Source organism: Eumetopias jubatus, unplaced genomic scaffold (genome assembly GCF_037043125.1).
Source record: "Eumetopias jubatus isolate StellerSeaLion01/CBP00866 unplaced genomic scaffold, mEumJub1_p1.0 scaffold_13, whole genome shotgun sequence".
NCBI classification, from domain to species: Eukaryota; Metazoa; Chordata; class Mammalia; order Carnivora; family Otariidae; genus Eumetopias; species Eumetopias jubatus.
The window spans coordinates 97,297,508-97,872,294 of record NW_028274819.1 but is presented as its reverse complement, the minus strand read 5'-3'; the positions used below and the strand labels follow the sequence as shown (position 1 = coordinate 97,872,294).

The window sequence follows — 574,787 nt, the reverse complement described above, 5'->3', positions numbered from 1 at the left end:
TGTTGATGCTGTTATGCTCAGCACCCAGGGCAATGTCTGACAAACAGCTTGTCAGGGACTGAATGTTTGCGTCCCCCAAACTCCTATGTTGGAGCCCTAAACTGCCCATGTGATGGTACTTGGAGGTGAGGTTTTGGGGGGAGATAACAGGGTTAGATGAGGTAATGAGGGTGGAACCCATGTGGTGTACTCCCCCCGCCCCATTATCTGAGCACACAGCAAGATGGCAGCCGCCTACAAGCCAGAGAAGAGACCTCAGAACGAAACTACCTTGTTGACACCTTTGTCTTGGACTTCCTGGCCTTCAGAACGATGAGAAATTTCTGTTGTTCAAGCTATTCAGTGTATGGTGTTTCGTTAGGGCAGCCTGAGCTAAGTGCTCTTGGAATGTTTGTGGGTGAATGAATGAGTGGCCCCAAGAAGTTCGGTCTTCACACACTTGGGGTGAGTAGTCAAGCCGACTGAGGTGCCTGGGAAGCAGGATGTGGCCGAGGCTCCAAAGCTGAGAACTCAGTCTGTCCCTGTGCCCACCCTACCATGCAGGGTGTGTGACCCTTTGCTTCTGGCTGTGTGACCTTTAGCTTCTCATCCACCCCAAGGATATAAAAACAAGATGCAGAGAGATCAGTGAGGCTGCTGGGAGGCTTTGTCTGGAGGGAGCTGTCAGTGGGCTGTACCCCACCTACCCCCATGGGAGAGGGGAGGGGGCTGCTTCCCTCCCACCTCCCCAAATGAGGGGACATGAAGAGAGCCCCTCAAGAGCTTGGCTAAGACCTGAGAAGGTCTAAAGGTGAAAGGATGTGGCTGGCCCGGGCAGATGCTGGGCAGAGAGGGACATGGTGACCTCAAACTGCGGTCCTCCTAGAGTCTGGAAAGGGCACCAAGAGAGCCTCCTTCCTCTGGGCTGGTGTCAGCCTTACAGATGAATGCTGGGAATTTTGAAGGCTTTGCGCCGGCACCAGAGCCTGGGCTGTGCCCTTGGCTGCAGGACTGGAGGAGGTGGGGGTCATAAGCCTCCAGGAGAGGAGGTGTCAGCACATCGAGGGAACCACAGGTGAGAGAACACACATGAGCCCCTGAAAAGGGAAAGACTTGGCTTTTGGAATCTGCCATGTCCAGAGGGTATGGAGGCCGTGTTACCATCCTACAAGTCAAGTAAGATCTGCCCTGGCCTTCCCCCTCCCCTACTGCCCCATCTCCACCCTATCTGAACTTGGTGGGGGGTGGGGGGGTCCCAGCAACAGACCCGAGTGGAGGAAGAGTAGAATGAGAACAAAGTGATAAAACTGTCCATCCCTGCGCCCACTGTAGGTTTCCCATGTGCCCAGGGCAAGCAGGCGGATGGGAGTTCCAGACAGGATAGGAACTAGAGGCTGATGTTAGAACCACCTGGCCTTTTATTTTTTTTTTTTAAAGGAAGGTCACTCCAGAAGCTATGAGGTTTTTCTAAGAGGTCCTCCAGTGGTCAGGGAAGAATGTGCTTGAAGGGGCTGTAACACAATGACAGAATGAAGCTGCTTTCTGCTTGCACCCTGGCAAATTCAGCTCCCCCCGGCTGACGGATGATCCTGTGTCCTGCCTGTGCGCTGGGGGAGGCCCAGAAACAGGCTACCCAGAGGGGCAGACGTCAGGGAGAGCACTCTCAGCAACTCCTGGAGGTGTGTGCTAAGTCCTCAGGCCTCCAAGCACCCAGTAGTCGGCCTGATCCGGGCTACCACAGAGTTCTGCAAGAGAGGGAAGGGGGCCTTCAAGATTTTCCTCCTAATCAAGACATGGCACATTTTTAACCTCATTAGAGGATAAGTCAGGCACCAAGAGAGTTTAGAGGGAGCAAGGGCACATTCATTTAGGCTGTTTCTCTACATGATTCTTTGCCTGGGGTCCCTTCCCAGCACGAAGTGGGTCCAAATAAGGGCAAAGAAAGGACTGTTGGAAGATTAGCCTCTGAGTGGTGCCTTTATTATTCTATTTATTTTTTTAATTCTCAATGTTCATTGCAAGTTTTAGTTTCAATGCTCAGCCTCTCTGGACAGTCCAGACACATGATTGTCTTTCCATTTACATATGGAAAGACCCCAACTCAGTCAAAACCCCAAAGAAATTATCTTTGAATTAACCATAGTTTCCAGGTTATATGCGTGGCTCCAGAAATTGAGAATTTGCAGTATTTATTTACTGGGTCAGTTTAACCTCTTCCAGGCCACCCCTTCCTTTAATTCTTCCCCATAATGAGGACACTCTTAGATAGGGGAGGAAAATAAACACAGAGCGGGCTCTGGCAGTGAAATGGAAATGTGTTTACAGGGTGAGGGAAAAAAAAAATGATTTTGGGCAGTGAAGTTGGCAAAAAGAGATAAAGGGGATTTGGTTAGAAGTGAGAGTTAAATGACAGTAAAGGTCTAGAGAAGCTGTGATCAATAAATATAAAGTTCAACCTCATTGCTTTTTTGTAGCTGAGAAAGGCAGAGCCCCTCCTGCCTCCTGCTGCCAGGCCTCTGGCCGCAGATCGTGCTGGTAGTTTCAGTCGATGAGAGCCTCCGACTCTGAACTTGAAATTCACTGAGTCTGGCCAGAGCTCTTGCTGAGGCAGAGAAGAGCGGACCCCGCGTTCCTGCCATTCTGGCCTGGGTGCATACGGGAAAGGCACCTCGGCCGTGTGCTGGGGCTGCCCCGAACCAGCCCAGGGCTTCCTCTGGGGAATACTGTCCAGAGAATCCTAAATTCCACTGGACACACTGTTTTTAACACAGAATAGTTTAGCCCAAAGTAGAGACCTGTTTGTTGTCAATATAAAATTCAGAGCCCCCATCCACTGGCTTTCTGAGCAATGAGTACATGCTTTGGAAAAAAAATGAAGTGAGAGTTTCTCAAATATGATCTTCAGCCTATGAGAGTCAACAAAGGCCAGATGCCCACCCGTGTCCCACCATTTGATGAGTCCAAGGTCATATATGCAGGGATAAAAGTATTGGTCTCCGTCTAGACCACCAAGATAGGATCTTGAACCTGGGTTCACAATGGGCTGTACCCCACTGTATCCCATGGGCTGCCTAGGGTTCCCCATGGTGGTGCTCTTTGGGAGGGCCTGCAAGCCTCTCATTAAGAAAATTGTTCATTTTAACATTTTTCTGAAGTTTTCCATTTCTTTTTGACCCTCAAAGAGGCTTGGGCTTTCCCAAAAGGAGAAAACCACTGGTCTATCAAGTTCTGTAGTAACTGTGAAGATACTCTGTTACAGACGACTACAGAGACCAACAGGGATAGGAATATTGAGGAAGTGAGAAGGAGGAGGGAGTTTTGTTATATTGCTTCTTAAAAGCAGGGGAAGATGCTCTGGGGATGATTTCCTTCCATCTGTCTGTCCATCCATCCATCCCCCATCGATGAACGTCTAATGTGTGCCAACACTATTAAGTATAGAGGGTTTAGACACAGACGGAACAATGTGGTGGGGGAGATAGGTATATGCCATAAAATGAAAACTGTGAAGTAATTTCTAGAATTGATGCCTTTTGGGGTACAAGTGGAGGTACACTGCGGGGAAGGAGAGAAGGGGCTCTGGTGGGCTTCATAGAGGCTATGATGCTTGAGCCAGGTCCGAAAGGAAACGTAGAGGCGATAGAATCTTTTTTCTTGGGTGTCTTTAAAGTAAAGACGCCCTCCTGGCCAAAGGCCGGGGCCGGAGAGCAAGACTTTAGAACAGCTGGCTGTGCAGGGGTGGGGCCTGGGGATGTGTGCATGCTTGTTTGCACACACTGTTGGCTGTGTGTTTTGTGTGCCTCTTGGGGAGCAGGCAGGGGAGGAGGGATGGAGAAAGCGGAGGGGCTCTGTGCTCAGTATTCTCTGGCTTCCTGTTTTGCTTGGTCCCAGGTAGAGAGAGAAGAGCATGGGGCTTACTGGTGATTGACATGTCTTTTGGAGGAGAGAGACAGGCTAGTAAAACGGAGCACAGAACGGTGGGAGACGATCTGGGCAGGACGCTGCTTCCTCATCTCCATCCCCAGCTGCATCTTGGATGGTGACCAGGCTGGCCCATAGATTGGAAGAGGCCAGAAATGATTTCTCTCTCTCTCCCTCTCTGTCCACCTTCCCAGCAGGACCAGGAGTGGAAGAGGGGGCCTCTGGGTAGTTGGCTCCTCCCCTGGGAGCAGGTGTGAATGAAGGCGTGGATCCAAGGAGGAGTGGGGGGCAAAGCGTTACTAAACATCTGCTCTTTTGGGTTTGGTTGGAAAGGCCTTTCACAGCTGGCTTCTAGGAAACCCACCCCATGCTAATAAAAGGTTGAGAGGGAAAGACCAACTCAGCCCCTAGCAGGCTGGGGGCCAGGGGAACTGTTGGCCGCCTGGAGGCGGGGCAGTCTTAGCACTTGCTAACAGGTGTGTGGATGAGAATCCAGAAACAAAGACTTACAGAGATTAACCAGGGGCTCCTGCCCTCCAGGGTCCAGCTCTGATGAGCATTGATACAGGGTGAGAAGGCAGGGGGAGGGACTTAAGACCCAGCTCTCTTCCTCTTGCTAATGGACGGGAGACAACAGGTGTTTGGAAAGAACCGACAACCCCTAAACCTGGAGTTAGACTCGTATTTTCACACTTAGAAATCTTTTTAAATGTCCAATAGTCTCCACATCCGTTTGCTCTTCCCCGGAGCCCTATGAGGCAGGTGTTTACATTAGTTAGCTCTCTTTCCAGACAGAAACACTGAGGCACAGAGAGTGCTTTGACTTCATTTGCAGGGCTAGCTAGAAGTGCCAGGTACAATTCGGACTTCGAAGCCTTCTGGATACAAAGCCCGTGCGCTTTGCAACCAACCTGCCCGGCCCTTCGGAGCTTCTTGGAATTCACAGCTTGCCCCCGGCTCCCCAGAAGCCCTGGTACAGAGAGGCTGGAAACCTGTCCTTCCTTCATCTGAGGAGGGTAGAATGAGAGTGGGTGAGCCAGGATGTGCACACAGCATGCCCTCAGCAAATGCAGGGAGGAACAATGAAAGGCTCACATTTCTTTTAAATTATGCAGTGATATACGCAGTTACATTTAAAAGTCCACGCAGTGTGGGTATAGCCTAAATGCCCCTTCTACCCCCACCCCCCACTCCCAGGTCTTCCCTAGTGACAATTGGGGGATTGGTGTTCATCCTTACAGACAGGCGCCTCTCTCTTTTACGTATATGCACAACTAGAAACATCGGGTCTTTGTTTTTTACATAAATGGTAAAATGTGGTATTACGGCTTACAATTCACTCTTTGCACTTTTCTGCTTAACCATATGACTTCGAGAGATTTCAGTTTCACTGCCTATAGAACTACCTCATTTTTAAACAGCTAAATAATATTACATTACATAGGTATATATGTATACTTTACATATATGCGTACATGTGTATACTGTTTGACTATCTTCCTCTCTTGGACATTTGGGTCACGTGTTTTTCCACTGTTAGAAATAACGTAACAACAACAAAGAAACAACATAACAAAGGACATCTTTGTCCATGCTCTTCCATACCCATAATTGAGGAATTCTCTAGGGGAGACACCCAGAAGTAAAATTCTTGGTAGAAAGGTAAGTGTGTATTTAATTTGAATACTCTTTGCCAATTTACACTCCCAACAGCAGTGTTTCAGACTTCCCATTTCCCCACACCCTCTTGAACACTAGATATTATTAATATTATACTTTTTTGCCAAAATAAAATATCTGATTTGATTTGATTTGAATTTCCCTGATTTCTAATAAACATTTTTCATGTGTTCACTGCTTATTTATCTTTCCTCTTCTATGAATTACTTGTTTCTATTTTTTGCTTATTCTTACCATTTTTGGGGAAGCTCTTCATACATCCTGGATATTAATTCACATCTGTTATGCACGTTTCACATATTTCTCCCAGTCTGTCAATTACCTTTTAACTTTGTTTATAGTTTTTTTTTTGTCAGACAGAAACAATTATTTTTGACACAATTTATCAATTTTTTTCTTTTATGGTTTTGGTTTTATTGTGTCTTCCCTAAGAAGGTCTTTGCTATTCCAAGGTTATATATTTTTTTGAATTTTCTTCTAATATTTGCATAGTGTTCCCCTTGCTTATGAAGCTTAGTCAACTTGAAATTTATTATTTTGTTATGGTGGAAAGTGGGTTCTAACTATTTTTTCCAAATCGATAGCTTCCATGGTCATTATTGGTGGCCCACCTAGTGTTTATTTCCACTTTCTCTAGATTTTCATTTAGGCATTCACCCCATCCCCATCTATCCCCAGCTTTGGGGCTGGGCCTCTTGAGTTTAGGGGTAATCCCCTATACCTTGCCTAAACATCAGGATGGCGCCGTCTTGGTCATGGTGTTTCTTTCGGGATTATCAGTATGACCGGTTAAGGTGAGGGGAAGTTCACAGAGAGCACCTGGGTGAAATACTGTGCTCACTTCTCCTCAAAGATAGCACTGGGAGGGAAAAAAAAAAGCCCTGGGAGAGGAAAAAAAAAAAAAAAACAACAAACCCTTTCTTCCTTTGGACATCATGGTTTGTGGCTATGGATCCAGGAGCTACTATAGCTCTTTTGCTAACCGTGAGAGAAGCCAGCCTGAGGATGAGACCACCTGCAGAGATGGGCACGGCTATGAAGGAAGCTTTGAGAATGGAGTCAGAGCCACTGGGTTGGGCCAACCTTGAGGCCTTGCCACCACCTTATCTACTACCTCTGGGCTTCCTTATGCAAGCAATATGTTTCCTTATTGTGGAAGACTAGTTGAGTCAAGATCTCTGTTAAGGACAACAGGCAGTCGGTTGATACAATGAGCAATTGTCCCAGTGCCACCTGTGACCCATTAGTCCATCCCCCCATCATTGGTTAGAAATGCTATCATGCCATCATATACACCTGTACGTGCACGAACTCTGTATTATCTGTCCATTCTCGGGCTGACATCTTGTCGTTCTCAGGACTGTGGCTGATGTAATTATACTATCTTTCATACTGCCAGGGTAGAGCCCTCTTGCTCGTACTTCTTTTCCAACATTCGTTCTTCCAGATGAATTTGAATTAAGTTGATCAAATTCTGTAGAATTCGGTTGGGATTTTGACCAGAAGTGGCTTTGAATTTGGAGAATCATCATTTACCCAAGGCTGAGACTCCCTAGCCAGGAACATGAGATGCCTCTCCATTTCTGTAGATCCTCTTCTGTGATCCTCTGCAGAGTTTTATAGTTTTTCCATAAAAGCCTTGTTCATATCTCACTGGGTTCATTCCTTGGGACCTTAGAGGAATTTAGTTGTTGTTTGCTTTGGGTTTCTATTTTGTATATCTGTTTTTTTAAGTGGTGGCATGGAGGGAAGTTTTGGGTTTTGGTGTTTGTTCTGATACTCGACCATCACGCTGGAATCTTATTATCTAACACTGTGTCATTTCACTCTTTTGGATTTCCTAGGAAGATAATCATATTATCTGAAAATAACATTTTCCTCATTCATCCTTCTTTTATTAGTTCTCCATCTTTCTTTTTCTTCCCTCAATGCAACCTCTGGAATCCTGTTTGAACCAAACGGGCATCCGTGTATTGTTTCCAGGCAGAATGGAGATGCCTCTAATGTTTTTTGGAAGTTCTGGAATTAAAGAAGCTTAATTTTCTTCCTGCCTTGTTGAGGCTTTTTTTTTTTTAATGAGGAAAATATATAGAATTTTATCAAATGCTTTTTTGGTGTGTACTGAGACAACCACATAGAATTTTCCTTTATCATGCAGTGAACTATATTAACACATTTTATGATGTTGAATCAGCCTATATTAGTAGGATAAACCCACATTGTTTATGAGGTATAATTCTTTACGCATAGCTCCATTTGATTTGCTAATATTTTATTTTGAATTGGGGCAGCAAAATTTAAAAGTGAGATGAGTCCTTAGTTTTTCCTTCTTGCTTGTTGTGCTCTCCTTATCTGGTTCGAATACGTCACCGGACACTGCCTCTCAGTCCCTTTGGCTGGACCCTAACCTGGCATGCTCTGGGGCTCAGGCTTCAGTCTGCCTCCCTTCTCCCTCCACACCTACTCCCAGATGATCTCCCTCAGACCTCCTGTGGTTTTAGTACCATCTATATGCTGGCAGCTCCCAGATGTATAACTTTGGCCCAGTCTTGCCCATTTCCAGACTCATATAACTAGCATTCATATCCACTTAACATGTCCAGAGCAGAATCCCTAATTTCCGCTCTGAAAGATGCTCTACCCACAACCCTTCCCAACCGCAAATGGCATCACCATCCTCTGGTTGCTCAGGCCAAAAACGTTGGAATCAATCTTAACGTCTCTTTGTCTTTCATACTTCACATCTAATCCATCAAGAAACCCTTTGGTTTTCCCAGGACCTGACTGATCCCCATTGCCTCCAGCCAGCCCAAACTCTTATCTCATGTAGATAATTGCAATAGCGTCTAACCATCCTCCCTGCTTCCACTCTTGCTGCCCTTCACTCTATGACATAGCATGATGCTCCCCAACCCGAGTGCTCCCCAGCCCCCCATCCTGGTCACTCTTCTATCCATGCTGGCCTCCATGTTTTTTCTCCATCATGCCCAGCATGCTTCAGCCCCAGGGCTTTTGCACCTGCTGCTTCCTCTCCCTGGATCACCATATATCTTTCTTCCTTATTTCCTTCAGGCCTGTGTTCAAATGATTCCTTATCCTGAGGACTTCCACAACCACCCTACAGATCATTGCAACCCTCACTTCTGCACTCCCTACTTGCCTCATCCTGCTTCCTTTTGCCCCATAGCACTTACCTCCATTTGACATACTATATATTCATTTGTTCGTTCATTGTCTGTCTCCCCCAAATAGGATGTCATCTCCATGAAGGCAGAGCCTTGCCTGTTTTGTTTGCTGCTGTATCTCCAGCACCAGGAATAATGCCTGCACATAACAGGATGTCTCACGAACATTTGTTGAAGTAAAGAACTATTTTTTCTTTTGCATTTGTGGGTTGACTCTAATGCCAGAGAATTTTACATGTATATCTCACTTTTATCCTTGAAAAATATTTGCAATGGAAAAGGGGACAGAGTCATAGAATCATGCTTTTCTTTTTCTTTTCTTTTCTTTTCTTTTCTTTTCTTTTTTCTTTCTTTCTTTCTTTCTTTCTTTCTTTCTTTCTTTCTTTCTTTCTTTCTTTCTTTCTTTCTTTCTTTCTTTCTTTCTTTTTCCTTTCTTCCTTCCTTCCTTCCTTCCTTCCTTCCTTCCTTTCTTCCTTCCTTCCTTCCTTCCTTCCTTCCTTCCTTTTTCCCCCCCTCACAGATGTGAAAGCTGAAGCCCAGAGAGCCTCAGGGATTTCTCAAGGTCAGGAGCCAGCTGATGGTTGTGTTGGGGTTGAATCTATACCTCGTGTAGACCTGAGGGACTCCCAGGGTATCAGGGGCTGGGGAGCTGTCGGGAGCTGGAAGCATGGATCAGGTGAGATGAGAAGACCCTGTGATCCATCCTCCCTTACCTGCTGTCCTACTTTCTTAGAGATAAGACATTAGACAAGCCATTCGAGAGAGCACAGGTGGAGGTTCCGGCTTTGTAATCAGTTGTTGACTCTGGGCGCTTGTAAACCAGGATGTTCCTATCTTGTGTGTGCTGACCACCTGCCATTGGCCTCTCCAGGCCCCTCTCCACACTTCCTCACCCTGCTCTGGCCCATCCCACCCCCAGGCTCACCCACCTGCACAGAGTCAACGAGCTTCCTTTCTCCTTGGCCCCAGATTGCTCTCTTGCAGGTGGCACCTACACAATTTTGCAGGACAGAACAGTAAGTTCTCGGATTTATTCCCCTGACGCCTTCCTTGCAGGATCCCCACAAGCCAGCTGTGTCCCTTGACCAAAGGCCACAGGTCCTATCAGGCAGCCCCCTCCCCACCACCCTGAAAGTTACTCTCTCCCAGCGCCAGTAAGTTTTCCTTTTATCATCCCTTCAGGCCCAGGGGAGGTGAGGGACCCTGCTATTGCCATCTAGGGACGCTGCACTGGCCTTGGTTAGTTTCCTTAACCCCGCCTGCACCTCTGTAAATAGTTGTCAACTTCATGGGATGGAGATTGAGTGTGTCACCTCCCCTCTGGGGTCCCAGACTGACATTATGGCTCTAAGGACTCCACAGGGTAACATAAGTGCCGGAGAAAGCCCTTGGCACAAAGCAGAGGCTCTCCAAATGACTCTCTTCTCTTCTGGGAGAGCTGAAAGGGATGGTCGAAAGGCAGGACATGGGGACGGGGCCGCAGAGGGGAGACCCGGGCTCTGCAGTGCGGTGTAAGCACCACAGAAGAGAGAGGACCACTCCCAGGGCAGCGTGAGAGGAGCTTGGGTCCCCTCCTCCTCCTCACCTGTGTCCCGCAGTCAGGCCAACTCTGTAGTTGCTTTCAGGGCGGGAGGTGCAAGGTGAAGGAGGCAGGTGGGGACGGGGGAGGGTGGAGGCAACTTTCTGCAAACCTGCTCTGGGCCATCTCATAGCAATTTACAGCTCCTCAGTCCCACTGGCCTCCCCCAGGCCACCACCGGGCTGAGACACAGCTGCCCATCCCTAGCCCGCCCAGCCCTGAGCTGCAGCCTGGTAGCCTCCGTCCATGCCCCAGCCTGGCAGCGGGAGACAGGGCTGTCAGATTGCATCACGTCAGTGCTTGAGCAGGAACCCCAGCTGGGCCAAGTGACCTTGTAGGTTTTTAGGAGCATGCGCGGTGGGGAAGGAGATAAATAGCCTGGCTGGATGTATAGCATCTTTCCAGCCAGAGGGAGGTGGGGGCCAGCTCTCCCTTGAATACCAGCCACCACCCCCCCCCAACCATCTTGCAATCGCTCTTTGGGATCTGTACCTTCAGGGACCTTGCCGCAGGTAGGAGACAGGCTAGACTTCAGGGTGACCATTCTGATTCTCAAGGCGACAAAGAATTCCTTAACAAGAGAAGGAGAGGTTGTTCAGGGTAAGGAAGGTTCAACTCCTCTTAGAGCCCACATTCTCTGATGAGTGGTTGAATTACCACAGTTCACTTCTGCCAAGCACTTTGGTGTTTTAAATGCATGATCTCTCTTGAGCTTCACAACACCCCCACAAGGCAGGAATATTTAGCAGTATTTACTATAGCGGAGGAACAAGAAGCCCAGAGAAAGTTAAATGAACTGTCCAAGAGGCGGAGAGAAGACTCGAATCCAACTTGGCGGACTCCATAACCAGATGAAGACTTTCTCTGCAGGTTATTTTAAGTGATGAGATCATTCATTTGCCTTTCTCTTCCTCCTCCCTCCAGCTCATTGACTGGGGGCAGCATGGAAACCAAAGTTAAGTCAAGATTTGGTTTAATCTCATCTAGGTCAACTTCCTGGAAGAGGTGATAGGAAGGAGGTACAGTTGAGAACACTTTCTGTAGATTGGGGATCTTGAAAAAGAACAGCCATTCTGAATCTCGAAGGCCTGCTCCAGAGAGGTCACCGATCATCCCGAAGGAGCTCTGCCCCAGCTCGCCTCTCCCTTGGCACGTGCAGTTTTCCTTCCCCCATCTCTTTGGTACCTTGGCAGCAGAAGGGATTTCAGTTAGACTTTGGGAAGGACTTCCTTATTCTTCCATTGAGAACCATCTTGTGCATCTTCATATCCTTCCAGGGAGATCACGGTGTGGGTCGGGTCGCCGTTATTTGCCATTGTATTTGGGTTGAGCCAGTTCGCCTCCTTTTGTCTTGCGTTTTTGCTTCCTCCCCCCAGTTGTCTATAGGCTTCCCTGATGCAGAGCAATCACCCCATAGGGCATGGCCCCGAAGCTGAGGGGTGGAGAGGAAGCCGTGTTTGAGGGTGATGGTGACATAATCTTGAAAAACTCCATCTGTCATCTCTGGCCTTTTACTGTTGTAACAGCACTTATGGTCCCCGCCAACTGCTGAGGAATCTGTCTGTGGTTTAATTAGCCTGTAACTCCAGCCTCCCCCACCATGCAAGAAAGCAATAAACAGCTTCCATCCTCTTAGTGGGGCTGGGCAACCACAGCAGGGGGAGCCACATGAGGCTCGGGGCCAATGAGGTCTTTGAGGGCAAATGAAGGACTCAGGGACCTGCAGGGAATGACTCTTGACTCCCGCCTCCCCTCTCTGCTCGGGCCACGGGAGACCAGTTGGTGCGTTCAGAGGAAACATAACAACGACAATATAACAATCCCTCGTGTATCTACAGTGTTTTCCATTCAGCAAGAGCTTTCTGACACTTTCTCATTAGATACCACTCTGGACCTCAGTTTCTTCTTCTGTGAAATGAGGGCATTGGGCTCAATGGTTCCTGAAGTCTTTTCCCCATCTGGGCTTTCGGTGGTTTCCGTTATTAACAAAACCCCAGGGATGCAACTGGATCTGGTGTCAGTAGCCTCATTTTATAATTGAGAAGACCAAGGAGCAGAGAAGGGAAGTGATTTGCTCTAGGTCACTCAGAGAACCCTGCCAGAGCCGGGCCTGGCATGTGGTGAGGTGGCAAGAGGAAGGAGACACACCTTGACTTCTCAGCTCAAGGAGAGAGGAGGCAGAGATGTGCTTGGAGGCCCCAAAGCTGTTCCTGGACCATTTTTGAGGAGGGGCCTGCCCTACTGCCCTGCAAGGAAATGTGGCTGGGGAGCTCTGGGTGGTGGGGGACATAGCCAGGAATTTGTGAATGCCCGCTCCACGGGGGTGGTCTATCCTGTTCACTGCCATATCGCTATGGCCTAGAACAGTGCCTGCATGTAGGGGTGCTCCAAAAATTCTGGTCAGTGAATGCGTGAGTGCATGGGCCTGGCGCCTGTGATCTCAGGGCCCCCCTCGCAATGCCCCATTCTCCTTGTGTGGGGCCCGGACACCGGAGTGTGTGCTGTCAGCAGAACGTACTGGCCGTGGAGAGTTCTGAGATCAGACAAAATTCCCACATTTTTCTGGCTGCCTGTAAGCACCCCCTGACTTCCTGCTTGCTTCCCTCACTTCACCCAGGCCCCTCAGAATGTGTGATGGATGCTCTGCCAGGGAGGAAGGGTTCGATCTGGGTTTCCAAACTCCTCTGGATGCACCACCACCAAAATACAATACACAATTACGGGGACACGATACATCAGTGATCAGTGAGGGAAAGAAACCCCATTTGGACGGCAGAGCTAACGGCTGGTATCTAAACTTATGACTAGAGTCAGCTCTGAGCCCCTCTGGTCCTGCGGCAGGAAGCCAGCCGTCGCCCCCAGGGAACAACCCGGCATTCCTTCACAAAGCCCAGCCACATCCCATCCCTCCTTCCAGGCCCCAGAGCCCCAGCTCCTTCCATTTCCCCTCCGGTGTGGCTGCTTGGGCCCTCGGGCTTCTCTGCCCTCCAGCATGCCTGTTACAGGCACACAGTCTTCCCGATTGCCCCTCTTCGCTGCCTTCCAGAGCCAGAACAAAAGACCCTCTCCTTCTAGGAGACCATCTGCTGGGCCACTTGGAGAACACCGTGGAGGTGACCAAGATCCCACCAGGTAAGAGGCAGTTATGGGGGCACCACACGGATCTGAGGGCCATGGATCCTGGCCTCTACCCTGCTGACCACTGGCCTCTCTTCCGCCCAGAGACCCAGAGCCCTGAAATCACAACCAGGGGAGCACAGGAAATAAAAACCAGAGCCCACTCCAGAGCCTGCCTATCTCAGGGGCTGACCAGCTTCTGGATGGCCTCCTGCCATCTGCCTGGAGGCTGCATCTGCCTCTGTCGGGTACACCCAGATCAGCCCAACAGAGCAGGTCCTCCCCTCAACATGCCCTCCTCTTCAGAGTTTTGAGACCTGGGGTTCATGGTCAGGAACCATTGAAAGTGCACCACAACTTGGGTGCATGCATATGTCTGTAATTTTTCTGCAAAGAGTTTTCGTAGCCTTCATCAGTTTCCCCCAGCCCTTTAGGACAAAAGCGTTGCCTCTGCCTGTGAAGGTAAGCAAGAGAGCAGAGCTACCTCAAATTGTGAGTAGGCGTTTTGAAGTTTATTTTATTGCCTTGAGCCTTGAATTGCATTTTCTTGGCACGTGGATGGGTCCTCTTTCCGGGTTTGATAAATAGGTTGGCCATTTGCATCCAGGTGCACATACAGAACTAACCTACCCCAGAGCCGGGGTCACGATTCAACCCTGGAACAAGGAGATCACCAGCTAAACAACATCAGAGTGGAACCCAAGCCCCATCACGGCCCACCCAGCCCCAGCACCCAGTGTGCAGTTGACAACCAGACTGGACGCCTACTGGGGTGACTGCCGTCCCAGGCCAGGCGTGCTTGGAGCACACCCTCTTTCCCCAAACGTGCGGGCTTTTGGGGAGACATAGCTGAGCCCCTCTACTCGCCAGCCCATGAGGACCCCAGGCAAATCTGCTAATTTGTTTATGATAAGGCCTTCAGTCTCTGGATATTCCAGGAAGATAGTGCTGAGCTCACTTGTCTTGCTGAGAAAACAGAGAGGCCTGGAGACCAAGAAGCATCCTCGAGGTCTGTTGATAAATACCATAGCTTTTCAGCCTGCTGAGACTCTATGATCTTTGTTGAATCACCTAATCTACTCAGCTAATTATGCCCATTTTCCCTTCTCTCTCTCTCTCCTACTCTCCCTTCCTCGTCACAATGTGGCACTTCAGAAACTCTCTCAGAGGAATTTCAAGGAGCCGGCTGGGTCTCTCTGGAGTACACCGTATTATCTCATTACCATCTCGCCTGGTGATCGGATTCCGTTAGCTGACTCTCTTTATTAGCAGGCAAAGGCAAACTTATGAAATACCTTTAAACCTGGATTTCCTTAACAATATATCACTGGAGAACTGACAGCCCTCGCTTGCTTCCCTCTGCCAGAAAGAATTAAGATTGTTCCCAATTTTAATCTCTCTTCTGCATCGGAGGTGGATATTTGTTGTTTCAGCAGCAAACTTGTAGTAGAGGTTCTGGGGGAGGAGGCTTTGGGTTGCCTCAGAATAGCTTTGATAGGTGTCCCGTGTGCTGTCAGTGGACAGGGCTGGCCCTGGCTTCGAGGAGCCTGGGCAGAGGTCCCCAGTTCTACCCTTGATGGAAATGGCTCCCATCTCTGTTCTTCCAGGGACAGGTGTTGGGGTGATGGCTGGGCTGTCACGGACACTGCTCACTGTAATGCATGGTAGTTCCTTGGCCTTCTGGCTTTCTGGAAGTCAGAGTCACCAGGCTGGCTCTTGATGGGGTTCTGACTGAGTGGTGCCCTGGCTCTATACCCCAGGGTATATATTGTTCAGGGGTGCTGTTTGTGCCCTGCTCAGATCCCCATGGCTGGACTGGTGCACTCACCCCCTAGCTGAGTGTCAGCTGCTAAAGCTCACAGCTGTCCCCCTTCTCTAGAGAATGAGCCTTAGATGAATAGGAGCCACCTGATCCCAGAGGGTAGCAACACACTGCCCTGCTCACCTTGCCTTAAGCCATTAGACTCTGACTGACTGACACAGGGGCACAAAAGACCAGCGCCCCTTGCCTCAAGGTGAGTCCGATTTTGCGGTATAACCCATGCCCCTGGGGTCCCAGCGGGACCAGGCTGAAGCTGATCTCAGCCCAGACCTGATTACCTCACCTGCTTCTCTTCTGCTTCCCCGGTAACTCACATTCCCTAGGCTCAGCCTCTAGGAAATGGTTGCATTTGGGCTGCTTGGATTTCTGGGCTCAGATGGGCCTCATCTGGAGTCAGACTTGGTGCGCGTGGCAGGGAGTCGCCATGGACGGTCAAGGCTGGCGGGACTGTGCAGTCAAGCCAGGAGCAGTCACTGAGGCTCCATGGGCACTTCCCGAGCACCCTACCCCCATAATGGACAGGTGTGGCTGGGAATGCCGGGGCCCCTAGCCTGCCTGGCAGGGGCTGCCTAGGACGCTGTCCCCCCCACCTCCCTGCCCACCCACCCTCGCCCCCATCACCTGCTAATGGAGCACATAAGCCTCCCTTCGAGGCAGCTCTAAACCATGGCCTCTTAGATCTGCACGGTCCCCGCCAGAGCCGTGGAGCCTGACCAGGGCGCACCCTGCCAAGCACATCACATCCCTCCAGGCGCTCTGCATGGAGACGTGGAAGGCTGCAGAGGAGAGGGGGAAGAACTGTGTTGGAAAATCCTATTATCTAGCCAGGCCCCCATTGATAGCCCATGCATGAAACCAATTTACAAAGTGTTGAGTCAAAGCCTCGTGGACCGCCTGTTCTCACGGGAGCCCGGCAATCACCCTGCCATTGGCCTCCGCACACAGAATGCCAGGCCGCCTGCCGTCCACACTGGCTCGCTCCAGAGCTGTCAGTCAGTGCCCTGGCTCCTGCTAATGTCGGGAGAATTTATTACTGTGACAGAAGAGAGACACTTGGAGGAAAGCATGATGATTTTCTGATCTCCACTTTGCTGGTGGCTTGAGCGAGCCCAAGCAAGATTCTTGGGTCTGTGAGGGTTTTCAGAAGGTCATACTGTCTGTCCGTCTTCTGTCACCGGATGTGGGCAATGCTGTGGAGGCTCAGGTGGCACTTGTGATCTGGGACAAGGCACTTAACCTCCCTGAGCCTTGGCTTCCTTCTCTGGAAAAGGGAATGCCCTTCCCAGCTGAGGTCAGGACTATACGAGATGGTGCCCACAAAAGTGCCCGGCGCATAGTAGGGCCTCAGAGAAACGTTTATTACCGTTTTTCACCTCAGCCAAAACAGTTCATACAGTGGACCAGGGAAGAAGAGGCTACTGCTTTTCTTTGTAGAATATTCTCTTAGGTCTTACATGTGTAACAGTCAAACAGCTCGTTTATTTAGCCATGGTGTCTCCTGTTGGAAATTATTCTGGCCTCAAAAGAGACTACTACTCCTACTAGCTACCGCCAGTATGGTCCTGACTGTGTGCCGGGCAATGTTCTGAGTATTGTGCGCACATTAAACTACCTCAGCCTCCCCACGCCCCTACATGCTGGGTACTGTTACTATCCTATTTTATGGGGAAAACAAAGAGCAGCAATTGCCCAAAGCCATAGACCATAAGATCCATGTCCTAAATTCATTTAGCTGATTTGTGAGCTTCTCCCCTTTCATGGGAGAGTCTCCGCTCTGCTTCACCTCGAGAAGTGGACCCACCCTCCCCTCAAGACTGCTTCCCTCCACAAATTTCTGTCAGATTTGAACAGAAATTGGGCCGCCTCATCTTTGACCTTAGCCCCTTCCTAAAGTGTCCTGGCAGAGTGGGGAGGGCCTCAGAGACGAGGGCCGGGCTGGGCCTATCAACCTCGCCTCCCTGCTCCAAACTGGGGCTCTGTCCGCTAGATCATATTTCACTCCACAGTCAATAAGTCTCCTCTTCCCCAGTCTCCCTCTCCAGGGGTCCTGCTTCTCAGTGGAGTGTATCCATCCTGCAGGGAGAGGGGCTCTGGTGCCTTCGCCCAGGCAGTAAGAGCGTGCCTCCGGTCTTAGTGCTGAGCATTCTGGAGCTGACACAGAAGAACATACCAATGCAACATGCAGGCTCTTGATGCAAGTCAAAACCAGGGCCTCAAATTCCCCATCTGTAAAATGGGCCTGAGAAAACAATAGCACTACTGGGCGGGGGGGGGGGGGGGGCTGGGAGTATTTAATGTGTCAAATGCAGTATCCGGCACATAGGTTAAATAAAGCTTGGCCATTACAGTAGCCAGACTCAAGATTACAAACTGCCTTTCCTCTGCAGTTCGGGTCATCCCATTTATCCAGAGGAAAGTTCACTTTTTTTTTTTTTGGTTCAAAACAGCCATAAAATTCAGTGCATCGAAATCAGCGTGAGGCCTTTTTCTCCCAGCTTGGTCTACAACTCAATGCCAAGTGAGAGAGGAGAGCGGGAGGGAGGAGGGGTCTGGAGTGAGTGGGCAGGCCCGGGTACGGACGGGGGAGATGTCCTTGGAGCTTAGATGTTTAGCGGTCTCCAGGTGAGTCTGTGGAGACCAGAGCTTGTTAGAAGCCTTTGCCAGCTGGCGGCAAGCCAGGCCCCATTAGCTAACTAGGCCATCTCTGATGGGGCTTCTGACATCCTCTAGGCGCAGCTACACGACTCTTGTCCTGGGTGACAGTTTGCGGACCGTCGGTGCAGGAGCCCTCCCGGCCCTCCGGACTCCCCCAGCTGCTTGGGTGGGAGCAGGAGTGGAGAGCCTGGCTGGCTGCAAGTTCCCAGCGCCGTGACCCTGCTCCGCGATCTACAGAACCCGAGCGAGCCTGGACAGATGCCCTCTTCATGAAACGCAGAGGACCGCATCATGGAGGGAGAGCAGATTCTCCCAAAGGGGACCCTGCATGCCTTCTGTGACAGGGGAGGTCCCATCAGCCTCTCAGCCTGGTGCTCTGCCCCCAGAGCTGGGCACCAGCCTCTGTTCTTTCTGCCACGAGGGTCCTCAGAATGGACCCCTGACTCTGTGTCCTGAGAGGTTGTTGACCTGGACGGACACTGTGGGCCTCTTTGTAAAAGCCAGGCAGGCCTGGGGAACCCTGGGGGGCCGCCGAGGGGCGTCCGAACTATGTGAAATGTGGATCTGCTCTGAAAGGGGTTTCTCAGCCACACAGACAAGAAGGCACGTGCACCTGTGGACAGCAGGTGGCCAAAGCGAAGGCCTCCGTTGATGGCCAGCACCAATCCTGCCTGCCTCCTGGCCTTGGCTCTGAGGGGTGGGAAGAGGCAGAGGAGAAGCTGCAGGGCCTGTCCTCCCTTGGAGAGTGTCGTGGCTCTTGCTGAGCTGGATTTAGAGCCAGCAGGTCAGAGAGAGCTTCAGAATTCCTCTCTACCCGACCAGGGCCTCTGGGTGCCCTCATGTTCCACCGGCCGGCCTCCACCTACCGCCTACGGCCCTGGTTGGAATTACCTGGGGGCTTTAAAAAAAATACTGATGTCTGGTCCCCACCCAGAAATTCTCATTTTAATCAGAATGAGGTGTGGCCTGGGCACTGAGATTGTTAAAAGCTGCCTGGCCACATTCAATGTACAGCCAAGTCTGAGAACCACTGGGGTCCCCATACACATAAAGACAGGGAGGGTTCTGGATTCTGGCTTTGTAACAGAGTATCTTTCTCATCTCAAAAGCTGTCCTCAACTTCCCCAAATAGTGTTAGAATACCTTACTTAACAAGGAAATATTTTGTATGAGATTATTTTGGAGGATATTGAGAAATAAAGCAAAGAAGGAGTGCCTTTCATTAATAATAGAGAAATAATCGGATAATAATTAAGTACACAGTTAACTATACTCAGCAGACAACATCTGTGGGTTGTAACCAGAGGGTGGGGTTAAATGTCAGGAGACAGGTGGTCTGATGCAAATTACAAGTGCACGTCCTTGAGGTCTTGGAAAAAGCAAGAGAGTTTTATTTGTATTTATTTATTTATTTATTTATTTATTTATTTATTTATTTTTTGAGAAAGAGAGCACGAGCAGGGTGGGGGAGGGGAGCAGAGGGAGAGGAAGAGAAACTCAAGCAGACTCCCGGCTGAGCACAGACCCCCCACGGGGCTCTGGCTCATGACCCTGAGTTCATGACCTGAGCTGAAATCAAGAGTTGGTGCCTCAAAACAAGAGAATTTTTTAAAAATGCTTTTTACTTTGAAAAAGTTATGGTTTCACAGGAAGTTACAGAAATGGGAGGTCGCATGGGCCCTTTGCCCAGCTTCCCCCCAACAGTCACATTTTATAGAACTATACACAATATAAAAACTAGGAAGTACACATTGGTGAATCCACAGACCTTATAAATCACAGACTTTTGGTTGACCTTTCATTCCTTGGTTTCTTCATTCCTTCAAAAAACCTTGATCAAGGCACCTGCACAGTTGTATCCAAGTGTGGCCTGTGGATCACATGCATCAGATTCACCTGAGAAACTCATAAGAAATGCAAATTCCTAGACCCCAGGCTCAGACCTACTGAATCACATGGCACAGGAGTGGAACTGGAAAGTCAGCATTTTTAGCAAGTTTCCCAAGTAGTTCTTAGGTTCAGAAAAGTTGGCAAGCCTCTAACCTGCTCTATGGCTGACACTGGGATTAGCACAGGAGAGACACTTAGGAAAGACTGGTTGTTGCTCTCCCAGGATAGAGAAGACAGGTCCTAACAGCAATGACAGGGGCTGAAAGAGAGCCACGGGATCTAGCCACGTGCTGCGAGAGCACAGGGGAAAGATCTCTTGGGGTAGGTGGGATGGGCAGGAGTTGTGTAGATTGGGCATATTTAAGTTGGGTCTTGACGGATGAGTAGAAGTTTGATAGTTGGACAAGACTGTAAAATCTCAACCATAGCTTTGGCATATGGTCTCCCTCTGCATTTGAAGCTGATTTCCTGCCATTCAGGCTCCTTTGCAGCAGGGAGGTGTCTTGTCCATCTGCATATCCCTGATGCCTGGCACACTGAAGGTGCTTAATAAATGTTTGATGAATCAAAGCACAAAAGCTCTGGCTGGCTGGGAGGATGGCGGGTGACCGAGTGGATGGGTGGGTGAATAGCTGGGGGATGGCTGGGTCCTTGCCTGAGCAGCGAGAGTGCAACTGGGAGAGGCTGTATCCTGGCCTGAAAGGCTCAGCGGTGCTCTGCCCTGAAGCCCTAAGGGGAGTAGCCGGAAACCGCGTGAGAAGTTGCAGCAGGGCTCATCCTGTAGAGCTACGCCCTACACCCCCCAAGAACCCAGGGAGACAGCTGACTTGGAGTGTGAGCTAAGTGGCCTTCACCCTGGGGAGAAAAATAAAAAAGACACTTACCCTGAAAGCACTCTCCTGCTCCTTAATAAGTATATTAATTTTAAATGCCAGAGGCGGACTTGTAAACTCTTTCTTGGAGGATTATGGCCAGAGCCCCGCTTGCTGGAGAGAGCTGAGAGCCAGCCACTCCCGCTCTGGTTAGCAGAGAGAGCCGGAGTCCGCCATTTCACACGGGGCCTTGCAAAGGTCATCCCTGCCATGTGGCGGACGTGGAAGGAGCCGAGGACCTCTGTTGCCTCTTTTTTCTCCTCGCCTCCCTTGCTGGGCCTCGGGAGTCGTGAAGGAGGGCCTCTGGGTGCCAGCACTGGATCAGAGGATCCTGGGAGGAGCGGGGGCACATCTGACTGGAGGCAGAAGAACGAACGGCTGGGGGGAGCTCTCTGTTCTGAGGAACCCAGAGTATGATGCTTCAGCACCTGCACCTTAGCCTCCGACGTTGCTTCTAGAGATGCAGTCTGCAGTGCTCCTGGATCAGACTCCTGGGGTGGTGCGCACCCCAAAACTGCCTGTCTGCCATGCTTCTCAAGTAAATCACAGGCACGCCGAAGTTTGAGAACTTGGCTGTGGGGAGACCTTCTCACCAAGGCTGGATCTAAACGGCCCTGGAGAGTGGTCGTGGGAGACAGCTGAGGTTGCCAGCAAAGGAGGCAGCTGGTGAAGCCGGAGCCCCTCAACCTCTCTGAGACCCTGTTTGTCTGTTAATAAAACGGGAGTCACGGCCCCTACCTCAGAGGGTGGCGTGCAGATGAAGGGGGAGTTCTGAGCAGAGCGCTGGTGCGTAGAGGCCCCGAGTGTTGGCTGGGACAGGGCCAGGCACTGGAAAGTAAAGCCGGTCCCAGGGCTCGTGACTCGGGCCTGCAAGAAGTAGAATGAGTTTCAAGAAATATATGTGCTGGCTCCCCCTGAAATTTGTCATCTACCTTACATCCATTTCTCTTTTGCCAGCTGGGCTCTTTTTATGGATTCTGTTCTGTCATCTATAGAAACTTAGGGACCGCTGGCCAATGATGTCCCGCTTGACCCCAAGCCATGCACTAGACATTTGTCGTTAAGCATATTGTTTTCTGGGGTGCCTGGGTGGCTCAGTTGGTTAAGTGACTGCCTTCGGCTCAGGTCATGATCCTGGAATCCTGGGATCGAGCCCCACATCGGGCTCCCTGCTCAGCAGGGAGTCTGCTTCTCCCTCTGCCCTTCCCCCCTCTCATGTGCTCTCTCTCTCTCTCTCTCTCTCTCTCATTCTCTCTCTCTCAAATAAATAAATAAAATCTTAAAAAAAAAAAGCATGTTGTTTTACTTAATGATCTTGTGTGCTTGGTCTAGGAGGGCCCTTGTCACCTATCAGTAAAGAATGTGAGAAGCTTTGTTGAAAGGTGAAAAGCCGGGGTGCTTCTCAGATGAGGTCCTTGCGGGGAAAGAACGAGAAAGAAAGTTTCAACCATTATTCCAGTCAGAAGTGCATGAACATCTTAAGAGTCTGTGTTGCTAACTTTTTGAGACAGGTTTATTGCATAACATATTGGGGAATGTTATCAAGATGGTTTATTTACTTCATTCTTGTGCCCATCCCATCTCTGACTGGAGGACACTTGTCAGAGGAGCTCACCAGAATATTTTCTCAGCACCGAGAGACCCACAGGGTTGGATGCCCTGTAATTCATTACCTTTTTTTTTTTTAAGATTTTATTTATTTATTTGACAGAGAGAGCACAAGCCGAGGGAGCAGGAGAAGGAGAGGGAGAAGCAGGCCCCCTGCCGAGCAGGGAGCCCGAAGCGGGGCTCGATCCCAGGACCCCGGGACCACAACCCGAGCTGAAGGCAGACGCTCAACCATCTGAGCCACCCAGGTGCCCCCCATTACCTTTTTTTATTTTTATTTTTTTCCTGAGGAAATCTGAACACAGAGAAGTTGAACCTGTGGGGGGTGGAGGGGAGACTTCTGATCTATCCTAGGACATATAGACATTGAGACAATGGGGCCAGGAGGGTCGGGCAGGTGACAAGGGCAGACTGTGCTCAGTTCCCATCGATGAAATGCCCAGCTCAGTGGAATCTCATATTTTAGAGAATTGCAGAGCTATTTGGTAATAATAAAGTCACGGTTTCAGAAGTGATTCACAGATTTGGATGAACATGAGGCATGATTTAGGTTTTGGGGTCATTTTTGGAGGTCCAACATCAGGACATTCTGAAATGTCATAGCTTGTCACTATGACTCCACAGTATCTCCAGAACAGTGGACTCAAATGTGTGACCCGTAGGCCCATCTTTGGACCATAGCAAGTTCTAGGAAAGCATCTTCTTAAACCTGGAGGCAGAAATGAACACATTCCACCATTCTTTGAAGAGTTCCAGGCATTAAAAAACAATATTCTCAGCCACTTGATCAAAACTGATCGATGACCTGCACCAGGCCCATAACCGTGCACTTCAATAGGAATAAAATTAATTAAATGGGGTGTGTGTTTTTTCACCCTTCAACATTTGTATTGCTGCTAAAAAAATCTATACTTTTAAATATACTTCATTGTTATTCATTAAAACTGCGTGCAATCTGTAGTTACAGAGCCTCAATCACACAGGCCATCGTGGAAAAAACCGGGTATCTCAGGCTAATGTGCTTCCAGCAAGCAGATTGCCGTGTTCCCCAAACTGAGCAGCATTCCGCTTGAGGAGACAGAATAGTCATACGGCTAGGCTGAGCTGGCTCTTTCATAAACCTGGCAGAACATGATCCACGGACCCCAGAGGACTCACTGTTAAACTGGGGCTGCAATAAATTGGCGGGCATAAATCAGGGCCAGGGATTTAGAGTGGTCGCTTTCATATACTGTGATGGGCCATCATTCCCTCCTTGTAACTCCAGCCCCCTCCCCGGCCTGCAGCTGCCCCTGGGTCTCCAGCCCTCTGTGGGATTCTCAGGACATTGTTCTTCCTTTAGCCCTTGCTTCTTCGGGGTCCCTCATCCCCCATCTCCCGGTCCCCATTGTTCTCCAGGTCCAGCCCCCTCTCCCCTGGCCTGCCTTCTCTAGCCTGGGCTGGCTTCCTCCCTCCTCCCCTCTGAGTTACTTCCAGGATGTTCGCTGTCTCGGTGGGCGAGGGTGGGTTAAGTGTCCTTTGATGCCCATGGTTTTTCTATGATTCTATCAAAGACTAGAGAGATGGACCAAATGCCTGTGGTCACAATCAAGTGAAGTTCAAGGGCAAAGTGTGCCCCAAAGAAGCAAAGCCTAGAATGATCCATTATAGGCAATGGATTAATATCCGTCCTTGTTCTGTGCCTCGTGTCGAGGAGAGAGAGCATTCCCCTGCACTGTGCTTGGTGGTTCAGCTGATGCACGCCCCATGACAGGGAAGCAGGAAGCGGGACCCAGAGATCTGGGGTTATAGCCGAAGAGTTGCTATAGCATTACAAAGAGTTGCTTTGATGTTTCCTATTTTGCCTTTACAATTCATTAAAATGATACAGGTGTCCCCAGAATATCTTTGTTTAATATAGTCCTTTTCTCTAATATCTTTGGGTAAAATATATGCTTGAGGAAAACACACCTCCCAACATATCACCTCGTAGGCTCAGGGTCAGAGCCACCTGTTTGAGAAACACAGACGTTCATTATCACAATTAATTTTCACCCGTAATTCAGTCGTGCCCATGAGGCGAGTGAGGGAACTGAGACTCATGAAGGTCAAGTGACTTTTTTCTGGGGTCATCCAGGGCTCGGATTAAAAATGTCATCCCAAATCCCGATGCCTACCCACTCCCATTCAATTGCTGTACTTTGCTTTCCCGTCCTGCAGGCCGCCCTTGTCACTTGAAGAAGCAGCCTAAAACTTCCAAGCTGCTCAGGACATCCAGTTTTCAGAGAGTGTGGAGGGTGACCCCCCAAACCCCTGCTCCCCATGTCCCTGCAGCCACAGTGACAGCACACAGCTGACCTGTCCCTTAAGAGAGGCAGCTGGAAGTTCAGAGGGAGCGGAGGGTCCATATAGTCGGATGCTGGATTCAGCTGTTGCCTCCAGGAATGACAATGCTCAGGGTCACTGGGGGCTGGGTAAGTTGGGTGCCCTTCGCAGAGAGGGGCTATCCAGACGCCCTGGGGGCTCCCCTGTGGAGGCTGCTCCGGTCCGCGGCAGCCTGGACCAAAGCACGGCTCTTGCTTGGCCTCTTGCTCCTGCCCGCGGAAGCCAGGTCACGGCTGGGGCCCTTCCTCCTTCAGGCATCAGCCCGGGCAGGGCCAGCTTGGAGGGTGGGGCAGGTGGTGGCGGCCGCGGAGGTGGTGGCGGCCGTGGAGGTGGTGGCCTGCAGCCCCGTAGGGCTGATCCCTGGCCGCGGTCTGATGTCGGGCAGCCAGGAGGGAAGCAGGGCCGGCTCTGGGGCTCTCCCCACACAGCCTCCCGGGGCTGCAGCCTCCGTCACCTCCGTCAACGTCTCGATGAAGTTCAGGAGGACTTTTTGATGACATAGACTCCTGGCCACCCTTTGATGGGCCCCCTGTCCCCCAGGATGCAGTCAGGTGCCTCCATCCAGCATGGTGACCTCTTCTCTGGCTCATCGCCCACCCTTCCTCCCCTCACTGATCCTTAGTCGCCCCAAAGCTACCACTCTCTCGTGTTGCCCTGGTCCATGCTGGCCCCCGCTTATAGGGCAAGATTCAGCTTGAGCGCTGCCTCTTCCAGGAAGGCCTCCCTGACCATCCCAGCCAGGGGCAGGCAGTCGGACTCTGTGCACCCACAGCCTTCACCCCATTCACAGCTGTTAGCTCTCTTCCTGTGTCTCTACCACTGGACTTTGACCTCCTCGAGACCTCTTTTTCTCCAGTGCCATGCGGGAGGTGCTGAGTAAAAGTTTTTGGGTAAATAAACTTGCTACCGCATGGGATTTGGCCAACAAGGAACCATGGGAGCGTGCCAACAATAGCCATAATGGCTGCCATTTATTGACCGAAAACTGTGCGCCAGGCCCTGTGTAGGTAGGTGACACACATCAGCTCATCAAATTCTCAGTGCAGCCCCATGAGATCTGTCATTCCCGTTTTCCAAGTCTGGAAATGGAGCCTTAGTTTGCCTGAGGTCACGAGGCAAGGGGGCAGCAAAGCAAGATTTCAACAGAGGTCTGTCTGATGGAAAAATCTATGCTTTGAGCCAGCATCAAACTTAGACAGGTGCCCAGTGGCCCTGGGTTTCCCATACCACAGCCTGCAGTGTGGGCTTGACTCGCACAACTCCTTGCAGACATCTGGGACTGCGCCTAGGACCCCAGAAGGCCTCTGGGGACATCTTCCCTGGGGACCTGCCACTTATACTCAGCACCTCCCACATGGCACTGAGTTGCTTGGTGCCCTCTGCTCCCCCTGGTAGCTTGCGTCCCCACAAGCCCCCAGCCCCGCCCCACCTTACTGCGGGGGGAGGAGAAGATAAGCGTTAATATTGTATGATCCACGATCAGTGGATGGTTTGTGTGACAAGGAGTCGATGCGTCTCTGAGGAGACTCATCCCGGCCCGAGCAACGCTGGGCCTTGTCCTGTCTGTGGGAGCCCTGACGTTGATGAATGAGTCTTTCAAAGTCAGTCCCCACTTGCAGGAGAAGCCACATCTCCCAAGGAGTGTGGTGGCCGGCACCGGTCCATAGCCCTGTGGGCAAGGTTGTGGCAGTTGGCTGGATGCCCCCGGAACCAGTCCTCAGAGAAGCAGAGGAGGGAGAGGACACAGCGGCCCTTGTCCCTGTGTTCCTAAAGTCACATCGCAATGTTGTCTCCACCTTGGGCATCACTTTCCGCTCCTAACCACAGCTCCTGAGCCAGCAAGCCTGGGCCAGCCCTTAATCATGTGTGCTAACAGCGGGGGCACTGTGGCCTGGACAGTCGACAATGGCAGATCATCCAAACTCAGTCCCCATCTTCTTTGCGCTGCGGTTACTCGGTTTGCAGGCTGTGTCTGGACACTGGCCACCTTGGTGCTGACGAAGCTCAGAATGCAACCACTCTTTGCAGAAGATGAGAGCTGCCATCTTGCTCCCAGACCTCTTGCTCCTGCTTTGCAGTCTATACCGGGGTGCGTCCGCTCAGGGGGAGTGGGGAGGAGCCGAGGAGGGTTATTAGTTGACAAATGGGACTTTTCCTATTGCTTCACTGAGGCTCCAAGCTGAGGATGGTGGGTGACAAGTTCCTGCACATCGTGAAGACAGGAGGGTGTGCAGGTTATCCGCCCCCCCTCCCCACAGTGTATCCCTGGAGCACAATTCTTCTCCACCCTGGTCCTGCCCAGTTGACCTCTACAGACAGCATCGGCTGGCCTCCTTGGCCCTGGGGTTTCGGGCTGACCTCAGCCAATAGGAGGCACCTGCAGGAGAGCTGAGGGCAGGAGGACAGAGGCCAAGGTGTTTATTCCTCTGGTTCCTCTCTGCTTGGCCATGCTTTGAGAGGGGCTGGATCCTTCTAGTAAAGGCTGTGCACCTGTGTGACAGTCCTAGATCTCCTAAGTTTCCAGAAACATGTCCCTCCCTTTGCCCCTTACACTCAAGATGTTTCCCAATCCCTCGTAGTTTCCCGAACCCTGCCCACCCCTTTATAAACAATCTCTTCAGTTCTCTTCAGTCGCCCCCTCTGAGCATGCCCTGTTTCCCGCCAGGACCTGGCCCCGGAGACGCACTGCCAGACATGGCCACAGTCTTACCGAGAGAGGGGGAAACAGGTTCTGCAGCCCTCATCCCATCAGGCACACCTCCTTGCAGAAGGAAGACAGTCTGACACTGAGAATTTGGAGGGGAGCTGGTACTGTGAGTTTCCATTCCTCTGTCTATCCCAAGCCAAGTAAAGGAAGCTTCCAGAAAATCACATGTAGAAAGATTTTGTCTCCAAGCAGGAAGAGTAGCACCTCCCCCTCCGCCCCCCCCCGCCCCACGCCTTGCGGGATGCTTACACTGTAGAAACTGAGAGACCTGTTTCTAATTCTCCTGGAGTGGAGCTCAGTCAAACACCTGGAAGCTGCCTACATGGACAGAGCTTGGAGGTGCAAGGTTACCTCCTGAAGGCCAGATGGGTCATTACAGGTTGGCCAGGCTTGAGCTGTCTTGAAAGGTGCTACAGTGAACACTGGCTGGAAGGGGAGACCAGGCAGGCTGTGTGTGGGCACCCCTGAGTTGCAGATGATGGGGAGTCCTGAGAGATCAGCGGGGAGTCCCCTGCCCTTGTCAGGGAACCGTCTTATGCAGAAACTGTCCTGTTTCCCAGAGAATATCTCAAAGACCCCACAAAATCTCCACCTACCCGAGACAAAGCTTGCCTTTGGACATCTATCGGGTCATTTGGTAACCAGAGAGTCAACAACAGCTTAAACCAAGTAAAAGGATCCTGGTCTCCCTGCCCTGACCATGGAGGAGCCAGATGAAGCAGAGAGTCGGGGCGGAGGAAGAGAAGGGCCAGGAGGAAGGATAAGCAGCAAGCTGCTTCCCTTCCCCACTGCAGGCTCTCAAGCCTGGGGCGGGTGGGGCAGGGGAAAGTGGGAAGAGCTTTCAATTGGATAGGAGACTGCAGTTTTTATATGGGTTGAAATGGATTTTTTTTTTTTTAACAAGTGAAAATAGACAATACTGAAGTTGATGGAAAAGTTATAGGATCATATGGTAGTGCAAGTTTAAACTTTTGGAGGAACCACTATACAGTTTTTCCACAGCAACTATACCATTTGCATCTGCACCAACAGCATACAAAGGCTTCCTTTTCTCCACATCCTCACCGACATTTCTTATCTCGTCTTTTTTATAATAGCTATCCCAATAGGGGTGAGGTGATAACTTGTGGTTTCGATCTGCCTTTCCCTGATGATGAGTGACGTTGAGCGCCTTTTCATAAACCTACTGGATTTGTATGTCTTCTTTGGAGAAATATCTATTCAGATTCTTTGTTCACTTTTTAATTGGATTATTTGCTCTTTTTTTTTTGCTATTGAGTTGTATGAGTTTGTTATATATTTTGGATATTACTCTTTGTATATGGTTCGTGAATATCTTCTCCCATTCCATATGTTGCCTTTTCAATTTACTGATTGTTTCCTTTGCTGTGCAAAAGCTCTTTAGTTTAATAGGAGTGTATCTGAAGGAATCGAAATCAGTATCTTGAGGGGTATCTGTACACCCATGTTCACTGCGGGACTAATCACAACAGCCAAGCTATGGAGGCAACCTAAATGTCCTTCAGTGGATGGGGAGCCTGGGTGGCTCAGTCTCTTGAGCATCCGACTCTTGATCTCAGGTCTTGATCTCAGAGTCTTGAGTTCAAGCCCCACATTGGGCTCTGTGCTGGGCATGGAGCCTACTTTAAAAAAATGTCCTTCAGTGGATGAATGGATAAAGAAAATGTGATATACACATATAATGGAATATTATTCAACCATGAGAAAGAAGGGAATTCTACCATTTGCGACAACATGGGTGAATCTGGAAGGCATTGTGCTAAGTAAAGTAAGCCAGAAAGAGAAAGAAAAATACTCTGTGGTATCACTTATATATGGAATCTTTTTTTAAAAAGCCAATTTCCTAGAAAGAGAGAATACAATGGTGGTTTCTAGGGGTCGGGGGAAAGAAGACATGGGGTACTATAGGTCAAAGGGTACACATTTTCAGTTATAAGAAGAATGAGTTTGGAGGATCTAATGTACAGGATGTGACTGTAGTTAATAACATGGTATTATATCCTTGGAAGTTGCTGAGAGCAGATCTTAGTATTTTTACCAGACACACACATACGCACACACAAAGAGTTAATTATGTTAACTAGGGGAGGTGATGAATGTGTTAATTATCTTGATCTTGGCAATCATGCTACAACGTATATGTATATCAAATCATCACATTGTATACCTTAAATACATACAATTATGTTTGTCACAAAAAAGAAAATTTCTAGAATCTGCTTCTTGTGATGTGGGTGGGTGTGCGGGCAGGGAGAGGACATCTGAGAGAGCAGGTGTGAATGCGGTAGAGAGGGGGGAAAGCTGTGTCCTCATTTCCCCACCCAGCCCGGTCATTCGATAAATTGGCTTTAAAGTCATTTAAGTCTTCGGGGTTCTACGGGCTAAATAAAAATATAAAAGGAAGTAATTATCCAACACAGGATTAAACATACAGAGCAGGTGGTGATGTTACTACAAAGTTGAAGGGAGAGTGACAGGTCACCACCTGCACCCCGGGTCACACCTGAGGACAAACTGCAGGTGGGATCTGCATTTGTCAACATGGCTCTTATAACTCGTACTGAGCGGGGGTTACGCTGTGCATTACTAGGGGACATGTGTGCCTCAGACAGAGACGCAGACATGAATGCCATCCCGGCCTCTGGGAACTCGCAGTCCAGTGGGATATTTGATTAATCTGGTCCTTTATTGTTCTATAATTGTTCCCTTTGTTTCCCCCAAAGTAGTCAACTCCTGAGAACAGAATCCACAGCAGACAATCGCTTACACATTTACTGAACATCTACCACAGGCCAAGCTCTGAACTGACCTGGGGGGGCACCAGCCTGTCCTAAGTCATGTGACTCTTAGCACATGCTGGGCTCACGGCAGACATGCAATCAAAACTTCCATTTCCCTGCATAGATATGACGGACAGCAAGCAAACCCCTCTGGGCAGGGGTGTGCAGGGTCTATGTGAGTCCCCGGTTTCCTCTGGGCTGGCGTCATGCGTCGTCCTGGGTGTTTATTTTCCAAGCTTTGCCTGAAGTCCTATTCTATACTAGGTACGGGGGAACATAGCCATGAATAAGACCCGATCCCTGCCTTCAAAGAACTTGGTACCCAGCACGAGAGATGGTAAGTAAGCCCTAAGAGCAAACACACGTTAGGCGCCACGTAGAAGGTTGGGCTTCTAGGTTGGACCAGGAAAGGCTTCTAGGGAGGCCAGGAGAGGCTTCATATGGAGGCAATGCTGAAGCTGAAAAGTGAAGGAAGGGAAGAGCATTCCAGGCAGTAGGAGCTGCTCAGGGAAATCCCAGAGTGCACTGGGGAAACGGTGGGTGTGGGGAGCTGGGCGAGGGGCACACCTGGAGCCGTGGACAAGGGCCACATCATGCTCCACCTACAGCCTGTGCTAAGGGGTTTGGATGTCCCTCTTCCAGAAGCTACCTTTAAGTTTTAATTTAGGGAGGCGCTAGCATCAAATTTGCATCTGGAAAGATATCCTCTGGTGGCTGAGTGGAGCATGGCATGTCAGGGAGGACGGAACGTAGGAGGACTGGTTAGGAAGTTTGAAGCTGTGGTGATCATCCCGTCGAGACATAGGATGCAGAGGTGAGGCCAGAGGCTAGAACTTTCCGGACAAAGAATTGACCAGAACTAGCAGAAGAGTTGGGGGACTTGGAGGGGAGGCCAAATGGCTGGTGGACAGGTGGGGAAGCGTCATTCCAGCTGGTTCTGGTCTGGCCACACTCCTGGAAGTAAACAACCCCAGGGTGTAGGGAGGGAAGGCTAGGACCCCACCTGGGTGCTCAGAATCAACCAGGCCAAGCCCCCAGGGCCCAGGGCTGGCATCTGTGGGGCCCAGGGTGGGCCTCTGTGCCCCAAGCAGGCATCCTACAGGTCCTCTGCCTGGCCCAGCTCTGTCTCCAAGCCTGGAGGCTGCAGCAGTGTTCCACAAAATTACATTTTCCTCTTTGAAGGCAGCCTTCGCAAACAGAGCATTACTTAATCGAGAAGATATTTAGATCTGTGTATCTCTTGTAAGGTACACGGCTCCCCATGGTGACATCTTAATGGCCAGGGGCATGAAGAGGAAGGTAAATAATCTTTACCTTTGCTGCAGCCTGGGAATTCTCCTCATTTGTCAGATATGATTAGCTGTTACCCTTCTGGTCCCCGCTTGTCATTCAGGTCCCCGCTTGTCACAGTCACACCCCTTTGGATGCTCACGCCTTGCTTTCTCTTCAGCTCTCTCTCCCTCTGGTGGCACCCTGACTGGCTAGTAATTTATGTATGACAATATGAGACTAATTCGGTTATTATGTCAAAGGGAAATTGAATCTAGGGTTTTAGTGCCGCATCTGGGAGAAATCTTCAAATGAATCTGGAGTGGAGAAAAAAGCCTCCGAGTTCGATTCATCCGCTTGTCACCCTGTCGGCAAGATTAAGTCATTATAGAGGGCTAAGCCAGGGCCAGAAATGGGAAAGAGAGGAAGGAGATAAAGGGAATGGGAAAGGGGTGGAGGAGCCAACCGAGCACAGGGGGAGGAGGAGGAGAAGGCTGGTGCTGGGCCGGGCTGTGGGAGCGGAAGCCTGGAGGCAGCGGGCCTGGGAGGAGGAGGAGGGCTTCCTGCCTCTCTGGGGACTCCTTTATTTACCCACAATGGCGGTCCTAGCTGTGTGAGAGCCAGGGGACAGATGGACAGGGAGGAGGTTCAGTGGGAGGGCATTTATGCAAACATTAGCTTGTCTCTGCTCTCGGGTGTCTTAAACATTGTCTGAGTTAAAATCGGCCTCTCCTGCCTTCTGGGATGAGGGCGCTTTGCTCGGAGACAAAGTGGGATGGTAGCATTTCTGGAGGCACCTCAGCTGCGGGATGAGGGGTTCCCCAGCCTCCGCACAGCGGCGGGGCCCCAGAGCAGAGAGCAGGTGTGCACCACGGGCTCACGTGCCTAGGGGGCCGTGTGCATATTCGCTTTCAGTCTGGCCAGAGAAGAGGAGGTGGATGGGGCGGGTGCCTGGGAGCCTGGGTTGGAATAGTGGGGAAAGCGGACCCGTCAATGTACCTGCGACTTGAGGATCAAGGGATCTGATCCTCGGGAATTATGAGAATATTTTATAAGGTTGTTCTGCCCTCCGAGACACTCAAACCCTGCTTACGTTGGTCCAGTTGTTAATTCGATCTATTTTCGCTGCCATGATGGTATTCTCCACTCCTGAGCTTGTGGACATGTTTAGGTTCACTCTCACTGGTGGGTACGTTTCGTTTCTCTCTCCCATACTATGGCTCTCCCACTCTTGGTGAACTTGGGTCTCTAGGTAGCTCCTTCTAGCTGCTGGTCCTTTCTTCCCCAAAGGAAGATCATGGGGGGATTTGGCAAAGGGAGCCACCTTCACACCAAGAACATGAGTTGCCATGTTGGTTTCCTGTGGAAATTTGGGTACCCAGATTTGAGTGTTTCCCTAAACTTCGGATTCTGCCTCTAATACACTGGGAGCACCTACTCACATGGGGAAACTGAATCACATGGCTACCATGACGACAGGTCTCCCCTCCAGCCTCAAAGTCATCCTTCTTGCCCCTTAGACTCTCCCTCCCAGCCAGGAGGGGGCCCCAGAAAAGGATGCCAGAGGGTCCTTGACCTTCCCACTGCCTCTAGGCAGGATTTCAGGGGAATGACCAGGCCAGGAATGAATCAAGGCTCATCCCTACCTTGGTCCTTCTGTACCAGCCCTCTTCTTTCCCCTTTCCTGGCCTCTCCACAGAAAAACAACTCCCCCCCCCACCCAAGAAAAAGGAGGAAGCTCAAATTAAAAAAGAAAGAAAGAATTCAAAATAACCCTCAGTTCTTAACTCACGTCAATTTGACTGTTTCTTCCACCACCCACACATCGGCTTCGACCAGACACCCACCTACCAGTACTTATGCAAAAGATATTGGCAACTGCTACTAACCCAAGAAATGTCTCGGCTCTGAGTGGTTTTGTTACCATCCCTCTCTCAGGCCTTTGTGCGTCGGGGGCTTTTTTCCATTCTAATGAGGGTCCCGGTGCCCTCAGAAGGACCCTGGGCTGTTACAGTCTTGCACCCTCGCCGCCTGAGCAAGTAAGATGCGTAAGCGACTACCTCACCTCTGACCCCCCCCACCACGCTGTCTAATACTAAGCTTCTGTTAATTGGACTGTGTGATCTCAAGGATGGTTATTTATTAATAGATAATTTGGAGCCCTGGACAAATTCATCATTACAACCCGAGGATTTGAGAGAAGCCAAGGAACAGATGGGTGTTGCTGAGCGTCAGAGGTGGGGTCTGTCTGAATTCCAGGCAGGTCTTACCTTGAGTGTGGTGGAGAACAAAACCCTTCGTAATTCTCGGAGGGAAGCGGTCTCTATCCATATTAAAGCATATTAAAGTATTAAGTCCGGGTGGTAGGCCTGCCCAACCCCATGGAGGGGCAGATGTCTCCTTAAGTTCATGGACATCCCAGGAGCCCTCAAATCTGCATTCCTGATAAGCTGGGTGTTCCTAGAAGGGCAAATTCTAGGGGAGAGCAAGCTTGTTGCAACCACAACACTTCGTTCCAGTCTGATGGGTCCTGGCATGGGCTTGTCATCAGGGGGCATTTCGTTCATTCTCCTGCTTCCTGGCCCACCTACAGATAAAATAGTCTGACAAGCTAGTTGGGGGTGGGGGGTGCGGAAGGAGCTCTCCTCCTTCCAGAATCTTCTGGGGAAAGAGATGACACGGCTCCCTACAGTCGTGCACAACAATGCTGGCAGACCCACTCCTGAAATCCTCCCCAAAGCCTCATACTGCAGATTTAGCCAGAAGAACCAGATGGTCAGAGTAGTCTGAGTAGACAGGTAGGGGGTGGCGATGCCCAGCCAAGGGACCTCATGCTGACTGCCCCCCCTGCCCTGTCTCCCACCCCGGCTGTGCACTAGCTCTGCTCCCAGAATGTCCCTCATGGGAGACTGAAACCAACACCCAAGCCACCTGTCAGTGTAGACCCTCCCGAGCCCATGCAGGCGGTCCATTCAGGCCACTTGCTTCAGGGCAAGGGGGCCAAGCACGGCCTTTCTGGAGACCCCAGCAGAACCCGCACGCCTTTCCCACTGTTGCTGGGAGGGGACCACCAGTGTGGGCTATCACTCTTGTACCAGTGGGGCCAGGGGTGAGATAGATATAGCTCCAGCAGCAGGGCCCAAACTGGGCAGTGAAAGCTAAGAGGACAAGAGGAAGGGCACTTGGAAGAGATCCAAGTAGAGAGACTTTGGGTCTGCAATAAGGGCAGGACCCCAGGGCACCGGCTGGGGGACACGGTGCCAGGACACAACTAGGGACTGAGGACTTTCAGGGGCTGGGTTGAGGCTTGTGGGTGAGGCTGGGGCTGCGGCTGAAACCAAGGGCCTTCAGCCGAGGAGGGAGGAGGGGCTCTGAAGGAGGAGTGAGGAGACACGTAGGCTGTTTTTGAGGAGGACTGATGCCCAGCCAGAGAAAAACCCAAATAAACCAAGGCTGGATTTAGGGATGAACTGGTTTACATTTTGTTAGTGGATCATTCTCTCTAGTTTTGCTTTCCTTAGGAATGTATTTAATTTTTAATTTTACGAGTAATACGTGAACACATTCTTGTAAAAATTCAAAGAATACAAGGGAAGCAAAAGTCTTCATTACCTGCCCCCATCCCTCTCCCGTCCTTGAAGGAAGTCCCCATTTTCAGTTCACTCTTCAGACAGATGGGTAGGTAGGTAGATAGTAGCTAGAGATAAGGAGATACCGGTGGGTCCACGTTTATGGGGCTTGCCGTTTTCACTTGACAGTTTCCTTGGTGTGATTTCCCTGCCAGTGAAGAGATCCCCCTCATTCACTTAATTGTTTCATGGTGTTCCATCAGTCAGTGGTACCCACGTTTAACTGGGACCCTATTGATGGATATTTACTTTGTTGCTGTTGTTCTCTTATTATTTACAATGAACATCCTCTTACATGGCTATGGCGGAGTTGAAGATGGGTTTAGGAGTGACGGGTGGAGATAGGAGGCCCTTGGGATCATTGGGGGGGCCTGGGGTGTGGAGAAACTGGGCTGGGAGTGAAGCAGGCCACGGAACACTCTCCAGACCACGCCTGTGCCTTGGCCAACTGCTCAGAGCAGCTGCTTCCAGTGGGGCCTGGGTGGCTGGGTTGGGTCTCAGTGCTGCCCCTTGATGGCAACCTGGAGACCCAGACTGTGGCTGGTACAAGAGGCCACATTCCACTGTGACCGTCTTGCAGGACACGTGCCAAGTCTGCCGCCCAGCCTGCTTCACGCCAGTTAGAGTTTGAGTCCGACCCTGGCGTGAGAGCCTGAGAATCATTCTCTCCCTGCACCGATTTCCAGCAGAGTCGTTCTTTCTCGAAAAGGATCACAAACCATATTCCTGTAGCGGCCCCAGCTGAGGGACAGGTGCTATTTTAAGCTGTTTTTAGTAACTGGTTAATGCAGGGATGAGTGGGAAGGAAGGTACAAGGGCCTTTTTGGATGCAGGGCTGACGTCATGAGTGAGTTTACAGAGACGTGGTTTCCTGTGTGGCTTTGGGAACTGTTTCTTCCCCTGATCACGTGTCTCTGGGACAGTTGGGGAGGAGGTGACTTCTTAGTTTGCAAACGTTTCATGCAGCCTCAGGCCACATTGGCCTTTGGTCTTGGTGGGCCATCTTAGTCAGAGTCAGGTGAAAGACACAGGCAGCCTGCCCAGGAGCCCAGAGAAAAGCAGTGAAGGGCAGGGGGTCTCCTTGTTTGTGTGCTATGACATCTGTTGCAATCCCTTGTCTTTCTCCTGCTCCCCAATCTACCTGCTGATTGATGGACCTCCTCCCATGGCCAAGGCCTAGAGCAAGTTGCTGTCCACGCTGCTGGCTGGCCTTGGAGAGGTAAGAGCAGGGCGCTGGATCCCGCATCAACTGAGTTTATATCGTACCTCGTATTCTTGACACCTAACCTCTCTGTGCCTTGATGTTTCCATCTGAAAAATGGGCACAATTATTAACATACTTCTCCCCAGAGGGTTATAGTCCAGGCTTGGTGAGAGGGAGCAAATGCATCGGGGAGCGCAGTGCCTGGCAGATGGCAAATGCATGAGAGCTGGCATGATTATTGCATTGTGTTGTAATGCTCTCTTTAGATTTCTGTTTCTTCCACCAGGTTTTGAGTCCTTTCCAGAGATCAGAATCATCTTCCTTGTCTCCTCAACACAGGCCCTCAAAATGGGTTTAAGGAAAGGAAGTGCAGTGGGGGAAATACAGCCTCACTTCCTTTGCAGTTCCTTCCACCAAGGGTCTATTTCCCTGCCCCTCATCTGGTCTGGCCATGCGACCTGCTTTGACCAGTAGAATCCAGCAGAAGTGATGCCATGTGACCTCGGAGCCCAGACCTTACAAGTACTGGCAGCTTCTATGCCTTGGCTCTTGCTACCCTGTGGCTCCTGGAGGGTGTGAGACAGGTGGGGACAGAGGCCAGGCCACCGTGCCAACCATCCTTGCCATCCTGCTCGCCTCCAGGCATGTGAGCGACGTGCCTGGAAGAAGCCTGGCCCCCAGCCATGCCTCCGATGGCAGCCACCAACCTGAGCCCCAGTGAGACCAGCAGAAGCCCAGCCCAAACTGCAGAATCATAAGCAAATAGATGGTTGCCATCGTAAAACACTAAGTACTGGGGTGGGTTTTTTTTTTTTTTTTTAATGTAGCCATAGATAAATGATATGGGACGCTTAGGGCAAAGCCTTCTTAGAGTTCATAAGTGACAAGAGGGAAAGCTAGGCATAGTCAGAATGGACCATAGAATTTCAGCAGGTAGAGTCGCCCAGGTTCAGAGAAAACAGTGTTGGTCCCATGGGCAGAGGCTCGGGAGGACTGAGAGGCTCTCAAACACTGAGTTCGCACGCTGTGATCACAAATGAGGCTGATGGAAAAAGGGAGGCAGCATGTAGGGCAATGACTCAGTCCAGGAGGAGCTCTGTAGTGAGCTCAGGCTGTAACGGGGGGCATGTTCCAAAACAGGGGGGAGGTGGGTGGGGAGGAGGGTCCACATTCCAGGCAACCAGCTGCTGCGGGAAGGGTACAGCGATGCCACAGTCCCAGGTGGCCTGGGAACACCAGGGACAGTGGGTACATAAAGATTTTTGAAGCCATTACAAGTGAATGAGCCCCATTCTTTAGGGAGGATATTATAACATTGAGAGAGACCCAAGTGAAACCACATCCCTAACCTGCTTGTTTCCTATGAAGGAAAACATTCAGCATATGTGTTGCAGGGAGCCATGATCAAGGCAGCGGGCCCCTGGAGCAGTGAGTGGCGCCACCACGCTCCTTCCCGGGGAACTGCATGCAGCCTCTCAGCCTCCAGCCACCATAGTTTTTGAACTATCTGTGAGCATCTGGGCTTCATCTCAATTTCTTTTGTGCATCCATTAGGAAGACGTGTCCTAAGGTATCAGAAAAGCCTAAGAGAGGTTATTTTGGGGGGTCTGGGCACACGTAAACATTTTTCCATATAAATGAATGGTAATGGTTTCTCCACTTTGCACCACTTTGGTTTACAAAAGTTTTCATAGGAACGCTACTTTTGGATAGCAGACGAAACCTGTATTTCCTTGGGATTTTTATTCCCAAATAAAGTGTGTTTCATTCCAATGCTAAAGTGTGTTTCATCCCAATGCTCGGGAAGAGCTTCACGCAGGATGGACACATCGTCATCATCCCAGGGTGGTTGACCCACTGGCATCAGAATCTACCTGGACACTCTCGTTGAGAGCAGATTCCTGCCCCCAGCCTTCCCTTATCCAGCCTGAATCATCAGTCTCTAAGGTTGGGGATTGGAGACATCTATTTATTTAGCCAACACACACATACCACTTACTGGCACCATTCTGAACAATTTATACATACCTCTCCTTTAATCATCATAATGATTCCACGTGGGAGATCCTCTCGTTACTTCTATTTTAGAGATAAGACAGTGGAGGCCTGGAGAGACTGAGTCACAGTAAGTGACAGAGCCCAGATTTGAGCATGGGCAATCTGGCTTCTGAATCCCCCATGCTGTGAACCACCATGGCATGCAGCCACTTGTAGATTTTTAAACACAGGTATCCCTCTGGCACACTTACATTTGCAAATCGCTGCTTTAAAGGATCCTGGGACTAGAAGAGGTAAATTGTGCCCCCATTTATTTCAAAAATGGGAGGGAGAGGAAGATCCCAGAGACTGTCATCCTTGGTAAAACTCTAGCATTGGTTTTTTAAATAATAGATGGTTTATTTGGACACGAAGGGAAATGGTGAACCCCAGGAACCAACATGGGCTCACGAAGCACGAACCAAGCCAAAATCATCTCATTTATTTCTCAAGAGTGTGGCTGAACTAGAGGGTTGGAATGTAATGAACATTTCCTGACATCGATTCCACCCCCAGGTGACTGGTTCAGTTTGAGGCAGACCTAACAGAACCGAGCCAAGGAGACATGAAGACAGACTTGCTCAGAGCTTTGGAGAAGAGAATCCAGTTTCTCTCTCCCTGGATGGGAACAAGGCATATTGCTCCAATTACTCTGGGAGCCAGCTTATGAGCATGAGGGTAATCAGACTTGAAGAAGCTAATGCTGTGTGTCTCTTCCACACATAGTGTTGGGAAAACTGGACAGCAGCATGCAGAAGAATGAAACTGGACCACTTTCTTATACCATACACAAGAATAAACTCAAAATGGATTAAAACCTGCATGTGAGACCTGAAACCATAAAAATCCTAGAAGAGAACACAAGCAATAACTTCTTTGACATCGTCTGTAGCAACTTCTTTCTAGATATGTCTCCTTGAAGCAAGAGAAACAAAAGCAAAAATAAGGTACTGGGACTACATCAAAGTAAAAAGCTTCTGCACAGTGAAGGAAACAATGAACAAAACTAAAAAACAACCTACTGAATGGGAGAAGATATTTGCAAAGGTTGTATCTGATAGTGGGTTAGTATCCAAAATATATAAAGAACACATAAGACTCAACGCCTCAAAACCAAATAATCCAATTAGAAAGTGGGCAGAAGACATGAATAGACATTTTTCAAAAAAAGACATACAGATGACCAACAGACACATGAGAAAATGCTCATCATCACTTACCATCAGGGAAATGCAAATCAAAACTACAGTGAGATATCACCTCACACCTGTCAGAATGGCTAAAATCAACAACACAAGAAATGACAGGTGTTGGTAAGGATGTGGGAACAAGGGAACACTCATGCACTGTTGGTGGGAATGCAAACTGGTGCAGCCACTCTGGAAAACAGTATGGGGGGGGGTTCCTCAAAAAATTAAAAATAGAACCACCCCATGATCCAGCAATCACATTACTATTTACCCAAAGAATACAAAAACACTCATTCAGAGGTATACATGCACCCCTATGCTTATAGTAGCATTATCTATAATAGATAACTTCTGGAAACAACCCCAGTGTCTATCAATTAGTGAATGGATAAAGAAGATGTAATATATATGATGGGATATTACTCGGCCATAAAAAAGAATGAAATCTTGCCATTTGCAATGACATGGACGGAACTTGAGAGATTTATGCTAAGCAAAATAAGTCAGAGAGACAAATAGCATATGATTTCATGCATATGTGGAATTTAAGAAATGAAACAAACAAGCAAAGGGGAAAAAAAGAGAAAGGGGGGCAAACCAAGAAACAAACTCTTAAGTGTAGAGAGCAAACAGAGGGGAGCTGGGTGGGGAATGGGTGAACTAGGTGATGGGGATGAAGGAGAACGCTTGTGATGAGCACCGGGTGATGTATGGAAGTGATAAATCACTATATTTGTACGCCTGGAGCTAATACTACACTCTATGTTAACTAACTGGAACTTAAATGAGAACAAACAAACAAAAAGGTAATGTTGTGGATGGCAGAGGAGATGGATAGAATCTGAGCCTCTGGGGACATCATCAAGCTACCGCATCAACCAATCCCGAAGCTGCATCCATCTCTGGGCTTCTTGTTATGTGAGATCGACAATCCCCTTACTGTTTAAACCAATTTGATTTAGGGTTTCTATAACCTGCAGGGAAAAATCATCCTAACTGATATAAGGGGAATGAATGCTTTACCTATGAAACACTTCAATTTTAGAAAGTTATTGACCACAGTTTTCATCCTTATGGGCAAAATGGAGAAACAAGGACTAAATAATATCATCAAGAAGATTCACAACCATTAGACCTAAAGTTGACCAGAGGCTAGGTAGAACAAGGCAGGTGGTACTCTTAGAGACAGCCAGGTGTGCACTCAGAAAGGCATACCTGTGCCTTTAAAAGGAGCCCCAGGCAGCAGGATTCAATCTTCTGGAATTCATTTGGACATGGCCTAAATTGGCTCATTTGTGTCTGCATAGTCCTAAGCTTGGTGCGTGCCTCAAACTCTAACTTTGGTATATAATCCGCTGCGCTACTGGCGTCTCCAGACCTGATGCCACAACCCAGCACCCTTGCCTCCCGGACAGGTGTGATTTTTACCGAGTTTGGCATTTCTCCCTTGGCCTCACCCTTCTCTTCTGGATTGGAATTGACCTTTGCCCTCCGCTTCTCCCAAAGCGACCCCTGGCATATCTCTAGTCTTAGTCCAAACACAGAGCTGTAACTGGCCTTTGACATCAGAACTGGAGTAATGTTTCATAGATCAGTGTCACCTGGTAGGCAGTCTCTAGGAGATGGTACGAGTCTCAGCCCTTGGATCTTGGCCTGGCTTTGATCAACGACTTGGCAAAGAAACTCAGCTTACCCGATTTGCAAACACCTCCAAGCTGCAAGGCTAACATACCACCTGACAAACTCTACTTCAAAATGATCTTAAACATAGCTGGAACAAAAAGCTGAAAGCGTTGTTTTTGTTTTGTTTTGTTTTTTTAATCTTAACTACCGAAGTAGCTGATAGTAGTTTATGTAAAATAAAATCAGCTAAGTCAAATAAAACCCCGCAGTTTGTTTAAAACAGTCAGTGATGTGATGTTGCTGCCCAAAGACCAATGGCATTTTAGGGATGCACCCTCCACGTAAGGCGTCCAAACGATGGAGGTGATATCCCACAGAAGACAGAATTCTTTGGGGGGGCTGTGTTTGGAAAGGGCATTAAAGGAGAACGACAAGCTTGGAGAGAAGGGAGGTATGGGTGAGGACAGGTGGGAGCCTCTGCAAAGCTTGAGGTCAGATCTGGGGTCAGTTATAGGAAAGCAGAGTTTGGTTTATTCTGAGCAACAAGTTCCTACACAATACAACCTAAGGCAAGTTAGTGGGACCTGACAGGGCAAAGACTATGGAGTCAGACAGCCCCAGGTTCAAATCCCAGCTCTGCCCCACCCTAGATGCGTCACCGTGGACAAGCCAGGTTTTATGAGGCGCAGTCTAAGCTCCCGTTAGATGGAGATTAGAAAGCCTACCTCCCTGGCTCAGCTGCCAGTCTACCTCACGTGCTTAGCATGGCACCGGGCACGTGCTCAGTTCTCAAGAAATGATAGTTCTTAATAACAACAGTCAGATGGGGTTCCAAGTCGGGTAATAGGTTCTCCATCATTGCAGTGCTGAGCAGAGGCTATGTGTCAACACGTCAGAATGTTAGAGAGGATTTTTATGCTCTAGGTTGGAGGTTGAAATAACTGATTTGTAAGGCCCCTTCGAACTAGAATTTTGTGATTTTAAGTCATTAGGAGAGCCCAGACTTCTGCTCGGGTCAGGGACAGTAATCTATTAGTGGGATGGAAATCCCCTGGTGGCCCAAGCAGAGAGAAGTTTCGCTGTGTGAATTACTGTTCAAACATGCCACGTGCGTGCGGGTGTACCTGTGTGGGTATGCCGTTACGCAGGTATCTACGTGCACCTGTGTCTTTGTCCACATGGGAGCGTGTGCGTGCCTGTGTTTGCGTGGGAGCATGCGCCACGCCAGATGACACCCATGCATCGTGTGTGACAACACTCTACTTGATGGCATAATACAAGTAGATTCTGTGGTGACCCGGGTCCATGTTCATCTCTGCGCCTCTGCCAAATCTACTGGCAGGAGGCGTGTTCCTCTGTTGATTTCTGGGATGTTTGTACTTGGAGGGGAAGTTTATCAATAAGGGCCACCGAGGGTCAGGCCTGTGAGCTGGCATCTGAATGCTTGGGGTTGGTACCGTGGCCCGGCCCTTCCGAAAACATTCTTCAAGCACCTGGGCTTTGGGTTCAGCCCCATGGATTCCTTCTCTAGACTTCCTAGACTTTCCCTTCAGCTCCACTGATTCCCTCTCTAGACTTTCTAGACTTTCCCTTCAGCTCCATGGATTCCCTCTCTAGAATTTTCCCCCTTTAAGAAGCTTTTCCCAATCCCACCTGAGGCACCCTGTACCAATCTGCTACGTCACCCACCCCCTCCTGGAGGAAAAGCCTTTGACAGACATAGCATTGCTGGTGGTTCATGCCCGAGGAGGCCCGCCTTTACCCATGGGATCACTCGCTCACTGAGCACTAGCATGCATCAAGACTGTGCCTACTACCCCCAGCAACACAGGGGCTTACAACTCACCAGGAAAGTCAGAGGCCAACAACCCGGTAGTATAGAAATGATTCAGCCGTGGCTCAGAGGCCAGGTTAAGGAATGGGGAGGAAGGAGCCAATCCCCTCTCTCCTAGGACCCAGCGTCTCCATTCAGTTCTGCCCCGGGGAGGATGAAGGTCGGAATTCTGGTCCTGGGGTAACTAGGGTGTGGCAAAAATACCTTGGAAAAGGAGGCATTCCTCGGAGACTGCCCATCGTCCCAGACGGGTAAGTGTCCAATAAAAACTGAATATTCTGCAGCAAGCTTCTGCAATCTTCTCTCAGGTGATGTCTTGTAGCCACAAGTTAGCTAGCACAGTCTCCATTTTGCAGACATGAAGCCCAAGGCTCAGGGTGGTGGTGTGACTAGCCTTTCACCAGGTATGATATTCCAGAGCCAGGACTTCAAACCAAATCCTTGAATTCCACATCCCATGTCCTTTCCAGCACATCTGCTCTCTCCTGCAAGCTGCCAGCAGGCTGGGCTCTGGCTGTGGCTCGTCCATCCGTGCTGTGGCATTTGTCCCCCATCCCTCCCGGGCTCTCCCACACACGACTGGTGACTGGCTTGAGGGCTCTCGGGTGGTATTTCACTTGGCTGCATCTCGAGCTTGTTGACACCATGCACCACCTCTGGGGAACTCCTTTAGCTTAGCCTACTCACTCACTTCCTGTCCTAGCTCTTAGCACAGGCAGGTTCCCTTTAGAATGCCATCTGGAGCACCCATGGCTGCTGGACAGGCTGGTCATGCAGTGGGGTGGCCGCTCCCCAGAGCAAGCCTAGAGGCTGAGTGGATGCGAGCAGCGCGGAAGCCTTTCTCTGTTTCTGCATAATCTGGCCCTTGCTGCCATGGGGTCCTTTATAGACTCTCTCCTGAGTTATTCCCTATTTATTGTTGTTATTACTATTGATCCAGCCTCTAAATAGCAGAGACCCCAAGGCTCAATTGAAACCATCAGTCACATCGATAATTCCCTTATTTGTAATATTGTCACTTCTGAGACTCTTTGGATGCCTCCCAATATCCTCGAGAGGTAAAGGAACTGGAAAAGACTATTTCTGCGAGGGAAACTGAGGCACAGAGAGATGGGGAGTTTGGCCAAAATCCATAGAGCAGAACAGGCCCCAGGCTCCTGATACTTCGCTTCCTTGCTCAGCTCCTGATAGTCTATCTCTTCTCCTGTTATGGGATGTTCTGAGCTGGGTTGAGATTCTCAGCTCAGTCGAAGATTCCCCAGTGCCCCCACAAAGGCAAGGTGCCCCTAACAACAGAGTGGAGGCCTTCTGTATCTGTTTCTATTCCCCCAAGGCCCTGGCGGGCCTCAACCCTGCCTCCCTGCTTTGTGCTTCAGACTCAAAGGGGATACAGTGAAGAGCTTTCCTGTTTTCTTCCATCCCAACCCCCCCGGATATTGAGAGCTGCTTTGTGAAAGCCACAAGACTTTTTTTTTTTTTTGTAAATAGGGTTGAGGGGGGGAGTTGGGGGTGGGTGTAACATCACAGATGCTTGCCTTTTCCATTCTGAGAATATTGGCAGGAGAAGAGGAGTTAAGGTGGTACGTGGGTACCCGAGTTTCCTTATATGCACAGAACAATGTGTCTTCCAGTTGGGGCATGATAACCTCTTTCGGCAGCCAGCGGGGAGCTGTTCCCTTCTTGGGGTCCACAGGCTGGCAACAATGGCACCATCCCCACCCTTCTGTCGCGAGGGAGAAGCTGGTGGCAAATGTGCACAGTGTTCATGCTGGTTATTCAGCTCCGAAGTGTTTATACTAGCAGCATCCAAGACAGCCTCCAGGGGGAACAACAACCACCAAGTACCTGCCTCTTCTCTAACATACTACTTCGCTCTTCCTTGGCCCTGTTTGTTTGCGCTCTAGGGGCATTTGTGCCCCTTCCCAGCATCCATACCCTTCCCTGTGCCCCCATTTCAACTTCAGGCCAGGGGACCCTCACCTGCTGGGAGAAGCCAGCATGAGTCAAGCCCCCATTTCCAATCTTCCGGGCTCATAAAACTCGCCACTCAGTGCAAGATGGGGTGGTTCATCCCCTATTTCATCTCTGGGGGAGAGCAGGCACAGATGCCGCTGATGGATGGGAAGTTTAGAAAACGAAGTCTTGGAAATCAATAGAAGAATATACAAGCTATGTATCATGTGAGCGCCTCTTGTCTGCTCTGCCGTAAATCAAAAGTAATGAATGGCAGGCTTCTGCAACCCAGGACCCCTGCCCTTCCCTGAGGGTGGGGCTGGCTTCATGCTTGGGTTTTCATAGTCTGAGCACATATTTTCTACTTCAATAGGCCTAAAAATAAGGGCTTTGACTGATTTTTTTTCTTTTAGTACCTCTGCCCCCACCTTAGCCCTTTTCCTCTGTAATTTCCACGGTGCAGGCACTTGGCGTCCCTTGTAGAGGAGCGATGTATTGCGAGATAAGCGGCCTCTGTGGCTTCGCGAATGGCCGGCTCATCCCCTGGGCTGTGTTCCTGCGATATTAGCAAACTCTGATCCTGCTGCAGTTTGAACACCTCGGCGCCTCCAAGATGATTATCTCTTAGGTTCCTCAGACACGGGGCTGCGAGAAGCACTTGGCTAAGGAGCTGCTCTGAGGAGATTTGCCCAGGGTGTTGGAGAGAAAGGGGGCAGCTGGAGGGCCCGGGGCCACATCTTCCCTGGGACCCCTGCAGACCAGGTGGGGTCCATGCCTCTGGCTCACCATCGGCCGTTCTCTCTCCCCTGCCCAACATCCCTCTACACACCAGCCTCCTCTGTCTCTTCTTTGAACACAGCCTTCCCTTTTTCACAAACCGAACCCCCTCTCTCTGGCTTCCTCCCCACTGTCCCCCACACACAGGGGCCTGTTTTCTTTCCCTCCATCCTGGGGCTGGAGGCAGAGGAGGGTCCTCCTGGCTCCTCACTGCTCAGCTGCCTGCCAATATCCTTCCCTCCTCCTGACAAACCCCCAGATCTGAGTCTAGGGTCAAAGATTCCACAACTTTGAATTTATGATCCCTCAACTCAAGTGGGTGTTGGCTGCTGGCTGGCATCATTCATCATTTCTCTGGTCCATTCATTCTCCCATTCACCCCTCCTCTCTCTCTTTAAACCTCCAACTCCTCCCCTGCATCCTCATCTCCACGAATAACTTTACTATCTAGTCATTGGAGAAGTGGGAAGAGCTTGAAGACAACCACAAACTCTCTTCTCTACAACTGCCCTCCCACCTACTCTGTTTGCAAATTCTGCACCCATGCTATGGACCGACTGCCCCTGCTCCTGGCCATGGCCAACCCCCACCTGGCTTGTGCACCAGCCCCCACCATCCCCCAGGCAAGGTCGTCACCTGAGCACGGTCCCTACCCTACCCTACCTACATCACGAGTTTCTTATTCTTTCCTGGGCCACTCCTATCAGCGTGCAAACCTGCTGTTATTTCTCCTCCATGAAAAGAAAAGAACCAAAAGAGGACAAGCACTCTGTGCCCAGCTTCCTCCTCCAGCGGAGAGATACACTCCTCCAAAGAGCTGTCCACCTTCGCGCCTCTCGTTCTTTGCCTCCGTTCTCCTTTAGAGCGTTCAGAGGCTCGTCCTGCCAGCCTGCTCTGCCCCTGCATTCCTGTCAAGGCCACTCTTACCTTCCAGAATGCTACATTCCCCCGTGAGCCCCTAGTCCCCACTCTACTTGACCCATCGGCAGCATCTGGCAGTATTGATCACTCCCTACTTGTTCAAATGCTCTCTTCACGAGAGCCCAGGACCCCACACACTCCCAGTTTTCCTCTTTCATTGCTGGCTCCCCTTCATCTTGACACTGGAGGCGCCCAGCACTCAGCCTGTGTGCCGCTTCTATTTTTCTCTCTGCACACAGCCTCTGGGTAATCTCATCCAGACACATGGCTTTAAGTTGGCTTTATATAAAATCTATATGGTGGCGACTCCAAATTTATGGCTCCTCTGCACTCTGAAGCGCACCTTGGACATGTCACTCCCGGCCTAAGCCCTTCGGTGACTCTGCCTGCAGGATAAAGCCCCAAAGCCTGAATGGCCCATAAAGGCTCCTTTAGGCTTTGCCCCACTCCCTTTATTTCCCATCCTGAACTCTTGGTCTGGCCCTGCCCTGCCCTCCTTGACACTCTGATTCTGTGGACATGCCACGCTGCCACTCACTCGGACCTTTGCACACTATTGTCCCTACCACAGACCCCAGCGATGCTCCCTCTCCTCCTCTGCTTGGCTAACTTCTACTCCTTCAGGTCGCACAGGCCTCTGGGGTGCTGTTCCTGCCACCACCCTCCAGGGGTGAGGGTAGATGCCCCTCCTAATGCTCACATGGCACCCTGGACTCCGGACTCTGGTGATGTGGAAACAAACAAGAGTGCACCCCCCTCAGGTGAACTTCTCCGCTTACTTTCCTATGATCCACCGATCCAGAAAAGATCCAGTTCCTTTTCTACTGAACACAGTCCTAACCCAAACCCATCCCCAGTGCTGGCTGTGCTCCCAGCCTCTGGAAGATGTGATGGTGAGGTGCAGGATCAGAAGGACCTACCGTTCTCCAAACCCACACCCTTCTGGCCCATTTTCATCTACCGAAAAGAAATTTCTCTTTCACCTCCCAGCAGGAATGCCTCCTCTTTAAGTTGGCACTCACTGCTTCCAACCTCTGCGCTCCCAGGTTTATTAATGTTTCCCACCCATCTGCTGGCTCAACCCCTATGACTGGCATTGTGGCCACTCACGGCCGATTCGGGACTCCCTGCTTAGAACACCCTGGGGAGTGGGTGGTTACATGTATCTACCCCTCTGCATCCCCCACCCCGTCCAGAGCCAGAACCCCTGCCTTCCACATCACAGGTCATCAATAAGTGTTTTTTTTTGGGGGGGGGGTGAAAGGTGTGCTGTTCAGTGACTCAACCCACCTTCTCAGGGAAATCGTTCCTGACCGCGGCCCCCACTTCCCATGTGGCTCTTCCAGTGACTTGTTTCTGTTGCTTAGAAATACATGGAAAACCCCAGTTTGGCAGGAAGCACATCCAAGTCTGTGTCTCTGCTCTCCCCTCCCCATTCCCCAGGCATTGCCGGTGCCTCGTAGGTAGTGGGGGCAAAGCATGCTCCGACTGGGGCCAAAGCTGACGATTGCTGCTGCTGGTGGGCAAAGCCCACCTGCCTTTCTGTCCGAAGGCTTTCTAGATGCATAGAATGGTTTTCAGAGCCTTGATTCCTAAGACCCCATGCAGAGATTCCAGAAGCACTCTGGAGACTGGCTTGTATTTCTCAAAGCAGACTTCCTACAGCTCATCGCAATTCTTGGTGGCACAGTCTCTTTCAACCTACCACACGCCCCTAGTTTGTCATCAGGTCGGTCCTCTCTCATCCGCTTCCTCTGGGGCCCTTCTTTTGTCATAGGATTCTGGCTATGAGGGAGCTTCCCACTGGGGTGGGGGAAGGGGCAGAGTAATTCCAGGAATCTCTCTAGGGGCCTCCCTAAAAGTGTAATTCAAGACAAATTGAAACCCCAGGACTTCATCCTTCAGAGCTCAGAGGCAGGAGATAGTCCCCGGGAACAGAAGTATTTAGCCAGTGAATTTGAGGAAGAATCTGTGCCCTTGATTCTTGGAAATATGAGCCCATAGACTGATTGAGCAGAGGATGTAAGAGATCATTTGGTTCAGGGGCCCAAAATCAGATGCCTCAGGGACCAGGAAGGGGATGGGAATGAGTAAATATAGGGTTCAGATGATAAATGACAACTGACACATGTCTTTAATGGTGGAGATTGTCTTTGCTTGGCTTCCCCCAGAAAGCAGAGCCCAAGGCAAAGGCTTATGTGCCATGCTTTTTATCAGGGAGTGCAGGAATGAGGGCAAAGGGAGAGAGGCAGGGAAGAATGTGAGGCAATATGAGGGTGTGTTATCGAGCTGGCCACCACCATGGGCCACTCATTGCTCAATATTGAAGAGTTACTCCCCAAAACCTGCAAAAACTGTCTGTCCCGGGTGAGACAGAAGGAAAATCTAGCTACCAGTCCCAGTATCCTGTTTGTCAAAGGTTGGCCCCACTGAGCACAAACTTCCCTTCTCTTCTGGGCTGTAATCCATGAATGCCTGTCCCCTCGGCATCCCGAGTCATGGTGTCAGCAGGGCTGGGGGTGAGAGGTATGCAGTGGGCAGCACAGACCCGAGGCAAGACCCTCTCGGGTAGCACCTCCGTGGTGTCTGCTGAACCCACGCAGAGATGCTCACCACTGCAGCAGGAAGAGATGTGGGTCAGGGCCAAAGGCATCTGAAGTGGTGCCTAAGATGTAGATATAGTCCACCCCTGGCCGGATCCACCTTGACTTTCTGACATATCTGGCACTCAAAATACAAAATTAGACCTCTTTTTTTGTGAGCAGAGAACTTTCCCCTTTTCTGAAGAGGGAATGTCCTAGAATGTTCCCGACTCCTAGACCCACAACGTGGCAGACCCCTAGATTTTTGTCTGGTTATCTCCCATTTGTGGTTAATGAGTGTCTTACCAGGGCCTCCAGGTACAATCTGCATGAAGGCATCATTGCAGTGAAACGGTGTGATGTTCTGCTGAATTCAAAATGATCCGGGTCCCTTTGGACCACATTGTGACAGAGAACAAGAGAGTTAGCATAGCCCTGGGGGAAGACAACAAATGTGTCCCCAGCACATGAAAATGAACTGCTTTTGATCCTCCCTATGGATGCAGAAATAGGCATTTGCTTGATCAATAGTCTCCTACAAATGCCAGGGGCTATTTGACCTACTCTAGTGCAATTACCACATCTGGCATGGAAGCTGCAAGCGGGGTTGCCACCTGGTTAGGTTTATGTTCATCCATAGCGGTTCCCCATGATCAATTTGGTCTTAGCAGTGCCAGAACGGTGAGCTGAATGAGGATGTGATGGGGAGCACCAATTCTACATCCTCTAAGTTTTTAATGGTGGCACTAATCTCTGCAATTTCTCCCACAATGTGGCAATAATTCTTCTGATTTACTATCTTGGCTGGAACTGAGCTGGAGGGTAGTTTCAGAGCCTCCCACTTTGCCCATCCTACCGTAATGGCCCTTCATTCACGTTAGTGGAACCAAATGTGAGGCCTCTCCCAGCTCCTTAGTATATCTATCCCAATTACACACTCAGGAACCAGGGAAATAAACACAGGGTTGGCCCATGGATCCATTAAAAGATAGACTTGGGCCAAAGTCCCTTTGCCACCTGAGCTCCAGAAGCCCCCACACTAACTGGGTGCGCACGATGACAGGCAGGTCAAGTCCCATGTCAGTGTTGACTCAGATCCAGTACCCAACAATCCCTGGAAATGTGGGTGACATTGCCCAGGGCCTTAGATCTGGAAACCAAGGGAGGGTCTGATGTCATCCTTTTGCTTACCATTTCTTGATATTTAAAAAGGTTACATAAGTTAAGGACTACCCTTGCTCACTGTCCCTTGTTCTCACATCATGACTGATTAGTCACCACCAAGTATTCTTATAGGTCAAGGCACCCTGGTTGCTATTCTACGCTTGCTCCCCGTTTTGTCTCTGACAGTGCAGTGTTCCTACCTGGCCTCTGCCCTTCTAAAATCCTATCGTACCCATTAGAAACAGAGAGCCCAGTCTCACCATCAGCTCCAGCCTGCTAGTGTTTCCCCCGGTCCCAGCCCCACCAGAGCATCCCTTATTATCTTAGTGAGGAGCAGTTCCTCTGGGCATTCCTGGAGTTTCCAGGGCTGCCATAACAAAATACCAGAACCAGGAGGTTTAAAACAACAGAAATTTATTCTCTCACAATTTTGGAGGCCAGAAGTCTGAAATCAAAGTGTTGGCAGGCTCTCTCCGAAGGCCCTAAGGGAGGATCCTTCCTTGCCTCTTCCAGTTCCCTGGACTGTGCCCACATAACTCCAGTCTCTGTCTCTGCTTCTCTGTGTGTCCTCTTCTTATAAGGACGCCAATTATATTAGGACTCACCCTAAGGACCTCATTTTAACTTGATTACATCTCCAAAGACCCTATTTCCACACCAAGATCACATTCACAGGTCCTGGGAGTTAGGACTTCAACATATCTTTTTCGAGGACACAGTCAACTATAACTGTTGACAACAGTTTCCAGGTCCTACATAGAAAATCCATTCTAGAATTCTCTCTGAGCCTCCTGACCCCTTCTTTGATGATATGCCAAGGAAATCCTGGCATTTCTACTCAATTTCTGTAGCCTGTTGTCATGGCCAACTCTAAGACGCCATCCCATCATACCGTCAGGACCAGCTGTGAGCTGACACTCGATCCCGAGTCCAGGGTGAGTGCTCCCACGTACTACATTCTCCCCTGTGTAGCTTCCCCTCCCCCGCCACCTTCCCTCCCCCTACACTGTCAAGCCCACGTCCACCTCATCTAGCCCTGGCAGCTCTCGCTAGTCAGGGCCTGCCATTCATTCAGCATATAAGCTCATTCCTCCTGGAGCAGGACTGTATTTTCCAGCTCAGGCTCTTTGGAGACCTAACCCTGGTCATTGGTCTGGAGGCAACAAATGGTGATGGGGCAGATTTTGAGGGAAACAAGAATCATCTTGAGAGGTCCCTATCTCGGGTGAAGTCACTGCATGCTCTCCAGGCCAGGGGAGGCTTCTCCCTCTTCGGGGGGAAGGTGAATCCATCTGCCATCCTGACGTGGCCAGGGCCCTGGAGATTTAAGATTCTCAGGCTCATCCATCCATATATTCCCATCCCACGGGCTTCAGGGCTCCGTGCTTGAGTTAGCAAGAGCCTATCCTTTCTTTCTCTTTTTCCCCAAGGCTTTCAAAATGCAGTTGATAAAAGGTTTTGTGCCACACAATCATTACTATTACTATTGCTCCAATACTGTTCAGATACCATGGCCCCGGTGTATCCCAATGCTTTAACTTCCGCCTGCTCGTCTACCTAGGATTCCATAGTAAAGTGATGCCTCTGCATAACAGGGCTTTTCCACCCAGCTGATCACCAAGCAATGGGGTTCTTAATGCCGGACCTTAGTGAGTCACTCAACTCCAAAACCCCACCTTGAGGGGCAGCTGTCTGGGGCCCCTCCTGATACCAGTGTCTTGGCGTGGGTTTCTGGAAAGCAGAGCCTGAAGCAACGGCCCATGCACTAGCTACCTCTTTATTAGGGAGTGCAATCCCAAGAAGGAAGAGGAGGCAGGGAGGGGAGAGCCACTAGAAGGACACATTACCGAGCAGGCTGCTGCCAAGTGCGACTGATTGCTCAATCTTGCAAGACCATTTCGAGAAGCTGTATGTCTCAGGAGCATCTGCAGTGAGGGAGAAAAGGAAGAATTTTCCGCTAGCTCCCATTGTCCATTGATCAAAGTTTTGCCTCACTGAGCATTAACTCCCCCCACTTTTAGGTTGCACAAGGGTGGGTGCTGAGAGGGGTTCTGCAGGGTCCACAGCTCAATATGGCAAGGGAAGCCCAGGGGTAGGTGGTGAGGGGCCGGGGTACACGGTGCAGGCACTGAGCAAGGCTCTGCCTATGTCACCTGCATGAGGTCAGGCGGAACCCACCCAGGGCTGGAAGCGGCGAAGGCTTTGAGACCGGGGACAGGCGGGGCCGAGAGGTTGGGAGGTGATGCATGCTCAGGACTCAGGGAGGGATTACAGTCCCGTGGGGCCCATGGCAGAGCGGACAATGTGTGCTTCCCAAGGGAAGGAGCTGTATATAGCCCCAGCTGACTGCAAGATCTGCTAGTTGTTTTTCAAGGAAGCTAGTGAGCTGAGTTTTCTTTTAAAGTTGACCATGAATTAAGATTTACAACATGATGTTCGCCAATACTGTGCAGGTCCGAGAAAGCATGTCTCACTATTGCTGGGGTCGGGGTGGGGGGCGGGGGGCGGCGGGGAGGGGGATGTCTGCTGGTTTGTTGGTTTCCTGTTCACTCATCTTACAAAACCAGGGCCACGAGGGGGTAAGGGGGTGGGTCGGGACCTGGTGTTAGGCCTCCTGCTTCCAGACCAGCGCTCTTTACTTTTGCAAGGTGCGGTCTTAGCGCTTACAGCCCCTAGCCTCTAGAAACATCCCTCATCTTCCCTGAGTTGCCTCAGGGGCATTTCTTCCACTGGGACCTAACTGCACAGGGGTGAAGCATCTTTTGGCCGCAAAGTGAATTCACCCCCTGCCCCGTCCCTTGCTGTGACGGTCCCTTGGCATCACGTTGGTGCCGGGTACACATGCCCCCGTAACTCTCAGCCTTGTTGGCCTGGCTGATGAGATAGAGCCGGTGGCTTCCCACCGACATTGCCAACCTGAGACCCGGGACCCATCCATCCTGCTTCCCCATTGCTGAGGATGCCCCGAGTGACAGATGAAGGGCCCCGGCCATGAATCATCTCCCTTATGTTTCCGCATCTCCCAGCCAGCCTCGCAGAGCAGGGAAGATGAATGTCTGCAGAATCTCACCTGCTCTCTTGAATAATTCCCCTTTAAAAGAGGCCACTTATCAGTAATTCATTACTGGGCTTTGTTAGCATAAACAAGGCCTGGGAGGTGGGGAGGGGGAAGGCTGCTTCCCGCTCCTCCTCCCAGCCCCTGCCACTTCTGCCTCCATCAGTCCCCGTCACACGGGTTGGCCTTCAACCTCAGCTCCACCTTCCTGCTGTGGAGAAAAGCAGAGCCAGGGTCTTGAGGAGAGCTGCTCCAGCTGGTGGTACCCATTCCGGCAGATGGCATACAGCTGTTTCTGGTGACATCTGGATGAGCACAATCAGTTCCAATTGACGATTTCTTTTAATCTTGAATTAAATGTCACATGTTGCCTCTTTCTCTTATGGCCCATATTCACCCCTGTCTTGTGTTGACTATAACCATGGCATAAGATATTACTGGCTGGGGACCACTTTTCTGAAAGGCAACCTTGTCCCTCTGTAGCCTCTGTTTGTCAGTAGGAGCGTGGGGAAGTACCTGGAAGAGCAGGACTGACCCTGGGAAGGATGAACATCCAAATCACAAAACAAGGGCCGTAGCAAATGGAGGTCAGTCTGCGCTGGTCCCGCTCCCCTGGGGACCTTCTTGGCGGGGGTGGGGGTACCTGGAGGTGGCGGTTTCTGCAGTAGGTACATATCAGAGGTGTGATTCCAGGGGTGCCCCGTGGGGGGCCAGACAGGCAGGCAGGCCCCACCCTTCCTACTCCATGCAAAAGTGAAGAAGACAAGAGGGCCTTAGATTTCAGCTTAGTTTGTCCCCCAGTTGGAGACAATAGTTAACTTTTTTATGCCGCTACCAGGGGACCGGGAAGCGGAGATTTTTCTTGTGACCTCATCCCTCAGGTCCAAGGCCCCCCCCCCACCCCCCACCCTGCTTCTCATATCCGGCCTCCCACAATGACCATGTTAGCATCACACGGACCATTCAAGGACACCAGTTTTATAGCTCTCCCCTACCCCATCCATTCTCCAGCAGCTGTGGGGACATCTTGAAATCATAAATCGGATCATGCCACCCCTTCGATTAAAAACCTTGAATGGCTTCTAGTCACCGCCTTCAGGATCAAGCCCAACGTCCTGAATATGGCCTCTCATGCGCCCTGGCCTCTGCCTGCCCTTGACTCTCGTCCTGCCCTCCTCATCCTCCTCCTCGTTCATGCCACACAGGTCTGCTTGCAGCCTCTAGGGAGCCTTTAGCTTTTCCAACCCCAGGACCTTTGCACTTACTAGTCCCTCTGCCTGGAATGCACTTCCACTAACATAACTCCTATTTATCTTTTTGGTCTTAGCTTAAGTGCCAGGGCCCCAGGATGCCTTCCTTACCGCCCCAGACTAGACTAGACATGCTGTGTTCTCCTGTAGCTCCCTGACTTCTCCCTTTCGTCAGTGAACCTAAAAATGGTTTGCTTATCCATTCTCCCCACCAGACCGCATGTCCATGAGACACGGGGACTGTGTCCTGTTTCTGCTCCTTCCCCAGTGGTGAGTACAGAGATGGCCACAGAAGGGCCCTTGGTGGAATGAATGAATGAGGGAGCACGCACACGTGGGAGAATCGAACCCCAGGCCTGACCAGCATCTTCATGGTGGCCTCCCCGCAGACTCCCCTCTCCCAGGCTCTGCCGTCTCCAGCCTCTGGCCCTGCCTCCACCATCCGAGATGTCTGCCCTCTGTTCACACTCCCTCTGGCCATAGCCATGTCTCCTGGTCTTTTCTGGTTCCTGGAAGGGCAAGGTCCTGGCTCTGACCTCAAGCCCACCTCCTCTCGGGCTTCAGGGTGAAATGGCTTTTTAAGGCCCAAGGACCCCAGCCCCACTGGCTTCTTCTGGGGAGGGTGTCAGACTGCAGCCTCCCCACTCCGCCCAGCTGTGTCTCCTCCTCCCTCAGAACTCTGGGACCTCCACGGCTGGCCAGCTTCCACCCCCTCTCAGGGAAAGGCCCAGAGCTCACACTGCCCGTCATCTGGCTTTTCAGACTCCCGTCTGGGGTCATAGTTCTCATAGTTCATCTCAGACAACACTGGCAGAGATTAAACAATACAGCACATTTGCAATTCAATTGCCACTCCATCCTTTTGTCTCCGGCAGCCTGAACTGAGACCTCAGTGTGGCATGATTTTAGGGAGTTTGGAGGATGTTTGTCACAGGATGGTGGTGTAATGACCGGTATCCTTGCTGCTAGAGGCCTGCTGTCCAGTGCTGGGTGCTAATATCCTTTCTCTGGGGACCCTGAGAGCATGGCTGTGGCATCATTTGCATAGATTTGCATATCCGCTGCTGCCTTCTAACCCAGGATCTGCAACCTGGATCTGGGCAGCCAAGCTGGTCCTCGCCGTGACTCTGCTGCTACCCCTTCTGTGACCCTCGCGGGCCACTGTGATGGTGTCGCTGCCGCTTTGCTCATCCATAGTCCACCAGACAACGGCTGCTCACCTGCGCCTCCCAGGGGTCCCCAGCCCACCCACCAGCACTGGTACCCTGGACTTCTCCCAGGAGGATGGGAGTCCCCACCCAAATAAGCCTCCTGGAACTGGCCCCTGCATTTCCTAGGAGCAGAGAGGGGCTTCTCACTCCCGTGGACACGTTGGGGTCTCAATAACCGTTTTTCTTTCTGGACTCCTGATCCCAAAATGTGAAAGGCAGACAGGGCAGCAAGGAAGGAAACTGACCATGGAATTACTCAGGGTTGGCAATGGCAGAGCCAAGTTCCAGAATGGGCCCAGTCCTGGGGGACTCTTGGGGGTCGCTGGTCATGGCCCAGCCTCTCTGAGCAGGGTTGTCTTCTGGCCAATCCCCAAGAGGCCAAGACACTAGGCAACGGTCTGAAGGCTTCGGTGGGCAAGGGCAGTTTCCCCTTCCTAGGCCTACAGAGGTAGAGACTTCATCAACATCTTTCCTCTCGGGTGGTCTCTCCTCCTCCACTCCCTGTTTCTGTTGGAGACCCCCGCGGCCCCCATTCCTCCTTCTAGGACACTGCCCTCCCTCATATGGCAGCCCACGTCCAGAACGTCACCACATCCTGTCCTGTCCCACTGTCTCTGCTACCAGACTAGCTGAGGCTGGAAGGGTCTCTTGCTGCCGCCATAAGTGCAGGCTTTTAGCCCATCTTCCTGCCCTTTGATCCCATGGCCAGGTTAAAATTCCTAAAACAAAACCATATCAGCACCTTTTCATTCAAACACTTTCAGTGCTTCCCTAAAGCCCACAGAATAGTCACTTTTCACTCTTAGGCCACAGGTTTTCTTGTAGCACCTAGCACAGTGCCTACTACAAGGAATAGTAATGATGGTTAACATTTTGGTATAGGGGCGCCTGGATGGCTCAGTTGGTTAAGTGACTGCCTTCGGCGCAGGTCATGATCCCAGGGTCCTGGGATCAAGCCCCGCATCCAGCTCCCTGCTCAGCGGGAAGCCTGCTTCTCCCTCTCCCACTCCCCCTGCTTGTGTTCCCTCTCTCGCTGTCTCTCTCTCTCTCTGTCAATTAAATAAATAAATAAATAAAATCTTTAAAAAAAATTTTTGGTATAATTACTATGTGCCAAGCACTATTTTAAGTGTCTTATCCGTCTCATGTAATCTATTCAGCAATCTGAGAGGTAACTACTAATTATTACATTTTTACAAATGAGTAAACTCAGACCCCAAATGATTAGGAAACTTGCCCAAAGTCCCATTGCCACTAAGTGGCGGAGCGGGGATGTGAAGCCTGTGGTCCGACCCCAGAGCCCCCCGCTTTCAGCCACCATGCAGAATACACGAATACACCCAGAAAGGTAGCGTTAACATATGTCTTGTGAATCCACACATGCATTCATGAATGAGTGAGTGAAAAACTGAGTGAAGGAATGAATGAAGTTACTCCACCCCTATGTCAGCAGATAAATGTTCTAAAAGAGTCTTAGTCTGTCCTCCTCTGAGTAGATAGTATAGCATCATGGTTAGGGATGTGGGCTAGGGAGTCGGACGGACCTGGGTTTCAATCCCAGAGCCATCTTTTATTGGCTGGGTCAATGGGGCAAATTATTTAAGCTCTGCAAGACTCCATTGCACATCTGAACGTGGGAATGACGAGAGCACTTCCTGAGAATGAAATGATATTAAGTGTATCCGGCACATCACACGGTGCTTGGTACACCGTAGGACCTCAATACTTGGCCGCCATCATTCCCGTGGGAGACTGTCCCTTGCTTCCCGCTGCTCCTATGGACAGTCTGAGCAGAAAGTTTGAAAGGTAGAAAAAGTGATTGTTTTCTGTTGGCTAGTGATAGTAGGTGGGATAGGTGATGAGGACACCTAGGGACAGAGAGGGGCCGTAGGAAGAAGGTGACCCCAGTGAGATTCAGGACAGGGCTCCAGCTTGGAAGGAGGGTGGATAAACAGGAGAGAGGGAATGCCCACCATTCAGTGCTCTCCTCACACAAAGAGCATTCTGCAGAGGCTCTCCCCTGTCCTTCTGGTTCATATGAAACACAGTGAGCATTGATGGAGTCATTTTTCAAACCATAAAGCACTGCAAACACTTTTGTAATATTTTTCTTCTGTGCCATAGGTAGTGTTTGGGTTTTTCTTTTTCTTTTTCCTTTCCCCGCCCCCCCCAGATTCTCTGCTGTTTAGCAAACACAAACTGTCTTCCCCAAAATGTAATTCTGGGGATGGACACCTTTAAAAATGTTATGCTTTGGTCAAATCCATAATGACTATTTTTCTCTATTGATGACTCCTCGTTTCAGTGAGTCACTGCCAAGAAAACTCACCTGGAGGCCAGAATTGTCTCTAATGGCCGGTCTAAGACAAGCAACCCAGCTTGAATCCTCTCCCTCCCGGGTGGTAAGCTGCCTGGGAACTAGGATTGGATCCTTCCCATCTTGTATCTCCAGAGCCCAGCACAGTGTCTGGCCCGGGGCAGGCTCTCGGTGAGAGCATGGGCGATTCTGGTTCTGGAGCTCTACCACTCATTGTGTGAAGTTATTTCATGCCTTTGTGGCTCAATTTTCTATCTGTAAAATGGGAATCATCTTAGTAACCTATTTTATAGGGTTATCGTGATGATTTCTCCCTCCTTCCCTCCTTCCCTTCTCTCTCTGTCTCTTTCTCTCTCCCAATTGGACCCAAACAGTTGCTCTGGCACTCAAAATCCCATGTGTCCTATGGCACGCTGCAGTCCACAGGGGCTCTCAAATACCTTATCTCATTTATTCTGAAATAAGGGAACAGTAGTTTCTCCACCTCTCAGATGAGGATGCTGAGTTCAGATGTGGCCGGGACCATATAGCTAGTAGTTAGCAGACGTAGGACTCAAACCAGGTTTTCTGACACCAAGTCTCGATTCCTTTGGGTTAAAAGAAGCCAGGCAGTAGTTCTGACATAAATGACATTTCCTCAGTCTGGTTCTAATACAGCTCTCAGATAGCCTGTCACTTCACATGGGGAGAAATCAGTCAAACCGGGTGTTTGGCGCTGAGGGAAGCACACAACAAGTGAAGAGGCTGAATTTTCCCTTTTTACCCAGGGAGCTTTTGGGGCAGGGCTCGGGGGCAGCCTGTGGAGGCAGGAGCTCAGTTTGACGTCCATCAGGAAAGAGCTGCGGGCGTGTCTGCAAGTGACCTCTGCGAATCGGCTGCCTCCAGGTGCTGGGTTCCCCAAGATGAAGCAGTGAAGGAAGGGGACACTCACCGAGGGATTTCCCTGGGACAGGAGTGTCCCCGTGTGGGAGCACCTCTCACCCTCCCAACCACTTTCCTAAGAAGATAAGATGGTGAGTGCTCTGGTTTCCCATTTTTAAGATGGATAAACTGAGGCTTGGCTTGCTCAAGGTCATGCAGCTAGTAGGTAATGAACACCCCATCGGCTGGCCGCACCCTCTCTTGTTCTTGTTCTGCAGCCCACCCTGGCTGTTTCTGGGCTCTAGAAGGGGCTCATGGACACCAGATGGCTCCCGTCACCAAGCGAGTCTATGACGGGCAGGCATACAAGCCGAGTACGCAGCCTCCCAGCCCCAGGCTGCTTCTTCGACCTCCCTTGAGGGTTTTCGGCACTGAAGAGGGAGCACTGGCTGCAAGACCCCGGGAGTCCTGGAATCCCAGCCCTACCTGAGAAAGGAAAGTTCCCGTCCGCCAAGGAGGGGCTCCTGCGAGGAGCGAGCTTCTGGGGCGGCTACGAAACGTCTGGTGACAACATTCGTGTCTAAAAATACAGCAGCCGAGAACAAGCTAATTACAGCCTCTGGAGTCATTCATAACTTGGCGCTTCCCTGTTAAGCCCGATCTCTCGCACGGCTCCTCCACAGCAGCAACCACAAAGGAGGCCTCGTGTAGGTGGAAAGCCAGTCGGGAGGGCCCAGGAGTGGGCCTCAGCCCATCCATCCTTCCAACCTAGTAGCTGCCATCTCCCACTGAAGTGCCAGAGAGCAGGAGTTTCTCGAGCCAGCTCCACATCCCCATGCGTGCACACACAGGCGCCCTTGGCCACGTGCCCGTCGGGGGTCTATCCCCACCTGCCGGGGCCCTCCAACGGTCAATGATCTGGGTGTAACCTCATGATGAGTGAGCTCAGGAGAGATGCTCAGGGCCCAGGCAGCGTGTTGCTGGGGGGGGGGGGCTCTCTGCTGGGGTTGACACAGGGTGCAGAGATTCTGTGGGACTGGCATGTGGGCTCAGCAGGCATCAGGACCCTACCCCTTCCTGCTCTGGACCGCCCCCCCCCCCCACCGCCCAGGGCCTCTCTCAGCTGATTGGAACCTCTCCTATCAGGAGGTAGGCCATGACTCAGTTGCAGAAAGGGCTGAATGATCTGAGGGGAGACCAGGCACAGCCCCTAGTGTGCCCCATTCCTCCCTGAATGCTCACAGTGGACACGGGGCACAGCAGAAGTGGGAGAACGAATCCCATGTGAGGGGATGTCCTCACCCCTCCAGGAGAAGGGATTCTTTTTAAATGAGGGAGGCATTCCGGGAGCCTGGGTGGCTCAGTCGGTTGAGTGTCTGCCTTCGGTTCAGGTCATGATCCCAGGGTCCTGGGATCGAACCCTGCCCCAGGTCGCTTTGTGGCGTCAAGCTCCCTGCTCAGCGGGGAGTCTGCTTCTCCTGCTCTCTCTGCCCCTCCCCCTGCTTGTGCACAGGTGCTTGCTCGCTCTCTCTTTCTCAAGTAAATTAAAAAAAAAAAATCTTTTAAAAAAATAAATCAGGGAGGCATTTGAAAGTACAAGGTCTAACTAACATTTGGATGGTATGTTTGATTTGCTGTCATATACAGTGCTCTGTGGTTCCCATGGTAATTAGATGCAGTGGTATCTATGATTATGTCCACTTTATAGATAATTAAACAGAGATGCTGAGATGTTAAGTCATTTCCCAGGGTTACCCACGTCATGACTAGCCTTGACCTCAAGGCTCAGCCTCACCTCCAGGAATCTTCCTGCTATACCCACAGGTCCAACTACTGCACCCCACGCCCACCTTTGAAGCTCGGATCGCCAGGCTGATTGCAGAAGACGCTGCACTTGCTACTCCCTCCACACAGCACCAAATTCAACCTAAATTCAGCTATTTGGCTTCGGAAATACATTTTAATCTCCCTGGGAAGCTGGATCCATTAGCCTATGACCTAGAAGAATGAGCTGGAGCCTAAGAGAAAGCAGGCAACGGGAGAATAGGCAGGGAGGGAAACATCGCAAGAGTTTTCCAGAGGGAGGCCATCTGCTTGTTGGTCTGCGCTTCTGACATGCCTGAGCCAGGTCAGCTGGGGCTCCGAGGGGTCAGGAGAGCACCAGGCCTGGTACCTGACTGTGAGAGGCTGGGCTGTGGATGACACCTGACCCCCCCAGGAGAGCAGCGCCCCAGGAACGGGCTGTTGCACACCTTCTTGCTGATCAGCACCAGGCGTGGTGGAGCACCTTGACATTCTTTAGCGAAAGTTCAGCGGGACCACGACTCAGGGCTCTGCATGAGGAATGAGGCTTAGGTGGAATCCCAGAATCCAGAAATTACAGATAAGAAAGAATGCCAAGGTCAGAAGCAGCCCATCCCCAGGGGCCGCGTGCAGGTTCTTCTCGGTAATAGGCTTCCCCCTTATTCCTCCCGTCAGGGCTGCTACCTCCCCGAAGACCACTCTCTGCTGTTTGCCGGAGAAGACACAGTTTGTAGGAATGAGAGGTCTGCACCGATCCGTACTTGATTTGCTATGAAATTTATTAATCATTCAGAAGCTGGTGAAGAAGGGCGGACCGAGAGTCCTGAGCAGGGCAGGGAGGAGCGCTGGAACATTCCGGAGCTGGCTGCCACCCTGGGGCAGTGGGGCACCATGCGATCCGAGCACTCACTTGCTGTGCAAACTTCAGCAAAACGGGAACCTCTCTGAGCCTCCGTTTCCCTATCTGCAACCTAGGCTGATGAGGTTCGTGCACAGGGCTGCGGAAAAGATTAGGGGGAGTTAGTAAAGGAGAGCCTCACTTGTGTCCGGCCCGTGGGAACTACTCCACCCATTATTATCATCATTCCCCTTCCCTGTCCAGATTCACCTCGGTGTCTGTCAAACAGGGCTAAGCAGGCTCTTTGTTTTGCTCACTGCTCACTCCACATTCCACCAACTTTTACAGAGACACTCCTACACGTCACACTTGCAGAGTAATGATGATGGAGACAGACAGGTTCTCTGACCTCACTTAGCCTACTGTCTTCATGAGCTTTCTGAAAGAAAAAGGCTAAGAAGCTAATAAGGATGCTTCCCATTGGATGTGATGGCTGTCCTGCACAGGTTGTGACCCTGTGACCCCTTGGGGACAAGAGACAGGTCACAGAAACAGGATGGCATTCCAAATACAGTGTGGAGTGTGGTCGTGCAGCTCCCCCCCCCGCCCCCCCCAGTGGCCTGACTCCAGCACCATCTCATCCCAGCTGCTTCCCTCGGGCCCAAGGTCACCATATCCCCTAGTACATCTTGGCTGGTATTGGCCGGAGGGTGCTTCCACACACACACACACACACACACACACACACACACACACACACACACACACACACACCTTCTAGTAGCATCTGAATCGGTCATTCTTAGCCTTGCTGCACATTAGTGGTTCCCACCCAAGGCTGATGCCCAGCCACATCCAAGTCAATTAAAGTCAGAGTGTACAGGAGTGGGACCCAGTCATCAGAATTATTTCCGGGGGCGCCTGGGTGGCTCAGTCTGTTGAGTGTCCAACTCTTGATTTTGGCTCAGGTCATGATCTCAGGGTCCTGAGATCGAGCCCCACATTGGGGTCTGTGCTCAGTGTGGAGTCTGCTTGAGATTCTCTCTCTCCCTCTGCCTCTGCCCCTTATCCCTGCTCTCTCTCTCTCTCTCAAATAAATAAATAAATCTTAAAAAAAGAAGAGTTATTTCCAGTACCCCAGCTGAGACCCAGTGCTCTAAGCAGATGTCCCTGTGAGGGGAAAGGGCACCAGACCTCTGCTCTTCACCACTTTTGGGATACTGCTGAACAGCCTCAGTTTCCTCGACTGGGCATAGAGAGAACTAATACTCCTCTCACCAGGCGACAGTGAAGGTGAAACCAGACTTTGGGAGGGCGCTCTGGGAAGGCCTGCAGTGTGAGCGGCCGGGGCCCTGTGACCCTTCCAGCAGAGGCAGGCCAGGGAAAGGCAGGAGGTAAGAACATTTCCTCGCGGGCTAAGAACTGAGCGCACACCCAGGGTTTGCGTTGCCCAAGGGGATGCTGGGAGGGTCACCTTGGTGAGTGTCCCATGCGGAGCTCCCTTCGGACTAATGGGGACAGTCACCCTGAAGCAGAACTGTCAGCCCCCCTGCCTCCCCTCCTCCACCTTCTGGCCTTGTCCTCTCTCCGCTCCTCCATCCTGGCCCCGGTCCTGCTCTCTCTAGATGCTGCATTTCCGGTACCTTCTGCCCAATAAACATTTGTCGCCAGCAGGTGTCAGGGTTCGAAAGGGGCCGGTATTAATCACAGTGAGAACACGTCCTGTCAAGAGTGCAGCCAAGGTCGTTTGAAGAGCGCTGGAGGGAGGGGGAGCTGCCAGCCCGCCGGCCGGGCCCACCCGACCAGTGCACGGAGCCCTGTCTGTGGCCTCAGGCCTGGACGGTCCCCACGAGGGCCACCCAGACAGTACACAGCCGTCCCTGACCTCACCTCCTTTATAACCTATATCGGGAGTGACACACGCCGGGCTTTAAAATGCTTGCAAAGCCACATACAGACAAGTGCAAAGTAGTGAGTCAGGGCTGAGGAAGTGGTGAGGAGGAAAAAATTTCAGGTGAGAAGCAGACCTGGGGGGCGGGAGGGCGGGGTAGGAGGAAGCCTAGCTACAGAGTATCAGAGGAGGTTATGCCCTGCTAGTGGGGAGACCGCAGGGAGGGGAGGGGAGGGAATTTGCAGGCAGTTTTATGAAACCTTTGTTTCAGTTTTGTGGGATGTGCATGCATATGCATGTGGGTGCACTAGGCCCTGATAGAAAATGTATTTCTTACTGTGAATTGTGGTCTAAAAAGTGTGCATCGTGGGGAGTCGGGGAGTCGAAGCTCTGGGTTTGAGATGAGCACAGGACTGACTTTGGTCTATGTGACTTCACCTTTCAGCAACTCCCTTCCCTGCCAGAAAAATGTGAATGCCTCTCCCTGCCCCACTCTTTACCTTCCCGGATTTGCTGTGAGGCTGAAATAAGAATCTATACATGGAAGTGCTTTGTGGGCTGAAAATTCCAAGTAAGAAGAATCCATTGTTGTTAGGTGAAGTCGCTCAGAAACCTATTCATAAGAGGCGGAGACAGACCTGGATTCTGAAGAAGATGGTGCTAATGATGATCAGGACAGCCCAGCCTCGGACAGAGCTTGCCAGGTGCCTAGCGTTGTCCTAGGAAGGGGCGGAATGTGGCCTGGGGGCAAGGGGGGGGCCAGGGCATCGGGACCAAGCCAGGTAACCAGAAAGCCTGGGTGCCGGGCCAGCAGCACATGGTGAGTTACAGCAAACGGAAATGCTAAGGTGGGATGCTGGGTGCTCCTCAGCACAAGGACAGCTAATCTGGAGAATGAATCAGCTAGCTACATTGAGGTGTCCCCAAAGCCCCCAGCAGGGGTGTGCTGAAATGTGTCCATCGGGTTCCCTCGCTGCAGGAGAGAGAAGAGCTGCAACCTTACTTTGAAGCCTGGTGACCTCCTTCAGCCAGCAGGGAGGCACCTGTTAGCTGTGAAGCTACTTGGAGCCAGAGTCTGTCCTCAGGAAAACCAGACGCATCGCTCTGGGCAGACAGGCCCACCTGCAGCAGGGGAGATACTCTTCTTCCTGGCCAGAGGCCCGTGCCCGCCTCGGATGAGCCTGCGGAGAAGAAATCCCAGACCCCAGTCGGAAGGTTGTGATCAAGGAGCAATTGAACACTTGCAGCAGGAAATTGAAGCTGCCAATCTCCTAACAATTGGGGTATTTTTTTACACTCAGCATTTCACGAATGTATGGTAAGTGCTTGGGAATCACAAAGGCCCTATAAGTGCTCTGTTTTACAAGTCAAATCCTGTTACCGCAAGTACCATTGCAATGAAACTTTCTGTATGACAAAAGCAATTTCCATGTCCTAGTCGATGGAGCACTTATTTCAAACAATATTCAATATGCCGACAGGGATAGTTCCCTTCTCTGAGCGCTCGGCTTGCTGATTGTCCATTCTGCTCACTCTGTAATGCGCGCATGTACCATCTTGAACCATTCACCGTTGTTGGATGCTTATTATTCTTGCCGGCCCATCTGGATGAAGAAGTCCTCAAGGACGGAGCTGGTCCTGCCCTGGGGACCAGCGTGTGTGGGTGTGGAGCCTGCTAGGCCTTTGTTGGTTCCCACACCATATGTTTCCTGCTCATCCACTGCAAGTGTTACACCGGGTATGAGATGACCGTACCAGTAAGATGCAGGTCCTGCACTCAAGGGCCTTCCAGACTGGCAGCGGGAACAGACAGCTAATTCAGGATGAGAAGTCCATCTTATAACAGGGCTCAGAGCAGGAATACCTGGAAGTGGCACCCCACACAGATCAAAGGGATCCAGGAAGACTTCCTGGAGGAGGTGACACCTAAAATACAACTTGACAGATGAGCAGGAGGTATCCAGGCAGGTTGTGGAGGGGGAAGGTCAGGGCAGTGGAGGGAGCTGGACTAGAATTCAGGGGTTGCATCAACACCACAATAACAGCTCACTTTTATTAAATTCTTGCCGTTTCCAGTTTGAAATATAGGCTGTGATGATTTTATTTCATTTAAGCCTCACATCGACCCTACTATCCCCATTCTACAGATGAGGAAACTGAGGCTTTAAGAGGGTAAATATTTTGCCTAATTAATTTGCACAATCTGAGTATTAGCTGTCATTATTATTATCATAATAATCACGGTCAGTCTCCCAGCCTAAATTCACCTCTTCTGGTAAATTAGGTTTCTGATTAACCTCACCTACTGACAAGGTCGCACTGCTAATAGAGGACAGTGTCAGGTTTTGAACCCGGTACTTAAGGCTGCAGAGGTGAGATCAGGACCCGGAATGGCTCCGGCAGGGGTGGGCGGGGCTGGTCACGAGGTGGGCAGGGTTGGCCATGAGTGGCAGCCCTCCAAGGTGTCCATGTGCGAAGGACATGCCCGCCTGGGGCTTAGGAAAGAGTCCTCTGGCTTCACCACAAGGAATGTGTTTCAGGGGCACATCTGGAAGCAGGGAGACAGGTTAGGAGCTGTTTTCTCATCTGAGCAAGAGAGGTGGGCAGCCGAATTCAGGCTTCATCTGCATCAAGAAATGAACTATGAGGGAGCATTGCAGAAGGTGGGCAAGGTGGGGCCCCAGCCACACCAGCTGGTGTGGAGAAGGCAGCGCGGACCAGGGAAGAGACCCAATTCCAGAGGCTGGCTCTGCAGGGTGGGGCGGGCATCCGGAGGTCCCACTGTCCATGGGATGATGTTTGCAGCCAAGCGGCAGTGGCCTCTGGTTCTGTGGGACCATCCCCTTCACCCCAGTGAAGTCCCCAGCTCCCCGGCGAGGGTAAGGGTAGGCATCAGGTAAAGCCAGGCAGGCTACTTTCCAAATAGTCGGGAGTCAGAGGGTTAGGTCCAAAAAACCAAGACTAACCGGACCACCATGGGCAGGTTAGGGTAAGAAGTGTTAGGGCTGCAACCTTGGGGTTTCAGGGGTGCCTGGCGCGCCACACAGATAAAGACAGGGCTGGCTTCATGGTGCACCCAAGGCAGCTGCCGTCCTTCCTGAGGACCAGGGCACCAGTGACTCCATCTGGTTGGGCCCACAGGGGCGGCGTCTTTGTCCGGCCCAGCCCAGTGGGGAGGGGGGGCGTGGTGGGCACTTGGCAGGTGCAGGTTAGAACTGCGGTCTGGTATCAATTCCCAACTTACATCCCCATCCCCAACTTTTGAAGTCTGTGGTATTGACACTGTGTAGTGTTTAGAAATCCTAGAAGGAGACAAAGTGCTCAAGGGGATGATTCTAAAATAGGTAGTGATGCTCCCGAGCCAATATTTTGTGTGTTGTGGGGAGAGAAATATATCCAGAGACAGTGACATCAGAGCGCTAAAGGAAAGCTCTAGAGAATTTAGTGCCACTGCGTCTCTTCTCCCCCTCATTAGGCGAGCACAGCAGTGTTCTAAATACTTTAAAGTGGCTCTTCAGTCAAGGAGGAGTTTATAAAAATAATTTCTGCAGCAGGGAGGACAGCGGGTGACAGGCAGCAGCTGGGCGAGAGGTTGAGAGGTTGAGAGGCAGTCGCTGGTGGGTAAACAGGGCAGAGACCTTAACCCCAGGGTTGAGCGGAGCAGGCTCCATCACAGGCAGCGCTGGGCGGCCACGCGGCCTGCAGCAGGGAGGGGCTCAGCGGGCTGATGGCTGGGCTGACAACTGGCGGGTCCCCACCGCTGGCCTCTCAAGTCCCATCAGGGCTGGCTTCAGGTTGGTCACTCCTAGTCCATACAGAGCCTCTCCAAGTGGTAGGGCCAGGAGAGCCCGCTGGGCAGGTGCCACTCTGCCCCAGGATGCAGGCAGGGCACAACCGAATCTGAGCCCCTTGGCCGGGTGCCCTGGTATTGCGGTCCCCGGGGACAGAGGGGCTGCATCCTGGTGACGTGCTGAGAAAGAGAGCCTGCAAGCAGAACTGGAAAATCATAGCAACCCAAGAGGAATGAAGGCATTTTAAATGGGAAAAAAAGAAAAAAGTACATTTTAAGAGACAGAAGCAGAGAAGGCTCCTGATTTAGGCAAGGCAGCAATGGGGCATGGGGCAAGGGGAGGGGACAGCCGGAACAGTCCCTTCCCCAGGTAGAGCAGCCTGCCAGTGGCCAGGTGTTATGTTAACTATAGCCTCGCCTCGCTAAATCTGCACCCATAAACACCTGGTGGAGGGAATGTTGTAGAAGAGGAAAACACAAACTCAGGGGTGCTCGTGATTTCCCGAGTCCTTTCAACAAGGCCAGGGAGAAATGGGAACGCAGGTCATCTGACTTGAAACCCAACCCTTGTGTTAGGCAGCCTCCGTGGTGTGGCAGATTGCAAAGGCGGCCACCAAGACGTCTCCCCTCCCTGGACCTGTCTGCCCCTTCTCCGTTAAGAGGTCAGATTTATTCCCCGTTCCCTTGACCTAGGCTGGCCCTGTAACTGGGCTTTGGCCAACGGAATGCGGCAGAAGTGACCCGGAGCCGGGTCTAGGCCTAAGATCGGCCACCATGAGAGACACACAGGCTGGACTGTTGGCTGCCGACAGACCACACAGCTCGGTGGGGCACAGGGAGAGGGAGAAGCCGGGCAGCCCTCCAGCCACCCCACGTGCCAGACGCAGCAGCGAAGCCCTTTTGGATGCTCCAGCCCCAGTTAAAGGCAGCCTCACGAGGAGCCAGGCTGACACCGCGTGGAGTAGAAGAGCTGCCCAGCGGAGCCCAGCTGCCCCCGGAATGGTGGTAAATAAGTCACTGCTGCTTCTTACACTGCGCTGCACAACCGAGACACCCAATTAGTGCCAGACTCTCCCCCTGGGGTGCTGATATTGGAAGGGTGCCCAGGCTGCCTTTCCTGGCTCTGATAACTGAACGACACCAGCCAGGAACGATCTAGAGCGACTTGACGGCCACTCATCTTGTCCTTGTTTATCTAGAGAGACCCCTCTCTGCATCTAGGACTGTGCCTGCCCTGCCCTTCTTCCTCTCTGTCCTCTTGCCCACCTTGGGCTGGGAACTCCACGGGGAGAGGACAGTGCTGTGCTCTGCTTTCTCTTCAGACGTGGGGACAATTCTCTACCCACCAAGGGTGCTTGGTTGTGATGTCGGCCCATTAGTCTGCCCGTCTAACTGGCTGACTATTAAGGGAAATACCCAAATCAGACTCCGCTGACCATCCACTGGAAGGAGCTGTTCAGTGGGTGACTTATTTCAGTGGGATGCTTCAATTTCAGTTTGTCTTTTGCTGTTAGAGCAGGAGAACTTTGTCCGGCTGAGGAGGGCAGGCTTTTCAGCTTTTGCTGTATTGGTCTTTGCTCCATGGAAGCCATCCTAAGCGACTCAGAGGTTCCAGAACATGGCCCCACTCCCACCCCACCATCCACTAACTGGTGGTACCTTGTCATGCATGCTGTGTCCCAGCTAATAACGTGTTGTCGTGTAAATTAATTATAAAATGACTAGCGTCAGTTTCCCTTTCATCGGGGCAGGCAGAAGGACTGGGGACCTGGGGAGGGGATAGGAGAACTGTAAATGGAGCCACACCTTTTCCGTGGAGAGAAAACTCCACAGGATCTGGGCACTCCCCAGCATTTCTCCACCTCCAGCCGCCTCCGTGAGCCTCTGCAGGGAGATTTTTCTGAATAATGGAACATTTTCCTGTTTTAATCAGATGCAATTTTGCAAGCAGTTTTTATGATTTAGCAAGTCCATTAAAACTGGCATTTGTTCTGCTCTGACACTCGAAAGGGGCTCCACAGAGCATAAACATTGGAAATTACTTGTAGGGAAAGACAGTATGAAAATTCCCCAGCCTGGGCCTGTTGTCTGAGAAATTCTGTTATCAAGCATCATACCAGCTACCATCAGAGGCGTGTGAGATATATGCTGCGTCCTCTTTACGCACTAGCTGGGGGCGCTGGAGCTCAGGCAGCAATAAAGACTGGATGTTGTTCTCTTTCAGCACTTTTGGGCATCAGGAGGTGAGTGGGTTTTAAAGGGAACTCACTAGAAGGGCAGGCCACAAAGTGCAAAATCTCAAGGAAGAGGGTGGGCGAGCACATGCTTAAGGGCAAGCCTGGAAATTGCTTTCCTGCCCACAGTGAATGATAGGGTATATTGGCACGTAATTAAGAAGGTCAGTTTATCAATTACACTTGGTAGTCAGTTCTCAATTATCTGTGTACCGACAGATGACCGGGGTCAAATGAAAACTCTAATGAAACTCTCCTATTGCTCTCTCTGCTTCCCGTCGGCCCCTGTCTCTGCACCATCTTTGGGGAGCGTTTCTGCTCTCCCAATCAAAGCAAAAGCAATAGCAGAAAGGTAAAACCTGGCAGATCAAACTACATAAAAATAAGAATTTATGCAAAAACCAAACACTTCTATAAAAAAACAAACAGTGCTGGGCCAGCACAATAATCGATGTTGTTGACCCACTATAGTACACTATAAAATTTTTTTTTAATTTAAAAACAAGACTAAAGAAAAATATTTGCTCCCAACCTTCAGGCCAAGTGTTAATGTTTGAATATGAATAATTGATACGTAAACTGAAAGGAACAATCTCACAGTCAAGATGGGGTAGGGGTAGGGTGTGGAGAACAAACACAAAACAGGTAAAGGAAAAGAATGGCAATGCAAAGATTTTTTTAAAAATGAACATATATTAGAAAGTGCAAGCTCACTTGTAATTAAAGAAACGTGAATATAAGATATAATTTGGACTTCCAGCTAACCATGGAGGATTGAGCATGTGTTTATTTCCTCTCCCTTCCAAATCCCCACTGCAATGAAAATAAAGAATAAAAGTAAGGCATAAACGCACAAGAGCCCAAAGAATAGGAGGGGAGGTGGTGGAGGAAGCCAAACACTGAAAAGAGTCTTCAGGAGGATGGGCAAAAGCCTGGGGGTTCGCTGCCGAGCCCCAAGTCACGGGAACTAGAAAGCACCGGGGCTCAAGAATGGCCAGGAAAAACTCGGGGGCAGAGCAGAGGTTCCGTGGGCTGGAGAGAAGGGTGTAGGGTTGAGTTGTGGTGGGGTTTAGGGCTCAGAAAGAAGGGGCAGGACTTCCAGTTCAGCAGTGGCCTGGCCTAGATAACCAGACGCATGCCCAGGACAAAGACCTAGAAAGGCAAGTAACCCAACCGACTTTTAAGACGGTAAGAAAATTCACCTCAGAGCCAGACACAAGGCACCTGGAACAGAGCAGGAGGCACTTGAATTGACGCGTAGCAATTGCAGGATTTTGCCAGCTTCGGTGACCCAAGGATGTGGGGTTAGTGCTTACGTGGGGTCCAAGGACTAGGCTTTGGGCCTTCTCAGAGAGAGTGTTGGAACTGAGATCCCTGCATAGAGCCTTGACCCTCAAGTGGTTATACTTCCACTGAAGAATGGGATAGAAAAGTCCACTGCTAGTGCAGAAGGATGACAAGGAAGCTTGTCCCAGCAAGTGTGGGGTAGAGGTCTCATCTGGTAATTTATAACCAGGGACCAATTCCTCATGCGGAATTGGTCTTTGACTTTATCCTGGCTTCATGCACAGAAATAAACAAGCTGATAACTTTATATTAAAAAGTGGTCCTGGGTTGGTGGATAGATTTGGGACTCCCAACATAGGCAAACACGAGATGTCCTTAAAAGGACGTTTTCTCATCTGGGGTTGCCCAGGATCCTAGAGATGAAATGCTGGGAGAGATGCATTTACAATACAAGTTAAAGACACATGAAGACCTTGGCGGTAGACGAAGGGAAGAAAGGCGATTGCCACCATGGAGACCAGAACGGGAATGTTTGACAGGTCTCACAGTAGCTCAAGGGGGGCAGGTTAGGGACGTGAGGGCAGATGGTGGTTGAGAATTTGCTGGAATTTGTGAAGAATCCCAAGTAGGATTGATGAAACTAAATGCACACCCGGAAACATTACTGTGAAATTTCAGAGCGCTAAAGGCAAAAACGATCTTTGAAATCAGCAGAAATAAAAGATACAGATTATCTAAAAGAACATTTGTACTGAAAATAGTGGAGGATTTGTCCAGAAAATACCAGAAGAATATATCTACAGTTTGGAGAGAAAATAACTGCCAACCTTGACTTTTATACAACGCGAAGTCATTTTTTTCAAGAGTGAGGGTGAAGTAAAGACATTTTCAGATATGAAATGATGGAGAGTCTTTAACTGCAGAGCTTTGTTGAAAGTACTACTATGGAATGCACCAAAGCACAGCAAAACCATCATAAAAAACATGGTATATGTCAACAAAATGAAAGAATCCTATGCTGTTATTTAAAATAAAAGAGACAGACCACACAGTGATAATGACAAATTGAAGATATGAATCAAAGAGGAGTTAAACAAGAACAGGGTAGAGAGGTTGGGGAAGGGGTGATGGGAGTTAAAATGAGGAGTTCCGAGATCCTCATTTTAGTAGAGAGGAAAACAGAGACACTGATTAACTTTGGATTTTATGTTACATATAGATATTAAAAATTTAAGGTACACACTTTTTTTAAAGATTTTTTTTTTTTTTAAGTAATCTCTACATCCAGCATGGGGCTTGAACTCACAACCTTGAGATCCAGAGACACTTAGTCTACTGACTGACCCAGCCAAGAGCCCCAAGGCTACACACTTCTAAAAGTCAAAATAGAATGCGTAACTTCCAAAACCATAGGTGGAATAAGAGGCTACTTTTTTACAGGCCTCAGTTGTTCCAGTAGGAGGCAAGAAAGAAAATAAAGCAAATAAAAAGCAGAGCGTGGTGGGTTATATTTTCTGAAAATGTCTACAACAATATTTCCAATCCCACATGTCCTTCCAGAACGTTGCCACTCCCCACCAAGAGGTAAAGTCTACTACTCCTCCCCTTGAACCTGGGCAGGACCTTGTCATTACCTTGACAAACAGAATGTGGCGGAAATAATGCTCCATGATTTCTGAGGCTTGAGCATCAAAGGCAACATGCCTTCCACTTGGTGCGCTCTCTCAAGATTCTTGCCCTTTGAACTTGGCCACCAGCTTGTGAGGAACCCCCAGTCATACAGACAGCCTGTGTGTAGGTTGTTTGGTCTGATAGTCCCAGCCAACGTCAGCCCCTAGGGGGCAAGTTCTGAGACAAGTCCCACCTTCAGGTGTCCCAGAGGAGGCCCCAGATATGGTGGAGCTGTGCCCTGTCCAGTTTGTGACCCACAGAATCCAGGATAGTAAGTGTCTGCTTTATACCACTAAGTTTTGGAAAAATTTGTTATACAGACATAGCAATTGAAATACAGTGTGAGTAAAAAAAGCCCAAAATACGATGACAGCATTAAATCTAATATATAAATAATCATAAGAATGTAAACTGGTGAAACTCACTTGTTAAAACAGAGATTGTCAGGTTGAGTTTTTAAAAAAGCTTCGTGTTGTTTAGAAGTGATAGATCGTAAAGAAAAGGCACAGAAAAGTTGAACAAAAAAATTGGAAAAAGATATACCTGTCACATACCAATCCCAAGAACACTGGTGTGTAAGTATTTTATTGTAAATTAACATATCTTTTATTATTAAGAATAAAGATGGACACACACACAAAAGAATAGAAATGGACACCATATAATATTAAAAGGATCCATTTGCCATGAATATATAGAAATTCTAAATTTGTGTGAAGCTACTAATGCAGCCTTAAAATATATAAAGTCAAGATTGACAGAATTCTAAGGAGAAATTTACATATCTAAAATCATAATGACAATTGTAACATAGCCCTCAGCAATCGATAGATTGATAAGCAGACAAAAATGAGTAAGGATTGAAGGTTTGAAAAAATAAAACCAAGATTGAGCTGCACTTAACAACTGGAGGACACATCTCCTTTTCAAGTGCTCATAACACACAAAAATAGACCATGTGTGGGGCCCTAAAACAAGTCACAACAAACACCAAGGAACTAATATCATAAAGGCTGTGTACTCTATCCAGAGTATAATTAGGTTAGCAATACATTTTTAAATCTTTTTAGAATATTCCATGCAGTTATACATTTTTTTTAAGTAGGCTCCACACTGGGCTTGAACATGGGGCTTGAACTCATGACCCTGAGATCAAGACCTGAGCTGAGATCAAGAGTCGGACACCAAACTGACTGAGCCACCCAGGGGCCCCCGGTTACACATTTTAAAACATTTTTAAATAACTCGTGGGCCAAAGACAAAATAAAAAGGGGGAATTCGAAGGCATTTAGACCTAAAAAAGAATCAATATAGGAAGCATCAAAATATGAGGGATGCAGCTCTAGCAGTAATGCATGGGGGAGTATATAAGCCTAAGATGCTTAGATCATTAGGAGGAAAGATTAAGCAGTTAATGAGCTAAGAGTTCAATTCAAAATGCTGGAAAAAGAAGACAGGGTAAACCCAAAGAAAGTAGAAAGAAGATGAAGGCAGAAAATAAAGAAATAGAAAATATTTTAAGAGAAGAAGTCAATAAAACGAGAACCTGGTCCTTTGAAAAGACTAATGAGACAGACAAACCTCTGGCAGGATTGCTGGGAGGGTAAGGGATGGGGAGAGAGGGGGTACCCACAAAAGTGGAAATGGAGCTATAACTCCAGATATAGCAGAGAATTGAAAAATCATAAGATTCATATGAATATCTTTTTTTAAATAACTAAGTACTCTAAGAACCATAGATAAAATGTGTTTTCTAGAAAAAAATGACTACTAAAACTTAGAAGAAAATTAAAAGGTAGAATAAGCCTATAATCATTGAAGAAATTGGTTAAGTAACTAAACATTCACCTGTATCAACAACCTTAGCCATGACCACAAAACATCATTCTCAGGTGATTTTATAAGGCGTGTCTCCCATATATGAGAGAGAGAGAGAGAGAGAGAGAGAATCCCGGTCTTATACAAAATGTTCGAAATCAGTGCTTCTCAAACTTAAATGTGTGATCAAATCACCTGAGTGTTGTTCAAATGAAGATTCGTAGCCCGGGGGTTGAGGGTGGGGCTTAAGATTCAACATTTCTAAAAAGCTCCCAGGTTGTGTTCGTATTAAGGCTTCTAGAAATCACTAAGATAAGGATAAGCCAATAGAAACTTGGGCAAAAGTTATATACAGAGGTATTGCAGGTTCGGTTCTAGACCACCACAATAAAGCACATATCATGATAAAGTGAGGCAAAGCATTTTTTGGTTTCCCAGTGCCTATAAAAGTTATGTTTACACTATACTGTGTTAAAGCGTACAATAGCATTATGCCTAAAAAAGCAACATACATACCTTAATTTAAACATACTTTATTGCTAAAAAATGCAAACCGCATTTGAGCTTTTAGTGAGTCATCATCTTTTTGCTGGTGGAGGGTCCTGCCTTGGCGTCGACGGCTGCTGACTCATCAAGGCGGAGGTTGCTGAAGGCTGGGGCGGCTGTGGCAAGTTCTTAAAAATAAGACAACCATGAAGTCTGCCACTTCAATGGGCTCTTCCTTTCACAAGCCATCTCTCTGTAGCATGCGATGCTTTTGATAACATTTTACCCACAGTAGAACTTCTTTCAAAATTGGAGTCAATCCTCTCAAACCTGCCGCAGCTTTATCAACTAAGCTAATGTAGTATTCTAAATCCTTTGTTGTCATTTCAACAATCTCCACAGCATCTTCCCCAGGAGTAGATTCCGTCTCGAGAAACCACTTTCTTTGCTCGCCTGTAAGAAGCAACCCTCATCCGTTCAAGTTTTATCATGAGACTGTAGCAACTCAGTCCCATCTTCAGGCTCCACTTCTGATTCTAGTTCTCTTGCTGTTTCCACCACATCTGCAGGTACTTCCTCCGCTGAAGTCTTGGACCCCTCAAAGTCTACATGAGGGTTGCCATCAAATTCTTCCCAACTCCTGTTAGTGTTGATACACTGACCTCTTCCTGTGAATCACCAATGTTCTTAATTGCTTCTAGAATGGTGAATCTTTTCCAGAGGTTTTTCAACTGATTTTGCCCAGATCCATAGAGGAATCACTATCCATGGCGGTGATAACCTTATAAAATGTATTTCTTGAATAATAAGACTTAAAGTCAAAATGACTTTAATGGTCATGGGCAGCAGAACAGATGCTGTGTTGGCAGGCATGAAAACAACATTCACTTCCCCATCAGACCTCCTGGGTGACCAGGTGCATTGTCAAAGAGCAGTAATGTTTTGACATAAATTCTTTCTCTGAGCAGTAGGTCTCAACCGTGGGCTTACAATATTCAGCAAACCATGTTGTAAACAGGCTTTGTTGGTCCATTTATAGAGCTCAGGCAGAGTGGATTTAGCATAATTCTTAAGGGCCCTAGGATTTTGGAGTGGTAAATGAGTAACTGGCTTCAAGTTAAAGTCACCAGCTGCATGAGCCCCTAACAAGAGAGTCAGACTGAACTTTGAAGCCAGGCTTTGATTTCTCTCTAGATATGAAAGTCCTAGATGGCATCTTCGTCCAATAGAAGGCTGTGCAGTCTACACTGAAATATCTGTTGTTTCGTGGAGCCACCTCCACTAATCTGAGCTAGATCTTCTGGAGAACTTGCTGCAGCTTCTCCATCAGCACTCGCTGCTTCAACCTGCACTTCTATGTTATGGAGACGGCTTCTTGCCTTAAACCTCATGAACCCGCCCCTGCTAGCTTCACGCTTTTCTTCTGCAGCTTCCCTACCTCTCTCAGCCTTCACAGAATTGAAGAGAGTTGGGGCGTTGCTCTGGATTAGGCTTTGGCTTCAGGAAATGTCAGGCTGGTTTGGTCTTCTATCCAGACCACTCACACTTTCTCCACATCAGCAATAAAGCTGTTTTGCTTTTTTATCATCCGTGTATTCACTGGAGTAGTGCCTTTAATTTCCTTTAAGAACTTTTCCTTTGTACTCACAGCTCGGCTAACTGGTGCAAGAGGTGTAGCTTTCAGCCTGTCTTGGCCTTGGACATGCCTTCCTCGCTAAGCTTAATCATTTCGAGCTTTTGATTTATTTATTTTTTTTTTTAAAGATTTTATTTATTTATTTCAGAAAGAGAATGAGAGATAGAAAGCACGAGAGGGAAGAGGGTCAGAGGGAGAAGCAGACTCCCCGCTGAGCAGTAAGCCTGATGTGGGACTCGATCCCGGGACTCCAGGATCAAGACCTGAGCCGAAGGCAGTCGCTTAACCAACTGAGCCACCCAGGCGCCCCTCGAGCTTTTGATTTAAAGTGAGAGATGTGCGAATCTTCCTTTCCCTTGAACATTTAGAGGCCGTTGTAGGGTCATTAACTGACCTAATTTCAGTATTGCTGTGTCTCAGGGACTAGGGAGGCTGGAGGGGAGGGAGAGAGATGGGGGCATGGCCTGGTTGGTGGGGCTGTCAGAACACACGTACACACCACTTATCAATTAAGTTTGCTGTCTCACGTTGACGTGATTCGTGGCACCCCCAAGCAATTCTAATCATAATATCAAAGATCACCCATCACACATCATAACAAATCTAATAATGATGAAAAAATTGGAAATGCCGTGAGAATTACCAAAACGTGGCACAGAGACACTAAGTGAGCAAATACTGTTGGAAAACAGTGCCGAAAATCTGGCTCAGCACAGGATTGCCACAAACCTTCAATTTGTGAAAACTGCAATATCTGCAAAGCATAATAAAGTGAGGTATGCCTGTGCATTGAGTCCACAGAAGGGGAAGCTTGAATGCCAGTAAAAAGATGCCCAACCTGATTGCTATAAGCAAATGCAAACTAAGAGTAAGGTACTGTTTCACACTAACCAGATTAGCAAATCTGCTTGGCTAAAAATATGAACTACTGGAAAATATGTGGAATAAGAAAGCCCTCCATTGTTGCTGATTTTGGGTGGGAGGATTAATTGGTATATTTACTTCGGGGAACAATTTGCCAACATGTGTGAAATTGAAGAACTGTATATGCTATGACACAGCGTATGGGTCCAGAGAAATTTTGCACATGTACTCAGGGAGGAAAGTACAAGAATGTTCAGACTAGCAACTGTATGTAAGAGTGAGAAATTGGAAACAATTTAAACTTCTGGTAACAGGAGAATAATTGAATAACTAAACGCTACACAGCAGTGAGGCTCCATGTTGGACCTCAAAAACTGTTGGAGGAAGTAATTTGAAGATTCTTAGGTATACTTTGATACCCTTATATAAATACAAAATATTTAATGTAATAGCATATATTGTATATCACGTATATGTAGCAAATCATAAAAAAATACCAGTCAGCTGTGGTTGCAACTAGGGAGGCTGGAAGGAGAATGGGGTAAGGGTTATATGCCAACTAAATCTATCACATTTTATTTATTTATTTATTTAAAAAGCTAGGAAGCAAATATAGCAAAATGTTATGAATGATTTAACAAAACTGAAAGGAAATATATAAATATTTTGACATATCCCCCATACTCACCTATATGTTTATAATAATTTATAATTATAATAGTAATAATATATAACAAAGAGAATGAAAGAGGGGATAGCAAATAGAGATAATCTTTAAATGTCTTAAAGGCAACAAGTGGTGAGGTGGTCACTGATAAAGCTAGAAAAAGAGGGATCTGCTACAGAGAATGTAGCCAACTTGTCCAGGGGAGCAGATTTTGATCTCAGATGTAAGGGACAACAGAGAATGAGAGTGATATTTGGCACTAAATCAGGGAGGCTGATTGAGAGTCCATGTGCCAAATAGTAGCTGCCCATCCCCACACTGTGTAGAGTTCCTGGCAACCATATTTCTACCCTCCAGACCAAAAAAAAGTTTCCTCTAAAAATAAATTGAATAATCCTAAAGCAAAGATCCTGCTTTACTGTGATACTTAGGTGTCTCCCAGTAAAAGGACTGGTTCATAGCCCAATCATCCCGAGATGAAGTGCATCAGTCAGCCAGTTCTGTCCAAGAACACAAAGCCCCTGAGTGGCTTTTTATTTTCTCATTCCTATATATGAAAACATATCCAAGAATCCCAAACACTTGAGACTAAAAAATAATAATAACAACAAAGAAAAACAAACCCCAGAAGATGATAATTCAGGCAACAGAAGATAATTTTAAAACAAATACTATAAAAAGATTAATTAGATCCTCAGGGAAATTAAGATGATACTGTGTACATGTGACAAGAACAGGATGCTATGAAAAAGGAATAATTAAAACAGAAAAGACCTCGTGAAAATGTATTTTTGTATATATTTAAGATTTCCTAAATTTTAGAAATTTCATAGAAAGTTAATTTCAAAACAATGTCATAAAAGAATTTCCCAGAATTGGAGACGATAATTTGGATTCAGTGGTTCTATGGGGCACTCAAGAAAATGAGCGAAAATTGAGAAGGCTAAGGTTAAAGAAAGATGGGACGGCTAGAACAGTTGAATGGAGGGAGGAGATAGTAACAGGTCATCTACAGAGAACTAGCATCGGACTGGTGTCACATTTTTCATTTATAACATCGGGCTCCAGATGGCATTCAAGCGCATCTTCAACGATCTGAATGGGAATCACTTTCAACCCTAGAAACCTAGAATTCTATACCTAATTGAGCACCACAGCCAAGCAAATATACTTTCAGGCACACAGGACTCAGGTAATTTACCTTTCATGTGTGCTTTCTTAGGGATTTAGTTGACGGCGCGCTCCTGGAAAATGTAATAAATCAAGAAAGAGGAAGATACAGGCTGGGGAAACACCAGGTCTAACCCACAAGAACAGTAAGAGGTAATCCTGAGATGGCTGTCCTGGTCGTCCAAAGAGCGACCAATCCAGATTGGAACAGGACGGCTGAGGTGTCCAGAAGGGGTTTTCAAGAAAAACAAGAGAGGCTTATAGGATACCTGATGTGATGAAACACGGGAGAAAGAAAAAAAAAAAAAAAAAACCCAAAACAAAAAACTGAGGAATTCTCTAAAGACAAACAAGGCAAGACAAAAAGAAAGGAATTAGAAACTCTAGGGAGAATAAAAAGTTATACAGGAAGGATGTGTGACTAATTTGATGAGGCAGTAAACAGTATTTCCATAAGCAAAGTAATAATTATTTATTGATTTTTACCAAAAATAGTAATCGTGGAAAGATGAGGGAAGGAGGGGTAAGATAATTAAACACTCAACCATCATCACCGGGAATCAATAAATGATGTGTAAAGTACATAAATCAAGACATATCAGTAAAAACATTATTTAGAGATACAAAAGTAATTACCAGAATAAATCAGTTTAAAAGATAAAAAATGGTAGCCCCTCGGGAACAGGACTGAAATTGTTGACAAGGGTGGAACCAAAGACTTTTGCGGTTCATGATAAGCCTTCTGGTACTTTTGGCTTTTTAAATCATTTGTCTTGTGGTTTTTGGTTTTTAAATATTTTATTTTTATTTTTTTATTTTTTAAAAAGATTTTATTTATTTATTTGTCAGAGAGAGAGCACAAGCTGGGGGAGTGGCAGGCAGAGGGAGAAGCAGACTCCCTGCAGAGCAGGGAGCCCGTTGCGGGACTCGATCCCAGGACCCCGGGATCATGACCTGAGCTGAAGGCAGACGCTTAACCGACTGAGCCACCCAGGGGCCCTGAAAGATTTTATTTTTAAGTAATCTCTAAAACCAATGTGGGGCTCAAACTCACAACCCTGAGACCAAGAGTCACCTGCTCCGCTGACCCCTCATTTGCCCTGTTCTGATTTTTAAAAGTGGCTTCTTCTTTCAGGTCCTGGCTGTCTTTGAATGCTTCCAGACTGAGACTGCATTCAATTCTGTATGCACAGGGCCGCCATGGGAGGTTTTGGAAGATAGAAGGGAATAATCAGACCCAGACTCTGGTACAGCAAAGTCCGTCTCGAAATGAGACTTCCGGGGCTGAACACACTGCACCCAGTGTCTGCATAGCCAGTGCACAGACCTCTAGTAGGGCTACAGCAAAGCAACCGCACTTTTTAAAAATCCAATCTTTCACACTTCAGACATCATCAAAACCGTTTTCAGGGGAAAACAAAATTTTCTGGACTTCACCTACTCTTATTTTGTGGTCTGCTATTGATTCATTTTGAGTGACCATGAGCAGGTGCACCGTTATACTTTTTGGTTGCTTAGAGTCCCTAAAGTTTTAGTTCAAGTGTAGCTCTGGAGGAGTGGAGATCATCTTCGCCTCTGTACTGGCCCCTGTATTCCGTTACTGAAGCCCAAGATTGTATTGACCTTATCACCAGCCACACATACTCTATGGCTCAAGTTGAGCTTCAAGTCGGCTAAAGCCTCACATTTGTCCCCACCTTCCCCCATTTCATGAACTGCTGTCAAGTCATAGTATCACTGTTCCTTTTTTTTTTTTTAACAATTTCTTTTTTTAACTCAAGTATGGGATTATCCATGCTGCTGTAACCAAATCTTTGGTTTCTGTCCCATATTATAATCTGCTCAGATGGTTTAAAATTTGACTCTAGCATCTTTCCCTCCCGACTTTAGGTCACCTAAAAATTGGATACACCTGCTTTCTAGGTCGATCTTCACTCCAAATCATTGATAAACATGTTGAACAGGATCGAGTACAAAACAGTCCTGTGGCATGTCCCCTAGGACTGCCCTACCAGTCGGGGATGGATAATAGGTGGCGTGTGTGTTCTGACTGATGGCTGAGGGCTGCTTGGAGCCCTATGCCAGGAAGGATCACGAAACTCCATCTGGATTCAGGGGAGAAGAGTGATGCAGTTGCTTAGCAATGCCGGCTTTGGGGAGGGCATGGTGGGGTCGGTGTCACAGATTGCCTTCCCTGCTCCAGAACAGCCTCGCATCCATTAAACGGTGTGATTTGCATTTGTTGTTCAATCTCCCTGAAGTCCACCTTTACCAAGTGCTGTCTCTCGGCCCACATTTCTCCGCCTTGTTCATAAGGACAGGAGAGGCTTTGTCAATAATACTGCGGAATCGATATGCATTATGTCTGTAACATTCTCCTTATCTACCCGTCGAGTAACTTCATCCGAGAAGAAAATGAGGAGAGTCTGGGAGGCTTCATTCCGGGTGAACCTGAGGTAGAGTTCCTAATGACCACCACTTTATTTTCTAAAATTGGGTGCAACATCTTTAGATTGTCTGTCTCCCAGATATTTTACCGGCTTCCAGGACTTCTCTAGATTTTTAGACAATGGCTCTGACATCCTATTTGTAAGTTTTCAGCACCAGAAAAGTAAGTCACTTGCACCTGGAGAGATGAATCATGAAAGCAATCAATTTCCTTATTACCTTTACACCTATCAATTGCCATTTGTGTCACTGTTGTATTCATTATAGAAACAATGCATGCCTATTATAGAAAAACCTGGACACTATGGAGAGATGGAAGGAAGAAAAATCACCCATGATTTCAGCTCCTTTTCCCTTGTACGATTCTTAAGAGTTTGCTTTTGTGTCATTTTATAGAGCTGTGACCATAATGTATGGGCGACTTCATCTTTTGAGTTTTCACATAACACTGTATCTTCAGAATTTTTCAAGTCGATATTAATTTTTAATCAGCATAATTTTTAATAGCTGCATAATATTCCATCTAGGGGATGTGTCATGGTTTATTTCACCATTCCACAACTACCACTGGCCACTGAGGCTGTTTCCACCATTTTCCTACTTAAAATGCCCATTCTTGTATGTATTCATTATTAATAAAGTGGATTATGTGCAAGGCACTATGCTAGATGCAGGAGATGCAGAGATGAGCAGCCGTCAGGGAGTCAACACAGAATGACAATGGAAGAAGGGCATGTGGCGGGGGGCAAAAGCCCTCCCCGTGGGCAAGCTAGGGGAGCGTTCCTAGTAGAGGGAGGTGCGTGCAGATGCTTACGAGCTTCTCGTGCCCTGGTAAGGAGTGCGATGCAAACCCAAGCAAGTTGCTGAAGCACTTCAAGCATGGTCAGAAGCCCTAAGTGTGAATTCCAGCTCTGTTCTTGCAAGCCCAGCACCCTTAGGCAAATCACGTAATTCCTGAGTCTCGTTTTCTTTCTGGAAATTAAGGATACTAATTTATCTGCTACCTGCCTCCCAATGTTACGGTGAGAATCAAAGGAAGGTAATCGATACGAGTTTTGTCAACTGGAGAGCACCGTAAAGAATGCGAGGCACTGTAGGAGAGGCTGGATAAATCCTCGTGGAGTTGAATTCAATCCTCTCTCAGAAACCTGACTGCGAGTGGGGTTGGGGAAGGGGAAAAAAGAGGATGGGGCTCGGGGGTCTGCTCCTCCTGGACACTTTTAGCACAGTGATGCGAAGGTAGAGGAAGCTTGATCAAAATGAGGCAATGAGTCAGAGGAGCTGCTTTCCGGATGAAACATCTAGGCACGGTCCCTGTCCCCACCCCCCTCCTCCAGGTGTCAGAGCCCAGCTACGCCCCTGATCTCTTGCTTTCCTTCTGGTACCAGGGTATAGAGTGAGAGCAGAGCTACTTCAAAGGCTGGCCTTCCTCCCGAACCCTTCCTACCCCAATTAATTCTTGCCAGGAGGTATTTGAGCTGTTCCGATCTTCTCCAGTCCCACTATGTAGCAATTTACATGGGAGCCTTAGAATGACATCTTGGGGAAGCCAGTTATCTCTCTGTCCCAATGGATCAAATATAATACATACATTCATGCACACATGTACACATACACACACACACTGCGGAAACTTGCTGAAAAGTATTTATCACGCCATAGGGCTGTTTATAAGCATTATCTCATTTGATTCCTACAAGCCCTGTAAGAAGAAAATAATGGGATATTATTATCCCTATTTCACATAGGAGGAAGCTGTCAAACAAAATTCCAAGGAGGCTGCAAGGCAAACAAAATCTATTGGGGTCTTTGGAATTGCAATCCGGGGAGACACAGATTCAGGAAAAAACCCAAATAGTGCTCTGCTGGGGGGCGGGGGGAGAACAGAGGGTCTTGAAAGGCAAAAAGGGGAATGCCAAGAAGGCTTACATAAATCGTCTGGCAAAAGTACGACTAGCTGAAAGAGTCTAATATCTGTCGAATTTACATCTTGCTGTCTAGGGCTGCAAGAAGAAAGATATTGCTCGTTTGGCAACGAGCTATATACTTGAAGTTCACGTTCTGTGCAGGGGTGGACATGCATAAACCCCACTCCCCTAGTGGCTCCCCTGTTCCATTTGAGATGCGCTCTCCCAATGGGAGTGACCCCCATTTCATGGTTTTCCTTTACAAAACAGAGGCTGAGAGAGTTGAGATAACCTGCCCAAGAGCAGACAGTAAAAATAAGCAGAAGTCAGTCTTCCGACGGGGTGCCCTGGACTTTCCTTTGCACCCCTCTAGGTCACATCTGAGCAGGCAGGACTCAAAAGAGGTGGCCTCCAGCTAGGATAAAAAGATGGCGGGAGATGGACCTTAGCCTCACTCAGCAACCTTCCCCCAGCACCCTCCTTCTCCCGTTTCCCGGCAACTTCCCCCGTGGGCTGAGGGCTTGGAACGGCTATTTTAAGTATGAAAATCTGCCCGTGGAAGCCCGGGAAGGCTGCAGTGACCCCAGAAACTGAGAAAGGGCCAGCTCCCCCTTCCTTCAGAATTGGACTTCGCACAGCCCTCGAAGCCAGCAGATGAAAGGGGGACCTTGGGATATTTGGTGTGTTGCAACAGCATGACAGACTCCAAACTGTCTTGGCAAGACCAAACCCCAAGGCTAAGGCTATGTAGGTAATTCCATCCTGAGGAATGTCTCTTGTTTCTTTGTTCTGGTTTTCACTTCTAATTCGAGGCAATAGGATAAATAAGCAAACAAATCCGAGTCTTAGGGAAAGAGACGCCTTGGGCTCTGACATTCTCTGCATTTTTGCCCCTAAGCTTTTGCAAGCTACAACTGTCATTGAGGGGACGTGTGGGCTGAAGGTGCCAGAAGGGCCCGATTTTCTTTGTCCAGAACAAAGCCATCCCTGTGGGATATGACTTCTGGACAGAGGTGTTGGCGGTGATGGCGGGGTGCTCAACCCTACCTCTGCCCAAACTCCCTGCTCTGATTGTCTCAAGGGACAGATAAGAGCTCTGAGGCCAATCTGTTCTCTCTCCCCTCCCCACAGGTGCCTTGGGAAGGGCCCCTGAATAGACCAAAAGCCCTGGTGTCCTGTCTAGGGCCCCACATCTGAATCCCCTCTTGGCCCTCATCAAGTCGTGGGGTATTAAAAAATTACTCCGACCCCTGTGCTCCAGCATTTGTAAAGAAAACATCCCTGGTTAATGATTGGATCCATCTTTTGGGGGGGGGGATCTTTGAGTTTAGCTGTGGGGAATGCCTCTAAGAAGGTGGCATCTTGCCAGGAAAAATGTACTATCAAAGAGAAAGAGGGTCTTCCCCCCAAGAGACCTGCATTTGTGAGGGAGACTCGGATGCATGTGATGGGCCTGGATATTGAGGAGAGTGAAGATTTTATCTGAGCTCTGCCAAGTGATGGTCACTAAAATGGTGTCTGCCCCATGGAGGAAAATCCAGAGATACGGAACTCTTGAAACCAATGGGGATAGGATGGGACCTTCAAGCCCTGGAGGGCCAGTCATAGCTGGAAACAAATGGCCCAGCTGCAACCCATTCTCCCCCTTGGCAATTCCCTAGTTTCTTAAAAATATTATTGGAACCAAGTTCCAACTTTGTCTTCCCTATGCCATGGGGAAGAAAGGAGAATTCCGCCCTGTCCCTGAGGCTGAGTGTTACGAGAAAGCAGGCTAGGGTCAGCTGGAGCCAGACTGGAGGATCGCAAAGGAAAGAAGACTCTTAGATGCAGACAGCACACACGGCCATCCACTCTACTGTACCAAGAAAATCTCACCAGGAGCCACTTGGGAAATTCTTGGTCTTATTTTTATTAAAGAAAGATGGCATTTATTTATAGTAATACACTGATTAAAAGTTCATTTAGAATGATTTTTCCCTTGAACAAAGGGACAAGGGGAGGTAGGGGGCCTAGGAGTGAGAGATAGATACACTGGTTTTCAAATTTTTACGTTAGCCACAGAAACATCTCCTCTTACCAAGATCTTCTGCGGGATGTCATTATCAAAGACAGATCAAAGTGGATGTGTTCTGGTTGAAGAGGGACATGACGAAAAGTCTTTCCCACTTGGACCCTTTCTATTTCTCCTTCATCCCCAATCATCCCTGAGGTACTTCCCAGAATCCTCAGGATCTATGGCAAGCGTTTGAGAAGCATTAATTTTATCCAAACTCCCCATTCATAGATGATGAAACCTAAGTCCAGAGAATTGAGGTGACCTGCCCAGGCTGGTTAGCATACCAGTGGGATGCCAGCCCAAGGGTTCCAAGGTAGAGTTTCCCAAACGGTGGGCCACACCGCACTGAGGAGCTGTTAGTAGGTCTCCAAGCTCGGCAGACCGACAGGTGGGGCTGGGGGCTGCTGGAGTGCCCTTGCTAAGGTTCCTTGGAAAATAGCAGGAGTGGAGCAGGGTATGACGGTGTATCCCATGGTCCTCCCCAGCAGTGACCCTGAGCAACTCCATCGCACTCTGCCACACCATGACATGCTAAACCTGGCCCAGGAGATAGATGCTCCTCTACCTGGCTGTCTACTCGAATTGCCAGCTCAGAACAGGCCACCACCGTTTAGTTGCTGGGGGAGTTTTGGTTTGGAGCACCCAAGTGCATGGCATAGACCCCATGGTGCTGCTAGACAGGGCTGGGGGCAGGGAGGGTGGGTAGGGCTGCTGGTAGAAGCACTTCCGGCTAGTGTGTTTTCACCAAACACTTCAACTCTGTATCTTCACGAATATCAGATGCTTCTAAACATTTACAGCCCCTGCACCTTTTTAGTGGCATCCAAGCAAAGATGCAGGGCGACCGCCCTAACAATGCACACATCTCCTCCAAATTAGAGCCTCGGCATCGTTTTAAATACTTGATATGAAAAAGCTCCATAGCATTCAAATCCATTAGCATCATCACAAGATATTTTAACATTACATTTGTCACTGAAAGAAAAGGCTAAGCTCTCTGAGAGGCTTTAAATATAATTTCAACGGCCGTGAAATGTTCAATGTGCTGCTGACTTTTGCACATAAAGTTTCTTGTCAATGAAGATTATCAAGAATTTGAAGAGACCTGTATTGAAAACCTGGAACAAGAATTACATGGAGGCATTTCAAACATAAAACACAATACAAAAGGTTATGTTCATGGAAACAATATTGAACTACCATCTAAAAATTAGAAAATGTTTCTGAATTTCCAAAATCTAAATTCTCTGCAAATTTAATTTTTTTAATATCATCCCTGATATTTTGTATTTTTATTCACTCCTTCGACAAATATGATTGGAGAGCCAGGCAATATTCCAGCTTTGGGGACTATATCCCTGAACAAACAGACGAAGACCTCTGTCCTTTGGAGTTTATATTTTAGTGGAGAGAGGCAAAGAAAAAGTAATAAAATAAAATAGCATGTGAGGTGATGAGTACCAAGGAAAGAATCAAGTGGAGTACAAGAGATTGAGGAAATAAGGTGGTCAGGGCAGGCCTTATCGGGAAGGTGACATTCAAGCAAAGATTTGCAAGAAGTGAGGAAGCAAGCCATGCAGACATCTGGGCAGAGGAAAGACCAGGGGCAAAGGCCCTGAGGTGGAGCACATTTGGCATGTTCAGAGAACATCAAGGAAGCCTCTGTGGCTGGAGAGGAGTGAGCATAAGAGAGTAGTTGAAGACGAGGTTAGGGAGGTGATGGAGGACAGATTATAAGGGGGTTTGTGGGGCATTTTAAGAATGTCGCTCTTCACTCTGAGTAAACTGGGGAGCCATCTGAGGCTGGTAGCAGAAAAGCGACATTATCTGACACTCTCTAAGGATCACCCTGGCCATTGTATTGGGAAAAGCCTGCAGGCGTGGAGATCAGAGTAGGCAGACTAGTTAGGAGGCTATTGTAAAAATTCAGAGGAGAAGTGACAATGGTTTAGAACAAAATGAGAGCCGTGAAAGTGGTTAGTTTGTGAACGTATTCCAAAGGCAGAGGCCAGAGGATTTTCCAAGGTAGCCTGCGTACGTACGTATTACAGAATACACATATCCATAGAATGTGTAGAGGATGTAGAATCTGAAAGAACAAGTAAAAGGTGACTCCACAGGTCTTAGCTTGAGCAGCTAGAAGGATAAACAAGACCACTGACCGGGTTGGGAGAGACAGCAGATACAGCAAGCCGGTGGTGACGGCAGGGGGCCCAGGTGCTGAGACGTAGATACGCCATTTCTGAGATATCTATTATACTTGGAAGTGGAGACATCCAGCAGGTGGGTGGCTATCAAAGTCCGGAGTTCAGAGAGATTTTATTTTATTTATACCATAATAATGTAATGTAAGGAAAATATAATGAGTTTCCCCCTACCAAGCCATGCATCTCCCCCACCTCTCTCCCTCCCTCCCTCCTCACCACCCCTCCCTTTCTCAATTGTCTCAAGTTCACCCCAGTGTGCCATCAAGTATTTTCATTTTCTATGGAGAAGTTTGGGAAGCATGTATCCAATAACATGGGTTCCTAGGCATCCAGGAGCCCTGAGTTCTAATTTTGCTTTGTGTGTAGAATGGATAATCAGCACGGGGCATTGCCATGGAGGAACCCTTATTTCTGGTGGCATTGCCTCAGACTGACCAGAGTCAGTGTCCCACCAGTTGTTTGACATTTTGAACTTCACCACCCTGGTGGCGGTAGAGAGAGCATGTCACTTGGAGCCAGGAAGACATGGCTTTGTGCTTGCTTGACCTCTCACCTGCTGTGTGGTGGCTGGGAACACCGGTCTGGTTTGCTAGGTCATTAGGTGTTGGCGGCTCAGTTCTAGAATCCCCTTTCTGTATGTGGGAGCCCATCAAGTGATTCTTGGTAGGAGTCGGGATCCGCTGAAGGTGCCCTGACCCTGGCAGCATGACCTACTAACCCTCAGATGATACCACTTGGCACTTTGGATTTTAAGGTAAGGATATAAAGGCACGGAACTCATTTGAAATGCAGTGGCCAAAGTGCCATCCAATGTCCAGTGCGGTGGTCTCCTGACGGACTCTTCTTGGTGTGGTCTTGACCCTCACTCAGCCATCTTGATTCATGTGTGTCTTCTAAGCTTCCTATCCATTCTGTAAGCTATCAGCCTCGTCCCCTCAAATTTTCTTCTCTATTTAAGTTAGCTAGAGTCAGTTTTTGTTGCTTGCCATCATGAACTCTAAGGCACCGACCTAGGGCAGGCAACTTACCTCCTCTGAGTCTCAGGTGGCACTTGTTCTCAGTTCTCTCTACATGGAGGTACTATTGATCATACAGAATGCAGTGAGACAATAGCTTCAAGCACCTAGCATAGCACTTGGCAAACAGTAGCTACTCCAACACCATTATTTCCCGGTAATAGAACTCTCTTTCCCTTGGCTGCCCTTGGTTCCTTCATCTTGGAAGTGGAGATGACAGAGAATGAAAATTCATCTCATTCTCTTAAAACTCTGAAGAGGACAGCAGACTTGTTCATAGGGTCACAAGACATGGGTCTGCTTAAAAGGCGAGAGAACTGGGAACAGTGCAAAATGGGGGCAGGAACGGGCTTGCTGGTGTCAGGAGGAGTCTCATTAGCTAGTCCATAACTCAGCAGATCATAGCGTATGTGCCCCTGGTTCCTGAGTGTTCTGCAGTGCGGCGGATGCGGCCTCATCCATCAGCCCGCCGTGCAGAAACACAGACAGGGGACACCGCAGTGATGCCTGAGTCAGCCGTGGAGCATTTAGTTGTGGGACAGAGGCTCAGGCAGAGTGAGGAGCTCGTTCCTCCAGCACCTGGCGTTTCCAAGGCTGTATTAGCAGGGGGCTGTCAATCTCTGGGCAGAAAAACAGGAGACAGAAAGAAAAAACAATTGAGAATCAGACAGCATCGAGAGATGGAGCGAGAGGCTGGAGGACTATTTTAAGTAATGTTTGATAAATTACCTGCCTGTCCTGGCTTCCCCAGAAAGGAGATGCTGTGGAGCTGATGTTTGCATCTGACAACTCACCGAAACGGCAGGCCACCGGGATGAGACTGACCAGGGCTGAAGGAGACAGCTGTGTGCCGAGCAGGGGCTCAGGTGGGGGGCCATGTCCATTGGTCACAGGTGCACAGGTGACCTCACATGCAGCATTGCGCACACACACACGTCTATATGCACAGGGGCCTTGATGGCCATGCTCATTCTTATGCACAGACACATGTAAAGTACACAGGCATGCCCACTCCATAGTCCACATACTACCCACGAGGCCCTCCCCGTCCAGGTCAAGGACAGTGGCAAAAGGCATTCATTGGCGGCTAGGGTGCTGTTTCCAGGGAGGCAAGAGAAGATGCCCAACCAGGAGTAGGCACCTTAATTATTGGGGTGGGGAGACGGGGGGCATTGCAATTTTCCAGAAGTTAGCTGCTCCCTCCTGCATCTTGTCTAGATCTTTGTGCTGCCCTAGGGAGCCCCCCAAAGCCTATTAACAAGGACAATTAATTTAATTAACAGCCTTCTGTGAAAGTGGTAAGAAAGCTGTAGCAAGGAGGCTTCTAAATAGGATACCTAGGCCTGAACGGACGCACAGCTCCTGCCCTGCCATGCCTCTCTTGACATCTAACTCACCCTCCCTGCTTGCCCCAACAGAACCATCTGGGCACGGGGTGAGCACATCGGATTCTCCGTCTGTAAAATGGGGATACTATTACCGCCTTTTGTCTGCCTCCCAGGATTGTTATAAGATGAAAATGAGATTATGTCCATAAGCATGTTTTGCATTTCGTCAGGTGTCCTGGGGAACATACAGGCCAGCTGCTAAGAGAAGCTACAGGGTGTCATGCAAATTTGGAAGACCCTGGTTGGAGTCCCTGCCTTCTTGTGACTTAAGCAGAATGCCTTAAGCTCTTTTCTTCAGTTTTCTTGACACCCACCCTAGTCTACCTTGGTGTCATGAGGCGCCAACAAGACCACGCACGTGAAAGTGCTTTAAAACTGACATGCAAGCCACTCGTTAAGCTAGTGATGGGACCTGGAACACCTGGCCTTTGCCGGGGCCGGTGGCGGGGGTGGTGTTAGAACTAACTCAGTCATGGGCTAATAGTCGGGGTGCTGGCGATCTACAGTTGCAGGGGGGCCTGCTGCCCAACTAAAGCCAGGCCCTTCTCATGGAATATTCCAGAAGCCCCTGACCTGCTGGAAGGAGCTCTCACTGCAGAAATCTGTGTAGGGCTCTCACTGGGCAGCCAGCCATGGCTGGCCTTCTGAAGGAGGCCTCACCTCCTTCCACAGTGAGGCTGTGACGTCCCTTTTCTATACCTCATGGCCAGAAAGGAAATGGGATGGATGTTTCTTCTAGAAATCCTGCCAATGCCATGGGCTTTGCAAAAAATCCAGTCTTCATCTTTCCTTCCTTTCCTGTAAGCCTGAGGTATCCCTACAAATGAGGTCTAGGAGACTCTGGACAGTCTGGAGGAATATAAACTCTAATGCCTCTTGAGTCTCCGAATGTCCAAATGCACAAGGCCATGCAGTGCTTGCATTCCCTCATCTGTGACACGGAGATAGCATCGACCTCTCAAGGAAGCTGTGAAAATTCATCAAGAAAGGCCTCACCAGACAGACATGAGGCAAGGTTCCCACGTGGCTCCCCAGTAACCGGGAGCTCATTGCTACTCACGAGCCTCTTGGCACATGGCAGTCACTTTCCTGCCTCCGCAAAATGACAAAGCCTCCATGTGGAAGGCCTTTGGGGACAATCACACATGGCCAACATGGAAATGTTACCTCTGGGATGCCCTTTGGAATTCCCTTATGACAAGTAGCCCAACGGGAATTGGAGGCCTTGACATGAACAGGGCTTGACCCAAATGTCACACAGTCCAGAAGATCGTGTCCCTGGACTAGAATCAAATGTGCCCTTTGCTATCTCTGGAGCCTCCCCTGGCTTTTCTGACCAAGAAGACTAACAACTGATGCCCTGGGAATGACGTGTAAGAGGCTCCAGGAGCCCCAGCCAGGTTTTCCTGAGCCTTGTCCAGAGCAGGGGAGCAGGGCAGTTGAGAGGCTATAGCCAACACATGGCTGGGTGGGCTGGGAGGAAGGGAATAATGTGCTAGATTGTTCCAACCTTCCAAGAGCTGTGGTAGCCAGCTGTGCGGCCTGTCCAGGGCTGCCTCCTGCTCACTTCTCCGGGCCCTGCCCCTACTGATAGCTGGGGCCAAGGAAAGAAGAAGACTCTCGAGTCAACAAGAGACAGCGGAAACCTTACCTTCCATCTCTCACCCACTTGCTTTCTTGCTCGTGGGGGAAGATGGCCCAAGCATTTGTTCTTCACTGAATGCTTACTGGGATCAGTGTGCAAGCAGGCCCAGAGGGGAACCATGTAATGGGAACATTGTCTTCCAAGTTCCAAGCTCTCCCCCGGGATTCCAGAAGGCCAGCCATGGCTGGCTGCCCAGTTGAGAGCCCTACACAGATTTCTGCAGTATTGTCAGGATTCTCACCATAGGTACCAACTTGCTCCTCATCGGGCGGACACACCCATCTCTGCTCTGGCTGGGAAGGAACGGGCTATAGTGCGAAGAACACAGAACTTGGGGCAGGAATCCCAGGGCCTCATGCACCTCGGCCACTAAGTCACTGGGAATGAGTCCTCATCTCTAAAGTGTGATGCACAGCATCTGCTGCGCTCGCTCCATGGGCTCAAACGAAACAGAATGCAAAAGCACTTTGAACGAGGGAAGATAAGATTTATGCATTGAACACCTGCTCCATGCCAGGTACTTCACCTGCGTCTCCCCTCCTTACTGATCACTTGACGTATGTCATCTCTTCGGTCCCCTCGGTGCCCTGATAGGTGGCTGGCTGTTCTCATCCCCATTTTAGGGATGAGGGACTGAGCCCTGGAGAGATTAAATAATATGCTCCAGGTCTCACGGGCGGGAAATGGGGAAGCTACAGCGTCCCGCAGCACCCACACCCTCTGGGAGCTGGTAAGAAATGCAGAATCTCAGGCACCACGGCAGATCTAGGAATCAGAGCCTGCATTTTAACAAGATCCCCAGCTACCTGCTCTACACCATGTGGGTTTCTGTCAAGTATTCAGATGCAAGCCCAAAATAAGGTGCTACAAGTAGTATAATCAATCATAGCATAATAACCTTTGGGGCAAACTCTCCCTGCAGGAAAAACTTGGGTTCCTGTTTCTTGGAATCAAATCTTACTTTCCCTGGCAGTTTATCAGGAAGTCAGAAGCCACAGCCCCAACTGGGATGCTCCAGCAGCCCGGACAGCCATTTCCAGCCCCACCCTGAGCCTGGGGCCGCTTCTCCTTCCTGGAAGTGAGGCAGAAAAAAAAAAATGCTGCTTGGATGATTCTGGAACTTGTTTCCCCGAGGAATTTCTAGCTGGGAAGGCAGGCTTTGAAGCATTTTTCCTCCCCACTTCATGCTGCCGGGGCCCCCACCGGGTGGTGATTGCCTGCTCGGCCCATCTTGCAGGAGCCCTGCTAAGTGACTTGATCTCAGCTCCCCACACTCTGCACTTGGCACTTGGAGAAGCAGGCCAGCTGCAGTTGCCCAGGCCTCCTGCACCCCTCTCATGGGAGCTTTCCAGCATTTAGCTCTGCCACAGCCTCCCAGCCAAAATTAACGGAGTCTCCCAGGGGCCCTCAAAGCTCTGCACCCACCCAAACACTCTGGCCCCCTGGCATTCAACAGCCAGCCAGTGGGGCGCAGAGCTTGACTCCCCTCCTCTCCCTCACTGTCCTCCAGGCTGCGGCTGGGCTGCTCCCAAAAAGAAGCCAGTCTAGGCTAGGGTGACAAGCCTTCCCTCTGCTGCTTGGTGCAGGGCATGCACCGTACAGAGGGACTGCCAGAGCACCATAGACGCCAAGCTTCACCTAGGAGGCTGGGGCACCTGAGCCTCCTCCCCAGGGAGCGAGGCCAGGTAGGTTAATCCGGGGGGTGGGTTTGTGGTGGCGACCATGTAGCCCAGTGATCCAGTGGCCAAGCATTGGAATTGGACACAAGGGTTCACGTGCAAGTGTTCGGCAGTTAACCTCTCCGAGCTTCAGTTTCCCTATCTGTAAAATGGAAATAATAATGCTTAATAGTACCTGCCTCACCGAATGAGGATTTCATGAAATCATGAATGTTCGGGATTTAGCAGATGCTTGACAAATAATAAGCACTTAATAAATTATGGCTGTCATTATTATTCAGTGGGCTTGTCCCTGCTGCAGAACATGCATAAAAAAGAAACTCAAAAATAAAGAAACAGCTTATAAACAGGAGCCAATGAATATAGTTGTTCATTCAGAATGCCTACTGTGAGACCCTACTGTGCTCGAGGCATAGGATGTGGCCCTGCCTCGGGAGCTCTCAGAGGGAAGGGGACCAGCGGTTGACATGCTTAGAAGACAGGGTGAGAAGTGGTGCCCTGGGGGGCATTTGACCTAGCCTGGTGACTGGGGAAGGGTTCTTGGGGGAAGGGATTCCAGAACTGTCCTAGAAGATGAGGTAAGGAAGCCAGGAGGGCCTGATGGATCAAGAAGGAGAAGGTAGAGTGTCACAGGAAGGAGGTGGAGGGCACTCAGGCCCGGGGGGGTTAGAGCACTTAGCACACTCGGCCCAGGGTGGGGTGGGGGCACAGAGCAGGGCCAGACCATGAAGGACCTGGGAGGTACGCAGGCCAGGGAGTGAATAATCCGAAAGGACTTTATCCAGAGCGCCTGGTGCACAGTAGGTACTTGATAAATATTTACTCTCGCTGAAGAAAAGATAATGCTAAGCCTCTGAAGGATTTTAAGCTAGGGAGTTACATGCTAAGAAACTCTCTCTGGGTGGCAGGGAGAGAGGCTGGCTGGGGGGAGACCCACGCCTAAGTCCAGGAAGGAGCTGACAGGGTGGGTGCAGGGGCCTGGGGAGCAGGGCACACGGGGCGGGCGGAACCGGCACAAGAAAGGCGTGGTGGGGTGGGGGTGGGGGGTCAGGCAGGACGGCTCTAGAACACATTGTGGAGACATGGAAAAACAATAATTTGGTAGGGAAGAGAAAGCTAGTGGCTACCAGTCTGGGGGAGGAGAAGCAGGCAGGAGGAGAGGGGGTTGTGTGTGTGTGTGTGTGTGTGTGCGCGCGCGCGCGTGTTGGGGGGGTGGTAGTAGGCATGTGGGAAAGACAGATTTGCTCACCCAGAATGTCCGGAAGAGAAGGACCATTGAAGGAGATGAAAAATCAGGACAGAAACGATTCCCTTGTGTCTGTCCCTGCGGCGTCAGCTTCCGGGCCCCTCCTGATCATCCTTCATGCATCGAGCACTTCCCCTGGGCCAGGCTCTGTGCAGGGATGGGGCAGGCAGAGAAGAAACATCTTGGCCCCTGTTCACCAGGCCCTCCCAGGGCAGGAATTGTTGATAGAGCAGTATCACCGCTCTCAGCCGTGCTATAGAAGAGTCTCGGAGCTTGTGACTGGTCTCGACAGCGTTTGGGACAAAGATGCTGCTGGAAGCTCCGTGTTTTGCTGATAAATATGGCAAGGCTTTCAACTAGGACATTCCACCACTCTGGAGGAAAGCGCCCAAAGAGCAGATTGTGCTGGTTAAAACCCTCCCTGGGGTCCCCAAATGGTTACACATGCAGGGACAAAGCGTCAAGGTGAGGAGTCAGAAAGTTATGATGGGGTTGGGGGTGGGAGCCACAGGCCATAAACGCTCTACACAGGTAGAAAGTAGCACACCCCAGATTTGAACCCAGGTTAATCCCAAGGTCAGAAGTCCCAGACACTACCTAGTCACCGGCGTTCACCACAGGTCTTTACAGAATTTTTTAAAGGGGTTCTCCAGGTGCATATGATGATGCCTCTCCTCTGCACGCGTGGAAACGCTGCAAAGGCCCACACTCCTCCTCCCCGCCTCACGCTGGCTGGCGGCCCCTCTCACTCCCCTGTGCCTCCTCTGCCCGTGTCCCTTCCCTCCGCCACGGAGTGGGGGCAGGGTGTGAGGGACACCCAGGACAGCCAAGCCGTTGTTTTGAGATTCATTTATTTTAATAACAGTTAAATCCCCTCGCTGAATGCCCATCCGCAAGCCATCGATATTTTAGGACTATTGCTCATCCCAGGATGGCAGAGATGGCCCCCTCCGTGTTGGAGGGTGGCTTCCAGTTAAAAGTTCATCACGGAAAATTTGATGCCTAATAAATTGGAGCCTTCCCTGCTTTAAATCATTTTTAAACCACGATTGCCGCACAACAGATAATTATTACAAACTGGTCATTTGTAACAGAGAAATCTCCTTAAAATGATTCCATGCTGGAAAGGCAGGTGGGGGGGTGCGGAGGGAAAGGGGTGGCGGAGGCAGGCGGAAGGGGCTGAAGGAGCCAGGAGGCTAAGGAAGGCTTGGAAAGGGCTGGGGGAGGCTCTTAATTACAGACTGATTATTTCTGGTGATTGAGCATGGAATATAATCAACTCAACATTTCCAGACCAGAGCAGAAAGGGTGGGGACAGTCCAGATGACAAGGGCTGAGGGACCTTCCTGATCTCTATTCTGAGCCCAGCAGTTGGCTAAGGGGTGGGCTGCAGATGGGTCAGAGGGACACAGCGTGGCACCAAGCCTCCCCCATCAGACTTCTGGCTAACCCCTTCTGGCTACCAGGGAGGTAGCTGCAACATTGCTAGGGGTTGTAGAGCTATTTGCTTCATCCATAGTAGAAAGGGACTGCAATCTTGTTGGAGCTGTGGCCGATGATCAGGAAAACAGGATGTGGGACCGAACTCAAAGGGTTCACATCTCAGCTCTGACCCTTGGGAGCCAGTACCTGGGGGCATCGATTCACCCAAAGTCCCCGAGCCTCAGTTTCCCAGTTTCCCAGTGAAATGGGCATAGTATTGCCCTCCCAGAACTGCAGGGCTGTGCTAAGGATCACCTAAGACGAGGTTAATTACTTTAGCTGGCATGGAACACACCCTGGAAAATCTGTCCCATCTAAATTTCCTGACAAAGACTGAAATGTGGAAAGAAGCTGCCAGGATGAAATTTCTTTCCTGGGAGAACGTTAGGGACAAGACAGGCACTTCTCTCCCAGGCAAGGTGTGGGGAGTCCTGGGTGGTCCTTCTCTGAGGCAGGGGTGGGGATGGCGGGGGTGGAGTCCGGCCCTGCCTCACCGGGAACCCGCACGTGAGGGGCTCTGCCGTGTTTTTGGGGTCAGGGGCTTCACTTTGCCTGCTGCTGCCCCCCTGGGATTGTTTACCCCTCCTCCACGGCCTGCTCCAGGAACCTCACTAGGTGCGGGGGGTGGGGGGGAGACACAGCCCCATTTCCGCTTGTCTGGGAGGCAGCCAAGGAAAGCTGCCTGGGAGAGGGGCAAGGAAATCCAGAGCAGCTTCCCTGTCTTTGCCCTCAGCTCTACGCCTGCTGAAGCAAGTGCCCTGAGCTCTTCGCCCTCGTCATCCGAGTGCCTCTGTCCCCAGCCCAGCCGCTGCGGTGGGGTTCAGTGCAGCCCAGGATACCCCCCCCCCTTGTTTCCCAGACTTCAGCCCCTCACCTTGGGGCTCAGCTCAGCTCAGGCCTTGGGGATCTGAACCAGGAGCTCCTTAATCCCTCCTTGCTCCGAGGAACCCTCCTGGGGAGGAGTTCCAGGCTCCTGCATCGTGGCGGGAACTGGAAAGAATACGGGTGATGTCTTAGTCCACCCAGGCAGCTACAACAACATGCCACAGACATTCATTACTCACCGTCCTGGAGGCTGGGAAGTCTAAGATTAAGAAGCCAGCAACTTTGATTCTTGGCAAGGGCTCTTTCTCTGGCTTACAGAGAACCACCTTCTGCACATCGTGGATGTCAAGACAGAGCTTAGGTCTCTCTTCCTCTTCTAATAAGGGCACTAATCTCATGATGGGGGCTCCACCCTCATGGCCTCATGTAAACTGAGTCGCCTCCCCCAAGCCCCACCTCCTAATACCTTCACATTGGGTATTAGGGCCTCCAGGTATAAATTTGGAAGGGGCACAAACATTCAGCCCATTACAGGTGGTCTCAGTCCTAGCAGGTTCTTGGGGGCAGGTGACCCCCCCATCCCAGGGGACAATTGCCTTCACATCTCCAGGCCTCGACACAAACAGTCAATCCCCTTACAGAGCGGGACCCCCCCCCCCCCACCTCCAGTTCTCTGTGAGCCTACAGAACCTGGGCAGGTAGCCCATAGGCATGCGTGTGAGGACAGATATGCACACACCCGCACTTGTCCTGTATCCCCCAGAAGCCGTCCAAAGGCAGGACCACAATTTCTCCCTGTCCCTAACCCCCACTCTGCCTACACATGGCAAGACCAATGCACAGGGACAAAGATCCTCCCTTGGACCAGACCTTCCCCAGCACACTGGGTCTGAGCGCTGCTTCCAACTGCGTGGCCTTGAGTAGGTCTCTTAACCCCTCCTGATGGGAGCTCCTCAGTCGTCCCTGAGGTCAGTCCTCCCTGAGGACTGGAGGAGGAGGTGTCCAGGCTATGCCTACCCCCAGGGTCTCTGCCTTGGGCATGCATTCTGCAGGCATGTCTCCGTGATTGGCCCGTCAGCCCAGACCCCTGTAGGCTGGACGGGTTCAGCCAAGAGCCCACATGCGGGGGCAGGAGCGCACAGAAGGGGCACACGTGTGCCTGTTGGTGGGACTGTGGGTGGCTACGCGGGCAGAGGCCTCCGTGGCTCCAAAATAGCTCTGCAGCGCAGTGGTGGCCAGCACCAACCAGTACGTGCGGTCCGGGATGGGCTGCCGCCTGAGGGTTGCCAGGGAGACCATGGCTGCCGGGGCCCCCAGCCACTCGCCTCCTTGCCATGGAGACGGCGAGCTGGAGGCAGCAAGTCTAACGGAACAGGTGGCCCCCGCCACGGGCTTTGAGAAACCTCAGCAGCTCCCACCCCTATCGCCGGGGGAGGGGGCGGCCTTGGGATCAATTTTCCGATTACAAAACCATGTTCAAATGTCAATTCCTTCTCTCTTGCTTGTGGGCTTTCTCCCTCCCCATCTCATCAGTCTATCCCTGTCCCTCTCTCCTGTTCCTGGCTTGCATTTCATGTTAGCACGACGCTGATCTTAGAAGAATGAAATTTGGCAGCCACCGAGTGCCTAATATGACCTCATCCTGTCTGGTGTTTTCGGGGAAGGACGCCTCCTGAAAGGCGGGGAATGCATGGGGGTGGGGCGCACAGGGTGACAGGCCAGGAAACCACGCTGGGGTGCTTGTGGACTCTCCAGATTTTAATGGGCCTCCTGCCCACACAGGGGTTGGGAGGTCTGGGACTTTTCTCCTCAGTCAGACCCCCGGAGCCCCGCTTATTTCCATCTCTAAGGAAGACCGGGAGTTTGGGCCAACTCTGGCAGTTTCCAGAAAACTCTTCAAACTTCTTCTGTAGCAACAGCACATGGGTTCCCTTCCAGGTCTTCTGGTTAAAAACTGGGCTAGGGGGCTCTACTGAGGTCATCCCATCCAGCCCTGGTCTCTCCCACAGTGTCCAGGAAAATGGCTGTCCCCTCCAGGGCCACCAGCCCTCTCTCACTGCAATATAAGTCCCCATCTGGGGGGTCTGGGCTCACCAGAGAGGGAGAGAGGCCCCTGGCATCTCCTCAAAATGAACACCCAGGCCTTCATAGGAAGAGGGACCCTTCCAGCTTCTCCCCATCTCTGCCCTTTACAGGGGCATTTTCCCATTAACTTTGTTAGTCAAGCAGTGTTAGTTTTTGGTTGTCTATGTTTAACATGACCCATTGACTATTTCTCCAGGTAAGCTGACAATGGAGAGCTATGACTCCTAGAAGTCACCAACCCACAGGGAAAAGTTCCTCTCAACAGCTCCTCAGGTCCTGACCTCTCAGCGGCCACCGTGCCCAGCCCCCTACCATCTTCAGCACACCCCTGGCCCTTCAGTTGGAATCGTCACCACACTAGCATCCGCAGCCCTTCCCCCTCCTGCTCTGGGTACCCGGTTGTTGGCCCGTACATCCTGCCCACTGGCCCCACTCCACCCTACCCTGGCCATCTGTCCATCTGTTGGGCTTGCTGACTTGTCTCTGCCTGTTTGATGTTCAAGCCGTCAGCTGTGACAATCATATCTGATCATTAATAATGCAATAATGGAACAGTGACTGGAGAGACACTTGGATAATCAGCTAGCGTAGGCTCATTAGTGGCACAGAACAATCACAGCGATGTAATAACAGATCCCAGGAAATTTCAATTAAACCTGGAACTTTGTTAGGGTTTCATTTTACTTTCAGCACAACGAAGGACAACGTAATTGCAATCAACTAAAGCCAATGCAAATCTCCAAAAGAGACCCCTTCCCCTGGGTATGCTAAGGAATTAAGTCTCATTCTTCCTTAGCTCCTGCCCGTCTTAATTCTGAGCCATTTAATGAACTCCTTCTCTGCCCTGAAGAATGTTCCAGCTTCGGTCCCTAGCTTCTCTTAACAACAGGATCATTCTGGCTTCTGGCCGTAGCGGTAAAGATGATGATGCTAGGATTTAGCATTCATTGAGTGCTCAACATATGCTGGGCATCATGCTAAGCCCTTTACATGGATTATCTCATTTAAAACTCAGTACAGTGTATAGAGGTACTCATTAATATGGTCACCATTTTACCTATGAGGTCACTGAGTCTCAAAGTTAAGAAAGACTCTCTGGGTAGCACATCTTATAAATATTAGTGGTGTGGCCAGATGCCCAAGCCAGATCCACACGGGTCCAAAGCCCACGATTGCTTGCTCATTCCTTCTCTCTCTCTCTCTCTCCCCTCTCTCTCTCTTCCTCCTTGTCTCAACCTTTCTCTCTCACTGCATTAGGTATTGGGGAGCCTAGAAAATTCAGAAAAAGAGTGGGTAACCCAAGCACTGTACTGCCCAACCTTCTCATGTGGGATCCTTGGCCTCCAGTCTAGAGTGGACAGCTGGGGAGATTTTAAAAGAACGGTTTCTGTAAATGCTGCCTACATCAAACCATCCAATCAGAATCTCTGGGCATGGCATCCAGGCATCTTTATTTTCCCAAGGCTCCTTCGGTCATTCTAAAGTCCACTGTGCTTAAAACCTCACCCAGTGCTTCTCTACCTGGCTGGTGGGGACACAGATCTGGGCCATTGGCCCAGCCCTGCACCCCATGGGTCTGAGAGGGAAAGTGAGTCAGAACAACATTTGTTCTGAGAAGGTGTGTGTTGACTCCCCTTCTATGACTTCAACTCCGGCTTCCATTTCCTCCTCCCCGACAGGAAGGGTTGGACCAGGAGGTCCCTACGATGCCTGCTAGCTCTGGCCGTCTAGAGGTTTCCTAGAACGGGCAACGCCATATCTTAAGTTCATGAATTGCCATGGGCTTCTAGGGGAGATAATTCAGGGCCAGGAGTACCTTCCCAGAACCCCTTAAGTCATTGTTTCTCTAAAGTCAAATCTCGATATTTCATACTTGCCCTTAAATCGATTCACTTTCACTTAAATGTTTTTAAAAACGAAATTTTACCCCATTATTATATATGGGAAGCCATATCCCCTGCCACAGATCAAAGGTAACCATAAAAAGTTTACCATTTAATTAATCTATATCATCAGGGGTGTGAGGAACAGCCCGTCTAAGCTCTGTTCTTCAAGCATGATCCTGATGGCTAACCAGATCCGGGTGACTGCATACTCCCTCCGCTCACTCCTATGGGTGTCTTGAGACACAAGATACAACTCGCAGGCTTCATGGCGGTAGAAGCTTGCTTCCTCCTCTCTCAGCTCATGGGGGCAGGGGCAGAAGGGGCTAATGGAGAGAAAGAGAAGTCAGATGATTGTGTGATGAGTGGAGGTACCTTTGAAACGTCCTTGAACTTCAAAGTAGCAACCTCTCCAAACTCCCAGGAGACTTTTCAGCCGCAAAGGGCAACCCAGAGTCCTGGGAGTAGAGACCACTTAGATCCATCTGGGCCTCCTGTCTTCATCTGCAACACTTGTTACAGACTTGTTACTTATTAAGCCTCAGCTCAGCACTCACTGGAAGGACTATGACCCAGCCCTGCCTTTCTAGAGCTCCATTCCAGCCCCAGGGCAGACGCATGAACAAAGGTGCATGCGGCACTTTGCTAGGTGCCGCCTCAAGGGGGCTGATTGCAGGGAAGGAAAGGAGTCGCTCAGCGCACCTCCACAAGCTCTTGCCTTGAACTCCTCCATCGGAACAGAGCCTACACCTTGCCTGCATGGAATGTGAGTCCGCGGTCTTGTCTGTTTGGGGTCCATTTATGAGTGGGAGCTTGCCTAGAGGTTAAGAGCACAGGCCTTGGGGCTGGCTCATTTTAGGATTTGTGCCACTCCAGGCAAAGTATTAACCTTTCTCAGCTTCAGGTTCCTTATCTGCAAAACAGGGACACTATAAAGATTATGTGATATGATGTCTGCAAAGTGCTCAGCAGACAGCATGACACAGCCCTCCAGAAACATTACTTGTAATTATTATTGTACTTTCTAATAGAAATTCTAGTTTTGGAATGGGACAGACCTGGATTCAAAGGCTGGGTCTACAGCTTGCTATCCATATGACTTTGAGCCTTGAGTTCTCATCCATAAAGAGAAGCAATTACAGTGGCTTGTCAGGCAAGGCTACAAACACAAGGTCCCTAATGCTGCCCACCTCCTACCCCTGCCGGGCGCAGAGAGGAAGCCACACGCCCAGCAAGCATGGGGCAAGTCTAGGCGAAAAGGTCAAGGTTCACCTGTATGCCCCCCATTCTCATCTACTCTGCCCTAACTCAGCCCAAAGTGGGGCTTCAGAGGTGCTGTTGCTTTTTTGACGTTCACTTTCATCACCACCCTGAGCCCCATGTCACTGAAAGGACAGACCCACCCTCCACAGCCAGATCAAGGCCGGCCACCCAGTGTGGACAACACTGTCGTTGACCATGCCAAGGGCCGTGTGCAGCCCATGGAGGAGGGGGCCGCTGCCCCAGGTCAGATCAAGGTGCAGGGCTGCAGGAAGGAGAGGGAAGGAGAAGGAAAGAGAAAAACATTCCCTCCTCTTCTCTCAATCCCCGATTCCCTCCCCGCTCATTTAAACCCTCAGCAGCTTCTCGAAACTCTACAAGGGGACACTGTGGCTTCCTCGCCGAAGACGGGTGTTTGAATTCTGTTTCTGCCTTTGCCGGGTGAACTTGGACGTCCCTGCTTAGAGCTGGGGAGGGTAGAGCTCTCCTCCAACCATCACTGTGAGCAGTAAATGAGAAATTTTCCGAGATGCAGCTTCTCTTCTTCCCTCTTTTCTCCTGCTTTGAACCCATAGCTTTTAAGAAGCTACAAGATCTTCATTTCCTCTTCCTTCCCACCTCTGAGCCCCCTTCTGTCTCCCAGGCCAGGACACCCTCACTGCCACCCACCTGGTGATACAGAAGCCATATTTCAGGGGTCATGAGCTCCTGGAACACTGGGACACTGACGGTGTCATTAATCATTCGTCCTCTGGGTGCAGCCCACAGTAGACCGAAAGGCCCCTTTCTCAACAACTGGAGAAGATCCCTGCCCCACCAACACTTAGGCCAGAGTGCATGAATAAAGACATCATACCTCAGAAGGGCACACGGCACTGCCTAGTGCTCCTGAGCCAGGAGATGCCCTCTCCGGACCCCATGGAGTCCCCATCCCTCTCGCCTGGCATTTCTGGCCAGAAGCCATCAGCCCGTGGTCTACTCTGCGGCATCCCACACTCCATGCAAACAAGAGCCGGTGCGCAGTAAAAACCCTCCAGCAATTACCTGTAGAAACAGGGTGGAGAGTGTTGGGGACAGGAAGAGGAATTTATTTATTTGTTCTCTGCGCTTAGAGTTGGTTTTTAAATTGTCCTTCTGTAGATAAAGGCATCTCTCCAGCAGCTCAGCCCAGATCACGGCAGCTAATCTGCATCCGGCAGATCAAAATAGCCTCCAAACCAGATGGAGACCCAGAGCACACCAGGAAAGCAGAACCGGTTCTAGTGCTGAACGTGGGGATTTAAATAGAGTCACGTGAAGCCTTTTTGGGATTTTTCTGGGACAAGAGGGGGTAAGGAGGGGAGACTGGGATTGCCAGGACTGGGAAGATGCAGGAGGAGGGGGCAGGAGTTAAAGAAGGAAAGCAAGAATTCACACTGGCACTTGCCCTATAATTTTCTTCCCACCCTTGAGCGGGAGCAACCTTCCAGGAGGTCAGGGTATTCATGTGTCTGCAGTGCTCAGAGGGGAGCAAAGGAGGTGGGGGCTTTGCGTGTTTCCCAGACAGAACAGGGTGCTGGAGAAGGCATGGCTCTGGGGCCAGACCTGCTTATGTTCTGCCCATGCAAACTTTGGATGAACTAACTGCTCCCTCGAGCCTCAGCTTCCTGGTCTGTAAATTGGGATTATGATGTTTATCTTGTAGGATTTTGACAAGGCTTAAGATAAGGAATGGGTATCTATGTCTTCCCCAAATTCATACGTTGACATCCTAACTCCCAAGATGATGGCATTAGGAGGTGGGCCTTTGGGAGGCCTTTAGGTCATGAGGGTGGAGCCCTCAGGAATAGGAGTAGTGTTTTTATAAAAGAGACCCCGGAGAGCTCTCTAGCCCCTTCCACCACATGAGGACACATTGAGAAGGCTTCCTGGCATCCATGAACTAGGAAGTGGGCTCTCACCAGACACCGAATCTGCCGGCACCTTGATTTTGGATTTCCCAGCTTCCAGAACTGTGAGAAATAACTGTTTATTGTTGAAGCCACCTGATCTAATCCAGGATTCCAATCCCGGAATCTGCCTCAGGGTTGGGTGTGTAGGGGGACAAGACAGAAGTCTGCCCGGTAGACGAGGAGAGGTTCCATTTGGGTTCTCACTGTCTTGACTCAAACTTCAGTCTCTTCTTGGAGCCAGCCTCCCACATCCTGGGGGCTCTGGTGTGCTTTCAGGCTGACAAATGGATGCTTACTTCCAGATTCAGGGTCCACTAGAGGGAAGGGGCCATGTCTGTTTTGCTCACCACTGTAACCCCAGGGCCAAGTACAGTGCCCGGTACATAGGAGACACTCAGTAAACATGGGCTGATGGAATGATGGAGCGAGTGAGTGATTCCGGAACGGGAGGAGAGCAGACTCTAACCAGAACCAACGACAAAACTTTGGAACAAGGCAAATGACTCTTTCAGGGCATTGTAGGAACTTCCCCAAATGCTCCCATCTGGCAGCTGCCCCAGCCCAGCCCCAGCCCAGCCCCAGCCCAGCCCTAGCCCGTGGTCTGTCTGACTCCCTGGCTTGAGATCACTCAGAAATGAACACAGGCCAACCTGCCCTGTCTCGGACTGTCTCCTCTGTGTTAATATAATCATCTGGTTTGGGGGGGGGTCTGTGTTCCTACTGGAATGGGAAATCTTTGGGGGCAGGGAGAGTCTTGGGAAGCTCTAATCTTGGGTGCCAGGCAAAAGGCCTGGCAGGTATTTGGTGGGAGGGCCGGCAGGAAAATGGCAGGGAGGGTGGGGGGGGGGCCAGGTGCTGCACCAGGTGGGACAGGGTTCCGGCTGGTCCTTGGGAGGGTCCCGAAGGCCGGCTCCCATGGCAGCCACAGCGCGGCCCATCTCGGGCTTGCCCTTCTGGCCTGCTCTATCCGCATCCAGCATCCGGCCCCATGGCTCACTGTGCTCCCCACAGCAGCCTGCCCTCACGCCCAGCCTGGCCTCCCACTCAGATGTTCATCCATGACCAGTCCCTGGGGGCTGCCAGGACTTAATCAACTGCCGAGCTGCTAAGGCTGCCTTTTTTCCCAGCAGTTCAGGGAAGAAATCCATACCGTTAATGGAGAAAATCTGGGTTGTGATGTGGAGACTGGGGATGGGCCCTGTGGCCCTGAGAGTGGTCCACCTGCTGGACCAGGATGATGGAGGGACTGAGTCCCGCGGGGAAGCAGAGAGGGCAGTCAGGCCCGAGGGCTCCGGGACTGGGTTGGGAGAGCAGAGTGACTGCCTGAGAAGGCACAGAAATGCTAGAAGGGGAAGCTGGAGTCCCAGCGAGTGAGCAGCACAGGTCCAGGTGTGCTGGGGAAGGGAGGGGGCAGAAGGCAGGAAGATGGGCGGACTGGTTGGTGACAAGAAGCCAGGAGGAGCTGCAGGGAGGGCACTGGCCTTCAGCAGCCCGGGGAAAGGAGTGTCAGGTTGCCAGCCAACCCAGCGAGCCGGGTGGCGTGGCTTACACGGTTTCCTCCGTGCTGAGGAACGAGGAAGCCGGGGAGGAGTCTGAAACTGGAATGGTAGCAGCCGGGCTGATGGGATCCACTGGGGAAGAAGAACCTGAGCACCACCATGCTGGGCCCCAAGAGTGGAGGGGGACACATGGGGAACCACCACGCTGTCCTGTCTCGCTCGCCCCGCCCGTGCCTGCTCGCCCGTCCCCACGCCCGCTGCCGCATGCTGTCACTGTCAAAGCCCCCCCCCCCCACGTGAAAGGCCCAGGGCATGGACTTGGTCAATGTCTGCATCAGCACCAACTGGCTCTGTTTTGCCAGGCACCACGCTCCTGTGTCCTGCTCCCTCCACCCTGGCACTCAGCACAGGGGTGATGGTGAAAAGGCCTGCAAATAGCTCTGTTTCCACTTTACACCTAGTGGCTGCCTGTCATCTAAGGCACCCTCCTTCCCACCTGGCCATCTGGTGGGGCACTCACAGCTCTGGGTTCCCAGGAGGCCACTCAGCACTCCAGCCTCCCTGTGGGCTCGGGACTGCTCAGCCTGCACTGGTCTTCTGGTTCCCCGGTCCGACCCAGAGCGCATGTCAGGGTGGGAGCCTGTCATTGCTGCGTAGACACAAGGGGCCTGCACCAGAGGCCTGCCCCTGCACCTGCTCTGGGCCCCAACTTCATGCAAGTCCCTGCTCCTCCCAGATTCTGGGCTTCCTCACTTAGAAGGTAGAGGGTGGTAACACTTGCCCTGCTACCTCACAGGATCCCGTGGAACCCTTGAGTGGGGAAACAGGTGTGCAAATACTGTATCAAGTGCGGGACATATACTGTTATAAATGCCATGGGTACACACACACTTCCTATGACTCCTTCTCCAATCACCCTTTACGGGAGCTCTTCCCTAACGGCAAGAATGACCCTGAACTCTGTGAGAGGCACCGTCTGACCCTGAAGGTGTTTTAGGGTCAGAGGAAGCTAGAGGAGGAAACATCAAAAACATACACAGAAATGCACGAACTTGCTCTGTGCCTCCGCGCCCTCCCCCTCCCCCCACCGTCCCTAAGGATGGAGTTTCACGGTCCCAACTCAGAAAAACAGATGCTCTTCCCAACGATCCCCCAGGATTGCAGACACCCAAGGCCTTGGTTGGAGGTTGGGGACCCAGCCAAAGGGGTGGGAGGTGTGCTCGGTGTCCCTGGCCCGGGAAGTACAGGGAGGCAGCAGGTTGCAAGAAGAGGGCTCCCGTGCTAGACAGAGAACAGGGTCCTTCGGCCCCTCGCCGGCCCTCAGACTATAGGGCTGGCTCCCCCCATCCCCCCCACCAATCTCTGCCAAGAGCACCCGGGTGGAGCCCCACCTGGTGCTCTGCAGACTGGCCAGCTTTCACATCTGGGAGGGGCATGAGAGCTCAGTGTCCCCCACACCCTGAAAGCAGCACCAGAGAACAAGTCTGGGTGTGTGAACCATTTCCATCCTGCATTGTTTCCTCCCGTTCCAGTGCCGCTGGGCCCGGCTGAGGCAGGAACCACTGCCCCCCTGTGGGGGGAGGGGAGGAGGCAGGTGTTCTGAGGCCTGGAGCCAGTGAGCTGTTCTCAGAGCGGGCAGGGGTCTGACGTTGTTGCTGGGGAAAGACACCAGCCGAGGCAGTTCATGCCAGTGGGACTTACTGGAGGCAAGTCTCGGCAGGGCTTTTTGCTCAGCAGTCTAGAAAAGCGGCCACAGCCTCATCCCCAGCTCTGACCCAGGAAAAATCTCCCCTGGGCTTCCTAGCCAAGGCCTGCCACCCCCCTGGGGACGTGGGTCCCGGGCCAAGCAATGGTCAGGGAGGAGCAGCTTCCTACGGCACACTCACATCCAACGTCCCCTCAGTGGCCAAGGCCGCCTCCATGGCCTCCACCCAGCCTCATCCCTGGGCTTCTGAGCTCCATGACCATGGCCACAGCCACAGAATCTGCTCTGCCACTCAGCAATGAGAGGGCAGAAAGGTTTCTGAAGATGCTCGTTTTCCCATTTTTAACCACAGGAATCAGGATGGGCCTGTGGCACAAGTGGGCATGTTAACCCTGGAATCAGAGCCACATGAGAGCTGGAAGATCTTTAGAGTCATTCATTGCACATCCCCGATTTCATGGACCAGAGGGGTGCACACGCCCAAGAGTGCACAGCTGGCAGGGACAGAGCCCATCCCGGAGGAAGTCCAACCTGCCCCCAGCCTCCTCCCCACTCAAGGCCCCTCTTCCTGCCTATCCCTCAGGGTCCTGGCATGGGATCTCAAGGGCTGAGTGGTCAGCAATGCTTCTTGGAAACATGCCTCTCAAAGGAGGAGCCCCGTGGGGACAGGTGACAGTGGCAGGACCAGAGAGGAGCCAGCTGGAACTACCACAGCTCTGGCCCAGCCTCCCAGGCAATTCTCCCCTGAGCTGTGATGTCACAGAGGAAGCACCGGCCGTGAGTCGGGAGACCGAATCTGCTACGTGGAGCTTCGTGACTTTGTAGCTGTGAGTAATGGAATCTCTCCAAACCTCCGTGCTCATCTGGAAAATGGGCATGCTCTATCTCCTTCTCAGATTCATCGAGAGGGTAAAAAAGCACCCACATTTAGAGTGTGCAGCCAAGTGTGTGGTTCATAATAGGCACCCAACCAGTGCTGGCCTTTCCTCTTTGCACCCCCCTTTCCCTCTGTGGATTTGAACTGTGAAAGGGAGAAGTGAATTAAAATGATTTCTATTGTATCTATGACCACCATCTCCAACCCCCGAGTCATTTTTTTTTTTAAAGATTTTATTTATTTGACAGAGAGAGACACAGCGCGAGAGGAACACAAGCAGGGGGAGTGGGAGAGGGAGAAGCAGTCTTTCCGCTGAGCAGGGAGCCCGATGCGGGGCTCGATCCCAGGACCCTGGGATCATGACCTGAGCCAAAGGCAGACGCTTAACGACTGAGCCACCCAGGTGCCCCCCATCCCCGCCAAGTCATTTTTAAAAATTGCCAGTGACTCACTGGAGCCGCACACACGTTCTGCAGAACAGCCCTTTGCCATATGCACACACAAAGCCACACCGGGCGCTCTGACTCTGTCACAAAACAGAATTTCAATCCTGGGTTACACGTGCCCTGTGAATATAGCATTCATGGGTTTTCAGGAACAGTTCTGATTTGTGCCTATTCGTCATCCAAACTGTGACATTTTTAGAATGAAAGTGTTGCCAGGACAACAGGTATAAACCGGGAAGGGCCTTGGGAATCCTAGGAATATTCATCAGGGCCTCGAGCCTCCGGGTCAGGAAGCCTACGCCACGCTGCTGCCTGGGATGCGCACAACTCTGGGTCTCCGCTCTAAAAAGTGTCCCGACCTTCACAACTCCTCGCTGCCCTATCATCAGCCACTTACTTCTCTGCCTCTCCCACTCACCCTGAGCAACTTAGGCATGGGCATCCTGTCCCTGACACTGCCTGGCATATAGTATGTGCTCAATGAATACGGATGGCAAGGAAGAACGGATGAGGGCCTTGGCGAGGAGAGGGGAACCAGGCAGAGAGGAGGGGGTTAATGCAGCTGCTGCTGGAAGCTGGGAGAAGTCAGCTTAGCAGGAAAGAAGAGAGCTATTGTTTCCTACCAGGCAAGCCAGAGCAGGTTTCCTCTGCGCTCTCCCCTCCACCCCCGACGTACTCATCTCTGAGCATGGCACCTGGTGGTTGGCCAGTGAGCTGACATCTTTGTGCCCACAGGTGACAGGCCTAGAGGGCAGCCAGTGCTTTGTTGAAAGGCTCTCAGAGTTGGAAAGTCTCTGTGCCCAGAAGAGGGACGGCAATTCAGGACCCCAAGGGGACTGCGCCCTCCCTCTCCAGATAGGGCCCGCCCCAGCCGCAGCATCCAGAGTGGGTCCCCTGTGCACCCTAGCAGGCTGCCCGGGTGCTGTCACTTGTCACTTGACAATGGAGAAGGATCTTTCTCTATTTTTCAGCTCAGATGAGCTTTCGAAGATGCTCTCTGGCTGGGATATAAATCCATTGAGAAAGCCCTGGAGGGAGACCCTTGCAAAGCCCTAAATTGGACACTAAAAACAGATAAAAGCCAATGGTTTAAAGGCTTTGTATGAACTCCATTTGGGGAAAGGAATGAAAACAGAGATTTCGTTTGTCCTCTCTCACCAACACACTTCAGGCAGGTGTGGCCTGAGATTTTTTAAATCCTTTGTGTCCCTGTTTGTTGCATGGATCTGAGTGGCCAATGAGCCAACGCTGAAGCAGGGTCCCGGAGCTAAGACAGCCTCAAAGGCCTGTTCCCCTGACCTCACCACCACCGCTGCCTGCACCCCTGCTGGGATGGCCAAGTACAGGGCTCAGCACTTGAACGACTGAATGCACCGATCCCGGCAGCTGCCCAGGGTTGAGCTGGGTCCGGGAATGCAGCATTTCCCTCGGGCAAGCCGGTCAAGTCCACACCTGCCACCTCTGCAACCCCAGGCCCTCGCTTCCTGAGGCCCAGTCAGAGGACAGGCATGTCAAGCAAGAAAGTGTTGCAGCCTGTCTGGACATCACCTGCTCGCACACTTTCAGCTCTCTCGGCTGCTACACTGCAGCCAGTGGACCCGGAATGCAGCAAGGTGGAAAGGCCAAGATGAAAACTCCGAGTGGGTTTTGGCCCACCACACAGCGCGCAGGCTGGAGAGACCGGGGCACATGTCATCCTGCAGCCCTTCTTTAGGGTAAATCCTGAAAAGTGTGGCTCTTCTGGTCAAAAGGATGGGCCGTCACTTTTGCAAAATATTGCCAGAGAGGGAAGAGGGACAGTGCTAATCTTATTCTAACTCAGTGGTTCTCAACCCACATATTAGAATGCTCCCCAGGATGCATTTTAAAATCCCAACATCGGGGCAACACCCCAGGCCTACGAAATCACAAGTTTCGGGGTAAGATAGAGGCATCAACAGTTTCAGAGCTTCCAGATGATTTCAACGCACGGCCAAAGCAGGCAACCACTGTTCTAATTGGCTAGACCTGTTACTGACCAGGTGGAGGCTGGGGTCAGTGGTTTCTGTATTTCTCAAGACTCTTGTCACTCCTGTCTTCACCCCCACCATTTAATTCAGACCTGAAGTGGAGGGAGAGGGGCTGGAGGGATGCCCAGTGATGAAGGTTAAGAATGTCACTGTTTCTTTCCCCCAGACACGGTGAACCTGGCCTCAGTACAGTCTGCATTAGGATTTGCAGACTATGGAAACAGGCCGCTACGTCTGGGATCGTGTTGGACGTGGGAAGGATGTTGGAAGTCATATAGGTCAACCATCCCTCTAGTTTTATAGGTGAAGACACCAAGGAGAGTGGGGGTGTGGCCTACTAGGGTCACTGAGCACTTGTCCGAGTCCTGCACTCTGTCCTTTACACGATAACACCTATCTTGGGGCTTCCAGCTCTGCACTGAGTGGTGGGGGCCTGGGACAGCAAAGCCCTTTGGCCTCTGGTAACCTCTCTGTGAATACATTCCCCAAGACAGAGAGGAAAGGAGGAGCTGTGATAGCACTAAGTTTAACAGATGTGTTCTTGAAACTTGGCCCCGCCATTTAGAGGCTCTGTGACCGTGACCTTGAAGCCACTCTTAGCCTCTCTGAGCTTCTGTTCTACTCACCTATAAGAAAAGGAAACCATGACGATCACACAGAGCTGTTCGGCAAGCGTTAAGTGGGATAACGTGTCTGAAGTATCTGAGCTACACGAAGAGTTTAGCAAAAGCAACTTTGCATGCTTCCCTTCCCTCCTCTTGGCTCTTTCCTAGAACCAAGATGATGCTTCCTGCAGGCAGGATCGCTGCTCTCAACCCCTGGAAGGGTGCTGACCTGGGCTGGTGTAGGATGTGTGTCCCCAAACACCCACAGAAAGCAAGCTTAAGGACCCTGCTCTTTCACCAAGAGAATCCCTTGCATTATACAGAAAGGGTAGGTCAGCTTCCTTTAAGCTCCGTAGGGATGTTCCCAGGAGGTCAAGCCTCTGAGCAGAAGGTTCAGAGTTTCTGGCTAGCCCCTCCAGCCCCAGATGTGGCATCCTTTGCAGCCATTGACCTAACTACCCTGGAATTAAATGAAATAATTAACTGATTTATCAACAAATACCAATGGAGTGCCTGCTGTGGGCCAGGGATAAAGGAGTGACAAGACAGACATAATTGTGGGCTCTCATGGAGCTTCCAGGTGAAGACAGATGCTAGACAAGCAATTTCAGTTTGAGGAGTATGTGCCAAGATGGGGGAAAGAGATGGAGCTTTGGGAACACTGATGAGGAAAACTTACCCAGGCTCAGAAGCCAGGAAAACCTCCTGGAGGTGACCACTATGCTAACAACTAAAGGATAAGTAGGAATTATCTATGAGAACTTCCAGGGGGCTGAATCATGTTCTAGGAAAAGGGAAGAACAAACATTAGGGGTGAAGACTGTAGGTTCTAGAGAGAACCCTAGGCCTTTGAAGATCTGGTGGATTGTTGAGAGACAAGCACACAAGAGCCAGCTAACCGCAGCTAACCTTTTAGTGCAGGGATCCTCAAATCTGAGCATGTGTTACTCACCAAGGAAGCTAGTTAAGCACAGGCTGCTGCCCAGCCCCCCAAGAGATTCAGTAGTTCTGGGGAGGGGCTTGCGAATTTGCGTTTCTCCCAAGCTCCCAGGTGACACTGAGTGGCTGGGCCATGTGAGGTCGTGAGAGGGCTTGAAGAGGAAGGAGAATCATGAAGGGTCTTCAGCTGAAGAAGCAGTCAGATCCCACCTGGCGGCAGTGCTAAGACCGACTGCTGTGGGGCGAGCGGGCACCTGCGGGCAGGGGACCTCAGCATCCCCTGTTGTTCCCCACTGCGCCTGGGAGTAGACTCTCTGCTCGGAACGCCTTCTGCTCGAAGTACACCAGGAGCACTCCATGCGAAGACAACTTTCCAGAGGCCCCTTGCTTTTCGGCAGGTCTTACGAATAACTGGCTTTATTCTGACCATCTTTTCGAGAATATTTGTATAGTGAGCAGCTTTGGAAGATGGAGACAGTGTGTCTCTGGAGCAAAGGAAAAGCTAGCTTAGGGTCCAGTATAAAAAAGATAATGTCTCCTTCTGGGGCAAAGGTCAGGACGGCTTCCATCCCGTCATAAAAGGTTCAAGTTCCCTGAGCTCAGGATTCCTTCTGGTAGAGCAGACCACTGCACGTGCAGGTGTCACCTGGCCCTCTTCTGGTCACCCCGTAGGAACTGGGGAGCCATGCGTGCTGACCCTCTGGCTACTGCCGTCACTCTGAGTAACGGCCTTTGGTCCCTTACCCGAAGTCTCGTGTCTTCTGCCGGCATCCAGGAAGCTGTGGCGGGCTAACTGGTCAGCTGGTGAGTGTAGTAAAATCCCAGACCCGCCCAGCTCTCAACACCACCCCCCCATCTCATGGCTCCCCTCTGCCTCCCCCAGTGGCCTCTCCTGGCAGCTTCCTCCACCCCCACAAGCCCACATAAAACTGCACTAGCCCCGCTTCCAATTCCACTAGGCCCGCCTCCAATTCAGATTCTGCAAGAACCACAGGTCAGAGGCTCCTCTCCAGGACTTTGTAGCTGTGGTTCCTGCATGGACCCTCCATGTTTGTCTGCAAGTGGGTTTTCTCTGAAGACTTCCATCCTCTAGGAATCCAGCGCTTGGGGGCAGCAATGGTATTTTTGTTTCTTTCTTTCTTTATCTTTTTTTAAGATTTTATTTATTTATTTGAGAGAGAGACAGAGAGAGAGCACGAGCAGGTGGGAGGGGCAGGGGCAGAGGGAGAAGCAGGTTCCCCGCTGAGTAGAGAGCCCAACACTGGGCTCCATCCCAGGACCCGCGAGATTACGACCTGAGCCGAAGACAGACGCTTAACTGACTGAGCCACCCCAGCGCCCCAGCAATGGCATTTTCATAGCCCCACATGTGCTTGGCTTGTACAGATCCTTAGGTACTTGTGTATCCATCACTGTATTTGACTTTTCCACTGTGTGGTGGGGTGGGGGTGGGGCTGATTCAGTCCCCATTCTATGGATAGGGAAGCGGATGCCCAGACATTGAGACGCATCATTAGCAGGGGCAGGACCAGTTCCAAATCCCCTGATCTTTTCCACAACCCCACAGTTGTTGCTGTTTTCATGTCAACCTGAGCCAAGCATGATTAGGTAGGTAAGGTCTGATGGCAGTTAAAAAAAAAAATTCTACAAAGCCAAAGAGAAATGGTTCAGGAATTACATTAGCATTAATAATCGAGAGCTGACTGCCTGTACATTTAAACATTTCCAGACTTAGCTTTTACCCAATGCTGGGAACAAAGCATGGGCCCCATCACATGCCCTTACACAAGGATGTGGTTGTAGGGGGGGGGGTGCGGTGGGTCCTTTTTAACAGTCCAAGAGAGGGGCTGTGCTTCCCAGGTGGTGGTGGGGCTTCAGGGGGCAGGCTGTAGGCTCACTGCAGGAAGCAAATCTTGTTTTTGAATTGTAGATTGCCCCGTGTGATTGGAAAGTCAGAAGTGTAGCCAGGCCCCCTGCAGACTTATTTATGTAGAACTGGTCTCCTCTTTGAGGCTGAATAAACATCAGAGACTGCCCAGCCTATTGTCAAAGCAGGTGCCAGCTTCAAACCAAAGCTGAACATTTGGGGAGCGCTGAAAGGCCCCCACCCCCGCCCCGAGTGTGCTCAGGATTTCCTTCTTCGGCTTCCCGTCTGCAACCAGCCACATGAAACTTTTAGCACCTGCCTCCTCCTCGGCTCCTGTTAAGTTCAGTCCCTTTTTTTCCTCCACCACTTCCGTTTCATCTCTAAATGATCTAATATTAATGTTCTCGTCATTACAGCGTTCAGAGGAAAAGAACAGGTTTTGTCCACAGAGAGAGGGAGTTGAGAAATTAATATAATATTTGTTCAGGATTGATTTCAAGCTGTAATCCCTGCTGCCAGAGAGACCCATCTGTTTAAAACTACCAGACACTAATTACCCAGAGCTCAAACACAATAGCAGGATTGAGGAGCGATGTCCTGATACTCCCCCACACACTTGCAATTTAGCATTGTTATTTATTAAGAGGAAAAAAAAAATCTCTTCGCGAAGACGGATCCCCCATCCACTTGACTGGCAGAGGTTCCCAGAGGAACGAGCACAGTAGGGAAGAAGCCCGCGGAATTTCTTGATCAAAGACTGCCAGGAATTGCATTCACCTGGCTATAAAGGCCAACTCCACTCCAAACTCTTGTTCTCTTGCCTCTCCAACCCAGTCGGACACCCCACAGAACCAAGTCTTTGGTGAGAGTGAATAAAGACACCATCATCCTCCAGGTAAACCAGGGTTGAAACCGCTGATTCATCTTTGAGTGCACTCTTTATTTCATCCTTCTGAATAGTCAGGTGCCAAGTCCCACAAAGTCTGTTTCTACCACTTCCCTCACATCTGACCCTGCTCCTTCATTTTCAAGGCTAACACCCAAGTTCTTGGACAGTATTCCAAGTCATAGGTGTCCAACTCCTGTCTCTATCTCCTTCCAATTGATCTATGTTAGGCTCCATTGCTACCTGAGTGGGAGAACAGTGAGGGGGGAGGGGGGAGGGGGAGGAGGGAGAGAAGGTGGGGGAGGAGGAGAGGGGGAGGGGGAGGAGGAGAAGGGGAGGGGGAGAAGGGCAGAGGAAGAGGAGAGAAGCAGAATATTGGCAGTAACATAGCTAATTAAGTCATTCACCTGTTCAAAAACCCTCCGTGGCCCCCCTGGGCCACCAAATAATTGGATATTTAACACCCTCCAAGCTCTGGCCTCAAGGCATTTACAGCTCTCCTTCTTCCTACTCTTTTCATTCTGTGAATATATATTATGAAGTGGACCGCTCTAGTCCCCAGATTGACTGTGGCTGTTCCTGTGTCCCCCCTTTGTTAAGTTCATTCTTACTCTATGGAAGGCCCGACCCTGCTCCCTATGCCCCCTCCTTCTCCAAGCCCTCCTTATCTCACAGCCAGATCTCTCTCCCTTCTCCTCTTTGTCACTGTCGGCTTTTGTTTGGGTCGTGCCTTACCGCACCTATAATTTGCCTGATATCCTTGTGTATCCCTGTTATACTCGTCCTAGTAGACTGGACCCTTCTTGAGTTGCTGATCAGTATTCACGGTACTCCTGTTCTGTACCAGACCCTGAGAAAGGCGCTGGGAAATAGCCATAAAGGGAACAGTTTCGGTTCTTACAGTGTGGGAAGATAGGCAGTAAATCACCCGCGGATGTTACACGCCACCACGAGGGGGAGCTCTGGGTCCTAACCAGGGGACGTACTAGCTGGGGCTAGGGGGCGTCTCCGCGAAGAGGCAATGTTTAAGGTAAGGATTATCGAGGCAAAGCGAGGAGAAGAACCTTTTTGTCTCTATTTTTTATCTGGAAGAAACAAGTTGTACCCAGGCTTTTCAGAGATCACACACAGGGTCCAGAAAGCTCCCATTGGAAGCAGCATAGAGTACTGGAAACCTAGTTGGGGAGGCTAACATAAGAGCTCGGATGTGAGGTAATAATGACCTAAACTTGGCGGGGGAGGAGGGGTCAAGTTTAAGAGATATTGAGGAAGGAGAATCGCCAGAACTTCATTTCCAACTGGCTTTTGGTGGAAGAAGAGGAAAAAGTTCAGGTTTCTGGATTTGGGGCGGATGGCAGTGCCCCTATCCAGGAGAGGATATGTCAATATGCAAAAGCACTCTGGAAGTAGGTCAGGAAAGGAGTGCCATTTTGGATATAGAGTCTGAGATTCTGCAGATGTTAGGAAACTTTTAGCACTTTCATAGGATCTGCCATGGGATTATGTGAAACCACTTTATTGAAGTATAATTGACATATAATAAACCGCACATATTCAAAATGGAGTTTAGTAAGTTTTGACCCAGACCTACACCCGCGAAACCATCACCACAATCAAATAGTGAACATATCCATCACTCTAAAAGTTTCCTCCTGCCCAGTGTAACGCCTCCTTCCTATCCCTCCCCACCTCTCCTCCCAGGCAACCACTGATCTGTTTTCTGCCACTATAGATTAATTTTCTTCCAAGATTTTATTTATTTGTCAGATAGAGAGAGAGAGAGCACAAGCAGGGGGAGCGGCAGGCAGAGGGAGAAGCAGGCACCCCCGCTGAGCAGGGAGCCCAATGCGGGGCTTGATCCCAGGACCCCGGGATCATGACCTGAGTCGAAGGCAGCTACTTAAGGGACTGAGCCATCTAGGCATCCCTAGTTTGTGTTTTCTGGAGTTTTACGTAAGTGAGAGCATACAATACATACTCTTTCTTTGTGTGGCTTCTTTCATTCAGCATGATTATTTTGAGACTCTCCATGTTGTTCCATGTTTCATTAATTCATCCTTTTTTTATCAATGAGTAGTATTCCATCGATTGGATATACCGCAATTTGTTTATTCTCTTACTGATGGGCATTTGGATTGTTTCCAGTTTGGAACTATTACAAACCGAGCTGCTGTAAACATTCGTATACAAATCTTTCACCTGATGAAAAACTATGCATTTCCCTTTCTCTTGAGTAAAATGCTCATGTGCATGGCTGTAATCCCACGGTGGGATTCTGGCAACAACCCCCCCCCCAAAATGAGTTCATGCAGCCTCCACCGACAAAGGGCAGCGTTTCCCCTAAGACTGCCCTCGTGTCAGATGCCAGTCACAAGTTTGGGGATCCCCAGGTCCCCTGTACTTCTGATCAATTGGCCGCAAACCTAGACATTCTTACAACTTCCTCAGCTTTGATCATTCCCCAGATGACCTCACAGAACTCTAGAAAGCATAATACTTACAGTTTATGATAAAGGATGCAAAGCGGGGCCAGCCAAATGAAAAGACATACGGGAGGGGGGAGGGTCTGGGAGGGTCCCGAATGCAGAGCTTTCAGCCCCTTCCTTTCTGGAATCCAGATACATTGCCCTCCTAGCACGTGGATGTCTTCGCCAACCAGGAGGCTCCACTGAGCATTGGTGCCCACAATTTTTATTGGGGTTTCATAATGTAGAAAGGGATGATTGCATCCTTGGCCATGTGACTGAACTCACTCTCCAAACCTCCTTCTCTCTCTGGAGGACATTCAGGCCAAGTCACATAGCTCCAAGCCCAACCGTCTCGTGACAAGAACCAGCCCCCATCCTGAGTCATCTTTTTAGCATACACTCAGGTGTGGTCCCAATAACAAATGTATTCCTTTCAAGGGTTTAGAAGCTCCCTCCCAGGAACCAATAATAAAGATCTGTCAAATTCTTTGTGTACAACAATGGTGTTCTATAGTCAATAAATCTTTGTTAAATGTATTAATGACTAAATTAATAAATGAAAACCTGCAAAAAAATGAATGACCAGGAATAACTCTTTTTCATTGCATACAAATGAAAACCATCTCCAACTAATTAAGCAAAATGTTGGCTTGCAGAGTGGAAAATAATGAAGACTGTTCAAAGAATGAAGGGCTGCAGGTATCCAACCACCAGGAGCCAGAATCAGGAACCGGGGCCATCAGAAATCTGCCTCCCTGCATCCAGATCTCATTTCCATCTGTCTATTCCATCAGCAGAAAGGCTTTCAGTCCCCTTGTGACAGGGAAGACAGCCTTCAAATGCCCCGATTCATAGCCTTTTCTTTTGCTTTGGCAATCTCTTCGCACAAATATGTAAGTTTGAAGGAAGAACTCTAATAGGCCCTATTTGGGTCGCGTGCTCAATTCTTGGTCTGATCACGGTCCCAAGGGAGGAGGTGACGGTCCAGGTGGAGGTCACTTGCTTGTCCCTGTGGCCTCCTGTGGTGATTGACACACCAGTGAGAACCGTGGGAACTGGCGGGTCCCCCAAGGGAGAGATGGCAAACAGATAAACATCGGATATGCACTATACTTTGTGTCTATGTTCTAAAGTCTAGAAAGTGCTCCCACATATATTATTCCACGTAATCCTCACAGTGGTTCGGCGAAGTAGGAGTGCACTTCACAGATAAGGGAATGAGGTTTGGTGAGGTTTAAGTTCAGCTGAAAAATCAAGCTGCAGCTCGGACATATGATTCCCTGGCTCCTCGGCCCTGACCTCCAGCCCACCCAGAACACCTCCCATAACCTCAAGGGCTCCCTCTCAAACTCCTTGGTGATGAGCTTGCCAGGTCTGAAATGTGGAGGAAACCAGAAGAACAAATGGGAAACACCCAAAACTGCAGCTTGAATTACTGCAATGTAACTAAGGGCACTCTGACTCCTCTGACAAAGAAATCCTGGATTCTCTTTGGCAGTAGGATCTATTTTCACCTGGCGAGGGTGGTCCCCCAAGGACCGTGTGTGCTCTTTCCAGAGGCAGAACTCACCAGGGTCCGTTCCAGCTCTAACCTTTGAAGCTGGGATGGAAACCAACCTCGTTTCTGGCTTTTGATTTGAAGAGAACATAGAGCTGCATCGCTGTCCTTTGGGAAGCTGGCCCTGCCTCCATGGCCGTCAGCAAGCCATGTGGTATGTCCACGTCAGGACTGACGACTCCTCTGGGAGACTATCAAATTAAGACCCTTTAATCGGAAGGCCTAAAGCTATTGATTAAAGAACAGACGCCAAAATCTGGACTCCCCTGGCCCTTGGCCAAACAGATTTATGTTCTCCCTGCCTCTAAATCTTGAGCTAGTACACGCATGGCACCCCTAGGAACTCAGGACTCAGACAATAAGCAGAGCCCTCTCCCGTTTTCCTGGAACATTTCTGCATCAGCCTCGGTGAGGGGCTTGTCCTGATTCTGGGGCTGTCTGTGTGGCCTGGTGTCCCACGACTTTATGAACAGACACAAATGTCACATGCAAGGGACCCTACTCAATTAAAAGAATTTGCAATGTATTTCATAATTTCACTGTCTTTGCAACTTTGGCGCTCCTTGCATTGAGAGAAACACTATGGACAGCTATTGAAATTGACCTGCTGGTCCAAACAATGGAACATTCTTCTTGACTGCCTGTCCAGCTCCTGTGTTTCCTCTGAAGGCACGACCCTTGTGGCATGTGTGATGCCTTCCCTTGGTACATACAAGGCACTTATCACACAGCCCTGTGTATGTATGCATTTGTCTTCCCCAAGACTGTGAGTGCTTTGAGAAGAACGACCATGTTTTCTTATCTCAACACCCCCCCAACCCCTGCTTTGCCCTGTGACTGGCGGGGCTGGAAAATCAGGAAGTTGTTTGTTCAATGAAGAATTCAGTGAATGGATGAATGGGTTACTTGAGCAGATCAGGGCCTTTCCTCACTTTGAAATCTCTGTGGCCACCGGTCACAGGTTGGAGAACATTGATCAGAATCCCGGCCTAGCGCTACTGGTATGAGGGTCTCAGCATCCATTGACCAGTAAGCCCACAAGCTACCTGTGCTCTCTCTGAAAAGCTATCTCCATTTCCACCACCTCTGGGGACTGCACACAATGAAACGGAGATGCTAACAGGGAAACAGCCATATCTGGGGCCTGCACCGAAGACGGAGGTGAGATGGAGTGATGTGGATAGAAGCCACAAAGGATGCAGGGACACCTGCCCGCAAAGCCTCACCCGCCAGACTCCTGGCCCTGGGGACAAGGGCAGCGAGACAGAACACGGCCTGCCTGGTCACTTCTAAGGGTAACTCCTAAAACTGCAGAGGGCAGGATTTAGGTTATACCAATTCATTTGCACAGCAAGACCCTAGAAGTGGGGGGGTGGGGGTGGGGGAAGACGGAGAATAGAATTTCCTTTTCTTCAGTTCTTGAAAAAAGCTGTGACTTCTGCCACACCGTCACCCTCCCCAACCCAGGCAGAGAGGCCAGGCCTCAGTCCTGCCTGCAGGCAAGGGGAAGAGATTGGAATTGCCACCTGCAGAGAGAGAGGGTGGTGGGAATAGCCTGGCATTCAGTCGCCAGCATGCCGGGCTGGACAGCGTGGGGGGCTTCTCCAAGCCCCCATTCCAGGCTCAGCAATGTCAGTAATTAGAGGGCTCTCCTTCCTGACCTGAACAGAAGCGAGTGTAACCAGAGAGGCCCAGTCTTACCTGGAGGGAGGTGGGGGGGGCTGCTGCTGGCTGTGATCCTTCCTCCCCTCCCGGTGGATGTGAGGCCGGTGGGTGTGAGGCCGAGCCAGGTGCAGGAAGCAGCTGAATTAAACAATGTCACGGGGGTGGGAAGAGGGAGGGAGGGACAGTGGTGCTACAAGGAAATGCTCATTCTGACAAAAGGAAATCAAAGCCCCGGTGATCCCACAGGGAGGAAAGGTGAGCGGGAGGGAAATGAAATGGAAAATAGCAACAAATTGGAAATCAGGCACAGGGGTGAGGGAAGGAACGCAGATGCTCTCAAGCGGGGAGACAGCTCCCTAAAGGGCTGGGCTTTCTGGAGAGGACCTGAGACCCCGGCAGGTGGGAATCGCATTTCCCTGGACTCAAGGGGAGCCCAGAGTCTGCCGCTGTTGCCCAGAAGAGGGGGCCCACGCTGAGGCACCTCTCGGCCTGGCAATCCTCCCGCTGCTCCATGCGGAAGTCAACTTAGCAGTCACCTCGAAAAGCTGGTGGAGTCTATTGCAAAGAAGAATCTCCTGGGAAGGCGAAGGGCCTCCTGGGTACCCTTGAGAACATTCTTGATCTTGACTTCACTTCAGGGAGAGCGCTAGTAGCCAGACACATCTGTACAGGTGCACAAAGAAGCCCATGTGCAGTGTGGGCTCCACCAAATTCTGCATCCAAATGGTCCCCTGGCCTTGGCAGGTCCCCTGGGGCTTGAGCATCCTTGCTAGAAGGTTTTCATAGGCACAGGGCTCCTCTGACAAGGCCTCCTTCCAGGGTCCTGGAGCCACCTGTGGATGGCCTGGCTCCCTCTCTAATCTCCTGTTCCCCCCAGCATGGCCCTCCAGCTTCCTCTGTGCCTGAGTCTCTGGTTCCTGCCTCCTGCACTGGGAAGGGCCCTCCTCCAGCATGTTGTCCCGGCTTCCTCCAAAAACCTTGGCATGGGGCCACTGGGTCCTTCCTCCACGGCCCTGCTCTGGGTGCCCTGTGCCTGTCACTTGGTCTCTCTCTCCTGTTTCTTCAAGCCTGCCTTAACCCGAGAGGCCCTTATAGCCAGCTCAGTCTCTTCCTTCCATGACCTCCCTCCCCTCTAAGCCTGGGGTTCAGGCCCAGAGTGAGTGCCCCACCAGCTGATGACTGGCTCCCCAGGGTCTGAACACCACCAGCCGGATCAGATTTGCAGGGCTAACTTGCTTTGGGGACAGCAGTTATGATGTCACTCTTATAAACCAACATGCTGGCCTCAGGGTCATTCGTGAGACCTGCAAAGTCACTTGGACGGAAGGAGTCTGAACTGAGATGGATTTCCAGTGTTCATTTCCAGCCAAAAGGACTTAAAACTCTGTGCGAGAAGAGCTGTTTAAGGAGCTAGGGCTGTTCTCCTGGAGGAGGTTTATGTGCTAGCACCTTCCAGTGTGAGCCAGGCTGTCATGGAACAGAGATTAGACTCCATCCTTGTGCTTCAGAGGGTAGAACCAGAGCCGGGGGTGGGGTGGGGGGGTGGGTACCAACTCAGTGTGGACAGATTTCAGCTCAATGGTTGGAAAAGCCATTAGAACCTGCCAGGCTGCCCTGAGCCTGAAGACATACTGAACTCCCTGTTGCCGGAAGGTTACAAGTGCAGTGATGACCAACTTGTAGAGAAGGTGTAACTGTGGAATGGGGAGAAGGGTAGGCAGTTGGCAGAGAGGGAAAGGAAAAGGGACCAGATGACTTTCAAAGTCTTTTCAGCCCTGGACAATCTGACCATTACTATAGGACAATGGCTTCAAACAGCAAAGGACTTCAAAGGCCTCCAGAAACAATGGTCCTAATCATGCATCGTGAACTCCAGAGGTCATCTTCTACCACCTCCCTGTCCTAGGTCGTCCCATTCAGCTGTGAATATATCAGGGCACAGGTGGGATTTCTGCAGGGGACAGTGGGCGGAGAGGAGGCGAGCTCCTGTGCCAGGCACCGAGCTGGGGAAATCTTGCTGAGGGCCCAGTCCTCCGCCGTGAATGGGTAATGGCCTGCAGATGTCCTCTTCGAGCTGGAGGGAGCTCGGCTCAGCTGGTGGCCGGGAGACAAGTGTCCCTCCCTTGTGGAGCTGCCTCCCCAGCTGCTGACAAAGGCGAGTTTGCAGACAGATTGAACCTACAGATGGATGAAAGTCGCTCGGAGACAAATACACACACACTCCCAGAATTTCCTGAGCTTCAGCTGTTTGGAAGCTCCTGTCATAGACGCACCTCCAGCAAAGAGAAAGGAGATGAGCGGGAAGCGACAGCTGCCGATAAAGGCTGGGGAAATTTCCCTGGGGTTGGGACTCCTCTAGAATTCTCCTCCTTCATCATGGAAGCTTCCTCTCAGAGTAATTGGGGAGTGGTGTGACTCATGATTGCAGTGCCTTCACTTCTCCAGGAGCAAGACGCTGGCTCTCGATGGAGATGTTCCCAGAACCCGCTGGGGGGCTAGCTTGTGCTGGCTAATGGGGGCCAGGGCCCCTGAGATGCCAACCCTCTGAGCCTCGGAAGCATCTGGTGAGTTTCCCCTTTTCTGTACAGGTGGTTGGCGTCCTATGGGCATAACCACAGGATCTCAGAACAGGTCCCGGGCCAAATTGTCTTCCCAAAGGTAGGACAAGGAGATTAACGGAGCTGAGGCCCCATTGCAGGAGTCTGTGCTGCTGGTTAACTCTTGCTAGCGGATCCTTCAGACTCTGCTCTGCTGTCACCCCCTTGGCCCTGCGCCCCACGCCTGGTTGAGACACTGCCTCTTTGTCCTCATCACCCAGACTTGCCTCTCCCTCTGCAGAGCACAGCACATAGTCTGTTTACTGTTCTACCTCACCCAGGAGACTCGGAGATCCTCCAGGGGCCTCTGCAGGGTCTGTTAAACGGAGTGAGTCTGCACCCAAGATTATAAATGGCTCAAGAACAGAGCAGGGCGGGGACGAAGGTGAACAAGTGAGGCGCCCACTCTGGGGCTCCCCTAAGCCAGGTCGGCACCTGAGAGTGGATGCTTCCCTGTAACACCTGGGCTCACTCAGCTCTTGGCCCTGGGGCACAGAAAAGGAACAAATATTCACTGCTAAGAACCGACCCCATAGAGACAATATGTTATTTCACGTACTCCTCAGGGCAGTTATAGAAGATAGATGCTGGCCTTTCCTAGGTAGCATGAAGCACTGGAGGCTGGGTACAGCCTTGGACCTTGCTGCTGCTCCCCTAGAGCTATGATAGAAGCCGAGCCTGAGCCCCCCCAGTGTTGCAAATGCTGAGGTCCATGCTCTTTGCAAGAACCCCACTGCCTCCAGCAACCATGAGCAGTTGCTGCCCCAGGTCACGTCAGAGCAACTCTGAAGGGGAGTCTCTGGGGCTTTAGAGGTCCCGGCTAACCCTGAGGGGACAGAGGCCTACCACTCCGGACTTGGCGGGAGCGAAGGTCACTCTGGCCAGTGTCCCCCCAATGTAGTTCCGGCGGGGGCCTGGGCTCTCTGTGTGAACCAAGCTCCCCAAGAGACTCCAGTGCCCGCCTGCAAAGGAGGCCCTGTCCACAGCACCTCCTCACTGCCTCTGAGCCACAAGTCCTTGCTTGGGTCTGCCCTCATCTGAGAGCCATGAAATGCACAGCCTTCCCTCTTATCCAGGCCTCCGTGGAGACCCTCTGCAGGCACTTTCTGTCCAAGGCTGTCCAGGCTGCTAGCTCGCACTGCTGCTCAGGTGGGACCCTGGGGGTGGGGGGCATGGGGAGGCATCTGTTTTGCCCGTTGCCACAGGCTGAAGGAGCAGCCCCTGGAGGGGGTCAGGCACTACGGGGACCCTGCCCAGACTCAGAGAGCTGAGCCACGGGTAAGCATGGAGATCCATCAGCAGCACTACTGGGCCTGGATGGTCCTCGGCCCCACTGCTCTGGCTTCTGCCTTCACTGCCGTACTCCCTTTCCACCAGGGATGGCCACGGAGAAGTGGGAGCAGACAGGGGGTAACAGGATGCACCAAGGAGACCATTGAAGGGGTGCAGGGGCTCTGGGCAGCCTGAGCAGGCCCTGTGAGCCCCCAAAAGCTGGGCCCCAGCAGTGGCAGAGCCCAGCCTTGCTCCAGGTTTCCAGAGGGAAGAAAGCATCCAGCTCTCAGGATGGATTCCAGGCAGTGCGATCAGCAGGTGGCCCAACTTGGAGCCAAACCGTCTCCCCTGATGGAGCGACCAGAGGCCCACACAGGAAAGAGGACTCAGGAGAGGATTTTCCGACCCCTCCCAGCCATCACTACCCTCATTACCTCTCCCCTGCCTGAAGTCCTGGGGTAACAGTCCTCCATGGACCGCCCTGCCCCCCACAGGCTGCCTCCAACCCAAACTACAGAGCTTCGCATATTTACCTTCCCAGGCACAGTGGTGAGAAGCCACAGGGTGTCGTGAAGGGGAAGCTCGTTACACACAGAGATCCCAGGCTCCTGCCAGAGCTGAGTCGGGATTGGGGGGCACTGGCCAGAGTGACCACCTGCCCACACCCCTGCACTTACTGAGTTGAGAACCAGCTCCTCAGCCTGGCTTTCCCAGGAATCCATGGTCCGGCCCAGCCTTCTTCCACCTTGTCTGTACCCAGGTCTCCTGGAGGAGTCTCTGCTGCCCCTCTGACCCACCCCTCATTTCCCCATCTTCCACACTCTTCTTAAGGACACCCCAGTCACCTGCGCCCACCTCCCCTTGGTTCTATTCCTCACCCACCAACATCTGACTGATCTTGAAGATCCATGTCAAATGCTACCCACCTTCCCCTTCTCCTGTGCCCTAAGCCTTTGACCCCCCAGAGCTCTCTGCCTGGTGCTTGCCATGGCATTTGCATCAAACCCCCTCCACCCCGCCCCCCCCAAGACACCCCAAGCTAATCTATAAGGTCCTCGAGGGCAGAGAGCCCCCCATTCTCACTGCCATGCTCCCCTCTGCCCACCTGACCCCTTCCACTCCCACAGTGCCTTCAACAACAGAGGCTCTTCCTTTAGCGGACCTTTGTAGACAGGAAGTTCTGCCTTATGTCTAGCCTAATTCTGCCCTGCCTGCGGTTCATTTTCATTCCTCAGTGGAGATGGAAAGCAGTGGATTATCTTCCCCTAAATAATAACGCTTCTTAGGCTTTAAGACTATTATTAAATCACCTTTGAGCCACTTTCCTTCTCCAGGCTAAATAATTCCAGTTCTTCCTATGTTCCTTTAGAATGTTACCGCTCCCCCCCTCTCCGCCCGCCCTATTATTAGCTTGGCAACACTTCTGAATTGGCCCCAGCTTCTTCATACCTGGAATGAAGAAGGCATTCAAGAGGGTAACAGAAAGAACTGAATTGAGGGCCTACTATGTGCCAGGGACTACCTTCTCCCCCGCCCACACACACACTAAATATCATCTTCCTAGCCGTAATGAGATAGCTGCTTCTCACCCCATTCTATAGATGAGGAAACAGAGACTTGCTATGGTTGACACAGTTTCTCAATCCAGGCACTATTAACATTTGGGGTCCCACCGTTCTCTGTTGTGGGGGCTGTCCTGTATACTGCAGGATGTTTATTTAGCAGTATCCCTGGCCTCTCCCCCATGATGCCAATAGCAAAACCACACTCCCAATTGGGACAATCAAAAATGCCTCTAGAGGGGCGCCTGGGTGACTCAGTTTGTTAAGCGTCTGATTTTGGCTCAGGTCATGATCCCAGGACCCTGGGATCAAGCCCCATGTCGGGCTCCCTGTTTCTCCCTCTCCCCCTACTCATGTTCTCTTGCTCTCTCTCTCTCTCTCTCTCTCTCAAATAAATAAGTAAAATCTTTAAAAAATGCCTCAAGACATTACCAAGTGTCCTTAGGGGGAAAAATCACCCCTTTTTGAAAACTACTGCATTAGGGGGACTTCCCAGAGATCACTCAACTCCTAAGTAACAGACACTAAATTCAGCTCTGTCAACTTCAAAGACTTTTCTTTCTTTCTACTACCTCCTTACAACCTCCTAAGACAGAGTCTCACCTGGGAAAATTATGGGAGAATATCATTATGTTTTCTGCCTTATCACTCCCTATCCTAACATTTAGTTCTCTCTCTGTGTCTCTGGGATCAACTAATTGATTACTTTGCTCCAGGCCTAACTAACCCCACACTCTCCAAGTTTACCTATCCTCGATTTGAAAACATTAGCTTGGGTCCATTGTGACCACAGGAACTTTATTAATGTTCAGTCAATTTCCTTGTACCATTCATTTCAGTCCCGCTGCAGGCACCTGAAGGCAAAGAGCAAACTCCTCCCACTCCCCCAAGAGCCAAAGGTCTAACCTGGGGACTGGCCATACACAGGAACAGTTCCAACAGTTTACTGGGAAAGGCACACACCATTCTTGCACCAGCCCTAAGCAGGCATTTGGAAAGTAGGAACACCAAGTCCACCGAGCAGTTGCTTAGACTGAAGATTCCAAGCAGCCAGTTTAAGGAATCCACTGAGAGTAGCATTGGCGCAGTGAGGATGCTGTCATCAACCAAGGCAGACAAATATTGTGGACTGCAAATTGTGACGGGGACATGTGTGCTGATGGGAGGTGGTGTCACACAAGCAGGGGTCTGCACACCGCACTTGCCATTTCTGTGCTCCAGACCAGCCTCAGGGACCCATGCTCTGCTCTGAGGCAGGTTCCCCACTCCAGGTTTTACCTCCTCTCTTCCCGGTGCTGAGGTGGGGGACAATGCCAGACTTGTACATGGCGAACTTTTCCCTCGTTCTCCTGGGCATTCACAGGAAGCCAGGCCCAGCCTTCCTGTAGCCCCTTCTTTTCCCTCCATCTGTCAAAATCAGACTTCTACTCCAAGACCCTTTCCAGCACTGCCCTCCAGCCCCTGTCTTTCAACCCCTCCAAACCAGTCTGCCGGTCTCACCCAAACATACAGTTTCCCCTGAACGTTCCTTTTCTCATCCATTCTTTCAACAGAGAGCTTCTGAGAATCTTCTCTGTCTAAGCACCATTCTAGACACTGGGGATACAGCAGCTTGCAAAACAGACAAAAATCCCTGCCCTCATTCTTGGGGGGAAAAGTTGACATTCTGGAGTTATTATTTCTACCTGGGTGCTTTGGCCTCATCCACCCCCTCTGAAACCTTAAAAACTCAACCCTTCCTTCAGCCGTAGGTCTGACCTCACCTCCTCCATGAAGCCCTCCCTCTTCATCCCGGGCAATGTCACTCCTCATTCTGGACTTCTACTGTCTTTCCTGTATGAGCCATGCTCACAGTGTCTATATGTAGGCATCACACATTGCCTTTTATTATCTGTGTGTGTTTTGTCTCCCAACTATAATATAAGCTCCCCGGAGGGCAGGAGACAGGTCTGTTTTACCTCTGTAGCCTTGCAGCACCCAGCAGGGTAGCCTATGGAGGGAAATGACATATTAGAAAAATAATAACTGGTATTGATGCATGCTTACAAAAGACCAACTGTTGTCCTAAGGACTTAAGTATCAACTCATTTGATCCTGACAATAAGCCTACGGGGTGGGGGGGGGAGGGGCTTGCGCAGGGGTAGGAACACAGGTGGAGGGAGCGGTGGCCACAGCGGCAGAATGGAAAATACTGTGTGCCAGGAAGAGGTGGTGGCAGAACGTGGGCTTCGGAGCAGGACCTGGACTGAAGTCCTGGCTCCGTCACCTCCCAGCTGGGTGACCTTGGCCAGGTGACTTCTCTTGTCTTGGCTCCTGTGTCCTCTCCAATGATGGGATGGCGACAGCATCCACGTCATAGAAGCACATGACAGTGACATGAACTAGTGCAGGTGGCACGCCCCAAGCACAGCGCCTGACCCCCCGCCGGAAGCACTCAACGCACGTGCCTGCTATTAGTATTGTCCTTGTTGTTGTTACTCCCCCCCTTCTGAAAATTGCTCACACCTGCTTCCTGTCCCATGGCTGCCCCAGCTCCCTGTTCCCGCTACACACACACACACACACACACACACACACACACACACACCCCTCCTTTCCACATCCTCGACTGAGCAGAGGCATCCTTGAGTGCAATATACTGAGAAGAGCCTCTTCAGTTGCCACCTTATTCCTTCCCTCCCAACAAATGAGCCCTGAAACAAATAAATCCCAGACGTCACATCTCATTTATAATAACCCAGGCCCCTGGGGCCAGAGAGGGGGCGGGAGCTTTCCCTGGGCATTGCCAGAGCATCGAGGACTCAGAAATCCAAGAAGGCAGGGGTACAGTCCGGGAAGCCAGCTGCCAAGGGAGATGCTACCACCTCTTCCTCAGCCACTACGGACATCAGGACATCGGCTGAGTGCTTGCACCAGAAGGCTCGTGCTGCTGCAAAGAAACACCAGCGGGCTCCAAAGGTGGGCGTAAAACAATCTCCTGGGGGAAGCAGCTCTACTTATGTTGGCTATTCGTGCTAAGGGCCCGGTCACCCATTGTCTCTTTGGGTTGTGTGGCTCCACAGCCCATGACCTTTGATCACTCCGTGTTTTGCAGGGTACCAGGAGTGCTAAACCCTTCACATGGCTCGTCCTGCATGGCGGCCTCCTTCTCCCTGGCTTTCATCTATGCATCCCTCCATTTCTGCCTGTGGCAGCAAAACATCAATTACACACTCCAATTATGTGATTATACATATTTTTACTAATTAATAATAATTCTTGCTACTCATCCTGCCAACTCCTGTTGGAAGACCTCAGAGGCCATTCAAGAGGAGAACTCAAAGCGTTGACACCAAGAAACGAATGAGCAAGGCCTGTGGAACTTCTGGGATGAAAGGGAAACTGAGTCACCATGAGGAATCTCCTCCAAGTCTGTGAGAGAGGGGACCACTGATTCTAAGACTTGGTTTTGTCTGGGTAGATTATTTACCCCAATGTATGGGACTGCTAGATGGTACTACTGCCTAGAGAAGTGGCAGAAAGAAGAAAGTAGTTTGGCCCAGGGGTCGTACTTTTTGGGTGTCACACTGGCTGAGGTTCAGGTTAAAAGTTTCTCCTGTTTACAGAAATCTGGATTTTTTTGCTTACATATCATACTGTGTCCTCCCCTCCGGAGACTTATTAATACGCTGTGAGGAAAGTTATTTCATGATCTGGACAAGAGTTTTGCTATAGGATCATATTTCAGATCAAGATGGCCCTGGGAGATCACCTGGTGCAGCCTCTTTGTTCTTCACAGAAAAAGCTTGAAGCCCAAGCCAATAAAAACTACAAGTATACCCAAACATCACATCCATTGTCAAATTTAATTATTGAAGCAACACTATGAGGTATCTCAGTGTTTTTACTGAGATACTATTTTTTAGTAATTTTGGTAATTTTACTATCCCCAGATTATGGAGAAAGCTGGGGTCTTAGGGATTTGGCCCAAGGTCACACTGCTTCTAAGTGACAGAGCTGTGACTAAAGCCAGGTTCCAGTACATTCCAAAACCAATGACTTTTTCACTGTGTCATGTTGATAACACAGCCAATTAGTGACAGAAGACTCGAGCACTTTGATGCATATGACAAATCCATGAGCTCTTGGCATAGAAGATAAGCCAAACTGACAAAAGAGAACAAGACATTCCATCCTTAAGCTGAGTCTTCCTGAAGCCAAATTTCATTTTGATTGGTACAGACAGTAGTCCTAGTCACTGAAAAAAAAAAATCAATCAAAGCAGTTTGCAGACTGAACAGACTGATCGGTATAAGGGAACTGATGAGTTCAGGTCCTATGGTATATCCAGGCCGAGTTAAAGCCTTGAGTGATGTCGGGATTAGATCTGCACTTCCTGCAGTGACAACCTCACAGGACTGAGTCCCACCACCAGTGTGCTGTGGCCCAGCTGCCTGGGGCCGGGACCAGTGGGGAGAGCTGGGCATGGTGGTCCCTCAGCCCTGCTCCCAACCACAGTGGGGAAACCAAGGGTCCGGACCTTGTTCCCAGTGACTGCGGCCAAGAGCAGAGTTGGCTTCAGCGGACTTGGAGAGTCAGAACTTACACCAAGGAACAAGAAAACCTAATAAAAGGAGGTGAAGCTCTGGGTCAGCCACTCGTCTCATCAACCCTCCAACCCCACAGGTTGGGCAGGGGAGCCCAACAGAGAGGGGGCCAGTAGCCAAGCACTGAACCAGCCCCATCACAGAAAAGGGTCTGAGGCCCTGGCCCCTGCCCCAGGTGCTTGGTTCTGGGAAAACGACAAAACCCCAGCATTCCACTTCCTGATGGGAGGTTGCCTCCCTCTCATACCTACATCTTTTTTATCAGTTCCTCTCATAGAACTGATTCGCTGTACCATGAATGAATTTTCTGTGTGACCTTCTATTGCCTCTATTAGAGGTTGAGAGAGTTGGTATCAAGGTGCTATTATGTACACATAGATAAATGAATGGCCAATAAGTATGTGAAAAGATGTTCAACATCTTTAGTCATCAGGGAAATGCAAAATAGAATCACAATTAGATACCACTACACTTCCATTAGAATGACTGAAATCTAAAAGAATGAAATGCTGAGTGTTGCAAGGATATGGGACACCACACAGCCCCACGCAGTGGGCTCTCATCCATTACTGGCAGGAGTGTGAAATAGGACAACGCCCCTGTTGGGAAAATAGACAGTTTCTTAAAAAGATAAACACACAGTTACCCATACACTAGACCCAACATACACTGAACCCAACATACACTAGATCCAACCATTCCCAAGAGATATTTACCCAAGAGAAATAAACATGTCTACACAAAGACCCGTACATGTACATCCATGGCAGACTGATCTGTAATATCAAAAACTAGAAACAACCCAAATATCCATCAACAGGTGAAGAGATAAACAAACCATAGTTGTAGTTATACAATCAGTGGAATATTGCTCAGGGAAAAGAAAAGGAAGGAACTGCTCACACATTCAACACAATGGATGCATCTAAAAAAAAAATTATACTGAGATAAGGCAGATAAAAAGAGTATACAGTATATGCTTCCATTTCTATGAAACTCTAGAAGAGAGAAATCTCAGCTATGGTGACAAGAAAGCAAATCAGTGATTGCCTGGGACCTCGAGTGGTAGGAGATTGGACAGAAAGGAACACAGGGGAACTTTGGGGTCGTGGCTGTATTCATGTCATGACCGTGGTTGTGCTTACAAGAGGGGGTGCATCTGTCAGAACTCACTGAGCTTTACATGCTCAAAATAGGCCTATAACTTCTACCTCAATAAAGCTGCAGAAAGGCCATGTACAAGATTATTATGAACAACCTTAAGTTTGGATGTAAATAACCCCTTTAAGTTAAGAATCTTTAAATCTAACCCAAACTTAGAATAAAAAGAACACATGTCAAATAAATGTTCAAAGGAGAATACACATATACACACACAGATGCTATTATTGATGGACTCTGTCCTGGGGACCCAGGGATACCTGAAAGCTATCCCTAGGGAGATTCCTTAAAGAGATGGCATATAAACAAAGGAGGAAAGCAAGACAAAGAGATCAGTTTTTTATCAGCCACCGTGTTGCCCCCAGACTCCACTGTGGAACCCTAGTAAGCTAGCCTGACCTGTGTCAAAGTGTCCATTTGCTAAGCCAGGTGGTCTTGAATAGCATAAAACCACATGAGCCCCACCCTACTCTTGCTCCCAGTGCTCAAACCCAGGTCCTTGAATCTGCTCAGCTCCTGTAAGCCATGGCCACCAGCACCAGAGGCAACGGAGCCAGAAATGGGCTCACTCAGGTTTATTTCATCCCCTAGAGCATCACTCACTGGCACCTGCGGCCTAATCCATGGCCAGCATATCCTTACTCTAAAACAGGACTCACAAATCAAAGTCCTACAAGGGTCCACAAATAAGGTAAAGAAATGGGCAAAGTGGGAATACTGTGAGACAAGAGGGAATGATGGGGACTGCAGTGGACCCAGGAATACCCAAGTCCTCTGTGAACGGAGCACCATTCTGCAGGGCCAGTCCCTTGTTGGCAAGTGTTGTTAGGCCTTCTGATTTCTCAGGAGAAGCCAAAACTTCAAGCTTTCATGTGAACCGTCCCAATTTTAAATATTGGCAATGAGTTTTTTAAATTTTAAACATGGTATGAGCCAAACAAAATACACGCTCAGGCCAAAGCAATGAAGAGCCACCAGGTTGTGATACTGCTCTAGAGGCTGTCATGGTAGTGTCCAAGGGCTGAATTCACTACTGAAAAGATGCTGCTTAACCTCCCAGTCAAGACATAAATCCCCTAGTCAACATTTCCAGCAAGTTGTTTGCCAGCTCATTCTGAAAACCTCCAGTGACTGAGAGATTGACCATTCCATCATGGGATGGGTCAGTTTATCCTCTACCCCCTTCAGCTGGCTCTGACTCTTCCTCCAGGACTTAGCCAAGATGCTACCTATTCGAGGGAGCTTCCCCTGATCCCCATACTTAGACTGGATATTCCTCATGTTTACTCCCATGGGCCCCTAGACGTCCCCATCTCAATACTTTCCATATTGCGTTCCTTATTTGTCTGGCACTAGGTGCAGAGCTCCTGGAGGGTGGGAGTTGGGGGAGAAGGTGTATATCCAGTGATTAATGCACACAATTTCTGATTGCAAGTGATAAAAATCCATCAGATTACTTAAGTAATCTTTTAAGTAATCTTTTAAAGTAACCTTACTTTGCTTAAGTAAAAAGGAAATGGATTCTCCATATAAGTGGCCAGGAAGGCATAAGGCTGGACTCAGGCATGACTGAATCAGGGGTTCATACAATGTCTCGCTCCACTTCCAGCTCTGCTCTCCTCTACACGCTAACCTCCATCTCAGCATCCAGGTGGGAGAAAGATGGCGGTCACAGGGCGGTGATGCAAAGTGTACATGCGCATCATTATTATCCCCATTGTATGGATAAGGAAATGGAGACACAAGGTATTAAGTAACTTGCTCCAATCACACAGTTATGAAGTGAAGGAGGAAGGAGACAAAGGAAGCAGTTTGCCCCCAGAACCTGTGCAATAGACTCTGTGTAATCCTCCCCCTCAAGATATGCCTTTTCCTTAATTCACTTCCAGTCGTGGCCTCCTAGGGGCCTGCAACCTTGGTCTAAGTGATGCAGCTAACATCCCCTCCCTGCCCCCTATAACATCAACAGTATATAATAGAGAGAACAGAGTCAGTTCTGATGAGCAAGAGAATGGGAAACACCGATGCAGGGGCGCCTGAGTGGCTCAGTCATTAGGCGTCTGCCTTCAGCTTGGGTCATTGTCCCGGGGTCCTGGGATCGAGAGCCCCACATCGGGCTCCCTGCTCAGCGGGAAGCCTGCTTCTCCCTCTCCCACTCCCCCTGCTTGTGTTCCCTCTCTCGCTGTCTCTCTCTCTGCCAAATAAATAAATAAAATCTTAAAAAAAAAAAAAGGAAACACCGACACAGAGGGTACCGACCCATAGCACACCCCACTCTCAGTACCTGGTGGATAGCAAGGGTGTTTGCCCTTTGGTGTGTTTTCTGGGCAAGCTCCCTTGCCCACTCCTTCCATGGCCATGTTTGAGGTGGACATTGGGGAAGATGCAACATCTAGAAGGTAGCTCTCTACTTTATGAGGCAGTAGGGACCTGAGGACTGCCTTAGATGATGGCATCTTACACAGATTATTCAATAGATTGGATGTTTCTTTTATAGAATAATTCCCTTGGGTCTTTAGTAGACTGTTCTTATTTGCTTCTGGTCTGGTCCATGGGTTTGTACCTGAAGTCAGAACTCTAGCTGAGGCAAAGTCCTTGTAGGTACAACCTGGCTGGGTGTTCTGCCCATCCCCCTAGCCAACAGGTTCCCAGCCTCCATCCTGGACTCCACCTTCCTAAGGTCATTGCAAACAATGACCTTGGGGTACCAGGGGATTATTTAGCTCCCTAACTCCTACTGCATCTCTTTCATGGAGCAGGGGCTCATCACAGGAGGTGACTGGGAAGGGCCTAGGGGACCAGTGCATTCCCAGGACCCAATCTGATTTCTGCAGTTTCCCACTTTCCGGCCCTTACTCACACTCATTTTAGGTTGGGAAAGATAATTTAGATTTCCAGCCTTGCAGGCCTTCAGACTTCTGGAGTCTCAGCTGTTTTGGATTTCAGGTCACAGGCAGAAAGTGGCTCTCTCAGTCAAGCCTCATGGAAAAGCCCTCTGCTTTCAAGCAAGACAATTTCAACCTAAGCTTCGTCACTTCTCAGTCGGGCCTTCCTGGAGGTCACTTCTGTGTGATGAGGCCCCATTCTTTTGGCCCAGGGCGCCCTGTCCTCACTGCCCTGCACCCTACCTCCTCGTGGAGTGGTCTGTCACTTGCACGTTCCCACTCCAGGAACTAACATCTGTCCCGGTTTGGTTTAAGAGTAACAGGGTGCCTTGGTGGCTCAGATGGTTAGGCATCTGCCTTCGGCTCAGGTTATGATCCCAGGGTCCTGTGATGGAGTCCCGCATCAGGCTCCCTGCTCGGCGGGGAGCCTGCTTCTCTCTCTTTCTCTCTCTCTCTCATTAATAAATAAATAAAATCTTTTAAAAAAAAAAGAGTAACAAAAGTGGGGGGGAAATGCGTTGGCTCATCGATCTGAAAATCCAGTGTCTGGTTCCAGGCACAGCCGGATCGAGGACCTCACACAACGTCCGCAGGACATAGTCGCTCTGTTTCGGAGGTTTTATTCTCAGGTTCCCTGTGGTTAGCAACATGTCACCCATAGTTCCAGACCTGTGTCCTCATCGATTAATGTCCAGCAGGTTAAAGTTAGAGCTTTTCTTCTCCAGTAACCAAACAAACCACCCCCGCTCCCCAGGGTCCACTCTCAACTGGACCAGACTTGTCCCGGGTCCATCCTGCAACTGATCACAGTGCCTGGAGATGCGGTGCTCTGATTGGCCAGGCCTGATCACGGGCCCGCCTCCGGAGGCGGAGTCAACACTACCTGTCAGAAAGGGAAGGCGGTAAAAGGGACCTTCTTCACAGAGAAGCTGGGGTGCAGTTGCCTCCTGCAGGGCCAGCGGAGCCCAGGTGACCGAAACAGCAGGAGTCCATACAGCTGATACTCGGTAAGTACTTCTCCTCTGAATGAACACACGAGGGGACTCAGCCTCTGAACAGGAGTGGGAAAGGGTGCTGGAAATACATGACCTCTGATTTTTCTTCCTTACTCAGAAGTCTAAGCCAGCAAACACAGTGTGTCCTGAGAACATGTTTACACTAACAGTGAATTCCTAGGGATCCGAAGTGACAGATTCTCTCTGGATTATCCAGGTCGTGTGTTTAACCCTCACCCAGGGTCCTCTGGCACTGCAGGGCTCCAAGCAGAACCCACGACGCCAAATGAAATGACTTTGAAGTTCCCTTCATTAAACAAGGTCTTGCCCCATTGCTCTAGAGTGAACTGTATCGCCCCCAAATTCACACGATGGAGCCCCAGCCCCAGGGTGACTATATTTGGACATAGGACCTTAATGGAAGCAATTAAGGTGAAAGAAATCATAAGGATAGGGCCGTAGTGCACTAGGATTCACACACACACACACACACACACACACACACCAAGGAAAGGCCATGTGCGCACAGAACAAGAAGGAGACCATCTGCAGGCCACAAAGCGGCTCTCACCAGGAAGGGAACCCTTAATCTCAGACTCCCCTACCTCTAGAACCATGAGAAATAACATCCATTGTTTAAGCCACCCGGTCTATGGTATTTTGTCATAGTAGCCAGAACCGACAAGACACCCATTTCCCATCCATCACACAGTGCGCCCTCTGGGGAGGTAAGCTCATTTTAATGTCTGCCCAAGCAAAGCAGACATAGGAAAGCAAATCCGCTTTTGGCAGGAGGAGGCAAGGGTGGGGCTGGGCTGGGAGGTCATAAAAATCCTCCAGAGCCAGACCTGAGTAGTCAGATGTGCATATGCCTGCACGTGAGCACGCACCTCATGTGTAGTTTGGGGTTGTCTGCTTTGCTGTCTCAAGCCTCTGGTGTGGATACTCAGGACCTGACCGTCATGGTGGGGCCACCACACTGTCTAACCCGATCTAAAGTAGGAAGTGGGGGTGCCTGGGTGGCTCAGTTGGTTGGGTGTCTGCCTTCAGCTCAGGTCATGATTCCAGCATCCTGGGATCAAGTCCCACATCCCCGCAATGGGCTCCCTGCTCAGCGGGGAGCCAGCCTCTCCCTCTGCCTGCCACTCCCCCTGCTTGTGCGTGCTTTCTCCCTCTCTCTCTGACAAATGAATAAATAAAATCTTAAAATAAATAAATAAATAAATCTTAAAATAAATAAATAATAAATAAATAAAATTTATTTATTAATAAATAAATCTTAATTGCTTCCATTAAGGTCCTATGTCCAAATATAAATATAAATAAATATATTTATTTATAATAAATAAATAAATAAATAAATAAATAAATAAATAAATAAAAATAGATTAGGAAGTGTGTGGACTCACTGTCACTATCCATGAGCCTCTTCCAAATGTGATTTGGGGCTGTCCTAAGCTGGGCTCCCGAGAAAAGGAAACACGTGCAAGGTATTTATGAGAGCAATGCTCCCTGGAGAAGCCAATCAGATGGTGGGGCCATTAGTTAGCACGGGGAAGAGAAGAAACCAGGAAAGACTGTGATTTCAAGCAAAGCCCCAACCTCAGCCTGACCCCATGGAAAGCTCTGGAATGTAAATGACACTGCTGAGTTTTTTCCAACTGGACCGGGCTTTTGTGCCACCACCTCGGAGGCGGTGGGTGAGGGTGAGGGATGAGGTCCCTTCCCAGGCAGGTCCAGGTGAGGGGGCTCCAGGAACCCCAGAGCCATCCTCTGGAGGCTGCCCGTGCAAGCTGTGAGCAATGGGGAATGCAAGCAGGGTCATGGGTACACGGAAGCATAAGAGGGACACGAGGGACCTAGGCAGGGCACCAGCCATGGCCACTACAGGTGCAAAAGCCCAGAGATGCTCCGTTAGCTCACTTACCCCGAGCCCCACGGTAGCAGGCACAGGGAAGTGGGGACTTCTAGTCCTCGGGTTCCTAACTCTGAGGCATTACCCTCTACCTCCTCCACCTGGCTCCTGGTACCTTTTGCTACGTGGTCTTTCCTTCATTCCATCTCTCCAGACTGCTCCAGGCTGGAGACGGGGTGGCTTGCTGGAAATTGCCCTTGCGCTCGTCCACCCCCCAGGTCCCCAGCAGTGAGGAGCAGGACACTGAGTCCTGATTTTCCCTACACGTGCTGCTCTGCCAGGGCTTCCTTCTCAACAGATGGATTACAGCAAGTTCGCTTTCCATATCAGTCACGTCACAAATCATTAAGCATATTGACACAGAGAGGAGCCAGCCTGTGTGCCTGCAAAGGGGTTGGTGTTTTTCCACTGCTGAGATGGAGGGCCCTCTTCTGCCCTGTTCTCAGTCAGGGGTCTCATCCCCTCCAGGGCCCAAGGCCAGTGGCCCCACCAGGCTCTTTAGACCCCCAGGGTGGGCAGAATTCACGGTGATTTATCTATATCCCTGTCAGGGCCCTTCCATAGGCCACAGCCTTGCTCAGGGGCAAGCCCCTTGGCAGGGCCGCCACAGGGCAGTCCAGCTCTGAATTCATCCAATAGCAAAAGTTGGTCTCATATATACTCAGGGCCTCAGCCTGTGTAGACTGGGCTCCATACCTTCAAGGAGCCCCCAGGTTACTCCAAGGTCATATCGTCCAACCCCTACCACTGGGCAGGACCACATTTTCTGTACCATGAGAATCTCAGCACTTTCTCACATTATCTCCTAAGCCTCAGAAAAACCCTACACAGTTCATATTTTTATTGGTGTTTTACAGAATTGGCCCAGAGAAGTCCAAGGTCACATGGCTAAAAAGCAGCAGGGGCTGGGTTTCCAACTCAAGTATGTCTGGTGTTACAGTTGGTATCAGTAACCACCACGCTATATTCTTTGCCTTTCAACTGAGATTTCCCCCCTGTAATCCTGTTACACAGTCCTCAGTATACCTACCTTCTCATACCTAAATTAATTCCCTCTATTTGTACCAGAAACCCACCTCCCATCTCTTTCATAGAGTCCACCTTTATAATAAACTTCATTTTCTAGTGGATGTATGGATGGTGGCTCAAGCCACTGCCTTTCCTTTTCCAGATACGTTTTTTTTTTTTCCCTCCAAAGATTTTATTTATTTATTTGGCACACAGAGAGAGAGACTGCGAGAGAGGGATCACAAGCAGGGGCAGTGGGAGAGGGAGAAGCAGGCTTCCTGCCGAGCAGGGAGCCCGATGTGGGGCTCCATCCCAGGACCCTGGGATCATGACCAGAGCCAAAGGCAGACACTTATCGACGGAGCCACCCAGGTGCCCCCAGATATATTTTTAGTGTTTGTTTGAGCACACATGGAGGAAGAAGGGAGAGGAGAGGAGGGAAAGAAGCGGAAGGATTATGTGGTAGACTGACCCCCTCCCCTTAAAGATGTCCACAGGCTCATTCTCAGAACCTGGGAATTGTTACCTTACCCGTTGAAAGGGACCTTTGCCAATGTGGTCAAGTGAAGGATCTTGAGATGGGAAGATTATCCTGGATTATTTGGGTGGGCCCAGTGGAACGATAGGGGTTCTTAGAAGAGGGAACAGGGGTGTAACTGTGCCAGCAGAGGTCAGAGAGGGAGATCTGAAGATGCTACATGACTGGCTTTGGAGCAGGAGGAAGAAGACACCCGGACAGGAGGAAGGCTTTGAGCACATGGAAGAGGCAAGGAAATGGGTTTTCCTGTCAGAGCTTGCAGAAAGAACGCCGCTCGGCTGACATCTTGACTTGGGCCCAGGGAGACTGATTTTGGACCTCTGACCTCCAGAACGCTAAGACAATAGATCTGTGTTGTTTAAGGCCACTCAGCTTGTGGTCATTGTTAGAGGAGCAAGAGGAAGTTACCCCACGGGGTAAAACAAGACCATTGTCCAAACAGTTAGGAATCTGTTCTGGTGGCAAATTTCCACAGAGTCATAAATCTGGGAGGAATCCTGAGAGCTCATCCAGCCTCACTTCCTCTTTTCCTACGTACAGGAATAAACTGTAACATTGACAATTCTTCTGTACCTCAGTGTCTTCATCTATATAATGGGCACGTCGATGGTCACCTCTCAGGAGTTTGTGAGCAGTAACTAAAAGACCATCTGTCTCCTCAAGAGCAGGAAAACTGTAAGCTATTGTCCCAGGGAGAGAGAAGCCTGGAGAGGTGAAGATTGGCCACGGGCACGAGTTTAGAGGGCTTCAGAGCCAGGTCCCCGACGCCAGGCTAGTGAAACCGGTTTCTCCCCGGTTCTACACACTCAGCACTCCATTTCGTCAGCCAATACACAGAGATTTGAGGTAGGAGCTTGTAGCGAAGGGACTGTGGGGAAAGCTCCTCAAAACATTGCCAGAAGTCCCTCTAGCACCAGCTCCCAGGAGCCTGGAACCCTGTCTGCTGAGCTTGACCTTGCGGGCTTGTGCAACCACTGAAGTCCCTCGGCAGATGCACGTAATACATTCATGGCCAGAGCATCACAAACACAGAGGCATGCAACACTCCCTTCCCTCTGCCACAGTTCAAAGAGCTCTCCAAACCATCCCGGGCTCCTCCTCCAGGAAGTCTTCCCAGAAAGCGAGAGGAGAGTGCTCTGCTCCTCAACCTCACCTTCCTGGACAGGGCACAACCATGTTAACCTAAACACAGTGGCTGTGCTCTCTGCCTGTTCTCTGCACATTGTCACCTTTTGTCTGTATCATGGGTCTGTTGGGGGATTACGGGCCAGGGGCTAAGTCCACGGTGTCCCCTTGGCACAGAACCCAGCCAGCACCCTGTGCCGATGAGAGTCTACTTGCATGACACCTCCTTAAATTCTGTCCGCCAGGTGCCTCACGCCTCACCCTAGTCCAGGCCTGTGGGACAGTGTGCCGGCTCGTGCCTGTCATCTTGCCATCACTGAAGGCCTCCCCCACGGCTGCCCCGGTTCCCCCTTCCTCTAGCCCCTGCCACACAGAGTCTTCCACCCCTTGCTCCACAGACCCCCCCCTCCCTGAAGCCCCCCCACCAACTAATGCGCGAAGCTTCACACAGCCCCCTCCTGACACTCTCCTCCTCTGGCTCGTGTGTCCTGGGTCCAAGAGCAGAATCCGTGTCTCTTGCAGAAGCCACCACAAAAGAATTGTGTTGTGATTTTCAAAGGAAATTGAAATCCTCTCTTTACTGCTTTCTAAATGAACCTTATAATTTTTCCCTGTCTATGACATCCCTATGAATTGCCGTGTGTGTGTGTGTTCATGCGGGAGAAAGCGTGCGCGAGCTCGGTGCCAGCCAGCACCAGGCTGGGCATGCATCTCTGGTGGATCAGATAAAGGACCACCGCCCTGACAGGGCTGAGTGTGTGCTCTGTGGCCAGAAGCCACAGCTGTGCCAAGCAGCCTTTCCCCACCCCACTCTCGGCCCCTCAGATTGGAGCCTCTGAAACAGAAATGGCTCGACCACATCTGGCCAGGGAATGGGATTAGCCCAACATTTCAAGAGAACTCAAGGCTAGAGGGGTACAGCAGGGAGCCCTGGAAAGAATTAAAGGGTGGGAGGAAGGTCTCAGGAGACCAAGGACAGAGGTGGTCCTAGCAGAAAAGTCACAGAAGCATCTAGAAGAGAAGCATAGGGCTGGGGCCAGGAGGAGAAGAAGGAGCCCAGGCCAGGGCAGCATGGGTGATGGACACATTGACTATACTTGTGGCATCTAGGTCTCCAGAAATCCCTGACCCTCCCTAAGTCTTGCCGCTCATCCAAGGAGGCTGGGAAATCAGGGACCCCCTTGTCAGTCAGCAGAAGCAGGGAAAGGTGAGTCCAGGCAGATGGTGAGTCAGGGCCATACTTGTACCATTAGGAGCCGCTGGTCCCCAAGTACCCTGCTCTATTGGAGGACAGTGGTCTTGGATATTTGGGCTAGGAGTCTATAGAACGTGGAGCCGGACTTTTTCTGCTACCCCAGAGGAGGAAACTAGGACCCACCGCTGAAAAAAGGCATCAAGACTCTCATATCCTAAAACAATTAGGCTTAGACCACTCCTCAGGGTATAGGAAGAGGCTACCCTGCTGGCCCAGTGCTACCATCTCCTCCTGCGTCTGTCCTTCTGTCTGGCAGCGGTGTGGATCCTAGGCCCGGGGAAGGGAGCAATGGCAGAAAAGGAGTGAGGGGCCGCAGGGAGTGGCCTGCATGCTCATCATGGCATGTGGCTGGGACAGATACATGGCCCATGGGTCAAGGGACACTGCAGAAAGTAATGGCCTAAACCACCTCGCCGGTAGCCCCCCCCACAGGAGGGCAGCCCACCAGGCCAGGGGACGCCCGGAAGGGAATCAGCCAGAAAAGCAGCACCGCCCCATGGAGAGAGGACTTCCATGCCCTTGGTCAGTGCTAGGTGCAAGGCACGTGTCCCTCCCCTCCCTGTCCTCCCCTCCGCATGGGAAGCATCCCATGGGGCGGGGGCTACAAGCATGGAGAGGGAACATGCCAGAAGGAAGCTGTCCCATCCCCACCTCCCTGCACTCCAGGAGGAGGAGGAGTGAAAAGCAGACCACCTCTGGCCCCACTCCAGGCCCCAGGGCCACAGGCGGTTTTGGAGAGGTGAATTGCAATCAGATGCAAGATGTGGATTCTTCAACTTGATTTATTTAATAACCAGAAAGAAGTTACAGAATCTGCCCAAGATACTGTCAAGGGACAGAAGAGGAAGATTCAACAGAGTTCAGTTGAAAACAGTGACTTGAGAAAAAAATTTTAAATAAATATTTTATGTTTATGCTGAACTGAATTGAGCCTGAACGATAAACCAGTTACACAAGGGGCAGATGGTCTTCCACCAGCTCAAGGATGCCTGGGGGCAGGGGGGAAGGGGGAGTATAGTTAAGGAAACAAACAAAGTAATACATAAGGAAACCAGAATCCCAAGGAAGTCTTAACAGTGGGGCCGAGCCTCCCGGATAGGAGAACTGGGGCTGTTCAGAAGCTGGGACGGTCCCCGGACCCAGCCGACCTTTGTGGTCGGGATTCAGATCCTGGCTCTGCCCTTAATGGGCGATGTGAGCTTGGGAAAGCCATTAAGCTCCCCAGTGCCTTAGTTTTCTCATCCATAAAATAGGAGAGTAGCACCTACCCATAGGGTAGTTGTGAGGATTCCATGAGTCAGTACGATAAAAGTTCTTAGAACAGTGCCTGACCATGGCCATTTTCCTTCCCTCTGATGCTCCGTCTTTGTGGCTTAGCCACCCTCCCCACACCTGCCTCTCCCTCTGCCCCTCCCCCTGCTACCTGTACCTAGCCCCACCCTCCACCCAGCCTTTTCTCTACCTCCCGGCCTCTCTGGCCCATCCCATCCTGACCCGGCCTGGCCCAGAATCGACATCAGGGCCTCTTGCTGTCTGTGCTCAGGCTCCAGCCCCTGCTTCAGGGCTCACCATCTGATGCTTCCTGGATTCCTGGTTCAGGGGCTCAGGCACAAGAAGCTGGATGGCCCAGCTGTCCTGGTTTAAGCTAGCTCCTCCCAGGTCACCCAACTCTTGGGGCCAGCATGGAGGCAGCACGTGATACAAAACATGGCTGAAGAGGCTGCCCCTTCAGCAGAGGCTGGCGGGGGGGCGGGGGGGCGGGGGGGGCGCGGGGAGGGGGGCGCAGTTTCTCTTAGGATAAGCGGTGTGTGAGCCAGGCAGGCCTCATGATTCCCACAGCTTGCACAAACAAGGAGACTTGTTCAGTCTGTCTCAAGGTTACCGCGATGGGAGGACTGGGAGAGCATTAGGAAGACAATGTGTCAGATGCTGCCTGCGTGCTCGGGACAATGCTGTGTGACCTGCAGACCTGGCCGTGCAGGACAGGAGGAAGGGCTAAGGGTGGTCCCAGCCCTCAGGGGAGGAGGCAGATGGGGTCGGACATAGACTTACTGCCCCTTAGTACCCTAGGGCCCCTCCCTCCTCCCTCCCTCCCTCCCTGCCACAGCGCTGCTTGCTTATGTGGCAGCTTGGACTTCCCCAAGCCCAGGACCCTGGGAGACTCCGGTCCCTGCTCCCCACCCTTCTTCTACCTCTTCAACACAGGAGCTCCTGCTGTATGAGGGGAGCGGGGGGGCTTCTCTCCCCAAACCTGCCAGGTCTACTTCAGAGGAGGCTTTTCCTACCCCTTCCCACCCCCAACAGCCATGCAATTTTCGGGGCCCCCAGGTGGCCCACCTTTGTGTCTTTATTTTGTTTGCATACTTACATATCAATCTAACTGAGTTCTTTGAAGGCAAGGATCATGGCTCATTCGTCTCTATATTCTGGCCCCTGGTGGCTCAAAAAAAAAAAAAAAAAAAACCTTTGTAAAATGAATAGCTGGCTACAGAAGGGCTGAGGTTGTCTGGGGAAGCTTTCCTAAAGATGGAGAGCTCCAAGATGGGGAGGGCTGGGACGGGAGAAAGGAGGCACGGGAAGATACGGGACAGTATGGGCAGAGGCACGAGGGGGCCCTACAACAGGGGCGTGCAGGGGAAGCACGGGACAGTCGTGTCTCCCCACCCTCTGCCACCTCAGCCATCAGTCACTGGGCTCCTGCCTCCCCCACCCCACCCCAAAGTCCTCCCAAGCCTCTTGACTTGACCCCTGCCCTGCATGTACCAAAAGGCTGTCCAGGGCAAGACTGACGCTAGGAGACCTCCCGAGGGAGCGAGCCGGCTCTAAGTGCCAGAGCAGACCTGCCGGTTGATTGGCTGTCTTTATCTTGACAGTGGCAGGATGGTCCTTCCCGGGAACCTGCTGGGAAACTGCCTCCGCACCTTGTCCAGCCAAATCCTGTCCTCCTCTGGACAGCTCCCTGCACCTGTTCCTCCTGCGACCTCCAGCGTCATTCTGGGGTCATTGATTTCTTCTTCTTTTTAAAGTTTATTTATTTTTTATTTTATTTAATTGACAGAGAGAGAGAGAGACAGCGAGAGAGGGAACACAAGCAGGGGGAGTGGGAGAGGGAGAAGCAGGCTCCCCACAGAGCAGGGAGCCCGATGCGGGGCTCGATCCCAGGACCCTGGGATCATGACCTGAGCCGAAGGCAGTCGCTTAACCAACTGAGCCACCCAGGCGCCCCTAAAGTTTATTTATTTTTAAATAGTCTTTACACCCAATGTGGGACTTGAACTCACAAGCCCAAGATCAAGAGTTGCATGTTCTCCCAACTGAACCAGCCAGGCACCCATTCTGGGGTCTTCTTTGATACCAGTGGTGGAGGGCTCACCCATCCAAGGCCCCTTTACTCGAGATCAGGCAAACCAATCCTGTCACTGGCCTCAAAGAGAAAAAAAAAAAAAAAAGCGTAAGACCGTAAAGGGATTCTTGCAAACTCCCACCATCTTTCCCTTTTCCTTCTTGGAGGACATTTCCTGTTTTGCCATGCTTCTCAGCTCTCAGACTGTCTTTTCTGCCTCAGCTACCCTCGCAGGGACTCAGTGGAGTGAGAGTGGAGAAGATGCACACTGACTGAGCTCAGACTAAATGCTTCTGGCTTGGTGGCATCACCTCACTTAAGCTGCAGCAGGAGGTCTGAGTTCCCTCAGGACACCCCTGAGAACTCTGGACCTTTCACAGAGGGAGTCCTGGGATTTCAGAGGTTGGAAGAAAGCTCCTGTCGCCCCCGGGTTCCCCCTCCCTGCCCATCCCCTGCCACCTTCCCCGGCTATGGAGGAACCACCTGGGAGAGGTTTGGATCATGAGATGCCCAGGCCCCAACCCTACAGATGGGGCTGGGGAAGTCTGGAGTTAGCCAGGCCTCCCAAAGGTCGAGAAAGCAGATGAGGACCCAAGGATCAGAAGAGAAGGGACTCGCCCCAGGTAAGTACTGAAGGAGGCTGGCCTAGAGGCTGGTCCTCCTGGCTCCTTGCCCTGTGCGTCCTGAGCTCCTCCAGGACAGCTCAGCAAAGGCCCTGTCTCCTCCATACCAGCTTGCCCCCATCAGCCCTCAGTGGATGGCACTGCTAATTCCCTGGGCCCCCCTGGCCTCAGCCTCAGCTATCATAGGACAGAAGGAGAAAAAGTTCCCATTTCATGCACTGCCTTGTAATCGCCCACCACAGACGGAGACGTTAGCAGAGAGGGGCTCTGACTCCCTATCCCCAGAGCCTGGCCCCTCCTGGTCATGTGGAGGCGTTCAGTATTTGTTGAGACCATCTATTGAGGGTCTGGGTTCACGACTTCACTCCTTACGCTTGTGGGTACATTTGCCAGGTTTAAGGCCAATGCTTAACCCAAAGGAATCGCATGTTAATGGTGGGATTTTTGACAATTCTCACTCACTAGTCAGCCCCCATTTCCTCCTTGTGGTGCCGGGGGGTTCTTGACTGAGAAGCCGGCTCCCCTTTGCTCTGCTCCTCATCCCTCCACCTTTGAACACAAAGCCCCAGGCTCCACTCATTTGTGATGCCCTGCTTATGGATTTCTAGATTATGCGCAAAGCAAGGGAACCTGACAGTTTCATTCAGCAGCCTCTTTGGGCCTTGGCCAGGCCAGCAGCCGCCTCTAGCTGGGGTGTCCAGGAGACTGCTGGGGCAGAGGGAAGCAAATTCACTTCTTGGGCGGGGGTTGAACTGATGAGCATATTGGTGCCTCTCACTGGCTGACTCCTTCTTTCTGTGGATAATCTCGCAGGCCATGGAGCTTCCTGCGACAAGAGAGAGGCTTTGTTCCGGAGACAGTGGCGGGCAGGCAGCTCGTGTTGGAAGGCTTTGCGAGATCTTTTGTAACCCTGCCAAGCCACCTCTTCACTGGAGCTGGACTCATGAGAAAGAGGAGAGCCGGCAGAGATAGGAGACGGACATCTGCTGTGATCCCAGCTACGCCAAGTGGAAAAGGCCATACAAATATTTTCCAAGGGATTGATTCCAAAGAAAGGTGCTGGTGAGAAAGGAAAAAAGGAGTCCCTTCCTGGGCCCACAGTCCCTTGATGGATCATACACGTAATGACACAGGGCATCTGCTCATTCCCCACACCCCACCCACATCTGTCCCTAAGATGGGCTCCCTGGCCCCCTCCCTCCTCTGCTTCCCAGGGCCCTCAGAGTCCTTTTGCCTCCCTACCCAGGGCATCTGGGACGCCATGACCTGGAAAACTCACAGCCTGGCCCTTCTTTGTCTTCTTCCTAAACAGCATTCCCTGAAAGCCACATCATGGCTTCTGACCCCACCCCACCCCCCCAGCCCTGAGGCAGGTTATCCTTCTCTTGGACAACTGAGACAATCAGAGCTCAGAGTAATTAAGGAACTTGCCCAAGGTCGATGTAAGCAGCAGAGCCAGGAACCCCATCCAGGCCTGTCTGAGTTTCCACCCTGCCTCCATGAGCACAGAGACCCACACACAGGCCTGCTCTGACCCAGCTCCCTCCACTCCTTCCTCTGGGTCCTGCTGCCCCAAGGAGCAAGGCAAGGGTTGGGGGCGGGGCAAGAAGTCACCTTAAATCTTTTCCAGAATAAGATGGGGCATGAACCAAGCAAACTCTAAGTGTCTACGTGAGAAAAACTGAGATATTTTTCATGAGGCCTGAGAAGTGTGTTAGGGTTCATCTCTGTGGGTTAAATAATTCTGGTCAGAAGACTGACTTTTCTTTTACCTCTCAACTTTTAACTATGAAAAAAATGTATACATACGGGAAAGCTCAAAGAATAATACAGTTAAGAACCCATAGGCCCCAAATCTACATTCTACAATTAACATTTTGTCAAATTTGCTTTATCCAAGTATTTTTCTAGACCATTTGAGTATAAATTGCAGACATCAAGAGATGTCCTAAATACTTCAGCCTCTATCTCTTAAAGAGAAGGACATTCTTCTACGTAACCAAAATGTCGCTCTCACACCTTAAAAAGTTAATAATTTCCTAATATCATCCAATATCCAGCCCATATTCAAATGTCCACAATTATTCCAGAAATCTCTTTTATAGCCGTGTTTTAATAGCAGACGCCAAAGGTCAAACATGGCATTTGGTTATTCTATCTGTTGAGTCATCTTCCATCTTAAAAGTAGTCCCCCACCTTTTTTCTTTTTTTTTTTTGTCATGACATTGACGTTTTGAAGCAATTGAGCTGATGGGCTGGGCAAAAAGTCCCACTTTTTGAACTCTCGGGGTTATTTCCTTATGGTGCCATTGAACTCCTTGCTTTATTCCCTGTATTTCCTCTAAACTGTACCTTAGCTCCTGGGCTTGATTAGGTTAAAGATTTTTGGTGACAAAACATCGGTGGTAGCAGCTCCTAAGAGCCCTGCCTCCTGGTACTGACACCCTTGTGCAGTTGTCTCTCCTGGAGCGTGGGCTAGACTTTGGGATGCGCTTCTAATACATAGAATACGGCAAAAGTAATCGGTTGTCACTTCTGAGATTAGATTCTCCAAAAGCCTTGGCTTCAGCTGTCACGGGTGTTTTCTCTTACTTTTGGGTCGTCCATCGTGGAGGAAGCTAGCTGGGACAGCCTCATCTGTCTGCCTCTCATCCTTTACCACATGCCAGGCAAACACTCCTGTCTTCTATTCAGCTCAGCTGACATTACTTAGACCTACCTGCCTTTACCCATACCCTAACATATGTCAGGACTAGGAGGATGAGGCAGGCATCATTTTTTTTTTCTTTGATGCTTTGTTTTTGTTTTTGTTTTTATTTTTTGAGATTTTATTTTTAAGTAATCTCTACACCCCACGTGGGGCCTCGAACTCACAGGCCCAATATCAAGAGCTGCATGCTCTGTGGACTGAGCCAGCCAGGCGCCCAGAAGGTAAGTCAGGCATCTTTTAAAAGGAGCTTAGAATGTAATAGGGAAGATATAGATCGATGGAAGAGAATTGACAATGCAGAGATAGACCCTCACAGTTAGTAGCTGGGTTTTCAACAAGAGTGACAAGACAAGTCAATGGAGAAAAAGATAGTTCTTTCAACAAATGGTGCAGGAGCAAATAAATACCCACAATGAATAATGTCAGATTACTACCTCACACCATATACAAACATTAACGCAAAATGAATCAAACATCTACATGAAAGAGCTAAAAGTATAAAACTCTTAGAAAAAAAATATAGGTGTGCATCTTCATGACCTTGGATTAGACAATGGTTTCTCACAAACAACAAAAGAAAAATATAAAGTGGATGTTATCAAAATGTCAAGGGCACCATCAAGACAGTACAAAGGTACCCACGGAGTAGAAGAAAATCTTTGCAAATCATATATCTAATAAGGGACTTGTGTCTAGAATATATAAAGAGCTATTAAAACTCAATAATAAGAAGAGAAATAATCCAATTTAAAAATGGGCAAAGAATCCGAACAGACAGTTCTCTAAAGAAGACCGAGTGGCCAAGAAGCACATGCGAAGACATTCAACATCATTAGTCATCAGAAAGATGCAAATTAAAACCACAATTAGGGGCCACTACACCCATTAGAATGGCTAAAATCTAAAAGTAGTTTATAAATTCAAAAGATGTTATGAATCAGAGTAACCTGAGTAAAGGGCACCAGGGTGCCCAGGATCTCTCCGTCTTATTCCTTACAATGGCATGTGAATCTACGATTATCTCACAATAAAAAGTTCCATTTTTTAAAATCCCATGCTATTTATAATTTCGTAGTGCAAGCTCCAGAAGATTAAATGGACGTTTAAAAAAGCATAAGTTATATGTATATGCATAACACGTATCTTATGTGTATTATCGTACGTGTGGAAACACACAGGCCCACATACACAGAGAAGGGGGCATGCGGCTTCCGTAAGTATGTGTTCAAGGCCCTTTGAAAGTCCAAAGGAGAGAAGATAGAAAACCATTAAGGGAAAGATTGCCTGGACTTAGGAGTTAATAGGATCTCATCTCCCTGATGCCCCTGAGGAGGACATCTGCCTGCCACCTCCAGTCAATACACAACGTCTTTGTTCCCTCTCTTTTGCTTTACCTCCCCTTTGTCATTGTCCTTCACTCACCAAGCCAGTAGAGAACTCTATTAGTTAGGATGATTAATGATGACTCTAGAGCAAACAACCCCCAAATCTCAGCATTAACTTCTGCTCAAAACATGCACTTGGGTTGTTTCCAACTGGGCAGCTCTCTGGGGAGGTTCTTCTCTTAGTGATGGTCTGGACCTACACTGCCACCATCCTGTGGCTTCCAAGGTCACGCCAGCGCTGTCCAGGCAGCAAAGGAAAGAGAGAGCGTAGTAATTGAAATGCATGAGGAGGAGGTGAGCACTCGAAGCAGAGCACAACACTTCTGTCCATATTCTTCTGGCTGTAACTTAGAAATATGGCATCACCGGGGCACCTGGGTGGCTCAGTCATTAAGCGCCTGCCTTCGGCTCAGGTCATGGTCCCAGGGTCCTGGGATTGAGCCCCACATCGGGCTCCCTGCTTGGCGGGAAGCCTGCTTCTCCCTCTCCCGCTCCCCCTGCTTATGTTCCCTCTCTCACTGTCTCTCTCTCTCTGTGTCAAATAAATAAACAAAATCTTAAAAAAAAAATAAAAGAAATATGGCATCACCTGCAAGGGAACTGGGACATGCAGTCCTCCTGTGTGCTTTTATGGCATCATTTCTGCCATGAGGATGCTTCCTAGTTGGTCCTACCATGGGTCCGCATAGACGTCCGCGCCAAAGATCCTGTGCCCTGATCCTCCCATAACCTGTCTTTGAGATGCCGGAGCAGGGAGGATGGCTCACTCGGCATTCTGTTCTGCACTCTGCTGCCCCCGGCCTGGGGCTGCTCGGCGTGTGCCCCAATTTTCACAATGTGCCCGTGGAAACAGTTCCTTCAGCTTCGGGCTTCAGTCCCCTCCCCACGTGAGTGCCTGCTCCCCACCACCCCACTCACTCGTCCCACTCCGCCTCCCCAAAGGCTCGCACAAAAAGGAACTTCTTTCCTTCTCTATTAGCCTAAAAATAAAACACCTGGTATATCACTTCAGAAGAGTAACACCCTGAGGGGCTCCAGCCCTCCAGGCATGCAAGCAGCTGGTCTCTTGCCCCTCACTCAGCAGTGGCCTGGGAGCCCTGCTCCAGGGGACGGTGATGCAATGGACCCAAAGGTGGTAAGGGAGGAGCATTGTGGTGTGAGCAGGATCGAATGGGCTCTGGCTCAAACGTCTTGTACTTACAGCGCCACGGGTGGGTGCATATATGGATTTGAAGCTCAGGAGAGAAATCTAGACCAGGGTACACTATATATCTTATATGTGCTAGGATACAGATGCAGCTGCTGTTACAAAATGTGAAATAACAGTGGCTTGAATAGGACAAGGTTTCCTTCTCCCTCATAAGCATAAGCAATCCAGGCTGGTGCGGAGCTCGAAAGAGTCGGGGCCCAGGCTCCTCCTGTCTCGTCGTGTGTGCGCAATCCAAGATGACACTACCATCTGCATTCCAGCAGACAGAAAGGGGACATCGGGCAAGGGGAGGGCAAGCCCCTTCCCTACAGGGCATAACCCTGAGAGATGCATTCATCACTTCTGCTCACATCCCGGAAACTGGTCACAAGGCTACATTAGGCTGCAAGGGGGTGCTGAGCAATGTGGCTACTCTTACAGGCAGCCATGTGCACAGACCCTTTCTAGCACCACAGAAGAAGGGCTGGGTGGGTATTCTGGGATGACTGGGAATCTCTGCCACACACCCCATCAGTAAAAACATTGTTGAGCACATACCCCCCAATATATGTGTATTTGTTCATAATTCATATGTGTCAATATGTATATTATATATTTTTAAAGATATTTCCTTGGGATGCCTGGGTGGCTTAGTTGGTTAAGTGGCTGACTCTTGATTTGGGCTCAGGTCATGATCTCAGGGTCATGAGATCGAGTCCCGCATCAGGCTCCATGTTCAGTGCAGTCTGCTTGTCCCTCTCCCTCTGCTCTTCCCCCTTGTTCATATTCTTTCTCTCTCTCTCAAATAAATAAGTAAAATGTATTTTTTTAAAAAAGACATTTTCTTTCTTATTTTTTAGATAAAAATAAAAGCAATATTTTCTTTTTATACCTCAAGAGATCCTCTAGCACACACCCCCTTGGAGAGTACTGGTCTAGACTAAAGGTATAGATTTATAAATCAACAGCAAATATGTAGCAAATAGCCGAAGCTCTACCTTTGGACAAGATCGTCCAAGGAGAGCATGGGCAGAGAAGGAGAAGAAAGTGCCAAGGATGGGAGATTGGGGAACATCAACATTAAGATGGGGCAGAAAGTAAAGAAGCAGGAATGATCTGAGAAACTGAGCAGGCCTCGTTGAGAGGTAGGAGAAATGAGGTATAGCAGCCGTAGGAAATCTGGGAAGAAGAGAATTTCAGAAAAAGCCATGCACAGCAAAGACGGAAAGAGGGCCGTGATTCACACATGTGAAGGTCACTGGTAATCAGGCTGGGAAGCGACGGAACTCAGGATGAATAAGTAAGGATTAGATGGTACTAGAAAAGAGGGAGCCATGGAGGATTATTGAGTAGGGGTGTCACAGGAGGACAACCGAGTGTAAAGAAGATGCCATGGGCATTTGTATGAAAAGTGGGTTAGAGGCGCCAGAGTCTGAAATCTGGAGGCCCACTAGGATGTAAACTCAGACCAGGCTGACCAAGTCAAAATGGCCTCAAACACATTGCTCAGGAGAAATGGAAATGACCCAGTGACCAACTTGATATGGAGACTTATGGAGGAGGAAGAGAATGTGGGCTCCAAGTTTGTGGACCCTGGAAGCCAAGAGAGCGGAAGCACGACGATGGTTTGGTGAGGTTCTGGTGGGCAAATGCATGTCTGGTGGGATCGTCTAGGAATGCTTCTTGGAGAAGGAGGGAATGCCGATCCCTGAGTGCCTGGTCTTCTGTCCCAGGCTCTTCTGGCATTCCTAGGCCTATAAACTCTCATAGGCAGACTTCCCCAGCCCTGCCCCATGGTGCCAAGGATGTGGCCATGACTGCATAGTATCCTAGAGACCCACCAAGCAGCCAAGCCACCTTCCATGTGATGCCCGGGGGCTGTGAGATCGTCACAGAGAGCAGAGAGCTCTTCCTTCCCATGCAGAGTCAGGCTCCATGAGGTGCCAGCAGCAAAGGCCCCGTCAGCGGGCATGAAAGCAGGACACATCCGGGCCACAGTGCACCTCATCTCTGAGGCAACTGCACACCCAGCCTTAGGAGTCAGGGCATAAATCAGTGCTTGCTAGAATGACCCTCAGCCCTTGACATGGCCTGTATCCCTTGCCTACCTCCCATCAACAGGAAGTGGGTAAAAGGAAAGAAAATGTAGTGAATCTCTGTAAGCACTTGAGGAAGGAGATGCTGTTCTCAACAGCAACAGTCTCTGCCCCTGAAGGAGAGCCCTCCACTGTGCTCTAGCCCTGGGGGCCTCCCTGCGGGATTCTGGTCCAGTTGGCTTACCGGCTACACTGCAGCAAGACTTCCCCTGAAAGCCCTCCCTGGGGAGGCCCCACGGCTGCTGCTTTCCCAAGCCCTCACGGACTGGATGGGAGCTGGACTGCAGGACACGTCTGGCGAAAGGTATTCGGGAAGCTGCTGCATCGGACCTGGATGATTCTGGGCACCAAGAGGCAGGTACACTGTTCTCCCACCTCTGCCGGCCATGTCTTGGGCTAGACCTGACTATCTCCAGGGTGAGGGACTTCAGTGTGGTCCTGGGTGCTGAGGAGGCCCCTCCCTCAGGGGGCAAGAGAGGCCCCAGCCCTGGATGGAGGTTCTAATTAAGACTACTGGGGAGGCCCGCCGACCTCCGCATAAGGAGCAAAGTCTACTGACCAGGCTGCCTCTGCATAATCCACAAATTATCTTAAAGATAAGATGGGAAGCAATGAAATCTCATACAAAGGACTAAGTTCTGATATTTGGGCTAACTAATGCTAAAAACATCAAGGATAAAACAGCTATACGGTACCCTGGATAAACGTGTTGGGGGGCATCATGGATTTCCTTGAGAATCTCAGAGGGTGGAATTCACTTATACCTGACGAGTCTCCACTCTGCACCGGCCCACCCTCTGGATCTTGAAGGACTAAGGAGTTTAAGAGTAGAAGGTGTCCCAGGCTGGAGGAACTGCTGGTCTAAGGGGACCAAGTGAGAGAAATCATTCTATGCGGGCAGGATGAAATACATAGTGAAATTCTAGATCAGTCTGGCCGTAGCAGAGGGAGGGAGGGCAGGCGTAATCCCAAGGCAGGAGAAGCTCTAGCCAGCTCATGATGTGCTTCTGTGGTGGGGGCTTGGGCTTTACCCAGAGGGCAATGGGGAGCCACTGAAACATTTTAAGCAGAGAGGAGACATGATCAGATTTGTTCTAGAAATGTAGCAGGGTGGTTTGTTAAGAACGTAATGTGGCAGAATAGCCTAGTGAAAGACTAGCTGCGTCTTGCTTTCTCCATTGTGGGCTCCTTGGTAAGGACTCAAAGGTATTTCCACCCCTCTTCCTCCCCACTCGCACCCCAGGAGGGGAGCCAAACCATTGTATCTTTGAGGCCCAGGCTTTCCTTACCCACAGGGGAGAGCTCACAGCGGCTTTGTGTGTTATAAGACAAGAAGGAAGAAGTTGCCAGGCCTGTCTGCATCTTTGTTTTAGAAGGCCTGGGTCCAGCCTGGGAGTGTTTGTGCTGAGAAGTGAGGAACTAGACCCAGAGGTTATGGGATGTGTGGGGACCTCGAGACAGTCTGAGAATAGCTGTGAACCCAGGGGAAAGAGGAAATCTCATGGCTACCCTGCTGCCACACAGCCCATTGCTCTCTCCTACCCAGGTGTTGATCCCCGGGGTTGGTTCTGAAGGTTGCTGACCACTGTGCATGGATGGGAAATACCCAGAGCGAGCTCCAGACCTAGGACTCGGGATCCTGGCCCACCACGAAGCTCCATGTGAGGAGGGGCCCATAATGGGCTCTCAGGCTTCATTTTCCTCTTGGTAAAACTCGTGCTTTGGACTCGATGTGGCACGCGGCTCCATCTGGCCTGCACGTTCTGTGAGGTCCAAGGACACGCTTGAGTGGCCCAATGGAGCAGAATGCATTGTCAAAGCACAGTGACAGGCACACAGAGCAGCCCAGGAGGGGTCAGAACCCCCCAGGGGTCTCTGGAGCCCAGCATCAGGCCCTGTAACTGGGGCACAGGAGGGCAAAAGCACCTGCTCCCGGGGTCCCGAACACACTAGGGGCAGCCACTCACAGGGAGGCCGACACCGGGAAAGGCGTGGACTGTCAGACTGTCTCCAAAGTACAGAAAATACTTCCAGGTTCATAGAAGGAGAACGTGGGAGAAAGGCCGGTGGGTCTGTGCAGGTGGGCAGTGCAGGTCAGGCCGAGCCTTGTCCTGGGGTGGGTCACACGGGCTCCGACTGGCCTCGGGGCAGTCCCTACTGCTTAGGGGGGTCGTTTCAGCTTCGCCTTCAGGGTCTTTCGCCTGAGTTTAGAGAGCCGCGGGACAGAGGAGCTTAATCAATTACAAAGTACGGACTGAGGTCAGAATGGAGGTAGTTAGGTCCTCTTTCAGCCCCTGGGTCGTAAGGACACTGAGAAAGCAGCCACTCCGCGGGCGCCTCACATGCAGGCCCTCTGCTGGGTGGACAACTGTCCAGCACCAGGCAGGACCCGGCAGATACCAGTGCCCACATGCTGACGGCCCCGAGAGCCCACCAGGGTTACCGGCCCTGACTCCACGCTCCGCGGCCGCCCGCTGCCCGCTACCTCTCAGGGACGCCCTTCCAATAAAAAGGCACTTTCAGAGGCTGTGGCTCATTTTCCATTCTCTTTCTCCAACCAATTCTCCTCTCTCTTCCTACTCGATTATCCACAAGTCTTCGCTTTGCCGATTGCCTTCCCTGGGGAATGGACTCCCCGGAGAGAAAAGAGAATTATGTGACCAGTGGCTGGATGCCCTGGACGGTGGGACAGGGAAGCAGTTAATGGCAGAAGAAATGTAACTAACTTGATTGAGGTTTACAGTCTCACCACATAGGATCATCTTTGGAGGGATTGTTATCCCATTTTACAGATGAGCAAAATGAGGTCAAAGAGTAACATAACTTGCCCAAGATCACAAAAGCAGTATGCAGGGAGGAAAAAAAATATTTTCCTCTCTCCAAACTTGGTTCTTCAGCTGTGGCTCTGTAATGAGACTGACCAAAGACAGATTAACAAGAGAAAACAAACAGAAATGTATTGGTGTGTGCACCCTCCCATGTACACACTGGAGCACCCAACAATGAGTCACCCAGAGGGGTGGATAGACTTGGACTCACGCACCATCTTAGACCATCCAAAGGAGAGGGTGCTTCTGGGCAGAGGTGGCAAGTGGGAAGGTGACCAGAAAAAATGGGGATGGGGGTGTCCAAGTTGTTTAGTAGGGTTTGGTTTGCAGATGTAAGTCCATGCATGGTCCACTGGAAGGAGTCCTGAAGAGTCTCCTCCGGTACAGGAGAGGGAGACACGTTTCCAAATGGAAATTGCCTTTATTGATGTAAACTCCCTTTACAAAGAAAACGTGTTCTCTGTTTTAAAGCTTTCCCTATACCTGCCGGCTTTCCAAGGCCTTTAGCTCTAAATAATCCGTATGCCAGAGACATGTTTGGGGGGATCTCAAGTAATATCAGGATTTAAGTCCGAATATCTTTGGCTTTCTTTGAATTTCCCTTCCCAGTCTCCCCCCAAATGTTTACTGACCATCTATTATGTTCCAAACACTGTACTGTACTCCTGGAGAGTCAAAGACCAAGGATATCACATGCAGGCTTCAGGCACTGCGATCAGGATGGGGGACAGACCCCGAAACAAATGGTGTGATGTTTGGAGCGGGGGAATGGGGAGTGGACATCCCAGGGGTGTTCCAGAGGGTGGTCTGCAGTCTACCAGGCAGAGAAGAGGTCAGCACATGGGAAGGCTCCCGGGCGCAAAAGCATGCGGTGCTGTACCTTCGCACCTCCTGGGCTGCCATGCTTCCCGCCAACATCCCTGGATGCCAGGACTGGTGTGAGGGTCACGTGGTGCCCTTCCTCCCAGGGCCCCTTTCCAAGGGGCCCAGGCCTAGGACTCCACCCCCAAGCTTGGCTTCCTGGGGGATGGCTCCGCTGGTGCATGAGGCCCTCCTGACAGCCGCAGCTCGGATCTCAGTTTAGCTAAGCTGCTGGGTCCCTTTGGGTTTGATACCATCTAATTGATTGTGCCTAATCCCGTATTAACTCTCCCCACAGAAGCTAGGGGGCCTCTCCCCACCCTCCCATCAAGTCCCAGCCCCTACAGAAGCTTCTGTTATCATGTTTATGAGCCTCCACAACCACAGACAGGCAAATTTGCATATAAATAACCTGCCAGCACAGGAGCCTGTGCGAGGCACCTGGTAACGACTCTGTTTATTACTCAGGAGAGAGAAGGGGATCCGGAAGGCCTTGTGCTGGGTGGCCCAGTTGGGACTGTTACATTTCCACCTGCTGATTAGCTGAGAAAGAGGCTGTGACCCTCAAGGTGCGGAGGAGGAGCAAACACGAAGGCTCTCAATTCCTCCCTTTTGGGAAACCCTACACCAATCTACTCCGTCACCCGAGCCAGGAGGACCCACCCTTGTCGCCAAGGCCAGCCCTGCTGGAGCATTCCATTCGAGCAGCCAGGGATGGCCCTGGGCTTGGTGCAGTTCGGAGATACGACGCAAAGGGAGATGGGTCACATCCTCAAAGAACGGTGTATGGCAGAGGAAGTGTCACAGACCTAGCAGGGGACCCTGAGCAGACAAGACTTTGGGATAAGGGCGGGCACGGTGTGGCAAGGCCAGGAGGTGCTGGAGTGAGTCCTCACACCTGAGAAGGCTCCAGGGCGGGGGTATCTGGGCGGGTCCTTGAAGAAACAGAGACCTTGGTGGCTTGGGGGTGAGCAGAGGAGGAAGCATTCCAGTCCAGAGGGAATGAGGTCAGCAAAGGCACGAAATGAATGCATCGCCGGGTGGATGATCTGTCGGGGGTGGGGGTGGGGGGGAATAGGGAGATAAATTGGAAAAGCAGCAGAAGTTATGGCCTATGGGGTGCGCACATGACTAAGCTGTGACTTCATCTCTTAAACCTCAAAGGTTTTTGAAGACGGGAGTGACGTCAGTTGGGGGGCAGGTCTGTGGGCTAAACCTCCCCCAAAATGTGGGGTAGTCTCACAGTGAGCTAAGAAGGCAGGGAGGAATCACCCTTAGCAGGGGTCTGACATCTGTTAACACACCAGCAAGGCTTAATTCAGAATAGGCTCTGCCCCGGAGACTGGGAAACTGGACATCAGTGAGCATCCAGAGTCTTAGAGGAGGCAGGGGTGAGGAGCACAGATTCAAAGGACAGGGAGTCTATGAGGGGATTGTAGAAGTAAAATTAGAAAAAGAATCTCTCAACCCAAAAAACCTCTACAACGGTAGCGGGGACAGTTTCCTTATCGAATAAGCGTTAAACCAGAATGTGACGCGTATCAGGGCTTATCCCCTAAGAGACTTCAAAGACAAAATGGAATCTCACCCCCTTATATAGCACAGGGGAGAAAACCCTTTTTCTCTTTACCCTCCTAGGTTCAGTGGCTGGGTTCAGTTTGTATCAAACTGATAAAAGACAGATTAACCAGAAAATAAAAATGGTTTTAATTACACACACTCGCACACGGGAGTTCACAAAGAAAAATGTGGCTCGGAAAGGGAGCCAGAATTTAGGGACTTAATTCAGGCTAGACCAAGAATAATGGGCTTGGGGCTTGGCAGGGGGGAGGAGAGTTATGGGAAGGTGACCAGGAAACATATGGCAAACAAGGGTTGTTCAGTAGGAATTGTCACACAGATTGAAGTCTTTTCCTTTGATAAGAGCCGTTAAGAGTCTCCCCCTCCTGCTACAGGAGACGGAAACACTTGTACAAATGGAAATTTCCTTTATTGATGTCAAGTTTCTTGACAAAAGGGAAACTTATGCTCTGATTTTAGAGCTTTTCTTGCTTCTGCTGTTCCTCAGTGGCCTTCCAAATAATCCTTATGCCAGAGGGGCATCCTTTGGGGTGGCATATTCTGGTCCCCTTCAGTAGCCCGGCAGATACAACCCATTATATACATGCCCCTTGTTTATACACCATGATAGACAAGAACTTGTCCTCAAATAAGAGGTCTTGACAGCACCATTTGTCACACATATTTCATCCTGCCTCTACCTGGTAACTGGGCGACCATCTGCATTAGCTTATTGGCTTTATCCAGAAGAAAAACAAACACATAATTTGTGACTGGAGGTGGTTCTGCAAATGGGAGCAAGGAACCCACCAAAGTTAGGCTCCTACCCTCCCACAGGAACTCAGAGAGAGAGGGGCACTATCTCCCTTGATGTTTGCATTTCAAAAAGGTGGCTCTCAGGTCTTTGAGGAAATGCCTGAGCTCCGAGACCAGCAGGAGACCGATCTAGCCATTATAAAGATTTCCTTGCATTTGACAAGGACACACGAAAAAACTCTGCAGGAAAAGTGAGAGGAGAAAGACATCCTCTCCTTATTTTCAACAGGGAGAAATACGCCTCCTATTTTAATTTATATTCGCCCTTCCCAGACCAATAGGCTCAAGAGTAGCTGGGTCCTCCTTGGGAGCCGCACTGACCGCCTCGTCAGACCAGTTCGAATCCTACCTCTGCCTGTGCCCGCTGGTGGACAAGTCAACTCTCCTCACCTCTGAAATGCAGATTAGAATTGCCACCTCATAAGGTTGTGAGGAATAAACGAGGTAATATTGTAAAGTCACCTGGGGCACATTGGGCATTAGGGAATACTGTCCTTTGAAATTAAAGTGTATGCTATCGCGAGGGTTGGAAGGGCGGGATGAAGGGTAGGTAGTTCACCAAATCCCAAAGCACCGAACCCGAGGGGACTCCTTGAACACTTACATCAGATAGGTATGGAGCAGATCGAGGGAAGTGCTCCTCTGAGCAGCTGGGCATAAATTCAGGGAGCTCATTTTCCTAAGAGGTGTCACAGTCTGTTAAGGAAGGGTTTAGGACACTCATGAATGCTTGCTCCAAAGGGGCTGTTAGGAGAGTGGCAGGATCGGGGCATGATCCTAACTCTGAGGTTGACAGCTTCTAGGGCAAAGCCTTTCCCATAAAGTCTTGGCAACACTGTCACAGGCAAGCTCTGGCCAGACCGATGTATCATGGGTTTGGACTTAGAGGATAATTCTTCTATTTCTGTGCTCCACAGCTCACAGGTCCCCCAAATCCGCCAGGATGACAGGCTGCATTTGCAGTGGGATGGTCTCTACGGCTCCCTGGCCCCTTCTGCCATAAAGCCCGCAGCAGGACCCCTGCCCACCTGTGCTCCAGAAGGGCCATGTCCCTTAAGATGGGGGGAGGAGGACACAGCACAGCCACCGTGGTCAAATTTCATGTCCCTCTGCACTCTCTGGCCCCCTGCCCCTTTTGCGTCCGTGGGGGCTGCCTTCTTGTTGCCATGGCAACTGCGTTCCCAGGGAAGAACTATCTTGGGAGAGACATGCAGCCCCAAGATGAGGCTGCTGGAGACAGAGAGAGGGAGTATCCTGTGGGGAAACCTCACTATCTGGGCTTTTGACTGTTTGAGGCTGGGGGGAGGTTGAGAAGAGCCTTAGGCCACGGTGGCCCGCCCCTCTGGGGCTTTTCCCACCTTGCTTTGGTGAGGGCAACCCGCCTTGCCAGCACCTAGGGAGAGTCTGGAGGCTGACAGGAGGAGAGACCCTCTCTTCCCTCCCATCTTCCCAACCACCCTCTCTGGGAGTCAGAAAGTGGCTAGGGTAGGCCCGGCCCAGAGCACTGGGTGGTAAAATCTGATGCCCGGGAGGGCGGGCTGGGAAGGAGAGGAGCTGGGGTGACAGAAGGAAGTAGATCTTCATCTGGGGTGTCTGCAGGGCAGAGGGGCGCTGGCAGAGCAGGTGACAGGATCAGGCTGGGTGATGGGGGTGACAGAGCCCACAGGGAGGGCTGGAGCAGAGCTAAGCCGCTCGCTGGGGGGGGGGGGGGCGGTTGGTGATTGAATGGCAGCTTGGGAGGGATTGAAGCGGGAGACACAGGATTTGCTGCAGAGCCCAGCGCCCTGATGGAGCACGGGACGCCTTGATGCCCAGGCTGAGATCTCAGGCCGGGAGAGGGGGGTGGCGGGGAGGAGGCTGATCGAGCCCCTTGGCAGGCAGGACTGGCTGGACGCGTGCTCCAGGGACCAAGCCGCGGGCTGAGCCCATCCGTCCCTCGCTGAAGGCGCCGTGACAGAGAGGGCCCGGTGGAGGGCCGGTGGGCGGGTGGGCCCAGAAGCACAGAGCTGGCCCCGGAATGCAGCCTGCAAGCACGTTTCGCCCTTAATGTTCAAACCAATTCCAGGGCAGCTTTTCTCCGGAAAAGGAAGCGTGGTTCAAAGAGAACATAATGAATTGGCTGAAATAAATAGCTGATTAGTTGCAGATAATCTCAGAAGCTCCAGAGTGCAGAGAACAGCTCAGCAGCCCTGGCAGTCCCCTCCCCCTGCTGCTGGACACAGCCTCCCCCACCCCGCTCCAGGGCAGGGCTGCAAGCTCAACCCTAAAGGGGGTCCCAAAGCCTGCAGTCTCAGACAGCAGTCCTTCGCTGCCGGGACAGCCCCCTGGCCATCACCGAGGGGCCTGGCCTGTTGGGGAGAAAACTAGGTGTATAGAAACAGCACGTGGGGGGCTGGAGTCCAGGCTCTAGAGCTGCCAAATTAGACAACTTCAATGGCCTCCCTTAAAAGGGAGATAAAATTAGGGGCGCCTGGGTGGCTCAGTCGTTAAGCGACTGCCTTTGGCTCAGGTCATGATCCCAGGGGCCTGGGATTGAGCCCTGCATCGGGCTCCCTGCTCGGCGGGAAGCCTGCTTCTCCCTCTCAAATCACTCCCCCTGCTTGTGTTCCCTCTCTCGCTGTGTCTCTGTCAAATGGGTAGGTAAGATCTTAAAAAAAAAAAAAAGAAAGAAAGAAAAGAAAAATTAAACTAATGTCTGCCCTGAGTGCTCCCAGGGCCTTTTCGAGAATCCAATGAGAAAGAGTATGGCACAAACTCTGGCGATTGTTATCCATTAGACACGGGCCCCCCTAGGGGAAGGGGGTCTGTTTTGCTTACTTTTGCACCGTCCCCCCCGCCCACATGTAACCTAATGCTTGGCACAAGTATTTGTTGAATGTTCTTGAATAAATGTGGACCATTCACGACCCCAGTGGTACCCCTCCAGTCCTTCACAGGTGGACTGGGCACCAAAAAGTTGGGGGTCTAGTCTGGGGGCATTTGGTTTTGACGCTGCCCTAAAGCCAACCTCAGATGATGTTGGGATTGGCCATCATTTTGAGTTAACCATAACTCTGTTGGCCCGGAACACAGAGAATGGGGAGTTATTTAAAATTTGATGGAGAAGGTGAGCCATGCACTAGATTTGCCTTCTGTGGTCCAGGAGCCTCACATCAAGAGCAGAGCTGGGCTCCTTCTCCGGGAACTCCTCTTCTCCTGTTCTTTTCCAGCTTTCTGATTCAGAAGCAGAGATGGGGAGGGACGGGGTCATTTTATGACCTCCATCTGCTATTCAGTTTGGTACTTGAAGGCCACACAATGTATCAATCATCTTAAGCTGCAGACACACTCCACATTAATTATAATTTAGAATAACTGGGAGTTGAGTTAAGTGGCAGTTGACTAGTTGACATGTTTTGTAGACATGTAATCAAACATTTATTAATTTTGATTTTGCAGTTTTGTTTTGGATTTGTGGGGCCAATCAGCTCTCTTTTCAGATACCAGACACTTCTGGAGGTCCTTCACTTCAGAGGACCCCGGCACCCAAGCAGCTGGGGAGAGGGGGGCCGTCGGGGTGCCAAGATACCCTATGCTCCCTGAGAGAGGGGAGAAGCAGCATGGCCTGTGGCTACAGCGTTTTCATAGGAAATAGGACACATGCATCTGGGCCTCTATGCTGTGTGACCCCGGGCAAGCTTTGTGACTTGTCTGGGCTTTAACTTGGAAGCCTTTGGAATAGAGTTTGAGAAACAGGGATGGAGGCTACAGACAGAGAGTGGTCACTGGGCCTTTTCTCCCCCAGATCAGAAGACATGACTGCGAACATGTTGTGGAGGCTCAGGGCAGAGTGTTCTGGACACCTACAAGATGAGCTAAACAAGGGGCGCCTGGGTGGCTCAGTCAGTTAAGAAGGGTCTGCCTTCGGCTCAGGTCATGTTCACAGAGTCCTGGGATTGAGCCCTGCGTCGGGCTCCTTGCTCAACAGAGAGCCTGCTTCTCCCTCTCCTTCTGCTGCTCCCCCTGCCTGTGCTCTCTTCTCTCTCTCTCTCTCTGTCAAATAAATAAAAAGAATCTTGAAAAAAAAAAAAAAGATGAGCTAACAAGCCTCTTTCCCCTGGGAGACAGAGACCCTGTGGGGGGAGGGGAGGGAGCTGGTACAACGGAACTGGGGTCTGTCTACGCCCTCTTTTGGTCTCCAGTGACCCTCACCAGTCATTTTATATAATTATTACCCTGTTTCCTGTCAGTCCGTGCACAAAGGGCCTGACAAGGTGGGGCTCCAGCAATGCAGTTGTCTTCTTTCTGACAACAACTATGTTTGGCTTTTCCACACCACAACCCATCCTGCAATTCTCTGCAGCCAACCGAGTGTCCTATAATTCAACCCTATTGTGACACTAACCACCCAGAGTTAAGCATCAGACCCCACAGGTTTCAGGGCTTGGCCCCACGAGACTGCCTCCGCTTCGAACACCAGTCGCAAAAGTCCTGGGGGCCACCCATACTTCTGACTGGGGACTGGCTATAAATCAGGGGTTTTCACAACCTCCTCTTGGGTGCAATAATTCCACAGAATGACTCACAGAACTCGGAAAAACGCTTTATTTATGTTTACCGGTTTATTAGAAAGGACACAGCCAAATGGCAGAGATGCTCAGGGCAAGGTCTGGGAGAGGGGTGGGGAGGCCAGCCTTCCATGCCCTCTCTGCCCGCCATTTTCCCAGCACATCAGTGAGTTCACCAACCTGGAAGCTCTCCAAACCCTGTTGGTTAGGGCTTTTTTTTTAAAGATTTTATTTATTTATTTGATAGAGAGGGAACACAAGCAGGGGGAGTGGGAGAGGGAGAAGCAGACGCCCCGGCTGAGCAGGGAGCCCGACGTGGGGCTCCATCGCAGGGCCCTGGGATCATGACCTGAGCTGAAGGCAGACGCTTAACGACTGAGCCGCCCAGCGCCCCTGGTTAGGGCTTTTTATGGAGGTTTCATTACGGAGGCATGATTGAGTAGATCAATAGCCATTGGTGATTGGAACTCAGCCCCCTGTCCCTCTCCCCATCCCGGGACTGAAAGTTGTAACCCTCTAATCACGGCTCGGGCTTTCTGGCCACCAGCCCCCATCCCGAAGCTGTCTGGTCCCCCACACACATTCCAACCCCGCTGGAGTCAGCATCAGCACACAGAAGAAATGACACTCTTATCACTCAGGAGATTCTGAGGGCTTTAGGAGCTGTTGGCCAGGAACCCTGGATGAAGGCCAGAGGTTTTTATTTTATTTTATCTCACAGTCTTTTTTATTATACCACAAGCAACTTGCAGCATTATCCTGCAGTCCTTGGAGGGAGGACTAAGTGTGAGCCGAGCTTGGGTTTCTCAAACCTTCCCCCGATGCACATCTTTGGACCCCCAGGCAGACCCCAGGGTTTTTTTTTTCCAGATATTTTCTAAGCCAGCCCCGTCCCGCACATCATCTTGTTAGTCAGGCCCTAAGAAAAAAGACCTAGAGAGACAGAAAGGAGGATAAAAACACTCTCCCATCTCCTTTGAGCCCCTTTCTCAAGCACCCGAGTGTCTGTCCCCCTCTGTTTCCATGTCTGGGGAGCAGGACCCAAGCATTCTCTGACAAATAACAGGGCTAAGCCCAGTTTCCCCAGTTTGCCTGGCCTGGATGTCATGGTAGGGACTTCTCTTCTTCCCTTTCCCACTCAAACATGCAAACACCCTGTCTACCCAGAGGGCGGAGAGGCCAGAACAAGCTTCCGGGAGTGTGTGGACAGAGAGATGAAAACAAACTTGGCCCTTAGCAATTTTCCTCCCCAGGTTTTATAAGCCAGCACAGTTTCAGAGTGAAATCGGATCCATGTGGGTCCTGATTCGTTTGCGCACTGGGGAAGGGTTTGTGCATCAGAGAGATGGAGACCCCAGGGGCCCCTTTTAGTTGATTTAACAAATCCCTTTCAAGCTTTTGTTTTTTCATTAGGAAGCAGAAGTGGCTTGTTCCCAAACGTACACACAGGCACATACACCACCATCCTCCCCCCGGGACTGGTTTCAAATTCTATACCTCTCCAGGCCCTGCAGCCTGGAATGTCTCCATGAACCAAGAGTTGGGGGACAATTTTGCATCTTCTCCGCTTAGCACCTGCTGAGAAACGGCCCAAGAAAGAAGTCTAGGAAGAATGTGCCAGAACCGGGTGGAAGGAGGCGGGTGCCCTCCAGCCTGGGGAGGCCAGCACCACGAAGCCTCAAGACAGCATGGCTGCAGGCCCCCGTCTCGTGTCTGCGTTCAATTGCAGTTTGGTGGGAGGGCCCCGGGCTAAGAACAAAAACTCAAAGGGGATGAGGGAGCCCTGAAACACACTCATGTCTTATGTCCTAAGTGGACCTGAGCATGCTGTCCTGTGACAATCTTGTTGTCCTGACTGACCGGGTGCATGCGCTCCGCACACAGCCCACTGTGGGAGAATGAGCTTGGCCAGGAGGGAGGAGGGCAGGATTCTGGGAAGGCCTCGCCTCTGAGGCCTGGACTGCACCAAACAGCATAGCACCGCCATTGCCCAGCAAGCCACAGAGTGAGTTCCCTCTCCTTTCTCCCTCAGAAGGAAAGGAATCAGAGCAGTTTTGACTGGTTTTCAAATCAGTGGGTGTGAAAATGCACCCAGATCTTGGGTTATGAAATGTGTCATTTTCATCTGTGCAATGTGTCCCCACTGACCTTATATCCTCCCCAAAGCTGGGGGACTTCCTTACCTCGGGGACTTCCTCACCTCCTCCCTCCAGTCTGCATCTGATTTGCGGGCAGACCTCAGACCCGCCTGCATCTCTTGGAGCCATTTCCTTCCACTTAGGAGTAAGTGGTGGTTCTAGGGAGCCGGGCTGATGGGAACGCCACTCACCCCGGTGGCTGGCACTCCTTCTGCCTTGCCCTTTTAGGACCCCGCCTAGAGAACATGGAGGTCCCAGTATGCCGAGATTTGCAGGCTGCCTCTGCCTGCACCCACAATTCAATCACACGACCTGTCTGTGAGCATAAAAACGGATTTTCTCTTCTAATGACTCCCTTAACTGAGCCGGTGGCCGCCCTGCCTGGAGGCCCTGAGGACAAGAGTGCGGGAGAAAGATGGCCCTCCCCCCCCTGCATCCCTCGGCCCCTCCTCTCCACCGTGTCTTTGAAGCAGAGGTGCCCAGATGGACACATTCCTTGAATGGGCCCAGAGTAGGGAAGAGGGGCGAGTGCGCTGAGCGACAGGAGGTGGGCTGCATGGTCCCCACGGGGCTCTCCCTCTCCTGCCAGCCCTGTCTCAGTTCCATTAACCTTGCTCCGTGTGCGCTGTGTTAATGGGCTGAGAAGGACAGCTCACCCTGCTCACCTGCCGAGAGGAGGGCCTGCTACGTGTTGCCAACCTCCCATAGGCTGGGGGGGTGGGGGGGCAGGACTCAGGGTCCCAGGCAGGCCCCGGCTTGTGGCCTGGCTTCCCGCTGCACCCCCAATCCCTGCCCCAGGGCGACATGAAGGGCAGCCTGAGGCTGACAGGGCTAGAGAGATCCTCAGAGCCCCTCCTCAACAGCTAGGGAGACTCAATAATGTCAACTTGCTAAGTGCAGTTAGAGCCTCTGAAGAAGCAGCCCTTTGATTAACTCTTCCACTTCCGCTGGCTGGATCTCATAATTCACCCAGACGCTTGCAAGGAAGAGGAGGCTGTGTGGTGAGGCTCCGCTGAAGCAGAGGGACAAGCCACGTGGCAAGTTGAAGGTCACAGGCCTGAGCGGAGCAGAGATCCAGCACGGGTGGTGCCTCCAGTGTCCTGAGTTGGAGATTTCTCCTTGCCACATTTCACGGAGTCATCTCTGAGAGTGGGACTAGACCCAGTTGCTAACTGAAGCTGGATCACAGTCTCAATGAACAAGGAAAGAATAAAGCTGTTGGCACGGGCTGGAGAAGTGAGAAGCCACAGAAGAGAAGGCAGGGGGAGTCTGGAAAGAAGAGCCATAAGTGCTGGCCGTTGTGGGGCCTTGGAAACCACATCTTGAGAGCTACCCTACAGCCCCCTCACCTCACCTCGTCTTCCTGTGTAAGCGCCATGCCCCAGCTCCTGTCCTGGGATGTTATCATGAAGAGTCTTGTAGTCAATCTCCATGTTCTGGACAGGCTCTGGATAAGCTGGGGAAATAGCCCAGGGTTTCCCAAATTTACCTGATTCAAAATCACTTGGGCAGTTTGTTAAACCTGAGTTCTTTCCCAGACCAAGGAAGAGAGTCTCCAGGATGGATCAGTATATGCACTTTTCACAAACACCCAGAGTGGGTCTTCCAGCAAGTTGGGGAAACACTGGCTTACTCTCATCCTCCTTAATTCATCCATGCAAGTCAGCTGAGTTGAATGTATAAAACCACATTGCTTCTAAAAGAGGGGGAAATGCCCATGTAGGGGCACAGCCAGGCAAAAAAAGGAAGTTGCATAAATTTCCTACTCCCGTTCCTCCCCAGCTCCAAGGCAGGATATTTGAACAGTTGGAGCAGTTTCCCCCAGGATGGATATGATATCCATGACCCTTCCAGGACCATGAATTCACTGCTGCTGAGTTACCATCTTCAGTGGTAGGAAAGAGGAATATTTCAGTTCTGTATTAACTCCACTTGTCACCATATATTCATTTTCCTCTTCTGTGGTAATAGAATTTTTTTAAAGATTTTATTGTGGTAATAGAATTTTTAGCTGACCACGTAACAGCCTAAATAAAGAACACATTTCCAGCCTCCCTTGCAACTATGTGTGGTCACGCAACTAAGCTGCAGGCAATGGGATGTGAGCAAAAGTAATGTATGCAACTTATGGGTCAAGGCTGCTGGCAAAGGTGCAAGCCCTGCCCTCCCCCTTTCTCCCTTCCTGGTTGGAACACAGAGCTCGGGGGAGGCATCTTGGCTCACACGAACAAGGGTGTATCAGACAGGGTTCTCCAGAGAAACAGAACCAATAGGATGTGTGTGTGTACATATACACATATATGTAAATACACATATGTGTATAGATATACGTGTGTGTACATGTGTGTGTCTATATAACATACATACTTGCGTATATATTATATATATTAATAGATATAAAGAGATTTATTATAGGGAATTGACTTATGCCACTCTGGAGGCTGACAAATCCCAGGATCTGCAGTCAGCAGGCAGGAGCCCCAAGAGTGGTAAGGTTCCAGGCTGAGTCTGCAGGCCTGAGAACCAGGAGAGCTGATGGTGTGATTCTAGTCCAAAGGCTGGCAAGTTCGAGGCCCAGGAAAAGCCAATGCTTCAGTTCAGGTCTGAAGGCAGGAGAAGACCAATGTCCCAGCACAAAGGCAGTCAGGCAGGAAGGAGGAACACCCTCTTACTCCAGGGAAGGTCAACCTTTTGTTCCTCGGGCCTGCAGCTGAATGGATGATGCCCACCCATATTAGGAAGGGCAATCTGCTTTACTCATGCTACCCGTTTTTTTTTTTTTTTAAAGATTTTATTTATTTATTTGACAGAGAGAGACACACAGCGAGAGAGGGAACACAAGCAGGGGAAGTGGGAGAGGGAGAAGCAGGCTCCCCACGGAGCAGGGAGCCCAATGCCGGACTTGATCCCAGGACTCTGGGATCACGACCTGAGCCGAAGGCAGACGCTTAACCACTGAGCCACCCAGGCGCCCCTCATGCTACCGATTTAAATGCTGAATTTATCTGAAAGTATAGAAACACCCAGAATAACATTCAACCAAATATTTGGGCACCCATGGCCCAATCAAGTTGACACATAAGATTAACCATCACCAAGGACAACTTTAGGGATGCCAGAGAACAAGACTAAAAGGGCCTGCATCCCTATACTATGAAACTCCTTACCAGCTCTGCGGTAGCAGAGAGAAATACGCTATTTTGTATAAGCCGCTATTATTTTGGATTTTTACTGCAGACTGCAGCTACGTCCTAACCACAGGGTCTTAGTGTAATTTTTACCCAAGAGGTGTGTTCACCACAGCTGTCCCACTTTTACAGTGGGACTCAACCGTCCCTAGAAGGTTCCCCCAAATGCCTCCTGTCCATCACATCAGGACCTGCGCTTCATAGGTCCTTGTTCCAAGGGGCGGGACATTGGAAAGAGAAGTCGCCTCCTATGGGTATATCCGGTGACATCCTAGCATATTCCATACTCAGTGGATTTTTTAAAAAACCTTTCCTATAGTCAACAAAGTTATTTTCAGTAATAATCATGAAATGAAACTAATAATAAAGTACAGAAAAAAACACAAAGAGTAAAAATATTCTTATATCGAACTATATATATATATATAAAATCAGTCCAATAAAAAATAACATTTTAGGTAAATAATTTTCTAGTAATTAATAAGTGAATTTTAATAAAACCCAAACATTTGCAAATGGCGCAATTTAGGCCATACTAAATTGCACCAGTGATGTTCTATTTTATCTTTTGGACTCATTCTTTACCTTTAAAACCATTAGCAATTAATACTTTTTAAAGAATAATACATTTTCATTTTAAAGATTTTTTAAAATAATTTTTATTGTTATGTTAATCACCATACATTCCATCATTAGTTTTTGATGTGTTCCATGATTCATTGTTTGTGCATAACACCCAGTGCTCTACGCAGAATGTGCCCTCTTTAATACCCATCACCAGGCTAACCCATCACCCCACCCCCCTCCCCTCTAGAACCCTCAGTTTGTTTTTCAGAGTCCATCGTCTCTAATGGTTCGTCTCCCCCTCCGACTTACTCCCCTTCATTCTTCCCCTCCTGCTAAAAAGATTTTTTTTTAAATTAAGCAACATATTTCATCTATTAAAAAAAAGAATGGATAAAAGGATTTAGGAATTCTTTATCGTTGTCATCATTATTGGCGGCAGCAGCATTATATTTAATCAACAAGTATCTGCCAAGATATTTGTTCCATGCCCAGCGCTATTCTAGGCCTGGGCAATTAGCAGTGAACAAAACAGAAATCCCTGCCTTCATAGAGCTCAGTTCTGATGGGAGAGACATAGGCAAATATGTGAGTGAAAAGGTCCAAGAAGAAAACTAAGTCAGAGTCAGAAGGTGGGTGGTGACAGGGGTGCTGTTTCTACGGGGGGCGGGGCGGTCAGGGAAGGTCTCTGTGAGGAGGGGGCATAGGAGACTTGGACCCCATTTCCTACCTCCCCAGCTCAGGGTGTCAGGCCCCTGGAATGCAAGACCGCAGGCCCTGAACTGAGCACCTGTTACCAGGAGTGATGAGCACAAGGGGACCTTGGTGAACCCCAGGGCCTGACTACCTCTGAGTTCAGACACACGTTGTGGGGAGACGGGGGGAGGGAAGAGACAGCCACTGCCTTCAAGGGGACAGGCAAGCGCAGGAGGGAGGGCATAAGGCACGCACACAGGAGCAGAGAAGAAAATACCAATTAGCGTGATGCAAACTGTCCATCTGTCAGGCAGGCTGCATGGGGGACGGGGGAGCATTAGTCGTGTCTGGTGATTCTACATCCAAATCCAACCCCCATGTCACAGGCTTCCTCATTCAGAAGTCAAAAGGTGGTCCCACTAAACTTAATGCCTAAATCTCAAGGCTCCGAGCCCCTAGCTGCGTGGTGGCAGGAAGGTCAGTCTTTTAGGGTGTCACTGCTCCCATAACGTGCTGACTTCAGGGACGTCCCATGTGGGCTCAGAGTCACTCTGGCCTTGTTCTCTGCACCCACCACCCAAGTCCCAGGGCCAGCAGCAGCCCTGAGGCATTACTTCTAGGGCTCCTTTCTACTGCGAGTGTCTTGCCACTGCCAAGGCCACCGACACTGTAGCGAAGAAGGTCTAGGGTGGAGACCGGGAAGGCGGCCCCTGATTTTGCCAGCCCTGGGGAAACTGAAACTCAGTACGGTCGCTCTTGCAAAGTGAAAAGGGAAATGCTCCCAGCACAGAGAGAAGGGCAATGTTCTCCAGTTAGTCAAGCAGCACTCCCCTGGACAGGGTCGGGGGACGGCCTCCACCATGGCCCCCATCCCTGGAGGCCATGCCAGAGCTCACGGTCCAGAAAGTAATGTTTCTTTCTGCTCCGACGAGCAACCCCTCCCCGCCCGCCCGGCTTCTCCCCCCAGCTGCGACACTGACTTTGCAAACAAGGAGAATGTGTCTGCTTACTCAGTCAAGGGGGGGGGGTCCCACGGCAAGGGTTCCTGAGCACCCACGGCTTACAGAGACTTCAGTTCAAGGGCACATACAGCTCTTTATCTCAAACCACACACGTGTTAGCAAGGGGCTGGGGCAGGAAGACTGAGGTGCGGGACCAGAGACTAGGTCTGGCTTACCGTTCCTGATACCTTTGTCACTCAGGTGAGTTCGTTTTGAGTGCCCCTGACATTCTCTCACGTTATCTGTTTCCTTTGGGTCTCCTCCCTCCCCCTGCTCCCTCTATCCGCCCATCCTTCCGACATGTTTGCATCCATGCTCCAAGAGTAGACCAGATTTGTCTTTTAATCCCTGGAAAATGCCTGGCCTTCACATACATGTTGGGCGAGCCCCGCCCCCCGCCCCTAACAAGACCAATGGTCAGAAACACTCAACCCCAATACGAGGAGCAGTGGGACTGAGTCCCAGCTGATGCCAAGATGCTCAGAGTGTCCTGTTGCCCATGATGTGCATTTAGCTTCCAAAGGGGAAAGTCTCCACAGTGGGTGCTACCATCTTGAAAAACAGAATGCCTTTATAGACGATTGATTGAATACACGCTGGCACATGCGTACAGTACCATACACAGCTATAAAAAAAGAAAGAGGAAATCACTGTGAATTGATATGGAGTGATTTCCAGATGTTATTGGGTGAAAAAGGCAAGGTGCAAGAGAGCATGTGTGGTATGCTCTCTTTTGTGTGAGAAATAAAGGAAAATAAAAAAATGTACATATATCAGCTGACGATTACAAAAGAAACACAGGAAGGGTAAACCGGAAAATAATGAGGTGGATTATCTACAAGAAGTGGGAAGGAATGATGCTATCGATGGAGTATTTGTGTCCCCTCCACACCCCCAGATTTCATATGTTGAAACCTAATCCCCAGTGGGATGGTGGTAGGAAGTGGGGCCTCTGGGAGGTGATGAGGCCATGAGGATGGAGACCTCAAGAATAGGAAAACCCAGCCAAAAGGACCTACCGTCTATGAACCAGGAAGCAGGCTCTCACCACACACCAAAATCTGCTGGGGCCTCAGTCTTAGACTTCCGGCCTCCAGAACTCTGAGAAATAAATTTCTGTTGTCTGTAAGCCACTCAGTCCATGGGATTTGGTTATAGCGGCCTGATCAGACTAGACAGATGGTAGGGGGGAGGGTTATGGGAGAAAACAGCACCTCTGAGTGTATCTTTTATTTTTTTTTCTATCATTTTGACTTTCGTAAGCATGTCAATATCTACAAATTCCAAAAATAAATTAAAATTAATAAGAATGGGGAGAAAGGAAAAGACAGAAACAAATGAGCCTAATTATATTTCAAGAGAGGATCATAACCACACTGAAGGGGGGAAAAGAGAGAAAGAACAAATCCAAGTAACTTATAAAAGTAGTTTTTGACTATTTACCCTCCGTCTGGGGCAGGATAGGGGGTGCGTGTGTGTGTGTGTGTGTGTGTATGTGTGTGTGTTGGGGTGTGTTTTAAGAAATACACACTGAAGTGTTTAGGAGTAAAGAGCCACATGTATGTAACTTACCACAAACTGTTCAGAAAAAAATTATGAGCATACACACATTAAAAACTATGTGTGCATAGTATATATACATAAATATACACAAACAGAGAGAGAGAGAATAAAGAACAAAGTAGATGGGGTAAAGCGTCAACAATAGGCGAATCTGGGGTGCCTGCGAGGTTCAGGCCGTTAAGCTTCCAACTCTTGGTTTTGGCTCAGGTCATGATCTCAGGGTTGTGCAATCAAACCCGTGTCAGGCTCTGTGCTCAGCAGAGTCTCCCTGAGAGTCTTTCCAAATCTTTCTCCAACCCCCCCCCCGCGCTCCTCCCCCTTGTGCGCTCATGCTTGTGCGCGCTCGCTCTCTCTCTCAAATAAATAAATATATAAAATCTTTAAAAAAACGGTTAACTCTATGGAAAGGAGGGTTAGCTTTCTGTTAAAAATAAACAACAGGTAAATCTGGGCAAAGCATATGTGGATGTTCTTTGTATGATTTTTAGTTTTGCAACTTTTGTGAGTTTGAAATTCTTTCCAAATAAAACGCTTAAAAATACCCTTATATTTCCTTTGCACACTTGACTTTTTTTTTTTTTTTTGGCATGCTCCAATGTGCTGGTACTTCTCATCCTCCCAACAACCCCATGAGGCGGCAGGACACACCATGTTATTCTATGTCCCATTTTACAGGTGAGGAAGTGGACGCCCGAGGATGCTGAGACACTGGCCAAGTATTACCCCCTGTCAAACCGGCGGGGGGGACCCCACCCCCCCAGGTATCAGGCGTCAGCTTCCTCCTGTGACAGGCACACACATTCTCCCATCCTATCAGAATCCATTACGGTTCCTGCTAGTGATCTCTCTGGGAGGTAATGAGTTCCATAATTCTATTTCCGCGAGTTTATTACTCAGGCCTTTGAAACCCGAGGCGGGAGTCCACTTCTTCAGTGACTCCCTGGCCCCGGTGTCCCCTCCCGTGGCACGCCAGAGGTCTCTTCTTTGTCCTCCCCAGGGCTGGGACACACACTTACTTCAGAATGGCTTGCATATTCTGTCTTTAGGTCCTATTTGTTTCTGTTTGTCTCCCTAAAGGGGCAGGGACCAAGTACTGTTCCTCTGATCCTGAGCCCCGAGCTCTGTGCCCAGCCCTGAATTCTTTTGCCCAGTAAGTGGCCGTGGTGATGAATGAAACCTCCTCTTATTTGACCCAAACTCACCACAATCAAGTCTCAAAGTGAGCCTTTCATCATGGAATTGGAATTAAGTAGGATTCAAGTTAACACTATCTTGGCTGGCCTGCCTCACCAGCTCCTTTCTCTTTCTTGCGGAGGGTTGCAGATTAAGGGCGAGTCCAGGCCACACAGAAGCAGGGTGGGGTCCCCCTCCCCCGAATACAATAAGGAAGAGCTTCCGAGTGAAAGTGGTCCAGAGGGGAGCAGAAAGCATCAAGTTCAGGGGATGGAGTGGACAGAGGAGTAGAAGTCTGAGGAGGGTGAGTAGGAACCTACCACTGACTGAGTCCCTGGCTCCACCCGAGTCCAGGCTTCAGCCCTGAGGGAAGTGGGAATTTTGGTGGAGCAGCATTTAACACAGTCTAGGTGACCACCTCCCCCCACGCAAGTAGCCCAGAAAGTAGCCCAAGGAAGACACACGGCATGCCCATCTCGGGGAATGTGATGGAAACGTGCCTTCCTGAGTCGGCATGTTCGGGGGACAGGAGAGGCTGTGGTCTGTGGTCTTCCCAGCACAGCTCCGTACGGAGTGTGAGAAGGTGGAACTTCCAAATAAACCCCTGGATTTGAGACAAGGCTGAAATCTTATTTGAAGGGATTTGCTTTTGATTTCATTTTTTTAAATGCATTTTTAATAACAAGCCTATTCAATCAAAAAGGGGTATTTGACTGCTTGGAACAGCAGTGGGATCTCCCCCAATGTAATTTGGATCTTTTCCTAAACCCACTTCCTTTGATTCTGCCAGCTCAGATCTGTCTTCAGTCGGTAACTCACAAAGCCTGTCGTCAGTGGTGAGGAAGAAATTCAGTGAGGAGCGCCCCTAAGTTCATCTCCGGACCCATCCCTGTAAGGCAGGAGAGTAAATTCTCATTCACTGGACACCAACAAGTGACATCACACAGATACTTTAAATGTTGGCGGGGGACGGACCCTGGGTCATATGGGCCCAGCGCCTCTCACAGCACTGAGACCCACATGGCCGACCTTCGGGACCACCCATGGGGATGGACATGTTCCAGCTCCTGTGGCTGACCTGTCCTTCTTCTCATCGAGCAGGAGGCTGGACATTCCTGGTTTTCTGGATCATGGAAGAAGCAATGAGCACTCCGACCTGACAGGCAAGTCCGGAGACTCTTGGATTAACTCTCCCAAGGAAACCAGGGAGGCCAGAGGTACTGCCAACCTCTGGGGTTGAGCTGCTCCGAGTCAGTCTTGGTTGGGCCATGGAAGTCAGCCAAAGGTCAGAGAGCTGGAGGCCCGGGACCTCGAACAGATCTCAGTTAGACACAGCAGTTTGGCTGGGATCCCTCCAGCTCAGAAGAGGGAGCTGTGATCTAGGCCTCTGCGGCGAGCAGCGGTGTCCCCATGGTGGAGTGGCCAGGGACAGGAGGTGCTGGCAGAGCCCCACGGCACAAAGACAAGCTGCAGGACTTGGGAGAACTTGACCAGGGCAGGAGCCTGGGTGTCAGAGCTGCCCGTGGCTGGCACCCCTAAGGCAGGGGCGGAAGATGAGGCGAGGGTCATACCGAGATTGGGCCAGGTCAGCCTCTTTGATCATGGGTGCAGACGTGTGACACGTTCAGCTCAATGTTTTCCTAGAAACGTTCCTATCCTAGCAGAGTTTAGGTCATCTGATAATCATATGCACCTTTTCCAGTTCCGGGACAAGGACAGAGTGCGGACCTAATAGAAATTCGATGTATTCTCAACACAGTGGCCCGAAGGATCCCGGAAGAGCTCTCCTCTGTCAAATCTCCCTGTGGCTTCCCATCACACCCCCGAAACCCTTATAGTAGCTGCAAAGCCCAGAGTGTTCTGGCCCCATTACTTCTTGGCCAGCAACCCCTGTGGTTCCCCCTCCCTCGTTCCAGCCAAGAGGGCCTCCCCCTCTTCTCCCAGCTCGCCAGGCCTCAAGGCTTTAAGCTTGCTGTTCCCTCTGCCTGGGTCTGCTTCTCCCAGATGTCCCCATGGCTCTAGCCCTCATCTCCTGCAGTCCGCTGAAGCATCATCTTCTCAGAAAGCCCTGCCCTGCTCACCCAATTTTAAATTGCAACACCCCCGCACTCCCTATGCCCCTCCCCTAAGTGTAGACCTTATTTCCCAGCTGACGCACTAGGTGTTTAAATGATCTGCTTATCATCTGGCTCCCCGAGTAGAAAGCGAAGCTCTGTTATGGTTGGAATTTTTGCCTGTTTCACTGACCACTCACTCATGACGACCTAGAAGAGTGCCTGGTACAGAGCAAATATAGCAAAATATCCACAGAATGAATGAAGGTGAAGAAGATGAACATTACTGGCTCCTAGCTTGACTGGCCGTGTCGGCCTGGGCCTCCTATCTGATCACCTTCTAACAGGGTTCCTCCCCCAGGCCCCAGATTGGCTTAGCTCAGTTCCCGGCTCCTGACTCCCCTGGCCTGCCTTCTGCCCTCTCCCACGGCCTAGCTCAATCCCATCCCATCCCCATGATAACAGAGGGGCTCAGACATATGGGCCTAACCTCAGCATTTCCCCATTTCCCACAGTAGTGGATCCACCTGTCTCTGTAACAACCTTCCTTGATTTGGAGACTCAATTAGCAACCCAGTCCCTCTGGCCTCTTTCAAGCAAAGCAATCCCAATATCGTGTGTGTGTGTGTGTGTGTGTGTGTGTGTGTGTGTGTGTGTTTGTGTATCTTGGACCATGATACTTAGGCAAATAAGACATCAATTTGGTCACAGCAGGTGACCCTCTAGCCACAAGGGAAGCCACCTCCAAAAGAAGGCTTGTCAGGGGGCAGGCAGGCTTCCTTCCCAATAAAGGCCTGCCTTGTAACCCTCTGCCATGGGCAAACCTGGCCAAGGCCTCCTCCCCACAGACTCATCAGCGAACCAGCACAAAAAAGAGCCCTCTTTTGAGCCTGCTCCCTAAATCAAAGGAACGTCTGCTTTCAGAATCATAAAGTACATGACGACCCAAAAGAGAAATTCAGTAGACACACGTCCCATTCTGCCAGAGCAATTCTTTCAAGGCTCACCGACGTTAACATCCAGAGCTGGTGTCTAAACAGCCCCGCACAGACTCAGGATTCTTCAAAGCAGTAGAGCAAAACAGAAACACCAGCCATCTGTCTCTTGAAATTTTCTAGGAGGGGCACCCTGTAGCTGGGAAGCCACGCAGAGGCAGGTTTCTAGTCGGAGATGCACCACACTGAGTTCTGGGAGCAGGATCTTTCCGGAGACCTTCCCTCCGCTGCTCTGGGTGTGAAGCAGGTGTAGTTCCCACCCACTGCCTGGCCCCTGTCCCTATCTAGTGGTCACAGCAGTGTGGGACCCCACAGGAGCCAGAGAGAACCTGCAAGAATGCTGACTAGGGAGAACAGATCCAGGCCTAGCAACAGTCCCCATCATTCTCGGCCAAATTCAGTGGAAATGAGACACTTTTCACCAAAAACAATTTCTGGCTAAGTGGTGGAGAAAATAAGATCACCCTAAACACGTGGAGCAGAGAAAGGAGCAGCCCCACGAGTGTGGAGATGGGTCCTTGGCCCTCAAGGGGGGCGAGCCCAGATGACCGTTCCTCATACACCTTCAGTGCAGAGGCATCGGCTTGGACAATGACTTGTGTGGGTTGTCATGACAATGAAATTGAAACTGGGATAAACAATAGCCGCTCAGCCAGCAGCCTCACCTCCAAGCTGACCTGTCATTACGCTAGCAGCTGCCTGGGTCTCAAGCAGGCATCAGGAGATGAGCATCTTGGGGGCAGGTTTTCATAACAGGTGGCCAGACATGAGGCTGGAAATCAACTGGGCCTTTTTGCTCCTTCTCGAGCTCAACTAGGGAATCCAGTGGCCTCCTAGAAAAGGTCCCCGGAGCCTATGGAGGGACAACAAAGCACAGACAGTTAATGCAATGGGCCCAAAGACCCACAGCATGCCAGCAGGGAAGGCAAAGAACTGGGACCTCATCCTAAGTTCAAAACCTCAGAAATCGCTGCTCGCGGTGGGTGGGGATTGGTTGGGGGGCACTTCTAAAGCTCAACAGGACTTCCCGGCATTCCTCACCAAATGGACCAACGCGAAATTGAATTATTGTCCTGTTAGAACTTGAAAATCCCTCTGTAGTTCCAAGGCAGATGCAACTGCACAGTCCTGTGGCACTCTGTCCCACCCTCGCCGCCAGCTCTGCATGCCTCAGACTCCCAGCCTAAGCCCTCACCCACATCTGCAGGAGCTGAGCGCCAGCAAAGAGAATTGAATATACCCCATCGGGCTCAACTTGGCTTTAAAAAATGGTATTGTTATTTATATTTCATAGGGGCTTCAGAAAAAGCTGCAAATCCTAGGGCACAGCAGAAATGTAAATGCTAACTGATTGTTATTCTTACAGAAACTTAGAATTCAAAAGTTTAATCATTCTCATTAGCATAATTTGGGTGACTTCAGTCCATAACCTTACCCCGGACTTGATTATTTATGGTGCCCTGAACAGAAGTCAAAAATTAACTTTGATTTAATGTAACAATTCCATCCCCAGTATAATTTATAATGCAGATAAGTTTGTCAAAAATAAATCAGGCTGCTTTGCCCATCTCAGAACAGGAAACCCAGAAAGAAATAGAAAGAGAATCCCTAATCTTTGGTTTCTGTAGTTGTTCGGGCTCACCCTACCCCTCCTCAAGTCTGTGCCTGCCCAGGGACAGGCTTTGGAGTAGGCTGCGGGCGTCAGTGTGCAGAGAAATCTATGGATCAAGACAGATGGGCCGGGTGGGAGTGGGCATCCCTTGGGATGGACAGCTTGCTTCTCCTGAGGGTTTTATATCCAAGTAAGCAGTTTTCTAAGAAGATGCAAGGAGAAACCTTATCACAGGAGACTAGTCTGCTAGAAAGGCTGTGTGTGGAGAACATAATCTCATGTCTTGCATGTGTTTGAGGTATATCTGTTTATCCAGCATTCCTGCACTCAGTCCTCGCAACAAGGGCTAGGGCCAATGGAAACTGAGGCCCGGAGAAGTTAAGCAACCTGTCCACATCCCATAGCTGGGAAAAGGTGGGGCTGGCCCTGGAATGCTGGGCTCCCGGCACCATCTGTCAGCAGCTGGTCCAGGAAGGCAGAGTGCTTATGCACTCCATCAAGGGCTGGGGCTGACAATGGGAGACACTGCTCCCGGAGCAGACAGGAGTCATCCTCAAGACAGCACCAGCTCACCAATTCCCAAGAACTCAGAAGTGGCATTCACTACTCCTGCTTTCTAGAAGAACCCAGAAAATGTAGGTTTCCCAACCATGCAGCAAACAGTACTGTATCGAACCTCCCCAGAGGATGGGGTCACGGTCATGCTGGGACCCCCTTTATCCCACTTCACATAAATTTGCCTCTGAGATGTCCCAAGCTCTCCGCCAAGGAAGAAAGATCTGTCCACGGGCAGCACCAAGGAGTCAGGCTGGCGTGGCTGTGCAGGCTCTCCCTCTGTGCTAATTCTCTGTCTGGACTGCTAAAGCCACCCAGACGTGCCAAGTTTTAGTGGCAACAGGTTTGCCTGCCAGTAACCAGCATCCTCTGCTTCCTCTTGCAAGCGCCTACATGCTGGGCAGTGCCAGCCCCCCTCTCCATACCAGGCAGAGCCGGTGCCCCCTCACAATGGGCAGCAGGGCAGTAGGACACCAGCCAGGGCCTTGGCCAGTGGCTGGCAGGAAAGTGACCAAACTCAGACGATGCCATTTGGCTCTTTGGCTTCTGCAGTGGGAAAGAACTGGCCGAGAAGAAGTAAAAGCTGTTGGCAAACTATAAAGTTTGGGTTCTCTTTGTCTCAACTCAGTAGGGATAATGATGAGCTGGCATAGCTTTTCCTTGTGTCAGTGTGTGTGTGTGTGTGTGTGTGTGTGTGTCTGTGTGTGTGTGTCTGTGTCTGTGTGTGTCTGTGCGCACGCGTGCACGCATCCTCATGCTTAATCATGTAGCTTTAACAGTTATGAAATTAAGACGAAACCAGGCCACCTGAAACTAACATAACACTGTATGTTAACTAACCGGAATTAAAATAAACACTTAAAAAAAAAAAAAGACAAAACCAGGCCAAAAGATGCATTGTGAAACAAAGCACCCAGGGCCTTGGATCCAATTGTGACCAATCTCAGATTGGGTCCCCATGATGCCAGAACAATGAATTGATTCACCCAATTAGAACTACCAATTGGTTCAACCAATTCAAATAACCACCTGATCCCAACTTTGGAGAAAAACAATTTCAGTTGTTAGAGCTCTTGTTAACCAAACACTCAAGGAGTTGGCAGAATTTGATGTTTTACCAACTAAAGGTGATGATGCTTTGGGCCCACCTCCTTCAGGGCGTCACCTTGCTGAATGAGAGGCCATTCCTGCTTCCATTTCTGGAGATGCAATATTAATAATGACAAGAAAGCATAAGAGGTGCGTCTACCACCAGTCAGTTCTCTATTGTGTACTCCGTATATGTTCTTCTGAGTAACCTTCACAACTCTATGAAAGCAGTGTTTTTATCATCCTGACTTTAAAGCCGAGAAAACTGAAGTTCAGAGCAGTTAAGTAGCTTGCTTAAGGTCACAGAGTTAGTAAGGGACATATGCAAGGCCCAGACCCATACCCATCCGGTTTCCCTCTTTACACTTGCTTACATGGATGCAGTTGTCTCCCAACTAGATTGTAAACTCCATGGCAAAGGGATCTGGATTCCCACATCTAAAACAGTGCCAGCATACGGGTCCAGGATAGGCTTTCAATGAGTATCTACTAAGTCAGTAAACGATTGAAGGAATAAATGAATGAGCCCCACCATCACTATGTCATGAAACCAAGGAGCTTCATACCCACACCCTGACCTGAAGCCCCCAGCGCAGAGTAGCTAAGGATGAACACGGGTGGGGCAAGGGGGAGGTGTGCCCATGCCCTCTGCTCTCTGCAGGGTACAGGAGGGCAGAGACTGCCAGCCATCTTCTCTCCTGGATATTGCCCTCACCGCTCCGCCGTGCAAGTTTTCCTGTCTGCCATACGTCTCCCTGACGGGCCCCTGTGCTGGAACGCCCTGTGCCCCTTGGCGCCCGTAATCATGGCTTCATCTTTGCGCAAGAACTGTTAGGCCTGGACGGCGGATGGCTTCGGCAATCCTGGAAATCCAGACAGACAAGTTTCTACCTGAACTTGGGCTCAGTCAGTGACTGGATAGAGGAGCCAGAAAGGAGACCTAGAAAGGAAGGTGCCTTCCGGTTTCTCATTCCCAACCACGCAGGGCCAGGGGCAAGGGAGGCGCTGATGGCAGTGGGGAAACAGCAGTGGGAATATACCTGTTTGGGACCGACAGGAGCTGGCATCTCCCATTCATCCCCTTGCTTCCAGGCGTGCCTGCACACAGCTCATTTGGGACACTCTTGTTCTTCCACAGTCCCCGGACAGGAAGCTCTCTGATATCATATCTATCTGCCACATTCAGAACTGCCGTCCCTCCCTCTGGGCAAGGCCACAGGAGTGGGGACATCCAACAATCTGACGATTCCCTCCAGGGCTCAGGACAGAACCAGCATCGGTTCTCAGCCTAGCTTCTCAAATATGTGTTGTTACTGCTGCTGTCTTCAAAGACCCTGACTCCATTTATGCCTTGTTCCTTGCTCTTCCTCCTAGGAAGAAAGACACGGAATAAATAAGAAGGCAGGCTTAACCCCTCCCTTGGCAGGGATAGGAATTTGCCAGAGTTGGGTAGGAGCGGAAAGTTTGCAAGACAAATACCTTGGGCTTGCAAAATGCTTTATATTTGACAAAGCATTTTCTCAGCTGAGCCCTAAAGCTGTGAGATATCAAGTCCATATGACAGATGAGAACACAGAAGCAAGGGGGCGCCTGGGTGGCGCAGTCGGTTAAATGTCGGGGCACGATCTTGGGGTCCTGGGATCGAGCCCAGTGGCGGGCTCCCTGCTCAGTGGAGAGTCTGCTTCTCCCTCTCCCCCTGCCCCTTCCTGCCCCGCTCGTTCTCTCTCTCTCAAATAAATAAATAAAATCTTTGGGGGGGGGAGGGGGAAGAACACAGAGGCTAGGCCAAGGCCACAAAGGTTTTCTAAACCACCTTTCCGCTCCTCATCACCTAGGTTCTCGGTCCCTGGAGAGCAGGAGGAGACAGTGGGGCTAAGAGGCCCCATCAGCAGCACCTTGCCCCCTTGGGAGAAGGTCGTGTGTCACGAAGGCTGCTGTGTCCTGCTCTGCTTCTGCTCTGTGAGGGCTGGGGCGGGTAAAAGGTTAGTGGGCCATTATTCTGGGTGTGTCTGTGAGGATGGTACAGGAGGGGATTACCATCTGAACCCCTAGAGGGAATCAGGCAGACTGCCCTCCCCAGCATGGGTGGGCCTCGTCCAATCAATTGAAGACCCGAATAGAACAAAAAGGAGGAGGAAGAGGAAACTCCCACTGTGTGCCTCTGGAGCTGGTGCTTCCATTCTCTCTGGACTGGATTGAAACATGGGCTCCTCCTAGGTCTTAAGCCTAGCGGCTCTCGGGCTGGAACCAGCCCACCGGCTCTCCTGCAGCCCCAGCTTGCCCACGGTGGATCTGAGACTTGTCAGCCTCCATAATCACGTGAGCCAATTCCTTCCTGTAACTCTCTCTCCATTTTGATGTATCTGCATCTATGCCTGTTGGTTCTTTCTCTGGAGAATCCTGACTCTTACAGGGTCCTGCCCAGGCTCTGAATGGGGAGATGAGCTGCAAAGCCAGGCTGAGCTGAGGTAGGCAGGCCTCCCATCCTGGCATCGATCAAGAGAGGAAGTGTTTTCTGCTCTCTTGCAAGGACTCCTCCTCAGAAACTGCCCTTTCTCCTGCAAAGCATTTCTTCAGAAATATTTATTGACACCCGTCTTGTGGCAGGCGCTGTTTTTAGAGGATGGGTATATCCGTGAATGAAACAGACAAGGGTCCCTGCTCTCATGACACTCAGTTTCCATGGCAAATGTAATAAGGAAATTAGATAATATATTACAAGGTGAGAAATAGTATGACAAAAATTAAAAATTGCCTAGGGTGAGGAGGACTGGGTGTCATGGGGGGGGACAAGTGTTGTGTTGGCCGGGTGACGAGGAAGGCCTCCGGGGGAGTGAGGTTTGAGTGGAACTGAAGGAGGCAGAGGAACTAGCCCAGCAGGGACTTGGAGGAAGACAACCCAGGCAGGGAACAGCCGGTGCAAAGGCCCTAGGGCACAAGGAACCGCAAAGAGGCCAGTGAGGCTGGCATAGTGAGGACAGAGGGGCAGGCGATGGCGCTGGGACCGGAAAGCCTTGAAAGGGAAGCCTCGGCAGGGCTTCCGACAGAGGAGGAGATGATCTGCTTTTAAAGGGATCTCTTTGGCTGTCAATTGACCCCTTCTGCAGGGGCGTCAAGGATAGATGCAGGAAGACAAGTCAGGAGGCTCTTGCCAAAATCCACACCAGAGATGATGGTGGCCCTGCTCAAGGTGGTGTCAGCGGTCAGATTCTAGATGGAGTCCGACAGCAGGTGGAGAGGCCCCCCCCAGAGCGGAGCAGGCAAGTTCCCATCTTGGGTCCTTCTGCTCCCTGCCCAGGAACATGCCCTACAGACACCTTTGTCCCAGGGTCCCCCCAGGGGATATGCCTAGTCACAGCTAGGAATAGTTTTTTATGGACAGAGTTGGGGAGGATGAGAAGGCCAAGCTCTACCCTCTTCCCCAACATCCGGAGCAGACATTAAGGCTGGATGGTACCATTCAAGTCCTAGAGCCAGGTGAGGGGCAAAGAGGAAGAAGACAGTGGTCAGTGGTGTGCTGATAAGTGTTCAATGACCGGCTCTCCAGGAAAAAAAATGTGGGTGCATGTGTGTAATTTTGCTGATATGAAAAATAGGTTGCAAATATTTTACAAATACTAATAAAATGTGCAGTACCCTTTACTGTAAATTCTGCATAGCCTGTGGGTTCTCACAAAATGCTTCTGTTGATTTTTGCAAAACTTGTAGCCAACCTATGGTTGCAATTGACAATGAGAGTAGTTCCCACCTGAATGTTGGTTGATATTTGCATTTACATTAATGGGTAAAAGGAAAGAGAAACCACAAAGATGTTCATGGGGAACTTTTTTCTGTTTGTCACCGATGTGAGCGACTTCTTCCCTGCATCTGATAATAGTCTTCAATTACTGCGAGAATATTTCCTCGATTTTTGGTGCCATTTACAATGTAAGAGCTACACACACAAAACACTTTTAAGTTCAATCTGCATTAAGATTTTCCCCATCACTGTTAAAGTCTAAACAAATAAAAAAACAATAAATGAAGACCCGACTCAAAGCATCTGCTAATTTCCATGTTCTGAAGGTTCCCACCCTGGCTGATTTCAGTCTACCAACGTGACATTATCGAATGCGGATTTGGGAAGAGATGCTTGGCCATGCGCCATTATATAGTATTTCCAACATACAGATACAGTTGATGTAAATAACCTCAGGAGTATAGATAATAATAAAATGGAGTAAAATAATTAGGACTTAGTAATGAGTTTTGAGTATTTATTACCTTTGTGTTTAATATAACTTCTTTAATCGTAAGTTTGTATAATTTAATTTTTAATAATGGCTGTGTTTATCAACGAGCTTGCAAAATCACTGAAAGTTTAACAATCATGAGCTAGTTCAAAGCAGCTCTAGCACGCCGTCGACTGTGTGGTACTTTTTCAAACATCACCCATCTTCCCTACTGAGAGATCCAGTAGCTACCTGTCAAAGAAATGGGGAAACTGAGGCAGAGGGGGTGAGGTGAGATGCAGCTGAGGTCCTAGGGCAAGGGTGGCCTCAGGGAAGAGTGGCTGGTCTCAGGTGGGGGAGGGTGGGGGAAATCTGAAAGAAGCAGTTTCAGATGAGGGCAGTGAGGTCCGCGGAGGTTGTGGATGCGAAGGCGTTCAAGCCCACGCCCACATCGCCACCACCAGCTCCCCTCAAGCTGCCTAGGCCATCCTCTTCAAATGGGATCTTCTTAGTGAGTCTTCATGAAGAGACAGCCACACCCACGCTGGAGGCTGTGGTTGATTAACAAATTAGCTGCAAATCATTCGCCAATCAACATTCCTAACAAGTTTGCCCATGTGATGGAAGATCTGCCCGTGCCACTCTGCTCACAGAGTCAGCGTATGAGGATCGGGCCACAGGGAGCCAGGCAGAGCATCTGGCCCCATTGGCCCAAGTCACTAGTGTATCGGGAGCTGGCAGCCCAAGGATCCCAGCTGCACCTGCCAGGTAGGACCAGCTCTCCCTCGCGACAGCCCATGCCTCGTCCCCCTCAAGCCCTCGGGGTCCTGTTTCAGTTCCCCAAGTTCCTTCTTCACTCACCAGTGCTGCCAAACTTGACCTTCTGGGTCTCCAAAGTGAGAGTCATGGTAGCAATGCCAGGCCCTCCCAAGCTCCCCAGGTCCACCCAGGACTTGAACATGAAAGGAGAGCAGTGTGTCGTCCTGAACAACCAGAGAGGATGAGCAGTGGCCTTGAGCACACTCGCCCTGAGTCTGGATCAGCTTAGAAGCCAAGGGCACAGGAGGTGTTCTCAGGTTCTGGATCCTGTAAGAGGTGAGGGCTGTGGGGAGCGTGGAGCTAGGGCCTGGCCAGAGAGTGACCCACTCCCCGGCTTCTGACCACCCAGCCCGGAGCCGTCTCTTCTGACTCCATTAGCTATATGACCTTTGTGGGCAGGTTGAAAAACTTCTCTGAGTTTCCCATTTCTTCATTTTAAAAAATAAGTTAATAATACAATACATCCTTGGCTTTCATAAATTTAATATTTGGCCTTTGTTGTTGTTTTTAACTATCTAATGATCTGCCTGTTTGCCTGGGAAGCACCCACTCGCTGGCCCCGTTTGCCTTCCCGGAAGTCCTTGGTCTCCAGCTTCACCAGTCCTGATGAAAGCTTGGGAAGAAGGACCCAGTGCCTCCTTCTAGACTCCTGCTCCCCACTCCTCAGTCCAGAAGCTCGTTCCCCCAGTGGGACTTGGAATCTGGGTGCCTGTAGCTCACGCCTTACAATTGATGGCAAAGCACCGGGAGCTCCACGCCGGGATCTGTGTGGCCCTGAGTGGGCCATCTCTGCCTACTCTCCTGATGTCCCCATTTTCACAACCTTGGGGATGAGGGAACATGTGGGCCTGGGCCCCCCCCCGCCGAGACCGTGGGGCTCGGAGCTGGTTCTGCTACGGAACAGTTACTGAACACAAGCACATGACATGGCTTTTCTTTCTCCAAGTCTCCTTCCTGCCTTTTTCATGAGGGGCCTTATGGAAGATCACCTGGGACCACAGAGAGGCCTGCCTGCCTGGGGCTGGGGGCGTGTCTCCATCCTGCTCTCCCCGCCCTGCCCAGCCCACCCCCTCAGGTTTCCCGGCCACTAGTGACAGCCCAGCTCCAGAAAGGAGCTGAAATCAGGCCCAGCTCAGCTCAGCTCCAGAAAGGAGCTGAAATCAGGCCCAGCTCAGCTCAGCTCCAGAAAGGAGCTGAAATCAGGCCCAGCTCAGCCTTGGGCAACTCCTGGCGGGGAGAAGCAGGGGGAGGTGAGCAGCAGGCTGGGAGGAGCAGGGGTGAGCGGCAGATCAAGGGAGGCCGACACCAGAATGGGAAGGTAGGAGGGGAAGGAAGCGCTGACACAGCACTCAGTCTGCGTATTTCTGCCATAAATCACTCTCAGGAGCGGCCTGCAGGCCCTCACAGCTGGAGGAAGGAGATTCTAGAAATCCCAGATTCTAAGCCTAGAACATTCTCCTGGAGGGCTGGGAACCTTGGTCAGCTCTTTGTTCTTGCTGGGAGGTCCTCAGTTTACCCCACTGCAAAATGGGGAGCACTAGCCCCCTCCTCTTAGGCTCTGTGCAGAGACAATGTCCCCAGGAGCATTGAGGTCCCCACACAGAGGTGTGTACATAAGCAATGGGACTGTTATTAGTGATTATCGTTCCTGACAGCATTAGTAAAAAAAAAAAAAAAAAAAAAAAATCACACCGAGCTCAGGAACATGCTTGCTCTGGGGTGTGGAATCATAACTCATGTTTATGTAGCGCCTCACAGCATGAAAACCCCAGTCATGTGTATTTTTCTCATTTGATTCCCACAACAAGGCAGAAAGGCAGGTAAGGCGGAGATCTTTCCTCTGGATTTACAAACGGGGAGTTTTCAGTCTCTGGAGGTAAAAGAGCTGTCCCCGGCCACTGAACCAGGTCGCTTGGGGGAGCAAGAACAACAACACACATTTTCCCTTTCCACTGCCTCAACTCAACACACTGGGAAACAGGGAACAAGCCGAATCCTGGGAAAGGGGGTATCACACACCTTTGGGGTCCAGGTTTGGCTCCCAAATGTCCTGCTTACCAGTGGAGTGGCCTCAGCTACTCCCCGGTATAATGGAGGTCATACAAGCAGTCCCCACCTCCTGGGGTCCTTGGATGGGTTAGGAGAAATAATGGATCAGGGGCTCAGCAAACTCCCAGCGCAGAATAAGTGCTCAGTTAATACCAGCAACTGGCTTTCTCATTCTTAAGCCTTAGGGGGATGTGCCCTTGGTTTGCTTGCCAACTAGAGGCCGAGGGATGGATGTGGTGACTGCCCCCTCACCCAGTTCTCTCCCAGTTTGAGGGGCCCAGAAAGTCATTTCCACGGTCTTTCTCACTTTCCCCCTCCAGGCCCACAAAAGCTGGCCTCACCAAAGGGCCGGAGGACATCAGCAAGGTGATGGACATCCTGAGCTGAAGCAGAGGGAAGCCCGGATCTAGACCCTGGGGAGTGAAGAAACTTCTGCTCTCACCCTGGGTGTGGAGCTGATCTGAGCCCAAGACAGGCCCAGGAAAGAAGATTCGCTTCTCACCAAAGCCATGGAAGGGAGGAAGCTTGGGGGCAGGGCCAGGAGCACGGGCTCTGGCTCCCGGGCGATCAGAAAGCTAACTCTGCCTCAGTTTCCTCAACTGTGAAGTGGAGTTATAGTACCATAGCGAGGATTAAATGTGGTTGTCTGGTAAAGAGGTTCCCTCTCTTCCTTCCCTGTAGAGGCCAGATTAAGGCTCAGGAGGCCAGACCACCAGGCAGAGCTACCTAACGACCTGGTTCTCTGTCTGTGAGTGTTGCTGGGTAGGGTTCCCGGGACTGGGACCCTCTCGTCAGGCAGGACTGACAGATGGGAGCGCTGGTCATGGGAGCACGCAGGGGCCTCTCCCATGTTTTCAGGGCATACCAGCTGCCTCCGCCTTTCAGGGTGTGCCCGCCCACCGGACGCGATGACCCTCAGACACTGCCCTGGCCCCCTCCATGGCTGCCCGAGTACCCTGGTCTCTGGCCCTCCTCCAGGGTCCCCTTGGCCTCCAGGCCACACTCGGGCATCGCATGTGGCCTCGTCCAGCTCTCACCCCCACAGTGGGCCAGCCAGGCGGGTGACGTGTTGCGAGACTCCCAGGCTCCACCGTTAAGCAGTGTCATTTAGCCTGGGTTCTGTGTTTTGATTTTGCCCACCCGCATCTGTGTGCATTTAGATTAATCCTGTTAGCTAGCAGGAGCAGGACTGCCTGCTATTTATCAAGAGTGCTTGTGTGATTCCCTTTGGACACGTAGCCCCCTTCCCTGGGCAGAGAAGCCTCCAGTTTTCTTCTGCCCACGGGTCCGGGGAGAGGCGTTGGCGTCCACTGAAGGGGCTGCCGGAGCCACCTGCATTCCGTCTCGCCCAAATCCACCCACCAGCCTGCACTGCCTCTTCCATCCTCAGCCCCTACCCAGGGTCCCACTTTCATCGCACGGCCTTTGGTCTGCTGCAGCTCGGAGTCTAGTCTAAGCAGAAGCTTGCCCTGAGGGTGAAATGAGACTATTTGTTGGCAGCACTTTGACAGGAGTCAGCCCTGGTGTGTCAGGCACAAGGCAGGAAGGGGGTGTGGTGGGCATCACTGGAAGCAGGGTCGGGCTCTGCTGTGATAGGTAAGGAACTGGTATTGTTCCTATTTTTCAGGTGAGACTACTGAGGCCCAGAGAACTTGCTAAAGAAGAGTGACCCCACATCCGTGGGATTCTGGAGCTGAGAGCCGCAGTAGTGTATTGCCTTCCCAAGGTAGACAATCAGGGTGTGTTGAATGAATGAGTGACTTCACTGACAGGGACACCTTACTACCCCACAAAGCAGTCTGCTGTATGGCTGGATACTTCTAGTTCCTGCAAAATTCTTTCTTTCATTGAGTAAACACTATCTGCCCTTTATCATACCTCCTTCCCGCTAGCCCTGGTTCTGCCCCATAGCAGTCCCCTGATGCCGAGGGGCTCGGGTCACCACTGCTAACTCCAGCCCCAAGATGCAGCGGGGCCCCTCCCTCCCCCACTCATAGCCTCAGGCACAAGTCCAGGCCTGCCCTGGGACCCCAGGGCTGAGTCTGGGGAGTGACCACCTCCCCCTGGGTACAGAGAGAGCCAGAACCCCCTCCCTAAGGAGCAGGAGCTAAGGTCTCCACGGGGAGATGAGGCTCTTGTCGCGGTGATGTGGGAGCCATCCGTACTGGCTTTGGAATCCGCCCTCAGCCACCGGGTCAGGTTACGGCAGGAGCAGGACCCAGGTGAGAGCTGGTGGCCGGGAGGGGGTGCCCACGCTCATTCCGGCAATCTGAGCAATCCCAAGCTTGGTTAGCTCTGCAATGACATTGCTTTGGAGCTGACCAGTTGTGGCCCCGAGGCTGACCTGATTCGTGAGACCCAGTCTCAGGCTGTGAGGCCTCCACAGCACTTGGGCGGCAGGTGGGCAGGGGGTGGGGGAAACGGCAGGGCAGGAGCCTCCCCACCCCCCACCAAGGAGTGCAACCAGCCTGTCATGAAGTCAGGCAGGGGAGAACACCGGAGTCCGATGCCCGCCCCTCTAGACACAGTGGGAAGTCCACCAGCCTGCAGGAATCACCCTGCCCCGGCCACCTCACCACAGCAGGGGTCCCAGCACAGGGGCCCCTTTCGGTCTGCCCTTGAGGGGTCAGGCTGGGTGGGACAGGCTGGGACTGCCACCTCCTGCCTCTGGGACTGAGACCATCAACAATCCAGGGCCTCCGGCCACGTGCTGGATGCCGAGGGAGCTCCCCTTGACACTGGGAGCATTGAGAGCTGTCGGTTCCAACAACACCTGCCGGTCAGTGTGACAGTCACGAGCCTGGGGCGGGGGTCAGGGAGAGCCGAGCTCGAATCCCGCCCCTGCAGGTTACTTCACTGCCCTGGCCTCAACTCACGGGTCTGTAAAGTGTGGATGTGTGATGCTTACCTCGTCACCTCACAGGAGTCCTTCAAGCCAATCCCAAAAGCCGACAAACCCTGTGACTCTATTTGTTTGGCATTCTTGAAATAGCAGAACGAAAGAAATGGAGAACAGATCTGTGGTTGCCAGGGATCAGGGAAGAGGGGCGAAGGGGAGGTGAGGGTACCTACGGAAGGACAACATTCTTTCCTCGTGGAAAGAATGGAAATCAAGGGGGCTCCTGGGTGGCTCAGTCCATTAAGCATCTGCCTTTGGCTCAGGTCATGATCCCAGGGTCCTGGGGTCGGGCTCCCTTCCCTTCTCAGTGGGGTGTCTGCTTCTCCCTCTGTCCCTCCCCCCACCCCCGTGCTTGTGCTCTCTGTCTGTCCCTCTCAAATAAATAAATAAAATAAAATTTTAAAAGAGTGGAAACCAAGGAAATGCTCTGCACCTGGACCACATCACTGCCAGTAGCCTGCTTGTGATATTGTACTCAGGTTTTGCAAGATGGTGTTATTGGGGGCAACACGGGATCTCATTGTGTTATTTGTTACAACTGCATGTGAATCTTCAACTGTCTCAAAAAGCTCAATTTTTTGAAAATAGTTATTTTATGTCTGGTGAAGAGTGAGCATCTATAACATCCACTATTCGTGCTCCCCATCCCCTTGGGTTCCTCTATGAACTGGTGGGCCTGGGGAATTGGCATCATATAAAACCGTCATGGCGAACAGGGGGGTAAGAAGAGCCTGACTAGGTGTTTAGCATTTTTTATTTCCCTGCCCTCCATGAGTGCCTAATAAATGCGCAGGTGACGGAATGAGTAAGTGAGTGAATGAACGAATGTCCATTACAGCAAGATAACTCCTACTCTCTCAGGAGATGAAATGGACGTAAAGCAAGAGATACTTGCGATAGACACAGGACAGATCTTGCGGCCCCGAGACTGGCCAGCCCGAGTCCCTGCTTGGCTGCATCGACCCCGGGCTGCACCACGGGGCGTGTCAGGGGAGGGGGAGTGGGCCGCGGGCCTCCGAGGACAGCAGCATGACACAGTTTAATTAGCCCAAGAGTAAATTACATCAGACGTAGAGAGCCCCGACTTCTCCCGACGGCGTGGGGAAAATGGAAGCCTAGCATTTTCAATTTAAGGTTTAGTTAGATAATACCTATTGGTGCCAGTGGATTACAGAGTGGATATTAAATCCTGCAGGATTTGGAATCGGAGCGTACAAATGGAATCCATAAGTGGGGGAAGCTGCCGGAAGGAGCGGGCCCTCTGTCCTCAGCTAATGAGAAAGCCTCTCTGTGAAGGCTCAGTCAGCACAGACCTGGGTCCTAAAGCTCCTACCAAAGGCTCCAGGGCGGTGGGGGGGGGGGGTTGGTGATCATTCTGGGGGCTCCCTGAGCAAATTCTTCCCACGTTACAGGCACGAATGCCAGGCGCCAGTGCACCCCACATTTTAACAATCAGAATTGGAACTCACAGCTCAGCTCCATCTAGCCCTTCCTCTCCTCTCCATCTGGTCAAACTCCTACACGACCTTCAAAATGGCTCAAGCCTCCCTCCTCCAGGAAGCCCTGAACTCCACTCGGATTCCTCCCTGAGCCCAAGGAGCCTGGACTTCGGGGTGTTGCCTTCACCGATGGTTATCTTCTTCAAGGACAACCTCGTGCCCTCACCTCTCAGTCTTGGAAAGGAGTGACATGATCTATTCTGCACCCGCACTCCTAGGTGCACAGGGAGATCCAACACACATGAGCTGCACAAAAGGGGTGTTTACGTTACATTTGTATTGATTTTTGGACAGCTGATGCATTTTGAATATGCGATACATTCACATCCTTTGAGACTCGAAAAGTAGAGAAGGATCTGGGGCAGAAGTCTCCCTCTACCCTGTTCTGCAGGGCCCAGGCTTCTCCCCAGGGTAGCCAGTCTCTGGTGTATCCCTCCGGGCTCCAACCTCCAAGCAGATCAGGATGTCCATTTGCCCCTTTCTTAACAAAACAACAGGACACTTTCCACGCTATTTCCCTCACCACCTTTCTTGGAGAATGTCCTCATTCCTGCAGGGGATATCTTCAGGTTCCTGTCATCTTTGAACCAGGAAGGCCCTGCAGCTCCAGGACGGGGAGCCAGTGGGACAGGGAGCTGTGAGGATGGACTCCAGGGTCCCCCCCACTTCCCCCTAGATGGGCGTGAGGGTGATTGGGCACCTTGAGATGGCCTCTGACGCTGACCTGGACCAGCAGGCTTGGGAGCATGAACACAGGGCCTCGGAGCCTTGGGCAGAGCCCGTGGGATGGCAGTGATGGTGGTCATCACGGCTGGATGACATCCCTGGCAGGCCCAGCACAAAGTCTGGAGCTCAGTGAAGAAGGAGGATACAGCGGCTTATTAGTTTAAGCAGGATGAAATGTGTAAATTAATTACCCCGGCCACCCGTGCATGTAGTGGCTGGCCCTGCTCTGGGGAAGACAAGCATTAGCGTCCGTTCCTGCAGGCTGGTAACCCTGGCAGACGCAGCTGGGAGGGCCCCTGGCTGCCCGCCCATGCGGGGGAGGAAGGGTCCCAGCTCAGCCTGGCCCCAGGAGCCAGAGCCGGGTGGTCCTGCCGGATAATCGGGTCCTTCCCTGGGATGGTGAGCTTGAATTCTGCCTCCACCAGCAGCAAAAGCAGGGGTCAGAAGAGAATGGGCAGAGGGGGTAAAGGGCCCACCCTCTGTCCTGTTCTGGGCGCCTGAACTCTTATTTTCAGGCGATACAAGGTGCCAGTCACTGTGGCCACCCTTTACTAGCTTCCTTTCATTTGATCCTCACAAAAACCCCGAGTGGATTCCATTATGAGCCCCACTGCACAGATGAGAAAACCGAGGACCAGGAAGAATAAGTAACTTGTTCTATTGACCCAGCGGCTAACTGGCAGTGTCGGGATTCAGATCCAGGACAGCACACGGCTTCCTGGGGGGACAGACAGGCAAGGAGCCATCTCCGGGGTCATGTCACCCAAATGCGCCCTCCCTGCTTCCACACCCCATGGCAGGGGTCCCTCCCCCCGTAGCCCGGTAGCCCGCGCTGTTGAGCCGTGGCCTCCCTCCGCCTGCAGCTGGGACCTGCTCATCCACCCACCTCCCCGGCCCAGGGGCCCTCTGCTCTCAGCCAGTTTCCCAAACTGCCTCCTCCTCCCATACTCCTAGCCTCCATGGCTCTGCCCGTTCCTCCACCCGGACGGTCTACCCGCCACAATCGGCTCCATTGTCCGTGTCTCCGGCCGCCGTCATTGTCCAGCTGCACCTCCGCTCTCCACTCTAGCATCACCATCCATCCCAGAGCCCTCTTCTTAGGGCACTAATCTGATCACTCTCCGTTCTGCCGTGGCAGCACCACACTTACAGGAAATCCCAACTCTCCGTGAGAGCTATGTGATGGGACCCCGCCCGCCTCACCACTGCCCAGTGTCCTCTCCTCAGCACCCCCAGCCGGCTGACCCCTGCCCTCCCCACACTTGCAGAACACATTCTCCAATGCAGGTCCCCTGCTGGACGATCCTTACCCCCAGACCCACAGCCCCCCCGCCTCCGCCCAGGACACCCTGCCTCCCTCAGCCTTGCCCCCCCCGTGTCCCTCTGCAGGGTACTTATCACATCTAAATCAGCCTGCATTCATTTATGACTTTATCCTTGGCTTGCCTGACAGGCAGTGCCTCCTGTCTCCCCGTGCCGAGGTCTTGGCACGCCATGAAGATTTGGGAATGGACAAGGAAGCCCCCTCTGTCCCACCATCCTGAATCCTCAACCCAGCCCTCTCTCTCACCTGGGCTTGCACAGTGGACCCAATCCTGGGCTTCAGGTTATCTGGGCCACGTCCCCCTCTAGGCAGGTCCCCATCTGAGCCATCAAAGACCCACAACCTCACCTCCCAAGGAATAATCATGAGTCCTTCTCAGGGACAGGCTCTCAAGGCCACGCCTTCCACTGATGGATCCGCCTTCAACAAGTTGCCTGTAAGGACCAGGGTTTGCAGTCCACTTAAGGGTCTTAACATGAGGATGGAACCAACCTCAGGGAAATGCAGTTTGCCCCCCAAGGCCAACCAAGAAGCCAGTGGGGAAACAAATTATCAGTCCACTTAGGATTAATTTCTTCACCGCGTGTGAGCCAAAGACCTCCCCAGCCTGGCTTCTGTCTTCCCTGGAGAGCCCCAGGGACTAGGGTGTCGTTCTCAGCCCTGGGGAGGGTTCCTGCCTCCCCACCACTCTCCCTCTTGCAAGAGGGTCTAATGGTTCCCACAACCCTCATCCCCGCGCCCTCCTCCTTGCCTTTGCCCTTCTCAGCCTCCGCCTTGGCGGGGTGATGGATTAGGAACCAGGGTCTGGCCCATGCACCCAGCAATTAGTGTTTATCTCCCTCATATATGCGGCTGAACAACAGTTCGTTTTCGAACTTAATAGTCAACATTCAGAAAGATAAAACTGCCTGGGTCCCTCCTGGGAGGCAATTTGAGGATTTGGTGGGAAGACCTGGACAGGAGCTGGGCACACATCTCTGCCTCCAAGACCCTGCCCTCTCTGGACATGCATCCTGGCCCCAGTTTTTACCCTTCTGATCTCCCCGCACAGTCAGCAGCAAGATACCGATCTCCCCACCTTGCAGGCAGGAAATCTGAGGCTGAAGGAAGCCGAGGGACTCTGCCCCTCAATTTTCTCTCGCCTTGGATTTTGAGGACTCTGGCTTTCTATTTACCGCCTGGCTTGGTAGGCTGACCTGTAGAGTCCCCTCAACCCTCAGGGGGCTGCAGAACTCAACCTGACATGCCCACCAGGCTCCGTCCCTCAGCCTGCCCACCTGCAGGGAGAGCCCAAGGGCAGCAGCCCCCCACATGGAGGAGACCCTTCCCATGCCCCACCCTGCAGTCCCCATGCCAGGCTGGGTGGGGTGTGGTGGGGTGAGCAGCAAGCCTCTCATTCCTGCTTGGCTGGGGGACTGCCGGCCTGTAATCACACATTCCACAGCCTGGGGCAAGGTCTATTTAGCTAACGCAGAAGGAGTGGAGAAAGGGGCTCCCCTGGTGGGAGGGCTGTGGGGCCCAGGTCCTGACAGTGGCTTGGGGAGGGAGGCTGAGTGCCCATAAACTGCGGTGAAATGCTGCCACCTGCTGGCCATTTCTCAGAACTGCAGAGAGCTGCGGGGCTGGTTCCGGGGCTGGGAAAGTGGAAACTGGCCCCCTTCCCCCAACCACCCCCCCATGGTCCCGAAAAAGCTGGGGAAATCGATCTTGGTCCCAGGTTGGGATGCTGTTGTTTCTGCTATTCTTGTTGTTAATGCGACAACAGTAATATTACTGTGTCTCAATTATTGAGCACTTGCTGGGGCAGGTGCTTTGCACATTGTTTTTGTGTCCCCAGCAATCCTGTAAGATGCTCTTTGCTTCTGATGGGCTGGATAGCTTGCCGAGGTCACACAGCTAGTGAGTGCCACAGGCGGGATTCTAACTCAGGCAGTCTGGCTCCAAACTGTCGCCCAAAGTCTGAATTCCAAGTGTCAGCTCTCCACAGGAATGTCCTGGATTACCCGCCCCCCCATAACTGCTTCTTAGTCTCCAAGGCCTGCGCACATGCCCACACCCTTCTAGAACAAAAAGGAATAACCCCTGATGTCTTGGAGTCCATACTGCAGTGGGTCCTGGAGATCCAGGCCCAGAGCAGGACTCAGATGCTTCTGAGGCCCCCAGGCCCCCTCACCCACTGCCCTTGTGAGCAGGGGAGGCTTCTGCTTGGGGAGTGGTCCCAGCCCTGACTGGCAGGGTGTGGAGCTGAGGAGGGGCAGCTGGGCTGGGTAAGGGGTGCCTCGGGGATTTGAGAATCCAATCCACCTGGCTCTCAACCCCGTCCTGGTCACGGAGCCCCAGCTGGGATGGAGCTCAATTTTCCAGTCCCTCCCAACCACCCTTGTTGCTGTGATCCTTACCCCACAAACTATTACAGCTGGGAGAGGACCTCGGGACTGATCCAGGGAAAACACTACCTCCTTCTGTTGATGGGGAAGGTCAGGCCCAGAAAGGTCAAGCAGTGGGCTCAGATCACACCGCCCAAAGTGAGCCAGGAAGAGAACTCCCAACTCCCTGGCTAGGGCTCCCTGCTGAGCCCTAGTTCTGCTTCCCCCCTCCCCCAGCCCAGCCCCCGAGGGTCCCTCCCCACCTGCCAGCAGGCTACCCACAGCATGCCTGGAATTGCCTAAAGCCCAGAGCTAGTGGGAGAATGGACCAGCCGTAGCTGGGGCTGAGAGGAAGAAGAATAGAAACAGTCTTGCTTCTCTCCTTTCTCTCCCTTTCTGGGAAGAGATGCCTCCCTTCCCCTCGACTCCCGTCCCTGAGCCACTCAGGACCTGCAATGGTCCGATGTTTTCACTCATGGTGAGGAGGGAGGCACTCACAAGAAATGGAAGAAAGGATTCCCCCGATTGCTTTCTAATCACAGCTCCAGTGGTAAGGGAACTGCTGGGGAGTGATGGGGAGAGCACGGTGCTCGGGGGACAGCCCCACCCGGGCCCCTGGATACGGCTGTCCTCCTGTCCCCCCACCATACCAGCCTCCACACTACCAGTGGCAGCTCCTGGTGAGGCCCCGGCCCAGGACAGGCAGGGGTCCAGGGAATTCAGCTGGACTCTGTCCCTCCCCTTCTTCCCTCCTCTGGAGCCACGGCTTTGGGAAGGGCCCCAAATGTGGAGGGCAAGGCCTTTCCCCGAGAACTGAGCATCTCTAGAGCCCAGGAGCATGACCCTCCTCCCCATCACAGCCACGGGGATTGCAGGTCCTAAAGCCGGTCCGGGAGGCTGCAGGGCACGGAGTGCTGGCCTGGGGAAGTGCTCCAGAGAGCATTGCTCATGGAACCAGACCCGGGTCAGGGGCTGGGGAAACAGCAGCAGCCAGTCCAGGGGACACTGTCCTCGCAGCTCCCAAGGGAAAGCATGGAGGTGGGGGAGCCTGCTGGTTCCATGCGAGGCAGCCTCCTTCCTGATGCTGCTGCACTGGGCCCCTCACCATCCTCTCCTCTCCTACCCCCTCCCCTCTGCCCTCTTCTTCTGGCTCATTTCTCCCTTTCCTTTTCTGATTCCAAGGACCCCCCCACCTCCACCTCCCGAAGCCTGGCCACTGGCCCAGCAGGGTGGGGAGAGGGAGGCAGGAAGGGGGCAGCTTGCTCATTTAGGTACTTTTACTAGGTGGCAGGGGAGAGGGCTGCTCCCCTGGTGTGGTTTGGCCTCAGGTGAGGAGCAGCACAAGGAAGGACAGTGAGAATGAAGGTGCCTGGGGGGGGGGGTCCTGGCCACACCAGGGAAAGAATGCGTTTTGCTTGCACCCTCTTTCCCTCTCTTCCAAGTCATGCTTCCTCCTGTCTTGCTTGCCTCTTCTAGGAAACCTTCCCTGACTACCCCTCCAGACCTCTCTGGGCTCCTCTCCTTCCTGCATGCCCCAAGCCCAGGAGGGTGCTGCCCTCAGGAGCCTGGCGGGTCTTCTGCCAGGCCTTGGCTGTGGGGTCCCCCTGCCCAGGAAGCTCTCCCCACCACAGAGAAGCCCCTGACCAGTCTCCACTCCAGCCTATACACAGCCATTCCTGGGGTCCTGCTCCCTGACAGGGACGGGGACAGGGGAGGGGCACAGCCTGGGCACCCACAGCCCCCAGGGTGCCCTACTCCCCCCAGCCTCCCTTCTGTTCACTGTTAGTGGGGCCCACCAAGAACAAAGGCCCAGTCTCCGGCACTGCACCCCAGGGGCTCTGATGGGGTGAGAGGGAGACTTGACGGAGCCACATCTCCTGGAGGAAAGAGGAAAGATGACCCCCCACTAATCAATGGTGGGAGTGTCCTGAAGACCTGCAGCCAGTCCCTCTGGGGACCCTCTAGACATGTTTGTTCAATACAAAAGAAGTCCGTGATCAATGGTTTATTCCAGAGGGGAAAGCCCAAGCTGATTGCCCCCCTTCCCCCCCCCGCCTGGCCAGCTGACCCTCGCCCCCTTGCCCGCAGGGCCCTTGGGAGGGATGGTGAGAGGAGGAAGGGCCCCACCTTGCTGCTCCTACTTTGGTCCCTCTCCAGGCCCTGCGCCCCATGACAGCGTGCGACATGGAAGGTAGTCAGAGGGAGGAGGAAGACGGATGGGGGCAGTGGATGAGGGTGGGGGGTGGTGGGTAAGCTACCCTTAGAGATAACAGCAGCAGTTACCTGGAAATTGCAAGTGACCAGCCGAGACACACCGTCCCCGGCCTGCTCACGTGCCGTCGCCAGGGAGGACACAGAACAGCAGGATGACCGGGATTCCAGAGGGAAATGGCATGTCCCTTGGGCAGCTGGGCCACGAACTATGTTCATGGATGGATTACATCATGTTGAGGGAATTGCTTATCTCAGCAGGTAGAGGAGGGACCTATCTTGGCTAAGACCATCCTTGCAGCCAGGAGAGCCCATCCCCAGGGACCTCAGGACTCCGCGCGGTTACAGTGACTCCCGGCAAGGTGGGGATGCTGCTGAGACGCTTTGAGCTTCCCCTCCACGGCGGCCCCGGGCTGCGGGCTCGGCCAGGCTGGGCACTGAGGGCTGGTCTCCTGATGGGGCCGGGCTGGTGGGAAGGAGAAGTTGGGCCGACGTGGATGGGAGACGGGCAACTATCCTGGCCAAGCACCTACTGACCACATCACAGGGAAGGATTCTTAGAGAGAAACGGCCAACAGGCCTCACAACAGCAGGGGCATGGGTGGGAGAGGCAGGCTGCCACCACGTGGGCGCTGGCAATCCCACCCAAGAGGAGGGTGGTGGGTTAGGGGAGAGAAGCCCACCTATCTCCCACCCCTGCGATGGCTGGTCTCTGAGCACAGGAGAGATGGTGACCATTAGAAGTCCCAAAGCTAGAGAGGGGCCTGGATGGGGCCTGGCTGATGGGGGGGAGGAGGAGGGGGTCCCCCTTCCACGCAGATGAGCACAGTAGCAAGAGCAGCAGGATCAGCCGGGGAGGGCAGGGGTGCCAGGGCCTCGGTGTGCTGCCTGTCTGGAACTCACGGGGCCTCATTGGACCCCATCCCATTGCCTTTGTTGACATAGAAGGGCCGGTAGTGAGACTGTTGGGGAGGGGAGGGAAACAAGAGTAGTTAGGGGGGGCAGATGGCAGCAGAGCCGACCAGCCAGACCCACCCTAGCCTCACCTCCCCCCCGGGGAAGCAGCAGTCCTCTGAACCCATGGTTCTAGGGGCCCGTGGCCCAACCCGCAGGCTCTATCTACCCAATATTATCAGAGTCTCCGGGTTCATATCCCACTCAGAGTTCATTCCCGCCAGCCGGCTGATGAGCATGAACCTCAGCCCCTCGTCCAACCTTCACTCCGTGGCCTAGGAGCCCCCCTCCCTGCCCCAGCACCACCAGCTCCCTTTCACATAGCATTTTCACCTCTCCAGAGCTGTGCCGTGCCGTTACGTGTGCCTTGTATGGAAGGACTCGTGGGGTTTTTACAGCCGCTCAATTAAGTGGGTTACTATTATCATGTCCATTTTATAGATGAACAAATCAAGGCACAGAGAGGCTAAGCAACTTGCCCAAGGCCACCCAGGTGGTGAGTAGGGGAGCTGGGATTCGAGCCCCGGCAGCCCAGCTCCGCAGCTTCCCCCTGACCCCCCCCAATCCCACCCACATCTCCAGATTACTCCTTGTGTCTCAAGGGCGTCAAGCATTTGCTTCTGGTCTCTCTGCATGATTCCTCTGACAGAGAGGGTGCAGAGAAGGCTAATAACTGCCCAGCCCAACATGGAGGTGGGGTCCCCACCCCCAGCCCCTTTGCCTCTCTCATCCTGGCCCCTCATTCAGGTAGCGGCCTCAGCACAGAGCCAGCAACAACCTTCCCAGCTCTGCTCTGCTCCCAGTCAGCTCCCTGGGGCCCTGAGAAATCTCCCTCCAGCAATAAGGAGGCCGGGGTAGCTGCCACTTAACCTATGTGAGCACCCTCAGCCCTCCGTGGAGCTCTGGAAGTGGCTTTGACCCTGAACTGGGTCAGAGACAGAACCCACCTCACACTCCATTGATACCACTATAGGAGACACCAGGATGTTTCCAGTCCCTGCCTTTAACCTTGCCTGCCTGGAAACTTGTATCTCCTAGTAGCTCCTTGCCTACGTCGGCCCAGAGCAGGACTTGGGGGGCCTATGGAATGCAGCTGCTGAGTCCTTAGCTCAGACCTTGGTTAAACCACTTATGAAACAAATGCAAGAGACAGAGGCACCCAGGACAGAGAAAGACATAACCAAAGCCGCATAGCTACTCAGTACTACCCAGAGTAGTCAATAACAGCCCTAGAAATGGCTCAAGCCTTTCTTTCTGGAAGGCTGGGTCAATAAAGTGGATCACAGATCACTGGATGGTGCTGTCCCATGAAGATCCCAGAGCGGTGGGTGGGCAGGAACAGAGCTCCGTTGCATCTGGGCCGGGTGCTCTCCCCATCTCCCCAGCCGGCCCCCGTCCCCTCCCTGGTTCAGGGTCACAGCACGTCAGAGCTGGACGGGCTATGGAATCATCCAGGCCCCCGACTCCTGTTGCAGTTGTGAGAACTGCAGCAGAGGAAGAATGGCTCACAGGAGGCCACACAGCAAGTGGGTACAAGGGTGAGGGCCACACCCCAGGCATCCTGACTCCCAGGACAACCTTCCTCCCACGTGAGCACCTGCATCTGTTCTTCTGGCGCTGCATGCTAGCCACAGACATGGGAACCCTGCCCTGCCAAGCAAGTGTCTCAAGATGAGCTTTCTCTGCTGAGACCCAGGCCCTGGGAGGTGGAAAAGTGTGTGGTAGGGAGGGCAAGGACTGAGTCCAGGAGCAAAACCCCTCTTTTTTTCCTCCCCATATCTGCTTTTTGCATTCCTGCTCTTGCAACGCCCCTGGGCCCAGCTCCAAATTACACACACAATCGCTTAGCTCCCATCACCAGCAAATTAAAGATTCTCTCCAATTAAACCAGCCCCAGTTGCTGTGGCCTGGAGCAAATCACCTCCCCATGCTCTGACCTCCAAATGCAAAGACGGCAGGGAGCTGGGGACCACAGCCCCTGTCCCCAGCCAAGCCCCTGCTGCCACCCGTATCCCAGGGCAGCTGTCTGTCTGCCTCGGCCCCAGGAGAGAAGCTTTCAGGGTGGAGGAGGCATAGCCTGTGAAGGAAGGCCCTGCTCACTGAGGTCCTGGGTGGGGGTCAGGTCGGAGGGGCATCAGGGACCACCGTATCTCAGTACTGCATTACAAACAACGGAAACAAAGTCTCAGAGAGGGAATCTGACTCACCTAGGATCCCCTGAGCTGGCCGGACCCCAAGGCCACACTCCCCTCTTTTGTGGTTCTTCAATTCCCTGTTCAGGGCCATTAGCATTGAACCCCTAAATATCTCTATTCCTGACTTTACAGCCTCTGCCTCACCACACTATCACCCCAACGGCCTCTGTGCTGTCAGAGCTGGCGAATGGCCCCAGGAAGGTGGGACCCATTATTAGGACATCCATCCCCTGGACTGAGCATTTCACACTCGCAGAGCTGATGGGGACAAAGTCCTCATTCAGCAAGTACAGGCAACCATTTGCCAAATGAAAGAATCAGGGCTGCCCACTTTACAGATTAGAAAACTGAGGACCAGAAAGGGCATGCTTACCCGGATCCACTGCCTGTTAGCCCTGGGTCTCTGCTACATTTGCTGAATGTGGGAATTCAGGCCCTGCCGCCCCCTCCCTCTGTCCGATGGTCCAGAGAGGTCACATTCTCCCACCACCTCCCCTGGGCGATTGATGACCAGCTGCCCCCGGGGAGCCCCATTCAGTGCCCATTCGGGACATGCCTATGCCCGGACAGGCTGTCCTGGCAGCCCCTCACTCACCAGCAAAGTCTGTTTGCCAGATTTCCAAGTCTGGGGCTGGGCCTTGGGGCTTTGGCTCCTGATGAGGGAAGGATAGCCTGCAGAGACAGGAGGCACTGGTCGGAGGAAGCAGGGCTGGCCGTTGGGCCTCCAGGGCCACAGCAGCATGGGTACCATCTCCAAAGTGACCACCAAGCTCCAGCCAGCCCACTACCAAGAGCAGCGACCCCTGAAGAGATATGCAGCAGCTGGGGGGTGGGCACCTGGGGAAAATCCTGGGGAGGCTGGCCAAAGGGAGGAGGCACCCAGGCAAACAGAGGGAGGAGGAACAGGCCAGGTGGGCTGGGCCGGGCGGCAGGGGAGTGTTGCCCCCAAATCCAGGTCAGGATCAGGATCACATTACTCCGCAAGGATTTCCCCCCATTAGCCCTGAAGGTTCACACCACTGACCCCGCCCCTTCCCATGAGCACAACTGGCCAGGGTTTCCACCAGGAGGCGCCCTTTCCAACGGCCCATGCTGCGTGGACGGTGCTCCCCTTTTACCACCGTGCAGGACTTCGCACAGGTCTTCTCCTTAACCCTTACCCCGTTTCTGGGAGAAGTTTGCCCTGAGCTGCACCGCCAGGAAGCGGCAGTCAGGATGCGAACCCAGGTTTTGCTGGATGCTGAAGCCCATCCTCATGTTCCTCCTGCCTGGTTCCAGGGCCTCTCGCCTGTTCTAGGAGCAGGAGGCTGGGGCCAGGGACAGGCAGTCATTTGCCATGTGGCTAAGGTCAATGGTTAAGACCGCGAGCCCACGGGGCCCGGAGCACGTGGGTGCTATCTGGGCCTGGTCCTCCCGCCTGCCCTGCTCCCCCTCAGCCCAGTGGGATCTGTAAGGAGCTCTGGGCCACAGAACTGTGGAAAGCACTCTCAGTCTCAGCCATGGGCCTGCAGGGACCGGCCTCGGGGTCTGGGAAGGAACAGACTATGACCCCGACAGGAGAAGCTCAAGAAATAAATAGGGTCTTGTCCTTGGCTGGGGCAGCCGGGAGCCCCATTCTGGCTGCTCTAAGGGAGGATGAGCCGGCCAGGCTGACCCTTCCCTCCGTTTGCATTTAGCAAGAGGGTGGAGACGGAGCAGAGAACCGGGGTCTCTCCCTTTATCTGGGGGTGGGGGGTAGCCTTGGAAAGAGAGGGTTCCACGGGTCCTGAGTGGGAGTTGGAGAGAGGGGGAATTCAGATCTCAATTCTCAGTTCGCAGAAAGAAAAACCCACGCCAGCCACGCATGAGAGAGGTGAGGATGGGGGCGGGGGGTGGTGGTCCAGAAGACCAGCCTTGTGCAGCAGACAGAAGTCCCGTGGAAGGGTGAGCTAGGGATGGTGCTGGGGGTGGGGGTGATGCATCCCTCTTCCAGCAACTCTGGGGAGGAGGACCAGGACACCCTAGAAGTGGCAGAGAGCCCCAGAGTATGTCCCATCTGCCCTGCTGTGGGAGAGAGAAGGGGAGGGAAGACAGGCAGATACCAGGATTATTTTTAAACCGCCCACTGCCGTCCAGTGGTTTGGAAAACTCTGTGGTGGCCTGTCCCAAGGTGGTGAACTGATAGGGGGCTTTCCCAGCGCCTGCTGGGAGAGAGAGAGGTATTAACAGCACAGCCTGCTCCCAGGAGGGGCCAGCAGGAGTCATACCTCACCCTGGGGCGCTGAGATGCTGGAGCCTCCCTCCAGGACTGCTGGAGTAGGAACAGGTGGGGGCCATCCTCATGGGCGGGGCTCGGTGTATTTGAGGAGCGGCTCTCCTAGGGCAAGGTCTTTGCCGGGGGGGGTGGGGTGGGGCGGGGTGCGCTGCAAGCCGATGGGGAGATACTGGGGAGCATGAAAGCTCCAAATCACACCAGGGGTGACTGTCTTCCCTGACCCGTAGCCTTTGATCTAGGCTTGACCAGAGAGCAGGGAGGGACCACTGGGAGCCAGACAGGTCAAGGCACATGCCAGAGTTTCCCAGGCCTGGCTTGGGGAGAGGACATCCCTGGGGGTCTCGCAGGCTGGGTCCCCCCAGTCCTATTCACCTTCTAAGGTGAGCAAGGTTAGCTGGTCCTTCCAAGAATCCCTGCCCTGGGGATAGGCTGGGATTCCAGCCTGGAAGGGACAGCTGAATGATAAAGCCACCTTCGGAGGCCACTGCTTGGGAGCCTACTGCCCTGCCCTCTCTCTCCTCCCTCTCCCTGACCCCAGCCAGCCTGGTATTCTTGCATCCAGGCCAGATGTCTCAGGCGTCAGAAGATAGACTGGCTTACACCACAGCCCACAGAGCTGTCCCTAGGGCCTTTCAGAAGAGACATGAGGGGCCTGGCCAACTCAGCCTGGTCTGGGGAGCTGAGTCAGACTCGGGAGGCTTTAGAGATCTCGTCTAGTCCTGCCTTTCTGGAAAAGGGCCTGACAGGACTCTGGCTCTGCAGGATGTCGGCGGCTGCTACGTGGCCACAGTGTTCTAGAGTCAACAGGCCGGCCAGAGCTGGCTGAACAAAGTTAAACTTTCTGCAGCAGGAGGACTCGGGTAGGCCTGATGGAAGCCCGCTGGGGATGTCAAGGGCAGGGGTGTCGAGGGTGTGGCGTCCCCACCTCCTTGACAGTGCAGCTCATTGTTAGGGACCAGCGTTCACTGAAACAAGCCCCGGGCCCAGCCTTCCCTGACAGCTGAGACTGGGATGGAGGAGGCGGCTCCCTGGCTCTCAGGCCAGGGTCTGTCCCTCCAGGGTGGGTGGCTGGTGAGGGAGGGAGCGGAGGCCAAAGCAGAGCTTGGAGAGGGTCAGGAAAGGCAGGCGGGGTAGGGAGAGCTCACCTTTCAGGGAGAAGGAGGAGCTGCCTTGGACTGCAGGCCCGTCCTCAGAGTTCTGAATGGTGGAGGAGTATTCCCAGACCCTGGAGCTGTAGTTACCTGGGGGGCACAGCAAGGCACATCAGACCCGGGCAGCCTCGTGTGGGGGTGGCGGGCAGGACGAGACCATTTCTGTGAATCCACCCAGCCCCTTGGCACGCTGCCTGCCAATCCTTCCCGCCATCAAAGTTGTCCTAAACCCCCGAGTGTCCACCCGTCCCTGCCGCCCCTGAAGGCCCACTGTGCTCAGACTCAGGTACCTAGTCCTTAACCAGCACATAGCTGATTTCGGGGGCTGCTGCCTGCCTGCCCCCCTCACCACCACCTCCACTTCCTGGCTTCACCTCCCTCAGCTCCTCTCCGACACCCCACCTTCCATCCAGGCTGCCTCTGAGCTCCTGCCAACACTCCAGGCTCTTTCTTTTTTTTTTTTAATTCTTTTGTTGTTATGTTAATCACCATACATTACATCATTAGTTTTTGATGTAGTGTTCCATGATTCATTGTTTGTGCATAACACCCAGTGCTCCACGCAGAATGTGCCCTCTTCAATACCCATCACCAGGCTAACCCATCCCCCACCCCCCTCCCCTCTAGAACCCTCAGTTTGTTTTTCAGAGTCCATCGTCTCTCATGGTTCGTCTCCCCCTCCGACTTACTCCCCTTCATTCTTCCCCTCCTGCTATCTTCTTCTTCTTTTTTTTTTTCCTAACATATATTGCATTATTTGTTTCAGAAGTACAGATCTGTGATTCAACAGTCTTGTACAATTCACAGCGCTCACCGTAGCACATACCCTCCCCAATGTCTATCACCCAGCCGCCCCCTCCCTCCCACCCCCCACCACTCCAGCAATCCCCAGGCTCTTTCTTGCCCTAGGCACGGTACAGCTACTCCACCTACTTCCCATCCTTAACGAATGTGTTGGGTCTTCTGGTGTCAGCTTCCCTGACCTCTTCCCCCAAGTCTGTGTGTGCCTCAGCCCCTAGGCCTCACGTCACTCTGCTCCCCATTTGTCACCCCCGGGTTATAGTGGCAAGTTTAATTGGGGGCAGGGGACATGTCTGTCTGGCCCAGCATCACATCCAGTGCCTGGTGCGGAGCCTGGTCCCTAGGAGATTTCATTGTATGGTTGATGGGTGAATGAAAGAACAAATAAACAAATAAATATAAACACATGCTAAAACTTGGGGACAGAGGCAGCTGGTACAAGTCCTGAAATTCTGTTTGCCAAGTGGAAGAGGCTGACAAGGGTCTGTTTGGAAGGATGCCCCTGCAGTCTAGAGGAGAGAGGCAGTGGGGAGGGTGCAGAAGGAAGAGCAGGAGCACCATGAGGGTATTCGAATCTGGGGGCTTCAGAGCCCCCCACGGATGACGCACCTGCCCCAGGCCCACCCTCTCAGCAGCCCGGCCCCTCCTTCAGGCCCTGGGATTGCAGCAGTGAGCCAGAGAGACCCAGCTTCTGCTCTCCCGGAGTGCACAGTCTACCATGCATGTGGGAGTAACCATGGGCATCCAACCCTGACACAGAGGCCTGGCCATTGCCCTGTCTACAGGTGCCCCTGGCCCTCCAGATCTCTCAGGGCCCTGAAGAGGCCCCCCACTCCCCTCCTGAGACCTCCCGGGGCCATGTCTGGTGGAGCTGCTCCAGGCCCTCCCTCCCTGCACATGTCTGGAAGGCACCCCAGAGCCTCCCAAACCCTGGGCTCTTCGAGCGCATGGCCACACACTTGGCACAAGGGTGCCCTCGCTGCGCTGGGCAGAGGGGTGTCTGTGCTCAGCAGCTGTCCCTGAGGAAGCCACGTCTCCACCCCTCAATCACCTTTTCTAGGTCTTAAGGACGTGTCCCTCACCTGGCATGGCAGCAATACATCCTGGATCTCCAGGGATGGCCCTGCTTTGTGTCCTGCCATCCATCCCGCTTACAGAAACTCTAATCTGTCTTAACCACCATGATTTCTCAACGCAGATGTACACCCATCAGTAAAGGGCCCAGGTCCTCTCCAGGTCCTTGGGTCACAACACTTGCTAAAGGAAGCTCCTACACATAACCCCCGCTTCCGGTTTCCCTGACTCACCATTCAGGGAGAAGATCATATGGACTCAGGGATTTCCAGGCTGCCTCTCCACAGCCTAACTGAGGATGTCACACACCATCACACACACACACGCACACACACTTTGAGCTCAGTAGGACTCCTCCCTGCCTGTCTCTGGGCCCCTAAACCCATCCCACCTCTCTACAGTCCCCACACATTGGGGAGTCTCCGGCCCCTGGCCCACCTCCCACAGGCCCTGCCCCTCCTTGTGCTGAGCCACTCTCTCACCTTTGGTGCCATAGAGATTGTTGAAGTTCTTCTGATTGGTCTCCTTGGAGAGGCGGCTGGGGGACCCCGGCCGGTAGGCTGTCCTGGCCCCACCTGTGAAGCAGATGAGCTGAGTCGGCTTCAAGGCAGGCCTGTGGCTTCTGACTTGAGGGGGTTATGGGGAACTCTTTGTCCCCAGACAGCTCCCATTGCCTGTCCTAGGACCCGGGGTTCCACCACTAAGACAGCTCCTCTGGGTCTAGATTAGGCAGCTTCTTAATTTGCCCTCCTAATCAGGACACTTAAGAGTGAAAGGAAGACTATTAGTAAGTAAGCAGGAGCACCTGGAGCCTCCTGCATAGACAGGGACGTATGGTCACCCTACTTGGGCGGCTTTGAGGATCACCAAGGCTGGAGAAGCCGACACCTCCCTCCTGAGCCAGTCCCTGTGTGACGGAGACCCCAGAGGCTGGGAGATGGGGTGCCTGTGACAAAGAAGGATCATGGCAGCTGTGGGGGGCCACAGGTGTTGGGCCCTTGGCCAAGGTGAGGGCTCGCCAGTGATGATGAACCGGTGGCCACAAACTTCTCCCAGGTGCTCCCCCTCCAGGGACAAGACCTCACATTGCTCAGGAGCCTCCAAATTTGGGTTCTCAGAACAATCTTGAGAGGTTGGCAGAGTGGGCTCCATACCCCCACTTTACAGATGAAGAAGGCATGCTCCCCACATGTGTCCAGGTCCTTCGATCAGCTCCTCCCCTCCCACCTAATGAACACCCCGCTCCCAGATCTGGCCTGCCTGGCCAAGCACCTGCTGGTCCTTCTGTAAGCCTCTGCACCTGTGGGTCCTCTCACCTGGGTGGCCTCTGTCCATCATGGTCATGCCTCTTTATTGAGCGCACTGCCCCTCTTTCAGGGACCTGGAAACCAGCCTCCACTGGGAAGTCTTACTGCCTGAGCCCACTGCCCCAGAGCCCCCAGACTCATGCCAGTGGCCCTTGGGTGGCCTTGTCTCCTGATCCCCTTGCTGACTCTCCCTGGCCCTTCCCTTGCCTCTACCCTGAGCCTGGGAGCTCCCAGAGGGCAGATTTCCTCCTTCCTCCTGTCCCCAGTGCAAGGGCAGGGACACTGGATGAACCTGTTTCTTCCACCTACAAATATCACCGCCTGACTCAGTGACAAGCTGAAAGACTTCCTAGCATCTGAGCCGAATTTCTCTCCTCTCAGGCCCAAGGTCCCCAGGTCCTGGCTCAAGGGCAATATCTTGGCAGGTGTTCCTCCCTCTCTCCCCTGTTGCTGCTCTGTTCCTCTCCCCATGACCTGCAGTGGAACCCACACCCCCCTCAGTCCCCTACGGAGCTGGGGGAGCCAAGCAGGGACCAGCTGAAGGGATCAATGCACATCGGGGTCCTCAGAAGGACCAACGAGGGCGAGGGACACTGGGGAGGCTGGTTAATGCCGCTCACCGGCTCAAGGACTGGGCCCCAAGGACAGCGCCCTGGGAAGGGAAGGGGCCAGGCTGGCTGGCCTGGCCCACACCAAGAATGTGGGGCAGGGGGGGACTCGGCTGCCCAGGTGCCTCGCCAGGCCTTTGCCAGGGTCCAGCTGTTGTTTTCAAATTGGGTGGAGCAACAGAGGTTCCTCCTGCTGAGCTCATCTCTAAATCCCCTACGCCCTTCCCATGGTGTGTATGTGTCTGAGGTATATGAATCAGCGCTCAGGCCTGGGGGCTCCCCAGTCCCCAGCCCCTTCCCCACATCTCCTGTCTCCTTTCTCGCTTTTCCCCACACCCCACTCTTCTGAAGACCACCTCATCATGTGCACACGCGCACGTGCACGCACACACACCCTCTATCTGAGGGCTGACATGCCTGGCACACACCCCCCCCCTTATGTAACGGTCATTGTTGTGGTTTGTTGCTGGTGCAAAAAGAATGCAATAGGTTTCCCCAGGGCAAAGACAGGCAGGCTCTGGTCTATACCTCCACCCAGGGTGACACAGGCCGGGACCACCCAGGATCCAGAGAGGGAGGGCTAAGGGCCAGGCTGCATGCCGGGAGGGAGAGGTGAGGAAAGGTAGACCAGCTGGCTGTCTCCCTGCCCTTGAGGAGCAGAATGGCCCTCCCCCAGGACTACAACAACGCAAGCAGAAGCAGACCCCAGCTCAGGCCCGGCAGATGGTTGCTGGAGAAACTAGCAGCCAGGAGACCCTCTGGAAGGAAAGGGAAGGACCTGTTCAGACCGGACGCAGGAACTGGAGGGGAGGGAAGCCAGGAGGGGCAGGTTCCGGTAATTTATCTCTAACCCGGATGCTTCTGAGGGAGGAAGAGGGGACTGTTTTTGCTTCCACCGGGATAGCAGGTATGTGCCCGGACTTCCGCAGGCAAACCCAGTGACGGTCACTCTGGCAAGGTGGAATCCGGCTGAGTCTCCGGGCCCATGGCCCTGAGGGGCAGGCTGCTCTCTCTTACCCTTGGGTGTGAGGTACATGGAATATCTCTTCATGGTATCAGGTGTGCTCCACTCGCTCGCATAGCTGTTAGTGTAGTTGCTCATGTAGCGATGGTCAGCCCCTGGGAGGGACAGAGGTCGGTCACTAGAGGGGCAGGTGGGGAGAGGCGGGCCCTTGGGGGCATCCTTGGGCTCTGCTGAGTCAGCCCACAGGCCCTCTGTCCCAGGCAGAGGCGAGGTTCTCCAAACTCAGAGAAGACCACGCCCTGCCCAGCATCCCCTTTGCTCCTGAGCTGCTAGGACGTGAGAGAGGGTCTGCAGGGAGCCATCTACTTCCTTGGGCTGACCCTCATGAGTAAGACCATAGGCACAGCACTTTGCAGTTTACAAGGTGCTACCGACATCCATTTCTTATTTGTTGTGTACGCCAACCCTTGGGCTGGAATGGAGATCCTCACGTGACAGACCAGGAAGCCGAGGCTCAGGAGGTAAGTGAAGCTATTTGCCCCATGTCACATGGCCAATAAGGGCAGAGTTGGGGTGTGAGCCCTCAACCCTACATCCTCACTTTGTCCCAGCCACTGTCAGCAGCCCACAGGGATGGCATGAGGTCCTAGCGTCGGCCTCCGTGGCCAGGGATCCAGCCAGCGGAGCAGAGATGCGCAGAGGGGGGTGAGCTGTGTGGGAGGGGCACTAAGTCTTCCCACTCCACTCCCCAGCCACCAGTATACCCTCAAACCCAGACAAATCGGTGGTGCCACGCTTGCCTTCTGCCAGCTGCCCCTCACCCCTTTCCTTCCCCATCTTCTACATTGCCTCTGCCCTTTCCTCTCCCTCTCCCCTGGGCAAGAGAAGGAATGAGTGGTTCAGGCCCTTATCCTTCATCTCCATCACCTGTCCCTAGCAGGGGTCTGACACACAGTAGGGCACTCCACGACATACACGTGTCCTCCCAGGTGTTGGCCCAGCCCTCCCCACAGTGCTCCCCACCCCTGCCTACCCCACAAGCTCAGGATGGGGGTGGTCAGTCCCTGGGCCTTTGGGGGTAGGACTGAGTCCCCGTTCTGATGGGTAGACTGGCATCCAGGAGGAGAGGAGGTCTGACTCACTGGCCTCCCATTCCCCCCCTACCCTGCCCTATAGCCAGACACGCTCCCAACAACAATATGGCAGCAACCAACAAGCCAACATGGAGGCCCAGGGCCCCAGGCACAGGTGCAGGGCTGCTTACATCAGCAGCACCCATCCTACTCTTTGCGGCGTCTCCCTGCACACTTTGCACAGGACACAGGGCCACACCTGCTCAGAGGCCATGGTCAACACAATTGTGACCTAGAAATGGCACAGTGGACGACGGGCGGCAGGCAGAGGTCCCTGCAAGGCTCACAGGCAACCCTGGCCCAATCACGGCCACCCTCCTTCATCTGGCCAGACCTCGGTGGAGGGGCTCCACCCCTGGGTTCGTACCCCAGGGACCATGATCATCACACTCCCCAACCGCTCTGCATGGCCACCAGCCACAGCAACTTCTCGGATGGGAAGACACGGGAGGCTGCGTAGCAGAGTGTGAATCCTAACTACAGCCCCTGCTCAGCTGCGTGCCCTTTGAAAAGCTACTTCTCTGAGCCTCAGCCTTCTCATCTGTGAAATGCGGTGCATCCTGCAGGGAAAGTAAGCCACAGAAAGTAAAGAGCTCACACAAAAGCCAGCACGCCAGGAGTCCTCAGTCACTGTCAGCCACCACCGCTAATGCCATCCTCATTGTCATCAGAAGGAGGATTTCTGGATCCGAAAGCCGCTTGAAGCCTAACGATTGTCTTGCGGCAGTGGCTCATGGATCCTCAGGTGTGACTGAATGTCCCTCACATTTCACAGGGACTCTGTGTGATGTCACCATCACCAAGATATATGGATGCCCCCCCTAAGCCCCAGCACATCGGCACTCTATTATCCCCTCCTCATCCCCAAAGAATCACATGCTCCACCTGGAGACAAAACACAGGGACCGCTTCCTTTTGGGTGTTTGGGGCCAGAAGTGTCCTTAAAGCCCTGTGTCGGGCCTCGGCCACTGGTTGGGGCCTTGTGGGAAAGTGCTCCGGCTTCAGGCCCTGAAGGGACCGGGCTGGGCTGGTGAGAAAAGTCTTAATGGATTAGTCTCTCAGATGAAGAAGCTTTCGGTGAGGTGATTCAGTTGGCCTCCGTGGGGGACGGGACAGCATGACTCAGAAGAGAAGCTGTCTCTAGGGGAGCGGGTGAATCACTGAGACACATGTGTCCCATTGTCCCCAGCCCAGCCCTCGAGGCCAGGTCCAGCCTCCGGGTTCAACACCACTCAGTGCGGCCATGGTGACAGGTCAGGTCTCCCTCCCAGCGTGATGCAGTTCTAGGTCACGTCTATTGGAGTCCGCAAGTCACCAGGTTAGCACCTGGCCCTCACAAGTGGCAGCATCGACACGGCTGCTGGGTTGGGCCCCATAATCCGATGCAGCTCTGAATGAAATCAGTCTGTGAGTTTGATGGATGACCCACAGAGGGGTGGTATTTGTGCAGCTAATGCCCAGATGCTTGCTGCCCTTGGGGGCCCTCATAACACCACATAACCTTGGCAGCCGATTCAATGGAGGGTTACAATCCCTGAATCCTAGTCCCAACACCTTGTGTAGGACGGGTGGTTTGGAACAATGAGAGGCCGGCTGGCCGGCTAGCTAGATGCCAGCGCAGGCAGCAGGGATCGGCCTGAGAGGAAAGTGCCCATGGTCGTGGGGCAGGCCCACAGAGGAGACCTACCGTTCTCCATGTGGTTCCTCTCGATGAAGTTACGGCTCAGGTCTGCCTTGCACATCTTCTCAACATGGCGCATGCACACGTTGAGCAGGTCATCCTTGAAGTTGCCAAGTGACTGTCCCAGGCCCTCCCCCTCCAGCAGAACATGGTAGGTGGGTAGGGGTGGGGGGAGGGAGTAATTGCTCATCAATGCACCAAATTCCTACCAAGGAAGGAAAGAAGCCATTAACCTTCTAGGTCTTTAGTAGCTACGGGGACACTTCTCTGCAGGGAGCTCTCAGTCCGGCTGGAAGGCTCAACAATGGGAGCCTTGTGCGTTCTAGACACAGCTCGGCTATGAACTAGCTCCACTTGTCCTCACTTCGTACCTTTCTCCTTCTGTAAAATGAAAGGGTTTGACCAAACTCCACTAGATGCTAACATCCCTGATGGTGCTAGTAGTCCGATATATGACTCCGCGGTTCCCACCTCTTCAACTGGACACGTCATCCCACCTCACAGGGGTTTCTGAGAGCAACACAACTGTGACATCTTTGGGAGTGAAAGTACTAAGGAGATGCAAGGTATTTCTAGAATGTTCTGGGTCAGTCATGGTGCGACCTCCACCTTTACATACTACCCTCTAAGCCTGCCTCTGCACTTTGTGCTTCTCACCTCCCTTCTCCCCTCACCGGACAGTCCCTCCTCTTTCTGAAACCTTTATGGGCTTTTAAGACCCAGTTCAAATTCCACCTTCTCCACAAAGCTGTATTAGATCACTCCAGCATGCTTGCCCTTCCCAGAGCTTCCATGGGCACTTATCTCCTGAACCACACACCTTATCATTTAATTACATACTCTTCTGTATTGCTCTCTAATTGTACAGGTCTTATCTTCCCAGCTGGACTGCAGCTCCTTGGGGGCAAAAACCATGTCTTATACTTCTCTATTCTACACAGCATCTACCAGAGTCCTGGGCATGCAGTGGTACCCGAAACACTCTAGCAGTTGGAAGGATGAGTGGATGAATAGACAGACAGATAAGGTCAAGGATAACACACAGGCAGCACTTCTATGCCATGCCCCATACCCAAAGCAGACCTCACTAATCAACGCCACAACTCTTTCCTACTGAGCCTGGAGCACTGTTAGTACATATCAACTGAAGTTGGTACAAGGTGATATTTGCGTGCCATCTTTGGGGTAGGTAGGGAAATGGCTTGGCTGGAAAAATTAAATGGGCAGATGGAATGGAGCTTGGAAGGAAGGAAGGAAGGAAGGAAGGAAGGAAGGAAGGAAGGAAGGAAGGAAGGAAGGAAGGAAGAAAGGATGGATGGATGAAGGTTCTGGGAAAGTGGATGTAAGGATTGAGGGATCAAATGGTAGAGGAGTTGCTTTGTACCTGCAGAAACAGCACCGAGTCACTGATGCTTTGCATCTGCTCCCTGGTCTGCTTGTCCTCATGCAGCACCTTGGCCCTCTCGTCCAGAGCATCCATGATCACCTTTATTTGGTCCACGGCATCCTGCTCCCGCTGTTCTAGTGCAGCCCTCACTTCCTCCTTTTGCTTCTCCAGGTCCCGCACCAAATCCTGGAAGTTTTGCTCCAGGAGAGCCTTCTCACTGGTGGTGAAGCTCTGGGTCCAGAGTGAGAGGAGAGAGGAAGGAGGGTTTTGGGAATTTTAAAAACCTCCTGAGTGGGGTGTATCTTTAGGTTCCCAACCCAGAGTCAGAACCAGGGCATTTCTACTGCCCCAACCCAGCAAGCCTGTTTGGCTAAGGGTCCCATTCAAAGGCATCTTTGAGGGATGCCATTCTATTGACAGAGATGGCCAGGTTCATTCACAGCCCACTCTTCTTTATCTGTCTGTGACTCCTCCCCTGGGTGGGTTGACTTGAGCCATCATTCCAACCTTGGGCGACTCCATGGACCCAGAAGACCCCCCATGGGCCAGGTGGCGCTCAATGAAACCTCAACTAGAACCAAACATCATTCAGAAAGTGAATTGACAGGCTGTTTATGTAGCCAGGGACAAGAGTCAGTGATTTCAGATTATGGTTTGCAATTACTCAAACCATGGCAGACATGTATCCATCTAGCCATACTGGCACCAGTAAAAGGACAACGTCATGCATTTGGTGGCTGGGTGGTCTGGTGGACAGAGTAGACACTGGAGGACACACCGGAGGACAGGTTGATCTAGGGTCTTTATTTGCTGGATGGTGTCAACTGAGCATTAGCTGACGGGCGAGATTCCACCTGAATGCCTGGCCTGGACTTAGAAAGGGAATTGGTGGGGATGCCAGAGGGGTGGGAGAACCCAGAAGAAAGAAGTATGGGGTATAAATGGGGGCCTGAGGCCTGGAGCAGGAGGCAAGGCCTGCCCCCTCCCAGGCAGGACAGGCAGGGTGAGCATACAGCAAGGCCATGGCGCCAGGGGGCGGCTCACCTTGATGCGGTCCTTCTCCTTCTGCCACTTCTCAGCTTCATCCTCAATCTCGATGATCTTGAGCTGCAGCTGTTCTTTTTGCAGGGACAGCTCTGTCTGCAGGGAAGGAGCCAGGGTTAGAGAAGTCCAGCAGGGGTGGGGAGATGGAGGAGCATCAGAGAATCAGGGAGTGGGCCCAGCCAGGGAGCCAACTTGGGCAGGGCTCACCACTCAGCCCTTCAGCCTGTATTCTGCAAACAGTCACTGGGACCTCGGATATGCCAGGCCCCAAGCCCGTCACCAGGGATCTGGCAACAAGTCGAACTGTTGGATGTATGTCGCTATAAACTCAGGCCTCGGGGGCTAGGCATCCCAGCCACGTCTTTATAAGGACTAAACTTCTGCCATGTCCCTCCACCCAAAATGAGCCGGAAGGTTAGTTCATTTATGGGGTTCCCACTCCTTTCAATGGACCTGAGGCCACCAGGGAGGGAAGGAAGCTTCTACCTCTTTCAAGCTTCAGGCAGAAAGGGGACCCAGCCCAGCCCAGCCCAGCCCAGGGAGTGTCCCATGGCAGGAACAGTGTGCAGCATTTCTCTGCCATGACGTGGGGCCTGTGTTGCAAGCAGGAGCCCAGGCTGCAACCAGCAGGGATTCCGTCTGGACAGGAACAGCTATAAACCTGTTTATGGGAAAGGCAGCGCAGTCCGCAGTTTGGGCAAGATAGGGACTTCTGTTCAGGGTCGGTGAGGTGGGGGAGGCTGGCAGTGAGCGAGGCAGTGAAGGGAGGAGGAGAGAAGACAAACAGACTCCAGGGATTCCCCGCTCAGGGGAGGACGCATGCTGCTGGGGTCTGGGGGTGGGGTTGGGAAGGGGACCGACGAGGTGCCTTGGGACGTGAGCTCTAATGGGTACGGAAAGTACTGATAATATTTTCCTTCCATTGCATTAATGCCTTCTCTGGAAAGCAGCTACAACAGAGACAAAAGGGGAGGCATGAAGCTAAGGCCAGGCCGACTCAGCCAGGCCAAGAGGCATCTCTTTGTTCTGCTGGGATCCCTGCCAGTGATCTCAGAACACCTTCCAACTTAGAAAGACTGGTGGGTGATCTCCACCCCGCAGGCAGGAAGACTAAGGCATCCAAGAATGCCTTGGGGTGCTCACAGTCTCCCCACTACCTTTTGAGCAGAGTTCCACACCTTTCTCCAGCTATGTCTTTGAGGAACCCACAAGAAAAGTCAAGATGAGGAAGCCACAAGCCACTAGGAATGTGAGCTCTGTTGGCAAGGAGTCCTGAGCAGGGTACAGATATGTCGCACCCGTGGAGGGCTCCACCAGGCCGACGGGGTGCTGACTAGGGTCCCTCCACAGACACCCAGGGAAATGGATTGGGAGTGGAGAGAGCTTCCCTGGCTTTCTTGGAAAGGCTGCCCAGAGGGTCAGGGAGTTGGTGGAGAAGATGGGGAAGGCCCGGACCAAGAGCTGTGGAGGTCCCAGACAGAAAACCCCTGATCCCACCCCGCATCCCCTCTCTGCCCACACTCCTGGGCTCTCCAGGCAAGGAGACTCCAGGTTCACAGGTAGCATCTGCCCCACCAGCGATGGGCGGCAAATCCCGCACCATGGTAAATGCCATCACCAGAGATGGACAATGATTGTCGGAAGGAAAGGAGTGAAAGGAGATGAAGTTGGGATTTGGCCTAGTTTCTGGAACAAAGCTGGGGAGAAGCCAGGTGCCGACAGACACAGTGCTGGGAGGGTGGAGAGCAGAGGACAGAGAGCCGGGACACAGCGGGTGGCAGATCCAGTGGCCTGGAAGGATCTGAGGTGTAAAGAAGAGACAAACGGCTGGATGATGGGTCTGTGCCAGGCGTCTTGCGCATCCCAGAAGAGCTCCCGAGCAAGGGCCCAGGGGAAGGGGAGAGCCAGAAGCCACCCCACAGCAGCTGACACCTCCTGACCCGGCTAGAGGGGGGGCATTGGTCCCTGGGTTTCTCAGCCCTACCTCAGCGCCCCCAGAACAAGGTCTGATGGATGGGAAAGCAGAGAACGGAAGTGCATTCACTCCTACCCCCCCACCCCGGGGCCTGTGGCCGAGGGTGGGGGAGGGCAGCCCTCCCATGAATGAGCACGGGGGAGCCAGGAGGGACCACATCCAGAGCTGGGACTGGGAGTCCAAACATTTGAATCCAGTTACCACCACTTCTAAGCAGGTGGCCTCTGCAAGTGACTTAAGTTCTCTGTGCCTCAGTGGCTCTATCCTTCGTGCACATAATGAGAGGTCTGCCCCCCAGAGGGCATGGGATGAGCTGGGAGCTGGGAAGTGAAGCTCTTAGAAAGTGCCTGGCACAGAGAGAGCCCCGGCCAGAGGTCCAGCATTGTGCTGTGCGGGGCACGGTCCATGGAGCCGTGCCAGGTGCTCTCCCTCCCGCCAGGCTTGGAAGAGAGGGTGCAGTGTGGCGAACAGGCCAGTGAGGCACAAGTGAGCAAGGGGGAGGGGTGGGCAGGTGTGATCAGGTGAGGCCTTGGTGGGGCTCAGCAGCGAGGACGGCAGGTGCCGCCGTATTGGGTCTGGGGATAGTGTGTAGGCTGTCGGGATACAGGGAGAAGTGTAGGCCCAGAGGCCTGCATCGTGGAGAACTGACACCTGGAGGACACTGGGGACAACAGAGCAGAGGGAGGGGGAGGGGGTGAGGGTAGGCTGACCTTGCCAGTGGGAAACAGTATGGCCAGAGGAGTCGTGCGGAGTGAGCAGAGGCGCCGGGGCTACCTGCCAGGAGCCATGGGAGCATGGGGCAGGGTCGGGGCCTGCAGGTGAGAAGTCTCACCAGACAAGCACAGATTCCCTGGCCAAGAGCGAGGGCAAAGGAAGGGGGTTAGAACAATGAAGAGCCCAGGCCAAGGGCAGAGGGAGTCAGACCCTGGGGGTCCATCCTGCAGAAGAAAAGGAAGGAAGCAGGCAGCAGGGCTGGCTGAGGTATGACGAAAAGGGCCAGAGGTGTTGGCCAGTGACCCAGGAGGGGAGGGCGGGAGCAGCCGATTGGGAGGCATGCGAGGGCAGCATCGAAAGCAGAGACGCACTGTCTGCAGCAGTGGGCAGAAGACTCGGGGCGGAGGAGAGACTCGGCTCCTTATTTCTTTGGGGCATGGGGGAAGTCGGACCCAGGCTGGGAGGAGGCCTCGCAAGACCAGACTTGCAGGACACAGTGGGCCCGGGGAGGGGGCCTTGGACTGGGAGCTCCGTGTGGCTGTAAGGGTCCCTTTTCGCCTCTGGGATGAGGGCTCCCCTCTGCGGAGGGGGGCTTGGGGTGAGACCCCTGGGGGTGTATGCAGCATCTGTGTGGCTCTTGGCAACTGTTCCCTGCTAACAGGGCTGCCTGAAGCTGGAAAAGGCAGGATGTGGGAAAGAATATAACATAGGAAGGCTCCAAGATAGTGGGTTCCCCCACAAAACTAGGAGAAGGAACGACACTAATTGTATTATTGAGCACCAGCCTTTTTCTTCTTTCATCTGCAAGTGGTGTTACTCCATTTCACAGATGCAGAAACTAAGGCCTGAAAAGATTAGGAACTTTGCCTGAGTTTTCAGAGCTAGAAGGCCGTTAAGGCCAAGATGTAACAACAGGACTCGGATCTCATCTCATTACGTGCCCTCTTAACCTCTAGGCTCTTCTCTGAATCTTCCAGACATTGTTCCTCCCCTTCAGGCCTGCTAACTTAAGCCTGCCTAGGCTCCCCCACCCCACAGATGGTACAGTTTGGCCATCCTGCCTCTTTCCTCGTCACCCCTTTTTCCTCCCCATACCCTCCTTCTCGCCCCCTGTGGCCCCAGCTCTCTCTCCCTCTCCCTCCTCCCTTGGTATCTGACGAAAGCCCCTGATATCTGATGGGGCCTCAGCTCCCCCACCCCTTCATCCCCATCTACACCTCCCTCCTCACTTCCTCCCACTCCCGGTTCCTTACCTCCACCCTGCCCAGGCCTGTCCCTAAATGCCTCCTTTGTTCCTTTCTCCCACACTCGTCCAGTTGCCTCTCGCTCTGTTGCCTGGGATGGGCACCGAGGAGACCACCCTGCCTGCAAATCCCTCTGGCCTTGGGGGAGCAGAGGTTTCCCTGAGAGCAGAGTGATGGTACAGCAGCGGTGGGGGGGGGGGCGCCCCAATCCGATGGGCCTTCTGCTGCAGACACACCTGAGCACTCACCTGGACGGGTGTTACCTGCACGGCCCCCAGGGAAGGGGGGATGAGACCGTGATCCTCCTCGGGCTTGACTTAACCACATGGGCCGTTGGCTCTGATATTTGCCAAATGAGCCAGTTAATTGCCAAATTTGTACTCTCAGACAAATGGTAATTATCTGGATAAGAATCTGAAATGCTGGATAGATTTCCCCATTTCCACCCAGATGTCAAATAGCCCAATACTAGTCTGAGTGATGGGGGCTCCCAGTGCTCTCTGCTTCCTCGGGTGTCGGGACAGGGACCGGGCAGGATGGGGTAGACAGAGTAGCACCCAGGCTGTCTCCAGACTGGCAGTGGGCCCTTGAGAAAGTCACCCCACCTTTACCAGGCCTCGATTTCCTCCTGGTGATGTTGGACAAAATGCCTGATTCTCAACCTAGCTACACATCAGCATCACCAAGGACGACTTAAAAATACAGATCCCAGGCCCCAAACCCCTGAATGAGAACCTCCTGGACAAAGGCCCAGGCAGCTGTGTCTTGATTCTCCAGGTGATTCCAATCTGAGGATGCGCCTCCCACCCCTGCTCCCCACCCCGCCCCAGCCCGCCATCCTGTGAAAACGAAGTATAAAATGATAGAGAGGAAACTGCCATCAGAAGAGTCTGAATCCTGGCTCTGCCACTCCATGCTGGGACTCTGGAGTAGTCTCTTGGCGTCTTTGGGCCTATGTCCTCATCTCTAAAACAGATGCAGTAGCCCACACCCAGTGGTGCTGTTGTCAGGAGTGACAGGTAAACAGCCGGTGCTCCATAAAAACCGGAACGTCTCTTTCCTCCCCTGCCTCCTGTCTCTAAGGAGGTTATAAGATAAACTGCTTCCCCTCAGCATCCATGGAGGTCACCCCTCTCTGTTCTCACCCACCCTGTCCCAGAGCAGGAGCTCCCCCATCAGCCCCTAACAGGATCCATCCTGACCCGATGCAGCAGGAGGGACTTGGGATAGACAGAAGGATGGGCCATGAGACACAGGAAAGGATGGATATGTACATTGTAATCTCATCAGCCTAATCCAGCCTGGGGAACGTCCAGAGGCAGAGGAGTGGACATCTGTAGGATCCCTTCTAACATTTGGAGTGGAACTGGAACATTCTGATCTTGGATCCACCAGAGGAAGGACGGTCATGTTTTCACATCAAGTGGCCTTTGCTCCAACATGGCCCCTGCTCAGAGGCTACAGGCAGAGTCGAAACCCAGGAGATGAGCACCCATAGCCCGGCTGTCACCTGCAGCCTCGTGCAACAATTCAAGATCCGTCTCAGATGACCTCACCCGGGCCTTTACCAGCTGGCCTGCTGAACAGGTTCTGGACAGGGCTCCTTGCAAAAAACTGTGTGTGGGCTGATGTTTGGGTCTACAGGGGATGCCTCCAAAGGAAGCCAGGATTGACATGCTTATTCATTTCAATCAGTCAACCCACTAACCCTGCTCGGTGCCAATGTCCCCCACGTCTGACATTCCAGCAGAGCCAAGCCTAGACAAACAGCTGTGCTCCAGCCCAGTCTCCTGGCCACCCTGCACCACTCCTTGACCACCTCTACGCGCTGGGGTGCACGCGCGTGCGCACACACACGCACGCGCGCGCACATGCTGTCTGAAGCTCCCACTATTAAAGTCACTCCAATTGATCAGACATTTTCCCCTGAAACTCCTGTAGAGCCCACGTATCCTGAATCCCATCTCCTCAATGCCCTTCCCCTCAGTTGCTCTCAAATATTGGAAGAGAATTAGGGGACTTCTTCCTCATCCTCTACAAGCTTGGACAGGTCCCTCCCTCTCCCGGGGCCTGTGCCCCCGTTTGCGAGGTGAAGGAGGAGACCGAGGGGATGGCGAGGACTCCAGCCAGCCTGCCATCCCGCCAGCTACGGTTTGATGTCGATCTACAGTTGCTTCCGTGTAACTGGGCGGATGCTCCCCGGGCTTGTTTGTGCATCTGAGCTCTGCCTCCTGACCTACATCGTGAGCCCTCAAGGGCGAGGGCTCTGTCTCTGAGTCCTACGGTGGCTCCAAGCACCAGAAGGTGAACTCCAAGTTTCCGGTGCCTCCACAGAGGGCTGCCCAAGACCCTTCAGTCCTCCAGGGGTACTCGGGTATTCTTTAGGTGACACTGGTTTCGGATGTAATTTGCGGGCAAACCCTACATATTTTTTTTTTTATTTTACTTTTTTTTAAAGATTTTATTTATTTATTTGAGAGAGAGAATGAGATAGAATGAGCATGAGAGGGGGGGAGGGTCAGAGGGAGAAGCAGACTCCCTGCTAAGCAGGGAGCCTGATGCGGGACTCGATCCCGGGACTTCAGGATCATGACCTGAGCCGAAGGCAGTCGCTTAACCAACTGAGCCACCCAGGCGCCCCTAAACCCTACATATAAAACAGATAAATAAGCATGTATATTGCTTGTAGTGGAAGTGGGCACCTGAAGCCACCGGCTTCTTGCCACCAATTTGCCCCCCTCCTTATCCCTGACATTTCCAAGAATCCTGGGACTCCATGGGGGAATTTGAAGACCACCAATTTAGTCCAACACCTTGGGTTCACACACATAGGGAAACCAGGACTGAGAGAATGGAAGGGACTTGTCTGTGGTCCGATAGCTAACTAAAGGCAAAAACCAGGGCTGGAACTTGGTTGGCTCTCCCAGAATCCAGTCTGAGGCTCTGCAGTTTTTTGGGTTGCACCGGATGAAGATGATTGCCCCCTTGGTTCTGTTTTGGTTTCCCAAGGAAGCTCCCAAAGGATGGGTTCCACCGCCCTGCCCTGTCACTGTCTCCCAGCCTGAGGCTTGAGGCCAGGCTGGGTTTGGGGGCACCGGGGAATTGGGAACACCTTTCTGTGCCAAACAAGGCTCCTGAAAAGGATCTTTGAGTCTTTTCCCATTTGTAACCCGTCTCTCTCTGCCCAGGGGTGTGGGTGAGAGTACAGAAAAAGTATCAGCTAACTCTCGGTCAGGAAGGCTGGGCGGGGAGGGGTCCCGGGCTGCCCCAATCGGAGGCGTAGAGAGAAGCCGTTGAGGAAGGTCACGTCCCCCCGCATTGAGCACCAGGAGGTTCACCCAAGCGGGGGGCTGCCCAGCATCTGTGGAGCAAGGGGCAGCAACCCCAGCTGAGCCTTTGGCCCAGAATGCCTTCTCTCCATGTGCAGCCCTTTCACAAGCCTCCACGAGCTTCTGCTCCTCCCCAGAGAGATCCAGGCATGCAAATGCACTTGTGTATCCCATATACAAACACAGGCACCAAACACCCACCTGCATATACAACACAGACACAGGTATGTACATCCCATCCCCCCGCAAACTGCAGCCCTCCCCGAGCAGCACCCACCAATGGGCACGTGCCCCTGCAACCACACACACAAAGCACACAGAGCCCAGCGAAGGGGACAGAGGAGGCCGCCGGGGAAGTCAAGAGACTGGCCGGCGGGGATCGGATAAGCAGCAAGAAGCCACTGTACTGCAAATGCGGAGTCTAAAGCCAGAGAGGGGAAAAAAAGCATTTAAGTGGACCCCAAATTCCCTCCTCCTCACCCATGACCCCTGCCCCAGTGGTCAGTCCTGCTCAGGTGGTAAGAATTCTCTCTCCCTAAAACAAAAATAAAAAAGAAGAAACACTGCAGCCAGGCACAGAGCCCAGGCTTGAGCCCAGATGGATTCTCTGATCGGATTTGAACTTACTCTGTGACTTTGATCAAGCCCCCAGTCATTCCTGAGCCTCCATTTGCTCATGTAGGCAATGCCCCTGTCTCCTGAGGCCTTAGAGGATTAGGGAAACCCCCTCTGACCCCCAGCCTGCAGGTGCAGAGGGGCGACAAATGGATTCGGAAAGAGCCAGGGACAGCGGAGACTCAAGGCCCCAAGCCCGGGAGCACCCAGGGGAGCAGATGCCCCTGCAAGTTACCTCCTTCTCGGCCTTGGCCTCTTCGACGGTCACCGTGCCGTGATTCTTGTGCTCTTGGAACATGCAGAGGTAGCAAATGCAGGTCTGGTCCGTCTGGCAGAAGAGCTCCATGGTTTTACCGTGCAGGGGGCACTTGCGGGCCTCGAAGTCCCGGATGGGCTCGAGCAGCTGGTGGTCTCGGAAGGCGGCGCCCTCCAGGTGGGGCTTAAGGTGCAGCTCGCAGAAGGAGGCCTGGCACACCAGGCAAGACTTGACGGCCTTCTGCTTGTTGCCGATGCAGGAGTCACATAGGACCTCCTCGGAGCCCGACTTGGAGCGCAGCAGGAGGCCACCGTCAGCCCGGGGGTAGCTGTTCCGCCGGGCCTCCCCGGGCTCCACGATGGACACCGTGGGCTTTCGGGGCTCTGAGAAGATGGACTTGCGCAGCTCCCCCTTCTCGGCGAAGGAGAGGGGCAGCTTCCTGCCGGCCCCCAGCTGGAGCCCGGCATAGGGGGACCTCTTGCCGTCCCCAGAGTCCATGCTGAAGTAGCTGGAGCCCTTGTCGTCCACAGACTCGACAAACTGGATGATGGGCCGCCGCCACTCGTTCCCTGAGAACAGGGAGCTCTTGCCCTCCCCTGGCTTCAGGGCACCGCCCAGGCTCTTGCCCTCGGCCACGTCCCCGCCGTGCCCGTTGGTGGTCTTGGCATCTTGGCCTTCGGCCTTGGCCCCATTCTCCAGGGTGCCATTGGGGCCCAGGGGGCTGCGGGCATCCCTGGCTTCCGGGCTGGCCCCATTGCTTCTGGAGGCATCTGTGGCTTCCATGGCCCGTCACTCGGCTGGCGTGTTTGGGACTTGCTGGGGCTGCAGGTGGTTGACCTCTCGGGCTGGCGTCTCCGCGGGGAGTGAGTCAGGTAGCCAGAGCCCAGAGACACACCTATAGGGAACAGGGGGGAGGAGGTGGAGGAGGAGGGGGCAGAGGAGGAACAGCCAGCCCAAGCCTGACGCAATGGGCCCGGAGAGCCGGCGGCTGGCTCCCAGAGCCAGCAGCGCGCCTCATTATACAGGGGGCCACGCCCTGCACATTCATACCTCACCTGATTTCTAAAGGACGTGGGGGTTTTTTTCTCCCCTGGTTTAATTATTTTGCAGAGCTCAGCAACCAGTCCGCCTGCTCCTTTCTGATGCACCTTCTTCTCCGGGGGAAGCAGGGGACCTCTGTCCTCCCAGGTGGGAAGGTGAGGTGTCTGCCAAGGTCCACGGGACAGAGGGCTATTAATTGGGTCATGCAAGCCAAATAGCCTTATAATTTGCGGGCCCGGATTTCAGAGGAGAGATTTCCCACCCTGGGACAGTGGAGTTCCTCCTCACCTTAAGGAGAAAGGTGGGTCTGGTTGGATTTGGATTGGAGGATGGGCAGTCCAGTGGCCTCTGACTCTTGAACCCTACTTGCCAACTTCCAGGCATTGTCCTAGGTCTGTCACCTACAGGGGCTCCTTTCATCCCCACCACAACCTGTTCAAGTATCCTATTTCATAAACGAGAAAACTGAAGCTCTACGAAGCTGCCTCACGGGCCTCAGCAAGCGCTAGGGTTGAGATTTGGAACCCGAGACCTTTGAGCTGCCAAAGGCTCTTCTTTAGTTAGGGTGTCAGGGAGCCGCCTGAATGTCAATGACATCTAGAAGTCGTGCCTGGCCCAGCGGCCCTAACGAGATGCATGCGGCCCTTAGGTCATTTCTTTCTTTCTTTCTTTCTTTTTTTTAATTGGAACTGTTTTCATATTTTTTAATAGTTTTTTTTTACTAAGTTTTTTATTTTAATTCCAGTTAGTTAGCATCCAGTGTGATACTAGCTTCAGGGACAGAATTTAGTGATTCGACGCTTCCATACAACACCCGGCGCTCCTCACAACAAGGGCCCTCCCTTGCCCACCCCCCTTCTTCCCCCCTTCCCCGCCCCCCAACTCCCATTTTAGGAACCAGCAGTTTGTTCTCTGTAGCTAAGAGTCTGTTTCTTGGTTTGTCTCTCTCTCCCTTTTTTTTTTTTTTTTTTTTTGTTTATCCTTCTCTGGTCTGTTTTGTTTCCTGAATTCCACATAGGAGTGAAATCATATGGCATTTGTCGGCCCTTATGTTACTGCCATCAGAGCAGGTCAGAACCTGTTTGGACCGAAAGGACAGAGCAACATTCATGAGGAGAATGCAGGCAGCAGCAGGCCAGGTGGCTGAGGCCCCAGGGCCCAAACACTTCACTGTCCTCTGTCTCCACAGCAGTTTTGCTGTGTGACTCAGAAGAAAATCCGCCTGCCCTCTCTGGGCCAGGCCACAGGCAATACCCTCCAACAAGCAGCTGGTGAAGCGTAGCCCTCGGTCAATCTCAGAAACGAGCTGTTGGACTATGACAATCATATAAATAAAGACCTCAGGTAGCAAAGTGAGGAAAACTTCTCCCTCCGCTTTCTCTCTCTGACCACCCGCAGGAATCCTGAACCCTCGGCTCTTGCCAAGACATGCCACCTCGTCACTTCTGGCGGCAACCCACTGCCTTGCTCCTGGGCAGCCAGCACCCCCATCGAGGAAAGGGCTGGATGGGGCCCAGCTGCAGTGGCAGGCTCTGGGCTGTGTGGAGGGGAGCCGGTTTCCTGTCCTCCCCTACCATCTGGGTCAAGTTCTGGGAGCCCTGCCCCTTTGGCTCACCAGGCTGAACTCGCTAATCCTTTGCAATAACAGCCTCTGGGAACAGGAGCAGAGACAAGCTTTTCACAGAGCAGCCAGAGTTTTAAGAAGAGGTGTGGGGTGGTGCTGGAGGGGTGGGTTTCCTCTTACCTGAGGACTCTGTCCCTAGGCCCCACCAAGCCCCCTCTTGTTTGTACTCACTGGTTAAGTTGTCACCAAAGGAACATTTTCGTTTCTAAAGGCCTTGAAAGAAAGGGATCCCATGAGCAACCTCGGTCCCTCATCTCTCATCTTCTCCTGTTCACCCTCCAACCTCGCTTAAAGGCCTCCTGCTGCAACGCTTCTCGCTATGCCGGGTGCAGGTGGACTTTGGCTACGGCCCCTACCCTAGCCCTTGCAGGTTTATGAGGTGAGAAGAGCCGGCAGGTGGGGCCTCCAGAGAAGTGTCCTTATGGAGCTGGGGTGAAGTCGGCTTCTTCAGACGAGACAGGCCCAGCCAGCCCCCACGGAGTCCCTTTCTCCCACGCCCACCTACCTGCCAACCCCAAACTTCCTCCCAGGCTTCTTTCATGAGGCATCTCAAAGCTGTTCCCCTCCTAGAAGACTCCCCTGATTCAGCAGGTGGCGCGGCCTCACCCACCCACAACTGTGGCCTGGTAACACCTGACTCCACCGCCAATCACTTCCAGATGAAAGAAGAAACCCCTCACAAGGAGGAAACTCCTCTGGCTTCCTTGGGATCCCAGGGTTGGGCAGCAGCTGCTGCCTCTGAACAAGACTGTATCTAGAAACGTCCTCTAAAGGACTCGAAAGGGAAGAGACTTCACCACCTCCTTAGCCATCCACGTCAAGCTGGAGGACTGTTCACTGCCGGAAGTTCTTCTTTGAGTCTAACTTAAATATTCTATAAGGAAGGGAGTTAGCGATGAGGAACTGACCCTCCAGCCCAACGAAGGGCAAGATAGGGGGCAACTGTATCCAGGAGGGGACAGATCTAGTCCGGTCTGAGTGCTTTTATGGTTCTTTTGACTTCCTGGCCTCTCTGTCCTAGAGTAGAGTAGTTGTAGACAGCAGGAAGAAGGCTGTGGTGATTCAAAACTTTACAGCAGTAAGAAAACTTTGGAAGTCTCATTTTCTCATTTCTGCTATCTTCGTAGTGTGGAGTTTATCCTGAAATCGGAGGGTAGACTGTATATTAAGAAGAATTCTCTAGATTGGGCGGGACTATTCCTGCTTTCAAATTATCTTCTTAGAAGAACTTTAAAAACAGGACTGATTTCTACCTGCCTAGACTGTTCCAGGCCTCCACCTGCGGGGTAGGGGGCAAGGGAAGGGGAAGGGCCAGACACTTACAGCACATCTTCAGCGAGCCATGGTCCCCGCCTGGGGTGCGGAAGAAATGAGACACTGTCCCCGCCTTCAAGGGCCCTTTGGCCTACTGGATCCTCAGGATTCAAGCAATAGTCTTCTTACACTTCCTCCTACTCCAAGAACCCCTCCTTTGCTCCTTCCAGACCTTTTGCCCCCTGGAAAGACACCGGGTCTTAACTGTGACTCTCAAGTTAGCAGAAGCAAGGAGGGGCCTCACCAGGGGCAAGTGGTCAGGTCTGGGTCTGGTGGCATAACCCTGACCGAGGACACCTTCAAGATGAGGAGGTCCACAGATGGATCCGCCATCCCCATGTCCCCTGGCTTGGCACCTACCCAACACTTGCCTAGGACTCTGGGGAAAAGGCCCATTAGATCAGATTGACTTCTCACCATGGCTCCCCATCAACACCCACAAAGGAGGGGTGTGATCATTAGCTTTATGTGTCAACTTGGCAAAGCTATAATACCCAGTTATTTAATCAAACACTAATCCGGGTGTTGCAGTGGAGGGATTTTGTAGACGTGGTTAATACCTACAGTCAGTTGACTTTAAGTGAAGATTATCTTCTATAAAGTGGTTGGGTCTCATTGAATCAGTTGACAGGACTTAAGAGTAAAAACTGAAGTTTCCTAGAGGAGAAGAAATTCTGCCTCAAAACTGCATCAGCAGCTCCGGCCTGAGTCTCCAAACTGCCAGTCCGCCCTCTGGATTTTGGCCTTACCAGCTCCCATGATTACCTGAGCCAATTCCTTGAAGTAAATCTCTTTATATAAATATATATCCTGTAGGTTCTGTTTCTCCATGAAATCCTGGCCGAGTCCTGCCATAGCCCCATTCTGGTCTCCTGGGGGATTTGAGAGGCTTCTCATGAAAAGGGGCCCTCCATCAGGGCCCTCAGGCGTTGGCTCTCTGTGGGTACAGCTGGGTTGGGGTGAGAGTAGCATGTGGGGTAGGGGGTGCAGGGTTGGGGTGAAGGAGCCCTGGGACTCTCTTGGTGTGTGAATTTGGGCAAGTTACTTAATCTCTTGGAGTCAATTTCCTGGCCTACAAAATGAGGCTAATCACAGCTCCTTGGAAGGACTGCAGAGGGATTAAGGAGGTAACAGTTGTGAAAATGCCAGGATGGTGCACAGCTCACAAGAACTGCTCAACAGGGTTCTGTTTAAGGAAACACAAGGAGGGCTTTCCTCTGCTGGAGGAGGAGCTGTCTAGGGGACACTGGGCTTCCTTCCCCACTGCCCCCAGCTTGGGTGGGGCGAGGCCTTTAACCCTCCGTGCCTGGCTCTCCCCCGTGCATCTCCCAGGTACCTTCCAGCTCTGAAATTCTATGATTATAGGGTTGCATCCCACAGAGAAGGGCAGTGAAAATAATTAAAGACTTGGAAAACGCAACCGGAGAGGAAAGGTTGAAGGCACTGGGATTATTTAGCCTGGAGACGGGTGGGTTAATAACACCCTTCTTAACCAGGGAAGGTTATTTGGATGTAGGCGCTGGCTGGCCAACTTCTCTCCCCTTCTCCGGAGGGCAAACAAGAGCAAGCAGGCACACAGCACAGCTAGAGGGGCTGGAGTTGGTCAGCGGGGTGTCTTTCTCACCTGAGCTAACATCTACTCCTTTGAAGGGTGTGGGGGCGGGGCTGCTGGGAGGGTGCTTTGCAGACCCGCCTTGTGGTTGGCCATGGATTGGGTGACCTCTGGGTTTCCTCCCTGCTGTTTGATTTCTAGAAACTAATTTCCCCAGAACTGTGAAAGCTAGAAGGAAAAAAAAAAACCTGAGAGCAGACTCAACAGGTGTGGTGAGGCCAGCACAGAGGTGGGGAGGGGGTCAATCAGCTTGAGCCCCCATGGAGCAGGGACGGTTATCAAAAGAAGTCTGTGCCCTGGGCTGCTCCTATGACCTCGGGAGGCACCTGCCCTCCCCATCCCCCTCCCACACACATTCAACCCGAACCTGCCCAGGTTTCGGCAGTGCTAACATCTCAGAAAGACATTAAGGAAAATAAAATGCACTTTTTATCCTGAGGCTGTGGTCGGTAGTTCTCTTCTTCCAAGGAACGTGCAGACATGTCCAGCGCCTTCCTGGACCCCTGAGCTTCTTCCCCATCTTCATCATCAGTGACAATACTGGTACTATTTCTAACTGAGGGCAGACTCTGCCCTGCACGTTACATAGATTGCCCCTAATTTCACAACTTTCCCTGGTACATGATTCATGGTTCAGCTGAGGAAACAGGACAGAAGCCCAGAGAGGTGAAGCGGCTTGCCCACAGTCACGCAGCAGAGCTGGGAATCAGTCCTGTGCCATCCATCCATGCCACACAAAACTTCGCCACTAATCACCAAGATAGCATTATCCCCATCTTACCAATGAGGAAATTAAGACTGAGAACTGGTCATGAAGACACCCCAGCGGCCAAACCTGAACATTTCCCCTAAAAACCTGAGAATGATGGAGGGCATCCCCCCCGCCCCCGCCGCCATCTGCAGGTCTCTCATCCCCACATAGGGAGGCAAGAAATCCTGTGACGGTTCCCCAGTAGATGGCAGACAAGGTCACTCACCTGTCCTTCAGAGGGATTGGACAGAGTAATATTAACAAACAGCATTCCTATCATTGCCTATTAAACATTTACCATGTAGCAGGCACTGGGCTCAACCCTGAATGTGGACCATGTAGCAGGCACTGGGCTCAACCCTGAACGTGGATTAGCTCACTCAGCACTCCCGTAATCTCACAACGTGGGGACTTTCATCCTCCCCCTGTTACAGAGGAGGAAACTGAGACATGGAGCAGCTAAGTCACTTGCCCAAGGTCACAAGGTTAATAAGGAACAGAACTGGGTTTTGAGCCCCACAGAATCTGGGGGCCGAGCTCTCCTTCCTACCCCTTAAACCGCATGATTGATTTTTTCCTCTGGAGCTAAGCACGCTAACTGATTTTGGAGTTGCACAGCTACCCTCAGTGGTGTCCAAAAATTCTTTCCATGTCTTCCATGTTTTTCCAGTCTCTACTCCACCCCATGGCTGCCCCTGCCGCCACCCCAGCTCAGGGGTGGGGGAGGCCCTTCCGCAGGAGGAGGCTGTGAGGTCAGATCTGCCCTCCTGGCCCTGGCAAGGTCTGGCTTCCTGGGGACGGCGTCACCTGTGGGCATGATTGAGCCCACACTTGGAACCGGAGCCAGACCCCCACCCACAGCACAGTTAAGACCTGTGGCTAGAGCCAGAACTGGACTCAGACCACCCAGAACCAGCACCACAACCGGGATCCGAACCGGGACTGGAACTAGACACAGAGCCACGATCAGAACCCGAACCAGGGCCAGAGCACTCCCTGAAAGGCAAGAGGGGCCCAGGAGGCCGCCCGACCCCCCAGAGGCAGAGGCGTAAGTCACAGGGAGGATGAGGCCAGCTCCTCCTGAGTCACTGCCTGGCTGGAGGGCTGTCTGGAGGGACAGCCTTGTCCCTTGTGGGACAAGGATGGGGCACAAACTGGGGAGCACCCAGGCACCAGCTCAGCACAATCCCACGCCAGTCCTGTGCTGTTCCAGGGGAGGCTGGCCCACCTGGGAGTCCTCCCGACCCGGGCAGAAGCACCAGGGCCCAGGGGAAGGGGGTGCACAGGGCGGGCTGGGTGTGACCACTCTGGCGGGGGAGCCACCCTCCTCTCCTGGCCAGGCCCACCCTTCACACTCAAAGTCTAACCAAACGGAACTTTCCAGAAGGCCCTGCCATTGAGGATTCACCCTGGGGCTGTTTCACCTGCTGCAGCTTTGCCACTCCACCCGCTTTGGGCCATCTCTATGGCCACCAGTTGAGTTAATGGATGGTTAGAACCAAAGAAAAGAGAGAGCCGACTGTAGGCATCTTGTGTCCTGCCCTAAAGCGCCAGGGTTCTGGAGCCGTCCCAGGCGCTCAGCTGGTTGGTGGCAAGAACAATTGGGGAACAATGCTGACAACAAGCATAAGGCAGTTACCCCCATGGAAGACGGGGTGGGGTGGGGCCGCTCCGGGAAGGAGGTGGACTGGGGCGCAGGGCTGGGAACCTGGCTCAAATTCCCCTCAAATCTGACAGTTTCCAGGGAGGCCAGGTTGAGGCGACATGTCCGGGCAGAGGCAGCCTGTCCATCCTGTTACAGAGCGCCAGCACGCAGAGAGCCGTGTGCAACAAGAGCAGCCTGCCTCCTCCCAGGGGAGGCGGGAGGTGACAGAGCTGTGCGGAGCAAGAGAGGAGAAAGGCAAGAAGCAGCGCCTTCCATAATCTCCCCAAAGCAGGGCACGCAGCCAACAGCATCAAAACAACGCCCTGACCCAGACTGCTGCCACCAGCGCCCTGGCTCAGCAGCCAACGGGAGCCATGGGCAGACAAAGGGCAGTGGGGTGGGGAGGGGAGGTGGCCAGGCAGGTGAGAAAGGGAAAGGGGCAGAACGGAGAGCAGCAGGAACGATGAGGCAGAACAGGAATGCAGTAAAGAGCAAGAACCCGAGCGCAGAAATGAGAGGGACAGGGAGGCAGGTCAACGGGACAAATCTCACGTCAAAATGAAATGTACTTCCCAGCCTACAAAACCCTTTCCCCAGCATTGTCTCACATAACACACAACTGCTCCGCAAGGCACAATTATCCTTTCCTTTCCTTTTATTTCACTTTTTATTATTGAAAACTTTAAAAAATACACAATGTAAACATAATAGTATAATTTAGATCCCTAGGTACGCATCACCCCACTTCCACAATGATCAAGCTGTGCCATTCTCTACATTTCCACTCACTCGATTTTTATTATTGACATTGCTATTTTTTAGAAAAATTTGCATACATTAAGATGTACAAATATTAGCTGTGAAATGTTGATAAATCTTTTATCCAAGTAACCCACATCCCTGTCATAATATGGTACATTACCAACTCACTGGAAAATTCTCTCCTGTTCCTTCCCAATCAATTCCACTACCCACCTCCACCCCAAACTAATCTCTTTTTTTAATTATTATTATTATTACTTAAGACCTTTATTGACAGGTGTTTGCTGTTTGTTGACTTTTTAAAATCAAATTGTAACTTTTATTACAAATTAAAAATGAGGTTCTTTAAAAAATCTCAACTTGACCAGATATAAAACGATTTAAAAACCTTTAAAGACATATTGAGAAAGAAAAACCAGGCTTTAAACACACACACACACACACACACACACACACACACACGTGTGTTACTTGTTACTTGTTAATTACTAAAAAGAGACATCTTTAGATAAAAATAATAAAAACCCCAAGCTGCACAGACATCACAGATAGTTCTAGTTATCCAGTCAACGGGGAAAAATCATGCAACTTGAGGTCTTCAGCTCCAACCTTGTTCATTTCTTACTGCTGGAAGTTAATGTTCATTTCCTCTTGTTTGACTAACCCAATGATGGTAGCCATGGGAGGCCGCCATTGATTCAGCCCGCCCTGCTCAGCCTCAGGAGGGATCAGACAAGCAGACCAATTCTTAAGAGTAGAATTACCCAAAGAGTAGGTGTATGTTGCACTTTATAAAAACCTGTCAAAACTTTTTCCAGAGAGGTTACACTGTTTTGCATTCCCACCAGCAATGTGTGTGCATTCTGGTTGCTCCACAGCCTTGTCAACATTTGGTTGTTGTCAGGCTTTTAAAATTTAGCCATTCTAGGGGAGCCCAGCTGGCTCAGTCAGAGGAACATGCGACTCTGGATCTTGGTGTCACGAATTCGAGCCCCACGTTGGGTGTAGAGGTTACTTAAATAAATAAAATAAAATAAAATAAAATAAAATAAAATAAAATAAAATAAAATAAAATAAAATAAAATTTAGCCATGCTGGTGGGTATGTAGTGGTTGTAATGTGCATCACTCTGATGATTAAGGATGTCAAGCAAGGGTTCGTGTGCTTATTGGCATTCACACATCTTCTTTTCTGAAGTATGTTCAAGTCTGTTGTCTATTGTTAATAGAGGTGCTTGCCTTTTTATTATTGAATTATAGGAGTTCTTTATATATTCTGGTAACAAGTCCTTTATCAGATATTGTTTTCTATTTTCTCCAAATCTGTGGCTTCCCTATTAATTTTCTCAATGGTGTCCTCTTATCAGATTTATTAAGGCATAACTCACATAAGATTCACTAATTTTAAGGGAACAATACAATGAGTTTTTAATAAAAGTGTGAAGTTCTAGAACCACCATAAAATGCATGATCTAGAACTCCAAAAAGTCCCCTTGTGCTCCTTTGTAGTGAATCCCACACCCCTAGCCCCTGCAAATCATCAATCTACTTTCTGACACTATAGTTCTAACTTTTCTGGAATGTCACATAAATAGAATCTTGCAGTATATAATCATTTAGGTCTGGCTTCTTTCACTCAGTATAATGTTTTTGAGATTCATTCATGTTGCCTATATAAAAAGTTCCTTTTTATTGATGAATAATATCCCACTGTATGGATAATCTGCAATTTATTTATCCATTCACCACTTGATGGACATCTAGGTATTTGCATTTGCAGCTAATATAGATAAAGCTGTTGTGAATACTTACAAAAATGCCTTTGTGTGTTTATTTTTATTTCCCCTGGGGAAATACCTAAGAATGGGTTTGTTGGATCATATAATAAGAATGTTTTTAACTTTAGGGGCACCTGCGTGGCTCAGTCAGTTAAGCATCCAGCTCTTGATCCAGCTCAGGTCTTGATCTCAGTGTCATGAGAGAGAAGAGTATGTTTTACTTTATAAGTAACTATCAAACTGGTTTCCAAAGTGGCTGTGCCATTTTTCATTCCCATGAACTCCAGTTGCTCCTCATCCTGTCAACACATGGTAGAATCAGTCTTTTTAAATCTTAGCTATTCTACTGGTTGTGTAGTGGTAACTCAGTGTAATTTTAATATATGTCTATCCAATGATTAGTGATGTCAAGCTTCTTTTCATGTGTTTGCCAATTGCTTACATCTATGGGTGAAATGTTTCTCTAAATCTTTTGCCCAGTTTTAATTTTTATTTTTTATTATTATTATGTTATGTTAACCACCATACATCACATCATTAGTTTTTGATGTAGTGTTCCATGATTCATTGTCTGTGTATAACACCCAGAGCTCCATGCAGAACGTGCCCTCTTCAATACCCATCACCAGGCTAACCCATCCCCCCACCCCCCTCCCCTCTAGAACCCTCAGTTTGTTTCTCAGAGTCCATCATCTCTCATGGTTCATCTCCGCCTCCGATTTCCCCCCCTTCATTCTTCCCCTCCTGCTATCTTCTTCTTCTTCTTTTTTTTTTTAACATATAATGTAGTAGTTGCTTCAGAGGTACAGATCTGTGATTCCACAGTCTTGCACAATTCACAGCACTCACCATAGCACATACCCTCCCCAATGTCTATCACCCAGCCACCCCATCCCTCCCACCCCCCACCACTCCAGCAACCCTCAGTTTGTTTCCTGAGATAAAGAATTCCTCATATCAGTGAGGTCATATGATACATGTCTTTCTCTGATTGACTTATTTCGCTCAGCATAACACCCTCCAGTTCCATCCACGTCTTTGCAAATTTGCCCAGTTTTTAATCAGGTGGTTTGTCTTCTTATTAAGCAAGGAGAATTTTTTTTTTTAATATTCTGGAGCCAAGTCCTTTATCAGATACATGTTTTGCAAATATTTCTTACCCCATTGTCACTTGCCTTACCATTTTTTAAAATGTGTCTTTTAAAAAGCAAATGGTTTTCATTTTGATAAATCCAATCTATTGATTTTTTTTTTCTTGCAAGAGTTGTGCTTTCTGTGTCCTATCTAAAAAATCTTGGCTAACCCAAGATCACAAAGATTTTAGGTCTTTGACTCTCCATTTCAAGTCAATTGTTGTTTATGGTATAAGACAAGGTTTCTTTCTTTCTTTTTCTTTCTTTCTTTCTTTCTTTCTTTCTTTCTTTCTTTCTTTCTTTCTTTCTTTCTTTCTTTCTTTCTTTCTTTCTTTTTAAAGATTTTATTTATTTATTTGACAGAGAGAGAGAGACGGCAAGAGAGGGAACACAAGCTGGGGGAGTGGGAGAGGGAGAAGCAGGCTTCCCGCTGAGCAGGGGGCCCGATGAGGGGCTCAATCCCAGGACCCTGGGATCATGACCTGAGCCGAAGGCAGACACTTAATGACTAAGCCACCCAGGTGCCTTTCTTTCTTTCTTTCTTTCTAATATTTATTTATTTATTTATTTATTTATTTGAACATCCAGCTGTTTCAGCAGCACTGTTTATTGAAAAAACTATCATTTCCCCCACTGACTTACCTTGGCACCTTTGTGAAAAATCAATTAACCATCTATGTGTAAGTCTGTTTCTGGACTCTATTCTGTTCCACTGATCTAAATGTCTACTCTATACCATAAGACACTCTCTTAATTACTGTGATTTCACTGTAAGTCTTGAAACCAGGTAGTAATTCCTCCAAACTTGTTCTTTGTTTTTCATATTATGTTAGCTATTATAGTGCTTTGCATTTCCATATGAATTTTAGAATCAGCTTGTCAATTTCTCAAAACACCTACTGGGAGTTTGGCTAGGAGTACATTAAATCTGTAGATCAGTTTGGGAGAATAGACATCTTACCAATATCAAATCTTCTGTCCACATACATGGCATATCTCTCTATTTAGATCTTCTTTAATTTCTGCCAGCAGTATTCTGTAGTTTTTAGCAGCTATATAAATTTTGCTAATTTGTCCCTAAGTATTTCACATTCTTACGCTATTGTAAATGTTATTTTTAATTTAAATTTTCCAGTTGTTAATTTCTAATATAGAGAAATACAACTAATTTTTCTAAATTGAATTTGGGTACTGCAAACTTTCTAAACTCACTTATTAGTTCTTAGTACCCTAGCTTTTTTATGGGCTCCTTAAGATTTTCTAAACAAACAAAAAAAATCATGTTGGCTATAAATAAAGACAATTTTGGATCTTCCGTTTATTTCTTTTTCTTAAGTTATTGCATTGGCTACGACTTCTAGTACACTGTTGAATGGAAAAGTTGTAACGGCAGGAGTAAGGGAGATGGGTGAAAATGGTCAAAAGGTACAAACTTCCAGTTATAGTATGAATAAGTTCTGGGAATGTAATGCACAACATTGTGACCATAGTTAATAATACTGTATTATATATTTGAAAATTGTTAAGAGACTAGATCTTAAAAGCTCTCATCAAAGAAAAAAAATTGTAACCATGTGAGGTGATGGATGTCAACTAAACTTATTGTGGTAATCATTTTGCAATATTTATATTTATCAAATCATTATTCTATATACCTTAAACTAATACCATGTTGTATGCCAATTGTATCTCAATAAAATGGGGGTGGGGGGAATAGTTATGACAGATATCCTTGCCTCTTCCTGATCTGAGAGGGAAAACAATTAATCTCTCACCAAGTATGATGTTGGTTGTAAGTTGTTTTTTTTTAAGATTTTATTTATTTATTTGACAGAGAGAGACACAGCAAGAGAGGGAAGGGGGAGAGGGAGAAGCAGGCTTCCTACAGAGCAGGGAGCCCGATGTGGGGCTTGATCCCAGGACCCTGGGATCATGACCTCAGCTGAAGGCAGACGCTTAATGACTGAGCCACCCAGGCGCCCCTAGCTGTAGGTTTTTTATAGATATCTTTTTTTCAGATTGTGTGAATTGTCTTCTGTTCATAGTTTGCTAATGTGCCTTGATGTCGTTTTTCTTATTTTTATTCTACTTGGGTTCATTGGGGGTTTTTTTTGATCTGTGGTCTTAGGCTTTTTATCAAATCTGGGAACATTTTTGTCATGAATTTTTCAAATACTTTTTTCCTGCCCCCTTATGAGACTCTAATTACATGCATATTAGACTGCTTGCCATTGTTCCATAGATCACTGAAGCTCTGTTCATATTTTCCCAGTGTTTTTCTCGCTGGGCTTCATTTTGAATAATTGATATGCTAGATCTTGAAGTTCATTGATCCTTTTTTCTGCAGTACGTAACCTGCTAGTAATCCCTTCCAATGTATTTTTATTTCCGATATTACATTTTCATCTCTGGAAGTTCCATTTGGGTCTTTTTATATTATCCATTTCTCTCACATTATGTTCGTGTCTTCCTCTACCTTCTGGAACCTGTGCAGCATCTTTATAATACCTCTTTTAACATTCTTGTTTGCTAATTTTATTGTATATGTTTTTCTATTGGTTGATTTGTCTCCCGATTATGGGTTGTATTTTCCTAATTCATTTATGCTTAGAAATTTTTATTAAATGCTAGGCATTGTAAATTTTATGTGTTGGGTGGTGGTTTTTGTTGTGTGCTTTTAAGTAGTGTTGCACTTTATCCTGGTGCACAGTTAAGTGACTTGTAAGCAGTTGGAGGCTTTTAAGCCTTGTGTTTAAGCTTCATTAAAGTGGATCCACAGCTGCCTTTAGACCAGGGTTAATTTAGCCCTACTCCTAAGGCAATGCCCTTCTGAGCATTCTAGCCAATGTCCCATTATAAGGTCTCTCCACTCTGGCCAGAAGGATAACAACTTCCAAGTTCTGTGTGGACTCTAGAACTTGTTCTGCTCACTCCTTTCCCTAGTTTTGGGCCATTTCCTTTCACATAGTATCGATCAGTAACCAGTCGAAGACTGAAGGGACCCTCTGCAGATCTCCAGAGCTCTCTCTTTCTCTGTAGCTTCCTCTTCTTTGGCACCCTGCCTGTAAGTCTACCACCTTGGTTCCCTTCTACACCAGTCACTTTCTCCTCAATTCAATGAGGACACCAGGCTCTATTCAGCCTCTCTCTCCCTGTTCTGTAATCTGGAAGCTGCCTCCAGGAAATTGAAGTATTTGTAAGACTCACTTCATTTGTTCCCCTCTTCTCAAGGATCATGGCCCTTTGCTGACTGTTGTCTAGTATCTAAAGAAATCTTTTATTATGTATTTTGTCCAGCTCTCTAGTTGTTTAGGGTGTCGTGGTAGATCTGGTCCCTGTTACTCCATCATGCTGAAAGCAGAAGTGTTTATTGATAGACACAATTTTAGTTGTTGTTGTTTTAATGAAAGCTAATTATTTTTTTCTTTTATGGTTATTGACTTGTGGGTCCTGTTCAAGACTTCTTTGCCTACCTTTGGATTTCAAAAATATTCTCTCTTATGCTTGCTTTAAAAAAACTTTATAGTTCTAATTGCTATATTTAGGTCTATGATCCAACAGACTCTAATTATTTTATATATGGTATAAAGTTCAGTAGTCAAGGCTTATTTTTTTTTTCTAGATAAAGATGTGCAGTGTTTCAACACCACATGTTGAAAGGTTTTCTTTTCTCTATAGAATTGTTTTGATACCTCCACCCAAAATCAATTAACTGAGTAAGTACAAGTCTATTTCTAGAATCTCTATTGTGTTCCATTGATCTATTTGTCTATCCTTATGCCAATGCAACATGGCTTTGATTGCTACAGCTTTATAATAAGTTTTACAGTGATCTACCATAAATTCTTGAGCTTTGCTTTTCTTTTTCAGGATTATTTTGGTTCTTTTGAACCTCCACAGAAATTTCAGAATAAGCCTATAAAATGCTACCAACAAAGCCTTCTAGGATTATGATGGGAATTACATTAAAGCTACAGATTAATTTGGCAAAAATCACATCTTATCAATGTTGACTCTTTATAAATATTGTATATCTCTTCATTTATTTGGGTCTTCTTTTTTAAGATTTATTTATTAATTTGAGAGAGAACACACACAGATGCTCACTTGCTCATGAGTGGGGCAGGGACAAAGGGTGAGAATCTTCAAGCAGACTCCCTATTGAGCATGGAGCCCAGCTTGGGGGTAGATCCCAAGACCCATGAAATCATGACCTGAGCTGAAACCACGAGTTGGACACTAACCTGACTGAGCCACCCACGCATCCATAGGTCTTCTTTAATTTCACTTAACAGTGTTTCATAATTCTCAGTGCACAGTTCTTGCATATCTTTCATTAAAGGCTTTCCTAAACATTTTGTTCTTTATAATAAGTGGAATTTTTTGTTTTCCATTTTTTTGCTGCTAGTATGTGAAATTACAATGTACATGTTTATATTGACCTCGTATCCTACAGCTTTACCAAATTCACTTATTAGTTCTAGGAAGGTTTTTATCCATATAAACTATGATGTCATCTGTGAAAACATGCTGTTTACTTCTTCCTTTCCAAAATTTGTATTTTTTATTTCTTTTTCTTACCTTTTTGCAGTGACTATGATCTCCAGTACAGTGTTGAAGAGAACTAGTAAAAGTAGACATCCTGGTCTTACGGGGAAAGTGTTCACTTTTTTGCCAGTAAGGATGATATTAGCTGTAGGTTTCATATAATGCCCTTTATCAGATTGAAAAAGTCTCTTATTTTCCTAGTTTACTGAGAGTTTTTATCATGAACAGTGGGATTTTGTCAAATGCTTTTTGCACATTTATTGAAATAATCATGAATTTTCTCCTTTATTCTGTAAATGAAGTGGATTATAATAAAAGATTTACAAATATGAAGTGGACAAACCTTATATAGTCAGATATATTTTATATATTGTTCGATTCAACTTGTGAATATTTTGTTAATACATTTTTTACATATATATATTGTTGGATTCAATTTGTAAATATTTTTAAAAGACTTTTGTACATATGGGGTTTTTTCTTTCTAATTTTTATTTAAATTCTATTTAGTTAACATACAGTGAAATATTGGTTTCAGGAGTAGAATTCAATGATTCATCACTTACATACAACACCCAGTGCTCATCACAAGTGCCCTCCTTAATACCCATCACCCTTCTAGCCCATCCCCCACCCACTTCCCTCCATCAACCCTCAGTTTGTTCTCTGTCTTTAAGATTCTCTTATGGTTTGTTTCCCTTTCCCTTTTTTTCTTTTACCCCCCTCCCATATGTTCACTTGTTTTGTTTCTTAAATTCCACATACGAGTGAAATCATATAGTATTTGTCTTTCTCTGATTGACTTATTCCACTTAGCATAATTCACTCTACCTCCATCCATGTCTTTGCAAACAAGATTTCATTCTTTTGATGGCTGAGTAATATTGTGTGTGTGTGTGTGTGTGTGTGTGTGTATACACATACGTATATATACATACACATACCACATCTTCTTTATCCATTCATCAGTCTATGGACATGTGGGTTCTCTCCATAGTTTGGCTATTGTTGATAATGCTGTTATAAACACTGGGCTGCATGTACCCTTTAAAATCTGTATTTTTTATCCTTTGGGCAAATACCTAATAGTACAGTTGCTGGATTATAGGGTAATTCCATTTTTACCTTTTTGAGGAACCTCCATACTCTTCTCCAGAGTGGCTGTACCAGTTTACATTCTCACCAACAGTGCAGGAGGGTTCCCCTTTCTTTGCATCCTTGCCAACACCTGTTGTTTCTTGTGTTGTTGACTTTAGCCATTCTGACGGGTGTGAGGTGGTATCTCATTGTGGTCTTGATTTGTATTTCCCTGATGATGAGAGATGTTGAGCATCTTTTCATGTGTCTGTTAGCCATCTGGATGTCTTCTTTGGAAAAGTGTCTGTTCATGTCTTCGGCCCATTTCTTAACTGGATTATTTGCTTTTTGGGTGTTGACTTTGATAAGTTTTTTATAGATTTTGGATACTAGCCCTTTATCAGATTTGTCATTTGCAAATATCTTCTCCCATTCCATAGGCTGCCTTTTAGTTTTGTTGATTGTTTTCTTCTCTGTGCAGCTTTTTATCTTGATGAAGTCCCAGTGGTTTATTTTTGCTTTTGTTTCCCTTGCCTCTGGTGACGTGTCTAGTAAGAAGTTGCTACAGCTGAAGTCAAAGAGGTTGCTGCCTGTGTTCTCCTCTAGGATTTTGATGGTCTCATGTCTCACATTTAGGTCTTCCATCCATTTTGAATTAATTTTTGTGTATGGTGTAAGAAAGTGGTCCAATTTCATTCTTTTGCATGTTGCTGTCCAGTTTTCCCAGCACCATTTGCTGAAAGACTGTTTCTTCCATTGGATATTTTTTCCTGCTTTGTCGAAGATTAATTGACCATATAGTTGTGGGTCCATTTCTGGATTTTCTATTCTGTTCCATTGATCTATGTGTCTGCTTTTGTACTAGTACCACACTGTCTTGATCACTACAGCTTTGTAATAGAGCTTGAAATCTGGAATCATGATGCCTCCAGTTTTCTTTTTCTTTTTCAGGATTGCTTTGGCTATTCAGGTTCTTTTGTGGCTCCATACAAATTTTAGGGTTGTTTGTTCTAACTCTGTGAAAAATCCTGGTGATGTTTTAATAGGGATCACTGTATATATGTTTATGAGAGATAGTGACCTATAATTTTCTTGTCTTTGTCAAATTTCTGTCTCAAGGTTATGTTGGACCCTGACAAGACTTGAGAAGTTTCTGCTCACTATATTTTCTGAAAGACATTGTATAGTATTCATATTATTTCTTCCTTAAATGTTTGATAAACAGTGAAACTATCTGGGCCTGGTATTTCTTTTGTGGAGAAGTTTTCTGTAACAAATTCAATGTACTGGATAGGTATAGGACTATTTTGATTTTCTATTTCATTTTATGTGTGTTTTGATAGGTTCGACACTGTGGTAATCAACAACTAATGGAGACCAGGATGACCAAAAAAGAAGAGATAGAATGTTTCCATGAGATCCAGCAGTTCCTGGAGGAGACCTATCATATTTCTCCTGGGGGAGAACAGGGGACATTTCAGGCACTAGGGAGGCAGGTTCTATTGGAGGACAGGGGGAATTCACTGGGTCTCACTAAGGACTTCCTGGTGACACTTTACAACAATGGATGAACCATCATATGTTCTGAATACAAGCCCACAGAGAAACCTCGAAACTTAATCAGCATCCCAGAGAAGCGCCATATTTGGTAGACACAAACATTGCACATGCTTTACATTCATTACGGTAATAGCTAACTTTCTTGGTATAGCTGTGTGTGTGTGTGTGTGTGTGTGTGTGTGTCCTCAATATTTGAGTCTGCCAAATATGGTGTGAGGATGTCTTACAACCTGTGAGAATCTTATATACTGCATTGATACTATGCTTCCTATTTCAGTCTCCTGTAAGTTTGTTTATCATGAATTGGTTTCCTGGAGATAGATTGCCTCCAGGTGTACTGACAGAATCAAGCTTCAGGTTGTGAAAGCAATGGACACACTACAGATTTCAGTGATACCCCCTCCCCCCCCAACACACACATACACACAGTAGGTACTGCTCCCTTTTGAAGGCCTGACACGGGATCTAGCCTAGCACATGGTGGCTTGAGGTGGGTACAAGAAATGAGGAGGGGCTGGACCAAGGGCTGAATCCCACATACACGTGTCGTCTTGGGAATTGCATCTGTGTGACCCTGTCCCCATCACCACCCTGGATTTGTCAGGAGCCTCCTGCTGCACTCCCCACAGTGACTCTGACCCACTCCAATTCATTCTCCACTAGGCAGCGAGAGGGAACTTTCTGAAACATAAATTTGATCTTGCATTCACCTCCTTCCTTCACATGCTTGCCCAACCGAAGTCCCTTCGTGATTTCCCATCTATCTCAGGGTAAAGACCCAAGTCCTTAAGATGGTCCAAATCCTGCAAAGTCTGGCTGGGCCGTTGCATCCTCAGAGCGTAGCACACAGCAGAAGCTTATTGAATGAATGGCATCCTTAGGTGACGAATGCTCTGAGTGCCATCCTACTACCCCCTCAGTTTGTGGTGCAGATTAAGTAACTCCAGTGAAAGTGCTCCCTAAAGCGGTAAAGCGCTACAAAGCAGTGTGCGTCTTAATGAAGTGGAACGTGGGAAGGATGGAAGCGGAGGGGACGGGCCCGGGCGCGCGGGCGCCCCCGTGTGGCGAGGCCGGGCCGGTGCGGCGGCGGAGGCGGCTGGGAAGTGGGAGGGTGGGAAGTCGGCCGCGCCCAGGCTCTCAGCGCTCCCGGGCCTGCCCCGGCTCGTTTGGCTTTGATGGCTGCTCCCGCCCCCCCCCCCCACAAAGGCCTGTTTCATGCCCAACGCTGGAATGGGCCTTGTGTCTGCCCTCGGGCTCCCGGCAGCTGACAGATAGGGGACCTGAAGTTCGGTGAAGAGTGAGCATCTGGGGGTGGCAGGGGCCTGAGCTCCAGAGGTTCTGTGGAGCATGGGAGGAGGGGCGTGGGGAGGAGGAGGCCCAGCCTGAGCAAGGCGGCTAAGGGCTGTTCTGAAATCCACCGTCCAGCCAGGTCACCGGAAAGATAAAGATGCTGCCCGTTTTAAGCGGCAGTCCAGCTAGTATCTGCGGGTGGTGTGTTTTGTACTGGGCTCTATGCTGAGCCCCATTCATTAAGTGTCTCGGTTTCTGTCTCTGGGTCTGCTTCCCTGCCCTGGGTCCCTTGCCCTCTTTGCAGGCAACCATCATGTAGTATTAATTCATTTCCCATCCCTAACACCAATGACCACCCAGCACAGCACAGGATTGGAAAGGCTTACTGAATGAGCAAATATACTCATATAATGCTCACAAGTATTCTCTGCCATGGGGGCGGGGGCCTGATGAGGAATCTGGGGCCTGAGGAGGCCACCTACCCAGGATCGTGCAGCCAGAAGTGAGCAGGTGCAGGAGAGCTGGAGAGATAAAATGCGCTTCTCATGGGCATTCCCCTGAGCTCCGTGGGCTCTAACCGACCAGCTCCAGGGCAGAGAGCCCACCCTGACCGACGGGCCCCCAAGCACTGCAGCGTGGGAATGGCTGTCTGTGCCTGGTGGCGAGGAAGCAGTCATGGGGCTTCTGAGGCAGCATCTCACGTTCTGAGCTCCTGGAAGGGTGAGCAGTAACCTCAGCCTCACTCAACCTAAGATGCCCAGCTCGCCCCTGGATCAACGCCTTCAGAGAGCCTGTGGTCGGGGCAATGGGCAGAGCAGACAAGAACCCAGGGAGGCCCACTGGTTACACAGAAACCAAGAACGGCTGGGACTTGGGCTGGACATTTAAGAGCTGAGGACTAAGCAAAGCCTCGGTTGCCTGCTGTGTCCACAGTGTCCATCAGGACAGCAGTGTCAGGCTCTGCACAGTGGGGACCAGCCTCTGGGTGGTCATCTGAGCACCCCAGGAAACGGTTCCCTTCCTTTGCCTTTACCACTGAAGGTGGGCCAGGCAGAGGTGGTTTCTGTGCCATCATGGATCCATCTTCCACCCAGGAAGTCCCTCCTGGTGTCCAACTGCAATGCCTCCTGCTGGCGTTAGCTCACTCATCAGGTTCTGACCTGAGAGGTGAGGAAGGCTGGCTCTCCACTCTCCTCACTGCCCTTGGCCCAGGGAAGGTTGTCGTAAAGCTGAGGAGGGGAAGTGTTCTCGAACATCAGACTTGACATCCAGCTGGCTGTTCCTTGAGGTTCAGGAGCCTAGCAACCAGATGCCGGACTGATGCCCTACAGCTCAGCCTGACCAGCTCCGGGAGTGACCCATTAGGCCGAGCAGACTGGCATGTCGGTGCCACATCCTGGAATCCCGGATCCATCACAGACATGCAGGAACATGTCGACACGCGGACTGGCCCTGCCAGTGTCACATTGTGACAGGTCCCCGCAGCGGGGAGCTAGGGAAGCAGATGGGGCCTGTGTGCTAAGATGCTGGCCTGGGGGCCTGGCCTCCTGGGGCTGGCTCTAGCATGTTCCCAAGGTGAGGTCCCACCCTGGTCCCTGGGGATAGGATCCCAGCCCAGCCCGGCCACACCCCCCCCCCCCCCCCCCCCGGGGACGGGAATCAAAGCAGGACCCACCCCCTGGCCGCCTATCCTGCACAGCTGGCTCCAGAGGAGGAAGAGACAACCCTGCTGTCCCTTTTAGGGGGAAAAGAGAAAGCAAGGGGTGGTAGCAGAGGCAGCTCTCCTGAACACAGCTCAGGCGCCAGATGCACAAGGCTACACTCACCCTCTTCGCATGAACAATCCCCTAGTGATCCTCCTTGGAGAGCCAAGAACAGTGCGGAAGAAAAGTGGGTGCCATTGGGAGCCTGCTCTAGCAGTCCCAGTAGGACAGGGAGGGCCTCGAGGAAGGCCAAAGTGGGGGGGGGGGCAGGTCTGAGAGTCCTTGGAGGAAGCACACCCCGCACCCAAGCCCTAGCCTGGAGACAGGGCAGTCGGAGCAGTGCCTGAGCCCAGGGATGCAGAAGGGCATCCCACGGCCTCATCTCAAGCTGCCCTTTGCCGGTCCCATCTTGCCCAGGACACCTGGATTCACCAAGCCTATGATCTCCTCTTTAAAATGGAAGGGAAATGCCCCACATCTGCTCCAGGTGCCTGATCCTGGGCGAATGGAAGGGAAGTGGCAGAGAAGGGAAACAGGAGGGCTGGCAGCCCACCTCTTCCCACCTCCCGTTCTGCCTCAGTGATCTGAGTTGGGCTGGCCAGAGAACGAGGTGTGGCCAATCAGCTCTCTTGCTACCACCCCCCTCCCCGGCCCCCGCAGCCAAGATGAGCTCTAGCTCCCACCTACTTCATGTCAGGAATAAACACTCAACAGTCCCAAGTCCACTGCTTTTCGTGGGGGAGAGGGGCAGAAAGCCTTGCTGAACCTGTGCTCTGTAGGTCTGTACTAGCTTCGAGACAGTGGGGCCGGCAGAGCCCCTCTACAAGTGGTCAACCTTGATTTGGTTCCTAGTGTGTGCCAGATGTAATAAGGATAAGCACTTTGCCCTCAGCCCTGCAGCAACCCTCTGAAGCATCCCATTTCACAGGGTCCAAGAGGTTGTGTAAGCTGCCTAGGTCACGCAGCTGGTAAATGACAGAGGTAGAAGGTGGACAGCCCCACACTGAAGGAGGCATTGGGCCCTCTACCTCCCAGAGCTTCTGTGTCCAGCAGATGAGATCTCAGGTGGAAAGTACCTGCCCGGCACAGGTGTGAACTCAAGTAAGGCTCATTCCCCTTTGGCCCCATCACCTTTTTAAGGGAACCAGACTGTGATTCCTCGTTCTGACCACCGGGTGTCTCCACACCCCTGCTCAACCAGCCACCCCAGGGCCCTGGCCGCCTTTGACACAGCCCTTCATGGGTCTGGCTAAATCCTTCCTGCTACTAGTTAGCACATTTCTCCCTGTTTGGTCTTCAGGGGAGACGGGCCCTGTAGACTGTTGCAAGCACAAGGTATGTCACCCCCCACACCCCCTTACTGGGTTGAGCTGAGTGGCCTGGAGCAGAAGGTGTTGCTTTCCGTGTGGCATCCTGTGGACCCCCGGGTTGTGGGTGACCTCCTCAGGTTCCAGCACCCCCTTCTGCATCTTGTCAGCAACTCGAGAATCATGGTGCAAGGAGCTTTTAGGAAATCCTGCGTGCGCGCATGCACACACACACACACACACACACACACACACACACACACACCCGGTGGGCCTTGACCAGCCTGGAGAGAGGCTCATGCCACCTGCCCTGGCGACCCCTCCCCAGTCTGGCCCAGTAACTGGTGACCTGGGTACTGCTTTCTAGTCTCCCCCAACCCAGGTTCTTATGAACTTCTCCCTGGGAGGGTAATTAGAAGAGCCATAATTATCTCCTTTTGGAAGATTAAATGAGGTTAAGTAGGTGAAAAATATTATGTAAGCTTTTTATTACAATTTAAACGTTGGTTGCCAAAGATAGGGAAACTGAGGCCCCACAAGCCACACAGCACACTAGTGGTGGCCGCAGGGGAGAAGCCCGGGCTGCCTGATCCCGACCTAGCAATTCTGCCAAGAAATCACATTTGGCTTTGGAATGGTTCCCTCTGTGTGACCGTAGTGCGGGGGTTTGAAAGGGAAGCAGAACAGAGTTCCGGGGGGAGAGAGGAAGCCAGGGACGAAGGGGTTAAGGGGGCCTGGAGCTGGATGGCTGTAGACTATTAACAGACCAGTAGTGGGGGAAGAGGCCAGAGAGGGGGTCTGGCTTTGATTAGGTCCCAAGGCCATCTGGAGAGTCAGACTCTGGAGATTGGTTGGTTTTATAGGGGGCAAATGGCATGAGTTATAGGGGAAGGGGGCTCTCCCCATAGTGTCTCTGAAAGGGGTCGGGGTGGGGCCTCTTCCCTAGCAGCCTGAACCAACTGCATCAGCTCCCGCCCCTGCTGTGCCTTCCTGCCCACAGGACGGTACCCCCTCCTCCACGCCCCACAGTGCCCACCCCCTGAGGAGTCTGGGAGGATGTGCCACCATTCAAAGGAGAAAGAGACCCTCTGTTCTCTCTACAGAAGCAACATCAGCAGGGGTACCATCCAGGAGCCACCGTGCGATGGGTGAACTACCATGTGGCCCAACGAAATATGAGTAGCCAGCTTGCCCCGAGCTAACCGCAGAACTTAGACAGTAATCCAGCCATACCCCTGTTGGTGAAGCTCGGAGACCATCCCGTCCAAACATTTCCACAGAGGCTCAAGGCCACACAGCTAACTGCTCGGTGCTGGACTTGAACCTTAGACCCCCAACTCTTGAACCTGTCCCTTGTCATGACCACACTGCAGCACCCAGCCTCTCTGGGTCTCAGTTTCCCTTCCTAACCAACAATACCTGCTTGGCCTCCCTCACAACTGAAACGAAATGAAATGTTGGGTGCAAAAGGCTTTGAAAAATTAGATCCACCACGCAAATGGTCTCAGCATGATTGCAGTTGTGTGACCAGAGCTGGGAAGCCCATGGAGTCCCCCGGGGGCAGGCCAGCTATCAGCTCTGCTCTGAGGAGGAGCCCACCTGACACCCCCTGGCACCCACAGTCCCCCTTCAGTGTGGCTCTGCTCAGGGGAAGCAAGCAGTGGTCAGCCCAAGCAAACATCATTACGGGGAAGGGCCATTCTGGAAAACAAAAACCAAAAAACAGCCAATATCCCAAAGCAAGAGATGGTTTCTCATCACCCTTGGGGGAAGTACCCTCCCCCTCCTCCCACCGTGTCCCAGATGGGGAAGGGGGAGGGATGCAGGGTTGACAACCCATTCTCCCACCACTTTGGATATAATCTTGGCTAGCCAGAAAACAGCCTGAGCGATGTCTCCCACCCCGAGGTATATTTCTCTGACACAATTCCTCTTCTACAAATCTACCCCTCTTAGATTCCCACAGATGTGTTTATAGAAGGCTGTCCATTACAGTTTTGTTCATAATAACTAACAACTATCATTGTTGGGGTAAACACATCATGGTACATCCACACTATATAAGACCAAAGAATGAAATAGATGTTTATGCATATATAAATGAATACATGATCTCTAAGATACACTGTTAAGAACAAGTCAGGGGGGTCAGTAGAATGTGTAGCTCTTGATCGTGGGGTCATGATTTCAAGCCCCATATTGGGTATAGAGCTTACTTAAAAAAAGTCAAAGAACAAGTCATATATGGAAGAGTATGTATAATACGTTCCTATTTACCACCAAAAAAAGAAGATGCATATAAAGCACAGAAAATTTCTGAACGATACACAAAAAGTTGTTAATAGTAGTTGCTTCCCAGTTGGGAGGCAGGTGGTCCGTGGTAACAGAGCACTTACTTTTCAGTATCGGCCTATTTTAGCATTTGTATATGCGCTGCTTATTCAGTTAAATGAAGAAAAAAAAAGACAGTCTAGAAAAATAACTGCTTGGACTCAGCTACATCCCTCAACTCCATCCCCCTTGCAATTTCCAAAGTTTTATCTCTGCTTCCTTCCCAGCCAGCTGTGACCCACGCCAGCCCAGAAGGATGTTTCCACCGTAGCCACAGCCCCTGGGGGCAGCCACCCTTCATTCTGTGAGGACCAAGGCCTCCCTTTCATGCCCAGCTGTAAGAGGCATGCAAGGCCCTCAAATGCTTAGAGAAGGGAAGTTGCCCCAGGTGGCAGCCGTGGGAGCAAGCCAAGGGGCTTGGTTTCCTATTAAGTGCTGGAAGGAGTGGCAGTTAAACACCAAGCTTCAAAGAGCCTAGGATTTTCAAAAATCGCTTTTGGGGAATATGCCGCTTTTATGGGAGGTGTCAGACATTAATGAGAGTTCTGGATCTTTCCCAGCCTGAAGAGCCCTCTCCCTCTCTTCCCCACCCCGACTCCTTCCAGCAACCAGCCAGCCCCCCCTTTGATGCATGGAGAGAGGCTGAATGTTCCAGGGGTATTCCTGTCCCACTCCTCAGCCCACCTCCCTCCACCCTCTTTCCTTCTAGAAGAAGGTGTGGAAGCTGAGAGGATCCAAGGGGAGGGCAGTGGGAAGCCAAGGGAGGGGCTGGGGGGCAGGTTGATACAGAGGCAGAAAGACCAGCCTTGCCTACCTGCTCCTTTGGAAAAGGTTTCATGGCCAATGATTAGGAATTCTGAGGCCTGCCCTATGCCAGTTGGATGAAACCCTCAACACAAAGTTGCTCCCTCTGGGAAATGATCATGCTCTTAGATATTTTGAGATCCTCAAACAGAAGGAATTGTGGGAGCTCCATTTTGTCTGAATATGTAGAGTTACGACTGAGCCTTACTTGACCACATTGTTAATGCTAGCTCATTTCCCCATCTTGGAATGTACCTAGCATGCTTGAAAAGCAAGCAGGATGTCCAAAATAGAAGGGTGTCTGCCAATACACTCTGAACAGAAGACACCGCAGAAATATTTGTAGGACGAATCTATGCAGAAGTGAATGAGCGTCTTACCTTTATCTTTATTTACAACATGAAGACATGAGATTATACATTAGAACTTATACATTAGATGATGTCAGATATGTAAATTAAACATTAGAAATTACTCCTGTTAGTTAGGCACTGGAACCTCTGAAAAGACTCTACCATGAGTTCTTAAAGGAAAGGACCCTTGTCTTACTTACCTTTCAATAAATGATGGATGGATGGAGGGATGGAGGGGTGGAGGGATGGAGGGGTGGAGGGGTGGAGGGGTGGAGGGGTACATAGTCTCATGATTCCTGGAGATACAGGGTAAGTAATCTATATAAGACAGTAAGACAACAATATAGCAAAAGTTACTCTGGGGGCACCTGGGTGGCTCAGTCGGTTAGGCAGCTGCCTTCGGCTCAGGTCATGATCTCAGGGTCCTGGGATTGGGCCCCTCACTGGGCTCTCCGCCAAGTGGCAAGTTTGCTTCTCCCTCTCCCTCTGTGCTCTCTCTCTCTCTCTCTCTAATAAATAAATATTTTTTTTAAAAGTCTGCCAAAGACCAGGGAGGAACAAGATGAGCTATTGGGTCTGTTTCCAACCCAACTATCTACAGCCAGAGTGAGTATTCAGGAATATTTGTATCTAGACTCTGAGCATATGATGTTACTCGGATTTCTCAGAAGTTATTCCTTGCCAGCCTATGATCAGCCATCAGGGAACTCAGTCTCTCCACTGAATGAGTAAGGTGGAGTGGTCATCGCCAACCACTGGCCCCTGCATCCCTCTTCTGCTGCCAGTAACCATGGTAACTCTACCTGGTAACCCCCCAGGAGCCAGTGCCCTCTAGTCTCATCTCAGCAAAATTCCCCGCGAGAAGATGGGGAAAGAGTTCTGTCTTTTTCTCAGTGCCTTCTTCCCAGAGAGTGTGTCAGGTCAAACAGAACTAAAATGGAGATATGCAAAGTTTATTTGTTCATTTCATTCAAGGATCGGGTAGATCTTAAGAGCAATACAACCTTAGAGGAAAGTTAACTTGTTAATTTCCAAGTACCAACAAAGAAAGGAGGCACACCAGTCACCTGCCTTGAGATACACTTCTGTCCCCTTCCCACCAGATCTCTTTGTCTCTCTTCTTAATTTCCCATTCTTTCCTTAAAGTTCCTTCCTTCAAGGACCAGTGTCCCTACTCCTTCCCTTCCCCACAGAAAGCCCTCATATTTATGGCCTCAAATTTAGCCTGATGCTCATGAAGACTCTCCTCTTGGCAGCAGGTGCTAGTGGGTCTCCCACGGGAGAGCTGTGGCCAATGTCCTCATTAGCCAAGAAGCAAGCGTGTCTCCAGTCCTGGTGAGCAGTTGGTCTTTTTCCAGAGCCAACACAGTCTGGTCCCATAGGAGGAAGGGCTATTTTCCCTCTTAGCTTGTCTTTGACCGTGCCCTTATAAAACAATAACTCCAGCATTAATTTACCTAAGAAAGCATCACTCATTCCTGAGCTTGGCTTACAGTGGAAGCGTTACCACATCAGTTGCTAAGTGTTCTCAGCACCTCGAATGACTAATTAGATTCCTTCTAATTTCTAATATCCTCTTGATGAAAAGTGGGGAGGCCACCAGGTAGTTCATTCTGCCATGATAAGAGTTATCATCTAGAATGGTCCATCCAGCTAGATCCTGTCTTTGACCAGGGTACAGGGAGTATTCTGTTCCCATAATATCACCGGTGGGATGCTAGTGGGGGGAGGGGGGAATGCATCCAAACATTCCTTATTCCCCTAGTGGACATTTACAAATGACTTGGCCCCTTACAGTCTTCCAAGCGTGTTAACGTGCATTATCTCTTCTAATCTAACTCCTGGGAGGATGATGGTATTGTTATCCCTTTTGCCCAGTTAAGGAAAAAGCAACTGAAATTCAGAGACTTGCCCAAGGTCATATAATTGGTAAAAGACCAAGTCAAGCCAAGAACACAGGCCTCCTGACCCTCCTGCTTTCTCCACTTTACTTTTTTCAAAAAAATGTGTTTTTTTTTTTATTTTTTTTTATTTGACAGAGAGACACGGCGAGAGAGGGAACACAAGCAGGGGGAGTGGGAGAGGGAGAAGCAGACTCCCTGCTGAGCAGGGAGCCCGATGCGGGGCTGGATCCCAGGACCCTGGGATCATGACCTGAGCCGAAGGCAGATGCTTAATGACTGAGCTACCCAGGCGCCCTCAAAAATGTTTTATTTCCACCCAGGCGCCACAATTGGTGCAGAGATTGCTACTGTGCATGGGAAGAGTTACAGAAGCATTTCCCTCTTCCAGAGACAGGGCTGGATGCTGGATGTCCTGAAACTGCAGGGAAGCAAATGCCGGCATTTCTGATCTTCTAATGCCTAGAAGGAAAACAGGCCATGAACAAAGACAGCCAATTACACCATGGAAAGGGGAGAGAGAGGAGGAAGGAGAAGGAAGGAAGGAAGGAAGGGAGGGACAATGCACGAAGCTCACACACACACACACACACACACACACACACACACACACACACACACGCCCTGCGCATCTGTATGAGGGGATAATGGAATGAGCACAGGCTTCAGAGCCAGGTGGACCTGGTCAGTTTCCCAGCTCTAGCATTACTGGCTGCAGTCTGTAAGTAAATCACCAGATCTTTCTAAGTCTCTGGTTTTTTCATCTGCAAAATGAGGGAAGTAAGCCCATCCAAAGACCGCAAAAAACTCAAGGAAAATGTGGAGCCAGAGGCTGGAGGAGAGGGGGAGTTGGGGAATCTGAGCAGAGGGAGAAAGGGAGGCCCTAATGGGAAAATGTTTGAGAACCTCCGATAAGCATCTAAGAAGCGCTGTTGAAGAGACCATTCTCTAGAATTCACAAATCCCAGAAGAAAGTTCAAATTCTTTTCTCCTTATGATTTTGATATCAAGCCCAGCTCCCCTCCCTCTTGAGAATCCTTTCTTTCCATCCCCACCCTAATGTGTCCTCCAGACTTGGCAAGAGGACTCTCCCAGCTGCCTCTCTGTGGCCATGCCTCCTTCTGCCCTCACCCCCAGCTCCCGTGCCAGAACCAGAGACAGCTCTCCCCGAACGGGAGAGCCTGAGACAGACCTGAGCCTGCTGACCCCAGCTGGCCTCCTTGTGGCCCACCGCAGACGCAGCAGCCGAGGGGAAGAAGGCTCAACACAGGGAGGCCGATGGCAGGACTTGGAGGGGTCAACCTGGAATGAAGCTTTGAGAAGGTCCAGGGTGGGGGAAGGGCCAGGCCCACTGTCCTCAGTTTGCCGGCCCGGGCAAAGGCCAAGGGCAAAACTGAGAGGCAGACGCTGAGGTTACTGAGCCAGACAAGCTTGGCTGAGTCCAGAGCCATGCTCAAGGACGAAGGGCGGCGGAGCTGGTGCTGAGGCCCTGAAGACACCGTGGGCCAGAGAAGGGATCATGGCTTGGATGAGGCGGACAGTCGGCAGCCACAGGGGGCCCTGGGCATCCACGCGGTGGACTGAGTCAGCAACCCAAGCTGGAGGCGTAGAGAGGGCGCCTGGGCCTGGAACAGGCCTCTTCAGAAGCAAGTGCAGGCAAGGTGCTGGGTAGGACAGAGACCAAGGCCGCTCCAACAAGGAGGCCCCGTGAGAAGCCGAGGTGGTAGCAGGCCCAGCAGTCTTGCACTGTTCCCAGCGAATGATGCCCAGGGCAGCTTTGATCCCGGCAGTGCGGCCCAGCATCACGGGGGCGGGCGGCCTCTGTCCAGGGAGCCAGCCCCTCTCCTCTTCTGCTGCCTCGTTAAAATGGACCCTCCCTCCCCACCCCTTCCTTGTGCAACATCCTAGACTCTCCTCTGCCCCCGGCTTCCCCAGGACACCCCACCCTCATGCTCCTTCTCCTATTCCACCTGCTGAGATCAACCGCTCAGCCTTTCTTCAGCCTGAGTCAGCAAGCATGCAAGCTGCCTCCTCCAGGCCTAGAAGGGCAAGAATGGACACCCTTTGAAGGCTTCTCCTTAACAGCCTGGTTCTCCTCCCAGCTGTGTGACCTGGAGCTTTCCACATCATCTCTCTGTGCTTCATCCCTGCGGGGAAACAAGGAAGGTTCTTGTAAGCCCCTGTGCTCTGCATTTATTCTTGCAATATTAGTACAGCTGGGATCTCCTGCATTCTAGACACTGAGCCAAGGAGTCTTCGAGGCAACCGAAGTTCAGAGAGGTTAAACCGATTTACCCAGGATTGCACAGCTGAATCTAGACTCTGATCTGTTTGTCTCAGGTTGGATGCACAAGAGCCTCAATGAGCATTGGCTGATTTGCTGCAATGAATGTTCTAACAGTGACAGATGGGAGAAACTCAGTGGGGTCAGCAGGCTAAAACAGCTCCGGGTCCCCAAGGCCTGGAGCTTTAGTGATGTTGCCCCCAGGATGGCAGGTCTCCCCGAAGGTGGCTGAGCCTATTCCCAAGAATCTCTGATGACTCCCGTGCACCCACCCTGGACCCTCTCTCTCTCGCACTCAGGAAAGCAAAGCTGTGCAGATTGGCCATGAACAACAAAGATGGTAGCACAGGGGGGCACCCACTGCACTGCCCTCTGGGAGATTCCAGCCCTGCAAACAGCCTCTGCGTCCCAGTGCAGGGACAGGCAAGGGGAAATCAGCCCAGCTCTTGCTTCCTTCTACAACACGCCGGCAGCCCAGAGCCTGGGTCAGAAGCCTGGGCTTAGGAGGTCCTGGGCTTGCTGGGCACTGAGTCAAGGCCTCATTCAGAGGAAAGTTGCCTCCACCATGCTGGGGCCTCAGCTTTCTCCTGTTAATTGAGATAATGACCCAGCTCTCTCGGGGCTGCTTTAGCTTGAAAGGGGCTTTGAGATGCTGGGATGAAAGGCACCAGAGTTGAGTACAAAGCCAGCACAAGCTGTCCGGGGAGTGGGAGGCCTGGCCCTGAGCCTTCTCCAGCCCCCATGCTGAGTCACTTCCTCCTTCTTGCTTGGATTTTGCCTCGGTAATCCAGAGACACTGAACTCTCCTTTCAGGACAGTTAGGGGGTGGGGGTGGGGGTGGGGGTGGGGTGGGGTGGGGTGGGGAAGTCTTCCTAGAGAGTGTATGCAGGACACAGGCCAGGCATGAACCTCAATTCACCAGCACTGGGCCCCCGCCCGGGAGATGTGCTGGTCTGGATGCTGGTGGGGAAGCTACCACGCATTTATAGCATTATGACTCTCTTCCCGTGGTTGGAGAGGGTGAGGCAGCTCAGGGAGGGGCATTCTTTTGTTACACCTGAAGAAAGTAAGGAACAAAGAGGTAAGGAAGCTTCCCAAGGTTTCCCAGCACATCTGAGGAGAGAGCAGATCTGAAGCCTTCTGACCCCCTGTGTCCCTCCCTCAGAGGGCGGCCAGACCCCAAGTTACTCATTCTTTTAAATATGAGGCTCTCCTACGAGCTTCTTGGCCCCATGTTTTGGGTTACCAGCACCTACACGGGCTTTGCCGTCAAGGAATTTCTTCTCCTGGTCGACCAGTATCTCTTTAGTACATGGAAGGATCACTAGATATTTCGGGATAAAAAGCAAAAACCTGAGGCTTGAGCAAGGGAGTGAGGTCTTCCGGAAGGTCAGAGTGAAGAGGTGAGCATTGCCAAGGGCGGGATTCTGGTGTTGGCTTCTGCCCATGGACTAGAATTGCAAAGGCCTCCAAGAAAGGCTCCTCTTGCAGGCCTTCGGTTGGCCTCCATGAGACTCCAGAGGGCTTGGGTTCCCTTCACCTGGTGGACCTCAACTCACCGCCCCCCAAGAGGCTGGGTTTCCAATTCAGCACTCCCACGGGGAGATAACAGTTAGCCAGACCCCATTCTGGGCCAGTGCTATGCTACAGACAAATAAGACATGCTTCCTGCCCTTAAAGAAGAAACATGAGTGGGCCACCAGAGCAAGACGGGGAGGAACAGATGTGAGCTGGCAGGGACCACGCTTTAGGGGCCGAGGAGGAAGACTGAGTGAAAGCCCAGAAGGCTACTCACTGGCACTTTGGAACCAAGCGCTCCCCTTTTCCTTGTTTAGGCAACACCCCCAGTTCAAGGGGGTGGCATCCCTTAAGCCAGCAGGACCTAGCTGAGCTCAGATGGAGCTCTGGGTCGTTCTCCTGCGAGCTTTCTCATCCCCAGACACCCAAAGAGTAGGGGTGATGATACCACCAGCTTAGAAAGCAATGGGAGGGGTTTGCGTGATGAGGAAGGAACTCTCGGAAGGAAGGCGAGGGTGGATAAGGCCCAGAGCCACCAGCTGAGGGAGATTGTGTAAGGACTTTATGGGAGGGCTTTCCAGGAGGCTGGGGCTTGGGCCTGAGGCTGGGAGCTGTCCACAGGGACCGCTCAGGTGTCCTGGGGCTTGGGCAGGTCTGGAGGCTGCAGGCGGCGCACAGGACCCAGAAGGAGTGAGTGTGAGGGAAAACCCCGCAAAGGGTTTGTTTTTCCTATTTTTCTGGGCTCGGGGCTCGCTCCTCCTGGCACTGGTCCTTCCTGGGGCCCCAGCTCCAGCTTGTTAGTTTTAACTGGAACAATTTCCTTTGAACTCAGCTTGAATTAGCATCACCATGGCGATGGATCAGAGTTTTCACTAGCCGACCTGGTCTTCACCCCTCAAGCAATTAGCTCCAAGGAGCAAAGCAGAAGGAGGAGGAGGAGGAGGAGGAGGAGGAGGAGGAGAAGGGAGAGGATGAAAGGGGGAGGGTGGAGGGAGACATGGGGAGGGAGGGGATGGAGGTGGAGGAGGAGGGGAAAGGTAACGGAGTAGGGGAGCGGGGAGAGGGATGGGTGAAAAATGAGGAGGGGGCAGGCAGTGGGAAGCCGGAGGGAGGAGGAAGGAGTTGAGGAAGTGTAGGAGGGGCTCCCAGAATGGCTGCTTCTGTGAGGCTGCCTCTACCTTCCCAGCCCTTCCCCAGGGGCTGGGCTGCACCTGCCTGTGGGGAAGCCAAGCAGCGAGGGAACCAGCAGATGCACCTTCCACACGTAGCCTGGGAGGCAAGGTGCACTGTTCCCACTTTCTTAGGGGAGAGCCGGCAGCCAAGCCCCTGGCACAGTCACCCCCAGGCAGTAAGCCTGAATCCTGCAGGGACCAGGCTGGTCAGAGCCAGAACAGAGCCTCCAAGGCTGAGAACTGAGGAGGAGTCGCAGATCCCACACTTACTGGCCCCGTGACCTCGGTAAATGGCAATGGGGGAGAGGGTCCAGTGGGAGGACTACCCTGGCCCGGTGGTCTCTGTGAGGTCATTGCTGGCCTGCTTCTCTGCTCCCTGGCTGGTTTGGGAGATTCTGGATGTCTTAGTGATTGGTGAGTTCCCAGACATGAGCACGAAGCCTGACATACATTAGGCAAGCAATAAGGGTTTTTGCAAATAAAATAACAAGTGGATGAACTATTGTTTTTTTAATGGGTAATGAGAGCAAGGAAAGGGGCATAGCAAACCAGAATCCTCCAGAATTTGATGGAGTTGAGATTCTCTCTTTTGTTCCACCTCCTCCAGGAAACCCTTGGGGACTTGTCACTCCTCCTGCCACCTCCCCAGGCTCCTCACCCCCCCCCCCGAAGCTCCTGAAATCATCCCCATCACTCCTCCATCTCCCCAGCTAGGTCGGGCTGCGCAAGAGCAGGGACTGCGCCTCGTTCTCCAGCTCCTTACATGCTCCAAGTACGAAGTCTGTGCTCTAAAAATGTCTGTGAATGCATGAACCTGAGTATTTGTGGAACGCCTGGACCATCGTTCAGCTATGGCCCACGCAAGGCCAGGTGTGTCAGGCTTCCAGAGGCCAGTCAAGGCGATCCCTGGGTGAAACAAGTATGTAAACAGGACTGGAGGTGCAGCAAGCCAAGTGAAAACCAGGGACCCCGAGAGGGTGAGGTCACGAGGGCAGGGGTTCTGAGGACCCCTGTTCCTGTCTGGTCTCCAGAGAACTCAGGGGGAGAGGTGTTTCTTAGGCCCTTGAGGGCACAGCATTCAAAGAAAGAAAAACAACGTCTGTCACTTCTCAAAAGGAGTCAGATGGGAAATGTGCTCTAACAAAGTCTGTGTGGGACCTTCTGAACTGACCCAGAAGGAAGGACCCAGGTGTGGCTCTGCAGGATCAAGAGTGGTCTCTAGGGGATAATGACAGCCCGGACCCCCTTGGCTAGTCACGAGGGTTGGCTGAGGCAGGGCTGGCGAAGCACCCAGCACAGCACCCGGCGTGCAGGAGAGCTCAGTCAGCCTTGGTTGGTGTCACCGGGTGTCCCTTTGAGGCGGGTTTCCCACGTGTAAAATGGAAGTAAGATCCTTTCCTGCCACTTTGTTTCATCCAGCCCCTGCCTCCACACAAAGGAGCACCTTTCTCTTCCTCGGCCCTCTATCCAGCGCCATCAGCATTCCCGTCCATCCCAAGAACTGCCCTTTCCCCCCTCTGTCCGCATTTCTGGCCCTTAGCTCCCCTGACATTGTTCCACCTCCCTCCCGGCCCTCTCTTCTCCCAAGTCCTGCCTTAGGCCTCTCTCTCCCTCCCCTTTCCTCCTCTGCTGCTCATTATAAAAAAGAAATCTTTCTAAATACGCCAAAAATGCACTCATCCCCCACGGACCCCAGTCTAGCACAAAGGGCTGGTTCTTTCTGGAGGCTCCGTGTGGCCTCCTTCTTGCCCACTGCCTTTGAATCGTGGCCTCGTTCACATGACTGGAAGGGCTAACTGGGGATTTTCCCATGTGGCTGGGTGGGGAGGAGGCTGGGAGGGCCTAGAGCTGGTGTAAGAGGGTGGAAACAAGCAGGCTAGGATCTTCCCCGAGTTTGCTTTATTCTCGGGGGGGGGGGGGGGAAACAAACTGCTTACTTGATGTCATGAATAGCTCCTCGAAACCTGAAGAATTTCACTGGATTTGAGGGAAGGATTCAAGTTGGTAAATCAGGAGGACTGTGCTGGACCAGGCTACCAGGTGGAACGTTAGGTCTCAAGGACAGTGCAGAGTTGGCCCTTCCCCTGCGGCAGGTTGGCAGTCCTTTGGCCTAGAGGCAGAGGAGGGCCTCCACCCCACCCCACCCCTCCCCACCCCCAGTGCTCCCCATACACGGGGGCACTGACCCAGAGGGTGAGCAGCCCCTCCCCTCCAAAGCCAGGATGACCTTGCTCAGGAAAGAAAGACAACTGACGCATTCAGGAACGGGAGGGGAAGACGGGGGCAGAGGCGGGGGCATCCAAGGCCTTCTCCCAGGGGCTCTGAGACAGACCCGCGGCTGGCTAGTGGAGGGCCTCAGACTTTTCTGTCCAGACTGGAGAAGGCCTTGGCCTCCGCATTCCCTGCCCTCAGGTCTCCTGTGGATTTCTGTATTTCCCCCTGTCCTTCCAGCATTTTCCCTTGGCCACCTCCCCTCCCTAACCCACCCCACCCCACAGCAGCTGGGCTGCTGGAAGTCAATGGTGTTCCTGAGTTAATCAAAAACTCCTGTGCTTTGCCCTTGAATCAAGGCCATCGTTCCTTTGTCCCAGGGCAATAGGGTCAGCTTGCTCTCTGGCTTAAATAGCGTTGGAAGAGTGAAATGCGCCGAGGAGAAAGGAACTAATGTTTAGCAAGGCCGCCTGCTATTGGGCCCTGGGCTGGGTTCTCAGCAGATGCTGACCTCATAACCGTCCTCCTGAGGGGGAGGGGCAGCTAAATGCAAACTCTAGTTTGCACTTGAGAAACTGAGGTGCAGGGGCGCCTGGGTGGCTTAGTCGGTTAAGTGCCTGACTCTTGGTTTCTGCTCAGGTCATGATCTCAGGGTCATGGGATCAGGCCCCGTGTTGGGCTCTGCACTCAGAGGGGGGCTGGTTGACGTTCTCCCTCTCCCTCTCCCCCTCCTCCTGCTTGCACGAGCTTGCTCCCACTCTCTCTCTCTCAAACAAATAAACAAAATCTGAAAGAAAGAAAGAACGAAAGAAAAGAAAGAACAAACGAAAGAACGAACAAAAGAAAGAGAGAAAGAGAGAAAGAGAGAAAGAAAAACTGAGGTGCAAAGCCTTACAGAGACTTGCCCTGGATCTCATGAATATGAAATGAAGGATGGAGTATACCTGGAGGTTTCCAGTGGAGTTCTGAGGGGGTTTCCAACCATGATTAGGTTATAAACCCCCATGATTGTCTGTCGAATATGGACAGGAAGCTGAGAATGGCTGCCATGTGGGAGCAGGGAGAGAGGAGTGGGGTCTGTGTGCAGCCTGCGCTTGCAGGCAGAGGGAGGGCCCCAAGGGGGATTGGGAAGGCCCACGAGGTTGGACATTCCTTCGGACCTGGAGGCCACCAAGATAGCCCTGTGTACAGATGGGGGGCTAAAGAGCACCCCAGGCCCAGGACCCCCCACACCAGGAGCTCTGGAGCATCCTGGTCTGGCTTGAAAAGATCAGGAGTTTGGGAACACATGGCTGGAGAGGCCTGTTCATAGGTCATGTCCTCACGTGGGCCAGGTGGGGCCTTAAAATGGAGGGGCACTTGGGTAGCACAGCTCCGTCTCTGCTCCCTCCACACCTGCTCCCCTGGCCACCCACCCACTGGGCATCCTGCCACAGCACCAAATGGGCCCCTCCTTCCCTCCTAGGCCCAAGTAAAAAAGTCAGGTCCTTTGCTTCTCTCCACTTTCTCTTTCCCACGTACCCTGTCCCCATTCCTCTGCCTGCTCCCCTCCCCCACCCCCATCTGCCCTAAAGAGCAAATTCCTATCCTGACTTGGGGAGGGGGGGCTTTGCTGGAATCTGGGAGGCCTGGTTTGGCTAACAGAGAAGAGGCAGCAACTGCAGATCCAAGAGGAGGCCTGAAGGAATGAAAGGGGCAGAAGGAGGGGTCAGCAATGGGGACAGATGTGGTTCTAGCAGGGGGAAGGGGAAGGCTGGAGAGATGAACCCGCGAAGCTCCTGGAGAGATAGAGGGTGCAGGAACGGAAGAGACAGGTCAGAATAGGGGGTCCTTGGGAACTCTGCCTTACAGAAGGGTCCCGCGGTGGGTGGGGGCCCTGGGGAGGCACTTGGGTCCCAGCTCAGCCCACCAGGGTGTCTGGCATAGGCTGTCGTGAGAAGCAAAAGCAGAGACGAGGGGCCCAGAGTCGCGGGAGGCTGAAGAGTGAGCAGAAGACAGGCAGCGCTCTGGGGGCTCACCAGGAACGGGGGCCGCGCTGACTCAGAGTGCTCACTCAGGCCGGCCCCTCTCCTAGCTCTCCTTCAGGCCTGTTGGAAAACAGTCTCAAGGCCCAGCAGCAGGGCTGGCTGGCCCCTTCCACCAAGGCCCAGGTTAACCCTTGCACCGCTGGGCAGCTTCCTCCTGTTTCAGCACCCACCCCCCAGCCCCCGGCCCCTGGCACATGTAGCCCCGGCTCCTAGCATCCCAGCACATAGTGGCCCTCCTCTGCCTGCCCGGCCAGCTCCTGGAGCACTGACCCCTTCCCTGTCCCCAGTTTGCTCTGCACGGGCCCTGCCTCTGATACTCCCAAGAACCTGGCAGTTCTGCCTCCCCAGATGGCCTGAGCACTGGGACCAGGAAGGAGAGTAGCCTGGGCCTGGCCCAGTCAGGCCTAGAGAAACAGGCTGAGAGGGTCCAGAGTGTCAGAGCAGAAGGGCCCCGGCAGCCCCCCCGGTTCCCCCGTCCTTTGCAAGGAGACCACCGAGGGCCCGGGGCACACAGGTGCTGAGGGCAGCTCCGGCTGACCCGAGGAGGAGGAGATCCAGGGTGCCCAGAGCCAAAGAGGAGGTGAGGGGCAGCCTCTATCGGGGAAAGAGCTAGAGGATGGGGAAGGACCGGGGCATTCCCAGGCTCGAGAAAGTACCTGGCTCTTCCAGGGGAGGGCAGGCCTAGCCTGTTAGCTGAAAGGGCAGGTGTTGCCTGCCGCTGAGACTGGCTCGGGGTGGGTTTCTGTAGGAGGCTGAAAGTGAATCACACCTTCTGCGTGCACTGCGCCTCCGTGTGTGGGTGTGCTGAATCAGCCTCTGTTGTCCTGCGTCTCTGCGGGTAGAGGCGTCACACGCGCGTGTCAGGCCCCAGGGTGCCAGCCCTGTGTGTGTAAGTGGGCCTCTCCTGAGGAGCCCTGCTTGAGAGTGTTCTCCCAGTGTGCTGGCACACCTGTGCGCTTGTGCGTCCCGGGCCTGCCTCTGTATGTCAACCGCAATGTTGGCTCCAAGAGTGGATCTGCATATGTGGGTGCGTGCACACCGGGAGCAGCAAAGGGCCGTCTCTAGGAAGAGCCCACTGCGTGCGATGTGACAGTCGTGCACCGATAGGGAAGCACCAGTGTGCTCCAAATTCCAGAAAACTCCAGTTCCTGGGTTTCCAGCTGTCCCAGCTACCCGGCACAGATGTGCGTGCCGCTTCGGCTGCAGCCATAAACAGACCTCCCAGGATTTTTCCAGAGGAAACAGAAATATTCTGCTGTCTGCTCTGGGCAGTAGGATAGGGAGTGGGGATGGTGCTTGAGGACAGGGATTCAAACCGAAGAGACCATAAATCCAAGGAAAGCTGAAGAGCCCAGGGTATCCCCCAAAAGGCCAGCAGAGAGGGCTGGGCTCTGGTGGCTTCCAAGCCTTAATAAAGCCCCAGCTACCGCCCAGGAGAGTGAAGTCCCAGCTGCCAGGGCCCCCAGGAGCCCAGCCCACCACTGCTCCCCCTCCCCGGCCCTCTCTCTGTGGGGGTGCAGAGTCCCGGGCAAGCGCCCCACTGCCTTCTGGAAGATCACAGGAGCACCCCTCCGTACCCTCCACAGCAGAGGCAGCGCGCCAACGGGGACAGCGGACACACGCATGCGCACCAGCCACCGCCGCACTGCCCCCGCACACCCAGCCACACGCACGCCACCACCACACACACTCACACACACAATCACCACACACACACACACACACATCACCACACACACACACACATGCCATCACCACACACACATGCACACCATCACCACACACACACATCACCACACACACACACACACCATCACCACACACACACGTCATCACCACACACACACACGCCATCACCACACACACACGCATCACCACACACACTCACACATACGCCACCACACACACACGCATGCCATCACCACACACACACGTCATCACCACACACACACACCATCACCACACACACACGCATCACCACACATTCACACACACACGCATCACCACACACACTCACACATACACCACGCACACACACACACACACATGCCATCACCACACACACACACGCCATCACCACACACTCACACACACACGTTCTCACCACACACACACGCCATCACCACACACACACACGCCACCACACACACACACATGCCATCACCACACACACACATGTCCTCACCACACATACTCACATGCCATCACCACACACACACACACATGCCATCACCACACACACATACACATCATCACCACACACACATGCCATCACCACACTCACATACACACGCCATCACCACACACACACACACCATCATCATCACCATACTCACACACACATGTCACCACCACACACACATCATCACCACACACATGCCATCACCACTCACACACACATGCCATCACCACACTCACACACACACCATCACCACACACACACACACCATCACCCACACACACACACGCACGCCACCACCACACACACAATCACCACACACACTCACACACATACCATCACCATTCACACTCACACATACGCCACCACACACACACACACGCACGCCATCACCACACACACACACGCCATCACCATATTCACACACAAATGCCATCACCATACACACACACACATGCCATCACCACACACACACACGCATCACCACACATTCACACACACACACCGTCACCACACACACACATGCGCGCATGCCATCACCACACACTCACACACGCCATCAACACACACACACACACACACACGTCCTCACCACACACACACACGCCATCACCACACACACATGTACACCATCACCACACACACACACACGCTACCACCACATACACACACGCCATCACCACACATACACACACATCATCATCATCACCATACTCACACACACACGCCATCACCACACACACATCATCACCACACACACACACCATCACCACACACTCACACACACGTGCCATCACCACACACTCACACACACACACACATCCTATGCCAATATTTCAGACACTGTCACAGATACCACACAAACATTCCCACCACACACAGACTCAACAATATACTCTGGCAAAGTGCACCCCCACCCCCAGCACACAGTGATCCCACACACCCAGCCCCTACTCTTCATCCAAGTACATATACCAGGAAAAATTCCCCCCACTCCCATGCATAGTTCCAGGCCTTTCCAAGCCAAGGAATAGGCATGATACTCTTCTTAGGCTCCTTGTCAAAGCAAACTATTCAAAAAAGTTTAAAAGAATTTGACTTGTTCCTGTCTGAAAATTACTTGGATTGGTTTAAATCCCCCACCCCCAGGGGTGAAAGTTCCCATGTAAATGTGCTCCTCCCTCCTCCCTCGGGGACAGAGGGGGCCCTCTTCTCAGCCAATGACTGGGGGCTGGGCCCTCTGTGCTCTAGGCTCTGTGGTCCAAGAGATCCTTGTGCATTTTCCCAGCAGTTCCTCCACGCTTGGCATGCGCTGGGCAAGTGAAAGGCACAGAGCTGGGGGAGATGATTTCTCTACCCTCAGGGAGCTCATAGCTCAGCTGCCCAACAGGACTCGTCAGTCTGAGAGCCACTGAGTGCCCGGCCAGAAGGCAGATACAGTCTGGAGGTGGATGTGGGCAGGCTTTCTGGGCCACCCTCACCTGTGACGTCTTGGGGCTAGGGTGAAGAACTGGGCCTCGCTCCCACCCGGCATCACCCTTTTCACCGTACTCACTTACCTGAATTTACCTTGCTTATTTGAATATCTGTTTGTATCTGGCTCCACCCCTGCTACGTGAGCTAAGGGAAAGCAAGTCCACCTCACTTAGAACAGAGTCTGGGGCTCTTTAAACAGTGGAAGGAAGGAAGGTAGAAAGGGAGGGAGAGAGCCTCGTATGCCAGGGCCTGGGGACATGGAGGTCAGCCTGGCAGGAGGAGGGTGGGGCCAAGCTTTGAGGGCCAGGCTGAGGAAGGGGGCCTCCGAGCACAGGGCTAATGGGGAACCCCTGGGTTTGCGAGCAGGGCACTGATGTGAACAGACCAACGGGTCCCTGGGCCAGCTACTGAAAGTGTAAAATTCCTTTGATTTGGGGCATCTGGGTTTCAGAGGTGGCTGATTGGTAGGTAAGCTATATAGTAACAGGATTCAAGAAATATATGAACTTTCGCATTAGTTTATATACAAACCTATTGTATAGCATTATGGCTGACATTATAGGGGTGGGCCAGGCAGAAACAGATCCTCAATAAACAAGACTAACTCCGATAATCTTCTCTCCTTAGCTTCACCCTGAGACCAGCTGACAAGAACCAATCTTAGATGGAGGCAAGTTATGAGGCAAAAGTCTTATCTTGGAGAAAACACATTTATATGGAGAGCCACATGGGTGCCTTTATCTAGAGCACATGAGGAGTGTGGGTGCAACGTGCCCAAAAGGGAAGTGTCTTAATCACTCACCCTGTCCTGGGAGCACCCCTGCCCCTCTTTTGAGTGTGGACTAAGCCAGTGGCCAGGGCTCACTGCTGCTAGGGAACAGCTCACTCAAGTTCAGGGCCCAAGGGTAGGTGGGAGGTGAAGGAAAAGTCTTTTGTGAGCCAGCTTACCTGTCTGCTTTCCCGAGGTGGGATGCTGGGGGGAGGTTTCCCTTTTTAAAATTTGTCCCTTTGGAGGGAGGCTTTATCTCAGCAAACACCACCCAAGAAGGCCTGGAGGGGCAGGTGGGCACTCCCCAGCATCGAGCACGTTAGCCCGCTGTGTGGTGTGTGCTGAGCTCCCTGATAGACCCGCCATCCCAGCTGGAGCCATCTGAAGACTCCCAGTCCCGGAGCAGGGAGCTCCAGAAACCCTAGAGAGGCTGGGGGGCGGGGAGGGGCCGGGCAGAACCCTGTGTTCCCAGGGGCACCCTATTGGAGCAGAGCATCTCCCATGTCCCTTGGAGCTAGCTTAAGTCAGATGCCTCCAGGCTCCCGGAGGGAAGGGTAGAGCAGCAGAAGGGACGGATCAGAGAGACAGAGTGGGGGTGGGGGCACACGCTCTGGACTCTGAGAACCAAATGTCAGCCCCGCCTCGGCCAGCGGCCAGCTCGGCTTCCTCAGAGAGGTCACTCCCGCCCTCTGCACCGCAGTCCCCTCATCTGTAAAACAGAGACACCCATTACCAGTCTGCCTGCTTCAGAGAGAAGCCATGGGGATCAAATAAGGTGGGAGATAGGAGTTTGTGCTGCTCACCTGGGAAAGAGGTCACTCACAGCAGGGAAGTAGCAGCAGGAGGGACTAGAAAGGCCCCACACTCAGGATTAATTAAGAGGCTTAATTAGGAGGCCCGATTGCCAGCTCCATCACTCCCCAGCTAGGTGGCCTTGAACCAGACATCTCAGCTCAGCTGGCTGGGCCTTAGGTGTCTAATCTTTAAACCGGGAAAGAAGGAGCTGATGCCAAGGATCGCTAAGCTCTGCACTTGCTCCCTGGTCCCTCCATCCCCAGACTCCAGGGTCTGAATTCTCCCTTCTGCCCTGTCTGAACTCTCAGCCGAAAGGAGGATGGGGAAGGGAGGGTGGTATCTGGGCTGCCCATGGACCCTCCACCTGCTGGCTGCTGGCTACAGATGGGCACAGAGCCTGGACTCACCAAGTGCTAGGAAGAGCAAAGGACCCAAACTGAGCCTACAACTGCCTCTTATACAGAGGGGTAAGAGATGGGGGATGGGGGTGCCCCCAGGGGAGGCTCAGGTGTGACCCGGCCCTTCGTCCTTTCTTCGGCACCACCTTCCGCGTCATTCATACACCTGCTACGGCAGCAAACCTTTGTAGAGCTGCTACTACGTGCCCGGCGCAGTTCTGGGGGTTGGGAATCCAGAGCGTGTTCACAGCCCCGTGGGGAACGAGAGAGGTAAACAGCTGGTGCTCACCAGGGTAAGCACTGCTGGGAGAGCAGCCCGCATTGGGCGCTGAGGGGCACGGAGGAGGACCTGCACCCAGCCAGGTGGGACAGCTCTCTCCTTCGACACGGCAGTCGGCTTGCAGAGATGATGGGAAATACAGAAATTGCTTGGTGCCCCACAGCTTAGGGGGTGGTAAAGAAAAAAATGCCTGCGAGAAAGGTTACCGGGTGTGATAATTAATGTTTTGCTAAGGAGGAAAATATTAGTGTGTGTTGCTTAGCATGCAAACACCTCAACTAACAAACCACTCAGAGAAAACAAATGGAACCACAGGATTTTCCTCACAAAGACTTTAAAAAAAAAAAAAAAGAAAAGAAAAAGACAGCAGTCATGGAGTTACCTCCTTTGTGGCTGAAAGAACATTCCCCACCAGGTGAGCAAAGCAGGGCCCAGCCCTGGAAAAGGGCCTACCGCTGTTCCTTTCTGGGTAAAGGCCTCCTGCATGCAAACCCCGCTCCCCAGCTCCTGACCCGGGCTGCCATTTCATGTCAAGGCACTCAATCTCAGTTACTGAGGTGAGGGGAATTTCTGGCTGAGTGTGTCAAGGAACAGAGACTTCTGATTCCTGAGGCTGTATTGAGCAGGTGCTACTTTCAGACACCTGCCTCTTAACCTTCGTGGGCAAGGTTGCATTGTCTATAGCTCATGCTCACAGGGGAAGGACCTGTTTAAAAGGAGAAGAGAGAAGAGTTGTTTTTGTTTCTATTTACATGAACTGTAAATATGTTTTCAGAATCTTCAGGGGACAAGGAGGGCTCAAATGAGCCACTTTGCAAAGTGATGCCAAAGCTTGACAGGGGATGCCAATTTGTGCTAAGAAAACCCACCAGGACCAGGGCACTGTCTGCTACTCTTCCCCACGAGCCATTCCAGGGCCATCACCCCTCAGGGGGACAGCTCTAGCCTTAGGCGTCCCTCAGGAACTGGATCCGGGCCTCAAGAGACAAAAGCTCAGGAAGGGTCCGCTTTCCATTGTCATCTCCAGAATGTTCCGGGCGTTGGGGCCTGATAAGGGAAAATCTGTAAGACGGGGTTTTTGCTTCGGCAGCAAACTGACTTTGAACTCCCCCTTGCCTCCCTGACTACAACCGGATCAGGCCCCAGAGTCCAGGCAAGGGGACGCGTGCTCAGCTGCGTGAGGGCCGGAGATGCCTCAGAGTCCCTTTCCCTTCCCTGGGACAGGGTCGGGCCTGGGTCTTGCCAACCAGCTGGAGCATGGGTGAGCCTTCTTTGTATGCCCAGGGGAGATGGAGAGCCAGCAGTCCCCACCACACAGGCCGGTAAGAGAAGATTCAGGACTTGCGGCTGTGGCTGCCGCTTGCCGGGGCTGGAGGTGTTGGCAGCTCCGGTTCCAGACCCCGCGGTCAGCCTGAGCTCTTCCCCCACCAGAGCCGCCTTGACCGTCAGAGCCTGCCACAGGCCGTTGCTCTTCTTCCCTCTCTGCTCCCCTCACCTGCACCTGCACCTGAGGTATGAGTGCCCCTCTCAGGGGGTTTCGCATCCCTACCTGAACACGGTCTTTGGCCAGTCAGCTCTTTTCCACTATAGACCCCACAGGTCAGGGTCAAGGGTCTCCTCCACATTCCATCCAGTGGGCAGAGAGCATCCTGCAAGTCACCGTGGATCTGGATGAGAGTTCCAGCTTTGCCAGGTCCTATTCAGTCTTGACAACTTCTTTAACCTTTCCTCAACACTAAAATAACAAAAATGTTTATTTCATAGATTTATTATCCATTATTGACTGTCCCACCTCCCACCTCAGAAGGGGTCGGAACCTTGGGCAGTGCAGCCCCCTCCCTCCCTCCAGCTGAGGCGGTTCTGCAGGCACAGAGCTGTGAGCTTCCCAATGAGAGCCTCCAGCCTGATGGGGGCTCTGGGCCCTGGGCCCCCGCTCCCACTACTACAATCTCCCACCTCTCTTCTCCTACCCCAGGCCTAATGCCAGTTCCCAAGAGGGAGTTGGATTCCCTTATAGCAGAGAGGCCGACTGGGAATGAGGAGACTGTCATTCCTATTTGGGCCCAATTCTTCCTTAGAGAGCCCCCTCCTTACCCCTCCCTTTTTTTAAAGGGTAGGGAGGGCCGAGGGAGAGAGAGAATCTCAAGCGGACTCCACACTGAGCATAGAGCCCAGTGCAGTCCTCACTCCAGTTATTCTTTCTTGTGCCTCCGTAAGCTCATCCCTTCCTGTGGCAGGCTGTGTGTCATTTTGTGAGGTGAGGAAAATGGACCACCATAGCCGTGGTGCCCCCCAGACGGCCTGGAATGCTCTGGTCCAGGCCCAGTGACAAAGCCGCCGGAAGTGGGTGTGGTGTGCAGGCAGCAGGCCCTGAGCCCCTGGACACTGTCCTTGGAGGGGGCTTCGGTCTCAGGCCTGGCTTTCTCGAGAGGTTGAAGAACAGTAGTGCGGGTGCCCGGAAAGGAGACAGCAGATGGGGTGCCCCGGGGTGCTTCCCGTGAGCACCTTGTGTTGGTGAGCCGTGTCCTGCTGGTGAAGCCAGTGGCCCTCCTGGCCCACTCCCCTCCCCACCCCTGCTCCTGACTCTCAGGAAGTCTCAGCGGCCACATTCTTCCACCATCAGCCTCCCTCCCTGGGAGTGAGATGTGCCCCAGAATCACCCTTTAAATCAGCGGGGCTGACTGTACCCACTCCGTGTCTGTCTGGCCCTCCAAAGACATGAATCATCCTTCCTTCCTCTAGCCCAGCGTCATTTCTGGGTACTTCAGAAGCCTGGCTGTCCTGCCTTTCCTTTCGGCTCATTGTCCCGAACTGCTGGTCTAGACCATTTCGCCCAATTTAATTCCTGCTTTTTTCCTCTCCTTACCCCCTTTTACACTAACGCTTTTTGGTGGGAGGGAGGGAGGCCCTCCAAGGAAACTGAACTTGCAACACCAGCACCCTCTGTGGCCGGGGAGCTGGGCGGGGGTGCGGGGGAGGTTCAGAAACAGTGTACCACTAAGGCCCCAGACCAACCAGCTCCTTGTGCACCTGTGGACGCTGGCTCTGAGGCTCCCAGGTGACTTGGAAGTGGGAGCACTCGAAGCTTGGAGTTGGCCTCAGCCTTCTATTTGCCTGAACTGTAGTCACGGAGGAAAGGGAGCCTGAATTCTGGCAAGACCCGTCTGGCCACAGGGTCAGCATCACCTGAGAACTGATTAGAAATGCACTTCCCTTCTCGGGCCCCACCTCAGACCTGCTGAAACAGAACTCTGGTGGCACCCCGTCTCCCCCCTGTAATTTAATGGGCCCTCCAGGTCATTCTGACTTCCATGAAAGAAGAGCAGGCAGGAATTCCCCCAGCCCACTCTTTCTCCTTCATTCCACCTCAGGTGAGCATGAGAGGCCACCAGCATCACTGTCAGGGAGTCTTACAGAGCAAAGGTGGTTGTGGCCTCCCCTCAGAGTGTCCTGGTGTGGGTGGTGAGGAGGGAGTCCAGAAGGATTCCAGAGGAAGGTTCTGGAATGAAGCCCATTATTCCTCAGGATCTCAAGACCTGGGCTGTTCCACAGACCCCAAGGCAAAGGGGTCATGATTCTACTGTATGCAATACCATCCACACCAGAGTCGACCTCCTACAATGGCTTCATATCCCAGGGGAAAAACCCAAAGCCCTGGGGGAAAAAAAAAAAGAACCAAAGTTAGTCCCTTGCCCAAGGGTCTCAGCAAATTGCTGGCGGAACTAGACTCAGGCAGAAGGGAATGGATCTGAAAGAAATCCCAGCCTCTTGGCTTACAGGGATTTGTCAATCCATTTAGTCATTCGACAAACAGCACCTTCAGACTGCCACACACCGCCACTTGCTGACCTACACTGAGCCTGTGTGGCAGGGTGACCATTCCCATTGTCCTGATGAAAGGAATACGCTTCCAAAGGTGCCCTGGCCCTCCCAAGATCTACGGCAAGTAGCCGGGTCAGGATTTGCAGCCCGGTGGCCAGCCGTAAGCCCAGAGTTTGACCCACAGCTTACTTCTCCCATGAAATAATTCTAATGGCCAATGCCACCTGCTCCTCTTACCCTTGAGAAAGCCCATGAATGGTGATCTGTCCCCAATGCCCCCCCTTCCCCCCCCCCCCACCGGGACATAAGCCAGCTCTGCTCCCAGCGCCAGGCCTGGCCCGAGAATGTGCAACAAGAGCAGAGTAGAATCAACCAGAGGGAGGGCTTTGGCTGTGCCCTTACACTTGGCTAGACCCGAGCCTGCCCAGGACCTCCAACCCACTCCCTGAGCCTGGAGTGCCTCCCCACCCCTGGCTCCGAGGCCCCGGGCAGGGCCTGCCATTAGTTCCAGACACCACGTCTCCTCTATTTATGAGGTTTTTTTCTTTGCTTCTGTGGTTCTCCCTGGATGAATGCCCCCTTTCCCTGGATTTACAGCATCCTCCTGCGGTGGGGTTGATGTCCCTTTAATGACAGTTACAGCTGCCTTCAACTGTGACTGCCACATTCCAATTTCCCGCCTGGCCTCCAGGAGCCCAGCAGGACTTCTCTGGCAGGGAGGGGTGGCTTTGCTCCCAGGCCTGGGATTGGGGTGAAGGCTGGGGGTGGGGGGACTGATGTCTCCTCGTCATGTCTGCAGCCTGCCAGCCCCAGCTCTGAACTAGGGCTCCGGGCTCCTTGGTGAACCCGGGGCCCCAGGGAATGGTCAGAATCCGGACCACAGGGAGGGATAGGGGCCTGGTGCAGGTTTTACCCCAACTCTGGAGGTTTGGGAAAAGAGATCTCTCGGCTCTCCAGACCCCTTCTCCCCACATCCACCCCCGTGAGAACCAAAGTTCTGAACCGGAGAACCAGAGGGCAGAAGAAGGTGGAGGCCTTCACAGAAAGCCTGTTGTTCGCTAGTTGAATCCAGATGTGGAGGGGGGCCTGGGGGCGGGGGGAGGAGAAGAGAAGGGTGCTGGAGGCAGGCCTGAGGGAGGAGGGGCAGGAGGAGGGGAACTGGGAAAGCAGAACTCCTAGCAGGGATGCCCTGGATGCCCTGGAATTATTTCTGGCTTTCAGTGCCTCTGATTGGGTTCTACAAGTGTCACCCCAAATTGGCCTCCATTGTCCCTAATTAATAAATATGGGGCAATGTTGCCAGTGGCTCAGGAACCTACAGAAAACTCCTACGGCTTGTATGGCCCTTACCAGGTACCTCTTACTGTGCAGCTGAGACCTCCGGGCTCTGTGGACTTTTCCCCCAGCCCTGCACCTCTGCCACCAGCCCGACTGTGGAGGTGAATGCCCGGCTCTGGCCAGGAGGCAAGCCCTTGGCCGAGTGGTGTGTGTCTGATGCCCCAGCCAGCTTAATCCACCCCCATGCTCTCCTGGCAGGTGGGAGTCACCTCTCCAGTAGGGAGGCCAGCGCTGTCCCGGAGGGCACAGGGTGTTGATTCTCCCATAGGCTCTTGACCCTGGGGAGGGGAAGGGCCAGTCCCTCCCCTATGCCACCACCCTGTGGCATCGCTCTTTGCAGGAACAGGAAGTCCACAATCAGGTCCAAAGTCACAGCTGAGAGAGGGATCCAAGGGCTGCAGCAGTATGCACATCTCCCTCTGCCAGCCCCTTTGTGGGACCCAACAGAGAGTGAACACCTGGCCCTGGGTGAGAGGCCGTGACTAGGGCGGGGAGCCAGGGGGAGGGGAGGGGTGAGTGCAGAAGGCCCTGGAGAGCAGAAGCAGGAGGTCAGACTTAGGAGTCAGACTGCCTGGGGTTTAGCCCTAGTCGGCCACACTAGCTGTGTGACCTTGGACAGAACACCGTATCTCGCTGTGCCCCTCTGTAAAGTGGGTAAGTCATAGTTCCTATCTCCCGGAGTGCAAGTGGGTATTAAGTGGGGTGCCATATTTAAAGCATCTGGGCCAGTGCCTGCATGTAGAGTGCTCAAAACATGTTAGCTCTTACTGTTCTAGATCCCATTTCTCATACTGCTGCCGCCAAAGCCAGCCCCAGTCTCCTTATGCTTGCTTGGGAAGAAAGATCCTGAAACCATTCAGTTTCCTCAGGACTCCCCAAACCTCTCATTCCAGGGACCCAAAGGACCATAGAGGTATTAATTAGCAAAGCCTCAGGACAGGTCCAGGCGGCGAGGGAGCCTTGTTGATGTTAATTGGTACTATCAGATCTTTGCCCGGTGAGAACGGAGCAGTGCAGGCTGAGACAGGGTCTCTGCCGTTGGGGTTCGCAATCTGCCCAAGACTGCACCCCTGGTGCCACGGCTGTGGTGGGCGGAGAGGGCAGGCCGCTCCCCCCCTCCCTCTCCCTCACAGGGCCCAGCAGGGTCTTCAGGGCAAGGGGAACGAAGGAAGCAGGAGGGCTGGGACCAGGTTCTCGGGCCACCCAACACTCTCTGAGGGCAGCCACGGTCCAGGGACCTCACGCACACCAATGCCAAGGGCTATGAAAGATGCCAGGCTCTAGCAATGGACTTGTTTAATGAAACCAGGAAGCCTGTTTAAAATGCACAGTCCCAGCAATGCCTTCAGTGGCTGAGGTGCAGGGGGTCTGTATTTTTAACAAGCACCCACGGGATCCTAACAAGGCTGGTCTGTAGGACCACACTTTAAAGAACAGTGGTCTGCTGTCTATAGGTCCAATATTAGTGCAAAGCCAAGCACACTGTAGGTAACAGTAAATGCCAACTGATACAATGAATAAATGAGCGAGCGAGCCAAATAGAAAGAGACTATGAATGGTTCTGTAAGGTCTTAGCCAGAAGTCTGACTTCCCCTAGGAATTCCCTCCCTCAGGGAAGAGGTGGGTCCTTCATCTCTGGTTTACTCCCTTCTGTGGTTGAGACCAGACTTTTCCTACACAAGTTGCAAGTTGCTAAGTTCAAAGAAAAGTTCTAGAACGTGCGCAAAAAACCTCACCGAGTCCCTCTCCTACCTCATATCTATCAGGTCAGGGATCCCTGAGGTTTCTAATCCCAAAAATATACACACAAAGGTTTGCCTCTAATTTCCAGAGTTCTGGACCCTGAAGTTACCCATGGTTAAGGATCCCTCCTGGGGGTGTCCTTTGATCTGTGCTTCACTGCTGACAGCAGGGAGCTGGACAAAGAGGAGGGGAGGACCCCAGGAGGAGGGTCTGGGCAGAAACGGGGAGTGGCCAGGGCACTGCCCCAGGAAGCCAGGGTTTGGCTTGGGTTGCTTGGCTCCCTTGTCCTTCTCCAGGAGAGCTCAGGGATACTCACGGGCAGCAGGTTGGAGCTGGGGGCCTGAGGGACAGGAAGGGGACAGAAAGCAGCGGAGGTGACCCAAGAGTGTTATAAGGTGACACTCCACACTTGCTTCAGGACCAGAGGACAGGGAAGGCAGCAAAGGAAGGGGAGAGGAAAAGGTTTTACTGGACTCCATTTGGGGCAGGGACTGGGCTAATAATGCATCGCCTCACATTTCCACAGTTATAAGCCACTGCCGCAGGAATGAATATCCCTGTTTTACACGGGAGGGAGCAGACTCTGCATGAGGACAGGGCTGTCTCTGGCCCAGTTTCACATAGCCAGTTAGATGGTAGGGCTGAGATTTCAAATTCAGACCCAACAAACACCCAAGCTGGGATCCCCCCTAATCTAGGGCACTGGGACAGACTCAACCTGCAAACCCATTGGCTGCCAGGGGGACAGTTCCTGCTCTCCATCCTCCTCTGATGTCACCACAAGCCCTTCCACATGTCCCCTTATTTGCAGGAAGTAATAGGGAAGTTCTGAATGAGCTGTGAGCACCAGGTCCCTTCCCTCTGCCCTCACCCTGATGGCCTTGACCCGGTCCCGCCACCCGCATCTTCCCCAGGTCTTGGGTTTACAAGCTGCTCTGGTCTTCTCTGACTGTTCAAGGTCATCGGGCAACCACAAGTACAGAGAGAGGCCTTCCAGGTCTCCAACTTCCAGGAGGCAGCAAAAATATATATATATATATATTTTTTAAATTAAGAGCCGTGTAGTTGATATAGACGCTGGGACGTTTAGGAGGGACGAGAGACAGAGTCTGAAGCCCAAGACCTTGGAGTTAAGACTTGGGTTCTAGGTCTAGCCCCACTCCTGGGCAAGCGTATTCACTTCTCTGAGTTTCAATATTCTCCCTTATTAAATGAATAATAATAACTGCCTCCCAGAGGTATTAGAAGAGTGAAGTAACGGGGCGCCTGGGTGGCTAAGTCGTTAAGCGTCTGCCTTCAGCTCAGGTCATGATCCCAGGGTCCTGGGATGGAGCCCCGCATTGGGCTCCCTGCTCGGTGTGGGGAGTCAGCCTCTACCCCTCCCTCTGCTTCTCCCCCTGCTTTTGCTCTCTCTCTCTCTGTATCCCTGTGTCTCGAATGAATAAATAAAAAAATCTTTAAAAAAGAAAGAATGAAGTAAGAAGTAAGAAGATGAACCCAAAGACTCCAGGCTCCCAGCAAGCAAACTGTGCATAGCCATGCAGCTTCTCACTGCTTCATTTTTAATCAGTAGGGCATTGAGGGGGAGGTACTTTGAAATTCCAAATAGGAAACAAATATAATGAGAAATAATTTTTAAAAGCTGAGGTTGATTGGACACTCTTCACATCCGTCAAATGGAAATCATGGTAGTACCTACCTCAGAGGGTTGTTTGGGATTTGATAAGAATTTACGAAAAGCTCATGACATTCTCTAATAGAATATTAGCATATGTAAATGATTCCTATTACTGACCACACTCTCCTGATTTGCACAGGGACACCGTATACAGGCCAGAAAAACTGTCCACACCGAGAACAAAGTAGAAGCTTAAATTCAAGGAGATTTGTGTTGTGCTTTGGAAAGAACTTTCTAATTGCAACTTGTGTGTAATTAAGTCTCCTCTGGATATTATGGGGTCTTTCCCCTTCACGGACATTAAAAGAGAGATGGAACACTCTGTCTCTGGGGCTGCTAGAGAGGGCCCTGGATGGAGGCCGGGCTTAAAGCTTATGTCCAGAAGATCAACCTTTGTAAAAAGCATTGTTATTACTCATACTATATTGATGCATATACAAATCATATTCTGATCTCCTTCTAAATCTTTTCTGTAAGATCATATAGTAGAAAAATAATAACAAATGACTAGAGTGAGCTATCAACTGTTTACTAGGTGGCATGCTCTAGAACTATTAGAAATAACATGTGAACCAAGTCAATATATGGAAATCCACGGATGAAGTAACGCTGAGAAAAACAGAATAGGAAATGGCATGAGGTGCTAACTTTATAAAAGCCACAAAGCTCAGAGGGCATTTGGAATAAGTATCGATCAGGTTTTATTTTCTCTCAAGTTGCCTAAGGCCATTATAGGCATCTTAAATATGTCTGTAATGGGATGATAGGTGAGCTTAGGGTAGTGGAAATACTCTCTCTAATGCTGTAATGGTGGATACATGTCATTATACATTTGTCAAAACCCATGGAATGTACACCACAAAGCATAAACCGTAACGTGAACTACAGACTGGTAATAATGATGTGTCACTGCAGGCTCGTGATTGTCTCAAAGGCACCACTCTGGTGGGAGATGCTGATAATTCGGGAAGCTGTGTGTGTACTGGAGCAAGGGGTATATGGGGGTGTTCTATTTTCTTTTTTTTTTTTTAAGTGGGCTTCACCCCAAGCATGGAGCCCAATACAGGGCCTGAACCCACAACCCTGATATCGAGACCTGAGCTGATGAGGTGGCTGGATGGCTCAGTCAGTTAAAACATCCAACTCTTGATCTCTGCTCAGGTCTCAATCTCAGGGTTGTGAGTTCAAGCCCCATGTTGGGCTCCACGCTGGGCACATGGAGCTTACTTTAAAAAAAAAAAGACCCGAGCTAAGTTCAAGAGTCAGATGTTTAACCGACTGAGCCACCCAGTTGCCCCAAGGAAGTGCTCAATTTTCTACACAATTTTGCTGTGAACCTAAAATTGCTCAAAAGAACAAAATTGATGAAAACAATGTAAAGCTCTGTTGGGATATGAATTGATAATGCACTAAATGTATATATTATCATATATATGTTATTTTCCCTTCAATAAACATGGTATCTTGCCATTTGCTCAGAAACATAAACATAAACATAAATATTAGAAAAAAGAAGTCATAAGAGTGATGGTGGTTCTGAGTTTCTGGTTTGGGAGAGAGGGCTCCCCTTTTCCATCAGATAAGGAAGAAATGTGATCCCCACTTTTGGCCCCTACTGGGACCTGACCCTCCCTCTCTGGGTAACCCTAGGCCCTTCCTAGGCCATCCTGTCAAAGCCCCGATGATACCATCAGCCAGATGGGAGCCTGAGCACATGGAGATGCTACAGGGACCCAGCAGCAACTGTGACAGGCAAAGCCGATGGCTCTGGTCTGAAACAGCCCCCCTCCAGGCTCAACCTGCTCATACCCAACTTCCCGAGGAGCAGGCAGGACTTCCCATCCCAAGCCATGATGTGTTCATGTGCTTTGTAAGAGCAGTAAGAAGCTGAGCTAAAAATCCAACCAATTTTTTTTTTAAGTAATACATTTTCCTCAGAGTTTTACATAAAGAAAATAATATTTAGCCATGACAAATATAATAAATACAAGGCACACAACCCTGCCTGGCCCCCTCCTCTTGCAGCAAGCATACTAGATCTCTGCTGGAGCTGAAGGTATGGTTCCACAGAGCAGGGGCAAGGCCCCTTTTCTTTAAGGTCTCCAAGGGCACGCCCTGGTGATGGAATCATCAGGGCATGAGGAGACAGGATGCCCTCAGGGACACACATAAGTGTCTGCTGTGATCCATAGTATACTCTGTACTTTTTGTGATTTTCCAGGGGTTGGGAGCTTTACTAGCATGTGCAAATGGCCTGAGGTCTTCTGTTTCGATGAGGAGGCCCAGCCTGTTACCTGGAGGTCCCTATTCTCCACGGACCACACACCACTAAGATTGTTTGTTTGTTTGCTTGTTTAAGATTTTTATTTTATTTATTTGACAGAAAGAAAGACAGCAAGAGAGGGAACACAAGCAGGGGGAGTGGGAGAGGGAGAAGCAGGCTTCCCGCAGAGCAGGGAGCCCAATGTGGGGCTCGATCCCAGGCCCTGAGATCATAACCTGAGCCGAAGGCAGACGCTTAAGGACTGAGCCACCCAGGTGCCCCCCACTAAGATTGTTGAGGGCAGGGGTCTGTGCCTCAGATTCTCTCTTCCCCACAGCAGAGTGCCAGGTACATAGGGCTATAGAAGACCTCATTTTTGAGCATCCTCTGTGTACCAGTCTCAAACGCTCGAGGTGGTTTCAAAGATGGGCCAGATCCAGTATACCCTGCCCGCAGCAATGAAATGGAAATCCCGTGTGTGGTCACAGAAGGAGGCTAGGCCTGGCTTCCGAATGCTAGACTTCTAATCTGAGCGGTACCACTAATAGCTGGCCTCTGTCCTTTTGTATCTTTGGTTCAAGTACAAATGCTGTGAAATCATTACAACAAAAGGCAGAGGATGCAGAGCTACCAAAAAAGTCATCTGAGGGCTCCTCCCCCAGCTTCCTAATCTCAGTTCACAGTGCCACTCACCTGCCCAAGCCAGAACCAGGGAGTTGTCCTTGACCCTTCTCCTCCCTCACCTGCAAGTACAAAGAAATATCAAACCCTGTTTCCAAATTCTACTTCTAAACCACAGCTGAAGTCCGACACGTTTTTCCGTTCCTGCTGCCACCACCATGGGGCAAGCCACCATTATCGCTCATCTGGACAGCTGCAATTAATCTACTTCCAGAACGCTCTTTTAAAAATGCATATCTGGTCATGTCACTGCCTTACATAATACAGTGACTGCCCACTATTCTTAGGAAAACAAAGCCCACATCCTAGCACCGCCTGCATTACCTGGCCAAACTCTCCCGGATTACTTGGAGCTGCTCTCCGCCCCCATCACTCCTGGTACTTGGCAAAGTTGCCAGGGAGCCCACCAGACTCAGGTCCCATACATAAGCTGTTCCCTCTGCCCGGAACCTCATCCCTGCTGATCCATCCTGATTCATCGTTTAAGTCAGCCTAGACATTGCTGCCTTCTCAGGCCTCCTGGTCTAGGCTCGAGTCCCCGCTAATTCTTCATGGTACGAGCTACAACAATTGTAATTTAAATATTTGCTTTCACACTTATTTTGTTAATGCCTGCTCCCCTTGCAGCTGTAGCCTCCATCCCAGGGTAAGGAATTGCTGCATCTGCCTTATCCCACGGAGTAACTATAGCATCTAGCCCAGGAGTGCTTGACCCTGGATGGATGGATGGATGGATGGATGGATGGAAGGACCAGTGAGCATCCAGGTGGGGGAGCAGGAAAGGCCTCCCTGGAAGAACTAGCAGGGAGAAGAAGATGGTTATGTTCCTGACCTTCTAGGGTCACAGGCCTGGAATCAGAGTAAGATGTACCTTGTCTTGCAGCTCTGATTACTCAAGCTTCCTTTTCCTTTCCTGGAAGTCACTGATTCAGCCTGACTCCATCTAAACTTCCCCTCTGCTGGGTTTTGTGCCTGGGGAGAATGGATGCTCACCCAGCTGTTCTGGATCTTTCCTTGCCACTCTCTACCCCAGCCTGCTGCCTCTCCAGTCCACTTTCCCACCACACCCTTGGGTTTATGTAACTGGGTAACTGTGTAATGCTGTAAAGCTAACTTGCACCTCTGCTCAGGCCGTGAGGTGACGCACTTTGCAGCCTCGAGAGGCAAAGGAGAGCAAGCATCCCGTCGCATCCCCAGTTCCTCTTCAGACTCGATGCGCAGGTGGCCAGCCCTATCCACAAGGGCCCAGTAACTGAGAGCCATACCGTAACCTAAGCCAAAGGCCAGCCACAACAAGAAATTGAAAGAAAAATCTTTCTACTGCTGCAACGACAAGCTTTGTATCACATTCTCCCCCTCTCTGGATAGAGGTGACTGGTTCAGTTTCCCTTTCAACCCTTCTACAGGACCCTGTCAGCATCTGTCTTCTCAATCACCCAACTGAGGCACTCTAAGACCAAAAAAGCAAAGGGGAGACTCCTCCCACCCGATGATTGGCGGCCCACTTCCCAGTTTGAGAGGTCCTGAGCGATATAAACCCAGAAGACCTAAAGAGAACACAGAGAAAAAAGTGTTCTTGAATGAGTGTGTGTGTGTTTAGGGGGTGAGCCAAGGGAGGAGAGGGTCGTGTGCAGGCCACACAGGGATTTAATATTTGATACAATGGGAGCGAAAAAACAGTATTAAGTAATAATAGCCATGGTTTATTGGGCCTTTACTATATGCCAAACATATTGTAAAGTGTTTTGTATTCCATCTTTCATTTAACTGTCAAAACAACCCAGGGAGGTAAGCATTGAGATGCCCATCTTACAGATGAAGAAACAGGCTCACTGAATCACGCAGCTTGGGAGTGGCCAAGCTCCAGGGCTGAGATCCCGATGTCCCTTGCTCTGAACCACTACTCACAACTGCTCTCCTAGGGCAATAGATCAGAAAAGAAAGGAAATTGGTTTATGGTGGGGCAGAGGGCTTGATATTAGACATAAAGAATGTTCTGACAATGAGGGCTGTTTGGTCATAGTCAGGGTAATTAGGTTCCTCGGAGCTCTTCCTCTGGGGCCTTTACAGTTACAAAGAATGGATGCCTCTATGCCTGGATGGTTTAAGGGAGGCACTCTGTGTTCCAAGCATGGGGGCTGGCCTATTTGAACGAACTGACAGCCTGGCTGGGGTAAAAGACTACCACACAGGAAACCGTTAGATTACAAGGGGAGATGGTACAGGATGGGTGCCTGAAGGGGACTGGAGGCAAGCAAAGGCCACGGGCAGGCACGTACTGTTGCGGTTACAAGCAAGGGCTCTGTGGTCAGGCAGACCTGTGTTTGAGCCCCTGCTGGCCCCCCTCCATGTGCGACCTTGGGTACAGGACTTAACTTCTGTAAGCCTCTGTTTGCGAGTCAGTAAAAGAGAGGCTAGGAATAGAACCTACTCTGGAGAGTTGCCATGAAAATTAACTAAGATGATATAGGTAAAGTGCTTGGCACAGAACTTGGACGTAATAAGGATACAGTGAACGGGAGGTGCTATCATAATTGTTACTGTGGGAGTCCAGAGGCCAGAGAGAGAAGTACAGGGCAGAGCTGTAGGTCAGCAGCTGAGAAAGTCTTTCTGGGAAACTCCAGTTTTGTCCCGGATCTTGAAGAGTGGGTTGGGTAAAATCAAAAGGAGGGACTAGGGACAGAGACGGGAGGCTCACAAGGTAGAGACTTCAGATTCTGTTATCTTAAAAGAAAAATCTAATTTGGTCTGTGGTTACAGTGAAGGAGGAAGCTGATTTGGGCAAAGGGGTGAGAGAGGAGATGAGGTCTTCTTTGCATTTGCATAGAGGTAAAGACAGCCCCCAGAGACTTAAAAAAGAAGCCAGACACACAGGGCTTTTTCTGTTTACCTCTGGGCTCTCCCTGGGGTGAAGGGGAAGGGGCTTGAGAACGTGGCTTGGGGCAGAGCAGGTGATGGATGGGGGACAGGCCCAGAAACAGGGAAAGTTAAGAAATGTGGGTGAGGCCCTAATGACCACGTGGCCTGGCTTAGGTGAGAAGACCCAGCTCTAAGGCTACATGGAGATGAGTAGCCTAACAGGCAGGAAGCCAGTTTTGAGACCCTGGGCATCTCTTCTTCCGTCCTGCCAGCTTGGGGTGGAAGGGCCCAGGACGGTAGTCTTTGTGCTAATCCATTATTCTCTGACTGCCTGCCTTATCTCCCTGATATGAAGATCAACTCCTTAGGGGCCAGGGTAGTTTTAGATCCTCTCTGCTCAACCCTCTGTCAAGTACCAACTGTCAGACCCCTTAGATCAAGCCTCACCTGGGCTTTTGTTAAACATGCAAATTCTCGGCTCTTTTCTCTAGGGCGTCTGTTTGGCTAGATTTAGGGACCCAGGTGTTTGTTTTTTTAACAAGCACCCAGATGATTCTTTTGATAAGGCAAATTTGGAAGACACTGAGTTAGAAAGTCTCTTGAATCCCTTTCAGTCCTATCAATGTAGACAGCAGAGTGTAGTAGGAAGAGCCATGGATGGGCAGTAAGGAGACAGGTTTTAGGCCCAACCCTGCAGTTCACAGGATGGGGGCCTGCTATGGGTGCCTTCACAGTACCTGGCTGTCTGGGTACCTGTTGTCATCTTTGGTACTACTAAGAACATTGTGCTGGGGTTAATCTGGAAGGGAAGGAGGCTGGCTGCAGAGCAGAGGAGAGTATTCACCATCTATGATCAAGATCTCAGAAGGAACAGGGGACGGAGACTAAACAGAAGTGAAATGGACATCAGGGAACAATAGGTTCTGAGGCTCTCCCTGGGGCTTTCTCTTCCGTGGAATTGGCGGGACATCGTAGGCCTCAGCAACTCCCACTATACACAGGGGAACACTTAGGCCCAAAGGATTTTTAAAATGTTCCCAAAGCACACAGCTACTCAGAGGAAGCAGGAATCCAGACCCCCATGCCCTCAGCCAGGTCACTGTTGGCGTGCATGGCAAAGCAATCATATATTCTTGGGACTTGTGGGAGAAACCCCTGTGGGTCAAGTGCCAGTGTCCTGAGAACCTAGGCATTCTCCTGAATTTTCCTGGATTTGCTGGGAGGGAGGATGGGGGTTTGGGGAGGTGGGCAGGACTGAGGACAGGCCATGAATCCCGCGAGTGAGTGAGGGAGATGAGACTGAAAAGAAAAGCTGCCCTGGGGCTCACAAAATGTGGGCAAGTCGAGGGCCCCTTTCAGAGAGGTGGCCTGACTTATCCAACTATCTCACCCGAGGGACAGCAAAGCAGGGGGGTAAAACCTCAGCTCATCTCTCCAGACCCAGGGCAATGAAAAGACTAAGGGAGAGGTGAGGTCTGATTTTGCAGAAACTTTTTAGAAATTCGCTGTCAGAGAAACTAAAACACGAAACAAAACCCCTAAAACACCAAGCCCGATTATTTCGTCCACGTGGCACAAGAACAAGCCAAAAGGGGGGGGGGAGAATCACCCGTCCCGCCCCTGCTGGGAGGAAGGGATTTGCCGGGACAGCCAACTCCTGACACAGCCAGGTCGCACGGGGCACGGCAGGGAGGAAGGGAGATTGAGAAAGCCCTTTTCCCACAAAGCCGCTGTGCGGCGGTCCCCGGTCCCCGCCCCCTCCCCCGGGCCACGGCCGGAGTGCGGGGAGCCGCCGCGAGCCCTTTAAGGGCCGAGAGGTGCGCGGTCTCTTTAAGGCAGGTCCTGGTGGTTTCTGTTTTCCGAAGGAAGTGACGGGGGGTGGGATTGAATGAAAAGTGCAAAACAGAGTCTCGGAGCGCCGGAGTCGGGGGCCGCGGCAGTCGCGGCGCTGGGCCGGTGGGCGCGCGCGGGGGCCCCGGGAGCGCCGCGTCCGCCTCGGAGCTGCCGGGGGGCGCGCGGCGGAGCGCAGCCCACGTGCGTCCGCGCCACGTCGCTGGCCCCCAGCGCCCGAGCCCCCCGGGGAGCCGCTGCCCCGCGCCCCGAACTAGCCGGTAACTTCGCGCGAAGTTTGGCAGCGCCCCTCGCCGCGCGGTCGCGGCGGGCCGGGGCCCCGGGGATGCGCCCACCCGGCCGCCGCGGGGTCCCCACGGCGCCCCCCGCGCTGCTGCTGCTGCTGCCACTGCTGCTGCCGCTGCTCGTGCCGCTGCTGGGGGCGCTGCGCGGCGTGGGCGCGGGGCCGGGCGCGCCGGCCGAGCTGCGGGTCCGCGTGCGGCTGCCCGACGGCCAGGTCACCGAGGAGAGCCTGCAGGCGGACAGCGACGCCGACAGCATCAGCCTCGAGCTGCGCAAGCCGGACGGCACCCTCGTCTCCTTCATCGCAGACTTCAAGAAGGTGAGGCACCCTCCCTCGTCCGGCGGGACCTGGGAGCCCGAGCGCCCGGGGGTCCCGGTCGCACTGAGGCCTGCAAGTGGAAGGCAGGCCGCCGGGAGGGGCACGCGGCTTAGCCAGGGTCACGTCGTCGGGCTCTTCTCTACACCCCTGTGCAGGCTCCCCAGCGCCCGGCCCTTTCATTCTGCCCCGGGGAATTCCGCCGCCGCCCCCTCCAGGCTTTCACCCCTTTGCTCGGGGTTCCCAGGCCCCTTCTCACTCCCACTCCCTGACCAGCCCTTTGGCCACTTCTCTTCCAGCTCTCCCAGGGCCTTCCAGGTTCTGACTCCCTTCTTAGGGTAATTTCCCTGTGCTCTAGAGGAGGAAGTCCTGGGCTAGCAATCTGAGATCCCGGGTTCTTGCCCTGTGATCTTGGGCAAGTCCCTTTCCTTCTCTGGACTTCCTTTTTCATCTCTGTACAGGTCAGTGCGGTGGCTCCAGGCCTCTCAGCCCTGACATTTTGGAGTCTATAAACCAACTCTCTTGTTTCACTTTCCTAGAGTGGAGATATGGAGGGGGGGCGGGGCGTGGGGTAGGAGCTGATTGTCCCCTGTCCCTCCGGAGCCAAGGAGAAGCTACCTCTCCTCTTTGGTCTGGAAGGCTGGAAAGCTTACAGAAGGAGGATCTGGGGAGAGGCCCCACATGAGGTCCCCACTCTCTCAAGAGCTGCCACCCCTTACTCTGCCTGGCAGGACAGCTGGCCAAACTCCGTGTTTTGGTCCAGATTGCAGGAAGGGGGACAGAAACCAGCCTCTACTCAGGGTGTGTGTAAGGAACCAGAGGGAACCTTGTGGAAGGACTGCAAGGTGGACCTGGCCCCCAAGGTTGTTGGGGATGGGGGAGGCAGTGGAGGAACTGAGGGGTTATCAGCAAAAGGGCCTGGAAGCCTAGCGAGGGACTAACAGTGACCCAGCAGCAGGAATTCTGGAAGGAAAAAGGGTGGGTGAGGTGTAGGTACTCAAAGGGAGTCTCCTATCTATACACACACACACACAGCAGAAATTCTGGAAGGAAAGAGGGTGGGTGAGGTGTAGGTACGCAAAGGGATCTACACACACACACACACACACACACACACACACACACACACACACACACACACACACACACACACACACCAGCCCCTTTTCTGCTAAAAAAGAGGCCCTGTCTCTGGGGGGACTGGAGAGGCAGGGACAGTTAGATAACTGGACAGCTGGAGAAGCTCAGGGCTGTAGAGGCTGGCCCAAGCCACCTCTCCCTCCTCCCTCTTAGAGAGTGCGAGCTTGAGAGGAGAGGGGGCCGAATTTGGGGAGTCAGCTAGGGACCCAGGAAAACTGCCATAGAGAGCATGGGCCAGGGTGGGGGGGGTCCCGTGGACCGTGGAGATAGGGCTTGACTGCTGATCTGTCCCCAAACTACTGAGTTATCACGGACGTGGGACATAGGGGGACCCTGGGAGTGTGGGGGGTGGTCACTGGTTGGAAGACTTTCTAGCCCATTCTTACTGGGCAGGCACAAGCTAGGTTCTCCCATTCAGGCAGGGGCCTGGAAGGGCAGCTTTGAGTGTGGAGAGAGGGAAGCTGACAGGGCCAGAACACCTCCTGCCTCCCCACGCCCATAGGCCAGGGGAACTTTGTCACGTGTGTTCTTTTCCTGGGAAATCCCAACAGTGGCTGGACCCCTCAAGAGTCAGTGGTCTAATCTTCCCCTTGAACCCTCCATCGAAGCCCTTTGTCCTTGAGAGTGAGCCTCTGGCCCAGCCAAGAGTCTTCTAATTTCCTGCCCCCTGCCCATTGTTCTCTGGCATCTGGAACCCTGGAGAGAGGCTTCCCCATTCCTGGGACCTCTCCTAGGCTGTGGCTAGGACACAATGGGTAGGGCTGAGCTTTTATAACCCCTGGCTGCAGCATGAATGATTTTATTGCTCTACCCTGCAGGCGAGGAGAGGGAAGAGCCCCTGTGGCAGTGGGGTGGAGGCCTGGGGCCTGGAGCTGAGAGTATAGTTGGGGGGCAGATGGCCCAGTTAGGAAATCCATTTGGAGCGGATTGCCAGAGCCCCATTTTAATCCCTGCATTGGTTCAAACCTCCACCCAGATTTCCAAAGTCTGCTTTTCAGTTTAGCCTCTGCCCTAGAAGCTGGCATTTCACACCCTCCCTGGCATCTCCGATTTCACCAGCAAGGGCAGGAATCGGGGGTGGAAGGTGCAGTAAGGGAAGCAGCTCTTTGCAGTCTCCCAGCTCCGGGTTGCTCAACTAGCCTGTGGCGGAGCAGAATAGCCTTCACCCCTGTCCCAGGCCACTGTCTACATTGGCCAGAGCAGCTTTTATATGCGGATCCTTCTGGGGTGGCTCACCTCTCCTGTGGCCCACTTAGTTCCCAAGGCCTCCTCATGCCCTACGGTCTTTGGCAGATTTGCACAAGGTTCTATCCAGAAGGAAAAATTTTTCCTGTGGGAAGAAATCTTGGGCGTTGTGTTTCTCTTGTGTACCAAACACATTTGGGGTGCTTTGGCAAAAGTCCCAAGTCTACTTAGGAATAGTGACCGTTGCCCTTTTCCCACCTTTGGGAGACAGTCCAGGCTGAAGAGAACAGACCTGGTTTAACTGGGCAAGGTACTTGATCTCTGCAGGCCTTCATTTCTTCATCTGTAAAATGGGGGCGATGATGGTACCAAGCCATGGCTATCAAGAGAACTAATCAGGTAATACATCTGAAATACCCACTAGGCCTTTGTTGCTATGCTAAGTGCTTGAGAAAGAAGGCCGCTAATTTTCCTAATCGTTGCCCACGTAGTGGGTCCTCCCTGCTGAGCTTGGACTCAGAGAGGTAGAAGGATGGACCCAGAGTCACACACAAAGTCAGCACTGACTCAAGGTGCTCAGGGTGCCTTGAGCCCCTCACCATAACCTTTTCCTTGAAGCACCATGTATTGGAGCTCTCCAGAGAAACAGAAACAATAGGACATAGAGCAAGAGATACAGAGAGAAATGTATTACCAGAGATTGGCTCACATGATTTTGGAGGCTCAGAAGTCCTACGATCTGCCATTTGCTAGCTGGAGGCCCAGGGAAGCTGGCGGTGTGGTTCCAGTCTGAGTCCGAAGGCCCGAGAACCAGACGCGCCAGTGTCTGAGGGCAGAACGTGGACGTCCCAGCTCAGGCCGACAGCACGTTCCCCCTTCCTCTGTTTTCTGTTTTGTCTACACCCTCACCAGACTGCATTATGCCCCTCACACTGAGGAGGGCCATCTTTTTTACTCGTTCTGCCAATTGAAATGTTCGTCTCTTCTGGAAACACCCTCACAGATACACCCAGCAGTAATGTTTTACCAGCTATCTGGACATCCATTCACACAGTCAAGTTGACACATAAAATTAACTGTCACACTCCACAATTGCTGGCCAGCCCCTCCGAGCCCGGAGCCGTCATTCTCGTCCTGCAAAATACACAGGGCTGTGGGGAGTGCCCCTGGGCTGGACGCATCCCAGCCCTGGGTCTGGCCCATCCTAGCTGCGCCCCCCCCCCCCGCCCCCTCTCTCTGTTCACCTCATCCACGAGGCAGGGTTCTAGCATCGTCTGGCTCTCCCCACACGGCCACACTGGACCCGTACGCGGTGAGGCGGTAAGAGTATTGAGAGTAATCGGCTCGCTGTAGGACACATAGCCCGGAGCCCAGGCAAGGATTATAAACTCCGCAAGTAGCTTGGAGCTATCAGTCGCCGTCATGTGTCACTGCGCGCCCTGTCCCAAGGCTGCTGACCATTAGGCAGACGGAGCTGAGGTTTTTAAAAAGAAGTGCCATGGCTCAGGGGCTCCCAAACTTTGATGCCCATTAGAATCACCTGGATTGCTCTGGAAACTCCCGATGCCTGGGCTGCCCTCCACAGCAATGAAATCTGATCTCTAAGGGCAACAGTATGTTTAAAGAGGCCCTGGGGATTCCAGTGGGCAGCGAGTTTGGGAACCACTGGCGTGGCTGCTCCAGGGAGGGTACTTGGAGGAGGGCCCAGGTTAGGCTGTTAAGTGAAGGTAGAGCCCACACTCACTCACCTCTTTGCAACCTGTCATTCTACGCACAATAACCCTAATGTGTTTGAAGCAGTGGATCGGCGTTAGGCCTAATTCCACATGCCCTCAGTACACAAACTGTAATTCATAATACACACCCAATAGGCAATACTCTCCTTTATAATCTGGACCCTGTGTGTGTAATTATACCCATATGTGCATACTCACCGGGCATACCTAACACCAGGCACGTCACCACCCCCCAGGCTCTAAGCTGACTTTTTGTCCATCAACCCTCTCGGTCCCCCTCCCCCAAGCTGGTGTCTCCGTCCAAGTTCTCTTTCGCCTTTGTCCCCCAGTCTGAAGGTCCAAAAGCTGGGGGAGGGGATGAGTCATGTTCCAGGCGGCGTGGTTTGGTGCTGACCGGATGGCTAGGGTGGGGCTGAAAGATAGGGGAAAGTCATGTGCAACTGTTTCAGGGTGGTGGGTACAATGGGGGGGGGGGGGGAGGAAGGAACCACAGACTCCAGAAGTGCGGCGGGAGGGATCCTGAGGGGCTGTGGGCTGGAGCCAAGATAAGGGGAGCCATGTGGTGGTATGGGTCAGCCCAAGGTCACTCTGAAGGACCCAGGAGGAGTGGAAACGTGAGCCCTCCTCCATGCCCTGGCCTGAGCACCAGTGGGTGAGTGGGAGTCAGAGGAAGGAACAGTCCAGAGAGCGCCAGAGTCCCTGCCTTGGGGGCTCCTGGTTGGCGTGGGGGAGCAGCGTGGGAAGCCGTCTGGAAGATGTGGAATGTGCAAATGACCGCGCCGGGTGCCAGAGGCTGTTTATTATAACAGGATTGTCACATCCCACAGAGGTCAGACAGGAGAAGCTTTTAGACACCATTCTCCCCCTCCCCTGTCTCTGTGAGGTCCCTGAAATGTAGCAGTTTGGAACACAGGCATGTGATGGATGGGTTGTCTTCTTGGGGAACAGAGGGCAACAGAGATGCTTTCAGGAGAGGCCCAGACATTTCTGGAGTCCAGAGCATTTCCTCATAGGAGTTTATGAGAAGTCACCAGATGGAAAGACCTGGCTCATGTCCGTCGGGCCCTCGGATCTAACAGCGGTCCTTCTGCCGTGTCTGAGGAATTCCTTCATGGATCAGGGATCAGTGGGCCTGCCTGAAGGTGCAGACGTGCTCCCTGGAGTTTGGCAAGCATCTCCCACCCTTCAATGCCAATGTTCAGGGGGAGTCCTAGCCAAAGATCCTGGATCAGGCAATGAAGACTGCCCCTTGGACCAAGGGAGGAGTGGCTACTAGAAATAAGATGGGGAGAGGCAGACTGGGGTTCTTCCCTACCAGGCTGCCCAAGCTACAGAAAAGCAGTGGTGGTAATGGTTGTAGAAAAACTCAGGACAGACTCCTGTTCCCAGGAAGACAGGGTGCAGCCTTGTGATGGGAAATGCACATCCCCATCCCCGGATCTCATGCACTGAGAGGTCACTCAAGTCACATGCTGTTGGTTGCTTTGATGCACAGCCTCATCCGATTCTCCCTGCTACATTGTGAGGCAGGTGTTGCCCCCATTTTGCAGATATGCAAACTGAGGCTCAGAGCTACAAAGTAACTCTGACAAGATTAAGTAGCTAATGATCCAGTATCCTTCCACTGTATCATGATTGTGCAGGCCGTACCATAAGAAGGCTCCTTCCAGGAGGCTGAAGAAACCGGAATAGAGGAGAGGAAAGGCAAGGAGTTTGACAGGAAACCTTAATGCAGAGTTCTCTGTACAGACTCGGGCTGGACCCCTTCCCCCCAAGCCCATAACCCCCAGTGGATGTGAGTATTGACCCCTTGGGAGCTTTGTGCTGGAGACTCTTCCTCTGGAGAGGTGGGGGTGCAGGGGCTGTTTGTAAGAGATCTCACAGAGACCCCTGAGTACTTGCTGTGTACGTCTGTCTGCCCTTTACCAGTCGTGCGACTGGACAGGCCGCTCACCCTCTCTGTGCCCCAGGCTCAGACGCGGCACGGGCGGGACGGAGACAATAGCATGATGTTCACAGGCTGGTGAGAAATGAATTCTAAGAGGCTGTCGCCAAGCGGAGGCCAGTGGAGGCACGTGAGGAGTCAAGTAACGGTGTCAGCCAGGGCCCAGGCAGTGCCACCACCACCCCCCCCCCCGCCCCGCCCCAGCTCTCCTTCCTTGCCGGGAAGCACATCCTTCTGGCACCTTTATTTCCACTCCAGGGGCCAGAGCATCATTAGGAGCTTCCATCCCTTAGGTTGGCAAGCGTTTAAGCAGCAACCACTTGCGCATTCCAATAAAGGGCAGGGAGCAAGGGAGGCGTTGGGGCTGGGGATCTGGGTGAGAGAGAAGTTGGGAGCCCCATCTTAGGAGCCCTGAGTCAGCGGGACAGTGGGGCGCAGTTGATCCACATAAAGCCTCACATTGTTCCCTGGGACAGTTGGAACAGTAGTGACCTTTGCAATTTGGCTGACAGAGAACTGGGGGCTCAGGGGGCCGCTGCTCATGGCTGGTGGCTGCGCTAATACCCCCTTAACAAGAAGCTTTTGTCCCAGGACTAGCCCTGAGGGTACACAGGCGTCCCGTAATGGGGCCAGCCTAAGTCCCTGGGCACTGGCCTGGGAATGGGCTTGGCCTGGCTTTGGGTTGACTCCATTCACCCCTGTTCCTGCTCAGGGGGACTGGGCAGAGTCGCCAAGGTGCTCCTGTGTCTGCCACGGGGCAGCCAGCATGGGGTTAGGAGGGTGCTGGTTCCTGGCTGCCTCTCTTCACAGCCACAGCCCCACGAAACCGGCCCCTTCTCTAGCCATGAAGCAGCCCCAGCCAGGAGCAGAGGGATAAATATTTAGATTGGCTCAGCCCGGGCCTCAGAATCACGCGCTTTTTGCTGCGAGGGGAAGGGGACAAAGATGGCAGGGCACATTCCCAGGGACAGTGCCGGCTGTCCGGGAGCAGGGAGCAGTGGGGGACGTGGTGCTCGGCAAGAACCCTAGAGAAAACCCCCCGCCTGGGTGTCCCGGAGAGCAGTGAGGGATGGGGCGGCTCCCCACCCTGGCCCCCTTAGTTTTGGGCACCCTGTGCTAGAGGGCTGGGCTGAGAGAGCAGGCAGGCTCTCCAGAGGAGGGGGCTGAGTGGCACAGCAGTGTGAGGACCTTGTTCGACGTGGCTGAGAAGGTGTATGAGGGAGTGCATGAGGCTCGGAGAAAGGGGTGACATGGAGGCTTCACGGGGGACACCGAGGGAGGCAGCATGCTCCGTGAGCAACCGTGGGGGCCAAGGAGAGACGGGAGCAGCTGTGTGTGAAAGAGATTGTTCGAGAAGCAGCAAGTGCTCCAGGAAGATGACAGACAGTGTGGCCCATGAATGGGGGAAAGCAGGTGAGCAGTTAGGATTGCGCTGGGCTGTAACATAAAACCCCAGCGGCAGCCGGCATCTTCTGCAAGGCTGGAAGTGGGCAGAGGAGGGCAGGGTGCCGGCTCTACGGTCATCCCCGCTGAACTCCGGGGTCTCTGTGTGCAACGTTGCTCCCACCCCCACCCCCCGGGCAGTAAGCTTCCCCTGGGGCCTCTCGCCAGGCACACTGCACCTGGGCCTGGCGCACGATGTCTGCCGGTCCAGGGCAGAGGGCTGGGCCCCTGCTCATCCGGGGGCACCTGTCTGCTGTCCTCCTAGGTGTTCCCCCCGAGCCCTAGCCCGCCTGAGCCGGCACAGACTTCTCTCCCTGAGATGCAGTCGATCTCAGGAGTGCAGCCTGGCAGGGGGTGAACACAGAGAAGGACAATGTGTGGACAGGGGCTGACGGGGGTAGGGGTGGGGGGCCCGGAGGAGCATAATGATCCCTGGACTGTGAGTCAGGAGGTCCGAGCTGCTGGTCCTGGCTCTGCAGCCGCCTGACTTATGAAGGTCACGTCCCCAGCCAGAACCTCACTGGGTCATGAACTGAATGATCCCCTGAACCTCCTGAAAGCCAAAATGGCAGTGGTAGGACTACCAGTCTTCTTGCTGGAGGCGAGGCAGCCGATAGAGACCCCAGAGCGCACATGCAGGCGGGCATTCACTCAGCTACTGAGTGTTGAGTTCCAGCTCTGGGCCAGACCCTGAGGTTACTGCCTAAGTCAGGTCTAGACTCTGCCCTTGAACCAGGAGCAGATCTTAGGTGGGGCCTGGATGACTTGTTGCCTGGGCAGAAGATGCCACATGAGGATGGGTTCCTCTTTGAAGGCATTTAAATCAGGTGCACACTGGACCAGCACAACTCACGTTTCGGATCCAGCTCAGAACCCATCCACGGGGCCCATGGGAGTCCAGTGACTTCGGGTGATCTGCTAGCTGAAGCTCAGACTCCTTGGCTGGACTCAGGCCCGCTGCTCTGCCCCTCGTACCAGCCTCTTCCTTTGATCACTCTGCCCTCCTTCGCCCCACCCCGTCCCAGGTGGTTTGCTCAGGATGCTTCCATGCTTTTGTTTGTGTGTTCCTTCCTTCGTTTATTCATTACCAGGCACTTGTTGAGCACCTGCTGTGTTCTAGGGGGCGGGGAATCACTGCAATAGGATACTTTCCCAGAGGACGCCTGGGTGGCTCAGTCTGTTAAGTGTCTGCCTTCGGCTCAGGTCATGATCCCAGGGTCCTGGGATCGAGTCCCGCATCGGGCTTCTTCCTCAGCAGGGAGCCTGCTTCTCCCTCTGCCTGCCGCTCCCCCTGCTTGTGCTCTCTCTCTCTCTCTCTCTCTCTCTCTGACAAATAAATAAATAAATAAAAGCTTAAAAAAAAAAAAAAAAAAGATCCTTACTTTCCCAGCCTCACGGAGCTGAGTCTGGAAGGTAAGGCAAGAGGTGGTTACAGACACAGTGGGATTCGTGCTGTAGAGGTTAGGAGCTGGGTCCGGCTGAGTCTGCTGGTGGGTTGGTGAAGGCAGCATTGGAGGACAGGCCAAAGGAGGGGATGCATGTGAACCGAGCCCTGAGAGATGGTAGGCACAGGGGGAGAGGGCGTGTCCAGCAGAGGAATCAGCTCAGGGACGGGCACAAGGCTGGGAACTGCTCGTTCTGGGAATTGCCAGCTCTGTGGTTCAGTGCTCAGGGAGTACAAGAGGAGCTGTCGGTGGAAGTGGATGCCAGCCTTGGGAGGGTACACTTTAGGGCGAGGGCAAAAGGAGCTTCTGAAGGGCATTAGGCAGATCAGTGACAACGTGGAGGGACGGATTGGGTCGGGATGTTATTAGAACCTCACATTTCCCTGTCTTCTGTAAATTCAATTCCATCTCTTTGCTAGAAAGTACTCCTTATCCTTTGACTATCAAGGACCCCTGAAATTTCCCTCACTCTGGAGAAGTCTTCCTTCCTTCCCCGCCTCCCAGGCCTGTCCTTAAGGGGCCAACAAATGCCCCTTCATCCATCCTTTGCCCCATAGCACTTGTCCCCCATAAACCTCCACCCCAGGCCTTATGTGGTGCACTGACCCTGTTGTAGGAGGTCAGCATTTCCATGAGCCCCTTGAAGACAGGAACCTCTGCCTTGGTCTTGGCCATTTTCCCGCCCAGCCTGGTGCCTGTGAGGGCTCTGCCCAGGTTATGCTAATCAGTGCTCTCCCATGGATTTGCTGATTCCCTACAAGCCCCAGAGGAGTCCCCCCCACCTCTCTGGGCCTCAGGTGCATCTTGAGGAGACCAATCTTTGCTCCTGCTTCTACAGGTCTGGAGTGGATCACAGTTGGAGCAAGGCCAGAGATTGCAACAATAATAGACAAAGGGTTCAGCCCACTACGTTCTGAGACCTTTCACTCATTTTTTCCTCACAATAATCCCGGAGGTGTAGGTATTGTTAGTTTAACTCATTTAACAGATGTGGAAACTATGGTACAGGGAGGTGAGTTCCCCCGAGGTTCCATGGCTAATATCCTCAAAGCCAGCATTGAACATAGGTGGTGCGGACGCCAGAACCTATGCTTGGAACCACTGTGCTGTCCAGCAACCTATCTATTCCTGACTTAGAACCACAGAGGACTTCAGCCACTGCTCACGATCTCCATGGCGCACGTGCCACACCCTGACACTCAGATGTCCGCCCTGGTACCGGATGCTCTGCGTCTTCCTGGTGGCCCACTCCTGGTGGGCTGGAGGTTCCGGGGAGCTCATGCGAGCAGGAGCCTTATAGAAACTTCCATCTCGGGAGTCCTAGCCTGAGTCCTGGACCTGAGAAACCTGCCTCCAGCACCCTGACATCTCCAGCTGTGCCATCTGCCTTGGGCCACATCCAGGTGACTCATCCCAGGGCACTCTTGGGAGAGGAGGAAGCTTGGGAGCCAGGCTTCCTTTTGGCCTGGGCCTAGCATCAGGCCAGATGTTTGCCGAAGCAGGGAGACCTCTCCCCCTGCCCTTTTTGCTGGAGGGAAAGGGACCCCTGGAACCTTGGCAGTTAGTCGGAGGTGTGGCGAGTAGAAGGTAGGAGGGACATTGGTCAGGATGATGGAGCCAAGTAGATCCAGAAGCTAGGGGTGCCCACTCCCTGCCAGGGGTCAGCAAGTGGAAGGTGGTTTTTCTAGAGAAGAAGTGGTTTTTCTTCCTCTCTCTTCCTCTAGAGAGGAAGACTGGAGAATGTAGGTCCACAGAGGTTCTGGGCAGGTAGGTGGGCAGGTGGAGTAGGAGGGTGGCCCGGCCCCATGTCACCCTCCTATCTGTGTCAGACGCCGGTTCTTGTTAGTCACGCAGAACTGTGAATGTCAGCTGCCACCCTCCCAGGGCAGGCCTGCACAGGACTTCTAGGCATGGCTGGAAGAGGGAACTGAGTTCTGGTCCTGGCCCTGCCGCTTGCCGGCTGTGTGGCCAAGGGTGGACCACCCTGCCTCTCGGTTGCTTGAGCTAGGCACCAAGGACATCTGGGAGGCAGTGGGGCCTTGTGGTTGAGAGAGCGCAGGCTTTGGAGTCAGACTGCCCGGGGTTAAAATTCCAGCCACATTTCCTCCTAGTCCCGTGACCTTGAGCAAGTAACCCATTCCCAACTAAGTAATAATCATCCTCCCTACGCCCTGTTGTTGTAAAGATTTTAAACAGGACAGTACATCCTTTTTGACTCTTAATAACAATGACTTGTCCCTTCCAGTTATAAACTTCAATAAATCTTTGCCCTCCACAAGTAAATCTCTCTTGATGAATCTCTCTCTCTTGGCCCCCATCATATTACCATTTTGGTATCGTTTTGCTGTTGTCGCCAACATTGTTGTTTAATATAATAGAGTCAGGGAAAGACTCAGAACAGGTGTTTTTTTTTTTTTTTCATCCTCCGGTCTGGTCCAAGAGTTCAAATGCTTTCTCTTAACGGTGGGCAGGTGATATCTCCGAGCAGAGACCACCGGGTATGGCACATGGCTGTGGTTTTGGAGAAGAGGCTGTGACTATTCCAGATAAAGTTCTTTTTTAAAGAGTCATTGCTGAAAATCCCCGGGGAGTAGACATTGGCTCCTGCCCCGGGGTCCTGCCAGGGACACCCGGCTGACTCAAGCCCTCGGAGGGGAAGTCTGGTATCAGGTCTCACCTGGCAGGAAGTGAGCCGCGAGTGGAAAATACACTAGTGGACTAGCCTCCAGTGTTTCCTCGGCCGACCTGAGCGAATGGAAGATCGGGTAGCCCAGGCTGGCAGGGCGAGGAGATGCCAGCCTCATGGCCCAAGAACGGATTTCCTGTTGAGAGGAAGCTGGGGTTCACCCAAGCTCTTGATTCACCTTCCCCACGAGTCTGGCATCAACAAAACCCTCATGGGACCATTCTCACCAGCTGGGCCTCGGTCTCCATTTCTGCACTATTAGATGGAAAATCTTCCCATACATGCCCACACCTCCTTGTCCTAGAGGTCATTTATAGTAGAAGGAAGCAAGAGAAACGTCCTTGTAGAAGCAAGGGACTTCCCCGGTGCGGGGGGCGGGGGGGTGGCACTCACTGGCTCCGATCACCTGCAGAGAGGAGGTACACCACAGTGAGCACCTGCTGAGCATTGAGTGGGGCTCTGGCTAAATAGCTTAGTGTCCCTGTCTTACAAGTGAGGCTTACAGAAGCTGGAAGGTATGTCTGGGCCCTGGATAATACATTGCAGAGTTGGGGTGCAGCTCCCCCTCGCTGCCTTGCAGGAACCCAAGGGGTTCCCTCAGCCCCTGTTTTGGAGCACTTGTAATCTAGCGGGCGCTCAGTAAGCCCTTCGTGAATGCGGGCTCTCTTAGTGGGCAAAGCCAGGGCATGTACATTGGAAGATGAATAGCTATGTAGGGCTATGTATGCTCGGTGCCAAGGCAGGGCCGTTGGGTTTCTAGAGGGGGATGGTCATTATGGCCAGGGTGCCTCCCTGGCCGGGGGGTCTTGACAAATTTAGACCCCTTCTGACCGGGACCTGCTAATTTCTCAATGGGAGCAGTTAGCCAAGGCACAGAGTTGGGTGAGAGCAGGGCTTACCGTGGGTGCAGGTGGGTCAGAGCACAGGGTTCCAGCAGCCAGATTGGGAGGGGGACCCCATCCTGCCCTGCGGCCCCCTCTCCCTTCTTCCTCTGCTCCCCTCCAGCCTCCCCCATTCATGCAATGAGTGAGTAACAGGAAGGAGCCATTGGCCTGCTGGTAATGCCATTAGTAAGCCCGTGGGGAAAGGGGACGTGAGGAGGGGAGGGGAAAGGGGAGCCATCCCAGCTCCCTCAGGCCAGAAGTTGGCAACAGCTGCGGCCAGCCTGAACTGCGTCTGCCCTGAGCCCTGTCCTGTGCCCTCTGGAGTCTGGCAGATCGGAAGCACTGAGGCATTTTTGAGGAGCACCAGTTTCTGGGCCTTCCCCCACACCTCCCGAGTAAGAATGTCTGTGAGAGAAACTCTGGAATCTATACTTGTGAAAAGTTCAGCCCCTCCCCTATTAGGCCCTGGTCAGGTAGTTTATAGCGGCTGTGACCACCCTGATCTGGGTGCCACAGGGGGGTGTCACCAAGGGGCCGCATCAGCTGTGAATGAACCAGGCACCCCAAAAAAGTGCTGTTTCTTTTAAGGTGAAGTTCTATACTGATAAACAGCTCTGTTTTGAAAAGCTTTTTAGTGGTTCACTATGTGGATTTTCCAGGAGGCTTTGGAACATCTGGGGCGTGTTCTTTCTCTTAAGTCATGAGTTTAAATGGAAAAGATAGAAATTCTTAGACCAGCAGGAGGGAAATGTCCATTGCACGCAGGGCAGGGTCCAGGCCTGCGTCCTGTCCGAGGCCTGAGCGGAGCCCTGGGTGGGCTGGGAGGGGGGCCCCACCCACTCCAGCTGGTCCCCATCCTCCTGCCCTTTCCCATCAGGATGTGAAGATCTTCCGAGCCCTGATCCTGGGGGAACTGGAGAAGGGGCAGAGTCAGTTCCAGGCACTCTGCTTTGTCACCCGGCTGCACCACAATGAGATCATCCCCAGTGAGGCCATGGCCAAGCTTCGACAGGTGAGTGCTTGCCTCAGGCCTGCCCTGGCCCAGCTCTTGCCCCAGAGGCCCCAGCCCTGCAGCCAGCCTGGCTCCAAGCCTGAACCCTACCCCAACCTCAGTCTCCCACCCAGCACTTGACCCATCCTGGCCCTCATCCCTGGCACCCCACTCTCACCCTGTACTCCCCATCCCCCTGATTTTGCCCCAGACCAAATCTAACCCCAACACCCCAGATCGCTAATCTGCGTGGACCCCCAACTGCCAGATCCCTCCAGGCCCCTAATCTCAGCTCCAACCCCCTTTATGGTGGAGGCTGGGGGCTTGGACTCTGAGGTCAGATCTGCCTTCAGCCCCAGCGACACCACTCCTCATCCAGGTGACATTGCAGGAGCGACCTCGCCTGCAAAGCCTCTATTTTCTTATTGAGAAATGAGAATTTCTGGGAATTAAATGAGCTAATGCGTGTGGTGTTCAGAATGCTTTGGCCTGTTGGCCCGTGCCCCGTCCCTTCCTGGACCCTGGGCCTCTCCCCAGCCTCACCTAAGTTCCCTAAACTCTCCAGCTCGGCCTGCTCTGGGCCCTTCCCAGAGACCCCGTTCCCTGCATGTTGGAAAGTCTAGGACCGCAGAGGTTCTCTGCCCTGGGACAGCTTGCCTGGCTGCCCACCAACACCACCCCCAGCCACTGTCAGAATTCCCCATCAGCCCCAGACATCAGCCAGTGACCAGCTGGAAAGGCTTGGCTGTGCCCTGTACCCCGTAGCTGCTCCGGGTCCACTGCGCTCTCCCCGCTGCTGACCCTGCCTCTCTCCACCAGTTAGAGGGGATGCTTCGTGGCCCTTGCCTGCCAGCCTGCTCCAGGCGACCTGCCTCGGCCGGACTGACACTCAGGCATCAGGCGAGGGATGGGCATAGAACATTCTGGGGCCAGGTGGGAGCGGCTCTTCCTCTCCACACAGAAGAATCCACAGGCGGTGAGGCAGGCGGAGGAGGTGCGGGGCCTGGAGCACTTGCACATGGACGTCGCCGTCAACTTCAGCCAGGGGGACCTGCTGAGTCCCCATCTCCACAATGTGTGTGCCGAGGCCACTGATAGCATCTACACCCGCCAGGAGGACGTCCGGTTCTGGCTGGAGCAAGGTCAGCGGGGTGCCACCCATGGCGGCATCACATGGCCCGTGATGGAGTCATCACATACGGGAGTCAGAGGAGGGACCCCTAAACCGGGCTGGGATTGGTCAGGGCAGGCTTCCTGGAGGAAGGGTTGCCTGTGTGGCTCTTCAGTGAGAGGAGTCAGCCAGATGAAAGCGACCCTTTCTGGGTAGACACAGAGAACTGTGACTTGCTAGGCCCCGTGGAGGGAGATACCCAGGCATCACCTACCTCATTCCTTCCCTTAGTGAGAACACAGGTGGGACCTCCGTCATGGAGGGAGGCCCAGGTAGCAGGGTCCTGGTGGGGCCCAAAGACACCTGTTCCTACCCGCCCACGTCTGCCACGCCCCTTGGAAGTCAGCGCCTCTCCTTTCTTCCGTGCCTCCCCTGGTGCCAGCCTCTCTCCCCCATGATCCCTGAGGGGCCCCCCATCTCTGTGTGCTCCCTGCCTTTTGGCCTGTGTGGCTTTACTGCTGGCGTACCTCCAGACATGGTTCCCAGGACTGTCCTCAGATCCTCCGTGGAGAGGGCACGGGGAGATGGCGCGGTTACAAGTCCAGGTCCCTTGTCCTTCTGCCCAGCTAGCTGAGCAATAGTCAGGTGCCTGCCCCTCCCAGGGCACCCCTGGATTTCAAAATGCCCAACAGAGCTGTGGTCCTGCCCTCCGCACACAGCCCTCCCCGGTGAGCTGCACCCCACACTGCGGTGCAAATCTGATACTGTCCCCACCCCACCCCCGAGGCCGCTCCCTCCCGTGGCCACTGAGCCGAGCCAGAGACCAGGTCACTGCCATCTCCCTCCAGCACCCCCGCGTGTGCCCTGGCCACGCTGACATCCTGGCACGTTCGTGCTGGCCGTCCTCACAGCCACCTCCTTGAAGCAGCTGTCCTTGACTTCCTCCTTATTCTGTTGCATTCCAGTAGAGCGATGTGTCTAAGCGCGGGCGGCAGCGTGGGCCACGTGGAGGCCTTGAAGTCAGACAGCCCAGGTTCCGTTCTCACTCCGTCCTTACTCTTCGACCTCAGGGAGATCGCTCCACCCCTCCGGGCCCAGACTTAGCTGCTAGGGTTGACCGGAGGCCATGTGGGTTGCGGGGCGGGGGAGCTCCTACTCTCTCCCTGCCGCTGACCCTGCCTCTCTCCGCCAGGTGTGGACAGCTCCGTGTTTGAGGCTCTGCCCGAGGCCTCGGAGCCGACGCACTGCGGGCAGGTGGCGGATGGCGGGAAGCCGTGTGTCTGTCGCTACGGCCTGAGCCTGGCCTGGTACCCCTGCCTGCTCAAATACTGCCACAGCCGCGACCGGCCGGCCCCCTACAAGTGCGGCATCCGCAGCTGCCAGAAGAGCTACACTTTCGACTTCTATGTGCCCCAGAAGCAGCTGTGTCTCTGGGACGAGGAGCCCTAGCCGGGGCCGGGGCACAGGCGGTGGTCCTTGACGTAGCTGCTCCGGGTCCACCATGCTTCCCCCAGCCCCCAGAGGGGGTGGCAGCACCCCCTCCCCCACTGAGGCCTTACTTCCCTTCTCCCTTCTTCCCCGGAGCCTCTGGCCCCATCATGCAAGACTGTGAACAGGGGTGAGGCACGGCAGGGGTTAACTCGTGAAGGCAGCCGCCCCCCCCCGCCCCCCCCCCCCCCCCCGCTCCCAGCCTGTGCCTCCCTTGGGGACAGAGGGAAGGGGGCTCAGATTTGCCCCCTCCCCTTAGTCTCCCCTCAAGTGTTCTCTTTCAAGCAACCAAAATGTGATGGCCTGTGATTCTATTTAACTCTTTGAAGGCTTAGACCCTAGAAGGTGTCTATGCCTGTGACACCGACCTCCCCCCCCCCACACACACCACCCCACCCCACGCCCTGACTCGCCCGTCTGGAGTGAGCCGGCCCCTCTGCACCATCGAATGCCCAACAAGGAGGGGATCCCTGCCCCAGAGAGGGGGCTGTCGGGGACCGTTGCCATGGCCCCTACACCAGATCACGGTGCATTCTTGTCATTGCTGGCCTCCAACGCTGGGGCAGGTGAGGACCTCCCAGCCCTGAGACAAAACCACACGTGCCTTTCCCCAGACCCAGACTCTGTCGAGACAGCAGGCAGTAGCGTGCCCCCTCTAAATGGAAATATTTTTGTAAGGCTCTGGGGCAGGGAGGGAGCATGAAGTATGAGGAAAACTTGAATTCCAGATTTTTAATGCAAAGTATTTATCATTTGTACCAGAAATAAAAGTTTAAATTTTTATTTGACTGACAGCACCCAATGCAGAGTTCTGAGAGAACTCTTGGCCAATGCTGCCACCTGGTGTCAGAAGGGTTCCATTACTCTACCGGTGACCCGGCTTGGGACACCTTCTAAAGCACCTACTGTGTGCTCAGCCATTGTGCAGCGGGGAGGGGAGAGGATCGAGGGGGAGGGGGTGCATATTAGGGAAGGATAAGACAAAACTGCACTTAAGAAGAAGAGACATACATAGATGAGCAAGTCAGACAGTAATCAGCATAAGCTAGATTAAGGCAAGAAATAAGGCATAAACTCCAGAACCAGACTTCCAGGGTTCAAATCCTGGCCTTGCTTCTTATTTCCTGTGCAGTCCTGGGTCAAGTTACTTTACCTCTCTGTGCCTCAGCTCTCTCAGCTATAAAATGAGCTTAACTGTGAGACTGAGGTGGGTTCATACACGTGGAGTGCCCAGCACATAGTGCTCACTGTATTCGCTGTTACTAATATCATTAGGGAAAAGAGTAGACATTTCCTCACCTGTAAAGCTGAGACAGCTAAACCAGACCTCTTGAAGCCCTCTTTGCATCATAAGTACCTTCCAGTATAAAGAGAGGAGATTGCTTGGAGAAGGCACCTCCCACCTCCCACCTTATATGTGCCTTTATTTGCTGTGGGTGGGCTCCCCAGGTCATATACCTTTTTTAGTCACTTTCAAATGGCCAAAAATAGGGCTGTTTTTTCGAAGAGTGCTTTTCTAATCTTCCTTGGGAATGACTAGCACCTCCCAGCCTGCCTGTCCCCTGCCATGAGAGGGCTTCTGGACCCTGTCACCACAGACTACCCTGCCTGGTCTTAGGGCATGGGGATGAGAATTAAAATTCCCTGAGACTTTGGGCTGATGTCACACTCAGGCAAAGCCCACACTCCCCCTCATTCCAAGCGACCCTCCCCCCTCCCTCCCCTGCCCCCTCCCTCCCCACCACAGTCACTTGTCTGGCAAGGGTCTCAGGGTTCTGTGTACCTCAAAATCACTCAGGAGCGCAGTTCATTAAGTACATGTCCAGGGTCAGCTATTTGAGAAACACCCGGATAAGGCTTTATTTTCCTAAAGAGGCCTTCGTGCACTTTAAAAAAATACGGGGAGGTAACGTATCTACAAGGAACGCTCATTTCTCTGGTGCTTCCGAGTTGACGAAGCGCCTTCATATCAAGTAGCTCATCGGCTCGTTGTAGCAATTCTGCGACACTTTATGGATGTGGCTCACCAGTAAAATTATGTGACTTGCCCAAGGTCAGACAGCTAGTTAGAGCGCCCTTGGGATCCAACCCTCAGACTTCTTACTCCACACATGCCTACTAACCCTAATGGGTTTATCAGTCTGGCCCCCTAGAACCCTAGAGAGCACAGCTCACCCGTGGGGTGGGGAGAGGGGGCGCAGTATGAGGCGTGCAGCCCCCACTGGGGCGGCAGTCCTGCAGTAGCAAGCACTGAATATATGGGGGTATGCACACCGGTCCCCTGCGACTACAGTTGGCAGGAGCAGGCTCCTGCTTGGTCCCTTTGGCCAAGGTAAGCAGGGCTCTGGGTGGGAGGCCGGGACCCTGGGCCTCATGGAAGCCTCTTCAGGCCAGAGAGCCGCAAGTGGTACCAGGTACTCCCTGGCAGGATCACCCCAACCTGGGCTGGGCCTTGCCATATGTTCCATGGGTTTTCTTCAGGTTCCTCTCTCTGCAACCTTAGTCAACGAAAGTCTTGCCCTAGAACCTAGACATGATTTGAGCCACCAAGGAGCCTGGCAAAAAATAGGGCAAGGACTGCTCCTAAGAAGCAAAGCTTGAAGGTAACAACGCCTGTAAGGAATGGGGGTACCGGCCTCGTCCGAGCTGTGTGCAGTCTGGGGTAGGTCACCCCCGTCGCCAGCCCCCAGTTCCTCATCTGTGAAGACGCGGTCGCCTCGAAGTGCTTCCAGACCCGGCGATCGGTGTGTCCTTGCTGGCTGGCATTCTCCCTCGTATTGTTAGGCATGTGGCACTGGTGGATGGTCGAATTGTCCGTGACTGGCTCTTCCAAGCCATGCTGTAGAGAAATGCTAAACATGGAGCGTTGCAAAGCCTAGTACTTGGTAGAGACTGACAAACTGCCCTCCAGTTGGGGCCGTCCCAGTTTACACCCTCACCAGCAAGTGCATGAGAGGCCCGTTTTCCCACATTCCTGCTGCATCAGTCGGGGTTCTCTAGAGAAAGAGAAACAATTAGGATACACACAGATTTATAGTAAGGAGTTAGTTCACGTGATTGTGGGGCCTAGAAAGTCCAAAATGCTGGCAGCTTAGGCAAAAGTGGATGTTGCCGTCCTGAGTCTGAAATCTGCAGGGCAGGTCAGTTGTCTGGAAATTCAGACAGGATTTCTGTTACAGTCTTGAAGCAAAATTCCTTCTTGGGGGAACCTCTTTTTGCTCTCAAGGTCTTCAACTGATTGGATGAGGCCCGCCCACATTATCAAGGGCAATCTCTCTAAAGCCAACTGATTGTAGATGTTAATCACATCCACAAAAATACCTTCACAGCAGCATCTGGACTCGTGTTAGACCAAACAACTGGGCACCGTGGCCTAGTCAAACTGACGTGTGAAATGAACCATCACACCTGCTATCACTTGATCTTAGTGTACGGTGTTGGCCATTTTGACCTTGAGAAACATTAAATAAAGCATTCTGGGGTTTCCTCTCAGATCTCAACTATTGACTAAAGCCAGGTAACAGGTAGCTCTGCTGGTTGTTCCGGTTTGCGCCCCCCCCCCCATTCATTCCCTACATTCCTCTGCTCTGCTCTGCTCTGTGCCCCAGGACACCAACCTGTGGATGGCCTCACCTGGGCCCCTTTACCTCGGGCTCAGCCAGTGAGAAGCACCAGAGATCAGAGGGCAGGACGAGAGGAATTTCCAGGCATATATCCCTGCTCCTTGCTGCTTCTGGACCACACCTCTGTGCTGGCTTCTTTCCTCCAAGCTCCAGACCTCCTTGGGCTCCTAGACCACGATTTCCTCCTCCTGCCTCTTCAGCCCCAGCCTCTCGGCGTCCCGACTCCCTGGTTCCCTTAATCCTGCTCGCGCCTCCGTGAATCAGCAGCACCTGCATTAAAGGCGTTCCTCGTGTTGCGCTGATTCTGTTTCCCCGCAGAGACCCTGACTGCTCAGACGGCAGTCCAGGCTGGGGACCCAGAAGAATGGACAGTGGGAAGGAAGAAAGCAAAAGGGAGGTGAAGGAAAACACAGGCTCACGTGGCAGGGACTCAGTGCATCCCTTCTCCTTGGAGAAGAGCCTGGCCTCGGCGGGGAGTGGGGTTCAGATGGAGTGAGGGACTGAAGGAGCATCACAAACCGCCTCAGAGCCCAGGCCCGGCGGGTGTGGTGTCCACCTCCCCCGCGGTGCCCCGCTGCCCGCCTCGGCCGTGGCTCCGGCTATGGGTCGGGCTGAGGGAGTGTCCTGACTCCTGAGCAGGGAGAGGTGGGAGGAGGGGCCGCTCCATTCGTGGCTCCCCTTCTCCTGTGTCATGGGAAGCGGGCACAGACCACCGCATCTCTGCTGGGCCTGCATGCCCACAGGCCTTTCCCGATCCCCTCCTGCCGTGATGGTGCGGGAGGTGCCCCCCTCTCCCCAGACCCCAGGGCTCCGAATGCCAGCCCTCCCCCACTCCTCCCTGGGGAAACTGTCCCCTCGCTCTCTCCCACTTCTCCTTCCTGCCTTCTTCCCATCAGCCCTGAGAGGATTTAAATCTTTCCCACCTCCAAAACAGAATAACACCTCATCCCCAGGTCCCTCTCCTCCTCTGCCCCATTCCTCTGTGTGTCTTCAGTCATGCTTCTTGCCAACATCCTCTTCCTCAGCAATTCCCAACTTCGCTGCCTCGACCCAAGGCTGTGCTGCAATCCGCAGTAGCAAGATGTCTGTTCCCGACACCGGTGAACTACTCCCACTCACTCAGGCCCTCCCTCCCCCGGGCTTTCCCGCTTCTGGCGCTCTGTGACGTCGCCTCCGTTGCTTCAGGGACTCCGGTGTCCCACTCACCTGCCGGCCTTCGCTGGTACTGCTGACACCCGCTCCCACTTCCTTCCCCTCTGCTGGGGGTCCCAGCTCGGAAGCTGGTCCTCGAAGAAGCTCTTCCTGGTGCCCACCCCCAGATTTCGGTAGGTCATGCTCCATAGCAGGCCCCCATAGCACCCCTCCATTTTTCAGTTAGAGGACATGCTCCAGTATCAGGGACTTGCCTTCCCTGTTTCCCGCTCCGTGAGCATCACCAGACTGTGAGCTTCCTGAGGACAGCGTCGCTGTCCGGTCTCCATTATGTTTCCGGCCCCTAGCTTAACACACAGCGCCGGTGGGTACTCACTACACTCTCTGAATGGATGAGTGGGGGAATGGCCGCTGACCTCCTATGTGTCGGGGTGTAGCTCAGAAGCCCCGGAGGGCACTGTGGGAGGTAGGACATTTTAACCAGCAGAGCTGTCCAGCGACAGGATGGCCACCAGACAAGGCCAGGACTCCTGTCACAGCACTGATTGGGCTAAGGCTGGCTGACTCAAACTGGGGTTCCACGGCAAAGTCTGGCATTTGATGGGGAGCGCAGGCCAAAGATCCAACAGCACTCTGAAAGCAAGGTTCCATATCTCTGCCATGCCTGGCACTGGGGCCCTCACCCGTAAGTCCCCCAGCTACGGAGGGGACACTCAGGGCACCACAGCGGTGAGATGTCTCCAGTCTTGCACGTGAGGATGCTCGCGCCGAGGGCACACGCCCCCGATCACCGCAAGAGGGCGCGCTGGCCTTAGACTTGCCCCGAGCAAGCGGGTGGACCTGGAGCCTTACCTGTTCTGAAGTAGATCCCGAGAGTCCGGAAAGGACTGAGGCAGGGTTCTGCTGAAGGTGTCATCAGAGTGGCCAGACCCAGGCCCAATGCAGTCCCCGAGACCAAAAAATCTCATTGGAAGACAGTTGTTGTGCTGTTTTAAAATCAAATCTGTAGGGCGCCTGGGTGGCTCAGTTGGTTAAGTGACTGCCTTCGGCTCAGGTCATGATTTCAGTGGGCTTCTCCCTCTGACCCTCCCCCCTCTCATGTGCTCTCTCTCTCTCTCTCTCTCTCATTCTCTCTCTCAAATAAAATAAATAAAGTCTTAAAAAAAATCAAATCTGTATCATTACTTTTTTTCAGAATGTTCAAGTGCAAGTGAGCAGTGAGTTTGTGTGTACTCCTCCCTCTAGAGGTGAGCGAGGGGTTGGTATTGGGGGGGGTGCGTGTCCAGGGTTGGGGACTCAACATTAGGGACATCAGGGACCCGGAATAGCTCAGTGTCCTGACTCCCTTGTCCTCTCTGGTCCACTCCCCAGAAACAGTGGCTTTATCCTGGTTCCCAGAGCACCTCTCACTTTGTCACCTGACGCTAACCCCCTACCCCCATTCTGCAATACTCCTCCTGGCAATGGAGCCATCAGATTGCCTCTGAGGTGTGATTTTAAAAGAGGCTTGCAAGTTCTTCTTGGCCTCTTCTTTCCTTCCATCTGCTCTTTTGGGAAGCCTGAGCTGGGATCCATTCCTTTCCCTGTGGTTGCCCCAAGGCAGGGAGCTGACCCCAAACCCGTATCCCCACGCTCTGGGCCCTACAGCCCATCTGGCAGACAGAAGGAGCTAGAAGGGACTTGTTGTTTGGTGGCCTTCCAGGATGCCTCCCTCCCCACCCTTCTCCCAACCCTGACAACTCAATCCAGCTGACATGACAGGAAATGAGAGTGAGCAACAGGGCCCACAGCCAAAAAGGCCACTTCTCTTTGCCGAGGCGCAGAACAGGGCCAGGGGCCCACCTCCCTCCCCTAAGCACCTTCTCTCAACGGGAGATAGTGCAACCAGCAGTGTGTCTGAAAGGGGAGGCTGGTTCCTGGAGGCTTCTGTCCTTGAAGCAAAAGAAGCTGAGGGCCTGCTCAGGTAGAAATGGGGCCTCGGGAGCTAGTGACTTCCAAGGGGATCAGATGTCACCCCAGGAAGACCAGGAGGACCTGGAGCAGAGTCAGAGTTGATCACAGTTTGGGGACTACAGTATCCTGGAGTAAGGTTTTGGCTACTCTCTGAAAAAGTCCTCCAGCTGTTGAGAAAGGGTGGGGGTAAGGGAAGCAGGGAGTGCTCATTTGCATTTCATTTGCATAGGCCTCTTTTGATGTCCAAAGGCAATGAAATTTCCCGTCCTTGTTTCTTTTTCCCTTTCTTTCCTCTGTTCCTTTTCTAACCTCCAGGCAACCTCCTATCTCTTCTCTTTCCCACAGCTTTTCTTCTCCCAGGCCAAACAGAGAACAGGGATTATTAGGCCCAGGGTTTGGCACCTTCCCCGGGATCTCCCATCTGCCCAGAACTCAAAAAGCTGGTTTCATGGAGATTCTGAGTTCTGGGAAAGAGGGAGGGATAAAGAGGTCTTTTGCACTCCCGTTCAGTGCATCTAATTGAAATGGTCATCAAGCAAGTCAGAGGGGGAAGGAATAGAGATTGTCCAGCTTTGCCCATTGCCCCATATTTGCATGCCACTAACACACCCGACCGGCTAAGACTCTGGAAGAGCATATGAAGGAGGAGCAGGGAGAACAGAAAGGTCTCTGCTCTGATGTGACTTATATCCACTTGCCCCGGGAGGCAAGTTCCTCCCCCTGTGGACCTGGGTTCCTCTTATGAATGATAGTCTAGATTCCTTCCACCTCGAGTGACATGATCACAGAAGAGAAGGGGAGACTCCAGCATAGGCACTGGAGGGTAGGATTAAAAGCACCAGCTTTAGGGACACCTGGGTGGCTCAGTGGGTTAAGCGTCTGCCTTCCGCTCAGGTCATGATCCCAGGGCCTGGGATGGAGCCCCACGTTGAGCTCCCTGCTCCACGGGGAGCCTGCTTCTCTCTCTCTCCCACTCCCCGCTTGTGCTCTGTCTTACTATAACTCTGTCGCTGTCTCTGGCTCTCTCTTTCAAATAAATAAAATCTTTAAAAATAAGAAAGAAATAAATAAAAGCTCCAGCTTTGGAGTCTGGCAGACCTGTTCTAACTCCTAACTCTGCCATCTACTAGTTGCATTAACCTCCCTGAACCTCGTCTATAAAAGGAGTCTCAAAATTGTATCTTCCTTCTAAAGGTGTGCTGAGTAAATAAGAAGGTACATGCCCAGCATGTAGCACCTCTCTTTGGCAGATAGGAAGCACTCAATATTTATTGAATGAATGAGTCCAGGGATGAAGGTGAGGTAATGTCTGTCACCCTCTCCCCACCCCCACCCCCTCACCCTCCCATCCTCCCACCCCCTGTCTGGAATCCAAAGCTGTGCTTCCAACTGTGAACCTTCAAGGTCCCACCTCTGCTCAGTGGTTCGCCATCCCCAAGAGCTCTGCCCCCACCTCATCCCCAGGGCCCCAGAATCCTAGCCTGCTGGAACTAGAAGGCCCTTGGGAACCATTAGTCACATGCCACCACCCCCTCCCCAATCCCGGGCTTCTGGAAAACCAAAGCCCAGAGAAGAAAGGTAACTGCACATGAAACGAGAAACAGCAGGTCCCAGATATGGTGGTCAGAGAATCAGACCCTCGGTGTACACAGCCACACGGATGCTATGCAAATTGACATATGGAAATCATGAGCATACGGGGGTACATAAGCTGTGTGCAGGCATTTTTCTAGCATGATGGTAGGCGAAATACAGTTGTAGATAAGAAAGGTACCTCAGGGAAGGAGCCAGACCTGGAGTGGAGGAAGGAAGGGAAGGAGGGAGAAGGGGGTGGGAGGAAGGGACAGGGTAGAGGTGTCCTGAGAGGTATCCCTGGGTTCCGGGGGCCTCCAAGAAGACTTTACTGATCACTTCCTCCCCCAGCCAAAGAATCAGGAAGAAAGTCCTCTTCCCTCTTGCCAAGAGTGGGAAGAAGAGTTGATGTGACTGGCGGAGGGTGGTTCGTATGAACCCGAACAGGGACTTACTGGGCACTTCCTACTCCTCCACGGCCTCTGTGGCACCCACTGAGCCCTCCCCCAAAGCCTGGGTGTCCCGGCACTGAGGACAGGCAGCCAATTAGTTAACGACCGGGAGGCAGGGTAAGAAAAGTCCCATGGAAGCCACCACAAGGGCTACCAAGCACACTGAAGCGTTATGCTAATCTAGTAAAAGATCAGATCATTTCCAACGCCAGAAAGGAGGTGGCGTTTGAACTGTGCAGAGGGAGTAACGTGCAGTGTTTCAGAACAGGAGCCTTGGTACTTCCTGGCTGTGCAACACCGGGCAAGTTCCACTCTCTAAGCCTCATTTTACCCACCTGTTAAGTGGGAATAATAGGAGTCCCATTTATGAGTTGTTATGAGGACTAGACAAGATCGGAAGCCTTTAAAGTGTTGGTTAGCACAGTGCCTGGCACAGAGCGAGAGCTCAATAAATGCTGGATATTATAATAGGGATCATTGGGGGTGGGGGGTGGGTAATGTGTCAGATGGAAAGAACACCCGTAAACACGGCAGAGAGGCAGAAAAGCTCAGGACCTGTTCTGTGAGCCGGAAAGAGTCCTTGAGACTAAGATGAAGGTAGGAACACCTGTCTGGAAGGAGGGGGCAAGGTCCTGTGCTCGTGTCAGCCCAAGGCTCTCTGGGCTTACAGACAGGTAAGCCCTTGGCCTTGGCACCACTTCCTGGGACCTAAAGAATGGAGGAGAAGAGTGGGGGGAGCTTAGATGATGAGTCTATGATGGATGCTACTAAGAGCACTGGAGTGGGAGTCCAGAGACCTGATTGAGTCGGGCTCCATCGCTAGGAAATGGTATGCCTTTGGCGAGTCCCTTCCCACCTGTGTAGATGAGGCAGGTGGCTGTCCCCACAATCCCTGACCTTGGTAAATAATTTTCACATCATCTTCTCATAGAAACTCAGAGCTACCTGGGACCTGGAAGACAGGCAGGGGACAATGTCATCACCGGAAAACGGGATAATAAGCTGGGCCCCATCTAGCTCCCAGGATGTTGTGAGCACGTTGGGGGGGAGCGGGGGGCTAGGTGAGTTTGGCCACCTGCTAAACTGCATATAGATAGATGCCAGTCGTGATGAGCACCCGCCCGTTTTACAGATGAGTAAACTGAGTGCAGGAAGGTGAAAAGCCTTGGCTCTTGTCACCCAGCTGGTAAGTGGTGGAGAGAGAGGACTCCAAAGCCAGATTTTTTTCCAGAACACCCCCACGGCTTTTCTAAACGCTCTAGACTCCTTGCAGCGCTTACCCTTTGAGAGTCTGTCCAGGCAGCAGCTCAGGCCCTGGCTGGAGAATCCATCAGGGGTTCCTAAAAAGGGCGAGCTGGACCAGGAGTCTGGGTGGCTGTGGGCGCCCTAGGGAGAGGCTGCCCGGCCAGGTTAGAGCGGACAGGTGTTCCGCAGGGTGGGGACCCGCCCCGGCAGCAGCAGCCCCTGTCCCCCTCCCCAGGTCCCCAGCTCCCCGTATGCAAATCGGTGGTTTGCATGGGCCCGGGGCCAGGTGCGGGGGCCCTGCCAGGGGGGCGTGGCCGGCGGCCCCCGCCCCGCGCCGCGCCGCGTGCTCACCTGGGGAGTGTGGCAATCCTGGCCGTGCCGAGCGCTGCCCGGGCGGGAGCAGCGGAGCGCGCGACAGCGGCGGCGACGGCCCCGGCAGCGGCGTCCACGGCGGCGGCGGCGGCGGCCGGGGGCGGGAGGAAGGAGACCCTGGCTTCCCAGGGGGCCCGGCTGGGGCAGTCGCGAGGGGCCTGGGGGGGCGCTGGCTTTGGCCCCGCCTGGGGCAGGATGGTGAATCTGGAGCCCATGCACACAGGTGAGGGGCGGAGGGAGTGAGCGCTGACAGGTGTCAGAGAAGGGGCGAAGGGGCGAAGGAGAGGGGCACCGTTCTTGGGGGGGGCGGGTGTCCGCTTCCCCAGCGACCAGGAGAGGGCAGTGTGGGTAGCGGGTCACCCAGAGGCGGGCGGCGTGGGTAGGTGAATGTTGGGGGACCCTGGAAAAGAATGGAGGTGGGGACTACGGGGGTAAGGGGTGGGAGGGCTTCTGAAGCCTCCAATCTGGAGAGTGGCAGATGTGTGGGACTTGGGCATGCTGAGCTGTTGTAGTCTGGCTGAAGTTGTTCTGTTCACTGATCGCAGAAGGGTGGTTCACTCACTCAGCCAGGGGTGTGGACCTGGGAGTGCACAAGTGAGGAAAATACTTGTATCCACATGTTCCGTGTTTTGTGTCTCGGTCCTTTATGTGAAGTGGAGGCAGAGTGGGCATTTGTAAGGTCTGGTGGGGGGGGGCGCTAGGAGAAGCGAGTGGGGCCTGGCAATTACAGAGACACACCTGGGGCAGGTGTGATGTATTGATTAGGGCTTGTGGAAACATGTGTCCCTGTGTATCAAGAGATGAGTCTACTGTCCTCGTGTGTGTGGGGGGGAAGGTGGAGCAGACCCCACGTGTGATGGGGTGCCTACCCACAGGCTCTGTGGATACTGGTGGTACTATAGATGCCTCCATTTCTGTGTCTCAGAGGGTCTGGTGAGAGGTCCGCCCTCTGTTCCATGGATTCAGATACCAAGCCCCCCTTTCTTCAGGGGAAGGAAGCTAGGAGATGCAAATGCTTTTCCAGGAGTCACTTTCCCCTATGTGAATGGTGTGTGGGCATGGCGTGAACCGAGGCCCCTCCACTCACCCTGCTGATCCATCCTTCCACAGATGGGCTGGGGCAGGTGCTGGTGATCCTGAATGGTCGCGTTTGATGTTAGGGTGGGCCTTCCAGAGGTCTGAGGGTTTGAGTGGAGAACAGACTCAAGGTGTAGAAGGCTAAAACTGATTTGGCCATTTCAAAGCAGCAGTTTGCCTCTCATAGAGGGAGGGCGGCACCACATAACTTTTATTTAGGATTTCAGGGCTGTCGATGGGAACTGTGTACCTGCTCTCCTTTCTGGAGGAGTAGGGAGGAAGAGTGAGGAGAGGCAATTTTCCAGACCCACCCCAGGGAACAGAGCAGTCTGGAGGCTTTGGCCCTTCCTGGGTCCCACCAATCCTGAAAACAGGCAGCAGCAGGTGCATGAGGAGACCCAGGGTCCCCAGTTCCCCAAACATGGTCCTGGCAGGGCTGAATGAAAGTCAGGCTCACAGAGAGATCTTGACTCTGCGTGGATCCCCAGGTGCCAGGACATGCCAGAGAGGGCCAGGTGAGGCCAAAGAAAGCATCCAGCTGTGTGTCATCCAATATCTGGAGAAAGTCTGTTTCCAGACCCTGTGGCACCAACATGGAGCTGGGCATTCCTGGGGGCTTGTTCCCCTGCTCTCCCCACTTCACTTCCCATCAAGAAGGCCTAGGCTGGAATGGGAGCAAGACCTCAGAAAGGTGGGCCCTCAGTGGGAAGTTCTTTAGGGACAAGATCAGAGACTTCCTAGGGGTTTTCCACTTCATTGTCTCCTGGAGGCTCCTGGCTCTAGGGGAAGTGGGAGGAGGTGGGACAGCAGGGACCCAGCAGGGAAATGCCTAGGGGCTAAGAAGATCTGGCAGAGAGGAGAGCTTTGAGAGGGCCAAGCCCCCCCACACACACCCTAGCCTCGGAGGAAGCTCCAGGCTGACGCCTCCCTCACCATCTCCTCGTTCCAAATGCAAAAGGGGAGATCGAGCTAAACCCAAGATACGGTTCCCATCTACCTTGGGTGGGTTGCCTGACTCAGTGGTTTACATTTACCTCCTGCCCCTCCCCAGCCCACTTCTTTAGTCTGCCTGTACCACCACCCTGAGAGCGCTCTCAGTCTCAGCCCCTCAGTGGTGTCTGGTTCCCCTTTAGTGGCACCTCAGAGGGATCTCTCAGCTTGGGACTTTCTGTGGATCTCTCTGACTGGGTCTCCATATGAGGGTTCTCCTTGCTGGGTCTTCTCGGGCTTTTCAGTCTGAGGTCATCCTGTGGGGTCTTTCAGTGTGGGCCCTGCAGTGGAGGGTCCCTCTGTGGAGTGTCTCATTACAGGTCCCTCTCTAGGGTCTCTCAGTCCAGGATCCTCTTGGTGGAAATTTGGTCTCTTCTGAGTCTTACCTCCCCCCACCCCACCCCACCCCCCACAGTAATTCTGTGTCTTGCTGTTTCTTCACAAACAGCACTTTCTCTGTGAATTTCCAGTCCTGGGCCCTTGGGAACTCCTCCTCAACTGATTTTACTGGAACAGTTTGGGTGAGGAAAAGAGCACACAAAATAGGGCACAGGCTCGCACCGGGTCCCGCACTCAGGTCCACTAGCTCTGTGGCCCCCGAGTCGGCCCATCTTTCCACTTCGATGACCTGGGTGCAAGCCATGATTCAGGTCGGCCTGGGGTCTGGGCGCTTTGTACTTTATAGAGCATTTCTCTCCAGGAGCATGAACACCTGAGCAGGCATGAGGTCACCAGACACAGGGGCACCCCAGCCAAGGTGTGGGGGGGGCCTCCCTACTTCCCGGGTCACAAACAGGCAAAGGGGTAGACAAGAGTCAGACAGACAGCTGGGGAGGGAAAGAAACAGAGGAAAACAGTGGGAAACTGGCCGGTGGGGAACACCTGGTTGGCCCCAGGGCAGCTCTTTTTCTGTCTTTCTCCTCACAGTTGCCTATCAAGGTTGGGATCAAGTCTCACAGACTGATACCAGTTACAGCTCAGGAACACCATTTGGGTTGGAAGGTCTTATTGTGAGAGGAAGTGGCTTCATCTTAAAGAAGTGACAGAAGTCTATTCCAGGAGACAGTTGGACTCATGACTAGCTCAGAAGTAGGACTGGTGGGCCCCTTGGTTTCCTACTGGTAGAAGTGCCCCCATTGGTGAGCATATGAGGAAGAAGTCAGGAGGGAGTTCCAGTCCCTTCAGAGAGATAGAGATGGACAGTAGGAGAGAGAAGGGTAGGCTCTCTGCTTCTCCCCGCCCCCGGCCCCGGCATAGCCTGGACCTGGGGGTTCAGCACACTGCGGACACTCAGCCTGCAGCCTGGGGGAGACGCTTCCTCTCGGACTTTTGTCCTTCAGGCTCACACACACATCCTGTACACAGATGTACGAAGAGGGGCTGCTCCTGGGTCATGCCAAGGCACAGGGAGGGCAAGGTCAGCAGGTCTTGCCCCAGCTTCAGAGTGTGATGGTGCCAGTGAGGCAGATGAGGGTCTGTGTCTGGTACCTGGGATCTTACACAGAGCTGCTAGGCCTCCCCAGGGAAGGGAGTGATGGCAAGGAGCCTACTCAGTCGCCTGCCTGCCGAGATAAGAGCCGAGAAGACTAGCCCCACCCCACACCTCCCTCACTCACCCCTGGCAAGTGCTGTCGGACAGGCAAAAGGCTATGGCATCTTGGGGAGTTTCGGTGTTGGCCCATTTTTAGGCTGAGACCCAAGAGTTCGTCCCACCCATCAGCCTCAGCCTCCTACCCACAAGAACTGGTTCTCAGTGTCTTAGCATCCTGTGGGACTCATGAAGAGCTTCTATAGATCATCCCAGCCTGCCCCGCCATTCAGGCTCCAATCCCTGTCCAATCCCAAGGAGTCACCATGTCGATCCCATAATGGGTACATCAAAGGAGAAGCTGTCCTGCAGAGTATGGGCCTTTGCCTCCTTCAAAAGTCATTTTTAGACATGATTAGGAGTACCTTTTAAGCTAATTCAAAGGCTGAGTGAGGGATGGCTTTTGGCTATATTTAAAGGCAATGCAGGGAAAGGGTGTCAGAAGGGAGTCTGGGTTACAGGCATGAAATTGTGGTTTAGCTAAACAGTTACCCTTCTTAAATGTCAGGAATTTGAAATAACTTGATTTGAGAATCTGGTCATCATCCCAGCCTTACCGCTCTTAAACCCATACTGTCCCCATGAGCTCTTCCCTCATGAAGTCAGAATTTGGAGAATGCCTATGGCTTCCCAGGTAAAAGACAAATTATGATAGCGCTGAGACAGAAAACCAAAGCTATTTCTTGTTATGGCAGAAGGGAATTAACAGAGAAGCCTAAGTATCTGTTTAGTTCATTCTTCTATTGAGAGCTTACTTTGCACCAGGAAATGAGCCAGGCGGTTTTCATTCAGTATTCTGTTTGCTCCTTAAAAGAACTCAGGAAGTATCATTATTCCCAATTTTTAATTTATTTTTAAAAAATATTTTATTTATTTATTTGACAGAAAAAGCGAGCACAAGCAGGGGAAGCAGCAGACAGAGGGAGAGAGAGAAGCAGGCTCCCCACTGAGCAGGGAGCGACCCCGGGATCATGACCTGAGCCAAAGGCAGATGCTTAACCGACTGAGCCACCCAGGAGCCCCTCATTATTCCCAATTTTTAGATGAGAAAACTGAGGTTCAAATATGTGGCCAGGGTCCCCTGATAGTTAGCCATGGCATTGGGATTAAATCGAGGTCTGTTGGCCACCAAAACCAATGCTCTGAGGCCACTCTAGATGCTACTGAGGCCGTTTAGAAAACTGAGGGGCCAGTCTCTGCCTTTTTCCTCAGCACCGTTGAAGAATCCCTATGGGGGAAGCGGGAGCTGAGCAAATCTGTGTTAGGCCGTGCCCAGCTCCAGGGGTCGTACAGAGCAAAGCCCATTTCTCCATAGGAGCAAAAGGTAAGCAACAGCTGAAGCCCTTTGCAGATGTGTCCAGGTGACCCACACTAGTTCTGCATATTCACACATGACTGACTATACAGAAAGTTTCAAACTACAGCAGGAAGGACTTAGGTTAGGCTCAAGAAATGTCTTCCTAAATGTAGCACAGTGGGACAGGTGGTGAGGTGTGGTTGCAAGGTCTCCCCTAGTGGTCTGTGACTGTGCGGGACATGGAGCTCCAAGTATTTACCTGGGAGTCATCACTTGGGTGGGTATCAGAAATATTCCTCAAAACACAGTGGCTCCCATAGTCGCTTATTCCATCCTCTGCTTCTGGGGTGTTCTAAGAGCTGGAGAGCCTCTGAACCTCCGTCTCTGTCTTGCTTGACATGGCAGTCACCTCTCCCGCACTGCAGTCACTACACCCCCAGGGGCCATAATTTAAATCTCTGCCAGAGCCACACACATCATTGCCCTAAAAAAAAAAAAAAAAAAAAAAAGTAGGTTTCTCCCCGCTTTTCCCGCTTTTCCCGGGGCGGAGGTCCACCCTTTTCCCTCATCCTGATCATCTCCAGACCTCAGGCGTCCTGACTGCCAACTGCCTGATTACCTGATGCAAATTAAGACTGCATGCTTAACTGGGATTGGCTGGGGAGCCGGGTATGCAAATTGCCTCACCAAGACTTTATCTGGTTTGAAAGAGTTAAAGTGCTGCCCCAGAGAAGAGGATGGGGGTGGTGGTTGGGGGGGTCAAGGCGATTTGAATAAAATATTCTTCTGTCTTTAACGGCTTCAGTATTTGGGTGGTTTAATAAGGAGAGGAGCTGAGAGAGTGAGTTAGTTCAAAGTTGCCTCTTTGCTTCTCTCTGCTGATCCTGGAGGAGACTTAGGGACCTCTTAGGTTGTGGCAGCTGTCTGTTAGGGGTAAATGTTTAATTTATTGAAATGAAGCAGGGCAGCGAGGCCGGACCAGCAGCACTAGGGGGCTGAGACCGGGCCTGGTGTAGGTATTCTCTCTCTGCAGGGCACTGACCCGCCCACCATCCCTTTCTCCCTGAGCACGTTGAAGGAGTAGGAAAGAAGGTAAGGATCCCCAGAGGAGAAAGATCTCCGGAGGGCCACACAGGAGCTAGGATTTGATCCCCAGACAGTGGACTGACCACTGAGAACCAGACAGAGAACAAGGGCAGGAATTGGGCAAGAAAGGTGAGAAGGACAAGCCTGGGTTCAAGGGTACTCTTACCTCCCAGGGTAGGGTTATTACGGGGGCGGGGGAGGGGAGAAGGATATTTCTTATGCTAACTTAAAAAATAATAATAAATCCTCCAAATCCCAAAGGCAATGAGGATTGAAAATGGGAAGCATTCTCCCGCACCTCGCCGTACCCCTCCCCTTGTTAAATTTTTACCAACTGAGCCTGGTGATTGAAGGAAGTGACAATGAATGATGCAAAAGGTGAGAGATCCCACAGTAGCGGCAGAGAAGGGGAAAAGAAAGGCTAGGGGAAGGAGGCAAGCCGGGGAGGAGGAGATTTGTGCCCTGAGCTTATGAATATTCTAATGGTTGTATGTTCGGGAATCAGGAATTTGAAAGTCTGATGGTTGTTGTAATTACACATTCATCTTTGCTGTTTAGTTAAAGCCACATATGTCATAGCAAGAAAAATTGTGACCTGTTATTAAAATCAGTTGTGTTTTCCCTGCAGATATCAAGATGAGTGGGGATGTGGCAGATTCCACGGATGCTCGCAGTGCCCTCAGCCAGGTGGAGACAGGTAAGGGTCTTCTCTTCTGGGGAATGAAACAAGAAAGCACGGGTGGGAGCGAGTTGTTGCAAATCAGCATGGAACAATGCGGTATCTTGTCTTGCTCAGTCTTTCAGCCAATCAAACCCCAAAGCTGGGTTTTAGGCAATGAAGGAATTCCCTTAGAGACATAGGATGTGACCCTGGAGGCTTTGAACAGTAGATCTTGGTCTAGAGGGGGACAAAAATCCCTGGAACTAGGCTAGGAAAGGGCCAGATCCTGAAAAACAAAATGGAAACAGGAAAGTTAGGGAGATCAACTTCTTGATGTGCCATTCCAACACCCGTGGAAGCAGCAGGCTGTGGTCCTAGCCGCTCTGACTGATGGAAAGCACTGTGTGTCTTCAGTAGATGGGGACCAAGGCCTTTTAACCCCAGATTTCTCAACAGGCCTACACAAGGAACCAGCCAAAGAGGCCCGTGCGCAAGTCTTCCTCTTCCAAATTACATGCATGTGGGTGGTAAATAGACCCAGAAAGAAAGGCTCGGTGCCTGGAAGATGACTTTGCTTTGTAAAGAAGAGAAAGAGGGCAGGAAAGAATTGAGAAGAAAGTTTCATAGCTCTCTGCTTTTAACTCCGTAGTCCAAGCTTTGCTTTGAAAGCTCCATATAATTAAAAAGAACTTAAAGAAACATGAGTATAAATTGTAACACCACCAAATAACTTTAATAGCCTTCCAACAAGACCTCAATTAGTCTTTCATCTGGATCATTAGAGATGTAGAAATTAGAAGTGGAAGAGAATCAATGTCCCCCAGAGCTAAACTCTTTTCCCAAGTCTTTCAGGTGCAGTCTAATCCCATTCTTGAGGCCTGGGTCAGGGGCAAGATAATTGGGGGTCCTGTGGAGGGCATCTTCAGGATACACTTACCATAAACTTTTCTGCCCCCCAATTTAATATTAAAACAACCCTATTGCACAGGTAGCAATACATGTTAGAGCCGTAGGTTCTGTGTTTTTCTTTGTGAGTAGGGAGAGCTGAGCTGGGAGACTCCGGGCCAGTTGCACTCATTTTTCAATTGACTTAATTGCTGAGTGTGTTTTACTGAGGGTCTGTGGAGGGGGGGGCACTTGTTCTCCCCAGTTGAGAAGAAAATTTCCTCCAACCCGAAGAACCGGAGCAAGGTTTTAAAATCAGTTCAGCTGGGGGTGCCTGGGGGGCTCAGTCGGTGAGGCATCCGACCCTTGATTTCGGCTCAGGTCTTGATCTCAGGGTTGTGGGATTGAGCCCTGCGTTGGGCCCAGCACTCAGTGTGGAGTCTGCTTGGGATACTCTCTCTCCCTCTGCCTCTGCCCCTCCCCCTGCTCACTCGCTCTCTCTCTCCATCTCAAAATAAATAAATAAAATTGTTAAAAAAAGAAAAGAAAATCAGCTCAGCTGGAGAGGGATAGGCAGTCTCGGCTCTGACACTCTTCCCTAGAGAAGACTCAGACTCCAGAATCCACTCTCAGGAGAAGCTGGATTGCCCCTTCCTGGTAGCAGGCTGGCTGGAGCCAGTTCTGTCCACCTGGGCCAGGTCTATTACCTCAGGTGTGTGGGGACACAGCTAGGAGAGTGCCTATGTGGGAAGAAGACCACACTTAGCAGGCTGGCTGGCACGGGCGTCCTGTGACTAGTTAAGCGACCGAGTCAGGGTAACCGTGTTGGGAGTGGGAAGGAGCTACATGGAACCCTAGAAGGTGAGCCAGGAGAGAGAGCGAGTTCAGATCCTGGGTGGGGGTTAGGAAGATGAAGGTGTTAAGAGATGATCTGCTCATGTTCTGGCCTCCTATCTGGAACTCTGGGAGCTATGTATAGACTAAGTTGAAGGAGAAAGAATCCAGACATAAACTAGCACTTTGGGAATGAGTGCCATCCCAGAGCTACTCCCAGTTCCGTATGTGACCTTATCCCAGCCACTTTGCCTCCTTAGGAGGCAGGAACAGATGATCTTCGAAGGGTATGGATTTAAAATCGCAGCTTAGCTGCTCACCAGTTGTACAATCTGCTAAGTTAGTTTAGCCTTTTCTCTTCTGTAGAGGGGGCTTAATTAATGTAGCTGAGATGACGTTTAGAGCCCTTAGCACACTGCCTGACACGATGCAGCTGTGAACATCATCCCGTCTAATGACATCTTCAAGATCCTGTGATTCTGTAGTTTACAGGAGCATCGCTGCTAAGCACTTGGGGGCCCTAGGTAGCTGGGATGATGCCCTTCTCCTGTTCACTGCGGCCAAGTGGGTCAGCCCCAGAGGCTGGTTTTTCTCGTTTCCCATTCAAGAAAGGATTCTGTGTGGGTCTTCCTCAACTCCAAGGAGACCAAGAAGTCCATGCTCTGTGCTGTCTGGAACTTCTCCACCCCTAGATTGTTCACTTCTAGGGACTCAGCGCCGTGGCTGGTAGCATCCATACTTAGGTGATCATCAAATTACTGTATGTTTTTAAGGGCAAGAAAAAAGAGGTAGCTAATTAAAGTAACCAAACTTCCTGGAAAGTCATTCTGACTCATTTTTTTTTTTTTTTACAGAGAAAAGCTTATTATGAGTCACAATGGTTACCAACTTGGTTAAATGGCTTCCTTTGGATTTTTAAAAGGCAGATCCCCCTTCCCAGCAGTGCGTGAATTAGGGGGTGGTTTGTCTCTGAGTTTTAAAGGAACTACAAACAAAAGGTGACCTAGAAACCCCCAGCTCCCTAAGAGCACCTTCTGTGTTGTGTGAAATCCCCAAGGGGCACAAGGGCTGGGAGCTGGGAAAGGGAAGTCATTTCCCCATCCACACAGGCTAGGACTGCGAAGGAGGGCGTTCTCAGGTCCAGACACAGATCTCCTGGCTGGCAGAGACCTGGCAGGCAGCTCATTCATTCTTCCCTTTCCTCCTGCTTATAAGGAGCTGAGGCATGGACAGAGGATGAACTAACTGCCCAAGGCCTCCGAGTGTCTTTGTGGCAGCACTAGAGTCCAGAAAAACTCCTGATCCCCTGTTCAGTCCCCCTTCCCAACACCCTTACCCCCTCCCCCCCCACCCAGAGGACTGGAGCCAAGTTTCTAGATTTCTGAATCATCAGCTTTTCTATCCTTTCTTTTATGTCCCTGTTATTTTTCCTTCATTCTTGAGACTGACAACATTTTCTTTCCCTGTTCTCAACTGAGTGGTTGATAAGAATATGCAGGCTTACCCACATTTCGAAAGCCCCCGCATCTGTAACTAACAAACCCCAAGCACTCACACAGCTAACCCTGTGACTTTTGACCACACGGGTCACAGACTAGCCTCAAACAGAGCAGAGGACAGACACGCTGGGCATGGGATAAGGGAGAGAAAGTCCAGCCACGTTCACGCAGCCTCTTCCCCGTACCTGGGCACATGGATGTGTGCCTAGGATTTCACGTGCATCATCTCATTTCATTCTTACGATCCCTGTTTTTATCAAGGAGGAAACTGTGGCAAAAGAATGAGAAACTGACTTGCCCAGGGTTGTACAGCTTTGAACCAGGAATCAAACTTGGGCCTGACTCCTCTGGATTCTTATCTTGGCTCTGCCATTACATCTCTGCCCAGATTACTAGGCAAGTGCTTCCACACCGGGACCTTTGGATTTGAGCTGGATAATCTCTGGGAGCTGAATCTTGAAAACAGCGTACACGTTCTGCTTTTCCAAATTCTCTGCCATCACTTTCCACGTCGTGCATTTGTGTAAAGGCTTCCCCAGAGCTAAGCCCTCCCTCTCTACCGCATCTCCCTCAGCCCCTCCCTAGTCCCTTTTTTCCAGTTGCCTTCTCCGTGTCCCCTTGGACACCGACAGCCTCCTTGCTCCATTTACCTCTGATCCTCCTCTCCAACACTAGCTGGTAGTCCCGTAACCAACATCCAAGGAGCACGCTAGGGTAGACCCTGGGCTCAAAAAATGAAGAAACAGTCCATGTCCTCAAGAGGCTTTCCCTTCTATCACAGGAATTCATGGCGGAAGGGATGACAGTGCCACTTGTGTCTAAAAGAGCACATTCAAACACCCAATGCATTTGGCCTTTCCAACAGTTCTGTGTGGGTAGATGGTATCATCCCACTTTGAAGATGAGGGATTTGAGGCTGATTTTCCCAAGATCCCACACCTAGCAAATGATAGAGTTAAACCTGCGTCTTTCTAGTGACTTTCTGCCCAAAGATGGTGGTGGGAAAACTGGGAACCAACACAGGAGCCAGTGATAGAGGACACAGGAGACTGGTAGCACCAGGAGAGGTCCCAAGATTAGGGAGGGGGCACCGGCCAACAGGGCTGGAGGGAAACCGAACCCCTGGAAGGTGGGTTGATTTAGTCCAAGAGGCGGAAGCCTTATCTGGGGCCAAAACATGCTTCCTGGGGAAAAGCAGGAACTCTGGTGAAATGGGGAGGGTGAGAATCTAACCTCAGAGGGAATTTTCTCCTTCTGGCTCCATCCTGAGCCAGCCTCAGTAAGGCACCAGTCTCCCCCCGCCCCCAACCCTTTGACGGGACACTGGGGTGACATTGCAAACCGAGATGATAGTAGAGCAAATTCCTTGGCACCCTTGTCCTGCTCAGAGATATGGGAAGGAAGAATTCTGTGAGGAGAGCCAGGGGAGGACAGGGAGCTAGAGATGAGGGAGGGGCTGAGCTTTGTCGGTTGTCCATTCCTGCAGCTCCTCTCCACCCTCAGTTGTCCCGTCAGTGGGGCAGAATGGCTAACACCTGCCCCACCCTCCAGAAGGACCGCCAAGGCATCTTAGCTGTCTGGGGACCCTTTGGCCCTTCACCTGAGAACTTCCAACATGGGTTTAGGAAGGAATGGGCATGACCATGTAGGGAGTACAGATAGGCTAGTGCCTCTCATAAGGTCCCACAGGAAGAATGAGTAACTGACCCAAGACTAGAAAGTCCTTCTCAACCAATTCATTCCTCACCATCTCCACCCTACTGAGTCCTCAGGAAGAAAAGCCAAGGGTAAAGAAACTATGTTTCATCACGGCCAAGAAGTGAGGTTCTAGGCAGAAACAGGCAGAAGTCTTTTAGAGATGTGTACGGCTTTCAGTCCAAATATTTATGGAATAAAACTATTCTTTCCAAGACAGAGAGGACAGCAGAAATCTAGGAAGTACTTGGCGGGGGGGGGGTGGGGGGAGGTGAAGAAGAGTCTCCTATTCCTAGCCCTTTCTAAATGAGGTACGCGTGCACACACACCCGCCCCTTTCATGATTAAATGACAGAGTGGGTATGAATGTGCTTCGCAAAGGGTGCCCCACTGTACAAATACAGCCCATCGTTAGGTCGATAATTATCAGAAACACTCAGGAGACAAGACAACGCTCTGTCACTGAGCCACGTGGGACATGTCTACCTGTGCCCTAGACTTGAATTTCCTCATTGTAATAGGGGGAGGAGGGTGCTGGAAGGGGATGGACTAGTGGTCTCGAGGATTTGCCCTTGCTGACCCTGGTCCTGCACTCCCTCTCTACCTGCTCTGCCCCTCACCTCTCTTGAAGAGGAAAACGAAGCCACAGCCCTTCCAAGTGTCCGGGGAGGGGGGCGGGGACTGATATGAATTCTTGATGGTGTAAGGACTCTGAGGTTGTAGGGATTCTTGTCTATGCTTCTCTCTTCCTTGGGAGCCATTTCAAAACGATCTCTGGAAAATGAAGGAATCTCCTGGTCTTAGAGATATTTTCCTTAAGAAAAGCTAACCCCACAATTTCTCTTGGCCCCCTCTTCTTGTAGGATACAATCTTCAGTGCCTAGAAGTCGTTCTCATCTCTTGCCTGAGACCCCCAGCATAAGCCTGTTGCCTCTTGTTAGAGCCTTCTAAATCAGAGTGTTTCCAGTTTCTGTGCCAGGGAGATTAGACGGTACTAACTCACTCCCCAGGCTTCATACCATGGCTCTATGTGCCAGAAATCTCGGGAGAGCAGCCTGTGGTGTCTGGAATTGACTGTCTGCCCCTAGCAATCAGAGAACCCTCGCAAACAAAACAGCTTCCACAGCTACTCTCACCTGTACCAGCCTTACCACTCACAGACTGTTGCTCATCCATGATTCCCAAACCCAAGCCCCCAGGGCAAACAAGGCAGCATCGTGCTGCCCAGATGAGCCATGGGTGACTGGGCCAGTCCTGCCTGGCACCGGCCCTTCCAACTTTTGGACGTCTCTTGAAGGAAGTGGCTCCCCACTACCCTTGCCTCCATCTTTGCAGCCCCCAGAAGAACGTGGACCTCCTTTCTCTTCAACCTAAGAGGGGACGATGAGAGGGAGCCCAGTGGGGGGCATCCATGTGCTGTCTTTTACCATCTGTGTGGTTTCATCGGTGGGCATTCCTTAGGGGGCACTGCCTCTCCAACAAGCTGGGGTAAAGGACCAGCTGTTCCGCTTCTGTCTGTCCAGACCAGCATGCGGTCCCACCGCGCAGGACAGCAGGTCATACCCGCCACACGCGTTCGAGCTAGTCCATACCTACCGGCAACAGGGAGAGCCCACTCATCACATGCTGGGGACTCTACTAACATTTCTAGTTCACTCTCTGTGTTTGTATTATCGGGTCTCAGACTTTCACAAACAGTTCGCAGAGCAGCCCTGGCCGTTGGAGCACACATTGAGGGGCCCTGTCTTAGAGTTGTCATTGGTGTCAGAATGTCCCTGTCCTTTGGCATGCTGTGAGCAATGGGTACTTCCGACCTTGGGTATATCTTATGAGCTTCTTCACATTCCTCCCCTCCCACTGTGGGTATAGTGGGTGTAATGCTAGAGAGATCCAGCAGGAGAGGTGGGTCCCAGGCTGTCCTCTGCGGGCAGGGGTGCATGACACCCCCCACCCCCGGCACACACACAGAGTGGGAGACTCAGACCACTGCCGCTTGCTGGGACTCAGCCCTTCATTAAGGCACTCCACATTTATAGCCCACCCCCCCAGGTGTGAGTAAATGCTTTTGGTCTCTTGGGTCCACCCTCTTCCTCAAGAAACAATTAGGGCAAAGAACACCTGGTGTGGAAAAGTGCTGACCAAGTGGAAAAAGAATTTAAAGAGAAAGGAGCTACCAAAGTAGAATGTGTTTTAGGGGCTTGAAGAGCAGCCCAAGTCCAGGCAACTGAAATGCAGTCCCACCTTGCCCCTCGGATCCCCATCACCGCTCCCAGCCCACAGACAGACCCACTTACACACTCGCACTCACAACATCTCCACCTCCAAGCCCTCTGGCCCATGGGGGTGCATCCACTGGCAGTCTTCCCACCTGGCAGAGGCTGCTCTTTCAAAGGCAGCCTGGGGATCCTGGGCAGGGATTTGGGAACCCGGGAAACCCGATGTCAGAGTCTCAGGCCAGCATTTGCTAGTGGGGGCCCCGTGTTGAAACACCTCCCCTGGGAAGGGCTTTGCCTGGAATCACCCATCCTTAGGAAAAGTTGCCCAGAGAGAGAGAAGCAGCTTTGGGAGGGGGCGGGGATCAGAGCTGAATGTCCTTACAAGGGAAGCTGCCTTAGGTCACCCCAGCTAGGGCTGGTCCGCCCTCACTGGAGCCCCGGGGGTTTGGCTGGGCTGGGCGGGCTCAGACAATGAGGCGGTAAGTTTCATTTCCAGGGACTTAAGCCATTGACGTTTCTGTCCCCTCCTGCCTCCTCCGTGGGCTGGTGCTCACTGGGGTGGGGGCACTTCTGGGGTAACAGGAGGGCCCTGGGAGACTCAGGGAAGGCAGGCCTTTGTGCCAAGCCAGGAGCATGGGAAACTGAGCTACAGGCATCTCCCAAAAAGCACCAGTGCAGTTGACTCAAAAAATAATAGGTGTTAATTTGCATGGCATTTTACATACAGGTTCCATGCTGGGCTTTTCATCTCCTACCATGGTGCCATGGAAGCCGCCTAGGTCTCCCTTCTTCTGCCACCTCCTTTGGGGGCCTTTCTGTGTCCTCCAGACTCCAGAACTTCCCCCACCACCACCTAGCCCATCCTTGGATTAACCCTGGCCAGGAAAAAACACAGCGGCTGGCCTTGCTTGGGTAGACAGGGTCCGGTCCAGATTTGCGCCAGGAAAGCATGCAGGTGGGCTGGCAGGTCTGGGCTCCACTGGTCACCTTAGTTAGGGGTGCCCCACCTGTCTGCTGTGGGCCGCAGCGAGGCCGCTGGCAGGGGGCTTGCCCACCCCACTCCCCCACCTGCTCCAGCTGGGAAGAGGAGCAAGCCAGAGAGCCCAGAGAGGTGCCGAAAGGAGAGGAAACCCAGTGGTTGCTATGACGATGGGGTCTTGGCACCTGATTTGCATAGGGCTATGATTTCCATACTGCAGGGTGAATTTCCATATCCCTGCCTCAAAGCCTGTTGGGGAGGGGAGGGGGAGAGGGGAGAGGTCATTTGAAATTCAAATGAGGATGATTAAGGTTTTCTTGAGGAGGGAAGCTCGGACAAAGGGGGTGAAGCCGGCTGGCACTTGTCTGCCCCAGGCTCAAAGTTATCAAAGGGAGGCAGCACTGGGCTGACTCCCTCCCACCCCTGCCTCCACAGGCGGCGGGAGAGGTGACAGAGGTCAGGCTGGGCTGGGTGCTAGTGGCCTTTGCCTCCTGGGAGAACTGGGTACGTCCCCCTCCTGCCCCTGGACTCAGTTTACCCCTCCATGTCCTGAGGATACTTGAGCTCAGAGCAACCGTTGAGTGTGATCTACCTCTGGACTCGAGCCTACCTCCCTCTGGTGACCACAGACTGGGTCATCTCAGTTTTTCTACCCATGAAATTGGAAAAACAATCTGTACTTTCTCGGTTGGCTGAGGAGATGTGAGGACAGACGGATTCTAGCCTCTACCACCCACCTGTGCTCTTAGACAATCGCTTCCCATCCTTGGGCCTGAGCATGTGCATTGGATGATGGGTGTGACCTTGAGGGTCTCTAAAAGTATTTGTAAGACGCTTGGAATGATGTGAATTGCTGCCCCCCTGCCCCCAGCTCACCAAGGTGCAGTCATGAGGAGCATAGACTCTGGAGCCAGAGTCTGTATGTGAATCCCAGCTTCTCTGCTTACTAGTTATGACCTTGGGCTAGTTACTTAATGGTTCCCTGCTCAGTTCCCTAGTCTGTAAAATGGGGATAATAATTGTACCTATCTCATGAGGTTGCTGTAAGGATCGAACGGGTCAATATTTAACTTAAACACACTTACCTCAGTGCCTGCCATAGAGTAATGTTGTTTGCTGGTATTAGTATCAGAAGCATCAAGTGTCCACAGAGTGGGGCAGGGACTCAACAGCCGATCCAGGGAAGCTCGATTAGTAATATAGGCTGTCTCCTGAGTAGACCTGCCTGTGAACTCATTCACTTTGGCCAACATGCTGTTGTAGCTATTTGTATTTGGGAGTGGGAAGCCTGCTTCAGGGAAGGGCCCAGGAGCAGCCCTAGCTAAGTAGTCACCCCACTGAGCACCTGCCTGGCTAGAGGGCTAAAGGGGCCAGTCACCTCCACCCCTGAGGGCTCCTTATGTGGATCCTGACTCAAGCCTGTCTTTACTTCTCAGAAAATAGAGAAATGACCAGAAGAAGGGGAGGGAGCAGGTGGAGAGACCCCCTTCCCCCAGGACCCAGTGTTAAGGCACAGGCCAGGTTTAATGGGATTAGGGGACATTGCTAGTTCTGGAAAATCTAAAGGTCCTTTACTTCCTTCGAGTTTCTACAGCAACCACATGTGAGGCTTCATTTGGAGATGGTGTGGTGTAGTACGGACAGCCTTGCCTGGTGGACGGACGTGGGCTTGAGCTTCTGCTCAGTGATTTGCTAATCAGGAACCTTGGGCAGGTTGATGAACTCCTCTGAGCCTCCTTTCCTCATCTATGAAATGGGGATAATAAGAGCACCTACTCATAGGGTGGTTATAAGGATTAAATGCTGCATGTGTATAAAATGTTTACTACAGAGCTTGGTGCGTAGTAAATGCTCAATAAATGTCAGCTACTAATTATTCCTTATTATTTGAAAACAGTGTTCTGCTGCCAAAATGTTTGAAAATGCTCTGATCTAGTCCTATTCTCCCGTTTTATGGGGGGAGAGACTGGGGTCAGAGAAGGGGAATGACTTTCCCAAGGTCACAGTGGGGATGTGAGAGAGGGTTTCTTTAGGAACACTTTCCCCCCACCCCAGAGGCAGTATCCTCTGTCCTTTGTTTCTGTTTTGTTCTTTCCTTGGATTAAGCCTCTCCTCTCTCTCCCCAGAACCCTTCCGTCAGAGGTGGCCCCTGCAGCCCCCAGAGGGGAGGACCACCTTACTCTACAAGAGGGAAAGCAGAGAGAAGCGTGGTGGGGTTTGGGCTCCGCAGTGGGCTGTGTGACCTATAACAAGCCCCACCCTCTCTGAGCCTCTAGTCACTGGTGAAACAGGAGTCCTGTCATTCCAGCCCTGTAGACCTCACAGGCAGGTGGGGTGGGGACCACATACGAACTGGAGATGGAAATGCACAGCACAGTAGAGAAGCAAACCCAGTGCACTGTGATCAATGTGCATTGGCAAGGGCACCGGCCCTGGAGCCAGAACTTGAGATCCAAGTTCCTTCCCCTTCCCCCTCCGACACCCCCCTCCCCCCCCCCCCCCCCACCGCCCAGTGCTGGTGCCGGGACCCAGCCTCTGTTTCCTTGTCTGTAGAACAAGCTGTGAGGAAGGAATGAAATGAGAGCCTACCTGTGGCAGCTTTTGGACGTGTGAGTTGTTCTGCAAGTGTGAGAGAGCATCTCCTGTCCGAGCTTGCTTTCTACTCGTGGGCCCCTCTGAGCCGCACAAGGTCATGTGTGCGCCCACCGGAGAGCCAGAGCCCAGCCACGTGGCCCTCCCAGGCATCTCCTCCTGCTCTTCTCAGCCAGCTTCACTCTGCGCAGGGAAGAGGGCTAGGGTAGAGCTGCTCCGTCTCCGACTGACCTTGAACCTCTTTGAACCTCTTCCTTCCCCAGGCTGGGCCAAGGGCAGAGTGGTGCTGGTCCGGAGTCGGCCTTTAAGGAACCCCCACGGGTGTCGTGCAGGGTCAAGTCTGGGCATTGAGCTCTGGGGAGTAGTTCCTGCTGTGCCGCTTGGTACCTGTATGACCTTTAGCTCATCACTTGTCCTCTCTGGGACTGTTTCCTTCCCTGTAAATGGCGGGGATAGCATTGGGAGTCTCTAGTCCTCTTGAGCATTTAATACTCCTGATAGAAAAATCACAGGCAAGGTGCTTCTCTGAGATGCGCTCATTTGTGCAACCAGAACCCTGGGCTTACTAACAGAGTTCTTCCTTTGGAGTTGGATTTTTCTTGTTTTCCAGGCTCAGGGGACTATGAGTTGAGACTTTGGCGGGGACCTGGCTCTTCTGGCCGCATTCCTTGCCGCAGGGACCGAGTCCCTGGCCTGTTTTTCTAGAACTTGGTGCATCTGCCCGGATATTCCTTCTGTGTGGCCTCTGATGGTGCTGCGCACTTTGGGCCAGCAGAAGGTGAGGAGGCACTGTAGCGGGAGCCCCAGGGAGTCCCATCTATAGCTCAGGCTGAGACGCAGTGGGGATTGTCAGGCCCAAACAATGAGAAGACCGTGTGAGGAGCCTTTCGTTTGTCAAAGAACATCATGACAGATGGCAGAGGGAGCTGGGAGGATGCTGGGCTTCTCTTCCAGCCAAGGGGTGCCATGGAGCCCCTTGTGTCCACTGTGGCTCGGCCCCAGGCTCCTGATCTGTGGGAAGGGACCAGAGAGCAAGGCTTCAGGGTTCAATCTCACAAGGGGGGTTGTGTGTGTGTGTGTGTGTGTGTGTGTGTGTGTGTGTGTGTGTGTGTGGAGAAAAGGCGTCAGTCAGGTCCTCATGAGGACCTGGGCCATGTCATGAGGAATCCCTGAAGAGATTTGCTCTACCTTAGGGTAGAGAGGAAGAAGCTTTAAATCATGAAAATTCCCAACTCCATACATGGTCAGAGGTCAAGGGAACCTGAGAGATCACCCTGTCCTGGGGTGGTAAATGGGTTTCTTCAGGAGAACTCGTTCTGACCATCGGTGGTGGTCGCCGAAGCAGGGACCTTCTAAGGTCCCTTGTTCTAACAAGGAAGAGGGTGCAGTGATGCGTTCGTGATACCTCCCTGGACATGGCTTGCTCCCACGTGCATGTCTGCATTTGCTGTCTACAGCCCCCGAGGTAAGGTGACTTGCCTGAGGACACAGACTAGTGGAGAACTGGGAGCCAGACCCTGTCCCCCACGCCCTAAGCTAGGGCTCTTTCCCCTCTCCATCCCAGGTCCTGCGTCCTGTTCTTCAGGGGTCTTCAGGGGGTCCTCCTGGGCATTTCCTTGCCCCTGTGAAGGAGGTGGCAGGAATGCAGACAGAAACTTTTTTGTTTTAATATTTAAGGGAAATTGAAGGCTACGGAGGTTAAGCCACTTGCCCCAAGTCCAGCGTAAAACAGCCTTTGAAGTAACCCTCGAGCTCAGTTTCCCGGGTGTTCTCTGTACAGAACTCTGACCATTAGGCAACACTGCCAGTTCCTTGGAGGAATCTCAAGTAACAGAAAAGGTAGGCATGGTGTCTGTGGGGTCCTGGAAAACAACTGCTTTGACTGGTTTAAGTGACTGTGCCAGGAAGTCTCTCCTGGTTTGCTCTGGTAGCCGGCGCCCAGGAGTGTTTCCAGGGTCCTGGGACCTTTAAGCATGGCTCTCCCAGGAAGTGCCCACCAGCTGCCAAGTGGTCAGAAAGTGGCACTGGAAGTCTTACTGGGTTATACTGAGTGCGGAGCTGGTGAGAAGAGAAGCAGTCCAGAATTGGGAGAGGTTCAGCCCCATTGCCGAGCACTCTGCACTGTTTACCAGGCAGAAGTGAAAAATCCTGCTTGGACAGTTCTCCATTCCTGTGCTTCCACCCCCCTCACCCAGAGAATTGCTCCCCAGGCAAACTCACATCCCGGTGCTGCCAAAGCTATGCAAATCAGCAGGCTCTGCTGCTCAGAGGACTGGTGTGTCTCCTACTGTCTGTTGTGGGGGCTCCCCGGGGTCCTGATAGGTTATACTCATCACCTAACCTGGCTGAGACTCAGTCTCCTCATCTGTGAAACGGGGTGAATAATAATGCTTAATCTTCCCAAAGGCAGGGAACTTGCCCCGATGATCTCCTGAGGTCTCCCCCAGGCTTATGAGCCAGGGTTTCAAGGTGTTGGCTCTCCTCCTGCTTTCTTTCTGGAAGCCTCATGGCTCAGAGATTGCCAAGGGGCCATGAGAACACAAAGAAGCCTGGAGAGACCCTAGTGGGTGGCCCTTCCAGCTTGGCATAGATCTCACCCATTTGCCCCCAAGACCTCCAAATGGGGGATTCTAAAGCTTCCTTCTCGAACCCTGTCTGCCCTTGCCCCGCCTTCTATGTCCTTATCTTTTATTTGTGTGCAGAACAAACAGGACAGAGGGAAATGGTAAGAAGAGCTCTTTGGTCCTTCTTGTGGCTCACTCTGCCTAGGCTGCTGACAGGGACCAGTTTCTGGGAGGGGAGAAAAAAACCTTGGTGCATTTCAACCAGCTGCATTGAATGGAAAGACTTCAGAGATGGAAGGAATTTTAGATGTTCCCTGAAATCCCCCTCTTGATGCCATCAAATTGTCCCTCGATTCCAAAACCAGTTCTGTAACATCCCTGAAAACAAGCAGCCCCTGGCTGAATGTTCCTAGCAATGGGGAGCTCTGACGATGTGAAATTTGTTTCACTGCTGAACACATCCACTTTTCACAGAATTCTTCCTCCCACTGCAGTGAAGCCTGCTTTCCAGCAGCTTCACCAGTGGCCCTGCTCTGCTCTTTGCTGCTTCAGGCTAAGCTTGGTTCACTTCCATGCCAATATTTGGAGAGGAAGGAAAGGTCCACTGATATTTATTTAAGCACTTACTATGCACCAGGCACCATGCCAAGTGCTTTCCAATGTTCCCTCATTGAATCGTTTTTAGAATTTTTTATTTTGCAAAAACTCAGACGTATGGAAAACATAGAAAACAGTTCATGAACAGCCATATACCCATCACCTGGATTTGGTAACTGTCAACATCTCACCATATTTGCTTCGTCCATTTGTTTCTGAAATCCCTTTTTATTTTCTTTTCAGCTTTCCCTTGTGGACATTTTCAAACACACATGACAACAGAGGCAAATACAATGAGCCCCCATACACTCATTGCCTACTCTCAACAACCATCACATTTCTGCTCTTCCTGCTGCTGGAATATTTTCTTATAAATTCTAGACATTGCAACATTTCCATCCTAAATATGGCAAGGATGCATCTGTAAAACAGAAGGACCTTTTCCTTCTTAACTACAAGACCATTATTATACTTAAAATGAATTTCTCATTTAATTCTCATGGCAATGCCATGAAGAAGTTTTTATGTAAAGACAAGTGTTGTCATCTCTAGGCTAAATCTCCTTTCCTCATCTGGTGTGACATCTGGGCCCCTTACCATCTTGGTCCTCATGCTCGGCAGCCCAGTTCATCAGCCCAGTTCATCCCTTTTTCAAACTGACGCCCTGTACTGGGCACAACGCTCTCAGTCAGGGATCTTCCTTGATCTGCATCTCCATTAATGAATGGGACCGCCTTAGCTTTTTAAGCAGCTACACCACACACATGCAACACACTTGGGCTAATACTGAGCTTTGGCCAGCTCAAAAATCTCCTTTTCTGTGGTTTCTTTTCCACATGGGATACTCCAAAGCCAGCCTCCCCTCACGCCCCCCTCCTCGCAAGGTTTATTTCCAAATAATGTCTGCCAACAAACAGAAATGAGAACTCTTCCTTCCTTTTTGTTTTTATTTTTTGGCAGGGGAGACATATCTGATTTCTTTAGGAGATTCAGCCTCTCTCAAAATGTAACATACAGAGGACAGACATTTTGGTGGCGAAATGCCTGACACTCTGCATATGCTTGAATTCCTAGTCACCATATGTACCCTCTACGATTATTGCTACTGTAGTCTGAAATTGGGTATTGGTATTGTTGAAAAAGCTTTTTATGAGGCTTCCAAGTATAGCACGTAGTGTGGGGGTTTTTTTTTTTTTCAGCTTTATTGACGTGCAAGTGATAAATAAAATTGTAAGAGATTCACAGCGTACATCATGGTGATTTGATATGTGTGTACGCTGGGAAATGATCCCCTCCATCTGGTTAATTATCACGTCCATCACCTCACCTATTTACCTTTTTTTTGTATGTGAGAGAACCTTCCAGTTCTCCTCAGCAAATGTCCCTTATACAGTAGAGTCCTATCAACTATAGTCACTGTGCTCTATATGATATCCTCAGACTTTATTCATCTTACAGCTGAAAGTTTGTACGCTTTTACCAACCTCTTCCTATCCCCCGACCCCCTCAGCCTCTGGCAACCACTTTTCTACTCTCTCACGCTCTGTTTCTATGAGTTTGACTTTTTTAAAAAAAATTTTGTTTGAGATTCCACATGTAAGTGATACCACGCAGTATTTGTATTTTTCTGTCTTATTTCACTTAGCGTAATACCCACAAGATCCATCTATGTTGTCACAAATGGCAGGATTTCCATTTTTCTCATGGCTGAATAATATTCCAGTGTGTGTGCATGTGTGTGTGTGTGTGTTTTAAGATTTTATGTATTTATTTATTTATTTGAGAGAGAGCATGAGTGAGGGGGGGTGCAGAGAGAGAGGGAGAAACAAACTCCCAGCCAAACAGAGAGCCTGACCTGGGGCTCGATCCCAGGACCCTGGGATCATGACCTGAGCCGAAGGCAGACGCTTAACCGACTGAACCACCCAGGCACCCCTGTGTGTGTGTGTGTGTGTGTGTGTGTGTGTGTGTGTGTGGTGTGTGTTTAAATAAACAACATCTTTATCTATCCATCCATCAATGGACACGGGTTGTGTCAATATCTTGGCTGTTGTGAATATCGCCACAGTGAATGTGGGGGTGCAGATATCTCCTTAATAGCATTGTTTTCATTTACTTTGGAGATATACCCAGAAGTAGGATTGCTGGGTCATACGTAGCAGATAGTCTTCTAGTTGGGTATAACTTTGTGCAATTTGACTACTTTAGTGGACTACCCAACATAAAGTAGAAAAGCGGATTTCTGGGCTAGCATATTTGTTAAAACAGTATTCCCTAATTAAAAAAAAAAAAGTCCCTAGTTTACTTTTTGTCTGTTTCATTTTTGTTGAGGAAAAAAAAAAAAAACCACATAACATAAAAATTAAATATAAACCATTAAATTTAAACATAAAATTTACCATCTTAACCATTTCTAAGTGTACAGTTCAACCTCCCCTGTCTTTTATATATACAGTTGGTTTTATTTAACCCAAGTACAGGGCCTTACATTTATTCCTGTTACATTTTACCTTGTTGGTTTTGGCTTCCTATTAGAACATGCCAAAATATTTTCTAATCCTGATTCTATCATCCAGTTTTCTGTATTCATCTCCCTCTCTGCTTTGAATCACTTCCAAATTCGATCAACATTTATTTACCTAAGCTGTTGATCAAAGCCAAACCCTTGGTTTCTCTGTGTCGGCCATTGGATGCAGTGCCTTTTTTTTTTTTTTTTAATGTAAGCTCTAGGCCCAACATGGGGCTGGACCTCAAAACCCCTCATCTGTGAAACGGGGTGAATAATAATGCAAGAGATCAAGAGTCACATGCTCTACTGACCAAGCTAGCCAGGTGTCCCATGCAGTGCCTTTACTGGGAAAACTGTATGAGTATAGGAGTTGAGAAATCAAGCTTTGGTCTTGATTCAAGTTCTCTGAGGCTGTGTGTCCTCTGCAAGGTGCTTCCCCTCTGAGTTTGGACTTCAGTGTCCTTCCAACTCTTCCTTCTGTGTGTCTGTCCTGCTTTGTTTTTCCTGCAAGTGATTGCGACCTTCCAAAGAGGGAGCCAAGGCTTGGAAATATGATATGTTCAAAGTTTCGGCAGATGGTGGCACCTGTGACTTTCTCAGGTCAGAATCAAAGATTGGTTTTTGGAGCAGTTCCTTAGTAATTTGGATCAAACACATGGTCATTTGGCACCTACTGTATATTAGACACTTTTAGGCACTTGAGGTTCAAAGATGAATAAGACTTATAATAATGCTAACCTCTAGGAGCTCATGATTTCATGAGAGAAACAAATACATGAACCACTGGGTCTAAAAAATGTGGTATGTACAATAAAAGTTATAAATAAGAGGTATGGAAACAGAGAAAATCCCATATTTTGCTTTGGGTAAGTTTCATGGAGGCTGTGGCATTAGTCTTAGAGGATGAGTGTGTATTTTCTAGGGAGAGAAGGGCACAGCACATGCAAAGTCCCTAACATAAGACCAGGCTCAGCCTGGATAGGGGAATGGCCCAGGATGTCTGGAGCCCAGCTCTACAACTGGGGAGTGCCTCCCAGTGCACAAAGCATGGTCACCAACTTTCTCTCCTTTGAGCTTTACTATAATCCTGGAAAGTGGGTAGAACGGGAATTATGACCTTATTTTGCCATTGAGAAGCCTGAAGCCTCTGGAGCTGCCTGCCTTGATCAAACTCACACAGCCTGGGAGTGATGGAGCCAAGCCTTGAACCTCAGTTCTCCAACTTCAAGTCCAGGACTGTTTCCAAGTACGCCCTTGCTGCTTCTCCACAGCGCATTGCAAAGGGGTATAAAGTAAGTCTCTGATGATCGTGGACCAGGATTTCACCTAATATAATAATCGCATCCTCTCATTTCTCCCTGAAAGAGGAGCACCTACCTCACTGTGTCAAAGATGAATAAATTGAGTCCCAGGAACGGCTCACCAGTCATCTCTCAATCTAGACCATTAGCAGTGGAATCAGAATCAGAACTGGAATGGCTTTGGGGAGCTGAGCCCTTCCTAAATGCCCAGCACTGAGCTATAGGGCACTCTCGACTCTGTTGGCGTGTCATGGGGCCAGTCTCCTTGGGAGGTCCTGGCCAACCAGGTACCTCATTCACTTAGTCTGGGTTTCAAGGAAGATTAGGTACAGATACCAATGCAGGTAAGAATGAATTTGATGAGAAGGAGAAATGTCCTCACTAGGCTCCAAGAGCAGCAGGTGCATCCTCATGATAAGAGGCCTCTTGAGAAGGGCCATGGAAGAACTTCTAGGCAAGAGAAATTGTTAATTTTGTTGGCTGGTGAGATTTAAAATTAAACTCTGAATCCTGCTTGCTCATCTTTTCCATTTTGTGGATCTCATAAACAACATGCTAATTGCATTCACAGAAATAGAAAGCAAAGACCTTCTTTAATTGTCCACAAAGCTGATGACCTCCTCCAAGTCAAACTGTTTTGACCCTCCACTGTTTCTCTCACTGTATTAATACCTCCTTCTGGAAACATCTTCCCCTTTTTACCACCCAGTCACCATCCTTGCCTGGTCTTCCTCCTCCTCGAGTGCCCACTCTTTCTCCGTCTCCTTCGCTGGCTCCTCCTCATCATTCCAGCCTTGACTCTTCTTTCTTCTTCATCTGGACTCAGTTCCTTTGTAACCTCACTGAATCCTGTGGCTTTAAATGCCACCTATAGGCGGATAACTACCCAGGTTATACGTCTGACCTCACACTTCTCCTGAGTCCAAACTCACTTCCCTGCCTCTCCTGAGATATCTCATTGGCATCTCAAACTTACCTCCTTCAAAAACAGCTTTCGACGTTCTACCCCCAGCCTGCCCTTCCCTGAGTCACCCCCATCTCTGGGAATGGCATCACCGATTATTCCATCGAGAAAGGCCAAACCCTAGAAATCCTCCTTGATTCCTCTTTCCCTGCACCGCACCTCCCATCCATCAGCCAGTCCCGTCGGCTATCAATTGAATATTCTAAATCCAGGCTTTTCTCACCACCTCCACTGTCGCTGTCCCTTCCACTCCGCTGCCCTTTCTCATCTGGGCCACTGCAACGGCTCTCAACTGGTCTTGCTTCCTGCTCTCTAACCCCCTACCAGCTCATCACTGTAGATTTAAACACTGAAGTCAGATCACGTGACTCCTCTGCTCAAACCCTCTATCACTTCCTGTCGTCCTTCAGCTTTCACCATCACCTGTCTGCCAGATCCATGTCAGCTTGCCTCTGATTACCCCATTCTTTAGCCCTACTAGCCTCATTACTATTCCTCAGCATGCAAGCCTGCTCTTGCCTTAGGTCCTGATACTTCTGTCTGGAATGATCTTCCTCAGACCTTCGAAAGGTTGGGTCCTCACTTCATGGAGTAAAAACCTCCCCTCCCCTCAGTGGCCTTCCCAGACCACCTGCTTATGAACAGCCTCTGACACGCCCTTCCCCTGACCAAGTATTATTGTTCTCCACAGTAATTATCTCTAAATGAAATTCTATATTTGTTTTCTTATTCCTTTTATGTCTCCTCAACTCTAAAAGAAGTCAGGGACTTCTGCTGTCTTCTCCAGGATTGTATTCCCAGCGCCTAGAACAGTGCCTGGTACTTAGTGTGGGCTGAGTAAATGCCTGTTGGATGAATGAATTTGCTCTTTTGTCAAGTTTTAAAATTACTCCTTATTAGACCAACTTTACAATGTCATGGAAGGATTTTTTTTTTTTTTTAAGATAAAACTCCTCAAAAAATAAAATCTAGAACTACTGGATTATCTAGCAATTCCACTTCTGGGCATTTATCCAAAGAAAATGAAGACACTAACTCAAAAAAAAAAAATATCTCCCCTCCACGTTCAATGCAGTATTATTTACAATAGCCAAGACATGGGAAATAGCCAAAGTGTCCACTGGTGGATGAATAAGTAAAGAAAATATGCTGTGTATATGTCCATATGCACACATAACATTGGACATAGAACATTATTCAGCCATGAAAAAGAATGAAATCTTGCCATTTGTGACAACGTGGACAGAACTTGAGGGCATTATGCTAAGGGAAATAAATCAGGCAGAGAAAGACAAATACCATATGATCTCACTTCTATGTGAAATCTCAAAAGCAAGCAAACAAATAAAAAACAACAACAAAAGCCAAGCTCATAGATATAAAGAACAGATTGGTGGTTGCCAGAGGTGAGGGGTGGGGATAGGTGAAATGGGTAAAGGGCGCCCAAACTTCCAGTTATAAAATACAGTAAGTCCTGGGGATGTAATGAACAGCATGGTGACTGTGGTTAATAAAACTGGATTGCATATTTGAAAGTTGCTGAGAGAGTGGATCTTAAAAATTCTCATCAGAAGAAAAAAAATGTGTAACTATGTGTGGTGATGAATGTTCGCTAGACTTATTGTGATGATCAGTGTGTTCACAATGTATACAAATGTTGAATCACCCGAAACTAATGTAGTGTTATATGTCAGTTACACCTCAATTGAAAACAAAGGTAAAAGCAATTTTGCCTTTAAGTCTATCTGTCTATGTGCAACTGCTTTCAAATTGTGGGCCCTTCCTACCTTTAGCTCCCCTTGCAGATTTTATGTATCATCTTCATTGATCTCAAAATCAGGCTGCTATCCAGACGTCACTCCGTATCTCCCCGTATGCCCTTCTCAGGACCCCATCCCTCTTCATCCCCTGCTCTCATCTTGCTGGCCTGGTTGCTGGAGGAGATGCCCTCACAACCATAGAGGAAAGGGCACGCTTCCCCATCCTCATTTAGAACAGAGCAGGGCAAGGGGTTTAAGTTAAAACTCCAGAGGATTCTCTTAGGTCCCATTCATTCTTCTGCCAGGCATTTCTTGAGACACTGGGCTATGTTAGGAACCGTGGTGGCCATTGAGAATGGAAGTCATGTCCCCATTTTCATGGAACTCATAGGCTAGCAGGAGAGAAGCCCACAGAAAAGGAGTCCCATGATGTGCCATGCAGGGGCAGCGAAGGCTCCTGGGGTCCAGAGTGGAGCAAGGCTAACCAACTCCGGGCAAGTGTGGAGACAGGAGAGGCTTGGTATGTTTGCACCTGAGCTCAGGGTGCCTGGGAGGGAGCGAGGTGGGATCCTGAGGGACAGTCATATGGGGATTTGTGTGTTGTGCTAAGGGACGGAGACTTTATTCCAAAGTTATTGTAGAGCTAATGAAAAGCAGAAGAATATTCTGATTGAAAGTTCTGAATTCATTCACTTGTCCATTTATTCTTTCATTCAACCAGTATATTTTGAACTCCTGTTATGTACTAAGCCCAGTGCTATGCCCTGAGTGTATGGTATTTAGTAAGTAGTCGTTGCCCTTGCTGTTACAGAGCCAGCAAGCCACGGCGCATAAAGGAAGCTTGTTTGGTGGCTCCTGCCATAGTTTGGTGGGTTTTTTTTGGGTTTGGGGTTTTTTTTTTTTTTAAGATTTTATTTATTTATTTGACAGAGAGAGAGGGAGAGAGCACAAGCAGTGGGAGCGGCCGGCAGAGGGAGAAGGGGAAGCAGGCTCCCCGCTGAGCAGGGAGCCCGACGCGGGCTCGATCCCAGGATCTTGGGATCATGACCTGAGCCAAAGGCAGCCGCTTAACCGACTGAGCCACCCAGGTGCCCCACTGCCATAGATAATTATAGGAAGAGGAAACTTTATTATAGCTAACAATAGAAGCAAGTCCCCCTAACAATAGGTGTATATTTAAGCAAACTACGGTCCCCAGAATGGAATATTAGGGAACCATTAAAAACGATGTTTGCAAGCATCGGAGAAAAAAAAAAGATTTATGGTGCCCCTTAATAGTAGAGGGGAAATATTAATGATGTTCACTGGGAAAAGCAGGGTAAAATTTGTACAAGGTGGTGAATATCGATGAGGAAAAACAAACATAAAAAAAGACCATAACATATACAAAAATATGAATTACAGCTGCCCCTCAGCAGAGTGATTTTTCTGCTACTTTATACTTCTCCATAACAAATATTTTTCTCTATTAAGCACACATTTACTTGTCCCACCATAACTTGTTCCTTTATAAAAGGAAAGAGATGAACAGACAAGAAATGAAAGCCAGAGGGGAGAAGGCAAGGACAGACACCTGTCTACCTGACATGACTTAGGTGTCATGTCCCCAGGAGGGCCGGGTTGGGGCAGCCGTGTTAGGATTAGGACCCGTGGCCGGTCATCCCTTGCTTAGCCATGACAGCTTTTGCTTTGTGTGAGGGAGTGCCACAGAACGCACGCTCCGGGATGTCAAGTTCCATCCCGGCTAACTCTGTGTGACCTCGGACAAGTCACTCTTCCTGGTTATCCACCTCCCTGGAGGAGATTTTTCCAAAGACCTCTCCGGAAAACAGGATAAGTAGGAGGAGCCTGGCCACAGGGGAAGCGGGTGTTCTTTTTCAAAATCTAGACAAGCTCCTCCCTGACATTGCCATTTCCCTCTAAGCTTCAGTCCGTCCCAATCCCGCTAACAACTCATATTTTCATTTTTATCTCTTTCAGGAAATGATCGAAATGGCCTAGATTTCAACAGGCAGGTAAGGTCTTTCAGAAAGCAACCTTTGTTCTCTAAATGTTGGGGGGTGGGGGCGGGGGGCGGGGGGCGGCCCCTTAGACTACGCCAGGTGCGGGAGATATAAAGATTATGTCAAGTTTGAGGGTGTTTATTCATAGGCTCAGTAGCTTTCAGGGGCCTATCAAGGGCCTTTGTGTCCAGCCCCTCCCCAGCCAACAAGCCAACATTGGGGTCCCCACTATGCCCGCAGAAGAGTGCTAACACCTGGAGCACTTGTTTAGGACTAAGTACTTGCCTGGTGTGCTGCAGAATCTAAGACCACAGCTCTCTTCCCATCACGACGTTTAGTCCAAGTTGCCTCTTGGGTGAGTCGGTCTGCGTGGACCAATTGTTTGGAGAGGAATGTATGGAGGTACCAAGGATGGAGCACCTGAGACCCTCAGGGAACTCCTGATTGAAAGGGGAAGATAGGGGACAAAACAGGAGGCACAGAACAAGAGAGCCCAGGACAAAGTATATAACCTGGCTCCATGGGACAGTGTAGACACAAGCTTGGTGCCTTTGAAGAAAATCGAGTCATGTGGGGTTCGAGTTAGTCTGGGAGGGCTTCAGGTGGGGGCAGATGGTGTTGGACAGAGTGCAGATGGACAGATGTGAAGCGAAGGATGGAGCAGAGGGAGAGGACTTTCCGCCTTGAGATCAGGTAGGCGGGAAGCCAGGGGGAGAGGGCTCGGACAGGGCATGATGCCAGAGCAGATGTGGGAGGGTGTGTTGGTGGGAGGAAAGCTAAGGTGGTCTGAGTTTTCTCAGCTGAAAAATTAATTGATTCCCTAAATTTGGCCAGGAGTGGGGTGGGGCATGTACACTGTGCCAGGTGTGGGAATACAAAGAAAATTAAGACATGCTCTCTGCCCTGGTGCCGCTTATAGTCTAGCATGGAGAGTTCGAGAGAGAGATAAAAGGAGAGGAAGGAGAGAGAGACTCCTCGGGGAATAATTCTAATACACTCGCATCCCTGCTTTACTAGAGGTGTGTAGAAAGCATGGTGTCAAACAGAAATGGAAAGAGTTCATTCTTCCTGGGAGCTCAGGGCGGGCTTCATGGAGGAGGTAATATTTGAACTAGCTCTAAAGGGTGAGTAGGACTCTGTCAGGCAGAGAAGAGTGTGGTGGAAGGGCAGAAAATCCTGATGTGGGGGTGCATTGGAGAATCACGGGTTCCTTCTTCCTCTGATATTCTGCGTCCAAGTTTAGGTGACAGTCTGAGGTGGGACTGGAGATCAGACTCCTTTATCTGTACGGTGATTTGAAGTCACTACTAAAACGTTTTCTAAGGGGCTGGGTACTTTCTGGGTATATCCTTCATGGTCAGAGAGAGCAATAAATCTGGAGTCCCAAGCCAAAACCTCTCAGGCATTCTGCATTTTGTTCACCGTGGAAGTTGTCTAACTAGTACACGAGGCCTAAAGTAGAGAGAGGCTTCAGACTTAGGACTTGGCACCAACATGGTCTATTAAACACCAGAACAGCCACCAAGGGAAAGAGACGGTAGAGTCAGCTTCTCACCCAAGGTCTTTGCATATGAGACAGATTCTTCTCTCAGGGATAGTTTTGCCAGATTTGCTTGCAGGGCGGGAGAATGGAGGAGATTCCCCAGGATTGTGATCCTGAAGGAGAGTCCTAAGCAGGTTGGGATGGGGCCGGTGCCCTGTGCTTTCCACCCTGAGGAGGCAGGATGGCAGCCTGGGACCCACGTCTCACTGTCCCAGGCCCTTGGAGAAGATGCACAGGGAGGAGCCCATTCCACACCAAGATGTGACCACACCAGCCCAGTCCGGAGGTGGCCTGCTCCACAGGCCTGGTGGGTTGAACTGCCTATGTGATCTTTTGGAAGCTTGAGAAACCCTCGTGCTTAGGACAAGGCTGGGGGCAGCCCCTCTGGCCCTAGGCAGCATCCAGAGAGGTCCCTGGCCCTTTGAACATCTTTTGGGGTGTGGTTTCTCCAACAGTTGGGAGAAAGCATGCTGGCTTCTTCCAGGAGTGGGCCTCGCTTGAGTTTGCTTCACTTAGCTGAGCCCCATGGGGTGGGCTGTTCCCTCTTCCCTCCCCTGGAAAGGGTTTTTGGATTTCTCACTACTGACAAGAACAGACATGACAGATCTTTCCTTTCAAGAAGGGGAGAATTTTGGAGAAAGAGGCTCAGCCAGGTCACGCTCCTTTACACTCTTAGGCCAGAGCACTCCTCTGCTCACGCGCATACACATCCATACCCGCCCCCCCCCCCGATCCTCCCTGCGACCAGTCACTCTATCCCTCAGTGCCGTCCGACACGGATACCCACAGGTTCATGTTCATAGCAGCTCGTCTGCAGACCTACAGGTGGGCCCCCAGGATCTCTCGAGCCACTGCATTGACCATCATCCCTCCACACTTCACAAGGAGGGAAGTAAACCAACATTTGCTGCCTGCCAAGCTCTGTGCAAGGGGCTTTGGGCACTTTATCTCATTGAATTCTCACTATAGACCAAGGGTTACTATCCCCATTCGACAGGCAAGGAAGGCGCCTCCCAGGCAGCCCCACCTTTTTTTTGGCAAAGGATTTGGGAGATGAAGCAATGTGCCGAAGGTCACATGATTGGCCAACTGGCAGACCCAGGATTCGAACCCACATCTCTTGGACTCCAGAGCCCATCTTTCCCACGATGGCCCGCTGCATCCTCCTCTACAGTCTCTCCGCTCTCCGCTCCCGGCACACACACCATGCTCAGGGAGCGGCTGGGAGCCAGGGGCTGAGGGTGACCTCACTGTGACTAACTGGGAGGAAATGGGAGGCAGAGGGTGTGGGGAAGGGAAGAAAGGGTGGTTGTGAGGAACCGCCTGGTATGGCACAGGGAAGAGGCTGGCAGACACCGGAGGGCAAAGGATGAGCCTCTGCCCTCGGTGAAGCCCCAGTTGGAAAGCCTCAAGCCAGTTGGTGCAATTGGGAGTTGTAGCCAGATACTGGCTAAACAGTCCTACAGTTGCATGAGCAAGGGACAGTGGCTCATCTGGAAGTTTCACACTGAGCCTGTTAGCTTCCTGGTCCCAGGAAAGCAGACTGAGCCTGTTTGGACGAGAATTGTGGGAAGACCCAGGGACCCAGAGGCAGTGCTACCCTGCCGTCCCTAGGAAGGATAAGAAAGTGGAGGCGCAACAGGATAAGACCAGATCCCCAGACGGGGAGGCAGACGTCCTGGTGCCAGTGCTATTGCTCTACCTCTCACTAGTCGTTGTCCTTAGACAAACCTCTCCATCTTCCTGGCCCTCAGTTTCCTCTCGGATAAAATGGAGAAGTTTGCATGGGGTGATCTCTCAGGCTCCCACAATCTGTCTGTTAGGTTCCCTTATTTCTTTCATGCCCTATTCCGACCGGTTGGTTTGACTCCCACTCTCCTTTCACTTTTTTCTTCGAAGAGAAATAGGGAAGAGAGTGTCCATTTCTTCACCCTGAGCTGGAGAGAGTGGGGGGAAATAAGTCCCATGATATCTTTCCAATCTTCATGATTTTGTGTGGTCCCATGAAAAGAATCGCTTGGAATGTAGGGGCAGAGGCAGAAGGACCCAGCTGGCTGGATTTGGGGCCCGTCATTCATTCTTTGAATAGTCATTCCAAAGCGCTGGAGAGGGGGTGTCGGGAGTAAGAAGATAAATTGCAAAACTGCGCAGTGAATTCCGTGAGAGACGGGTAGCGCTGAGCTCCTGGGTACCTGCCTGAGGACATCACCAAAGAGATGGTGTCTGAAGTGGGGGACAGGGGAAGAGTAAGGGATTTGGCTGGTGGAGAAGGGCGGCAAGAGTATTCCAGGCATAGGAGCCAGTGAGTGTGAGGGCTCCCTTGAGAAAGGGCGTGGCTTCGGGGGAAGTGTGAGAAGATGAACATGGGGGGAGATGAGGCAGGGGAAGCAGGAGCTGGGGGTCGGGCCTAGTTGTGAAGAACCTTGAATGCACACCAAAGAATTTTCTCCTGTGGGCAGTAGGGAGCCATTAGGTGTTTTCTAGCATGACTAGTTTCATGTAATGGAAGGGCATTAGAGGGGGTGTGGGTGAGGAGGGAAGGAAGGACGAAGGAGAGGCCTGATGGAATGCTGTTGTGGTATGAAGAAACGGGCAAAGCTCAGGAGAGGGATTATAGCAAAGAGGTCAAGCACACGAGCACAGAGGCAGACTGCCTGGGCTGGAATCATGATCGTGCGGCCTTGGGAAAATTCCTCACCTTCTATGTTCCCCACTCTCCTCATCTGGAAATGGGGAAACTAATGGTACCTATCTCACAGGGTTGTTGCGAAGGTCAAATGAGAGGGTGTGTGCCTTTTAGACAAGTGCCTAGAACATAGGAACTGTGTAAGTATTCACTATGTTTATGATCCTGTCAGTATGCACGGAGAGGCTCAGATTTGAGAGAGAGATCTGAGAGAAGATCAAGAGGATTTTGGCAACAGGTTGGACGGGATGGCAAAGGAAGGGGAAGGGTCCAGCATGATTTGTAGGTTTCTGGCTTGGGATGCCAAGCATTGGAGGGACTGCAAGCAGAGCCCAAGAAGCCAGAAGGTAGAACAAGTATGTCCAGATGATGGAAGGAGCTGGAAGGCTATAGGTGCCAATACAGTGAGAAATTGGGATCTGGAGTCTGGGGGACAGTTCAAGACGCCTATCAGGGAGTCAGCATTGCACCGCGTTAACTGAAATCGTGGGAGGGAGGGAGGCCCCCTGGAGGTGGTGTGCAGAATGCGATGGGGACCCTGGGAAGACCTGCAGGAGAATCACATGTGGGAAAGGCTGAGGAGTGGGTGCCTATAGACGGGTCGAGGAAGGCGTGGTTAAAGGGATGGGGGTGTGGGGTTGGGGGGAGGAGAACCACACCCACAAAGGAGAGATTTTCATGGCGCTGGGGAGAGCCACGGTGTCAAGGACTGCAGAGGTATTATGGAGCCCAAAGCCTGAACACGGGTTCTGGCTCGGCAGGGAGACGAGCAGCGATGTCCTCATCGTGGAGGCTGTGCTAAGAGCAGATGCCGGATTGCTGCCGGCGGGGGGCAAGTTGGAGTTAAGGAAATGAGGGAGATGTGCTCATGAGGTGACAAAGGGGTGGGGTGTTGGCCTAAAATGGAGACGGTGTAAAAGGAAGGCTTTGGAAGACGGGGGAGACCTCGGTGGGTGTGGGCTTGGGGAGGGATAGGAAATGCCATCAGCAGAGGAGACAGAAAAGACAGAATGCAGACAGAGAACCCACTGGAAGGGGTAGCCTAGGAGAGGAGGACTCGTCTGAGAGGGTAGCAGGGCTGGGTGCCCTGTCAGTGAGTTCAGGAGCCCAGGGGACAGCTCTTCGCCTCCCTTCCCTGCTCTTTGGACCAACAGCTAGCTTCAGAAGGACGTTGGAAGGTAGAATTGGCTTCAGGGGGCTTGGACAGTCCACAGTGACAGGTGCGCCTCTGGGGAGCCTCACGCTCTTCTGTCCTGGTGCCTTCTGAAGCCCTCGCTCCCCACGGGCCACAAGTTTCCACCAGACAGATCAGAGCAACGTTTCCACATATGTTGTTGAGTGCCATCTTGCTAGAAGACTCCAAAAGTTCTCTGAGGCCAGAAGGATATCTGATGCAAGTTGGCAGGTGTCCTTGTCCCTAAGCTTTCTGCCACCAAAGCTGAGAATCAGTGACCTGGGGTTTTCTCTCCGTCCTAGGCTTGATAGCTTTCTCAGCTCACCTGCACCAATGGATGATTCTCCCGTGCCAGCCAGCCAAGAGCAGTTACCCCAGCATGCCCCCATATGGCATTTCGCTTTAAATTGGATGGGATTTCCCTTCACTGTTTTCTTGAGCGTGAACCACCATGGTTCTCTGGCTGCTCCCAGTATGTGTGGATTTGTAGTGTTTAATTGGCTCAGTGAGGCATCTTCTCTAAAAGCAACAAAATTCAGCCTAGGGGAAGGTCTCTGAGGGTCCAGAATGATGGAGAGGCTTCTCCAGGGAGGCCCAGGAGGAGAACGCAGGCCAGGCCAGGCCAGACCAGGCTCTCGAGCTGACAAGGGAGGGTCTGCCGGGATGGCCTACTCAGCGCTCGCCCCTGGGCGCTCAGGGAGCAGCCTCGGGAGAGCTGGCACCGGAGTGGCTGAGCACCAGGCGGCAAGGGAAGGAACTGATGGACCCAAGTTCGACCATTTCGTACCATGGACCCGTGCTCCGCTGGGTAGTGAGGAGTCAGAGGGGACTAGAACATGGGTCCTGCCCGCAGGAGCTCCCTGCCAGTGGGGAAGAAAACACAGCGGAGGAGGCAGCGAAAGAGAGGGAGATCCCCTGCACTGTAATATTAATGCCAATGGGGCTGGTTCTGCAAGTCTCAGAAAGCTGGACAGGCACACATTGCCAGGCATGGGTCAGGGTAATGAGCTGGAGGGAGGTTCTGAGGGACCCTGGGGGTGGGGGTGGGAATTAAGGATGGCAAGACTGTCGGTCCTCTCAGGCTTGTTTCCCTCTGCGGGGCACCCAGCTTCTGCCTCCCTGCTTCCGAGTAGAGACAGGATTACGGGGGTGCGGGCGCAGACTAAGAGACAGAAGACAAGGAGTCTGCAAACTGCATTTTGCCCAACCTCGAGTGTTGATACAGAACATCCTTCGTTTTTTTCCCCTCTGAGGTGCCAGAGCAATTGAAAATCAGATACGGGAGCCTGACGGAACTGTGTTGGGGACATGGTTTTGATGCAAGGCCACAGTGGGCTTCCAAAGACCTTACTTCAGAATTAAATACAGCTGCCAGGCACAGGTGTAGATCTGGGGGAGGACAGACCTTAAAGTCCCCTGCTAGCCAACAGGCAGTTCTGAGCAGAGGGACCAGAAGGGACCAACCCCCAAACACCCACTTCCTTCTAAAACTGTGGTTCTCAGCCTTATCAGACCCAATGTCCCTTGGAACGAGGATTCTAGAAAGCCCCCTGAATCTCCTAGAATGGAATTTATAGAAAACACAAACATCCACAGGATGCTCTGATTTGAATAAAAGAATGAAAAAGAATTTAAAATAAAATAATAGATATTTCAACAAGGAAATCCTTGGGCACACTGCCCAGGAAGGTTCAACGGGCTAGTGGCATGCTAGTACCCAGATGACACACACAAATACAGACTGATAATGGCATGTTCGATTGGCAGCTCAAAAACCATGACTTTCCAAAATGTTAACTCTCCATAAAGGTCCAAACAAAATAAGATAGAAATCTTTCCTCAATTTACACAGAAAATGGCATCCCCGGAAAAAAGCCAGCGCCTATTAAAAGTATGCAAAAGATACTTGGTGCTCCTATAAAAAGAATGAATTGGGTTCTAGGCTCCCATGATTATAGGCAGGCTACTCACTGACACAGATGTCCAGTGGAGCATTTGGAAGTTGAATGAAAGTTGCCTGGAACATAAGTGTTTCTTGTTCGATATGCCCTTCTGCATTGCAGCAGGTCTGGAATGCCTGCCCTCTGCCCAGCAAATGCAAATCAAGCCTCCCCATTAGCCAAAAAAAACCACCCCACAGGTTTCAGAAAATGATTTTCAGGGGTGCCTGGTGGCTCAGTTGGTTAAGTTCTGCCTTTAGCTCAGGTCATGATCCCACGGTCCTGGGATGGAGCCCCACATCAGGCTCCCTGTTCAGTGGAGAGCCTGCTTCTCCCTCTCCCTCTGCTGCTCCCCCTGCTTGTGTTCTCTCTCTCTCTCTCTCTCTGACAAATAAATAAAATCTTAAAAAAAAAAAAAAGAAAGAAAGAAAAGAAAACGATTTCCAGGTTGGCCATCATCCCCAGTAAGGTCAGCTGACCCACCAGGGGGAGAGTTCCCTTCCACCAGGAGAGCAAGATTTACCCGTGGCTGTGTAGAAATACAAGGTAGTGGAAAACAGAGGCTCCCCAGCAGTGAAGGAGGCACCCCAGAAAGAACACACGCAGCCTCTGCCCTCGGAGAACATACTTGCTATCCAGTGAGGGAGACAGGTCTGAGAAATTCCTAAAAATATCAGGACAAGGGCTATGTCAGCCAGGGCTGCCGGAACGGGGGTTAAGCTGGGCTCATCAAATGGCTTAGCTAGATGTGCTACAGAATTAATTTTCAGGCAGGAGGTGACGGGGTAAGATTAAATGATTCCTTTCTCCAGAGGGATTTCCCCACTGTGGTCAAGATAATATAACAATAATCGTATTTACTGGATTCTGCCTGTGTGCAGGCCCCGAGTGCAAAATGCATTATTAGTTATTATTATAATGCCAAATATCCAGTATCCCATTAAATACTTCTGGCAACCCTGTGAGGCAGATGGGATCATTCCAGGTCTATAGATAAGGAAACCGAGGCGCTGAGTGATTAAAGAATTTCCGACAGTCACGCCGTCCAGAGGCGTGGAGTGGAAAGCCAGCCCGCGGGACTCCAGACGGCCCGGCCTCGCCCCTCTCCACGGCCCTGCTTGTCTTGGGGGAGGCATCAGACAGCAGGGCTGAGCCGGTTGTATTGTGCCTTATATTCCTCATCCGAAGCTGAGAACAGTGAGAGTTTCTCCTTCCTAGGCATGTCGTAAGGATTAATTACAGCTGAGATATATAACTCAGCATAGTCTCTGACATACGGTAATCGACCAATAAACATTAGCTTCTATTACTTTCTGATGAACCCATAATTTTCTCGTCCTCCCCTCTCCCTGTGTGGCTGCTGAGCTGGGCTCGCCCCAGTTTAGATGAGCTGCAGATGCTACTAGAATGGTAATTTTTTTTCTGCGATCCCCGAGCTCGCAAGCTAAGCCTCCCACCCACCCCAGGCTTGGGTGGGAAGCCCTTGATAAGTGTCTTTGCTTTTGGAGAGGTGGGACTTTGTCTTCCTTTGCCAGCCATGCTTGGCTCTTTGGCTCGAGGCTCAGATGTCAGCTGCTTCGCGTTTGTGGCCCCAGGCCTCAGCCCCAGCACCGGATGGACGGAGCCTTGTTGACAGCAGGGCAGGGAGGAGGAGATAGGAGTGCAGGAGCAGCCGTGGATTCTCAGGAGGCCTGTCCCTAGTACAGTCCGGGTTACCAGATTGCGCCACCACCACCGCAAAGCCCCTCTGGGGCCCTGGCTCCAGCACTGGCTGGATGCATCTAGACGGGGCATGGAGATGGACTGTTCCTCTCTGCGCAGGTGTGGGATGGAGAGCAGCAAGGATGCCAGGTACCGAGGCCAGCATCTGGACCCTCTCCCTGATTCTGCAGGGATACAGAGGTGGACTTCCCTTGGAGATTTCAGTGAGTTGCCTTTGGTGGATGCAGACTCTGGTGAAGGGCCAGCCCTTCCCCCTCTCACGTGGGAGTCTTTTTGGAGCAGCCGTGTTGAAAGGGAAGCCGGATTTGGCCCCAGTCACAGAAGAGGCTAATACCATTTACCGAGCCCTCGGCTTAATAAGCACACTGGGTTGAGTCCTTCATAAGTAGTATCTCATTTAAACCTGCCAGCAACCCAGAGAGGTAGCTTTTATGCTCTTTATTTTACAGATGGGCAAACTGAGTCTCAGAAAGGTCAAGGGACTTGCTTAGAGCCAGGATTCAAACCGAGGATGTTGGAATGCTCCAGGCACTTTACATAGAGTTATATCTTATTTGCTATTACTTAATTCTTACGACAGCCTGGTGAGGTGAGCATTATTATTCCCATTAGAGAGCTGGGGAAACTATAACTCAGAGGTGAAGTAAGTTACCCAAGGTGGAGCTCAGATACACAATAGGTCTCTCTGACTGTACCAGGCTGTGAGAGAAAGAGAGAGAGAGAGAGAGAGAGCGAGCTCGAGCGCTCCTGTGGGTGAGACATGACCTCACGTTACCCAGAGCCCCTTGTTTGACACGCGTACAGTACTTTTCCACATTTCCAGAACCTTCTCACTCATACCAGCTCCTGCAGACCTCTCACAGCCACAGCTTGCCAGCTAGGATGGCAGAGATAGCATCTGCAGGCTCAGGGAAGGGTGCCAGGTAAAGGGTGGGGTAAAGAAGGGTTCCCACCCAGAGGGTTCCCCTGGCCCCACGAGAAGCACCCCCTCCCTGGGCCTGTGCGTGAGAAGGGTGCAGGGAGAGGAGTGTTTGCCTGGGTATGTGCCTGTAGGGCAGGGGGTGGGACCTGGCTTTCTCTCTGCCCCCGAGTCAGAGGGCTGTCAAGGCAGCTCTAGTAACCGGGAGTTTACTTCTCCCAGACTCACAGCTGCAGCTGAAAATACACTTTTCCATCTCAAACTTCCTTCTCCGGGTCCAGCCCCAAGAATGGCTTTGAAGGCCGCTCCCAGGGCTCAGGGTTCAGTTCCCTAAAATGGTAAAGTGACTTGCAGGGAAGTGGTCGAGCCAGGGCATATTCAGTTTACCTTGATGCAGTGTCTCCTTGCTAATAGGCACTGTCTTCAGTGCTGGTCTGCTATCTCCAAATCCAGCTTGTTCTGCTAATCGCAGCTACCCCCACTGTGCCCATAGTTCCCTGGACCTCTGCTGCATGGGTGCACATCAAGCATCAGGACTCCCCTCCCTCTGCCCTGTGTAGCTACTAAAATCCCCTTGGCTCGCAACCCCCAAGGATCCTTGGTTCACATCCTGTTTTGCTTTTGTTTCTTGGCGGCTCCTCTCCTGGGCTGGCACCCAGATTCTCCTGGTGTGGACTGCTGCAGGGTGTCCCTGGTTCGAGGCTCACAGATGACAGCGTGCTGGTCAGAGGTCCAGCTCTGACATCACACAGACCTGGATTCTCATCTTGGCTCTACCAACAGGCTCTGTGTCCTCTGGTCACTTCATTCTCAGCCTCAGTTTCTGCCTCTATAAAATGGGGGGGGAAATAATAGCACGAACCTTAGAGCATTGTCAAGAGGAGGATTCAATGAGATTTTGAATGGAGAGTATCTGGGACACGGTAAATGCTCGATAGACTTGAATTATTGGTGCTGTTGCAGTAACAGTGGTCTGGAGGCCTGGGGTTCACCTTATTCCAGATGGCAGTTCTGCTCAGATTCCCCCAGCTGCTGGCCTTCCTCTGAGGCTTTTTCCTTGTGCCCTGGGACCTGACTCAGCCCATTACTGGAGCAATAATAAGAAAAATAGGCCAGACTTGGTCTGTGCCAGGTAAACACAGGCCTGTCTCACTGCCTCACTATACCTAAGAGGGTAGTTTCTGATATGCACATAAGTCAAAGTTTTGTAAACTAAATCTTATTTTTCTTCACCAAGAGAGCCTGCTATTTAAAGGAATATTAGACTGAATTTTTTTAACTTAAAGATTATATTTATTTATTTGAGAGAGAAAAACAGCATGAGCAGGGGGAAGGGCAGAGGGAGAGGAAGAAGCAGACTCCCTGCTGAGCGCAGACCCCCCCCCCCATGCAGGGCTCGATCCCAGGACCCTGAGATCATGACCTGAGCTGAAGTCAGACGCTTCACTGACGGAGCCACCCGGGTGCCCCTAGACTGAATCTTTTCAAATAATGAAAAATGCCCTTTTACAGTCAGTTAGAACCAAACATCATCTATAGCATTTATTTGCTTAAAGTGAGTTATATGTTAATCTGTCCTGTGAAATCTCTCGGAGAACGTGTGTGATCCTTACAAGAACAATGTTTCACCTTTACACTTTACCCCATTTCTCTGGATGGGCTCATCTGAGGACTGGGAAGTAGGTTTTGTAGACCCCTCGTGTGGCTGGTAAATAAGGCCTGGAAAGATTTGGACACCCAGTCCTTGGGGGTAAACGTGGATTCCTGCAGCGGGCAGGGGTGGGGTGCTTCTGCGCCCCCTAGCTCTGGTCCGGGACCCTCAAAGAGAGGAGCCATCAAGTTGCTGGGGTGAGAGCAGGACAGAACAGGTTAATAGCATTCTATCTCCAGGAAGAAACAAGGCAGCTACCCAAAGGCAAGGTCTCTTCCTCTCTGACATGAACCGGAACCAACTTCCTTTCTGAGGACTTGGTGCTTCCCCTCTGCACTCAGTCTAGCAGCACCGAGGGAAGCTTCCTGGCTAGCAGGGTACTTCCCAGAGCGTGGCCTTGCCCAGGGACCCGGGAGGGACAGACACTTTGCTGGCATAAAGCAAAGTGGGACTAGCAGCAGGACCTGGGGGTCGGCCCTTGCCCAGAATCTGGCAACTCAGCAAGGGCCCAGTGTTCTCAGGGAATGCTCAGGCAGGCCTCAGAGGGAACAGGATCCAGAGAGTTCAACTTCCCAAGAGGCCATCAGGTGCCCTCTTGCCCAGATCCCAAGGACATCGTAAGTTCTGCCTGGGTGCTCTGAAGAACCAAGGAGAATCCTCTTGGAGGTGATGGAGGTGTCCTGAAGGTAGAGAGAAATGGGAATTACACAGGCAGCTTGACTCTGTTTGGAGTGAGCCCTGGCTCCGGCGTCTACCCCCACTCTCACCCCCTGCCCCGTCGGGCTCTCACTCATCTTTGCAGACCCAGCTCAAAGGTCTCCTTCTCCAGGCAGCCTCCCAGGGCCGTCCCCCTTGACCTTCTGTGTCTCAACAGGCTTCTACCATGAGTGGGTCTGTCTCTCGGACCAGACTGTGAACTACTTGAGGAAAGGGTCTGTATTTTATTTATTACAGTAGAGCAGTGTCCGGCATGGGGTGGACGTTCGGCAAGTGTTTCCTAAATAAATGGATTGAGGGATAGTTGGCATGAACCTGCCCGCCTCCCCAGCCATCCCTCGGTCCTGAGGGCCGTGAACTCCAATCTCTCTGCTTTTCAGGGCCCTCTGTTCTTCATGCTGCTCTCCTCCCTGTCATCCTTTTCTCAGCAAGTGAGCCATAAAAACTCACCCCTTTCCCCAGGAAGGTGAGCTTGTTGGGATTATGCAAATAGAGTATGTCATGGGCTCTATCCAGTTGGCTTCGGGTAAATATTTCCCAACTCCTCCGCTTGCTGGCTGGGTCCTGGGAGCCAGGAGCTGTTGGCTGAGGCTCGGTGGTTGCTCTGTGCTAGGGCTCCCCATCTAGGGATCCAGGGTCTGCATAGAGGACTCTGACCAACCCAGTGTTTTAAGTGCTTTGAGGATGGGCTTCAGCACCAAGCCACAGAGCCCAAGCCCAAAGGGGCCCCTTAACAAAGGCTCTTTAGGGTAATGCGGCTCTCCTGGGGCTGCCCTCTCCTGGCCACTTCATGGAAACGGTGGGGGCAGGGTTATCCAATGACACCTGATATCACCGTGACTATTTTTCATCAGCAAATTTGGGGTGAATCTCTAACTCTAGAGTGAGCCGAAGACACACAGAGCCTCAGGGCCGAAGGATCCCATAGGTCAGAGGTGCCCTGTTCCCAGAAGGGCTCCCCAGACCACTGCTGTCCCCCACAAAGGGTTTTTCTTCCTCCCTTCTACCTTGTATGTCAATACACTTACTTATTCATAACATAACATCTTCTGACTAAGCTTTCACTCTCTGCGGTGACGTTTTAAAAGAAGAAAATAGAGCAAATTTTTATGCAGTTAAATATATTCAGTTTTTACCATCTGAGATTTTGCTTTTTTTTTTTGGTGTTAAAATATTAGTTTTATGTAATGAAATTATCTCACACCCCTGTCAGATGGCCCTTCACCCTATGTCTCTGCCAAAGCTCACCCAGGGAGTTCGGCCTCACTGCCCAAAATGCAGCCCACTCCAGGGTTGAGCGGATGGCACCATTCAGCCATTTTTTTCTCCTGTTAGACCCCGATCAACCTCCCTGTGGTCACCATCTCTGGAGTTGTCACTCTGCTGGCCTTCACTCCAGGCCCTGAATCCTTCCCCTCTACCTGAGAGCCGTTCCATATTCGAGAAGGGCTATCACCCCAAAATCTTGCCCTTAACATGCAGATATCCACAAGTCCTCCAGTGGTTCCACACATCAGGTTTCTTCTGACTGCTTTCCTGAAAGTAGTTACACACATAATACAGGAATACCTTCTGGTTGTAAAAAAAATTTTAATAATAGAGATAAAAAGGAAGACTTTTGATCCCTGCCCCATCTCAGCCCTCTCCCCAGAGGTAACTCCTTCTCCCCGTGTGGCGTGGGTATGTCTAGAAGACTTTTCTTTCTGAGCTTGCACGGACATGGGTACATATGGAAATGTATAAATGCTTGTGGGTTTTTGAAAATGCATATATACGTACATATAGGTGTAAAAATTATACTGTGTGTATTCTTCTGCAACTTTCTTTTTAAACTTAAAGATGGGATTTATAGATTGTTTCATGGCAATACATATCGTTATATGATTTTTGCTAATGACCACATAACATTCTATGGTTCCAGTGTAATTTTACTTTTTTATTACCCTATTGATGGGCAGTTGGCTATTTTAAGTATTTTTTTTTTTTACAGTGCTCTGATGACCCCTTTGAACTCCTATGTGCCTCGATGCCTTTATATGCGTATATTTTGGTCTACCAATCACCCTCTTTAGGCGTAATATCCACAGGTGTGCAACATTCAGTTGTCAGATGACATCTGGTTAGGCCAGAGCACAGTGGGGTCCCTTGTTCATTCGCTCATCCATTTCCTCATTCAACAAACTTTTATTGAGCAGGTACTTTATCTGTGTTATGCCCTGATAATGTCGTTCCAAGCACAGACAAGCCTGCAGCTGGCCAGTCTTCATGGAACTTAACACGGTCAAACAGGGGAACCTCCCTCGATCCTCTACTTCCGTTAGCACAGCCTAGCCTACAGATTGTTTTAAAAGATAATTATATCACACTGTCAACTTACCTGCTCTTAGAATTCATTAATGTCTCTCAAGTATTTTTAAATATTTTAATATTTAATATTTTTAATATTTGATATTTAAATATTTAAATATTTTAAATATTAACTATTGCCTCAACTTGTACAGCTCATTTTCATATTCTCAGTAAAGGATTCTTATATTTGCTCCTACGTTTTTATCTTATTACTTTCTTCCCATCCTTCCCTTTGTATTTTCAAGATTTTTTTTTTTTTTAATCTTGGTATCTTGGGGCAAAGTACTAGGTAGCCCTGTTCCTCATACAGAGATTTATGAAGTGTGCAAGCTATATACTTCATCCCATTTATTGATCACATTCATAGTAAGACTGGACCATGCGCAGAGTCCAATGGCATGCCATGGGAAATGTCCTTCCTGGATGACAGTTACCTGTTAATTAATCCTATCTCGACCATATGACCCCATCTTGACCTCCAGGGGTAATACATACATGCACATATACATACATGTGTATGTGCGTACATACAATAACTGCAGCATTCGCCTGATCCTCATTTCAAGGAACCCGATAGGAAAGGAAATCAGCCTAGTTTGGCATGGCTTTTTAAGTCAGCATGATACGGTGGAAAGAGGGTTGCTTCTGGATCCAGTCAGACCTAGGTCTGATTCAGGTCAGATTCTAGGTCTGGTTCAGGTCAGATTCGAGGTCTGATTCAGACCTAGAATCACATTCCACCTCTGCCACTTTCTGGCTGCAGGACCTTTGGGAAGGCATTTGACTTCTCTGAAACCCAGCTTCCTGTATTCTAGGATTGTCGGAAGCATTTATGCATTAATCCCCCCCATGGGTCTAATAAGCACCTACTAAGTAACAGGCATCATGCTCTGCTGGGCAGGCCATAGCAAGCAAGACAGGTCTCCCAGGTAATAAATGAGCACCATCATTATCTTCATGTTGTGGGGGCAAAAGCAAGGAATGCCTTCCTTGGAATATATTTTACAGACATTTAGCCCAAGTCCTTGAGACCTGGGTAAGAATACGAGATTATTTCCCTTTTCTAGGTAGGGAAACAGATAGATGTTTAAAGAATGCTTTGACCCCAGTTCCCTCAATATTTTCATAACAAATTTGGTAACTACTCCCGAACCTTAGAGAATTTAGCTTACACTGTCAATTGCAGCGGTTCAGCCAATCATTGTCCCTGGAGCCCTATCCCTGGCTAATAAGGGTAACAGGATAGATATGTACTCAATAAAAATAGAACTAAAGCGTGAGCCCAATGTTAAAGAGAACTCCATAGAGTTACTATAGTGCCTCACTTATCCAGAAAGCCCAAAACCTCACCTATTTAGAACCCCACTAAGAATAAGAAGGGAGCAAACCAAACCCTTTCTCAGAGCCTTCAATTTTTATTTTAGAAACAGTTGTAATGAGCTTAATGATCTGGTTTTTCCAGCCCTTAGCAAATAAAAGCTGCAAATTTGAGCTACTATAGGGGTTGCTAGAAGCAAACATACCAACAGTAGCAGATAAAAATCTGGTGTGAGAAAGGAGTTTAAAAAGCAGAGCTGCAAAAAAACCACAAACAAAGAAACAAAAAAAAACCCCAACAAACAAACAAACAAACAAACAAACTACTGGGACCCCTGTAGTGCCTGGGCCAACAGAAGCCAAACACTTTGTCCCCCTGAGGGCATGATTGCTTTTAAAAGGAGTTCACAATTATGACTTGAGTCATTCACTAAATTATCTTTCAGGGACTCTTCAAGGGAAAGTAGAGATATATATATCACCTTTTAGCAAGATCCCTATTCAAAATGAAACCAATCAATATCTATCCCTAACTGAAATAAGTATCTTTGGAGCTGCAAGGGGAGAGATTTTGGGGACTGAAAATCTGCTTATGTGGGAGGGGTGGGAAGAATCCTAAGGATTCGAAACATGTGCTGGATTTTAAATCAGAAGACTCGGGTTCAGATTGTAGTTCTGCTAGCCAGCCATGTACTTTGGATAAATCTCTTACCTTTCGTCAACTTTGTTTTCCTCAAGTGTAGAGTGGGAATAACATCACCTGCCTTTTCAATCTCATGGGACTATGCTGAAAATCAACCAAAATTGCATGTTTGAAAGTGCTTTGTAAACCGTAGAACATCATGGAAAGGTCTAAGGGAGGTCTGCAGGTCACATCCCAGGCGGTGGCTGCTGGTAGACGGTGACTTAAGATGCAACAAGAGAAGGATTTGGGTTATTACTTAACTGCTAAACACACACGCACACACCGGAATATCCGGGTGTGTGTGTGTGTGTGTGTGCATTGCCATCACGTGCCCCTAAACCTCTCAAGCGTTTCCTTTCCCCAGGCAAAAGAAGAAACTCTGCAACTAACTTTAACACCTCGTAAACTAAAAGGTTCTACATGGATACATGACATTTGGAGTGCTTCTGGTTTCTAATCTTCTTTTTCTTCTCATTTAAAATTAATAATTAGCTTTTGAAAATTAAACAGTGCAGAACTGTGTGAACTCACAAGGGCACGCCTTCTGGAACCCCAGCGGCCCTCCACCCCATCATCCATCCAGCAGTGGGGTTGGCTGTGGCCTTTCAGACTGGTGTCTGGCTTGGTTCTTTCGCTCCTGTGGGCACCCAACAGGGAATTCCCGAAATACACAGTCCTTTGTTACGAAGGAGAAAGCTTCAGGGGTAGAACTATGTTTTCCATCCCCAGATCTCTCTGTGCTGTTTTGGCCCCAGGCGCCTCCCCACCGGTTCTTAGCTGGATGGTTGCACTTGACCCCCTTTTATCAGTTGCCCTGCCTTGTGCCATAGGCTTTTCTGACCCATCCTCCACACCGCTGTTGGCATAACGGAGCAGAACGGCAGTCTCTCCGTGCTATTCCCCGCTACTTGCAGGGGCCCCGGCTGCCCGTCCCGGCCTCCCTCTCCCTACCCCACATGGCAGCTGCTCAATTGCTTGTTGCTCTCATCCTCTGCAACTCTGGATGAGCTCTTCCCACTGCCTGGCATGCCTGTCTTTGCCTTCTCGTGGTGAGCCCCCTTCACTGTTCAGGGCTGCTCAGAAGGACTTTTCTTCTGTGGGGTCTTCCTTACCTCACTGCCCTTTCTCTAGTAGTGCTCTGCCCTGCCACAGTGAGTGACAGTCTCTCCACGCGACCACTGTGCACACTTCGGATCGCTGCAGGCATTGCATGGCAGCTGGTTCCTCCCTGCGAGCTGTCTCCTGATTCACCTGGGAGGCCCCTGTTCGTCTTTGTGCCGCTAGAGTATACAGTAGGCTTTGTTCCCCAGAGTATACAGTAGGCACATGCTAAATCCTCGTTGCACTAAAGTGAACCGGGAAGGGGACCTTTATGGGACAGGAAACCTCTGTTTCAAGCATGCCACATAGGAGACCAGCTGATGCCACTGCTATTGGAGTAGACCCAGTGTTGGAGGGTCATGAGGGGTGCCTCACTTTATTTGGGGGTGCCACAGGAGTGCAAGACACAAGGACCTCAGCCTTACTAGAAGACTGTTCTCAAAGACAAGAATTACCAGGGAAAACTCTTTACTTTTCATTGGTAACCAATGCTCCGACTCCCAGGGGGCAGGCTTCCCCGGGGCCAGGCAGCTATCCAGAAAATGCCAAAGAGAATCCCATTCAGACTTGTGGCAGGCTTTACTTTCAATAACTATGGAGGCCCCACGTACATGTAGCAGTCTCAGGCTCCCCTTGTGGAAATGTTTATACCAACCATGCACCACATGTGAAAACAACGTGGCACACAGAGGAGACAGGGGTCCACAGGCACATTTCTGGGTGGGAAATTCGGCGGGGGGATGCCCAATGGGGTTGCCTCACAGGGTGGTACAGACAGAAGAGGAGGGAGGGTGTGGAGGTGAACGACCCAAGTAGAAAGTCAGGCTGTGCTCTGCCTGGCTGTGTGACGGGGGGCACGTTACATACATTCTCCTAATTGTGGCTACATCTGGATAAATGTTTGATAAGATTATTTCCCTCATTGAATTATCATGAAGAATAAATGCTGGTATATTTGAAAGTGCTTTTTAATCTCTAAAGTGCTAAAAAAATATTATGTTCTCTCTTTCTGGAGCTGAAGCTTTTGGAACTAATCTGTGGAGTGCTTTGCAGGCACAAGCTGGTGCTGTGTACGCGTGTGTCTGTGTGTCCAGGACAAGCAGGACATCTTCCTTACGTTACTTTCCTTTGGAACCCACCGTAAAATATACAGTGGGATAGGGATTTCATGGCATGGCTGAAACTTCGCTTTTCCCTCCCTACTTATTTTCCTTATAATGAGGGAGGGAGGGAAAGAGCAACTATCAAGCTCCTGGAGTGCATTCCTACACGTCAAGGAAATACAGAAGGCTGGTTCCTAAGCCAAGTACGTTATGTTATCATATGTAGTAGACGTGTGCTTTATCTGGACGTAAACCTCACCCCGTGCAGGGTGCAGTAATCGAGAACTTGGAGTGGGGCCTTTCTTTTGATGAAATTTCATTAGAATAGTGGGATTAAGGTTACTGCTGGGTTACGACAGGAACCAGGGTAGGTAAGGACCATCAGAATGATAGGAATAGAAGAACAAGCCACACCACAGTGCACTGGAATGGATAGAGTACTGAGTGGGGAGTTAGGAGACCCATCCTAATGGGCCGTGGCTTGCCAGCAACTCTAGCGTGCTCCGAGCAACTTATTTCCCCTCTCTGGGCTTCGGTACTCAAGAGCTGTAAAACGAACTGTCTGGACGAGGTGATAGCTGCATTGCCTTCCGGTTCTTTTTTTTTTTTTTTCCTTTCAGATTTTATTTATCTGAGAGAGTGAGCAAGAGAGAGAGCATGGGGGGGAGGGGCAGAGGGAGAAGCAGGCTTCCCGATGAGCAGGGACCCCAGTAAGGGGCTCCATCCCAGGACTCCAGGATCATGACCTGAGCCAAAGGCAGACGCTTAACCAACTGAGCTACCCAGGCGCCCCTCCTTCCAGTTCTAATGGGGAAGGAAGGGCATCAACACTTGTTGAATGTCTGCCTTGCACCTGGCATGCCTGCACTTTGCTGCCTTGAAGAATCTATATGAGTCTGTGAATCCGTCACACACAGGTGAGAGTTAGGTTTATGGGGAACTATGGAGCCAGATCGACTTGGCTTGAAATCTCAGCTCTATTATTTACCAGCAGTGTGACTTTAAAAAAGTCTCTCAATGTCTCCAAGCCTCAGTCTTTTCATCTGTAAAATGGGTCTGATGACAAGCATACTTTATGCTCCCAAGTGTCCTCCTCCCACTCTCTTTTATACATTATGAATTTCTTACACAGATTCCATCTAGTCTCCTTCCCTCCTTTTGTGGAGAAACAGTCTAGTGCCTAGAGAAATGAATGAAGTCACTGAATATTAGATCATGCAACTAGTTAGAATCAGGGATGGAACCTAAAGGCAGGACGCCTGGTTGATCCTGAGCCTTGTGCTTGCTTTCTGGATGTCTCTCTCTCTCTCTCTCTCTCTCTTTTTAAATAATCATCCTCCGCTCTGGGAAAGACAGCAAAGTCAGTCTGTGCTAGGCAGCCCAGGCGTATGCAGAAGATCCCAGTGTGATGGCAAACTGCATTCGCTCACCAGACCCCTCCCAAGAATAGCCACTGGGCTCGGGAACCGTTTTCAGGGTTTGATTTAGAGACCATGCTCAGCATTTCTTTCCCCACTGCACCTCCTACCTCCTGTACTTTCATTCATTTGAGGGCAGAACAGCTCTGTGTGTGGGCAAATCAACTGTTCTGTGAACTCCTCCCTAGACAGTCATAGCTCTGGGCTCTTCTCCACCAGGTGGGCTCCCAGGAGAACCAGAAGAGTCCGATTCAAAAGGGATCAGGGTCAAAAAAGAGAGCTCCCATCAACCCACGGGAAGGGAATGCCACAGGCATCTCGGAAGGGCTCTGAAGGAATGCAGTGTAAAGTTGCTCAAGTCCTGGGCACCAAGAAGTATTAGTGAGGATGCGTCCTTGGTGAGGGCACAGCCCCTTCCCAGAGTTATTAAACTTGAATGCATGGACTTATGTGCCAGAGGGAGAAGAAAACTTTTATGGGTTTAAAATGATGGGGTTTTTCACGCATGTGTCAGCACTAGCAATGCTAGGTCTTAAGAACTGAAGCCAAAGCATTAAATAACACGACTGATAAGCTTGTTGCATTTCCAGAGTAGGTGCAAGCCAGAAAAACAAGGATGCCTCTTTGAAATGTTTCTTTCCAGGAGGTGGCAACTCCAAGTGGCCCAGGCTTCCTAAGAAGCTATTAGTTTATTGAAGGGCCCCTGTCTCTTCTCCTCCTTTGCCTAGAGGTTTGATGCGGTCAGGAAGAAGATCCCAGTGTCCATAGGCAAAGGTGCATCTAGGCCGGTCTGTCGTAGGTCCGACTAGAGACCACGGAATGGGTGAGGCCATCTCCCCAGGCACTTCCCAGAGGCACCTGAAGAGGAGGGAGTCTTGGACTCCCAGGGAACAACCAAGAACCACGGAAAGAGGAGAGTCTCCCAAGCGAAGCTATAGCCAACATCTCCTGGGGGACTCACAGCCTTGTTCACTGAGTTGAGCTACCTGCCTGCCCCCTTCCACCCCTTAAAATATATTTTTAGGATATTTTCATGAGCAACGTGTTTGCTGCCAACCCTTTATAGATCAGTTACAAAACAGAAACTGTTCCTTACTGCTCGGGAGAAGTGTAGAAGGGGGGGAGAGAGAAAAAAAAAAAAAAAGTCTTGCCTGTAATTGAAGGCAGGTTGGGAGATGTTCACGCTTTGAAATTCTCCTTCTTGTGAAATGTTTATGAAACACTTTCCACAAACGAGTTATGCAACCAAGACAACAGCTTTGATCGTCTTCATTGCCAGTGATCTGTTCATTAGCGTTGGGCTGTTTCCCCCGGAGAGAACCATGTGAAACTGTCATGGGAGGGGCTAAGGAGGAGTACTCCAGCACCCCCTGCCCCATCACATGACCCCAAAATAGATGGTTCATAAGGAGGTCCACGGGTATGTCTGGGCCAGAACACCACCTTTGTCATCACCCTAGTCTATGCTGTCTCCTATCCCTGGGAAGTCTGCAGTACTGTTTTGTAAAAAGAGCACCAGGAAAAACGTCAGAGGATCATTCCCTTAAGGGACTTTTACCAGTGTCTTGTTATGTAACTTTATACGGATCTCTGAAGCTCTCTGGTCCTCCGTGAGATGGGAAGGTAAATACTCGTCCCCACACCCCCTGGTTGGGAGGCGAAGCCAAGTAAGAATGTGTGAAGTCTTCCAGCTCTTCAGGGGGGGCTCTCTCCTCCTAGAAGGAGGCCACAGCTTTCTCAAGCAGGTGATGTCAGGGAGTTCATTGGGATTAGAAAAGATAATCATGCAGGATGACTTTTTACCTCCCTGGTCACTGCCCAAGACTCAGTGTAATACCTGTGCACAGTGCAGTGGGCGGAGAAAATTCTGAACTAATAAACCTTGTCTAATACACGGACAGGATGGTCAGTGACTGTGACAGGACAGAGCCCTCTGTGGCAGCCCATGTCCCCAGGGATTAGTCCGTCCTGAGCAGGGCCTGGAGAGAGATTCCATTTGCGTGAGAAGAACCACCAAAGGGACCCTGGAGACAGTCTGAGATTCCAGGCAGGCTGTGGGTTTGGTTGGGTTTTCACAAGTACGGGGGAAATTGGATTTTCACCCAATTTGCCTCGGGTTCTCACATTAGAAGTCAATGGGATTCCAACAGAAGCCTCTCTATCTCACCATCCAGATCCACAGCCAACACCCAGTTGCCTGGAAAGGCTCCAATCTTTTCCATTCGACAGCAGTGAAAGGGATTTTTTGATTTGGGAAGGGCTTTGTTTCTTAATTTCGTAGTTTCTTAGCCCGTGGACTCAGAGAATTGCCAGAGTGTGCTGGAGGCTGGAAGAGCCCTGGATGTGCCTTTCCTCCCTTCCTCTCTTTCTGAGACCCACCCACCAAAGCAGAGATTTTAAGAACTTGTCCTCGAAAAAGGAATCTCCTTTAGTGTCTCTCAATTTGGTTTGCATAGGACTCTCTTCTTTGGGGGTTACTGCCAGCCACTCACACCCAAAGGCTAATGAAGTATGAAAAATGAAAGAAGAAAAATGTTGGTGAAGCACAAAGTCAGGAGAATGACACATGAGGTTTGGGGTGGGGGAGGGGTGGTCAGAACGCCCCAGATGAACGCCCAAAGGGATTTTCTGCTATCAGTTGCTTCATTTGTAGAACTGGGAGGTCGGCAGTGCCCCTAAGAGGGTTTGGAGGGCAATTGATCCAGGAAGCAGATGAAAGGGTGCGTTTTCTTTTATGATGGCACTGGTTTCTGAAATTAAGTGTTGCAGGAAGACCTGGCACTGATTCTAACAGATAGCGCTCAGGTTGGAGGCAAAGCACATGTTTTCGAGCTCTGTCATAGCTGCACCTTATCTCCTTTGCGCATAATGAGTCTATAAAGGAACCCTGCCACTTGCCTCTGAGCTGGCGCCCTGCCAAGCCGCCCGCGGTGGACCGGCGTGCCTTTGGCTCCAACTTTCTGCGCTCTCCCTCTGTCCCCCTTCCTCCATCCCGCCTCACTCAACACCCCCCCAACCCCCCCCCCCCCCCCCCCCCCCCCGCTAGGATGAGGGATGCCCTGGGGCAGGAGGGGGATCTAGAAGGGAGATGCGGGGAGGGGAGGCTAGTCCCCAAAGGCTTTGCTTCAGTAAAATCTCTTAGAGCAAACCTTAAGGGTGGTGGTGGTGGTTGGTGGTTTTAAATAAGTAGTCTTATCTATTCCTAGCTTTTTTAAACCTGCTAACAAATGTTTCCCTGGAATCTAGGATGTGAAAACTCTAATTTCTAGGGGAAGAACTAGGACACCAGAGCTTCTTAGACGGAGATGCCAAGCGTGGGTGGGAAGAGCTGAGGGGCACTGGGGGGTAGGGTTGGGGGCTGTCTTGGAAATCCCTCCCGCGTGGCCATGGCTTTAGGGTTTTCAGAAAGTCTCAATTCTCTGTCCCCACTGTGCTACTTCCGGTCTCTCTCCCTTCCTCCTCTCCAATTCCAAGGCTCCAGAATAGGTCTCTTTAGGTGAGAGAAGAGAGGAGTGATTTGGAAAGATGGTCCCTGGAAGAAGCACCCTCTTACCAATTTTGGTGTAACCCTGGCTTGTTGGTGCTGTGTAGGTCCACTTTACCTAAGAACATCACAGCAAGCTGGACTAGACAAGTCTGCCAAATGCACTAGGGAACTGGAACTTTCAATTCCATTTTAGGACTGGAAGAGAGAAAAATCATATAGAATCATAACGGATGGAGAAACCAAGTCTCCTACAGGCGAAATGATGGCTGGAGGTTACATAGTAAGTTAGACTCAGGGTTAGGACTTAGAAGCAGGGTCTAGCTCCCTGTTCAACGTTCTCCTGACTGTATCTTGCCGGAGACTCTAGAGAGATGGGTTCTCTTTATGTCTTTTATTCAGTTAACTCACATGAATTCCCACTATGTGCAAGGCACCACATTTAGGACACTAGCTCTTTTCTTGGTCTCTGACGTCACTCAGTAGGATCTTCCTAGCTCTCCAGCCAAAGGGAAATCTTTCTTTTGTGATCCAAAGGCCATTTCTCTGCAGTGATGAAGCACAAATGTAGCTGTTAATCTGAACCTTTAACTTGGGTTAAACTAAGACAGGAGAGATTCTAGGATGTCAGTGACACTCCCAGGGTAGACCAGGAAAATGGTTCTATGGCCAAGAATTTCCATCAGAGGGTCTCCCCAGTGTCTTTTAAAAGGTATGGTCTAGATCCTATGCTCTTTGTCATATTATATGAATTCAGTCACTTGGCTCCCCCCTCTCCAGTGGACCTCCCGAAAAGCTGCCAGAGGGAAGTTTTCTCTGGGTGGGAGGAGGGGTGGCATCCTGCCCTGCCCTTGGACACCTGGGAAACCCACAGGTGGGTGGTTGTTGTGCTGTCATCAAAAGCTGGTGGATAGAGGCTAGAGAGGGTTTAGAAGCCATCGCAGGCCCCTCGGGCTGCAACTGCAGTAGTGACTATGAGGGAGACATGTCCCCACCTGTAGGGAGACAGGCAAAGACTGTCACCAAAGCCACATGGGCGAAGAGGCAGCTGAGCATGAAGAAGATGGGTAACTGTGGAAAACAAGTTGGGGATGGAAGGGAAACTGGCTCCCAGACTTGGGGATTTTGTGGACCAGGAATATAAAAAACAGAGTATGGGGAAAATTGATAAAGGGTTGCCTTTTTTTTTTTTAACATAATAAGGTGGCGAGTTTTTATTTATTTATCTGTTAAGATTTATTTATTTGAGAGAGAGAGAAAGACTGCAAGCAGGGGGAGGAGCTGAGGAGAGGGAGAGAGAGAATCTCAAGCAATTTCCACACTGATTGTGGAGCCTGACACGGACACTTGATCCCACCGCCCATGAGATCATGACCTGAGCCGAAACCAAGAGTCAGATGCTCAACCAAATGAGCCACCCAGGCTCCGCGAGGTGGGGAGTTTTTACAATGCCATTTGGGGGGCGCCTGGCTGGCTCATTCAGAGGAGCATAGGACTCTTGATCTCAAGGTTGTGAGTTTGAGCCTCACATTAGGTCTAGAGAGTACTAAAGAAAAAAATAAAAAATAAACAAAAATAAAATACAGTTTAGGATCAGCATCATTTCACAAAAGAAATTCTAACATCTCCCCTAAGGGAAAAAAAAAGAACATCATCTCAGAATTTAAAAGAAACATTTGACGTCATTACAATATACTTATTTTTTCTCATCTTATTGAGGAAGAGGGTAAACTGCCCTTCGTACTGGCACAGCCCACCGACAATGCTAAGGGATGAGAGATCTCAGGTAATCCCTCCCCACCCGCTTACAGATTGTGACTCCAGAGCGCCACTCGCCTCTCTCTTACCAGTGGAAGGGCACAAGCAGGCAGGAATATCAAGCTGCAACCCCATAGGCACCATAGGCACTGAGCTAGCTCTTCACTCTCTGGGCTTGTCACTCATCCACTTTGACCTTTTCCAAGTCTCTGTTTCTGCCTGCCTGGGGAAGGCCCAGAACTGATGCTCTCCTCCTGCTTCCACTTACAGATCAAAACTGAGGACCTCAGTGACTCCCTGCAGCAGACCCTCTCGCATCGGCCATGCCACCTGAGTCAAGGACCTGCCATGATGCCTGGAAACCAAATGTCCGGGGTAAATGCCACCCCATGCCAGGGAGCCCTGGTAGTCTCAGCGGGCCAGTGAGTTTAATTCAAGCCTTCTGCAACATGCTTCACCTCTAGACCTGGCTCTCAGGGAATCCAGATGGGTCTGAAAAACCACCGGGGAATGCGACGAAGGGATGGAGGCCTGGGGGTGGAAGTGGGATGACAGGGGAGCCCTCTTAAAGAGAAAGCCTGGCTACCTCTACCTCTCTGGGACAAAAGGGAGCCGATCTTGCCAAAACAACGGACCGAGCAGCTAGGGGGCTGGTGTCTGCCAGCCATTTGAGGGGAGCCCTATGCTGACATCCACTGCTACAGATATAGAGCAGTTCTGTCTCCGGTGAGCCCACTCTCCTCCCTCAAGCTTTTGCATCAAAGCCAAACTAGAACAGAGTGCTGTGGGGGGAAGAAGGAGGCACCCTGAAACAGTAACGACAAGTGTCTGAGAGGGCGGACGTCCATGTGGCCAGCCCCTCTTTTGGTCTGGATGACCTGGGGAAGACATACTACCCTTTTCTAGAAAGATTTAAGATTAGAATGTGCATCCATTCCTTCTCTTCTTGATCCGGCAGGGGTTTACCCCGTCTCCTGTGCACTGAGCCTGGGGGTCTGGATCCCCCAAGCATTGAGATTGGTATTTACCCTTTGGGAGCTGGTGGAAGGAACCCAAGGGACACAGACTTTCTGTCTAATCAGACTTTTTGTATTAAAACCTAATAACTTGCTCCTTCCTCCAGGAAAGGTTCAGGCCCAGGAAATGGCTAAGACATGACTTTTAGCAAAGCCAAGTGGCGTGAGATTAAAAAAAGAAGATTAGATGATTGGGATTACATGTCATTTCTAGGGCGAACCTCTGAGAGATGGGTAATCCTCAGCCCGTGTCTCTGACCTTTACAGTCTAGCTGGGAGACGAGACTGACAGACACAAAAGTTGAATAACAAATCAAAGTTTAAATACGATGGGCGGCAAGGCACTGCTTGGCTGAGTACAGAAGCTGTAACGATGCCAGCATTAATAGAAAAGCTACTACGTGCCAGGGACTTGAGCTACGCAGAGGCATAAGGCAAGGGCACTGCCAACAAAGTCTCCGAGTCTGGAGACCCCATGGGATAGATGGAGCCAGCACCCCCCGCGTGTAAATTCTGTGATGTCTGTGCTCCTCCCCCTCCCCCCACCCATGTGCAGGACGTGACCTCCCTCCATCCGCTCCAGCAGCTCGTGCTGGTTCCCGGCCACCTACAGTCTGTATCTCAGTTCCTGCTATCTCAGACCCAATCTGGGCAGCAAGGTAAGGACCCTGGCTGGCGTGTCCCACATCCGCCAAGTCCAGCAACATGCCACCACTGCTTGCTGGATGAGCGAGCCCAAGTGTGGGGTGAGTGGCTCACCCCTCTGGCTTTAAGACCGGCTTGTCTACATCGGCGCCTGGAGGAGGGACGCCCTGGAATTGCCCCTCCAGGCAGAGGATCCTCCTCTGCTTCTCCCTCTCTGTCTTCCTCAATTTCCTGGTCAGTACAGACTGAGGTGCAAGGTAGCCCGGAGCTGGGGGCAGGAGGAGGGGCGGCGGTACAGGGAGGAGGAGCTCCTGGGGATCTGCAGGGCGCGCAGGTCCCAATTCCTTGGAAATCCTTCATCTCCGCAAAGTGGGCTGCGACTCTGTCTGGGTAGAGCTGCAGCGCCACCCACAGGCTGTAGAGGGGGTTTTCAGGTGTTCTTTGGCAGGGAAATGGCTACCAGAGAAGGTCTCCTTGGCCCAGAGCAAACAAATTAGAATATGCATAATGATAGCTAGTATTTCTTGAGCATGATATGCCAGGAGCTCTGGTGAGTGATTTTCTTGACATTTTTCAAAATAACCTTGTGCGGTAGATAGTCATACTATGTCTCCCGTAACATAATAAAGTTCTGTAACAGTTTGTCTGAAACCTGTGTTCTGGGCCATTGCCCTGTACTGCTTCCCTCTCTCTCATCCCTACCAACTGGCCCAAGGGATGGAGGGTGTAGAAGTTTTCCACCAGTGTACGAATCCCAGGTAGAGGCTTTGGAAATCCAGAATCCAACTCTGTCTTCCGTCCCTAGCACCCGCCCGAATTACAGTTCCTATCCCTAGGTTCCACGGCATCTCAGAGCATTTTTATTATGACGAATAAGAACATACTTGAACCTCCAAGTATCTATTTTAGTCAAGCAGTGTCTATCATACTCCTAGAATAGGAAAGAGAAGGTAACAGTTAATTCCCTTCCTCTTTGGAAGATAGTGATATCAAAATGGCCCAGACATAGACATATAACCAATGAGGACAGTGTATGATAAACAGGGAAAAACAAAGAAACAAACAAAAACCCCTCAAAATTTGGGGTCAGAAAACTCATTGGTTAAATTTTTTTTTTTTAATCACTTACTAGCTGTATGTCCTTGGGAAAGTTAACCTAACCTCTCTGAATAAAAATAAAGTAAAATGAAACAAAACGGAATAATAGTAAAAAATAGAATAAGAGTAAAATTCTACCTCACAAGGTTATTGAGGGTTATTTGAAATAATGCATATGAAAAGGCTTTGTGCATTTCAAAATGCAATATACATGTTAGATGACTACTAGTATTCAAGCCTCTGACTCCTGGTTCAGAGCTCCTTATAAGAGCTTTTTGTTTATTTTAATAAGGAAAAATTAAGCCCTGACTTGTACAGACTGGGGAGCATAAAGGTCAGCATCAGCAGATCCGTACATCAGTGGCCCGGAGCAGCTTAGGGACAACAGAGACCCCAAGGTTTGAGTTTGTGCTGAGTGATCCGGGCAACCTGCCCCATTGTCTGCTTGGGTAGCTTGATGGCCCCATTCCTGCCTCGAGAGCAAGAGCTCCCTGCTGTGGCCCTTGCTAGAGGGAGGCCACAGTCATGACCAGAAACCAGGCAGAGCCCTTCATGGACCATTTCCCCGGAGAGGGAAGGAGAAAGTGGTCCTCAGGCAGTACAAGGAATGGGTAGAGACCATACCACCAGATAGAGTTTCCAGAGGCTTGGCCCCTGGTCTTCCCTCTCTCTCTGACCTTCCTCCCAAGTAGAAAATGTCATTCTGCCAAGAGCCCCTGGCCAATGGAGCTGTCTGGCCCCATCCCCTTGGTCGGGCATCCTTGCAGACTTGCCCCGGCCTTTGCAGCCTACTTCTGTAGGCACAATGGAGCTCGTCAGCGCCTCAGGTCCAGCAGCCTCTCCTTCCCTGTTGGATTTCTTCAGCCGTGGTTATCAGATGCCAGAGCAGGCTGCCTTGAGCCTCCTCGGCCCATGCACCAGTCCAGGCTGGCGGGCAAGCGGAAGGACTGGTTTGGGGATGGCTGTTTACATATTTATCCCCGTGTCTCATTCACCTCCACCTGTGTGTGGCAATGCCAGGGCCGTGCCTGTGGGGGCCCTATTCACAGGGCTCGGGGTGGGTTGAGGGACCTGACCAGGTCTCAGGGGGTGGGGACAGTTATCTCCGTTCCAGAGCTGTGGAGCGCGTCTTTCAGATGGCCTGGATTTTATTTGTTTGTTCCTTTGTCCCTCCCCTTTCACCCAGGTCTGCAGCCAAATCTTCTCCCCTTTCCACAGCAACAAAGCTCTCTCCTCCTCCCGCAGACTGGGCCAGGCCTGGCGTCCCAGGTAAACAACCCCATTCTTCCTGTTTCCTCCAGGAATGCCTCAGCTCTTGACAGAGAAGCTCATTGGTTTCCCCCCACCTCCTGGATGGGGCACTTACCCCTCTGGGAAGAGGGACTAGCAAGGGATTATCCCTGTTCACACTTGGGGAACACAAGCCACAGCCATGAGAAATGATTGACCCAATATCACCCACGGAGCCAGAAGAAGAGCCCAGAGATTTCAGCTCCTAGGCTCTCCTGCTCTGTAGGGCAGGCCCTCCACTCTGGCCTTGAATGGGCCTTGGCTTCACTCACTCCCCTTAGGACCAGGGGTCAGTTAACTCTCCAGGGATGCCACGGTGACCACCAGCCCTGCAGCGGGTGCTCTCAAGCCCCAGGGAGGAGACCAGAGTCCCACAGGCCTGATGTCCCAAGACTGCAAGGCTACAGTCTCTCACCTCTGGGTCCCTCTTAAGACCCACTGTTCTAGACTGCCTCCTGCAGTGTGTGCGCATCTGTGGGTCAGGAGGTCTGCGATCTGTGAGAGGGGCAGTTTGCAGAACTGCCATGTTTCCACCCAGCACCTGGTTGCCATTTAGAAGGCACCTCTTCCTCTGGCCAGATGCAACCTCATGCCAGGTGTGTGGCTTGCTAAGCGCGGCAGGAGCCGTATGGGGGTTGCCTCGCCTCGCCTCACCAGGGTGCCCCCATGCAGTTAATAACCTGCACGGCTGCAGGACATGGTCTGCAGGGACAGTCGTGCAGAAGAGCTGGGAACAACTGCAACGCCCCAGTGTCCCTTCTCTGGGCTAAGATCTCCCACACATCACTAAGGACCCTGGCTCTTGAGGGCTAGAGAGACCCCTGACGGCATCTGGAAGGGAAGAGGGTGCCATCTAGTGGCTAATAGGAATGGGAACACGGGAGTCCTGAACTCTTCTTCCTCCTGAGGACTCAGAATTTCATCATTACAGACTTAGATCTGGAAGAGATCTTACAGAGGCCTAAGATCAACTCTTACATCTTGCACTGTAAGAAGCAAAGAAACTGTTCAGAAAGTTATCAAGATCGTCCTGGGCAGCGGTAATAAGGGACTTGCTTAGGGTTGTGGCAATAGGAATAGAGAGGAGGGGGCGAACGGGGAGATGTTTGAAGAAGTTGAAGGAATGCAATTTGGCATCTGATTGGATGTGAAAGGGAGGGAGAAGAAGGTCTAGCAAAGAACTCAGCACTTGTCAGATTACAGAACAAATGAATCAAGGAAAAGGAAGTCTCAGGAGGGCTGAAGCTTTGCCCTGAGGGCCACCCCACCCTGCAAAGCAGGATCAAATCCATAAGGCTTCCGAATCATTCTGTTCTAAAGGATCCTTCACCAGGGAAAGGAGTCCTTCACTTCTCTCGGGTCCTTTTACCTTCCTCCTCTTAAGGATGCCCATCTGAGTGGTAAATCTGCATGTCTTGGAGGAGACAAGGAGGAAAGTTAACCCCAGTCCAGAAAAAGAGTGAGCTGGGAAAGGGAGAAAAGAGGGCAGACCTGGACCAAGTTGTCCACATGGGCAGTGGCCCTGGGACTGGACATGGTCCCTGGCCCCCTTGGTCTGGGATTTGCTCCTTGTGGAGTGATGGATGGTCACTCCTGACCCCAAAAGGGCATAACATGGACTCCAGGTTTTAAGGTCCATTTTTCTATGAAAATAACCTGAAGGAAGACTATCTCTTGACAACCATAAATGAGATCAAGCTATATGTAGATGGCACTGGAATACCTCTGATTGAAAAACAAACCACAACGAAACACTCTCAGGAAAGAAAAGGATGGGTTAGAAAGTACAATGGCAGTCGCAAGAGTTTAAAATTCTATGGAAATTCTATTAATATAACAAGTCTCAGATATCCTCTGTTCTCTTCAGTTAATGCCTGTCGAACACCTCAGTTACTTTGCTTTGTGGAAAAGAACAGGCAGGCAAACAACCTTTTTCCCCATCCTATTCTGAGAATTGTTTTGGGAATCTTTGTAAACAACCCTGCTAGCTCCTTTTACGGTGGAAAACTGAAAGAAGGAAGTTACCTGCTCAGAGTCAAACAATGAGTCATAGCCTAAAACCCAGAAAGGACACCTCCCTGTCTTGCACTCCTACTGTTTCTACCCAATTATTCTAGCTATTTGCTGTCCCTTCATAGAAACCCTCAGTTCTCACTTCCACACCACTGAAAAAACAGGAATCAAGTGTACCCAGGGGTCTGTCATCCTCTAAGTGGACCTGTTAGTACACAATAACAGAAAATGCCATTTGATCAGTTGATTATTTGTGGATCTATTTGGCATGTGTTCCCTCTTAGGCAATTGGGCGCCCTGGGCTGCCAGGATCTTCTTTAGAACCTCAGCTGGAAGCGTCCCCACATCTCCCAGTGCCCAAGCATCTACCCAGCTCTGGAGGGGCTGACGAGCCCAGTGATCTGGAAGAGCTGGAGAAGTTTGCCAAGACCTTCAAGCAGAGACGCATTAAGCTGGGCTTCACACAGGTCTGGTTTGCAAGGAGCAAGAAGGAATTGGGTTGAGTGAGTGAGACGGGGCTTCCTGAACCTGGAGTTCTATGTACTTGGGGCAAGCCCATCGTGTCGCTGTGTCCCCAGAGAATAGGGCATGGTTGTCGTGGGTAAGGAAACTGAGGACACTGCTGGGGGACAGGGAGGAATGAAAGCCAGGCAAGGGGTTAGGCACATGGGCACAGCCCACTCAGAGTCTGAGGAGGGAAATGAACCAAATTCCCCGAGAGGGAAAACACCTGGAAGGGAGCCAAGGTGACGGGCGGGTGCTTGGAGGTTCTTGGCGTGCGTGGTTGGTGCTAGGATGGTGGGACAAAGGAGAGAAGGAGCCTGTCTCTCCGGCTTCTCCCTCTTGATCCCCACATGCAGGGAGATGTGGGGCTGGCGATGGGAAAGCTTTACGGCAACGACTTCAGCCAGACCACCATCTCGCGATTCGAGGCCCTCAATCTGAGTTTCAAGAACATGTGCAAGCTCAAGCCGCTACTGGAGAAGTGGTTGCACGATGCAGGTAGGCGGTGGAGACGCAAGGGTGGACAGTGCCCTGGACAATTCTGCAGGGAAGGGGCTAGTGGCTTGTCTGTGTTGGGGTTTGGGGCAGTCATTATGTAAGACCCCTTCTTCTCCTGAGTCTGGAACCATTTGAGAAATAAGACATGGGAGACAGGCAAGTGGAGATGGAAATGTCGGCTTCATTCCTGAGAAGGCCCTTTGGAGGACATGGCGTTAGGTCGGTGGCCCATGAAGACTTGGCCCCATTCTTTTCTCCACCAGAGACCCACCCAGTGTAGACCTTAGGGCAGCACCCTGGAGTGAACACACGTATCCACCTTGCTCTCTGGACCATGTCTAGGTTAGGAAGATAGGGAAGTGGGTCCTCTAGGGTCTCACGGGGGAGAGGGGAACGCCATAGACACAACACACGCCCTTTATCCGGCTAATCTTGAGTAAGTCTTCAGAAGGCAGGGAGTTATGGTGAGCTAGACTAGTGGGGACAACTTCCAGCTGGAGTGGGGTTGGCAGGATTCAGTCCACAGGGCGACCTGGGAGGCATTCCAGGAGGTCAAGGGTGTAAGCCGAGGGCCAAGTGTTTGGAATACTTGATGGAAGAGTTTGGCGTCAGGGAGCAGTGTGGGACAGGGTTTCCCCACGGCATTATCGATGTCTTGGGCCAGAGCAGTCTCTGTTGTAGGAGGCTGTCCTGTGAACTGCAGGGTGTTTAGCTGCATCTTTGGTCTCTACCCACTAGACACCAGCAGCACCTGTCTCCCACTGAGACAGGCAAATACGTCTCCCAACACTGCCAGGTGTCCCCTGAAAGGGGGTGCAAAATCGCCCCCTGGCCGAGAACCAGTCGTGTGGGCAGAGAGAAGGAGCAGAGTCTGTGCCAGGCAGGACTCTAGTCAGTAGATACACGTGGATGAGTGGTCACTGTGGAGAGGAAGGATAGGCAGCCAAGGGGGTTACCCCCTCAGAAGTCCCTCCATGTGAACATGGGAGGGGCAAGGAAGCTGCCCCCGACAGGTTGTCCCTTACGCAACTCTTTTCGGATCACCGAAGTGAGAGAGATGACCAGAGGGGCTGAGGACTTTGGGAAGAGGCCTTGTAGGTCATTTCTAGGGTGACCCCCTCCCTGATGCCTGAATCCTTCCTGAGGGGTATCCCTGCGCTTTGGCCCTACAGCCTCGGCTCCACCACTTAAACACTGAAAAGAAAGTGACTTCAACACCAACATTCTGGCACCGAGTGCCATTGCTTTTAGCTCAAAACACCATTTCCCACTCTACTCAGTATTCACATCCAGGCATCCAGGCACCCTTGGGGAAAAGACAGACTCCCGAGCGTTCCTTGTAGGAGCTCTGCCTGCCCCCACTCACACCTACTCACATGTACCCATGCCGCCGATGGCCCAGTGTCCCTGAACCATGACCGCAAACACTGGAGGCGTGGGCGTGGGAGTCGCGGAGGACCTTTGCCCAGAGCCGTGAGGAGAAGCAGGATGTTTGGCCTGTTCCAGTTCTCCTGCTGGGGGCGGGGGCTGATCCTAAAAGAGCCACTGCAGAGCTCACCAGGAAATGGCGTTGGACCTCAAGGCCATGAACACCGAGCCTGCCCCAGCCAGTGCATTCTCTTCTCTGAGCTTCCTTTGCCTTTCCACCTCCCGACAGAAACGTCTCCATCAGACCCCTCGATGAACACCCCCAGCTCTTTCCCCACCCTCAATGAAGTGTTTGGTAGGAAGAGGAAGAAACGGACCAGCATCGAGACCAATATCCGCCTGACTCTGGAGAAGAGATTTCAAGATGTGAGCGGCTCCTCCGGGTGGGAGCGGGTGGGCTGATGTACACAATTGGATGAGCGGACACACTCAGGCCCCTGCGCACCACACCTGCCCTGGGAAAGGGTCAGAAAGCAAGTGCACACACCCTCTGCAGGCCCCCATATATGCCGATGAAAGGGACTGCCAGGAACTTCTTCCCCCCACTGACCCTTCTTGCCCTGACATTTTTTTTTTTTTTGGCTCAACCTTTTAATATAAAAAATTCACTGATGTACAAAAATGTGAAAGTGTGACAATGACAACATATGAAATCCTGTGATTGAGAGTCCCATCGAGTGCGCACCATGGTGCCCATGCACCCGCCCACGCGTACCCTGGTGTGGCCCTGACATCTTTTGAGGGCCCATTGTCCCTCTCGCTGGGAGAGTTAAGGAATGGGGTATAGGGTCCCAAAAGAGGGTGGATCTCTGTCTTCACCTGAGGTAAACCAGAGCCCTGTATAAAATTCTTTCTTTTTTCTTTAGGAATAGTTGACCTGTAGTTGACATATATTACGTTAGTTTCAGGGGTACAACAGGGATTTGACAGTTTATACATTACAAAGTGCTCATCATGATAAGTATAGATACCATCTCAAATTCTTTACTTTCTATGCATGAATTTGTATTTTTTTAATTATAAATGTAGTAAATGCTCATTGTGAACAACTAGGAAAACACAAGGAAGTAGAGGGGAAAAAAAATCTACCATCAAATGGCATCTACCTGTCTTTCCTTCTTTCTTCCACATGTATTTAAATGCTTGTGATCATATTATACGTACACTGGTTTGAACTTGTAGCAAAAGCATATTCCTGAGCCAGCATGTGGCAGTTAATAATACCAGCTACGTGCCCTGTGGGAGCTGGGGAAGGGAAGAGGGGAAAGCAGGTGTGTCGAAACAGCTTCTAATCAGGATCCCTTAGGTACCAGCTTCCAGAGCCTCAATCCACACCACACCACACATGTCCCTAGAGGAGGTGCCCTTGGCCTCATTTAACATTGTGGGCCCGGGGCCTCCAAGACTGCTGCCCACTCCGGCAAATCCGCCAGGGCATCTGGCTCAAGGATCTGATGGCCGCTTCTGGCAGGATGACAAGAGCTGGCTTTTCCTGTTGATTAGTTTCTTGGAGCAGCATGAGTAAGGGAAGGGGGTGTAGGAAGGAGGGAGAGGGGCTGAGATCAAAGATGGGGTGGAAGGAGAGGTTGGAACAAGAGAATGGAGAGATAGATACACACATTTATAACATATAGCTATGTATAATACATATATCTCCTCAGTCTCGATGGATCCCCATGCTTTGGCTCTATTTTTTCCTATTTGGAGGTAGGACAGGAAGTAATAACACAAGAAAAGTTCATGAGGGGAACATGGGTTTCGGGTGCTCCACCCAACTCAGCAGGAGACGCCTCTTTTCAGAACTTCTGAAGGGAGAAGGGAGAGAAGCGAACCACATCTATGGATCCTCTGTTCTGTGGCAGGCTCCATGCTGGGCAGTTTACCCACATTTCCTCATTTTATCCTCACAACAATCCTATATAGTAGACATTATTATTCTCACTTCATAGATGTAAGACTGAGGCTCAGAGAGGTTAAGGCAGTTTCCTAAGGATACACAGTAACTGATAAAGCAAGCCAGTATTCCATCCTAGGGCTGATTCTAAAGCTTTTGATCCATCTCTTGTTCTATCTTGTTTCCTTGGAACATCTGGCCCCCATTGCCTGATTCTTGACCCTATTCCCTGTTCTTCCTGACCACATTTTATCCCTTTGGTCTCTGTAGAACCCCAAACCCAGCTCCGAGGAGATCTCCATGATTGCAGAGCAGCTGTCCATGGAGAAGGAAGTGGTAAGAGTCTGGTTCTGCAACCGACGTCAGAAGGAGAAGCGAATCAACTGCCCTGTGACCACACCCATCAAATCACCTGTCTACAACTCCCGCCTGGTGAGTGACCGGGAACCAAGCTGCCACCCAGCACTGGGGGAGGGATAGGAATGGTGCCTGGAGGGCAAAAAGTCTTCTCCATCCTGGGGAAGATGGCAGTCGGGAGTTGCGAGGGGCATGCCATAAATAAATAAATAAATAAATAAATAAATAAATAAATAAGCAAGCAAAAATATGCCGTATATAGAATCTACATAATATAAATGAGAATAAAGAAGAGTAAGGGGATTGAAAGTAACTGTGGGGCGATGCTTTTTTAATAGAGAGGTCAGAGAGGACCTCCCTGGTCAGGTGACATTTGAGCGGAGCCCAAAGTGTTGAGAAGGAAAGAACTATCTAGAGCAAAGAGTGTTCCAGGCAGAGGGACCAGCAAGTAAAAAGACCTGGCATGTTTGAGGGAGAGGAAGGAAGCCAGTGTAGTTGGGGCAGGCTGAGGAAGGAGAGAATAGGAGGGAAAGTCAGAGGAGTAACGCAGAGCAGACCACCCAAGCTCATGGAGGTCGCTGAAAGGACCCTGGCTTTGAGTTTGTATGAAGTAAGCCACTGGAGAACTGTGGGCAGAGAAGTCTGAGCTGGCTGAGGTGGGCTGCTGCATGGAGAATAATCTAGAAGCAGGACACGGGTGAGGAGAACTACAATACCCAGGCTGAGAATAGAGGTAGCTTAGGCTAAGAAGGTAGCCATGGCAGTGACAAGAAGTGGTTGGATTCTGAATACACTTCAACCATGGAGCCAACAAGATGTGCTGACAGCTCAGATACGGAGTATGAGAAATGAAGCCAAGGTGACTTCAAGGGTTTTGACCTGAGCAACTGGTCGGAGGTGTTGCCCTGTTTTTTTAAGATGATGAAGAATGCTGGAGGTACAGGTTTGAGGGAAAAGACTAAGAATTTGGAGCTGGTCAGATTAAGCTAGACGTGCATCTAAGCACCCAAGAGGAAGTGTCAAGTAGACAGTTGTATCTATGATTCTGGAGGTCAGGGCTGGGAATAATTTGCAGTTTAGGCAGACTTGGAAGTTTGGGGAATAAGAAATATCTTCTCCCTCCAGGGAGAGAGAGTGCCTGGAGGGTAGAGGTGAGAAAATTCTTCCTCATCTTTGGGGTTGATATATATGGTTAGAAGGTTAAGGGAACTGAGGACAATGGTATTGTCCTCAAATCTTCCAGCACTCAGAGATGGGTGAAAATCAGCCTTGTCTGGCGTGGAACATAGCTGTCTCATAAAAATGACACCATTTGTTCGTTCTTTCACCAAACATTCCTTGACCACCTACTATATATTGATCTTTGTGCAGAGTGCTAGGGTTACACAAATAAATAACATCTCTCCCCTGTCCTGGAGGATCTCACTGCCTAGCAGAGGAGACAGACAAATAAACAAGTGATAAACAACATGATAATTTCTTGAGGAGAACTTAGCAGTTGCAGCTAATAAAGCCTTACAAGGTGGTGGTTAGAGTAGGCTTCCCCAAGGAGATAATTAATACCTGAGCTGAGTCTAAACGGACAAGGAGTGAAGAGGCAAATAAGTGTAGGGTGGAGTTCTCATGGGGGAAAGTATGAGAACAGTAGGATGGAGCAGGGAGGCTGAATGTATGACACGTTCCCGGAACTATAGGTGGTTCCCTGTGGGAGGGATGTTGAGAGAGGAGGCTGGACAGACCAGCAAGGGCCAGACTGAGGTGACGATGTGTAATGCTAAGGAATTTGAAGCCTTAGAGGAGTCACTGAAGGATTTTGAGCAGGCCATTGGCATCATCAGATCTGGCTTTTGGAATGATCACTCTGCTGTATAAAGGGTGGTTTTGAGAGACGCAAGACTGGTTGTAGGGAAACCAGCTACAATGTGTTTGCGGTTATCCGGGAGAGAAGTAATGAGGGCCGAAGTAAACGTAGCGGGTAAGAATGAGGGGATGGGAGAGACTCAAGAGATAATTAGAAGGTAGAATTATTAGGTCTTGGGTAATGAATGGGAAATCGGGTGGGGGCAAGGAGAACGATGAAGGAAAGGGAATACTCTGGGCTGACTCTCAGCATTTCAGGTTGGGTTGATGGGGCAGGGGGTATGCCATTGATGGAACAGGCAAACACAGAGGGAGGAGCTGATTTGGGAGTGGGAAGAAGTGATGATCCCCATTCTTTATATCCTTATAATGTACAGTGAAGCCTGTGGGACACCCAAGTGGGAATGTCCTTGGGCACCTGTGATTATGGGTCCGCAGGTCAGAAGAGAAGGCCAAGATAGAGACATGGATCGGGGAATCAGAAGCATAAGGTGGTGGCTGAAATCCTGGGGGAGGAGGAGCTCAGTTACGGAGTTTGCACAAGGGAACCAAGAGAAAAGTCTAGATCTTAACCCTAGGGAACACCAGCATTTGAGGTACAGGTCAACGAAGAGGATCAAGGGAGGACACTCAGAAGGAGGAGTCAGAAGAGGCAAGACATTGCAGTGAAGATGTGAGGAGCCCTGTAGGAGTGCTCCGGGAGCCCAGAGGAACACAGATCAAAGACACTCCAATCAGAATGGAGTTTGGGAGGGCTGACCCCCTAATTTGTTTGCAGAACAAATTAGAAGTTAGTGAGAACAACATACCAGACAGGAAGAACCATCTGTGAGAAGGCACGGAATTATAAAACAACATGCTGCATTTGGGGAATCGCAAGCATTTCCATCTGGCTGAAGCAAAGTCTTGGGGACAAAGAGAAGTTGGTGAGGGCTGGATCACGATGGGCCACAGATACTAAATTACCCCGCAAGCTCTAGGGAACCACTGAAAATCTGAAGTTGGAGGCAACATGATATTCATTCACAGTTCCTTTCTTAAATATTTATTGAGTACCCACCAAATGTTTGGCATTGGGACACGGGGGTGCACAGGATGCTTAGGATCCCTGCTTGCAGTCCAGCGGGGAAAGCAGACATTGAATAAATGCTCTCTGGGATGAAATCTCCAGAGGGGATGCAGGAGGATTTAGAGGACCTAACCTAGGGCAAGATGTCAGGGGCTTCTCGGAGGAATGATGCTCAAACTGACAGCCAAAGCATAAGTAGACAGTAATGGGGATGGCGGTGCACAGGGAGGAGAGAGTGTAGGGAAGAACATTCTAGGCAGAGGAAAGAGTGTATACGAAGGCCCTGAGGCTGGGCAGGCTGGAAAGAGGAAGCATAGCAGGCTGGAATGGGCTGCAACCCAGGGAGGGTGAATGAGGAGGCTGGAGTGCTGGGCGGGGACAAGGTTATGTCGGGCGTGTTAAGGAAATGGAGCCATGTCAGAAGAGCACTGAAATCTTTAAACACAGGGCTTTGGGAAGTAGGTTCTCAATTTGGTTCCCACATGGAGAAAAGCAGTGGGAAGCATAGAGGAGCTGGGAAGGAGCCTGATGCCTTCTCATCATTCATGCAACACATATTTACTGAGCACCTGCAAAGTTCCAGACATGGTAGTAGACACTGTAGAACTCCTCAGGCATCATCCTGCCCTTGGAAGCTGACAGCCTAGTTGGGGAGAAAGATGTTAAATAAGTAATGACCGTTCATGCTTGTGATGTTATGAAGGAAGCAGAGGGAGAAAATGTTCTGACTCTATCTTCTCAGGTCTCACTGGGACAGTCTCCTTGGCACTAGGACATAGTTTCTTCTGCTCTGATATGAAATGATCTCCAGGATATACAGTTAAGCCAAAAAAAAAAAAAAAAAAAAAGGCACCAACCACTGTGGGCAGAATGCTACCCTTTATATAAACAATTGAAAAGGGGGAGTCATATATAAAAGATATATATATCTGCTTGCATATGCACAGCCTGCCTCCAGAAGGAAACAGAAGAAGCTGGTCACAGTGACTAAATACATTATTTATTTTAAAACAACAACAAATTTCTCGGGTGTGCCAATAGGGAGGGAAGGAGGGGGAGGAGAAGGAGAGAGCTGGTTGATAACATCTCTTACCACACGGCCCCACACCTGTCCCCACCCTTCGTGGGCCCCCTGCCTAGTGAGGAGGCTCCTTGTAAATGGGCAAGTAAGTGAAGACAGAAGAGCCGCAGCTGATTAATTGGGAAATGAGTACATGCTGCATCCTGTTGGGAGGGGATGATCCAAACCAGGGAGGGGAGGAACATCGAATCCCAGCTCCGCGAACAGAACTTCCTTCCAACGTCCTTCCCCTGTCCTTGCTCTGTCGGCGTGAGAAGAATGAAGCGGAAGCAAGGTATGCAGACTTCAGCTCAGATGAAGAGGTGAACAGCGTCCAGAGACAGTCGGCGACTAACTTCAGGGAGGAAGGCAACTAACATTTAACAAGCCTGGCGCTCTCTGTCAAGCATTGAGGGGGAAGCTTTATGGATGTTATCTCATTAAATCTTAATTAAAAGGAAATATAGGGGAGGTATTAGCTCTGTTCCATGGATGAGAAAACCAGATCTCAGTGGGGTTAGGTCACTTGCCTAAAGTCACATGGAGCGATATGGTGGAACCAGGTTCTCACCCCCAGATCTGTTGGGCCCCCAAGTCCATTCTTCCTATTACATCTTGTTCTAGGTTGTGCTAAGGGAGTAATCTGAAGGGGGAGAGTCCTGAAGGGCTTAAACTGAATCCTCTTAAGTCCCTTCCCAATCTCAGAGTTGATGATGCTGTGAGGTCCCCAGGGCCAAATGAAAAGCTTCAGGGTCCAAAGTTCAGCCCCTCCAGTTTTTTGTGGGGAGTCGGGGGTCCTCTCCTACATCAGGCTGGGAAGCTGCTGGGCTCTGCTGCCCTGAGCAAAGGGATCTTTTATTAAAAAAAAAAAAAAAAAAAAAAGGACTGGGGACTGGCGAATAGATAGCCAACCAACAGTGTCTGCCCCAGCAGGAGCCAAGAGGCATCACTCATCACCCTGCCTGGCTGTGCGGAAGAGCCTCGCCAGGGGCCACGGCAGGGAGGGCAGGGCCCGGTGTCGGCAGCGGGCAGCCCCTGCCAGAGCGGGCCAGAGCTGAGCCGATGCTGCATGTGATCCACAGGCCTTCTTGTGGAAGTGGGGGACAAAGTGTAGGTTTGGAACTAGGCAGTCATCAGGGAAGCTGAGCCCTGCTGTCTGCCCTCTGGGGACCCGGCACCCTAGGAGAAGCACTCAAGATCGGAGAAAGAAGCAGACACAGACATTTACAAATTTCTGTTGCCTTTCAGGTCTCTCCCTCTGGGTCTCTGGGCCCCCTCTCTGTCCCTCCTGTCCACAGCACCATGCCTGGAACAGGTGAGCTTTGCCATGGGGTTTCTGCATAACTCCAGAAGTCCTTTCAACAGGGGGATGGTAGCGGTGAACGGTAACTGCTTAGGTCAGCATTCCTTAAATGTCTTTCAAAGGCTAGGAAGATCTGTGCTAGGAGAAGAAGGGTTCCACCATCGAGTAAGTTTGGGAAATGCTGGAGAAGCTAAGATGAAAGCAAGTGTTTGCTTTCTGTCTTAGTTGCCACACTTCTCAACACCGGAGTGCATTTAACATCCCTAAAGGAGCTGTGTGGAAGGCAGGGCTTCCCAAACCAGCTTCCTCCCGAACTCTATTTTTCAAAAAGGAGTTAGAGACTTTCAAAGAACTAGGAGGGTGACCATCCGTCTGGATATGCCCAGGACCGTCCTAGTGTCTGCCTCTTGTCCTGACATAACGTTTGCACTGTTTCCCACTCCTCGGAGTGTCTTGGCTTGCTTGGATGGTAAGGTATCTGTCACCTTACTCCCGGCACGCTGTTCGGGAAATCCAAAAATAAGCATCCAAATCTGCCATTTTACAGAGGACAAAAATGCGCTTCGGCGAAGTGAAGCAAGGCACCATGGGCCAGAGTCCCTTAGTGAATGGCCAGGGCCCGAGACTTGGGGCTCCTCTCTCCTGGCTGTGTTCTTTCTAGAAATCTGTGTATCTTTTTTGTGGAGATGGGCACCCCAGAGACGCTGTGTTCTCAGATTCTCTTTCCCTCTCCTGTTCACTGTTCCCTCTCTCCCTCCTCTCCTCCTTTCCAAGAGTTCCTGTTCTTTGGCCCCTCCTGTCTCTTGGTCTGGGGCTACATATGCCCAGCCCAGGGTGTGTGCTGCAGTAGGATGATTTTGGCATCTGTCCTTTTGCATTTGGCAAGTCTCGGACCTGCAGAACCAGCTGTGCTGCTCTCCAGGGCCCGAGCTGAGAGGAGTATTTATGATGAGAGCCCCTCTGGGCCGGGTGTTGATGCTAACGTGGCAGGAGGTGGGCAGGTGGGTGGGAGGCAGGGAGGAGTGGGAGTTCTCTGGAGAGACATGTCTGAGGGCTGTGGCAGGAGGTCCCAGGACCCAGCAGCATCATCTCCCCCTTGTTTTTGCCCCTCTTCATCCTCAGTAACGTCATCCTGTTCCCCAGGGAACAACAGCAGGTCTTCATCGCCCGGCTCAGGACTCCAGGCCAACAGCCCCACTGCATCTCAAAATAACTCCAAAGCGGCAGTGAGCTCCTCCAGTTTTAACTCTTCGGGGTAAGGTGGAGGAGAGAGGACCACGACATCCTAGCAGGGTCGAGGGACACGTGAGAAGTTGGGTCCCTAGCTCTGGAAAGAAAGCTCGTCACAGGGCTGGAAAGGGGAGTGGGGTGGCAGGGGTGGGGGGACAGAGTGAACAGCTGGGCTGGACCATATCCCTAGGGAGGAGGCTTTAAGGAGAAGCTTCGGCCAGGGAGCCGTCCTGGCAAGGAGCTGATGTCAACAAAGCCAAAATTTCCATCCTCACCGGGAGGGTGGAAATTTCCAAACACTCCCGTTAGAAAGGGCCAGGTCCTTCAGTGGGCTTAGGAGTATTCCTCTTCATGCCGGGAACCCTGTTCTTGGGGTGTTGTGGCGTGAGCCGGAGCAGCCAAGTGTGGCTGACAGAATGAGAGAGAGGACTACCGCTGCCTCACTCGGACTCCCACCTGTGATGCAGTGAAGGCAGCAGCCTCCGGGGCCCACGAGTCAGCTCCTTTTGAAAGCTATTCTCGGAGCAGGTGCCTTGAGAGATTCTTCCCTGAGTCAGAACAAAGCAGAGACTTGAAAGTTAGGCAGTCGCCCTGTGGGAGGAGATGAATCCTCTTGTCCAAACCCGGGCCATTCAGCAAGGCAGCCAGCTCTTACCAGCCCACGGTTGCACAGCCCAAAATACTGGGGCTCCTCAACCTCTCCCACCACAAAAGGAGGACAAAAATCCCATATAATGCACATTTTTTAAAAAAATGCTTTGAGATAGGAATTCACCTACTGTAAAAATTGCCATCTAAAGTGTACGACACCTGGATTTTAGTGTATTCACAATTTTGCATAACCATCACCATAATCTAATTCCAGAGAGAAACCCCGTACCTGTTAGGAGTTCGTTGCCCCTTTGCGCCTTCCCTCATCCTGTTGGCAGCGTTAGGATTGACTCGCTTCTTCTTCCTTCCAGATCTTGGTACCGATGGAATCATCCCACCTACCTCCACTGAGGCCAAAAAGTTTCTCCGAATCCACCTGGCCCTGCATGTCCCCCCTGGGAGGAAGGGAATCACGCCCTCTCTGTATGGACAGACCACTGTCGGAAGAGAGGAAGAGAATCCCCACTGTCAACCCAAGCTCTTGCTTCTTCAGGAGTGAGGGTCTCCAGAGATCCGAACTGTGACTAAACCACGCGCTGGCTCCGAGTGCTCTTGAATCACACCCCCCCCCGCCACCAGGTGTTAACCATTTTCACCTTCTTTCCCTGTGCTCCAATCCTCTAGTTTCAAATACTTCACACGGCTTCCCTGTGGCAGTAGTCTTTCTCAGAAAGGACACCTTGCCGTTATTTTCCAACTCCTCTGTGGGCCTCTGAGGACAGCAGTTTGCCCAGTGTGCCGAACAACCAGAAGGAGAGATCATGGTTTTGACTCCAAACTTGGCCCCAATCTCTGAACCAATCTCTAAAATCTGTGAAAAGATTGGAATCTGACGTCTCCACCAAAGCCTGGATGCTCTCTCTGTTGAGCAAACTTTTCTGACTGACTCTTCATTTCACCCCATGTTCTCTGTAGCCCCGCCCCCTTTTCTAGAACCAAATCCACTCATGATGGCCTTTTCCAGGATCCCTCCTCTTTACAGAAGGCTGAGCCACCCTCAGTCCCCTGGGCGCAATTCTCTGCCCACAGGTGCTCTTCTGTGTTCTACACCTGCCCCAGAGTTCAGGAGTGTTTATTCCTTCTCTCCTTCCTTGTCCTTATCTGGTCGTCTCTCCCTTCCCCCGGCTGCAGGAGGAAGAACAGAAAAGCAAACACGTAACAATTACGTTGGCAAAGTACCTGTATATAGCCCCTTCCTGTTTTTGCAGCTACGTTGTCTCCTTAATGTGGAAATTTCCAGCTAAATGTTTAACTCAGGTGTGAATTTTGAAGATATCTCTGTAATATTTTATCTCCTTTTTAAAAAAAGAAAAAGAAAGGAAAAAAAAATGCCAAAGTGTGAAATACTGTGCTAGCTTCCACAAGAGAGTTCCCACATGGGCTGGGAGTATTTGTTGACTTCTCGGGAACATTATCTCTAGTCTCCTTCTTTGTGGGCCAGTGTGTAGAGATGTAACATGAAGCCATTCCAGAAATGGTAAACTTAAAAAAAAAAAAAAGACTGTATATCCAAGAAAATGTTGAGACTCAAAGGAATCTCTCTGTTCCTAAATAAATTTGTATAGTTAAGATAAAAATGATTCCACTATTGATAAGAAGAGGGTTAGGTTATTGTTCCGTGTCTTTTGTTGAGGGGAGGGGATATGAGTGCATATAGTGAAATGGGATGGGGGGGGCACCTGGCTGGCTCCGTCAGTGGAGCATTCAACTCTTGATCTCAGGGATGCGAGTTTGAGCCCCACATTGGGCGCAGATATTACTTAAAAGAAATGGGATGGGGAAAAATTTTTCAAATTGGTGCATTAAGTCTGTTACTCCCCAGACTGATGCTAAAGATGACAAACATTAATACAGGGCTTTGAGGAGTTCAGAGTTCTTACTCTTTTTGACAGAACTACCTTGAGGACAGAGTAGCAGGAAACTGGTGGGAAGATTTTTAAGTGGGAGGATGGTAAATGTTTAAGGCCAAGTCATTCGGACTTTAGAGATGGAAGCAGAGGCTGAAAAGCTCATATTGCAGATATCCTGAAGGTCAATTATTAAATATTCACAATGGGAATCAATAGATATGTAAAGCAAAGCATAATCCAATAATCAAATATATTTGGCTTTTGAATGCACTGTGACTTCTGCTGAGGGCCTTGAGGGACAAGGAAGCTCTCCCGGTAGTTTTTCTTAGGTTAATAAAAATTTAAATAGCTACCATTCCTGAAGGAAACACTGACCTGTGGGAAAGGGAGACCCTTCAAAAATGTAATGGCTCATGGGGAAAAACTGAAATTGGGATGAAACATTTGTTGTAAACAATATCCAAGTGGGAAATCTATATGTAAGTAATTGAGACTTAGCTATTTCTGATGTTTGAATGAACTTTATATTCAGACAAATATTTCATGTCAGGAAGCTGGAGAAGAAAGCCTACTGGTAGTGGTTACTGTCTCAAGAAAAGATCCAGTTGGAAGGGGCTAGGTATGCAGCAAAGAGACATCAAGAGGAGGCTTTGGGACTCATTTAAATATATAAAGGGACAACTCTGTGACCCAGGAACCCATGGGTAGTTACACTGTTCACAATGCTGGTTTTCTTTTCTTTTCTCTCTTATTTATTTATTTATTTTTTGGGGCATCCCTGGATGGGCACAAACCACATGCTGGTTTTCATTCATTTCATCTTTTTAAAAAAACTTTATTTTTTTAGAGCAGTTTTAGATTTACACCAAAATTGAGAGGAAGGTACAGAGATTTCCCATACACCCCTGCCCCCTCATGTGCATAACCTCCCATCATCAACATCACTCACCAGAAAGTACTTTTTTTTTTTTTAAACGAAGGAAGAACCTACATTGACACACAATAATTACATAAAGTTCACAGTTCATCTTAGAGCTCACTTCTGGTGTTGCACATGATGCAGGTTTGGATAAAAATATAATGACATATAACTCATCATTGTAATATGCAGGGTATTTTCACTGCCCTAATCCTCTGTGCTCCACCTGTTCATCTCTCTCCCCCCTACACCCTGCGAACATTGATTTTTTTTACCATCTCTAATAGCTTTGCGTTTTCCAGAATGTCCTATAGTTGAAATCATAGTACATAGCCTTTCCAGATTGGCTTCTTTCACTTAGTAATGTGCATTTAAAATTCCTCCATGTCTTCATGGCTTGATAGCTCATTTCCTTTTAGCACTGAATAAATAATATTCTATTGTCTGAATACACCATAGTTTATCCATTCATCTACCAAAGGACATCTTGGCTGCTTCCAAGTTTTGGCAATTATAACGAAAGCTGCCATAAACATCTGTGTGTGGGGTTTTGATGTGGACAGAAGTCTTCAGTTCCTTTGGGTAAATACCAAGGAGCGTAATTGCTGGATCGTACGGTAAGAGTCTATTTTGTTTTGTAAGAAACCTCCAAACTGTCCCCTAACAGAATGTGGCTGCACCATTTTGCATGCCCACCAGTGTATGAGAGTTTCTCTTGCTCCAAATCCTCGCCAGCATCTGGTGTTGCCAAGTGTTCTGGATCTTGGTCATTCTAATAAGTGTGTAGTAGTAGCTCGGTTGTTTTCATTTGCATTTTCCTGATGACATATGATGTGGAGCATCTTTTTATGTGCTTATTTGCCATCCATATGTCTTCTTTGGTGTGGTATCTGTTCAGGTCATTGGCCCACTTTTTAATCAGGTTATTTATTTTCTTATTGTTGCCTGTTAAGAGCTACTCTGTCTATTCTGGGTAACAGTCCTTTATCAGATGTGTCTTTTGCAAACGTTTTCTTCCAGTCCATGGCTTGTCCTCTAATTCTCTTGATATTTGTCTTTTGCAGAGCAGATATTTTTAATTTTAATGAAGTCCAGCTTACCCATTATTTCTGTCATGGGTTGTATCTTTGTTGTTTTATCTAAAAAGGCATCACCATACCCAGGGTCATCTAGGTTTTCTCCCTCTAGGTGTTCTCTTCCTGAAATGTTATAGTTTTGCATTTTACATTTAGGTCTATGATCCATTTTGAGTTCATTTTTGTGAAGGGTATGAGGTCTGGGTCTGGATGCATTTTTTTTTTTTTTTTTTGCATGTGGATGTTTGGTTGTTCCAGCAGCATGTGTTGAAGACACCATCTTTTCTTCATTGTATTGCTTTAGCTTCTTTGTCAAAGATCAGTTGACTCTGTATCAGGGTCAATTCCTGGGCTATTTGACCACAGTTTTTATGAAAGAAATGCAGAATTGTAGCCTCACTGCTCAGCCTCCAGTAGCTTCCATTATCCCTTGTCTTGGACAACTGTTTAACAGAGTCAAACCTGGAAGTGGGCACTGGTTCACTTTTCATGTATGCATGATTCTATAAAATTCCAGTGAAGTATAACCAAAGCTTGGTTAGCTTCTTCAGGAGCTAACTAGGCACAAGAGAATCTATGGGCAAAAACCAGTCATTGCCCAGGCAGAAAGAAAGAGAAGAATTGCTCCTGCTACTTTTCAAATTTTCATACTTCAATTTTTAGTTGACTCAAGACTGGTGGGCCCAGCTGTGGGCTCCTAGTACTAAGGACTTTTGGTGAAACTCAGAGAATGAACTTAGTTCCAGGACTCAAGTTAGGAATTCTGCCTGAGCCCCCAGGTTTTAGGCTCAGTGCCCCTCCTCCCTGTGAACTCCGCATGCACCTGCTGTATCTTATGTACTGCATTTGCTGATTCTTCTGCTTCTCCTTTTAGACTGTGGGAAGCTCTTTACAGTGGAGGCTCTTTTTCTCTATATCCCCATGATTAACACCGTGCCTAATACCGGAGCGCCTGGGTGGCTCAGTCAGTTAAGTGTCTGCCTTAGGCTCAGGTCATGATCTCAGGGTCCTGGATCGAGCTCCATGTCAGGCTCCCTGCTCAGCTGGGAATTTGCTTCTCCCTCTTCCTTTGTCCTTTCACCTGCTTGTGCTAATTAATAAATAAAATCTTAACAACAACAACAACAACAACAAACCACTGTCCCTACTACATAATAGGCAATTAAGATTTTTGAAAATTAAATTCCTTTTTTACCTCTGAACAATTTCTAGTGCCCTTCACTGAGGCTAGGAGCTGTGAATACCTAATAATAGAGTACACATCTGTAGGGGATTCTAGTCAAGTTCAGGCAGCGTATCTTGGTGGTTGAAAGCATGACCTCCAGAGCCATACTGCTTGGGTTCATACTCAAATCTGCCTCCTACTAATCATGTCACCTTGAGCAAGTTCCTTGACTGCTCTGTGCCTTAGTTTCTCACCTATAATATGGGGATAACAATAGGACCCATTTCATAGACCTGTGAGAATTAAATGTTAATAATATAGATAAAGTGCTTGGAACAAAGCCTGGTACAATAAGTGTTGTCTGTTATTATTGTGATTATGATCACAATTATTGTCATTATTCTAATAAATTGGTGGAGAGCTTCCTGTCCCCTGCTCTCCCTTACTTCTTGGGGGGATGCCACTGTTGACTAGTATCTGATTTGGTAGAACAAGGGTTGTGGCCAAACATATGTAAATTAGTAAATTTAATACAAGGTAATGAAGCTTGAACCTGGACTATTAATCACCCTAGGATAAAGGCCCAATAAAGGCTCTAATAGAAGAACTGGCTCTTTCCCTTATTCGCCCAGTCTTTAGACCCCTGAAGCCTTTTAGTACTCTGTTCTTCCCTGGAAAATGGTGGCAGCAAGAAAGTAGTTCCAAATTGAGATACTAGAAGAAGAAAAAAAATACTACAACAATTATAAGCAAATGGGGAAAGTTGAGATTTGCATAGTATCCATTTAGTGAAATGGATCCTTCCCTGTTCTCTTTCTTCAGGCTCTCATTACCTCTTATCTGGTCTGTTCCAACCCACTTGAAGCAGGCTGTCTTCTCCATTCATCTTATAATGACTTCAGTTGGGTGCATAGCAGTGATTCTCAACTTCTCTTACACATTGGAATTCTGAGATTCTGTGTTTCTACCAAACTCCGGGAGCTGTGGATTTTGCTGGGCTATGGACCACACTTTGAGTAACAAGGGCTTGGAGAACATGGTAACATTATCCCCTTGCCCAATAACATCATAGGCTTCCTGTTACCCACATAATAAGATGCCTCAGTCTAGCATTTCAGGCTGGCAACGGGGTCACTTAATGTCCTCTGACAGCAGTGGTTCTTTTTTTTTTTTTTAAGATTTTATTTATTTATTTGAGAGAGTATGAGAGAGAGAAAGCACGAGAGGGAAGAGGGTCAGAGGGAGAAGCAGACTCCCTGCTGAGCAGGAAGCCCGATGTGGGACTCGATCCCGGGACTCCAGGATCATGACCTGAGCCAAAAGGCAGTCGCTTAACCAACTGAGCCACCCAGGCGCCCAGCAGTGGTTCTGAAACATGACTAATATCTGAATGACCTGTGGGTTAAGTTTTAAGATACATGTTCCTAGGCCCCACACCAAGCCTACTAAATCATACTTTTCAAGATACAGCCTACAAGGGTATTTGGAAGACACTTCCTAAATGGTATAGAAGATTAACAAGGTTTAGGACCCCCACTATGCTTCCAAGACACTTTTCCAGGCTCATTTCCCATTCCTCCAACCAGTGAACATCTAGCACATCTGCCTCCCACCAGGTACTAGACAAACAAAGATGAAAACAGTTTGATCCTTACTCATGAGAGACTGGCAAGATAAATGTCAAAACTAGATTATTAACTATACCCCAGCCACGGTGTAAATGCTCACACCTCTGCTTAACAACTTTTAAGTCTTTTTATGACTGTCTGGGCCCCTCAGCGTCCCATTGTTGCCCATCCTAATAAACAAATCCACATACCCTCTTTACCCCATTTGAGCCTCCATACTTGTTTGCTCATCTCTTCCAACTGACTTTCCTTGGTATTAATAGATCTCGAAGAGGAGAAGGGATTTACCGGAAGTGTCACCGACCACAATAATTAACATTTATATAGTGACTTCCTGGGGCCCGCCATTGTTCTAAGCAGTTTACATAGGTAAAGCGTGTAAAATTCTCACAATGGCCTTATAAGAAGCCTATTATTACTATCCCCGTTCTGTGTTTGAGAAAAATGGAGGCACAGAGAGGTTAAGTAACTTGCCCAAAGACACAGAGTCAGTAACCAAGCCGGGTTTACTTTTAAGCCTTATAGTCTACCGCCAAGTTGGTGGCAGGGCTGTCACGAAAAGGACTACTAATTCCCAAGCCTAAGCACTTTCCTGGCAAATTAGTGATTTGTGTGCTTGTTTCACAACTGAGACTCAAGCGTGAGAGCAGCGATGAGATCTTGTATCTCCCACAGTGCCTAGTAGGGGTGCGAGTCCTCAGTTACTGGATGGGCTGTCCCAACCTGGGGGGGACGGGGGGCGGGATGGGTAATCATTCAAACAAACAAACAACAAACACGCAAACAAGGGCAGCAGCCTGCGGGTCTCACGTGACCACTAGGTCACACCCCGTTATCTCTCCCCCCACCCCCCACCCCCCAGCCCGGAGCGCTGGAGGAGCAACCCTCCGGTTCCGGCGTCCAGCTCGCGTTCTGCGCTCCGTCCTCCCAGCCACAAGGTGCCCCCAGACCCCGGGCTCCTCTTCCGCCGCCGTCAGAGCATCGTTCTCTCTCCTTCTCTCCGCCGCTTCCTGCTCCGGGGATCCTCGCTCTGAGCTCTGGGGCCAAGGCGCCCGAGGCTTCCCGGGGCGCTCGGCCAGGTAACAGCGCGGCGCGAACGGCCGGACTGCGGCCGCCGGGCTGGGCTGGGGACCAGGGCGGGCCGGTCCGCCCGGCGCACTCGCGGGGAAGGAGGCGGGCAGATGGCCCCGCCTGGCCGCCGAGGAGGGGCTGGGGGCGGGGGGGGGGCGGTGTTCTCCTCCTGCCTGGGGGCGCGGGAGGCCTTGCCACGCCGGGCTCGGGCGGGCGGCCGCAGGTCTGCACGGCGGCGCGGCGCAGGTGCTCGCGAGCCGGGCGTGGCCCGCGGTCCGTGGGCGCGTCGGAGGGAGAGGCGCTCGCCGTCCCTGCGGGGCGCCCGGGTTGCCGCTCGCCCCAGCCACGCCTGCTCCGCGGTCGCCAGCCAGGTGGGCCCGCCCAGCGCTCCTCCTCCCGAATCTGGCCCTGGAACGCGAGGAGCGAGGGCTAGAGCTTTGGAATTCTGAGCTGGATCGGCCACCCCAGTACCCTTCCGTTCTTTTACCCAAGAGTTAAAACAAACAAAACAAAACCGAAATCCAGAGAGGGAGTGACTTTCGCAAGGTCACAGACTTGTATCTGCCCCTTACAAATGTCTATTCTTTTAAGTGTTTGTAAATAGACCACTGTTTCCTCTGTTCTGCCAGGGAATTAGGATTCAGAGAAGAGGACTCTAAAAATACTGATCAGCAGATCCAAATGAGCTGATCCGTATTACTGGCCGGTGACCCGGGCATTTAGAAGGAAAGAAGCGAGGACGGTTCTTTGCACTCCGGGTACTTTGTATTTCTGGCCCTTGCTCTGAAAATTGGCCTAGATGTTTTACAAAATTTATCTCAGAACTCCTTGTCAGAACTGGGCCAGCTTAGAGTTTTCAATCCTCTTTTCTTCTCTTTCCCCCGCTTTTTTTTTTTTTTTTTTTAACGGAGGCTCAAGAGGTGAAAGTGATTTCGCCCACGCTTTGATGCCTAGTTAGGGGCACAGACAGAATTGGAACTCAAGACTGTGATTGACACCTACTGTTTTCTTGAATAGAAACCTGATTACAGATGAACGCTTTACAGAACTTGACCTTCATCAAGCTCTCTCTGGATAGCATTCTCGGGAGTGCTTTGTGTTGGTCCATGGATAGTACTTCACTTGTCTGAATAGGGTTAAGCAGTAAGTGTAGCCATGCAGAAAATTCCTGCTGAGATGAGACAGATATCTGCAATGTTTTTGACTTTTTTATTTGTACTTTCAATAGAGGAGCTAACGAGCATTAATAACAACATCTTGGTTACTTTAAGATTTTAGTCCTGTATGGCCAAATTGATCCAGTTACAGTCATTCTTGGCTTGATATACTTGTCATCAGTAAAAATTTCAAAGCATAGCTTTCTGACTTTGATGTTTAACTGAATAACTGCCTTAAGGATATTTTTTTATATCTCAACAAAAATTTCCCACTTAAACCATCTGCTTCCCCCTTGGTCAGTCTTTGAGTTGGATTTCAGAACTGAACAGAGCTAGAATTTTTTTTTTCCCTTCCGAAATACCTAGACTCCTTTTAGTTCCCTATTCAGGTTTACCTCAAGTTTCGATTTTAATTGATAAACCTGTGACCCAAATCCAAACTTCAGTTGAGTTTAGTATCAGCCTCAAACCACACAAAACTGCTATGTGTCATATGACCTCTTGTAGAAACCACAGGTGGTGGTACTGTTTTTTCAAGAGAGCTTTTTATTGGGATTTTTGAAGTGTGAACACATTATTTAATACATGTATTGTATTACTCAGGTTCATCGTCCAAGGTCAGTCACCACTGGCAGGTTATTGTTGACATTTACTCATCGTAACAACACGTTATATCAGGCAGTCTACCAACTCAGAATGCAGTTCCTGGTTTTCGGTTTAGAGCTTTTATCAGTTCTCTCTAAGGAACATGGAATCAGAATTACAGCCACGCTTTAATGGAAGATTCTTGGCTGTGTCGATAAGGAAGAAGTGTTACAGTGAAGGCGGTATTTTTGTACTATCCTAGAGTAGAAATGAAGATTATATGCAAATTGACCCAATGCTGTTTTCTTAGGGTGTATCCTTTGTTTTTCTGGTTTTGGTCTTTTCATCATAGGATGGCATCAGCTCTGTGTCCGCAGGTGCTGTGCAGCCTGGGGGGCTGGCTCTCACTCTACATTTCTTTCTGCCACCTGAATAAGCACCGAAGCTACGAGTGGAGCTGCCGGCTGGTTACATTCACCCATGGAATCCTCTCTATAGGCCTGTCAGCTTATATTGGCTTCATTGATGGCCCCTGGCCTTTTACCCATCCAGGTAGGTGGGAGACATTAGGGGATTTTCCCTAAGGGGATCATAATTGGGGGGTAGTCTTGGAAGGATGGGACGTTTTCACAGAATTTGTGCAATGTTGGAGAATACTGAAGAATAATTACCATTATAATTTGTATTGGGAATCTTCATTTTTAACTCTTATACTGTATATGTCCCTACTTCTGCTTTTCATAACTCTCTACTTTTAAAACAAGTTTTAAATGCTTGTTACACTGTAATCCACCGAAATAGTCAAAACATAAAGCCAATATCAACATCTTCTACCAACCCCTCCAAACAGACACAGATGGCCTGTATTACACATACTTTTTGATAACCTGCAATTTTCACTTGATTGTATATTCAGAGGACATCTATGTACTAGACTTCTTTTATCCTTCTTAAGTGTGATGTAATATTGTGTTGTATGCATATACCATGATTTATTTAACTGATGTCGCATTATTTGCAGCACTTACATTGATTTTTTTAAACCACTAGATGTACAAGTATTACCTCCTCAGGACAAAAAAGGTTGTATCCCCTTGAATTAGTTTTGCTGGAGCTGCCGTAACACAATGCCACAGACCGGGAAGCATGAACAACAGAAACTTATGTCTTCACAGTTCTTCAGGCTAGAAGTCCAAGATCAAGTTGTTGGCTGGTTTGGTTTCTTCTAAGGCTGTTCTGTTTTGCTTGCGGGTGGCTTCCTTCTTGCCATGTCCTCACATGGTCTCCCCTTTGTGTGTGTCTGTGTCCTGATCTCCTTCTTTTATAAGGACACCAGCCGTATTGGATAAGGGCCCATCCTAACAACTTCATTTTATCTGAATTACCTCTTTAAAGGCCTTCTCTCCAAATACAGTACATTCTGAGGAATTGGGGGTTAGGGCTTTGACATAAGAATTTGGGGGGTAACAGTTCAGGCCAGAAGTCCCCTAGGATACGATTTTTTTTTTTTAATTCCTTAGTGTTTTTTTTTTTTTTTTAATTTCCTTAAATTCCTATATTTAGCTTCTGAGGTTTTCCCAAAACTATTCCAACTGATATGAAAGCAGCTATTAAGCTGTATGTCTTATATGAAGGTTTTAAATAGATTTGAACATGTCATGTCCTCGCACTTGATTTTCTTGGGCTGCGAATACACTAACTTCTGGGGTTAGTGTATTCCAAGGTCCATTTTCAAGAAGGGTAGGGCCACCAGTGTCCAGACAATCTAACCCATTAAGCTAAGAAATTAATCTGACATCCAGGGCAGAATCACTAAAAGAGCTTGGAAACAGACCTTTAAAACTGGTCAAATAAATAAATAAATAAAATTTAAAAAAATAAAAAAGAGAAAGAAAGAGCTGTAGGATTTTAATTGAAAGGACAAAGTAGCTCAATTTTATGCTGCTCCATAGAGAGGACACTGAGATCATGGGCTGGTTCTCAGATCATTCATTGAGATCTGATTCATCAGAACAGGATTTCCCAGGCCTGTGACATTATTGGGTTTGATAAAGACCAAGGTTATAGATTTTAGTCTTTCTTGGTTGTCACTCAGATGAATGTGCCTGCCTTTGTCTTTGCTCTCAGTGGTTCCAGAAAGCTTGGGAAACACTGGACCCCAGTGTCCCGGTGCAGGGTAGCTCAATTCCCAGCCACTCAGTTTGCTTCTGTCTTGGTTTATTTCAGGCTCACCCAATACTCCTCTCCAAGTGCACGTTCTCTGTCTCACCTTGGGCTACTTCATCTTTGACTTGGGCTGGTGCATCTACTTCCAGTCTGAGGGGCCCCTGATGCTGGCTCACCACACACTGAGTATTCTGGGCATCATCATGGCCCTGGTGCTCGGGGAGTCAGGCACAGAGGTCAACGCGGTCCTCTTTGGAAGCGAGATCACCAACCCCTTGCTACAGATGCGCTGGTTTCTCCGTGAAACAGGCCACTACCACAGTTTCACTGGAGATGTGGTGGACTTCCTCTTTGTGGCCCTGTTTACTGGAGTGAGGATTGGTGTAGGAGCTCGCCTCCTTTTCTGTGAAATTGTCTCCCCCAAGCCCAAGTGGTTTGTGAAGGTTGGGGGAGTAGCGATGTACGCTGTGTCTTGGTGTTTCATGTTTAGCATCTGGCGCTTCGCGTGGAGGAAGAGCATCAAGAAGTACCATGCCTGGAGGAGTAGGTTGAGTGAGGAGCGGCAGCAGAAGCACAACGGCCATCTCAAAACACACTAGCCGAGGCTTTCTCCAGACGGTGGATTGGGTTCAGTCAGCCACGGGACCCAGGTTGGAGATACGGCTATTACAGAATCAGGCTTACAACGAACTGAGGTTTCACAAAAGGGCTACACCTTATCGGTCAGTTTGGTCAGTCTTCGAGTGGAGCCCGTACCAGTATTAAAACACTAATGTCTACCATGGCGCGGTTGTAGAAAAGCGAGACTACTCGGTGGTAGTTGTGAGTACGTCAGCGCCGTGAGGTGAGCAATGCTGCGTTCCTGTTAGTTCCTGGTGTCCCTGGGTTCTCTTGTCCCTGGGATGCCTGATGGCTAGACAGCTCAGGAAGGAATTAGAATCCCTTCGAGAATTGACTCCTTGAACAAACCCTTATTCCCGCTTTCCATGTAGCAATTTAAATAAAGTCACCCCATTTACTGTAAAGGGAGGGACTTTCAGGACGATGAACGTCTGACATTCTGAGCATCGGATCAGGGAACCGGATGTGCTCACACAAGGGGAAAGAGCTGAGAGGAGGTTGGGGTGAAACTGGCCTCGGTAATGGGTCACTTCTTGAGGCCTCCCTATACCAACTGTTGAGGCTCACCAAGACACCCCCCCCCCCCGCTCCCCAGTTTTGGTGCTTTGCTTGGGGGATTCACATGACTCAGAATGTAGTCAAACTCCTAGCTGTGATCAGTTAACAGTGAAGGGGTCCAAACAGGGCTGCAAAGGGAAAAGGTGCCAGGGGCAGAGTCGAAGGGAAACCAGGCCCAAGCTTCCAGAGTCCTCTCCCAGTGAGATCACCCAGGATGTGCTTCCTTGCTCTAACAATTTGTGGCCATATGTGTAAAATGGCCAATGAGGAAGCTCATTAACTGCTCAGTGCCCAAGTTTTTCATTGGGGGCTGGTCATGTAGGCAGCCATTGCCTGGCATGGAGCAAAATTCCTGACTCCCAGCAGGAAAGTAGGTGTTCAGCATGAACCATATTGTCTGCACAAACAGTTGAGGCATGGTGAGCCATTCTCAGCACTTAGTGGAAGGAGCGCTCCCGAAATCTAAGTTCCCAGATGCCAGCTAAGGGCCAACCTTGCAAGTTGGCCTTTCCAAGGACAGGAGTTCAGGCCTGCCCTGTTAACTCTTTTCTGCACAAAAACCAGAGAGCTAGGGCTTTGGGTGAGAGATGAATGAGGTGTGGGCAGATTTACCAAGTCCTGTTGTACGGGTTCTGCCCTACCGGGAAAACTATGCCAATTCTCAGGGCTTTTGTGCATTAATCTCCCAAGCATGAGAGGCTGTGAGTGAATTCCATAGGGATTTACCATGTGGATTCCACCGTGCTTGAGATGGCAGTTCAAGTTTCAGCTCTGCTATACATACTGCAAACCAGAACCAAAGACAAGTGTACTGGCCGCAGGGTGATGAGGCTAATTTTTTTTTTTTTAATTTCATATACATTCCCTTTAGCCCTCTTAACTACCTTTTCTTTTCTCTGACAAAGATGCCCCTCTCTATGGATAAAGAATTATGACAAGGGCAGTCTTGGAAGGGAACAAAATATTTCTTAGTGCAATAGTCTCTAATCTCACCCAGGGAAAGCGAGAATGTAAGCTTAGAACGAAAGGTTAGGAATCAAGACTTCCTGGGTTCTTTTAACTAATTTGGCTGCTCACTTGCCAGATCAATTGGGCAGGTCACTTGTGTACTCTTTGTCTCGGTTTAAAACCTGTGGTGAATGAATGAAATACCCCGTTGTGTATTTCACAGCAACACTGTGGCATTTTATTAAGGGGTGTCTTTAATGTAGGACTTTTATGGAGAAAATTATTATTTATTTATTTGCTGTTTATTTATTTATTTGATTATGTATTATGTTATTTAGACCACTGGGGATTGATCTGCTCAGTTAGTGAGCAAATGTGTGGGGCCACTGAAGGCTAAGCCTAGGTTGATAGGAAGTCTCCACCCATTCTGTGGTCACTGGTAATACTAACCTAATGAGTGGTCTTGAAAATGGATGTCACTGGCCAGGCATGATGGAGCGTTGGAACCGCATGAAGTCATTGTTGCTCTGGCAAAAGCAGCTTTCAAGGCATGTTAATAGTGGGTCTTTTAAAATGACTGTCATCGGGTTAACGAGTTTTGCTGCACATGGAAATAATCTGACAGTAGCGTCTCCGTCTCTTTTCTTCTGTGATCGGGATCCCCAGAATGCTGGTGAGCTTCTTTCCAACAAAACTGTGGTCAAAGTTGGATGCTGGGGAATGCTGATTTTAGCAAAAGCCTAATAAAAAAGAGTGGCTTGGCGCAGGAGCTTAAAAAAAGAAAAAGCTGGCTCTTGAATTTTGGCACAGTGCAACCTGTTCCATACCAGACAAATGAATAGGCTTAATCTGGTACCAATTTTTTTTTTTTCCTTTTTACTCCTCAGAAGTGAAGGGATTGCAGACCTTGCTGTTTTAGGGGTACTCTCACGGGAATGTACATAGGTTTCTTTTGGATTTTGAATGACCTAAATAATAAGAGAAGAAAAATTGTTCATTTCAGCTTTTCTTGATGTTTTAACTAATAACTATGAAGGAACCTCCCTGAGAGAAAAATGGGACATGCAGGTGAGTCAGCAGTTAAGATGCTGTGTTTCTACATCACAGGTAAACGAAGGGCTAATTAACATGTGGTATGGTCAGACAAAATGAAGCATTTTATTCATTTGCCTTTGGATTACTATGTAATAATTCCTAACACTGCTCAAGATTTATACTTCAATGAGATTTGTACTAGATTTTATAAAAATAAACAACTTTTTATCAACCCAGAGTCTGCCTTTATATCTTTATTGTGGTTTTGCCAAGAAGTTAAAAAAAAAGTCTTTTGGCTTATAGAAATGTTGACCCATATTTATACTTATCTGTGAAATACATCTGCTCTTACCATCAACCATTCCTAATAACTTTACTTTTGGGGGCAACAATCTGCAAAAAGATTGCCAAAGAGAGAGGAAGAACTAAATTTATTTTGCCACCTGTTTGGGCAATTGCCTTGAATTTTTATTTACTTATTATATTGGGCGGGGTAGCGGCAGAGAGAGAGAGAGAGAATCTCAAGCAGATACCCTGCTGAGCACAGAGCCCAACAACATGGGACTCAATCCCACAACCCTGAGATCATGACCTGAGCCCAAAACCAACAGTTGAACTCTCAACCGACTGACAGGCACCCCTGGGCATTGCCTTGAAAATGATGATGTTGAATGGGCTCCCTGAGGACAAGGGCCCTCAGGTCTCTTCAGAACTGTTTAGAATGCCTAGAACAGTGTTAGACACATAGTAGGTGCTCAATAAACGTTGAAAGAACGGATGAGGATGCGGTTTAGAATAACCACCTTGCCCCTCTCCCCAGGAGGGGGGAGCTTCAAAGAGCATGTGCCATGGATTGTGTCACCAGTGTAATTTTTTTAGGTAAGGGACTAATGACCATGGGCATTGTGTTCTACCTAGACTGGTGTGACTCTTCTGAAGGCATTCTATAGAAAGAGCCTTTAGAACAGTCCAGAGCTACCAACAGCTCTAAAGAGGCTTTCAGGGATGTTTTTACCATTAGAGCTTTGTGGGTGAACATAGAGATTTTCATCATTGAAAAAAACAGTTCTGGAATGAATAACCACTGGCTTAATTAAATCCTTTGCTTACCATCTTCTGAAGTTTTCCCACAGCAAATGCCTTCTTTGCTCACAGCTAGAACTTTGGGTCTGTTTAAGTTTGGAAAGATCTTGAAAGCAGCCTGCCAAGAGGTTTTTGTATGCAAGGAAGAGAAGGTGAATTCGGAAACTTTCCCAGTTTGTTTTATTCCTGAAGCTCAAGTAGTGAGGCATTCTTGAAGGGAAGAGGAGAACTCATTTAAAAAAAGGCATGATTTGATGAGTCATTGGGTCCAATTAATTTCATACCTACCCTGTAAGTTATTAGAATCTGGCAAAAAGATATTTAGTATGTTTAAGGAAGACATATGTTTGGGGACAAAGTTTGCACTTCGGTCATTTTATATAGGGGGACGGAGCTCTTTCCTGTTAGTATGAAAAATAGGCAATTTAATATCAAGAGTTCTCAGGGTAGAATTATGCTAGGGTACACCAGCAGGTGGCGATGTATCCTGGTCTGATCATTAGGAAAGTGGCTTGGAACGTTAATCAGCTGCTATTCTTTCCCAAAATAAACATTACAAAATTAGCTGGCTGTGCCCTGAACTTAAAAAAAAAAAAAAAAAAAAGGCAATAAAGAGTCATCTTTGGCCTCTGTTTATCTTTTCCTTTTTTTACCCCGTTCTAACGTCAGCCTTAGCTCATGCATCTATTCAGGGATAATGATCTTTTCATGAACTGTTGCAGGTTGACTTTTAGAAACAGCATTGTTAAGAGGTAATTGTTTCCCCTCCACATCCACTGTTTGTTAAATTTGCTTGACCACTTGATTTCCACAAAAAGGCTGAGGACCCTCACCCACGAATACAGGTTTAAATCCATTAAGTCTGAAAACAGGTAAAGGGACAGCCACTTTAGACATTGGCAGGCAGAACTGAACTATATTGTGTTACTTAAATTGCTACACTATGGAATTATGCAACCATAAAACTAGATGGATATCTAAATGTACCCGGTAGGAAAAAAAAATATGGGAACTCTTCAGAGAGAACTGCAATGCTTTCTACTGGATAAATACTTTATTTGCTGCTCCCATTTCTCTCCACAGCAAGCTTGTGAAGTCGCTGTGGAAAGCACCATGCTTTCTCCATTTGGCAAATCATACATTTCATTTTGCCAAGGCAGAAGCAGCGTCAAAGCAATATTATACCAAGAAATCCTGGCTCCAATTCCCAAACTCTCTTTCCCCCCAGCTCTACACACCTCCGTCCTCTAACTTTCCCCTGGCAACCAGGATGTGTGCGCGGCGGCCCCCGCCCTGGGATGAGGCCAGCAGGTGCCCCAGGTGAGCGTCCAAGGCCAAACCCTCTCTTTGCTGGGGTTTGCTGCATTAGAGAGGGACGGTGTCCCTGCACCTGGACCTGAGTTCTTCGCTTCCATCAGTCACAATTGGTCTTTATGTATTATCAGAAAATAGGAGCAAGTACATTCCAGTAAGGAATAAACGTTTCCAGGGCAAGGGGGCGGGTAATTTCCAAAGAGCCTCTCATCCCGGACGCCTCGGGACCGGGGGAGTGCTCTTCGGCGGTCTCCGGGGACAGCCAAGTTGGTACAAGCCAGGCTCCAAAGTACAGCTCTCCGGAGCTCGCGGGGCCCTCGAGGGCAACGCTGGGTTGGTGGGTGGGTGGGTGGGACTCCCGGAGCGGGCCGGTTCCCACCTCCCTCCGCCCCGCAGAACTACTTTTTCGCTCCCCCAAACAGGACTCCGGCGGAGGCGTCCGCGCGGCCGTGGCGCGCGGGGAGGCGCGGGGGGCCAGGCGGCCGGGCGGCGAGGGCGGCGAGGGCGGCGGGGCGGCCCCGCGCGCCGCGGAGGGATCCCGGGTGAGGCGGCTTCCCGAAGTCAGAGGGGAGGAGGCCAAAAAAAGTCGGCGGGGGAGGGGAAGAGCGAGCTCGCGCTGGACGCGGCCGGGGCCGGGAAGACAGAACCGGAACCGGAACCCGTGCGCGCGCCTGCGATCGTCGCGCGGCCCCTACCGCTGGTGGCCTCCTCCGCCCGCCGCGCGCGCTCCCGCGAGGGCCCCAGGACCCGGCGAGCCGGCCCCCGCGCTCCGAGTGGTCGCCGCCGCCGCGCTGCCGCCGCCGCCGCCGCCGGCCTCCGGGGCCGGTGTTTCGAGGCCGGGCCGGACGGGAACCTCCCGCCCCTCGCGGGAACGGCCGCCTACCGGCGCGTCGGGGAGGAGCCGCCGCCGCCCGTGCGGACCGCGGAAGAGTCCGGGCCTCGCAGGGATGGGGAGCAACCCGCGGCACTGAGAGACCAGGTTCCTGTCACCTCTGGCTGCGGGACCTCCTCCCCCGGCGCCCGCGGTCGTCCCAGCGCCCGGAGCCTGGTGGGGGCGGCGAGGAAGACAAGAGGGGTCCCCCGACCCGGGGACATGGAGCCGCGCGAGCCTGGCGCGGGACGGCCCGAGACGCGGCCGAGGCTGCGGCCACGAGCGGCCGGCAGCCCCAGATAGAGAGCGGAGAGCTGAGCGGCCGGCCCCGCGGCGGCGGGGGCTCGCAGGCCCCCGACTCTCCGGAGGAGGAGCCGACACCCAGCCCCGCGCTGATCCCGCCCCAGCCCCGGAGGGATTCCCGGGCCCCTTCCCCTACGGCTCGCCGACTTCCCTCCGTGACGAAGTTTTCTCCTTGTGCCTTCCCGAGGATTGAGCTGTAGCTCTCGAACTCGCTTTCTGGCGGACTTCCTCGGTTTATTTTGGGAGATAACCTGTTTTGCTCCGACCTACATCCCCTTTCCTTGACCCTTCCAGTCGGACGTTCTAGATGACTGAATGGAGTTTTGAGTTGGACTTTTGTGTCCCTTACGGAGTCGGGCCTGATCCCAGAGCACTGGGGGTGGGGTGGAGGTGTTACTGTAAAATGCAAGTTGGATAAAAGGAGGACCTCTCGCCAAGGGCCCCAATGAGTGGCACACAGTCTACTATCACCGACAGGTTGGTATGAAGCTCCCCCTGCGCTTAGCTTCTTCCCTGGATTTGGCCTGACCTAGCAGAGAGTCAGTGATTGCCGATTGCCTTTGACCAGTGAAGTTGACAGGCATAGCAGAGAGGGTTGTTCAGGAGCTCTGCAATTAGACTGGGGTTGCTGCCAAGTTACCCAGTTGATTGAATTTGGAAATGTAGCTTTTTCTCCGGAGAGAAACTTTTCTCCAGATTCTCAGCGAAGGGGTAGGTAAAGCCATGATTGTGGTTTTTCTGTCTGTAGCGTGCATTGGGATTCTGAACTTATCTTGGAACCAGAGGAAGGTCATTTTGGGTGAAGGTCAGTGCCCGAAGTCGGCTGGGGTATTGGTGCATCATTGGTTTTCCTCCTGCCCTGTAGTTCTCTAGACACTGTTAGATTTTAGGAATTGCTGTTTGTGAACTTCTTTCTGAGACTACTGCATGATGATTTTTGAACTTGGTCTTCTTTGAATATTGAGCTGCGTAGTGTTTATTGTCTAATAATTTTCCAGAATGTTGAAATTACTAGTAAATCACAGGCACTTGCTGGAGCTAAAAAGGCGGGTGGGGGTGGGGGAGTCATGGGGCTTGATTTTAATTGCTGCATTTTTAGTATTTCATCTTCCAGAAGCTTTTGCATTTAAGGGATACAAACCCTAAGCGAATTAGGTAGTACAAGCATGGCAGGTGGATTCGTTGAGTTCTGAGTGAGTCCTTTCTACTACTATCTATGTTGCCTGGTGGTTGGTGAATTGAGCTAGACTATGTGGTTTAAATGGAGCTTCTTTACTCTTAAGGGTTATTCTTTGGAATATTAGGTTAAACAGTAAATTCTTTACTGTATTTTATTTCTCAGTTTCATTATGACATTGTATGCTGGTTCCAAATTTCAGTCCTTTTTTTTTTTTCAAGTCAGTATTAAAACCATTACATCATTTAAAAAAAAAAAAGGCTCAAATAACTGAATTAGGGGGCCAAAGAAAGCGCTTTGATGAAAAGCGCAACAATAGTGCTCCTGCAGAAAATAGTTGAATTTCCTAATAGGAGAGTTTCACCCAATCGTCAGGCTCATTTGTTGATTTTAAAAGGGCCAAATTCCATTATCATACCATAACAGCTACTCCAGAAACAGAACTTCCTCTTCCTGTTGATGCTTTCCAGTGTCACGTGAATGTTCACCTAAAAGATTCCATTAAATATTTAAACTATATTCTTTGTGTATTTTTTTAAATGCATTTTAGTTTTCAACTTTTCAGATTGTACCCATAACAACAAGTAGCAACAACGCTTATCCCAATTTCTTCGGGTCGTCCCCATTGCTGTTCCTTTCAGGGTGTTTTGCTACTGAGAAATCACTGTAATGGGTGTGTGGGTAATTGTTTTTATTTTCCTCTTTCATTCAATTCTGGCCCTCTGTGTTGAGCCTTTAGACAAGAAGTCTTATTAGGAACTAATGTAGTGTAGGTAGTTTTTATTGTGATACTAGGGGTGGTTAATTTACCAGCTCATTTCACATGAAAATCACCTGATAGCACCCACATAATAACCTTCTTCCTCTCTGCTTCTCAGAGATTTTCTTGCTTTTTTTTTTATTTTCTTGGAAATAAAATCTCAGGATTTGGGTTTTTTTGGTAAGTTAGATGGGGTTATAAATAACACATTAAACATGCAGTCAAAGAATGTTCTTTGCCAGGCCCTGTGCTAGGCACAAAGGATTAAAAGACGGGTATTCTAAGTATAAGATGAATCTGCAAATTGGTTTGGGTATTAATATCCTTGAATTAGTTCAGGTGCTGGCTGATTTCACAATACTTTTTTAAACAGGGACAAAAAAACTTTAAAAGCTGCTTAATTTAATTCGCACTGCAGAGACGGTATGGATACCTGTATCTTAGAAACTTGTACTAGTTTTTTTTTTTTTAAACAAGATTATTCTTGGGTGACTGTTACATTTTCTTTAAACACATCTTACTCTGTAAATATCAAGCATTCATAGGAGAGTAGTTGTCCCTGATTTGAATATATGTTGGGGTGAAATCTGGAAGTGCTGGTTTATTTTTTTTCCAGGGTACCTTAACAAAGGTAGGAGTATAGAGTAGTTCTTAGTTTCTTCTCCGCTCTCTCTCCCTCCTCCTCTTTTCTCTCTAATTCCAGTGTCCTCTAGATATATTTTGCTGATTCTAGAGCTATTGGCAAATTAACAGTGCCAGTAAAGCTTTTTAAAGATCCTTTCAAGTTTGAAGTACTGTATGTGGTATGGCTTTGTTTTGTAGAGTGTGCAGACCCACCAGGCCAGCTGTGTGAGTTAGAGTTCTTTCATTGTGGTGCTTCTGACTACAGAGTCTGTCTGTCCTCATTTGAAATCAGACTAGCTGGTTTTGGGCGTTGTTCTGTTTTGCAGTTTGTGGCAGGCGACACATGGCTGAACAAGATAAGAAGGGTTTTATTCTTGTGTTAGGGACGTGCTGGGGCTGGGATGGAATTCAGCTATGTTTAGGCTCTGATTGGTCACTGTGGATACTCAGAACTCTGTTATATCCTGTTATTATTTTACAGTTAAATTAACACATTCATTTACTCCCTTCTCTTCCTCCTCATCATCTTCTCTCCAGATCCCTCCCCCCCTCCCCCCCTTTTAAAAGGTGTATTCATCAATTTAAAATCCAAACTATGTTCATGGTAGCGACTGTTTTTATGTAGTATGTCTGAATAGTGGCTTTTTTTTTTTAATCTAAGCAGCTTGTGAATATCATCTAGTGTCTTGCTTTGTAACTTCCGTGAGACGTATAGTTTTCCACTTTTAGAATCAGCACTTGTAAAGTGCTAGAAATATCTGGTTGCTGTTCTTCAGTTTGCATCGATTGCTTTATTCAGTCCTGAAATATATCCTAATTGTTTGCAGTCCTCTTAGGCACCTATCTTCTGTCCCTGAAAGTTTAGGGGTCTTATGGCACTTGGAATTTCTTCTGAGAGAGAGGGGAGAATGCCCTTTCAGTGGATTCACTAAATGATTTCAGGCTAGGTTCTAGAACAGTGAATTTTCAGGGACGATACAGGTGGGGTTTTGTTGTAAGGGTCTTACTTGAAATAAATGGATCTTTGTTTGGTCTAGGACTTACGGATTTTGTTGTTTTGATTGATAGATAAACAAAGATTTTTGATTTATTGGCATTTTCTTGGTACTAAGTTCAGGTGTAAAGTTGTTTAACTTAAGCAGACTTCTGGTGAGTGTGTAAACCTGTGACTTTATATGCATATACAGAGGAATTGACATTTTCATCCAGATTACTTTTTCTGCCATCATATAATGCTTTTGATTAAAAGAACAAAACAAAATGACTCCTGTATGTGTACCATTTTCAGGGTTGCCTGAGTCATCTGCCAGCTTAAATTATTTGTACCATTTACTTTAAAGTCAGTCATTTGATAAATACAAAATTGAGATTCGGGACTAGGATCAGAGTGCTAGCTTTATATTCAGTTTAATGTTCTTCCAGTGCAGTATAAAATCCTGACTCCTACAGACATGCAGTAGTACATTCACTTGTACACTTTTACATGACTCAACATGTACAGTACGAAGTAAACTTTAAAAAAAAAGTGCAGAGCTGTAGTCTTCCTGATTAATGGCACATTTATAAGATGTTCATATTTATTTGGTGAGGTGACACGAGAATCTATCTGAATCACTGCAAACATATGGTAACCTGGAAATGCTGCTTAACACGTTGGTAGTTTCTTGTTAAAATGTAGTAGATAACATTGAGTTAACGTACAGGATTTTTTAACTAAATTTGAATTTTCAGTTTAAAAAGTGAAATTTGAGACAAACTTTGATAAAATCCATAAAGAGTAGATTTTACATATTTTTCTGTGGAGCATTATGATTCCAGAGAAAACAGTCAGAAAATCTTTGAGTAAACATGTGTGGTGACCTCTTCTGAAAGCCATCTAGAAATGGGTATGAATTGCCTACTGAACTGATACGGGTGGAAGAAAGCAGGATATTTTAATGGTTTTCCAGAGGTCATTGGAGAGACTCTTACATCATGGTCGTCTGACAAAATTATTAGAAATGTTTCTTATCATATAATTGCTTATCTCCTAGAAGTTGACCACGTCACATTTCCAGGAACAGGGAGCTGGAGCATAACTTCTTTTAGTCTCCTTTGTTAAAACTTGATGATGTCTTAAAGTTGAAGACATTCTCTTTTCCTTTTAATAATTTAAGAGTCCTCAAAATCGTGGCATTTGAACTGAAATTTTAAAATGAGCAAAATTATAAATATTTTGTTTCTTTTTGAGTAAAATACTCTCCTGCATGTAACGATGTCTTATTGTAGTGTAGTTCTTTAACATTTATAATGTTTTGACTCCCGGTAGGGCAGATCATCATTTACATTTAGGCAACTCATACAGTTTGAGTCAAGATTATAAAACTGGAGAGATCCATGATTTTAACCTAGATTTTCTGACTCTCAAGTCCCCCCCTTTTTACTTTATTTATTTATTTATTTATTTATTTATTTATTTATTTATTTATTTATTTTCAGAAGAGAAAAGCACTTGTTAGCATTTAATGAATGCCCCCAAACGTGGCTTCAAGCTACTAGAACACAGGCGCCTCCGACACCCTTACTCTTCTCCTCTGCTCTTCTACTGAAGAATTTGGCCTTCACGATGACAGGCTGTTTTGGGAGTTTTCCCTTTCCCAAAACTTTGTAGTAGCCCGATCACACTACATCAATGATAGGAGCAGCTCCAGTCTTGTTTTTGGCAGCATTTACCCGTGTCTGCTCACTGACCAAGGTCCACAGTTTATCAAGGTTGACAGCTGGGCAGAAGCTCTGTCTCATACCAACTTTTCCAGAGTAACCTGGGTGATATTTGTCGAAGTTGATCCTGTGGTGATGCATGCCACCAGCATTACCCCGGCCTCCTGGGTGCTTCCGGTGCTTGCCGATGCCGCCGTGGCGGTGGCTCACGTGGCCTCGAAGTTTCCGGGTCTTCCTCAGTCTGGATGGCATGTCGGCAGCCCAGATGGAAAAGGGCTCCCCCTTTTTACTTTAAATTATTGTCTTTCTATGTGCATTATTTTTTTCTGTCCTACTTTCCTTTAGTAATTTTCCGATCTGGCCAAGTTAGTGTTGGCTTTTTGTCTTATAAGATGTTTTCTAATACTCATCTATTCTAGAGGATCAAGCTCTGGTCACTTCCTCACAAGACTGAGCAACAGTCTGATCGATCTAGTAGTCAGGAAGTTTTTCCTGATCTTTAGCTCAAACTTTTAATTTGTCCTATTACTTGTATATGCTTGCTGTAGCAGGCTAAATAATGCTCTCGTCCCATTTTGTGTTTATGCAACTCTAAATGGTTCAGACAGTTAACCAGCACCCTTTCCCTACCCCCACCCTTATTCTTTGCTTAGCCAAGTTGTATGTTCTGTTGATTTGTCTAAAAATCAACCTGTCCCTCTTAATGTCTTACTAGCTTTCCCCCAATTGCTCTCCTAGTGCAAAATGATTTTTTTCCTTAGATGTGCTCCTAGGACAGAATGTCTGTATTTTATCTTTACCCATATTCTAGAGCAGCAAGTTCCAACTTCAGTTTAATGTAATCAGGGGGGCTTCAGTTTTCTCTAGGCATAGCCCAAGATTAGGGCTAAAGAGATTCTGAAGTTCATTTTAATTCACTTTTAAGTTAGATAGTTTTTAGAATGGGTATGGGAGATGTCACGATCAAATAAAACAATTTATACAAACAGCATAATTACTAAATCAACTAAGCAATTACTCATGTTATAAAAGACTTCTTTACAAAGCGATTCTTTAAAATATGAGTGCCCCTAATGTAAGAAGTGTTATCAATTATGTGACAAATGGGTAGCTAACAAAAATAATAAGCATTAGGAGCCACCCTTGGTTGAAAATCAATCAGAAGTGAAGATAAAACATCTCTGAACTTGTAAGTAAATGAAGAGATGTGATTGTAGCTCTAAAGTATCTGTTGGAATGTGGTGAGATACATCTGGAAGTTGTTATTTTTTTTTTATTTTTATTTTTTGCAGAGGTTTTTCAGTCTCACCTTAAATTATATGTCACTTTTTCCATTTTTTTGTTTATTGAGTTTTGCCTTATTGTTTTTCCCCCGCATATGAGTGAAAAGGACTCCATCTGCAATACTTAGCATTATTTTTCCCATGAAATACAGTATGGTTCAAATTGAAATAACATTTTACTTTTTTGCCACTGTATTTATAAGAACTACTACTAATGATAAGAGACCATAAAAGAAGGAAAAAGTGCATATTTAAATTATAAAATATGTTAAGATTATAGAGCTCTTGAATATTTTATTGATAGACGTTTTTCATTGATAGTAACTTAGTTCAGAGTCTTTGTTCTTTTGTATTTTGCTAGCACTTTTGTTTCCTCAAACTTCAGAATTTTGGAAACATGCCAAAGTTAGGGCATTTTAATTTTTCAACTTAGAATATGTGGAATGCCAAGATAGCCGTATATGAAGGATTTTGTGAGGCCAGCTTCTAACTTCAAGAGAACCCTATGAAGCTAGTGCCTTAGAATAATTTTTAGCTTTTTGATTCTATGGAGGTAACACATGATGGTCTGAAGGTCAGAGGCTTTGCCTAAATTGCATAAGCGTATGTTGTTGACTTTCAGTAAAAGAAGAAATACACTAAGTTTGCCTTATTGAATCAGCATGCACCAATGCAGCTGACAGTTTAGATTCATACCAAAACAGGATCTTTTACTAATTCAAATGCTGAATCCTGGTTTTTGAGATCATAGTCACATGATAGGCCTGGGTTTCTTCCCAGTGTTGAAAGACAGGCAAATCTAATGGCCAATGAAAAATTAGATTTCCTGTCTTGGGACTATGAGTAACAATTTACGAAGAAATTCACAAAGAAATGTAAGAAAACCTGGTTTAGTTAATGCTTACAATTAATTAGCCACTTATACTGCTTTTTCTTTAATGTTATAAAACCTATTGTAGTCATTTAAAGATACTGCTCTGAGACTACAGTTTTGGTCAAGTATTTCATTTAAATGTTCATTTTAGGTTCACACCCTCAAGAAATCAAAGAGGATTTTATAGGTCTTCTTTGGATTCAGAAAACGTAGATTTTATATATATTGTTGAAAAACTGGAGATTTCATCAGCATCTGAAGAAGTTATATGTGAAATTGATCATGTAATGCAGAAGTTGGCTATATCTTGTCTCGAAGAAGAACAAGTCCAAAATACAGATCATTCCCAACTAGCAATGGTTTGACTTTAAGATAATGCAGAGGCTATATGCATTCAGTAGAAACTGTACTTTGGATTTTGAATTTTGATATTTTTCTGGGCTAGTGGCATGCAGTAAAGTACTCTCTCTTGACGCCCGGTTAGTGGCAGCAAGCCCGCTGCTGTCAGCCATATGATCATGAGGGTAAACAACCAATATACTTAAAATCATTCTGTATGCGTGTAATCGTTCTGTTTTTTACTTTCAGTACAGTATTCAGTAAATTACACGAGATATTCAACACTTTATTATGAAATAGGTTTTGTGTTAAATGATTTTGCCCAACTGTAGGCTAAGGTAAGTGTTCTGAGCACGTCTCAGGCTAGGCTAAGCTATGATGTTCAGTAGGTTAGGTCTACTATAAATGCACTAAATTCAACTTACGATATTTTCAACTTACAGTGGGTTTATTGGGACATAACTCTATCATAAGTTGAGGATGATGTCCATACTTAAGTACATATAGGAGATCTCTTGAAGGGGCTTAGACATACCCTTCCATGGATTTTAGAGGGGTTATCTGCCTGTGTTCCAGACACAAGCTGGTATGATGTGGTTTGCCCAGTACAGTGTCTGTGGTTTACTCAGAGGAAGTGGTTCTTGTGGGTGAAGGTCTGATCTTTTCAGAGATTGTTGGTGGCACATGCACCGTCAGCTTATTTCCTGTTTTATTGGCTGTTTGGGTAAGACCTTCTCAGAACAAGTACTGCAGAAGGGGTATTTAAATATTTTGTAGTGGCAGGATAGATGGTTATAATGTTGTATAATATCTACCTCTCAGGTGATAGGAGGGTTAAATTAATGTTTGTGAAGTGCTTTGAGATCCTACGATGAATAGTACAGACATGTTCCTAATCATGTTTGCAAGTTATTGCTATGTTCAGATACTGTTCAAATTTAAGGAAAAACATGTTCATGCAGTAAAGCATGAACTTGCTCTGTGGACCTTGACTTCTGTAACCATTCAAGTGTTGTTTAATCACTGTAAGAGTCATGGTTAGGATTTTTAACTTTTTTTTTCTTCTAACTCTATAATTTTACCCTGCATGGGTTAACTTAATGGAGTAGATACCTTGTCTGTAGTACTGGTTAAAGCTTTTTCACAAAACTTAATGGTTCGAGCATGCTTCCTCACTAGTTTAACTGGCATACTAAAATAATAGAATTTGGAGAATTTCCTTTGAGATCTGTGATTGTACCACCCATGTACAAAACCCTTTATTGGCTTTGCTGGAACCTTAAGATGAACAAACTGATCAAATTGCAAATGTCATAATTCTGATTTTTTTTTTTTTGCCTTTGCATGTAGCCTTTGCTACTTAAAAAAAATTAATATTTTTGGGGAAGAGGCTTTCTTTAAAGCTACATTGTCAACTAAGTTTTGAGTTCCTCAAGGGTAGGAAGATAGTTCTTATTCATTTTTAAGTAATTACTATTTGCTTTATTGTATTTTTATTCCTTTTTTAATATTAAAAAACATAATGAAGATAAAATAGTCCAGATTATTCAGCTACTCAGACAATGTCATTCAGGTCAAAAAAAAATACACAAGAAAATTCAAACTATATATAATGGTAATAATAAAGTCTCCCTCTGATCTTACCTCTATCCCCATACACCTACCACTTCTCATACTCTCCTCAGAGGTAACCATAGGTAAGTTTTTTTGGTCTATCTTCCAAAACATCCTTATAAATATAGCAGCCTTTCATTTTACTGTTCTTTGTATCTACCCCATAGGAGGTATATCAGTTTCTGCTAGGTTGTGCTACCATAACAATAGCTTCAAATTTCAGTGGCTTACAACACTGGTTTATTTCTTGCTTACATTACACCTTGTCAGCTGTGGATTGGCTGCAGCATTTTTGGAACCCTGGCTGAAGGAGCAGCCCCTGTCTGCGATATGTCATTTGCATGGCAGAGGAAAAGAGCAGGAAAACTGATGCAAACATGTAGGGGCTCTTAAAGCTTCCCCTCAGTCATGGTGTACCTAAATCATTCACATGTCTTTGGCCAAAGCAAGTCATATGGTCAAGCTCATTGTCAGTGTGCCAGGGATGAATACTTCTCCCACAGGTGGCATTGCAAGTCACATAATAATGCGTAAGGGTGTATAATCCTCTTAAGGAGGGGAAGGGGAGAGTAAAAAGTTAGGAACAATAACATATCACAGGAAGTGCTCAATAAATGCTTGTTAGATGGGTTGTTTTGAATCTGTGTAAGTTTTTTTTTTTTTAATGGACTATTTCAAACATACACAGAAGTACAGAGAACAGTATGAAGAACCTCCGTGTTCCCATCATTAGCTTCAATAATTATCAATGCACGGACAGTCTTGGTTTGTCTGTTTCCTTGCCCTGCTTCTCCATCAGATTATTTTGAAGCAGTTTCCAGATATTTCATCTATAAATATTTCACTAAGTATCTCTGAAAAAGTCCAAAAGTGTGACTTCCTTTAGTAAATTCTTACTGTCTAATAGTTTGAGGTAATGGTACTAGGGACTGACAGGTGTCAAGTAGGAGAGGATGTTCATGGAGTGCATCTGGAATTTGACAGCCAGAAACCTGTTTTGATTTCATTTTGAATATTTCTGGAGGAGGCTTACAGCAGAATGTCGTGTTTTCCCAGCACCTCCTTTCCTCCTTTTCTCCGTCTGTGTGTGTGTGTGTGTGTGTGCGTGTGCGTGTGTGCGCGCATGCGTGTGTGTGTGTGTGTGTGTGTGTGTAGCAGAAGCAGGTAATTAACCCCTGGAAAAAATAACATTGCAACAGATTTGATTTGCAAGAGCTTTCATTTCTCACTGAGCCTCTGTTGGAATGATGCCAACTGAAAGGAATCCCAGCCCTTAATGGCTCTTAAGTCTTCTGGGAGTTCCCAGTCAGTGATGTTATTTACTCTGAAGAAGGAACATCGGAACCTTTTATAAAAATCTTATATTCACCTATCCTGTTTGCTGTGCAGAGAAAGGCTCTTACCAGTCTTAAGGAGGTCCCTAAGATGACCGAAAAGTAAGGGAGTCTAACTTTAGTTTAGAAATAATTGACACTTGCTCAGGTTAGTTGTCTGAGGGACTTAAAGCCTCCATTTTGACTCAAGACTTTACAGATGTTATTAGCATGCAGGATAATACAGTAAGTTTCATATCTTCAGTATGCATCTAGGATCATCAACTTCACAGGAAATTCTTTGGGGGAAGGGGTGTTATGTAATCAACAGTGGGAAGCAAATTAGACAGAATCCCTTCTTCGGTTTGTAGATTGGCAGGTGACAGTGAGGTGATCAAAGATTTATACAAACTAGTGAATAAGTTATTATATATAACATGATGAAAGTAGATTATTTTAGTATAGTACTACTAGCTAATTTTGCTTTCTTGATGGGCTTCTTTCGCTGTGCTTAGAGACACTTAGGTTAAAATGGTCTTTCTAGGTATCCAAATGGTTTGTTTTCTTTAATTAAGTTATATTGTTAGTCTCATTTCAGGATCTGCGTAGTAACTGCAGTAGAAAATGCTTGGCTTGTAAAATCATTGGCTTGTAAATACAACTTTTATTTAAATTTGAGTTTTTCTTGGCATTGAACTGATTTCTGGCTTTGGTTGCTTGGGACAATATAGTCTATTTAAAATGTAAATAGTTTTTTCCCATGGAGAATAACTCTTGGACTTGGCCATTGTTCATGTTATTTTTCTGTTGTATCACAATAGAAAAACATTCGTTTTCAGAGATAATAATTTGTCGGTACCTTTGTCAGAATAATGTATTTGTACTTCAGTTGCATTTGTTAGTTGCACAATTTGGGGAAAGGTTTGTGGTTTCCAGTTACTGTATTTACCCAGAAGCTCTACAAGATCAGAATTCTTGAGACAGCATTTAAAAGTAAGTTGGGTGTGTTGCCTGGATGTGACTAGTAAAAAAAGAGAAGCTTCTCCCATGCAATTATTGCTTAATAGGATACAAGGTACAATTCTGTTTCCAAAAATAGGAATTAAGTAGAATATTATATGGATAAACATTAGCAATTATATTAATTTTGACTCCACTGGCAGAATTCTTTTTGAGACTAACTTTATCAGAAATTAAAAGTAGCTGTTAAAGGAAAAGATATTTCAGCTCTTAATTTTATGTGTGTATATATATTTTTATATAATATATAGATGTGTATGTATTAAGCTTTTGTAAAAGAGAGCAATAGAAGAGAACTGATTGAAGATGATGTAGAAAAAAGAGCTTCCTGGGCTTAGTGTGTCTGACTTGTTGGGATGCTTGTTGTAACTGGGGAGACCATAGGTCACCTCTCTGTCTCCCTGAACAGCAGTTTAGTTTCCTCATCTGTAAAAATGAGGGTAACAGTACTTAATTTGCAGAGCTGTTGGGATGGTTAAGGGAGAATGTATTTAAGTACCTAATGTTTAAATCTCTGAAATTAGTTTGGTTTTCCTAAAATCTGATCTGTGCGTGTAAAGTGATTTTGAATCCACATGTACTGGCTGCTGCCCCTCCCGTGGCAGTGTTTTCTCCTGCTGTTGTGGTATTCCTTATCTTCTGTGTCCAGGATTATAGGTGGTTCTTAGAATTAAGGTGCATTTGTAGGGAGGAATAGACAAGAGAGAGACAGTTATTTCAATTTAGACTGAAACAATAACCCGTCTAGTTGCTAAATTGGTAAGACTTTGAGGCTTGGCAGTTGATGTTTAAATCTGCCTTTGAACACTCAGGATTTGTCCGGTTCTATCTTTACAACATTAGGTCATTTGTTTATTCATTTATTTGGTAAATAATGAATGCCTGCTCTGCATAGGTCATTGTGTTGGCAAAGTTACTTTGAGCTCTTGCTACCTGCAGATTTATATTTAACAATTAAGAAATTTACCTGTAGGAGTGATATTCATTGATTCATGCTAAAGATTAAGGTGGGAAGTCATGTGTATTTTGGGGAAATAGGGGTATGAAATTATCAATGATGAAATTTATCTTATTTTCCAAATTAAATTGTTGTGTCCCATCACATACTATCCTGTTATGTTTCCTTCTTATTTTTCAGTTTAATTATATTTTGGTGAGTTACCTGAAGTGCAAAGGGCAGTGTTTGAAATTTAAGAAGCTTTAGATGTTCATTGCTTTTGAATAGAAGAAATCACATTTTATTAATTAGTATTGCTTTAGTCACTATTTGAAGGAGAACTTCTCTACACATTAGCTCCCTATTTGAGGGTACTAACAACCTGTTAAGCCTATACTTTGTACATCCAGTGGTAAATATGTTGATTTGATCAAAGATTCTGGAAACTACAATAGTTCGTTTAGCAAGACAGTCTTAAATCCCGATGACTTGCTGCACTAGCGTTTTATACTTCAGAAAGGTGGAGAGATGACTGTGGGTGAAAAGGAACATTTTAAGGTAGAGGAAATTTAGTCTCATAAAGGAATTTGGGATGTGGGAAAGGGAAAGGGTTTTATATTTATTGAGTACATATTAAGTGCTCGGCGCTGTCCCAGGAACTTTCTGAGCATTGTCATTTTTAATCTTTTAGCTGTTCATGTTAAATAATGTCCCCGGGTTAAAACAGAGAAAAATGAGGCTTTAAGACATTCACTAATTTGTATAAGGTCACATAGTTTCTAAGCAGAAGAGTTGGGATTATGATTCCAATGCTCATTTTCTTTTGGCCTTCTGGTCTCAGCCTTGCTTATACTGAGTAAGATTGGCTCATCTGGATCAGTCAGTTGATCTTTTGAATCAGTTGGATAAAGCCCAGAAACTGGATTTTTGTCTTCAACAACACCATTAAGTGTTGTCTTACATTATAATTTCATAACTATATTTTATTCTTTCTATTTTTAATCACCTATTTGCTTACTCTTTTTTCCAGATTTCTGACATGAGGGATTTTGTCTCATTTCCTCTAAAGAATGGCTACATTGTGTTTTGGTTTCTTATTCATTGCTTTAAATATACACAAATGTGTAAACACTGGACTCTTTTGAAGCCTAATATACATTGCTTATAGATCATTTTCCATTATAATTATTCTAAAGTTCTTTTAAGAAGTAAATTTAAGGCCCATCTAGAACAACTTTTGTGAGTTTGTTTTGTTTTGTTTTTTTGGAGGTTTTTTTTGTATTGTAGGCACACAAAGCAGTAAGAAGGGACTCAAAGAATTGTTATACTGAGTATCTCAGAGGAAGAAAAGGCAGCAAATGAATGATTTTAATGCTAGGTGATCAGGCCTTTGTGAAGTATAAGTGATTTAAGCAGATCGGGTTTAAGTTTTTCCTAAGCAAGAGTCTTTGTTTGGTTAAGTGGCAGTGGAGATAATACTTTCTTTTTAAGGATTTCTTGTTGTAGTAATGATCTTCCCTTTATATTTTATCATTCAGTTTATATTTTCTACCACTTAAAGAAATATGTAAATATCCCTTTTATTCTAAAGCTCTAGATTTATCTTCTGAACCATAAAACAGTTACTTTTTCTTCATTTTTTCTTTGTAAATGACTTTTTTGTTGTTACTGAAATTCTATGGCATGAATCATTTTAGTTCAGCCACTTTTTATACCGTAACATTGGAAGGAAAATTCACTTAAGAGATATTTAAGTGTATTTTCTAACCTAATCCTTTTTAAGTATAAATTGTATTATTATTATTTTATTTATTTATTTATTTTTGCATTTTCTTAATAACCTCAGAGAATCTAGAACAGAGGTAGGCAGATAGTTGATTTAAAAAAGAAGCCTACAAACTAAATCTTTTATTGAATAAATACTGCTTCTAGGTAGAGAAAGAGTAGGAAATTAATTTGAGAATTTTATTACTAGGTTTAAAACCCACAGAGAGGATGCATGCAAAAAAGCAATGCCCTTTGAAGCATTCTTATGGATGTGGAGACTTTTCTAGCCCTTAGGGACATCTACAGACATCCGCTATGCTCAGTTCTGGGAAGCTGCTTTTTCCCATGCTTGCAGCCTCCCTGTGGGGTAAAGGTCTGTTAATTTTGCATAAATATTTACCATATCTCATTTTAGCTAGCATTGCTTCCTCACACTGTTAGCAATAAGGAAACCTTTGCTTATCCAGCTTGAAAAGTTTACTGTTCTTGATATGACTAGTCTAGAGTATGTTCTGTTATGTTCTGAGGGTTGCTGAAGTTAAAAAATCAGATTGGAAAAGATAACAAGGAGGTAAACAACCAATTCATAGTCTATACATAATCTGGTTATTATAGAAATATTTGCCCACCCTTATTTTTTTGTATTTAAAAATGAGAAGGTTATTATCACACAACAGTGTGATTCACTTCAGTCTTGTCACATCTAACAAGTCAAATTATTGTCACTTTCATATATGTACTTGTATGATGCTAGTAGTAGTTTACATTTGCATTTACTATACTTTTACAACTATTTCCTCACTTAGTAACAACAAATAGTTTCTGTTTATCAAGCATCATTCTAAATGCTTTATAGGCATTATATTTAATACATATAACAACATCACAAGGCAGATATCATTCCCATTTTACAGATGAGGAAAAACTTAGATTCACAGACATTCATTGACTACTAGTCCAGTATTTCCCAGCTAGTACATTTTTGGAGCCAGGTTTCTAATCCAGGTCTTTTGACTCTTGGTTCATTGTATTTGCTCCTGCACATAATTTTGGGTACCTATCATTTTCATAAAGTTAGAATCCAAACACAAATAGAAAGTATAGAATTCAAATATAAGAAGTTTCAGTCAAAGGAGGTTATTTAGTTTCTTTTCATATAATTTACAGCAGCAATTTCTAAATTGTGATCCAGAGAACATCAGGACACTTTAATAGAAATACAGTTTTTTATTTTAACCAAATTATCTTCTGATCCCTACATTGTCTCAGGCACTCAAGGCAAAAGGTAGAATGTAAAATGGAATCAATGTGTCATTCCCCAAACTTTTATTTTATTATTTAAAAAAGGTCCAGTCTTTTATTAGTCAAAAGCGGTCCAGTATTTGCAATTTTATATGATTTATCCTGGGAGCTTTATCAATATGAATACATCTTAGATCTTGTCATTGCTTGGAAGGATTCTACTTTCAAATTTTCGTGTTTTTCTGTCTCTTACCTTCTGTTCCTTCTCCCTCATGCCCTTTTGCATGTACTCTTTCCCTTCATTGTCCTCACCAGGCTTCTCATCTCTCCTATCTGATGCCATCTAGAACCTCTGCTCTTCCTCAACCTTTTTTTAATTTCTAGTTGAGTCCTTTTGCCATTCCCTGTACTTTGCTGACCACATAGTATATACCCAGTAGACTTCCTGGATTACCTATCATTTTTCTTTAGAGTGGCCTAGCAAAAGTTATTTCAAAGTTGATACCTTCTATTTTGAACGTTTCTCACTCTTTCTTTACCTACCTAGGAAGAAGTAGTAACCCAACCATTAATCTCTCCATCCAAAATATATTTGAGTAAAAGTTATATAATAGGTACTGTAATATTTTATGCATAATATTTTACTTAATTTTCATATTGACTCTGTGAAGTAATGGGTTTTGTTATAAAATGTCCATTTGACAGGGGAAGAAACAAAAGCTCAGAAAGTTTAAGTGGCATGCCTAGTGAGTGGTAAAACTGAGATGTTAGTCTGAATTTGTCTATCTTTGCAACCTTTATTCTTGAATACTATGCTGTACTACCAGATATAGATATAGTCAGCATTGAATCAGGTACAGTTTCTGCATTTTAGGATTTCTAGTCTAATGGAGACAGACACATAGGCAGCTAAATGCACAAGGTATAGTGGGGACTCGAGAAGAATCAATACTTTCTGGATAAATCAGAAATAGCTTCATAGAGGAGGTGAATACTTCCTTTGAATCTTGAAACAAGGGGTGTGGTTACCAGACAGGTGAGGGATAGAAGAGCATTTCAGGTAGAAGAAGTAGCAATGTGAACAAAGGCGCAGAGATGAAATAGCTCATGTTTTCTAGGAATGCATGTAGGTGATTAGAGCAGGGAGGTTGATGATGGGCGCAGCAGTTGGTAAAGTTGCAGTGATAGGAGGCACCAGATTATTTTTATGTTCTGAGGAGGTTGGGTTTTATCCTCTGGATTGTGGGAAGCCACTGAAGACCTTTTACCAGATGGGAAATAAGATCAGTGTTGTATCTTGAGAATGATCATTTGGGTAGCAGTGTGAAGAATGGGTTAATCTTGAGAAGCAGTTTTAGGGGCAGACAGACCACCAGGGAGACATTTTTCAATAATCCAGATGAAAAAAATGAAGTCCTAACTGAAATTGTGACAATAATCCAGAAAAGAGAAGAGACAAATAGAGCTATTAAGAAGATGTTAATACCAGTAGTATGAAAAGGGAAGATGGTGAAAATGAGGACCTTTCTGGCTTGGGCGTGGGTGTTGGTACCATTTGCCAGGATGGGGAATATGAAAGGGAGGAGGCACAGTTTTGTTTTATTTTTCTTTGGTTGGTTAGTTAGATGAATATTGAGAAGAGAACAGATATAGTAAGGGGCAGATTTTGTTTAACATACTAATAGTAGTTGTCTGTTGCTGCTATAGTAACGTGCTATGGTAGTTGTCTGTTGCTGCTATAGTAACGTGCTATGGTAGTTGTCTGTTGCTGCTATAGTAACGTGCTATGGTAGTTGTCTGTTGCTGCTATAGTAACGTGCTATGGTAGTTGTCTGTTGCTGCTATAGTAACGTGCTATGGTAGTTGTCTGTTGCTGCTATAGTAACGTGCTATGGTAGTTGTCTGTTGCTGCTATAGTAACGTGCTATGGTACTTGTCTGTTGCTGCTATAGTAACGTGCTATGGTAGTTGTCTGTTGCTGCTTTAGTAACGTGCTATGGTAGTTGTCTGTTGCTGCTGTAGTAACGTGCTATGGTAGTTGTCTGTTGCTGCTGTAGTAACGTGCTATAGTAGTTTGTTGCTGCATATAGGTTGTCACAAATCAATAAATACACTTGCATTATCCAACATGGTAGCCATAAGACACATGTGGCCATTTAAATTTAAATTAGTTGAAATTAGGTAAAATTGAAAATGTAATCCTTCAGTCACACTAACCATATTTGAGTGTTCCGTAGCCACATGTGGTCAGTGGGTACTGTGTTGGACATTAGACATAGAACATTTTGATCAGGGGCCCTGGATAGCTCAGTCGGTTACGCCTCCAGCTCTTGGTTTCCACTCAGGTCATTGATCTCAGGGTTGTGAGATTGCGCCCTGCGTTGGGCTCCACACTCAGCACAGAGTCTGCCTGTCCCTCTCCCTGTGCTCTTACCCCTGCTCGCTCTTTCTCTCAAATAAATAAAATCTGTTTTAAAAAAGGAACATTTTAATCATTGCGAAAAGCTCTGTTGGACACTGCTAAACATTTATTATCTCCTACAGTTTGCTATGATCAAATCTGGGAGCAACTTAGCTGGGTGGTTCTGCTTCAAGGTCTCTAATGAGCTTGTAGTCAAGACATCTGCTACTGAAGCAAAGGTTTGAATGGAGCTGGTGGATCCACTTCCAAGGGGACTCACTCACATGCTGGGCAGGTGAGTGCTGGTTGTTGGTAGGAGGCCTCTGTTCCTTATCAGGTGGACCTTTCCATAAGGATGTTTGAGGCAGCTGGCTTTACCCAGAGCAGATGATCTTAGAGAGCAAGGTAGAAACCATAATAACCTTTATGAGCAGACCTTAGTCAGAAGTCACACCGTCCTTTTTGTACTAGTCTGTTGGTAACACAGATCTTTTCTACTCAGTGTGGGGAAGGACCTATTCAGAGCATGAATGCCAGGAGGCAAGATTCATTGGGGGATATTTTAGAGGCTGCCCACCACAGGTACTTATGGAATATCCAGGTGTAAATGGCTAATCAATGACGTATGTGTCATCTATACAGAAATGAGGGCTTGGCTACTGCTCTTGTGTTTGTGATGATAGTTGAAGTAATTTGAATAGGCGAGTTCTAAAGAATGAGATTACACGGGAAGGATGGCCAAAATACTATGTTGGGGGAGGAGAGAAGTGGTCTCAAAGGCTATTAAGAAATGGTTACAGGGAATCAAAGCAGTGATTACAGAGGAGTAGGAGTACCAGAGAGCACAGTATATACAAAGGAAACTTCAGGAAGGGATGAAAGTTGAAAGTAAAATGTAATTAACATTGCTAAATGATACAAAGTAGTCAAGTAAAACATAGGAGAGTTATTCTTCCAAAAATTATGTATTGAATAACTATGCTAAGAACCAGAGAAAGATATGTAGCAAATAAAACAAAGCTTCTAATAACTTATAGAGGCATACCTCTGAGATATTGTGGGTTCAGTTCCAGATCACTGCAGTAAATTTTGTAATAAATCAAGTCAAATGAATTTTTTGGTTTTCCAGTGCATATAAAAGTTATGTTTGCCTCATACTGTAATCTGTTAAGCGTGCAGTTGAATTATGTCAAAAAAAAAAAAGTACATACCTTAACTAAAAATACTTAGTACTAAAAAATGCTAACCATCATCTGAGCTTTCAGCAAGCCCTAATCACTGGTCACAGATCACTATAACAAATACAATAATAACGAAAAAGTTTGAAATCTTGTGAGAATTACCAAACTGTGACACAGAGACATGAAGTAAACACGTATTGTTGGGAAAATGTCACCAATAGGCTTGCTCGATGCAGGGTTACCACAAACCTTCAATCTGTGAAAAAGGCAGTATATGCAAAGTGCTATAAAATGAGATATGACTGTAATGCAGTCTGAGGAGATACGGTCAAAGGAAGTTTTCTTGGAGGAAGGTTACATGTTTGTGAAGAACCTCTTTAAAGGTAAGGATTTGCGTTAGATGTTTAAGTGTGTGTAGGTGGTGGTGGTGATATGGATAATAGAATGGACATTTTAGACAGAAAGTATGTGTTTTTATGTGTGGAATATTGCTAGAACATGAAATTTGTGATGAAGGAAAGTGGTGAGAAAAGAGACTGGAAGGGTAATTAGAGTGGTCTTGAATGCATGTTAAGGAACTTGCCTTTATCTTGTAGTCTCTTTTTTTCTATACTTAAATTATTTGGGTACTACCTTAATAATTTGCCATAGCCTTATAATAACTGAACTATCCGTTACTTATTTTTTAAAGATAGAATATTATGTTTTATTTTGCTTGTAATTTTAACTTGAGTGGTTTGTAATGTTTCTTAACATTGCTTTTTAAATTGAAAATCCATTTCTAAAGGAAACTTTATTTCCTTATAAATAGAAAATCAGTATTTTTGCCACTTATAGAAGCAACAGTAGAAAATTATGCACTATTATTAAATTTTTAAAAATTAGAAATGAAATACATAATGCATCCTTTGGTTTACAGAAAGGTCTGCCTGAAAATCAGTTCTTCAGTGAGAAAACTGGTTTTAGTCAGCAATGAAGGGATATTTGTTTGGACACTGCTTGGTGTGTAACTAAGATGAGACTTAAGATCATTAAGACAGATGCATTGTTAAAATTTTGATGTTAACAAATACCAAAAATCTCAACTCTAAGTATTTGTAGTTGGAAAGGTCAGAAGATAGTTAATGGACAACTTTGATCAGCAGTTATATACTAATAAATATTAGGTCTTTTGTTCCAAGAAATCATCTAAAGGAATTTTTAGAATCGGTTCTTCTGAATGTGTCGAGTTATTTATTAGGTGATGTTCATGAAGTGGAAAAAGGGGTTCCTCAACTACTCTTTACTGCCTTCTAGTTTGGGAAAATTCTTGTGAAAAAATATCAAATCTTTCAAGCATCTTTTGTAACATTCAGAATGTTTTTAGTAGTTTTTCAGAGGAGGCCTGAAGTGGTCCTTTCAAAGAAGAAAAAAATCCAACTCGCATATCTTGTGATTCTAGTTTTGTAGTTATCTTGTTCACGGAATACTTAAATTTGTCAGGATAAATTTAAGTTCTTCACATGAGCAGATATATTTGTCAAGATGTGCTTATTTGCAGAGCTTGTCTCAGTCACGCGTATGATCTCACAAATTGAAGATTTCTTCCAAAATATTTGAAATTCTTCCTGCATCTCAAATGGATGTGTGAAGACTTTTCCACTATTTCTGCCAGACTATACATAGTTCCAATTTTGAAGTTAAGATAGGGAATACTCTCATAAGATTTTTAATGAATGTTTTCGAGCTGTAATGCTGACAGAAGGCATGCAAATAACAGCGTTAGAGATGCTGCAAAAGTGCCCAGGAAGAGTATCATTCCTGATGTTAAGATACAGTTTTGGAGTATCTCAAGGTGGCTGGTTACAGTTAAGGAACTGTTGGAGAAAATGTGGTAAATATGCGTGGTCATTCAGGAATTCATGAAGTCTTGTAACATCCAGGGTAGCTAAACATGATCAAGTAATGTGTGATCAATATAGTTAGGAAGAAGAGGGGGGAGAAGCAATAGTTGAAATCTCTTGGTCGACCTCAATTTAATGGATTCACTCCATTTCCTCTGTAGAGCATGACTTTCACCTGCGGTGTGTTAAATGCTTGTGTGCAGGAGGCCACTCCATAGTATGTCTGAATACCTTCTGCTTCCGTTTGAACTGCATAATCCCAACCTGTTGTACTTGTATTGGAATTAGATAGTTTAGTTAAATATTATGAAAACTGATGCAATATGAGCATAAAAAAGAAAGGCATTTCTGTGACAACTGAGTTGTATGCACTTTGGAAATGCGAGTAGAGATGTGTCACTAAAGAAATTGCTGTCCTATTAGACGTGACTGAAAAACAACTGTTAGCTATTTGGGAAAAGTAGAGTCTAGTGAGTATTTTTAGTTTCTTGCTCCACCATAAGGAAACTGAAACAGGAAATAAATCATAGCTGAGGTATTTTAGTATAGTTTATACAAGAAAGATAATAGGGCACTCCAATCGGCACATCCTTATTTAAGGAAAAGGCCTTGATCCTACATTTAAAAAATTGGTAAATAAATATACACTTAGTATTTTAAATTGAAACGAAGCTTCAGGTATATATGAGTGTTTATTTATTTACTTTTAACACTTCCTTACTTTAACTGCTCTTTTCCATTAAATGACCAATCACTAGTATCAGTGAATTGAATAGGTCAGTTTTTACTCTATGGCTCAAGGCATGTCATGACTTCAGGAGATTTGAAGAGAAGGAAACATTGAAATGCTTTTTCAAGGCTGCTGTAATGACCAGGTAACAAGGGTGTTGTTAGTGTTCCTACTTCCAAGAATGCTTTATTTGCATTTCACTTTTACTTTTTTAAAATTTAATAATGGTTTTTGTTTTTGTCCACTGTTGCTTTCCATTTATGGCAAATAATATTGACTTTTTATTTATAATAGTGAAATAAAGTTTCCTTTAGAAATGAAAGCAATAGTACTTAAAGGAAAACATTAAGTAACTTGACAGTTCAGGGGTTATGTGACTGGCAGATCAGTAAGGTAGTATTTAAGTGTGGGAAACAGTAGCCTACAGGTTAAAGGCAAGTTCCTTAACATGCATTTAAGACCACTTGTGATACGGCCTTTGTCTAACTTTTCCAGTGACGTGTCTCACCACTTTCAGTTATCTCAGACATCATGTTGGTCAGCATAGGGGCAGCCTCGTCTCAAGAATTGAGCCCAGGGCACCTGGGTGGCTCAGTTGGTTAAGCGACTGCCTTCGGCTCAGGTCATGATCCTGGAGTCCTGGGATAGAGTCCCACGTCGGGCTTCCTGCTCAGCGGGGAGTCTCCTTCTCCTCTCTGACCCTACTCCTTCTTGGGCTCTCTCTCTCACTCTCAAATAAATAAATAAAATCTTAAAAAAAAAAAAAGAATTGAGCCCAGACTGTATCCAGAAGGTAGCTAGTCTGGAGGGAATTTGATAGTTCTGAGGACAATGCTTTGCATGGAGAAATCATGGAACTAATTTTTCCAGCTTTACTGAGCTTGTCTGTCTTATTCACTTTTGTGTTCCATACCTAGAAGGCAGTAGGCAGTAAATATTTGAATAGATGAATGAATAAACAAGTAAACCCAAAGTAAGAGTTATAGCATTCTTGAGTACCAAGCAAATAATTAACTCATAATCTTGAGTACCAAGCAAAAAAATTTCAGAAAAATCTCTGAGGCCATGCCTTGCTGTGTCAGGAACTTTATCTTTTTTCTTTCTTTCTTTTTTTAGTGTAATTTAAGCAAATATATCATGCCAGGGAGGATTGTGGTAAAGCAGTGGGTGTTTTTTATACTCTGCAATTGAGCATATAAATTGGTTTTAAACTTTATAGAAAATAATTTGACAGTATGGCTCAAAAGCCTAAGAAATATTTAAACCTTTTGATCTAGTAATGCCAATTTTGGTATGTATCTCAAGACATAAGAGGAAATAAAGCTTTAGTTGTCAATTTTTATGCAGAGATGTCAACCCCACCATTATTTGTAGTAGGGGCAAAGAGGAATCAGTCTAAGTCTAGTGCTCTCAAGAGACAAACCTAGAAATCATAATGGCAAAGACTGTCGGGACACCAGTGTTACTGTATAACATTTGATAGAATATTATATATTCAAGAACTGAAGACATTTTCAAGTAAACTTTAATGGGAAAGGGTCCATGGCATGTGAAAAGTAGGAGATAAAACTTCAAATAAAGCATATATAGTGCTTAAAATTTAATATATAGACTTCTAGGTCATTTACTAATTTTTAAAATGTTTCTGGGTTTGTGAGATTATGGGTGATTTTTGTTTTACTTTTTATATTTATCTGTATTTTCCAGGCTTTCAATGATGAATATATGTTGCTTTTGTAATTAGAAATATTTTGTTTTTAAGTGAAAACTCTATCTAGTTTTTATTTAATTTATTTGATTTTTATTTTAATGAAAAACTAAGGTAGTATACTGGAAGATGATTAGAGGGAAGTAATTCTTTGGCCCAACGTGGGGCTTGAACTCATGACCCCAAGATCAAGAATCACATGCTCTCCCGACTGAGCCAGCCAGGCCCCTGAGAGGGAAGTAAAGAGACTAGGAATGCAGTTGGGAGGCTACTGTGGGAGACAGAAGTTCCTGCTGTGAGGCAGTGGTGATAGGGTTGCAGAGGACTGTAGTGACCAATAAGATAGAGGGATATAGGAAAATGAGGGCTGTAGGAAGCCCCTGCTCTGGATGTTTAATGTAAATGTAAAGAATTTGAGATGAAAGTTTGGCTCTTAAAAAAGTATTCTTTTTTTTTTTTTAAAGATTTTATTTATTTATTTGGAAGAGAGTGAGTGAGAGAGAGCACAAGCGGGGGAAGGGTCAGAGGGAGAGGGAGAAGCAGACTCTGCTGCTGAGCAGGGAGCCCAATGTGGGGCTTGATCCCAGGACCTCAGGATCATGACCTGAGCCGAAGGCAGCTGCCCAACCAACTGAGCTGCCCAGGCGCCCCTAAAAAATGTTTTCTTATTTGTGGAACATATAAATTTCATGTGGTCATTAACAACTTCAGGTTCTGTTTTCTTTATACTTCGTTAAATCCTCTATGTTATTGAAGATCCTATTTCTGATTTGTTAAGGTTAAGATCAGATATGTGATAAGACTATGAAGATAATATGTTTCTGACATCTGTCACCCTGTGGATTGCCTGTCAGTGGACCTGGTTGTCCTGATAGGTATTAGCTGACTCACCCGCCAATTTATGTGCACCACTTCTGAAGCTATAATCTTAGTGAAGAAGGGTACCTCCCAAGTAAGGAAGGATAATTTTTAGGTCAAATTGGAGAAATTACATGTACCCCTGGTAGCACTTCTAACAACAACAACAAAAGAGGCAGAAATAATATAACCTGCTAACTATCCCTCCACTGCAAGACTCTGGAAAAAGGGTCAATTAAAAACAAAACAATATCCTTCTTGATGACTCCAAATTTAATTTAAATTTAAACATGTCTGGGTGGCTCAGTTGGTTGGGTGTCTGACTCTTGGTTTTGGCTCAGGTCATAATCTCAGGGTCGTGGGATTGAGCCCCGTGTCGGACTCTACACTCAGCACTGAGTCTGCTTGAGATTTCCTCCTTCTCCCTGCTTGTGCTCTCTCGCTAGTACTCTTTCTCTCTCTCAAATAAATAAATAAAATCCTTAAATTTAAATGTATCTGCTTTGGGAGAGTTACATTAGATTTCTTTTTAAAATCTTTTCATGATGCTGTGGGCAATAAAATAATACAGTGAATGCTCTGTTCTTGTGTATCAAATATGAGGTTCCTTATTTTTCCACAAAAGTATGAGCTGATCTCTTCCCTTCTCTGACCGTGAGCAGCAGGTAAATTAATATGACCACTGTCTGACCCCCAAATCCTGACTCCAGTTACGTACTTCTAAACTTACCTGTCTTCCTTTCTTGGAGGTCACATGATAACGTATATTCCAAATAGGTGGATAGAAACAAATAGAAAAAAGATTTTATCTGGATACAACTACATTATGGCAAAGCAGAGTTTTAGGAAGCTTCATTGCTTCTTACTTGCAGTAGACATACTGCATCTGATTCTTTTGGGGATTACACAAGTAGGAATCCCACCGCATGGGAGGGAAAGGGTATATGACTCATCTGCCGTTCTGCTATTCACATCTCAGAACTGTTGTGCTATGTGAATACTTTTGAGACTTTTCTGTAGTTTGGGGGGAAAATATGTCAGTGGGACTTTTCCAAGGATTATAAAAAAGCACAAAAAGATTATTCCCATTGTTTACATGCTTTTAATAATTTTTAAAAATATGCTGGAATACTTTTTAATGATAAAATAAGACCCAAAGGTTGCATTGTGGAATAGAGAAGAAAACTTTGGTGGAATGTGGAATTTAAGATACTATCTTTTATTTGAGAGGCATTTTTATGAAAGGGAATCAGCATTTGTTTATTACCTGGTATGTCCTTAGCACTGGGCTGTATGCTTATCTCATGTAATCCTCACAACATTCCTGTAAAGCAAGTCCTTAGTTTAATCATTTGTGAGGAAATAGAGGTTCAGTGAAGTTCAGTAAGCTTCTCAGGGTCACCCAGAGCATTGAACAGCTGTGCCAGATTTTGACCTCAGTCTCACTGATACCAAAACCTGTGTTTTTTCCTACATATGTTTCCCTTTTAGAAAAGTTTTATAATAAATATCAACTGGCCTCCAGCATTTATAATACATAGGTGTTATTCTTTAGCTGCTGAAAAAGTAGAATTGGTTTTGTCCTTGGTTTCTAGCTATTTCCATGATAGCAGTGTGATCTTATATGGTGACTAATGACTACAGAAGTGTACACACAAATCTTTTGTTTTTAATTGAAAACTTAAATATCAGAGATAAGGGACGGTTATTTCGGAACTGGTGCTTGCTGATAAGTTTTAGAGAATTTTAAGTCAGTGAACTGGTGGCATAAGCCCTTTTAAGTACTACATTTATCATTTTATAGAGATTAATTGGAGTGATGCAATTTTCACAAAAGTAGGATTTTGGAGGAATATAAGAATATTCTTTCAGTGAGTTAATTCTAAATTAAAAAAAGGAAAAACCTGTGCTTTCTCAGTTTTATTAAATAGAAGCCTCAATTAGCTGTAACATCTAATTTTAATATGACTATAGATATTTATTAAAATCAGTACTATTAAAGAAAAATACCTTGAATACATAAGCTTATTTTGACTTTTAAAAATTATTTTTATTTTATTTTTTTAAGTAGGCTCCACAGCCAGTGTGGAGCCCAGCCTTGGGCTTGAACTCACAACCATGAGATCAGACCAGAGCTGAGATCAAGAGTTGGACCCTTAACAACTGAGTCACCCAGGCACCCCTAAAAATTATTTTTAATGCTTATACCCTATATCACATCCCAAAGGATGTGAAATGGTTTATAATAAAGAACACACATGCACACACAGACACACACAGATCCCAATTAAAGACATTAAATGAAAATAGAAGATCAAGTTTTTACAGCAGTGGAAATGCAAATATAATTATGAGGGTTGATACAACCATTGTGAGTAAGCTTTTCCGCTTTCAGGATGCTGTGGGTTAAAAACTTAAAAAAAAGGGCTCCTGGGTGGCTCAGATGGTTAAGCGTCTGCCTTCTGCTCAGGTCATGATCCCAGGGTCCTGGGATCGAGTCCCACATCGGGCTCCCTGCTCCTTGGGAGCCTGCTTCTCCCTCTGCTTCTCCCTCTCTCTCTCCTCCTCTGTCTCTCATGAATAAATAAATAAAATCTTTAAAAAAAAAAAAACTTAAAAAAAAATTGGAGGGGCGCCTGGGTGGCTCAGTGGGTTAAGTGTCTGCCTTCGGCTCGAGTCATGATCCCGGGGTCCTGGGATCGAGCCCCGCATCGGGTTCCCTGCTCAGTGGGGAGCCTGCTTCTCCCTCTCCCTCTGCCTACCACTCTGCCTGCTTGTGCTGTCTCTCCCTGTCACATAAATAAATAAAATCTTAAAAAAAAAATTGGAGACACTTAACTATAGAGAACAAACTGAGGGTTGCAGGAGGGGAGATGGGCGGAGGGATGGGGTAACTGGGTGATGGGCATTAAGTAGGGCATGTGATGTAATGAGCACTGGGTGTTGTTTGCAATGGATGAAGCCTAAATTTTACCCCCAAAATAATAATACACTATATGTTAACTAGCTTGAATAAATCAAAAAAATTTTTTTAAAAAATCAGGGTGCTGTGGGAAAAAGATAAATATGATTTGGCTATTAGTGGGTGTATTTCCTCCTTTATAACAAGCCAAATTTTTATTATTTATCATTAACTTCATAACAAATTACTATTCACATAGATTTCAAGACAAAAATGGGCTCAGTGTCTCCTGCAACAGTTTTATAACAAGTTATGAGCAACTTTTTTCTTTAAATTTTTTATTGTTATATTAATCACCATACATTACATCATTAGTTTTTGATGTAGTGTTCCATGATTCATTGTTTGTGCGTAACACCCAGTGCTCCACACGCAGAATGTGCCCTCTTTAATACCCATCACCAGGCTAACCCATCCCCCCACCCCCCTCCCCTCTAGAACCCTCAGTTTGTTTTTCAGAGTCCATCGGTCTCTCATGGTTCGTCTCCCCCCTCCGATTTACTCCCCTTCATTCTTCCCCTCCTGCTATCTTCTTCTTCTTTTTTCTTAACATATATTGCATTATTTGTTTCAGAGGTACAGATCTGTTATTCAACAGTCTTGTACAATTCACAGCGCTCACCATAGCACATACCCTCCCCAATGTCTATCACCCAGCCACCCCATATGAGCAACTTTTTAAATGTCTTTTCTAATGACCTCTAGTAAAAACCTGAAGGGATAAGAGTGTAAATCACCAAAACTATCCTTTGCATGGACTAAGCTACTGTTACTTGTATATTTTATAATCTATAAGGCACGAACTTGGATTAAAATCTAGAAAAGTGGTACTCTAAACATTTTTATGTTACCTTCATACTTTTGAATATTGGAAGTTTTGGTGGCACCCTGAAAGCCACTAAAGTTTTTAAGAGAACATTAGATAAGTAGTAGTAACTACAAAGTAACCACTACTACAGTAAAGATGCCTTGTAAATTACAAAAGATTGTAAATTACCTCATTATTTAAGCGGTCACCATCAGCACTGCCATCTGGGTTTCAGTAGAACTGTTTACTGCTCTGATCTGCTGATGAGGTTTTCTTTTGTATTCAGGAAGTAAAGTTCTCATATATTCTAGTAGAGATACCATCTTTAACATGGGCTTGATATTATTTAATGCCTCTGAATTATATTTCTCTGTGCTTCAGTACACACACTGTGTCATATACCAGCCCAATACAGAGTTCTTCTGGCAGACCTTTGCCCCAGGGTTACTAATCAGTTTGCTTTGCAGGGTTCAATCTGCTTTCCAATATAGTTTATATTGTTTATATAAACTATATATAGTTTATATATAATTATAATTTCCTTGATTTTCCTAGGCAAATGAGCAATAGAGTATAGGAATCCTTTCTTGGATTTGAAAGATTTATTTATGGGAAACTGAAGTTTATTTCTTAGAGATAAGACAGGTGCTCAATTTTTGTAAGGTTTTTCCCCACAAAATTTTCCAACTTTTGATGGAAAACAGAATTTACAATCCAATATGTCTGTTTTCAAATTCTGTCTCTACCATTTGTTAGCTGAGTGACCTTAAAATTACTTAGCCTCTCTGACTTAGCTTTTGTCTCTTTATCTGTAATATCTACTATAATATCTACTTCAAGGGATTTTGAACAGTATATTTTTTAATTATTAAATTGTAGGTGGTTGGTAATTTTTTGTCTAAGGGGGAATCTAGCTGAGATACCTACCTCTAGAATTAAAAACAAATGCAGACACAAACAAAAGGCTCTTTGGGATGAAACTAGTCTCAAACACTTTTTTTCCTTAGAAGTATATGTAAAGTACACTTTTACGTGATTTTATAATATAAAATTTTAGACTTACGTTAAGTTAGAATAGCATAGTGAACCTTCATATACCTGTTAGCTTCAGTACTAAGATTATAGTTTTTTTTTTTTTTTAAGATTTATTTATTTGAGAGGGGGGGTAGGGGCAGAGGGAGGGTCAACTCCACGATGAGTACCTGATTCAGGCCAGATCCCAGGACCCTGAGCTCATGACCTGAGCCGAAACCAAGAGTGGGACGCTTAACTGACTGCATCATCCAGGCGCCCCTAAACCTATAGTTTAATCTTTTTCGACCATAGAAGAAAGTATAAAGTGACAGTTTCCCTGTCTTCACCCATTTGCTTAATCTCATTTACCAGATATAGCAACTATTAATTTGCTTTACACAAATGAAATTATATGTACTGTTTTGTAACTTGAAGTTTTCATTTAGGAATGTACTTTTTAAATATGTTCTATTTCTGTGTGAGTGCCTATGCTTTGTGGCTGTACCTTATTTTATTATATAGCTATATAATAATTTCTTTAACTAGTAGAATAATGATGGGTAGTAAGACTTTAGGTGGTTTTCTTCCTTTCCCGTTTCTTTTCCATATTCTTTTCAGTGAACAACTATTTTTTTATAGTGATGGAAATTAATTTGAGAACAAAATTAAAATATGAAAAATGTATTTTTATGGTTACCCATAGTCAAATGTTTTCCTTTATTATGCTGTCATTAACCACCTCCTCCTGCATGTCTCCTGGGTCCTTCTCCGATGATCATTTCAGAGTGTAACTTTTGTTCAGTGTAGGAGAGATGCTTTGACTTTTTTAGATATGCTTTTTCTCATAAAAAATGAATTGTATAGTTAGAACTTTTTAAAAAAAATGTCCGTAACAGTTCTGTAATTTTGATATTGCTGGCCTATTTTTTCCTTGGGTAGAGAAGAAACATTCACTCCTTTTGATTTAATCACCAGTAAAGAGTAGGGAGGTACTTCTGGAGATAAAGTTGGGATTGTTGTGTACAGCTAAATATGTATGTGAATGTTAGGATACTTGGTTAAAAACAGCTTTATTGAACTGAGAATCTCTGGCTGATTTTTCTGCTCAGCTCCAAAGGTTCACAAAGCTAAGAATACAACATGGGATGCCTCGGTGGCTCAGTCGGTTAAGCCTCCGATTCTTGATTTCAGCTCAGGTCATGATCTCAGGGTTGTGAGATGGAGCCCCGAATCAGGCTCCAGGCTCAGCTCTGAGTCTGCTTGTCCTTCTCCCTCTGCTCCTTCCCCCACTCTCTCTCTCTCAAATAAATAAATAAAATATTTTTAAAAAAGGAATACAACATAGCAGAAATTACCTTCCAAAGTGCAAGATTAACTTTGTGTATTTTGGTATAACAATCAGTTCTTACGTAGTTGCAAGTTTAGAAAAAAAGAATTTTTAAGAACACATTTCTCTTGGGATAGTGAAGATTTTATATGATGGTTTTTGCAAAGAATGTGCCTTTATGAATAACTGATTACATCGAATCATACTGATTAGTGATTCAAATCACTAATATAACACTATTAAGTTAAATCTACCATACAAAGCAGATACTGCAGACTGAAATTTCACACATTTTTGGGTATCAGTCCTCAGTTGAAGGCATATTAATAATTTGCTTTTACCCAACCAAATCTTTTTCAGATTTGTAAAAGAAATGAGAGAGAGTGGTATTTCACTTTAGTTTCCCAATGAAGATTAAGAATGAAGAGATAAATGACTTAATGGGCTGAGAGAGAAGACTTCCTTTAAACTCAAATGAGCATGTTCAAAATGACCCTCTCCATTTCTCCTCCCCCCATTGTTAGCCACTGTATTTCTCAGATTTTAAGCAAAATTAGTCTTCTCATCATGGAAACTGTGAACATTCATTAACAACTGGGTTTCACTTTGAAATTTATACAACAAACACCAAAGAAGGAATTGTTGTTATAATCCATGGGAGTCTTGAGATTGACGTCAAAACACCAGTACAGCTGTGTAAGCAGTGGGAAGAGTATTTTTAACATCCCTGTTAGGTCATCTTTTGACCTTTCTTTTTATGCTTTCTCTTGTTCCACTAAATAGTTAAAAAAGAGAGCGAGAAAGAAAAGAAAAGCTTTATAACACAATTTTCTACCCAAGCTGTACTGATGTTCTTTAAATTAATAACCTGTACAATCTTTTTCTTGATTCTCTTCCCTTGGTATCTTTCCTTTTCCTGTAGTGTTCTAAGTTCTGCTGCTGCGATGGACTTTTTTAACTGGTAGTGGAGGGGGGACGAATGTTTTTTTAACAGTTTATTTTTTAGAACGGGTTTAGATTTACAGAAAAATTAAAAACCTAGTAGAGAGGAACATGTACTTCATACTTGCACACAGATTCTCCTATTATTAATGTACTACATTAGTATGGTACTTCTGTTAAAATTAATGACTGACTTTTAATACATTATTATTCATTAGGTCCAAAGTTTATTCTGATTTCCTTAGTTTTTACCTGTTGTCTTTTTTCTGTTCCAGGATCCCATGCACGATACCACGTTTCATTTAGTTGTCATGTCTCCCTTGGCTCCTCTTGGCTGTGACAGTTTATTAGACTTAACCTTGTTTTTGATGATCTTGACAGTTTTGAGGAGTACTCGTCAGGTATTTTATAATATTCCTGTACATTGAAATTTGTCTGTTTTCCTCTGACTAGACTGGAGTTAATGAGTTGTTCAAAGAAAGATAACAGAGGTATAGTGTCATTTTCATCATATCAACATGGTTTATGACTGTTGATGACCTTGGTCACCTGGCTGATGTAGTGTTCATCAGGTTTCTTTAGAAGTGTTTGTAATGTTCTGGTAAGAATATCCTAGTTGGGTGAATTGCTCTGGTAATTGCTTGGGCTTTAGGTATTGAAGTAGGTCATCATATTGATATAGTGTTCATTGAAATGTTAAATATTTTTATAAATAACACGTTCAGAGCTAAGAATTAAATTTTTAAAATGCTCAGCCTTTCAAGTTTTATTTTTGAAGTAAAGGTTTATTTTTCTATGGAATTCTAAGGATTTTATGTTAAAGCAATAACTTAAGTTTTATATTTTAGGTAGGGAGTTAGAGAAATTAGTCAATTTATCAGCTATTTAAATTATGGACTTAGGGACGCCTGGGTGGCTCAGTCGGTTAAACATCCTATTCTTGCTTTTGGCTCAGGTCATAATCTCAGGGTCCTGAGATCAAGCCCCACACAGGCTCCGCGCTCTGCTTGTCCCTCTCCCTCCCTGTCTGCCCCCCCGCCCAAGTGTGTACAGGCACACATGCTCTCGTGTACACACACTCTCTCTCTCTCTCTCAAATAAATAAATAATAAAATAAATTCTGGACTTAATTCTGTTCATTTTATCTTTAAAAAATTAACTTACTTTGAGATACAACTTACCTATGATAAAGTTCACTCATTTTCTTTTAATTTTTTTTTTTTAAGGATTTTATTTATTTATTTGACAGAGAGAGATACAGCGAGAGAGGGAACACAAGCAGGGGGAGTAGGAGAGGGAAAAGCAGGCTTGCCACAGAACAGGGAGCCCCATGCGGGACTCAGTCCCAGGACCTTGGGATCTTGACCTGAGCCGAAGGCAGACACTTAATGACTGAGACACCCAGGCGCCCCAAAGTTCACTCATTTTCATTGTGTATTTTGAAGAGCTTTGACAAGTGTATCCAGTTTTTAACACTACCATGATTAAGATACAGAATATCTCCGTCACTCCAAAAAGCTCTCTCATGCATCTTTTCATTTAGTTTCCTACAACCATTGGTCTGCTTTCTGTCACAAGAGTTTTTGCCTTTTCTACAATGTCATGTAAGTGCATCATACAGTGTATATAATCTTTTTGTGTCTGTCTTCTTTAATGCTTTTGTGATGCATCCAAGTTGTTGCATGTTATGGTAGTTTCTTTTTCTTGCCTTAATATTCCATTGTGTAAATATGCCAGAGTTTCTTTATCCACTTATCTGTTGATGGACATTTGAATTGTTTCCAGTTTGGGCTATTTTGAATAAATCTGAACATTGGCACTTGAGTTTTTTGTGTGATTTACATTTTCATTTTCATTTCTCTTTGGTAAAAACCTTGAAGTAGGATTGCTAAGCTATATGATAAGTATATGTTTAACTTTATAAAAAACTTTTCAAAACTGTTTTCCAAAGTGACTATGATTTTACATTCTCACTAGAAAGGTAGGAGAGTTTCAGTTGCTCCACATCCTCATCAACACTTGGTATTATCAATCTATTTAATTTTAGTCATTTTAGTGGGTATGAATGGCCATCTCATTGTATTTTTTTATTTGCATTTCTCTTATTAATGATATTGAGGACTTTTCAAGTCCTCAGTGATACTGAGGACTTTTGCCATTTGTTTTCTTTTATGAAGTGTCTTTTCAAATCTTTTAAAAATTGGCTTGTCTTCTAATTATTGAGATGTAAGTTATGAGTCCTTTATCAGATAGGTGTTTTGAAAATATTTCTCCCAGTTTGTGTCTTGTCTTTTTATTTCCTTAACAGTGTCTTTCAAAGAATAGAAGTTTTTAATTTTGATTAAGTTCAGTTTGTCAACTTCTTCTGTTTAAAAACAAAAAAGCAAACTATAAAGTTTTTGTTTTTTGGGTCCTACCTGAAAAAATCTTGACCTAACCCAAGGTTGCAAGAATTTTCTCCTCATTTTTTCTAGAAGGTCTATAGTTTTTCTCTTATTTTTAGCCCCATGATATATATCAAGTTAGTATTTGTATATGGTGTGAGATAAGGATTAAGGTGTGTCTGTGTGTGTGTGTGTGTGTGTGTGTGTTTTGTCGTACGCTCCAGTGCTATTTACAGAAAAGACTGTTCTTTTCCTGTTGAATTACCTTGTCATTTGTGTTAAAAACTGAATCAGTCCTATTCATATGCATCTATTTATGCTATCTCTATATTGTGTTCTTCTGATCAATACACCTATCCTTATGTCTTGAGTACTGTAGCTTTATCTTAAATCTTAGAAAGAAGATAGTGTAAGCCTTCCAGTTTTGTTTTTTTCTGAAAAAATTGTTTTGGCTTTTCTAGATCCTTTGTATTGAATGGATCTGAATTTGAGAATCAGCATGTCAATTTGTTTTTTTTTTTTTTAATGCTGTGATTTTTTAGGATGATTGTGTCAAGTGTAGATCAGGTTAGGGAGAATCAGTATCTTAACAGTATGAGTCTTCTGATTCATGAACATAATCTCACTCTTCATGTATTGAAGTCTTTTCTCTCAAAAAATTCTATAGTTTTCAGTGTATAGGTCTTGCACAGTTTAATTCAGCCCTGTATATTTCATGTGTTTTGAGGTTACTATAAATGGTAATTAAAATTAATTGTTCATTTGTTGCTAGTATATAGAAATGTGATTGCTTTTTGTATATTGATCTTGTGTACTGTTATTTTGCTAAACTTATTCTATTTTTTTATAAATATAGATTTCTTTGGATTTTTTTTAAGATTTTTTATTTATTTTAGAGAGAGAGAGAGAGAGAGAAAGCACAAGCAGGGAGAGGGGCAGAGGGAGGGAGAGAAGCAGACTTCCTGCCGAGCAGGGAGCCGGATGTGGGACTCGATCCTAGGACCCTGGGATCATGATTTGAGCCGAAGGCAGACACTTAACTGGCTGAGCCACCCAGGCACCCCGATTTCTTTGGATCTTTTACATAGATGATCATGTCATCTGTGGTTAAAGGCAGTTGTATTTTCTTTCTTTTCAGTCTGTAAGCTTTTTATATATTTACTTTATTGTCTTATCTCCCTAACATGTTAAATAGAAATTGTGAGCATAGACATGTAGACATCCCTGCCTTGTTCTCAATCATAGTGAGAAGGCATTTAATTTGTTACCATTAAGTGTGATGTTATGTGTTTGTTTTTATAGATGCCTTTTATCAGTTTGGGGAAGTTATCGTCTGTCTTAGTTTGTGAGATATTTTATCATTAACAGGCATTGAATTTTGTAAAATGTTTTTTTTTTTGCATCTAGTGAGGTGATCATATAGTTGTTTTTTTAGACTGGTGATATGGTGAATTACATTGAATGTTGAGCCAACCGTGCATTCCTGGGATAAACTCCATTTGGTCATTATGTATTATTCATTCTGTATATTGATAGATTTTGGTTTGCTAGTATTTTAATGAAGATTTTTACATCTATGTTCATGAAGGATATTGGTTTTCATTTTCTTATAATGTCATTGCTTGTTTTGGTATTGAGTGTAATGTTGGCCTCAGAGAATGAATTGGGAAGTGTCATGTGTTTTCAGAAAGAGTGTGTGTAGGATTATTATTATGTTTTCCTTTAAATGTTGGGACAGTCACCAGTGAAGTCGTTTGAGCCTGGAGTTTTCTTTGTGGGAATGTTTTTAACTAACAATCCAAGTCACTACCTAAGAGCACTTACTATACTGACTTTCTAGCATTATATACTAGTTATTCAGTAACTTCTTTATTTTGGAATACTTTTAGATTTACAGAAAAGATGTAAAGATAGTGTTGAGAGCTCCCATATACCTTACACCTAGCTTTCCTCGTTGTTAACATCTTGCATTACTGTGGTTCATCTACTAAAACTAAGAATACATTGGTATTAACTAAACTATAGACTTTATTTGGATCTCACCAGCTTTTCCATTAATGATCTTTTTCTGTTCCAGGATCCAATTCAGGATTCCACAGTGCAGTTTTCATGTTTCCCAAATCTCTTCTGGTTTGTGAAAGTTTCTTAGGCTTACCTTGTTTTTTATGACCTTAACAGATTTGAGGAGTACTGGCCCAGGTATCTTTTAGAATTTCCCGCAGTCTGGGTTTGCTGCTGTTTTTTTATTATTAGGGTTATGCATTTTTGGAAAGAATATGTCAGAGATGAAGTGCTCTTTCATTTTGTATCAGGGATACATGATGTCTACATGACATCTATATGACCTCATTGGTGGTATTAACTTTGACCACTTGGCTAAGGTAGTGTTTCCCAGGTTTCTCCCTTCTAAAGTTACTCTTTTTCTCTCTCCATACTTTGTTTTTTAGAAGCAAGTCACTTAACATTCAATCCACACTTAGGGGAGGAGGAAGTATCTACATATATGATTCAGAATTCTTCTGTAAGGAAGATTTTTGTGTCCTCCTCCATTTATGTATGTGTGTATGTATGTAAGTGTGGACTGGTGTATATTTGTTTTATACTTTGAGTTCTAATCCAATACTATGTTTTTATTTTGTTGCTCATATTGTTCCAGCTTTGACTGTTGGAAAAGCTTTCAGGTTGGCACTTGCCTCTATATTTTTTGTTTTTTGAGTACTTCCTTATTTTCTGGTACTCTGAGATGCTCATTTTATATTTTCTTTGCCCCAGTTTCAGCCATTTTCCCAAGGAGGTCCTTTTATAGGAGAATGGTATTTAGAAACCAAACTGTGGGTGCTGGGTATGCTCACGGCTATTCAGGTGCCAATGCTTTTAAGCCCTCTCAAGGGACAGAACTAGGTAATATATATATATATACCTATGCATACACACATATCTATAATTGTTTTTGTATCCATTTGTATATGTATTAAGCATGGGTTCTTCCTGGTATATCTGATTTTAATCCAGTACCGGGTTCACTCTAGTCTTCCTTTCTTGTTTATGTGTCAGTTTCACAGTGAGAAGCTTGGCTCCAACCATGTATTATCCATTTACTTATTTGTTCAGCTCCAGTATACATGAAAAGCTATTTCAGGACTGTTAACCTGTGTACCCATGAGAAACAAACCTTCCAATTAGAGTCCAGTGTTTATTTTTGTTGTTAGCCTTACAATTTCCAGTAAAAACATCACTTTCCAAAGTTAGTTAGGTCAGCTCATTTCTCCCCCACCCCTTCGGTGCGGTTATGTCATAATTTGTAATGAAGTTAGATTCATTTATCATGGTTCTACATTTCATCTTGGAGTCTTCCAACATTTTGGTTGATGGATTTTTATTGTTGTTTGGTCAGCATTCACAGAAGCTCACTCTTCAGAATGTGCAGTTCTGTGGTTCCTAACTAAGGAGTAGAGTCATGTATCCACATCCCTAGTATAGTACAGAAAAGGTTGTGCACCCTAAATGTGTCCCTGGGCATCCCCGTTGTAGCCAGCCATTCTCCTCCACTAATCTCTAGTAACTGCTAATCTGTGTTTTTGTCTAATTTATTTTAATTTTGCTTTTTCCAGAGTGTCCTGTGAATGTAACAATATGCAAATCTTTGGATTTTGCATCTGACTTCTTTAACATAGCAAAATGCATTTAAATTTTACCCATATTGCTGTGTGAAATGATATTTCATTCTTTTTAAATTGTTGAATAATATTCCATGTATGAATGAATCATGTCTGTTTATCCATTCCCCCACTGAAGGACATTCTGGTTACTTCCAATTTTTAGCACTGATGATGAGGTAGTAAAGCTGCTGTAAACATCACAGACAGATTTTTCTGTGGACAGAAATTTTCACATCATTTGGATAAAATACCTCAGAATGCGATTTCTGGGTCACATGGTTGGGTGGTAAGTTGTATCACTGCTTCTCTATTAAGTACTTATAAATCATAAATTCAGTAAATTTGTTAATGTCCTGGGAAAGCCTTAAAATCATTAGTCTCTAGTTTAGCAAACCTAAAAATCTACTCATCTATCTATCCTTTGGTTCTTCTTCCTTTGTTTATTTTTTACAGACTGCATTCCCCAAGGTGTGGTTCCATGGAAGCTGATTCTTCATAGATCACTTAACTGTGACTCTGAGGTTCTGTGAATTTGTTTAGAAGTTTACAGAACCCGAGGCTATAATTTAAGCAAGTGCCATGATTACTGGGTTTTCACTTAAAATTAGATATATTCAGAAGTTTTAGGGAATATGTTTTATCAAACAAAGAATATGTTTGTCATTCATTACTAATGTAGTAATCCCAGAAATTACGTGTGTGCAAATTGTCAACTTGGGTTGATGCTTCAGGAAAGGAAAATAGAGGCTAACGAGTCTTCTTAGTGTGGCAGTGCCTTTGTTAGAGAGCAGTATTTGAGGCAAATTACTGTTTTAGCAAAATTACATGGCTTCCAGGGATTAAATTGAATGAGTGTGTGTCTCTGTCCCTCCCTCATTGTACTGTAAGTGGTAGGGATGCAAGTTAACGGAGTGCCAGACATCAGAATGCCTGGGGCATGGTTAGAGACCAGGGAAGATTTACAATAATCAAACACAGACAAAATAGCATGAAGAAATTTCAATCCTCCCAGCCTTGCTTACAAACTTAATTAGGCTTATTGGGGCAGAAAGTATTTTTCCTCATCCCGTTTTTTATCTGTTCCTCCTCCATCCCCACCGCCTGTCCCAGATTGTCGTTGAGGGGTTTACACTACCAACAAAAAGAGACCTTTTTTGTAAATCTTCATTTATTTGGTTGATTTGCCTTTAGGGAAGGGAGCAGGAGCAGTAACAAAATTTTAAGATATTTGAGGAACTCCCATTTTTCATAGAGGCGCTATGTTTTTCTAAAAAATCATACTTTATTCAGGAAATTCTGAAGAAAATTTTTGTGGCTCTACAATTAGATCTTTTACAAGAATTTTTAATTTTGTGGGAGCTGCTTGGCCTCCTCCCTTAAAAAACTTGTCAGCTAAATCTTTGCTTTCTTTATCTTTTAAGTATTTTTGTGGTTGTGACCTAGAGTCGTGTTCATGGATGCTGTTCTTTGCTTTTTTCCTTTAGCAGCACAGTGTTGGACTTTGGGTGATGATGGTAGACGCCTGGGGGTGGGAGAAGAGGTGGGGTTTCTTCATATCATCCCTCTTGTGGGCAGTAAAATCATCCGGCAAATGCCTTTCCAAGGATGTCGAGTGTATGTATAAAGGAAAAGCCTAAGGTTGCTAAGGGAATGGTGTTTTGGTGAGGATTTCATTCTCTTTTACTCCATGGAAACAAGCCTTTTGAGCTTTTACTTGTCTGCTGATTTGTCCGGTGATCCAGGTAATCTATAGCAGTCTTTGTTTTCTCGGTGGTGTATGAAGTGTAGGAAAATGGTAGAAAAATAGCTTCAGTGAAAGGGATGTACCTGTCACAGAGGAGCCAGAGAGAGAAAGGAAGAGGGTATCTTTACATTGTTCATTATTCTTAAAATAGCCTTTAAGGTTTTTTTCATGTTTTAAAAAAGCCTAATGTGACGTAAAGGAAGAAAATTTCTAGTTTTGAAAATCTGTGCTTTAATTGCTTAGCTTGAGAACAAAGGTTTTAACATCCAGCATTGCAGGGATGTTTGTATTCAAAAGGATAGGAAGCAGCATCCTTCTTTTACCTTTTTAGAACTGAATTGACATAACTTCTCTTGAATCTTAGCTAGGGACTTTGATTTATTATTCTGTAAATTGTGATTTAATTATCTGAAGCTTCAGGATAGTGGTTTCCCTTTGATACCCAAGGGACCTCGGATGGGGTTTGGAAGGACAGGGATTAATCCTGTGGTGGGGGGAAGGGAATATTTTTATGGGGTAATCTTCATGATTGTTTTTTCATTTGAAACTAAAATGAAACATACAGTCATTTGGAAAAGGTGATATCCATGATGCCAAACACTCTTACCAATTTGAGTTATTTTATCCTTTGTTCGGTTTGTGGGATTTTTGCCTTTGTCAGCTAAAATGTTGGTTATAAATATGAAGAAGCTGCCGGATTGCTATGTGATGGCATTGGAATTGCCTTCTGCTTTTTTTTTTTCCTGCATTCATATCTGTGAATACAAGAGCAGAGGCATGAATGTGAAAAGAAGTGGCATAAAATCCTGCAGCCTTTTTTGTTTCATCCTGAATGGTGGAAGTTATTTTCTTGTGGACAGAAAGATTCAGGACCATAGTTTACGACACTAAAAAGTGTTTAGCGCTGCAGACAGCTCTGTTTAGAAAAGACAGCCTGAAACCATTTTTAAGCATACTCTGAAGCTTTCAGTTAATTTGATCATCTCCATCAGGGTGATTGGAGTTATCCTACTGTTTGCCATAGTTTGAAAGCTGGTTGACTCCTTAGAATATTAACAAATTAACAATTACTTATTGAGTGTTTATATTATGTTTTGTGCCTTAGATGTATATGAGGTTTATAGTCTAGTGAGGGGTATAAAAAACTCATACATATGATGTACTATTTTTGGTGCTAGGATACTAGTACTGGTTATATAGTCATGTGCTAACATGTAGGTATTTTACATAAGCTGCTACATTTAATCCTCATAACAACCCAGTCACAAAATTATGACCATCCCTGTTTTTAGATGAGGAAATTTATATTTTGAGAGGTTAAGTAGTTTAAACAAAACCATGAAACCTAGGCCAGTCAATTCCCAAAACTCTTTCCACTGTTTCCGTATGAGCAGATTGAAACATTTTATCACAATTATTTGACATCTCAAAGAGTGATGCCAGTGGAGCAAACAGGGAGATAGGGATCCTAATCTCTGCCAAGTACTGGGTGATTCTGTAAATAATTTAACATCATCTGTCAAGTGTGAGATTGGACTAAGTCACCTTAAAGTTCAGCTCTAACATTATGTGATTCTATTCAGTGTAGGAGATTTTCATGTGCGGCTTATGGAAATAAGCCTCATTAATGTGTCATTACAAGGTGTATCACCTTCTAACATATTACAGTATACATTTATTAAGATCATTATTGTCTGTTGTCTCCCTCTTCCCTTTACCCCAAATATATTGCAAGGACCTCGGTTAGTGCCTGACTACAGAGTATGCAGTAATAAATTCATTTATTGAATAAAGGGATGAATAAATGAGTAATAGACTTGTATAGTACATTGGTGAAATATATAAGTGAGTTTGTACTTTTTAATACCAACACATTCTGTTGGGGCTAAAATTATTATTACAGTGATCTTTTGAAGCATTAATTAGTGTGAGAATCTTGAAGAGAACCTATAAAATAATCAAATTTAGGCAGGTAAACTAAAGTTTGCTGAAATTTCTCCATACCAAATGATTGATGACCATAGGCTTACCCAATATTATATTTAAAAATACTTTTCTAAAGCATTATTGGATTATTCCACCTAAGCAAGCCAACAAACAAACACAGTAGCAGAGTTCCTCTTTGATATATCCTTTATGTATACTCTCAAATGCTTTCATTTACAATGGGTAGAAAATAGTCAGACCATTGAGTCTTTTACTTAAGATATTTCTTGAGGTATGATATAATGCTTACTGGTAGTTTTGGTTCATTTGAACATTAGGCTTTTTGAGATTTTAACAGGTGTATTGAGGTATAATTGTTGTATAATTAACTATTTATGTTTAAAATACATAGTTTGATAGGTTTTGATTTTTGTATACAATGGGGAGACTCTCCACTAAAATTAAGATAATAAACATCACCCCAAAAGTTTCCTTGTGCCTTTTGCAGTTCTTCCCTTTGAATCCTCCCCACCTATCCCCAGCTACCACTGTTACTATCGTTATGGATTAGTTTGCATTTTCTTAAGTTTTATATCATGGTATAAATATATACATGGTATGTGTTCTTTTTGTTTGACTTTTTAAATTCTGCATAATTATTTTAAGATTTGTCCATGTTATATGTATCAGTAGTTCATAACTTTTTATTGCTGAGTAATACTTCAACATATGGATAAACCATAATTTGTTTATCTGTCTGTTGAATAGTCATTTGATTATTTCAAGTTTTGGCGTATTAAGAATAAATTTACTTTGGACATACAAGTCTTTGTATGGACATATTTTTTCATTTCACCTGGGAGTAGAATGGCTGGATCTTGTGGAAGGAGTATATTTTTAACCTTTTTAACAAACTGCCAAATTGTTTGTTGAGGTGGCTATATTGTATTAAGTTTTTACCAGCAATATTCCAGTTGCTCCACAGCCTCACCAGTACTTGGTATTGTCAGTATTTTTAATTTCATTCATGTAAGTGGGTGTATACTGGCATCATATTGTAGTTTTTATTGCATTTCACCTAATGACCAGTTAATGTTGAACATTTTTCCATGTGTTTATTAGTATTCATATGTTTTTCTTTCATGAATTGTTTAAGTTTTGTTTTTAGTTATGCTGTCTTTTTATTATTGAGTTGTAAGAGTTCATTATATATTCTGGATCTGAGTCCATTATGAGATATTTGTTTTGGAAATATTTTGTTCCAGTCTTTGATTTGTCTTTTCATTCTTTTAGTATTCTCTCTCTTTTTAAATAGCTTTATTGATAATATAGTTTGTATTTCAAAGATCAGAAGTTTTTAACTTTGAATTCCAGTCTGTCAGTTTTTCCTTTTATGCATTGTGCTTTTGGTATATATATCTAAGAAATATTTTCCCAATCAATATTTTCTTCTGTGCTTGCTTTTAGAAGTTTTATAATTTCAACTTTACTTTTAAGTCTGGGATACATTTTGAGATAATTTTTTAATATGGTGTGAGGTATAAATTGTGTATTTTTTTGCATATGGATATCTAAATATTCCAGCACCATTTGTTAAAAAGACTGAATTTGCTTTTGTACCTTTGTCAAAAATCAGTTGTTCATATACATGGGGTCTCTGTTCTCTTGATCTGTTTGTCTCTCTTGACTCCCAATACCACACTGTCTTGACTACTGTTGCTTTATAATAAGTCTTGAAATCAAGTAGAGTTGGTCCTTCTGCTATGTTCTTTTTCAAAATTGTTGGCTCTTCCAGGCCCTTTGCATTTCCATATGAACTTTAGATTGAGTTTATTCATTTCTGGAAAAAAGCCTGTTGGGATTTTGATTGGAATTGCATTGAACCTATAGATCAATTTGTGGATGACTGACATTTTAACATTGAGATTTCCAGTCCATGAACATGGAATATAGCTCCGTTTACTTAGGTCTCAGTTTTTCTTAGCCATGTATGTTTTCAGTTTACAGGTCTTACACATCTTTTGTCAGATTTACCCTACGTATTTAATATTTTAGTGTTATCATGGGTGGTATTATCTTTTTAATTTCAGTTTCTAATTGTCTGTTGCTAGTATTTTATATGCAGAAATACAGTTGGTTATGGATTTTTGAATCTTGCAAACTTGCTAAACTTATTAATTAGTTCTAGTAGGTTTTTTGTTGATTTCATAGAATTTTCTATGTAGATCATCATGTAATCTATGTAAATACAGTTTTACTTCTTCCTTTCCAATCTGGATGCCTGGTATTTCTTTCTTTCTTTTTTTTGCCTTACTGCACTTGCTGTGATAATACTACAGTGTTGAGTAAAAGTGATGAGAGGGGACATCCCTGTCCTGTTCCTGATCCCAGAGGAAAAGCCTTCTATTCTTCACCATAAGTATGATGTCAGCTCTAGATTTTTGTATATGCCAATAATCAGGTTAGGCTTTTTATGAATGTTTATTGCTGTAAGAACTAGAAATATAATTCATAATACTCTTGTTCAAATTAAGTAAAAAAATTTTAAGTAGAAAACACCACATTTAACATTTTTAAAGAACAAAGACTTTCAGTATTTTTCAGTTATGATAATACTCTTTTTAACAGAGAATTCCACCACTGCCAAATTCTGGCATTGCAAGAGAAGTTACAACTAAACAGTTTCTTAGTATTTTCCCTGCTCTGTGATAGTTGTGACATAAAGTTGAGTTCAGATATATTATAAGAACATGATGAGGAAGTAGAAACTCTAGATATATAATATGAATTTTAAAATACAGTTGACCCTGACCCTTGAACAACATGAGGGTTAGGGGTGCTAACACCCCTGTGCTGTTAAATGCATGTATAACATTTGACTGTCCCCAAACTTAACTACTGATGGCCTCCTGTTGATTGAAGCCTTACAGGTAACATAGTCTGTTAATGCATATTATGTATGTTCTGTGTATTATATACTGTGTTCTTAAAAATAAAGTGAAAGAAAAGAAAGTGTTACTAAGAACATGGTAAGGAAAAGACATTTACAGTGCTGTACTGTATTTATCAAAAAAGTAGTCCTGGAGTACCTGGGTGGCTCAGTCAGTTGAGTGCCCAACTCTTGATTTTGGCTCGGGTCATGATCTCAGGGTCCTGATTCAAGCCCTAGGTTGGGCTCCACGCTCAGTAGGGAGTCTTATTGAGATTCTTTCTTGCCCTCTGCCCCTCCCCCACTCTACGCACACGTTCTTGCTCTCTCTCAAGTAAGTAAAATAAATCTTTAAAGAAAAAATCCCCATGTAAGCAGAAGTGTTCAGTTCAACCTCGTGTTGTTCAAGGATCAGCTGTAATAAACTCTTTTTGTTAGTTTATGGATTTTTTTTATTTCCTAAAAATCAGTAATAATGAGTAAAATCACATTACTTTAGAAGTGTCTTTCAGGTTGAGTCTAACCCTTACATTTTACAGGTGATGTTAAGTGGATCTCTGGGGGAATCCCACCTATTCTCATGAACACTGCTGTCATGTTGATGTCATCTCAATCTGAATTCCAGACTGGTCTCTTCTCTGAACTCAAGTCCTTAGTAGACATGTCTACTATGGTGTCCTGCAGTTACCTTGACAAACAAAACTGCTTCTTACCCAAACTTCCTCTGCATTTCTTTCTGTGGTGATTGGCACAATCAAATGTTTTGTCATCTAAGCCAAAATCCTGGGAGTTTCTTTCTTTCTTTCTTTTTTTTTTTTTTTTTTAAAGATTTTATTTATTTATTTTACAGAGAGATTGAGAGAGAGAACAAGTAGGGGGAGCAGCAGAAGGAGAGGGAGAAGCAGGCTCCCCACTGAGCAGGGGCTCCATCCCAGGAACCTGGGATCATGACCTGAGCTGAAGGCAGATGCTCAACTGACTGAGCCACCCAGGTGCCCCATCCTGGGAGTTTCTTTCTCCTTTTCTAGGTTTGCTAGAGGTTCAGTGCTTATTTCTGTAATATTTTTTATATTTATTCCTTTTTCTTTATTGCTTTAGATATTGTTTAGATCCTCATCATTTTTTAAATCTTTACTATTGCTATTTTCCAATTGGTTTCCTGGCCCACGGTTTCATTCTTCATTTTGTTTACAAGGTGATATTTCTAAAATACATATTGGATCATATTACTGCCTGGCTGAAAACCTGTCAGTGTTCCTGCATTGTCTCTAGCAGTGGTTCTTTGGAGGAGACCTCTTTTTAATGGACCTCTTTTGAGACTGTCTCTAGAGATTCCCTCACCCCATAATGTTCAATACCTATAGAAGCTGAAGTCTGGGTTAAGAACCTTTCTATTCCTTTGTATGGTGTATAGTTCCCTCTGCAGACATTATTACGCTCCCCCAACCCAACCCTCATGCTCTAGCCATTCTGAGCTACTTGGATTTTCTCCAAACACATCAGCATATGCTTCTTCCCTTGCTTAGAATTTCTCCACGTGTCTCTTTTCTATGGTTGAATTATTAATTCATTCAAGAAATATTTATTGAACACCTTGAGGAGCTGTGCCAGGGCCTGAATTTACTGTGTACTTATAGAGTTGCCTAATGATACAAACCAACATTAAATACAAGATAATTATAAAATGTGTTAGAGAGAAAGAATAGGGTAATTGTGGGAGACAGTAACAGGAGGAACCTAATTTAAATTGGGGAACAGAAGTCAGGAAAGGCCTTTCTAAAGTAACAACCTTTAAGCAAAGACATAAAGTATACTCAGGAATTGGGTTAGTGGGGAGAGGGTCCCAAATCGAGCAGCATGCAAGATATCCCTTTTTGGGGGAAGCATGCATGTAAAGCACTAAAGGAAGGCCACTATAGCTGGAGCATAGTAAGTGAGCAGGAGAGTGGTGGAAGTTGAAATTAGAAAGGTAACAAAAGCTGTATTTTAAAGATTTTATTTATTTGACATAGAGAGAGTGAGAGAGGGAACACAAGCAGGGGGAGTGGGAGAGGGAGAAGCAGGCTCTCTGCCGAGCAGGGAGCCCGATGCAGGGCTCAATCCCAGGACCCTGGGATCATGACCTGAGCAGAAGGCAGACGCTTAATGACTGAGCCACCCAGGCGCCCCAAGAGCTGTATTTTATATTTGGGTCTTGCATGTCATGTTTGGTGTTTGGATTTTTTTTTTCTAAATGCAATGTAAAATTATTGAAAGATTTTAAGCAGGGGAGGGACACACTAAGATTTGTGTTTTGGAATTAAATGGTTTCTGTATAGGGAAATGAATCGGAGGATGTGTGCAAGAGTAGAAGTGGCAAGGCCTGTTAAATTATTACAATAGTCTAGGCTTGGGACAAGGTGGCTAGCTCGAAGCTAGCAATGGCGAAGGCCAGAAATAAATCTGAGATATCTCTTGAAGGTAAAATCAGTAAAATGCAATGATGGATGTTAACTCCATGAAAAAGAAGACTTACTTATTTTCTGTCTTCAGCCTTTAGAACAATGCATGGTATGTAGTAAGTGCTCAATAAGTATTGTTGGGTGGATGGAGAGTTGGGTGCATTGGATGTGGGGAAGGAGAGGAAGTGTCATTGATAACTTCTAGATTTCTGACTAGATCAGGTAGGTAGATAAAGGTTTGTTTGTTGAGATGGAGAAGCAAGTTTTGAGAGTCAGAGTAAGAATTTAGTTTTGGATTTATTGAATTTGAGATGCCAGTGGTATATCTAAATGCATATGCCCAGATAGCAATTAAAGCTTTAGAGCCCAGAAGATAGAAGAAGTCCATTTGCCTGAGTCTAATGCCCATTATATCATTAGGCAAATATTTATTAAGCACCTGCTGTGTGTGTAGCACTGCCCTGGGATATAGCAGTGAACCAGAGATCAGGGAGCTTTTATTCCTGCAGATGGGGTGCTGGGTTGGGTGGGTGATATATCAGATGATCATTTTTTTAAAGCATTTATTTTTTGAGTACTGTGTGCAGAAGTACCATATAGGGTATAACGAGGATACAAAGTTAAGACAAATTCTCCATTGAGGAAATACTAATGTTTTATTAAATGGCAGTAGGGTGGCTTTTGTTACAGGTATTTATTAGTTTCTGTATGTTAATTGATCCTGTGCTCACCCTCAGTCCATTTACTGAGCCTTCTACATTCCTGAGTTCTTCATTTTGAGGATATTTTTACTGGGTGCATTTTGTCTGTAAGTAGTTTTTGTTTTTGTTTTCTCCAAGAAGAGCTCATAGATGCTTTGGTTCCTTATTTCTCTACAGATTCCTTGTATCTTAATTTCCAGTATGCATAAAAATTTTTTGAAAAAATTTTAGACGTTGTGTCATTATTTTCTCACACTGGAGTCATATGGCATATGGAGTCTTTTTGTAGAGAAATCTTGGGGCTAACTTAATCTTTCCAACTGGTACATGACCACATGACTTAAATTTTTTTGTTTAAGTATTCATAGAACTCTATTTTTTAAAATTTTTATTTTAATTCCAGTTAGTTCACATGCAGTGTTATATTAGTTTCAGGTATACAATATAGTGATTCAACAATTCCATACATCACCCTGTGCTCATCATGACAAGTACACTCCTTAATCCCCATCACCTATTTCACCCATCCCTTTACCCCCTCCTCTCTAGTAACCATCAGTTTGTACTCTGTAATTAACAATCTCTTTCTTGGTTTGTCTCTGTCTCTCCCTTTTTTTTCCTTTGCTTGTTTGTTTTGTTTCTTAAATTTCACATATGAGTGAAATCATGGTATTTGTCTTTGACTTATTTCACTTAACATTATTCTCTCCAGCTCCATCCATGTCATTGCAAATGGCAAGATTTCATTCTTTTTTATGGCCGAATAATATTCCATTATATATATATATATATATGCCCCACATCTTCTTTATCCATTCATCAATTGATAGACACTTGGGCTTCTTCCATATGGCTATTGTAAATAGTGTTGCTATAAACATGGGGGTGGGTGCATGTATTCCTTTGAATTAGTGTTCTTGTATTCTTTGGGTAAATAGTAGTGCGATTGTTGGATCATAAGGTAGTTCTGTTTTTAACTTTTTGAGGAAACTCCATAATGTTTTCTACAGTGTCTGTACCAGTTTGCATTTCCATCAACAGTGCATGAGTGTTCCTTTTTTTCCACATCCTTGCCAACCCCTTTTGGTTCTTGTGTTGTTGATTTTAGCCATTCTGACAGGTATGGGGTGATATCATACTGTAGTTTTGATTTGCATTTCCCTGGTGGTAAGTGATGTTGAGCATCTTTTCATGGGTCTGTTGGCCTGGATGTCGTCTTTGGAAAAATGTCTGTTCATGTCTTCTGCTCATTTTTAAATTAGATTATTAGTTTTTTGAGTGTTGAACTTTGTTCTTTATATATTTTGGATAGTAACTTTTTATCAGATCCGTCATTTGCAATTACCTCTTCCGTAAGTTATTTTTCAGTTTTGTTGGTTATATCCTTTGCTGTGTAGAAGTTTTTTATTTTGATGTAGTCCTAATCATTTGTTTTTGCTTTTGTTTCTCTTGCCTCAGGAGACACACCTAGAAAAAAAAAATTGCTTTGGCTAATGTCAGAAAAGTTACTGCCTGTATGGTTTCAGTTCTCACATTTAGGTCTTTAATGCATTTTGAATTTATTTTTGTGTATGATGTTAAAAAGTGGTCCAGTTTTTCTTTTGCATGCTGCTGTCCAATTTTCCCAACACCATTTGTTGAAGAGACTGTCCTTTTCACATTAGATATTCTTTTCTGCTTTGTTGAAGATTAATTGACCAAACAGTTGTGGATTTATTTCTGGGTTTTCTATTTTGATCTGTTAATCTATGTGTCTCTTTTTCTGCCACTGCCATATTGTTTTTATACTACAGCTTTGTAATACAACTTGAAGTCTGGAATGGTGATGCCTCCAGCTTTGCTTTTCTGTTTCAAGATTGCTTTGGCTATTCAAGGCCTTTTGTGGTTCCATACAAATTTTAGGATTCTTTGTTCTAGTTCTGTGAAAAATGCTCTTGTCCTATAACTCTTTATTTAAAAATCTTATATTTTCATAACTTTAGCAATGTATGTGTTAGTGTTGATTATTTTGTGTCTGTTTTTATAGTATGGTGTGTTTAGAATTCACTTTTTTTGTGTTTTGGGGGATTTTTTTCTAGTGTATTTTTGAATATTATTTTTACTTGTATAAAGCATAGTGATTAAGAACAAGAACTGAAGGTCTGGGTTCGCATCTCAGCTTCTCGGCTTACTAATTGACCTTGGGCAAATTTCTTAATCCTTCTGTGCCTTAGTTTCTTCATCTATAAAATAGGGATAATAATAGTATTTACTGAGGATTAAATGAGTTAATATATGTAATATAGTTACAGCAGTTACTGGCATATGTTATATGCACAGTAAATGTTAGCTGTTACTATTAATTATTCCATTTTTCTGTTGCTTACTGTTCTTTTCTGTGTTCAAAAGCCCTATGTGGTTCACAGCAATGTTCCTTGAGGTCACAGGGTTCTCTGTGTTGTGTTCTTTTGTGTGTGTGTGTGTGTGTGTGTGTGTGTGTGTGTGTGTTCTGATGGCAGGTGCTCTGTCTTTCCCTCATTATCTCCACTTTACCTCCAGCAGTATCATAAGCCTAGGAATGTGTCAGCATGATTTTCTTCTTTAATTTTACTTCCTCCTGCTATCCTGGGTCTCTATAGAGTCCCGTATTCCCTTGTTCTGTCCCTGCACTGGATATTGACTTCCTAATCAAAGGACAGTTAGATCTTCATTTCAGATCTGTGATCCTTATGTTTCAAGAAATTGGTTTCCTGTTCAGGTCTACCAAGACTTTTTTGGTATAGATCCAAAATTTAGTAGATTTGGCAAGTATGTTTTGTAGTTAATGGTTTAAGGTTATAATCTATGTCCTTCTTTCATAGAAGATGGATTTTTTTCCCCTTCTATTTTTGCTTTTAGTGTTGAGGAAGGCTGGAAAATTGTTTTTTATTATCTTTCATCTTTACCTGGAATTTAATGCATATTTATTGAAAGAACCAGTGATTTGTGAGAGTGTTGCCTTGAAGGAACACATTCACGTGGAAACAGGTTTCCTTTATGATGTGTAGCTGGCGAGTTGCCCATATGGCACGTAGATATTAACTGAATTCTCCACTCAGCTTTGGGATTTGGAAACACAGATTCTATAGGATTGGGAGTTCTTTTGTAACCAGTTTATGTTGGCTTATCTTTTCCTGCAATTATGTAAAGGGTATGAATACCTTTCTAGGTAAATATTTTGTAGTTATACCAGATCTAATTTTCTGATTCTCACTTATGTGAAAACTTTTGTTTAACTATAAAAAACTATACAAAGGGAAAATAATGTTTTGTGGTAATGCAGTAGTCTAGGGGTTGAGAACAGGGACTCTAGATCACAAAGGTTTGAATCAAAGGTCCTCTATCTACTGGTTATGTAACTTGTATAAGTTACTTTCACCTCTTTGAACCTCACATTTCTCTGTTATAAAATGAGGATAAAAGTGGTATTTATCTCAGAATTATTGTTAGAATTAAATTAATATATGTAAAGTACTTAATGCAGAGACTGACATATGTTAATAACTAATGAAACTAGTCAAGTAAAGTTTAGCTATTATCATGCTTTTAACTGTTAATCATTATTCTTATGAATAATGGAGGACATATATTTGGAGCAGTTTGCCTATAATTTGTGACTACCCAGTGTAACATGAAGGTATTGAGTGTTTCTCAACTAATCATTCTTTCCAAATAGAGTATTTTTCAGGGAGTCCAACCCCAGGAAATATGCAGTAGCTTACTGTGTTATTCTTCACCTCTCTAATTTACAGTTATTTCCAGCCAGTTTATCTCCTCTTTAAAAACAAGTTCAGTAGGATGTTTTTTCCTCATAAGAATTCAGAAACCTTTGTTCTGATGATGAGCTCATTTAAATTTGGGTTTGAGCACTGATAGAAAACTAAGCTGGGTTCCCTTAATGGGGAATCTGGCCATTCATCCTCCTTCACCCTCCCAGGGTAGAATTTTTTTCAGGAACTAAATAGCTTTATCTAGCAGGGTCTTCCTGCCGTTAGCAGTGGAACAGTACAAAGGCCACATTGAGCATAGCTGCTGGGGAAACCCTTTTTCCTTCTCTGGCCTGTAAATGCTGTTCTGTCTCTGTGAAAAGCCCTGACATCAGCTCTTGGAAAAATCCAAATACTTGTGTTAGAACAGGACTGAAACACTTGCCTGGGCAGACACTAAATGCTGAACTATAGTTCTAAGTTTACCAGATGCCTATTAGTCATGTTATGGTTTAAAAAAAAAAAAAAGTTACATCTATGAGTTTCAGACATTATCTAGAGAAATTAGGATAGAAATGATAATTTAGCAGCCCCCCTCCCCATCCTCATTTTATCCTTTAAAAAAAATAATATGTGGAATCCATACATGGTGGGGACAGAATATAGCAACATTATAAACTTTGTGTAGTGTTCTTCACATATTAGGTGTTTCATAGGTATTTGATGTTTGGAGCAGAATACACTGTTACTGTAAACAGACTAAATTTGACTCTCTTGGTGTTCAGCTCTGTGGTATATGAAGGTTTATTCATCAGAGTGTTCCTTTAAAACATCAATTAGGTCATGCCTTAAAACGCTCTTGTTTTCATTGTGCTTTGAATAAAATCCGAATTCATTGACATGGCTCACATTCTTACATTATCTGGCCTCTGTCTGTATCTGTTAATTTCATCTCATTACTACTCTCTTGGTCATTTTCTGTGCTCAAGCCCCAGTGGACTTTGTATTTCTTAAATATACTAAGCTTCTTCTCTTTTGTGACCTTTGTCCTACTATTACCTTTGCCTATAATTCTCTAGCACCAGATCTTCTCACGGTTGGCTCCTTCACCTCATTTAGGTCTCAGCTCAAATGCCCTAGAAGTCTTCTGTGAGTAAACAAAATTAACCCAATTAGTCACAGTCACATCTCTTTATTTTTCTCATAGCACTTATCACTATCTGAAATAATTTGGTACAATTATTTGTCTAGTCTGTTTTCTTCTTGTAGAATATAAGCTTCTTGAGAGCAGAGGCTTTATCTGTTCTTGGATGTAACCTCCAGTGACTAGAATAGTGTGTGGCACAGATTGCTTTTTGTGTAACTTAGTGTGTGTTTAGTGGCCTTTAACAGGAAGCCTAAGTAGTAAGGACATTTACTGGCTCACATAAAAAGAACGCCAGAGGTAAGGTTCAGGGATTTTTGATCTGGTGGCTTACCTGGGTGAAGGGCCCAAGTTCTTTCCAGTTTTCCACTTTTGGCATCAGTGTCAGCTTCATCTTAAACTAGTTCTTAAGGATGGATGCTAAGTAGCAGTCAGGGCTACTTGCTTCCTCATTCCTGTCTAGTGGGAGAGAGGAAAAGAAGTTTCATGTTCTTTCTTAAGAGTAAGAAAATACGTTCACAGATGCTTTTAGCAAACTTTGTTTCTATTTTTTTTGTCTATTTTGGACCAATCACTTACCCACCAGTGGACTTAACCATTCAGTGCAAAAAAGCCCATCTCTGTTCCTGCAGATGGAGTCAGCTTCCCTTGAATCATGTCAGCTCTGAGGAAAGTGCTAGATAACTGAATAAAATTGGAGTTAGGAGGAGGATTGTGGTCTGGATTGGTATTCACTTATGTCTTCTATAATTCTAAATAAAAGTGTTTTGAATGAATGAATTCATTTAGTAAATATGTATTGAATTGTCTAGTATGTGCTCAGTACTATACCAGTAAATTAGAATAAAAGATCAGATAAAACATGGTCCTCACCTTCAGATAATTTAAAATCTAGTGAGAGAGACAAGTTAACAAAGTATTAAAATTATTTTAAAAATCAGTTGATTAAAATAATTTAATCCAAAAAAAAACAAAAAAGGTAAAAAGGGGAAACAAAGGACAGATGAGACAAAAAGCAAATCACAAGATGATAGACTTAAATGTATACATATCAATAATCACATTAAAGGTAAATGGTCTAAACACCCCAATTAAAGGCAGAAATTATCAGACTGGATAAAACAGCAAAGCCCATCTATATGCTACAAGAAACACACCTTAAACATAAAGACATATATACATATATATAGTTTAAAAGGATGGAAGAAGATATGCCATGCTAATATTAATCAAAGGGAAGATAGAGTGATACATTAATATCAGATAAAGTAAACTTCAGAACAAAAATATTAGGGATTTAAAAAAGTCATTACATAATGATAAAATAAGTAAAAAGACATAACAGTTCTCAACTTTTATATATCTAATAACAGAGCTTTAAAATTCATGAAAGAAAAACTGATAATAACTGCAAGGACAAATAGACAAATCTACAGTCATTACCAGTGATTTCAATATCCCTCAATAATTGAAAGTAGAAAATCAGTAAGGGTATAGAATTCTTAATACTATTGACCAATTTGATCTAATTGCATTTATAGAACATTCTATCCAACAACATAGTACACTTTTAAAAAATTTTTCGTAAGTGTCCATGGAACATTTCCTAAGACCATATTATGGGCATAATTAAGTTTAAATAAATTAAAAAGGATCAGGGGAGCCTGGGTGGCTCAGTTGGTTGAGCATCGGTCTTGGTTTCAGCTCAGGTCATGAGCTTGCAGTTGTGGGATCAAGCCCTGTGTCTGGCTCCATGCTGAGTACAGAGTCTGTCTCAGATTCTTGTTCTCTCCCCCTCTGCTCCTCCCCGCCTTGCATGCTCTCTCATTCTAAAATAAATCTTTTTTTTTTTTAAAGGATCAAGTCGTATAAAAGTATGTTCTCTGACCACAGTGGAATTAAATTAGAAATCAATAAAAGAAAGATCTCTGGAAAATCCCCAAATATTTAGAAAGTAAACAACACACTTCTAAATTATGTGCGGGCCAAAGAAGAAATCAAAAGGGAAATGGGAAATTATTTTGTGCTGAATGAAAATAAAAACACAATTTATCAGAATTTGCAGGATGCCACTAAACCATTACTTTAAAAAAACATTAAACACTTATTAGAAGAAAAGCCTGAAGTCAATGACATCAATTTCTATTTTAAGAAACTAGAATAAGAAGAGCAAATTAAAACAAAAGTAAGCAGAAGAAAAGAAAGATTAAAGATCAGAGTTGGAGTCAATGAAGGAGAAACAGAAAAACAATAGAGAAAATCATTGAAAGCAAAAGCTGGTTCTTTTGAGAATATCAATAACATTGTTAAAACTCTAGCCAGGCAGATCAGGAATAAAAGAGGGAAGACAAACATTACCATTCTCAGAAATAAAAGAGGTGACATCACTACAGATGCTACAGATATCAAAAGGATCATAAGGGAATATTATGAATAGCTTTATGCCAATAAAGTTAACTTACATGAAATATGGCTTAGAATTTTATAAATTCCACCAATATACAAACATAAATGTGTATATAACTATTTTTTATGTATAGGAACATATAAAACACATGTATGTGTATATGTATGTGTGCATAAATACACACTTACAGTTGTATGTGTATATACACACCTACATACATACACCTGTACGTATACATCTGTATACACACACATATATGTAAACATATAAAAAGAACAATACATCATGATCAAGTGGAGTTTATCCCAGGAATACAAAGTTGGTGTAAACTAATTTTCTCACTGTCAGATAGGGCACTCGAGCAAGAGGGAAGATGAATGAATCCTATAGTACTGGAGTAGAATTAGAAACATCAGTCTGAACTCATGTTTAGCTTAATATAGATATAGATACAGATGGATAGATACTGAAGCAATTATAGATTTTCTAGTTCCGTCTGCTGAGAAAGCATAGAACAAGCAAGCACACCCAGAACCTAGATCTGGTTTCTAAATACCATTCCCCCAAAAAATGGCTCATTGGAGAAATGGTTGATTCTCGGGTTGGAGTAGGGAAAATAAAAGATGAGTCTAGAGCACCTTGTAGTGCCAGAAGCAAGGAAGTGCTCAAAAAACACAAAAGGCTGCGGGCATGTCAAAGGGAAACTAGTGCCAAACTAAAATACCTCTGATGGCTTAAGCTGAAATAATTTGAGCAATAAAACAAGTAATATAGTATTGGATTAGAACTCATAGTATAAAATAAATATACATGAGTTCAGTATTAACATAAATGATTGCATAAATAAGTGAAGGAGACGACTGAAATAGTCCTTATGGAAGAGTTCCAAATAGCATGTGTACATTCTCCCTCATCCGGGAGATGGAGCTTAATCTTCCCAACTCCTGGTGTGGGTTGGATTTAGTGACTTGCTCTTAAAGAATAGAGTATGAAAAGTGAAAAAAAGGTAACTTTCCAGGGAGAAGTCTCGCAGACACTACCTTGACCAAATGATCCCGGCCAACATTACTAGTGACAGATCATATTGATACTGTACACCCCCTGATATGTGTTGAGAAGGAAACTTCACCTCTGTGGTATTCCAGAAATAGACCCACATCTATATAGACAACTGATTTTTAACAAAAGTGCAAAGGCAATTTAGTGGAGAAAGGGTGGTCTTTTCAACAAATGATGCTGGAACAATGGGATATTCATATACCAAAAAAATCAACTTTTATCCATACCTCACACCCTATACCAAAATTAATGCAAAATGTCATAGACCTAAAAGTAAAATTGAAAGTCATTAAACTTCTAGAAGAAAATACAGGACAAAATCTGTGACTTTGGGTTAAACAAAGACTTCTTAGATATGGCATCCAAAGCATGTGCAATGACCTTATTTCCAAATGAGGTCATTTTCACAGATACCAGGGGTTAGAACTTCAGTGTACCTTTGTGGGGGACACAATTCAACCCATAACAAATGCAATAGTTCTCAGTTTAGGGATTGCTTTCATGTTTAGTGTAGGGGAACCGAGACTCTCTATATGCATTTGGTGCAGTTCCCACACTGCATAAGTAATGCATCTTCCACATCTATGTTTACTTTTTTTTCAACTGTAATGATGGTGTTATAATTAATAAAATATACATGGAGCTTTTTGGTATTTATTCAATTTGTGGATAACATACCTCTAACTGGTTTTATGTGGTTCCCTGCTTTGTTTTCACTTAAAAAAATATATTATTTATTTATTTTGAGAGAGAGAGCAGATATATGTGTACTTGGGGGGGGGCAGAGGGAGAATCTCCACAGACTCCCCACTGAGAATGGAGCTCTATTCCACGACCCTGAGATCATGACCTGAGCAGAAGCTAAGAGTCAGATACTCAACCAGCTGAGCCACCCAGGCACCCATTGTTTTCACTTTTTTTATTAAAAGATTTGTTTTAGAGAAGGGGGAGGGGCAGAGGGAGAGACTCTACTAGCAGCCTCCCCGCTGAGTGTGAAGCTGAACACATGGCTCTCTACCTATGAGATCATGACCTGAGCCAAAACAAGGAGTCGGACTCTCAACCAGCTGAGCCACCCAGGCACCCCTGTTTTTCAGTTGTTGTTTTTTTTTTTTTAATATTATTTGAGAGAGAATTTAAGCGAGGGGTGAGGGACAGATGGAGAAGCAGAACCACCACTGAGCAGGGAGCCCGATGGGGGGCTCTATCCCAGAATTCCTGGCTCATGACCTGAACCGAAGGCAGACGCCTAACTGACTGAGCCATCCAGGCTCCCTGACCCCCTCTTTTTCATGTTTAACAGAGAATCTCTCTCATGTATCTTGTGAGGAAAATTTTGTCAACTTGGACACCAAAGTAATGTTACTCTGGCCCTTTGTCTTACAAGGTCTGTTCCCAAAATGGCTCCTTCAGCTTCTTGCTGCTGTGTCTTTCAATAAGGGTCAGGCATGGGTCCATGGGATTGAGTTAGGGGAATAGTGGCTTCTCTTTTCTGTTTACCTGGTACACACACAAACTCCTCTTCTAGTCCAAACTCCCATGTGGATTCCTTATTCTAGATAAATTCATCCTAAGGAAGAAATCAAGAGGGAGTGCATAACTTGAGTTACAAGGTTATTTGTTACAACAGTTATCTGTTTTACTGAAAAAAACTGGGCCTAGTCCAGATATTTAAAAAGAGAATTGGTTAAATTAAGTAAATAGCCATATCTCAGACCACTTTGCCACTATCAGGAATTATTTGTTTAGAGATCTTTTTCAAATCTTTATTTTATTTAGAAGTTCAACATATAAAATAAATGAAAGCTAAACAGCTCTAGGGGCACCTCAGTGGCTGAGTTGGTTAAGCGTCCAACTCTTGGTTTCGACTTGGGTCATGCAACCAAGCCCTGCACTGATCTCAGTGGAGAGGCTGCTTAAGATTCTCCCTCTCTCTTTGCCCCTTCCCACCATGCTCTCTCTCTCTCTCAAATAAATAAATAAATCTTTTTTTTTAAAGCTAAGCAGCTCTGATGTATGGGGAACCTAGAGTACCCATCTACCCACTTTTGCTCCTTGAGGGATATCTTTTAAATCCTTAGGGTTGTGTGCAACACAATTTAAAACCAGTGCTATAGTGAAATATTTAATGATGTAAAATTATGTCAGTGTTTTATTAGTTAAAAAGGTTACCCATCAGTATGTCCTATATGCTGTAATTTTTATAAAAAAAATTTGTACATTGTATCTACACCATATGCAGATGGAGAAATCTGAATCTTTAGAAAAGATGGGGAAAGTATTCATAAAAATGCTGGGTATTGAGTTTATGGGTGATTTTTATTTTCTATTTTGTCTTTTTACTTTAAAAAATTTTTGTACATGTGTTTTTGGGGGAATAAAGAGAAGATATATCTTTTTAAAAAAATAGAGAGAGAGAGAGAGACAGAGCACCAGCAGGAGAGGGGCAGAAGGAGAGGGACAAGTGGACTCCTCGGCTGAGCGGGGAGCCCGATGTGGGGCTCAGTCCCAGGACCGTGGGATCACGACCTGAGTTGAAGGCAGATGCTTAACCGACTAAGCCACTCAGGCGTCCTGAGAAGATATTTCTTCATGTTAAAAAGTAGAAAACCATTGCTTTATAGGAAACTTTACACTTCTGGAAAGATAACAGTCTCATTCCTCAGTCCCTTGAGGGAGAGGAATTAGCTTGAAAATACGTCAGTAGTCTTACGTGTTAAAAAGTGTGTTAGGATAAGTCACATTTTTTAGCATCTAAGGGAGAAAATAGAACTGAATGTCAGTGAATTAAAAATGACCTCAACTTTGTAAAGCAGTGATGTAAGAGGAATGTCAAAATATTTAAAACACACTTTCTCTCCAACTTTCCAAATTCAGTGCTGTGGTGAGCCATTGTTACTGATAAGAGTATACCCCCTACTCTAATTCTGTGGTTTTGGGCCAAGAAAAACTCTTGAAGAAAGTATGGAATAGCATGCATAGAATTAATTTTCTCACCTTTTCCCCTCAAAATGAGAGGTCTTTTTTCCTTTGTGCTGGTTTGAAAGTTTGGGGTATTTAGATTTGGTATAGAAAATATGATTTCAGGGGCACCTGGCTGGCTCAGTCAGTTGGGCATCTGCCTTTGGCTTGGGTCGTGATCCTGGGGTCCTGGGACATTGGGCTCCCTGCTTGGCGGGGAGTTTGCTTCTCCCTCTCCCTCTGCCCCTACCCCCACTCATGTTCTCTCTCTCTCTCTCTCAAATAAATAAAATATTAAAAAAAAAGAAAATGTGGTGTCATGATAAACTAAGTGGATAGCTAAGAGGAATTGAAGAATTGTTAATATTTGATGCCAGAACCAAAGCATTTGTGAAGAGAAGTCTCTAGTTTAAACCCCAAAATTGCATTATAAGATTCATTATATACATAGCTAGTAAAAGTAGTTTTAATGAAAAATAATTTCCTTAGAAGAAAGTAAGACACTTTTATGAATATGGAATGTATGTTATTTAGAAGATTTAATTGTAAAGATAATGGCTATGATCAATTTTTATTAGTCTTTACCAATATTTTATATTCATATAGCTTGTTTTATTTACTTATGGAAATATTTCACCAAGGCATATGACATATAAATTTAATGATATGCAATTAAAATACTCAGAATGTATTTCTTATATAATTTAAAAAATTATAAGTAGAAAACATGGAATGTGAACAATCCTTATTCTCTTAGAGTTCTTCCTGGAAAGTATATGAGGTTTTTAATTCTTTATAAGAAATAGGCCTATGTTGGTTTAGTTCAAGGAAATTGTGAACGTTTTTAGAGTATATGGAAACTAAGTTTATACTTCTCTGACTCCTTATGTTTCCTTGTGCTGTGATTTTTTTTTTTTTTTTTTTTTTTTGCAAATCCTTGTCTATTCAGCTTTGTGGAATAGATGTGATGGTGAATTAGCCTTCTTTGTATTCAAAAAAATGAGTGAATACCAAGTACAATACCTGAGGGTAAACAGAACTCATGAATAATACTCTGTGATTTGGGTGTTAGTGTAATTCTGACTGTTTTTCCTTCTCCTAAGATTTTCAGAATAAGATTCCTATTCTTGTAATTGTGTTGGTATTTGGTAAGAAATGTTTAGGAACATTTAAGATAAATCCATTATAATTTGTTTTCTTGTTAAATCGGTATTCCTTGCTATGGAATGCTATTTTTAAGGATGTTTTAGATTTTTTCTTTAATAAAAATGTAAACAAACTGCACATATATATGTGCTTTAAAGTGATACATAAGAATTTACATTTTGAGTAGAACTTTTTTACGTCATAGAAGGTATACTGTTATTTGACATTTTATATTTTAATTTTACATTTTCATAAAATTCTCAAGTTCAGATTAATGGTGGAGTGTGTCTCAATGACACCTCAATACAAAAGGTAAAAGCTAACTAAAACTTTCTACTTTTTCAAAAGTGCAGTTGTATCCTTTGACAAATCTGCAGAAAGCAGCTTATCTTAACAAATTTTGTACAGTTCTCGCTTGTTTACAAAATTTGAACATTCAATCTTAATGTATTTTATATAAAATCTTTATATAACTATTTGAGAGAAAGAGTGCATGCACATATGCACATGAGTGGGGGGAAGGGCAGAGAGAGAGAGAGAGTCCTCAAGCTGACTCCTTGCTGAACATGAGCCCAACACAGGGTTGGATCCCAGGACCCTGAGATCATGACCTGAGCTGAAACCAAGAGTTGGCCTCTTAACCGGTTGAGCTACCCAGGTGCCCCTATTCTGTTTCTTGAAGTATGCCTGCATTGCTATGAATTGCCCTCTTCTAATTGCTTTTGCTGTATCCCATAGATTGTTGTATGTCATATTTCTGTTTTCAGTTGTGTCTAGACATTTCTTTTATTCCTCAGATTTCTCTATGGTTGTTTGGTAGCATATTTAATTTCCATATTTTTATTTTTTCGTTTTCTTTTGTAATTGATATCTAGTTTAATACCATTGTGGACAAGGTGCTTGATGGGATTTCAGTCTTCTGTAATTTATTGAAACTTGTTTTGTGGCTTAACATGTGATCTGTCTGGAGAATGTTCCATGTGCACTTGAGAAGAATGTGTTCTGTTGCTTTTGGATGGAATGTTCCATATATATCTATTAAGAACATCTGGTTTAATGTGTTGTTTAAAGTCAGTGTTTTCTTACTGATTTTCTGTGTGGATGATTTATCTATAGATGTCTACTATTATTGTATTGTCAGTTTCTTCCTTTAGCTCTGTTAATAGTTATTTATTTTGATGTTCCTATGTTGGGTGCATATATACTTATAAATGTTATATCTCACTGGATTGACCCCTTTATCATTATGTAATGTTTTTCTTTAACTTATTAAAGTCTGTTTTTTAAATTTTTATGTATTTATTTATTTTTTAAAGATTTCATTTATTTATTTGACACAGAGAGCCACCGTGAGAGAGGGAACACAAGCAGGGGGAGTGGGAGAGGGAGAACCAGGCTTCCCCGCTGAGCAGGGAGCCCGATGCAGGGCTGAATCCCAGGACCCTGAGATCATGTCCTGGGCCGAAGGCAGATGCTTAACGACTGAGCCACGCAGGCGCCCCGTGTCTTTATTTATTTATTTTTTTAAGATTTTATTTATTTGAGAGAGAGTGAGAGTGCACAAATGGGTGGGAGGGGCAGAGGGAGAGGAAATAACAGACTCCTGCTGAGAGTCGTGACCCGAGGTGAAGGCAGGCGCCTAACCAAATAAGCCACCCAGGTGCCCCTAAAGTGTTTATTTTAAAGTTTATTTTGTGTGTTACAAGCATAGCTACATCAACTTTCTTTCTTTTTTTCAGTTCACATATGCATTGAATATTTTTTTCCTTTCCTTTACTTTCATTCTCTATGTTCTGAAATTATTCTCTTGTAGGTAGCATATATATGAGTCTTGTTTTTTTAATCCATTCAACCACTCTGTACTTTTTGGTTGGAGAATTTAGTCCACTTACATTTAAAGAAATTATTGATAGGTATGTACTTATTGCCATTTTACTAATTGTTTTCTGGCTGTTTTTGTAGTTCCTCTCTGTTTCTTTCTTCCTTTCTCTTCCCTTGTGGTTTGATAACCTTCTTTAGTGTTAACGTACAGATTTGTCCTCGTTTTCTTTTGTGTATTTACTGTAAGTTTTTGCTTTGTGGTTACTGTGAGGTTCACAAATGTATCACAGCTTTTTATCTTATGTGACATCAAAAATAAAACATGGGGGGGTGTAAAAATGTAGTTTTAGAATGTATTCAAATTTAAGCTGTCATCAACTTAAAATAGACTGTTATATACGTAGATGTTATTTGTGAACCTCACAGTAACCACAAAGTAAAAACTTAGTTTTTAATGAATTATTGTAGTTATTGATATTTTTACTACTTTTGTCTTTTGACCTTCATACTAGCTTTGTAAGTGATTAATCCACTACCTTAACTACATATATTACCTTTTTCAGTGAGATTTTTACTTTCATATGTTTTTTTTGTCATTAATTAATGCCATTGCTTTTTTGCTTAAAGAATTCCTTTTAACATTTTTTAAGGGCAGTTTAGTGGTGATGGACTCCTTAAGCTTTTGCTTATCTGAAAAATTCTTTATCTCTTCTTCTATTTTGAATAATAACCTTGCCAGGTGGAGTATTTTTTTCCCCCAGGGGGCATATTCTTGGTTGGAAGTTTTATTCCTTTCAGTACTTTGAATATGTCATGCCACTCTCTTCTGACCTGCAAATTTTCTGCTAAAAAATCTGCTGATAGCCTTATGGGGTTTCCCTTGTATATAACAAATTGTTTTCCTCTTGCTGCCTTTCAGATTCTCTTTTTATCTTTAACTTCTGACATTTAATTATAATGTTTCTTGGTATGGATTTTTTGGGGTTTGTTTTGTGTAGAACTCTGTGCTTCCTGGACCTGGATGTCTGTTTCCTTCCCTAGGTTAATGAAGTTTTCAGCCATTATTTCTTCAAATAAGTTTTCTGCCCCTTTCTCTCTCTCTTTTCCTTCTGGGACCCCCATAATGGGGGTGTCATTCCACTCGATGTTATCCCATATGTCCTTTAACCTATCTTTATTTTCTAAAGTTTCTTTCTTTATTTTTTTTTCTTTTTTTACTGCTCTGTTTCGGTGAGTTCTGTTGCTTTGTCTTATAGCTCATTGATTGTTCTTCTGCTTCATTCAGGGTGCTGTCAGACCCCTCTAGTGTATTTTTTTAGTTCCAGTTATTGTATTCTCCAGCTCTGTGACTTCTTTTTGGTACTTTTTTGTATTTTCTCTTTGTTGATGTTCTCAATGTGTCTATTCTCCCAAGTTTGGTGACCATCTTTGTGACTGTTACTTTGAACTCTTTAACAGGAAGATTATTTATCTCTGTTTCATTAAGGACTTTTTCTAAAGTTTTATCTTGTACTTCTGTTTGCCACCTATTCCTGTCTTCTCATTTTGCCCAAGTCTCTGTGTTTGTTTCCATTTATTAGGCAAAACAGCTACCTCTCCAACTTTTGAAGGTGGAGCCTTCTGTAGGAGATGACCCAGAAGTGCAGTCTCACTGGTCACCAGAGTCACGCTCTCAAGGAGCATCCCCTGTGTGTGTTGCGCATGCCTGCTGGCTGTGGTGGGGCTCTGACTGTGGCATCAGGAGTGGAGCGGGGGTTGCCTGGCTGTGGCATGGTTAGGCACTGGAGTGGGGGATACCAACCTGCACTAGCAGGTTAGAGGGAGATTGTAAAAATTAGCAAGGTAGCATTAGCAAGGTATAATGTGATCACAAAAATGGTACTTTCCAATGTTTCTGTTTTTGGAGAGAGTCCCAGCAGGTACCTGCCCCTCTGGCAGTTGCTTTAAGATGAGTAATTGGGTCTGCTTCACATACGGTGTAGGAGCTTTTCAAACTGCTGCTTTTGGATTGGGTCTCAGGGCGAGTAAATCAGCCTGCAAACCCTTTAAGAGTGGGTTCTCAATTGCCTACATTTCTGTGGTTCTCCTGGACCTAATCCCTGCTTATATTAAGTTTTGGGGGCTCATCTCTGTGGTGCATGACCCGGGGTTGAGGTGCCTGATGTGGGGCACAAACCCCTTGCTCCTCAGGGAAAAGTTGCATATTTTTTGAGATCCCTTCTGATTATGGGTCACTGTGCCTGGGGTGGAGTTTTGGCAAAAGCATGTCTCTGCCTCCCCCACCTGTCTCAGTGTGGCCCTTTTATCTTTTGTTGTGGAGGAACTGTTCATCTAGTTTTCAGAACTTTTTCAGAAGAAATTGTTGCATTTTAGCTGTTAAATTTTTGTGTCCATAGGAAGAGGTAAGTTTAGGATCTTCCTATACTGCTGTCCTGAACCACCTCTCCAAGCAAATTCAGAAATCGGGAATTGTAAAATAAGATTAAGGTTTAAATCCCTATCTGCTAAGCAAAATAAGTCAAGAGAAAGACAAATACCATGATGATTTCACTCATATGTGCAATTTAAGAAACAAAACAGATGAACATAGGGGAAAGGAAAGAAAAAAATATGACGAAAACAGAGAGGGAGGCAAACCATAAGAGACTTTTAACTCTAGGAAACAAACTGAGGGTTGCTGAAGGGGAGGTGGGTTGAGGAATGGGGTAACTGAGATATGGGTGTTAAGGAGAGCATTTGAAATAATGAACGCAGGATGTTATATGCAACTGATGAATCACTAAATTCGACCTCTGAAACTAATAATATAGTATATGTTAATTAAATTAATTTAAATAAATTTAATTGAAAAAGATTTAAATTCCTATCAAATGAAAATTATGCATCATTACTATTTTGTCAATTTTGAGATTATTCTGTAGAGTCCAACTTGTTTATTGTTTTTATTGTTTAATGATGTTAATATCACATATAAGCATAGATTTGATAGTTTGAATGGTGTTGAATGGAATGAAGATACTAAAGTAGTTTGAGGTTCTCACACTTTTTTCTGGCAGTTCCCTTTGCTTGGTTTTTTGAAGTGAATAATTGGAAATCTAAAAAGACACTGTATAAATTAATGATGTACCCATGATCTCAAAGGAGAGTTATTTAGAAACCTTACAGGAGAATTCCCAAAAGTGATACTGTTCCAGATTGTCCATGAGGAAAAAAGAGCCTGTAATAAATAAGTACTATTTTTATTATGAATTACTTTTCCCAGTTCAGAAACAACCAATATCCGACTTATAATATCTGGCAGAGGCAATTAAAATAATTTAAAATTTACTGTTTGATTTGTCAAAGTATGTCCGGGAAAGAAGAGCCACTTACTAAGGGTTGTCATGTGTTTAAATTCTTCAGTAAAAGTGGCAGTATCCTAAGCTATATTTAAGAAGTTAATTTGAGATCTTCTTACATTACATTTTAGTGAATCATTTTTGAATTTTACATCAGAACTGAGCCTCCCTGGTCCTTATTTCTGTGGTTTTATATTGCAAGGTCCAGAGGTTTAAAACTTATAACAACACCATGAAAATTCTCCGTGAGTCATCCTGTCAGCTGTAGCTTCTGTTTGAGTCTTTCTAATATAACTAATGTTTATTGCCAGCTCTGCTAACAACTTTCCATGCTTTAGATCTATATCCTAATAAAAACGTACAATGGTAGATAATTTTTGGACTTTTCTTTTTGCTATTTCTGTAATTTTTGGTTCTTTTAGTGAGTCTGAGCTAGACCAGTTATAAATTGTAGGTGGCAAAAAGATTCATGACTGGTGTTTTTTTTTTGAGGGATAGGAGTGGTGGTGGTCATTACTACTTTTGGTTCTATGAATCTTACTGTCCAGAGATCTAAAGATTGAATTAACAGTGTAGCTGAAGTCAGCAATATGTTCTAAATCCCTATACTTAAGGGTACTTATGTATTGCAGACAAATGCCCTTCAGCTGTTTTGTTTGTTATTTTGTGAAAAATGATATAATACTAGAGCTAGCTGGTTCATATTCACATTGGAGTAATTTCAAATTTTAGTGTTGTGCCTCAGGATATTTAAATTATTTGGTAGAAATAGATAAATAAAAAACTTGATTTACATCCAGGACACCGAATGCCTTAATCATTCTTGATACTTTAAAGGAGATGCAGAAATAATAAGTGGCAGGTATGGTCAACGCAATTTCACAGGCTTAAAAAAAAAAAAAAGTGGCAGGTATGGTCAACGCAATTTCACAGGCTTCCTGACCCTACTTACTAGGAAAATTAAAAGTTTTGGTTGTAATCTGATCTTTTCTCTTACCCTGCAGCATCTGGGAAGTTTGTTAACTTGAGTATTGACGTTAATTCTATATGACTTGGCAAGTTAAACCTATAGTTTCATCATTGACTCTGAATTATGCATTTCTGTGGATTTTACTAAGCTAAAAACCTATTTGAATATTGTTAGTCTTTAAGTTTATTTTTCTTTTCTACTTAATTTGAAATTAAGTCTCTAAAGTTCAGATTTTATTTTTGTTCTAACAGTTAATAATAATTAAGTGGTTATTATGTGCTAGGCAGTGCTTCTCATTTAATGCTTTGCATTTTCTAATTCTCTAAACAAATTTCTAAGGTAGGGACTAGTATTCTCACTATTTTACAGAAGATTGTTAGAGAGCCTGAGTACCTTGTACAAGTGTAAAACACCTTTTAAATTGTGAAACTAGAATACAAACCTCTTTTTTTTTTTTTTTCCCCCTGAGGAGCCCCTGTCCCTGAGGCCTTGGGATCACATGCAGTTTTCATTGACTGTAACAGTATTGGAATGCTGTATTTTTGCATTGATGTTTGTCATCATTTTATGAGGATTGAGCCTTAGACTTCTCTTTACTGTGGTCTGTTTTGCAGAATTCTTTGTCTAGCAACTCTCCTCACTGGCATGAATTCCAATAAGCTAGTGCTATATTTCATTGATTCCAAGGTGCACAGGCTTTTCATCCTGCCTTTTAACATTGCTAAGATCAGGATGTATCTTACAATGGAATTATTGAGAATTCTAAATTTAGTAGGTAACATTGTTTGCTAATGAAAACTTGCCCACTATCCAGCTTAGGTAAAATATCCTGAACTTAACTCTCCTTGTTTCAGTCATCTCTTATGAAGAACCATCCAGAGTCCCAAATTCTTCATCATAACTAAACCCGAGGAAAAAAACATCTAATACCTTGAAGGAGAGAGAGAGGGTAGGAATTAAGGTTTGAGTGTGGTATTTCTATTTTTTCTTTCAGGACACTTTCTTTCAAGAGTAATGTCAAAGGCTAGCTCTTTTCTCACAAAAAATCATCTGTAAAAGGAAAAAATGACTTCTAATAGGCTATATATATTATAAGCAAATATGTGTTAGCACAAATTTTGATGGCCCTTTGTAATGTTTTTAATCTAGAAGAAATTCTGTTTAACTGTCTTAAAGGAATATCCCAATTAGAAAATCATGTATATGTATGTATTGTATTGTTAAATATGCATGTGTGTGTGTGTGTGTGTGTGTGTGTGTGTGTGTGTGTAGTTAAACCTGGCTAAAACTGGAAGTTTTACTAAAGTAAATATTTATTGGGTTAGGGTTATTTAATTACCAAATCACAACTCCCTTTACACTGTAGTAATGTATTGGGAGGAGTATGAAAATAAAAACTTTGGGGAGGTTTCTCTATCTTTGCTACCTAGGGCTTTAATATTAGAGCTCAGAACTTATATAAGAAAAAGGCATCCTGAGTCAAGTGAGTAAATGTAATTGTGACCTTTAAGGCTCTTGGTTAGGATTTGTGGCACTCGAGTATGCTTAGGATAGGTAATCAAAAGTAAGGGCATCTAGTTATCTTATCCTAATGGCTCTAATTTCTGACAACGCTTTCCTTTTTAAATTATGGTTCTATGATCTGGCCCGTCAGTCGAGCCATCTACCAAGCCCCCTATAGAGATGCCTACTCAGGAGGTGCAGTCAGCCTCTACCATGTCCGGGAGGATGGCTGGATCCGAGTCTCCAGTGACAATGTAGCTGATCTACATGACAAATGTAGTGGTTCTATCCCTTGAAAAAAATAAAAATAAATAAATTATGGTTCTTCATATTGGTACTTGGACTTCGTCTTACATCTGGAAAAATACACACACACATGTAAATATGCACAAACATGTTCATTGTTGGCTAAATGTCCAAGTCATCAATATGATATTTTTGAAAGCCAGATACAATTTGATTAAGCACATCTAACATAATTCAGCATTCAACTACAGCTCTTTTCCATAGATATCTAACCAAAGGAGGTTGTCAGAGTTGTATGATTGGGTTACAGAATGGGCACGAACTTGAAAATAGAGGATTTTGTGTACCAGAATTGTTTCATCAGCCTAGTGTTGGGCTAATTTTGGAATTTAGTGTTTAGAGAAAAAGTGCTGTGATTTAAAAATTTTTGTTTGAGAGAGGCTCTTCACCTGTACTTTTAAGAATATAGTATGGAGAATATGTTAAGCAAATTTTACCATACAGTAAATTTTCACTCCATTTTTATCCTCTTTCCCCTCCTTTTCCATTCCCTCATAAGAGAAAGCAGCTCAGGAAGCTGACTTATAATCGGTAGTCTGGGAACTTCCGGGATTCTTTACCAGAATCTCCCTGGATGTTGCAGTCCCTGACGCAAGCAGCATTGTTTTGGGGTAGGAGTTTTTATAATGGCTACCAGGAAGAGTGGCTAAGGTTGCTAACTGCAGGTATTATCCTTTGTAGAAACTCAGTTGGGAATTCTTTTCTGGCAGCTCCTATGTTCATTTCTAAATTAAAAAAAAAACATACTCCCACCTCCCCACACTCCCCCAAGTAAGGATGGACTTCCTATTTCTGAAAATCTGACGATCTTTTGTAGTTGGTATTCTCTAAAGCAGTTTACTCTGACCCCAGACCGCGTTTCCTTGTTATCCCTAACTTTGTTGTGGTTAACGTGCACTTCTTATGGAAGTTTTTGGATTCTTTGTCTTTGTCTTTGGATCAGTTCTGGTTTATAGAGGAGTTAAAGGAAATTGTAATTAAACTTGTACTTTATAGAGTTTTTTTTTTAACCAAACTATCTCCATGATAAATAAAATAGTCATTTAAGTATAAGTATCGTTTTATGTTTGTTTCTTACTATGTTTACTAATAACCTTTTTTTTAAAAATTTATTGATATTCTTAATAAATCCCATTTTTGTTACCCAGGCTAAATAATCTTTACATAAAATGTCATGGGTTGAGATAATTTCTGAAATGACAGATCTGAAAAGGGGAATGGGAGGAGATCTGAAAATACTTGTAGACTTAGTGCTTATGTGTAACATCAAATTCTTATCAGGAAGCCTGTAGTAATGTTTCTTTGAAAAAAGGCAACCAGGAGGAAATGCAGTAGTTCTTAATAGCTTATAGAACTGAAGAAAGAAAAGATGTACCCTTTGTTATCTACTTTTGGAACATATTCTTAGTAACTGGTAGTACTGCAATGGTATTTTCTCTAGATTTCTGTTATAAATGCTAAACATAAGTAAATGAGAATTGTGATTTCATTATGATCAAAAGGTAGTAGACACAGATCAATAGAAATTGTAATTAGCACCCAGATATCTCGGGGGATGGGGAGAGGTGATGGACAGTAAGAAACTTTCCTTGCTAGGGAAACTAAGTATAATATTTTAATGGTAAGATATTTCTCTTTGCCTTAGTGTTTTAAAATCTGTAAAGTGGAAATAATATCTTTTTTTTAAAAGATTTTATTTATTTATTTGACAGAGAGAGAGAGTTAGCAAGAGCAGGAACACAAGCAGGGGGAGTGGGAGAGGGAGAAGCAGGCTTCCCGCTGAGCAGGGAGCCCAACGCGGGGCTCGATCCCAGGATCCTGGGATCATGACCCAAGTCGAAGGCAGCCGCTTAACGACTGAGCCACCCAGGCGCCCCAATCTTTATAGATATTTAAATGAGATAACACTGCCTTCTGCTCAGGTCATGATCCCAGGGTCCTGGGATCGAGCCCCGCATCGGGCTCCCTGCTCCGCGGGAAGCCTGCTCTCCCTCTCCCACTCCCCCTGCTTGTGTTCCTTCTCTCACTGTGTCTCTGTCTGTCAAATAAATAAATAAAATCTTTAAAAAAAACATATTAAATGAGATAACACGTCAGCAGTTTAGAATAGCCCTTAGCATCTAGTAAGCCCTCAAGTAAATTTAGCTGTTGCTATTCGTATTTAGATTTTTAAAAAAGAGAACCTATACTCAGTGACAGATCATGGTAAATGCACCTGCAATTTAAGATTTAACAAAGGAGTTATTAAAAAATAGCATCCAGCTTCTTATTCCACCTGTTTGTTGAATCTTGCTTTGGGAATGTTAGCATAAGATTTAAATCTCTTAGTCTGATTTAGTAGAATGAATAAACCCAATAACAATCTTATAAGTGAAATAACTGCATATTTCCTTTTTTTTTTCTTTGTTTCAGGTTTCCCCTCAAAAAACCTATAAGGTAAGTTGTTCAGTTGCCCTTCATACGCTTAGGTTAAATCTTAATTAGAAGCATTCCTTTGAAATTATGGCAGAGTTTTGTGGCTTTTGAAAATGTGGATTTAAGTAGTTTAAAATATCAGAATGTTTTACAAATTTAAAATATAACAGGTGTTGCATATTTTTTCTGGAAGACAGCATTGTTTTGATAACATTTTCAATGTTTTTAATATAAGCATTTTAAAAGTTTGTTCAAATTGATAGTTAAGGTCACTCCCTATGAAGAGATTTAATTTTAAAATCTATTGTGACTGTTTTCAGTTGTGAGTAGCTTGGGGAGTGTAAATGGCTTGCCAGTTTTTGATGTATTTTATCACTTGGGTAACTACAGCTGCCTTTAGTTAATGAACTTTGGCAAAGTGAATCAGTCTTAATTACTTTAAGATAGTAAAGGAAAAAATCCAAAATGTTCAAATATGCCTGTGCTCAACAGCCATATCTCCATATGTATTCAGATCCTGGGACTAAATGCCTTTTCCTCAGTGCTTATTCTCACTGCTCTCCCATCCTAGTTGTCATGAATATTATTTAAAATGTAGGTAATATATCATTCCTAATTATGTTAGTACTTAACATCATTTTTAGTGACAGCATGGTCCAGGATACCAATGCTAATCTTGGCATTTCAGTTAGTTAGTAGTGTAAGTATTACAGTGAGGGTCTTATTTGCTGCCCTGCCATTATCTGTTCAGTATAATTGGGTAGGCCATAGGAAAAATAATAATTCTAGTGTCATCTGGGCCTGCCTGACTTCTGTAGCTAGAACTCTAGTGAGGTTTGCCTAAGATTTTTTTTTTTTTTTTTACTATTCTCATCCATGCTACATTTACACAGTGATTTTGAACCTGACCATAGAATATGTAGGGTCAGGTCGGGGTAAGTGTTAAAGTGTTGAATTACTTTCAGGCACTGTTTTCTTACCTGTTCAGTGGAAGTCATAGTAACCTGTGAAATCCACTGAAAGAATTTAGGTTATTTTATTTTTAAAGGTTTTATTTATTTGTCAAAGAGAGAGAGCACAAGCAAGGGAGTGGCAGGCAGAGGGAGAAGCAGGCTCCCCGCTGAGCAGGGAGCCCCATGCGGGACTTGATCCCAGGACGCTGGGATCATGACCTGAGCTGAAGGCAGACTGAGCTGCCCAGGCATCTCGAATTTAAGTTATTTCTAATACTAAATGCTATTTCTGAGTTATTTCTAAGAATAAAGTAGACTTAATACTAAATACTTTTATTATTTTTAAGCACTTTTTATAACTAGATTATTACATATAGCATAGACTGAATTTAAAACTTCTTGAAAAATATGTTAGATTTATGAGGATGTAAAGGTAAACTGATTACTTGGATTCTCTTTGTAAGACACACACTTGCAATTAAATTAAGTTTTTATTCTGTTGATTTGCTTGTAGTAAATATTTGCTTTACTTTAATTTAGGCATGGGAGTATTTTGAACCGAGAGTCACCAACAGATAAGAAGCAGAAAGTTGAGCGCAGTGCATCACATGATTTTGATCCTACAGGTAAAACATTGTTCTTCCAAAGAATATTGAGAGTAGTTTAGTTCAGCATAATTGAGCTTAAGCTGTATAACTGCCTGAAACACCCAGGAGTTAGTGTTTGGTCTGTTTCGGACTCTTCCTTCCTCTTCGATGTTATAATACAAAACCTGTGCTTTCAGTAGGAATGCAAGCATTTTTAACGTTCAACACTATGGAAGCATCATTGTAGAGTATATTTTATTAAAAAATAAGGATGATAATAAAAATTGTCATTATATCATAATTGGAGATTCTAGTCAGACCAAGGACTTAATATTAAAATAAATCATTAAGTGTGAACGGTAGTATCTCATAAAATCAAAGCTCTAACAACTACAGATTTCTGTAGTCATTTAAAAATTCATGTGTGATCATGGTAAATTGGAGTATTAGATAAAATCCAACTTTAGAAATTAATGATCATCTAATTTTAGAGTAAGCAAATGAATAGAGATCCATTTTTCTTCAGTCAAAAATATTCTGAGCTCAGAGAATCTCTTCAGTAGTGTTGATCTTTGCTAAGGTTTTCATGTTAGTAGACTTCTGACCATTTATATTCTTAATTTTATACAAATAGATTGAATTCCTGTTGTACAATGTGGGCTTTTGCTTTCTCCTTATAAAGTCACTTAGTATTTAGTTTATAAAAAATGCTGGATAATTTTGCTTTTGTCATTTGAAACTGGTAAATGTTCTTTGTGTACATACTATTTTACTCAGTTGTATGTTCGTATGACAAAAGATAAAGTAGGTAATTGCTAAGGTCATGGATACATAAATAAAATGTATCTTTTTAGATATTTTTGTTTAGAAATACAATTTTTAATAGAGTATATTTTTTGTATGCAACTCAGATGTTTCATACTTTTAGTATAAACTGTTATTTTGAAAAAACATAAATATTATCCAGGAAGGGAAGAATAGGAAGTGAATATCTAATAATTTACCTGCATCTTGGGTCATAGGTAAAAATGAAATCCCGATCATTAATTTATTTAGGCTTTGGTGGTGGGGCATAACTTCTGGATCGCCATTGAAAGATAATTTTTTATTTTTGACACCTAATTTTGACATGATGGGGCTCAGAGGCTTTTATTAATATGATTAGCTATTACCTTGCTAATGAGTTTCTGCCCTATGTTCATATAGACATTGGAGTCTTGTTAGATTGACTTATTCCTCTGTGGCATGCCCATCTCCAAAGACAGACTTAGCGAAGTGGTGTGCAGTGCTTCAAAACGAGCTTATTACAACTTTTAGTGCTTTTGTCATCTCTATGATCGTCAGATGATATATTTTGTAGACTGTTCATGTGTTGTTTGAACATATTTTTATTGCACTGTCTTTTCTTCGATAAATCTTTAAAAGATGTCATTACTTGTGCTGTTCGTGACTGTTCTAAGTGCTATCACCTGCGATGTTCATACTTTGTGTTTGCACGATTTAACGTGATCATGATTCATTCTTTTTTTCCCCCATGAATTTTCCCCCTCACATTGGTCTCCATATTTTCTATATCTCTCTCCTTTTCTCCCGCTCTTGTGCAGATAGCCCCTCCAGGAAGACAAAGTCTAGTTCAGAGGAGAGTAGATCCGAGATATATGGTAAGCTAACGTAGCCAATTCAGCCTTGCACCTTTGGAGCTTGCTTCATGCTGTTGCCTTTTTTTTTTTTTTAAATAACTGCAGCCTTCCTTTGTGTCTGCTCTGCATGGCATGACCTACTGCAGGGAAAGGGAGCCTGGGGTTTTAAATGTGGCTGCCACTGGGAAGCTTAAGGTTGCTAGAAACTAACATCATAGAGTAAGAGCAGGCCACATGACCCATCTTCTCTTTCATCTTGTGTATGATGGGAAAGTGACAATGTCTAATGTGTTTGAGTTGGGCTCCTCCATATAATGTGGGTGGGCTTTGAATTCTTGGCATCTTCTTCCCACGTCCCATTTGCCGAGTTTGGATTATGTAGAATTTCATGGCACCAGTCTTTCCCTCTAAGCATAGCACTGGTGTGACTTAGAGCTGTTACCAGTTCTTTGGAATTTTTATTTGATTTTTTTTTATTTGTTTCTTTTTATTGACCTCATCATCTGGAAATGCTGTTCGTGTATGATTTATCCACAACGGCAAAAATACCTTAAGTATTTTATTTCTGTGGCTTGAAGAATTTGTTTATGCCTTTCATAAGTTTCCCTGAAGCTTATTCTGAATGGGAAAATGTCAAAATGACACCTTTTAAAAATGATTTTCACAAAGAGCAGGTTTAATCTGAATGGTTAACTTTTGCAACAGATGATTGAAGCACTAATATTTCTAGGCTGTGTCCTGTCTTCCAAAGATAATTTAAACCATGTTTGTGAAGTTCATACATGTTTTTCCCTTTCCTCTGCACAGTTTTACCTGCCCTCTTCCCTTGTTTTGGCATCTGATTAGTGCTTTGAGAAAAGTGAGTAGGAGAAACACTGCTTGGAACCATGACTTTAAAAATAACCTCTGAAAGACTAATAAATTATTCCTTTTTAAGAAGATTCCAAATTTGGCCTCAAAGGAAAACCAGATCTTCTCTAAAAGAGCCAAAAGTCTATCAAATGGAAGTTTCCCCAGATGTAGCTGTTTCCTAGCCTGATATACATGAAAGGAAAAAAAAAATATATATGAAAGTGCCCCTCCCCCCCTTAGAGACATTTTTTATCTCCTGACACTTGAGCCCATAGTGTCACGTACTTTTTGATATGAGGCCTCAGTGCTTGGTTTTAAATAAGTTAATGCTTCTATGTTAAATAGATAAATATAGTTCTTTGCTTCGGTTTTTGTGACCATTGCCTTTTTGTGTGTAGTTAAACCTTTTACAGTTAGTTCAAGATGAAATGTGTTCCATGCTGCATGGTATAGCAAGTGTATGTTTTTTTCTTCTGTCCAAAGTATTTGGCTCCTCCTAAGTAAGAAGGGGCTTCCGAATTTCTCAAGACTCTGTCTTTCTGTTCCATATAAAGAGCTTCCTATGACTTATTCTCTCCTTAGGAATGTGAACACTATCTTTATTGGCTCCCTTCTTTTCCAGTAGCCTTTGAAAAGTTGTATTTCACCTCCCCCACCATTTTCCTAGATCTGTGGTATGTATGCAAAAGCTTGCTATTTGCTTTGGATGCTAGGATGTTTGCTTTGGCTGATAGGATGATAGGTATGTATGCAAAGACTCGCTGTTTGATTTGGATGTTAATAGTTCAGTGATAGGAATATTAACACTAGTTCAGACATGCCATTCGCTTGTTAGTAATAGAAACATTTTGAGTGGTAATGGGGAAATAAGGTGTGGCTTCTCTGTATGTTTGTTTCTTGAAAACCCTTGAAATACCTTTTTTTGGAAGGAACTGAGCCATGGGTCCTTCAAAGCACTTATAAAAGGGATGACTTGATCAGAACAGCATTAGTGTGCTAACTTAAATCTCTTTGACATTACAAATATTTTATCACCTGTGTGAATAGCCTTCCTCAGACTTTGTGCCGATAGCACAGATGAAAAAGAATCTCTAGGGAGTCGAGAAAAGCTTGGGAATGATGGAAGGTGATTGAGTAAAGTCATGGCAACTGCTGACTTTGCCTTACCGTCGGATCTCTTACCAAGCCCACTTCTAAGTTTTGAGATTTTACACTGTTTTGGGGTAGAATTCATTAGCTCGATACTTCGACAAATGCTAGTTCTTCACTTAAATTATTTATTTTGAACTCTCTTAGCCATTTTTAGAGCTGTTTCGGTGCGATAGATTTACTCGGCTCATTTTAAAAGAAAACCAAGTGCTTGTTTTGCATTGACTTCTTTTGTGAAGTTTCTGCCTGGGGCAGGAGGTCAGTATTTATTCCATTTCTCCTTGTTTTTCCCTCTGTACCTTTTGGAGTCTGTTGATCACATGCAGATCATGTTTCTGATCTACAATTTCAGTTATACTTAATTTTCTATTTTTCTCATGAATCTCGTAATGGAGAAATTTTGTGGATTTTTGTGGGACATGAGAGAGTTAGCGAAGGAATTTGGAGTTTGACAGCAGCCTCTTCCCGCTTCTGTCTTGGCTTCGTGAAGAGATTCTAGTTGATAGGATTATATACAAAAGAGTAAGGCATGTCTTTTTGAAACTATCTTCATCTGCTGGGGCTGCTATAACAAAATACCAGAGACTTGGCTTAAATAACAGAAATGTATTTTCTCTCCCTTTTAGAGGCTAGAAGTATGAGATGAGGGTGCCAGGTTCTGGTGAGAGCTCTCTCCTGGCTCGCAGACGGCCCCCTTTTTTGCTTTGTGCTCACAGGGTCCTTCTTTGGTGCAAGCACAGGTAAAGGGAGAATAGTCTCTCTGGTGTCTCTTCTTATAAGGACACTAATCCAATCATGAGGTCCCCACTCTTATGACCTCATCCAATTTTAATTACCTGCCAAAAGCCCCACCTCCAAATACCATTACATATTAGGGGTTAGGGCTCAGCGTATGAACTGGGGGAGGCAGGAGGGACACAAACAGTAGTCCGTAACAGAAACGAACTGTCAGTACTTGAACTGTCCTGGTTGGATACTTCAGAGTGTATTTTTTTTTTTAAAGATTTTATTTATTTATTTGAGAGAGAGAGCGCAAGCATGAGAGAGAGAGAGCTCATGAGCCGGGGGGGGAAGGGCAGAGGGAGAAACAGACTCCCCACTGAGCAGGGAGCCCGATATGGGCCTCCATCCCAGGACCCTGAGATCATGACCTGAGTTGAAGGCAGACACTCAACCGACTGAGCCAGCCAGTGGCCCTTCAGAGTGTATTTTTTAAAAAATTCTTAACCTTTTTTAAGTACAGCCTCCTCCGATGTATAAAGGTCAGAGTCCCCAAGTTATTCTTTCTGCTTTCTTCGTCAGCCTGGCAAGGAGCACTGTACAACAGGAACCTTCTGTGTCCTCCTAAGTCACTCACTTCCTAACCTCTTGAAGTCTGACTTCTGAACACATACTATCTGGAAGGTGAACCAAGATCCTCCTTGAAAATCTGTGAACTTTTTCTCAGTTCTCACCTTCCTCTGAACAAATTGGCAATGCTGATACCCTTTTTTTTGGTTTCTGTAATATTACATTAATCTGGTTCTTTTCTCTGTGCAATTGTTTTCTCTTTACTTGATCGCTTTTTCCTTTTTATAGATGTAGGGGTGGCCCGCGTCTGTCCTTGATCTTTTCCCCTTGTCAAGTCTTCTATTTTTAACTGTTTACTGAATACTTTCACTCTGACCATCTTTCAAATTCAGAGTGACCAATGTGCAATTCATCCTTGTTCCCTGTGGCTAGAAATCAATCTTCCTCATGATTCCCTGATTCTTTTCATTGCACTACCATTCTGCTACTCACCTAGTCTCGTTTTCTTCAAGTTATCTTTGCTCCCTTTCCCCTGTCCTCGGGAGTCAACAATTGGCCAGGCCCCGTGGATTCTACCATCACATCATCTTTCATCCCTGAGTCTTTGGTTCTGTCGCCACTGTTTTGTTCCGTTTTCCATCGCATCATGAGACTATTTGCAGAGACTCATAACTTTCTTTGACGTCGATTTCACATTGATTCACTTCCTTTTCTCCATTCCACTCTCTCTGTTAGATTAATATGATTAAAGTAAGGATTTGGTCATTCACTTAGTAGGAAAGTACAAAGAGTTAATTAAGATGTGCTGTAATTTGTTTCCAGTTTATCATTCTGCCTTAATCCACTGCTCTTACTTCTACTACAATTTATCTAAAGGTACCAGCCTCTCCTCTAGTTTTCCCTTTCCAAATATGGCTTGGTATTCTTTCTTTGCTCATGCCATTCCCATTGTCTTGAATGGTTTACGTCCTATAACTCTCCATCCTACAAGGCCCAATTCAAATACTGCCTCCAGCACAGGGCTTTCCTGGGTTTGCCCCACGCCTCTGTGGTCTACCTTTGATGTCCTGCTTTGTATCTAGTTATCTGGTTTCTGTCTGTCTTTGCATCTCCCACAATGCTTGACACAGTGGAGGCACTCATTTAATGAGTTTTGAATGAGTGATTATTGATATCAGAATGAAGTATATTAGTAAGGAGAACTGATAGCATAAGCATCTTGATTGGAATTTTCTTCTCTTCAGAAAAATTTCAAGGTAGAAGAAAACGTAACTTAGAAAAGAGACTTACTGCTGGTAATAGTCTAAAAGAATGAAATCAGCATACTTGGAAGTTAAAGCTTCCTCTTGCTGGCAGCATTGTGCATTTAGAATCCAGAAGCTTCTTAATCAAAGGATTATCTGAGGTCTTACTCATAAAACATGTATGTCTGGCAGCAGTTTAAAAATGAGCTGTTTTTATGAGGTTGCACATGGTCTTTCTCCACACCCTTCCCTGAAGCTAATTCTTGAGAGGTGAGACTTAGAGAAGTTTGGTCATGTAATAAAATGGAAGGTGAAGAAAGACTAGTGTGCTTTCACTAGAATAAATGCAGTATGGAAGGTTCGGCATGTTGCCTTGCATATTTAACACTCCGTTTTCCATAATTTGCTGTTTGGTACTATTGTTGTTGCTTTTTTCCAGGAGTGTATTACCATGAAATCTGAGAGTACTTTCTCCTATTTTTCAGAGTACCTTTTTATGACTTCTTCCCCTCCCCACTCTAAAGCCTTATTTTTTTTCACTTTCAAAATACCATCCTTGGTAATTATCTTTTGAGTAAGAATCAGTCGTTTTATGTTGGTTTCAAATACCACACTGTCATAACAAGAAAAAGAAATGCTCTTTGTTATAAAGAGAAAATAAAATTTAGGAAAGGATAGTATTTATATAAATTTTAAAGAACATTTTTACTTCACTGATGATATGAAGCATGAGATCTATTATTGGCTTCCAGGCAAAATAGCATAATCCTTAACAGACAGGAAATAAATAAAAATGTATTGGTAACTAGAGTTATTTTAGGGTAGGTGGGAAATCGAATTGTTTCAGTTAGAATTTAAGCAGGGCAGGAGGTTAGTGTCCTTCTAAAAGTATTTCTCTACTTTGCATGGTTTTCAGGGCTATGATTTTACTTTTTCCTAGAAAGTGATTGGGTATGATTTAAAATTTCCTGTATCTAAAATAAATTCAAATTTACTTCGTAAATATTCATTGATTACCTATTGTATGCCAGGCACTATGACAAAGGATAGAGATACAAAGATAATAGGATCTGTACCTGCTTTCTAGGACTTCACAGTCTAGCACAAAAGAAGAATCTTAATACATTGTGGTAAGTACATGAGATATGCACTTGTTTACCAATACTCCATGTGCCCTTAAAAAGTAGATAGTTGTGGGAAAAAAATCTTCTATGGCACTAAGAACGATGAGAATGAAGAAATATTACCATGACCAAATTTCAGGGGCCGTTGAGCCTCATCATTATCTTATTCATTGGACACTCTCTGCCTGTCTTCACACACAGTGCTTGGATGCAGCTCACAGTAAAGTGATTTGTGACCTTATAAAAACTCATATTCAGAGGTAAACACATTATATGGTAATTCTAATAGACAATAAGGGATTTAGCATAACAAACCAGCCAGCAAACCATGGACTGTATGTGTGTGTAAAAACCAGAAAAAGTGGGGCACCTGGGTGGCTCAGTCCTTAAGCGTCTGCCTTCGGCTCAGGTCATGATCCCAGGGTCCTAGGATCGAGCCCCGCATCGGGCTCCCTGCTCAGCTGGGAAGCCTGCTTCTCCCTCTCCCACTCCCCCTGCTTGTGTTCCCTCTCTTGCTGTCTCTCTCTCTCTCTCTCTCTTTCTGTCAAATAAATAAATAAATAAAATCTTTAAAAAAAAAGTAAAAATGATGGAAGGTGTTTGTTGGTTGGTCGGTTTTAATTAATGAAATGTGAAAATGGCTGTTTTGGAGTTAGGGCTCCACTTTTAACTTTACTTTCTTTTATAAAATCTATGGGGCCTGTTATCTGTCCTATAATTCTGATTCTTCATTAGACATTGCCATTGTTTCCCTATGTCTCTGTTGTCCTTTCCTGCCAAGATTTTAAGATCTTTGAGGGCACAGACCTGTAATAGTTTTGTCTTCCTCACAACACCCACAGACTGCAGTGTTAAATGACTGATAGATGTTCGATGCAAATTTGCTAAAACAAAAAAGTAGATTTTTGTTTGTCAAAAAGGACATTTCATCGATGTGATAATTTAGTCCTTGGTGATTTTAGGTTGGTGTATCGGTAATTTCAACGTGAAGTATTGGTGATTTCAGTGTTAAGGGTGTGAAAGGTGGACTTTATCCTCTGTGGTGAGTTAAAACAGCTTCTGGTCTACAACAAGTAGAACATTTCTCTCAAGGAAAGAAAAAGCATTTTATTTGATTTTGAATGGGAAGGAACGTAATAGATCGAAGCATTTGCAAGACTGGATTTCCGAGTTTTGAATGGCATGGGAGCTTAGTTTTTTTACTTAATTATGACCCCAAATCCAAGTTCATGCAGATGATATAGATTCCTAGGACAAAATAGTATCATCAGTTTGAATTGCATAGATTCTGAATTGGCTGTATACAGAAGGCATGTTTTCCTGTTGTATTGTTTTAGTGATTCTTACGATTCTCTATGATCTTGTATGTTAAGTACATCAAGTTGTCAGATTAGCAGATAGACTTAGAATAATACTAAAGGGACAATGTAGTGGGGTTGGGAAGAGGAGAAAGATGAATCGGATATGCACGCAGCTCTTTCTCGGTTTCCTCCTTATCCTTTCTTCCTCGTCTCCTTTTGATGTAGAATTAAGAGGGAAAGTTATCAGGCTGGACAATTTTGAATCGTAGAAAACAGGTTTGCAATATTCTGAAGTAATCCTACTACATTTACTCAGTTTTTAGCAGTCTGTTAGGACTAAAATTGACTCTGTGTCAATAACCTCCCTCTCTGAGCTTCCATCCATCTCTAGACCTCCCAACTCTTCTAATCTTTATTAATTCATGAGCAATTAAAAAAAATTCCTTCTGTGTCTGAACATTTGCCAGTTCCTGGAATAAGATTGTAAACAAGAATAGAGCCCCTACATTCTTGAAGCATATAATCTAGTCATTGGATAAAAACAAGGTATCAATTGGGAGTGATAATGTTACTAGGGGAGTAAATAGAGGGCGCTGTCTGTAAGGGGGAACCTAACCTGGTCTGGATATTTAGGAAAAGCTTACAAGAGAAGGTGATTCATTTCTTCAGGCCTTCTTGCTGTCTCCTGTATTCTAAAGTTGCCTTCTTAGAAGAACCCCTGCTCCATAATATTTCCCTTCTCTATTCCTTCCCCATCCAAAACTAGTTTGCTTGTTTGTTAAAACAAAACAAAATTTAGACAAAGACAAAGATGAGGATTGATCCTTTTAAGGAGCATTTGCATTAATGATAGTTTAACATAAAAGTGTTTTTAATTGATTTTTTTAATTGCTCGCATGGATAGATGAGTAATATATTCCTGAGCAGGAACATCCAAGGGCATTGTAGCCCTAATCATAATAAAAAACATTTATGAGTCCTTATTTGTATCAGGCATTAAGCTAAATATTTAATATATATTATATACAAGTGAAATATACAAACGTAGAGCACGAACGGGGTGGGGGAGGGCAGAAGGAGAGGGAGAGAAAATCTTGAGCAGTTCTCCGCAGAACGTGGGCCTGACATGGGGCTTGGTCTCACAACCCCGAGATCATGACCTGAGCCAAAACCAAGAGTTGGACGCTCAACTCACTGAGCCACCCAGTTGCCCCAAAACTTAGCAAACTCTTAATGCCCACGACTCCTCTCCCTCATTTTTACAAGCATCCTATTCTCTACAGGGTTCAGTAAAACAGTCTGTTTAAGAAGCCCAGTGGCTTAGCACAGCAAACCCCAACGTTAGAAACCTTTAACTCACTGATTTTCATTCAGCTCTTAGGAGGTGGGATGGGAGAATTGGGGAACATGGATATAGTATGAGAAAAATATTGTGTTGCAGTTGTCTTGATTTTTATTTTGAAATCACAATAATTTATTTATTTTGAGATTTTAAAGAATTACAAAGGAGATCATCAGATGTTTATGTTTCCAAAACCGGGCATGGATTTTAAAAGATTCTGGTAAAACATTGTCCTTATTCTATTCTGAAGGTCTCTAATTCTCATATTTATTGTATTATGTAGTAGAAATTAATAAAGAATGCTTTTTCCTTGATTTATGTATTTATACCCATTCTAGTTATAGTTTTTCCCAAATACTTGAAGGATGCATCATTACGTCAAAGATTGAATTCTGATAGGTTATCTTTCCTCTGCTCCCATTACAATTTACTATTTTGTGGGAGTGGTGAATTTGTTAATTTAAATACTGTTTGGTGTGTAGTAGTCTCTAGAATTGAGGGCTAACAAATTTTGATGTGGCAAATCAACTTTCTTGAGGTACAATTTACATAAAATAAGATGTCCTTTGAAATGTACAGTTGGATGAGTTTTGACAAAGGGATACATTCATGTAACCATTACCTTAATTAAGATATAGAACATTTCCATCACCCCCAGAGAGTTCCTTCATTTCTCTTTGTGGTCACGCTCACCCTTCCTCTCCACTGTGGAACCACTAATCTGCTTTTAGTTACTATCCTTTAGTTTTGCCTCTTCTCCACTGGAATCATATAGTATGTACTCTCTTTTGTATCTGCTTTCTTTTGCTTTTAGCATGATGTTTTTGTGATTCATCCATGTTTGTTGCATGTATGAGTTATTACTTTTTTTCCTTGCTAAGTAGTACTTTATTATAATGGATAAACAACAGTTTGTTTATCCATTCATCTATTGATAGATGTTAGAGTTGTTTCTAGTTTTTGGCTCTTGGGAACAAAACTACCCTATTTGTGTACCAGTCTTTGTGTGGACATGAGTTTTCATTTCTCTTGGGAGTGAAATTGCTGGGTCATATGTAAATGCATACTTACCTTTATAAGAATTTTCTAACCTGCTTTCCAAAGTGTTTGTACCATTTTACACTCCCACCAGCAATGCATGAGAGTTCTAGTTGCTCCACATCCTTGTCAACATTTGGTAATATCAGTCTTTTTATTTTTAGCCAATCAAGTTAGTGAACAGTAGTATCTCACTGTGGTTTTAGTTTGCATTTTCCTGATGACTGCAAATGTTGAACACCTTTACATTTGCTATTTGGCCACTGGGATATGTTTTTTTGTGCTGCGTTTATTCAAATCTTTTGTTTTGTTTTGTTTTGTTTTAAAGTAATCTTTATGCCCAACACGCAGCTTGAACTCACAACCCCAAGATCAGGAGTCGCACACTCTACTGACTAAGCCAGCCAAATGCCCCGAAATCTTTTGTTCTTTTTAAAATGTATCCTCCATTATTGAACTGTAGAGTTGTTGTTTTTTAAATATAACCTGAATACAAGTCCTTTATCAGATATTTGTATTATGAATATTTTCTCCCACTCTGTGCCTTGCCTTTTCATCTTCTTATCCATGTCTTTAGAAGAACAGATACTTAAAATTTTGAGTCCAATTTTCTGTTTTTTTTTTTTCTTTTATGGTTGGTGCATTTTGCATCCTAATAGATGTCTGCCTACCCCTAAGGTCTTGATGATTTTCTCATGTATTTTCTTATAAAAAGTTGTAGCCTTTGTGTTTAGGTACATGATTTGCTTTAAGTTAATTTTTTGTTTAGGGTTGTGAGTAAGTTCATGGTTCGTGTTTTCTGTACTGTCATCCACTTATTTCGGGCTTTCATTTGTAGTAGGCTCACATGCTGTGACATTTCATTAACAGCAAGAAATATATGTATTCATTAATATGCAGTCTTTAACATATCCTTTGTTTTGTACATCAGACTTACTTAAAAGGTCATGCTCTTTGTGTAAAAATCCTTATTTTGAAGAAATTTTTATTTTCCAACCATCAGTGTACTTGCATTATTTTACATGTTTCATATATTGATTTTTGGTGAAACAATTAGATTCTGCAAAACTGAAAGTATTAAATCTCTGGCTAACACAGAGTTCAGGATCTTCAGATCTTGATCTGTGATCCAACAGCCCTAGGTAATAATCAGGGTTCTGTGATGGGACATCCCTGTTCCTTTGGTTGTGGTCCTCTTTCTTTCACCTTGCTTTGACTACTGTTGTTTACTGTTTGCTAGAAGGAAAACAAATTCTCCTGTAGGAATCAGGTAAGTATGTGAAAGAAACGGATTGGTTGAGCTCAAAAGTTCTTTATCTTTTCTACTTTTTTCTCCTTTGTATTTATTTTTTCTATGAGCCCAGGTCTTCTCTTTGAACATGTTCTTTCTCCCTTTTGGGAGAAGAGCTGCCATGCTCTGCAGGCACCTCCTTTCTTTAGATAGTGTATTTTTCTGAGAATGAGATTGGATTTCTCTGGGGTTTATCATGGGATGCTTCTAGCCTAATGTCCCCAAATGTTTGATTTTCTGGGGTTTTTAAACACCAGTTAGAGCACCAAAAACACAGGGCAGTGGGGAGGATTTCATGTTACAAATAAATAGCAGAGATGTGAATAGGCCTTCCTTCTGTCTCCTCTCTAATACTTCATCTTTTCCACTTTGCCATAGCTGTTTTTAATCTCGGAGCAATTCTACTCTACCTCTCCAGTGAGAAACCACTACATATGACTTTGTTTCACTTATGGGGTCAGTACTGTGGTTTGTGATAATGGGTTTCACGTGCCATCTTGTGTTTCTCCAGATAGAATATAGTTCATTACAGTTCATTACTAATATGTAATTATGTCTTTTTCTCTCCTATTTTCTCTTCTCTCTTTACCCTGTGGTTCTTGTGCAGGTCTTGTTCAACGTTGTGTGATCATCCAGAAGGATGACAATGGATTTGGGCTGACGGTCAGTGGAGACAATCCAGTCTTCGTACAGTCTGTCAAAGAAGGCAAGGCATTTTTTAAAACGGTCTTGTCACTTGGGAGCAAACAGAGTAAGAAGAGAAAAGCCTCATGTCTGTTGCCCAGAATAAAATAATCATATACATTGCAGGTCATATGGCCTGTTTTAGATTGGTGTTTATAGTGTCCTAGTTATAGGCATGAATTCACCCCAATTGATTTTCTTTGTACATACTAGAAAAAAAACAGTCTTATATAGTTTTAGAAACTATATGACTCCTTGTTCATGTTGCTTTATACATCATCACTTAGAGAGGTTTGTGGAATTTTATTTCTTCATGGCACCAGAGATATTTGGTAGACCAGATTAAAGAAATGGTTATATGCTCCAAAACATCCACTTTTCCCCAAATGACGATAATATGTTCTATTACCATATATTGAATACTTTCTTTATGTCGGATGCTGTAATTTGAGGTAGGTATTTTTTATCCCCATTTTACAGGTGATACTAAGGCTTAGAGTGAAAGAAAAACATAATCCATGGTCACACAACTAGTGAGTGGCAGTGGCACATGTTTTTAACCACTTGGTTATTCTGCCAATTGCACGTACTGAAAATTATCAGTACATGCAAATGAATTACATTTTAAGTAATTAATTTCTCTTACAGATGGAGCAGCCATGCGGGCTGGGGTACAGACAGGTGATCGAATCATCAAGGTAAGAGGAAAAGACTATTATGGAATTTATGGTAGATTTACAAACAGCATATGTTAACCATATTTTATTTTTTTCACTTGGATTTTTACAAAAAGAAGTACATTATATATGATATATTTGTTGACTATAAAAAACATTTCATTTATTTTAAAATTAATATTACCATTTACTGAAGGGCATAATAAAAGATGTGAATAAATGGAGTCATGTGTGTTCTTAGATAGGAAAGTAACTCACTGTGATAAAGATCATTTCTCTCCAAACTAATCTGTTAGTAAGAAATTCTCATCAAGGGTATTAAAGAGGGCACGTTCTGCATGGAGCACTGGGTGTTACACGCAAACAATGAATCATGGAACATACATCAAAAACTAATGATGTAATGTATGGTGATTAACATAACATAATAATGAAAAAAAGAAAATTCTCATCAAAATATATTAATATGACTGGGGAGATGTGTCATTATTTGTCAAACTGATGAGTCTTCCAAATGAATTTTACAGAGGTATAAGAATAGCTAAAAAAAAAAAAAGTTTTATGTATATGGGTATTGTGTGAGATGAGATTGTGGGGATTAATTCAAAACAGGTTGCTCTAGTCTAGATACAGGCCTATCAGTCCAGCAACAGGCCTTGAATTCTGACCAGTATAGGAAGAGTGGATTGGTCAGTCATTACTCTTGAGACGGTTGAGTAATTTGAATACTTAAAAAATCAAATTATTATACAGGAAAAGGCACCATGAATATATTTACAAACAACTATCTGGAAAAAATTATTTGAAACTAGAGTAGAATACCTTACTTGTAAAGAGCACTTTTAAATTCCTAAGAGAAGAATAAATAGATAGAGAGAGAGAGAGATAGCCTAATAGAAAAAAAGACAAAGAATTTTATCAGGCAGTTTCCCAAGGTAATTGAAATAAATAATGTATTAAGGAGGATATGTCTCACCTCACTGATAACCAAAGAAGTAGAAATTAAAATGATAGGTGAAGGGGGACCTGGCTGGCTCAGTTGGTTAAGCGTCTGACTCTTGATTCTGGTTCAGGTCCTGATCTTTGGGTTGTGAGATTGAGCCCCGTGTTGGGCTCCACACTGGGCATGGAGCCTGCTTAAGGTTCTCTCTCTCCTTCTTCTCTTCCCCTTTCCTACTTCTCTAAAAAAAAAAAATAAAATAATTGGTCAAAATATATTTGGTTGTCAGAAATGGTATGTTTTGTCATTTTTAATGGTTAGTTATAATGTCCTTCAAATCAAGGCCTTGTTTTGTATTCAAGTTCATTTTGTTGCTGAATATACCTTATAGAAGAATATCAATAAAAGTGAATATTGAACCAAATATATACATATTTTAATATAGTTCTCAGTGCTATATTATATTACAGTTGGTTGTATTATGTATAATAATTCCTAAAGTCAATATATCCATTCTCTGGAATGTATCTGACATGCTATTTTTATTTTCTTACAGGTGAATGGAACTCTGGTGACTCATTCAAACCATTTGGAAGTGGTGAAGCTAATCAAATGTAGGTGAATGTTATTCTCAGTTTTAATTGGTTTCTGAATGCCTCAAAGCAAGGATCAGAAAACATTCATGTAATAAGCCAGAGAGTAAATATTTTAGTATTTGTGGGCCTTAATTGTCTACTACTCTGTTTTCTCTTTGTAGCACAAAAGCACCCATAGGCAGTATGTAAATGAATGGGTGTGGTTGTATTTCAGTAAAACTTTATTTTGTCAAAACAATCTGTGGGTCAGACTTAGCCTCTTGGCTGGAGTTTGCTTTAACCCTGCATTAAAGGAAAGTCTGAGGTGAAAATTCTTAATTTACTAATAACTATCTTTTGTCCACTTCATATATGTGGTTGATTATAATACCCTTGTCACTCTTATATATATATATAGAAAGATATATATATATATATCTATATATATAGAAAGCATATATTTGAAAGAAATGCATGAGTCATGTGAGGGGGAAGAGACAATTCAGATGGAATGGCCCGGATGAACTGAAATGGAACTTTAAAAATCATCTAGCATAGTCATGTTTCCTCAGATAAGTAAATCATTAAATAAAAACCAGGGTAGTGATCTCTTGGAAATCTCCAGGGTTAAGAATTTAGAATCTTCTGCATCAAAACTCTTCCACGGTAGACTACAAATAAGAGATAGTTGTTTATGGCCAAGCAGAAACACTACTATTTTATTTAATCCTGTTTTTGTTTCATAGAGCGGACATCTTTAGAATAAATTTAGTAAACTGAATTCCTTCTTGCCCATCTTACTGTTTAACTAAAGCAACCCCTGAATCCTTTTTACCTTTTCATCAGACTACCTTTTCACTTTAGTACTTTGTAAAAAGAAATGGGATGATCAAAATTAAATCCCCATTCTTGAATCAGTTTGATTATTTATGTAATGAGATTGTGGTTTATACATTTTTATGTGCTACATTAATATGATGGTTTATGGTAATAAATATATGCCTGATAACTATTACAAAGAGTAAGATTATTTCTTTAGCTTTTTAGGTTATGTATTTTACTCATTCCAGTGTAAATTTTACTTAAAAAAAGTAAATCCTAGCACTGTAGCAGATGAGATGACTTATCCAATACGGAGAGCCTGTCTAAAGTTTTAAAGTAAGGATAAAACACTATGAACCTCTAGAACAGATCTAAATTTGCAATGCCTCACACCTGGGTACTCTACTTGTACTGGTCCCTCATGTCCTACCGTGTAATGCATCCTCTGGACATGATAAAAGGGATTTTAAATGAAAGCAGTTTAAACATAGCTGTAGAAGAGAAGGGAAGAAATAGGAAGCTAGTGGAGGCAAGTGAAGTAAGTAAGTATATTTATTTACGTATGTCTAAATACATATATATCATACATGGATAAGTAAATAAGCTATAATACATGACTTTCTGACAGAAATACGATTGAAAAACCTTAAAAAGTGTAGGTCCCTAAAATACCCCCAAATCATAGCACTTGTGACCATTAAGTGTAGAAAAAGGCTTTTAGAACGTTCTAACTCAAACACTGAAATAATTGACAGTGAGTTCCATGGGTGGTTAAATAGGGAGAAAAGTGTGAAATACATTTAGAAGTTCTATTGGAAAGTCTAAGAGGAAGATTTTGTCATTCAGAGGTCAGTTATCCAGAAAAGTCATTGATTTGGAAAGTCTCCTTTCTTCTTGATGCTAGATAAATAACGAATGTCTGTTGTCGAGTCTTTCTGGTCAGGGTTGGTTTTGCTTTCTGTACTTTCTTCCTCCTGTAATATGCCTAGTGAAGTTCTGTCTTCTCCATATTTTAAAAATAAAATCTTACGGGGCGCCTCGGTGGCTCAGTCATTAAGCGTCTGCCTTCAGCTCAGGTCATGATCCCAGGGTCCTGGGATCGAGCCCCGCATTGGGCACCCTGCCCCGCGGGAAGCCTGCTTCTCCCTCCCCCACTCCCCCTGCTTGTGTTCCCTCTCTCACTGTGTCTCTCTCTGTCAAATAAATAAAAATCTTAAAAAAATAAAATAAAATCTCACTACACATTTATTGTGTTTTCTTTTGTAATTTTTGTGGGATTTTTTTTGTCCTCATTTTTTTAAGTTAATTTAAAATTGCATCATGATATTCCAGAAAATCAGTTAAACCCTACCTAATTAGTATCATTTCAAAATATGATGATTACTTAAATCTAAATGTACATTTAAGAAATTAATTGAACATAACCATTAGTGTATATGGTTGCTGTTAACTCACCCTTCCCTAAATTAAAAACAATTCTTGGGATTATAAGTTTTATTTGCCTTTGTGTAGTATCTGATCTTATGAAAAGTAATTTGTCATCTGAAAATGGCATTGTTCTTTTAGATTTTTAGGGGACTCATAAAGGAATGACAAGTTGATTTCTTTTTCTGTGGAACAATGGTTAGCAGATGATCAGACTTGCTCACATAACTGGATCTTATAGAACTATCAAAGGGGAAGTAGCGAAATGCTGTAAACAAGCTTTTGACAGTGTTATTTTTCCTTCCTCTCTCTCCCCACCGCAAGCTGGTTCCTATGTAGCTCTCACTGTGCAGGGACGCCCACCTGGGTCGCCCCAGATTCCACTCGCCGAATCTGAAGTAGAGCCGTCAGTCACTGGACATATGTCTCCCATCATGACATCCCCTCATTCACCTGGAGCATCTGGGAACATGGAGAGAATTACTAGTCCTGTGCTCATGGGGGTAAGAGGGGAAAACTTCTTTTAAACGCTCACTTTATAATGATGCCTTTGCTTTATATTAGGAGTTTTAAAGTATTGTTCTGATAGATTTAAGTTCAGGATACCGGAAAATAGCTTCCTAATATAAAAAAAATTATGTCATAATTTGAGATGATTACAGAGTGTTGGGATAGCAGATTGAATTAAGAAATATTTAACACCTGCCATATACAAAACAGGGTGCCATTCACAAAAATATAATTAAGATACCCTATGTTCAAGGTCCTTCCTTATCTTAGAACATATACTCTCAGAGGACAGAGTTTTGTTTGTTTATTGTTGTGTCTCCAGGGCCTGAAATATTGCTTGGCATATAGTAGATACATAAACCCTTGTTGTTTGAGTTAGAATCAAGAGTATACAAGTAATTATAATACCAAGGCAGAATGTAGACATTATGAGGGGGGAAATATGAAGTTCTGTGACAATTCAGAGGAGGGAGGAAGCACATCGGTTGTAATAAGGAAGGACTTTATGGAAAGCTATTATTTGAATCGAACCTTGAAAAATAGGTAACATTTAAGTGGTGGCAGTGGGGAGGAAAGGAGCCCAGGTAAAAGAAGTAGAATAAATACAGCGAAAGAGCCAAGAAAGCACCAAGTATTTGGGGGAAGTTCCAGGACTTTTGTTTGGCTGGTGCCTGTTAAGGATTTAAGTAGTGGGAGATGAGGCTTGAAAACGGTAGGACTATTTATTTTGAAAAATCACAACTACAGGCTAATTTATGTGTAACTCGAGAGGCAGTAAGAATCCATTAAAATTTGGGGGCGGGGGGTCAGAGAGTGATGTGACTGTAGCAGGATTTGAGGAAGGCTAATTAGATCAAATATTACAAGGTTGTGAAACTTCTAAGAAGAGATGGTGGAGAGGAGTTAGGGAGCTGAGTATTTCAGGCAGGAAGTACTGGGAAGTTGAGTCATGCGTGGGGATCAACAGTACAGATCCAAAGGCGGAAAGTGTAAGATATTATTCTTGTACTTAAGGTGACTTCATTCCCCCAGCTAATATCAATATTTAACGTTTTCTTGAATCGAGCTTAGTAAAAGTGAAATAGAAGGGCTGAATTTCCCTATAACCTTCCGACTTTGAGTGTCGTGTCTCACAGCCTTTCTCTATAACCGCTATTTATTTTAGTTTCACTTGCCCTGTATTCGTTGGTTGTTTGTTGTTGTTGGTCTTTTTTTATCTCTTTTCTAGGAGGAAAACAATGTGGTTCATAACCAGAAAGTAGAAATTCTGAGAAAAATGTTACAGAAAGAACAGGAACGGCTGCAGGTACTAAATTAGAAACGGGGCAGTTTACAGGCCAGTGAAAATGTGAGTGGGCCTAGTTGAGTTGGTATTTGTTGTGATCACAGTCAAGCAGTATTGTAATCAATGCCATCCGCTATTTTATTAAGAATGGACTTTTTCTATATTTTCTTGACATAAGTAATTAATTCTCAAAATATTTTTATAACTTTTCAGTTATTGCAGGAAGATTACAACCGAACACCTGCCCAAAGATTGCTAAAAGAGATCCAAGAGGCCAAGAAACACATTCCTCAGCTGCAAGAGCAGCTATCCAAAGCCACAGGCTCTGCTCAGGTAGCATCACTATTAAAAGTGCTACCCAACTTTTTGCAGGAGATTTTTCTTCTGGGAATGTGTTAGAGAATGTTGCAGTTGCCTTTTTTAAAAAGTTATTTTTTCTAGCATAGGTCAAGAGGATGTCCTGTGTAGCATGTTACAGAAATAATGATTAGCTAAAAGAAATGTGGGCTTCTGATTCTTTGCTTGCTCGTGGTATCATGTTTCTTTGTTCCATAATAATTTTAAAAAGAATTGAGTGCCCTTGCTTTGTTGTGACAAACTACTAAAATGTATTTAGATACATATGTTTACATTTCGAGGCTCATTCTCCCATTCTCCCATTTTGAAAGAGAATGGCAGTTATGTTTTTAAGTAGGAACATAAGATTTTGTAAAATGACAGGCATTATGCTAAATACAGAGACAAGTGTTTTCTTGCCAATCGTCACTGCAACCCCCTGAGATTGGATACTACTATTCTTTGCCCCCATTTTACATATGCACTTAGAGAAACTCAGAGAGATTAAATAATCTGTCTCAGGTCATGTAGCTTAAAAGCAGTGGAACTGGAATTTCAACCCAGTCTGATGAGTTCAGAGCACTTTCATATTCTTAACAACTGTATTTTTTACTGAAATTTTAAACTAGATTTACACAGAACTTGTTACACAGGTATAAGTTATGGAGATGGTAGTCTCATTAGAAACAATGTTCAACCACATTTCTACTCAAGAATATTCAGGTCTGGGATATGAGAAGCTCCTTAATATCTCATCTTAGAGCAAAATGGACATATTCCTGTACCATTCGAAATGAGTAAAAGCTCTTGATTTATTATGCTTCCTGACTCTGTGAGTGAAAGCCCCAGTTTCATAGAACTCAAAGGATTCTTTGAGATCATGTATCCTCATCTGCTCGTTTTAAAGTCAAAAAATCATGTGGTTGAGGAAATTAGGGCCTAACCAGGTTAAATGATTTAGCCAGGGTCACACAGCTGTACGGTCTCCTGACTTCCTGTCAGTGTACTTTCACACAGTATTTAGCTTTTTTCATTACTTTCAATCCCATTAGCTATATGAGATTTTGAGTATTATGCCTCAGTAATGTTGACAGTTTTATGTTGTTTTAATTACTGAGCAAAGATGACATTCTTATTCTGTTCAAACAATAAAAACGTGGTTCCTGGTCTAAAAGCCTATATTATATTATAGCATTGTGTCCCAGAATTGGAAATTTATTGAAATTCTAAAGTGTTGGGAGGCAGTTAACCAGAAGTTATAGTATAATAATCTTTACTGTAATGGGCAGGAAATATGAATTATGTAATTTAACCAACTATTTTATCTTTTTGCTCTATTCAGAAGTTTGAACTTTTTTTCTCCTTGCTAAAATATCACTTTCCCTCTCTCTAAGATCATGCCATTTTAGAACCACAGAATTAGTAGTTATTTATGCTTTAAATTTTTAGAGGTTTGAGCATTCTTGATCACATCAAGCCGGCCAACTTTTACCAGTCTCCATTTAGATGACAGTGCGAGTCTGTTTCTTTATGCAGTCAGTAATGATTTTTTTTTATTGTGTTGGTGTGTGTGCATGTGTCTAATCCGTTTTAGGATGGAGCTGTCGTTACATCCTCCAAGTCTTTAGGTGACCCCCTGACAGTCAGTGAGGTGGAAGCCGATCCTGGTGACGGGCTAGGCAGAACTGACTCTAGCAGTGGAGATGCTTCTCGGCCCAGTAGTGACAGCGCAGATGTAAGTGTTCCACGTCTTGATCTTGTTTTCTTCTTTACAGCTCCTCTCCATATTTGATTTTAAGTTAAACGTGAATTAGAGGCGTTCTCTTATTATTTACTTTTTATCACCACCACCTTTAAGATAGCATTTTGATGAGCAGAAATTCTGGACACTGTTGTCTGAGCTTTTCATTCCAGAGGTCACTTTTTCCCTTAGACACACGTTGCCAAATGTTTCTTTTGAGGAGGTGGAATTTCCCAGCAGGCCTCTTGTTTGCGGGTTGAGAAGTTAATAATGCTAGTGTTTTTTTACTGAACCAGGAGGCCAACTGTTGATATCTTTAAGAGCATGTTAATATTCCATTTGTGGTCAGAGTGACTCAGTCTTGAATCATGGGGCACTTTGCCATTACAAAGAGGAAAAGCCTTAGTCCTGTTAGATAGACTTGAGTTAATAGCCCTTGTTTAGTAACACTTTCTTGATTAACCCCCACATTGCCAGATGAAGATGGATTATTTGTTAGGAAGATCATAAGAAAACATTTCAAGTTGATTATGATATACCACCATAGTCATAATGAATACTTACCAGCTAAGTTCACTGTTGCTTGCTTAACAATCCTTTGTAAGTAGTATGCGGTGATAGGAATAATGACTTAAAAATAGATCACCCTCTTTAAAAAAGTGATGAGGAAAATAGTCTAAACCAGTGTTTTGAAACTGTGGATTGTGGAATCAATTTAGTGGGTTGGGACTAGCATTAAAGAAAAGAATAGAATAGGAAATAATGTTTTTTGCAAAATGCAGGTAAGGTAAGTGCTACTTCTTGTGACTTTTGTTAGGCACACATATACATGCATGTGTGTGTTTGCATGCTATTGACAATGTAAAATTTCTTATTGAAGGTCATGGTAAAAAAAAATTTGAAAGCCACTGGTTAAAGCCATCATTCAGGCCACCTTTTGAGGCTTAGGCCCAATGAATCAGAACTTCATTCAAGGAAAATTTGAGGATTTTTTTTTTTTTTGGAAAGATAATGCTAGCAGTCTTATGATTAGATGGGCTCAAGGTTTTAATGAGAAATTTCAGTTTTATCTCAAGAAGAAAACATTTATTGGGCATATATGCCATATGCTGTAATGAGTGTTTTACATTCCTTATTTTAGTTAATTCTCAAAACAACCTTATGAAGTAGTACTATTGTTAACAGAATTTTACAAAAGAAAAAACCGGCCAAAGGGAGTTAACTAATTTGCTAACTTAGCCAGATAATAGGTGATCTGCTTACATGTAGCTCTAAAGTACCGGTACTCTAAATATAAACAAAGGTACTGAGGAATAGAAATGCATAACATTTTGGGAGACCGGTGAAAATTTTATTGCTATATTATGGTTATGGATGGAATGGCTAAAGTTTCTCTTAGAAACAAAGGCTTGAGTTCAAGTTGTAAAAGGCTTCACGTTGTTCTAGCAGTACTGTGTTTAGCAATCCTTCTTGCATTCTCCTTTTAGACTTAGTGCTACTTCTCTCTGTTTTTGTGTCTCTACCATTAGACAGTTTCTTAAGAGGACAGGGACAGTCTTATTTGACTTTATGTCTCCAAAGCCTAGCAGATCCTACAATTAGGAATTCACAACAAATGGTACGAAAGAAAAATTTGAATTTTATCTTGTATTTAGAGGAATGTTACAATAAAATGTGTGGCTTAGAAATATAACTTTATGAAACACAGAATGAATTGGCAAGTGTAGAAATAGGCATTCCAGTGACTTGAGACTGTTTGAGATGTAGGTGTTTAATAAGTATTTGAATGAACAACAGAATGAATGAGAGTTTGGGCTTTATCTTGCTTGCAGAGGAGAAGCACAATCAGAAACATGTCAGTGTGGAAATGAATTAGAATAAAGAGACAGGGAGATCTGTAAGGACAGAGGACTACTTGGCTTAATAGGCCCTTAACAAATGTGCGCTGAATGGCTAATAAATAGTTAACATTACCGACTACCTCCTCTGTGTCAGCAGTTGCGCCTAATGCCATACAGATACTCTTTTAAATTCTCCCAATGATATCAAAGAAGTAGTATCACCATTTTATGTAGAGGAAACCGAAGCCAGGTAAATAATAAACGGATGTTGTAGAAATCCGGGGGAGAGATGATACAGTACAGACTAGCATATTCACTGAACTCATAACAAACTAGTTTAATTCCCACAAGCGTCTATTTGAAGCTAAAGATGTGCTGCTTTTAGCTTATGGATTTCCACATTTGTATTAAGACAGTAGGAACCAGTCTTCCTGTCTTTTCAATCAGTGCCTTTAATTTTTTTTCCCATTTTCTGCTTACTTTTATAAAATGATCTTCTTGTAATGTTTGTGATATCATTATTATTGTAAAGCTCCCTGCTTATGCTCACCTCAGAGAAGGCTTTGAAGAATACCCACACACCCAGTCCTCTCAACAGAAGCAGGTTCATCACAAATCATCATTTAAAATCTAGAGCATCTGCCTCTCTGATTTTTGTGAATTTGTGGCTGATGTTTTTAAAAGCTTATTATGGAAAAATTTTAAACCTGTTCAAAAATAGAGACTAACATAACAATCCCTTCTGTGTACCTGATCACCCAGCCTCAGAAAGTCATCAACAAGTACTCGGATTTGTTTTGTCTGTGCCCCCCATTCTTCACACCCTCCAAATACTGAAGTATTTTCAAGTAAATCCAAGACATTATTTCATTAATCTGTGTCTTTAAGAGAAAAGACTTTTTCAGAAATACAGCCATAATAACATTATCATAAAATTAAATTTCTTAATATACAATTTGATTACCCTAATTGTCTCATAATCATCTTTCTGCAGTTGGTTTATCTGAGTCCGGATCTAGTCAAAGTCTTCAGCCTTTGGTTCATAAGTCTTAATTTGTTACCTCCTCTTTTTTTTTCCTTGCTATTTTTTTGTGACAGAAACTGGGTAATATGCCTAGTAAAACAAACTCACATTTTTAATTGTATTTTCATGGTGGTGTTTAATGTGTTCATCTCTGTATATTTCCTGAAAGCTATTAGTGAGATCTAGAGTCTTGATCAGATTAGGAGCTGTTGTTTGGCAAGAACAATTCATGGGTGGGACTGTGTTCATCCTGTTACATCACATCAGGAGGTGAATGTCTGGTTGTCTTTCTGTGACTGTAGGTTTGTTTAAGGTGTTCAGATGATGTCAGCATGGTTCCTTCATAATCAACTTTTCCACTAAGCTTTTATGTAATGTTCTTACCAGTCATTGATGATCAAAATGCCTGTATCCATTATTTAATTAGTGGTTTCAAAAGGATGGTATTATAATTTTGTCATTCCTTCTGTATTTACTAGTGGAATTATTTTACAAAGAAGAATCTTCTCTTACTAGCTTTTAGGTTACCGTAAAATACAGCTTATACAGGAAATGCAGGATGAATACTTGATTCGTATCCCTCTATATATGTTTTTCCAGAGGAGTCTGTACCCTAACAAAATCTAATGGTCACTAATGGGGGAGGTGTACACATGCATATGCGTAATATTTTGAATTCGTAGACTTTAACATATTTGTTTATTGTGTTTTAGTCCATAGCAGTCATTACTTTTTGTTGTTGCTGAAACTGTCCCTTTTCTGGGCAGTGGGAGCTCCCTCGAGTTGTCTTCAGTATTTTTTAACATGACATCGCAGTAACTTTGGTAACTTTCTTACTTTTTGGTGTGACAAGATTATTCTAGCTTCTTCTTTTATATCTCTTGCCCAATACCCAAAGTCCTCCATTTCTCCAGGGCAGGGTTTATATTGGAAGCTACTGTTATCTTTATCTTGTGCTATCTTTTTTTTTCTCTCTTTAAATTTTTTATTGTTATGTTAATCTTATGCTATCTTGATACATGTATAAATAGCATGCATCTTCCCTTTTGGCATTCACACAAAAATCTCTTGTACCTCATTTTCAGCTGCTCTGAAGAATGGCTCCCTTGCTTTGGGGTGTTCCTCATCATCCAGAATTGAAGTTCTGCACATCATATTGTTTCTGGTTTATATTAGGACATCCCAAACATACCGTGCAAATTTTATAAGCACCCACAAATCACTTTCACATGATACTCACAGAAACATAGACAGAAGCTTAATTTTATTCATATAAAGAGGCCAGAATGCTTTTACCTTGCATAGAAAGAAGAGTTGGGGGCAGGGGAGTTAGAAGAGGTGGATGAAGACAGAGTTTGACTTTAACATAATGAGTTTGATGTATGTAATACATCTAGTTAGGGTTACTTGGTAGAAATTAGCCCGCAGGCCTGGAGTTCACAAAGTACATCTGTTCTCTTAGTGTGATGCTGTTTATCAACATAAAACTAAAACAGCTGAGAATAAGTGTCTTGTCAAAGTCAGGAAGACAAATAGTAGAGCCAGGTATTATATTAAACATATTTAGTGGTGTCAAATACAAATGTGAAATTTAGAACCTTGTTTTTTCACCCTATTTTTCCTTATCCCTTTTTTGGTGAGCCTGTTGAAATGAACTGAATGTCTTTTTTTTTTTTAGAGTCCCAAGAGTGCCCTGAAAGAGAGGATTTATCTAGAGGAAAACCCAGAGAAAAGTGAAGTGACTCAGGACACTGTGAGTATGAAATCCACGACATGGCCGTGCTTTCTTTAGCTTTCCTTCTATAGAGACAGACACACCTGATATGTGTGGATTGGGGGTGGGGGTGCGGGTTGGGAGAGAAAAAGTTTAAAGTTACTAATAAAGATTTGATAAATGGAGAGCTACTCCATGGTGGTTGGTTGACATTATTAGGTGGTTTAATGTTATTTTGCTTATTGTAGTAAAATACACATAACATAAAATTTACCATTTTAATAAGTTTTAAGTGTACAGTTCATTGTCATTAAGTTGTATTGTCACTTTTATACAGCCATCACTGTATCTGTCTCTAGAACTTTTTCCTCTTCTCCAACTCAAACTCAGTACCCATTCGACACTGCCTCCCCACTATCCTCAGCGCTGGGCAACCACCATTTTCCTCTGAATTTGACTACTTTGGGGACTTTATATGAGAAGCATCATATGAGTTTGCCCTTTTGGGACTGGCTTATGTCACTTAGCATCATGTCCTCAAGGTTCACCTGTGTCGTAGCATGTGTCAGAATTTCCTTCCTTTTTAAGGCTGAATAATAAGCCATTGTATGTATAGACCACATTTTGCTTATCCTCTCATCTGTCAGTGAACACTTGGGTTGTCTCCACCTTTTGGCTATTGTGAATAATGTCACTATGACCATGGAAATACAAATACCCGTTTAGGTTCTTTCTTTTAGTTCTTTTGGGTATTTATTCAGAAGTAGAATTGCTGGATTTTGCATATTCTTAGGTGAATACTTTTTAGCATCCTGATTTTGTTTTTTAATTAGATTTGTATCAAGTTTTATAGTAAAAGATTTAACAGCATAGTGTGACCCATCAATTATTAGCAACATAAGGACTATTGAAAAATCAGAGACACTGAAACAGCTATAAAATCTGAAGTTGTCTGACAACCACTCTAAACACATTTCTCTTGTTTTACCATATTTTAAAAAAATGACTACAGCCTTGGCGTTCAGAAAAACAAGCAGTAAGAAAGGCAGAGTGGAGTTCAGAAGGGGCAGATACAGAGATCGGCATCCCACCTAAGGAGGGGAGACAACAGCTACAGAGTATTTTGTTTATAACTGGGTCCATGTGCATAGCTTCGGCTAGGACTCCTATACACACGGCCCCCAAATCAGGATAGCCCTGCTCTCCTTGCTCAGCCCCACATCTTGCATGTTCAGCTGCTGTCAGGTTTGAGCCGAACTCGTTCTTTCCCTAGATCCTCCCAAATTTGTATTTCTCTTCATACTGCATGGCCTTAGATTTTAGTGTTTGTGATCTTCAACCATCCCATATTTTTTACATTATACATTAATGCCCTTACACTGCCTTTTTCATGCTAAATCCAACTTTGTAAGTGAGCTGACAAATGGATGAGCTATTATTTGCATGGGAGGGAGCTCTGCCAACCTACAATTTATGTTTGCAGTTTTGGTTCTTTGTTTCTATACAGAATGATTTTAATTTTGTGTGATTACTTGAAAATTTTGTTGCATTATGCCAGCGATTTTCAACCAGGAGTGATTTTGTCCCTCAGGAAACATTTGGCAGTGTATGGAAACATTTTTGATTGTCATGACTGGGAGACTGCTGCTGGCATGTAGTGGGTGGGTAGAGGCCCAGGATGCTGCTCAGCATCGTACAATGCACAGGACAGCCCCCACAACAAAGAATTATCCAGCCCCAAATGTCAACAGTGCCAGGGTTTGAAAAACCCTGTATTATGCACTTATGAAAATGAAAATGAAGCAACAGGGTTCAGGCATAGCTTTCAATTATGCGATGTTAATAGAAGTCTTTGTGTGCACCTCTCTCCTCACCTCGTCTTATTTCTCCTCTCATTTTTCCTTTGTCCTGTGGTCTTCATTCACTTTTCTTACTCTGTCTCTTTAGAATTGTAATTATTTACGTAAGCCAACTTTCTGCCTGTGACAAGGTTTATATGAAATGAATGGAGTACACACAGAGTGATTAGAATCAGATATCCAAGAGTGTAGTGAGCAAAAGGTGTTAATTATTTCCAGAGGAAATGTTTTTTGTTTTTTTTTTTTTCTCTCCAAGAAACAGTCGATACTGTTGTGGTTTTCTTTGCTAAAGTGATTCATTGCCTTGAAAATTTGAGAATCGCTTCTTTGAAAATAAAGCACTTAAAGAAAAGCAAAAAGGAATCAGTTTAGTGAACCATTTCTTTTTGATGATTTGGCTTCATTCTTTCTCTGATTTGACCAACAGATAATTTTTCTGTTCCTTTTCTCTAGGATATTCAGTCACTCATCGGGAGTCCCTCTCCCCGTATAGCACCTCATATTATTGGAGCAGAGGATGATGATTTCGGTACTGAACATGAACAGGTGATGACATTTTTTCCTAGAACACACATTATTAATTCTTCAACATGTTTGATTTTTTGTGAAAATGAATGCTTTTTGGAGATTGAAATTCTCCAAGATTTAAGGCCGTGTCTTAGAACCAAGATTAATTGTTTAATTGTTTGGATTTTTATTTTAACTTTGACCAGTAGAAATGACTTTGCTTTTAAAGGTGATAAGGAGTGCTTGATTTACACTTAAATACTTCATTTTGGGAGAGGGGGGTGTAATTGTAAATATACATTCTTTTGATTTAAAATTCCATTTGTTTATTGATGGTGTATAGGAATACGACTGGCTCAATTCCTGTCCTTGTTCCCCACAGTCTTGCTAATAAACTCACTCATTCTACAGGCTTTTTAAAATAACTTTTTGGGATTTTCTACATAGACAACCGTATTTATTTCCTTGTTTACTTATTTGTTTCCAATCTGTTTATCTTTTATTTCTTGTTCTTTATTGCGCTGGTTAGGACTTCCACTGTGAGATTGAATTGGAGTGGTGAGACAGGACATTCTTGCCTTATTTCTGACCTTGGAGAGAAAGATATTTAGTCTTTCATCATTAAGTAAGATGTTAGTGATAGGTATTTTGTAGGTACTTTTTATTAGGTTATGGAAGTTTACTTCTATTTCTGGTTGCTGAGAATTTTCATCATGAATGGCTGTTGAACTTTGTGGAGTGATTGAGATGATCATGTGGGTTTTTTGTTTTTATTTTAACTTGGTCTCTTAACATGGTAAATTACCTTGATTGATAATATCATGTTGAACCAGCTTTGCATTCCTGGGATAAACCACAGTTGGTCATCACGTATCTTCCTTTGTGTAAATTGTTGGATTCAATTTGCTATTACTTTGCTGATGATTTTTACATCGGTTTTTAAGGGGGATATTGGTTTGTCATTTTCTTTTTTTATACTGTCTTTGTTTTTGATATTTGGGTAATGCTGGCCCTTTTTTTTTTTTTTAAGATTTCATTTATTTATTTAGAAAGAGAGAGAGCAGGGGGAGGGGCACAGGAAGAGGGAGAGAAAGCAGACTCCCCCTCCACCACACCCCCCGGGCACGGGGCCTGACGCTGGGCTCGATCCCACGATCCTGAGATCATGACTTGAGCTGAAATCAAGAGTCAGACACTTAACCAACTGAACCGCCCAGGTGCCCCTAATGCTGGCCTCTTAAAATGACTTTGAGAAATGTTCCCTCTTCTTATATTTTCTGAGAGAGATTGTGAAGAATTGGTACTATTTGTTTAGATTAACTTTCTTCTTTAATTTATTTAGAGATGTGAGAAATTAAATGGAAATTGTGATTCGAGGTTACTTTAGGTTTAACTAGTAGTTTCCTGTGCTTGGTGTAGTTAGGGTGCATAGAGTTCTTCTCAGAGTCATCTTGCTTAAAATTACACATCTCCATTTTCATACCACCATTTCTGCATTAGCTCAAAAGAAAAGAAAGACGTCTATTTTATTAATAGGCAGAACGCCTCCCATTTCGTTTTTAGAAGTGTTGTTAATGCTCTTTTTTGCATCCTGATACGTAGACATCTGAGCTCCTCAATCATCATTTTCTAAACTTGTGTTCTCCTAAGGTAGTCTTTCTTCCAACCTGTTTCTATGAGGTTATTAATTTTCAGGGGAAGAGATTCCATAAGCCTGTATGCTAATACATTCCAGTGGAATTTTTAAAATCTTGAACTTTTTTAGGGTAGGTCAAAGTGAAATTTGGATAGTTGTGTTTAACTGAGCTTACCTTGTATTTTGCACCTGTGTGGTGGAGTTCTTGATGTGTTGGTACTTCCTCTTCTAGATCAACGGGCAGTGCAGCTGTTTCCAGAGCATTGAACTGCTGAAATCTCGCCCTGCCCACCTGGCTGTTTTCTTACACCACGTTGTCTCACAGTTTGACCCTGCGACGCTGGTAACGTGTTTGACTATTCAGCCAGCTCAGAGTTCTTACACTGATTCCTACACCATAAAACCTTTCACTTCTGCAAGATGAGTTTCTAAACATACCAGGATAGATACGTAAGATAGTTAAAAAGAAATTATTTTTTTAAAAACTTGGTTGCACGGTAATGATGACATTGCTCATAGTGGCCTACTTGTTGGAAACTTTCCTCTTGGGGAAGATCTAGCAGATGACATTTTTCATGATTTCTCCCTTTTTCTCTCTTTTCCATTTCTTCCTCTGCTACAGCTTTGTTATCTCTATTCAGACCTGTATAAGCAGACCAATTCCAAGGAGACTCGTCGTGTCTTCCTTGAGTTTCATCAGTTCTTCCTGGATCGATCTGCAGTAAGTTACCAATTCATATTATATAATCTTTGCTGTAGTACGTTGAGTTATTGGACTCCTACTTCCAGGCTTCCTTCCCCTGTAGTTTTGGGCTTTATTATTTTGGACTTTCTGAAGTTTATAGTGTATCTCAGTTACTGATTACTCTTGACCATTACTTTTATCGTTTCTAAATGAGTTGTAGGCTATGAATTCTCACAGTAGGTGTTAGGGGGTACATATATATATTGGGGTTTATCTGTGTGCATAATTAAGAGAGTGCAAAAGAGAACACAAATGATATGCATACATATGTATTAGGATCCAAAGGATAGTACTTGCATAATGAACTCTGGTTGGCCTCTTTGAAGTTCAGAGGCACAAGTTTAACTTGTGGTAGGAAAGATGGTAGGACCGATCTTACATAAATGATAATAGTGTTTTATTTTACCAGTAGAAATCTTTATAAGGTTTTTAAACTAATGAGTGTTATTATTCTTAGCCTTTCCATAGGGTAAGTCACAACCCTTAATGCTTCCTGGGTAATCGTGCTGCTGCTCCCCGGGCCTTCCACGGTTTCACTGCTCTTTGATGACTGTTGCCCACTTTCCCTCTCCCGAAACCTCATCGCTTCATCTCCTGTCCTTTCTTAGTGGAGGACCTTGCAGTTTCTGTGAGAAATTTGAAGTATCTGCAGAAGAACTTCTACCACATATGTCCCCTACCTTCACCATCCTCTACGCTGTGGCCTTTGTCCTGAGGCCACAGAGAGCTTGCCTTCTTTTCTCCAAGACCTGCTCTTCCCTGTTCACCTTGTATTTCCTTCTGCCTGCTGAGCAGTGGGATCCGGCCAGTTGTCATCCTTCCCTCCAGCATCACCAACTTTTTGTTTTCTGCTGAATGGTTCACATGAGCATGCAAACATTGTGAGTTTGCTTAAAACAGACAGACACAGAAACATTTTGGCTCCACTCCTTCCTCCAGTTCTTGCCCCATTTTTGTTACACAGTTGCCTACACACTTCCACGGGGTGGGATACACTTACCTTCTCAGGGAGGCCATCCCTGACCAGCCTACCTGAGATTTTACCCCCTTCCCTTTCTGTCACCTTTCCTGTGTTATTTTTGTCCATAGAACTTTTATTTTATTTATTTGTTTTGTCTCTGTCCCTGCTCTTCTGGAGTGTACAGCTCCCCTGAGGGCAGATATTTTTGCTCTGTTTGTTTGTTGCTATTTCTCCAACACTGAATAGATCATGGTACAGACTATTGAGTGAATTCATTAGGGTTCTGCTAATACTGCCATTGTTTAAAATATTACATATTATACTTGTTAAGATAATTTACTTCCATGAAAAAATGAGAGTATATTGAAATATATTTGAATTTTATATTCCTTTCTTTAAAATTGAAGTACCGTTGACATTCGGTATCATATTAATTTCAGGTGTACAACATAGTAATTCAACAATTACGTACATTATATAATGCTCACCATGAAAAGTGTAGTTATCATCTGTCACTATACAAAGTTATTACAGTATAATTGACTGTATTTCCTGTGCTATACTTCTTATCCCCATGACTTATTTTTCTTTTAAGCTTTTAATTCCAGTTCATTAATATATGGTATTATATTAGTTTCAAGTATACAGTATAGTGATTCAGCAATTCTGTATATCACCCAGTGTTCATCACCTGAAGTGCCCTCCTTAATCCCATCCCCATCTCCTATTTAACCCAACGCCCACCCCACTCCCTCTGGTAACCCTCAGTTTGTTCTCTTTAATTAAGAGTCTGTTTCTTGCTTTGTCTCTCTCTCTTTTTTTCCCTTTGCTTATTTGTTTTATGAGTGAAATCATATGGTATTTGTCTTTCTCTGACTGACTTAGCATTATACTCTCTAGCTCCATCCATGTCATTGTAAATGGCAAGATTTCATTCTTTTTTATGGCTGAATAACTTCCATTGTCTGTCTAGGCACCATCTTTTTTTTTTTTTTTTTAAGATTTTATTTATTCATTTGACGGAGAGAGACACAGTGAGAGCAGGAACACAAGCAGGGGGAGTGGGAGAGGGAGAAGCAGGCTTCCTGCCGAACAGGGAGCCTGATGTGGGGCTCGATCCCAGGACCCTGGGACCATGACCTGAGCCGAAGGCAGACGCTTAACGACTGAGCCACCCAGGCGCCCTCGGCACCGTCTTCTTTATCCATTCATCAATCAGTGGACACTTGGGCTGCTTCCATATTTTGACTATTTACATAATGCTGCTATAAAAATAGGGGTGCATGTATGCCTTTGAATGAGTGTTTTTGTATTCTTTCGTAAATACCCAGTAGTGCGACTGCTGGATTGTAGGGTAGTTCTATTTTTAACTTTTTAAGGAACTTCCATACTGTTTTCCAGAGTGGCTGCTCAGTTTGCATTCCCACCAACAGTGCACGAGGGTTCCTTTTTCTTCACATCCTTGCCAACACCTTTTGTTTCTTGTGTTGTTGATTTTAGCCATTCTGACAGGTGTGAGGTGATATCTCATTGTGGTTTTGATTTGCATTTCCTTGATGGTAAGTGATGATGAGCTTCTTTTCATGTGTTTGTTGGCCATCTGTATGTCTTCTTTGGAGAAATGTCTGTTCATGTCTTCTACCCATTTTCAAATTAGATTATTTGTTTTTTGGGTGTTGAGTTTTTTAAGTTCTTTCATATTTTGGATACTAACTCTTTATCAGATATGTCATTTGCAAATATCTTCTCCCATTCCATAGGTTGCCTTTAAGTTTTGTCCTTTCCTTCGATGTGCAGAAGCTTTTTATTTTGTTGTAGTCCTAGTAGTTTATTTTTGCTTTTGTTTCCCTTGCCTCCAGAAACGTATCTAGAAAAAGGTTGCTACAGCCAATGTCAAAGAAGTTACTGCTTATGTTCTCTTACAGTATTTTCATGGCTTCAGGTCTCACATTTAGATCTTTAAAATGGTTTGACTTTTTGTGTATGGTGTAAGAAAGCGGTCCAGTTTCATCCTTTTGCATGCTGCTATCTGGTTTTCTCAATACCATTTATTGAAGAGTCCTTTTCCCATTGGATATTCTTCCTGCTTTGTCAAAAATTGGTTGACCATATAGTTGTGGATTTATTTTTGGATTTTCTGTTCTGTTCCATTGATCTGTGTGTCTGTTTTTGTGTCGGTACCGTATTATTCTGATCACTACAGCTTTGTAATATAACTTGAAGTCCGGAATTGTGATGCTGCCAGCTTTGCCTTTCTTTTTCAAGATTGCTTTGGCTATTCAGGGTCTTTTGTGTTTCCATACAAATTTTAGGATTGGTTTGTTCTAGTTCTGTGAAATATGCTGTTGGTATTTTGATTGGGATTGCGTTGAATGTGTACTTTGCTTTGGGTAATATAGACATTTTAACAATATTTGTTCTAATCTTTGAACGTGGAATGCCTTTCCATTTCTTTATATCATCTTGAGTTTCTTTTATTAGTTTTCAGAGTACAGGTCTTTCACCTCTTTGGTTAGGTTTATTCCTAGGTATCTTATTATTTGTGGTGCAATTGTAAATGGAATTGTTTTCTTAATTTCTCTTTCTGCTGTTTCATTATTAGCGTATGGAAATGCAACACATTAAGTAGATGACTTAAGTAGGTATACGATACAAATACATTGATTTTGTGTCCTGAGACTTCACTGAATTCGTTATTAGTTCTAGCAGTTTTTGGTGGCGTCTTTGGGTTTTCTGTATGTAGTGTATCATGTCATCTGCAAATAGTGAAAGTTTTACTTCTTCCTTACCAATCTGGATGCCCTTATTTCTTTTTGTTGTCTGCTTGCTGTGGCTAGGACTGCAGTACTATGTTGAATAGAAGTGGTGAGAGTGGACATCCCTGTCTTGTTCTCGACCTTAGGGGGAAAGCTCTCAGTTTTTCCCCATTGAGTCACATGTTAGCTGTGGGTTTTTCAAATATGGCCTCTATTACGTTGAGGTATGTTCCCTCTAGACCTACCTTGTGGAGGGTTTTTATCACGAATTGATGTTGTACTTTGTGACTTATTTATTTTGTAATTGCACGTTTGTACCTCTTAATCCCCACCACGCATTTCACATATCTTCCGCCCCATTTAACCCTCTAGCAGCCATCAGTCTACTCTGTATTGATGAATCCATTTCTGTTCTTTTTTTTGTTTGCGCATTGCTTCATTGCTTTTAGTTTTTAGATTCCACATATAAGTGAAATCATATGGTATTTGTCTTCTCTGGCTGGACCATTTTCCTTAGCGTAATACCCACTTGGTCCATCCATGTTGTTGTGAATGGCTAGATGTCATTGTTTTTTATGGCCGAGTAATATTCCATTATGTGTATCTACCACATCTTCTTTATATTCATTCATCTATCGATGGACACTTAGGTTGCTTCTGTATCTTGGCTATTGTAAATAATGCTGCAATAAACATAGGGGTGCAGATATCTTTTAGAATTAGTGTTTTCATTTACTCAGATAAATCCCCAGGAGTTAATTTCACATTTCTTAAGAGCTCTAAGCTAAGTCAGATCTTTATTTTGCTGCTCATGATCTGTATTAAATTTATCAACATTAAAGTGTAAGAACCCTGATAGATTTATTTGCTAATTATTCTTTTATACCACAGGTGATATTTATTTCCTGTAAATACAGAAACGAGCATATAAATCCTTTTTTGCATTTGTGCTAGCAATACTTCTAGGACACTTGATTTGAGCTACTGTGTGGCAACATCAGTTAAAGAGAAAGCTTTGACATCTATTTCACTGTTCTTCAGACAAATATTAGAGATTTCATAATTTTCAGCAATGACTTATTTTCTAATATAAAGCTTTAGATCTAATAAGAATTGTTTAAATTCTGGAAGTAGATGACTTAAGTAGGTATACAATACAAAGTAGGCACAAAAAGGTTAAGATTATTTCTCTAAATGCAAAATAAGTTTTTTCTCTAAGTGATTTCCCAGATTGATGAGAAAGAAAACACAGCTATGTGGTAATGGGACCAGAAACTACAGTTATTATGGGGAAAATCCTAGCTAAGTAGAAGTTAATTATGACTCAGTTACCTTAGTTGGCTCAACAGTAAAAACTACAGATGGTTATTGGTAATCTAATATTCCAAAGCCTCAACATTGACATCCAGTACCTCCTCATTGGGGTGTGAATGTTATGAGGGTTGACTTTACGTAGGAAATTATTGGCAATATGTGGTCAGTAGTCTCAAATGCAGCAAAAAAAAAAGTCATGGTTATAGATGACCAAGTTTTTCATAAAACATACACACAGTTTAGGTTTTAGCTGTATTGATTCAGATGATGTATAACTGAGTATATTAACCAGTGACTATAGATATTTCCCGTATAGCATGATCCTTGGGGAAAGGGCTTATTTTCACGTTTAAACAGTGGGACCTTCCAGAGCTGTGACATTTGGATGGGATAAGTGAGTTTATACCTGAATGTGATTGTACAAATAACTATCCAAGTTGCGTCTCTTCACTTTATACAAGTACTTACATATACATCTGGGAAAGTCCTTAGTGGTGTTTGACTTTTTGTTTGCATTTTTGTTTCAGCACCTGAAAGTTTCTGTGCCTGATGAAATATCAGTAGATCTAGGTAAGTGTGGAGCATCAGGATCCTGGAGAATTACATCCCTGTTGAGTTGTAGCTCAGCTCATCTCTAAACGTTTTATCGGTTATGTGACCAGTAGGGCGTCTGAATCGCAACAGAAAGAGAATCTGTAATACATTTAAAGGATAGTATATGAAATCTGCATTATGAGGTAAAATACATAAAATGCATTGAAGACCTTCTCTTTGTCCTACTTCAAGTTCGCACCAAATAGCATCAATATGTTGCCAGTTGTAATGCACAGAATATACCTTTAAATCACATAACTCCTTGCCTTTTCTTTATGCAGAAAAAAGAAGACCTGAGCTTATACCCGAGGATTTGCACCGCCACTATATCCAAACTATGCAGGAAAGAGTCCACCCAGAAGTTCAGAGGCACTTGGAAGATTTTCGGTAAGCTTGGTGGGTGATATAAGCTGATATGGTCATTCTGAATTAACCTTTTTTTGGGTAGGAAAAGGTTACACGCCTAGCATGTAGTCTTTATCACTGTGATTAAAACATAAATGGACACCTGGAGTCAAAGAGTTGGTGTGGTGCTGAGTCCCTACTCCCCATTCCATAGGCTTTCAGGATTTGAGCTCACTGCTCTGCTAGGCTAAGTGTGCTCCCTCAGGATGCGTGTTCTGTTGAGTGATCGCCTCTAGAATTCTTTTTCTCTGGTGTCCTAGGTGACAGGGGCCCCAAAATAGAAAACTGTGACATTTTGCCCTTGCTAGCTATGGAAACTCTGATGAAGCATCTCCAGAGAGAGATCGTTCTTCTCTAGGCTACCTTAGGAAGTTTGTTCTGTTCCCTTTAGGCAGAAGCGTAGCATGGGGCTGACCTTGGCTGAAAGTGAACTTACTAAACTCGACGCAGAGCGAGACAAGGACCGGGTAACTTTGGAGAAGGAACGGGCATGTGCGGAACAGATCGTTGCCAAAATTGAAGAAGTGTTGTAAGTAACAGAAGTATATGTGGACATGCCCTCTCTCCTGAGATGCTCATTATGCTTAAACCACACTTTCAGCAAATTTAGAAGGGGTGTCAGATTGTGTATGTGGAGCTATGTATGGGGGTTTTAATGTTTTAATTTTTAATTTTTGCTGATGTTTTAGAAAAGTTCTTGTTTTTCTTTTTCTGTGTATTGTTGGTAAAATGAGTAACTATAAAATTTCTAACTGATCAGAAACAGGTTGAGCACTTTCAGTGGTTTCAGTTCATAGGCTTTGAAACTATTTCAGGCCAGAGAACATTGACAGTTGATGACATGAATGAGAAAAGCCTGTGGTCCCTTGGGTGGTTTGAGTTCTGGTATTTTATGCCAGGTGACAGAGATTGAGGGTGGCCTAAAGCATCCGGTGCTATTCTTTTGCTTCGGGTATCTAATAGCAACTTATTTAATTTTGAAATATTTTTATTTTTAGGATGACTGCTCAGGCTGTAGAAGAAGATAAGAGGTAATGTAACTGGGTTTTTTTCCCCCCTAGAATTTTATGGAAAAAAAAACAAACAATCTTTTCTCCTGTTGGTCCGAAATTAGGATTTCTTTCTTTTAACTTCAGAATTCAGACTATCTCCCTCTGGTGGCCTCGATTTTATTTGACTAATATTCTAGTGTCTTGAGTAGAATCCTTTTGTATTTGCAATGAACAGATACCTCCTTAGTTTTTACTTGATGAATGAATTCTAAGGATTCCAGCATTGGGGTTTTTAAAGCCATTCGATAGCTTTATTCTGTCCACCCTCCCTTCTCAGAATTCTTATTTGACTTCATGCTTTTCCTCTAGTTCAACAATGCAGTATGTTATCCTTATGTACATGAAGCACTTGGGGGTAAAAGTGAAAGAACCTCGAAATTTGGAGCACAAGCGGGGTCGGATTGGATTCCTTCCAAAAATCAAGGTGAGACTGGATAATAATGTGTTCAGGTCTCTGTGCTTCTTGACACGGGCTACGGTGCTTTCCTTCTTAGTCCTTACTGTTTCTGCGGGCTAGCGCTAGGCATGCTGATAGGTGTGCGATATGGCCCCTGTTCTCAAGAAACTCAGAAATCTAGCGGGAAATTCAGGCAGGTGAAGTAATGGTGAGAGTGTGAAGAACGCAGATGGCACTTTATACAGAGTGCCGTCCTAACCCTGTCATGGCCTTCGCCTCTCCTTGTATGGCACCTGTCACAGTTTGTCATTACAGATGTATCCCTTTACTTTTTGTGAGGCTGTGGAGCTCTGTGAGGGCAAGGGCCCCTTTAATTGTGTCCCCAGCTTTTAGCACAATGCCCTCACACATTAAGAGCTTATTAAGTACTCATTCAACGGATGAATGAACTGCTTGGAACAAGCTCTCAGTAGATGTGTTATAAAACTACCTCTTGGTTTTCCAAAATTGCCAGCTCTAGAGGGGTTGAAAAGACATCTTGAGTTTGATGTGTATGTGGTACCACGTGCCGGCCTCTACCAAGCGCTGTGTGTGAGTGTCCTTCACTCCCGTTTAACCGGTTCTTCCAGCTGCCCATTAGAATTGCATTTGTGTGTTTGAAAGCCACAAAAGAAATCTACTCTGTTATGTATCTTTTACCTCTCTGATTGCCCCTCAACTCTAGCAGAGTATGAAGAAAGATCGAGAAGGCGAAGAAAAAGGGAAGCGCAGAGGATTCCCCAGCATCCTGGGACCCCCAAGGAGACCAAGCCGTCATGACAACAGTGCAAGTATGTTAGGTTGGAAAAGCGGCGTTCTCACCAGCCCCTGCCGTCTTCCCTTCGGAGGCTCAGTTAGCTAGAATGAATTGCTGGAGAAAGGTGTTCTTGAAATGATCCCACTGAGCTTCCAGTGTGCCTTGTTTGCATTCAAGGTTATTTCTGAACTAACTACCCCCATGTGGGCTCTATAATTATCTTAAACATCTTCTTGAATGGCAGCATCCTAGCAGTTGTCCATAACATAATTGACTTACCTAATCTGATTTTGTTTGCACTCAACTTCTATTTGTTAAATTAAAAAAACAAAACGTGTACGGATTTCTCCACCATTCTTTATTTCATCTTTCTATATACATATTACTCGCTCTCCATACTTCTGCAATTTCTCGGCCTCTCCATTGTGCTTTATTTCCTGACCTCCCTCCACCATCAGGCCTAATGGAGAGCGATCAGCCCACTGATCTGGGGAGAATTAGGGAGGGTGGTACCTCAGGGAGGGACGTCAGGTCACATTGTGGTCTTCGACTGGGCAGGACCACATTTGAAAATACTGGCCAGGTTGGAGTGAGGGTGGTATCGTGGTACAGTGACATGGATGTTCTGCACCATGAGGAATTCTCAGTTGGATACCGGTAGTGCCCCTTGTTAAGAAACATTGAGAAGATGAAGGAAATTCTTAGAGAAGAGGTTGAGGAGAATGGAGTATCTCACAGATTCTGACCATGAGTTCCAAGGCATGTAGAAGAAGGATTTAGGAATGAGGGAAGGAAGAATTTTAGGATGAGGGATGTCCAGAGCCGCATGAGGGTGTGCGGCAATGTGGGCAATGACGACGTGAGTGTGTTTCACCTCTTGTGGTTCCCAACGTGAACAGGGCTAGTGAGCAGGCTGCGAGCAATCTCCGTAGCCTCCGAGGCACGTTGTGCTGATGAATCTGCAGGTCTTGGGGAGGGGGCTGGGGGGCTTGCCACGAGCTCACAGAGCTAACAGGCTTCATCCTCACTCTTACAAGTGGGTGCAGTTCTGTGTGTCTCTGCCTCCCAGCATTCCCACCCCCACCATTGCTCTCATCTCCTGTCTCTCCCCATCATCTTCCGCCTTCTCCTCTCTTCTCTCCAGCGCTCCTCCACCTCCCCCTGCCTGCCTCTCTTTCTTTCCCTCCCTCTCTCTTCCTCTTCCCTTTCTTTTCTTTCCATCCTTTCTTTTGCTCTCTCTCTTTCTCTCTCCTTCCTTTCTTCCATTTCTTCCTACCTATCCCTCGCTCTGCAATAATCCATATTTTCCTAGGGCCCACCACGTTCCAGACTTTTTTTTAGATCCTTTATATCATCTTTTTTTTTTTCTTTTTAAGCTTTTTTGCAACACAAATTGTTAACCCTTGCTTTCTGTTCAGTTGGCAGAGCCATGGAGCTGCAGAAACAGCGCCACCCAAAGCACTTATCCACACCCTCTTCTGTAAGTCCTGAGCCTCAGGACCCTGCTAAGTTGCGCCAGAGTGGGCTAGCAGGTGAAGGAACAGATGTCGGATACCTGCCAGCCAATTCCACGTCCTCTGTGGCGTCCGGGGCCACTCCTTCCCAGGAAGGAGGGAAAGAGAATGATACAGGTGAGCTAATGTTGTAGTGCAACTTAACTAAGTATCAAGATTTTACAACAATCACACTAAGTAACAAACAAAGTGACATATTATTCTAATCAAAAATCCCAATTTAATTTAACATTTTAATGTTCTATAACCAGTGATAAATCCATGCTGAATGATAATTTTGAGTTTTCCTCTGCTCAGAAATATTGACTGAGCTCTCTGTCATGCATTAGCTTTGTATCAGATGTTAGCACACGATAATTATACGGAGATTCTTGCCTTGCACAGCTAAGTCTCATGGGGAGATAGTCACATAAATAAAAATTCAAATTGTGCCAGATCCAGTAATGGAAGAGAAAAGGAGTGTTGAGGACTTAGTCAGTAGTTAGAGGCAGATGTGGGGGGGGTCTGAAAAGACGACTTAAAAAATCTGAGTTACTAGAGTTTTTTTTTTTTCTAATACTTAGGGAAGCCCATTGAGAGGAAGAGGTTGAAGACGCAGGTGATAAACTGTATAGAACTAATAGGACAAAGTTTTGAGAAGGAGAGCAGAGATGAGAGGCAGAGAGTGCGTGTTAAGGGCAAGGTTATTAGCAGAGAGAGAAGGCTTAGTGAGAAGGGCAAGGGGACTTGAAGAGTAGAGAAAGATGTAAGTAATTATAGATCATTGAGAGAAGAGCTTCTTACCATATTTCCTCACACTTGTTTTAATGGGTTTCTTAAGCAAGTGAGCTGGGAGAATCAGTGATTTTATTTGGAGAAGGGAATGCCTGTCTGTATTAGTGATTTTGGAAGCAGTCCAATTTCTGGTATGACACGGTCAAGGATAAAGCTGTGGGAGTGGTCACTGAAGTGGCCCAGGGAAAGTCACTAAAGATAAAGAAAGTAAGGAACCAAGAAGCCAGGAGTTGGAATACCTTAACATCCCCGAGTTTTGAGGTCACCTCATGTGATACTAGCAGGAAGAGGAGAACTATGAGCCAGCAGCCGAAGGTTCAGTATTACTAGATGATTGTCACGAGGTGGGGGAGAGCATGTGATAATACCTAGAAGTGAGAGCCTCAGTGCAGCAAGGGATTTTTATAAGAAGGCAAGATATGGTCTAAAAGTGGTATTGAGGAACAAGGGTATCTATCCCGTCTCCACCCTGAAGTACACAGTGTATGTTGGAAACATCCGTCTCTTTTTGAGAGGGCTGTAGCAGAACGGGGTGGGGGGGGCGTGGATTTAAGACAAAGAAGGAGGGTGATAGTTATAGAAAAATCTGGAGGTTTTGTCTTATATGGAATTCTGAAGATGTTGGGTTGAGTACATGCATGAATTCATGGCTCCCAGCTCTCATTGAACTTAAAAACATGGCAGATAAGTAACCAATAGCAACTAAATAAAAAACACGAAGAAAAAGGAAGTAGAGGAAGAGATGTTATCAATAAGCAAGAGATTTCAACAAATTTGGGGGAGATTAAAAGTGGACAAGCATGGTTGGAAGGATAGAACAACACAGAGGAAGCCGGAGTCCGTAACTTGTTAGAGGCAGTCCGGTCCCGGAGTCCCGTCCCTGGTGGAGGCCAATTGGCCCATTAGAACCCTGGAGAGACTTTGGGCTCTGAGTTGGCATGTCTTATGGAGTGCATGAGTAAGAAGTAAAGCTGGAAATAATTAATTGAAGGTCTGTAATCAAAACAATGATGTCAGCAGTTCCTGATCCTTGCATGGTAGAATATGAGCCGTCCGTCATTTCTGTACCTGAAGAAGATGAGTGTGCTCTCTTTTAGAGAAGTTGAGTGAATTGTGTAGGGAAAGGTAAGTCCTCTGTGGTATCAGTGCCCTGGAGTTCTAACATTTGGGGGCCTGAAGCCTGACAGTAAACATGTCAAGCTCTCACCCTGCCCAGAGAGCTCCCAACTGAAATGGACCTACTTCATATAGCTGCAAAGAGAAAGCTGGAGCAGCTACCCAGTCTTGCATACGCAGATATGAATAGTATTACTCACTCTTGGCAAAATTTGCTTGCTGGAATCAAGACCGAAGATGATACATAATGCCAGACTTACCAGTGACATACAAAAGAGAATAAAAATAAACAGAAAAACTGCCCCTAGCAGAAAACAGTAACTTAGGTAAAAGACAAGAACTTAGAAAAAAATACCTCTAAATTAGATAGTATACTTGGGGAAATTTTAAAAATTATTGTATCTATAAAACAAGAATAATAATGCTATGAATAAAAGAGCATTCAGAAACCAAAAAGAAATGATTTAATATAACTGTTACATACAGTACAATAACTACTGTATTTGTTATCAACTGCTTTCTGACAAACTACCTCAAAACTTCATAGCTTAACACAAAAAACACTTAGTATGTCACGTTTTTGGAGGGTGAGGAACATGAGAGCAGCTTAGCTGGGCAATTCTCTCTCTCCTGTGGTTGCGGTCAAGGTGTCAGTCAGTCATACGAAAGCTTAGCTAGGGCCAGAGATGTGCTTCTGCGTTCACGCAGGTAGCTGGTAGCAGAGGGGCTTAGCTCCTTGCAGGAGGCCTTGGCTCCTCACTGTATGGGCTTCTCCATAGAACTACTTGAATGTTCCATGACGTGGTAGCCAACTTCCCCCAAAGTGATCCAAAAGAGAGAGTAAGAAAGGAGCCCCCATACCTTTAATGACTTAGTCTCTGTGGGTGCACATTGTTATGTCAGCAAGTTAGAAGCCAGCCCCTAAATCTAGCTCACACTCAAGCAGGGAGGAATTAGGCTCCACCCCTGAAGGGAGAGAGGAGTAGCAAAGAATTTGTGCACATATTTTCAAACCACCACAGCTGCCAAGAGTTTAAAAAAAAAAAGGTCCCTAAAAATAAAGTCAAGGAAATATTTGAGAACATATATCAGAAATGTCGAGAGATAGAAATCGGAGAGACAAGAATTATGTAGCGAGCCACTTGAGAGGTCCGACGTCTGTCTCTTTGACGAAACATCAGTAGAGGAAATGGAGGAGAGGCAGTTGGAGAAATGATAGAAGAAACCATCTCAGAGGGAAGACGACTTGTCTTCAGACAGAAAGAGTTGACTGGGAACCACCTACGATGAATAATAACAATAGTAATAACAATAATAAAAACAAGAGCCATACCTAGAATGTCTCTGGAAATTTCCATGCACCAAAAGAGAGCCCCGAAAGCTTTGAAGGGAAGGAAAATGGAAATTATGCTGCCTCACATTTCTCGTTATCACACCAGGGGCTAGAATACAAGGGAGCCAGGCCTTGCAACTTACTGAAAGAAAATTATCGAACTTAGAATTCTGTGTCCATCCAAATTTCCCATCAGAAATGAAGGAAGATACAAAGACATTTTCAGATATGCCAGGATTCAAATGTTAACTGAAATTTGCCCTTTCCTTGAACATGATTTGTAGATACACACTCAAGCAAAATGAGAGAAAAATGAAGGAAGAAAATGTTGTGGGGTCCAGGAAATAGTGGAAACATCCCAGGGAAGTGGTGAAGGGCAGGCAGGTCTCGGACGATAGGTCACAGGCCGAGGGAGCAGCTGCCCCGGATTGGAACACAAGGGCTAGGGGATGAGAAAAAGGGAGATTTTAAGCAGTTGGTAGTATGATGTAGCAAATGAAGAAATCTGAGACTTGATAAAATGATAAGTGCTTTGACAGCAGTAAAGTTTAAAAATGCTAAGATAAAAAAGTTGTTTCAAGAAAGTTAAGTCATGATTTAAATGTGAAACAAAATATGCCATTGGAGATTACCCAGGCTCTAGCTGTGGCCACCATACAAGGAAGGAAGGAGGGAAAGGGGGCCATGGGGAAGTAGAGGAAAGGAAGAAATGTAAAACAAAACAAAACTGGCGTGATCTTGAAGTAACTGATGGACTATGTGACCTTGACGGAATGAACATTCTATTTCGAGTGACCCAGGGGTTGCATCATTGGACCAGCAGAAAAGGAAACATAATCCTAACATACCTCCTAACCTGGCAGGAATAATATGTATATGTAATATATTATATGTTGTATTTTGTGTATGACAGTGTGTAGATTGGCATAATAATGTAAGCACTCTGGGTTTTCAGACTTTTAGAATCAACCAAATAGGCAAGGGAGAGAATAGTTGTGGCCACAGATCATGGAAATGTAAAAAGTCCTCCTAATGACACAAGTAAAAATGTAGTTGAAAGGAATGAAAGGTAGAAGGAAATAGATACAATTAAAGGGAACGATAGGAATATTAAATACCTAATTTGATATAGAAGAGAGTTAAGGTACTAACTCCTTGATGGAACAAGTATAGATATAATTCTGTCATTTAAACTTAGGTAATGTAGATTACCACATATAAATCATATGACTTATAAATGTATGTCATTTAAACTTAGCATTAACCCAACTAGTAATAATAATATTATTAAACACTGGGAAGAAATGTGGGGAAAGTGAAGGTGGGAAGTATAAGTGGGCAGAATCCTCAGAGGAGGAAGAAATAGATATTACCTAAAGATAGTAAATCAAGAAAAAGAATTATGAGGTTATTATTTCGAATTAAACCACCATAATAAGTAAAATTTGGGTGAAGAAGATTGACACAGGGATAGAAAAAGATGATGTAAGAGAATGTTTCTCCTCATCATATGCTCTTCTGAGTTGTTTCCATGTCTTATGTTGATGTTTAAAGATTTTATTTATTTATTTATTTGAGAGAGAGAGAGAGTGCATGATCATAGGGGGAGGAGCGGAGTCGGGGCAGAGGGAGGGCATCTCAAGCCGACTCCACGCCCAGTGTGGAGCTCCACGCGGGGCTCAGTCTCACGACCCTGAGATCATGACCTGAGCTGAAACCGAGTCTGAGGCTCACCTGACTGAGCCACCCAGGCCCCAATTATAATGTTGATTTTTTTAAAAGTTGCTTAAAAATGATATTCCTGGTTTTGGGGGGTTTTTTTAGGGCATTTTAAAATTTTATATATTAGAATTTTGGTTCTAGCTAACATGCAATTGTTTAAGAATGTGGCTGTGGATAGGTTGAATTTCTCTTTGGGGACGGATTTTTTTTTTTTTTTGGAATTATTATCTTCATTAACACCATCTGAGTGTCCGAATTTTGTCTTTTCAGGATCAAAGCAAGTTGGAGAAACACCAGCATCTGGAGACTGCATAGATAGCACCCCTCGGACTCCCAATACTGTCTTTGATTTCCCACCTCCTCCCTTAGACCAAGTGCAGGAGGAGGATTGGGAAGTGGAAAGGTAATTCGGTGATATCTTTGGGGGCAGGGAAGGTTAAGAGTAGCTTCAACTGTTTCATTGTATACCATTGCCATACTTGGTAGCATTTTTCCCACATGTGGTTTTTTTGGGGGGGGAGGAAGTACTAGAACTTACTGGTAGTAAATATTAGGTACTGAAATGTTTTTAGTTTATATTAAATCATTAGACTATCCAGAAGAATTATTTATTAGCCACTGTAATTTAACCCAGTTTTGAGTATCCCTGGCATAAATTTCTTTTTTTTTTTTCCTTTTTACTGAAGTATAGTTGACATACAGTGTTGCTTTAGCTTCAGGTGTAGGACATAGTGATTGAACAAGATTATACATGTTATGTTGTGCTGTCCACAGGTGTAGCTGCTGTCTGTCACCATACAAAACTGTCACACCATTGGCCGTATTCCCTATGGGGTGCCTTTCATCCACTTGACTTACACATTCCATTAACTGGAAGCCTGTACCTGCCACCGCCCTTCACCCATGTTGCCCATCCCCTCACCCCTTCCTTTCTGGCAACCACCAGTTTGTTCTTTGTATTTATGGGTCTGTTTCTGCTTTTTTTGTTTGTTCATTTTTTAGAGTCCACATATAAATCATATGGCTTATTTCACTTAGCCTAATACCCTCCAGGTCCATCCATGTTGTCACAAATGGCAAGATGGCATATTTTTTATGGCTGAGTAATATTCCATCGTGTAAATGTACTGCGTCTTTATTCATCTGTTGATGCACACTTAGGTTCCTCCCATATCTTGGCTATTATAAATCATGCTGTAATAACTGTAGGAGTGCATGTATCTTTTAAAATTAGTGTTTTTGTGTTCTTTGGGTAAATATCCAGTCGTGGGACCTACTAGATTGTATGGTATTTCTATTTTTAATTTTCTGAGGAACCTCCATACTGTTTTCCACAGTGACTGCACCAATTTTCAGTCCCACCAACAGTGCCCAAGGGTTCCTTTTTTTCCACATCCGGACCGACACTTGTTATTTCTTGTCTTTTTGATACTAGCCATCTGACAGGGTGATATCTCATTGTGGTTGTGATTTGCATTTCCCTGATGATTAGTGATGTTGGACATCTTTTCTTGTGTTTGTTGGCCATCTGTATGTCTTCTTTGGAAGAATGTGTGTTCAGGCCCCTTGGCATAAATTTCTTGATTACCATTTTGTTTTCATGTTGACTCTTTGTTCTCCATTGTTTCAGGGTGACTGAACATGGGACACCAAAGCCCTTTCGAAAGTGAGTAATCCTAAAGTAGCTTTCAGTAGAGGCATATTTTAAGAAATATATCTTTTTTCTCAAACATTCTAGTTTTAAAGGAAAAAACCTGTACACAGATCTGTTAGATAGTATAAAAGAAAATTCTTAATAAAGACAAATCATGCAAAAGATATTTATAGAGGTATATATAACACATGTAAGTCATTTTGTAGGAGAGGGTGATGTTTCAGCCCTGTGCTAAGCACTACTTCAGAAATACGACTTATCTACTGTAATATAAAAATCTGTGCTATTTCCCATTGTCCATCTGATGTCTTCAAATAGAATTCATCATTTTTTTCCCATCAGGTTTGACAGCATAGCTTTTGGAGAAAGTCAAAGTGAGGATGAACAGTTTGAAAATGACTTAGAGACAGATCCACCCAACTGGCAACAGCTCGTTAGTCGAGAAGTGTTACTGGGACTAAAGCCTTCTGAGATCAAAAGACAGGAAGTAATTAATGGTGAGTTTAATTAGATTTTGTTGTTGTTCACATATAGTGAGTTTTATTAGAGTGAAACAAGCCTCTGAGCTTTAGAGTTTGCTTCAAAATTTGCTGGCTTTTTGTTCTATACAAAGGGAAATTAAACTGGATAGATGATCCTTGAGCTTTCCAACTCAAAAAATGCAAATGATTCTACAATTCTTAATGATAATTTAAAAGGAAAAGGTGTTTAGCTTTCAGGATATTTAAGATTCATAGCATTATAGATCTTGAACAGTCATTAAGATAACCTTGGTCCGTCACTTTACTTTCGTCCTAAGTTATTTTTATGCCTAGATTATAAATGAGGAAGCTCAGGCTCAGTGTGATTAGTTGAATTAATCAAGATCATACAGCTAGCTGATAAGTGATAGGGAGGAAACTGGGATCCGGGTGTCCCTTTATCCTAGTGTGCAATGTTCTTTATTTTACCCTAGCATATATGTGACGGAGATGTGGGTGACATGGGTGCTGTGCCCTCCACTGTCTTTAGGATGCAATTTAAATAAATACCCTTCCTGTGTCTGGTAACTTTGAGTTGTAGTGAAATAACAAGTCTGGCCTCAGAAATGAGGGTTTATAGGCCAATTAGATAACCAAAAGTACTGTTCTTTCTAAAGAGGGCTCAACTGAAAGGCTATGTGCTGTTTGGGCTTACAGCTTTTCTGATGTTGTAGCTGTGATTGGTGGGTAGTGTTGTGAAAAGACAGAAGGATTTTGGAGTACATTGTTAAGTTTAATATACAGAATAGTTTTGGGGTTTTTTTGGTTTTTGTTTTAAAGATTTTCTTTATGTATTTGAGAGAGAGACAGCGGGAGTGGGGGGAGGGCCAGAGGGAGAGGGAGAAGCAGATTCTCCGCTGAGCAGGGAGCCCTGATTTGGGGCTCGATCCCAGTACCCTGGGCCCATGACCTGAGCTGAAGGCAGACGTTTAAATGACTGAGCCACCCAGGTGCCCCCAGAATAATTTTGAATATTTTTCATTTGCCAGCATTCAGCTCTTAGAGCCAGTATGTAGGAGGGTCCCATGGAATCAAGAAAGTGACATGAGAGATACTACATCCTTTCAAAACTATAAATAATTATTATAGAGCTCATTTGCCGCTCAATTCCAGCTAAAGCCTGTGTTTGGTCTCATGGAATTATTCTAATGAGGTAACATTTCATATTTCCTTTTTTTCTGCTTAGAATTATTCTACACTGAAAGAGCTCATGTTCGAACACTGAAGGTTCTTGATCAAGTATTCTATCAGCGAGTGTCTAGAGAAGGAATTCTGTCACCTTCAGAACTACGGAAAATTTTTTCAAACTTGGAAGATATTCTTCAACTTCATAGTAAGTAAATCGACTCTGATCTTTGTCCCTAACATTTTTAATAGATGAAAGATTGTGAGTATATAAAAGCACCATAACAATAAAATCTTCTAAGTGTATCCATGTTAGCATTCCTGAAATTATATAATTATACATGAGCACATAACATAAAGAAGTGATCAGATCGTTGAATACCTCCCTCCCCAGACACTCACCCGCACCATCAGCCTTTTGTATACAGTGTTACCACAAGACTTAGGGTCTGAAGTTAATGTCTATGGTGAAAAATATGAATACTGTGTGGTGACTAACATAACAAAAAAAAATAAGTAAAATAAAAATTAAAAAAAATATGAATAATTAAATTTACCCTTGGAAATGTCTTATCAATTGCAGTGTAATGTTTTTAAATATATCCCATATAATTGTGTGTGTGTGTGTGTGTGTGTGTGTGTGTGTGTGTGTAGTCTATGTAATATACAGTGTGTAATTTCATGATGGGGTAATTTTCAGGAATTAAATTCTTTTGTTGTTGCTTGAAATGCTTGAGTAGATATATAAAAAATTCTACCTTGCTGGCTTTCCTTGGTTATAGTCACCTCAGACTTTTGTAGACACAGTTCCTCTCTCTGTAAGTCACTGCTTCTCTGTGATCCTTAATTCTCAAGCTTTCTTTTGTCAAGGTTGCCATCACCACCTGCCAACACCTGCCTACCAAATTGATGCCTTTTATGTCTTTGTGGGTGATCTTAGATTTCACCAGCATGCATTGACAAGTTCAGGTTGATTATATCCACTGCCTGTGAACATAAACAGTTTGAGAGGAACAGTGGGCAGAATCACCTGTTCTATTTAAATTTCTTTATGAGCATGGTTATGATGGGGTCTTGAAATTAAATGCATATGTGATGTACCCATACTGTATGTAATGTGCTATTTCCACATTGTTTTATGCTTTGGCACCTGTTTTTCAGATGGAGCTCACAGATATCTGTATGCATAAGAATTGTGTTCAGATTTATATTTAAGGAGACTAGAGGCAAGCTATACTACTGTGAAATCCTTTTTTTTTTGAAAATTTAGGTTCTCAGTACAACCAGTAATGCAGACTAAAATGAGTGCATGCTTAATTATTTTCCATTGTTTTTTCCCCCCCTTAGTTGGATTGAATGAGCAAATGAAGGCTGTTCGAAAGAGGAATGAGACCTCAGTTATTGATCAGATTGGAGAAGATTTGCTGACCTGGGTAAGGAAATTGGCTATTTCATTTTAATGTTTTTATAGATACTTAAAGATCAGATTCAAGGTTGAGTAACTAATCTTTCCAAATATGCAAACTCATCCATTTTGCAAAGCTACTGTAAAGATGAAAGGGGTCCAAGTATGTATTCTCTTGGTTAGTATCTTTCTTTTTGTTAATATTTTTCAATAAGTGCTCATTCGAACTAAGTGCTCTTTTTTCATCAAAGATACTAGTTCTCTGTGTTTTAACAAATAGAGGATCAAATGAATCTTGATGAAAATAATATAACTAATGTAGAATTTTCATCTTCTGTTGTCCAAATCTCAGAATTAGACTGTAAAACATTAAACAGTTATAGATCCAGAACTATCATCACAAAAGTAGAAAAGTGACAGTTACTTGATCTTATTTACAGAATAAGAGTTCAGAGACTATCATAGCTGTTTGTCACATTCTGTTTTTCTGTCTGACTCTCTGTGAGAAGTATGTACACTGTTCGAGGTGCTGGGGAGACGGTGGCAATCATGACGGACATGGCTCCTGCCTGGGTGGCGCTTATAACCAGTGGGAAAACAGTCGTTAGTCCTTTCAAGTGTGATAAGAGTTACAAAAAAGGGAGAGTACAGGTTGTTATGGGAAGATACAGCAGGGAGACCCACACTAGGATGTATAGAAAATTTTCCTAGGGGAAAATGGGTTTGATCCAAACTTTTAAAGAAAGTACTGTAGTTAAGGCTGTGAGTAATAGTGAAGTGTATGACATAGTTCTCCAAATATTAACACAGGTTGAACAGGAACTGTTTAGATATGCTCACAGAAACTTACTTCAGTGTGGAGATTACTTGAGGAAATGCCACGGGATTTTGGTAACTGTACAATGATAACTTTTTAAAAGATTGAATACTAGAAAGTTGACTAAAACAATGTTCATCTTACTCCTTTCGTTGATGTTGAAATCATGGCTAAGAATCTAATCCCGTAGGAGATCTTTCAGCTACTTGACTCATCGAAAACATAAGGGAGCCACAGTCCAGTCTCACCTTGCATTTACTCAGCTTTCCAAAGCATCTTCTCGAGGCCCACTCAGGCATTATTGTTACTAAGGAGATTTAACGTCCTTGAAAAACCCAGCTTACTCTACAGCTACTTGGTGATAGTGTGGCTCATTTTGTTTCTTGATCTCAGGATAGCAGTGAAAGTTGTAATTGAGTTCTCTTGGCTTGGCAGCACACTACTCAACTTGAAACAGTTTTTTTTTTTTTTAAGATTTATCTATCCATCCTTCTTAGAGAGAGGGAGAGAGAGCAACAGCGTGGTGAGTGGCAGAGGGGGAGAGGGAGAATCTTGAGCAGACTCCGTGCTGAGCATGGAGCCTGACTTGGGGCTTGATCCCAGGACCCTGAGAGCATGACCTGACCCGAAACCAAGAGTTGGATACTCAACCAACTGAGCCACCCGGGTGTCCCTGAAACAGAAAATTTGTAGTATGACACAGTAAAGCATCAATTAGAATCCCACAGATTTTCTTCCTGGAGCAGTTAGTAACTTCTGTGAAGCCGTCAGATTCTAAGACAGTCAAATGTTAATCTCAGTCTTTAAGCCTTTTGTGTCTTCTATTCCTCTAGTGTTAACCTTTCTGTTTAATTTAGAAGTGGTCTAGACTGGAAAGGTAGTACATTGTGGGAGGCTGTGAACAGGAAAACATTGGAATGTGATCAGAAAAGGTCTGGATGTGTCAGCGTCTGACCTTTTTAATGGAGAAACATTGATAGTCCACAGAGATGTGTAGGTCTCCGTTTCTTGTCACTTGAGAGCACTTAGCGGAATATTGAAAGGATCGTGGTTGTCTCTCATTTTGCCTGGCCTCGGATAAGCTCAGTCTGCCATTCTTCGTTGTGTTCTTTGCATTCTTGGCACAGTTCAGTGGACCAGGGGAGGACAAGTTGAAGCACGCCGCTGCTACCTTTTGCAGTAACCAACCTTTCGCCCTGGAAATGATCAAGTCTCGTCAGAAAAAGGATTCTCGATTCCAGACCTTTGTGCAAGTGAGTTGAGTGAGTCATGTAAGAAAATAAATAGTGCAAATTTTTTATCAAATAGAGAGTAAACTGGGGGAATTCTAAGATTCTTACAAGGATTATGTTAACCCTTTTTAAAGCCATGCATTAGTTCTTAAATTCCTGGGGCGTATAAAGGTGATATTGGAATGGTAAATAATGAAGATTATATGTCAGGGTTAAAATACTTGACGGAGAAGTCCACCTTGCCGTGGAGATATTGTCAGGAAATGTCCCATGTAAGCTATTACAATAATATGGTCAGAACACGAGAATGGGGGGGCGCGAGAATGGGCTCATAACTAGCCCAGAGAAGAGTGTGCCAACAGCCATGCTTATTGAGGTCTGTATATTGGTGTCTATCAGGGGTCAGTAAGCGAGGGCCCACAGTTCCTATCCAGCCTCTTGCCTGTTTTTGTGGGGTTTTATTGGAACACAGTGTAGTAAATTTTTGCTGCAGGATAACAAATTACCACAAACGTAGCAACTTAATGCAAGAGCATTATGTCACAGCGTTTGTGGAGTGGTTTAGGAGTACAGATATTGTTTGGCAGGGTCCTCCCTTCGTGCTTGCACCAGGCTGAAAGGAAGGGGTCGGCTGGAGCTGCAGTTCTCCTCTGAGACTTGGGGTCCTCTCCTAAGTTACCTGGTGGTTCACAGGATTCATGTCCTTGTAAATGTGTAACCGCGATCCCTGTCTTCTTGTCGTCATTGGCTGGAAACTGCTCTCAGCTCCTAGAGAACGCCCGTGTCTCTTTCACGTGGCCCCTACAGGTAGTTTACAAGATAGTTTCCTTTCTCGCAGGCCAGAAGGATCGTGTCTCTCTGGCAGCTTTCTTGTAAAGGTTTCTCTGATTAAGTCAGACTCACCTAGGAAACACTTTCCTTTTTGATCACCACAAAGTTAACTGATAGTAACCTAATCATATGAGTGATAACCCATCGTGTTCACTGGTTCTGTCCACACCCTGGGGGAGGTGATTATACAGAGTATGTCCACCAGAGAGTGGGAATCTAGAAGGCCATCTCAGAACTCTCCACTACACACAGCCACGTTCATTCATTTACGTACTGTCTGTGGCTGTTTTTGTGCTAAAACAGAGCTGAGTAGTTGTGACAAAGACTGTATGGCATGCAAAGCCCCAAGTATTTATTGTCTGGCACTTTCCTCAAGTTTGCAGAACCCTGTTAGAGATGAACTGGGGTGTATCCAGCCTGATGATCCATTGTACCTACTTAGAATGGCAAGTAGCAAATCAGCCGACTAACTTTTGGTAGGAATGCCAATCATAGGAATGAATATGTGAATATAAAACTGTTTTATCACAAGCAAGCAATTCTTAGAGTTGATCATGAATGTTCTCAATTTTTGCTTAAACAGATAAGAAAGAAGCCACTGGCTTAGTGATAAAGCCTCCCTGCCCCCATTATGTGAGTAAAGGAGAAAGCAGAAGTATAGTGTGGCCATGGTACACCTCGCTTTTTTTAAGTCTTGATCTAATAACCAGAACGGTGATGTTGTAGACCCATCCATGATGACTATATGGCACATGATGGGTAACTATAGTCCTGATAAGAATCACAAATTCACTTATTTTAATTTTAGGATGCTGAGAGTAATCCTCTGTGTCGTCGTCTGCAGCTGAAGGATATCATTCCTACCCAAATGCAGAGGCTTACGAAGTACCCTCTTCTGTTGGATAATATTGCCAAATACACAGGTACAGCATTCTCACTGAAATTAAAAAGCTTAGGAACAAAACAGAAAACCCCACGTCCTGCTAAATAATCTCTCACCGCGTCCTGGTGCCCAAGGGTTCAATTTCCAGAGTCTGGCAATGTTTTCTAACAAGATCCAATCCAGTCTTCTTGAGGCTCTTTGATTTAATGTGCTCCATTAGAAGCACATTAAACACAGCATTTGGCAGCCTACGAATCGTGGACCAAATCTGGCTCATCACCTATTTTTGTAAAAAAGTCTGATTAGAACATAGTCGTGCTCATTGGTTGACAAATTGTCTCTGACTGCTTTTTGCCTACAACAAGCAGAATTAAGTAGTTGTGACGGAGAGCAGTTTAGCCCCTCAAGTGCACAATATTGGTTATCTGGCACTTTCCAGACTAAGTGCACTTTGTACAGTCCTTCATATAGCGTAGGTTGTATTTGCTTTGAAGAAGTCTTATGGTGGGTGAAGAGATGCTCTGTGTTTATACATGTACTTTAATTAAGCCCGACCAATGCGTTATCACCCCAGCTCTCCTGTTTTGAACCAGGAAGTGAATCCCAGTTTCTCAGTTGAGCTTTAAGCTCTTCTACTCTGTTCTCATTAATAATTTTATGCAATCAAATTCCTGTTTCTTATGCCTGAGAATTTGAAAATACTCCTACATGTTAATTTTTATACTTTAATATACCTGTTCAGTATAGGTGGACTGTTGTTCAGAGGATTATAATTTTAAATATTCCAGTTTTGGCATTCTTTACAATGTAGACCTCAATGTAATCTCAACACATTTTGGTAAATTTCATCTTTTAATGATACAAATGCAGTAATCTATTTTCTTTCCTTAAATGTAATCTCAAGTGGCGCCTGGGTGGCTCAGTTGGTTAAGCGTCTTGCCTTCACCTCAGGTCATGATCCCGGGATCCTGGGATCGAGCCCCGCATTGGGTTGTCTGCTCAGAGGGGAGTCTGCTTCTCCCTCTCCCTCTCCCCCTAATGCTGGCACTCTCTCTCAAATAAATAAATAAAATAAATGTAATCTCAAATTCAAAGGAACTTATTCTGGAGTTATTTTGAATTGTGTTATCATTTAAAAATTATTGCTTAACAAGTCCACTGGACATAATCACATAATCACATAGGCTCTGCTCTCAGAGGAGATTCTAAAGGGAGAAGGGGTCCCATTTATGTAGCTTACAATGTGAATGAGACCCGCTCCCTGGAGTGCATAACACGGGGGGGCTGATACTTGATTTAAAGCATCGCTTCTTGAACTTGGGATTCTATACAATGGCTTCTTTTTAAAGATGAGTATTTTATGTTTTAATGTACTGTCATAAGCTGTCTCATCTGTCCAAAGATTATCTGAGTTGAGATTCTGCCATAGATTTTAGCCCGGTATAAAAATATTCAAGGTTGGGTGCCTGGGTGGCTCGGTCGTTAAGTGTGTCCCTGCGGCTCAAGTCATGATCCCAGGGTCCTGGGACCCAGCCCCGCATCGGGCTTCCTGCTCTCTCTCCCACTCCCCCTGCTTGTGTTCCCTCTCTCACTGTCTCTCTCTGTCAAATAAATAAATAAAATCTTTAAAAAAAAATATTGAAGGTCTTAGTATGTTTTTGTAACTGTTGACATAAAATGATATCTCATTTACATACCTATATTTATGTTCCTTTCTGATTTCCTTTATTTTGCATTCTGGATTCCCCCCGCCCCATGCTTAGAATGGCCAATGGAAAGGGAGAAGGTGAAGAAAGCTGCAGATCACTGTCGTCAGATCTTAAATTATGTAAATCAGGCTGTCAAGGAGGCAGAAAACAAACAGGTAAGAAGGGGGAAAGCAAAGATACAGGATGATGTAGCGAGCGTATTAAGCTAGTGTTATCTGTGATTTGTGAAATGATAATTGAATTACCATTACATAATTGACAGATGGGGCATTTGGTAGCTATTCAAGTAGTTAGGTGGGTCCAGACTAGTTTTGTGGTAGAACATCAGACTTGTGTTTGGCTTTTTTGAGCATCTCTAGCTACTTGTTTGTTCTCTCATTCATCTATCCATTCAGCAGATATTTCTAGAGCATCTGTATGCTGAGTGGATGCTGAGTGTAGGATATAGGGTGCTTAAGTAAATAAATAAGTGCCCACACTGAGCTTATTTTCTAGCAGGATAGAAAGTATTGAACAGATTTTAGTGCAAGTATTTTATATGAGTTGTGATACCTGCTATGAAGGAGAATTTGGGGATGCTAGAAATATGTAATAGTGTGGGGGGGTGGGGCGAGCCTGATTTGAGGGTGTTGGGTGGTGGCCGTTGGAGAAATCTTCCTTCAGGAACTGACGTTTAAGCCAAGCTCTGAAAAGTGAATGGAAATAAACCAAAAGAATGTGGAAGGGGGCAACCTTACAAGTAGAGGGAACTGCGTATACAGAAGCCCTGGGGTAAAAAGGAAGCATGGCCTGTTTGAGGAAAGATTAGGTTAGTGTAGATCGTGCCTAAAAAGCAAAGTCAGAGTGGTGTGAAATGAGGTACAGTAGATCAGAACCAAGTCATACAGGGCCCTACTGTGGACAACGTTAAAAGATACTGATGTTGAGAGCAGTAGAAATTCATTATAGACATTTAAGAAGAGTGGCGTGTTCAGATTTTTGGCCTTGTAAGTACCACTCATGCCAGTCTATGGAGAATGGGCTGAAGGGGACAGAGGGGGTGAGAGAGCTCAGCCTAGTCTGCTGCAGCAGTTCAGCACAGATGGTGGTGACTCAAGAGATGCAAGAATTGGAGAAGTGTTTAGAAGGTAACTGATAGGATGTGGTGACTGATTTACAGAAGGATTTGAAGAGAGATGTGACGGTAGGAATAAGTCCCAGGTCTCTGGCTTGCACATTTGGGGGGGACAGGCTGAGGGAAGAAGCCCTAGATTTGTGGGGCAGATGCAGAGTTCAGTCTGGGATATGAGGTGAAAATGTATAGTATGCATTTGGCTATATGGATCCACCTCTGAGAGGACTGTGCCGAAGAGGAAAACGTAAATTGTGAGCATATATCGAACTAATTGAATCCCTGGACCTGGATATAATTTCTTAGGAACTGAGTATGATGACATCTCTGTTGAGGAGGCTGTAGGAAAACAGGAACTTTCAAATGTGGTGTTTGGAGTGTAAAATGATAAAACCCCAGGGGGCACTTCAGCAATCTGTACCTAAATTAAAAATGCACATATTCATACATCTGCCCTTTGACCCAGCGATTTTGTTCCTAGTGATCTACCCAGCAGAAATGAAGATCTGTGCCCACAGACTTGTACAAGAATGTTTCTAGCATAAACCAAATGAGGTATAGTCATAAACTAGGATTATAAATTCCAGCAATAAAAGGGAATGAACTACTGATACACACAACATGGATGAATCTCACAAACATGATGCCGAGTGAAAGAATGCAGACGAGTGTGTGTGTGTGTGTATATAATTTTTTCTCTATGAACTTCTAGAACAGACTAATCAGTGGTGGGAAAAAGGTCAGAAAAGTGGTTGTCACTGGGCCTGTGGGGACAGATATTAACTAGGAAGAAGCATGAGGAGACGTTCTGTGGTGATAGCAATATTTCGTATCTTGCTAGGTGTTTACACAGGTGCATGCATATGTGAAATCTTGTGGAAAGGTACACTTAAAATATATACATTTCACTGTATGTAAATTTTACTTTAAAAATAACTAAATAAATATCGAACTCTTGTTAATGATATGCACACTAAAATGTTTAAAGGTAAAGTGTGCTTACATTTGTTATTGTGAAATGCACTCAAAATATGTGGTGGATTGATGGATAGCTAGAGGAATGAAGAGACCTATGATAAAACAAATATATCAAATATTAACTGGAATGTAAGTGGTGGGTATATGGGCACTCACTGTACGTATTCAGACTTTTCTGTATACTTCGACATTTTTATAATCTTGGGGAAAATACACATATGCTTTGGTATAATAGTTGTTTCTTTAGAAATTTATCTTAACAGGTGAGTCTACCCGTATCTATAAAAATATATGTTTTAAGGCCATGCTATAACAGTATTTATTTGTTATGGGAGAAGATTGGAAGTAACTTCATCTCCATCAATAAAGTGTAGTTAGATAAACTGTGGTTCATTCGTAGAGCTGAATACCATCCAGTCATTTAAAGAGTGAGTTCTCTCTGTATGTGTTAATGTAGAGCAATCTCCAAGATATATTGATGAGTAATAAACACACAGAGATGTGTATGTGATCATGTTACCATTTGAGTAGTATATTAATATATTATGTTAATTATATTAATATTAATATATTAATATATATTATATATTATGCTACCATATCTTTTTTAAAAGGATATATATCCACACAACATGTACAGAGACAAGCATACTTATATATGCATATATTCTCTTTGCTTAGAATTTTTCTCACAGGCTACCTAAGAAATGGGTATTAGAGATTGCTTTTTTAGAGAAAATTGGGGGAGGGGAGGCAGGAGGACAGAATTGGAGGGAGACTTCGTTTTCATTATGTGCCTTATATTACTTTTCAAATTTTGTACCAGGTACATACTTATATATTCAAAAAATAACCATAAGCTAGTTAGAGGTCGGTGAGTTTGAAAAGCAGATTGAGCAAGAATAGCCAAAGAGGGAAGAGGAAGACTAGGAGGGTGTGATGTCTCCAAAGCCAGGGAAAGGGGGTGGTTTAAGAAAGAGTGAGCTGTGGGGCACCTGGGTGGTGCAGTTGGTTGAGCGTCGACTCTTGGTTTTGGCTCAGGTCATGATCTCAGGGTCCTAGGATTGAGCCCCTTGTCAGGCTCCGTGCTCAGCTCAGAGTCTGCTTGAGTTTCTCTCTCCATCTCTCCATCTCCCTCTGCTCCTCCTGCCGTGTGCTCGCTCTCAAAGAAAGAGCTGTCAGTCATGTCTAGTGTTGCAGAGAGCTCTGTAAAATGCAGGTTAAAAACATCCATTTGGCTTTGGAACAGGGAGACCATTGATACCCAAAGCAGTAACCTTGGCTCCATCTCGTCTTAATTTTCAGCGTTTAGAAGACTATCAACGTCGTCTGGATACCTCCAATCTGAAGTTGTCAGAGTACCCAAACGTGGAAGAGCTCAGGGTGAGAGATGGTCTAATCATAATTAAAAAAATAATAAAACACAATTTACTAAAGACCTGGCAGGGTATTAGCATCTCAGAGGGGCATCCATCACCTGAAGAAGTTCTTATATCATAGATTGTCTATATTTATGATTCTGTTCTTCCTTTTCAACGTCTGGTCTATGTGAAGATGACTTTAGTCTTTCATTAGAGGAATATTTTGTGTAAAACTAACTTTATATAACAATTTGTGGGGGACTTAAGGAACATTAGTTATTTAATTTTATTGTGTTCTCATAGTATGAATGAGAGTAGGGGGTGTTTGCTCTGGGAACCTTCCAGATTATTGAGTAGAACAAGGTAATTGTTTTCATGAAGCTCTTCAAAAGCAGAAATGTTGAAACCATTACAGGAATGATAGTAAAGTATTTTGTAATTGCCATTTCTATCATGTAGGGCTCTTGTATTAAAGAACTGCTTGGGATTTTCAGTCTTTCTTGTACTGTTTCAGTAGGTGGTGGTTTGAGTAGATTTATTTGGTGGCTAGTAAACTAGACTTTTATATCATATATAGCAGTTTATCAAAAGCATGCTTAATATGCTCAGCGCCTTCACTTCCAGGGAATGAGATTTTTCTAGAGCTACCTATACTGAGAGATGATTCTCTTACTAAATTATTAGTATTTAGGGGTGCCTGGGTGGTTCATTTGGTTAAGTGTCCAACTCTTGGTTTTAGCTCAGGTCATGATCTCAGGGTCCCAGGATCAAGTCCCACATTGGGCTCCATGCTCAGTGAGGAGTCTATTTGGGTTTCTATCTCTCCTTCACCCGCTGCTCCCCCCCCAAATAAATAAATAAATCTTTAAGAAAATAATTAATATATGGAACAAGGTCAAGTACTACCTGGACTTTTTCATGAGTACTGTTCCTTAGAACTTTGTAACTAGAGCCTGGCGCTCACGGGCCTCTTACGTAGATAAGCTATGCATTATCCTCATCTAGTTATTCATAGAAAAATTAGGGGATGGGCTGCAAATCCAGTGGCTGAATGTTTGTAACTTCATTTTCATAAGCAATTATCATCTATTTAGTGTGAGATTTAGGAGGCAGCACTCCTGAATGTTTTTCTACAAGATACCCCTAACTTAGGATATTGTATGCAGTTTACTGTAACTTAGTCTTTATTCTATGTTCAGTAGTTGGCAGATACCAATAATGATAGTGAAGGTAAATGGTATCTTTTATATGAGGAATTTCTTGAAAAGAGACTCTCTGGAATATCATCACACTAAGTGCTTGGAAATAATTTGTGTGTAATTCTCTTTATTTTGGCAGAATTTGGATTTAACAAAAAGGAAGATGATCCATGAAGGGCCATTGGTCTGGAAGGTGAATCGAGATAAAACTATTGGTAGGTGTAATGTCTGTCAGTTTTGGGGAAAGTGGAAGAAGTAAAGTTCCCTTGGGCGGAAGATAAGAGACGGCCATTTACGGGTTTCAGTGACAGCAGTGAGCAGTGCTGCTCTGTGTTATTTTTGCAGAAGATCTGCTTATGTGATTTTGTTCTAGGTGAAGTGCGTTAAATATTCACCGAGGGCTGAAGCAGAAAAGTTTGTCATGATTCAGTCCTGTCTCCAGCATTCATGTATGCCAGTGAGCTTCCTAATAGGCTTTCTTTAAACCACTCCATTTCAAACTATCTGTGATGAGGAATCATTGGGGTTTTTTTTATGTCTTGTCAGTCACAGACTGACACTTTGGTGTGATACAATATAAAAATGAATTATTAAAAAATGAAACTAAAAAAGACAATAGCAAGTCAATTTTTAAAACGTATTAGATTTAACAGAAATAAATTTTCTCTGTCAAATTGTTATAAAGTTTATAAAACACATCTCAATTTCTGCACTAATCACCTTCTCCCCACTTTGGTTTCTAGATCTATACACATTGCTGCTCGAAGACATTCTTGTATTGTTACAAAAGCAGGATGACAGACTGGTGTTAAGATGTCATAGTAAGATTCTGGCATCTACCGCTGATAGCAAACACACATTTAGCCCTGTCATTAAGTTGAATACAGTGTTGGTTCGACAAGTGGCAACAGGCAAGTATGTCCGCAGAGTGACAGTAACCCTCAGGTTCATCATAAAGTTGCATGAGATAGTCGGTATTGTTCAAATAGCCTGACTAGTATAGAGTTTTGTTTCTTTGTATTCTTAGACAAATGAAATGAAATGTATTTACTGCCTAGAAAGTAAATTAAGAGTTTATACCCCCAAATTACTTGAGAAGCCTAGGTTCCTCTGAGCAGTTTTCTGCACTTGAAAATTTCCTGCACGCTACTTTGATCTTTATTCCATGTTCAAATCGTAGACACCAAGGAAGATGGTGCATTGAGAGGTAATCCCAATGAAAAGGCTTTCCTTAGAGTGGTATGCTTTTTGACTTGTGATAAAAGAGCAAACAAACAAAAATGGAGAGGTGGGTGTAGCTTGGGATTTTTGAAATCATTTTAAGTTAGCAAATTATATATTAACTGTGGTAACAGTGGAGTCCCTTTTAAACCTTGTTAGTTCTGTAACAGCAAGATAAACTGGTGATCTCTTTTCTCTACCATTTATTGAATATTATTAGGTAACTGTTTAGCAAAAGGGCAATTCAAAATAAATGCAAAAACGTCCTAGTGTTCAGTCATTCAGATATATGGACACCTCCTTGTTTCTACGGAGTTACTGTGGAATCCCTGCTAGTTTTTATGATCTTGGTTTTGTTGGAGTATAGTATATACAATGTAACGTACAATAAGTCACACAAATTTAAGTGTATAGCTTGATGAATTTCTACAAAGTGAGCCCATTAACCTTTACCCAGATTAAGGTGCATAATGAACTGGGACCTTAGAAGCATCATCCTTCATGGCCTCTGTAGATCATATTCATGTTGTTAGAGTAATTTCTGTCTTCTTTCTTCCAGATAACAAAGCTTTATTTGTCATCTCCATGTCAGACAACGGAGCCCAAATTTATGAACTGGTGGCACAGACCGTTTCCGAAAAGACCGTGTATGTATTGGATAGTGCTACCTTTCTCTAATAGTTTTTATTATCCTGAACATATTATTCTATCAACTTAACTTGGTTTTTGTAATAGTACTTTGGAAACCAAAACCTACTTTGAAACAAGCACTTCTCCTGTTTTCTTTTTGAGATATTTTTCTAAGAACGTGTTCCTTTTTAGATTGATGTCCCATATTTTGATTCTATACTACTGAAAGTATCTTTTCTAAAGAAAAATTCTCAGAAGTGCCAAGTGAAGTTTTTTAATGCGAAGTGTATCCATAATGTTGCTTGTTAGCTTTTTCTTTAAGGTACAGCTGTTTTTTATAATCTCTACTTACGTTGACAAAATAAAGACACTCTCTGGAGGAAGTAGGGTTTTTTTGTTGGATTGGCTTGCTTTGGTTTCTGGTTTGTTTGTTTTTGTTATTATTTCTTTCTGACTGTATTTAAAGGGCATTTTTTTTTCCTTTCCCTTTTGGATTTTGGATCCTGGATCCTTTTCACACTTCCTGCAGCTGGCAAGACCTCATCTGTCGGATGGCTGCATCCGTGAAGGAACAGTCCGCAAAGCCAATCCCATTGCCACAGTCACCACCTTGCGAGTGAGTGTGCCTCTGCATCGTTGTCTCACTGACTCTGGGCTTTGGTCAGGAAGGGAATGGATGATTCTTACATTTCGTTGCAGTGATGTTTAGGCACCTCATGAAGCTGAAAGGTTGTTTTCCTTCTTCCACAGAGGAGACAACGATGAAGAAGCAGCTCCAAAGTTAAAAGTGGAACATCACAGCATTTCGGTCCCTGGTCTGCAGAGTCCAGGTAAACTGATCTGTTAGGTTAACCTGGAAGAATGTAGTCTATGTGTTACTTGTGAAAAGGCAGAGAGACTCGAAGTCTTTTGATTTATGCAGATTCTCGCATCAGCTGTTTACTTTCACAAGCTTCGCTTATGAGCCTTCTGTGTGCCCTTGGTAACACTGCCCTAAGTGCCGTGTATTTTACTTAACAGCCGATGATCTCTGTACTCATGTGGTTATTTTTGTTCCAAGTATTTCCTGAATGCTTCGCGTTAAAAATTAAAAGTTTTGTTTAAGATCTATTCTGCTTTTTCTGTTCCATTGAACAGACAGAGATTTGGGATTAGAGTCTCCCTTAATATCGTCAAAACCTCAGTCTCATTCACTCGGTACCTCTGGGAAATCCGAGGTAGATGATCTGTTTGTGGCTGAGAGACAGTTTGCTAAGGAGCAGCATGCAGATGGGACTCTGCAGGAAGCTGGAGCAAGTTATCAAATCACAACCCCAGACCCGCACTTGCCTGCCTCAGAAGAACGGTGGGCATTGGATGCACTAAGGAATTGTAAGTGTTATTCATAAGTTAACACAGATACTTGCAAAGTACCAGGGTTGTGTCGTGTACTGTGCAGCCACTTAGGGAGAATCCAAAGAAGTGGGAACTCTGACCTCTCCCTTAAAGAATTTTACCATCTAGTTGGGAAAATGATAGAAAACCTCCCACTTTTTTTAAAGTAACCAGTACAGGTATGTCAGAATTGATCTGGTTGTGGTGACCGGAGAGGGAATTGTCAGGAGACAAGAGGGAGGTGATTTATTGCCTTGAAGAATGGGTAAGACTCAGATAGGTATGTAGAGAATATGTAGGTAAGAATAATGGTAGGACCGGAAGTACAGAGGCAGGAGGCCCCGAGGGTGCTCCGAGAGCCGCGAGCAGACCATGTTAGTGCAGGTGTGGGAGAGAAGCTTGGAAAGGTAGGAGACGGGCTTCTGAGCCCAGCTGCTGTGAACCTTGAACACCACATTGAGTCCTCTGGATTTTAAGGATGGCACAGCACACAGGGCACCTGGGTGGCTCAGTCGGTCAAGGGTCCCACTCTTGATTTCAGCTCAGGTCATCATCTCAGGCTCGTGAGGTTGAGCTCCATATCGGGCTCTGCTCTGGGCATGGAGCCTGCTTAAGATCTCTCTCTCTTTCCCCTCTCTTTCTCTCCCTCTCTCCCCCACTCCCTCCCTCCCTCCCTCTCTCCATCTCTCCTTCTGCCCCTCCGTCACACACACACACACACACACACACACACACACTTGCACACATGCTCGCTCTTTCTTAAAAAAAAAAAAAAAGATGGCAGAGCATGTGCCAGAGCACAGATACTCTTCTTATTTTCTTTAGAGATTGCAGTACTCTCCACCCTGGCCCATCCTCCCTCTCTCTCTTTCATACACACACACACACACACACACACACACACACACACACACACACACAGCGCACACCCACAAGGTGGGTGGCCCTTGCCACTCTGTTAGCTCCCCCCTCCCTCTCCAGCCTGGCTGAGAATCCCTTACAAATGGGAGCCTGTCCTGTCTCGCAGGTGTGCTGGAGGAGGGGAAAGACCGAGAAGGGTGGCTCTGGCTGCCAAGCACCATTTGAAGTTTGGAAGCTTGGGTATGACTAGTGAGAACAGACCGCTCAGGCTGAGAGTGTGGAAGGGTTGGGATGGGGGGAGGCCAGGAGGCTGTGGCTAGCCAGTGTGAAGGGGCTTGAGGCTGATGAAGGGGTCTGGACTAGAACGGCATCAGAGGAATAAAAAGCAATTGAGGACGCAACAAATACTCAAAACGATCGACTTGGTGCAAGGGCAAAGAAAAGGGAATATTTAGATGATTTCAGTGTTCTTGTCAGAAATCAAAGTCAGAAAGGACCACCATGGCCCACTGCCACACTTTCTTTTTTCCTCCTTTTTTTATTTGCCAGGGATTATGGGCTCAATTTTAAAACTGGCAAAGCTATTTAAAAAGGAAGTAACTGGCAGGAGGTTGGAGTTTTTAAGACCTGGGCTCTGGTGAGAAGGTGGGGGAGGGATGGGTTTGAGTGTCAGGGCTGTAGGAATGCGTAGCATCTCTTAGGGGAGTGTAGGTAGAGCGGAAGCCAGAGAGCCAAAGACTAGTGGAGACTGTTTGTCCAAAGAAACAGAAAATAGAAATTCAGCCAGAGTTCAGCGTCGGGAGTTGGTCACATTCTCTAAGATCTAATTTATTGTCGATTCTCCTGAATGAACAGTCAGAATGGTTTCCGATGCTTTGACTGAAACTGTCATTGTATGAGTGGCCGCACAGCATACACCTGCCCGTTGAAAATTGAATTACTTCTTTTCAACAGCCCAAGGAGGCCGTGCCACCAGTAAGGTCGTTTTTAAAAACTCATATACATTTTCCTCTCCTTTGAAAGTATACATGCTACCAAAGCATTGAAAGTAATCTCATTATAGGCTAGCTTTATTGTCTTCACCATTTAAGGAGATTCCTTGGGTTATTATAAATGATAAAATAAATGTTCAGAGTGTGTCTAATAAAATTAGAAAAAATAACGCCTGTGTATACGGTGTCTGCTTCTGGACAAAGCAAAACTTTGAGGGCTTCTTTGCTAGCATAACACAGCTTTTTAACATCCTTTTAAGAAGTACCTTTGGGGTTATGTGGAAGAGAAAAGAGAGGAAGGCATGGTGTCAGATTTAGGAGTGCCTCCCCACTCAGAAGGCGTACATCTTTCCAAGTCTCCTTTAATATTACATCTTCTCTAGATGGTGCCTTATTTCATTTAACAATACAAAACAAAAAAAATTATCACACGAAATTAATATTTTGACTCTATGTTACTAAAAAGGTACTTACTCTTAGAAGTAATGGATAAGTCCACACACTAATTTAATTCCGGCAGTCTGCGGTTATTGGTATGAATGTGTGGATTTTTCCCTCCCTCCCTGAACCTTCCAGTGGGCTTGCTGAAGCAGCTGCTCGTACAACAGCTGGGTTTGACTGAGAAGAGTGCTCAGGAAGACTGGCCACATTTCCCAAGCTACAGGACAGCGTCTTCAGGGGTGCAGACAGACGGTGGGGCCCAGAACTCGGAGAACAGTAAGGCCTATCCTCCTGTCGAAGGACAGATGCCCTTTAGAACTGGAACTGGTGACATTGCAACTTGTCACAGTCCACGGACTTCAACTGAATCTCCGGCTCCACGGGATTCAGTGGTACTGGCCTTCCAAGATAGCCAGGCAAGTACCATCTTCGCCATGGACCACATGCTTATGACCCCAGAGATGCCTCCTGCAGAGCCAGAAGGGAGTCTCGATGAGAGTGGAGAGCACTTTTTTGATGCCCGTGAAGCACACAGCGATGATAATCCATCAGAAGGTGATGGAGCAGTTAAGAAGGAAGAGGATGTTAATTTGCGCATCTCAGGCAAGTTTCTTTCACATTTTAAACTTTGATTTTGATCGTTATCTGTGCTGTGTGCTGAGACGGATGTTGTTTGGGTATGCACGCATCATCCCTGCGTGTGTGTGCGTGTGCATGTGGGTGAGTGTGTAGCACTTACTGTTTCATGCAGTCAATTATTACTGAATCTGCTCTGTGCCAGACCCCATCCCAGGTGCTGGGATAGACGGCATTAGCTAAAACCCAGAAAAATCCACTGTCTTTGTGAAGCTTAAGTACTAGTGAGGAACGAGTCATGGTAAATAAGTAAACCAACAGATGTCAGATGGTCAGAAGAATTAGGAGGAAATGTAAGGCAGACCCAGGGGCAGACAGGGCAGTCGGGGAGGAGGGCCTCTGTTAGTTGCATGGGAGCAGAGCGGCGTGGGCACTGAGGGAGGGGGGCTGCGGCAGAGAGCCGGGGCGCACATGGTGGGAGATGAGGCGCAAGAGCTCTGCGGCCGGGAAGCAGAGGCAAGATCATACGGGGACTTTGTAGTTTCCAGCTTTTAAGATGCTAACTAATTTGGAATTATTCGGAAATCACATGAAAGTTTGCTAAGTTTAGCTTCAACCTGAAGTGAGAAGATTCTGATGTACTTAAAACTGAACTCGGGAAGTGGGGAATTAATGTTTTTTCTCCCTCTCTAATGGCTTTTAAGGTTGTCAGCATCACTTCATCTCTCTTTTTTGATGTGAGGGTGGCAGCACGAAGCTCATCAAGCTGCTCTGTGTCTGTCAACAGGAAACTATTTGATTCTGGATGGCTATGAAGCGGTGCAGGAGAGCTCCACAGATGAGGAGGTTGCCTCCTCACTTCCCCCGCCACCCGCGACAGGCATCCCCTCCATGGACTCTGCCCCCCCGCAGCATCACTCGCCCCAGCGTGCCCATTCTGATGGGGCGGCTTCACCGTTCACCCCAGAATTCCTGGTCCAGCAGCGCTGGGGAGCTATGGATGATTCCTGTTTTGAGATCCAGAGTCCCCCCTCTTGTGCAGATTCACAGAGCCAGATCATGGAGTACATTCGTAAGATCGAGGCTGACCTTGAACACTTAAAGGTACCTCAGACCTCAGCGTCCTCGCGGCTTGGGTAAAGAAACGTATTTTCACGGAGAGGGGGTAGAGAACGACCACAGTGCTGAAGCCAGTGAGCTTGTTCAGGTTCTAGATTTGCTGTTTTCCTTGACCGTTACCCGTGAATAGACTTGGTTAAAAAGCCGAGATCACGGTGCATCTGGTTGCAGATCACAAGAACAGAAAACATCGTAGTACTATATAGATGGCATGTTTGTGTGGGTTTCTCAGTGTAAGAACCCAAATAAATTTGGGATGATTGGCTGGCCTCCCTGAGGAAATGAACAGCAAGCCAGTGACATAGGAGGGCTTGTGTCGGTATGAATCTCGGCTAGGAAATGCTTTCACTTACTAATTATCCGTGAATTGTTAGGTGATGTGGGTAGTTCCCCAGACGCTCTGACACACAAAAGTTGGCTCCAGTGGCTCCCATGATCTGGAGAGCTAGACATGAATGGAATTTTGTGAATTGGAGTTGAGGTCACTGTACGGGCCGCTATTTCAGAACTGACTTCAGTGGTGATTCTAAGAAAAGGACTTTATCCTAAAGTTTGGCATCAGTAGACACAACTGCTAGAGCCCAAATGTTTTTTCATGACTTCATTTAGTTAGAGGCTTCGGAACATTAAAAGTGTTCTTAGCCGTTTAGCTGAAGACTGATATCCCTTAGTTTTTCTTTTAACTTCACGTGATAGGTTTTCCCTTCTTCATGTGATTGTTGGTGATGTCATCCAGGGGCTGATGAGGTATCTAGAAGGCCATTGTGGGCAGGTTGGCCCTAACACAGCTCATGTCACCTGTGGGACCATTTTCAGGGTGACTCTGGGGGTAGGAGAATCACCTTTACGTGACAGAGTTTTAAGTTACTCACTCCAGGGAGAAACAGGTAAAAGGAATGCAGTTCACTTTTCTCCCCCCCACTAACAAAATTCTTAACGACGTTAATGTTGAAATCTAGAAGCACGTACTGGTAATAGGAAAAAGCTTGCCTTTCTGTTTTCATAAAGAAAAATTATGATGTTCAAATGGCAAACCTATGGGTTTTATTTTGCAGAAGGTGGAGGAAAGTTACAGCAGGCTTTGCCAAAGGCTGGCTGGGTCAGCCCTCACAGACAAGCACTCAGGTATGTTAAAGTTGTGGATGCCCGACTCTCGAATCATTCTGCCTGAACAGTACATCGAATGAAATGATTTATTCTTGTTTAAAGTGGAAACCTTCCGAGATTCCATTTCTTTCCTGTCTTTAAAAAGCCGCTTGTTTGCAGACATCGTAGATCAAGCAGAGGCTGTTATCTGCTGACTCTGCGCCTCCCCTTCTAGGAGGAGCTGTGGCTGTCTTTTTTCTGTGCCATCCCGCCCCCCACCCCCTTCTTCTTTACCTTTGCAAGAGCAGAAAACAGGGCAGGGGTAAGCCTGGTAAATCCTAGATTCCTGAGAGATTTGCCGTGCTGATGTGAGGGAGGCTCGTGCCCCCCGGGCCTTGCTGTGCCTTGGTGTCTGTCCTAACGGGGCGGGAGCGTGGTCTCCCCGTGACTGCAAATGGATCTGTGTTCAGTGCAGCAGTCTGTCCTCATTTGCTTACCTGTTTTCCAGTGAGGCCTTTCTGATCCAGAGAGACATACTGAGACCCACAGATGTCAGATGTTCATTTGTTCTTCCTAATTTGATCTCCACACATCTTTATTCTTCCCAGATAAAAGTTAGAACCGCGTGTCCTGGAGGTGACTGAAGGTTGTTGGACTTTGAGCATCGGCCTCGCATCACCCATCCTGGGCTCCACCGCGGACGCAGAGAGTGTGTGTGACAGAGGGTCTGCCTGTGAAGCCCCCGGGGGTGGCCGTGTGCCCGGGCGCCCAGAGCGGGACTCGTTCCTCACCGTCCGGCAGCTGCACGGGTCTGTCAGGGGGGAGCCCTGACTCTCTCACTCTGCTCTCCTCACTATTGGAAATTCATTTTGATTCAGAACAAAAACCAAATGTATAGAGCTTTGGGTGTAGGATATGAAATTTTACTTAGACTTAAGAAAAAGAGAAAATCAGATGTATTTATTTGACTTCATTCCGTATTTGAAAGCACATTTTAATTTTTATTTTGCCATGTTTTGTTTTAATTGAGTAGTCAGAGTTTTAGCCCTTCGTATTTAGTACACCCGAGGGTCAGTTGCTCCTAAAGCCAAGAGTTCCGGATGAGGTATTAGGAGGCTGGGTGGAGAGGCAGAGGGGAGGAAGTAAGCCGGGGAAGGGAGGAGCATCCAGCCTTCATGAAACTGTATTCCATGCCCTTTGCCACCCGGTAGGCACTGTCTTTGAGGCTCAGTATGCCCATGGCTCCTGCATGCAGAGGACTTGAGCTGTGTGCTACCCACGTGGGCAGAGAGGTAGGTAGGCTTCCTCCCACCTGAGGCAGGCACCTCTTCTCTGTAGCTGGGATCCACCCCCAATTAACAGAAAATCCTCAGTGTACTAAATAGCAGGCACTTGAAAATGGGTGTGTTTTCTTCTCTTCTTTTCTATTGAGGGTAGGGATTTGGGAGGGAGAGGAAAGCAAATTTTATTTTCTTGGCTATAAATTTGTTATTCTTGGTATTGTTCCATTTTTATAATTATACATTAGACCTGGGCACTTGTGTAAAATTATCCCTGCGGATGGAGCGGGAAGGAAAAAACAAATGGAGACACTTCGGATGGTGGCAGGGGTGGGGGTGCGGAGGAAGGGCGGGAGCGGGGGAAAGAGTCTGGGAAGGTTAGCTAACTGAATCACTACTGAGTTGAACCATGGCTGTCATTAGCCACGGGTACTGCTGAATATAAGGCCAGTAACATTTTAGTACCTGGAGGTTTGACTCTAATATTAAGTTTGCACTGATGGTGCCAAAGGGCTCTTTGAGTTAAGAGGAGAGCCACGAGCGGAGTGGTGAGGATGTGGTGGAGAAGGCAGGGCTGCTCAAACCAGCTCCAGAACCACGTCCTCTGACTTCACTGCCGGAGCTTTCTCCACACTGGTGCATGACTGACCTTCACCATTGCAGACCAGAACATACACTGGAAACTGTGGGCAAGGGGTTGCTGACTGCCTGCTCTCGAATGAATCGTAGTATTGGCAGCACCCTACAGAGGATCAATGTTGCAGAATTGTGACTCGAGAACTCCTTCAGTTGTATTGGCTTTCTGTGGTTTTCTTTGTGCATCGGGTATATGTGTTTTGGAGTATTTTTGCCAACTAGCACTAAATCATTTGTCAAATCTTCAAATTCTGTTAATATGCAAACCATTCCTCCACCGCTCATATCTTTCAGTAGTGCCCTCTGAACCCTGTGGGTAATCGGGATGTCATTTTACTCTTCCCCTGCACTCTCATGGCAAGTGGTGAGGCTTCCCTACTACTACAACTTAACCAGCTCATCCGTGTCCGCACTCCTGTTTCCTGCCTTTTCAAACCCGATCTAGGTTTTTAAGTAGCCTAACTCGGATCGTTGGATATCATCTCTAAATTAGAATGCTATTTTGAGTTGTAGACCAAGTATCAATTAAACCAGAGTGGGAGTAAAAATTTTGGAAGCAGAAGCTAGTAAGTGAAGCTTGGGACTTGAACTTTCTGTAGCTCTTAAGCAGGTAGAAACGGAATGGTTACGTGCGGCTGGAAACAGGTAGTCATTCCCAGCTGAAAGGGTAACACACCTGCAGCCACATGACACCGGTGTCCTCAGCTGGCATTTAATCAGGAGAAAGGTAAATAAAAAATAGAACGTTCACCTTAAGTTCAGATAGTCCAGGGGTAGTCACATGATTCTCTAGCATGCATTTAAGAAACTTTTAGGTTTCTGTTCTAGCTCAGCCAGATCTTGTCCTTAACAACGATTTGCTTTTCTTTTCCTGCAGTTTAACCTCTCCTTAGAACCGGGCTAACTGGAAAAATACTTTGACCATAGCTCTAGTACTTCCAAATAAATTCATACCTAGATTTTTGAGTGAAGCCCCACAACAAAGTCTTAAGTCTGAAAAGGTTCCACAATTTTGAGTGTTCTTTTTATCTTAACCAGCCTAACTTCTCCCCTCCTCCTTCCTTCTCAGCCTCACCTCCCACACCCTCCTTTTCTTTGGGCCTTTATAATCACGTCCACTTTACTTTGATACCATATATGCCCTTCAGGATGATGGAATTAGATATTCATCCTGTCTTTGAGTGACAGTGGTCACCATCAAAGCAGTTTTCTCAAAGTTACTTGACTAAAAGCTGGATCCAAGGGTGGTGAACAAAGCAACCTCCCCAGAGCTGGAGAGCTGGGTTTTAGCCATTGAAGTGACCTGCTGTGACCCTGGGCTCTCTTCTGTGGGCCTAATGGGTCCTTTGCTATTAAATGGCAAATTACACTTGGAGTGTCTCCTTCCTTTTAGAGAACAGAGTTAATCAAGGCAAATCAGCAAGCCCCCAAAGTGCTATAATTTAAAATCATGATTACAGCCCTAGAAGCCATATATTTTGCATACTTTAAAATCAGCTAACTTGGACTGCCTGAGTTGTCTTGGCTTTTAGAACCTAAACTGTTAACTATTTATTATGTTTTACCATAAGAAGGTATATTTCATTAGCTTTTTGGCTTCCCGTTCCCCAGAACAACTTCTAACCACTGTTAGAAAGGATGTGCCTCTTTATCTTATTTTTTTTTAAGATTTTATTTTTAAGTAACCTCTACACCCAACGCTGGGCTCAAACCCACAACCCCAAGATCAGGAGTCACATGCTCTATCGAGGGAGCCAGCTAGGCACCCCAAGGGTGTGTCTCATTAAAAACAGTTTTCTCTTTGTTTTTGGAGGAGAGAGGGGGAACCTAATGTGATTAAAGGAGACAAAGCTTATTTTTTTTCTTTTTAGAAGCTAAAGAAAATAATTACGCTTCCTGTGAGTTGTCTTTTACTTGCATACTTTTTTTGGGTGATGTTGGTAAATTAGGTATATTACATGGAGCTTCTGTATTTCAAACTGGAAACTCTCTTCTCCGAAGGTGGTATATGATGTTATTTTGAGCTACTAGAGCATTGGTCACTATTTCCTTCCCTGTATGTCACAGAGGGCATCACTGAGAAGTGTGTACAGAGGACCTCAAAATAGAAAATTCGGCAGGACCTAGTCCTCTTTCTGCTGGCTAGTTTTTTCCCCTCTACCATTAGAGTTTTTGTTTTGCAAATCCTGTTTTCTTCTGACTGTCCCACCCCTTTTCAGAGATCGGCAAAATTGTTCTTACTTCAAGAAGAGTTTCTTTTGCCTCGTTCCTTATGCCTTCCCCACTGGTACTGATGGTTTTGATAATAAATTGGTAGAGAACAAAAATGTACCTCATAGAAGGAAGCCCTGTCTGCCATTTCCAGGTGCCAATGGCTAAGATGTACTGCAAAAGTGATATAACTGTAATGTGCACACTATTGGTTATTTTTAATAAGCCTCTTCCTACTAGAGCATTTTATTTTCCTTGTTCACCATACAATCATGTACTCTTTAACAGAAATTACTTTTAAAAAAATCTGGAACTATCTTTAAAAAAAACTTTATTAATAATCATGTATTTTTACTGATCACATTTTGAAATGCCTGAAAGACTTTATTGTTCTAATTATCCAGATGTACCTTTGTAAAATAGCTCTTTTATGAATTAGCTGATAAGGCTGTATGTTTCTGGAACAAAATATTCGTCATCTAAAAACTTTCTGTTTTCTGGGGTCTGGGAAAATAGAAAATGAGAGTTCAAATATTAAATATGCTTAAAGGAACCAAGGATGTGACTTTTTATTTATATTCTTCTTGATCTGACTTACACAAGTTACACTGGAAAAGCTTACACACCAAGGAGGCCTTAATTAATCTTACTGGCAGTGAGCGTCCCACATCTTGCTGCTTGTGAGAGCGTCTTTTCTAGTGAGACCAGCCGGCTGACTGCTAACGTGTGAGCCTCCATGAGACCAGCAGCTGGGAATGCCACTGCACATGGGGCAGTTTTACTGAGGTTTAGTGCACATAGCGTACAATTCACTCCTTTCAAGTGTACAGTTCAGTGATTTTTGGTGTGTTTTTTTAAATTGTAAAACATGCTCATAAAAGTTGTCATTTTAACCATTTTTAAGTGTATGAATCAGTGGGATTAATGGTTCACTTGAAAATAACTTGGGCTTCCTGCTACCCTAAATGAAAATCTGATGTCTTTTATTACCATCCTTATTCCCAATGCTGGACTAACTAAAGGAGCAACACTTCTATGCTTTTATTGATCCCATTTCAACTCTGAAGGCTCGCTGAGTTGGGCTTTTGGCTATGTTGGTTTTGACATAGAGGTATCATTTGACATTCTTGGGATGATATTTGAATTTTCAGTCATTCAGGGGCACATTTGGCTGATCTAATAAGTGTAGCAAAAAAATGCTTCATATTTTATAGGATGTTTTTAGTTCAGCCTTTTAAAAATTAAGGCTATTCAAATATCCTTTGAGAAAATTAACCTGTTAGTAGTTGCAGTTGTGTTTACAAGGATAGCTGGGAAGGGGGATGAATACCTCCTCCATTCGTACCTGCTCCTGGATGGCCATCTTCTAAGGAGAGCACTATCTCTGCGCTTGAGCAGTTCCTTTCACTTTGGGCTGCCCTCTTCGAAGCTATAGGACCAGCTCACCAAAGGTTCAATACCAACTTGAAAAATAAGAGGATCTATCCCGATGAGTAGTTGCTTTTCAGTGGAACATGATGTCTCCCTACTATGACGAATGTCCTAAAACATTACAGATAAATAGCTAGATGTGGGTGTTTCCCATTTTTTTTTTTTCTGTCATGTCAGGTATAATTCATCCCGCTCACAGCAAGCGCTTGCCTGATTTTAGCCATCAGGGGGCATGTTTGCTTTGCCGCCTATTGTTAGTGAGACACAATCGTTCCCTGAGCGTCAGCCGAGGCCTTGGTGTGAAATCATTGAAGGTAAGTAGAGCTCTGTTTCTATTCTACTGTCTTTCCCCCTTATGTGATTAGGCTGCTTTTGGACCTAGGTATAACTTAAGGCTTCCCTTACAGCATTTTATTCCAGGGGATCCCTTTCTTTGTACAAGGGACCACAGGGTTGGGGCCACATGAACGCATTCCTGATCAAGAACAATAATTAGGGGACTCCGGGGTGGCTCAGTCGATGAAGCATCTGCCTTCGGCTCAGGTCATGATCCCAGGGTCCTGGGATGGAGCCCCACATCGGGTTCCTGGCTCAGCGGGGAGCCTGCTTCTCCCTCTGCTGCTGTTCCCCCTGCTGTGCTCTCCCTCCCTCTCCTGTCAAATAAATAAAATCTTAAAAAAAAAAAAAATAGGGTACATCTTGGTAATTCTTAAAATTTTTTGGAGAATTATCTGTACAGGTCAATTTTTTTCTGCTATCATTATTTTAAATGATGAAGGGGAGCAGTGCTCAATCGTTTTGATCTCAGGATCACTTCATACTCTTAAATTAAAATTATTGTGGGCCTCCCGGAGGAGCTTGTGTTCGTGTGGGCTGCATCTACTGACATTTACCTTATCAGAAATGAAAAAGGAAAATGTAATATGAAAAATGAGAAAGCCAATAAAAACCCAAAAAATTCATATAAAAAGTCATAAACCCATTACATGTTTTTATGAAAAATTTTATTTTCCACAATAAAATTATTCATGAGAAGAGTGTTTTATGGTTCCTCAAATGTCTTTAATTGTCTGTCTTAGTAGAAGGCAACTGGATTCTCCTATCTACTTCTGCATGCAATCTGGTATGCTATGTTGTTTTGGTTGAAGTATATGAAGAAAATCCAGCCTCACACAGACACATATTTTAAAAAGGGAAAAGTATTTTAATAGCCTTTTCAGATGAATGTGGATATTTCCATACTACACTGAAACTTGGTAAGTGGTAGTTTCTTAAAAGAGAGCAGCAATGTGGAATCTGAAGGCATATCAATGAAATTTTTATACCTTGTGACACTAAAATCCATCAGTCCATTTTATACTTTTCAGTGTGCGAAGAATGGTATCTTTTACCTATGCATCATTTTGTAATATCCTGTATCGATAATTTGGAAAATACTGGTTTATGAACTGTGCAGGCCTTCAAATGTTGACACATTTCTTTATATAGAATCAAAAGCTCACATGTATTGATATCAACAACTGATCTCATTGGAAAAGTCTCACAGTGGTGGACACGTTTCCAAATTTGTAGTTTAACAAAAATAGTTACGACTCCCTGTATCCCTGAAAGTCTTGGGGACCACCAGGGTTTGCAGACCATACTTTGAGAACTGTTGGGGTGGTGAAAAGAGCCTGAACAGTTGGATTCAGTTCTAGCTCTTGTGCTCACTTGCTGCGTGACCCCGAGCAGATTACCCCCTGGGTTCCATTTCCTTGGCTGCAGATCAGGATCAATAATACTTAAAGGAGTTGGGGGAAGTGAATGAGAAACTTCCAAGCATGTGACCAGTGTCTCTCTAAAGGTGGTGGTGGTGTTTTATTCTAGGAGTTAAATACTTAAAGCAGGAAAGGTGGAAAATGATTAGTGAATTTAGAATTTGTTAATCTCTCTCTTACTAATGCAGCCATATTTCATGTTTTATAATGGTTTTGTGTGTCCAAACTCTAGGCTCGTGTGTGTGTGTGTGTGTGTGTGTGTGTGTGTGTGTGACAGAGAGGGAGAGAAACAGGAGGGAGAGAATGTATGTTCATTTTTTAAAACTTGGTTGCTAGTCTCTGTTATACTTGTTTAACCTAGTTCTTTTAAATATAAAGAAAAAAAAACTTGGTGACTTAGTAAGAACCTTGTTTTGTTTGTTGTTTTTTTAAGATTGTATTTATTTGAGAGAGAGCATGAGTGGAGGGGAGGAGCAGGGGGAGAGGGACAAGCAGACACCCTGCTCAGACAGGGCTCAATCCAGGACCCCGAGATCATGACCCGAGCTGAAGTCAGACGCTTAACTGACTGAGCCACCCAGGTGCCCCAAGAACCTGGTTTTAAGAAACTTGTATATTGGACTTGTGCTGCTTTGGTGCTGCTGTTATAAGGGGGTGGGGTGTGGTCATAGTAGATGTCCCAGAAATTTCACAGTCACGTGTAACTAGTGGTTGTCATCTTGCTAAAAGCCTCCTTCCATTTGCAATGGGCTGATACTAGGGTTTATCTTCCAGTTTAGCTAGATCTTGGTAGTTTGGAAACATCTTTATTTCCTTGAAATATATGAGCTGCTTACATTTTTAATTAATGGGAAACTGAATTACATTGTGGTTAATGAGACTTTGTTTTATCTTCCTAAAAATGCATATATTGCTATATCTACTGCAGTAAGAGCATAAGCTATTTTCATATTCATATGTAAATATGAATATGAATTTGATATACTTTGAGACCTTTTCTGGAGAACGCAAACCCCGTAGCCCAGACATCGTGGCCTGAAGGGCGATGTGGGGCAGGGTTTCTGGGGTTTTCCCTGTCTTCCCCTCCTATCTGTGGGGAGAGAGCCATCCATAAGACCAAGGAAGCATGACCAAACCAAACTTAAGTCCTTTCTGCTCTCTGCTCTCATGAGCTCATTGTCTAATCTGGAGCGAGTCATTTACCTCCTCTGGACCTCTGCTTTCTCATCCTCTACTGAGGAAGCTCTAGCCTCCCCTGGCCTCGTGTGTTTCTCCAAAACAAGAGTATGATTTTCATGTCACTCGCTGAAGTCTGTCCCTGGAAATTTCTGTTTCTCCTCTTCTTCTTTGGCATCTCTTCTTTTGAGAGAGTCCTCTCGTTCGTTGAGCATGACCTACGGTCTGATGAGGCATTATTTACATTTTTCCTTTTGTCCCAATCTCACTGCCAGTTTACAAGAAACTTGAAGGCTTTTGTGGAAGCAGATCTGACATTCCTGGTTCAGAGGAGACTTTCTGAGCATTGGCTCAGCAGAGACTGACAGATCTTTTTTTTCCTTTCTTTTTTTAATATGGAACGCTTCTCAAATTTGCGAGTCATCCTAGCACAGGGGCCATGCTAATCTTCTCTGTATCATTCCAATTTTAGTATACGTGCTGCCGAAGCAAGCACGAGACTGACAGATCTTACTTCCATTCCTGCTCCTGTCCTGATAGATGGCCTCTTCCGAAAGGTTTATGAAATTTGGCGAATTCACAAAAGTTGAGTGCCCGGAACATGAGGCAGCTGGATTGATTATTTAGCTGGCAAATGCACCATCCGAAGAACTGGTCCAGACAGCAAGAATAAGTCCCAGAGAACTTGGAAGCTTTCATGCAATCAAATTTCTATAAACAGCTAAAGTAGAAGAGAAAGAGGCACAACAAAATCTTTCCTATGCTTTGCCACCTATTAAAAGTAAAAGCCTCAGATTTTCTCAACCTTTTCCTCTTCCTTTTGGAGAGTGGCCCCTTTGAGATAAATTCTAACTTGATTGGGCCGTCAGTGACATTTGGCCACGATACACACGGAGCCTAATGTTTGCTTCCTGTGGGGGTATCTGCAGTCTAATAGGAGTGTGTGGGGAAGGTTCTGGAGCTGTAAATGTGAGTTATGATAGGTTGACTTACATTCTGTCTCTTCAGAGAAGAGTCGAACTGCAATTATGACTGGGTACCCATAGGTGGATTAAAATAACCAGGAATCGAAGGCAGTTGGCTCAGGTCATGATCCTGGAGTCCCGGGATCGAGTCCCGCATCAGGGTCCCTGCTGAGCAGGGAGTCTGCTTCTCCCTCTGACCCTTCCCCCTCTCATGCTCTCTCTCTCTCTCATTCTCTCTCTCAAATAAATGGATGAAATCTTTAAAAAAAAAATAACCAGGAATCTTTCCATCTTGGGTCAGAGTACCTTGGCAGCGTGACTATAAGATTGACGAATTGGTCAGTTTATTCCTAGCTTTGTTTCAGAAAACGAAGAGTTGGAGGAGCAAGGTGTTTGAAGATGTTTTGAGGGGGAAAAAAAATGCTGGCCTTAGGGGAAAAAGGCAAAAAGTCAGGATCATTTATAATATTTGTTACTAGGGTCTGTGATTCTTTTTTTTTTTTTCTTTCAAACTGTCTTTCTCATTTACTCCTTGCTCTGTTCCCACCGTGGCCAGGTCGTGTTGTACAAGGGGATATCGAAACCACCAGCATGAGACTGAGTTCCTGCTCTTCTCTCATGCCCCTGGCTTCCTATCCCGTTTTCCAAAAACCCACAACTTCCCTCATGGCACTCGCCTGCCCAAGAACCATAATGGCTTTATGGGGACTGCTGTAAGGAGACTGAACTCTTCTTGGTTTCTGAGATGTCCACGATTCATTTGGCCAACTTGATTTTCCCTCTCCTACCCATCATGACCCTTCGCCTCCAGTCAGGCTTAGCCTCCTCCCTGCCCCCCTCCCCTTGCCTCCAGGTGGTCCTTCCTCATCCTTTGCTTTGACACCAGCCTAGAGCAGACCTGTCTATCCATATCTGGCTCATCTTCCCAAGCTCCTTTTTCTCATTTTCTGCAACCGCTAGTTACCATTCTCTTTGCCCAGTTCTTTCTGCAGTTGTGGATTCCCCCTGTATTCCACCAACCCCCCCCTTGCACTTAGCAGTACAAGTATATTTGGGTACCCTCTCTGCAGAGTAGTGTGCCACATCTTGGGGAGGACTCAGCGGTGAGGATGAAAGTAGTAGCTACAGCGTACAAAGTACATGGCAGGTGCCGTCCCTTTATGTACGTTACCTCTAATCTTCACAAGCGCCCCGAGAGGTAAGTGGTTTTTCTGTTTTTCTCCTTTTCTTTTTTTTAAACTAATGAGGTAACTGAAGCTTGTGGTGATTCTGATGTCCTAGTGGAATAGCTAGAATTCAGGAGGAGATCTGGCTTCCACCGAAGCCTTGTCTTTATGACCCTACTGTGGAAATAGTTTTTCCCTTAAAGGTGTGTTTCCAGGCAAATAGCGAAGACAAGTGCATGACTATTGCTTTTCTGCCTTTCTCCCTTACTAAATTGCAAGTTACTTATGCTGGACCCAGGGGTAGAAATTTGCGTTTCATTTCAGCTGTTTGATCTCGGGACTGGTCTGGACCCAGCTGAACATAAAAAGAATAAATCCAACAACTGAATCACACTGAGCAGAGTAGAAAGGGGAACAGGTAGTAGACAGGGAAGCTAGTGGGAAGCTACACTAATAGCCAACAAGAGGCTTGAAATCGGTCATGACAGATTAGGGGGAAATGGCATAGTCGAGGTGGAGTTTACAGATATTGGCATGTAAGTTACTATGCAGGAGAAGGAGGAGTTAAAAAAAAAAAAAGACTTTCGTGCACCTGAGAGATTGGTGTTGCCATTAACAGAAGTGGGGAAGCATGAAGGAGGGAGGCTGTCCGGGGAAATTAGTTCCATTTGCCACGTGTTTAGGCAGCGGTCTATCAACAGACATGTCCGCCAAGAAGCTACAAGTGCGGTCCTGGAGACAAAGTGAACTGAGTCCCACATGTTAGTGTCCTGGCTGGATATAGAACAGGAACCCTGCATTCATAAAACCTCGGAGTGGAAAACACTTCAGAGTCCATCCACTGATGAGCTGGTCAACAACAACAAAAAAATGGCACATCCACACAATGGAATGTTATCTGGCCATTAACAGGAATGATGCATGCTACCACATGACGGTCCTTGGAAACTTCCTGCCAGGTTACAAAATACCACAGATTGTATGATTCATTTACCTGAAATGTCTAAAATAGGTGATTCCATAGAAACAGAAAGCAGATTACTGGTTGCCAGAGGCTGGAAGATGGGAGAATACGAATGAGTATGAAGGGATCAAAATGCTCTGGAATTTGATGGTGGTGACAGTTACACAATCTCGCAAATACACAAAGAGCCATTGAATGGTACACTTAAAAAGGGTGAATTCTATGGTATGTGAATTACACCTTTTAAAAAAATGAAAGAAAAACAATTACCTCCGAGATTGCCTCCTTTGTTCCCCTACTGAGTGATTCAAGGCTTTCATCCTTCCCCTATTTACACTCCTTACACATGCTTCAACAGCCCCTGTCACAGGGAACTTACCGTCCACACACCTCATAGGGTTGTGTTGATGAAAAAGAAGGAATAAATGTAAAGCATGTAGTACCTAGCACACAGTCAACACTTGATCAATGGCATAATTTTTTTCTTACTTCTCGCCTGCCCTTTACAACACAAAATACCTGGGAAGAGCTCAATCACTCCATGTGTTTGGTCATCCAATAGCCTAAAAAGCCTGTAGCACCAAGTTGAGCCAATGACCCTGTTGGAATAATCTGTGAAAACGTAAGGTTGGTTAGTGGTCTTGTTTTTTAAGAATCTCGATGGGGTCTACTGATGCTTTGACTGCCAATGAGGTCAGTTGGCTAGTAAGCTTGTTTTTCCCCTTCATGAGACACGCACCCTGTGTGGTCAGAGATCTGAGGCGCTGTTGGATTGGGACAACTGCGGGAACGCCCATCAGGATGCGGGGGAGTTCTGTGTTTAGTTTCAACATTTCAACCCCTTCCCCAAAATGCCAATGATATTAAGAGCTGAGAGCGGTCTTAATCAAACATTAGACAGCTGACCCAAACCTTCCTAACAGCCCTCTGCTTTTTGGTAACTGAAAGATAGAAACAAACCTAGTTTGTAAAGGGAGTGAGTGATTAGTTGCTTCCTAGATTCTTATCCTGATCTCAGACTTTTTCTCCCAGTTTTGGCTAAGGTCAGGCAAATACGGTGAAATGATATGGCACCAAAATCCTAGGCAGGAGACCGTCTATTTAGGTTCAATCATCTAGAAGATTTGGACACCTTTTACAAGCCATTTGTTATATGACATTAGTCCAGTGCAACCCTGGTGGTAGCTGAAGATGTCTGGGTAATCTCTTGGATTGCTTCATAAAACACTGTAATAAACCCAATAGGAGAAGCCCTCAATAGCTTTGCACCAAGGGGACGTCCCTCCCACCTCTCATTTCTTCTGCTTCCTATTCCCCACCCCCTCACCCACCAGCAATGCTGGGCAGCTGGAACCACGGAACACCAGGGTTCCTTTCAGAGGAACGAAACACCCGAAATGTCCCTACCTGCTTTCTTAACTGGTCAGTTGGTTTCCAGATGTCAGTAGTGTGAAGTATTTTTCCTAATCAATGTTTTAACCTCCTCGATATTTATTCAGCTAGATTGAATATACTCTATTCAGTGGAACGCGACGGACGGGAAAATAAATCTGAATTTTGCTTCTCTGGAGACATCATAGTATTTCTAATTATCTGAGGTTAATGTTTTGCCAAGATGTTAACGGGCTGTTTGCCTGCTGGGGATGTCATTACTTCTTCCTTCCTTCAGCCGCCAAACAAAGGGTTTTGAATGAACTTGGAAACCAAGCTTAATTTCTTGACGACTCCTCTGGCTTTGAATCTCATTCTCTGTTCCTTGCCATTGTAGATCGTTTGGTGCTCCTATCTGTCCATTTCCTCTGATCCTTGCCACTGATAATATGATTAAACCCTCCATTCTGTTGCTTTTCATTTACTTCAAATTATTGCTGATTATGTGTGCTGTATTTTCTTTATTTAGACCCAAGACATAATTAGGGAAGAGAGATGGACAAAGGAGTCTATTCTTTTCTGTCTCTCACCATGGTGTTGGGTGGAAAATGCTGCCCAGCTCCTCGGGTAAGATCCCAGCTAGTCCAAGTCTTTTGTAGCAGTTGGGGCGGGGCGGGGGAGGAGGTGCCTAGCTACTCAAATCCAGATGTATGATGGTAGCTTCTTTGTCTTACTTTGTGTTTAATGAGATTCTTCAGATATTGTTACTTTGAAGTACTGCTTCTATTTTATCTAACATTCATTAAATGTCAACCATGTGCTCTGTTGCACACGAAGAATAGTATGGTTCTGTCTGGATTAAGAATCTAGAATGCTTGTGGGTTTAGTTTCAATGCTGGTGACTAAAAATATATATCTAGTGGACAGTGTATGTCGTCGTAGGGTATGTTTTCCAAATATTTTCTATGAAATTAATACACATTAGAGCCTGCCCCTGGGAGAGACATATATAAAACAAGGCACAAGGAGAGAGCTATAAATAAAATACACTGGAACTTATTTTAAAAGTCAGATTGATCTAAAAGAGATTTAATTTTTGTTCTTGTTTCGAGTGATTGGTTGAATTTTCTAGCTATTTTGGGTTTTGGTCTTACCAATGTTTTCCATTCTACAAAGAACATTTTGATCTTTGCATTTGGCCCAAGGCAGAATGGGTGGCGTGGCTCAGTTACAAGGAGCAGAAGTGTGGACTGCAGCTCACTTAGTCAAGAAGTGGCATAGCTTTGTTCCATTAAACACTTTGTTCCTCAGGTCCTATATGTATTACATCAGTGGGGGTGCCTGGCTGGCTCTGTCCGTAGAGTGAGTGACTCTTGATCTCAGGGTCATGAGTTCAAGCCCCACATCGGGCATGGAGCCTACCTAACGTAAAAGTGAATGAATGAAAGAAAGAAAGAATGAATGAATGAAACTAGGTAGGTATTACATCAGGATGGCAGAGTGGTTAAGATAGAACTGTGGTGGAAGGGGAATTTTCTTGTTTAAAAAATCAGAAAATACACCTTGAGGGCTCATTGTTTACTACGACTTGGGTGATATTCCCATCTTTGAAATGGGGATAACAGCACAAGTAACAGGGCTGTGATGAAGAACACAGATCTATGATGGCGGCGGCGGTGGTGAGAGCACATTATAAACTGTGACGTGGGGTGCAAATGTCAGTTGTTAGAATGGTAGGGAGATGGCCCAGGGACCTACATCATAACAAAAATGAAAGGTATGTATCTTGAGAATGCTTTCTGTGTGAGCGGTTTATTTTGTTTTTCATGAGTAGGGTGCGGGGGCGGCAGTGTGGAGATGAGGACTGGAGTTAAGGGGGTGGACTCCTACAGAAGGGCCTCTCCTGCCTCACCGGATGGAGTGAAGGGGCTTCCGGAGGGCAGGGACCACATTGCCTCATATTTGCCTCCCCAGCACCTAGGACAGGGCCTGGCACCCAGCAATCAGTGAGCAGAATGTTCATGAAACCCCAAAGCAGATCCTTATAGGAGCATGAGAAAATACAAATCTTGTCTCTGGGGGTTAGGAAAGAGAAGACTTACATTCTATTCTGGTTATTAAATATCTAAATATTTATGTTTAGGTATTTTTGCTTGGGTCTGCTTTTGCCTTTTTTTTTTCAATTTAGTTTCTCTATTTTCTCTTTCCCCGCCAAATTTTTAAGTCACCTCTACAGTCTGCCTAATTAGCATTTGAAAAGCAGTGCACTCCATCAGACTGAGGGGGCGGGCAGGGAAGGATAACTTGGGAGTCGATTTGTATTCCAAAGAACAGGGTATTACTGTGCGTGCTGAGCGTCACCCAAGTGCTTAACGCTTGAAAATGCATGAAGAAAACCATCCTTCCTCTAGCAGGTGGTACAGTCTGATTCCAAGGCATAAAAGCAGTAGATATATTGAGATACTTTTTCATTTTTCTCCACTCACTGTTTTCCTTCCTGAATGTGTACGCATATGTGCACATTATAAGAAGTCATTTAAAAAACAAGCACGATGTTCATCTATTCAAATTGGTCTTATTTGGGAACTATCGTCCTGTCTTGTAAATAGATTTCCTTCTTTAACAAGGCCATTAATGCTATTTACCTAGTAACACTTGAGTGTATCAATAATATTAATTTTGTCAATAGAGCATTTAAGTGATTATTGCATTTTCTAATATTAAGTATCTTCACTGCGTTTAAAGAAAAGTGCCCATGCAGCTAAAGAGAAAAGCCCAAGCACGTAAGGCACGTGTTTACTTCCAACAATAAGAGTTACATTTCTCCAAAGACTGACTTTTTTTTTTTGCCTCGGGCCAAGGAGACAGACTGAGAATCCAAGAATTTAGAGATGGAAGGTACCTCATTCAACCTCCTAATCCAATGCTGGAATCCCTTCTCTGGCAATCCTGGCAGATGGCCATCCATCTGCTTGTATACTTCCAATGCTGGGAAGCTCATTATCTCCTGAGGCAACTCATAAATTCTTTCTTATTTGAGCTAAAATCGGCCTGTAGCTTTTATCCATTGGTCCTGGGTGTGGAGGAAATAGGAAAGATCTTCAGTGTTTGAAGACAGCTATCACGTCTTCCTTTAGTCTTTTTTAAATTAAGATAACTGGATGCTTCTAAATTAAGACTTTCACCTGGAATCTGGAAGAGTAAGGATGTAAACAACTGAGTGTTAAACCAGGCAGTACCCAATACAAAACTTCTGCTACAAAGCAGCTAGTGGGTAAGCGTCTCTCTCTCTCTCTTTTTTTTAAGATTTATTTATTTATTTTGAGAGAGTGAGAATGAGAGAGAGAGAGAGAGCACATGAGAGGAGGGAAGGCCAGAGGGAGAAGCAGGTTCCTCGCTGAGCAGGGAGCCTGATGCTGGACTCGATCCCAGGACTCCAGGATCACGACCCGAGCCGAAGGCAGTCGCTTAACCAACTGAGCCACCCAGGCGCCCGGGTAAGCATCTCTTTTATATTCAAACTTGGCCATAGCTCACCGCACAGTACAGTTCTCGAACGTAACTCATCCCTCATTTAGCTAGGAGTAGTAAGAAATCTGTCCTGGGTGAATAGAAATCCTACTATCTTATTCTTTTTACTATTCTGAATTCCTTCAGAGGGCACAAGCTCCCAAAATTGCTATGAGATAAAATGTAAAGGTTTTCCTTTAGAAGGGAAACTTAAATGCACCAGAACATATATTTTTGAAAGTAGGAACTATGTCCAGTTTTTCTTTCTGTCCCCCTGAGTGCCTAATATCATTCCTGGCAGATAGAAGCTGCTTGCTGATTTATTGTTTTATTGAGCTGAAAAAGAGAACTAGCCAACATTATGTTGAAATATACATGTATTTGGGAATGCACATACCCACACATCTATCTACCTACCTACCTAACTGTAGAGAGACATATATACACATACATATGCACACACATTTTTTTTTTACCTTTATACTATCCTGGGGTCGTTTTATAATAATTCATAGGAAAACTTAATGCCACAGTGCAGACCAAACTGTTCTCTGGATAAGCTGCAAACCCCAACTACCTGGGGTGATATGAAAAGTGGCATCGTATTTATTTATTTATTTAGTTAGTTAGTTACTTACTTCTTTTGGCGTCTTATATATTTTTTAAATACTTTATTTATTTATTTGAGAGAGAGAGAGAGAGAGAGGCAGGGGGCTGGGGAAGAGGGAGAGAGAGAATCCCAAGCAGATTCCCCACTGAGTGCAGAGCCCGATGCAGGGCTGGATCCCAGGACTCCGGCATCAGGACCCAGGCTGTGGCCAAGAGTTGGACACCCAACCAACTGCACCGCCCCAGGCACCCCTTGCCATCTTATTCTTGTATCCTGAGGTTGTTGCACTGTGAAGGCAGACCCTCTCCTGTGTCCCCTCACTGCTAAAGCGATCATACTTTGCTCCCAGGTAGAATGTGCGCCCCTGTTCCTCATCTCCCCTCGCTCTTCCTCCCGCTCCACTGTAGAGCTTCTTCAGTTCCTCCTGTTCTTGGGGACCTTGGACAATAGTGAAAGGGTGAGAAAATGTATAACTTCTTCAGTCGTTGCTTAGCGCTTCACCCAGTTTGACCTAAGTGGGCTTATCCCCTTCTCACAGAGGATTTGCTCAGCGTCCTTCACTCAGGGTGCTTCCCTCCCGGAGCCAGAAGCCCTGAGTTTTAACCCAGCGTTGCCACCTCCTTACTGAGTGATTTGTGTCTATAACACGATATCGTGAAACCTGCCTAGACCGTGAGCTCAAATGAGGAAAGGTGGGTGTGGAAGCAGAAAGCCCACCACAAGGAAGATGCTGTGTGTAGAAGTGCGTGTAGTACCCCTGCTATCTTGGCACCAGTTACCAGCCTTGATGGTGCAGGTGAGCGCCATGCCCCTTCCCACACGGGCGCAGGCCAAGGGGCAGGCCTCTGGCCGCAGTGTAGGTCTGAAGATCCAGGCAGAGCGTTACGGTGCATACCCAAGCCCGTGTGTGCTGAAGACCCTCGGTCCCAACGCTGGACTTGCCGTAAGCCACAGGTGCCCACTGCTTGCCTCCCCCCAGCCAGCCTAGACCATCACCATGCAACGGAGTTCACTGTATGTGAAAGATCACACAGAAAATACCTGATATCAGAAAGCACCAGAACTGTGAGAAGAGATGATATTTTTTATTTGACTAAACCCCAAGAGGCCAAGCCTGGATTTGTCTTGTTTTCTATTTCGTCTCCAGGGCCCGGCGCATAATAGGTACCGAAGATTTCTGGAAGAAGAACAAATTGCCATGGCGGCTTATCTCCTCTGCAGAGTAGTAAATGGAAACTGAGACACAGGGTGGGGACGAATTAGGTTCTGACGTCGGGAGCAGAGAGGCCTACAGAAGGAGGGGCAGGTTGTATTCTGATCAAGGAGGAGCCAAGTTTTCGATGTAATTTCAGTGTGAGCAGAATCCTGTATGCCTAGACTAATAAAATGGAGATAAGAAAGGTTGGGGGAAGGGAGCTGCATCAGAACGCAGTCGTCGGGTGGAGGTGGGGCTTTTGCACATAGTGAAAGACATAGTCTTTGCAGTCAGCTAGGCTAAGCGACGTGCCGCCTTGGGGCCCCGGGGGCTGTGCACATCGAAACCCACAGGTGTACCTATCTGCTCTTTGCCGACACTTGGCCATGATGTCATTAAGCAAAACCACTGTTAAGTGCCTCCTTCAAGGCAGGAGTAAAAATCAAAGTAAAATCAAAGAATAATTCTCTTTCTCATTTCAGTTCTGCTTCTCAACTGGTTCTGTTAGACATTACCTTTTAGGAATGAACCATGTATCCCCCAAACAGGCGACAAGAAGGACAGAGAATTATTTCATTTAACTTGGAGTTGGAGTGTTGCTGCATTTAACACCGTGGGGCCAAAAGGGTGTGCGGTCAGGCTCTTGCTATCTTCAACCTCAAGGCCCTCAAGCAGAACCCTACATTCAGCTTAGGTTTATAAAGGCTTCAAGCTTAGCGGGGACCAATGGTTCATACTGCCCATCAGGAAATCCCATCTGGCTCACTGAGACCAGTGACGGAAGCAAATTCAATGTGCCAGATTGCATACCTTACTAACCCCTACTTCATGTTGGTTCAGTCATTCAACACATTTACTGAGCACCTATTATCCCAGGCATTCTGCTGTTAATAGATCTTTTTTAAGTCCGTACTCTCGTTATGAACTTGTGATTAACCTTCAAAGGGATCTTTGGAAAAGAGGTGGTAGGTAAATTTAAGAACAACTATTCTGCTCTGTGGATCTACCTGAGGAAAATACAAAGAAGGGAGAAGCTAAAAATAAATCCAGGTGAACAAGTCCGTAGTCTTTAAGCGCACACAGACCAGAGTCAAGTAAGTAACCATGAGCTCTAGTAAGTGCAAGAGAATTCTAGAGAGGGGAGTAATTAATTCTGCTGGGAAGGGACCAGATAGCAGGGGAGGAGCAACTTCCTGTAGGAGGAGATTCCTAAACTGAGTTGTGTGTGTGTGTGTGTGTGTGTGTGTGTGTGTGTATGGGGGAGAGGGGCTTCCGGGCCGAAATCAGTGTGTTAACATTCACAGAATGCTCACAGAGCATTAAACAGGAGGACCAGGGAACTAACTGTGGGCAGCTTGGCACTGATGGAGAAGAACTGTGGGCAGTAGTGGGAGATGGGTGAGCTGAGGGGCTGTGCTGAGGCGTGTTGGACTCAGTTTTACTTTATAGGCCACATGGGGTCATGAAAGTGTTTTAAGCTGGGGTGCGAAGTAGTCGTGCTGGTTTTAGATCCATCACTTGGACATTTGTGGGGTGTTAGGGGGCCAGTCTAAAGGCAGGAACATCCGTTAGAGACTGCTGCACCAGTTTCTAAGAGGCGGTGACACAGGGATGGCATGTCCCACGAAGTCAAGCATGCACAAGTCACCCGGTCACTGGGGGCCTCAGTTGGCCCTACTGATGCAGTGGGCTCATTAGGCACTTGGGATAACCCTTCACGGGGACCTTTGGAACAGACAACGGTTGGTAACTTTAAGATCACGTATTCTTTGTGGATCTACCTAAGGCAAATACAAAGGAAGAAGCTATCAATAAATCCGGGAGAACAGGCTCCTTCCCGTGGGCTCCAGCCTCCAAAGAATTCAGATCCACAAGACTTCACCATGACGCCCAGGTCCAGGCACTACTGAACCCTGGCTGGGAGGGATGCTTCAGTTGAGAAGTTCTAGGGGAGGGAGCCCCATTTCCCAGCTCCTCAGGGAGTCCCCCAGATGGTCTGGACTAACCTCCCCAGTCCATCCCCACCCCCCAGCTGAGCTGGGGAGCTTAGCTTGTCTGGAATCAAGTTCTGATGGACCAGGGGCACTGATATTCAGGAGAAAGGAAAGTGGAGAGCAGGCAGTGAGCACTCGACAGCCCATCAGCTGGTAGCAGAAAGAAGAGAGGTTCTCTCTTTGCAAACCCCCAGGGTGGGCTGCTAGCGGGCTTCTCTGGCCCTGCCCCCCGCCCTCTGACTTGTAGAGGGCCCCTTGCTTCTAGTAGGGGCAGACGCCTGAGGGGCAAGACAGAATCATCCTTGCAGGAAGGGGAGACCCTGGGGTCCTCATTAGGTCCCAGACCAGGCTACCTCAGACCCATCAGCAATCTCTCTGACCTCATCAAGAGCTCCTTCCCACCTCCTTGGTTAATAGGATGAGCTCACCAGGCAAAAGAGTAAGATGAAGTGTTTCACGTAGTATTTTTCCTCCCAAACCCTTAGCTCCTATGGTCTTGCTGATCTTGCATCCTTCCCGGAAAAAGGGCCCTGGATCCATGCTTGGCATTTCACAGTTCGAAGTCACTTTAGAGATTATTTCGTTTGCTATTCTCCTGTTTAGAGATGTGGAAACCAGAAGCCGAGGGTCCTGAAGTCTCTTGCCCAGGATCCCAGGGATGCCCCTCCAGTGTACTTCCTGCTTGGCCCAGGGCAGTCCTTCTGTCCATTTGGCAAATGACGCCCAGCCTGAGGGACTAGAGCTGGAATTAGAACTCAGTTCTGGGGCGCCTGGGTGGCTCAGTTGGTTAAGCGACTGCCTTCGGCTCAGGTCATGATCCCGGAGTCCTGGGATCGAGTCCCACATCGGGCTCCCTGCTCAGCGGGGAGTCTGCTTCTCCCTCTGACCCTCTTCCCTCTCGTGCTCTCTATCTCTCATTCTCTCTCTCTCAAATAAATAAATAAAATCTCAAAAAAAAGAAAAAAAAGAACTCAGTTCTGTGTAGCCTATTCACCCCTGTGATTTGGTTTGCAGGCTTCTTCCTTTGTGCAATGGGGTTAGTGTCACCTGGCAAAGTTGATGCAAAGATGATTGGAAAGACTGTGTATGTGCTGTCGTCGTGGCACACAGGTGCTAAATAATGTCCTTCCTAAGGAGCGTGGGCGCCGCCAGCGTGGGGAGGTGGGGGATGGGAAGTTGTGAGCCACATTGCTGCCTGCAGCCTTGGTGGCAAGGAAGTGGCAAGGGCCGGGCGGCCAACTCTCCCTGGGGAGTGCAGTGCCAACCAGTATTCTAATCCCTTCAAGCCTAAGTCCCAACCGCTGTGGCTGAGAACGAGCCTTTCACGGAGGATCCCATCAGGCTGTGGGTGTGGGGCCGTGGCCCTGAATACCAGACGGCTCTGCGATCAGTTCCGTTGTCAGCCCAAGGCCAACGTGTGGGGTGGAAAAGAGCAACTAATGTTTGCGGACCTCACATGGCCTTGGACCTCCCTCCCCAGCCTCCTCCTGAGGGCAGCTGCGCTCTAGCAAACTGAGCCCCGACCGCGTGTCAGATGGCTTGGTTGCCCTCCCGGTCCTGCCTCTCGCTACCTCGCTCACTTGGGGCCCCGGGCTCCGGGCTGGACTGTGCGCCTTTCCGGGCCTCAGGGTCCTCACGAGGAGACGGCTCCTCCTAAGACGTTTGTATTCATCAAACAGCGCCCTGGAACTACTAGACGGGCGCGGGGTCTCTCCGGCCTCCTGGTTACAATTCGCTCTTCCGTCTCCGCACGAAACCTCCCGCTCTCCATCTTCGCGGCCCCGGCCGGGCCGCAGTCGCCGGCTCGTCCCCCGCGCGGTTCCCCCAAGCCCCACCAGAGGGCGCCCTTTGCCCGCCGAAGCCGGCTGGGCTGTAACTCCGGGGGCCGGGGTGGACTGCCCCCTCGCTCGAGGCGGTGCAGGGCGCGGGCCGCGCCGGGGTCCCCCCCAACTCCCCCGCCTCGAGGGCGCTACATCGCAGCCCCCGCCCCTCGTCCCGCGGCCGCCCGGCTGCGCGCGCCTCTCGCGCCCCGGCCCCGCGCCTCCCGCTCGGCCTCGGTCCCCCGGGGCGGCGACAAGTTTGCCCCCGGCCGCCCGGCCCCGCCGCCGACCCCCTCCTCCTGCGCCTCGGCTCCGGGGCGCGCCGGGCGAGGCCCCGAGCCCGCGCCCGGGGCGTGCGGGCTGCCCGGCCGCCCGGCCCCGAAGGGGCGCCCCCCCGGGCGGCGTGCGCGGGCCGCCGCAGTTCCGGCGCTGGCCGCCGGGCGGCGCCCCGCGCCTCGGCCGCTCTCCTCCCGCGCTGCCCGCTCCCGGCTCGCTCGCGGCCGGACACAGACTGCCTTCAGCTGCCGGCGGCTCGCGCTGGGGCCGCCGCGGCTGCTGCGGAAGCAGGGAAAACCGGAAAACAGCCCGGCGGCCCGGCCCCAGCTTAGCCCCCGGAGTGCGGAGCCGCCCAGGTAAGGGCAGGGCCCGCCGCGGCGCCCCCCGCCCGCCCCTTGGGCTGCTCCCCCCCTCCGTGCCCCCCGCGTCCCCCGCGTCCCGGCCGCGCGGGCCCCGCGCGCGCCCCCTCCCGCGCCCGTCCCCCCTACTTCTGACGTCTCTGCCTCTCCGTCCCCCCCGGGGCCGCTGCCCCGCACCCTTCCCTGCCCCCGCCCCCACGGCCTCCCCGGCGCCCTGCCTCCCCTCTCCCGCCTTCAGCCCGCCGGTCCCCTGCGCTCGGATCCCTGCGTCTCCCGGGCTCTGGACCCCCATCGCTTCGCTCCCGTAGTTCCTCCAGTCTCCATCCCCGTCTCCCTCCCCGTCTCCCTCCCCGTCTCCCTCCCCGTCTCCCTCCCCGTCTCCCTCCCTCCGCAGCCCTTCCCCGGGCTCGCGATCCTCCCGCGCTGGTCCTCCCCTTCCTCTGTGCAACTCCCAGCCCTGCCTGTGCCCCCTGCAGGGACGCCGGCCGCTGCCTGCCGCCGGCGCGCTCCCCCAGCCGCTGTCACCCCCGCTTCCCGCCCGGCCCCGGCTGCTCTGCCCCATCCCGGCGCAGCCCCGGAGCCCTTGAGGCCCCCTCCCCCTTTGCTCGCTGCCATCTGCCTCCGCTGCCCCCCTGCCCCTGCGCTGGACTCCGGCCACCACCACACCCCCACCCTACACGCCGGCTCGCTTCGGGGGGGACCGGCGTCCTATCAGAAATGCCCCTCTTTCCCTGGACTAATGAGGCTCCCACCCATCTCACCCTAGTTCACCCGAGTGGGAAGTGAGGGAGAAACTCTGGAGACCTGCATTTGGGCGTTTGATGGGGGAGGGGGCTGAGGAAGAGGGGGGGAGGGGAGCTGATTGAGATTCTCTCCAGTGAGGACTGGCAGAGCGGTGAGCTGCTCAGACCTGGCCAGGGCGGAGGGCTGGCTGGTGACAGCTGGGACAGGGGTTTCAAGGCATGGAGAGCACCTGTGTCTCTTTCCCCGGCTCCCTGGAGCTGAAGAAAGTGAGAGCCGAGGAGCTGGAGCCCGGGGGAGAGTTGGCCAGTGGCGGGGGAGGCGGCGGTGGGGGGCTGGGCAGGGGCCCTCTGGCCGGCCTGCCTGCCTGGCAGCGGTGGGGCACTGCGGCCTGAGCTTCTCCCCCGCTGGACCTTTGGCTGCACAGCTCTTGGCATCTCTACTTCGTGCTGCCATCTTCCTCCTGGTGCTGTTGTCTGGTGATGCCACGAGGTGCCACCTCCCTGCCTCCCTCCAGTGGCTCTCCTGGGCATGTCTCCCAAGGGCCTGGGTTGTCTGGAAAGAGGAGGGGAGCTCTGGGCATGGCCGGGGCCCCTCAGAGGCCAGACCCGGTGGTCCTGGGGACTGGCCCGGAGTACCGAGCCCTGCCAGGAACAGAGAGCTACCTTTGCTTAAGCTCCCTGTGGGTCACCTGGGTGAGAGGAGCACGGCATCCCCCCTCCCCCGGGATAGAGACTGTCTGGGTTGGCAGTGGGCATCTAAAAGAGCAGTGTGGTCTTGCTCTGCCCCCCTTCCCCTCCCCCCCACTGAGTATCTGTGCTCCTGTGATCTCGCCTGAGGGGCCTGGGGAGGTCAGCTGTGTTCTGCTCCCCCCTCCACCCCCTGGCCCGGGAAGGAAGCCCCAGGAACTCCACTGGGCATCATCAGGCTGGTTGTATTTGCTGAAGCTGCAGCCCATGCCTCATCATTAATCAGGTTTATTATTTTCCTCCCTGGCTGGATGTGTTCCTCAAGGTCGTGACCCTTTGGAGAGTTAATCTAATATGCACACATTACAGTGTCTGGGTTTGTTTAATTTTCTGTATTTTGTTCTTTTCTTGCGAGCGAGCCTTCCGTGGGGAGCTGTGGTCCGGGCTTGCCCACCACCCTCCTGCCCGCCTGGCTGGCTCTGTCCCCTAGCCCTCCTCCGGACCTGCCACCTGAGGCCAGAGGCAAAGCTGGTCCCCAGAGCTCTTGGCCGTGCCTGGTGGGGAAGAGGGGGTAGTGAGTGGAGGGGCGCTGGGGAGGACATTCTGGTTTTTCTTTGTTTTCCCCATTCCCCCCCCCTGCACCCCCTAGGCATCTTGATCATTGGCTGACATTTTCATCAGCACCAAAAGTTCTTCCCAGAGCCCAGGTCTGCGTCTGGGTCTGGCTTTCCAGTTTGGTTTTCCTCCCCTGAGGATGGAGAGGGAACTTTGGCAGGGTGGGTGAGAAGTGGGAACCCTCACGAGGGGACGCGGGGGGCTCCTGGAGAGCTGGTCTGAGCCAGACCCAGAGGGAAGGAAGGAAGGAGGGCAGGAGGACCTGTCCTGGGCGAGGGGAGACAGTGCTGGAAAAGCAGGGGAGCGGCGGGCCGGGGCGGGTGGTTGTGCGGCTGGTGTGGGCCAGGCGGTGGCAGGGAGTGTGTGGGAAGAAAGCCTCTGCCGTCACTTCTGCATAGTACGAATCCCTCATGTGTGTGAGGAGAGCCGCCGTTTTCCAAACGCTTTTTAGAATTACTTCATCTGATCTCTGCGAGGGCCCTACAAGCATTTCATCTGCACTCTCACCCTCCAAGGAGGTATCACTGATCCCCCAGAGGCTGAGGCCCAGGGAGCTTAGGTGACCCGTCCAAGGCTCTGTGGCCACACGGGAGGCCTCACTTGTTGCTGGTGAAGGTCTCTGCTGCTCAGCCCTCCCTGTCCCCATCCCGAGCTTCATTTCGTCTTCATGTTCTCCAGGGTGGGCTCCACACTTTCCCCTCCCTGTGGGGGCTGGCTGGTGGTCCACTCTCCTGGCCCAGGTCTTCGATCTGGCTAATTCTTGGCTCTGTGTTCTCAGCCCCTAGACTGGCTGCTCCGGCGTGCGTGCGTGCGTGCGTGTGTGTGTGTGTGTGTGTTGGCGGCGGGGGTGTCCCACGAGCCCTGCCCCGGACAAGCGCTTCCTTCTGACTGCCTCTGGCAGAAAGTTCCAGGTTCTCCCAGACACTGGTCCGGGAACCTCAGATGCCTAGGCTCTGTCGTCTTCCTCTGCCTTCCCCACCCCGCTCCTGGGTGCCTTATCCCTTTGGCGCTCAGTTCTTTCCGGCACTTCTGGTGCCCAGCCTGACCCTTCCTTGCGCACTGCCACTGTCCCACGTGGGACTTTAGCGACTCAGCCCCGGGTGATGGTGACACAGCCTCCTCCCTGGGTGGCCCGCAGGCTCCGCTTCCAGGCACCCAGCTACCACACCTACTTTCCTACAAAGATGGCATCTGTAGTGTGTGACCAGGTCTTAGGAGCCCCGGGCCCCCCCCCCCACCCCAACCTGCACCTCCTAGACACGGTTCCCTGTGGTAGTTGGGAGTTTACGGCCTTCCGCCTGTGGCCCTGCTTTGTGCCTCTGGCCCTGATCCTCGGCCCGCCCTCTGCCCACCCTCACACCGGGCCCGTGACGCCCTCAGCCTTCCCTTCGCTCCTCTTTTTCTGCCCACCCACACTTGCTCTGCCTTCAGGGTGCAGCCTGGGAAGCCCTCCCCACGCCGCGCGCCCCGTGGTCCCAGCAGGACGTGGTGGCAACGTCAGCAGCTAAAGGTTGGGCAGATCTGGCTTCCTGTCCTGGTGTCTCTCTCTGGGTGACTTTAAACAAATTGCTTAACCTCTCTGAGCCTCTCTTGTCTCACATATAAAACGGGGACCATCTCCCCTGCCTGAAAGGGTTGTTGTCAGCGTGGCTGTATTTGGGGTGGAGAATGGGATTTGTCAATGTGAAGGCCACCCAGGGGGCTCCTCTCACGCTGCGTCCTTGGGGTGCTCGTTTAGCTCCCATCCCCTGCCCACTCTGGCTGTGCATCTGTCTCTGTCCGTCTCCCCGCCCAGAAGGAGCAAGGCCTTTGCCTGGTGCCAGAAGTTTCCGTCCTTGGCTCCTCACTGGGCGTGCCCTGGCTCTCCACACCCGTACATTGGCCCCTGCTTATCGTAGGAGTGGAAGAAATAGTTGTTGCTTGATTATAACGTTTGGTTACATAAAATGGGGTATGCCTTACCTTTAACAAATCCAACATGAAAAAATGATTTATGCCCCAGTACGAGCCAAGGTAAATCATGGGAAGGAAGGAGAGAATCAATTTAACACTGTATCGACTGCACATCCTGCTCATTTCAGAGAGTCACCCCAGCTCCCTTGTGAGCACCTCCATATTTACAGACGAGGAAAGGGGGCCCACAGGGGGCCCCTCTGAGTCCTGCCATGGTCCAGGGAGCACTCCAGAACCCCACTTCCTTCCCCAATACATGGGCCTAAAAATGGGAAGGAGAGGCTCCTTATGGAATGATTTCATACAGGTTTTCTTTGAACAACTCAACACTTCCATCATTTACATAAGCAGGGATTGGGTAGTTGGGGGCACCTCAGCGAGGCAGGGCTCAGTGAAGCAGGTTCAGGATTTGGGGGGCGAGCACAGGAGGATGCACCACAGGATGGGAAAAGGAGGGGTGCAGGGGTGTGCCCTGGCCACCATGGGCGCTGGCGGTCGGATGGGGCTGGAACTCAGTGAGGAGGAGGAGGAGGAGGGCTGCCCAGGCAGAGGGGGGACAGGGGTGGCCTGGGGACTGGGTGATGGTGCGGTGGGACGAAGGGGTCCTGTCTTCAGGGAGTCAGGGTGGGCAGGGGTAGGGCAGAACTAACAGATTCAAGAGGACCTTGAAAGCCAGAGAGAAGAGGTTCAGCTTGCTGCATCGGGTTTGGGGGATCTGGAGCATCCTGGGCAGACGAGTGAGTGCCCAAAGAGGGGTTCAGGGGCTGGGGGCGACTGCAGAAGGGGGGTGCATTGGAGTGGCATTTCCAAGGAACAGCAGACCATGCGGACAGATTGGGAACAGATGAGGGAGCAGAAAGTGTCGCAGAGAACTTTGAGATTGGAGCCCTGGAGGCTCGGCAGGATGACGATGCCACTTCAGAAATAGGGAAGCCAGAAGGGAAAGCGGGCCTGAGGGAAAGCTGAGGAATGTGTTCCCAGACGCGCTGTGAGGCAGGCGCCGGGAGCATTTGGGGATGGAGCCTGGGTGGCCTGAGCAGGACGGCAGCTGAGCAGTCAGTCTTGGGCTGGAAGTTACTCCCCGGTGGGTCTGTCGCCTCCAGGGGCCCCTGAGCAGAGCTTCCCTCCAGTTTGGCTCACAGGAGTAGCCCCAGTGCCATGCACTGAGCAGGTGCTAAGTAAATATTTGTCTTAATGAAGTGGTCCCACGTCATGTTTAACAAATGTGTGTTACAGAGAGAAATTCCTGGTGGAAGGTGGTGGGTGAGGAGGGGACAGGAAGTCTGTGGGGGCCTCCAGCTTCCGGGAATGGGGTGTCCTGGGCCTCCCCCGCTCAGAATCCAGGCTACTTCTTGCTGCCTCAGTTTACTCTTTGTGATCTCTGTAATCTCAGGCATATAAACACACTTGCCCCCAGGGACAGAATCGCGGGCAGGCTCCCTGGCAGGGGAGGGGGTGCAGGGGAGCACGACCCCAAGGACAGGGGCATCACAGTGGCGGCCTGGGAGAGTGACTGTGGAGTAAACACACGTTTGGAATGGGAGTTTAAGGGCCGGAGTTAAAGAGGAGGATTTAATAGAATGAGAAATCAATAGCCCAGAGGAGGTTAAGATGTGTAAGTGAGAGATTGGCTACGAAGCGCACTTAATAAAAAAGAAAATTTTAAGAAGCTGTGGAGGATGGCAGCACCTCTTGGGGCAGCTGGGGTAGTTGCTGCCCTCCAGCCCAGAGGCTCCTGAGTAGGGAGACTGGGTTTCGGGAGTGTAGTGCGGCTGTCACCTTTTGGGGGCTGCTCTCTGTCTTTCTGGGTGGCCGGAGTGTGACACCCGCGTCCCTCCAGCAGAGGCTGTGGTGCTGTGGTCGGCCACACCCAGCTCAGATTGCACGGGATTGAAATCCTGGCTCTTCCACCTGTCGGGCCGGGAGCTGAGGAGCCTAATCGCGGCCAAAGGGAATCTCAGCAGATGCACTGGGCACCCAGGGAATGGTCACAGTTGTTGCTGTTATAAGTACGATTATGTTCTCATCTTTAGAGTTTCTCCTGGCCCGGTTCCGCTCCTGGTGAGAGGGTGGGGACTGGGCGTGGCCCCGTGGGTTCAGTCACTTGGTCCAAGTTACAAGGTGGGCAGTGGCTGAGCTGGGGCATCAGCCCAGGGCTCCGGGCTCCCAGTCCTGTGCCCCTTTCCGTGGGCTTCGTGGCCCTCCACACAGGAACGAGAGGGCAGGCAAAGAGAGACGTCAGTAATCCATTTGGTCCCATCTTGGCATCCAAACAAAATCGGATTGGCACTGACCAGGAACACAACCTTAACTCTCTAAGGCACTTAGACTGGGAGCCCCTCCGGGTCAAGGAGACGGCCTGTGTTTTTGTGTCTAGCAGTAGGCTCACGTTGTAGGTACTCAGTAAGTATTTGTTAAGTGGACAAATTAGTTGACAGCAACAACACCGATGGCAATAATAATAACCAGTATTTCTCAAATGCTTATTGTTATGTACCAAGCACGACACAAAGGGCTTTCCCTATAGTATCTTAGTTCATCCCCTTACTAACGTTAAACTTTAGGATACTGTTTATGGTACTACGATTATTTTAGGCACTACTTGGGGTACGATTGTACCCATTTCACAGGCAAGGAGGCTGAGATTCAGGATAGATGATTCATTAGCCTAAAGTGCCGTAGCTGGTAAGAAGCAGGGTTGGAATTTGTACCCAGGCAGTCCGATTTAAAAAGTTTTTTTTTTCTTTTTATTAAGTAAACTCTCTCCCCAACGTGGGGCTCAAACTCACGAATCCTGAGATCAAACAAACTACGCATGTTCTACCAACTGAGCCAGCCAGGCGCCCCTCAGGCTGTCTGATTTCAAACTAGGGGTCAGAAATCTCTGTGTACCTGTGAGGGTGTGTGTGCATGTGTGCCCACGCACGAGTGTGTGAAATGGGTACTGACTGTCCCCTGACTTCCTGGCTCTCCCTCCAGCCCCCTCACTGTCCTGTTGCTCATCTCATAGGGAGACCAGGCATGGAGGGGCTCAGACCTTCCATGCACTCTGGTGCTTGTCTTTCCTTGGCCGGATTTCTTTGACACCCCCCCCCCCCGAGGGAGAGGTCACTGGCAATATTGGGGAATCGGTGAAAGACCCCTCTCATCAGAGCTCCTGAGTGGGCCCTGAATCATGGGCCAGTCTTTTCCCGTACACGGGCCATCCAGGCAAGGGCTGGGGGTGGACGCCGTGAACTGTGGATGAGACTCTCTCATGAGTTGAGAAGTTTGAGGATTGGTGGCACTCAGGGGACACGTGGCTCCTTGAGGTCGCAGCAGCCCCACCCTGCCCGGACCATCCCCTTCAGGGCCCTGGGGCCCAGCTGGCTGGCGTGCGTGGCTGCCTGCGTCATCACTTGGGGGATCTTGCTGGGGTCTTGGACTCTCAGAGGCATGACGGGGTAGCTCTGGAAGAAATCTGCTGGAGCACTTCTGTCACAATTGTGGTTATTTGTCTCTCCAGCCTCTCCCCAGGCCTGGTTCCATTCCTAAGATCACGACAGAATGTCCCCAGCAAGGTTGGTGACAGGATAGGAATTTGGGCATGTCTTTCTGGAGGCAGGAGAGACGTTTTCCGAGGTAGAGAAGACTAGAGTGGGTGTAGGGAGGGCCAGAAGGCCCCTCTGGAGTCCTTTTCTGGGGGTGGTTGTGGAGTTTCTCACCAGCTGTTCACTGCTCCTGAGTTTCCATCAGACGATCAGCCCTTATGCTGAAGCTGCTAATGCCACTTCCTGGTGGGTGTCACATATTTAAAGGCTTGCGATGTTCTTGGTGATTTCTGCCCATGCCCCCAGGATGTCTCTCAGAGATAGAGAGGGCAGCTAGGAATGATCATCTCAGACTCCCAGAATTTCGGGAACAAGCTGAAAACCAGTGTTATTTGGTTGAAGGGTTGGATCAGGATCCAGGACTCCTGCTCTGTCCACACACCCAGGGCCTTCTGAAGGTCACCCATGGGCCGTGCAAATAGCGGAGGCAGTGGTCCCTTGGGCGCACCTGCTCTTCCCGAGGTGGAGAATATTCCACAGAATGAAGCAGCCTTTGTCCAGAAATGATAATGCCTATTTTATTGCCGGGAAAACTGAAACCCAGGGAGGGTACTGAAAAATAGAATCTTATTCCTGGAAGGAACTTGAACTCATTCGTTCGGCACCCGACCTGACGCTCTCCTCTTGTCTACACACAGAATCTCCGCTGGCTAGTTATCCAGCCCCAGTTGCTCCCTCTTCCCTTCCTTCTCTTCTTCCCCACCCTCTGAGAGCTGACGTTATTGAGCACCGATTACATTCTAGATGCTTTATGTGTATTAAGTTGATCTACCGACAACCAGCCCTCTGAGTAAACTGAGGCCCAGAGAGGTCATATAGCTTGCTCAAGGTGACACACTAGTATGTGGTAGAGCCAGGATGTAAATTTTGTTCCCTGAGCCGTGCTCTTGACCATTCCTGAGGCAGCTGTAAACGAGGGAACATGTGAGGATACCCAGCACGCTGTCTGGCATACGGAAGGGGCTCAGGAAATGCTAGTGATTTTCTTCAAAAAATACCAGAAGGTTTTACCTTATCCTGAGCCAAATCTACTTCCCATGGGTCCTCATTCTGCACCCCTCCTTGGAACCCCATAAGGCACTTCTACCCCGTTTCCTGTTCCAGTCCTCGGGCTGTGAAGGTACTCTCATGAGCAGAAGCAAAGCCAGGATTCAGGCTCTTCCTAGCTGGGTTTCTGTCCAAGACTCTCTTCCCCACACTGAGGCCCCTGCCTGGGAAGATGATGGGGGCGCTCAGAGAGACGTCTAAGACTTGGACTCATGGGCAGGTGGTTGCCTGATCCTTGGCCACAGGGCGGTGCGGGTTGTTGCCCCACATCCATTCACGGGGCACGTTTCCGGAGTTCCTCTGGGGTGCCATGCACGGCCACAGGGTGGCACTGGGTGGGTGCACCCCATGACCGACCCCTTACACCGTGCCCGCACAGATATGGAATCTGTCAGATGCTGCACTGGGTCTTGGGTTCTGGGGGCAGGGGCCTGAGGCCCGAGGTGCCCACCTGCTCCTTTGAGCTCCTCCGAGGCGAGGTGATGCTGCAGATACCCCTCAGCCCGAGAGGGCCAGAAAGTTCAGGTGACCCAAATCTAGGAGTACAGAGTGGGCAACTGGATGGAGAAAGCTCCCCAGTTTATTTGAGCTAAAATAGCACCATCCCATTCACCTTTGAAAAGTGAGAGTCCTGCCAGAGTCCAAAGCGAATAGGCTGGAACATGCGGTCGGCCAGGTGGGTTGCGGATTGGAAGTAACCAGGCCACTGGGCTACATACGTACGTAGGTAGCGGAGAGTCAGCTGAGAGAGCGCATGTCCGTCAGCAGGAGGCTGGCCAGGCCATGGCTGGCGGGCTCTCTCTCTCTCTGCTCCTCTGTGAGGAGGGGATTAGCCCCGGGGCGGCGGGGGTGGGGGGCGCGAGAGGGGGGATGCTTGACCTGGGGCCTAAGTTGCTGGGATGGAGCCAACCTTTGTCCCACGTTCCTGGGCCAGTAAGGGCTGTTGCTCTTGCCTTGTGTCCATTGTCCTGTGTCGTTGCTGGACCCCGCGGCAGCCCTGCCCCGTGGGGGTTATTCGTTCCATCTGACCCAGGAGAGAAGGGGTGCTCCTCAAGCCCTAGAGTAACTTGCCTAGGTCACACGGCTGAGCCTGAGCCATTGCATTGCCCTTTCTCCCTATCTGTGGCTTCTCCTCTGGGGCCTGTGCTTCTCCGAGGAGCCAGTAGGTGTCTCTGTTCAGCCTCCAGGCCCCGCCCTCCCCCCCCCCCCCCAACAGGGTAGGAAGAGCAGCTCACCCAGGGGAGGGTCAGGCCACACAGATGGCCCGATGGCCCGGGGAGGTGGGCAGAGGTCATCACGTCCGTTTCCCCGATGAGACATTGCTCCACTGGCACAGGGGTGTGTCTGTTTCTCAGCTCTGCACCCCCAACGACTAGAACAGCCCCAGCATATAGTAGGTGCTCAATAAATACTTGCGGCGTGGATGGCTGCGATCGTGAGCTCCTTGTCGGCAGAGGCCGTGGATCGGGGAGCCCTCCATTAGTGCTGAGCTCTAGCTCTGGAAAGCTGGGATGGGCTGCTTTAACTCACAGACCGGTGCGGCTGAAGAGTCAGTTAGTTGCGTGGATCTCAAAAGACATTTTCTCCTTGGATCGGGGGGTTAGCGTGACCCGTAATGAGGCACTTCGCGCCGTCCTCAAGCCCAGCTGAGCCTGGCATGATGGGTTGTGGGTGGGGGACTGGATAGGGGTGTCTTAGTGAGAGCAGATGTGGCGCACACAGGGGAGGAGCTCTGACTTGAGTTCGGGGGTGGTGCTCCTATGAGTCGGGGCTGGGGGCTCCGGGAGCAGGGGTCTGAGCCCTGTGGGTGCTGCTCCCGACACCCAGTGTGACCTGGGAGCGTGCGCACCCTGGCGGAGTGAGCTGTGTGGGAGGGCAGGGAGGCGTGTGGGGAATGCAGGCGCAGAGCCTAGGAAGAGGCTGCCCTTGTGTGGGGACCATGAAAAGGGACCCAGGATCTAGGGGATGAGAGCAGGTCCTGCTTGATATTTCATGCCCTGGGTTCTGGGGCATAATCAGGAGTCACGTGGAAGCAGAGCCTCAGGGACTCTGGCCACCTGCTGCTGGCCATGGTCAGCCGGGTCCGCTGAGTGCCCCTCCTCCCCGCCGGGCCCATTTCTGCTGATTGGCGACAGTGCCCACAGGGCTGAGTTGAGAGGGGTCTGGGGCCGAGTGTGGGCTCCTGGGATGGGGCCCGGTTTGCCTTGCATCTGCCGCGGGCACGGGGCAGGATGAATTTGTCAAGTGAGATTTTGGCCAACCATCTCAATTTACAGATGAGGAAATTACTCTGAGAGGGGAGGTAACTCGCCCAAGGTCACAGGGCTTGCAGAGTCAGGATTCCCCAGACCCCTGGTTTGTTCTGTCTCGTGCCTCTGTGACTTGCGAGGAGCCTCTTTATCAAGCCAGGGGACCCAGTGCCCTGCTCCCATGCTCCTGCACCGTGGCTGGGGCCCTCCCCAGCTTCTAGCCAGCTCCCTCCGCCTGGGCAGGATGTGG

General features: G+C 47.7%; 5 protein-coding genes, 1 non-coding gene and 1 pseudogene across 11 annotated transcripts; 4 read left to right on the top strand and 3 right to left on the bottom strand.

Annotated features, from left to right (window-relative positions):
* Window positions 1-199,282: 199,282 nt before the first annotated feature.
* TRIM29 (tripartite motif containing 29) lies at window positions 199,283-223,852 on the bottom strand. Of its 3 annotated transcripts, none has more exons than XM_088017752.1 (10): window positions 223,049-223,852; window positions 214,937-215,032; window positions 213,890-214,123; window positions 212,512-212,710; window positions 209,745-209,846; window positions 207,295-207,387; window positions 204,932-205,027; window positions 203,614-203,715; window positions 202,128-202,204; window positions 199,283-199,345 (listed from the first exon to the last, which is right to left on the bottom strand). In XM_088017752.1, the coding sequence occupies exons 1-10, from the start codon at window positions 223,850-223,852 to the stop codon at window positions 199,283-199,285; spliced, it is 1,866 nt and encodes a 621-aa protein (XP_087873878.1). The 3 variants fall into 3 exon arrangements, with proteins under 3 accessions (XP_087873878.1, XP_087873879.1, XP_087873880.1); XM_088017753.1 differs by having other exon boundaries at window positions 203,614-203,712; XM_088017754.1 differs by lacking the exon at window positions 203,614-203,715.
* A 59,404-nt stretch (window positions 223,853-283,256) lies between these two features.
* OAF (out at first homolog) lies at window positions 283,257-299,738 on the top strand. The gene is made up of 4 exons (XM_028096604.2): window positions 283,257-283,547; window positions 296,886-297,020; window positions 297,961-298,141; window positions 299,303-299,738. The coding sequence occupies exons 1-4, from the start codon at window positions 283,272-283,274 to the stop codon at window positions 299,557-299,559; spliced, it is 849 nt and encodes a 282-aa protein (XP_027952405.1). The 5' UTR covers window positions 283,257-283,271; the 3' UTR covers window positions 299,560-299,738.
* Window positions 299,739-310,162: 10,424 nt separating this feature from the next.
* Window positions 310,163-382,898, top strand: POU2F3 (POU class 2 homeobox 3). 3 transcript variants are annotated; one of them, XM_088017636.1, is made up of 13 exons: window positions 310,163-310,190; window positions 316,634-316,702; window positions 339,042-339,076; window positions 364,902-365,006; window positions 366,204-366,306; window positions 368,577-368,659; window positions 370,978-371,160; window positions 371,554-371,695; window positions 373,353-373,489; window positions 375,288-375,449; window positions 380,612-380,678; window positions 381,789-381,921; window positions 382,859-382,898. In XM_088017636.1, exons 1-13 carry the CDS (start codon window positions 310,163-310,165, stop codon window positions 382,896-382,898), a joined length of 1,287 nt encoding a protein of 428 aa, XP_087873762.1. The 3 variants fall into 3 exon arrangements, with proteins under 3 accessions (XP_087873762.1, XP_027981783.1, XP_087873761.1); XM_028125982.2 differs by having other exon boundaries at window positions 364,902-365,036; XM_088017635.1 differs by lacking the exons at window positions 310,163-310,190; window positions 316,634-316,702 and adding exons at window positions 328,782-328,831; window positions 329,147-329,205.
* Window positions 382,899-393,059: 10,161 nt separating this feature from the next.
* Window positions 393,060-397,524, top strand: TLCD5 (TLC domain containing 5). Its single transcript, XM_028125860.2, has one exon. It carries the CDS (start codon window positions 394,329-394,331, stop codon window positions 394,761-394,763), a length of 435 nt encoding a protein of 144 aa, XP_027981661.2. The 5' UTR covers window positions 393,060-394,328; the 3' UTR covers window positions 394,764-397,524.
* A 3,384-nt stretch (window positions 397,525-400,908) lies between these two features.
* ARHGEF12 (Rho guanine nucleotide exchange factor 12) lies at window positions 400,909-545,612 on the top strand. Of its 2 annotated transcripts, XM_028125951.2 has the most exons (41): window positions 400,909-401,374; window positions 470,938-470,961; window positions 472,434-472,519; window positions 474,085-474,141; window positions 485,359-485,457; window positions 486,084-486,133; window positions 487,609-487,666; window positions 490,199-490,377; window positions 491,613-491,690; window positions 491,883-492,002; window positions 493,600-493,740; window positions 498,290-498,364; window positions 500,638-500,730; window positions 502,560-502,670; window positions 502,950-503,048; window positions 508,631-508,673; window positions 508,979-509,084; window positions 509,494-509,631; window positions 510,101-510,133; window positions 510,464-510,578; window positions 511,276-511,381; window positions 512,766-512,978; window positions 518,077-518,209; window positions 519,437-519,472; window positions 519,803-519,957; window positions 521,168-521,314; window positions 522,454-522,539; window positions 524,456-524,581; window positions 526,200-526,314; window positions 528,038-528,138; window positions 531,378-531,455; window positions 532,772-532,847; window positions 533,376-533,543; window positions 534,413-534,500; window positions 535,013-535,099; window positions 535,234-535,313; window positions 535,621-535,854; window positions 538,287-538,754; window positions 539,515-539,831; window positions 540,902-540,971; window positions 541,541-545,612. In XM_028125951.2, exons 1-41 carry the CDS (start codon window positions 401,343-401,345, stop codon window positions 541,549-541,551), a joined length of 4,632 nt encoding a protein of 1,543 aa, XP_027981752.1. In that variant the 5' UTR covers window positions 400,909-401,342; the 3' UTR covers window positions 541,552-545,612. The 2 variants fall into 2 exon arrangements, with proteins under 2 accessions (XP_027981752.1, XP_087873527.1); XM_088017401.1 differs by lacking the exon at window positions 474,085-474,141.
* Window positions 405,985-406,410, bottom strand: LOC114226053 (large ribosomal subunit protein uL15 pseudogene; annotated as a pseudogene).
* Window positions 545,613-549,812: 4,200 nt separating the features above from the next.
* Window positions 549,813-549,919, bottom strand: LOC114226094 (U6 spliceosomal RNA). Its single transcript, XR_003612676.1, has one exon. It is a non-coding gene; the product is annotated as a U6 spliceosomal RNA (small nuclear RNA).
* Between the last annotated feature and the right edge of the window lie 24,868 nt (window positions 549,920-574,787).

Excerpts from the sequence above, each read along its gene's own strand:
- TRIM29 (XM_088017752.1), bottom strand. The coding sequence starts at position 223,852 with ATGGAAGCCACAGATGCCTCCAGAAGCAATGGGGCCAGCCCGGAAGCC. Across the intron at positions 207,388-209,744 it reads CATGTACCTCACACCCAAGG|GTGGGGCCAGGACAGCCTAC; the intron begins GTAAGAGAGAGC and ends TCTGCTTCACAG. Across the intron at positions 205,028-207,294 it reads CAATCTCTATGGCACCAAAG|GTAACTACAGCTCCAGGGTC; the intron begins GTGAGAGAGTGG and ends TGTGCCCCCCAG.
- ARHGEF12 (XM_028125951.2), top strand. The coding sequence starts at position 401,343 with ATGAGTGGCACACAGTCTACTATCACCGACAG. Across the intron at positions 512,979-518,076 it reads AGGGAAAGAGAATGATACAG|GATCAAAGCAAGTTGGAGAA; the intron begins GTGAGCTAATGT and ends TTGTCTTTTCAG. Across the intron at positions 532,848-533,375 it reads GAATCGAGATAAAACTATTG|ATCTATACACATTGCTGCTC; the intron begins GTAGGTGTAATG and ends TTTGGTTTCTAG.
- TLCD5 (XM_028125860.2), top strand. The coding sequence starts at position 394,329 with ATGCTGGCTCACCACACACTGAGTATTCTGGGCATCATCATGGCCCTG.
- OAF (XM_028096604.2), top strand. The coding sequence starts at position 283,272 with ATGCGCCCACCCGGCCGCCGCGGGGTCCCCACGGCGCCCCCCGCGCTG. Across the intron at positions 283,548-296,885 it reads TCATCGCAGACTTCAAGAAG|GATGTGAAGATCTTCCGAGC; the intron begins GTGAGGCACCCT and ends CTTTCCCATCAG. Across the intron at positions 298,142-299,302 it reads CCGGTTCTGGCTGGAGCAAG|GTGTGGACAGCTCCGTGTTT; the intron begins GTCAGCGGGGTG and ends TCTCTCCGCCAG.
- POU2F3 (XM_028125982.2), top strand. The coding sequence starts at position 310,163 with ATGGTGAATCTGGAGCCCATGCACACAG. Across the intron at positions 375,450-380,611 it reads CTGTCTACAACTCCCGCCTG|GTCTCTCCCTCTGGGTCTCT; the intron begins GTGAGTGACCGG and ends GTTGCCTTTCAG. Across the intron at positions 381,922-382,858 it reads TCCAGTTTTAACTCTTCGGG|ATCTTGGTACCGATGGAATC; the intron begins GTAAGGTGGAGG and ends TCTTCCTTCCAG.